Source organism: Heliconius melpomene, chromosome 18 (assembly GCF_056956725.1).
Source record: "Heliconius melpomene rosina isolate 202511_hmr_F chromosome 18, ASM5695672v1, whole genome shotgun sequence".
NCBI classification, from domain to species: domain Eukaryota; kingdom Metazoa; phylum Arthropoda; class Insecta; order Lepidoptera; family Nymphalidae; genus Heliconius; species Heliconius melpomene.
The window spans coordinates 11,009,103-11,462,443 of record NC_140406.1 but is presented as its reverse complement, the minus strand read 5'-3'; the positions used below and the strand labels follow the sequence as shown (position 1 = coordinate 11,462,443).

The following is a 453,341-nucleotide window of genomic DNA, read 5'->3' as shown; positions in this document are numbered from 1 at the left end:
ATAATATAATATAATAGTGTCTACGTGTCTGCGTGTGGTCGTTACGGAGTCGAGTAGTGTACGCGAGAGATGACGTCGGCAACGAGCAATAGTGCGCGAGGTGTGGCTCTAACGCAAAAGGGTTTTGATTTTCGGATTCGAATTTACGTATTTTGTGTCTGGCCGGCGGCACCGTACCCTGTCCCCTTTCCCGAGGCTTGCCTGTAACTGTCGCGCTTTGTACGCGCTGCTCCTATATTATAGTCTTTAGATTATATGACCCATTTGGAAATTTTCATTATCGTCCCTTCATAATTTTTGTTTTATTTAATCGTTTTTAGGATTAGTACACTAATCTGTCTACAAATACTTTAGCTAAACCTTCCATCCTCCGTAGAGCTCGATAGATATCATCGTGTGTGCAGTACGGTGTCCCGCCGGCGGGCGGCGAGTGTTCGAAGCTGCCTCCTGTGATACTCGCGCTGCGCCGCATCCCCCGCCGCGCCACCGCCTATTATTTACGAATTGGTTTAGCAGATCTAACTAAATACTGTTACTAATTTTCGTCATTTTGTTCTTCCTTTTGAGTTTGAATTTGAGTGATGCGTAATAAGAAACTTAGGCGCAAGGTCTTTATCGGTTTTTTATTCAAAGAATCGATTTTGAAGAGATCTTTCTGATAGCATTTTTGTGATCGATTCCATGTATAGTTAATTCACCGTATTCTTTTAAAATATTTTGTTTGTCTAAATTCCCATCCAGCTTTCTATAGTAGACCTTTCGATACCAAGATGCGTTTCATAATGTCTGATATATTTTAATAGTTCCCGGATCTAGGTCTCGCTCGAACCAATTCCATTATTTCGTTGCGGCTCACTGGGTCCTCCTTTCACTTCATAGGTTACTGTTGTTTTTAAGCTTTTATAAATTTCACGGCTTAACACTGCCACTTACGAATTTTCTACAAGAGCATACTTCATCGATCGCATTTACTTCATCATAGATATTATTTACTGGAATTTGATATGCAAAATAAAAGCTCTCAATTGATACAAAGCAATCACCATTATCAATATTAGAGACCATCTTGGCAGTTACGTGTCTGGATGATGGCAGCTTCATTTATAACAAGGTCTCTTTAGGCTGAGAGCGTTTGACCTGAGCTGTGCATTTGTGACATAATGAGTGTCGTTGCCTGGAGGAGCCCCGTGAGCCGTCTCATGTGATAGTCAATTATTATAATATTCATTAGCACTCGCGCCAGCGCCGACACACCGCGCTACAATACATCTAAGAAAATATTTCAAACGTAAGTTTCCCGCGTCTTAATCTGCAGGTTCATGTAGTATAATTATAATAATAAGTACATGACAAGAATAACGCCGTCGTTTTCACGATGTGTGTCGGCGCTGAGCGCGCGCGCCGCTCCCGCTCCTTTCGTTATACATACGGTACATAGCACTTAATAGATACTGATCGAAACTGGAAAATGAAAAAAAAAAATAATAAAAAAGATTCAGAGTTATAATAGTATGTTAGTTTTAATTATATTTCTGATATTGATTGATGTTTTGCTAAAAGATAATTTATCTGTGCGTTACGTTTGATGTCGCGGAGCTCGCTCTGCCGTCGCAGCCTCCGCCTCCGCGTCGAGTTGTTCCTCACTAGCAATAGAATAGCCGGTAGCGGCCTGACCGGTTATATTCACATAGTCATTATTACGTATTGATTTTTTACTAATTTTATAGATCACAGTAATATACGTTGTTTCATATACTCATATATTTTAATCGTGATTGATTTTTTTACATTTTATGTCGCGGTAGGTTTGTTTCAAGGCACTAACGGGGTTTTCTGAACGTGTCGGCGTATTTCCCTACAGGCTTCATCACTCACCGATCGCCGCCACCATGTGATACACCTCTAAATTCATATATTACATTTAAGCAATACCAGTACCTGAAATCGATAGGTAAAACGAAAACAGTGGTCGGGTCTCGGCCGGCCGGCATCAGAGTGCAGGCATTCGCGCAGGATAGAGTTCGCAGTCGTTACTTAGCGGGAGAGCAAGGGTCTGTAGTCTGTACGTATAGGTCGGGGAGTGTGATATCACGAGAGTGGGGTGAAGTGAACGAATACTGCCAATCGATTGTAGTTTATATTAAATAATGGTAAATGATTTGTAGGGTTAACGTTTCGAAATATTATGTCCTAAATATTTCATATTGTATGTATAGTATCGGCGCGTAACGCGTGCCAGTGTTTCATTAGAGCGAGGACGGTGGTGTTCCGTAGGGCGTCGTATAGTTAGGCATGCTGATTTTAAAATACATTGAACGCAATAAAATGTGTGGGGAGGTGTGGTAGGTAGTACGGTGGTACGGTGGTACGGCCATGTTGGCGTATTGGGTGTTGTGTATGGAGAGTTTTGTGAAACTATAATTTGAAAGTGTCATTATTATCTTGCCGAGCAGGGGGAGCGGGGGAGCAGGGGTAGAACACACACTGCGCACCCAATATGTATAGTTGGTAATTGATATCGTAATGTATGGAAATGTTGACTGAAGTGGCTCATGTGATGAGGATAAATTTTTGGACTTTAAATTATGTTTTGAAAATGTTTTAACTCGTGTGTGACACGACTCGATTGTCTGAGACTGGTTCAGTATGTGACGGGCGCTCTCGCCCCTCGCCCGCGCGGCACGTGACGTCACGCCCGCGACGTGCGATAGCGCCCGGAGATTTGTATCCAAAGATTGCAAAGTGTGATGAATTTTCCTATAGGTTTATTATATTGTAATGGTATTTTATATACTTGTTATTTTCTATTGTACGACACTAGCTTTTGATGACGTCGAAACATTAACAGATCTCACGATCGAATTATTGTCATAAAACTTATAATTTAATGTATATGCGGAATGGAGAGTACAGAGTACAGAGTGATCTGACGAGGCGACTCGCTGCCACCGCAGTGATGAAACATTTTATATATAATATAATTATATGATAGTTTCTTTCGTGTCACTGAAGCCGATCCTTACGGGGCCAGTGTCTATAATTTTATATTTTATGTATTTTTGGAGCGAAATTGTATGCCGCGGACGTTTATTTGTATCGAGCTATTATAATCGAGAAATTGTCTAACGCTTTCCGATTGTAGTTCGTCCGCGGCGGTGTGGTGTGTATCGGTAGTGCAGTGCACGGTAAGGAGGCAGTCAGACTGCGACATGGTGCTTGTGTGTACTTACGATGGATATGTATCGTTTCTATATTTCTTATAATAAAACGCTTATTTATTTTTCTAATATGTGTGAAATTCTAAATTTCTGTAGACGCCTGTTTCGTTTGTCGTGTTAAGTTTAGTGAGTTAGGTGACTGCAAGTATCGCTCGACATACACAAGGCGGAATATTGGTGCGCGACTGCGACGCGACTGCGACGCGCGGTGTGCCGTAGGAAACGTTTTACGATAAATGGTGAAAAAATAAACAAATTACAACAAAATCTCTCTAGCCGTTTTATTATCATCACTTAACCTACCTATCTACGTGATTTTGTCACGGATAAAATTGTCAGTAATGAACCATATTGGACCATAAAAAATAAATCTTCAAAATCGGTTCACCCACTCAAAAGTTCGGAGGTAACAAACATAAAAAAATATAGTCGAATTGATAACATCCTCCTTTTACAGAAGTCGGCACATTTAAGGATTAGATACATTTTCGACAAAAGATTTTATTTATTGTTTAAGTGTAATGACATTTTTTCATTAAAACTTATTTTATATTGCTATATTTCATACAATAAATGGATAAGTAATAGAAACTACGATTAATTATATATTTTTTGTCCTGCTTTTTTTACTTGAAATATTTAAATATAAGCTAAATTCAGGTATGTAGATATATCTAAGCAAATATGTGTATATATCTAAGCAAATTAACACTAAATACTTTTCACATAATTGTTTTTCTAGGTACACACATCTTAAATTTGCGTAATAGTCAGAATCTTGTGTTAAAATAAGTTGTGGGTTCGAGTCCCACTCCAAGGAATGAACTCCAATGCCTCAATTATTCGGAAGAAAGTAAGAAACAGTGTCTCAACACTAGATAAAATACAGTATGAAACTAAAAGAACAATAATTTCGTGTTTTACCGTTTACCTACTTTCTAACAGCGCCACCATATCATTAGGTTGATATTATCGGTAGATGTCGCTGAGTCTTAACTATGAAATACGAATACTGGTATGGAATGGAACTTTAGATGTCAGGATATGGCAAATAGTAGGCAAATTTAGTAATTAATTGTTCTTGAACGTATACGTGTTTATTTGTTATTCCTAGCAGCATAGCCAGGGAGGCCGGAGTGCCAAACGCAACAGTCTGCCTATTTCATTTACCTACCTCGTCCAATGTCATCAACCTCTCTGGGGGTCTTTTTATGTGACCTTCCTTTACAATCATTGATACCTACTGTGTTTTCGAAAGTCAATCGAGCTCCGCCACCTCTCTTACCACTCACTCTAACTCTTAATTCCTAAGTCATTTTTGCCAATCATTTATCACTCATGCCCTCGGCGTGCCCAAACCACTTGAGCAGATTTTATTTCATACTCAATGTGGCATCCTATATCCATCAAATATAATATTTTATATATTTTTTTATAATATTTTATTAAAATTAATATCGATAGGTATATTCTTTGATTTATTCCTTTAATTTCAAGTACTTATCACCTTTGACATTATACCAATACAAACCACCTCGTTATCCTTTTGCAATCATATTTCCATGCGTTGTCTTTGATCGTAAAGAGAGCACGCATGGACGCACGTAGAGTGGAGTGACAGAAGTCATAGATACTAGGGTGACAGACTTTTGTTGAAAAAATATTCAGGACAAAAATTAGATAATGCTTTGAATAAATCGATTGAAGGAATGTATGTAAATTTTGGTATTTTTCAATTTTAAATAAGTAGATACGCCTCCGGCCTCTAAAAATAGGTATAAATGTAATAGAATACTGCCTGCCTAAAGGCTGTCTATCAAAGTAAAAAATAAAAAAGTTACCTTATAGTTAATAATAAGGTCATTGATTCGCAGGCTAACTTCATTAAAATCGAGACTGTCCCGGCAAGATCCTAGTGAATGGCAACTCTGTAACAGACGGACGGAGGCGCGGTATGGGTACTTGCTCATTGAACGTAGTATCGAGCACTCGTACGTGCTCAAGCAGTCGGACCGACGGAGCCCTCGGGGGTACCTGATGATAATTGTCTGTATGCTAAGTGGAAAGTTATACCGCGTTGGTAGGTATGTATGTATAGTTATTTATTTATTATAAAATATTGTTTATATTTTATATCTAAATTTCATAAAAATATGATTACAGAATATTATATTTAATACGGGGGACGCACTTATTTGGACATTTTTTCTGTAGATATTTGTATGTTATTGATCTTACAAAATATCTTAATTTTTAGCTTACAATAAAGCTGAATACTTACGTCTATATTTTTAATATTTCAGTAGGTATATAACTCTACCGAGCACCGCTTAGTTAGGTATAACTATTCTGTGAAGTCTTAGGTATCTAATACTAGTGCGTCAGGATGGTTTTGTTTAATTAATTAGGTAGGTACAGGGAAAATTACCTACTCTGTATAATAATTATTAGTAATTAGTGTGATTAATTAAATGGTAACCATCAATTTGTGCGCGTTATATACTTGCCCTTAGGTATTTATTTTGGTGGTTATATTGTATTGGTATGTAGTTGTAGATCTACGTAGGAAAGAATCAAGATATAAACTAATGATATTAATTTTAAATACTTAAGCAATAATTTTCTGTACAGAAATATTAAAGTAATTGAAGTAGGTATCCTATTTTTTTCGTGGTCATCGCGTCGTGGCGCAATGGAACGTCATATGACTGTAAATGCGACAGTTGTAGGTTCGGGGAATCTCGCACTCCGTTCGGGGAATGAATTATTAATTATATTATTATCCCTTTGCCTATAAAAAAGTATCAATCAAAAATAATAGTTTTTCCAACAAAAACAACAACAACAAACAAGATAAATATTTATAAACACACTTAAATACTAACATCTAAAGAACTCAACGATTAGAAACCGTGTAGATTGAAGGGAGGTTCTACTTGTTCGAGACCACTTGCATCACGACGTTTATTATAATCAAAAGAATGACAACGACTTGCCACCTGCCATTTGCATTTCAAAGGGAGTCACGCTCTAGCTCTAAGCTTCTGCTGGAAATAGCGAGGTGTTAATTAAACTTACTCTGTGAACTAATGATCCAGCTTTAGTGTGCTTACTGTACGGTAAATACCTGCTTAATCACTTATGTAGGTATTTAGCATAATTGAATTGATGCTGCTTGTGGGCGTTGTCACGTTGGCACAGTTAGGATGTGCTAATAATGTGTTAGTATAACACGACCTTATGTAAAATTGTTCTGGGTAGTATCTAAAGGATTTATAGTGAATGTTTGTATTTATTATATAGGTAGGTATCTTTCTATAGGTTTTCCATTTTGATCTATACCTGTTTATTTATAAAACCTTTAAAATGGGTGGAAAGTGTACCTAAATAATATGCTTGTAAAAGATTGAAGAAAAATACTGAAGATAATTGTAAGTATTTATTTAATATGAAGATTTCCCATTTTGTTAATATACCTACATTGGAAAATTTACCGTAATTTTCGTAGTTTTATTCATATTTTTTTAACAAACAAAAACACATCAATATCTAAACCCTCAGTAAAACAAAAAATAACTTCACATCTAATTCTAATTGCACTTCGCCTGTAAAATAAAAAAAGAAAACCTTGTCAAAGTCAAAGTGATTGATGAACAAAAGGGCACTTGACGCTTCCTGTCGCTAGACGGCAGGTCTCGCGAGTCTGCCGGGGCCTGGCGGCGACTACAAAGCGCAAGAAGTCGATTCAATTAAATAAATCCTTTAATACGCAAACAAGCTGAAGCGACATCAAAGCCCTCTCGACGTCATCCCGACGTCCGACCCTCGCATGACGCCCTCGCCTCGCCGGCACTCCAGCGTATAGCCGACTGACTGTACTTGCCTACCGTGCTGTAATAATATACTTGGTTAGATGGTTTCTATGAGTGCGGTTTGGTGGAATGATTAAGTAGAGTTCATATTGGCACTTGATGTACCTACTTCTAAATGGTTATATTAGTAAGCGAGAGACTTAAAGCTTTTAGAATGAGCGCCGCGGCCAGGCGAACACACAAGCACCTCTATCTGGGGAAACTACCTCGTTCTTACATAAAGTAAGTAGATATATTGTCTTCAATAGTAAATTTCTTTTAAGTATGGCTAAAAAATAATTAAAGCTATCCATCCGCTCTAAAACATGTGTTTTAGCGCAAAACCTCTTTACCTATATTAATAGGTACCTACATACCTATAAAATTGAATTCATGAGTGGCTGAAACTGGACTGAATTTCAAATTAATTACTGGAAAATATACCAAAATATATTTACTTACATTTAAATATTGTTGTATTTCTATAAGTATTCTATGGTGATTTTGAAGTTTTTAAGAATCTGTTATTTTTAGTTTTGTGTGTATTTTTAGTTTTGTATTTACCTATAGACTTTTTTATTTTTCTACGTTCTCTAATCTAACTTTCATATTATTTTTTTTTAACTTTCTTGATAGTAATTATAATAATTATTAGTTTCCAAATGTTTTCCTCTAAATATGTAGAGATAATAGTACCTATACCCTGAGCAGGTAGTTTAATGTATCTTAGTGAGTTAGGTTTTTAATGAGTGAGTGAGTCAGTCAAAACTTTAATAAGTCGAGTTTTAAACTTTAATATGTCAATTGCTGTTTGAGTTAAATTGTTGAAATTTTATATACATAAGTAGTTACGTTAACAAATATGTTTAATTTCATGCATGTAGACTAATTGGTTTACGAGTTATGAAGGACTTAAAAGTAGCTTGAAATGGTTTGTGTAAAAAACACATTGCACGTTTTCAGCTTTTACTTGGCTTGACGCACTGGGGCCTGTCTTGATTTCGAAAATAAACATTTACTTCGATAACTTTGCAATCATGTGGATCATATTAATAAAATCGTTTAAAGTTAGCTCTACATTCACTCACTACTCTGTACACGTCACACAAAACAAAACGCGACTGGCAAGCGTCGTGCAAACACGACTGGACTAACCTAATGAGAGCGAGCGAGATGCATCGATACCACCACCTTACGACAGAGCGGGACCACCATATGTGGCGGTTAAAGCGCAATACCTACTGTGGAAAAGAAATAGAGATGACAATATACGTAAACCGTGGGAGCGAGCGAGAGAGGTATAGGATACTCAGTGTTGCTCGATGCTGAATAATTTAAGGGCCGCCCTTTTGACTCAGTACACATTAAAACTTTGTTTATGTATTTCCATGTATTCGTAAAAGCTCAGCGATCTGAAATATAGAGCTTTATTGATTCTTACTTCAGTATTTTATATCTCCTTTATTGCTGATACGAAGTCATGTGGAAAGGGGATCTACGGTTTGCTTAGTTTTTAAGTAGATAGGTAGATATGTCTTATAACATTTGTTGTTAAGGAAATATATTTTTTTCACACACATATACCGGAGTAGGCAGAGGAAAACTGGGAACCCACTCAATTCTTGAGTGGTGGAACTCAATACGAATTAAAATACTAAATATTTTATTCCTCCGAGTAGAGATCGAACCGACAACCAGTCCCGTTTCTTGCGCTAAGACGGCCTCGTATACAAATAAGTATTATATAAAAGAACGATATTTAAAAGCCCTAAAATATTAAAAGCCTTTGAGCTTTTTGTATAGCAATCGTAGTAGCTTTTAAGTCTGTAGTGGCAGTGACCAATTATATTCAAAGACCTTGTAAGCTTCACTACTGCGGTCTACGGTTTAGGTTATTCTAGTTTATGGTGAGTTAATCTCTATATTATAGTCTTGCATTTATTTTTTGGGCTAAAGGTATCTAGTAAATAAAATAATTTTTCTAAAACATCTCTACTATAAAATTCTTAATATTAAATTGTGATTACTTAGAGATTTATGTACCTAGTGGGTAGGTACCTTACCTATTTATTTTATAGACATTGGTAGGCATTGGGCATTTTCCGCTGAATTTTACAGTCTTTGTATATAGGGTATACCCAAGTATACCCGAGTGGCAGAACTTAAGACCGAGCGAGGAAATGAAAAAAAAAAAAATTCCCTATAGTGAGAAACGAACCCACAATCCTCGCATTTACAATAAGACGCTTGTACCTACCACTTGTACACTAGTAGGTACCAACAAACAGAATTTCAACTGGTACCTAGTAGGTAGATAAATTGCGATAAATGACAAATTCCGATTTCAAAAACGGAATGTGAAGAATGGAGAATCTGCCAGGTGCTTCCTATCGATTTCCTTAAATGCGATGTCTCATAATAAAAATATTGTAATATAATTTTTTTCTGCATTAGGCATTATAAAAATCAAAGGATAATGTTCTTTTTACTATTCAGGGTTTGGATGTAAAGGCGAAGATTGTGGGTTCGTGTCCTATTTCAGGGAATCATTTTCATATCAGTCTTCATACCAGAACGAGGATGGCAGTGTTGAGTTCTGTTAGTAAAATAAAAAAATATATTTAAAAAAACAAAAACCTCTACTGGCATGTATCGAAGTCAGCTATGTATGAGCACACTGTGGATAAAGCCAGCCAGTAGGTATATAAGGTTTGATAAACCCCAAATCCGCGCTAAGGAAAATAGATATATTCCTAGAATGATCCGCGAGGCTATTGAAATACAAAAACATTCTAATTTCAATTCAGAGAACGGCTGGAAATTCTCTACCACCTGGGACACAATCTTTAAAGTCTCTACCCACCATACCAGAGGACAAGATACAGTCGGCTCATTTTGCAGGAATCCAGGGCAGTACGCGAAGTAATTAAAAAATCTTTGGCGGTAGTTTGATATAATAATTATGTCAACTGACAGACGAATGCCTTTTCAGTCTACCCGCGACCACGTACTACTGCAAAGTGTTCGAAACGTCGGGTTTCCAAAAATGTATAAAACTAAATATACGCGATTAATTCAGTTAAATAGTTTCATTTCAAATATGTAATAATCGTGAAAATCAAAGATCTTACTACTTATATAGATTCATTAGGATTATGAAGCGAAAAATTTCGCAATCTTATTATTTTTTTGAAGGTTAATGTCGTGAGGATTTGAACATAATATGTAATGTAAACACGGTGCGCGTGCATGGCTCATGAAGAGTTCGGTTCGATTCCAGTCATCCGGTGAGGGGCATCAGCATGTAAGTACATTTGTGTTATTATTTCTATTCTGGCTAATGGGCATGTAAATATTCGTCGGTCGTGTCGCGTGGAACTCCGGTTTCAGAAAGTAAAACAGCAAAGTTTATATTTTTCAACTTTCTCATTGTATTATTTTTATTAGTGTTGTGGTAATGATAATCATGATATAGGTATCTATTTGAAATCATTGTATTGAGCTCTTAAAACAATCTATATAAAATATATATTTTTTACTAAGTTCAATGGCGTGGCAATCTAAGAACACTTAGGTTGCTAAGGTGAATCTAACGATACCTCAATTATGATATGAATCACGAAAAACATAAGCCTCCCTTAGCAGCTTTCATATAAAATAAAGGTTAATAAAAATAATTCCTCAGTTATATATAAAGTTTAAAATAAACTATCACACGTAGAATTTTTAAATTCAAAATGGGAAAAGAGACACAAAATCCCAAAAATAAAATTCGAAAATCCGAAAATGGTACAACAAATGACATTTATAATTATTATTAACATTTAATTGATAAATAGTTAAAAACAATGTTAAGAAAGACATATCTGACTAAACTTACCATAAATATACAGAAATACAGTGAGGTGTAGGGCGGGCGGCAGCAGGCGCTAGGGCGCGGGCGGCGTATCGCAAATATTTGCTGAGTGTAATCGCTTCTGCGGGATCGCGGGATCGAACCTGATCAAATTTTATTTACTTCCTCATCTTATCTTGAGTCTTTCCACAACTTTCCATTGACTTTTGTAGAAAATAATTAACAAATTCGAAATTACTTAAATGGATTTCCTTTATTTTTTGTAGTTTAATACTTTATTATGGCACGAATGCTTTAACAACTTAAAACAATCACGTTTAACTAACTAAGCGAAAATCACGGTAAACGAAGTAAAACTCATCGCTTCTCACTAATGTTAAACATCTCTGCTCTCCACTTTCCGCCGAATTCTGAAGGCGTTGCGTGTTGAGAAGAGGAAGTCATCGCTGCCTTGTCACCAGAGCGAAAAAATGAAATGAAATATTTTATTTCCTCGAGTGGGGAACACACAACTTGTCGTCGGTTCCTTCCTTAGTTAAAAAATAGGTTCCTCGATTGCCTGTAAAAAGCAATAAACATAATAATTAGTTTATATCTAGGTAGTGTTGGTAGCGTGCAGTGGGGGTACGCGCGGTGCGTGCCGGCCGCGTGTCCGCGATGAAGCTGCTATCTTTTCTCCATATGTAATTAGTATAGACATTATATTTTGGTAATTAATGTTTGATATGATGGTAAGAAAACAGATAATATTTATTTTAACTTAAGTATTGAAGTCAGTTGTAAGAGTTGTGTAAACGAGACAAGTTGTAGGTTCGATTCCCACTAAAGAAAATTAAATATTTTCATTTTCCCGCTGTGGTAACGAGACAAAACGCCGAGTTGAGTTCCGCTACTGCACACGCAATGCCTAGAATTCTGTGGAAAGTGGGGAACGTCATCTTAATGGGAATAGAGTGTCTTAACATAAGGTTCCCAGATTCCCTCTGCCTATCCTGCTATGTGCGGAATATAGTGTAAAGCTAAAAAACAGGATAGTATTTATTATTTAAATTTTAAATAATAATAAAGTTTAATCATTTTTATATTTAACTTTATCTAATTTAATAATAACGTATAGATAGGTACGTAACTTAACAAAATTTTAATAAGTAACTAATAAATTACAAGTTTTTCCTTTACGAACGTGAAGCTCACCTTCGCACCAACCCTACTTCCTTCCTCCTCCTCCTTCACACAAGACAGTCTAAACAAAAGCTAATGAAATTTCCCAGTAACTGCAATCACGAGCTCAACGAGCACCAATAAATTGAGGACTTAGCTCAATGTTTTAATAACCTATTACGGGTTCAACTCCCGCCCGCATTCCCACTCGAAACTTTCACACTCAATTATATACTTTATAACGTAAACGATAAGGCTCAATATCCTTTTGTGGGGTTTCTAATGTAATTTGTGGATGAGCACAGGATACAGTGTAGAGAACGGTCGGTTTGATCGAAACATTCGGTTACTTAGAGTATTGCCCTCCGATGCCCTCGTAGGGGCTTCGAGTTAATGGAGGAGAAAATCACTATTTATTATTTAATATCCGGTATTTTTTTGTGTTAGTTTTTTAATTATTGGTTTTTTTTATCTCCTTTTCTTTCATGAGGTAGGTACATATCTATTATAATATATGAAAATTTCGCCGTGCATGGAGAACGGAGTGTTTTAACACTACGCACCTTCCGCCCAATTTACGAAACATTGCGTATAGAGATTATTTCTACACCTTGTCTTTTTTCAGAGCGAACAAATAAAAATAATTAACTCCCCCGAGTGCGAATCGAACTCGCAATCGTCACGTTTACAGTGGCACGCTGTGCTGCTATACAAACCCAATCACGTGGTTAACATTTTTAAATTACCTGTATAAAGTGTTAAAGGGGAGGAGAGGCGAGGGCGCTGGGGAGGGCGTTTGGGAGGGCGGCGGACGGCGGCGGGACCGCGGGGCGGCGCGTGACGGAAATTACTTTTGTTATAAACCATGAGAAACTTGTAATGACTTCAAACGAGTATTGATAACACGTTCGATTAAATACTAAATTACATATAGTTTAGTTTTATAATTTGTTTTTGATAATTCACACAAATATCTATCTACCTATCAAGTAGGTAAATACTTATCCAATTTTATTATTATTATTTTTCGTATAGTCGCGTCTTATCGCAGTGGTGCAGCTTCTTATTATAAACGTTGATGTACGAACGGTAGTTGTCAGTTCGATTATCACTGAGGCGTATGAATTATTTCTATTCCCTTGCTCTAGTAACAAGATAAAGCGCGACGTTGAGTTCCGTAGGTACGTTAGGAACGGAGATTCTTAACGCTAGGCTCCTACGTATCCTGCTACATGCGGGATACGCCGTGAATCTTAAAAAAAATATTGCAATACCAATTAAGCATAAAATAACTGTACAATACGCAAAATAATGAAGTAAACAGTAGCGACATATGCGCGCCTCCCGGCGGGACGCGGCCCCTCTAATTTGAGCTAATATTTAATATTTGCGAGTAATTATAATATGTTTGCTACGACCGGTTAAGACATATGTATGTCTGTTGGAGGGTGCACGGATTATGAGGATTTTGGTATTGAAACTCTATCGTTATTATAAGTTTGGAAATAACAACTTTAAAATTTTAAACCTAATTAATATTGCATCGACTTTCATTGCTTATTTGCTTCCCGCAGTATCCTGCAAATGTCAGATATGCAGAAGGAACCCACCACGAAATTTTCGAGACATTCCGTGTCACGTTTACGTGTCATTGCCACACTTTGTCTTGTTACTACAGCAAAGAAGATTTAAGAAAATAACTAACAATATCTTATTTTAAATGAAACCTTTTAATCTGATTATTAGCCTAGATTCGTCATGGTCTACCGGTTATATAGTTCTTTTTTTCTTAGGTTATTTTGTCTAAATTCGAAATTAACAGCAAATACTTAAATATTAAAAGCTAGATAGATATAATTGAATAATATAATTTGTCAAAAACACCACCAAAATAAATATCCTTCAAGGTATTAAGCACTTGAGACAGATGACGGCGTCTTGAACGTGGCGAGGTTATTGTGTCACTTGAGAGCGTAGAGTGTGAGAGGTGTAATAAGAACGCTGTTGTTGAATCATTAACTACATTTTGACAACCTTTTTTTGTTTGTTAGTACTTATTTAGTAGGTAACTGTAGGACTGACATTACTGACATTTTTATATAACTACTTAGATATAGAAGTGCTTGTAATGGCGCTAAATATTCTATTGTAATTTTTCTGCATTAAAATCAAAATAATCTTTATTTAATAGCATGAAATTATTCTAAACCGAAACCATTTTTGGAATATTTTATACCCTTTTCAGTAGATACTTCGTGGTCATAGGTAAGTACTTAAATGTCCTCGAGTGGGAATCGAACCTAAAACCTGTCACATTTTCAACCGCACGCTTGTGCCTTGCCTCAATGGTAAAACATCACATATTACTTGACAATAATCCAAGACCACAATCTGTTCATTAGACATTCTCATTTTATTCATCTTGAATTTACTACGAATATTATAGAAAATAATACAAAGGTGCCATATAAAAAATGTAATATCATAGATAATATTAACCCAAAACTCAATATTGTCATTGAATGAGTCCGGATTCGAACCGCAAACCCTTGAGCCGAACGGAAGTAATTGTGCAAGGATTTACTGCAGATTATTGCATAAAGCGAGTAATGCTTGAATGGAGCTGGACTGCCTCACGGTTCATTCATACAAATTGTAAGAAAAAATGGAACTACAGTATTAATAAAATCAATTATAATAAAATAATTTAATAGTGTTGAATATTTTTATGAATATTTATTTCAGCTTCACGCTGTATCCCGCAAATAGCGGGGTAGGAGACACGCACCATAATATAATTTAGAGACTTTCTTAAATGACCCCGTTCATCTTTACTTCTATATAGAATCCTGCGATTTTATTAAGCAACTTTGAACTTATTACCATTTCATAATATTAAACAGACTTTACAATTGAACTACAACGTACAATATACAATATTAGTAAGAGATTAATTTAAGCTATCAATAAAAAGCTCGGATTATCCATATACCTATAGCAAAAAATACCACAAATTCTAACACTTCTCAATGAATTGCACCATTTGATTTGTACCGACACCCACAAATATAGACGGACAATGCAACAGACGGACCGACGGGGTGTAATTATATAATAGACTAGTATAATACTTTATAAGCCCAAGTTTAAGTCGCTTCCGTTCTAAGAGTTCCGAGTATGACATTATCATTTTTTTTCCGGACATGCGGCGAAGGTGGCTATGGTATATAATAGGTTTTAATCGTCATCTGACTTCGTTACGCAGTTGGGGTTCATTGTGGATGTTACATATTGAAAATTACAAGAAACACATTATTATAAAATGATTAGGGCTACTATATACCTACGCTAGCACTATCTTAGCAGACCATTCCCGACCACACAGTTTTCAAGACATTGGCTGTTAACTGGCAGAACTGAACTCTGCATTATGTCTTCTTACCAGAGCGAGGAAATGAAAATAACTTTTTACACTTCTCCGCATGGGAATCAAATCCACAATCATCGTGCTTACTGCTTACACTCACGCTTCACTACGACGAGCTCAAATAAAAAGCAAAAATAAAAAATCTAATTCCCAAGCCACACGTAAATTCCAATAAGGAAAAGTGTTGACGACACGAGGTGTCACGCTGAGATATGTACGAAGCTACTCCAGCAAATTGGTCGCGTCACGTCGCCGTGTGGAGTCGTACCGTACCGTGCGGGCAGATAGCGAGGGGCGAGTGCCTGTCCGATGCAGGAACTGGAAGCACTGGAATGTCTGATAGAACCTCGTTAGGTATACTCGTATATCGAAGTTGTGGGTGTAAAAAGTGGGAAATTAGAAATATTGTCGTCGCTTTGGTAGTAAAGAGATAAGAGAGTCAACCCGTATATTAGATGTTTTGAGATCAATGGCGGATAAATGTTGGCGTTTAAAGAAAAATATATAACTTCTGAAACATAAGTCTTAAATATTAATTACATTTTTGTTGGATTTGGTTATTTGTTGAAATTATGTTTTAAATTTTTTTTATTTTCCCATTTTATTGTACCTACCTACATTGTCTTGAAAATATTAGATTGTGGCAATGGGTGGGTTGATATTCGATTCTTTTCACACCTACATAACTGTCGATATGATGACGACAGTTGTTAGTTAAATGTATAATTAATATGTATATCATCGGGATGTTCGTGTCACTGTATAGTAGAAGAAATAGAACGGAGAGATTTCTTTGCTCTTTATACAAATATAACAAGGTTTTGTAGATGTTTTCCCTAACAAAAGGCATTTCCCTCTTATATACCTAACCTATAAGGCTGTGGAGTAATTTCATATACTATATTATACAATAGGTTATATTTACTATTTACTATTTACTATATATAATAATTAATAATAATAATCTATACTAATATAATAAAGCGGAAGAGTTTGTTTGTTTGTTTGAACGCTAAGATCTCTGGATCTACTGGATCGATTTACTTTGTTTTTGTTTTGTATGAAAGCTGCATTCTTCAGAAGTGCTATAGGCTATATAACATTACATTACACATATATACTAATAAATTAAAATACTTTCTAATTTGACATGCAATTTATTCTGCCATGTTAATAACAACCGTCGTCGCTACGCGACCGCGTTCGTTACCGCGTCATTTTGATATTCATCCTTATGAAAATAAATATAATAGTCACTTTTAGCATTTTATCTGGATTGAAATTATATTTCTATAGAAATTATATTCTTATATTTCAAGCAGGCGTAGCCGCGTCCGGGTCCGCTAGTAATATAATAAAGCGGAAGAGTTTGTTTGTTTGTTTGTTTGTTTGAACGCTAAGATCTCTGGATCTACTGGTCCGATTTACTATGTTTTTGTTTTGTATGAAAGCTGCATTCTTCAGAAGTGCTATAGGCTATATAACATTACATAACACATATATACTAATAAATTAAAATACTTTCTAATTTGACATGCAATTTATTCTACCATGTTAATAACAACCGTCGTTGCTAAGCACCGGTTTGCAAAGTTTCTTTGTTGTTTTAAGAAAACGTCACCGAAAATGAACTTATATTTTGCTATTCATCCTTATAAAAGTAAATATATTATAAAATATTTAATAAATATTCTTATAGTTCAAGCAGGCGTAGCCGCGTCCGGGTCCACTAGTTTACTATATACAAATACTTGTGTATTGAAGCCTATCATCGTTCCACGACACGTCTCTACATAAAGGGAAAAATAAAATCACGGCTTATCAAAGGCGAAGACGAAACTTCATGTTGTTTAGTAAACCGGAATTGAGTCTATTCTTAGAGCGAGTAATCCGCGCAAATCCGCAGCATTGTACTATGTTTCCGGAGCTTCCTACAGATTCTTATATAGGTATCTATACAACCTATACTTACACGAGTACCTATTTACTATTCGAATGTTTTGATTTCGAGAAACCGGAGAATAGAATGTGTGACACTGCTTATTCTCTGCCTTGCCAGACTTTTGCGGGTTAAAGCGGGAAGCTGAAAAGAAAAACATTATAAATCACCTAATGTTGGGGGAAAAGTAGAAAAGATATGAAAATTAAATACATTTAAAACAATTTTGAAACATTTCAAATGGAACTCTACGTGTCCAGATCAATTATTTCCGAGTGATGCTCGTCCTCCCTCAGGACTCGAACAAACAGACCACTAATAGGCTTACCGTGTATTGTGACACACAGACGGATTACACTATTGTTAATAGATTTGTAGAAAAACTTGTATTTTGCACAATTCCAACAGTTTAGGGAAACTTTATTATTTCATTTCTTTTTATATGGTGAGATACAGCACATGTATGAACACATACATACATAGGTACATATGTATGTATGTTATAGGTGTTATAAGGGATGCGGTATTGCGTAGTGCCTTTATATAATAGAAAAGCCCAATTTCCGCTCTTCGATATTGATGATGGAAATCAGTAATAATAATAAGATAATTTTGTTTGTATTTTTGTATCTTGCATTTTTTCGAGACATTGCTTGTCGATTGGCGGAACTCAACACCGCGTTTAGCTTTCTTGCCAAAACAAATAAATGCTTAATAATTTATTCCTTCGAGTGAATTGAACCCATAACCGTCGCATTTACATTCAAACGTTGTGTATATTAAATATTCAATTTCCCAACTTGTCACAAAATAATAAAATTGCCTTTAAAATAAAAAACAAAACCCACTTACGATTTATAAACAAAAAATATATCAATAAAACTAAATGGAGACTCAAGTACAAACAAGTAATAAAGTAATTTGTATTAAAACATACCCTCAGTTAATAACGACCCCAGTGCCTGTATATTAATAATGATGCAATAAACATTGTGTTAACTCTGCTCGAGTGGACTTACGGCAGTGTATGAATTTACTATCGACAAGGGGGTTATTTTTGTATGAAACAATTTAAACTAAACAATCGTTTAGTTGGTAAAAGTCTAGGACTTAGGTTAATAATAAGTTTTTTTTTTCTTGCATATAGCACACACTGTTTACTACTTTCTGTCCAATTTTCGAGACATTGCGGGTTGAATGCTACTTTTTGTCTAGCTAGCAGAGGGAGGAAGTGAAAGTAATTCATTCCCTCGAATGGGAGTCGAATCCACAATCGTCGTGCTTGAAAATAAATTTTAGCGGAATTCTGTTGTCCGTCTGTTCGTCTGTCAAGACTATTTGTCTCATGATCGTGTGAAGGTATCGAGCGCAATTAATATCAAATATACAGGTCTACGGTCTCACGAACTTAAGTTTACTCCAGCCAACCTAAAATACATATTAGTTGGTAATATTTAATTGATCTGTTATAATCGTTTGAAAAATATCAATAAACATCATAGATAGGTAACGCATAACGTTCGCGGTACTGGAAAATCGTAATCGTGGCAAAGAATCATTGACGGTCAGATGTGATTTTTTTTTATTTAAAAAAAGCTGCTATTTATTAATTTTAACATTTAAAAAAATATATGTTAAGTAAAAATGTACATGTAATTTGTAATATAATATATAGTAAAAAACTTCGTGACCTTTTATTAAATTAGGTTAGGTTTAAAAGTATTGATTTTCCCTAATTTTCCCAGTTATTCCCGTAAATTATCGGAAATACATTTAGGTACTTATATAGTGTATAACGCCGGAGATATCAGCCCTTTATGAGAATCAATATTTAATAAAGAAATTTAAGAAAAGTTATGGAAAAAGAGGACAGAACCGTGACTGTAAACTCAACTGGTTGTAGGTTCGATTCCCACTCGAGGAAATGAAATATTTATTGAAATTTTTATTTCTATTTCTTCGCTTTAGTGTCGAGTCTCAATACACAATGCCACCAAAATTCAGCGGAAAATGGGGAACGGAGTGTCTGACTAGGTTCCCTGCTACCCAGCCCTGGTTCTGCCTACCCTGCTGTATGCGGGGTACAATCTGAAGCTGATTTATTTTATTTATTTTAAGACAAGTTACCTATATCTAAATTGTGCTGAAAAGGTGATATTTTAATAAAGATATATATTTGACAAAAACTTCTGACTAAGCGTAGAGCTTTGTATCATCTTATGATAAACATTTTTTTTATAAATAATTAACATGTATACCTTCTCAAAAATCGATACTGCTTTAACCTTTGTCCTGTAGGCATATCCTTTTTTTAAAGACACCACTTCACCTCAAAATTTAATGTAAATAGGTATTAACCGTATAACATTAGTAAATTAGTCTGTGGTGCGTGTTTAGAGATCGCAGAATCGTTTCATTGTGCCCCGCCTCGCGCCCGGCAGAGGGCTCGTAAGGGCGAGGGGTGCAATATGCTCCTCATAACCGCCCTTCGTCAAATGAATAGTATTTATTGTTTTGACGGCTACAGCCCGCGGTATTTCTGCCTAAGTAATTGAGTTTTTTTATTGTTTTTTTTTATTTTTTTTCCTATTGTACCTACTGCGGTGGCGTATGGTTTTATGCCAGAAGTGAGATCGCTAGTTTGTTGACAGAATGAAAAGGAATTGCTTAGAAGTTGCGATTTGTAATGTTAAAAGATAAAGTTTGTTTTTAAAAGTAAAAATAAAATAAGCAAAGCAGCTTGAAGCTTTTCTCCGCTTTAAATCTTTTAAGAACGATCGTTTGGTTCATTGCTTGTTGAGTGGCGGAGCATAACGCCGCGCTTTGTCTACCAGAGCGATGGAAAGGAAATAAACATAATTATTCCCCCGAGTGGGGAAGAACCCACTAACTGTTGTTGTTGTGTTAACAGTCAGACCCTGTCACACTGCGCCACGACGGCTTATCTTGAAATATACCTAATTGATAAATTAAAAAAAATGATATTTACTTAGTTCTATTGAACACGAATATCTTTGCTTGGCCACGAAACCAAAAATGTCGTTGTTTTCCGTTTCCGTAGGAATTTCGGAAAAACTTCTATCCCCAAGGACCTGCCACATGTCAGCTTTTTACGATCAGCAGTTCTGACTGCGTGCTGTCTGTTCGATAACAGATATGCGGTCGTGAGATGGTAGATGATAGACAAAGTGTGGTCGTAACTGAAGGTAACGCAAACTTTTCAAATTGCTCCAGTCGATCAAAGATCCATCATTGTGACTGATTTTAACTATGCTCCACGTGTTATGATTGTGATATATTAGGCAATTTTTTTGTTTCAATAGCACAAATATTTGGTCAGTGCGTAAATTTCTATAGTTACTTAAAAAGTGCTGTAGCTGTTCTTTTTAATATTGTGTTCCGATCGTGCCGGATGAGCACATAATACTCTACATAAAAAAAGTATTTTGGCACTGTTATAAATTAGTTGACTTCGCTGACATTAAGGTATGCGAATTAACGTATGTCATCTATCAGAAATGAGCGAGACGAGCGAGAAATTTTTAATGCGCTATAAAATATCAGTCAATATAATCGAATAATATCATTTTTGCAAGAAATTCGGAAATGTTTACGTTTGTGAATGGCAAATATGTTGCCTTATTTCGATTGAGGCTCTCTGACCACCACATGTTGAGAACGTTGTAAGTTTTATTTCCTCTCGAGGAAATGAATTATTTAATAGTTTCATTTTCTCGTTCTAGCAAGGAGGCAAAGCGCGGCGTTGAGTTCCGCTACTCACCGCAATACCTCCAGAATTCGACGGAAAGTGGGGAACAGAAGTTTCTTAATGCAACGGAATTTCCTAACACTAGGTTCCCAGGTTATTTCTGCCAACCCTGCTATGTGCGGTACATAAGCTTGAAGCTAAAAAAAAAGTTCTACTTATAGTACAAAAGCTCGTAATCAATACACCACTGCACCGTGGAATTTTGGTGGCACAATCAAATATGCTGTTTTTTTTTTCATTCTATTGTTCATTTGAAAGTCAGAAAATCCGTTAAAGCTTTGTTGTAGTTTAATTAAGGCGGAGATTGACTCAGGAGCTGTTCTGCCAGCGGAGACGTGTGCCGCGAGTGTGACAAAAGCACAGCGAGCTCTATTATTTATATTATTATTACTGGTTCTCGTGTTACCGTATTTGGTATGTGGGGGCGCTTCATGTCAAACTTTTATTTTTAATTATTTTAGTAGGTATTTATTTTTTATTATTAAACAATTGTCTATGAGTATGTGTAAAATATGTTTATTACAGTTTTTCAAACGGAAAGAACCCAGTGTTAAGGCACTCCGTTCCCCACCGCCCGATTTGGCGAGACTGCTTGATAAATAGTCGAACTCAAAGCCGCGCTTTTGTCTTTTAGAGTTGAAAATATGTTTAAATATTTATAATGATTGTCTCGAATGGGAATTGAACTCTCAACTTTCATGTCACTGTATGTTATCAATACAGTTATCATTATGTATTTTCTTAATTTAAATTGATTTTTTATTATTAGTATTTCACCATTCAACGTGACACTGGCGAAGTGATTAGTGCAACAATTAGTATTTCATATTCACAAAATAGGTTTATGTAGAAAAAGAAAAAAAACATTTTTTTTTTTCAGAAAATTGGACAGAATCTGGGTAAGTGAGTATCTTAAATTTAGGTTCCCTCTGTTTACCCTGCTATATGCGGGATACATAAAAAAAAGTTGCCTTATAAAAAGATTGAGAACTACTGGCTCGTTCAGCGCACAGTCAAGGGCGAGTCAAGGCTACAATTTGACTGTTCAATTGACAAAGCAGTGAGCGGTAACACCCACTGCGACGGTAATCGGGGGTTCTAATAACGGAACATTTTAAACGGTCGGTTTTAGTATTTAATTTGCATGGTTTAGTTAACGTTGATTACGCTTTGTGGAAAATAATTTTACGTTAATAATACTGGTAAAATAAAGTTATAGGTAAGTTGTGATTTTTTGTTGCATCCCACATGTTGCAAGGGAGCAGATAAAACTGTTGTTTTAAGACACCTCTTAGTGTCAAGACAGTCCTTTTCCCATTTTCCGCATAAATTTCCAGACATTTATCCATATTTATCTTATTTATTGTTTGAGTGAGGAAATGAAAATAATTAATTCTTCCAGGTGGGAATTGGTCAGGTCTTTTACTTTTTTTATTTGTAAAACAATCGATATAAAAAATAAGTACCTAATAAATAAAACGTCAAATAAATTTCGATAATAGTTTATAATCTCATTATAATAGGTACACTCATATTGCGGGCGCTATGAACATTATGTACAAGACGTTACATCCTACTCTACTCGTATAGTCTATAGGTATAGTCACGAAGCACAGACAAACATACATACGTACACGTATATTTAAAACTATGAGAAAACATTTACAATATCTATGTATATTTAATTTCTATATATAATTTCTTAAACTATTTTGGATTATTTTGTATCGCGTCGGAGTTTGAATTGTTTTCTTTTTCAATAATGTGGTTAATACATGATTTCTTATTATTTTTCTATAAAATTATTTAGCTTTTAGAGCTAAATAAAAAAATATTAAGTTCATTAAAAGATGTAACAGTTATATAATATAACCATTTCTATATTAATTATTAAATATTGCAAGGAATATTATATTATAAGATTTCACACGTAACATACCTACTTACATATTTATCAATTTTCATAACTTTGTCTTATATTTTGAGATTTTCTAAAAAATAAAATTATTGCTATTTACAAGAATTCTATTTACAAATTTACTATCACAATCATACACATAGTTTTATATAATTAGAAATATTTCATTTTACAATTTTATTAAATGAACCCTCTTTTAATAATAATTGGAGAACTTTCTACTTCAGCTCACATTCGTAATGCCAGCTCTTAGAATATACATAAGATATTTAACTACATAATCATTTGCTACTGTCCAATGGTTTATTGGATTTTTACAATGACATATACCTAGTAAATAATAGGTGATTTGCTAATTTCCATCAAATCCATCCTCAAATCGCTTAGTCGTTATTTTCTCTATAGTTTTTAAAATAGTTTTCGGGTCACAAGAGTTTCGAGAAGAATGTATTTGGGGCCGTCATCCGCGCTGGATCTAGAATTCTAGGGTAAGTGGATCCAAGAAATGGTCTGAAAGCAGCTCTGCTGGTCTCTTCACTTGGACTGGTTGTCGCTTCCTGGGTGGACTCGTCTTGGGTGTCAAAGGAAGAGTCGTTGTTAGAACTGCCGGCCCCCATGTGAAGCTTCCTAGTGTGTTTCTTGAGATCGAAATTTCTGCAGAAACCTTTAGCACATATGCTACATGTAAAGGGTTTTCTTTCATTATGAGTGTGCATGTGGAAAGTGAGGTTGTAGATCTGGTGGAACGCTTTATTACAAATGTTACATTTGTACGCCTTCTCCCCGCTGTGTGTCAATCTGTGGTTCTTGTAATTGCCTTTTTGATGGAATCCTTTTCCACAAAATTCGCAGACGAATGGTTTGTACCCGGCGTGGATTCTTGCGTGAGTGTTAAGAGTCGAGGAACGATTGAATGCCTTCCCGCAAGTCAAACATTTATGCGGTTTCTCTGACGTATGTATAATCTTGTGTCGACACAACGTGGAAGCTTGTCGAAAACCCTTGCCACAAATTTTGCAAACAAACGGTCGAGCTCCAGTGTGAACGGGCATGTGCCGTGTCAAATTGTAATGAGCATTGAACACCTTACCACAGTCACCACAAGCGAAACTTTTATTTTTTGCGGGGGAGGGAGTAGGGCCCGTAGTAGATGATACCGCATGGTCTGCTGCTGGGGCTCGAGGGCTTGGAGGTCGTTGAACTGGAGACTGCACTGGTGGAGGTCTAGGCAAGTGTAGCTGGTGGGCGTAAGTTAATGAGACCAGGTCTGGGCCGTAATAAAGTAGTGGATAATGAGATACGAGTTGCCGTCTCGCAGCTGGTATGTACTGTTTAAATGCGGAATCAAGAAGTTGCGCACCGTAGGATAGAAAGCCTGGTGGAGGAGGAAGTTCAGGGCTGACGGACTTCTTTCTGTCAGGTTCCATCAAACGCGCTATGGAGAAGTTCAGCACAGGTGCGGTCGGGGCCGTCGGCGTATCCGGAGACTTGGCCCTCTCGGGGGACGACTCGCGCGGGCCCTCAGGGCGCGCCGTCGATTGAAACGGCTGCATTCTCGACAAGTGCCTGCGGAGAGAATAATACTTTTAGTTCTAGACGTATTGTGGCGGTTACGAGACAAAGCTCGCTTGTTTTAAGCAAATTGCGAGGGGTGTAGGGGTGTAGGGGTGTACCCTTTTCGATTTGTTGCGGCGCCTTTGTGGAGAAATCGTTTGCAAACATTCGTTCGCATTGCGTTTTGAATGGTATGAAATGGAAAAGGACCCTTCAATGCGTATTCAAACTCGAACTCCACTGTCGCTACTAATTAAGGAAGTAGTTGTTTGGATTTTCGAAAATATATTTGACTTCAGTTCTCGTACGTGTTGTGTTTTACCGTAAATGTGTAAGGTATGGTAGTATATAATACTCTGTTGTACCTACCCATGTAAACCTATGAAGTCTTTTCAACTTTATCAACTCAACCTACCTTATTGTCGTTGCAACAGCACAGAGTTATATTACATGGCTGAAATCAACATTAATACATTGTAAAGCGTATAAGAATTTCAATGTAGCTTGATATATAGCGTGAGAGCTTTTGAAGATGGTTTGGCTTTGGACGCTTCCAAGAGGTCCAAATTTTATACGTTTTCTAGATAAATATTTTCTTTCATAAGTAAGTATGTGGAATAAAACTTTAAAAATGTTGAAAATATAAAAAAAAACATTTATGTATACTAAAATGCAGTATTAAAAGTTAGTTTGGTTTATTGTGCTTTATTACGTTACTATAATAATTTCGATGTAACGGACGTTTATCATGTTCCATAGGTATACAATTTTTGTTATTTCCACTTCACAGAAGGAGCACTATAGTGAAAGCTACTAATTGTCATAAATATCAAACGTAAGCTTTTCTATTAAATAGTATAATTAATAAAAAATATATTATTATTATATGTATAACGATTTTTTAAAAAAAAAGTACATTTCGTAAAAACTTCAATTATCAAAATAAAGGCCACTCAACAAACCCAATGTGTCAATCAAATCAATAAATAGCTTTTATATTTAATCTGTGAAGTGCGTCAATTTTATATCGATTATCTATAACCAATATAACCACACTTCCGCCGGAAACACTGTCCCTTATAATAACCCTTATTTGTTGACAGATACCTAGTTGATGTGGAATTTTAATAATTCTAAGATGAATATATTGAATATCAACATATTTCCCCACTTTGGTAACAAGACGAAACGCAGCGTAGAATTCTGCCATTCAAAGCAAATTTCCAAAAATTTACGGAAATTAAACATAGATCTTAACAGTAGGTTTTCTCTACATATCCTTCAAAATAAAGAATAGAGTGTGAAGCTCAGTTTTTTGCGAAGAAGAGATTATGGCTCTGACGCTGAAAATTTTGCAAGATCCCGACGGCGGTAACGTCGTCTGCTGCTTTACTCGAACCTCGTCATGTAGCCGTCGATCTGGCTGGATGTGAAGCTCATAAAAATAGTTCTTCATATAGGCCAGAGCGGGATTAGATTATTAGTTCATTCCCCCTTATAGTGAAACCTAACCTACAACTATCACTTTTACAGTCAGTGGGCAGCAGCGACCACTTATCATCAGGTACAAAAACGACGCTGTTCCACTGCGCCATGATGGTCCTCACTTTTATTCATTAAATAAACTATGGTATTATGTTAATAGTGCATTTCGCTTTTAAACGTTGGATTGATTTAGTAACTTGATTTACTCTATAAAATGCAGGACTCGCGTAATTAAAATATGTTCATTTATTTTATTTACTTGCTTTTCTATAGTTTTTTTGTATTTTTAAGTGAAAAACTTAATTATATTATACAATATTTAATAACATTTCTAATGTTTAAATTTGATTATTGTGAATATTAACTAATAAATACTACACCAATAATATAGTTCATATTAAAAACATTTAAATATAAGCACACAAAAAAAACTATAATCTCTTAATCATTGTAAACGTGAACGGCCGCCCTCGACGTCACTCCGTGTCCCGCAATAGGCTTATTACCGCCATCAGACTACCCTCCTGTCACTTACATGTAATCTGAGGTGTTGTCATCGCGAGCGGAATGAGAAGTCACTCACACACACATAAATTGGTGCTTTTTTATCTTTCTTTAAAAGTATGAACGTCTACTTTCCTCTCATTTCGTACTTTTACCAAAAGTTTTACTGTTTTACCAAAACAGGGAAATTTAATTTAATTGTCATTTTCCGAGGGATCGAACCCACAAACGTCGTCGCATTGAAACAAGTTCAGCTGTTCCGGAGATCAGCCGGGACAAATACATAATATTTGTTTGTATTTTAGTATCGTGTATCGATATTTATAGATAATATAATAAAAATAATATATTGTATATAATGAATCATAGTAAAATTGAACTCTTAACTGCTTAAATCCAATGAATCACACCAAATGTCACACAATCACGAAAACACACTCAAAATCGAAATATCAACATAATAATAAACAATTTGCGTCTCCCCCACACTTGTTATATAATACGACCATTTTATTTTGAAATTATATGTAATACATTAACTTTGAGAGTGGAGGTCAAATAATTTTGGTTGTTCGTTAACGGTTAAACGGAACAATTTAGCGGGAAGTATTAGAAAGTAAGATTATTTTTACTTGTTATTGTTGTAATTATAGATTTTGGGCGATTATTTGACGTGTTCTTGATTGTAATACGTAGTTATATATTTTTTGATTGAGTGGTCTGTAGAAATTCGAATTTACTGTAGAAATTAGTAGTAATTATAAATGTCGTATTTAAAATTTAGATAGTTAGGTTTGCAATTTCTGTTTTGTAATGTCTGAAAATAGAAAGAGCCTTTTGACATTGTTAAATATTTTTTTTGTATATTCTTTAGATTTCATTCTAGAGGACTTCTACTGACTTCTTACCAAGATATAGAATAGACGAATAGGAACTCAGTAGGACAAGTTGATGATAAAAACATTAAAAACTTTAACCTAACTTTAATTAGTCTTCCTGTTAAAATATTTCAAAAAGTACCTACAACACGCTGTAGGGCCAAATGAGGATAAATATTTTTCTAAATATTAAGATGATTAACGACAAATAAATTGATTCATAACTAAAACTCCATAAAAGTAAATTCATTTTTATTATTTCAATACAAACTTCACCGCCATGACACAAAATAAACGGCAAATCCGGATTATAGTATTTAGAGAGAGACAGTGATAGATCATGTGTAGCGTTAGAGAGAGATGCAATTAATTATGTTTGCAGGGTGTTTAAGTTTTCCCTACAACGCCCTGAATGTAAAATTTTTATTCTTAGTTATTTTATACCAAATTATAGAACATTTTTACATAAATTGTAATCTATATGGTATACTGATACACTATATTACTTTTGTTTTATCTCAGTTTTATCTAAATCTGTTTAGTTAGTTAGTTTTTGCCTGATAGTAGAACAAACAGCTGGTTGGATGTCGTGATGCAGGACATGAGAGCCAATGGTTTAACCACCGAGGTCGCAAAAGATCGTGCAAGAAGGCAGATCCTGGCAATAGCCGGGATTAATGCCAGGAGGAAGAGGAAGAAGTAGAACAAACATCCATACTCACAAATTTTCACATTTATAATATTAGTAGAATTTCTCCTAATATACAGTATAGTAGGCACAGTCTACAGTAGGCAGAGTAGGTACCTACAGTGGGGGGCGCGTCGCCGCTAATGATCTCTGGTAATGACGTCTCGAGGCGACAGACGTCATAACTCATAATGCTCTATCACAACTCGTATTGAGTGCAGCTTTGTAATTTGTATGGGGAAATCGTTGGAAATATTTTAAATTGTCGATTTTTTATACTTTATATCAAAGGTTATAAAATATAAATAATCAAATAATATAGATAAAAATTATAAAGTTTAAATATGATAATTAATAAGGAAAATAAAAAAAATTAAAGTCATTAAAAGTCAAATTCGAATTTTAAATATAATAAGTAGGTACATATATTTTTTTTATAACGCCATCGTGGCACATGAGCACAAGGATGTAACTGTAACGTGGCAGTTGTGAGTTCGATCCCAACTCTAGGGAATAAATTATCATTTATTTATATTTTCATTTCTTTGCTCTGGTATATCAAGGTTCGCAATGCCTCTAGAATTCGGCGAAAAGTGGGGAACGGAGTGTCTTAACACTAAGTTCCCTCTGCCTACCCTCCTATTTGCGGGATACAGCGTGAAGGTGAAAAACAAAAAAATGTAAATAGCTTGACTACGACAAACTTACGCTGCAGCGTAGTGCTAAAAAGTAGCAGCTTAAGAAATAGCTCAATAAGAACGGAGTGTTGTAACAGTATGTTTCGAGGTTCTGCCTCTCATATATGTGCAGGCTATAGCACGCTGTATCCTATTTCTAATTTCTCCACTTTTCAAAATTTTTAAATATTTTATTTCTTAAATGGGAATCGAATCCACAACCGAGGCGTTTATAATCGCACTTTGTACTTCAGCATCACGACAGCGTCAACCAGCTACTTCTTTAATAAATTTAAATATCACTTATATCTTTAACCCTTAGTGTACTTGTGCCGAGTACTTTTTGAATAAGTAGATTAGTTAGTTTTATGTTCAGTTTTGTACTCTAACGCTAACAACTTAAAGTTGATTTTTACATGACGAAATCTTAAGTAGTATGTGCGTAATCTGCAATCATTGAAGAGCCAGATGCTATCAGTTACTGAAGATCTACAGATAGGTGTAATTATGATATTGACTGAGATAAGCTTTGTACAGTGAGCTGATGTCAACGCGATGAGATAATGGGAGGGGTGATAAGGTAGTGTCCTAAAAATTAGATTGACACCTTTATGGCGCAGTGGTCGATATATCTATAAACGAGTATTCGTTACTACAGAGGTGGGTTCACTTAGTTAAGTAAGGAAAAGCGCGGCGTTGGAATACATTCAATATCTCTAAAATAACTAGGAGGCAGTCTTTGTAACTTCCTAAATTTCACCTAAATTTCACCTAAATTTCAATTTGAGGCACTATTCTTTTATTATTCTAAATATTCCACATATGAAGCTGATAACAAGAAACTCAACAGTTGCTCGCATTGAAAATGGGATAAAGTGACTATAAATTCTTTATTGGCCTTGAAAAGAAATATGAAAATGAAACAAGCGACGAAAGTAAGCTCCATAAGAAATTTATTCCAGGTTATTGTGGGCGTGAAACAGTAGGTATATGGCGAGAAGACAAAATATGCAAAAGACCGGATGTGAAACTAAGTTAGGTAACTATTAGGTAATTTGAATTTCAAATAGGTATACATACCTACTTAAGATTGTTAAAAATTAAGGTGAATGCTATATTACTACATATAATCTAAAAAAAGCTTTCATTGGTATTAATAATAGGTACATTTGTTCCTAATAGCAATCTTTTAAACATACTCCAAGTACCAACAAACTATTTCTGCATTACGACGATTTTATATTAAAATTAAACACAAACAAAAGAACTTGGCCCTTTCGACTCAACAACACGTTTAAAATATATTTATTAGAGTACGTTTTTAAGCTCATAAAAGTGTACTTAAAAGCTCCACTACAATATTGAAATCAAAAATATTTTCATTACAAACAATTCAATGTTTAAATCAAAACAATAAGTTCTTTAGTACAATTATTAATACTAAAATTCAATTAAATGAAAAAGCTCCGTTAACCGTCAACACTACATAATGAGTGGTAAAAGAACCCCGACACACCTCTTTGTGCATACGAGTAGTTTTGTATCAAATGCACCTGGTTTCTCATTCTTATAGCTTATTTCCATAGGGTCGAATAAATTGAAAGGTATTAAAATTCAAGGTTATATAAATAAATAAAGGTAAATTAAAAATAGCTTTTTTTAATTTAAAATATTAGTTGAACCTGTGCTTGTTGTAAATGAGCAAAATCAGTCAAATATATGTAATCGTTACATTTTTACGGTGCCGTAACTTAAAAGAAAATACGGATACTTTTTATATCTTTCTGTCGGTTTAGACTAAGTACTTTTATTAAGAATGAAGAAGAAGAATTTGGAAGTAATATCAAACTGAAAATAATATCAAATATAAACGTCTACTACGGTCCCTTAAAGCACATAAAATATTAAACTTCTTAGTCAACATCGCAATTAAAATATACGATTAGTTTTTACTGTAAATCGATACCTGTCTCCTGTTGACCTGGAAGTAGGCAGTAGTTTAGACTGTATGTGGTTCGTCTATCAGAGAACATAACAGTTTTATATGTAATATATCTTTTATTTAAAGCTTGGTTTCCACTGCGAAAGACAAATGAGCGAGTAATGCTTAGGCGGAACGGACTCCTTTTTAATGTATTTTAGATTTACATTTCCACTGACAAAGAGAAAGTAAATATATCTGAATTATTAAGTATTAGGCTCGTTTAATAGACTATTAGGGGACTTAAGATATAAACTTTATTTTTTTTTTCTCTCTTTGCAGTTAGCCACGTACCAACTATTTCATATAAAATATGGCACATTTATACGAACCAATTACTCTACGGCAAAGTAATTGAAGTTCACACGAGCGATTGATTGGTTAAATTGCCTATTAATTGTATGGATTAAATCGAAAAATAAAGGGTAAATGTTATGGTGGAGGGTGTGGATTCGATTTCTGCGGGGAAATATTAGTTATTACCAAGTCAAGTGAGGAGCCTTTGGTTATGGAAGCTGCTTCCACTGCTAAGAATACAGGATTGAAGTCGTAAGTTAGGTTTATTATTTTTTAAAAAAGAAAAATGCCAAGGTAAAAAGGTATATAAAGTATTATTAACCAACTTCTCATGATATATTTTTATGTCTTTAGTTTACGTGGCGGTGTAAGTGGCCTCATTGAAGGCGAGACGGGTGTAGGCCTAAATTCAATACGAAGGAATATTTAAATAGTTCTATGGAATCTGGCGGAAATCAAATTCAATCTCGATTTCAATTCAAATTCGCCAGGTTAAAATAATCTTCATATATTTATTAAATTTTATAGGTACTCGTAGGTACCTACTAGGTACCTACATAAAAGTCAGTTCGTAGAGTCACAGTCAGTCAATCCTTCTACGGCCACAATTCTACACTATAACAACACATATGGTAAGCAGAGGGAACCTGGGAACCTATGCCACGAGTCCTAAATATGGAACAACACCTTTTAAATGTTAACTTGTTAACCAAATCTGTCCACTACACTACTCACTTAACTACTCCTATTCCTATTAACAATAGAAAATGACCGCTTGACACAATTTGCAATTCTAACAACGATGATTGTCGATTTGACGGATTACTTCCATCTCGATATGTTTACTCCCGGGAGTCGAACCGCAGAGCAATTATAAGGGGCAAATATTTACACGACGACAGCGGCAGTGGGGTGGCATGTCGGTTATTTACTATTAATATAGACAAGCTTTATTTTTATAGCTTCACGCTGTATCCCGCATATAACAGGGTAAACAGAGGATATTTAGTGTTAAGACACTCCGTTAAGATTTTCGAGACATTACGTGTTGAGTGGTGGAATTTAACATCGCGTATTGACAAACTATTTATTTAAAACAAGACGTAGCCCGCGATTTTGTTTGCTGGGACTATAAATGGTAATATCACTTTTTCCTCCCGTTCTAGTAGGAATTTTGCTAATTTACTACAATTACAATATGATCAATCACTCGGTAATTATATACACGAAACATTTGAAAGCGAACCATATTTACAATTGTACATGTTGCAATAGCATTTAGTCTTCCACTATAAATGGACTATCAAGCACAAATATTTTTATAAATTATTTTCTTGAAATCAAGTAGTTATAATAGTTTTATGAGATTACCGTATTCAACCAATAAAACTCAAAGCGAAAGTATTAAATTATTCATTCCCCAAGTTCCCCCCCATCCCCCAACCCAACACTGTAGATAATATATTTTATAAGGAAATAAGAAAACCTCATAGATTATTTATATTAAATTGTCTCTATTTTTATTAAGCCTACACAAAATACCAACTATAATTAATTACCATGATTTTACACAGATTTAAAACGCCCCTTCTAATAGAGATGTGGACGTGGCCGATTGTCATCCCCTTTTAAAACTCCTAGGCATTTGTCCCCCTATCGGCATACACGGTGTACACGATACTGTGGTGAGGTGTCACCCCAAACTCGCCTCAGCGGGCAAAGCCTGTTATAAAATAGCTTAATTTGTGTAATTAATTAGAGATTTTAAAACGATGTTTAGGTTTAAAAATCTAATATCTCAATGTTAATAAAATATAAAAGATAGAAGATATCTATATAACCATAATAATGTCTAAATAAATATAAAAGATGTCTATGTAATATTAGATTATAATATGTTTTTACTTATAAAATAACCATTGTAGGAAATTAGAAAAACCATTGACGTGAGTACAATAGTTGTGGGTTCAATCTCGCTTAGAAAAAAAGACTTTAATATTTTTGGTTTATAAAATGGCGCTATGAGCAAACACGACAGAAATGTATATTTGCATAAAGATAAAATGTACCTACCTATTTTGCTTAAGAGTATAATATCTGAAACGTTGCTAGCCTGAAATATTAAAGTGTTGCTTAATAGAACAACCTAAGTGATTTAAGAACAAATTTCACTAATTTCAGCCATAGGCCTCCACAGACATTTTCTCGACAAAGGCATTGTCTCATTCACGCAACATTCAAATATTTGATCTTAGTTGTGAGGTTATTCTAAATTTGACTCTATGGTCAAACCTTTTTAATTTGAACTATGCACTTATCTTTTTGCGGAAGTTTAATTTTTTGGACCTAATCAGGCCCAAGTCCTTCTATTTCTAACTCCTACCTATGTAGGATTGATGTAGAAGTTACAATAACATTTTTAACACACCATTTGACGAAATCGTAGTTTATTTGAATTTAAAAACCTTTTAAATATATGCATATACCGACATAACTACCAATTTTAATAGGTGTCAGTAGTAATTTAACACTCATACAAAAGGTCTTTAAGCTCAACTCGCGCAATAATCTTTCCCTCATTCACACCTGATGTTTCCCGAAGGGAGAGCAGAGGGCGGAGGGCAGAGGGCAGAGGGCGTTATTAGATTAGACCCACGGCCATACACTTTGTTCAACTGCTGTAAACTGTTAGGCTTTGTGAAAACTCACTATTGTCAATTGTGTCATGTTAGAAAGCCTGCCATATTAAATTTGATATGCTCGGATTCATTTTATGAATTTGCTACGTTGCGTACCAACTTAATATAGGATTATTACGTGAGTATAACAGCGTTAAATTTTAATAACGACAATTAAAAAACTGTTAAACCTAAAAAATAAACTTTATATCAGCTGTAGCGGGTTCGAGCTTTAGATCGGGCGATCTAAAGCTCGATCCCGCTACTAAAATAACTAATTATTATCATAGTTCAATCAATATTTTCTTGTAAATTTAAATTAACCTTTAATATTACCTATATCTTTTTTCATTTCACTCGTAAAGTGCAGAACAGTGTTTCTGGTTAATTTCTGTTTCCATGGAAATGAATTGGTCAAAACTTATATGAATACCTATATGGACAACATCCTTACAATGTATGGATATTATCTTTAAAATGATAATGCTAAGAGAACTCGAAAGTAATTAAATTGTGCAAAGCGGGCAAAGCAAGGCAAGGTTACTAGTGCTTGAATTAAGTAATTTTGAACTTGTGCATGGGTTTTTTCAGCTTCACACGTCTCTAGTATGCATTAAGATAAGTAGAAATAAGTTAGTGAAAAGACACTCGTTTCTCCACAGATATTATTGATGAAATGTAATATTTGTTTACAATGTGTGCCAGTGAATAGAGACAATTAAACAAGTTCATAATATTAAACATTCCTGTTACATTCAAAGTTGTTATACAGAATATCAATATACTTGAAGTAATTGTCACTAGAACCGTCAATACCACTAAGTTTACTAAGAAATGTATAAAAACTAAATATTATACAAACATCGGAACCATTAAAGGATGAACATTGTAATAGCTGTCACTTCCGGTAGCATCCTGTCGGCGTGTTTAGGAATGAATGGATATTTACAAATATATCTATGGAGATTAGGAGAGGCTTAACAGATTATTTAAATATTGACCCGTTTAGGTCGCGTTTATGGTTATTAGCATTTTTTTCTGTATTAAAGTGTTAGAAGCTAGTTGTAACATAGAGGCACTATCTTGCGGCTCTACTTGCGAGTCGATCGTCGAGTCACTTCCTCGAGTGAGCATTGAACCCACAACCATCGCGATATAGTGATAACCTTGTGCCGCTGCGCCACGAAGGCCTCAAATTATATTAACACTCAATTTTTTTTATTATTTAAGTTATTAATTAATTAATTATTTAGGTTTCACGCTGTAACCCGCATATAGCAGGATGCGGAGTAGCCAGAGGAAACCTAGTGTTAAGAGACTCTGTTCCCCAATACACCATCCGATTTTCAAGACATTACTTGTAGAGTTTAGCGTCACATTTTCTCTTGTTACAGAGCAAATGAAAATGAAAATGCGGATCGAACCTACAACCGTCACCGTTACAGGCAGACAAGATATTTTATTTCCTTATGTAAAGATTATATTAATTTTGAAAAAATAAATATGCCTATTGTTGTGACGTAATGTCATACCTACATACATGCCATTAGCAAATTAGAATATTTACCTACCAACATAGGTTCAGCTTCGTTTGAAAATCGTTGAAGTCTTTTGAACTACCAATTTCTAAAACATTGTAATTTTAAAATTAATTTGTTTTTCTATTAGTTATATTCATTAACAGAGAAAAAGCCTATAATATGTTTTAGGGTTCCGTACGTAAAGGGTAAAGCGAGGCCCTATTACTAAAGAATCGGCTGTCAGTCAGTTTGTTAGTCTGTCACCAGGCCTTGTCTCATATAGGAGGAAACCAAGGAACAGAGTGTCTAGGTTACTCCTGGATGCCCATCGTGTTATGCGTGACAACTAAAAAAACCAGCCTAAACAATACGCAAAACTGGTTTCCACTATTAAATATGAAAACAGGTCTGGGAGAAGGAACAGTATCAAAACAACTTAAAAAAAAATTCTAAATTTTATTCTTTCTTTCATTTTTATGCCAGGTACTCTATATTGCTTTACTTTACCTATTCGTTTAAGCTTTATTTTGTAAAAAAATATATTTTTATAGAGGCCTGTCGTCGCGCAGTAGTATTCGCGTGCGATTTTCAACGCGAGAGGTTGAAAGGTTCAATTCCGACTCGGGAAAATGAAATATATGTATCTACCTATTATAATTTGTTTCGTCGCTTTGGTAAGAAGGCAAAGACCGGCGTTAAGGTCCGTCACTCAACACGCAATGCCAACAAATTTCGACGGAAAATGGAGAACGAAAGTGTGCAGTTACTTTAAAAATTTTAATAAAATAAAAATATTTACCTCTTAATTGGAGATCATCTCATAGATTGGTGAACTTGACAAGGATGGAATCTTCTATTTATAAAAAGAGTTCCTTCACTCACACATCGTATTTAAACTTAGTCACTACACTTTAACACTAAATTTATTGCAAGACGTTATTTTAAAATTATAATTTCAACTTTTTATTTTAGAGATCTACACCCACCTGGCTCTATGTCAAGTGAACATCACGGTCATTGCACGCAAGATGGCGACGTCTAACCGCGAAAGACGCGCGAAAAGTGGCCGTGGCAAACACCCCCGGACTCCGTGCCCCTCGAACCCCGGGCCTCGTACCCCCGCAACCCCTTGTACCCCCGCGGACCCCCAGATGTACCCAAACGCCATTCGCAGCCCAAGCGACGGTCGCCGCCTTCAATAATTCAACTCCGCCCCTCCCTTTCCATTTCCTACAATAATCTATCGCTTTCTCGCTCTATTGTGATGCGCATTTATCTCATGTTGTTCTCTGTTTCTTTCTTTTGTATGGATGTATGTATTTGCGTCTCACTCGTCAACTCAGGCGGGTCTCGCCGTGCATAATGCAGAATGTTTGGCGAACGTTTTATGAGGTTTGCGCAGTGTGATACAGTGTAGTGATGTGTAGAGGCTCTTTTCGGTTTCCATGTTAATTACTTATTTATAAGAATACAAATTAATTAATTTTAACTCAATAGTGTGTAGTTAGTACATATATTTACAAGAATTTCATCAGTGCGTTGAAAGACATCCAATCAAAGGTAAGAAGAACTCTACATATACTTTCTCTTCTATATTATCTCACCAGCTCTTTCTGGTTTGGAATGTGGAGAACGAAAGTGTCTTGATGAGAAAGATGTGTCTCTACAATAGCTTTTCAAGTTCCCTCTGCCTACCCTACTATGTGCGGACACAGCATACAGAAAAAATATTAGTCAGTTAGGTAGATGTTTTGAGAGTTGTCTTAATTAAATTCATCCCTGCAAGGGCTCTCTAACCTTATGTTACCTTTTGTTAGTTGTACAATAATAGATACCCAGACGCTATAATATCTTAGCCTATAGGTACACTTAGGTATATCTAAACACGCTGTCGCGTAAATTTTGAGAAGGGCAGAAAACTGGGGAAATTACCACTAGGTTAACCTTAATAAAAAAGATATGACCGTTTATATAGAAAAACGCGTATTTTGACACTACAAAAGGAATCAAAATGAAAAGGGTACTTCCGGTTGACCTAGAATTATGAATTTTAGCAGCTAGCATCTACAGGTAATACTCGTAAAACTATAGGTACATTGGTGGTTAGGTCCTCAAAAAAAGCCTAAAAAAGGGTCAAATGCTAGTCGGACCGCATACCGAGTTCTGTACCAATTTCAAGATTCTATGTCATCGTGAATGGCAATTTGGAATTGACAAACGCTTAAGCGATACAATTCAATCATATCTACTACGTCATATAAGTTGAGTTCTGCCACTCAACACGCAATTCCTCCAGAATTTGAGTAAAGTAGGAACTAAAGTCTTGGTAACGGAATTGCTGAACACTAGATTCTTTCTGTTCTTCTTGTCTTCTGTGCTCTACCGTGCATGCGGAATACATAAAAAAAATATATAGGTGAGCACTGAAGCTCTAAATGTAAATAATATAATATTTAGAGACTTTTGACACAAAGGAATTGTTTATAATTTTACACGGATTACAATTTTTAGTCCAACCTACCAAATATGGGTATTTGCTTGATACCCATATTAGCTTGATTTGTAAAATACAATACACACCATTAAGAAAGAATTTACAAAACTGGTTTTTAAACAGGTTATTTTAATTAATATTCTAGTTTTTAAAAAATATTATAAAAGTAACTGACGCACTAACTCGTTTACTAATACTAAAACGGTACCGTGCCGGTCATGTAGCGCGACTGCAGAACAAGAGATGGACAAAAAGGGGGATGTCATGGAATGAACCTGTGGGCCAGCGACACAGAGGAAGGCCGCTTACGAGATGGCGATATTACGAGACCATATAATTAGCCTAAATATTAAGCTAGCTGGTCCTCTTGAACTAGAATTGCTTATACCTAATAGGGAACGTTGGCAAGCATTGCAGGAGGACTTCACTTGAGAATGGTTTCTTACCAACTAAATACCTACGTAATGTTTAAAAAAATAACTGGTTAAGTTAGTTTGCGGACGATAATTTTACATGATATCATCATAAAAAAATTGATAAGAAAAAAATCCATACTTTAGGGAATTGAATTATTACCATTGAATTATTATTTTGTATAACAATTATTATATTATGACGCAAAGAATATTGAAAATTATTGAAAATATATATTTTTTTCGATAAATTTATCACTTTCGCATAATTTTTTTTTTATTTAAAGTATATTATATATATTTTTATGAAATAAAACGGACCCTTTCTAGTTTTCTTTAAAATAAAGACAACAAAACTATAAGGGCAGTACAAGCGCCTTAATGGGTTTTAAATATAGATGGCGGTATTCGCCAATGAAAGTTCACACTTTCGCTTAGAAGTTATAAAGGAATTCGATAGATGGCGCTATTTGTGAATAGGGATCTTCGAAATTTGTTTTATTTAAAAATGTTGAATATCATGTTTAATCAAGGATAGCCCAAGACCCCGGGGTTCCCAGATTGTGCTAGAATTGCAATTGTTTTTAGAATTTTTAAAGTGTTATTCTACACTTAGGAAAGACAAATACTTATTTTAGAAAAAATATTAAATTTTGTCTTTGTTATAAATCCGGACACAACGGAATGCAATGTAGTTTTTCCTGTCAAATGTTTGTACATAAAGCATACATTATTGTAGCTGTAATATTAATTATTTTAACCACCTTCGTAATAAGTAAATAACAAAATAAAAGGTCATGTTGAAATGAAACATCAATAAATTTTTAAACCAACTTTATTTTTAGCTAAAATATAATAATCCATACATCAGAGAAGTTACCTAATAAGTATACAGTTAAAATACCGCAATTAAAAATACAAAGTAAAAATTATATAAAAAATCAATCATTAAAAAGAAAGCTACTTTTATGGTTATAAAACATGAAATGAATGAAAAAAATAGCATTTGGGCCGATATTTTTTTCAGATCTTAAAACTATATAAAATTAACGGGGAATTTACTTGGACGGTTATTGAGTAAAACTCAGACGTAACGTAAACAATTAACAAATGTAAGTAATGTAAAAAGTCACGTTTAGAAACATTTTTTTAAATTCAACAAAAAAATTACAAACCAATTCGTCCCTAAACGCTGCACGGAAAAAGTGCCAAATTAAGTAGGTTTATTACATATTTAAAAATTACAACTAAAAAATAAGTATACATATAATATAAAAAAATCACCTAACATTAAAAAAGTACCATCAGCAAAAAAAAAAGGTTATACAAAAATCTGTCAACAGATTAAACATGTACATTAAACAGTGACATCCCTCAAAATCCGGACAGCACAGATGAGGAGAGAAACGGAGAAGAACAGTTGAAGTCGGTAAGAACAACGTCACTACTGACAAAAACATCAATTTATAGGTAAATTGCTTACAAACAGACATACATTCTATACTATTATGGCAAATCTATAGAGCTCCGGGTCAAGAGCGAGCGGTACTGTACCTAAAGTAGCAACTTACGCTAGTTTTAGTAAAAATTCTTAATGCATTCAAAATATATATAATAATAATATAAATATAGCTGCCGCTAATATGTACTGTAAAATGTGCTTCAGTTATTTAACAGTTCGATTAACCGGACATAACCAGATCGAACCAGTTTGGACCGGATTGTTTGAAATCCGTGAATCTATTATTTATATAATATTCTTTACCAATCTTTGTGCCTATACATTTAAGCCGTTTGAAAAGCTCTTACGGGGTAAATGTGTTGTTAAAAAAGAAAAAATAGAAAAAAAAAGCGTTCTTATATATATTATTTAGTATAATACATAGTATTTGATCGCTTATAACTATCTTATTTATTTTTTTAAGGAGTTTTACATAAATACAGTTAAAAGATAGTTCTACAAGCAAGCACGGGATTTACGTATAATTATTGATATGACTTTCACTTATTATAGGATTCCCCCGCGATATTTTTTATTTCTTTATTTTCTCAATAATTATTTATTATTAATTTCCAAACCAGAAACGGAAGTTTGTGCTTTTCAAAACTTGTGACGCAATCAATTCCTTATTATAAACAGTGAAAAACTCGCTTACTATCACGTAAGTATATGATAAATTTAAATAAGTTACTTTTAAAAATTAGTTTGTGCTTGTAGCCCTATCGCCTATTAAAAAAAAATTGCGAGTTGAAACGGGAGAAACGGGCTAGCTACGATAAAAATAAATGTATATAAAAAATCGACAAAAAATGAACCAAAAAAATCTGATTCTACTGAAAATATTTGTACGTTTTAAATGCCATTATAAATTTATATTTAATTAACTATTAAATACAATTATTTATATATAAGCAAGTTATATATAACCAGGTCCAGTGGTTTTACTAATAACCTATTTAAAGGGGGTGAGAGCGAGCGAGAGGGGTGTATGTGGTGTGGGCGCGTGCGAGCGAGACGGCGATACAATTTACATCGTGCTGTTATCCCACTCTAGCTGGCTGATGTTCCTATATTTGTGCTGCTTAGCGGAAACCACTGGAACGAAAATTATATGTCATTAAGTATCCTTTTTTACACTATACAAATATTGAGGCCATCGTGGCGCAGGGGTTCAAGTTGTGGGTTTGATTCTCACTGGAAATACATTTTTGTTGATATTTAATATTTATATTTCGTCATACTGGTAATGAGTTCGCGGCGTTGATTTCCGCCAATCACCACGTAATACCTCGGGAAATCGGTGGAAATTGGGAGCGGAGTATCTTAACACTAGGTTCCTTCTGCCTGTCAGATAGGATAATGCGTGCGCATAGGATAACTTAACTAATTTTAAATATATTACAGTACACTTACCCTCATCCTCCTCATCAGAGGAGTCATTGTGCGAGTCGCTGTCGGAACAGGAGTCAGCGTCGGAGTCGACGGCCGCACCGGCACTCGCGCTCGCCACGCCACACTCTGTTACCGTCTGTTAATATCGAAAATTATCAATAGTTAATTTTTCTAGGAAACGTGTAACTTGCGTTCTGACCACAAAGCAATACATTTTTCAGAGACTGAGAAATTGTTATATGCTTATTACAATGCTAGCATTTTTTTATTAAACATATATATTTTATAATTTTTGCATTTTTTGAGACATTAAGTGTTGAAAGCGGAACTCAATGCCTAATTCTTGTCACCAGGGCGAGGAAATTAAAATATTAAATAACTCATTCACTCATGTGAGAATCGATCCTGCAAACATAGTGTTTACAATCTTAGATGTTACACTAGGTTCCCTCAGCTTTCCCCGTAATAGTGGGATAGAGCGTACAAGCTTACCTCCTCCATAGGATTAACAGTGATAGTTAGCGCAGAGTCGTCCCACGCCATCTCCCCGTCATGCGGCGGCACGCGCACGCGCGGTGCGGCGCGACGGGAGCGCGCGCGCGCCACGCCCAGCGCCGTCAGCGCCACCATCGCGCCCACACAGATCGCTCCTATTAGCACTGCTACGTTATCTGTTGAATTAAATGTTGGTTTTTATTTCATCCTATATCTTATAAAACAAAGTCGCTTTTCGTGTCTGTCTGTTGTTTCTAACTCTTCTTCTTCTAAACCACCCAACGGATTTTGATGCGGTCTTCACCATTAAGTCGAGTGTTTTTCGTAGAAGGTTTATATATAGTTTATTATTTGTACATTCTTATGTAAATTAATATAAATACGATAAATGTGTATAAAGTCCTACCCGTTGAGACACTTTCGCGCATGCGCTGCTCTAATGGTAAGTCCTACATGAAAAAAATGTACTGGAGTATTGTTCCTCTTATTAAGATCTACAAAAAAGTCCGCGAGAGCATATTTGTATCTTTTAAGAATAACGTGTAGTGATCATTTTTATGTCTAAAAATAATAATTTCAATATATTTTTTATTGTGAGGGATATTTTTCCATAATGGTATTAATCTTTATCCTTTAAAATACTTTATTAATTTTCTACGTTAAACGAAGATAAAATTTGCTTTTTACAATATTTCGAAATTGCGAATAGTTTTACAGAAAAACGCTTTTAATTGTTGACACATCCCGCCGTTGACACATCAGCTGTATGTTACTCAAGTTTCACTTATCCCTTACTCTCGGCATATAAATAAGTATATTAGTTACGTTGGCCATTTAATGTAGACCAAAACTGTCTTTTACTGTTTTTCATTTTAATAAGTACTTTAGAAGTTGTTACAATATCAAGAAAATCCTTGCTGCGAAACGGCTCGCCACTCGCCATGCGTCCGCCGCGCCCGCCTGCCTAACACGCATCGGTGGTTCAGTGGTAGAATGCTCGCCTGCCACGCGGGCGGCCCGGGTTCGATTCCCGGCCCATGCATTCTATTTAATTTTCCTCACAGGCAGCCACATCGTGCTTGCTTTTCTTCAGGGACAGAATACCCCCTTCAGCATTAACCACAAGCTCGAAAAAAAAAACCGGCTGTCTCTATAGCAACGAAGATTTAGTTAGAAGCGTTTGCACATATTGGATAATTGGAGTTGAATGTATTATTTAAGCGCGATATATTTGGTTTCACATTTTTTGTAGTAGTTAGAGTAGTAGGTAGGTTTTTGTTTATAATTTCTTCCGTTTAAAAATAGTCATTTAACTATCTAAAAATAGTCATTTTAATAAGTACTTGAAAAGGTAAGAACAGATTTAAAATTACGGTACCTACTAAAAAATCCTTGCTGTGTAAAACAATTGGAAAATCCTTATTGAAACTACAAAAATGCGGGTTGCATTAGGGTTTAATTAATTTTCGCATTATCTTAAGTGCTTTGCAAACATATATTACATGAATAATCCAGTAGTTAAAGCGGGCGAAGCCGCAAGAGGGTCGCTAGTTTTATAATATATAGCAAAAGATATATTGTTTATCTGCGATAGACGGGCAATAAATATCATCTAAAAGGTAAAAGTCCTAAATCTGGAAACATTGACTCACCGCCGAGCTTTACCTCGGGCTAGGGCAAAGAAATGGAAATGTTAAATATATACATAATTTCCTCGAGTAGGGATCGAAACAATAACTTGTCGCGTTTACATTCACACGTGTGTGCCACCGTTTCCCACATTATGTTGAATTATTGATTATTAACTCAACGCCACGCTACGCCACAATCCCAGAGAGAGGAAATGAAAATATTTCATTACTTTGAGTGGGAATTTAACCCACAACCGTAACACATAATTGAACAAAATATATAATTTGTAAAATACTCACTAGAAGCATGATCGTGCGCGTGATCACGTAAATCAAGTAGGCGGGCGGAGGGCATCTCCACCGAGTGGGGAGAATGGAGAGCGTGCGCGGAGAACGCACGAGGGGCCGTCATCGAGCCCTCTATGTTGTTTGTTTGTACCTACAATGTATAATATACTTAATATAATTGATAATTAAAAGCTCCCCACACAAAAAGCTCTAAAAAATAAACAAACCAGTAAAAAAGAGCTGGCTAAGAATACTCTCGATTTAGACCAAAAGACAAATAACTAAAGCAAAATCGGTTCATACGTCTCTTACAAAACAAATATCAAAATTGTAAATGTAGCACTATCTGAGACGATCAAAGAGACTTATCAGCTTTATAACATTATAGTATCCGCTATTCTTTCGTAGTTACATTTTTAGTCAACTATCCAAGTTATCTTGATTAAAAAATTGATTAACGCCCAACAATTATCAAACCTTTGTCGCATTCGAACATGAGTTAAAACTAAGTTTTATTACAGCTGAATTCAAACCCACCTTATCGCGTGCGACGTCTAATTTGTCTGCTAAGCCGGAGGGGCGTTGCGCGTGCACATCACTGGCGGCACGAGGATGTACCACGGTTAGCTGTTGTGTACAACTTGTGTTAGTATATTTTGATAGATTTAACTTTATGGTACAGAAACAAAAAAATACAAATAAATATGTTTTTAATTTCACACTGTATTCTGAAAATAGCAGGAAACGTAGTGGTGTAATGGCCAAACCGGCTACTCCAGTGGAAATCGAACCCACATTCATAGCGTTCACACACGAAATAAAGCGACGTACTAAAAATAATTTAGACATCTATTTTCGTCTTTTTTATCATTAATAGGTTTGTATAGTGTGTACACTTACAGTTTGCACATATTCGTTGCTTGTGAACCTTCCGTTGAGCTCAGAGCAGGTGAGCTTGAACACGCGATTCAGGTAGTATGCTGGTTTCTTGTTGCTATACTCTATTTCACGAAGGACCTGTAAAACATCCATTGTTTGTCTTATTATATAAGCACTTCTGTTTAGAATAATAATAATAATTATTAGTATTGAGTGTTGAATAGCGAAGGAAGTAAAAATATAAAATATTTTATACTCCGAGTGCGAAACGAATCCACAAACGCCACGTTTAATTTTAAAACCTCTTTGGTTGCAGTCGTGGGAACCAAAGAGGTTTTAAAATTTTTAGCTCCCTCTAAACCGCTTCTGGAGCTAAATGACTATTATACTATTATACATACTATATTTTACACATGTTTTAAACCATCGCAACCTCCTAGATTATGTAAAAGTTAACAATTAATTGAAAACGTACCTTTTGATAGCTCCGTACAGTGTCTGCTCCAGTCAAGCTAACCCCGTCTCTAGTGAGAGTAGCTCGTATATCTGACACGGGGAGTGTAGCGCCGCGGAGTGCCAGCGCCTCGTGGTCGGGGTTTAACGCCGGGTAGACGGATACCACACAGGAGTCGAGTTTTTGTGTGTCAACTTCTGATTAAAAAGGAGAAAAGTTATTGAGATACTCCCTAATGGGAGAATCTAAATCAAAGTTTGTTTTATAATCTACTTTAAAAGGATAGTTTTATAAACTTTTTGTTAAATTATAAAGGTGATATATTTTTTTGATACAATAGTTATATTGTATAACAGAACAAAATGTAGATTATAAAACAAACTTTGATTTTCATTCTCCCATTAGGTATGTAAGGTAATATTTTTTATTTTCACTTTCCTCAATGTTAACGCATAGTACCAACACAAAGTATCACATAGCACAATAATTAGCTTACATCAACATCTGAAAATTATTTTCATATTTCCCCATTCCCGTTTCCCACATAAACATCACCTCTAACTTCCCCATCCCCATCCCCCCTCGCCAGCACTTGCACCCTCAGGTCCGGGAACACCGCGAGGCCGGCGCGGAAGTGCGTATAGTCGCGCGCCGCGTCCGCGCTGCCGTTCAGCAGGATAGTGGGCGTTTGTGGCGCCAGCACCATCACGTAGGATTCCGCTGGACGAGCCTTTATTACACGGCCGTTGTCGCAACTGTGGGAACATATAAATTTAATAAATATGTAAGTTTACAACTTCATTAGTAGGCATTTAATGATGACAATTATGACACTTCATACCCCACTTTTTGCCCAACTTCAAGTTCTTGTGAAATTACTTTAAATTTATTAATTAATCCAACACAACAAGCCGCCGTGGCGCAGTTCAAGTTTTTCAAGTTCCTTCTGCCTGCCTTGCTATGTGCGAGATACAGCGTGAAGCTAAAAAAATCTAATATAAAACCGTGCTTCATTTCATCCGAACGAGGAAATGAAAAATTATATCCAAAACCGTTGCGCCTTCATCCTGATAATTCCCCCATGAGCCTTGTAAATAATAAATAGTGTTTGTCACGGCTCGTTCTTTGTCCGGTATTATGTTCTTATATTCCTACCTTTCTAAATATTCCTACCTGCATGGACCTTGGACCGGAACTTAGCCGGAAGTACAGCTTTCATTGCTTCCCACATACAAATATTTTTAGCAGACTGAGATCGAACCGTGACTGGCACTCTAGTGTAAATCCTCCAAAAAGAATAAAACAAAAATACTAACGTGATAGTAGTAGCAAGGTGCACATTCCGTCTTCCTGGCGTAGGGAAGGCGCGCGCGTCGCCGTATGCGACTCGACGTACCAATGTTTCCACTTCCGCTGCTCCGTCACCCTCGACAGATACTGACTTTAGATCTATTTGGGAATTAATGAAAGTCATAACATGTATATTAGTTTTAAATAAAACGAATAGTTTCTAATTCCTTACTTCATGGTTAAACATACGATACTTTTTACTTAAAAGTTAAACAATCTTACGACTTCTACGCAGTGTTATAGTTGAGTAATATGGTAAAAAAGACATTTATGTTTTAAAGTAATGACCAGAAAGAATAAACACAACAATACTAACATAGATCAGGTGCCAGACTGAGTCCCTCCCTACATCTGGCGGTACAACGCAACGCAGCGGCGGACTGCACCCCGCCCACTAGCACTCCGAGACCTGCCATCCAACCGTGCATGTGGTGTTTCATGTCGTTTTCTGTACCTGCAATATGAGAGTTGAATTTTAGTAGTTTATGACTATAATTTGTCTGATTATATGACGAAAAGTTTTTTGAAAATATATGTAGCCATAACATATTTATTTTTATTATGCCATTGAAGTATACAATAATTAAACACAGACAGATATTCGTTCATTGGACATTCAGTCATTTAATGATTAAATATATAACTACACACATAAATGAAATTATTAGAAATATGGTTGTATATATATAAATACTAGCAACCGCCAGCGGCTTCGCCCGCTTGAACTACACAATAATTTATTCAATATACTGAATTACTTTATGTTCTAATATTTCTTGTTTGCAGCGCACTTAGTGATTTCTAATATGCACATTTCGATAACTTTGGTACCGTATTAACGTAATTGTTATAAGAATTTTGAATGGTTTAAAAAAAAGGCAACCTACATTACCTACTATTTAAGATCGGCTATAAGTATTTTTTTGTAAATACATATATTAACGATTTTTTTTAGAGCGTATATTGCAAAATATACGCAAAGATATGGTTATTTATTTTTTTACTTTTTTTTACTTTCACCATATTAACATATGTATTAATAAATAAAAAGAAATATAAGTATTAATTTGAATTATTCAAATAATTTACAATTGCATAAACAGACTTAAAGACGAAATAACTGACCTTGACAGGGATTCATTCCTGATAGGGCTCTTATCACGTAAATTTTTATTATAGAACATTATTAATTTAAACAAAAAAAATATTATTCTTTGCTTGCTTTGCTTTACCGTTTCTAGTAACTATCAGTTAGTATCGCGGTCATACGGAAAGCAAGAGCAAGTTGATATCAAAGACACTGGGAGTCAACTGCAGAGCGAGATATTACTTTACGTCAAAACACCGATTGGTAATGTAAAGAGCCCAAGATCGGCCTCATATGAAGTACTGTTCTCATCTCGAGGCACGCGCCCCAGTATCATTTGGAACCATATGTTTGCAGACAACTTAGAACCATTTGAATCGGTGAGGATTCAAATGGTTCTAAGTTGATAATATTGTTGATAATATTCTGTAAAACAGGCTTGACACTTTGGTTTTGACAGCATCCATCATACCAGTCATTTTTGCATGATTCGCGATCGGAGACAAAAATTCTACCAAGTAGTTTTAAGCCTCTATTATCGATATATTAATGGACCTAATTCTTAAGTTTTTATATCTTTATAATAAACTTCACGCTGTATCCAGCGCACAGTGGGGTGGGCAGAAGGAATCTAGAGCTAAGATACTCCGTTCCCTTTTTTCCGCCGACTTCTGGAGGCATTGCGTATTAAGTGATGGAACTCAACGTCACGCTTTGCCTCGACACCAGAGCGAAGAAATGAAAATATAAATTTAAATAAATATTTCATTTCCTCGAGTAGACATAAAACCTACAACCAGTCGCATTTACTATAACACTTTTGTGCTTCTGCACCACGACTGGCCTCTTTATCTTTATTTTTTCAGCTTCACGCTGTATCCCGCACAGAATATAGGCAAAGGGAACCGAGCGTTGAGACACTCCTTTCCCCACTTTCCACTAAATTTTTCAAGGCATTGCGTGTTGGGTGGCCGAACTTCACGCCTGGCTTTTGAATTGCTGCTAGAGCGAAAAAACAAAAATATTAATGTACAATAATGCATTACCTCGAGTGGAAATCGAACCCACACCCTTGTGCCCCTGCGCCACGAAGGCCTATATTTTTCATGTCCAGTTTTCGCTTTTATATCCTTTAATTATATGTAGAATATGAAATACATTATATAGTTAATAGATGTTATAACTTATATCCCGAAAAACACACCCTCAGGGGTCGAATTTCGAAAAAAAAACTTGTTTCCAAAACCATGTCAAATTCCCATCTAGGGTAGCACGTAGACACTAAAATAATTCGTATGTAAAATTTGAGACTTTTGACCAGCACTTGTAATTACGAAATTGCACATACAATATCAACCCCAAAATTACATGCTTAGGTATCAAATTTAGCAAAATCTCGTCTTAGTTAACAACTATTTCCTATAAGTAACGCTCATGCAAAATTTGAGACTCCTAGCACTTATAGTAACGAAGTTTCATACAAACTATCAACCCTAAAAACCACCCTTTAGGAGTGGAATATTGAAAATTCGCGTCCCCGTGTGTACTTACGTCCTATAAGTAACGTCCATAGAAAATTTGAGACTCCTAGCACTAATAGTGACGAAGTTTCATACAAACTATCAACCCTAAAAACAACCCTTTAGGAGTGGAATATTGAAAATTCGCGTCCCCGTGTGTACTTACGTCCTATAAGTAACGTCCATAGAAAATTTGAGACTCCTAGCACTAATAGTGACGAAGTTTCATACAAACTATCAACCCTAAAAACAACCCTTTAAGAGTGGAATATTGAAAATTCGCGTTCCCGTGTGTACTTACGTCCTATAAGTAACGTCCATAGAAAATTTGAGACTCCTAGCACTAATAGTGACGAAGTTTCATACAAACTATCAACCCTAAAAACAACCCTTTAGGAGTGGAATATTGAAAATTCGCGTCCCCGTGTGTACTTACGTCCTATAAGTAACGTCCATAGAAAATTTGAGACTCCTAGCTCTAATAGTGACGAAGTTTCATACAAACTGTCAACCCTAAAAACAACCCTTTAGGAGTGGAATATTGGAAATTCGCGTCTCCGTGTGTACTTACATCCTATAAGTAACGTCCATAGAAAATTTGAGACTCCTACCACTTATAGTGACGAAGTTTTATACAAACTAACAACCCTAAAAACAACCCTTTAGGGGTGGAATATTGGAAATTCCCGTCTCCGTGTGTACTTACGTCTTATAAGTGACGTCCATGCAAAATTTGAGACTCCTAGCATTTGTAGTAAAGAAGTTTCATACAAACTTTCAACCCCAAAAACAACCCCTTAGAAGTCGAATATTACAAATTCCCGTCTTAGCGAGCACCTACGTCCTATAAGTAACTCCTATGCAAAATTTCAGATTCCTAGCACATGTAGTTTCTGAGATTTCGTGATGAGTGAGTGACCTTTCGATTTTATATATATAGATATAAGTAATCTAATAAACACAATAACGTCCAAATTCAAGATAATTTTAATATAAACATATCAAATATTTCTTTTCTTCAGTACAAACAGAATATAAAGTACTAAATTAACTGCATAACAAAATTGTATTTTTATTTACAGTATTATAACATATAGTAAGTATTGTCGTTTAGCAGAAGGTTAATATTAAGTGTTTGGAAAATGTTTCAACCCAAAATTTACCATAAAATTAAAGAAAACCCATCAGATTTCTCTCAACTCACCCTGCCAACAAGCGCCAACAACCAAGGTAGTATTGACTCCATGAGCGGGATGCAGCGGCCAGTCGTCTATGGCCTCGGGGGCCTTGGCGTCGGGCGCGCGCCACGCCTCGCCGTCCACGAACAGCTCCACGTTGGGGAAACGCACGTTCACCGCGTAGTGGTGCCATTCATTATCGCATACCTTTTGGATTTGTATTTATATATTAAATAATGGTGGTTAGGATATGTAGGTTGAGATTTGAGTGTGATTTTTTTAAAGGTTCATGGTGTATCCCGTATATAGCAGGGTAGGCAGTGCAACCGGCAGGCAACCTAGTGTTAAGATTCCGAACCTCACGCACAGATATATAGATATATACAGATATATTCCCTGAGTATTGAGTGGCTAAACTCTTACCACTCAACACGCAATATCTGTCTGCATAACAGGACGCGAAACAATATAATTGTTTTTTTTTTTGGAGTGATAGTCAAACTAACAACTGAATAACGGTTGCGCCACGAAGGTTTTATTGTAATTCAATTGAATTATAATGGTTGTTATGTTGATTTTAGGGGTTATAATTACAAATTGATGTGGTAAATGGATTTGAGTCCATATTGGTGACATTCGTTGCATGGGCAACTTGTAAATTAGTGGTAATTTATTGAATAGTGGTAAAAGTGCTTATAATAAATAAATAATTTATTGATTTTCTCAAAAATATTTTACATACAATTTGTAAAGATACCTTGTGATAAAAATATATTGAAAATATTACTTATTAAACAAATATTTTAGCATCGAATATTATAAGTTCAAAGATACAATCATAACACACCTCAGGCAGCTTCCAGCGCCACTCAGCTGGTCTGAAGATGTTTAGGTCTCCTTCGCCAAAGTCTCGTCTTAACAAGAGAATGAGTCGGCAATTGCGTACGAACAGCGCGTAGTGGTGTCGGTTCATTTCTGTAATAATATTGTACACATAGTTTTTAGCATACAGACCCAACTTGTTAAATCATTCTGTTTCCTGTTGCGTGTAAAGGGGCGAAATTAAACGCTGCGATATATCTTATTATTAGAGCGAGGAAAAAAAATAACACATTCCTTTCAGTGGAAATTGAACTCACAACCGTCGCACTTAAAGTTAGGAGCTGAACTACTAACTAACTAACTAACTAAATAATATTAGATAGGTCTATAATATAGAATATTAAGTAGGTAACATATAAAAAAATATTAGTACTCACTATGATCATCAGCCAAGCAAACAACATGCTCTTTCCTGTGCTTATCATGGTCTGGAGAAGGAGCATGCCTCAACCAGGTGCTGACTGAGAAGGTGGACCCAAGGGAATGCTTCAGGATGGTCTCTGGTACCACAGCTGATGTGGATTCGCCGTCGAATTCGAATATTTGCTCGCCATCGCGCCCTGTTTATAAAGTAAAGGAATTAATACTTTGATTATAATTATTTTTATTTTAACGTGTACATGTCAATAATTTGTTGATTTTTTTTTATTTACAACCAGTTTCTGTTTGGTTTCTTATTTTATAATCTTTAGATGTACCAGTTGAGTATAGTTTATTTTGCCAATAACTTAGAATTCTGACGCAATCTAACTTTGATGGAATAGATACTAGTCGTCTGCCGGGCAAGAAGATTTTTTATGCCAAGATTTAGATTTTTGTGAAATTCGAGAAAATAAAATGATTAATTCTTTACGGAACACCATGATTTACAAAAAAATCACTGCAGTAGCGGAACAAAAATACAAGAAATCGAATGTTTTGCCGTTTCAATGTACATTTACGCACATACCCATTATGTGCCTCTTCATCATAACAATATAATATAATCGAATACAATTATTCATAAATACAACATGCATATAGATCAATGTCTGAAGCGATAAGGAAATATGGTTACAGATTAGCATATCTCTAGAGATATTCCAGCACATGTTAGACTGTAGACGAGCGTTTTGGGCTAAGTTCCTGCGGTATTCAACTTCGGCACGAAGTTATAGACGAATTAATACAGTGCCGATCTAAATTCTAGCGTATTTGGATAGTTGCTAAACGAATGTAAATTTATCAAATGATTTAGGAATGTAAAGTAAATGTGCATAATACATTATTATTAATTAATATTTGTTACAATTAGGTGATACAACAAAATATGTTTAAAAAAAATTTTTTTACCTTTTTTGAGTGTAAAGAGTTATAGCATACCTGAGTCTGGTTTCAGAGACTTGGCCCATTCATTGCCCGCACCCGGGCTTGGAAGGAGATCGATCGTTTTAGAATCCATGCCTGTAAATTTAAAAAAGCCCAATATAATATGTATATGCAAACAATTAATATGAGTATTATCTTTATCAATATCATTAACACATCAAAGTATTCAAACATTAATGACTATACAACCTACCGCAAATAGTCCTCTGAGAGTGTAAAGTATAAGTGTCTCTGTCACATGCTACACCAGCTCTGGAAGCTTGCAAAGTGACAGCTGCCTGGATCCTGGTGACTCCTGGACACCTCTCGTCGCTGGAGCACGCCTCCAATCTTGCAGCAGGAAAGAGAGCAAGAGGACCTGTACCTGGTGCGTAGTCAACACGCTCTGCGAGACCTAGAACATTATCGATGAGTTAGAGACATAACGTACAAAAAGCAGCAACGCCCTAATTGCACGTTGATGACATCCATTCTCCCAACTTAGATATACATATACATACAAACATATGTTTTGCATGAAGACGAATCCGTGTAATTTGTTTAATTATTTGAGTTTATAACGAGCAAAAGTTTTGTGTGTAATTTTGAAACTTCTGTGCCTCTTAGAGAAAAGAGCCTTGTGATGTCATTTCATAAGATGAAAGTTTTGTATACACCCTTATGTACGTCTAAAATAATATAATAATATAAGCCTTCGATCTTGTTTCAAATCAATAAATGTCTTAGTGTTATCGTTATGTAGTATAGAAATGAAAATATTTTTTAATAAAATTTTTCTAGCTTCGCGAGCGTTATTCGGTGCGAATCGAACTCACAACCGTCGCGTTGATAATTAAGAAAGTAACAACAAATTCTTAAAACTTTGCAGTTTAATTAAAATGGAAAACATATACAATAGGTACATTTGTCTATTTTATCGCAAGAAAAAAGCAGTAATATGTATGGATATGGATAGACATCATCTCATTTCCTACCCCATTGACTACGTACCTTTCCACCCAGCGCGGCAAGGCTTATTCACTTTGATGGTGACCATGACGGGCGCGGACTGCATCATGCCGCAGTCGTACGCAACTACCGACAAGATGTGGTTGTGCGATTTGTCGTACTCTAGAGGCTCTGTGTTGCGGATCACACCTATGAAAGGAATATTATATTATAATTACATACAAATATTGTCAGGTTCACATTTACGGTACAACATTTCTTTAATTTATATTTTGTTTTAATATTGGAATTAAAATTTTAACTATCAATTCTATACCCATACTAGTGGACCCGGACGCGGCTACGCCTGCTTCAACTATAAGAATATTTATTAAATATATTCATGAAATTATTTTCAATTTTCAATAGAATTAGTAAGAAAAGATAAGCTTAAATAATCAAAAACAATAATAAGTAGAGACATATTATTACAAAAAAATATCTGAGTTATTGAAATGAACCAACAAAAGGATTAAAAGTAACTAAAGGATAGGTATTCTTAATATTAGAAAAAGTACCTAAACTTTTCCGTGCGTGCGTACATAGATATCGACTCTACGAAATAACTAAACATTTCTCTCTTTTAAGTAGGATAATTTTAGCGGGCAATATCAAATAAAATAAGAAGAGAACCAAAGTGTAGCTTAAATTAATTATAAACAGCAAATAATTACATAAACATTAACAATAGTTCGAAAATGTATGAAAATTTATAAAACCGTCAACATCATCTGCCCGTTCACGTCGGTCATACTCGTACTGTGCCGCCCGAAGGCTGGGTCATTTGGAATCAGTGACATCTCCTTAATTATTTATTAGAATGTTATACAGTAAACTATAATTTCAATCTAGATAAAATGTTAAGAGTGACTATTCATAAGGATGAATATCAAAATGTCGCGGTAACGGTTGCGTAGCGACGCGACGGTTGTTATTAACATGGCAGAATCAATTGCATGTCAAATTAGAAAGTACTTTAAAATATATTAGTTTATATGTGTAATGTAATGTTATATAGCCTATAGCACTTCTGAAGAATGCAGCTTTCATACAAAACAAAAACAATGAAAATCGGACCAGTAGATCCAGAGATCTTAGCGTTCAAACAAACAAACAAACAAACAAACAAACAAACTCTTCCGCTTTATTATATTAGTATAGATACCTAAATAATTAATAGTACGTTCTCTGTTTGACAATTTTTTAAAGTAATATGTAATATTCTTTAAAGGTGGAAGTTATGCAGAAACATAAACAATGATCTTATTCTTCAATCGTACAAAGAGATTTATCGAAAATCGTAATATAAAACAAATATAATCCCGAATTACCCTCATTATCAATAATGAATGGTTGGCTGCGGTCCCCATCATTAAGTATCTCGTACTTGCACACGTCCCCATACCGCGGCGTACAATCTCTGTCTGTCGCTTCCACGCGTACGATCTCATCGTACAGCTTGCCTTCGTCTACGGAGCGTACGTACGCTGCTTGGCTGAACACTGGCGCGAATTCGTTTACGTCGGTTACTGTTATATGTACCGGGACACTGGAATAAAAAATTAAGTAAGAATAAATGGAGATTTTAAAAAAATAAAGGAAAAATCTCTGGAGCTACAGCTAAATTTGAGCATTTAGAAATATGGATAGCTATCTCTACAAATTACCATAAGTATATAACAGAATAATAATCCATTCGTTTTAAAACATTTTCTAACATACGGAAGAATATTCCACAAGTCATTCATCAGAGACCTTATGTATAACCGCTTTCAAGTCTCAGATCACACTGCTACATGCGGGTTGCAACTTACGTGTTCGAGTAAGAGCCGTCGCATCCTACGGCGGCAATGTCAAACTTATAGTTCCGACGTTTCTCGCAGTTGAGTGGGTAGCGCACGCGCAGACGAGCCTCGTTCTCGTCTATTACCATTATCTAAAAAAGAAAATGATTATAAAATTAAATTTTTAATCACATAATTTAAAAAATTACATAATGTTTTAGGATAATATTAACTTGTCATTAGAGAAAATCTATATAACTAGTATATAAAACTGTGATATTATGAGTAATTAAAAAACAACGGAAAAGGACAGAAAACTACCGGATTTATTACTTAAAGAGTTGAAGTTTAGCATGTAGCTAGGTAAGGGAATGTAGGAAGGGGGGAGATGCTAGAGCAACGGGAGAAAACGATATTTATTATACATCTTACAAATACATGAAAACAAAGATTGGCAAGTAACTTTATATAGGGAAAATTGAGTTCATTTTATAAAAGTAACATGATTCTAATTAAGAAAAATAATACGTGGTGGACTACAAAATACGTGAGTTTTTAAAATTATATAATTGAATTCCTTGTTTTAGTTAGAAAAATTGAATCAAAATATAGAATCAATTTTCGAAACACATTAAAATGTATCAAAAACTCGTCCTCAATATAAAATAACTTCTCTCAAAAATAGATATAAGTTCTCAGGTAGACATCGATCGGGTGTGTCGCGACCGACCGTCGACATCGCATCTATTTTAGTATTGTGAAAGTCTAACCACAAATGTGAATCACTTGTTATATGTAGGTATATAAATGTATATAAATAATACTGTTCCTTATAAATAAAAGAAACCAAAAGGAAACTTTACGCAATATTGAATTAAATGAACTTTTTAATTAACAACTAAAATTTCAAGTCTCCTACTTATTGCTCTTAACATATTGTCTAATTTTCTCGATGTGATAATAAGATAAAGCGCGTGTTGAGTTTGAGCTCCGTTACTCAACATATAACATCTCCAAAACGGGTAGTTCGTAGGTGTAGAAGTAACTTAACACTAGGTTCCCTTTGCCTACCCTGCTATATGCGCGATACAACGTAAAGCTATTTAGTATACATATGTATAATAAAAACGTAAAAGAAGCAACTAAGTTGAGTAGACCAATTCTAAAACAAATCTAACAACGTACGGGTCGCAACCAATCTCGTCTTTTTGGTTGCCAAAGACTTAGGCACGTAACAGAACGTTGTTAGATACTATCTTGTAATATAATATAACGATGTAATATAACGAACGAAGAAGACATTGGAAATAGAAGAATTAAGAAACAATGTAAAATAAAGTTTTAAGTAGGTATACCAAAGTGCGGTACACGGGTAAAAATGTCAGAATTTTCTCCCTTCCCATTAAAAAGAATACCAATCTAACCGATGTAAATGCAGTTTCAGTCAATTTTGTATTTTGGCAAATTTCCCTTAATATTTAGTTATATCAATATATTTCTGAGTTTCTAGCGCCGGTTCTTCTCAGGTCTGAGGCATTAACATTAGTGAATTGGTGGTTAGTTATTTGACGATAAAAAAATAAAGCTTGTAACTTCTTATTTTGAAAAAAACCGTTTAATAAAAATATTTAAATTTCAATTTATAAATGCGACAATATTATTTACATTGAATTAGCCAAGACTTTAGTTTTGAATTATCTTTAAAGTAATAGATTATGTTATCAGATCACGAAACTAATACAGATGAGAAAATAAATAATTTCGTAGCACAAGCGGGCGAAGCCGCGATCGGGTGGCTAGTTCTAAGATAAATCTAACAAAGTAACGACCAATAACGGTATAACGGTACACGTAGATACGTAATCGAACGATATTTCTCGTTGTCTTGTAACATAAAACGAGGTGACGGAACAAAACAGACCAATAAAGATGCTGCTCTAAAACTTATTGTGTTTCTCGCTTTAAAGTAGAATGATATTGACAGCATAAAAAGGATGCCTGTCGTTCTGAATGTGTGGAGTAAGCGCATACTGTAGGATTGAATTCATTGTTATTTAATTTTAACTATTAATGTTATTACAAATTAGATATAGTCAAGGTGGCAACTGAATTTATATGAATATGAATTGGAAAAATTATATTAATAACTGAACCCTGTAAGGAATAAAAACAATAAACCATACAAAACTTGTCATAAGTGATTTCTAAATTAATATAAGTAAATAAATGTATTACCAAAAACTATTATTTTTTGAGTGTATTAGGTAATACAAGTAAGTGAAAATTTAAATAAATGTATTTGTCGGAAGAAAGTTTTTTTTTTGTACTTTTCCTAGTACGTTTACTCTTTTTCGAAATTGTCAGTTTCCCACGAGATTTACAAGTAAGAATATGCGACTGTACAGTACGACTCCGACACAACGGCCTGTCGATAGCTTCGCTACAAAGGCGATGATTATAGATAACAAAAAAATATTTTTTTATTTCCATGCTCCAAAAGGTGAAAAAATCTTCTCGTCTTTTCGTAAATTCTACAAAAGCCAACCTTCATAGTTCACCGGTGAGATGTAACTTTAGTAAAGCGATACATAAAACAAGTTGGCTAACAACGATATAATTTTCATAACTTGCTTTTAATGAGACTTGGTTCAGTTCAAATTCCTATTAATTCTGCTAACAAGCAGATATTCTGTTACCTTAAAGTATAAACGTTAAGACATGATCGCTTCCAATAATTCAACAACTTTTTTGAGAAACACCGTGTTCTGCTTAAACAGTTGTTTGATGTAACATTATATTTGACCTTATTTAGTTGACAAGATTAAATTTCGTTTACAAAAAAGTTTTCTTTTAGCTATATATATATTGTAAATGGAGTACAAAAAAAAGAGATATCATATGGGTCAGTGGATCCTGAAACAGCATCTAGAATAGGTTGTTGGTGAAGGAATTAATTGGATGGAAGAGTACCACATGTATGTAGAACCACTAGACAATTATCCATATATCGAAGTTTCCAAGTCAACGGCACTAAATATTTGATCATGAACACGAATTAATTTGATTATCCGCCGAACGAAAACGTAAAACACTTAGCGAAAACTTTCTCTAAGTTCAGAAGTCAATAACTCTGTAAGCCCTTCGGAGGTCGGCCAGAGAAAAAGTATCGTGAAAACTGTCGATGTAAATACTGCTGTAGACGAGTTCTATTCAATTATTAGTTTTTATATCTTCGATGTTTGATTGCTTGTAAATTTATTATAGGAATTATTTCTTTTTCTTTTTATAAGTAGGTGCCTAAGATTAGTTAAATGTTTGACAGCCATTTTTGTTTTTTTAACGTGATAACGTCTTATAAATCAATGGACACCAGCTGCATGCACGAAAAAAACATGACTCATTGTCACGTTCCATCCGAGCCAAGAGCGTAAGCGAGAGCGCGGAACAAGCCATAGAGATGCACGATCGGCCTAAGATCGAGAAAACGCATGAAAAATATTTTTAATTAATTCTAATATTTTTTTTTAGTTCAAAATATTTTGTAGGGAGTTGTTTAATCTCAATGCTGCCAACATCTGATGATGATTGTATTAAATAAACATAATCTGTTCCATATTATGTACATGTCCAATACGATTCAATGGTAGTACAGTTTCAGCACCCATTAAACTACTATTCTTTTTTACCTATTATACTCACAACATAATAGGCACAAATGAACAAAAACAATTAAAAATTTAATAACCCATGTGAGATAAAAGTCCAATACCAATATGGCCATGATCGTCAGTTCTTACCACTAAAAAGATTAAAAATAAGATTTCACAGTGACAAACTGGTGTAAAAACTTTTGGCATCCCAACTGGAGTATAACGAGAAGAACATAATAAAAGTTAAAAAACCTCGAATGCATTTTTCAAATAACAAACTTTGTGATAAATCTCAACCAATAAATAATATTGAAGTGATACGTTTTGAAGTTCCCAAACTTTGCGAAACGGAAGATGCAATAAATTGAATAAATATTTTTGCACGATCCATTCGAATGTAATGCCAGATTTATTGCGCATTGTAGGTAATACTGTGACTTTGCTTGTGGTTCCAAGTAAATAATACTAGCGAGAAGATCTATATATTTTTTTGTTGCAACTTACATACGTTATGAGGATGAAGATATTGGAAACGCGACGGTTGTAGGTTCGATACCTATTCGAAATGATTATTTTATTTTTAATTTTCGGAGGAACTTAGGGAATAGAGTGTCTTGAAATGTCACTAGAGGACACTAGATTTCCTCTGCATAATGTAACTATGTGGGAAGGCAGAGAGAACCGATATAGTATCAGGACACTATATTTCCCACTTTTTGACAAATATCGAGACATTACATGTTGAATGAAACTCAACGCCATGCTTTGTATTTATTTATTTGTATAGTTTGGATGGACCCAATAAAATGCAAAAACGCATATAGATAAAAAAATATTAAAGACAATGTTCTCAGCTAACTTTTCAGCTTTTATTTCAGCAAAATTGCTATTTCATACAAAGTATAAGTATATTTCTTGTAGTCTCTAGAACTGCAGTCGAGAGTGGCCGCAGATTGCAGCTTGTAAAAGGCAAATACATATTTCGTTAAAATATCGCGTTGGTGTAAATTTCCCGGGGGAAATTATGTGTTAGTTCTAAATGTTATTGGGGGCTCAGATATGATGAAATGTTTTTAATTGTCATCTCGCAATGCATTTATCTTGAATTTTAGATAATAATTGTTAGTATTTTAGCTAAAATTACTTTATTTGTTAAATAATAATTCTTGAAGCCGTTGTTGCGCATTCGTCTGTACCAATAGGAAACGACGGCTATTTGAAATGACATCTGAATGACAGTTACGGATTCGATCCCGATGCGGGGGAATAAATTATTTTAATTTTTTCGCTGTGGTAACAAGACTATATGTAACGTCGAATTTTATTAAGTAAGTGTGGAACGGAGTGTCTAAACACTAAGTCGGACCTCCTACGGTCGGAATGCCTACCTTCCAGTATGCGCGACGACAGTACGACAACAAGGTAAAGGTTAACAAAAATATTTCTTACTCTTTTTAACCAACATGGTTACGGATAATCAGCCTATTAACAGGACAGCCTAAATCTCCCTATTATATATACCCTATTTAAAAAAAAATAGGTGTCAAATCCACATCAACTTTTTAACATTTAGATTTATACTTTTGACAACTTTTGATAAAAGCTTCCAAACTATTTTCAATAGACACGAAATTGAAAAGAGGCTATCACATGATACGCGCCAAACACCCTTTGTGAAGGACGATGAAACCAATCGGTCACTAGCGCCATTCAGAGGGCATGACCATTCACAAAACGCAAAAACGTATTACCTACAAAAGTTATTTGTTTCTATAGAAGTAATACAATTTGAGCACAATATCAGCTTTGTACTAACTATTTCTGATAGCCACAGACCCTAGTGTTATGAAATTCCGTTCTTCACGTTTGAAACTTTTTGTTAAATAGCGAAACATACCATCGCGCTATTTATTACATACCATAGAAAGGCTATTCATTACATACCATACCATATATTTAAAAATAAACTTTTACTTGAATCTACAACCAAAGTAACTACGAATAAAATCCAAAACGAGAGAAATCAACCTTTCAAGCCTATCTCTTTCGCCATGATGCCAAATTTTCAATACAATTTAAACACAAGCGTCCCCCAAATGTCTCAGAAACGCCACAAGGTGTTTTCCCAAACGCGATACTCGTATATATATTCATGGCACTTTGATCATAGAGCCGCGTAATACACATTTATATTGTATCGAATTCGTATACACACTGTAGGTATCGAGTGTATTTGATGTCATCAGAATTCAATCAGCCATGCTGTCTGCTTCAACGAATGAAGTCCCCGTTTTATATTTTACTATGAAAAGCTTCTATTTAGATAGATCTAGAGAGTTAAACTCTAAAGGAAAAGATCTAGAAGATATCAGTATAAATTGAAACAACTGTCAACTTATGTTGATAGGAGTAAAGTCGAAAGTAAAGAAAAAAACATCGTTTTTACTAAAAATTTACACATTAAACATGAAAATCTTTATAATGAAAAATACAGTATATCCAAACAAAGTACGACTATATCTTGGCACAGCTCCCGCAAGTGAACACGTGTGCACTAGTTGAAGTCAGCTTATTAGAATCTCATTAGCAAGTGTCGGTGCCGTCCTCGACGTGTCCAATTAGTGTTTACAAAATATTTTGGTGAATAACACCTAGTAAAGCTGAGTCCTTTACTACTTAAAATAATTTCAATTATTATTTAAACAAAGCGAAATCTTACATATCGCTTTCTAACACAAATGTCCAAAAAATTTTTTGGCATAATACGAAATAATGTACCTACAAATATAAATATTTATTACGTTAAGTAAAATGTTGTTTTTAAATTATTAATAAACTACTAGCTTTTACTTGTAGATTCGCGCGCTAGTATCTACGAACACGCATCAAAAGTTCTGGAGCTTTCCCATTTTTGCAACAGTACTCATTGTTCCTCAGCTTCCTGTGGAGGTCATCTAAGTGTGATGCGGTATAGCCTATAGCGTCCCTTAATAACTTCGACTATCCAACACAAAAAAAAAAATCACTCCATTAGGTACTTCCTGAGATTAAGCATAAAACGTAAACAGCAATATTTTTCCCAAAACCAATTTAAATATGTCCTACCTAGCTAATACTTTTAGAATAATCTTCTAAGGGTTTTATAAATTAATTAACCCAATTGAATCCCTGACCTCAAAGGGCGCTTCCCCGTGGTGCTTATTATTCAGAATGAAGAATGAGCACAGCAGGTCCCTTTGCGAGGTCATAACGTCATTTGAAGCACATTTTTTTTTGGCTACGATGTAGAATATAAGTAACTTACAAAATTTTTTAGGTTCACGCTGTATCTCGTATATAATTGGGTAGGCAATGTGCACGTGCACCCAATTTCGAGACATTATGTGTTGAGTGTTGAAAGTCAAACCCTCGTTTTATCTTTTAACGGAACGAGAAACTAAAAAAGAATTACTCCCCGAGGTGAAATCGAACACATCATCGTCACTCTTTCAATCTTCTTAATATTTGTATTATTATATAACTATTTTTTAAGCAAAACAAAATGACTTACTTCAAAAGGCGCTTCTCCATGGTGTTTGTTATTTAGAATGAGGAACGAGCAAAGGGGACCCCTCGCGCGGATAGCAGGTGTCACCTCCACCAGCGTCTCGTTTTCCCGGATCAACCCATGATACCCTTCGTCTGGCTCCGCCAATTCTAAGTATGGAATGTCTGAAACAAAAATAAAATTATGGTAAATTTTTAGGTTAAATTTCTTAATGAAGCAAGATTTTTTGTAAGAATGAATTTGTAGCAAAAATGACGTTTTAACTGCTGACTATCTCTAGAGTTTAAGTATGCAACACACAAATAATTTTTCATTTAGAATCAGTCGTTCCTGAGGTAAGAGGGTTCAATCAATCAAAATTGTTTAGCTTTCTAGTACTAAGTATAGACAAAAGAAAGAGCTATTTATGAATACTAGGATGAATATACATTTCATTTATTAAGATTGATTCATTATAAAACCAACACAACATTTCATACCTCTTACCCTGAACTAAGAACCTCAAGAGACAATATCACTTTATATAATAATTTACTAATCTCCAAGGCTGCATACATAAATTATTCTATTCAACTAATATGTTAATCTTGCATTACTCATGAGGCCCCAAAGTAATGTGCATGTAAAATATGTATGGAAGCCGCAGGAGCCCGCCACTTGGATACCGGCCAAGGAGTCCACACACACGTAATGTTAAATTGGTTGCAGTAATTGAACTTTTTGACCATCGACGATTTATTAGTTTAGATATTAAAATTATAAAAGTAAATAAATTAGCTTCACGCTGCTGTATCCCGCAAATAGCGTGATGAGAATGAGAGAATGCGATGTTGATGCAGATGTTGTGCCGTTACGCTAAGTTGTTTGTGGGTTCGATTCCCACTCGAATAAATGTGTTTTTTTCATTTGCTCGCACTAGCAACAAGATAAATCACCATGAGATCCACCACTCAACACGCAACGTGTCGAAAATTTCTGAAGAAAATGACGAATGGAGTGTCTTAGCACTAGATGCCCTCCGAATACGCTGCTATTATCGGAATCAAGCATATAATTAAAAAATCTACTTATGTTTCATACAAAAACAACTACGTTTAATACACACACTTTAGGTTTAAATATACATAACCTGTAAAAATCCAGATTAAAAGTAAACATTGTGGTACATTTCGTTGGCTTTTACCGATACTTATACGACAAATAAACGGCAAATAAACGAATACTCAACAAAGTGGTGCTGAGTAAAGTCTCTAAATAGCTAAGATTGGTATTGCAGCGGTCGGCATCGTCGGTTTGCCAGCCTCGAGGCTAGACTGCCAAATTGAATTTACATATACCTAGGTAAATTTCCCATTCATCCCTTTTTAAATAAAAATTGAAATGTTACTTTTCGTGATTGTAATTGAAAATAATGTTAAAATTACAATGAATATTTTAGGATTTCATATAAGCTTCTAGGTTACTTATATAGTGTTTTCAGAATATCGACCGACTTTCCTTGTCTCTCTTAATAAATTTAATGATAAGTTTTTATTAAGAATAGAAATTACAATTTATAAGAACTGTAAATAATGTCAAATGTATTATACTTTTTAAATTACAAAATAAATTAAACCAATTTTCATTATTACATACTGGCAAAGCGTCAAGCTATCTGACCGAAAACGCAATTCTGTTGGGTTCGAATCCCATTCGGGAGAAAAGAATTATTTCCATTACCACGCTCTCATCATCAGACAGAGCACAGCATAGAGTTCTGCCACTAAACACACAAACTCCAAAAATTGGTGCGTTGACACTAGGTTCTTCTGCCTGTCCTTCTATAAGCGAGATCCAGCATTTGTATCCAAAAAAGAAGATCAATTAAAACATTTTCATATTGTCTTAAATATGCAAATTTCAAACAAAACAAACAGCCCCACAATAAAGGGTTAATGATAGCACATGATGTTGCATTTAACCCCTAAAAGATTCCCGGGACGTCGCCGCTCGTTACAGCGCCGCACCGACACCGAGGCCGCGATTATTAAATTTACCAGCTGGAATGTACCATTTGGTTGAATGAATTTTTATTTTATTGGACATTTTACTATGAAAAGCATTTATAACGAAATACTTGCCATTTATTTGCAAAATGTTTGGTTTAATTTTTTTTATTTGAGTGCGGTATTTATCTTCACGTCAAAGTAGGGTAGGCCAAGTGGGTAAGACTCATTCTTGATAAATTTCGTGTTGAACCTACTTTCAGTCTGTTTAAAGATATTTGTTTTTATTTTATAACTTTCCCTTTCCACAAAAGTCGTGGTTGCACATAGTAGGGTAAGCTGAGGGTATCTGGAAACCTAGTGTTAAGGCACTCCATTCTCATTAAGACAGTACCGTCTCCACTTTTCACCAATTTTTTGAGGCATTGTGTGTTGTGTGGCGATACTTGACGTCGCACATCGCCCGTTACGAAAGTGATGAAAATATTATATGATTCCCCAGAATGGGAGTCAAACTCATAACCGCCGCGTTTACTGTTACATATTTGGGTCCCTGGGCCATGACGGCCTTAATAAATATAATCCCATAATATTAATTATTCCACACGTTCTTGTAAAGGATATCTAAAATAGAGGTACCACTGAGTTCTACGATATAAATCAAACTATCAAGCACTTCCCATTGAAGGGACCAGTTAACAATACATGTTTATTTGACATTCAAGTCGAAGGATCGCAGTAAAATTGACCCTGGATTTTATGTGAACAGACAGAAGGTTGTTTGTGATAGATGGCAATCTCAAGTGAGGGGAGGGGATATCCTATCTATACTAATATCATAAACCTGAACCGTTTGTTTGTTTGAATGTCTGAATCTCAAATCCCAGGAACTAGTACTTGAATCTTTTAAATAAAATATTTTCGTTGAATAATTATTAAAAAATAAAAAAAGAATTACCTTCAATAAATCAGACCTTAACCACCTTAACCCAAACCTTATAGAAATAAGTTTGATAGCAAAACTGTAAATTTTAATTTTCTAATCTCATGTTGTTTGCACGCGTGGCAAGCATAATAATGTGCGGAGAAACTGACATTTTCCTCGCTAGGTGGTAGCTATACGAGGATGAAAGGTTCTATAAAACCAGCTGCACCTTTGTCGCGGCTCTAACCTACGTAACTATAGCCTTTTGTAAATGTATGTATACTGTATAGCGTCTTAGGAACACATGTTTGCTTATGATTTTAGATTTTATTTATATACGTGCCTCGTGTGCTTCAATATTCATTAATATTTACTTAGCTAACATTTTTACAGCTTCATGACGTCTTCCGCATATAGCAGGGTAGACGGAGTGAACGTAGTGTGATAAGAATCATTTTGTACAGATTTCTCTCAAAAGATCTGTCAATGATCTGTCAAAAATGGAGATTGAAGTGTGTAAAATTAGTTCTCCCTACCTACCCCACTCTGCGGGCTTTTTAGTATAGATTTCTTGTTCATAAGTTTCAAATAAAATCCATTAAATGTAGCATAAAAAGTTTAATTAACTCGCATATAACATATGTTATAAGTTAACTGGGGCGCGTTTAAAATTTTAGTGCAGGTTAACAACACATTTTCCCCGCATTATCGCAGAGTATAAGCTCTTTGGATGAGAGGCAACGTTGCTAACTTTGTATAATATAAATTTTACATGCAATTTCTACACTGCATTGAAACGTTTCGGTATAACATAAAATTTATCTCGGTTGTGATTACGCACATCAGTACAATTTTTAAAACTAAGCTAAGGGAAACTGTTTAATTTAAGCTATTGTATCGCTATTAAGACGCTATTGTTCCTCATTAAGACACTCCGTTCTCCATTTTCCGCCGAATTCTCGACGATCGTCAACGATTGCCTGTTGAGTGGTGAAATTTAACGCCGCGCCTGCACTCGTTACCAGAGCGAGCAAATAAATATATTCAATATTTCATTCCCTCGGATGAGAATCAAACCCACAAACGTCGCATTTACAGTCGGACGCCTGTCCCCCTGCGCCACTATAGCCTTAAATTTAATTCAAAATTGGAAAATTCCTTTTTCAAAATAACCTGGTCATAAACGATAGTTTCTCTTACTGGAAGCCACGCTAGGAAATACACTTTGTCGGTTGTAAAGTGTGCACACAAGGACGCCAATTTCTATGAGAAAACAACTAAATTGGCCGTGATATTGGCCTGTCGTACTCGACATAAGTACAGGAAATGTTTCGTAAATAAAATATGATTAAAGATTATAGACATAATAAAGAAATTTAGAAATCTGCGCATATGTGGATATTTGGAAATCATATTTTTTTATAATATAAGTAACAAATCACTTCGTTCTTCATTTTTTTTTCATTAAAAGATATTATATAGACATATGGCAGTGCCCAAATTATTTATATTAGATTTTATTTCTTTGAGTTATATTTTAATTAAGCCTAAATCTGAAATATACCAAACAAAAATACCAGAAAATTATCTTTTTCAACTATTTTCTGTTCAGCAAAATGGTATAAATTCGACAACATTTAATATTTTTTCATTCAACAAAGAAAATATCCACAAAACAAAGTCAAAATCCTTGTATTTTATATTTTTAATATTCCAAGGCTCGAGTAACTAGAGCACACACTGTAAAAAACTGTACATATCATTCATAACATTTTCAATATTTCAATATTTTTGTTGGTAAAAAATTTCAATATTCTTTTGGTACGTCCAATATAAAAGGAATGTAAACGAAAACATTGATTGTTATGAAACTGAAATTACAAAGACTTGTTATTTACATCCATCGCTTGTGATTCTGAATAAGAAATGTTTATTGAAGGTTCACAATAAATAAGTAGGTTTGTTTGAGCTCTGTTGATTGGAAAGTTATGCAATCATTCGGTATTTTATAAACACTAGAAAAAACGTCACACTTTTTTAAAAAGTCATATATTTTCCATGTACAGACAGCGATGATCCACAATCTTATTATACATATATATATAGATTTCTATTTCATCAGCCTCGTGAATTTATCCAAAACAAAAAGAGTTTCACGACGACAGCTTTTGAATCTTTAATAGAGAAATTCAAAGTTTGGTCACATCAGAATTTTTGCTTTAAATAGAGACTCCTACCTCTAACAGTCGTAACTTATTTAATACTATAAAGAAAGATACGCATAGAGAATAAACAAAGCGTGTTCTTGTTATCTCACATAACTAGAAAGTTCAATCAAACTCCTTAGTTTTAAATATTACAAATTACAATCCCAGAGAGAAAAGGAAGAAATTTAATTCTGAATAATAATCAATTCAATTTGTAAAGCAAGGTTCCATCTTTACTATAAGCTCACATGAGGCACGTGTCCTGGACCCTCGACCTTGTGGGAGCTCCAAATATAAATAAGTACAACGTTGTCTAATAAAATCTGTTTCGCTTTCCAACTGGGATTTACATGTGCCCAAGAGCCTCGACATGGCTTAAGGCGGCTCCTAATTAATAATGTATTATATTTATACTACTTAGACTTTATATACAATTTACAAAATTCCAAGTTGCTATATCAACTTGGAATTTTGTAAATTTGTATATATTATATTAACAGTTTTATATACTTAGGCGGAGAGTAAAACACTGATTCCGTTCTCCACTTTCCGCCCCTCTAGACATTTACGATGACGATGATACGGTATATGAAATTTTTAGATTATGCATAAAGTCACAGTAATTCAAAATTTAAAATATATTCCCCTAGTTAAGCTTTGAATCCACGTCCATTGCCCTAAAGCATAGTTCTTAACTATGGTTCAACATTATTCTGATACAGATATAGATAACAAGAAATAATCATAAGAAACCAAAGATCAACATTTCAATTTTTTTTAAATCTACAATCAGTGTAAGCAACGAGTTATTACTCAATCCCTCACTTTCTTTTGAGCAATAACCTTTTGTGAAGACATTTTGAGTTCAGCGTTCATTCCCGGTCGCGAACAACCAGCCATTTTCATTCCGACTTGTTGTAATCATGGCTCTGCACTTTGATGTAGGGTTGTCACCTGAATTTTTAATGATCTCTTTCCCCATATGTACACTGGCCTTGATTATTGAAACAGTTCCTAATGGAGAGTCACATTTTGGAATTTTAAAAGCTTTTGGTACATACATACATAATCAATTTTTTTTATTTATTCTTATATTATATTGTAATATATATTTTTTTAACTACTTGTTGAGATCCGCTACCGAGCAAATATTTTAAAATAAAGAATCGGAGTGAGTTACCCTAAAATTTGCATATTGCACAACTGTAAGAGACGAGTCAACATAAAAAAAAAGAAATATCGAAGTCTTTTTCCTAAAAACTTAACTCACCAAAATAAAAAAGGTTTCAAAAATTCTTTTGTCTGACAACCCTAACACACTACACGTACTAAGTATAAGTAAACCAACACGGGGCTGTTATGACTGCGAACGGTTACAATAGACTTCGTTCTGTTAAGTACGAGTACACCCTACCGTATAGGTTTTGTCATAGCAATATATCCTTAAACCTTATGGAATATAAATAATATTACTTTTATTTCCTCTCTGGTGAACGAAGCGCGGTGTTGTGTTCCGTCACTTAACAGGCAATGTGACAGATTCTAACGGAAAGTGCAGAATAAAAGGAAAACAAAGTGCTCCATGTGGAGCTACTACTACTGATTTTTACCTGTCGCAGCACCTGCATGGATATAGGAAAATAATTAAGATTTATATATAAATTCTTAAAAAAGAATCTTCTTTCTTAAAAAAGGATTCTTAAAGAAGATTGTAGTCTTCAGCTTTATAATCTATATATATAAAATCGAAAGGTCACTCACTCATCACGAAATCTCAGAAACTACAAGTGCTAGGAATCTCGAATTTTGCATAGGCGTTATTTATAGGACGTAGGTACTCGCTAAGACGGGAATTTGCAATATTCGACTTGTAAGGGGTTGTTTTTGGGGTCGAAAGTTTGTATGAAACTTCGTAACTAACAAATGATAGGAGTCTCAAATTTTGCATAGACGTCACTGGAACGTAGCCATGGATACAGAAATTAATAATAACATACTTCACGCGGGTGAAACCGCGAGCGGGTCGCTAGTATTAGTATAAATGTCGGTGTGTTCGTCACACTTCGCCCACCGTACCAGGACAAGGGCAGGGTGCTGAGTTAGTTTAGCTGAACAATACAATTGTTACTCGTTCTCTCTTTGGGCTCAGTTGTGAATGTTGCCAGTCTGTTGTTCGACAACGTTTTCAATTTTACATTCCTGTAATTTGATACGCGTGAAACGTTTTGTTGTTTTAGTTTCCCTTTTTGTATGCATTCAGTCACGTTTTTTGTTGGTGCGTATGGTGTGTTAGATTTAATTAAGTTTTTGGTAGAAATAATTCTCATTTTTCACTCAAAACGAGTTGGCTTTTGTATTTTTAAGAATAATATATAATACTTAATATTTATATATATTTTAAACCGTAACACCGCTCTTTGTGTTATTACCAGAGCAATGAAATACTAATAAATCATTCCCCCAAGTGAGAATCGAACCCACAACCACTACCTTTTTTCAGACGCTGTGTGCCAGTGGCACAGCCTCTGAACGCAACAACGCCTTCTAAAATAAAACTGAACTGTAGAAAGCAAAGCTTAACTTAATCATAAAGATCTATACATATTTTAAGCAGTTTTTGTTTAGAATATGATTAACATAATAGGACAATATCTATAATATGATAATTATATCCATAACCTCCACATGTATAATTACAAACCGAATCACAAGAACGAGCTCCTAAACCCGTTTCGTTTACATTGTATAAAAATTTAAAAAGCACAACCATTATTTACTGAAAAAACACAAGAAACATGTACTTTTATATCATCTCTTTTCAAAAAGTCAAGGTTTCTACATTATTCATGCTCGAGTGTTCCGGAGTGCGCGATATTGATTCTACGCGAGCGACGCATTTAGATTTGGCTTCTCGAATCACGTGTTACGTGTCTAAGGCAGGATATACATGCATACATACATACATACATATATTAACAAGCGTCGTCTTTACATTAATAATTCTACACACTGTATACGCCACTAAGCCCAGAAACAGGTGGCTTGAATCTATTATGTTATATTGTCGTGGAACCATATTTAGAACATGATGGTACAATGTCTTTGCTAAATGTAGGCCTTTAGGTGCTAATTAGACTAGGCAGGAACAAAAGCAACAGCCTCTTACACCAATAGATTTTGATCAGAACCAATCAAATCTATTTAAAGTCGCATGCTCGTTCTGGTAACAAGGCAAAGCAATGTGTTGAGTTCCGCCACGTTGCCTCCATAATTTGGCGGAAAGTGAGGAACGGGAGTACCTTAACACTAAGTTCTCGGGATGCTTCTGCCTACCATAACATAGAATATACAGCGTAAAGCTAAAAAAAGTAACAGCTTGTATAAGCATTTAAAAATGTAATAATAACAATACAATTTAAATTAAAGCTAAGAAAAAAGAAACATTTAAAATATTTCTGCAGCAATAAAAAACCTCCTTTTCCTTACAAACTAAAACATATACAGGACTTCTCGTCCAAAGTTATGCTCAACTATTAGTACCAACTACACAGGAGTCATTGCCTGCAGTAGGTACACTTTGTCGTGAATTTTTAACCAGAGCCGTGACTTCGTGTTACTCTGTGAGGAAAATTACGCCACTCCCGCATCAGGTTGTGGATTTTAAAACGTTTACAATGCTAATGTTACTTGGTACGAAATTGCGAACCAAAATAGCATGTATATTTTTCTACATTTTGCATATTTTTCTTATTTTTCATATTATTTTAACAAACGTTGCCATATTAGAAAACGTTGAAAAGTAACTTTTTGAGTCTCTTTTTAAATATGATTCAACGTAAACAATGAAACCAGAGTGTAGTAAAAGACAACCTACACTATTGCTTTTCGAAGATAGAAAGAAAAATTCCCGATATTTTTCAATTAAGAATAGTAATTACATCTCTTTATGCATTAATGTAAAACCGCTTTATAGCGTTAAATCAAAAATTAATTACATAGCTTGTAAGATTGACAATCTCCAAGTCGGGCAAAACAAAAGAGGAAGACGTCGAGATATGAAAGCAGGGCATTATTTTCACGGCTCTCAACTCGAGGGCCGCCATCTTAAGTAAGTGTTTCATTTGCAAATGGCGACCGAGCGTTGTCTCAAACCGCCCCACTTCACTCGCCTCAAAGGGAAGATGAACTGACATCACGAAATACGAACTACTTTTGGGGTGTTTCTTCCATTTAACATAACACCATCTTGTCTTAGCTGTTGAATTAATGTAGATTCGCTTAAATTATTCATTTTAATTACTGCAACCTTAATGCAGTAGAAAGTTTTATTTTAAATTATATTATCTTTATTCACATCACAGTGGTGCTGTTAAAAAGTGCTGACTGCACACGTAGATGGGAATTCAAATCTCATGGTGGGAAATCTTATTAATTAAAATAATTGTCGTCGCTCGCAATTTTATTACCGTGGACTTTAAGACGTAAAATAAAAATTCAGTTTTTCACATACCCTTAGTAATTTCGAGGAATCCTCTCTTCTCTTAGTATGGCTTTGTTTGAGATAGTGACTCTACATTAAGACCCGTATTTGTAAGCCGCTCTCAACTCTGAGATCGATCTTAAGCCAATTCTTTCGGCGAAAACTACAGAACGAAATAATCTTCTCATGAAGTCCTACTTACTCTGTCTTAACAAAACGAAGAAATGAAAATCCTTCGACTCGAGAACCAAACAAAGACCTTTGTGAAGAGAGAAGAGATTACTTGGTCTGATTCTGCATACTAGCCCACTGAGGCCTCAAATCTCAACGATTTTATAATTATAAATCGATATACATATATTGCGTTTAAAATGATTTTACACAAATTATATCTATATGTAAAGTCTCATTAAAATCAAATAAAATTTTATTTACGTAGTCAATTTGCTTTGTTCATTAATGGTGATCAAATTGCATATATTACTGTAGCGCTATCGTTAAATATACAACTGGTTAGTTTATTTAACAGAGGCTTTATTTGCTAAGCTTAACGTTCGAGGTTAAATGGTTCGATTCTAGCCTAGGCATTAATTTTTTTTTCAGTATAATCCGATTGGTGAAGAAAAAGAAGTGTCTTGACACTCCGTTCTGCTCAGTCGCCGCACTTTCTTTATACAAACAATAAACTAAAATGTTATTTGAAAATATACTTTCATCAAGATATATTTCATGACATTTTTGTGAGCAATGATTAAAATAAAGCAAAAGTACAACTTAGCCCTAAAAACCTGCTCGCAATTCAGTATAGCATTTGAATAATTTGCTTTCGTAAATCATATCGCGTTCACTACTACCTTCTACATTCTACAGTATATTATGTTTCGGTTCATCACGCAAAGGTGAAGTCAGACAGCCTTGGATTATTTACATAAAGTTTATATGGAATGAACTATTGGTTAATGTAGGTTCAGAAAAATATCACTATATCAGAAGTACAAAATATAATATTTACAAAATTTATTTATACTTACAATATAAGTAATATGTAAAAAATAAGAAGCGACAATCATGTGTATATTTTTCACGCTAAATAATGTCAAGACACTCCGTTCTCCATTGTAACCCTTGAATTCTCCACTTTCCACCGAATTGTTGCGACTTTCTTGCATTTTTATTATTTCCAAAAAAGACATTTAAGCAACTTTGAGTTGCAGAATTTACCAAAAATACTTATTAACAGTGCTTTTTTAGGTCAATTTTTAAAAATCTCTATAAAAAAATATGGCCACTATAAACAAATTGAGACTTAGTCCACCAACTACCGTCATTTTCCCTTGCAATTACTTCAGCGGGTCAGACGAGTTGTTTAGCTTTATTTACGCTTCAAGTTGTGATCAAAGAAGAAACTATTTTCTTTGTAATGAAACTTTATGATAAGTCTTTTGAAGAAAATACCTTTGGCAACGTTAATGGTTGTGTGACCCGAGTTTGTTGAACAAAGTATATGGTGATTGTGTAGATTTTTTATTTCCTTAGAATTCCGTAGTATCGAGCCTATAGCTTGAGAAGAAATGACAAATAAAAAAAAATACATATGTGCCTACTGTAGATCTTATAATATAAGTAGAAAAAATATATTTTTAAAATATATAAAAAAAAGAAAAAAAAATGTGAAGACATGCAATGAAATATCTGGAATAACTTGAATGGATCTAGTATCCTTGTTAATTTCAATCTATCCTCTGCACTACAACAACACATAGACTTCTAACGAGCTAAGGCTTTCAAAAAAGTAAAAATAACTTTCTCGAGTGGAGACCTTTTCCTTTAGGCGTTTCACTAAAATATTTATTATACGTCAGGTTTATTGAAGCAAAAAAATAAAAAATAACATTGTTTTTCTTAATTTATATACTTACGAAATAAGTTTTGATAATCTCAATCTTTTCTAGTGTTCTTAAGCCTCACGAAGTACATTTTCGTTTTTATTAATTTCAGCAACGACCTAAATACATGTTTGAAACTAAAATATACCTTGTATTGATTTTATGATTTGTATTATATTAGTTTACCAATCTAGTGCAGAAAATAGGAGAGTAAATTGTATTTTTTTAGCTTCACGGTGTATCGCGCACACAGCAGGGTAGGCGGAGGAAACCTAGTGTTAAGACACTCCGCTCACCATTTTCTGCGTGAAAATACATAATACCAGTCGCGTTTACTCGCATGAGTTTCCTGCGCCACAACTTACTGTACTTTTACTATTAAATTTACCTAAAGTTTTTAGTTTTGTAATTAGAAAATAGAACCTATAGAACATTAATTTTATTCTTTATAGATAGGTACTTGAGCCTGCAGTATATAATATTTCTCAAATCAATCTAATCTAATTAAGTTCGCTTAATTCAACGTTATGACCCTATTTCTTCACATAGAAAAAATAAATCCACTAAAGAAAATATTAGCTCAATTGAAGTTAAATTATTAAGAGATCTAGAACAGGCATTCAGCGAGCAGAAGATTCTCAGGAGACCTCCCGCGGTCCATTGAAATTATCTCTAGACGACAGATAAAAGATAAAAGATTTTTTTGGATTAGTCTGGCTGTAAGTGGGTTAGAACATCTGTAGCTATTTATATTCTATTTTAAATTTAACCTATGTTAAATAAAAGTGATGTCACTTTTCAGCATAAAAGTCTTAATTCACAAACATAATTTCAATATGAAATAGCTCAGTATGGCACATAGTCAACAAGCGTGTGACTGTAAGTTGTGGATTCGATTCCCACTCTAGGGAATGATGAAAATATTAAATATTTATTTTCATTTTGTTTTCCCCCCTCTGCCCTTACCCTGCTACATGCGGGATACAGGGAAAAGGTGAAAAAAAAAAAAAAAAACAATTCTGTTTGGATCAACAGTGACAAAAGTTTCATTACAAAAATATTTTTAAAACCAATATAATGTAAGTAACATCGTTTTTTTTTTAGGTTTAATCAGGTTTTTTTTGTCTGCAACCACATTTGAGATTGTTGCGGTTGATTTTAATATTCAACTGAATGCGACAGCCGTAGGATCAAAATTCCATACTACATTTTAATTAAAATACAAGTCGTTACCCGCAGTATTGTTTATGTGTTAGTTGTTTGTCTTTCTCGTAACAATTTCATGAAATCCTCTCTTAGTGCTCCCCTACACTCCCTAACTTACCTCCATGTCAAATGCCATACCAAACTTTCTAAGTTATGAGTATACTATCATAATTTAATATCTAACAACACAATAGTCAAACTCAATTATAGTTAAAACTAAAAAGAAGTAGCAAACAAAATGAAATCTGACAAAGCAATAAAAGTAACATCTAAGTATATCTGCACACAGCCTCACAATGGAAGGAACTTCAGCAGCGAGCGCAAACCAAAGTTCAGACAGACATTGTAAGTAATAACTAAAATAACAAAAACAATGCAACGAGGCAACACGACTTATCCTAGGAACTGCTGGACAGACAAAGTTTGCGGGGTCGCGGCGGGAGCTTTTGTACGACCGATGATAAATGGATGTTTCTTTTATTTATTTTTTAAGTTTCTTAATACAGTGGTTGAATGTTTAATTGATGATATTTTAGTGTTTTGATATAAGATGTATTATGAACTTCATTTTTTTTTTACTTTCAAGAATAACTTTAGGTTCCTTCTGGTGCTTTGTTGGTACCTTTCTAGAATAATATTGCTTTATCCTATATCTTATAAAACAAAGTCGCTTTTCGTGTCTGTCTGTTGTTTCTAACTCTTCTTCTTCTAAACCACCCAACGGATTTTGATGTGGTTTCCACCATTAGGTTGAGTATTTTTCGTAGAAGGTTTATATATAGTTTATTATGTGTACATTCTTATGTAAATTAACATAAATACGATAAATATGTATAAAATCCTACCCGTTGAGACACTTTCGCGCATGCGCTCCTTTAATGGTAAGTACTACATGAAAAAATTGTACTGGAGTATTGTTCCTCTTAATAAGATCTACAAAAAAGTCCGCGACGGCATATTAATATCTTTTAAGAATAACGTGTAGTGATCATTTTTCTATCTAAAAATAATAATTTCAATATATTTTTTATTGTGAGTCATATGTTTTCATAATGGTATCCAATCCTTATCCTTTAAAATACTTTACTAATTTTCTACGTTAAACGAAGATAAAATTTGTTTTTTACACTATTTTGAAATTGCGAATAGTTTTACAGAAAAACACATTTAATTGTTGACACATCCCGCCGTTCACACATCAGCTGTATGTTACTCAAGTTTCACTTATCCCTTACTCTCAGCATATAAATAAGTATATTAGTTACGTTGGCCATTTAATGTAGATCAAAACTGTCTTTTACTGTTTGTTGTTACAATATCAAAAAATCCTTGCTGCGAAACGGCTCGCCACTCACCATGTGTCCGCCGCGCCCGCCTGCCTTACATGCATCGGTGGTTCAGTGGTAGAATGCTCGCCTGCCACGCGGGCGGCCCGGGTTCGATTCCCGGCCGATGCATTCTATTTAATTTTCCTCACAGGCAGCCACGTAGTGTTTGCTTTTCATCAGGGACAGAATACCCTCTTCAGCATTAACCACAAGCTCGAAAAAAAAACCCCGCCTGCCTTTATAGCAACGAAGATTTAGATGCGTTTGCACGTATTGGATTATTGGAGTTGAATGTATTATTTCAGCGCGATATATTTGAATTCATATTTTTTGTAGTAGTTATTAGTAGGTAGGTTTTTGTTTATCATTTCTTCCGTTTAAAAATAGTCATTTAAATATATTTTAATAAGTACTTGAAAAGATTAGTAGCACAGATTTAAAATTACGGTGCCTACTAAAAAATCCTTGCTGTGTAAAATAATTGGAAAATCCTTATTGAAACTGAATGAAAATGCGGGTTGCATTAGGGTATAATTAATTTCCACATTATCTTAAGTGCTTTGCAAACATACATTACATGAATAATCCAGTAGTAAAAGCGGGCGTAGCCGCAAGAGGGTCGCTAGTGTTTGATAATAATATCAATATTATACGTTCATGCCTAGTAAAGTAGGCAGAGGTGAATTTGTGTCAAAACACTCCGTTTCGTATTTCTGTCGACAACTACTGTCACGTGTGTTTACAATACTTACAGACGCTGTCCAATTGCACCACAAAATTAAAAAAAAAAATCACGTCTTTATATGAATTTGGAAGTTTCTTTTTCAAAATAAGAAGTTCAACATGGACTTTTAAAAGATCAATAACAGAAACTTACTTAAAACAGACAGCGATGGGCAACAGTCTTTGAGGCGCTACCAAGTTTACCATCTGTCAATACTTGTTCCACTTGTAGTAGTAGTATTGGAAACTAAGTTGGTATCTGCATTAGACGTTCTAGTAACATCAGTTACAGTGCTACTGAACATCTCTGTTTTACGCAACCGATTGCTGTACGATAATGGATTTTGGGCTTCGCTGTAGGTAATTTAATGATGTATTATGGTAGAGACCGGCATGATCGCTAAAAGTTATGGGTTGTGAGTTTGATTCCTAGTTAGGAAAAAGTAAATATTTTCGTGTTATAATACAATTTTTATTTTAGAGAAAATATGCATATATTGGAAACTAAAGTTTCAGCTAATTCATTAAAATAAGTAAATCTATATCAAAAATACCAAATTTTTAGATTTACGCTCCAATACTGTAGCAATAAAGAACTGTGGTCACAATCTGGTACGGAATCCAAAAACAAAATATAAAACGAAAAGCATTTGTAATTGCATAGTTGGGTACTCCGTTGCTAACCTCATTCGAAATAGAAACAACTCGTTTCGTTCAACAGACGAGCAAATTGATTCTATAATATAAATGGGTTTACTTTTGTTGTTGAAATTTTGTTCTTTTTTTATTTTCATATAGGAAAAAACATTTTTAGGGAATATAAAGACTCAGAGATGAGTCTAATTAAAGTCAAAGTCAAATTAAAAGATTTTTACATATTATGTTGGATATTACGTAGCCGTTATAACCGTTTAAACAGCTAACGACTCGCCTACTCTTGCCAAACTATGAAATAAAAATAATTTAAATATTTCATTCCTCCGAGCAGGAATTACGTTTAAAAACTACGCAAAGTTGTGGGCGACGCCTAGTTTACTAATAAGTCACTACATTCTCCGTTTCTTACTAACTTTAGATACGTATTGATTGAGAAAGGAAACCTCTACCATACGTAGTTAAAAGGACCGTAAAAAGGGGCGGAAATTGAATCCACAATCATCTTCGTCAATCGCAAAACCAATTTAAACATCTAATATTCACTTTACCTATACAGTATATATTCTAAGAAATAGAGCGATATACGGTTTACTTGTCGCCCAGCTCGTGAGAAATTCAATTAAAACCTTTTAGTATTGGAGTGCAACGGCGTAGCAACAACTAGTGTAGAGCCAACATATATACCTTATATGTAGTACGTAGTATATATATTTCAAATGATTTGATATCATCGTCATATACAGTCTGCTTTAAGCCTTCACTTCTATGTGTATCTGTTTATTCTCTTTATTTTTCAATGATATATTTAAACCTTATTTATTATTTTGTATATATATTTTATTTTCATTATTTAAAAGTACGGTTGTATTACTTTTATACGATCAAATGTATCCTTATATTGCCAAAGAACCTCAAGGTTATGAATTTGCCATACACTATTCATAGTTCTATTCGACTACGCGGGTAAAATCACAAGTAAAACCTAGCGAACAAAAAAAACCTAATTTTCTTAATTAACTAACCTCACAAAATATATAATTTATTTCCATTAAACGATATAAATTTATTAGTTGTCTCCGACAAAGCCATCAATTAGGAAGACCTCTTTCAGTTCACCATTCACTTCAATTCAGTGCAGTCGAGAAGATAATATCTTCAAAGGAAATATTATACTGATCATTGAACGAATGAGTCGTTATGAATTAATTTAAAATAAATGCTATTTCAGTAAATGTTGTTAAATACCTATTGAATTTTTATAAACATAAAGTGTTAACTAAAACATTTTTTTTGTAATATTTAATTAATACCTAATTAATCGTAGAAGTAGTCCCAGTAGAAAAAAATGTGAACCTACGTAAGTTTTTAATTTATTGCAACGTTTCTAAAAACGTATAATAAAGAATAGAGTGACATCATAACACTGTATATCTACGTAGACGTTTCTTCTTAAATTCATTAAGAGTTTACTAAAAGTAAATAAATAAAACAAAAAAACTAAAAAAGCCAAAATCCAAAAAACTTTTTAGTAATGTAGTCACCATTATATACATATGTACATACATACATTATACAGTACATACATTCACTAATGTATTGTAAGGTTTACTTAAAAATTAAAAAGTGTAGTATGTTTTTAACAATTGTATGTCCTATTTTGTAGAGGTTTGCAAACAAAACGTATGACTTTCATTATGGCTGGTTAGCTCCACTTTTAATTTTGCTTCGTATGTAGCTCTCGTACTGTATTTGTAGGAACGTACTCTCTTTGTAGAGACCCAAATTTTTTACTTGTGTGACTATTTTAAATGAAAAGGATGATATTAATTCATGCTTTCTTTTGATAGCGTTGGAAAGAATATAGTCTAAAAAAAGTTTTTAAAAATGAAAGAAACTATTCAGGCCAAAGCATAAAGGAGAATAGTTAATGATACAAAAAATGCAAAGTAAAATTGTTTAAAATGTATGACAATTTAGTAACTTGAAATTGAACTGGCATTCGTTTTATGTTTTTATATAGCAAAGTACGATTTTCGATTTGTGAAATGAAAATAATTAATAATGAATTCCACCCGAACCCACAATCGTTGCGCTGATGCTGTGCCGCACCGCTGGCCCCAAGATACTTGACAATTACCTGAAAATAAAGAAAAAACATCAGTAAATAACAATAAATTAGTTTTTCTTGTAAAATAATAATTATTCGCTTCTAACACACGTCGTCCTCCACTTTTATTATCAACACCTAGACACGACAATCTTCATTTAAATTAATTTATTTCCCTCATATCCCCATACAACATTTACATGTGAAATTATTTACAGCATTACATAGGCCATTAGACCGGTATTACAGTAGGCATGTTGGTGGATTACATTTATGTCGATTTAGTTCAGCTTGCGGTTCACTTTACGTCGTCTTAATGGCCATCTCAGGAGTTACCATATAAATGGTACACACAAACGTCAGTACTGCTCCTATTCTAAATACGTTCTAGTAATTAGTGCCTGCCATTGTCCCACGTTGGGCGCCATTAATTTCTAACATGAAGTTCTACTCATAACTTACGCTCAGTTATCCAACGTTTACGTTTAAATATATGATGTTGTAATTACAGTACTAGGTAATTTTTTGTTTTTTTAATAATAGTAGCAGAGTATGCTAGTAATATTTTAAAAATTATTAATGCGGTTATTTGTTTAAACTATATGTATATTATATACTTATAGTTGTAGCCTGTGTTTTTTAAGATGAAAACCTTTGAGAAATCCTTTCATTCATTAATTTCATAGTTATTTCACTCTCCTACATTCCCTCTTCTCCGCTCCTCTTAGTTTCGTCTAGACTTTCATTCAGTATTGAAAAAGTTTTATATGTTAAATAGATCGTAGTATCTTCACATTCTTAAAAAATATATTTAAAAAATCTGTGACAAAAATCTAAAAAAATTTATCATCATTACTTAAAAAAATATTACCTACATACGCATCAAAAAACTTTTTTCCATAATTAAAAAATATCCACGCAAAAGTAATTAAGGATAGCCTAATAAAAATGTGGTGTAAGCAGAATACATGGAAGTCATCGAGTCTTCATTAATTACATTACGTAGAGACAGGGCACACACTTCGGAAATTTAATAAAGCTTTTACTTGGAAAGCAAAATACACCCGAATTTGGACAAATTAAAACATATGGAGGGCTGACAATGAGTTACTCTTAGTTAGATCTTGTGAATAAGGGTAGGTTTACATGTAATAGTTTAATATTTAACATTAAATACTGGGTTTTTGGTGGTTTTTCACTTTTCGGTGTTAGCCAGAGTTAGTTCAAGATTCTAATTATTATGTACTGATTGGGTTTTCGTTTAGGCCATCGTAGAAAATAAATAATTTTTATTTCTCCGCTCTGAAGAGAAAGCAAAGCGCAGCGTTTAGTTTCCCCATTCAACATGTATTATTCGAAAATTCGGTAGAAAGGGGGGAAAATGAATTGTCTGCCATATGCAGCATACAGCGTGAAGCTACAAAATATGTTAAAACGGAAGAATAAACGCAAAATAATAGTATCAAAGTCCCTGACATGAAATAAATAAAATTAAAAAAGTGCGAATGTACTGTACGAACGAACGAAGTGAACACAGTGTACTGAACGAACAGTTTCCAAAAACGAGGCGTGTTGAAGTTAAATTGATTACTTTTTGTCATGTAATAAAATAGGTTCTACAGGAATATTTTAGAGCTAACGCGACATTGATCGAGCTGTTCACAGGCATTTCTGCGTTCTCGTGTTTCCGCCTATTTTGTTTTAATGAAAATATAAAACAATTTATGAGGCAAAGTGTTAAGAAATGCGTACGTACGTTCTGAGTTTAACATATATGATTATACTTAAAAAATAAAAACAAACTCGAGCTTCACGTTTCAAAAACTATCAATTCAAAATCCATAATAACCCTCTAAACATATTTAACATACGATATATCAATTAAAACTTACATCAATTGCTATTACAGGAGCCGCAATTAAAATGTTAATATTCATTACTCCAGAACAAACTTTTACTAATAATTAGTTGGGAAGTTAGTGTTGCGTCTTGCGCGTCTAGTTCGAGCTATTCATTTATGTCAGTAATGCACGTGCTACGTTGTATATACCTACTTATAGATATACTGTATATATGTATATTATATATACTCATATTTGTATAAGTGGCAATTACTAAAGGTTAAATTCAAATTCAAATTAAATTAAAGTCTAACTGACTAATTAAATTAAGAAAAGAAACACATTTTAAATACACAAATACATTAGGTACTCAACACGCAATATCTGCAGAAATCCGCGGAAAGTGAGAAACGGAAGTGTCTTAATTAGAACGGACTGCCTTCACTCTAGGTTCCCTCTGTCTACCCTACCTACGTAAAAATATGTAAGTTCCTTCTAGTAAGATTACATTCAACCCACAATCATAGTCTATACTATATTTAATTTAAAAAAAAACGAGTAAAACCAAAAAACATGATACTTTTAAGATAAAATTCATTATACCCAATACTAGCAAAGTAAAGGATATACCATACATATATGGAAAGAGATACTCTTCCATTTAAGATTGAATAAAGTTTAAAATTGGTAGAAGAAAATGAGAAAGTGGAACTCAGGTAAACCTACATACATAAATATAGGGTACAATGCGGTAACTTTTATCAAGCCGCGACGTAAGATCTGGGTCATCTCTAATTTAAAAGCTAGCATATGTCGCGCTTTGTATACGTTCTGTCGATTTATACACTCTGATTGCGAACTTTAGATGGGTTTTTAGACTTTAGAGTAGGAATACGTACCAATTTTGTGATTACAGTTCTTATTTCATATTTAGGGGTACAGTAATTAGTAGGTATTTATCCTACCTCTTAAGGGGTACCTTATGGTAGGGTTATATTACAAAAAGGTTATATAGGGTTGTGAATTCTACCAATCAGCACATTATGTCTCAAATTCGGGTATTGGAGAAATTAATATCTTGACGCTAACGTTCGAATCCCAGACATTGACTGTTGAGTAGTGGAACTAAGCGCCGTATGAACACGAAGAACATTAGCATTAGTATATATAGTTTTGTAGATTTACATCCATTTCTAGTCAAGTAAACCGCAATCTCGATTCGTTGGAACGAGGGATTTGTCAAAGGTTCGGGACTAATCAACACTATGGTAGCGGGTGTATCACGAGTCCGGTGTACATATGTATATGTTATTAGCCTTTGCTATTTAAAATTAACCTAATAGTCAAGTTAGTTTGTGTCTAACTACTCCGAACAACATATTTGGTCCAATTTTGAGCCATTCTGTCGTCCGTATTTTGGTGAGTTCATTTAAAGACATAGATGAGAAATTGTGTTCGATTATACATAAATATTTTTTTAAATAGGTATAGAAGGAGCATTTGATTTAGTTCAAATGACGAAATTGAAAAACCTAAAAAGAAATGACCATGTGACTGACAAGCAAAGACGAGTGAAGTTTTTAGCTGTAAAATATTATTTTTACCAAAGCAACTCTCTTGTTCGATGCAAAACAGCACTCATCCTATTACCTTTCCAGTTTAAATACTTGATAGCTCATCTACATAATAGGAATCTTATGAAATTGCTTCAAGTAAAGTTGAGGAACTCTTCAGGTTATTACAAAACGTCTGTTAAAACTTTAGCATTAATGATTTTGTAAAGATATTATACGAATTTAATAGTAGAGTATTTGAAAAATAATTATAAGACATAACTATTATAATTTTTACTTTTAGAAAACCAAAGTATTTTGAGTACTTTTGCTAACCTAATTGTAATAGGCTAAAATAAAAACAAGTAAAATAATTATAATCTCCGCTATTTATACAAAAATATATTTTTATTTAGTTTTACCTGTATTCCGCATAGAGCAGAGGTAGAGGAACCCTAGTGTAAGGAAACTCTGTTCCCCATGTACCGATATAGTCTTAAGATATTGTGCGAAAAACACATGGATAGGTCAATGAAAAGAATTCGTTCCTTCCGAGTGATATTGAACCCAGAACCCTCGCAACAGTCAGACGCTGAGCAGCTGTGCCACGATGGTATCAATCATGTATTTTTAAATAGCTGTCAACTAATAAATATTAAATAATAAGCCAAAAATTACAAAACAAAACCAATATAACATTTATAATTATCTAAACTTGTAAAAAATTGTCAATTAATAATACTCGTAATGTCCTTGGAAAGGACAGACATATTTCATAATATTATCTTTACAGAGGCATTTTTCATAATATTATCTTTCAGCCTCATTTTGAGGATTGATTACTTGAGCTTAAGATTAGAAATGTTTGTGCAATTTTACTTATAACGTATGAGAGAAATCGCGTGATGCTGTGAGAAAATCTAGTGACAGGACACTTTACTTTTCAATCGAATTTGAGACATTCGACAGTCGAATCATGAAACTCAACATCGCATTTCATCGTCTTTTATCCCGAGTGAGAATTAAACTCACAACTCATCGCATTACCAATCAGCCGCTATGGCACTACGCCACAACGCCCCCCACATATGACAAAATATATATTTTTAGCTTCAGGCTTTACCTAGTGTTAAGACACTCTGTGTTGAGTGGTAGAACTCAACGCCATGTTTTACCTCGTTGCCAAAGCGAGGAAATGCGAATATTAAATATTTAATTCCCCCGAGTGGGAATCGAGCCCACAATCGTCGTGTTTACGCCTGTTCCTTTGATATTTTTCAAGATAATACTCTATTCACGTATAATGTTTTAAACTATCGTTAAAAATTTAAAAAAGATGATCTTAAAACATTGTGACTCTTTAAAAGTTAACTACTTTATACAATTAGTCTCATTTAAAACTGTTAGCTATCAAAGAAAAACTGAGGCAATCTTGTTAGGCGTAGCGGGACCTTTGAAGGAATTCTTCAGAACACTGAATGCATAATTTTAAGGCATTACTGCAAACTTACTTAAAAGTAAATACGCTTCAGTTTTAAAGAACCATCTTTAAAGTTTATTTTTTTAACTTTGAAAATGTATGAACTTTAGTTTGTTTACTTTAATTTTACTTTAAAATGAAGCCCGCTTAATGCAGTTACTATACAAAAAGTTTACAAAATAGATGCTGCCGTGGCACAGTGTCTGACTGTAAAATATAGGTAGTAGGTTCGATTTCTGCTGGGGGAAAACATTTATTTATATTTCCTCGCTTTGGTAAGAAGAAAAACCGCGGCGTTGGGATGTGCAACTTAACATATCAATGTTTTAGGAAAATTGAGCATAAAGTAAACACAGAGAATCATAGCACTATCACAATCAAGAATTGTTTATAAAATAACAGAAAACGGAGAAAGTAGTCACTTTTTACTAAAATCTAATGTAATATGGTACCATTTTTTGAAATTCTGACACCACTTATGTTAATTAGAGTATGTTTATTACTTGAATGCTGCTTAACGTTCTTAGCATGCATTATGATAATGGAGTGGCTTCTTAACTAATATTGGTTGTGTTACTGGAGCTCAAGACTGTTAAAGACTAAGCTACTTAAGACTTGGCTGCATTCGTGATAAAATATTAATAATATAAGAAAACAAAGTGTTAAAATACCTTATTCTCCGGTAAATAATTTATTCCCCAGAGAGGGAATCAAATCCACGACCGTCACGTTCTTTCCCTGCATTACAATTGCGAAAAAGAAACAATTTTTCCATACAACTTTCATAAATTGAAAAAAAAAAATTCAACTGTAATCTACCAGCACGTTATAATCCACCTAGCGTCTCTAATCTTGCACTCGCTACTCTATATAACGGTTTGAATGGACGTGTGCTTCACAGCTTATATGGGCTTAGTATACTTTGAACGACAGCCTTTTGACATCTTCAGATCCAAATCCTCTAGAGAAAGATGCAATTTTTGATAAAAAAAATAATCATAATTTTATGTTGCTACTTAAAGTACATCAATTTGACATTTAATTTTTTTAGCGGCGTTGAGTTCTGCTAGTTAACATGCAATGCTTCGAGAATTCGGCGGGAAGTAGGATATGGAAGCTCTTAATGGGAACAGAGTGTATTTTACACTTACACTTTTTAAGAAAGGAAAAACGAAGAATCGTTAAGTGAAAGTGAAAAAAAGCTAGACACTTATTATATATAAAAAAAAATACAATAATATTCTACTATCTATATACGGATAAAAATAAAAATGAACGCTATGTTAAAACAATTTACTTCAGTAAAAGAAAGGAGCTTATCGCTAAATCCGGCCTTACATAAGAAACCTATCACATAACATGGTTTACGCCTCACAATCGATGTAATCCATCCAACAGTCGGCAACGATATATAATGTGGACTCTATTGAACTTGCGCTTAAGCGTTTGAATTAGATGGGATGATTCTTCTTCATTAATTAATAATTGTAGTCCGCTACTTTGTTTGTGTAGTTAAGAAAAATCAGCTTCACGCTGTATCTGGTATACAGCATGGTAGGCAGAGAGAACCTAGTGTTAAAACACTCCGTTCCCCGCTTTTTTTGGCATTGCGTGTTGAGAAGCGGGACTTAAAGCCACGATTTTGCCTTGGTGCCAGAGATAACAAATCAAAATATGAATAATGCATTACCTCGAGATGGGATCGCACCTTTAACCGTTGCGTTACACATAACCATGTGCCCCTGCGCTATAACGGCCTCTGTGTGGGTTCTAAATCGTATAATCCCGTCTTTTCAGTATCCTTAGCAATTACCCACGAACCCACGATCAAATTATAAAAAAACATATTTTTAATATTTCAACAAACATGAAAAAAAAAATTGGCACCCAATGTGGGACAAGCGACGATGCATGCCTCTCTACTAAAAGATTCAAAAACGATATAAATTAGTAACAAACTCGACTATTGTATACTAAAAAATCATTGTAGCGTGGAGCTCGTGAATAGTATTTTTCATCCTCATTGTCCCTTTGTACCAGAAAGAGGATAAAGGCCCTATTAGCGAACGGGACACGTTAAGCCCACAATCATGTTCATATTATAAAGCTCGGAGAATATATGTTTATAATAAAAAAGATGATCGTTTCCTCAAATATTATATTAATAAATCGTTTTATTCTTTTATTAAATTCTTATTAAGTATTTTTTTTATTATTATATTAATAACGGCGACAGAATATGAGATGAGTGAAAAAACGCAACGATATATTTTTTCAAATTCATCAAATGCGAACATTTTATTTCCATTCAAGCTGAACTAATTATAATAATAGTCATATAACATCGAACATATTTCCAATTTATTTAAAAAAATATTTTAATCTTTTACTCATCTATATTGAAAATCAGTAATAAATCACACCGTAGCAATTTGCTAAAATTTCCTGAATTTTTCAGTGACCTAAATATATATATAGAGAATCGTGTCGGTCTAATAAAGGACATGGAGTTAAATTAGGTGCTATGTCGGTTACCTCCTCGTGGAGCACCCTGGGCAACGGGACGGGCAGCAGCATCACAGTCGTGGTGCTGCTGCTCGTCGCGGCTAATAAACCGACACGCGGGAATGCGCTCCGGCGCTCTGTATTGTAAGAGTTGTCCCGTGAGCGCATTGTAGGGAGGGACCCCTGTGATGGCTCTGCGCGAACGCGCTAGGTCATTGTGGAGGTATGGCGGGTTTGGCGTGCGCTTACCCCGCCGTCGGACAGAGCAGTGCTCTCCGTCCTTATCGTAATCCCGTGAATGGTATCTGTGGTCATGTCTCGCGGCCACGCACGGGACCGAGGGTCTTGCCTTCACCGGCCGGACTGCGAGGAAGAAAACCTCTATAAAAAATTACCCCAACCCAAGCGGCGAAGCAGCGCGAGGGGTTCATGGCTGATGGGATGATCAGTCGCTACTGCTGGTCCCGCCAGGGTACCGGCCGACACCCGTGGCGTATAAGGCTTATCCAAGTACAGGGGGCACTACTTGGATGGACTGTTCTTCCCCCATACTCGTGGGAACTTTATGGAAAAAGAAAAAACAAACCCAACAACAAATGACGGTAACGTGGGAGTTTTAGAGTCCGGTTCGGACTCGGGAGCGGTACGGAGTACCCGACGTAAGCGCAAAACTGACAAATCTCGGTCTGGCTCGGAAATTGAGGCAATACCTGGCTCCAAATGCCATACGGCAACTAGAGGAAGGCCTCCGAAAGCCCGAGGCGCTGCACAAACACGCGCTCGTAAAGAGCAGAGGCAGCGTGTGGAGAAAGCACGCGAAAAAGATTATGATTTGGAGAGGAGTCTTTCGGACTGGGCATCTCAGCATAAGTCTGCACAGACAACCGACGTAGAGAGCGTCTCGGGGGTGGAAGATAGACGGGATGCTTACCTGTGTTCTGCTGAGGAGCTACGCAAACACGCAGGACAACGTGCAGCCTCCATACTGCAAGTAGCAATGAAGTCTGGCAACCTTAAGGGCACATATGTGCGCAAACTCAAGGAAGCTGCAGCATCCCTCACTGAGATTGTTGAGGCACTAGTCACTCGTACTGAGAGTGAGGAAGTACGCCGCGTACGCGAGGAGAATCGGCGCCTGACTGTGGAAGTGGATAAACTTAGATCGGAGCTCCAGGCACACAGCAAGGAGGTGCAGAGTCTAAGGTTGACACTTGATAACTCGCAAAATTCAGCCCAGGCGGTTTCGGCGCCTACTCATGATGTTAATGAAGGAATGCTTGAAAGGCTGAAGCGCACCATCATCAGCTCTGTGGGAACCTTGATTGATGCTCGTTTTGCCGGCATCGAAGAACGCCTTCTTCCTGCAAGACCTTTGCGTCCCCCTTTAGCACATGAGCGACGTCAAAGAGGGATAGCAATATCGACGGAGATAGTGGACACTGAGACTGAAGCTCAACGCCAACCTAAACAGAAAAAGACCACAGGGCGTGTTCAAGCTCCGGTAGCTAGGAATGATGCACTAATGACTGAAACTTGTCCTGAGTCAGTTTCAGGCAGCACTGTCGCCGAGATTGTGGAGGAAGTGGGTGGTTCCTGGAATACAGTTGTCAAACGGAGTAAGAAAGGGAAAAAATCTTCCTCTACGAACCCCTCTGCATCAAAAACGCCGACATCAGTAGCTGCGAATAGGCAGCCACCACGACCTAAATTGGCCAAGCCACCTCGCACTAAAGCTGTTATGGTTACTTTGACGACGGAGGCCTTAAGGAAAGGAGTTTCCTATGCCCAGGCCCTGGAACGAGCTCAGCAGGGGATTGATCTAGTGCAGCTAGGCATCACCCAAGGTCTAACGGTGCGCCAGGCAATGTCGGGTGGCCGACTTTTAGAGCTCTCTGCATCATACTCTTCAGAGCAAGCGGACATTCTAGCTGAACGGCTAGGCGTGGTACTAGAGGGAGTGGCTGAAGTCACTAGACCCCACAAAAACGCCTCGTTAAGATTAGTAGGCTTAGATGATTCAGTCACCAAAGAAAAGGTAATAGACGCCGTTGCGAGTACTGGCGGTTGCCCAGTAAACGCTATCACAGTCTCAGATCTATTACTTGGTTCTAGAGGAATGAGGTCAGCTGTGGTGCGATGCCCATGCGAATCAGCTAAAATCATCGTGGAGAAGGGACGGATCTTGGTAGGTTGGAGCTCTGCTAAGGTTCAGGTTCTGGAGGAACGACCTATGCGCTGTTTTAGGTGCCTATCGTTGGGTCATACTAGGCCTCGGTGTCCTTCAACAGTTGTGCGGGAACATCTTTGCTTCCGATGCGGCAGTGAGGGCCACAAGTTTAAAACATGTCAAGCCACACCACATTGCATGATATGCTTCGACGCGAAAAAGCCGGCAGAACACGTTATGGGTAGTGCTGATTGCCACCCACCGCCTGTTAAAGGAACGGAGGCTCTAAACATTGAGGCCTACGTCAGACGTCGAGGCTGTGAGGGCCAGGAGGATATTGCCATGTCATAATGGACAGACAACGAGCACATTTCCTACAGACGAATGCCAACCACTGTGCTGGAGCGCAGGACTTATTACTGCAATCCATAGCAGAGTGGTGCGTCGACATTGCTGTTGTTTGTGAACCATATGTAGTACCGGATAGTGCTAGTTGGCTTGGGGACTTAGATGGCTCCGTCGCTATTATATCTGGAAATAATACCGGTCGCGCACTCGCACTTGTAGAAAGGGGTTCCGGATATATTGTGGCAGAGTGGGGAGAGTATATTATAATTGGCGTATACTTCTCTCCGAACCGAAGCCTGGCGGAATTAGAAATTTTTCTTGACTCCGTCAGAGCTGCAGTTTGCCGTCAGACACCGAGAAAAATCTTGGTCCTTGGCGACTTTAATGCCAAGTCTCGGGCTTGGGGAAACGTCATCTCCAACAGCAAGGGAGATGCGGTCCAGCTGTGGGCGCTACTTTCCGGATTGTCACTTCTCAACATAGGGACGGCGTTTACTTGCGTACGGCATAATGGAGGGTCCGTGGTGGACCTTACGTTTGCCACCCCAGCTGTCGCACGTAATGTTACAAATTGGAGAGTAGAGACAGAAGTGGAGACCTTATCGGACCATCGTTACATAAGGTTCCAAGTCTCCACCCAGACAGCATCAGTAACCCAGCCAGTGGGTCCATTTCGTAGATTTCCAAGATGGGCTCTTAGTCAGCTCAACGTGGAACTCGTAAAAGAAGCTTCCATTGTTGCGAAGTGGTGTTCTCAGGGGACCATAGAAGGCTCTGGCTCCAGCGTTAACGAAACAGCAGATCAGATGTGTGAAGCCATGACGGCGGTATGCAATGCGGCCATGCCAAGGATCCGACGAAGCGTAGTCCGACGCCGAGTATACTGGTGGACGTCCGAAATTGCGGACCTGCGGACGTCATGTAACCGGGCCAGACGGGCATACGTAAGATGCAGGAGGAGAAATGGTGTAGACACTACTCTCCAGGACCAGTTAAAGAGTGTTTACAAGGAAAAGAAAAAGTCTTTACAGCTCGCCATTCGTCTAGCAAAATGCCAAGCGCGGGAAGAGTTATTAGCAAGTCTAAACAGGGATCCGTGGGGGCGCCCATATCTCGCTGCACGAAAAAAATTGCGAGTCCGGAGTGCACCGGTGACGGAGACCCTAACTACAGCCTTCCTCTCACACATTGTTGCAGAGTTGTTCCCAGAGCCACCTACTTTCATCCCCCCTAGGATGGCTCCTCTCTCAGCGCACGAAGGAGAACTTGTGGTGCCTTTAATTACCGAAGAGGAAATGAAAATGGCTCTTCGTAGGCTAAAGACCAAAAAGACGGCTCCAGGACCGGATGGCATTCCAGGGAAAGTCTTGAGCATCGCCCTGGAGTTCCTAAGCAATAATCTTCGGGTATTGTTTGACCATTGTCTTTCTACTGGGCAGTTCCCGAAGAACTGGAAAGAGGGAAGGTTATGTTTATTGCGTAAGGAGGGTCGTCCTCTGGACTCACCTTCTGCATACCGACCTATAGTACTGCTGAATGAGACGGGCAAGATCTTGGAAAAGATCATCGCCGTTCGTCTCACTCAGCACCTAGAGGAGGTAGGTCCGGGTCTGTCAGAGGCCCAGTTCGGGTTCAGAGCCGGTCGTTCCACCATCGACGCTCTTAATGCTTTAAAGACTCGGGCGTTGGCCGCGACTTCACAAGGAGAGGTTCTCCTAGCCGTATCAATAGACGTGATGAATGCCTTTAATAGCCTGCCGTTTGAGACGCTACGAGAGGCACTCCGATACCATGGTGTGCCTTTCTATCTCCGGCGGCTATTGAATGACTACCTTCAGGATAGAGTGATTTTATGGACTGGAGGGGATGGGCAAATCGGTCGTCGAAGAGTCGCTTGTGGGGTTCCACAGGGGTCGGTTTTAGGCCCGGTTCTGTGGAATCTCGGATACGATTGGCTCCTACGTTGTCACCTACCCCACGGGATGAGCGTCATCTGCTACGCTGATGACACTCTTATCACATCCCGAGGTGTAAATTATAATGAGGCGGCACGTCTGGCTGAATTCGGTATCGCTCGTATTATTGACCGTATTGAATCGCTGGGTCTCAGGGTTTCCAGTTCAAAAACGGAGGCCCTACTGTTTCATGGTCCACGCAAGGGACCACCCCGTGGGGCCACTCTTTCCATTCAGGGACAGGAGGTGGAATTACGGGCTCAGATGAAATATCTGGGTCTGATCCTGGACAGTCGATGGTCGTTTTCGTCGCACTTCGCTCAACTTGTACCAAAGCTTGTGAATACCGCAGGGGCCCTCGGTAGATTACTACCGAATATTGGAGGTCCGGATTACACATGTCGACGGCTATATGTTGGCGTGTTGAGATCTATGGCGCTGTACGGGGCTCCCGTGTGGGTGGATTCTCTCACCGTTCGTAACAGGACTCAACTGCGAAAAGCGCAACGGGTCATAGCGGTGAGAGCTATTCGGGGCTACCGTACAGTGTCATGGACGGCGGCTACTCTCTTGGCGAGTGATCCGCCTTGGGAGTTACACGCGGAAGTACTCGCTAAAGTCCATGCTTTCCGTACAAGTGAGCGGTCGCGAGGGGAACGATCATCAATGGAGGAAATCGTGCGGATCAGGAGAAGGGCAGACGAAGCCCTGATCCGACGATGGAAGTTGGACCTGGGATGCCCGGCGGCAGGTCTTTTTACGGTGGAAGCGATTCGCCCACACCTGGAACGCTGGTTCTTAAAAAACTTTGGGGTCCTTACATTTAGATTGGTGCAGATACTGACTGGGCACGGTTGCTTTGGCAAATACCTGCACCAGATTGCACGTCGGGAGGTGTCGCCGTCGTGCCATGAGTGTAATGCACCCGTGGACTCAGCGCACCATACTTTGGTCGAGTGTCCTGCATGGGATCCACAGCGCCACGCTTTGGTGGCTGTAATAGGTGGCGACCTCTCACTACCCAGCGTGGTGGGGGCCATGCTGGATAGTGAGAGGAACTGGTCTGCCATGGTCTCCTTCTGTGAATCTGTCATGGCATTGAAGGAGGCCGCGGAGCGGCTCCGTGAGTCAAGAGCGAACGCAGACTCGCTCCGACGTCGGAGGACAGGTGGCAGGAGGAGACAGTACCTGCATCTCCAACTACCCTAGACATCCTAGGAGGAAGGTCTTTGTACACTCAGCGATGGTGGCGCGCAATAGGCGGGCCTACCACCGAGGCGTCGTAGTAGCATACGCGAGTGATCCTGCGGCGTCTCAATTTAGGTGGTGGGGTTTCCGCTGGGTTTTAGTGGGTAGTATCGTATTGTCGCGGTGAGTCCCACAGTACCATCCGCCCGCAGAACATATTTGTCCTGCGGACGGATGGTCTGCGTAAAAGCATTTCCCAGCGTCAAAAAAAAAAAAAAAAAAAAAAAAAAGGTTGCGGTAAAGTTTAACGAAGTCGATAAGATAACTTTGTAAATATTATGATAATAAAGGGAACTTGAGGCTGTCATGGACCAGTGGAACAGCAACAGACTTTAACCGCGACGGTTCTGGGTTCAATCTCCGATTGAGGGAATGTTTATATTTAATTTATATTCTCCTCACTCTGGTAGGCGAAGGCGGCGTTCAATTCCGCTACTCAATACGCAATGTTTCGAAAATTTGGCGGAAAGTAAGGAACGGAAACTTAACATTATGTTCCATCTGTCAACCAGTAGGGGGAAAAGCTGCTTTTTAGCCGACCGACAGTTCCCACTCAAAATTAATCCACATACAAATACTTATATCCAATGAAAAGTTCGGCTTCGAAACCGCTTATCTTTTGAAAACAGACTGCGAGCCCTCGGCTGTAACGAATTTAATAAATAAACGAAAGGTTATTGTAAATGGTCACTTTGCATCTCATAAATTGACCTGAAAAGTTAAGCTGTCTATGTCCACTTACGTCACCTTTGTCATGTTAATTTATTTTAAACTAGTTGTATCCCGCAACTTCGTTTGAGTGGATTACGAAATGAAAAATTACGATTTTCGTTCTCGTAGGAACTTCGTTTTAGAAGTCGTCTCGGTTACCCTTCCTAAGTTATCTATATTCATGCATTTGTTTCTAAATTTAGTACTTTCATGTTGCCTTTGTCAGTTTGTATTTTGGTATTTAAATCTTAATAAACCTAGAAAATTAAATAATAATTATGAATTATTTTCTACAATATATAACAATAAAGTATTACCTATGTACTTTTTAAGCATCACGAGAAAACAGTGAGGGAATCTATATATAGCTCACAAAAGACCAAATAATTTCTTGAGAAGTCACGTTGTATGAGAAAATTTTATTTGTTCAAAACTGTTTCATAACATTTGGATGACGTGACGTCTGGAAATCTGATACCGTCGCGCAGTCCTTTGTTTCATAATAAATTACGTTCACGTGTCGCTTCCTATCATTCATGATGGAGACAAAAATGAAAAAAGATGAAAATCAACAACTTTTAGCATTAATAATACAAAAAATATGTTCACGTTTTTTACCCCATAGAAGAGTAGTGTATTGCGTGTTAAGTGGCGGAACTCAACGCTGCACTTTTTACACTCCTTTATTTTTTTATATCAAGCAACTTTTACTGTAAGCAACATTGCAAATTTCGAATATAATAATTGTAGTATTTTTTTAGCTTCATGCTGTCCCTAGCTAGCCCATAGATACCATACATATCAGGGTAGATAAAGGGAACCTGGGATCATACACACCACATATTACGTATGAAATAAAAAATGTTACCAATTTTTATTTCAAGTTACTTTTTCTGTAAGAAACATTGCAAATTTGAAACGTTTTTTTAGCAATTGTATAATTGTAATCTTTTTTTAACTTCATGCTGTCCCTAGCTAGCCCATAGATACCGTACATATCAGGGTAGACAAAGGGAACCTGGGATCATACACACCACATTACGTACGAAATAAAAAAAAACATTGAAATAGGCAAAATAAATCAGCACACTTCATTGATTCTATAAAAGCATTCAACATAAACCGATGCTCATTAATTTTTATGGCGGTAACCCCTTCATTTCCCACGCAAAGGCAAAAGGCTTAAGCGCGTTAATTTCCGCCTGTGTATTTATTTGTTCAGTCGGCTTTGTGCGTCACCTGCGGTACGGGAACATTATTTTTGTATTTTCCGTATTGCTGCTTTGTTTTGTCCTACTATATCCTACTTCCTACTAATATTACAAATTTGGAAAATTACTGAACGGATTTAGGTGAATTTAACTGTAATATAGTTTATACATACAATACAAAAATTCATAAGACTTTAATATACAACTTGCACTTGCACTTTTATACAAAATGATAAAATAAATTTGATTTCGCACTACAAAGAGAATATTTCAACTCGTGTTGATCATTCTAAATACTAACATCACTTAAACATAGTGTAAACATAGTGTTGTCAGTAAATATATTATAAAGTACAAATTTAGTATTTACAGTATATATAAGATAGTGGACCGTTCACGGCTTTGCCTGTGTACCCTATTATATATGGTACATAGCCGGGTAGGCGAAGGAATTTAGTGTTGTGACACTCTGTACCCCACTTTTACTTTTCTTTCGAAATATTACGTCTTAAATGACGTGTTTAACTGAAATCACATTTTATCTTATTACCAGAGCGGGGAAATCAAAAAACAACAAACTCTTCGAGTGGGATCAGGAATCATTGTGGCATAGAAATTTACAATGTTTTAATGCCATTAACTAACTAAACCTAAGAATACGCTAGAACGACTAACAGATTAGATTTCACTTATCCAAACAATAGTTACACATACCGCTATACAGTGATAGAGAAGAAACGTTGTTGAAACGCGTACATCTTAAATAAATTAGCGTCCTCGTTCGTCTGCAGACGTTTTGTTCTTGGAGCACTTCCTCTGAGCTTCGAAAGCTTTCAAAAGATATTCATTAAATCTTTTATTTGTTTTAAAACTGGACAATACTATTAAAGAGAATAAAATGTTTTTAACTACTTAGTGATTATTTGTTAGGTATTATGTATTAGAACAAGTGAAGAAGTGGATGGGATGAGTGGAACATAATGGCTTAGCTGCATTAATGAGACGTCAGCACAGCTACACATTTAGCCGTACACAATGCAGTGCTGGTACTGACGCTGTTATATGGCAGCAAAAGGTGGATATTATAGACGAAGAATAAAAGAGAGATGAATGATGAGATGCTATCTTATCAGTTTAACTGATTGAATCCCTAAAAAAGAGACACACAGAATAGCAGGTATTAGCGAGGATGTAGATGTAGTATGTATTTATATAGTGAAATGTACGAGAGTTAGGAGGAGACCTCGATCGACCTTCGAAAACACAGTATCAATGATTTTGGAGGAGGGTCACGTAAAAAGCAGGAGCACCCCCCGCAGGGCAAGACAGTGGACGAAGCGAAAGAGGTAACGTTAGGCGGCCCGTCCTCTGGCTACACCGGATTTCTTTAATTTCTACGGAATCTTCCTTTTTACACCATAAAGTCCACGCAAACAATGTTGCAGGCCACGACTAGTACTATTATTTTTAAGCCAAAAACATGACAGATTAAATATAAGAGTATAAATATGAATAGCGGCGTCTGTCCGGAATTTCAATGTAACATTTATACATTTTCATTTTAAAATTATACAAAACGTATGCGAAATTTACAACGCCATATATATCAGTTACTGTCAGCGGTGTTGAATATACATGACACAAACGTGAAAATTAAAATAATTATTATATGTATTGCCTGTTTATTTCTATTAATTATATATTTGAATAGCTATATTATGAGGCCAGGCGTGGCGCAGCTGCAAATAGACTGTGACTGTATTGTCTGTGTCTGACTGGTATTGTGAGTTCGATTCCCACTCGAAGAAATGGAATATGTAATATTTTCATTTCGTCGCTCTGGTGTCGAGACAAAGCGCCTCGTTGAGTTCCGCCACTTAAAATGCAGTACCTCTAGAGTTCGATGGTAGGGAACGAAGTGTCTTAACACTACGTTCCCGCAGCCTACCCTACTGTGTGCGGGATTTAGCGTGAAGCCCTTTCATCTGATATACATATTAAGGGCAAAAATTTGTAATCCGCCATTGTTACGACGGCCATTTAGCAACGTTATTATTTATTGTTATCAGAACTGAAGTTGTAATTGAAATTTCAGCTCAACCGGACTCTGCGGTGGGCCAAAAACGAAATGTTACAAATCTAATTCTAAATTATTTTTTACCAAAAGCAAATATCTAGTGGAATAACTGATAATCACGCGACCAAAGTCGCAAAAGAAACCCTAGGATAATATATCCCTTATACCCTCAGTGGGATAGGAAAAAAACAACCTAGTGTTAAAAATTAGGCAAAGTGTCTAGTGACCTATTTACAAAGCTTGTTGAGAGGCCAACGCAGTCTTTGTTTACCGGATCTTTTTTTTCAGCTTTATGCTGTATCCCACACTTGGCAGGGTAAAAAGAAATTATCTGGAAACCTAGTGTTAAAACACTGTGCAAGGCCTCCCTTTCCCCCACTTCCCGTCGAATTCTTTTTTCCTCGTTACCAAAGCGAGAAAATGAAATACAGCTATAATTTCTAATGAAAAATTTAAAACTTTTATACCAAACGTAGACTAAGTCCGACACCCGACACTCGCTCTGTGAACCCGTTCATTTAAAATTAATTAGCAAGTTATAATGCTTCCAACCATAAACTGATCACGAAACACTGTAATTGGCACGTACCGCGTTAGAAGTTACATGAGGAAGAGCGTTTGCTTACACTTGTTTGGTATTTAATATGTATATGTATATATAAGCTCGTAGCGCAGGGGCACAACCGTCTGACTGTAGATATGATGGTTGTGGGTTTGATTCCCACTTGGGGAAATGAATTTAATGTTTTCATTACCTCGCTATGGTAACCAGACAAAGTGCGGCGTTTAGTTCGCTATACATCAAGAATTCAGTGAAAAATAGGGAACGGAAGTGTCTTAATGGTAACAAAGTGTTAGTGGTGACACTGGCAGTCTTTTCTGAAAAATGATAATTGTAAGTTATTATCTTTGGGTCTTCGTTAAAGTCTCCATACAGAGCACAAATATAATTTGCAACAAGTATATGACAGTTTCGACGTATAGCTTAGTGGTCAGAGCGCTTGGAAGGTTTGAAAGAGACCCGGATTCAAATCTTGTTACATTATTTTACATTTTCCAAAAAACTATTGTTATTTCCTAAGTGTGGATTAACATTTTGAAAATGTTAAAAAAAGTCATAATCATTTTAAATAGAAAGACTCTTTATAATTGGATTCGAACTAGTACTCATTCCGTCAGGTAGAACGTATCCAAACCTAGATGGGTTAACAATATTAAACGTGTAAAAGGTTTAAACAAAAACTTTTAATGGAAATACGTTGTTTCGAATTTTCATTAGCGGTTTATCGTTTAGACCACAATTTATATCATTTATATTTAATGAAATAATTTTGAGTGGTATATAACGGAAAGGGAACTATAATTTAGTTTTTATTTATGGTGCCCTTTATTAACGGGAACCTAGTGTTGAGACAATAAAAGCGGGCAAGTCCGCAACCTTCGTATGACTTAAGTTTTCAACTTAGTTCACTGGAGTTCCTAAGTTAAATCATTAAGTTCAACTTTCTACTGATAGCGGTTTAATAGAGCTCTAGGCACTAGCTTCTTAGCTGTTGATGATTTGAAAATATATATATTTGTATGTAAATAAATACTCTACCATTAATAAGTGACTGGCAAACAAAGGACAAACGAAACTACTACTTACTACGGAAATGGTAGACACACACACTAACATTCATAATTAATTGGGACACCTAGAGAACCTAAATATTTGTATATTACTTTTAACGTCAAATTATTCAAAATAGGCTTAATATATTCTTAGGGTATTATTATAAAGCCCGATGAATTCTTACATTGTATTACGTATTTTAAGACAACTGTTCAAATAGAACGTAAGTATTTAATCCTTAGATTAAAATTTGCTTAGGCTATTTGAATTTCTAAATAAATATTTATAATAATATATGTATTAGGGGAAAGTTTTGCGCTAAAGGAGAAAAGTACGTACCATGCAATATCTCTCAAAAGGGACAATAAAAAGAAACAGTCTGTCTAAACTTCCCTTAAAGTTCCCTTCACGCTATATCCTGCATACAGCGAGATCGGCAACGAGGATCTAGTATCAAACACTCTTTCTCCGCTTTTCGAATTCAAAACATACGCGTGTTGAGTGCTGGAGCTCGGCGCTAACAAATCAGAAAGGGGAAAAGGAAATATTACTTGCTTTCTTAGTTTACAGTCGAAGGTTGACAGACAGACAATAATAATTATAAAGTAATATAATATGTATCTCTATGTATGTATAATTGCAAGTTCGTAATAATTGCATAAACGAGCAACACGACCTCAGGGATCGGATGTGACCCGCCTCGTTACCGCTCGATGTACTTCCGGTTTAAAGCTTATTATATCGGATTTAATATATTGGAAATTTGCCTTGTCAATATTATTATATGTTAATATTATATATGTAGAGATAATTGGCGTTGATTTAATACAATGTTATTAAATACAAATCTATATAATATATAAATAATTATAGTCTGTGTATAATGATGTTATTGCGATGGTTGTGGATTCGGTTCCCTCTGGTAAGAAGACAAAGCGCGTCGTTGAGTTCCGCCGTTTAACATTTGATTCTCCAATTTTGGAGACTCTGCTGGTGGAACAGAGTGTCTTAACACTAAGATCCCTCTGCCTACCCGCATTAAGCAAAATGCGATATGAACTTTCTTAATACAAATATATAGGTATCTAAAATTCATATTCTAGACAATGGAAAAGTTTGCATTATAAAACTTGTAACCGACCGCAACGTCTCAAGAGATTTTTCGTGTCATAGCGTTCAATCCGAAATTAGGAAGCTGACGTGTTGATCTCCATACGATGCCCTGACTCACGTTGAATTCGCTCAAAATTCAGCCAATTTGTGAGAAATGTTCTTTTCATTTTTTAAATTCTAGAAGATATCGACCCTCAAGAAAGTAAAAAGGATGAAGCTGCTTTCTTAAATAATATTTCCCAATTGGAATTCAAATCCATAATCATTACATCAAACCAAGCACGTCTCAATTGTGCACTATGGTGTCAAAAGGGTCAAATAAATCGGTATAAATCCTCCAAATTCCTTATGTTTCGTAGAACCATCTATATTTTATGATCAAATGATCGTTTACGCCTTCAGATCCTTTTACTGTGTGGAACCAAAGTATGATTAATATTACGTTAGATTGGCATAAAGGCAGCATTTTTAAGGCCCTACAAATATTTTGTTGATCAAGTAAATAATATATGTACTTATATGTCACCTTAAAGAACTATAACTTTGATGAATTTCATAGATTTGTTTCCAAGTCGGAGTAATTAAAATACATATTTATACGTATTTATTAAAATAAAAAGCTTCTATATAGATTACAAGGAACTAGTACTCAGAAATTGCGTGTTGAGTGGTGGAACTCAACACTGCGCCATGTCTCGCAACCAGAGCGAGAAAAATGAAAGTAATTCATTCATTCCCAAGTTTAGTCAGAAGACGGCCTCATCATTTTTCAACTCCAATATACTAATTTTATTTTGAAACGTACAACAAATTTACTAGTTATATAGTGTACGTGTTCAGCGTTTTCTCTGTAACGAGGCGGCGCACCGGACGTGACTCGCAATGCTTCGTTATCCAACTACGTACTTCCGGTTTTTGTTTGGGGAGTCTGGTGGAATCTTTATGGTGAAAGTCCAAGATTTGATTCCCGGATTATGGGTTATTTTGAATAACATTCACATGCTTAGTATAAATATTAGGAGAAATTATTATATATTTGAATCACAAATAAACTTGATGATTAATGTCAGTTTAGTACACTGATCAATAAAAAAAAATCGGTCTAGTGCGAGACCGTCTCGCTTACAAATCAAATGTCAAAATTTTGTAGCCCGAAAGCCCAAAGCGTCGATGAAGGTTATATTTCTTGATATCTCGTTTCTACCCACGTCCATCTTACCTGTAAACAATACAAAAATATATTAGCATTTATTATCCCTATTTTTTTTAAATATTAATTTTATTTAATTTTTATTATAAAATATACGGCGATGATAGCGCAGCTCGAGCCCACGTTCGCTACGTTCAATCTTTTCACAGATAGGGAAAGTAGAGGGAACTTAGTGCTAATACACTCCGTTCCCCGCACGCTGTTTAATTTTAGACAGTAACGAAAGTCATGGTATTGACTCACGGAACTTAATAGCAGGAAAGAGAAAACTCCATTATTTAAAAATAAACATTGCCCAGGTGGAGATAGAACCGATAATATGTCATATTTACAGTTGGACCCTATGCCACTGCGTCTGGATGAAAGTCTCAGTTTTTAAAATGCCTTTATAAATATTAATCTTTTTCACAAGTAAATGTTAGAGTGCGCCAAAATACAACGCGAAGCTAAAAAAGTTAACATTTTATATTAAAAAAACTATAAAATCAAACGTATTGAAAATAAAATAATTCTATACAAAACATAAACTTCTAGCATATCCCGAAATAATGTGAGAAATGCGTAAAGATAAACAAGTATTAATACATAATTGAGAACCATTTACGACTAAAAAGCATTTTCATGTTTTAGTCTAATCGAGCTCGATTCTATGTTAACGTTCATTTATCAATCTTTATATACCTACTAATATTATAAAACTGGAAAAAAATATTTGGTTGAACACACTTATTACAAAAAAAGAAAAATCTTTTTTCGAGGCCAGTCGTCAAAATCCCTTAAGTAGGGATCGAACCCAGAACCGTCGCGTTACAGTCACCCCCTCGTGACACTGTGCTACCACGGCTTCAACTCAGTTAATTTTATTTTACCAAGCGGGCGAAACAGCAAGTAAAAGGTTTTAATAAAAGTTTTATATAGGTGTAGAGTTGGAAGTTTATTATCACCAGTAAAATTTATAAGACCGTTTTCTATCAACACTTAGTAAAAAAACGCTTTAACAGTAGGTAGGTGCGTCAGCTAAATGTTTGATTATGCTATAACTCTTAAGCAAGTCATTCTGTGTGTTACTCTTGTTATTATTTTACGGAAAAAATTTTTTTTCTAAAAAAAATTATATAAAAATTATATTTTATTCTACAACAAAAACGCACATACACGCTTCACACGCTTTACATGTTCCTGCGCCATAAATGGCCTAAAGTTAAACGAGTTTATTTATAGAAATCGAAAAAATTACAAATAGGTTCGCTTTGCCCTCCCTACTATATGCGGGATAAAGTTGAAAAAAAAAAAATTATCTTATTTGCGAGATACAACTTGTAGCAAACCAGTTAAAAAGAAATGTATAATTCCCATACAAAAACAAACACCAATAAAAACTAAGCAAATTTTCTGTATAGAGACGATAAAATTTGAAAAAAAAGCATTAATTAATTTTCTTGACAAAATTGAATTACGGCAGCGCAACAAAACAACGAGTAAAAGAACTTGATGACTATTAATGTCTGAGCTGCCAGGGCCGGAATAACGGTTCATAAATAATAATAAAATTTTCGAGGCCGTCGTTACGCAGTGGAACAGTGTCTGATTGTAAACGCGATTACTGTGGGTTCTACAGGATGGAAGAGGCAGCGCTTCTTTTATTGAAACTGCATATAGGGTAATATATTTCAAATCCATACCTAAGAAATTAATCAAGGTACCTCAACAGTTTAGACGTAGGATTTTTTTTTCATTTTGCGATTTTTATCCATACTGTATTTCGTGTGACGCACACATACGTGTGCGACGTTTCCGATTTGACGGGTAAGTGTGTGCGTGCCTATGTTATACTTTAGAAATGGCGTTTTATTTTAAAACGATAATTTTATTATTTATTTTGTTTGAAAAAATAACTTTTTCATTTTTGGGAATTATTTTTTTTTCCGAATTATATTAGGCTTCTATAGAGTAGTTAAAACTGTGGTTTCATTTAAAATGGTGCTGACAATTCCATCCTGTATATCAGAGGAACGATGAATTTAAGTTATTTACCACTCAGCACACAATATCTCGAAAATAAGACAGAAAATCTGTAAAGTTGCGGCAAGAATGGAGTGTCTTGCCACAAGATTCCTTATGCCTATCCTACTAAATGTGGGACACAGTGTAAAACTAAATTTAATTTCTACTAGGGTGCCAGCGCCCCAAAATATCAAAATGTATTATTAATGCAATATAAGTTTTTATGTAGGATCGACGAAGGCAGAAAAAGTTAATTTTACGATATTGAAAGGCTGTCTATTGTTCCAGGTTTTCAAATCAGATTATAATTTTCTCCAGAAATATTTAGTTTTATATATTTCAAGCTTCACTTTGTGGCCTGCACTCAACAGGTCGCTGGTGAAGGTCGGAACCCAACGTTGAGCTTTGTAAATACCAAAATCGTACCACCATATCCAAACCAATTATGCTATAAGCACGCATGTTTATATAACAAAAAGCAATAAAATCCAATATTGCGAACAAAATTTTAATGGATGGATCTTGATACTCTAAAAACAATATTCGTCGTAAAACATTGTAACGGCAGCTGCAAACTTTATGAAGCGCTGCTCATCTTAAAACAGGGTTTTTGTCGATATCTCGTAAGTACGCCGATAAACTGTCGGGAACAGTGGACGGTGATGGGTGATCGATATTGAAAATTGCTTTGTTACTAGCTTTTCTTTCCCACCTTTTAAGGAAATTTTACCGATATTGGTTAACTTCTAGCGTTATATATTCAATTTTTTTTGTTATAATCACGTCTAGTTATAAGTAAGACTTCATTACTAATTTTATTGGGTGAACCATTTAGTAGAAAATACAGCGTGAAGTTACAAAAAAGGAATAAATATGTATAACATCAACAAAAATGTTAAAGCGAAATGGGCGTATCCACGTTACCAACAAGTTATCTATCGCTTTGAAGCGGACTTCGATTCCCGGACGGAGATTGATTTGCATATAAATTGAGTTTTGGCTACAAGAACACTTTAGTAAAACTAGGGATACAATTTAATATAAAATATTAGATATATTCTTGAAACCACCTTAGCGCAATGAAATATCGTCTGCCTGTAAGTGCAATTTGCTGTAGTTTGATTCCCACTCGGGGGAGTAATTTCTTTCCTTTATGGTAGAACATAGTGCAGCGTTGAGTTCCGTATAACCACTAAGCTTTAAGGTCCAATAACTGTTCAATGTGGATATCAAAATGTTCGCTAGAACAACACCGGACTAGAGGTAGGTACGATTATACTCGCAAATTAAGCGACGGGTAACACAGCGACCTATCGAAGTGTACCTCGATCAGGAAAATCTGAATATTGTTGCTTTAACCCACCGCCTAAAGCAAATTCTCATACACTTTGACATTTACAATTCAGAGTAAAACTTTTATATAACACTAGTGGACCCGGACGCGGCTACGCCTGCTTAAACTATAAGAATATTTATTAAATATATTATTTTCAGTTTTCAATAGAATTAGTAAGAAAATATAAGCTTAAATAATCAAAAAGAATAATAAGTAGAGACATATTATTAGAAAAAATATCTGAGAAATTGAAATGAACCAACATAAGAAGTAAAAGTAACTAAAGGATATTCTTAATATTAGAAAAAGTACCTAAAAAGTACCTAAAAGGATCATTTTTGCCAGCATTATCAAATAAAATAAGAAGAGAACCAAAGTGTATTTTAAATTAATTATAAACAGCAAATAAAGTTCGAAAATGTATGAAAATTTATAAAATCGTCAACGTCATCTGCCCGTTCGCGTCGGTCATACTATGTCGCCCGAAGCTAGGTCATTTGGAATCAGTGACATCTCCTTAATTATTTATTAGAATGTTTTACAGTACACTATAATTTCAATCTAGATTAAATGACAAAAGTGACTATTATATGTATTTTCATAAGGATGAATATCAAAATATCGCGGTAACGGTTGCGTAGCGACGCGACGGTTGTTATTAACATGGCCGAATAAATTGCATGTCAAATTAGAAAGTATTTTAATATATTAGTACATATGTGTAATGTAATGTTATATAGCCTATAGCACTCCTGAAGAATGTAGCTTTCATACAAAACAAAAACATAGTAAATCGGACCAGTAGATCCAGAGATCTTAGCGTTCAAACAAACAAACAAACAAACAAACAAACAAACTCTTCCGCTTTATTATATTAGTATAGATGATTTAAGAATGTTCTGTATAACAACCAATTTGGAGTATAAAATTTAACGATTTTGAGGATTTTAAATATGGCATATAAATCAGTCGGTCGTGGCGCAGCGTTTCAATATAAGCTCGATGGTTATGATTCGATCCCACCCGGGCAAATGAATTATTTTCCTTTTCTGGCTCTGGTGACAAAGCAAAGCACGAAAAAAATCTTAAAACTGGATGATTCGTGGTTAACGAAGTTTTTTCTGTCTACCCTGCTATACACGTTAGGTATACAGGGATGAAGCTATAAAACAAAGATTCTGTAGGATGCGAATAAGCATTTCGCCATGGTAGTAGTAATTACTCTGCCTTTAGTATAAGCATACAACATAAAAATTAAGCAAAATTGGTAATTTTAATTTACTCTGGGCTATATACTAAAGACGGCAGTTTATCCCGGGCTTCGTAGATTAGTGCTTATTGCATTCCGCGCTAACGGGTGGAGCTAAAATACTATTACTTTCGAGCTATTCAAGGAATTTGCTACGCAACTTCCCTAAAAATTTTGTGTGCTTTATAAAGGAAATTTCTTCTTGATAAAAATATTAGTTTGTTTCGTACAAAATGAGTGCATCCGCCTACAAACTTAAGTTTGTAAAATGTTATAAGTTCTATTTTTCGTACCAATTTCAGGATTGTACAATCCGACGATTGTACGAACCGTCGCGGTCGGTGCGAAAGTTTGACTCGCACTTTACTGGCAGCGTCCAACGGTTACCAAGGTGATTGTAGGTTCGATCCACACTGGGGCAAATATTATTATTATTTTTAACTTCACGCTTTATCCCGCGCAAACCAGCAGAGGGAATCTAGGAAACTAGTGTTAAGACATTCTGTTCCTAGTGTAAAAACTTTATTGCACACAAATAAAAAGAAAAATACAAATAGCACGAAAAACAAGTAAATAACAAATGAAAACGTCTCCCATCACAGCACAACTTTTAATAAAAATCAAAGATTTGAAGTAAATAGCGTTAAGTCAATAAAACATATAAACATAATAATCAATTTCCACCGATTCACTCACGAGAAACGTTCCTCAATCGTCCATTACCTAATTTCTTATATCCACTGAATACCCCTAAGACCTCGCGTCAATCTCGCCTCAACCCTAATCTTCTAGAAGCTCTCAGTGGTCTTTATGTTTGCATTAATAACTAAGTAGAAGTGTCTCGACTACTTTACAAGTGTAGTTTTATGTATATGTTCTTTTGAGGTCTTATATTCTGTATATTCTTCATCTTTACATAATAAGTCACTCTGTTCTCTGTCTCTAACTCCTTTACAAGTTTCAATTAGTAGTTTTTGTCATCCAATACTACTCAAGCTTACTAAAGATGGGCGTAGGAATAAGGGAAACTAACACGATACTAATTTTCAAATATTATACATATTTGGAAACTTATATCGTTAAAAATGTCAATAAAATTTAAATTACAAGCATTGCATTTTACAGTCAAATTGTGTCCCGCCTACTTTCAAGATATAAGACGCGATCTCAACGAAGATCTATCTCAAGCGTAATCTTGAAACATACAATCCTTGGATTATTATATCTAATAGTACGTATATCTAAAGCTTTGTTCCGTCGTTTTGTCGCTAAATTAATTTCGTTTGGTGTAATTGGATTGCGGCGCGGAGACGCAATTATAAAGCCGACAGCTGGAATCGCGAATTTTAAACCAAACATTTACCTCATTTCAAGTAAATTTTGCCACTTTGTCAGGTGTACCGCATGGTATACTTTTAGAACTCATTTTATTGTGGATTTCATTTAACTATTATATTAGTTGTTAAAAATACATACACGTCATGACGACATTGTTATAAAATTGAAAAGTGTTTATTATATGACTAAAGAAACTACGTGAGGCTTTGTTTTCTAAAATGTATTGTAAATACAAGCAACTACAGACATTATTAAAAATGCAGTTGGGCAATGTGTAATAAAAGAGTGAACGGCTAATAAATTTGTTATCCAAATATGAAATACTAAATATCCTACTAATAATAATAATTTTCAAAGATAACTAAAGCCAACAAAAAACGTAAAAACACAAAAAAATTAATAAAGCATATTCCTCAACACTTTTTTTGTCCAAATTTAAATTAAGCAAAATACCATAAAAATAACTCTGAAAAAGGTTAAACGAAATTTGACTAAACTATGAAATTAGCGAATTTCTTGCTTGAAATTTTTATAAAAGTCAGCCAAGTCATTAAACATGTCCCGCGTTTGTCAGCGCTGATTAATATTGCCTCAAGGGAAGTAATTAGCCTCTCGAAACCATGAAAATCTCCGCCCTGGAGCTCAGAGTCATAAAAGTGTTTTGTTGGATCAACTTTTAATGCTACGCTATCGTAGTTCAGTTTGACACAATGGGACAGATGGCTGAATGCTTATGATGGTTGAGGGTTGGAATCTTCTTAGGATAGGATTTATGATAATTATTGATGCGGCACAGCGTCTGCTTATTAACACGATGGTTGTGAGTTTGATTTTAATTATGGTAGTAAATCGTTTATTTACCTTCTGGTTACTCAAAACTCAATGTCTGGAAAAATAGGCGGAAAGTGAAAAACAGTGTGTCTTTACACTAGGTTGCCTCTGCTATATGTGACATACAGTTTGAAGCTCAAATTATAAGCATTTCCTTTTGGTTAGAGAAATTGAGTTCCCATTCTAAGAAGCAATATTTTCATGATGATCTTAAAGTAGACAAGGGTTTGACATGACATTAATTTCATATCTTTATACTGCTGAAGATGGGAGAAGAAAAAAAAGTACTCGTATATCATACAAGAAAAATATACTCTATTAAAATTTACAACTAAACTACGACAGTGTTTCATTAAAAAAATTCTTGACAATAACTTAGAAACTCCTTAGAATTCCATGGATTTACTGTGCTCATTCCGTTTCCGGATGAGGAGCTCAGACCAGTGACCAGTGACTACTACACAAATAATAATAATAAATAAAAACCAATCAACCAATTGAAATTGGTCGTCGTGGCGCAAAAGCATAAGTGTGTAACTCTAACACGACGGTTGTAGGTTCGAATCGCACTCAGGGGAATATTTTTTTATTTTCTGCTGAATTTCAAAGTATTTTTAAGGAATTATCAAGGGAAAGTAGAGAACGGAGTTTTTAACCCCTTATCTGCTATATGCGGGATACTGAGTGAAGCTGAAAAAAAGAAAGAGTTTCTATAAAAGTTCCGTACAGAACTAAAGCAAATCTAAAATGGACGAACGAGCATTCCGGGAATCCGTCAATACAATTCCACCTTTGTTCTTTGTGCATTTGCGTTAATATTTCTGCACTAGACACGGCATTGTGCCAGTTTACACGCTATTTTATTTGAACGGAGGTACTCTCGCGTTTCAGAATGCTTTGTATATTGTGAACGTGCTTTTTACAAGGGAACGTACAATCTGGGGTAAATGTGATGATGTATTTAAATAGTTATATATTGAAACTTCATCCGTCGGGGTTTATTTCATGGTTTTTGCAGCTTCATGCTGTATCCCCCATATAGCAGAGTAGGCAGAGAGCACCTACAATCATGATGAATTGGATCTCTCTGGTCTCTCTGGTAAAATACGATGTATGTAGTTTGTCTCCCTTTCCCTATATTTTTGAGGAAGAAATAACATTAAGCATATTCTGCTCTCCACTTTCAGCTTAAGGGAGATTTCCGGTATTAAGTTAATTGAATTAATTTTAAGTATAATTTACATTCGATATTATTTTAAGTGTAATTATTTACATTCATAATTATATTCTGTATTCATTCTTCTGAATGGAAATCAAATTCACAATCATACAAATATATATCTGCTACGCCATGATTACATAATAGGTACACTACCTATAATATAATGCTGAAAAATTTAATAAATACCGAAAAAAAACTGTCATTCACCATTAAACGTTGACAAGATTGGAAGTATTTAAAAATCAATGAACCGATAATTGTATTTACAGAAAATGAATAAATTTCCACTAATTTTTGTTTCCTTTAAATGTGTTTCTTAAATTTTACCACAATAAAAAATAAATTATTAATTAAAATATTACACATATTTTTACGTAGAACATAGAGTTAAAATCAGGTCATAGCGCAGCGGCTACGCAGCTCAGTGTCTAACTGTAAGCGCGACGGTTGTGGGTTCGATTCCCACTCGGAGAAATGAATAATTTTCAGTTTCTCAGGGAGCGGAGTATGTTAACACTAGGTCTTTTTAAAATAACCACTTACACCGCTGTTCGTTTGTACAAAACCACTACTCACAATCATTGTTTCAACAATAGAATGTCTTTATCGTGTGTTCAATATTTTGTATCGCATTCGAGATAATTTCAAGTTAACTCATTGGGAAAGTAATTTTTAAATGAAATCTGCATTTAAGATTTATTCAAGTGTTATATTGACGTCATTGTGGCGGAATTAAAAGATGTAAGTAAATATATTTGCGTTAATGATGGTAATAAGTTAGATTTTTATTAAGCTTCATTCTTACTTGGTTTCACGCTTTATCTCATATACATATAACAGGATAGAAAGTGAATATAGTGTTTTTTTATTATTAACAAAAAAATGATTACCCTTCAGACATTAACATTAAATAATATAACATTGTATTACGACACTCCAATTACTATCTAGGTTTACAATCATAAGCTCTTTCATTGAGTTACGATGGCCGAGGGAAATTTTCAAAATATAAATTTTTCCCAGTCCTTAGAGATAGAGCGTGACCAATTATAAGTTTCTCAGATTACCCCGCAAATATAAAAAGGTCAAAAAGTCTTACTCTGACATATGCTGGATAGATTTAAAAAAATAACATAATCCATACCTATATTATAAATTCGAAAGTAACTCTGTCTGTCTGTCTGTCCGTCTGTTCTTTACGCAATCAGGACCAAACCGGTAATTTAATTGTGATAGAATACTCATATAGAGAGAGATACTTGAGGGTCTCGGGATGAACATAGGATACTTTTTTTTCTCATATTTGTAATATTTTTGATATATACCAATATATTATAATAATTAATTTGACAAGCAATTTATTCCGCCATGTTAATAACAATCGTCGCTACGCGTTGCTAAGCAACGGCTGGCAAAGTTTGTTGTTTTAAGAAAACGTCACCCAAAGTGAGTTTGCTTCACGCGTACATGGCGCGCGCCGATATAGATTTGTATACATTAACAAAAATTAGATGATTTCTATAATTTGATATTCATCCTTATGAAAATAAATATAATAATCACTTTTAGCATTTCATCTAGATTGAAATTATGGTTTACTGTATAACATTCTAATAAATAATTAAGATGTCACTGGTTCCAAATGACCTAGCCTACGAGTGGTATAGTATGACCGACGCGAACGGGCAGATGACTTTGATGGATTAGTAATTTTTTATATATTTTCGAATTACTGTTAATTTTTATTTAATTATTTGCTGCTTATAATTAATTCATCTCAGTTCTGTTGTCTATACCGATGTTATGCACTTAAAATATCGTAATTTTAATCGTTTGGGATTTTATTTAATATTGTTCGCAAAAACTAATAATTATTTAATATAGAAAAATGTTTAGGACGCGCGCACGGCAAACTTTAGGTACTTTTACTTCTTTTGTTTGTTCATTTCGGTTACTCAGATATTTTTTCTAATAATGAATCTCCACTTATTATTATTTTTTAACTTATTTTAGTTATTTAGGCGTAGCCGCGTCCGGGCCCACTAGTCTATACTAATATAATAAAGCGGAAGAGTTTGTTTGTTTGTTTGTTTGTTTGTTTGTTTGTTTGTTTGAACGCTAAGATCTCTGGATCTACGGGTCTGATTTAAATTGTTTTTGTTTTGTATATAAGCTGCATTCTTCAGAAGTGCTATAGGCTATATAACATTACATTACACATATAAACTAATATATTTTATAGTACTTTCTAATTTGACATGCAATTTATTCTGCCATGTTAATAACAACCGTCGCGTCGCTACGCAACCGGTACCGCGACATTTTGATATTCATCCTTATGAAGTTTGATAAATAATTAAGGAGATGTCACTGATTCGAAATGACCTAGCCTTCGGGCGACACAGTATGAGTATAACCGACGCGAAAATATTCTTATAGTTCAAGCAGGCGTAGCCGCGTCCGGGTCCACTAGTATAATATAAAATAAAACCTTCTACGATAACACGAATTCGAACCAGTAATTACTGATCAACCTAGACCGTTCAAATAAACATTCAGCTTTATAATATCAGTATAGAAGTAAAGGTATGAATAAAAAATAAGTTGTAAGTAACATTCATATTAGCCTCAAGCGCGATGATGTTTTTATGAGCCATGTCTGACATAAAGTAATAAGACATCACCCTCAGACCTCAGACCTCCCGCCTCCTTTCACACACATACACCATTCGAGATATGCAATGCGCTTTTTACGACTCCATGCCAAGATTTTATTTGCTATAAACACACTCAATCTCGTTCCCTTTGAATAATGAATGAATGGATCGAGCCCTCTAAAAGGGATAGAGGCAAGTGGTAATATAACGTTAAGAGTGGAAGCCAATAGTATTAGTTTTAGAGGCCCAATAACGAATATTGATGTTTTTAGCGGAATCTTGTATATGTTTTAGTTGTTTTCTCAAGTTTCACGTATAAAATTAACAGAACATTATATTGCATATCTATATACCGGTGGTAGCTTTTTCTTCATATGTTCATTCGACGATTCAAAAGTGCTTGTAATAATTGCCTATTTGAATAAAGAGTATTTTGAATTTGAATGTGAATACATTTCGTCGTGGTGCAGCGACGAGTGTCCGACTGAAGACGCGAATCGTGGATTTGATTTCTTTCTGGGGGAGGTTTTACATTTTTTTTTCAAACTAGTAGCAGGAAAAACGTAGCAAGCATTACGCTTCTACCCACACACAATATCTTGATAATTAAATTAAAAGTTGAGAACGAAGTCTCTGAACGCTATATGCAAGCATCAAGCTAAAAATTACTAAAAAAACATATTCTTACTTGGAATGAATAATATCAAAACTAAAACACCTGTTACTCAAAAATGAGAAGAAAACACACATACTACACAAAAATCTTTCAAGAACTAAGCTCCAAGAAACTCTAAGCAAGCAACATAATACAAACAATAAAAATGGATGCTTCTATCAAAGTTATACGGCAAAAGATAAAATGGAGTAAGCCTGGTCAAACAATGTCCCCGGTGTATTTGCCATCACGCGGACGCGGACCTCCGCAAACACGACGGAACAAAAATTGAGGGTGTCAAAATACAATCAAATAGAAGAAGTACGTATTTCGTAGCTTAATCCTTTCCAATAATAAGCTTAATTTTAGGTTGTAGAATGAAAACTTTAATTTTAAATTAAATGGGTTCAGAGTTGAATATATTAAAGCCGATTTTATAAGATTTTTTTAAAATCTAAAACTTTAGTAGATAATTTATAGATAACAGTCGAAAAAGTCACGTGGTGCAGCGGCACAAATTCTGACGGTAAGCCCGACGTCTGTGGGTTCGATTCCCATGCGGTGAAATTAATTATTTTCATTTCCTCACCAACCAATATAATTACTAAACCTAAATCATAACTTTACATATAAGTTATCACGTAAATATATTTCAACAATAACTTTAAAACATCCTACTCGTTCAACTGAAAATGTCCCCATTTTCCTTGAAAATAAATATTTAAATCGAGTAATTCGTTGTCAGTCGGGCAATCCCATTAGCGGGCGCTAATAGGGAGGAGAAACTGAACACGGACGGATGGTTTTGCAATAATTGTAACTACCATCTTAATTGAGATCAGAGGTGTATTGTTCTTTGATAATTGAAAATTTAATATTTAATAGGAAGCCTTTAGGGTGGAAATTCTTTTGTTTTTACATTATGACTGGAAAGAAGGTCATGTTAAAGGCATGAGGACCCCCCGAAGTATATATATATATATATATGAAGTGTACCCGTGTATCTTAAAGACTTTCCAAGCTCTCTTTTTTTCTAACCTCTTCATCAGATACTCTATTTTTTTGCTAAAATTACGTGAAAACGCTAGAAAAGATAAAGATAATTAATATATAAACGAGAATAAGTGGAGATTTAAAATATTATGACTTTATAGTTCGTAAGAAAATCTCTGGAGCATCTCAAATATCTTATCATGGAATGTAAGCACCGGAACAGGGAGGCTGCGCAAACAGGAGGGCAATTTACCCGCCATAATAGAATCGCTATAATGAATACTGACTTAACTTTACACGTTTACGATTTGAAGAGATGAAATTCTATGAAAATTTTGATTTTATCATGTCTAATAATATAGTAAGTAGATTCAAGAATTTTGGTATAATTCTTCTGTAGAGAACTTAGAAAAGGTGGTTATTTTTTTGTAATATAATTCAAGAAGTTATACATACTCACATCAATTTGGGTCTTCAAGTTCTTAACAAGCACAAAATATGTATGAACCCGTCATGCGTTGAATTCTGCAACTTAGTAAAAGAATGCTTACAGAATTCAGCAGGAAGTAGAGAACTAAGTTCCTAGGTTTCCACTGCGTAGGTAACTCGCTATGTTCGGGACAGATATCGTGCAGATAAATAAAATAAAAAAAAAATCAAAAGAAAGCCTCTACCGTCAACTCAAAGACATAACTAACCAAATAGAATATAACCACTCTGTTATGCTTAAATGAGGTTTTCCTGTGAAAATCTTAAAAGTTCACCCCAAATAAGCTAACAACAAAGCTTTTACGTAACTCAATAATTTACCTGGCGTAATGGAAGGAACCAGGGGAACAGGGTGACAGGCAACTGATTTAAGTGTACTGAAGTGTGTAAACGTTGAGGCCTAGCCTTGATAGGCGGATGCAAATTTGAATGACCACCCCTTATTGAGATGCGAGTGACAGATAGTAGACCAGATTCGGGGCTTCGAGGAAGGAGGTTCCAATATATATTTACTTTTTTTTTATTTTTATGCCATCAAATTATGACTGAAAAAAGTTTAATAACAAGATTTTAAACACGATTACTCTCATATATTTTTCTATTTTATATTTATTTAAGCCTGTCGCTTCGAAGACTGCGGTAGTACATGGTCATAGTAATAAAAAACAAAATAATAAAAATTTTAAGTTTGAACCCACTATAACAGAGGGGACAGTTAGTAAGTTTTTAAAAATACAGAAATATGACACAAATAGCATTCGTATAATTCTTAATAATAACCAACTTATCAGTCTTAAATAACTGAAGTAAAAAGAAGAGTGCGCCAAATAGAATAATGTAGTCTCCAATAATCCATATTCCTATAAAATATATAAAAGAAAGTATGAAGCAAAAGATTCGATTCAACTAGAAAGTAATATATCCTTCAAATGTTAGACCGAATGTAATGTGCAGGTATTCAAAGCGTTTCTAATATCGGGAATTCCCCGTTAGAGCTTTTGGCGGAAATATGCCGGAATATCGGTCCGATCTAGAGTTGTAACCAATTTAAGGCTTTTTAAAAATATGCATAATATCGATATAGTATTTAAAAAATATATAAATTAAAGAAATTAAATCGACTTCAAATATTTGTCTGCTAGCTAATTAAATACATACCCACAAATAGATTACTTTATATTTTGATATATTACGTAGATACACATATCTCAAAACCTACTAAAGTACTAAGCCGGTTTAAAACTTTAACCGTTCCCTATGATAAGAAATGCCGCATCGAAATCACAAAAATATAATTCCGACCATTGAAATCACTTCGATACGACTTTAAGTTTCCGAGAAATTTGTGGACAAACTAACAAGCATATAAACATAATTATACAATAACGAAACTTGGAAGCTTAAACAGATCAATATATTTAACTGATACGTTTCTGATGTGACTGATAACCTCCTTTTTCCGAATTCGGGCAAATTGATATATAAATACTATAATACAAGTTAGTAGAAAAGAATTAAAATAAATTATTAATTAGAATCTTTCACATTTTATGAGAAGAGACATTTGATTATTCCAAAAGACAGTATTAATTAAATATACTCGTATAAGACATAATTAATATTCATTGACATAATATAATCTATTTCACGGAATTGGATTTATCCAAAATCAAATTACTTTAGGTAACATAATTAATTATTCGTAATGTTTTGGTAATTACATAATTACTTATATATAACCAACCATACAATGCAGAGAACGGAATGTCTTGAGACATGGGGTCCTTTATCTTCTTTGCTGATAACCTGAAGATATATCTATGTATATAAAACTAAAAAACTCTATAAAGTAATCGACTAACTAACTGACAGCCAAGTATAGACGAAGTTAAGCAATTTATAAAATTTAAATTTTTTTTTTAGCTTCACGCTGTATTCCGCACACAGCAGGGTAACCAGGCAGAGGGAACCTAGTGTGAAGGTTTACTATATAATAAAATTTTGACTTTTGCAGAGTGAGCGCACCGCGCTTTATCTTCTTACTAGAATGAGAACATCTGTCACGACGGCCACATATTTAAAATCTATAACTTTAAAACCATTGGAAAATTTTAGAACTTCTTTAATAAGTCTTCGGAATACCAAATTTTCGTCATAAATCACACATCAAGGAACAAGTAAGGAACCATTATATTATTCCGAACTTGAATAGTTTGTCCGCAAACAAATTAAGACGCTATAAATGGTATTGTCGTCGTCGGTTACAAGTTGCGGACTTTAATCCGATCTAACTTCCTGATATGATGGAATTTGTCGAAGCTTAGCTGTTCTCAGCTATCTTCATCAGTAACATATAATAGCAATCTGCTGAGAAGTGTGTTTGTTGATCGAATAATTAAGTGCATGACTTCGTCAGCTCGAATTTGAAATATTGCGTGTTGTGTGGTGAAACTCAATGCCAAATTAGTGTTGCCAGTAGTGGTTCTAATGTCGAGACAAAAGCGCGGCGTTAAGTACCGCTATTCAACATGTAGAGCCTCCAGAAATTGGCGGAAAGTGGGGAGCGGAGTGTCTAAACAGTGGATTCCGTCTCCCTACCCTGCTACAAGCGGGATCCAGCATGAAGCTGAAAAAAAAACTAATATTTTTTTTCACCATCACGATCGATTCAAGTAAAATTTCTCAAAACGAAAATACCTAAGCTAATCATTTGTCACGGCACGTAATCTATTTCCTTGTTGTATCTCCGATATTGCGCCACCTTAATCTCTTAATTTTCCGGGATCCCGGGATTTTTGCCGGGATCGAGGCTATCCCGCGGGAATGCTCGAGCGCGAGTGGAACGCAATATGATATAATCGGAATGTTTACTAACTCTCGCCTTGTGGAGAGAATTTCAATAGAATTTTATGTTGTGTTAAAGAAATATAAAATGAAGAAAAAACAAATGTTATGTTTTGTTTCCTTACATCGTGAGGTTGGTAGGCGCTTGTCCTCGTTTCCAGAACGGAGAAATGAAAATATTAAATGTTACATTTCCTCGAGCGGGAATCGAATCCACAACTCCACTTGACGTGTTCACACGCTTAGGCGTCTGCGCCACGGCTGGTCTCATAATGGCCTGCCCACGACCAGCTTCGTAAAAATAATAGTAGAATATACCTAAATAAAGAAACAAGGTCATTACACAAGATACTTAGACACGAACTCGTAGATTTTACCCGTACACTAAAAAAAAAGATAATTTTAGATCCAAATATATTAAAGATAAGCAAAGTAAAATAACGATATCGATTCCAACACGGGAGAATGATTTTTTTCTATTGTAAAAAGATAAAGTGCGGCGGTAAATTCCGCCACTCAACATGCAATGTCTCGAAAATAGGGTGGAAAATGGAGACGGAGTATCTTCTACTCTATCTATCTAAGTTCCCTCAGCCTACCCTGCTATATACGGAATATGGCGTGAAGCTAATATTATGTTACACATAGGTACATAAGGAACATTGTGTACAAGGCACCCAAGACCCGCGTCTTATCTTATCATAAATAGGACTTTCATTTGAATCATAAACATAAATTCACCGCATGTTCTGCTTATTTTTACCTCAACCAGAAACGCCTATTTCAGAAACATACAAATAGTATCAAATAAAAACTGGTAGGTAGTATTTTTTTATTATTTAGGACCGACATGAGATAAGTCACTCCGTTCTCCACTTGCCTATATCAAAGAAGCCGAATCAAAAAATTTTATTTAACTTACACTACTGACATTTCTATATAACTTAACTATTCAAATGTGCTTTTAATGGCCTCATTGAAAAAATCATATTTTTACTAATTATAAGCATAGAGATAAGACACTTAGTTCACCGCTGCTGTCCGTATACCTTTATACTAAGTCGAATTTCTATATTCTAATGCGCTATAATAGCGTCAAATGTTAACAGATTTTATTATAATTTAATATAGAAGTTTAAAAGGAGGAATTTTAATTAGTTCTATATAGCAAATATTTTGCCTCCCAGCGAATTTCTTATAATATAATGTAGCTTTGGGAACTGTCGCCGGCATCGCGAAGTTGGCAAGAATTCTCAAAAACCCATTACCGTTGCTTATGTTTTATTTCGCTTCTAATAAAATATTATCTTTAACATTACATCGTGACGTAACGTAGACGCAATAATTATATATATATCTTTTTTTTAGCTTTACGCTGTATCCCCCAAATAGCAGGTTAGGATAAAACGGAACCCTATTACTAAGACTTTGTCCTCATTATTACTGCTATAAGTACAAATAGGGTAATAAAACTAAAAAGCAGAATAAAATAAACTTTTAAGAGGGCTTCCATACAACAGATACGTATTTTTTTTCTCTAACTCTTACTTGAACTTTAACTTGAACTTTTTTTATTATATAAATCGCTTTAAGACCGTAGGCAGTTAAAGCTTCAAAGATTATAATCTTACATAAAAACTTTTCTAACCCGAATGTTTGCGAAAAGAAAAACTGCAAATAGCCTGATAAGATCAACAAGTGATAAGGGTGGGTGTAGCGATAACCTTTTTTTCTCATAGAGTTTGGAAGTGATAAATGTAATTACTTTCTATTTCTGTTGTATTTATTATTTTATCTATTTTTTTAGAATATATCGAGCAGATGAAACGTACGAGTATACATACATATATAAAAAAGGTAGGTATATAGCTTTAGTTTATTTGATGACTTCGTCTAAAATTATTAATTTATATGAATACAGGAGTACTTTCCGCCTGTCTTAGAATCTAAAAATAGGTGTTACATTTAAATGAACATTTTTCTTTACTCAAATAAACTTTTCCAAGCACTGTTGCATCGAACGACCATAAAGCTACTACTACTGAAACGCCCACAAGAAACTATAGAATTGCTGTTTTCATTACAAAACTTACAATTTTATTGTTTTATATAATAATTCAATGGTAGTTGAAATAAAAGAAAATCTACGACACGAACTATAAAAATAATTCAAGGAACTATTCGTATGTCACTTCGTTTAATATTCTGTGTAACACATGTAAGAGCGAGAGAGGACGGTTAAATAAGTTATGTTAGATAAGGACAAAATGAACTGCTTACTCGATAAGGCTGCTAGTTCATTTTAGTCAACATAAAATACAGTTTCAAAGGGCCAACAGTATATATAAAAATTAACTGAATTCAACATTATTTTCTCTATTACTAAAATGTATATAGTCATTCAAGCTTTCTTTTTAGTTCCAAAATACTCTGCTCTCCACTTTTTGGCCAAATTCGAGACGTTGCGTATTGAAAACTGAAACTTAACGGCGCACTTTGTCGACTGTATTGATTCCGCGTTTACAATGACGATGCATGAATAATGGTTCAATGTATATATGGAACTTACAAAAAATAATAAATTTAATAAAATCGCTATAGAATAAGAGAAAAAGCAAGTTTTCCGAGGACTTTGATCGTTACACGAGGCCGTAACGGTTAAATTCATATCGTCGGCAACTACCATTGAATATTCTATAAAGCGCTTTTAGATCCCATATTCTAATCCTTTGTATCGTAACTGGTTTGAGATTGTGCTCACCGTGTGTACTATGGCGGTAGAAGATATATTATTGAAATATTAAAATCTGATTTCATTGAGCCTCTGACTGAAGCGACGGTACTGAGTTCGATTCCATCTCGTGAGACTCAATTATTTTCGTATCTTCGCTCTGATAGAAATATAATTTTGGTCTCTCAACAGGCATTGTTTCGAAAAATGGACGAAAAGTATAAATACATATTTATATACTATGTCTAGAAAGTCTCGTCTTACACAATGTCATTAAATTCAAAATTGCATCTACTTCACGGATCCTATAACTGAGAATTTTCAAAATCTTCAATATAAATTGTAAAAAAGATATAACAAAGATATCTATCTAGTGGAAACTGGTCTTATAACGGGCGTGTCGGCTTTATTTCACAATTCAACAATCGCTTTGTAGGCGAATCCACAACGTACGATACAAATTTAGCGTTTTATTGCCGGCAGCGGGGGATGGATGTTGTAATACACTTTGTGTTTGAGGTTTACACTGAAAGATCTAATATCTATCCATATATGGGATAGATATTAGATCTCTATATTTATTTATATCTATCTATAGCTATCTATATCTATCTATATCTATCTTATATTTTTTTTTTATGGAAAAAGGCCAAGGCAAACGAGCGTTCGGGTCATCTGATGAAGATCACCGCCGCCCACGACCCCGTGCAGCACCAGAGGAGCTACAGGTGCGTTGCCGGCCTTTGAGGTGGAGATAGACGCGCTTTTTGAAGGTACCCATATCGTACTGACCTGGAAACACTGCCGCGGGTAGGCTACATATATCCACAGTTCGGTGGCGCGTGGAAGGAAATTCCTACGAAACCGCACAGTAGTGGAGTGCCTGCCACGCATCCAGATAGTGTGGATGATATTTAAGTTTGTGACGTGCTGTGCGGTTAGAAAATTCGGCGGCAGGTAACAGGTCGAACAGTTCTTCAGAACACTCACCATGATAAATTCGATAGAGAACGCACAGCGAGGAGACGTCTCTACGCAGAGCCAAAGTGTCAAGCCTTTCACAGCTTACTGGGTCCTTAATGATTCGAACAGCTCTACGTTGTATGCGATCAAATGGGTCAAGCTGATACTGGAGTGCACCAGCCCAGAGATGAGAACAGTACTCCATGTGTGGCCGAACCTGGGCCCTATATAGGGCCCATCGGCGTTTTTGCGTGAAGTACCGTCTCGCTCTATTGATGACCCCCAGTTTCTTCGAGGCCAACTTGGCCTTGCTTTCCAGATGATCGCGATACTGGCAGTCACTCGAAACATTAAGCCCAATATGCTGATACTGGGCGCGGCTGAAAGGGGAGTGTTCTGAAAGACTGGCGATACGATATAGGGTTTTTTTTTGTGGTTAACGCGCAAACCTGTGTCTTCAGGGGGTTAAATTGGACCAGGTTCTTTTCACCCCATGAAGAGACATTCTCGAGGGATGCCTCAACAGAAGACACAAGTTTATTTCGGTACTGTTCAGCGTTTTCCCGAGAAAGACTTGCGCGGCCGGAGTAAACAGCGTCCACCGTGCTATCATCTGCATAGCAATGAATGCTAGGATCCTCCAGCATGTCATTGATATGCAGAAGAAACAGCGTGGGGGACAGCACGCAGCCTTGGGGAACGCCTGCGTTCACGGGCATATGGTTGGAGCAAAAACCGTCGACAGCGACGTATATTGTAGTTTCACGCTTTATCCCTCTTGTAGCAGATAAAGCAGGTTCTCCCTACCTAATGTCAACATACTCCGTTCTCCGCTTTTTTAAGCGCAGTGATTATCTTCTTATAACATAAGAAATGAAATTGAATAATAAAAGTATTAGATGTTTGTTTTATTTCTTATGTTTAGATTTTACATAATATTATACAAATAGTTTAAACAGTGTATACTTAAAATCGAAATACTATTATAATATACAATTAATTAAACGCGTAAGTCGTGTGTATAAAAATAAATAATAGTTAAAAAAAATATTGCAAAAAACGCTTTTGTATAGAATATGTATAAAATGATCTAAAAAGCTTAATTTCAATTAAAAATAATGTAAAAAAGCGGGGAGTGTTTTTAAGTGATCTATTGACCCAACGCAGTTTGTTAACTTTTATACGTTGTAGGTACTTTCCGTTGACCTACAATTGTGTAATCATAAATCGGTATCGGTACACTAGGTTTGGTCCGACTCGCAGTTGACCGATTTTAATTATGAAATTAAATGTTTGTACTAGACAATATAATATTTTAAATCCATTTATTTCAGTATACATTTTATAAAGCAATAATTATAATTAGAAATCGAACTAGAGTTCATACGTCAGCAGAGTAGAAAAGTCTATACTAAGATGATTAATATAAAAAAAAAATAAAAAAAAACAACAAAAAAGTATAATTTACTTAAGAAGTTATTGTTATTATTAGATAAAATATTTATCAAATAAATCCTTAGCCATTGCAAAAAAAAAAGAAAATATAAAATTTGAAAAAAAAAAAGAAAACTAAAATAAATATGTCGAAAGTGTACACAACCCGATTAACATATGGAAAATCGCGTAAATATTCTTTCATATTTATTATAGCATGCAGTTGCAGACAAGCTCTCTATGAAGAGAGCAGTCTGTGTGAACATGCATAGGGCCGGTATCGAACTCTGATCCATCACTTCAATTCTTATAGCAACGCCAATACACCAACATAAGGCTTGGAAAATATATTGAAATTATGAACTACAAAACAATATTTTGTATACTTACTAAGTAAATGTATATATAATTTCCGTTTTCTTTCTTTGTTTAGTATTTCAAGATAAGGAAAGTAAACATAATATTAAGACACTCCTTTCTTTACTCCTTGCGCGAAAAGTGTGAAAGTAAAAAAAAAATTGTTAGGCATATAACAGAGTAAGACAAGGAAAGCTAGAGTTAAAGCACTCCGTTCTATTTTTTTCCGAATGGCACACTGGCACATAATAAAAGCCGCGCTTTATCTTTTAGCTAAGAAAATTAATGAAAATATTTAATTCCGCGAGTGATAATCGAACTCACAACCATCGTGTTTACAGTCAAGCCTCAAAATACATTTCATTATTAAAATGTCGCGTTTTAATATCCATCTATCAAGTATCTCAGTTTGATAACTGTGAGTGTACTTTACTTTTCTAGTGCGCTTTCAAGCACGCGGGGAGGCAATCAGAAGTTCTTATTAATTGTCCCCTCAAGTTCAGAGATCTCTGGAAAGGATTTTTAAAGGTTTATTTTTTCAAATTTCCTTTGAAGTTTTACTTTTACAGCTTCATTTGAGCGTAATTTGTTCGGAAAAGTATTTAAATTTCAATTTCATGATTACGTCTTTATTTTCATTTAAGTAACTAATTTTTTTTTCAAGAAGAGAAATATATAAAAATATGGCAGAAGGAAACTCGGATAAATCACTCCATTAACCACTCAATTACTAATTTTTAATAAGAAATAAAAAATATTCATTCTCCCCAGTGGGAATCGAACTTGCACCCGTCGCATTAACAAACAGACTCCTTATGCTATTTTAACACAGCACTTTGTCCTAAATACAAAAATATGGACAAAATAAATATATTTCAGCGCCAGTCACACGCAAAACATTCATTATGAAAGGAATTTGTAAATTCCCAAGTCGTTTCATTTCTTTCATAATAAACGTCTTAAATAACTATTATTACCAACAATTTGTGTAATAGACGTGGGGAAGATTTATGTTTGGACGTGATGAACGTAGGTTCAAATCACTAGTAGAATATTTACATTTCTACTGAAGATGTTTCTTGATAATAAAATCTTCCAGCATATCCTCCATAATGAGGTAAAAACATAAAAAGTTGATGTAAAAAAAATGTTTGCTCTGGTGATAAGACAAGATGGGAAGTTAAGTTCCGACACGAAATGTCTCGAAACCAATTCGCGGTGCATAAGAATAAGAGGAGGTTTCCCCTGCTTACTAAAAGAGGGAAAAAGCGTGAACTAAAATAAAAATAAAAAGTAAAAGTAAACATATACAATGTTAGTAAACAAAAACAGATGAGCTGTAACAAGAGGCCGTCAAACAACATTACTGTTTGTATCACCCATTTTAAACCTTTTAAAGTAATTATACTTAATTCACGCGGATGTGGACTTTTAATTAAAATTTTATTGTAATTTTCACGAAATTGCACTATGAAGGTGAAAACAGCAATGTTAACATTCATACGATTATTGTTTTATATTCGTATCCAGTCGACATTAAATAATGGCATTGCGGCGTTAGGTTCCGAAACTAAACGAATAAAGTTTATACGATTTTTACTGTATTTATATCGTTAAATACAAGATAAAGGACGACAAATAAAAGAGAAATTCATATTAAGAATTAAAAAATACTGGTGAAAGTATCTCCAACACAAAGTAAAGGGCAAGACTTCTTCCAGTGTTTCAAACGCCTGATGAAATTTGAATAGCAATTACGTATAACAGTACTATTCTTGTTTGATCAAATTTATATTTAGTTCTAATAATAACAAAGTAAATGATTTAATCAATCGCAACGTAAATGTTTGATCTTTAGAAAATATGTATGTAGGGAAGATCGTAAATAAAAATAAATATATAAAACTTATTCTATGTTTGACTGCAACCAATGGATATAATATTATAGTTATACAAATTATTGTGGTGCTATTAACTTCAATGTAAAAAATTAGAAAACTGAATAAAAAATACACAAAATTCAATCAAACCCAACATTCTTAGATCTCAAAAAATCAAAAGTAACATTTATTACTTTTAAATTACATAGCAAGTACTTAATGCAAGGTGTTTACTCAACGCCATGGCAGCGGATCGTATAAAAATCTTATAAATCTCACCCCGAGATCCTTCCGAAGTGCTATTACGACTGACCGCCACTTACGGCGCGTTAAGATATGGTGGAGGAAGATTGATTTATCATTGCTTAGAAGAAATAGGTGCACTCAAAATAAAGTTACTTTTTAAGTAAACTTTAATATATAATTTTTTTTTCTTTTAACATATATTTACAAAAATACAAAGGATTTTTTACATTTATATTGCATAATATGGGCAATGCAAACTAAGCGAAATTAGAGATGAGTCACTCGTGTTCTTTATTTTCCACTCACTTACATAATTAATTATATTGAATAGTGACTCTGAGTTGAGTGACGGAAGTCAACATCTCACTTTACTTAGCCTTAGCAGAGAAAATCAATCGATTTATTTACACCTAAGTAGGTATCGAACCTACAACCATCGAACAACATCAACTGCACCACGATGGTCTCTATACTAAAATATAGTTAAAACAAATAATGAAATATGATTCTGTTAAATACTTTTGTTTTCTTTATCTAAGATTGGTATATTACTTGTAATATAACAAGTTTAGACAGAGAAAGCTGGACCTAAACTGAGTGTAGAACTAATAATGGTATATGAAGATGGATGTCTGGGGACCCTAACCGTGATTGATGGCTGACCATACTACCAACTACGCCTAGAATAAGGTACATAATGTTGCTTGGTTTTTTATCATGTTTCATAAAAAATGTTCGTAGTTCGTTTTAGGACATGCAATATCTCGAAAATTTATTTATTGCTTTTATAATTGGTAAATGAGACATTATTAAATCATTAGAGTAAAATAATAGAATAATATACATGCAGGTAAATAGGTCATAAAGTTAACTCATATATGTAAAATGTATAGGTAAATGTATCCATGGCATGGCAATAGAGGGGCGTGGTGGTCCGTGCCCACCCCAGAACACTCTCTAAATACGTCCATATATGTATCGATCAAATATGAACAAAAACAGCTGTAGGTGTACATTCAGTTAAGCGTTCGGATTAAACCGACTTACATTAGAGGTATTTACTCTAGAATTCAATTATCACGAAATACGATGCAAGCTGAATGGTGAATTAAATTTTAACTTAATGTGAAAATCTTATTTGAATCTCATACAAATATTAATCCTAGACTATTTTAAAAATTTTACAAGACTATTGAAACAATTCAAAAAAATATATCTAGAAATATTAAATTATTGTTCTATTTCATAAGAAACTATACTATAGGTGTAAGAGTTTCTGAGTAAAGAGGTAAACTGCTGTGTATATCATTGAATTAAGATAAGGTCAACTTAATATCAGGTAACAGGCACAGGCACAAGTCATTACACAACATATACGTACCTATATTGCACATGTGTAAAGTTCGTAGAACTTTTAACGTATTGTCTTCCTCTTTTTACAATGAGAGAGATAAGCTTTAAAAAAGACTCCTTACAGATCTTGATAAATGAAACTTGAACTTTTTTTATCTTACACTGTGTTATTTACGCATTTATGTAACGGGGTAGACTACGGGAACTTAGTGGTGAGACACTCTGTTCCCCGTTCGGTTCCGAATTTTCGAATTCAACGTGTAATTTACATGTTGAATTCGAACTCACATCCGTCGTGTGTTATGACGACCTCGATTTAATTTTTTTATAAAATTAATTTAAAAGGTTTTACTAAATAGGTACGTTCATTCCACTCGTGTGTACCATCCTCACAGATAAGCTTAGTAACCCCATATGCGGTTATGGCAGGTCGTTTAGCCGCTGAATTCTTGTAGGTAGTAACATCATAATAGTGAACTATAATAATAATATTTGCTTTGTTCCTAGGAAAACTGAGGTGGTGGTAATTTCTAGAAAGTTCTTTATATGTTTATTGTTATTACTCATTTTCTTCGGGCCGCGATAGTTCTCTAGAGTGGTAAATGCTATTAATTTTCCGAAAATATGATAAGATCATGCATCACTATGCATTCTAATCGATCAATTATCATGGTGTAGGCCGTCATGGTGTAGCGGCACAGTGTCTGATAGTAAGCGCAATGGTTAAAAGTTCAATTTACATTTGAAAAATAAATAAATTAATTTCCCCGTTCTGGTTAGAAGACAAAGGGCGACGTTGAGTTTCCCCATTCAACACGAAATATTTCGAAATTTTCTCGGGAAGTGGGGAATGGAAGTGACTCAATGAGAGCAGTGTCTCAGCATTAGGTTATCGGGTTGCTTCTGCGGACCCTGGTATGTGCGGGATACAGCTTGAAGCTCTAAAAAAATATATCTCTCAGTTACTTCGATTTCACAACGAGAACGAAGATGCAGGAAAAAGTATGTAGATTAAAATTTATTTAAGCTGACTCAATCGTAAACTTAGGTGAAAAAAAATATAAAAACGTACTTAACCCGTCAATAAATTTCAGTTACTTCGTAAAATGAAGCTCCAGGGAAGAAAGCCTTACCTGTAACAAAAAAGAACATTTATATTATTTTTATGGTCCAAAGTGGAGAAAGTGAATGTTAATAACAGTTTATTATAAATATAAAAAATACGCTTTTCAAATAATAAACCGATTAGGATTTGTGACGTCGTCATGTTGCAGGTGAGATTTAGGCTGGCCTGGTTGTAAGTTCAATTACTATACGACATATTATAATGGAGTTTTCTTATAAACTAGCTACTTCTGGCACTTAAAATGTACATTCTAAGGCCCAACTGTGAAATAGATCTTGAGAAGTCGTTTTCATTTTATGGGTGAAACGGGATCTTAAGATCTATCTCATATTATAAACCCGGGTCTTAATATCCAAGTTCATTCTAAAGTACAGTGGTATACTGAAACGAATAATGTGAGGTTATATAGTCTAGTACAGTTAGTATAATAGGAACTCTGTATTATATGTACCTTATCATATGTCATACACTGTCAATTCACAGTTATTTCCATTTGATTACGCAACCGAAATCTAAGTTAAAACTGCTTATAAATTTAATTATTCAACTGAATGAAACTCACAACCATCGTCTCAGTCAATAAGCATTCAATTCAATTTAAATAGAAGAAAAGCATACTAAGTTTCATTTAAACACTAATGGAAACTTGTTTTATTGTGTTTATACTAACAAAGCGCTAAGTATTAGCGGTTACATCCATCCGACAATCTGAGCGCGGTGCTGAGGTATCTTTTCTATTTAAATCTCAAGCATTTTCTTTTATATCTAGATCTCTAGTCAGTTCAGTTCTTAGTTTATGGCGGTTTGAGCGTGCTGGACCTCTTGTCTCTGACTACCCCAAAGAGACGATTTCTGCATACCTCTTTCGCCTCGTCTACTATCATCTACAACTCATTCACTGCGCGTTTATCACTATTTTTACATTAGATCCGCTACAAAATTACAACAAAAGTAAAAATTATTAATATTAATAAAACTTACATAATAAAATTACTAACTTCCGTGAATTAAATAATATAAAGTTGTAACAAACAGTAATACTAATTTAAAGTTTAATTAGATACACTTTGTTAAGTACCTTTGGTTGGAGCGCTATGCACTCACTAATGACATCGCGGTTTGGCAAGAGCCGTTTGATTGCAAAAAACTTTAGCTAAAGCAACCTATAGATAGCTCTATATGATAATGTGAATACAAAAATATTTTCTTAGAAAACTCTATCAATCTAAAAATGCTGGTACAGACCAGAATGAGAAAATAAACCAAATTCAGAAGAACAAACGTGGCAAATTGCAAATTACATTTCCAAAAGGTAACGAACAACAAAACTCATACTAATAACAATATTTCAACGTACATCTTAATTTAGCAAAGTATCAATCTCTATATTTTTGTTTGACAAACACGAACAAAACTTTTATTAACCTGTCCATTAAGCGTCCTGTACAAGACGCCTCACATAATATAATTGCTTCGGACACCAAAAACTGATCTTATATCTGAGAGAGTAAAAATAACTTTTAAGTGAACTCGAGTTTAGAAATAAGAAAACAGGTGAAGAACGTTGTGAAGCGCAATTTTCATTTTATACAGCTTTATGTTGAGTTCTCCGTGACTGTAATTAACACTAAGGTGGGTGGGGACCCTTTGATCTCATATTCATTTTTAAATTTAAAATATGTATTAAAATTATGTAAAAAGCTAAATTATGTTTAAGTATAGCCTTTTTAGTTTAATTATGACGCCCAGTTTTTTTATAAAATAAATTTTGTTATTTGTAAATAAGGCACGTGATGGTTGTGGGTTCGAGGGTCAAATTGGTATTTTTCCGATGACTTAGATACTGTCTCAAATCCGGACGGAAAGAGAAGTGTCTTGACATTAGGTTATGTCTACTTATTCAACTATGCAGAAAAAAGATTGTAGCTGTTATTTAATACATTTATGCTTGTATACAGTACTGTAAATATTAAATACGTATAAAAACATTAATGCGTAATTTTGTCATGCGTTGAATGTTGCGTGACACATTTAATATGTGAATTGAAAACTTTAATAAAAATCGTGCTCTTAAAAATAAAATATGAAAAGCTTCTAACAACTGCAAATATAAGCTACATTAAGTTTTATATTCAATGTAGCGTATATTTGCAGCTTGTAGCTATTAGCCAAATTAAATCTGTTTAAATAAAGTGAAAAACAACACTCGACAAATAGTGAAATAACACTAGTTAATAGTATTCAAATATTTCGCTATCGGATTTTGATTTTCTTCATAAGTTTAGAAGAAAAAAAAATAACTTCACGTTGTATCCAGCACATAGCAGGACAGATGGAGGGAACGTAGTGATAGGACACTCTTCCGTTCATTAATTTCCGCACAATTATTGATAAAATGCATAGCATTGCAGAACTCAACTGTCTTGTTACCGGAACGAGGAAATACATAATCCTCTCGAGATCGACTCTTGAATCGAACCCACAACCGTCTCGTTTAACGTCTTGCTACCCGAACCCCAACTGTGCTGACCTGACTGCATAAACTAAATAAACATATTCAGTAACAATCGCGCCATCAAGACACATCCAATGACGAGTGGAGGTCATAGGTCGCGACGCATCACTGATCAAAATTAGGTTTCGTATGTCAGTTCCTTTGTTCCCTTACAAAGGAACTGACATACGAGTACATGCACTCAAAAACATAACCCTCTTTCTGGATTTCGCCACAGTCGGGGAAAAACTAGAAGCATTGAAATAGTAAAAACCCATCAATTAGGTAATTTCAAAAACAAGACTAATAATCGCCGTATTTTGGATTTTCCAAGCCATTACTGTGCCTCCTCAGTTCCAAAAGTGATATCGTTACCGCTAATGTTCAAGTTAATATGTATATAATAGATCTTCATTGGTAATATATCCAGTTAGATATATATAGTGATTATAGTTTAATTAGTTTATTATTGTATTGATATGACAGCAGGCAACATGAAGTGCACTGTAAGTATTAAAAAAACCGTTTAAAAAATAACTTTGATTTTACAGGCCTTTAGAGGCCCGTCGCGGCGCAGGGGCACAAGCGTATGACTGTAAATGAGATAGTTTGTGGGTTCGATTCCCACTCGAGGAAATGAAATGTTCAATATTTATATTTCTTCCTAGTACCTTGATGAAGATTGGAGTGTCTTAACCCTAGGTTCCCAGGTTTCCTCTGCCTATTGTATACGTTCCCATAAACATTAATATTTATAACAGATATACTATTTGTTCTGACAATAGAGTATTTTCCTGAAAACCCTCACGTGATACGCGTGACATTTAATATTATATTAAATTTTATAAATCTTTTTTCAGATACTTTTCATAACACTTTGCTTTGCTGGTTTGAACGCTAAGCCTTATTTTGGGCTAGGAGGAGCTGGTCTAATTGGACAACAGATTGGTGCCGGTATTGGGTCAACATTAGGAGCTGGAATTGGCACAAGTATAGGACTTGGCCTGGGAGGTGCCCAAGCGATTGGTCAAGGCGCTTTAGGCCTTGAAAGTGGTTTGGTCTCAGGATTAGGAGTTGGCACTGGAATTGGCCTTGGAGGTCTAGGGTTAGGGGGAGTAGGTCTTGGCGGTTTAGGGGTTGGTGGTTTAGGAGTTGGCGGTGTAGGTCTTGGGGGTGTGGGTCTGGGAGGTGTAGGTCTAGGAGGTGTAGGTCTCGGAGGTGTAGGTTTAGGATATGATGATATTGGAATAATATAAAATATATTTTTAATTAAGTGTATGGTAAAAATAAAGGACATGAAAGTAACAATATTTATTTTGTATTGTTTATGTGTATCAAAGAATAAATGTTATTAAAAAAAATTGAGTGTTTAATATAAAATTAATACATTTCAAAATTTTTACATAAAGAAATTAAGGTTAAACGCAAAAATAAAATAATTAACATACACTTTTCCCTCATATGAGTGACCGGGAAGTCTAGATAAAAATAAAGTATAAACTGACTTATGGCACGGTATATCTTTAGAGACATATATATATTTTTTTCCTAACCCACAAATAAACTACTTAATATATTTTACACTATAATTAAAATATACCTATATAATAATTTTCTATTATTTTTTTCTGAAATGTTACAACTTAATACTAATATCTTTTTTATCATTATTTATTTAGAAAAAGGTTAAAAGGTAACATTTTCTTTTACATTATAAATAGTTGTTAAATATAGATGTCATTTACATTTTCTATTAAGACTAAATTCAAACTTGGATAAAATTAAAACAATATTTTTTGTCTGTGTGCAGCACACAGCAGGCAGAGTGAACTTGGGAACGTAGTTTTTAGAAACTACTTTCTCCATTAAGACATTTCCGTTCCTCACTTTCCGCCAAATTGTTGAGGCATCGGTGATGAGTGGCGAAACTGGAACGCCGCGCTTTGCCTCGTTACGAGAACGACAAGTATTTGCCAATAATGATCGACAACATAATGAAAGATATCAATGTGGCACAGAGGAACAGCGTTTAACTGTAATCATGACTGTCATAGGTATGATCATCATTCAATAGCTGACTTGGTTGACATGAGTTCCGCTATTCAGCACGTTATGTCTCTCTAAATAAATATATCACTCTCAAATTTGCTCTTATTAAAGTGACTACACAGAATATCGAAAAATACATCAAAATTATTTTTTCTTCCCTGAGTACTTTCTATTTGCACAAAGACATTTCCTGACATGGCTGATCACTGACATTTTTATGAAATATTTGTTTAAGCATTATAAATTTTATATACATATATTAAAATTAATATATTGAAATTTTATATAAATATTGCTCTGGAATCTTCGGCTATTAGGTTCCCTCTACCCAGCACGAAGAAAAAAAAGAATAATATTTTTGAAATTTCAGTACGCTGCATTTTATTTGAGAGGCACTCGTTATATACCTACGCTGATGCTATAACGAAATAAACGTCGAAGGAAAAGCTTTGTTCGAGTACTTCCGGTCATCGCTTCCATTACGACGCGAACCAGCAAACGCGGTACATTGTATAGGAATATTAAAATATTCAAATAATTTTTAAGAAATTTATATATTCATACAGATTAAAATTATTGTAGAGTAGTTTAATAAATTCTATTAAACACTACACTTGTATTCACCATTTTCCGACGAATTCTGGTGTGTATACGTGTTGAGTGGTGGATCTCAACGCCGTATCTGTTCCTTGGACATAGTTTTGCATGTATTGAATATGAAACGAAGTCGGATTGTTTAACTAGTTAGTAAATAAAAGGCTATAAAGTGAGCCGCATCGAGCTACTTCCTGTTCGTCACATCACGAATCAACTGTCAATAGAATCGTAAAGCACTCGTGAAATGCAAAATGAATTTATTATATTTGTCGATTAAATTTGCCTCACAACCGCTCCATATATAGATGTGAAATGTTGAGCTCTTGTTGTTGCTAGGTTAATTATACTGTAATTGAACATTAAATTGTATTGATAATTACTGAACATTTATACATTTAATAAATACGAGTAAACGTAAAATTTGTTAATGGATTGAAATCAAAATATATTTATATTTTTTCGTTTTTAATTTGCATTAAAAAATCACGATATGCTAAATAAGCAAGAAAAGAATTTAATGGGGCGGGACAATAGTTTCTTCGACATACTTCACAAAAATCGAGAGATGTATGTATGAGAATAAAATAAAACTCATTATTAAACATAATTCATAATTCAATCCAAAATATACTTCATATCTGAATATCGATACTACCGATAATTGAATTCCCTAAGCCGAGACAGATCTGAGTTTGTAATTGATTCAAGCAGACAAATAGTCCTATTAGCGGAAACAAATTGACGTCCCAGTAAGGGAAGCCACTTCGTGATGAATGAAGGGGGGTATTTGAGATGATTAGAATAAAGTCTAATAATAAATCGAAGGTTAAACCTAAATGATTTGGTCCATATTTATCTTCCATCTTGTGAATCTTAGGGGTAGGCAAAATAAATTAGTCATGAGTTCCTCCGTTCTCCTTTTAGAAGGCCATTGCTCGACGGAAAGTGAGCAATGAGTGAAATCTAGACAATTTTTTTTTGGGCTTAGCTTTAAAGAAATCAGTTCGTGTAAAGGTTTTTTTTATTTTCATGGTGTTTATTATCACTGAATTTCTGAGGTGGACGTGAACCACTTAACCTCCCCTCTCATCCTTTTGTCAATACCTTTTCATATATACTAACGACAAATTGACTATGTTATATAAAAAACAAGACATAGTGTACACAACTTTTACGACCACAAAAAAATATTTCTTTAGTTTATGTAGCTACAAGTTTTCGCACATTTTATGTTTATACTAATTCCGACTATAGTTAAAATAGAAGCTGCGTGTGTTTAGAATACACCACATGCTTGAAGATTAGTAAACAAAAAATAAATTACGTATCTCATAATATTTCAAAGAATAATTTACACAAAGAAATACATAAAAAAAATACAAATAAATTGTGATGGCACAAACGTGCAACTGTAACCGTTGTGGGTTCGATTCTCACTGGAGGAAATGAAGTTTTTAATATTTTATTCCCACGCTCAGGTAACCAGGAAAAGCGCAGCGTTGAGGTTCGCTACTCCACACGCAATCCCTACAGAACTAGACGGAAAGTAAGGAAAAGAATTTGTTTGGAAGAATGCTAGAACTTTAGTAATACTGGTTTGAATTTAAGAAAAAAATGTTGGGTAATCCATTTATGAACTAAGGATATACATATTACATCACCATAATTGTTTCTGTGCATAACACTTACGTTATTTCAACTTGACTATGCGAACAAAGCCGCAGGTAAAAGCTACTATATATTTTTTTTATAAAATTACTAGCCATATTGCTCGGGCCTTATAGGCACGGTTTGTCTAATGATATAGCAGTATAATGTTCTAATATCCTAACAGGTTGTAGTTACTAATTTCTGATGTTTAAAAAATTTTAAAAATCATTAAATAATTACTTTTTCTTTTAGACCACTTAGATAGTAATTGTTATTTAATTGGTATCTCCTGACAGGTGAGTATATAAAGTCCGGAGTTGATATAGGTAATCATTCTGTGATTCCACGTTTCACCATTGTCAACATGAAGTGCATCGTAAGCATACCGGCCCACTTTAAAATTTTTATTTATCGAAATTTGTGTATTTATTCGTAAACTCTCCTCCTCTTTGTATAACTAATTCATATTTTATACTTTACAGGCTTTGTCTATCCTTCTTTGCGCAGTGGCTCTTGAAGCTAAGCCTTATGGAGGCCTAGGCCTTGGACTAGCTGGGCTTGGCGGCCAGATAGGAAGTGGAATTGGAAGTGGAATAGGGACGGGCATTGGAACTGCTCTAGGCACGGGTGCAGAACTAGGATTGGGAGGAGCTGAACTTCTTGGCGAAGGTGCGGTAGGACTTGGCTTGGGAACTGCAGGCCTAGGCGCTGGTCTAGTTAATGGAGTAGGAACAGGAATAGCCACGGGCTTGGGAACCGGCATTGGCACGGGCTTGGGAAGCGGTATAGGCACGGGCTTGGGAACCGGTATAGGCACGGGTTTGGGAACCGGCTTAGGCACAGGCTTGGGGACAGGCATAGGCACGGGATTGGGAACAGGGATAGGCACAGGCTTGGGCACATTAGGCTTGGGCGGTGCATCTGGTGCCCAATCTGGATACGCTCAGGGAGGACAATTCGGCAATAACCGTGTGAATTCCGGCGCAAGCGGTGTTGGCAGCCAAGGCTATGTATCCCAAGGAAATGGTGGCTTCCACAACGACGGACAGCATCACAGCAAAGTCACTTCTGTAAGTTAGCATTTAATTAATTTTTATTTTCACGCCAATCGAGGTTGGCCAAGATAACTAAGTTATTCAAAAATGCGTTGCCAGCACCTTATCAAAGCTTTAATAAATTATAAGAAACTATATTTACAACTTAATATTTTTCACTAACAATAATTATATATTTTTTTCAGATCACTCAATCTGAACAGTCCGATGCTCACAGTATTGGTGGCAACCAAGCTTACAATCATGCTGGTCAGAACGGTGGCGGGTTCAATAAGTACCAAAATGGAGCCAACAACTTCGGTAGCCAATTCGGACAAGGCGGAGCATCCCAACAAGGCATCCTTATTTAAAGAGATTTCAAAAATATATTGAAATAAATGATGCTAAATAAATATATATGAGTTTTCTTCTAAAAATAAATTTGATAGCTTTGTACCAAAAACATAAGCCTAAATGGGATCTGTGGTCGCATTCATATATCAGTGTTTCCCAACGTGGGGCGCACGCCCCACCGGGGGCAATTTGATAATTAAGGGGGGCATTTAAAAAAATGGACTCGACACAAATTTAACCCTTTCGCTTTAGGTTATTTAAATGCAATGCTAAATATCGGTGACAAACTTAACAATAATATATATATATATATATATATATATATATATATATATATATATATGTATATGTATATAATATATATAATTATAATTTCGTTTAACGTTACCAAAATATCAACTATTAAATGTCTATGAAAAAAAAAAAAAAAAAAAAAAAAAAAAAAAAAAAAAAAAACAGTCGAATTGATAACCTCCTTTTCTTACAAAAGTCGGTTAAAAAAATATTTTATCAGTGGAAAATTATAGGTAAAATTAGGGGTTTAAAATTATTAAAATGTCCGTATACGACAGTTTCTTTGCATGCGTTTACTCTGTTGTATTGAATTTATTTTAACACTATGTTGTATTGTTTATTATATTGTTTTTAATTGATGTTTTTGTAGCCCATAATAAAATGAGTGGAACAAACAAGAAAAACTCGTCAATATTCGAAGGAATATTTAAAATTTGGGTTCATACACCTCAATTTCATAGTGATTTCTTCCTAAAACTTATCATTTATATTTCTTAAGAGAACAAAACAATTATAAATGGTTAATAAATATTATGTATGGGAGCATAAAAATTTTAGAAGTGTTAAGGTGGGGCCTGGCCTAAAAAAGGTTGGGAAACACTGATCTATATCGTATCGACTCTGTATCTGTACATGGAAGATATTTAAGAAAACGTTATTGGTGGCATTTAATAATTAAATAATTAATTTAATATGTATATAAAAATAAAAAATGTTATATAAATCTTTTAAAAATAGGAAAGTATTTTGTCCGTCTGATACTCAAAGGTAAATCATTCCGGAGTCAGGCAGCTGTAATTGTAAAGGAATTGCTAAAGAAGGCAGAGGAATGTGAAGGAATTTTTAGTATTAAATTAATATAAAAAATAACATAAAAAATATTTTTATTTATATATATAAATCCACTAGCCTATTAAATTAGCTCATCCCTGACATTTTTATCTAAAGCCAATACGTTAAATTGTAATTCACATTAAAAAAATGTGAAAAAACCCACCCACTAAGTTGGGTTACTGAGAATTAGTTCTTTAAATAGTGAACTTCGCAATATAAGCGAAAACTGTTACTGTTTAAAATGTTTTAAAAGTGCTCTTGTACATATCTATATATATAAAATCGAAAGGTCACTCACTCATCACGAAATCTCAGATACTACAAGTGCTAGGAATCCGAAATTTTGCATAGGAGTTATTTATAGGACGTAAGTGCTCACTAAGACGGGAATTTGTAATATTCGACTTCTATGGGGTTGTTTTTGGGGATGAAAGTTTGTATAAAACTTCGTTACTACAAATACTAGGAGTGTCAAATTTTGCATGGATGTCACTTATAGGACGTAGGAGACAGGAATTAATAATAACATAGTTCACGCAGGCGAAGCCGCGGGCGGGCCGCTAGTACATTCATATAGTTCAAAGATAATAGTTTCGAATATTTTAACTATTGATAACTCTTCTTACATGATTCTCTTCTGTGATATGAGTTTCCTTATAAGTTATTAAGTAGTTAGGAGCACATTTATCAAATTACAAGAGACAATGGTATTTCATTTGTCATTACATGTATTAAGCCGCATATCCTCGATACTCGAGGATCCGCATATACTCGAGATCCTCTTAAAGCTACTGATTCAAAGGTGCTATCGTTTTTTTTTAATCTTTAAGAATACCTACTATACAAAAAATAGTAAAAAATTTCTGGAAAAAACCCCATTTGCGGATTGCATTGCCATTGCTTGATCTGGAAATTCATCTGTTTACACAACAGATTAATATAAAACAATTATGCATTTGGCATTAAATATTTAAATTGAAATCAGACAATAATTTGAAACTGTAAACATATAATAACATTTTTCATATTGTTATTTCACACTTACAAAAGTAAAATACTTATTAAAGAAAGATATAAAAAATTTAATGTAGCGAAATTTGTACCAGCGCCTTTTGGAAACACAACAAGAACCTCCTCAAGAACTCGATGACCTATGGGGTAGTGGTCAAAGCGCTTGACCGGTTTCCAAGAGGTGCGTGTTCACATCTCAAATGCAAATAAAACTTATTTTTATTTTACAAGACTTTTTATTTTACGGCGGTTGTGAGTTTGATCCCCCTACGGGGAAATAAAAGATAAAATTATTATTTCTTAATATTTTAATTTCTTCGCTCTGGCATCAAAGCAAAAGCCCGGCGCTGAGTTCCGCCATTCAAAAATCGCAAAAATTATCAAATTAAAACTATTTAGTGATAATATGTGATATTTAGTATGAAATGAAATTTATATGCGTCCATATATTTTTGTGGCAGTCATAAGAAAAATAGGAACATAAGGAACATAATTAGGACCAAGGCACCTACGAAGAGTTTGATGACAGATGAGTGGACTAGGCGAAAGAGTATGCATAGACTAACGTTTGTTCCACAGATCTCTCTGGCTATCGCGCCAGAGATAAAGCATGAATATTGAATATACTCGTAAAATGAAAAGAATTGATCCTCATGAGTATGTAGGTACGTCACTTTAAGTTAATAAATTTCCCAAAACCCGGGAGTAATAAAGACGGATTAACTAATCACCTTTTCCCGTAAATCATTTAAAAATTAATTATTATTTAATAGCTCTTTCTTAACAGGTGACTATATAAGGTTCCATTTTGATAAAGAAAGTCATTATATCACCGCCCGTTTTACATCAAACAACATGAAGTGCATCGTAAGTACTAATAGAATATTATATATTTAAAATTATATATTATTTACATTAGATTTGTTTCCTACGTGTAAATATGTGCTGTATAAATATATGCAAAATTTTATTTTAACAGGTTTTCTCCGTTCTTCTTTGCGCAGTAGCTCTGGAAGCCAAGCCCTATGGACTTGGCCTAGGACTTGCCGGTCTCGGTGGCACCATTGGAAGTGGAATCGGAAGTGGAATTGGGACGGGCATTGGAACTGCTTTAGGCACAGGTGCAGGATTAGGTTTGGGAGGAGCTGGACTTCTTGGTGAGGGCGCGCTAGGACTTGGCTTGGGCACTGCGGGCCTTGGCGCTGGTCTTATTAATGGAGTGGGAACAGGAATAGGCACGGGCTTGGGCGCATTAGGTTTGGGTGGTTTATCTGGTGGCCAATCTGGATACGCTCAGGGAGGACAATACGGAAATAACCTTCTGAATTCCGGCGCAAGTGGTATTGGCAACCAAGGCTATCTTTCTCAAGGCGCTGGTGGCTATCACAATAATGGACAGCATCACAGCAAAGTCACCTCCGTAAGTTAATATTAATTGATATTTTAATGATGAACGAATTTAGGAAAACAGTAAATACAAAATAAAATTAAAGAAACGTGATGCTACGCAACTATTTAATAATAATATTATAATGGTTCTATTTGTCTACAGATTAATCAAGCTGAGTCGTCCGACGGGCACAGCATTGGCGGCGGGCAGGGCTACAACACTGGCGCTCAATCCGGCAATGGTTATAATAATTACCTAAACTCAGCCAATGGTTTCGGAAGCCAATTCGGTCAGGGCGGTGCCTCCCAACAGGGCATCCTTATATAAATATGTTTGAAAAAATATTTGTAATAAACGGAGATATATTGTTATGTGATAAGTTTTATTCAATAACTTAAATCCTTAATTTTACATACTAATTTAAACATAGCAAATTCTAAACTTATAATATACTTATTTGAATACCAGCTTTGTGAGATGTGTGATGATATCCCTGATAAAAAATTTAGGTATTTAACAATAAAATTAAACTTAAACAAATAAAATATACCTATTGTAGTAAAAGTTATTTTTCTTTTTATATTTAAGAAATAACAATTTTGTATATATACTATATCTACTTATATTTCAATAAATAAGATGGAAACATAATATTTTCCATCTATTTATTGAAACAAAAAATGCCTTATTTAATTAGACCGCAGAAATATCTAGTAAAGACATAATATGCGTAGAATATACGCTCTTAGCTTAATCATATTCTCCGAATATTAAATATTTATAAGGAAATTTATAGATAAGTATTCTTTTTCTAATTTAGAGATGATTAAAAATAAGATATACAAATAAAAAAAATTATGATAAAACAATTGCAACAAAGATTTACGTCGCAATACCACAGACTAATCCCAAAACCTTCCGTCCCAACTATACTTACGAATTAACTTGATGGAAAATCTGATATTTTCAAAAGCAATAGAAAGAATATATAGAATTGTGCGGCAGAGAGAGAGAGAGAACGCCATTTGAAGAAAATAGCAGATTGACAGGCTTTATTAATGTACCACGTACATAAAGAGGATATTTATTTGGGACATTCAACATATCGGCATATTACACAAAAATGCTGATGAATATACTACATTTCTAGCACCATTAATTCCTTAAAGAATTAGGGCAAAGGAAACAAATAATAAGCAAATGTTTGGAAACAAACAAATTGATATATTTGGTTTAATGAATAACTGACAGATGATGGCTAAAATAATGTAACAACCCTTATTCGCAGGCGCAACATGCTTATATTAACAAATACTGTTTCTTGTTATTTTCCATTGCATGGTAATAGCATATCAGCAAACTCTTCATTGCATTTCTTGTTATCCATACCTATATTATAAATTCGAAAGTAACTCTGTCTGTCTGTCTGTCTGTCTTTTACGCAATCAGGCCCAAACCGCTAATTTAATTGTGATAAAACACTCATATAGAGATACTTGAGGGTCTCGGGATGAACATAGGATACTTTTTTTTCTCATATTTGTAATATTTTCGATATATACCAATATATTAAAATAATTAATTTGACATGCAATTTATTCCGCCATGTTAGTAACAATCGTCGCTACGCGTTGCTAAGCAACGGCTTGCAAAGTTTGTTGTTTTAAGAAAACGTCACCCAAAGTGAGTTTGCTTAACGCGTACATGGCGCGCGCCGATATAGATTTGTATACATTAACAAAAATTTGATGATTTCTATAATTTGATATTCATCCTTATGAAAATAAATATAATAGTCACTTTTAGCATTTTATCTAGATGGAAATTATAGTTTACTGTACAACATTATAATACATAATTAAGGAGATGTCTCAGATATTTTTTCTAATAATAAATCTCCACTTATTATTATGTTTTTACTTATTTTAATTATTTAGGCTTATATTTTCGGGGGCGTAGCCGCGCCCGGGCCCACTAGTTAAAATATATAAATAGATAGATATAATAAGTTCTGCCACTCAACACGCAATGCCTCCAGAATTCGGCAGAAAGTGGGGAACGGAGTGTCTTAACACTAAGTTTCCTCTGCTTACCCTGTGTGCGCAATACAGCGTAAAGCTGATTTTTTTATTTTGATTTCATCAGAGGAGCATATAAAGTGCTATTTTGATAAAGAATCATTATATCACTCTTCATTTTATAACAAACCCGACAAAATGTGTTGTGATAGTAATAAAACATAATATATATATAGCAGGGGTTCAAGTGTGCGACTGTAAATTTTCATTTCTAAAAATTATTAAAAAAATCTATCTTATTTCAAAAAAATATTAAAAAAATATTTTCGTGACGTGACGTAAACGGAGAGTAAAAAGAGTAAGAGGTGTGAACAATAATATAATGTATCCATACTTATATTATAGATTCGAAAGTAACTCTGTGTGTCTGTCTGTGATGCAGTCACGGCTAAACCGCTGATCCGGTTGTGACAAAATGTTATGTAAAGATACTCGAGGATCTTGAGCTGAACATAGGCTACTTTAGGCTTTTACATATTATATACTAATATATTAAAATACCCCTATATTTGATATGCAATTTATTGTCTCACATGTTAATTACTACCGCCATTAAGCAACAAGGAATTTCATTGTTTTAAAAGGCCGTTCAAAATGGGCTTAATGAGAGCCCATTTGTTGTTATTTTTATTTTCTTCTTGTCTAGTACATTAAAGTTTGGTGTAGATTTCCCCAGTTACAAAAATTACCAGTGTGTAATATTTCTACTCATTAATAAAGGGTAATCCATGAAGATTAACTAATTACTTCTATAAGATCGTTTAGGCAATCATTAATTAATTGCTTTTAATTTTTTTTTAGTATATAAGGTTCGAGTGTAATACAAGAAATCATTCTCTCTTCCGACGTTGAAAAACAATCAACAATATGAAGTGCATCGTGAGTATAAATACTTTTATATAGAAGTACTTTTCTAAGTTTATTTAATAAGACTTATAATCTCTATTTTATTCCACAGGTTTTTTCTATTCTTCTTTGCACAGCAGTTCTTGAAGCCAAGCCTTATGGACTTGGCTTTGGACTTGGTAGACTGGGCCTCGGTGGTGGTCTGGGCACAGGTATGGTGGGAGGCGGGTTGCTGGGCGAAGGCGCGCTAGGACTCGGCTTAGGTGGAGGCCGAGGCATAGGACTCTATAACGGATTAGGAACTGGCTTAGGCACATTGGGCCTGGGCGGCTTGTCTCGCGGCCAATCTGGATACGCTCAAGGCGGACAGTTCGGAAATAATCTTTTGAACGCTGGTTCAAGTGGTATCGGCAACGAAGGTTTCCTATCCCAAGGAGCTGGTGGCTTCCACGACCAAGGATTTCATCACAGCAAAGTTACATCGGTAAGTTGGTTTTTCAAGTAATGTTCTATAAACTTTTCTTCACTTCTATTAAAATACAAATTTCAGAAAGGGAAATTATGTTCTTTTTGCCAATGCCAATTATTTGTTATAATCTTTTACGCAACTATTAAAATAGCTAACAACGAAAATTCTCACAAGTTTATAAGAGTATTGACATAGAGCAAAATAACAGTGTAACAGTGTTTAGGTTAATTGTTTGTACGAAATCTAAAAGACTTAACATGCATAAATGTATTTGGGTTTTCTTAGACAGAATTTAAGTAATATTTTCTATTTCCCTTCAGATTAACCAAGCTGACGAGTCCGATGCTCACAGTATCGGTGGCGGCCAAGCCTACAACACAGGTGCCCAGGCCGGTGGTGGTTTCAACAATTACCTAAACGGAGCTAATAACTTCGGTAGCCAGTTCGGTATGGGCGGGGGATCCCAACAAGGCTTCTTACTTTAAATATATTCCAATTATTTATATAACAACGAACTTAACTATGTAATGTACAGAATAGTGTTTAACTGATATTTATTCTTAGTTAATAAAAATTATTTAAGATATTTTTTCCTTTTTTTGACCCCCGTCCGATGTAAAAATGAAGTGTATGTTTGTCTGGTATTATTCCTCCTACGTTGAATTTTGCGGAAAGTGGGGTTGGGAAGAGTCTTTATAGAACGGAGTGTCTCAACACTAGGTTTTCTACCCTGCTATGTGCTTCATACACCTAAATTGTATATATGGATTTCATAAACTACAATATTATAATATATTGTACTTTATAAAACTATGTGGTAGCTTTTTGTTCATATGTTCATTCGACGATTCAAAGGTGCTTATTATAAGTTTATTTGAATAAAGAATATTTTGAATTTGAATTTGAATTTGAATATGTAATTGAAATAATGTTTTATTTTAAAATATTACTTTTTTGTTTAACATAAAGCTCATCTTACTTTTTTTAGTTTATACAAAAAAAAAAGTACAAAAGAGTTTAGGTCGACCAAGTAAAACAATTTTATATGTTATGCCGAAAATAATAAATTATCCCAAATTATTTTATAAGTCAAAGGTATTAAAGCTACTCTCGACAGCCAGCTTGGGCATCATCGTATCGGAGCAACCTGCACGCGCCGACTCAGACCAGAAAAATATAAAAAGAAAAACCTACTACTACAATAACATATTAAAACCAGAAATAGGTTTTTAATGTAAGTTAGGTTAGACTTTTAGAAATTATGTAATTCCCTTTAAATGATAAATTATTTTGAATGAAAACATTGTCGTTATGAACAATGTTTTTGTAAGAAGTATGTTTTTAGCAAATATTTTAAGTCATTTCATAAAATGTCCAAAGGTATCATGAAATCATCAATTCTACGGTAAGGTATCGAAGATTAATTACTTAAAGACAGATTAACAACCATTTTACTATAGTTCGACAACGAATTATGAAAATAAATTAAAATAAAAAAAAATAACATTTGAATTTTGCACGCTCTCACTCTCTTAATAATAAACGAGTGTTACACACCTGTTTCCATTCCCGGAGTTAGTCAAATGTAGCTTTATTATTAACTAGTGACCCCTGGACGGCTTCGCCCGCTTCTTTTTTATTTTATGTTAGTTAAGTGTATTCAGAAACAAAATTTGGTTATCTATACTGTTGTTATACACTAAATATTATAATTGTAATTTTAATATTTTGACATATTATTTGATTTTGCTCCCAAAATTGTCAATAAATAAAAAATTGTTTAGTTATTTCATATCTATCGTATCTATCTTCATATAGGTACGCGCGCACAACAAGACCGGTTTATCCCGCTCAATCCCCATCCTGCGGAAATTTCGGAATAAAAAGTAGCCCATATGTTCCTCCAAACCAGGTCGGTCGGTAAAAATAAGGGCAGTTGTTTTAGAAATTAGCCCGGACAAATCTATACTAATATAATAAAGCGGAAGAGTTTGTTTGTTTGTTTGTTTGTTTGTTTGTTTGTTTGTTTGAACGCTAAGATCTCTGGATCTACTGGTCCGATTTACATTGTTTTTGTTTTGTATGAAAGCTGCATTCTTCAGAAGTGCTATAGGCTATATAACATTACATTACACATATATACTAATATATTTTAAAGTACATTCTAATTTGACATGCAATTTATTCTGCCATGTTAATAACAACCGTCGTTGCTACGCGACCGCTACCGCGACGTTTTGATATTCATCCTTATGAAAATAAATATAATAGTCACTTTTAACATTTTATCTAGATTGAATTTATAGTTTACTGCATAACATACTAATAAATAATTAAGGAGATGTCACTGATTCCAAATGACCTAGCCACCTAGCGGGCGGCACAGTATGACCGACGCGAACGGGCAGATGACGTTGACGGTTTTATAAATTTTCATACATTTTCGAACTATTGTAAATGTTTATGTAATTAATTGCTGTTTATAATTAATTTAAGCTACACTTTGGTTCTCTTCTTATTTTATTTGATATTGCCCGTTAAAATTATCCTACTTAATAGAGAGAAATGTTTAGTTATTTCGTAAAGTCGATATCTATGTACGCACGCACGGAAACCTTTAGGTACTTTTTCTAATATTAAGAATACCTATCCTTTAGTTACTTTTAATCCTTTTGTTGGTTCATTTCAATAACTCAGATAATTTTTTCTAATAATATGTCTCTACTTATTATTCTTTTTGATTATTTAAGCTTATATTTTCTTACTAATTCTATTGAAAATTGAAAATAATTTCATGAATATATTTAATAAATATTCTTATAGTAGAAGCAGGCGTAGCCGCGTCCGGGTCCACTAGTAAAAAGATAAAGAGATAAAAGTAATAAAATAATTTCTTTGTAATATAGTATCGTATAAATTTAAAAACTTATTATTTTGAAATCACAGACAGATACTTCAATTTTACAAATATAAATGAACAAATGTCTGTCACCTTGAAGTTTTCAATATTTTTTTGTCACGAAATGCCTAATTGTGACTTATTTATAGGAAATAGGTATATATAGGTCGTCATGATTTTTTTTCTAATTTGGAAATATTAAAAGTACATTGTAGGTACTTACATATATTTAACTCTATTTGCTGTGCATGCGGTCAAATTATTTTGATGGCATTCATTGTTATTGTTATTTCATTATTTGAGACTAAAAATGACACCGTAACTTCCGAGAAATCTAGCTTTCATACAAAACAAAACAAAATAAATACCACCAGTAGTTCCAGAGTACTTAGCGTTTAAGCAAACAGCTGAAACGCTATGCCGCTGCGCAACGACTCACTTAATCAAAAGCATATTTATTTTTATATTTATATATCTTGTATGGGTCTTCTTTACTCCTCTGTGATTTTCTTTTCAAATTTATGTGTTGAGTTGCCTAGTTAGTTACATAAAATACCAGAGTGCAATATTCCTATGAATCAATAATGGGTATTATCCACAAAGATTAACTAATCACTCATTTGAGATAATTCAGGTAGTCATTAATTAATTGCTTTTATAAATTTTTGACTATATAAGATTCGAATTAGACATAAAATATCATTCTATTTCTGGACGTCTTACTGCAACCAACAACATGAAGTGCATTGTGAGTATATATTTATTTATATAAAATTACTATTTCTCAAAAATTTATGTAAAATTTATTTATCAAAATTTTTTATTTTATTAATTTATCTAAAAATTTATGTATTATTATTTTTTCATTTCACAGGTCTTTTCTATACTCCTTTCCGCAGTAGCTCTTGAAGCCAAGCCCTATGGACTTGGCCTTGGTCTAGGTAGACTCGGTCTAGGAGGCGGGTTCGTGGGAGAAGGCGGGCTAGGACTTGGCTTGGGTACAGGCCTAGGCACCGGTCTCTATAATGGTTTAGGAAACGGCTTGGGCACATTAGGCCTGGGCGGCTTATCTCGCGGCCAGTCTGGATACGCTCAGGGAGGACAGTTCGGAGGTAGCCTTTTGAACGCTGGCAATAGCGGTATTGGCAACCAAGGTTACTTATCCCAGGGAGCTGGTAATTTCCACGACCAAGGATTTCATCACAGCAAAGTTTCATCGGTAAGTTTATTTTACATTTAATATGTTCTATAAACTCTTTTCAAATTAAATTTAAAACCAAATGGCAGAAAATAAATTAGCATTTTTGAAAAAAGCTTATTCTTCTTAAATTCTAAATGCAAATTCTATATTTGAGTAGTGACTTCTTTCATATCATCATATTGGAGTTTAAGTAATATCAATGTTTTAACTTATCTTCAGATTAACCAAGCTGAGGAGTCAGATGCTCACAATATCGGTGGCGGCCAAGCTTACAACACGGGTGCCCAGGCCGGCGGTGGTTACAATAATTATCTGAATGGAGCTAATAATTTCGGCAGACAGTTCGGTACAGGCGGAGCATCCCAACAAGGCATCTTATTTTAAATAATATATTAAGAAATAATTAATTTAAAAAAACACTCAAGTAAATTATGTACATAATGTATGTGTCCACATGATATTTATACTTAGATAATAAAAAATATTTTAAGAAACTCCTTTTTTTACTTTTAACCACTGGGTCAAATGGGATCTAACGTTAAGGCACTCCGTTCTCCACTTACCGTTCTACTTTCGAGATATTGCGTAATAAGTTGTATTATTATTAGATAATCAAATTTTATAAAGAATGAAACTGCTTAAATTTTTTTAATAAAAAGTATTTAGAATCAATAATATTATAACAAAAGTATTTTACCAAGAGATTTATACTTGAATAAACCATATATTAAAATTTAAACGTACAATATGAGTATTTAGCATAAAGTTAGTACATGCAGGTTGCATAATATGAGTAGGTAAGTAACGGTCACCCAAGGATAACCACGTTTTCTGAATTCTAAATGAAACTGCATAGCTATATTACCGCATTTTGCATTAAACTTATTTGCTACTACTAAAATGTAGCTTATAAATTAGAATTTTCTAACTAGAACCAATTTTTTTCTATGTGGGTAGAGGGACAATTGATAAATTAGTCGTTGCCTTAATTTCATTTTTATTCCTTTCGAAGTATTGTGGTTGAGCCTAAAATATTATCAATATAAATAATTATTTGGCCGTCGTACACAGCGGCGCAACGTCTGAATGTAGCGATGCGATAGTTGAGTTCGATTCCCATTCTGGAAATTATGTTAATTATCCTCATTTCCTCGATCTGGTAAGAGGAAAAAGCGAAAAGAAAAAAAAAGAAACCAACGGAGTCGCTTAACGCTAGGTTCCCTCTGTCTACCCTGCTATGCTGCTGTGGCACACATGAACTTATAATTTACAAAGTTAAATACACTAGGATTAAATAAACAATATTCTGCTTTATAAATTAACCTTTTACCTTTTAGTAACTTACCTTACCTTAACTCATATAAAATAAGTTTTAAAAAATTCAGAAGAGAATTCGTACAAATGCAAATTTTTCGTACAGCCCCAGCACAAGCAAAGCAAAATATATAAAACCGGTCAAGTTCTCAAAAATTTGCAGCACTGGAAATAAAAGTGAGGAATTCAATAAATGTAGAAATAATAATTTTATGAAAAGAAACCCTCAGCTGTTTTGTTTTCTGTTATTCTGAATTAATTCCCGTCAATAAACCTTTACCATAATAAAATACATATAAAAATGGATCGTAAACCCTAAATTTAAACATTTATTTATAAAACACTAGTATTACCCTACACGCAGTGTCTCGGATTCGGACGGACGGAGTGTTATCCGGGAAACGGAGTGTTTTGACACTAGATTCTCTTTTCACACTATGTACCTTATTATGCGAGGCGCGTAACAAAATAGAAAGAGAGAACACCAGACAACAGAATATAAATTTTCTGATTATAGTCATTTAACTTATTTATCGGTAATATATTGTATTACCAGTAAATAAGTTAAATTACTATATTCCATAAAAACTTGTTTTAAAAATATAAATTTCAAAAACTTATAATCTTACATATTCTATGAACTAGTGTTGTTTTTATATAAAAAAAGCCTACTTATAAATCATGTATTTCCTAGACACAAATGAAATTCCGCATTCTGTCGAAGTGTCGCAATGGGTGGGTCTAGACTGACGTAAGCTAAGCCTAAAGACTAAATGCGGCTTTCTGAGAATATAAAGGAGCTATTCGTGCTGTTTCATTATTATTTGACGTAGAAGGCACAATTGTTTAAAGAATGTATAAAGAATATATATTAAACTATGAAATAAGTATATTATTGCAATATAATATGCAGTTAAAAACACTGCAATCATCTTTTAAGCAACAAGTACAAGTGCTTTAGAATGTTCCCGGAGTTAATATAGAGTATATGAACCTATATGCTATTGGTTTACCAGTAACCTCTGAAGAGTCTTGAAGTCCTGGTGCTAATAGCAGACCAGTTCAATGCTATATTATTGTATTGTCACCTTAGCCACGTATTACTGTCAAATTTTATGATGAACCAATATTTATCACTAAATTTACAAAAATAACAAAACTTTTAAAATAACTAATAAATAGTTGGTATCATTACCATCTGTTCATAAATCATTAACCTCATTTTTCCCTGTATATAGGTGAAGGTGGTTCGTTCGTATACAATTTACGAGCGCATCTAAGATTTACGACGTATGACGCACAATTGTTAGAGAATGCAATATGACACGAGACTGCCATTGTTTTTGTTCTAACGTCTTTATCAAAACGTACTCATATAAAAAGTTTTGTTTTGTTCGGTTAATTTTAAAATAACACAACATACAAAATAATGTAAATATTAAAAAAAAAAAAGGTAAAAACACTATGTTGGTCCTTTGAGCCGGATGCAAGATAGCTTCGTCTTGAATAAAAGTCAACGCCAACATTAATGAGTTCCATCTAGAGTGCAATAACAACGGCTAGCTTTCATAATGTCAAGAATAGTCTGTAAGAATTTCATAATGTCATATTTTCAACAGCGCGTATATGATAAAGAATTTTAATAAGAAGTGCCTTCAAAATAGGAGATTATTGCTCAGGATAATATTATACTCATTAATACAGACGAGAACTTGGAAAATATGATTTCTTAGAAATATTAATAAAAATTCTTCTTATTTTTATTCATAGTTTATTTTTTAGAGCTTTGAAAGCATTTATGCTATTACAGCTAACTAGAGCTTTCATTTTAAATATAGTTTAATTTTTAATTTTGTGATTTAATAGCAACAGTTTTGTACTATATAGTTATTTCAGATCAATTAATACGTACATGTACATTTGATACTTATTTTTAAATAATGCATACCTACATATTTTTATGTATTTTTTTTTTATTTTGACTTTTGAGGTCGTCGTCGCCCAGGGTTGTGGATTCAATTTCCACCCGAGGAAAGTTAAAAACCTTAATTTTTGCCACAAATTAGTACATTTTTATACCTACTACTTTGACTGTTGACTTAAAGAAATCTAAATTATGCCTGTATCGCTTATATCTCACAGTTAAGCACAATCCGTACGCATATTAGATGGATAAAGGCACTTAGTTAGTGGCAGCGATCTAACCGCGTGAGATATTACCCCCTTTACTGCGGCTTAAAACTAATTACTTACGAACTGGAAACGACATTTGAGAAATTTTAGTAAGTACCTGTAAGAAATAGATATAATTATTACATTAGTACATGATGTAAAAAAATAGTTTTTCAATTAAAATTGTATTCTGTTACATGGGGTGGCATTTTATAAAAAAATTACCCACGCCATAATAAATTCATTAAAACTCTATTATTCCCATTAGAATAGAAAAAGATGGTGTGGAAGAGATTTTTTAAAACTGTCTTTTTTGAACTATGTTTTTTGAACTCACAGTATCGTCAAATGCTCATCACTTAATTCCCAAAATTTATTAAAAAATCCCAAATACCCTTCTAGTTAGAATAAAATCAGTATATTGTGGTTTAACCCACATTAATTTTGAAACCCTTTGCTCTATATAGAGCCCTGAAAATCTCATTTCCTTATTTATTATCTGAATAGACTCATTGAAATAAAATCTATTTACGTATTTACTTCAGGATAAATAAAGTGATATTTTCGTTTGGGTTACAAATTATATATAATAGTATTTAGTAGCAGCTTCACTTCATTCATTTATTTATCCCGCATGTAGCAGGTAAGGTAGAAATAACGTGTTGTTAAGATACTTCGTTCTCAGCTTTACTTGTTGAGTACTAAACTCAAACGCACCTTGTCTAGCTAGAATGGGGAAATAAGAATAACTGTTTTCACCAAGTGGGGATAAAAACCAAAAATGTTGCGTTTAACGCCAGATGTTATCCAACTGCCCCATGGTTGCCAGCGAAAGTTGTGGATTCGAATTGCATTAAGAAAAGTAAAAATCAAAAATAATCCTCGATCTGACACAACTAGGTGACAATGGATGAAATATTTTTATTTATATATTATTGTGTTACTAAATAGCTTAAAAAATATATATAAGTTTAAATATTTTATGCAATTTCGTTATTTTCAACGAAATTAGATAAAATCAACAACGCTGCTTTCAAGGAACTGGATCCAAGCATCGAACATTAACATACGCAAACAAATTTGAACTCGGCATATGTTTAAAACAGTTTCATGATAATTTAACTTTTGTTTTTGAACTTCCCAATCAATTTGTAGAGACATCAAAATTGAATATGTGGCGGAAGTAATGTTTCAGTTGTACCGAGGGAAACGTTTATATATTAAAACTAGTGAACCCGGACGCGGCTGTGCCTGCTTCAACTATAAGAATATTTATTAAATATATTCATTAAATTATTTTCAATGTTCAATAGAATTAGTAAGTAAATATAAGCTTAAATAATCAAAAAGAATAATAAGTAGATACACATTATTAGAAAAAATTATCTGAGTTATTGAAATTAACCAACAAAAGGATTAAAAGTAACTAAAGGATAGATATTCTTAATATTAGAAAAAGTACCTAAAATTTTCCGTGCGTGCGTACATAGATATCGACTCTACGAAATAACTAAACATTTCTCTCTATTAAGCAGGATAATTTTAGCGGGCAATATCAAATAAAATAAGAAGAGAACCAAAGTGTAGCTTAAATTAATTATAAACAGCAAATAAAGTTCGAAAATGTATGAAAAATTATAAAACCGTCAACGTCATCTGCCCGTTCGCGTCGGTGATACTGTGCAGCCCGTAGGCTAGGTCATTTGGAATCAGTGACATCTCCTTAATTATTTATTAGAATGTTATACAGTAAACTATAATTTCAATCTAGATAAAATGTTAATAGTGACTATTATATTTATTTTCATAAGGATGAATATCAAAATGTCGCGGTAACGGTTGCGTAGCGACGCGACGGTTGTTATTAACATGGCAGACTAAATTGCATGTCAAATTAGAAAGTACTTTAAAATATATTAGTATATATGTGTAATGTAATGTTACATAGCCTATAGCACTTCTAAAGAATGCAGCTTTCATACAAAACAAAAACAATGAAAATCGGACCAGTAGATCCAGAGATCTTAGCGTTCAAACAAACAAACAAACAAACAAACAAACAAACAAACAAACTCTTCCGCTTTATTATATTACTAGTGGACCCGGACGCGGCTACGCCTGCTTGAACTATAAGAATATTTTCGCGTAGGTCATACTATGCCGCCCGTACGCTAGGTCATTTCGAATCAGTGACATCTCCTTAATTATTTATTAGTATGTTATACAGTAAACTATAATTTCAATCTAGTCGAGTCTAAAAGTGACTGTAATATTTATTTTCATAAGGATTAATATCAAAATGTAGCGGTAACGGTTGCGTAGCGACGCGACGGTTGTTATTAACATGGCAGACTAAATTGCATGTCAAATTAGAAAGTACTTTAAAATATATTAGTATATATGTGTAATGTAATGTTACATAGCCTATAGCACTTCTAAAGAATGCAGCTTTCATACAAAACAAAAACAATGAAAATCGGACCAGTAGATCCAGAGATCTTAGCGTTCAAACAAACAAACAAACAAACAAACAAACAAACAAACTCTTCCGCTTTATTATATTATATATTAAAATAGTTTGTTTTTCAAGTAACTAGGTTACGCGGTCAATTTAATACGAAATGCAGCAAAAGCGATGCATAAATATTTGTATCTTTTCATTGATTGATTAAGTAAGATCTTTACTGCACTCAGACAGTGCAGGCAGACAGACAACAAGGTGATACTATAAGGGATCCATTTCTTTCGTTTTAATGAAGGGAACAGTATGAAAATAATCGCGGAAAGTAATAAACGGAGTGACGTATATTTTCTAGAGGGATATGTGAATTACAATCCCAGCTTAGCTTATAATATATTTTTCCCCTTAATTACTATCATTATTATGAAAATCATAATTTAAAATAAATGGATGATACAATTCTCTATAATCAAATTCAGAAGCGCGGAAATGGACGAGATTTATGGTAAATCGTAGTCTTATAATTATAAATGGAATGAAAATTTTGTACGATGAATAATAACAACGAATGCTTTGTGTTGTATTGACATTCCATGTTGATTGGCGGAACTTATCGCCGCACTTTGTCTTGTTAACGGAGAGAGAAAATTCCCCCGAGTAGAGAAGGAGACTTAATAATAATACACTAGGAAGCTCTTAAAATTCTTCTTCCTTTTTAATAGTATTGCGACATTGTGATGACATGGCGACGGTACATTAGCGATAAGCGATGATATCATAATGTCAATTGATCCCAATGTTTATGTTACGTCAAGGCTAAGTAGATGTTAATTCAATATACTTATAAGGATTTAACGTATCTTTTTAATTTTTAACCGACTTCACGAAACATAAGTTTTTATTTTGATTTGTATACGTACATTTGTAGATGGTATTGTTGTATATGGTAATTATTCGAGCATGATTTTCTATTCCTAAATGTATAGGTTATGTTTGTCTACAAATTTCATGAAAACTAAAATTTATAGTGATATTATCCTGTTTAATATAAATTCGGTATTATTATTTCTTATTATATTCAATGGAATCATTTCATCAGTTCATCAGTCATCACGCGATGTCTTAAAAAGTCTTAAAAATAAGGGAAACTAAGTGTCTTATAGTTCTAGTAGGTTCCCTCTGCATAATACTTATTTAGAACGTATAAAAATTTGTACGTAGCGGGACTAGAACCCGTGCTTCCTGGAAACCGTCCCTCTGCATACCCTGCAAATCGGAAATAAGTGTGAAAAGTTATCTTTCATTCCTTCCGCGTCTAACACAATTTGTCAGGTCTATAATAATAAAATCACAAGTGGGCAAAGGCGAAGTAACCAGCTCTCTTGGTGAAGCCAACTATAAAGTTCCGCCAGACATTAAGTGAACGGCTTGCTCAAAAGTTTCTCTACAGCTTGACTTTTATAAGGAACGTGAAATATCACCGGCAAGTTCTAATCGAAGTTTACGAGCCCTAATATGTTGTAAATTCAGAAAGCTGTGTTAATAATTCAGATAATTCTGGGTGAGCATTACTAAAATTTTCTATTATATTTTCCACTTTTTTCACTGTATCCTCCATATAGGCAGTAGAGTAGATAGACGGAACCGATTGTTAAGATATTCCGTTCCCCACGTACAGCCCAGTATTGCTTATTACTTTTTATTCTTGGATTTTTTTACAAAATCGAGGACATGAAAATAGCCCATGAAATGAGAATCGAATCCACAACTGTCGCGCTTACAGTCGAACACTATGCCGCTGCGCCATATATTGTAAAAATATTTTAAAAATCATTAATATCAATCAATAAATAGCGTCTAGATGTATTTAGGAAATAAATTTACAAAAATATAAAGGAAGCAATTTTTTTAGTAACCACGTTCGTTCAGAAGTTCGGTAAATAAAATAAATAATTTAGCCACCCATCTACTAGACTACCTACTACTACTAGACAAGCAAAAATTAACAATATGAATAACCTGCAAAGTATAGATAGAGACCTTGGTGAAACAATACAACTAATGCGGTGTAGCGGGTGGCCGTGAACTCGGCAGTCAACTCTACTATGTCACATAGTCTTCCTTTTAACTTAACAATTAAAATTATTGCAGAATATAGAAAAATAAAACATTAATTAAATCAGCTTCACGCATGCACACAGCAGGGTAGGCATGGAAAAAATAGTAAGACATTTTTTCGAGGTATTTCGTGTTGAATGGCGGAACTCAACGCCGGGCTTTGCCGGTGCCAGATCGAAGAGATGAAAATATTACCTTTACCTTGTGTGCCCCTGCGCCTCGACGGTTATAACTATGTAATGAAATCTAAGAATCTAAATTACACGCATTTCTAATTGCTGTATCATCATAAAACTTGGCAATTTTATGTAGATTAGATGACAATACAATATAACGGTACCGTCACTATTATGCTATATAATAGTTACGAGAACTAAAAGAAAAAAAGCTCCAAACCTACTACCTACCTACTTTAAATACCTAATTCTTGTGTGTTTTATAGAACAGCACATGGTTGTGCAAATGAATTTCATTCGGAGAGAAGTTTAAAACGGAATGAACTTTCCACAAGTTTCCCTCGATCTACCTAATAAAATATGTAAGGAAAAACATAAATACCTACATTAGATAAAAACCTTACCTGTAAATACTACCCCGTTTAATAAAAAAAATCTTTAAAATATTAACCAAATCTTATTACATAAATCTTATTAATAACTCGCATGAGGGAACTTAGTAATCCTATAATTGGATCTGGATTATCGACAATTGCTGACCGCTTAGACGCGCCCGGTGTCCACGTAACGTGGCTAGTATAACCGTACCTACTTGAGAAAATCGATATCGGTTATTAAGCCCTAAAGTTGATTTAACTAACGGTACCTTGAAGGTAATATATTTCTTTTTATTTACTTCTTTTCGTCAATACTCAGTAGAATAAACGTAGGATCAGGGCTACAAATTTGAAAATAGATGGTGATAGGCCTAAGCTGCTATGAAGCTGAAAAAAAATCTTGTATCAATCATTCCTCATTCTAACTTGTAAGATCGGCGTTGAATTCCGCCATTTAACAAGCAACGTCTCCAAATTGGCCGACAATTGGAAACCAAAGTTATCCACGACTATCTTCTACCTCGAAAATAAACGGAGCTTCCTCGAATAATATATAACGTGGCATTGAATTTCTCCACCCAATACATAATGTCTCTAGCACGTCAAGTGGAAATCGGAATATTTTAACACTAAGTTCTCCTACTCTAGCAAAAGAGGATAAAAAATTTGGTAACGGCACCGGGGCTCCATTAAATACAGCAAAGGGTTTCATAGTCATTGAGCAGAGAGTATCTATATGAATCGGTACTCCCCTCCGAACAAAGGGACAAGGGTTGGCAGATGTCATCTTTTTAACTGGACCCTTTTAGGGGATGTTAATGCTTTATGAGCTCTTAATACGCGTCAATATGTGTTTTTCAGGTATTCCAGTCTTTTTGGGACACACTCTTGAATACATCCTAATATAATACCACCGTCGCGTCGTGGCGAATCGACATAATCTGAGTGGGATCGATTCCTGCTCATGAGGATGAATTATTTTCATTCTCTCACTATGTCAAAAAGACAGACCCCAGCGTTAATTTCCGCAACTTAGCACCATATGTCCCGAAGATTGGGCTTAAAGTGAAACTAAAAAACGTTTGCCGTTTTGCCATATATTACTGGAAACCAACGAAAAATCTCTGAAATGGACGATATATATAGAGCGAAGTGATTTTTATTTCTAAGCATTGCCTCGAGTGAGAATCGAATCCAACATCAAAACTAAAAAAAACACACTTTCCGCACACAAATTGCAAACAATATTAGCTCGAACCAAAAGTTTCCATTACTTAATACTCGTGAGAGGTCCAATAACCGCGGCAAATGGAATCTGAGTGTATGTAGCCGGATCGCTGGATGGACGTCGTTTGTTACATCGATTGGGCCCTCGTAGCGTGAGTGTAGCAATCATGGTGATAGATCTCTAAAAATCTTTATTTAGGTATGCCTATACGTATAAAAATATCAGACATTTTATTTTTGTGGTGGAATATAAATTTTAAAGTTTTTATAAAGTTGACACAATACCTATAACATAATTTTTTTTTACGTCACGCTAGAAAATTACAGAATTAACAAATAATGAATAAAGTGTTTTGACACTACTGTATCCCAACGTATACTTCTAAATGCGGGATAAATTATCAAGGTAAACACAAGTAAAAAAAAATTTGATCAGCTTGTTATATTTAAACAAAGCTCGCAGCAAACATAAAAAATGCGATACGAAAAATATTAAAAATATCCAAGTTAAATTGAAAGTTTTCACATGGGCTTGACAAAAATCTCTTTTATACTATCAGCCACAGTATTGATTGATGTGCTGAGTTTTCAATATTACTTTAAAAAAGAAATACAATATCTTTTAAATATAAAATACCCATTAGTTTTATAGTTATTTATTTTGTGCTACCATTGAAACATGTATAAATATGTAGAAGAAGTTTTAGCTTCTCCTTTTTCTCTTTCTTCTCGGTTTAGCTAGATTCTAGTTGGGTTAAGCAACGTCTACTAAAATCAGATAAGTATGAAACTGATATTTAATGTCCTTCGTCATTACACCAGTTGAAATGTCAAGACAATTAACATTTTCTATAATGAAATTGAAATCCATTATTCTTATCGATCTTTTATAATTAGAAAAAACTTAGGACGGTAGGCCAACCTACTACTGTACCGATGGCACTGTATTAAATAAAAGCTTGTAAATAAGTAATCTCTTAAGTGACTGGTAATAGAGATTTGATATCCCTACAAAATTAATATGAATTTTCAAAACAAAACTAAAATTATCGTGAAACTGTTTTAATATTCATATGCCGGGTTCGAATTTGTTTGCGTATGATAATGTTCGATGCTTGGATACGGTTCCTTGGTAGCAGCGGTGTTGATTTTACTTTATTTTATAGTAATTAATAACTTTGTATAAAATACTTCCTTTACCAGTATTTATTTACTTAGCGTTTTGTTATTTTAGGGCAACAATATTAATACATATTTCTATTAATATGAAATACTATTCATTGGACATTATATGCCCTTCATTTACACTACAAACTAAAAGCGACAATAATCTTATTATAATATTGTACGTTCAAGTATATTCTGGAGCCTATGCCATGTGGAATGGGCATAGATAAACCGTCTAACCCATGAATGACAAGCTATTCTCTTATGATAAGCTTTTTATCTTCTTTTCTTTCCATTTATTTTAGAAACGTTGCTTACAACATGCTAGAGCCTGTAAATCAACGCTGTTGTTTGGCTTACAAGATCAGATCAAATATAAATTAATTTGTATACACTATGACACCTTCCGACTGCCTCAAGATTACCTTTAGTCTCAAATTACATACGGAATATTGCTTGACAATATTTCGTTTATTTATTCAAAAATATCCATTAACCTTAAGTAAACTGACCTCGACGTTGCGTCACGAAGAAAGCTCACGCCGATATGATCTCGCACAGCTATCGGCCCTGAAGAGCGATGGCCCGCATGGGAAATTAAATGCTTCTATCTACTAATACTGATGTACAATGTATTCAACATTCATCAAATTCCAAGGACGCCATGATTTGCTTTAATATGGTGTTACGTATATAAAGATTGCATTGTCTTTCTTAGTAAATGAGAAATACTACTACTTTTCGTTCTTCACTTTCTGCCGAATTCTGAAAGCATTCTGATACTTCCTCAATTAACGAAGGCATATAGGTATAGGTACTCTATCTATCATAAACAACTCATAGATAGAAACAAATGGAAACATGACCACGGGATCGAGCCGCAAATGAAAGCTAGTAAGTAATTAAGAATGCTAAATTGAGTCATTAAAAGATAAATTGAATTAAATTGTATGAAATTGTTGTCTACTTACCAATATAAATCATATGGAGGGCGGGCATATTACAAATTTGTTTTAAATTCGCTCTCTACCATAGCATATGCCAGTCAATGATCGACTCCTGGAAGTTGTGAGTCACGTGGGAAATTAAGCTTTGCCTGAAAACGGACTGCTTATTCCTTTTACTTTTATACCTAACCTTCTAAATATTCTACCATATTCCCTTCTGCATTTCCATAACCATATCATTTGATTGGCTGAAGTTTATTTTAATTTTCAAATTAGTTTGCACATGTGATTATTTAACTTTATCATTGAGTTTTAAACAATTGACGAGCCTTCCATAAACGTACGTTTTCTAATGAAGTATAAATTACAAAGAAAACTTAATAAAAAATAAAATATACCTAAAATTATAAATAATAGCCTTATAAGTGTAGTTCAAAGCCCAGGCCTCCACTTCGAATACGTTATCGAATGTTCCTCTGATCTATTCATGGATTTATTAAGATCCTATGCGGACTAAACGGAGACTTCCATTTCATGTATGAAAGACAGTTTGCTCTGCAGGAAATTGTGTGTGAAGAGATTTATGTTGATATTCTTAAACCCTTTGTATGATTGAAAATATGTTTTCTTAGATTTTTAACCTTTGACTTAAAAGAGAGGTGTTATAAGTATAAATGTATTGTTAATGTGTGTTTTCTGTTAGAACGTAGCTCGTATTTTATTAAAAATTTCTTTTCAACTTGCAGATATTAGATATTTAGAAAATAGTTTAATATTTTGACTCAAACAACCTCAACTTGCTGTTGAGCGAATGATCCCACCGACAACCAAACACAGTCCAACACTATGCCGCTGGGCCACAAAGGCAACCAACTATATTTATATCAATAAAATAAGAAGTTATAAACATTATAAGTACCGACCGCACACGAATTATAGTTCAATGATTTCGTCACATCACGTCTTCCTTCATCAAAGAGGCCTTCGCCACAAATCTCTATATAAAATGGTCTATCTAACAAATAAAACATAATTCAGTCTAAGCTAAACTTTAAAAATCATTTAAATTATTTCGTTTTTAAGAATCTCTAAACGTCACGCTTTGTTCTGCCACTAGAACGAGTATATAAAAATGACTTATTGCCCCGTGTTGGAATCGAATCTACAACCGTCACGATTACAGTCAGTTTATGTATCGCTGCTAAAATTTAGAAATCAAAATCAAATATTTCTTATTGGTAGACCGTAGCGTTTAGCATTCCGTTCTCTCTCGTTTCTTCGCTAAGGGACAAAACGTAAAGCTAAAACACTCCTACTAATAACTACTTTTAGCCAATGATTAAGTGAAAAATATAAATAAAAAATAATTTATTAGAAAATATTTTAGATGAACCACTTTTCTTTTGGCAGGCATATGTACACTGAAGGTAAAGCGGACGTGTCGTCTGTCTGCGTGACAACAATCGAAGATACGTGAAATGCATTGTAATCGACGTTCAGAGCAGGCCATTGAGCGTTGTATGTTCTATATCACGCGTATGAAACAATATTTTTTTAGCTTCACGGGTTAAACAGAGGGAACCTAATAATTAATTAATACCTAAAATGATAAACCTAATAAATTTAAAAATAATTCTATAACTTTGATAAATGCCTACAATAATAGATTTTTTCATATATCTTCGATGTACAAACAACAGTCAGTTTCAATTTTTTACATTGTGTAGATATCGCACACATGGCAAACAGCCTTCACAGAATTTAATTAAGAAATTCAATACCAATTAAAACGGATGATAAAAGATAAAATGAATGGCATAAAACGACATCTAATCTGCCTATAAGAAATTGTATAAAACAAACAATACCGAGACATTAACATGAAAATCTTTCCCGTTCATGTAAAATTTGTAACATAGCTAAGATACATACATACCAACATAAAAAAAAATACTTATTTTTAACCTTTAAGTATGGACGTCGGGTCTGACAGACCAGACAGTTCTACGAATTCTACAAATCGGCCACTTCTCGGTGACCTCCGCCACTGAGTCTCTCAGTACCTTTCGTATTAATGACAAAATGAATGTAGATAGCATGGTTGTGTCTCTGGGTCCAAAACACGTGAGTATTTAACTTTCTAAACGGGGCCTGGGTCTGTCAGACCCGACGTCCATGTTTCCCATACAAGAATGATTTCAAAACGCCATACATTTTTATAATATTACAAAATATACTTTAATATTTTAATTGTATTATTTGTATTCAAATGCTTTTATTGTTATATATCATATATTATTTTGCATTGTTTGTTATATATTTTAGTAATATAAATATTATTTACCTAAAAAAGATTCAATTTTTTTAGTTTTTATGATAAAATGGAAAAAAATTATCGACCTAGCACGTCAGGGACAAAAATATCGGTACTTTATAATCAACATCAAACAAAAGAATTGGACGACGACATTTTATAAAGAAAATAGCACAACAGAAATTATCAAATAAAAAGACGCGTTTCGTGTACTAAACTACTCTAAGAATTGAGAATGACTTTGACTGCGTTTCGCGATCTGATCTATCATTTATTGAACATGAAGCTAAAAAAATAGTTTTGGGTTCTTGAAAAACATGTACACTTTGCCCCCAAAAGATATATAGAAAGACAACACATACTTATGTTGACTGCAATCGTCCTGTTAGCCAACAATGTTGAAAGCCATTGTGTATCGATGTTCAATTGTACCTTATCTTGAGGTGTTGTCAAAATTTTTATTTTATAACATAAGATGTAATTTCTTTGTTTTTTTTAATTGTTAGACTTTATATTTTGTTAAAAAAATATTTATTTTATTATCTGTCTTTTTTTTATAGTATTATTTTCTTAAGAGTCATCCCATGTGGCCAAAGACTGAAATTGTGACTTTAAGTTACTTAAATCGTTGTGATGCGTAAAGTTTAATAAAAAGCGATTTTATTTATATTGATTTTGTTTGATTAGAGGCTATTCATGTAAACTAAAACATAAAATTGTCTTCTTCATTTAAAAAACAGACGGAATATGACCAATAAATACACTGGTCTGACAGACCCGACGTCCATATTTGTGTTATAAAAAAATCACGTCCATAGTTAAAGGTTAAGAAGAAATTCGCTTTATCACTGTTTGTAATAAAAGTGTTCAAAATATCAGAAAAGATGAAAACAAAGGAGTTTGTGTGAAGAGTGAGGGAATTTAAAAGGTCTCTTAAATTAAAGAGGACTTTATGAAGGCAGTATTCATTGATATATTTGAAAAGATAACCATTTTATGTGTGACCTCATCTGCTTGAAAGACGAAATAGTAGGTATATGTTTTATACTAACCTTCAATATAAATGTAATCATTAATTCGATTCCCACTCGGGAAAATGAATTATTTCCATTTCATCGTTCTGGTAACAAGGCAAAGAAAGGCATTTTATTCAATCTCAATATTAATGTCTTTAAATTTGGACTCTACAGAGGGCATGTATGAAGAGGTTGATGACTGTGGTGGTGGCTAAAGAGATATGCGGGGACGGTTACTGCTACCTAAGAAAATATTATATCTTCAATTTTAAAGAAAATAATTGTATTTACTACCTGTACTGTATGTTTTCCCTACGAATTGAGTTGACCGAATTACATTTACACGCAAGTTAATCATTATATAATTACTTTAGTCACAAAGAGGTGTTATCGGTTACTCACCTGCAGTAAGATAACCCAAATTCTACAAGTCACTGTATGCATATGGCTATGAATATAATATTTATGCTATGAATATATATTCATGTTTTAAATTTTAATATAAAAGTAATTAAAATTAAATAAATAAGAACATTTATAAATATGTTAATATTTTACTTTAATTAAAGCTTTTGCATCCTAGTTGAGAAAACATCCGATGGTACGAATGTAACTTCTCAATACCACGCAAAAGAACGTAGAAGTATATTTAAACATTTGTATATCATTTTGTTCTCATGACTAAAAACATATAATAATTTCAACTGTACCATGAAACATTGCGTTTTATTAAAAACCGAGAATTTGAGTCATTAAGTGTCAACAGGCCGAACTCAACGTCGCGTCGCACTTTTCCTTATTTAGACGGGCAATTACTGCACCTCACAGTCTTTCAATGTTAATTGTATGTTATTAAAATTATGAATATAAGCAATTCTTTATTCTGAAACCTATATAGATAAACGATTTACTGAGAAACTCTCAGAAACGCTTGAATAGCTCTGGATTTGCTTTAGAATATTCTACTAGTATTGTTGAACAAGCCTTTATCGAAAACGACAAACTACGGGAGTATAATGAAGTGAAGTGGTTCAAATATTGTGGAGATTCTTGTATATCAGAAACAAGGCTATGTCATTTTATTTTATATTTTACTAACATTTTGACCGCGGCTTCGCCCGCTTGGATTTGTAATGTTATAGGATGCATGTATTATATACCAGCGACATGCTCGCGGCTTCGTTCACGCTCGTTTCAGTATTGACTTAACTCATTTAACTTCAATTTCCACTACAGTATTTTGGCAAACTTCCCTTAATACATTAAGTTTGTTTTTTACAATTGGTTTATAAATAAAATGTTATACCATTTTCAAGATCGTTTTTCGACAAAATTGCTATAAACGATAATATCATTGAAGCCAATTCAATAAATGAAATATTACTTTTCAATATAGATATTATCTATACCTATCTATATTTAGTAAACCATATCATTATTAGAAAACGAATGTAATACAGAATATAAATTATAATTAAGTAGTTAGTTAGTATATCAATAGTTTAGTCATTGAAGAAAAATGTAAAAAATATTAAAAAAAAATTTATTATGTGATAAAGAAGACTTTTAGATTTAAGGTTAATTAAATATCATTTACTTAAAAAATTAAAAAAAAATCGCAAATATGGCCATGAGTAAAAGTTAGTACAGTGGAATAAGCACTGATTTCGTGAATTTTATATTTCACCCTTCGAATTCAAATTCTTGGCACGTTTTATACAGCAGGATATGGTTCCAACTTACGGGTGTCTGTGCATACATGATATTTGTAAATTAGACATATTCAGAAATGATTTTGGCATGTTTCTATAAATGCCAATGTTTTTAACAATTCACAAGTTCTTGATTTTTGTGTGTCTTTTTAAAATATTATTAGCGCTTCCGTTTGCATCTTAAACATATAATTTCGTTATTTTTCGTTTCCGAAGAATATTACGTAAAACCTCTCTTAGTGCTCTTCTCCATTCCCCAAGGATCATTCATGCCAAATTACAGCGTTCTACTCCGTGTAGTTTCCACTATTAGTTGTCAACCAATCAGTAACGGAAGAGTTTTACATTCAAATATAGATATCATTATGATAAAGTATTTTCTCGTAGTATCAGTGTCCTAGCCTACTACTAAATTAACATGATTGTAAGTCGTGATGCATTTGGGACATGTCACGCTGCACACCACGGTTACAAGTCCAAATCTCACTCGAGGGAATATTTACACTAAACAGCACGTATTTGTCTGAGCCATTTAGATAAAATACGGCGTTGAGATACGTCACTTAACAGGCTTTAATGGTAAGCGCGGCGTTTGTTGTTTCAGATATTCAACATCCAATGTCTCTAAAATTTGGCGCCCAATTCATTGCGTTTCGTCGCTAACCATGCAATGTCTCGGAAATTGGGTGGAAAGTGTGAAATATCACTATATGCGGGATAAAGCGTGAAACTAAAAAAGGATTCAAACTAATTGACTAAAATTATTTATTAATATTTCATATTAGAATTGCAAAATTGAAACTTTAGAGTCTCATAAAGTTAACCAAATCGCTATGCAAATGAAGCTCCCGAACGGCCATTTTTACGACTCAGATACATTTTCTTATTTGTTTTATGACTTATAAAATAATAAACCAAATGAAATACAAACGCTATAAACGGCTATATTAAGTCCCACGTGGGACAGCTATTAAAGTATAGAAGTGGCTATAACAAGTCCACTGTGGAGGTCGGAGAGTTGTGCCACTATATAGAAATACAGAATGTTATCTATGCGACTATGAATCCATATAATTGCATTGAACAAATCAAAGATTTTTATATTTATTTTAACATACAAAACTCGGGAACTACTGTTTCTAAATATTTTTTTAATAGATAGTACCATCTATGGAAGAAAGCTATAAACTATACCACATCAGATTCAGAATCACCTCAAGTGAAAGCTAGTTATATTTATTTACAATTCTTTATAATAATAAAAAAAAACTGTCCAGCAAGATTTTAAAGGAAGGAAAGAAATGAAAATATTCGTACATATTTTGTTTACTATTCAAAATAAATATTTCACTATTGTACCCATTACTAGAATTTTTATCCATCACAGCATTTAAAGAAAATAACAAAACCAAAAACGACGTTTCATACGAAAAATTTAAGCTTTCAAAGTAGAAAGATTCAATTGACAAAAAGCAAAAGCTGAAATTGTACTTCAAAATATATAGTAAAAATGTTTTACAAAAGTATTTATCTCAATATAGTTAAAGAGTTCACTACACATGCACATATATATATTTTGTATAATAAATTTTTAAATATCAAGGAGAGATTACTTCTACTATATTTTCATACAACCGTGTCAGGGACATTTATTACGGTCGAGGATTGAAAATGCATACTTTTAAAATGTTATATAAAATTGTAATTCCTTTTAACAAATAGAGATCGGATAGAGTGTGTAGGCGCCGTTGTGGCGCAGGAGCACAACCGTACAACTGTAAATACCACGGTTGAGTTGGGTTCAATTCCCACTCGGGACAATTAAATATTCAACATTACCGTTTCCTCGCTCTGTTACCAAGGCGTTGAAATCCTTCACTCAAAACGTAATGCCTCCAAAATTCGGCGGAAAATGAGAAAAGTCAATGGGAACAGAGTGTCTTAACATTAGGTTCCCAGGTTCTGTCTGGCTACCTGCTGTGTGCAGGATATAGTGTGTAGCTGATTTAAATAAAATCAGACAGACAAATAAATTTATTTTAGCTTTTAGCAAAGCAACGCAAAAGCCACCTGGTGTTTCTCACTTTCACACTTTCCGCCGATTTTCTAGCGGAACTTAATGCCGCGTTTTGTCTTATAAACAAAGCGAGAAAATAAAAATATGAAATAATTAATTTCGTCGAGTGGGAGTCGAACCTACAACTGTCACATTTGTGCGCCATTACCTAAATACAAATTATTTGTATGTGTAAATACTAAAAATAGCAACTAGTAATTATCACTACGACGGCCCTTGTCTCGCCCTCTTCTCGATGGACCTTAGAAAAATCACGTCCACAGTCACAGCTTTACGCTAATGATGTATTAAATAGATCATTAAAAATATTTCGGAATAAAAACCTTCTTTTTTTCACATTTTGTATTACCTACATATTTCATATTTTAATTTTTTCCCGCTTTACGCTATATCCCGATAAAAGAATAAACTCCAATAGTCCTTTATATAAGCGTCTTCAATGAAACAAATTCTATACTTAATGATTTAGTGCAGATATCAATAATAATTATTTAATTTTTTTATTTGGGAAAAAATGCAAAAATTAAAAGTATAAAAACAATTGTACTTTTTTAGACAGGAAGTTACAAAAATATATAAATAAAGCTCGATAGCTTTTAATTTATTGAACATGTAAATTTCACTAGCGGAACAAATGAATTTAGTCAAATTTATCGATATGTTAACACGTATCGATGACCGTCGACACTTTTTTTTGATAATTGCTTAATATATTTCCATGGTTTATAGATGCTTAGTCGATTGTGATGGAATTGTGTAAAGGTGTTTCTAAATTTCTTTTTGTTTATTTTTATTACATATTTTGAGTTAGGGTGACGTAAGAAAATGATATAAAATACAGCTTGCAATTAACACTTTACATAAAACTATTCGATAGCAACCTAACTAATTATACACTCAAAAGAAACTTTCCATTTAGAACACAAGGAGAAAAAAAAGAAACCAGCAGTCCCTCGTCGGGTGGAACCCTGAAAACCCTAAATTGAGTCGGAAGAAAATGTTTAATTGCACGAGGGACGGGACAATAAATTACAGTCGCATTTTATTTTCAGCGAGAACAAAAAACGAGCTCTTTCGTGGGTCTAGACTGTGTAGTAAATATTATATTGGGAAGGGAGTGAAAGTGGGGAAAAGATGGAAAAAAAAACAAATAGTGTATAAAAAGTACTTTTTGTTAGCGTCACGTTGTATCCCGCATATAACAGTTACTATACTAGCATTTAGTATTAGAGTAGGGTGAGAGATCCTAGTGTTCAGACACTCTGTTCCTTACGCACCGTTCAATTTTCAAGGCTTTGCGTGATGACAGGTGAAACTCAAGGATATAAGTATCTATTTCGATAAATGTACGTATTTTAGGTGAGAAAAAAGTGGCCGTAGATAGATTTTTTATTTAGGGAGTACTAAGTAGAGTAATGTACTGTGTTGGGCATCACAACTTTTAGAAATTAAACAAAGTATTTAACAAAGGTAGACGCGACGTTATTGTCGTTTTTTTTTCGCTTTCGCTGCGTTGAGTTCCTTCACTCAACAAATGTGTAACTAAAATATTGTTTCAAACTTCTAACAATATGTACAAACATTCTACTAGTAACTATATACTTACAAATAAAGAACCAACCAGGTAGCTGCTGCAATAAAGACTTGGATCTAATTAAGCACAATTAAAACAAGTGGATTTAAAAGCTTAACGAATTTAAACTTGAGTACAATGTAACAAACTGCAGCTATTTTTACTAAGAAATCTCATTTTGTTTTGCTTCACAGTTTTATTATAAAATTTTATGGTTACAATACTCTTTTTAATTGAAATGTTTATTAAAATAATAATGTTTATTTATAAATAAGGTAAAACTAATTTTTCTATTAAATAGACGACGATTTTCATCTCCTTTTTCTCGATTTTCATCTCCTTTTTCTCGATTTTTCTCCGATTTTTTTGCAGTATACAGACAGACGACCTCGCTTAATATAATAACCTAATCTAAGAATCGAAATTATTTAAGCCCAAACATAGATTGAAATTCGAACTATGTACCGTTATAGTATATGGTTATACACGTCCCAATTCATTACCATACAATCATTTTATCCCAACCAATGCCGAATAAAGCAAAGTTCGAGATACTCATAAATTCGCCCCAGTTTACATGCTCAAATATCCAATGGAGGTCGTAAAAGCCAAATTACACTGTAATTAACAAGGCTAATAAAAAGGATTAGCTTTTTTATTCATACTTCGTAGGAAGATCTTCTGCCAAAATCCCGGAATCCTTAAATAAATAAGTATTAAACGTAATAGATACTCTAAACATCTTTAAACCTAAACAAACTATTAATTGTTTTCAATTAAGAGATTGTATACAGTGATGTGTACAATTTAGAACTTTATAGCTCATCTATAGTTCACTGAATATGTATGACTTGAAATAATTATTTGGACAATATGATTATTTGTATATAATATATCTACTTCTACATACAATATACAAGTCAGTCCCCAATCTAATTATTTATAACGGAATGATTTTCGTTTTTGTTCTGATAAAAACGAATTTACGAAAATGAAATTGCGAAAGAGGTATGTATGTAGTGACCGTAACGTTTGGCGCGTGAAGCTCAGTAAAAACATCACCCAACAAGCAATTTCTGAAAAAAATAAAAATAAAATTCTGTCACTCTGTTCTCTACATTAGGTCTACTGAGAGTACTCTGCATGATACAAGGTACGAGTAATACATCCATAAATTCAATTTGGACTATATTTTCAGTATATTCACATGATGTTTGTGATAATAACGCACAGATGTGCATCTGTAGATGCAGAATGATATTTGTAAAATTTATACGAGAGCTAGTTGGCAATCCACCAGCACCATTGAAAGCAAATGGACAAGATTGCGCCAACTCGTTATCTAAGTACTGTAATGGGCAGTTTTTGTGGTAACATGAATAAATTATTTGGTAACTTTATATATATATGTAGAAGCATCAGAAGGGGCCTCATAGCGGTCTTGGCTTTCACTATTCATTTGTGGTCGTTGTAGCAACGGAGATGTTTTAATAAAAGTCACATTTATATTCTACAACATCTTATTACTCGTTTACATAAAAGTTTTACAATAAATCTCAAAATATTAACAAAATTACAATAGATTAGGAGCCAATAGGTTAGTTGGTGAACATCTCACGCCATAGCTGTCAACCAATGACGTCTCCTATATTCTTCGTGGCTACACCTACTACCCTATTCGGGGTTACCCGCTCCATTTTAAATATTCTTCTAATATAATCCATTACATAAATCATTTAAAATCGAAATGTAATAATTGCGAGATTATAATTAAAACTAATACATAGCAACGCGCCGTCATATATATATTTTATTGTTGATAGGCAAGCATCTGTCCGCTTTCTCACCTGGTGGTAAGTGACGATGCGAACGAAGGTGGAGTATGCTTGCCTAGGTAGTGCCTATTCACTCGTTCTTTAAAGAGGGCCAGGTTATACAATAGGTATGTTTTTTATATCGATAATGAAAATTTGGTACCACCTCAAGATATCGACAACTGGAGGCATTACATAAGTTCACAAAGGAAGCATTATTTGTAAAGTTATATGATTTTCCGCTCGATTGTGATCTAGGCTGAGGGGAATCACAATCTATCTCCTCCTCGATTCATTTTCACGATCAATTGACTGTATAATTGCTTGGATAACTTTCTAATTAAATTCTACTATGTACTTATGGCCGTCGATAACCAACTTCTGGACGTAGTCGAGCGTTAAAGTATCTGGTTAGACTACATGCTGCTTAGAATAGTTGAGTAGGGGAGCACCCTACACTCACTTATTTACTTACATGTTAAATTTCCTGCCAGCACGTGAAAACTTCCCAAGTTTGTCTGTCAGTTCATCAAATGGATCACCGATAGGATAACAAATTATAGTTGAAATTAACACAAGATAATTCTAGCCCAATTCGGGATTTTTAAGTAATTAAACACCAGAAACGGAAATATTAGAAGTAACAATAAGTATCATTTCATTGTTTATTTAATACCCACGAAGTAATAATACAATTTAAGGTTCAAATAATTCTATATTATTCCAAAGTGAAAATTATTTTCAGATTCGAAACAAAAGATGTTGATCAAACTCAATTTCTATATTTATTATTACTCGTATTAAACCTTATATCAAGTCAATTATTTATAGTAATGCAAATTTCTTGGTTGTTTATAGAAATATGATCACCAGCCACTTCATTCACTCTTCATTTTGAACTTAGGATGTTTTCGTCCTATTAAAATCCTTATTCCCAGACACAACAGCATTAGTAAGATCTTTGATTTTCCCATTTCGATTATCCAAAACAAAGTTTTTTTTCAAGACGAACTAGTTACATTTTGAGGTTAGCGCCATCAACCAAAGTCTATATAAATTCTGATGTTCTTACCAACCAGGCCACTTTCATTAATCTTGTGTTTGGGATACCTTATATTATAAATAATATTAGAACAGGAGCATGTAATATGGCTGTCGTTACCATATTCTTAAAAATACAGTACTATCTAATACAGTATAGCTATAGCTTATAACATATATTTTAAAGATTTGATTTTTACACGCTATTATTTTATCCCGTATATAGCAGGATACAATGCTGGATGTGGAACTCATTTCACGCTTTTTTGTTTATTTTCTTAGCAAAGTAATTCATTTCTCTTAGTTAAAATCAAATTAATAACCGTCGCAGTTACAGTCAATGTCAAATATATATCTATTTAAATAAAATATAAAGCAAAAAGAGAAAAAGATAAAGCACGTTGCAGATAATAAAAATGCTTAAAGAAAAAAAACCAATAAATTATATTTAGTTAATTCGCTCGGGTAATTAACAACTTTAATTTCAGTTGAGTAATAACTTAGACTTCATGACAACTTAGTTTATTAGCAGAACTTTGTATCTGATGCCTTTTCTAATGAAAGACCACCTTTTAAAGGGGTGTAGGTAAAATGAAAGGGAGACTGAGTTAGTAAAGTCTGTTTTATAATACACAAATAATAACAAAATTTATTCATGATTCAAGCAAAGAAAATTAGACAACTATTATAGTTTTACGGGGCCGTCATAGCACAGGTGGGATGTAAACGCGTGTGTTTTGAGTTCGATTCCCACTCAGAGGAATTATTATGTGCAGGACACAGCGTGAAGTTATATAAATGAAGAGTAAGTATTTACTGGTCGATCTTACATAATTGTCTATTCTTTCATTATAAGCTGTGAATAAACTGTAAGATAATAAAAACACTCAAAATAATAAGGGAAGAAAGACCGTTGTCTCCTGTCAGATTTCATATTTTTTGTAATTACGATTATTGTTGTCTTTCCGAGAAATAAATTATTAAAACCATTGATGGCACGTCGATGTTTATATCTAAAAATATTTTTTGTTCCTTTAGTCTGATTACAATGAAGCTTACAATGAAGAATATTTCCGCTTTGTCAATTTTTTTTTTCTGTAAGTAAAGAAGTAATCAATACATAAAAAGAAAATAAAATTAATATATTCATAATTCAAATATACCTACCTACTTTGACATTGTGCACAAAAAAATGTCAGCAGTGTCAGTCTACTTGTCCTACCATCTAGTAACAGCATCCAAAGGATATAGAATACGGCAATCTAACAGAATGATTAGGATTATATATCTAATACGCTCGCACACGGATAATCTCAGCTTAGCATCGCTCGCGGTCGAACCGCAGCTTTACGCTAATCGCTACTTTAATGTAGGAAACATTATGGTAATGCTGTACGCGGATAACTTTGTACTACAATTTAATAAAAGTTACAGCTAAGTAGAGTTTTGTGTACAAACTCTTAAATAGTTTTAGATTTTAGCATAATTTTTAATAAAATTTAAATAATTTAAAATTGTATGTGTCAGGATGTCACGGTGAGATTAAAGATGGACGTGTTGGGACGTGAAACTTGGGTACGTAGAGAATAAGTGATGAAAGAATGATAAAGAAGATTTATAAAGCAGTCAGAGATGAGACTTCAATTGACCTTCGAGGTACTGGTTGAAGTAAAACACATGAGGGATCCCAGAAATTAAATTAATATTTAAAAAAGTCGGGATACATCACAAGTTCATAATAATACTGATACAGGATAACGATGTACAAAATTCAATCTCCATTTTCCATCATTCCATTGAAATTTTTAATCCCTGAAAATTCTCATCATAATAAAATGTTAGTGAATGAAATTGTTATTTTCCATCATACAAATTTATTTTAAGCTTAAAAATTGTGAAAAACACGCTATAAAATTTTGTTCATAGAAAGTAAGACTAGTTTTAGTTTAATATTTATTTAGCTAATTTCTATACAACATCAACAGGATTCCCTATTAAAATAATACAATTTCTGTGAAGGTAACAGGGTAGACAGAAAGAACTTAGTGTCAAGACACTGCGATCTCCTTTTTCTACCGGAATTCGAGATATTGTCCATAGTTTGCAATACTAAAGTTCATATCTTGGGGACCTTCAAATATTGGGTATCGTAGGCATATCCCCAAATATAGTCTCAAATATACTTGATTTCTTACTATAGAAACAGAAAATCTTAAATATCTTAGATATATTTTTAATCAATTGAACTTGCAATCTTCACTTTCACCCTGAAATATCACAGAATACAACAATTCTATTGCGATACGTTAGCTCAAACCACAAACAAATCTTTATCTTCCAAAAGTTCTAAATTCAAATAATTTTTCGGAAAACGTAAAAATATTGAATAAGCATAATTTGAACCTGCACTCCTCTCTATCTATATACCTATTCCACATATATGACATATATATCTACTTCTTATATATAAACAAAAATCATGTAATTAATCATTGCAGTGCACGGTCGACGCCGACATTTGACAAATTATCCTTCACGTATCTGTTGTACGATGTTACCTTTCGTTTTTTTTACCCATTATGACTGATAATGGAAGCTGTCTGTCTGATAACAGATACGGACTTAACCATTTAGAAAGATGCTAAAAAGCTAAATATGTTGATGTTTAAATACATTAATTTTTGATGTTGTTCTGTTTTCGAAGGATAGGCCTCTTTGCAACGTCACGTTATGTCTTGATATCAAAGCGATACAATGAAAATAATTAATTGCCCTAAGCGGGAATCGAACCTAGAACCGTCGCGTTTACAGTGAGACGCTGTGACGCTGCGATGTTATTTGTATATAAATAATTTCACTATATACAATCAAAGACATATATATGAAATAGTATATTTATAAATGTCATCGTTTATTGAACATATTTTCTCTCCTTGTTCATGGAAAGAACTTAGGAATGGACTGGAATACTCATCAATGTGATAGAACATAATGAAAAACAGCATTAAAATAAAAGAAATCATGTTGTTTTAAGACAAGAAAAATATATAAATCTAACAGCTTAATTAATACAAACAAAAAATATTTTTCCTTTTCCTTAATAATAAAGTTAATTATGTATTTTATTTATTTAAAAAATCAAGTAGCTCGTTTTCGGACGAATCGAAATAACCAGTCTAGTGAGTCATTGAGAACACCTGCATTATTATTTTATAAAACGAAACATTTAAATAAAAAAAATAATTTAGTTATATAAAACGAATATTTATTTGTTTTTAATGGTTTGATAAAAATATATATATATGTAGAAGGAAGAGATTAGAATAGATATTATATTATCTTAGATGTATAATGATTAGCTTTAATAAGTGTTCATGTAAAAAAGACAATATGTCAACACATTTGTATAGCTTCAGAGGAAGTGATCGAAAAGACACTAATTACTGATTATTGTAGAATTACGATTGGCTGACTTATGTTAAAGAGACTCCAACTTGACTTTTATTAGACCAGTGAGGTAATTTGACCAATAACGCGGAGGCTTATGCCTTGAGTAGAGTCGTGACGTGTGAGGGTGAAGTTCGATTTTAAAATAAGGAGGAAGTTGACGATCGTGGAATGGTGTAGTCTTCGGAGAAAGGAAGGACTAGTGACGAGTGTCACGAATCTGCTGCGTTATTCCTGCTTGCATTAACCCACAATGGAGCCCACGGGTCCAATAAGAGTCATTTGCGAGCAATCTCCTACATATATATTTATATTTAAAAGGTAAATACTGACTTAAGGAAAAATATTTATATTTTAAAGACAAATATTTACTTTGGATTTGAATACACAACTATTGCATCTAACACGTACCACACAGTGATTTTCCGTACATAATTGTCGATACTGTCTGAAATAAAGAAATTACCTGTAACAAAATAAAATTACAATTAGTAAAATCAGTATCAAATTGGACACCGTCGTGGCGCGAGGGCAGAAGAGTGCAACTGTAATGGCCACAGTCGTAGGTTCAGTTCCCAGTAGGGAACTGTTTGTTTGTTTCCTGCTTGCTGCTCTCTCTCAACATGCAATGCCTCGAGAATTCGGCGAAAAGTGGAGAACGGAATTGTCTCCGTTCCTAACGAAGTGACTCAACACTCCCAGATTTGCTCTGCCTTCTCCATGCAGGTTAGGTGCAGGTCACAGTGTGAAAGTAAAAAATAATATCAAAATGTTTAAAACGCCTACTATTATTAAATAGCAAATAACATAATATGATGTATATAATGTTATACTTCCACGGTAATTTTCTAGTTTTATAACACTGCAGCAGTGTACGTACATGTATACCAGAGTGAAAAATTGCAAATTTTTTCAAAATTTTTTAATATATTCAATACGAAGACATGTCAGCATGGTCAGCATACCGTAGCGGCATGCATTCGAATAGCGGAATTCAACGCCGCTCCTTATCTTGCAAGGGCAGGAAAATGAAAATAATGAACTCGCCCAATTATAGACGCGACAAATGTACCGCGTTGACCTCTCTTTATACATTTAACACGTTGCTTCTATAAGACATTAGTAAACTATAGATGTCTATAATGTCCATATATGGTATAGCAGGTAGACGGGGCGCCGGCGCACTTGACACGTCCTACATACTCTATCGCATATCGAATAGACTATAGCTGATAAGGCTGTAAATTTTGCAAATAATTTAAATTATTGCTATTCATCTTATATTTTTTTACTGTCAAATGCGCGTATATACGAGGGTAAAATTCAAAACACAATGTCTCGAAAACTGTAAGAAAAGTTGGGATCGGAGAATTTTAAAATTTTAGTAGAATTTAAGCCTTTAGGGTGAAACATATAACTTTCTCTTGGCATCGATATAAAAATGCAGTATCTTCGATCTGGACAGCCTTGACTCCGTTGTTAACCAACCGGTTATTTGACCAGGGAAATCAGAATAGCGCCCTTTTATTTTTATAATGTAGCGTCTATTGAATGTATTGATTTCAGCGATAGTTATCTTATCATTCTTGTTTATCTATTCATCTGTTTACTATGTTATATATAAAAAAATATTGATGTAATTGCATATTATATTTATGATGCATTTATCACTGGGAAGATATGAAAGTAAATATTATATTTCCGCCGTAGAGATTGAACCCATAACCATAGCGCTCACAGACAAACGCCGTCCCACTGCACCATGACGGCCTCTATAAAGAAATAAGCATATTCTAATAAATAACATATGTTTAATTATACTAAGCAGATAAGAATATTTTTTGAGGAATACTTACAATAACAATTCACTCAGAAAAACTTTAGTTAATTTAGTTTTCATATCATTATCTTTCCATTATTAGAAAGATAATATTATAAAAACTGATAAGGGACAAGCTTAATAAAACAAGGCCTGGTTAGGCCTTTAGCCATAATAAATATTGTTTTTATCATTTTCACGCTTTATCCCGCATCCAAGGAAAGCACATATTTAAGATATTTTGTTGAACTCTTCGCACAAAATTTTAAAACATTGCGTATTATAATTCAATGACACGGTCTCATTACCAGAGCTTTCTGAAAAATAATTCATTTCCCCGAATGGGAAACCAACGGACATCTGCCGTGTTTACACTTAATTAAACGATATACCTACTAAAAAAAATACTCTACTTACTATGAATTAAAAAAAATAAACACATTGTCTTCTAAATAACCTGTCAAACAGACTGTGACGAAGTTTATATAACAATAAAAATACTTTTAACCACCAAAAAAAAAAATCAACAAAGCTCAAAAACATAATAGCATAACAGTTATTTTTACAATTTCACAAAACAATCTGCTGCGGAATGCGAAACAAACTTTTCAGTCGACAGACCGACCGCGGATAACGAAATACCGACCTCTGACCGCTTCAGCCGCGACTGTAACTACCTAGGGTAGATATTAACATGTGTTTAACCTATTGTATTTTTAGGGTAGGCAGAGGGGACGCTAGGAACCTAAGGTTACGACACTATTTTCATCGAGACACTTCCGTTCCGTATTTTCCGCTGAATTCTACAGGCAATGCGTGTTAAGTGGCAGAACTCAACGAGGCCCTTTCCCTAGTTATGCTTGTGCCCCACGGGGCATGCGACTGTTAGTTAGATACCAATCGAGGGAATGAAGTAATTAAAATTTTCATTTCTTCGCTGGTTACGAGAATAACACTAGGTTCCTAACTTCCCTCCTACACTGCTATGTACGAGATACCTCTTGGGAGCTTAAAACAAATCTACGTATACCTATATAAAAATGTCAATATAATTAAAACACATTACATAACTTAAAATAAATTTCGCACACGTTTTTATACTTCAGAAAATTATTATTATTTTAAATGTTCATCTAAAACAAATGAAGTTGCGTTATGAAAGCATTAAATATAATTGTTTAAGTCCACGGGAGGTTCCATCAATTTTCGTTGTGTTCGAGTACAACAAAGGGCCGGTACCACCCGGAGGGTTATGTTTGTGACAGCGCCCCAAATCGAATTAGTGCAAAATTTTGATATTTATTAAGCATTTTGTCTAAATATTTGTACCTACCTTGAGAAGTTCATCTCAAAACGAGGACTTAAAACTAGTATGGTTAACGACTGATTGTGGTGGGCATATTATAGCGTAGTGGACGCGCGATTTGTGGTGGTACAGAGTTCCAATTCTACTATAGGCACGTTTAAGAGTAATGTTTTGAGAAAACTTCAAAGAATTAATTGAATGTTTATTTATAGCGAATATTAGACAATTATATAGGTTATTGTTCGTATATTTATCTTTTTTAGTTCAAGACTTCATTCCTCAAGAATATAAGGGGAACCTAGTGTCCCTTTTTCCTAGAGATATTAGCGGAGACGTCAGTTCCGCTGACCAGACGTTTAATTCCGCCACTCGATTGTCAGTCGAGTGGCGGAATTAAACGTCACTCTTTATCTTATTATGAATATGTTTACATAAGTGCTGGTTCTTATAGCATTTCCTTATTATCAAGAAGTAGCATGACATAATTTAACTACGCCTTATCATCTATGTTTGCATTATCATAATCATCATTATCAACCTGTCCTCGTCCACTGCTGTAAATAGTGACTCTACTCTACAATCTACTTTTACATATAAATAAACAAACAAAAGGCCGGATCAATCAAAACGTCAATACACTAACTATCTAACGATCAACCATTTCTATCTAAGCTTTAGCCAAATGAAAACATAAATTAAAGTAACCCATTTGTAGATAATACGCGGTGATGAATATCACATTTCACATTAACTTGATTGAAATCACACTACTGTACACTAAAAGGACTTTATTTGTATTAAATTTCGATTATTATCAGAACTTTTATACGTAGTATACACAGTGATGGTTGTGGGTTAACCTCTAGTTTTATTATCAGCTTCATATAATATCTGGAGCTGGAACGAAAATTGGAACAGGTTCCAAAGCCAGAGCCAGAGCTGCTAGAATATGGTTCTCATTTAGAGTTAGACACTGTGCTGCTGCTCCAGCAAAGGCATCAACAATTGAAAACATAATATAAGAAAATCACACAAAACACACATGTACAAAAATTTCAAAATATGGTTAAAACTATATTCTCCAAGTTTTTTTTATCATTATTTATCATTTAGTAATGCTATAGACCTCTAATTAACATTTCAGCCAGCTGGGGTCAAAGGTCAGCCGTGTTAGTGAAATTGCTCTACATAGCTCGCAATCTGCATGTGTATACATCGTTTAGACTTGAAATATCAAAATGTATGTGTTAAAAAAGAAAAGTAAGTTCTCATAGATAACTTGGTACATTAAACGTATATAAAATATTTTGGCTTCGATTCCTATATGTTAAAATGTTTGTACAAATGAACTTGGAAAGAATTGAGTAAGGAGGAATATAGAACGAAGTGTCTTAACACTAGGCTTCTGCTGCCTTCCCTGCTATATTTTATTTAAACTAGTGATAGCTTTTGTGCACTTAATTTTTTGGTATATTAAATCTAAATTATTGAGGGTTATTGAGTTTAAGACATTCCTCATTTTCTCCATTTCCTAGACATTGTCGTCGAACTTAAAAAAACACGTTCTTTGATTTATTACCACGACGAGATATTATAAAAAGACGGCATCATCATCAAGAGACATCAAAGTTATTGTACGAGAAATTTTCTAGCGTTTTAAATAAATAGTAACGTTCAACCGCGTTTTATATGATAATAACCTCTAAGCTTTACGGTTGATTTTGTGGTTGTATCTAATTATGTACAAAATAAATTGCTGTTTGCGCTTTCAGCCGCGCTCTGCACTCAACGCTCTGCCCAAAACACGGTTAAGTATAGATTTTAACTAAAATTTACTATAATATGTATACATATAAACTATTAATGCATATATTATTAGATAATTTGGATTAACAATGACGCTATTTAATCATATTTTTGAGGAGAATGAAGGACAGAAATTCAATAATATTGGTGTTGTATTACTAAACGTTGCGATTTTGTCATGTCCAATGATGGTGTGTGTGGATGGGTCCGAATCCCATTGAGAATTGAGAACGAAGTTAAAGTGAGAGATCTCCTACTACTTCTATCAGCATGTAACGAAAAATTTGGGAGAATTAAGAATGTATAATAAAAACATGTAGAATAAGTGTTCTTATCTACTTCCAATTTTTTCCCGCATAGCAGAATAGCAGAGGCAACAAAATGTCGCTACACCTTTTTCTCCATTTGTGGTATTATGGAAATGAAAATAAATAAAAAAATGTCATTCCCCGGAATATGGTTTTAACCTACAACCGTTTCGTTCAGAGAAGCTGCACCATTGAGGTCTCATCGTTTTCTAACAACGAGTTTTACTATAAAGAATCTTAATAACTCGTAAAGAAATGAAATACAATTTTATTTAATAATTAGTTAAAAATAAGCTTTTACGTGCCAATAAAAACGGAGGTAAGTAAACGTTTTAAGCACACCACCTACCACGGCTATCACAGGAACTATCGATCATAGAACCGTTGCAAATGGCCGTCAATTTGTCATCGAAATGTACTTTACTAAAATAGACACTGAAATCGGACGCCACGCTATGTTGACGATAAAAACTTTTAGAATAAAGTCTTATAATAGGAATTTATCAATATTTTTCTTCACTCTGGCACGCACGCCCATTGGCTAATTTTCGAGACAGCGCCGTGCCGAGTCATAGATAATAATACGTCAAGTGAGAATCGAACCCACAACAGTCGTACTACAGTGAAATGATACCGCATTGTGCTTACGAGGGTTACATCAATATTAATTGTAAATAAAATAATTACAATTAATATTGATGTAACCCTCGTAAGCAGAGTAAGAAATGATGGAGTTCGCTTTGCTTCTTTATAACATACGTGTTTAGTGTTAAGAATATCGTATACTTACATAAGATAAAAAAGCACAAACGTAAGAGGAAAGAATAACGTTCGACTTTTTATTTTTCTTTGTAATTGCAGTCAATAATCTACGAAGCGAGTGGGGTTCGCGAGCGAAGCGAGAAGAATAAGCGAGCCGGTGCCTTTACGTAATAGAACATAATTTTAATTAAGGATGAAAATTCCTAAAAGCGACACACTTTGTATTGACAAATTGACAGCCTCCACATTTTTCTCGTTTAATATATCAAAAAAATATGAATTACACATTTCTACGGCAACAAAGCTTGTCTGTTTACACAATTTTGTCAATCCTCAAAAAAACGGTTCTAGATAGGCCACGTAAATACACTTTATCATACATTTTTAACGGGTATTTGTTTTGTAGCTATATTGCTACAGATGTATAAATTAAAGAGAATATTTTTCTTTTACATTTACCAACAGAATTAATTATTTAATATTTTCATTTTCTCGCTGTGGTAATAAGTCAAAGCACGGCGTTGAGTTTCATCACTCAACGGAGTGTCTTAACACTAGGTTCCATCTGCCTACCCTTCTACTAGCAGGATTCAGCGTGAAATTTATATACACTATGTATGTATAACAATGTATAACAATTACAATTATGTAAATTCAATATGGCATTCTGGCTTCGAGACTGCCAAATCTACTACGAGGTATGTTCAAAAAGTAAGACTTTGTATTTTCAAGAAAAAATATTTATTTATTTATCAATATTTATGTTGTCCCCTTCAAAGTAATCCCCCTCAGATACAATACACTTATGCCAACGGTTTTTCCAATCGTCAAAGCACTTCTCATAAGCACTTTTCGGTATAGCCTTGAGCTCTTCCAGCGATGCAGTCTTTATCTCTTCAATCGTTGCAAATCTCCGTCCTTTCATAGGTCTCTTTAGTTTTGGGAACAAGAAAAAGTCACAAGAAAAAGTTATGACCCTTTTGAGTAAATCTGGGTCGTCGTTGACGTCATTCAACAGTTCTTGAGCGATGCTCATGCGACGGTTCTTTTGGTCAAAATTTAGCAATTTCGGAACAAACTTCGCTGACACACGTCTCATGCCCAAAACGTTAGAAAAAATTTCATAGCACGAGCCAAGCGATATACCAACATCCTCAGCAACTTCTCTGATAGTGATTCGACGATTTTCCAGAACAATTTTCTTCACTGCTTGAACGTTTTCATCAGTTGTTGACGTGCTTGGGCGTCCAGAGCGAGGCTCGTCATTGGCATCTTCCCGGCCATCTTGGAAGAGTTTGTACCACTTGTAAACATTTTTTTTACTCAGAACAGTTTCACCGTATGCCACTGTCAACATTTTAAGTGTTTCGGAGCACTTTATTTTATTTTTTACACAAAATTTGATGCAAATCCTTTGATCCATATTTTTCGATAGCAAGAAATCGCCGAGCACGCAAAACACTTATAACCTTTACGCCTCTCCCAACCAAACAAAAAATGCTATACACTTGAAACTTGGTACAGATGTTCGGGAAGAGTGTACCAACATAACAAAATAAAAAAATCGATAATCGAAAGTACGTTGCCCGCCAAATTTGAAAAGTCACCTTACTTTTTGAACACACCTCGTATACCGACCACTGCAATACCAATCTTAGCTATTTCCAGAATTTACTCAGCACCATTTTGTTGAGCATTCGTTTATTTGCTCCCCCCGTAGGTACCTGTCGTATAAGTATTGGTAATAGCAAATGAAATGTACCACAATGTTTGCTTTTAATCTTGTATTTTAATGGAAAATGTATTAAAGATAATCTATATTTTATGATTTACTTTTTTTAGGTTCCTTGAGGCCCCCGTGGGGCAGGGGCAAGGCTATGACTGTAATGCGACTGTTATGGGTCTTTATTTATTCTATTTCTTATTAATGTGGAGAATAAATTTTACTGTCAGCTTGCAATCATTTACAAATCATTCCCTTTGATGTCTTGCTTCGCTTCCAACAAATGAAAATAACAAAAATTAATTTCGGTACCTGCTTCTAATTAATAGCGATCAAATTGAAGAATGAAATTCAACGATCTTTTGTTCAAAATATTTACGTTCATGACTTTGATAAATACCTATTAATTAACTTTACATTGATGTTTTCATTCTATTTTTATAATAAATTATATAACTAAGTGACAAATGTCTAAAAATACTTATTATTAAAATTTTCTAACGATAAGAAGTATTTAGCAAACGTACAAAAAATCGCATCGAACCCGCATCTCATAGAGACTGTTTCCGTGTAACTCATTTTATATAAATAAAAAGAAACTTTTGTTTACTTTTTTATAATTTTAATTAGTTTGGGTTATAAAATAAAAAAATAAGTTGATAAAAAAAAAACAACTTGATTGAGATTTAAAATAAGGCAAATACACACAAGTGCCTTTTGTAATAAGATATACGTACTGTGGTCTACAGTGTACACTCTACAGTGCTTGCGCAATCGAGCGGATAATATTACAATGATACATCTATTGCATGAATATTGAATACGTTGAAACATTTATTTGCATTGTCCGCAAAATATTCTTGATACTTGCCTTCTTTGGCAATTTTGCGTGGACTTTAGACTTAAAATAGGAAATCAAGTTATTTTTCCTTTCCCTTGAAATTTCGAACTCTCCTCTCTTTGTTCTCGCCTACACTCCTTAACGTACCAACATTATGCCACATTTCAACATTCTATACTTATAAAATCAATACTTTTATTTGAGTGTCGTATATAATATAATGTTATTTATTTATTTTTTTAACTTCATAGAGGAAACCTAGTGTTAAGATGCTCCGTTCTCCATACATTTATTTTTGAATTAAAAAAAAATATTTCCCAGAGTAACAATCAAATCCACAATCGTCGTGTTTACAGTAAAAAGCTGTGCTACTACTCCACGACGGTCTCAATCGCCTAATTGAAGATACCATTTTAATATCGCCTATTCGGCGAATCCATTATTATAATATTGACAATATAATTAAATAAGAGATATTAATCCGAATCCTTGCGACTGACGCGGACGGTTTGTTTAAAGAGGATCGTTTTGATTGAATCGGTTAATTTTATTCACGAGTATTCACAAGATTTTGCTGTATTTTCACAAATTATTGTAATTTATGGAAAATACATATTTTCGTTTTTTTTTTAATAAATTTATTTCTGTGATATGCCACTTCAGTGCTGTTTGTATAGTTTTGATATATCTTTGATAATATATTTGTATAATTTAGTAGGAGTCAGCCCTCCATGGATTCACCGTGCGGATAAGGTGTTGACGGCAAGTGGGAGGGAGAGAAGCTGGGAGCGGTGCCTGGTATTCAAGCACCAATCCACCGGCACAATGGCACGATGGGCATGCCCACCAACTTAATTGACTAACGTACCTCATATACCTTCGCGAAGGTTAATAAGTTGACGATTTAACTTATAGTTAGTGATACCATGGAACTTGGTAATAACCATTTATACCATAAACGGAAAATTGGTTATTAGTGAGTTCCAGACTCACACTTGCCGTTTTAAGATGCCGAAATCCTGTAAATAAATTGGAAATCTGACTCCTCATATTAAATAGCAAGTAACTTAGTAATTCTCATTTCCCTGGAGAATAATTCTCATGCAATAGTAATTATGATTAATAGTATTTTATTATATTAAGCCGAAGAATAATATCTATTCCAGAAAACTTTAATCCCAAAGCAGTCATTGGTATCAGAATAATAAAAGATCATTTTGCTTATTTACAAGAACCAGAGCACTTCTTCTCTATATAAACATTTTAATGTTGTTAATAATATATCTATAGGTATAATTCTCATTAGAAATAAATAATTTATTTTAATTTTCTTGCTCCAGCAAGACATGAGTGCGACGTTGAGTACCGCCTTTCAACACAGATAAAAAGTAAAGAAAAAAGACAGGTTACGAAAAATTAAGCTTTTTTATTTTAAATCATCCTGTTTTAGCAGCATCAGCTTTTGCCTTTCTGAGAAATGAAAATGGTTTTTTGTTTTATTATTTTAACCCTATATACGTCAAAGGATTTTGTTATTAAAAGGTTGCCATAGTATATGTTTAGTTGTTACTGAAGCTCAACTTATCTAAACTACAGCTTTTAACGATAAAAGTTATAAAAAATCACAAGACTTAACTATTATAATAATAAAATTAGATACCTTGCCGACTTAGTATTTATAATGGATATTTAATTGTATGATTAGTAAGTGGAACTTAAATTATATTTATAAAAAATATTACATAAATTGGTTGAATTTATTATTACTATTCAATTTTATATAGACATCTATATAAAATTGAAACATAATGTATATTAAGGTACTATAGCTTAAGTACTAATAAGTATTTCTCAAAACTAGTACCTATACAAATATCCCTCAAGCCGCTCAGGACTACAGGTCACAACGAAACAATTTCTTTACCTCACTTGAATGAAATACTGGAAGTTCATCAAGGCGACGAGCTTTCGTATTGAGATGCTAGTTCAAAGCTTTTTTCAAACATTTCGAATAACACTTCAGAGAGCTCCAGGATTAGAACCTATTGATCCGACGAGATCACCTTACTGTGCCCCTCGTGGAGGCAATTGATTTCAAAAACAGAAAATGAACTCACAGCTATAGGAGTATAACAGACGGCTATTGAAATAGTATCTATAGTAGTAGTATATCCTTATATATATAGTAGTAGTATCCTTATTGCATAGTAGGTAAACATTGAATAGAGTAGAATTACTTATTTAGAATTATTATTTAAATTAATCTTTCCGGTTTTCTATAACAGTTTTCTTAAATAAATATATATTATTGTATACTTCTTAGTTATTATTTGTTACACATAATATGAAATAGCTCAAATTAGGATAGGTAGGTAGGCAGATGGAGTCTATCATTAAGACCTTTGAAAAGTTCCACTATACAAGTCCTGCCTCCATCATGACATCAGCTCGATGATATCATATTATTATGTTATCACCTAAACCACGAACAGCTCCCAAGTTTCATGATGATACTATTATTACAACTGAGTCAAGTTCAAATAATATTTTTAATTACATCTTATTACACAATTTTAAAGCTACAAATAAAAAAGTGTTCATTTCAATTCAGTGGTGCAGATTCATATTCCGCTACATTCCTGATCCATATTATAAAGTACAAAACGAGCGAATAAACGCGTGTTAAAAATAAAATAATATATTACTACAAAGTAAAATTGCCGAATTCGCCGCCATCGCCAAGGCACGCTTACCGCGAATTCGTTAAAGTAGAAATATTTAAGTCCGAAAAAGACCAGAACGAAGAACTGAACGTCTAGACTACTATACATACATATTTGAAACAGATAGATATTGGTATGGGTCGACAGAATTTTTATTTTCACGCCGTATAAAGCAAGGTAGGCACAGGAAACCTAGTATTACTCACTTACACTCCGTTCCCCACTCTCCGCCTAATGTCACCCGGGCATTGGGTGTAGAGTGGCGGAACTCAACACCGCACTTTGCCTCGGTACCAGAGCTAAGAAATTAAATTATTAATTATTAAATTTCCTTAAGTGGGAATCGAATCTAAAACCTTCGCGTTTACAGTCATACGCTATAAACCCTGCGCCATAACTATCTTCAGCATATATAATATTAGTATTTTGTAATATGTTAGTAACCATAGAAGAGGATCCAATACAAAGCGAGTTTCAATAGTACCTACCAGCCGGCTCCCAGGCTTCATTTCTCAGAACGATGCAGGTAGACCGTTTATTTGTTCCCGTCGCTTTGTTGACTGGACCAATACATACATACATATATATATGAAATACTTAATTTACATAATTTATCGCTTTGAAAATATCTTAGCTAACGAACTAAGACATTTTGAGGCTGTCGTCGTATTGTGAAACGGCATCTACACTTAATATTATACAGCTAAATAATTAATTTGATTTCCTATGTTAACTTTCGATGCTCTTTCATAATTGTAACATATTACAATTATTATATTGTTTTGAAAGTATAATTCGAAAAGAAAATATAGTTCTAACAACCATTAAGTTGATTGTGTCCCCTAAAAGAACTAAAAATAAAGAACTAAGTAATATATTGAGATATTGGAAAAAAGAACAGAAACTAGAACAGTTTATCCATTACTCTGTCATGGACCTCTAAACTGATTTTAATTAAATTTGACATGGGCAAAGCTGGGACATCAGGGAGTGACAAAAGGCCATGTTTCATTACAGAAAATTACGTTATTTCCGCGTTAAACGATTTTTTAATTATTCTTTGCTAAATGTTAACTTTATTGCAACTGTACTAAGCCCACAGTCTTATTAGATCTATTCAATGGTTTAATCTCCCTTTTTTTTTTAAATTTCTGTTCGTTAAAATATTCTGTTCTCCACTATCCTTCGCTTCTTTCAATAAAACATAAATAGTAAAATGTTTTTGTAATATGATAGGATCTAATTATCATATCAATTCGAGAGACAAAGAAAAAAGGTCTCTTATTGAACTTGTAGAGTAGTTAAAAAATATGTGTATATAAGTTGAATATGAGCAAAATTTATAATTATTTATACTAAACGAATATAATACAAATGGTAGTCCTACTTTAAAAAGTCAGGTGTCCCTTTTTAAACCATCAAAACCGTTAACAAACGTGACAATAATTTAAAATGGCGATTGCTTTTGTATAATAAAAACTACATATTAAAAAAAACCGGACAAGCGCGGATCCGGCTTGCCCATCGAGGGCTCCGTACAAAAATTGAATTGAACTTTTTATGCTACTTTTAATGCTAGCTGCCAAACTCTATAATTCTAGGTTAACCAGACGTACCTACTCTATGAGTTTTGAGTCCCTTTATAGTGTCGAAATACGCATTTATTATGATTTAACGGCCATATCTTTATTTATTTATGGTATGAATTGACAGACAACAAAGTGATCTTATAAGGGTTCCTTTTTTTCTTAATAGGTACGGTATCCTAAAAATATTCTTTGTCTTTAAAATACTATAAATAACGGCTTTCTTGTTCCTATAACTGCATTTTTGATGTTACCTGTAACAAGATAATATATTTTATTACCAAATGTAGTAAAAGCTAAAAATATTTTATTAATTACTTAAAATGCTTAAATTATATTTAGCATTACAAATATTTGAAAACCCGACGCAAACAAAACACTATATCTAAATACAGTAAAACAAAAATGTATGAAACGTGGTTTTAATATTCGAACCCAATGGCTACGTCTATTAACTTCTTAAAATACACTAAAGCTACAAAACGAAATGCATAATAATAATCTCTCAAACATTTTCCAATCCTAAAACGATACAAACATCAATTCGTCTTGTACCTACAAACGAGCGAGCGTAGAGTGTAGGCCATCTCATCGGTGATTCATAGGAAAACGGTAAAGAGGCACCGCCTGTGTAATATTGGCTTTAACATTGCCTTCGCCGGAAGAGTCTAGCTGTAAGCAGAATGGTCGTGGGACCATATCTCGCTTGGGGCAGTAAATTTTTCTCATATATCCGCTCTGATAAAACAAAGTAATAATTAAATAACTATTTTAAAAAATACGTCCTTAAGCGAGATTCGAACCTAAAACCATTGAGTTCACTCATATAACCCTCTAACTAAAGGCGCCAAGACATTCATTACAAGTTCTATTACCTAACTAAGCCCGACGATAGTTTTCAAACGACCTCAGTCGGTTAAAACTTACAAAATGAATATAAATGTAAATTTATATCAGAAGAACTATTTTAAAGGAACATTTTAAAGAAAAAGAAATACTAAAAGAGTGGAAACTGAACCATTTAGATCGGGGAAAGAAGTTTCTTTCAATAAAAAAGGAGTTGTTAGTTCCAAAGAAGTTAAAAAGAAAATGAGATGATGGATTACAGGTGGAGATGTGAGGTTTCTTTTAATAATAATTAATTAGGTTCTTTCTGTTTGTATGAAAAGTTTCTAAAAACACAAAACGAAACACTATATACATTTTGACAATAAAATTTAATTGAGGCCATCGTGACGCAGCGGTAGAGCGCATGACAGGAAACGCCAAGGTTAGGCAGAGGAACCTAGTGTTTCGACACTCCATTCCCCACTCTCCGCCAAATTCTGGAGGCATTGCTTGATGAGTGGTGGAACTGAACACCGCACTTTACCTCGACATCAGAGCGAAAATGAAAATATAAATGTAAATAAATATTTCACTTCCTCGAGTGGGAATCGAATCCACAACCAGTCAGTTTTACAGTCACACTTTGTGCTCCTGCGTCACAACTGGCCTCAACTAAGCAATAAAAACTGGCAGATATAACTAAAGAGAATAATAACAAGAGTAAAAAGCCCTCAATTGTATTGGAACCGAAATCTTTACTTTCTTCACTTAGGCATACAATATACATATTTATAATACAAACGTACGACGATATTGAAAAAGTAAAATGAAAAATAATTAACACGGGCAATCAATTACGGCTGACATATTTCATACATGCTCAGATAAATAATGACATATTCGATAAACATTTCATTCGGTTATTAATTTTAATTATAGAGCAATTTTATTATTATTTTTGATACAAAAATAGAGAGTATCCATCTCCATCTGTTGCACCGTAGCTCCTGAATGAATTACGTCGTTGTCAATTTGGCAGGGTAGGCAGAGAGAATCCGAGAACCTAGTGTGTAACACTAGGCACGGGACACTTCGTTCCCTCATTCAGATACTTCTGTTTCCCACTTCCCACTTTTCACCGAATTCTGGAGGCAATGCCTCGTGTGGAGAGGCGGATCCAACACCGTGCCTTTATATTTCATGCATCTAACTGGGAATTCAACTCACAACCGGCGCGTTTACCCTGCCCTGTGCCCCTCCGCCACGACGGTTTCAAATGAATGATTTTATATAATAAAAATAAATATAGAATATTCTTTAATTAGTAGTTAAGAAAATTATAGCTTCCTCAGTCTCTCGTCTTCACAAACGAATGCGCACTTCAATGAAGGTCCTAAACTAACACTAGGTATCGGGATTCAATATATCCACCGATAGTTGTTCAAAGCTTTCGACCTCCGTTTGAGAAGATGGTGTATTGGTTTTAGGTAACTCTTGGGCTACGTCTTAATAATCTGTTCTTACTTAGATTTGATACTAGAAATGAGAAAATGGTGATTTTCTACATTAGGTACTTATAATATTTATATTGTAGTGTTTGTTATAATATTATATTTGTCAATACTAAAGGAAAAGAAGAAATAATATAATATTTTTTATAATTTATAAAAAAATAAAAAACAAAACGGTATAGTGCTTTTATTGTTTTTTCCTCATTAGAGCAGTAATATGTGATTCACTACCAATCAGAGGTGTACCTTATTTTACAATACTGATGTAATTGCAGTTAATAGAAAAAAAAAAACTATATGCAAACATTGATAACACCTTTTAATTATGTCAATTATTATTACTAGATTTACAAATTAATATACAAAAAAAATCCAAGTAAACGTCTCATAAGAATATACAAAATCTACTAAGAATCTAAATTCCAATAAACCACCTATCAATATGTAAATATAGACATGCAGGCAAGCATAAGAAAACAAAGAACTCTAACATTCAGAGAAAGGCACGAAAAAGGTCCTTTGAAATTGCAAATTGAGTTTTCGTATCAAATTATATGAACTCCATGTAATGCATTTAAAAACCAGATAAATACATGGAGGGAGGGGAGGAGAAGATAGAAGAATAAATTTATATTCGCGAGCCATTTCCGTTCGGGCGGAGGCAATAAAAGTTGCTAAATGAAGTTTCACAATTTCGTTCCATACTTTGCTTATACGAGTATGCCTTTGTTGGACTTCAGCTTTAGTCATCTTTTCAGCTTTACGCTGTATCCCGCATATAGCAGGACACCAAGGCTAGAGGAAACCTAATATTACGAATTCTTTCCCCATTCCCTCCAATTTTTAAGACATTGCGTGTCGGGTGGTGGAACTCAAGACTGCACTTTGTCTTGTTACCAACAAGGAAAATGAAAATAATTCATATCCCCCCGATTGGAAATCGAATCCACTATAGTCACGTTTACAGTCAGACGCTGTACTCCGTTATAAATAATAGATTCCGTAGTGGTGCACACAACGGAATCTATTATTTATTTAATTATATGCTTTGTTTATTTGCCTTTGTTGGATTTCAACTTTAAGCGTTATTTGCTAATATAGTTTCAAAGGGCTCTATAATGTTTGAACAAAGTTGCAAGCTAATATACTTGACTTATATAGGGAATCCTTTATTGATTTTGGTTTAGAAGATGTCGATTCTGTTAACATTTTAAAAATTGTAAAAAATATTATAACTTCCTCTATATTCAAGTTTTAAGGAAAGAATATATATTAACACTAGGTTCCCTCTGCCTACCCTACTGTGTGCGGGATATAGCGTGAAGCTAATTTTATTTATCATCAATACTTAGCAGTTGGACACAACACGTACCACATCGAAGCTACCATTGCTATCCACGACATCGCACATCGCCTCAAAGAGAGCCCAGAAGCGAGAAAAAAGATTAATAGTGGGTCCGGTCTGCATACAAACAGCGTAAAATGGTTATCACCCTCCACTGAATTTATGTTATGGGACAGTTGCCGACGTGACTCTGACACACAGATAAATTATTGAACGAATTGCTTGGAAGAAGTTAAAGTTAACGTGGAGAATACAAAGGAGAATAAAATAAAAATCTGACTTAAGTATTCATAGACTTAGAGATGAGTCAAATTAATGATATAGAGTGCGAGTACAACTCCGTGCTTTGATCCGACTACGACAAAATGGCAACCATGTTTCAATATTAAATCACCCATACGTTAGTAAGCTTGTGTTAGAGACCTAACCTTATAAAATTTATTATATTTTGCTTTTTGATATTTTTGCAAAGTTTGGACATGCATTAGAAATTTATCAACCGATTATTACAATTATCAGAAAATGCCATAAGCTAAGCTAGGCTAACCCTGTTTAAATATCAATTTTGGACATTTTTGGGCAAATCCACATACTATTTGTCTGAATTTTAAGATGTAAAATAGTTCCTATCTACCAACAAGGCAAATTAGAACTTTCCAAGTCCAGCAGTTTCATCTGTGCATTGTCTGTCATTCACTCAGTAGCGGAACAGTTTCACGTTTTACACATATAAGTACATATAACATTGTAATATAGCTAGATGGCTTATATCAATCAATCTTATAATATCTTATTGTAAGACATCCTAATTCTACACTTATATTTCATACATATTTCATCAAAATGCCTACTAAAAATCTTTCATCAAAATAGTTTTAAACCTTAAAGCTCTAACCAAAGTTGTCCAAACCATCACCATAACAGTTAACAGCCTCCTAGAGCAACATGACGGTAGATATAGGATTATCTGCAGATACCGCACCTATGCTACACGACACCATAAATGGCTGTGGCACTCGGTATCATAGGTCACACGTTAGCTGGCATATATCCATATGCGCATAACAATGGGGTATATAACGTTTACTAACATTGCTTTGGTGAGGAGATTTTGAAACTTCGTTGAAATTTGTATAACTTTTGCTCTTGTGTCTGCTGCTCTAGTTCTTTATTTTTTACTATAAATGTGTAAACTTTTTCTTAATTAATGTATAGTTATTGACTACGAGATCCAAAGAAAGATGTATTTTGTTGTACTCACGTGTATATTAGTGTAATACCTACTTGTGGATTTATTAAGCTGATCACAATAGGCCAAATAAAGAATAAAAACAGAATTTAGATAACCGATTCTATTTGCCCTTTATTTATCGTGTTAGGTAACGGGACTTTTTTTCAAATATTCTAGGGGAAATGTTCATTACATACATGCTACTATGACACCTTGTGGAAGGCCTAGAGTAAAGATGAAGAAACCTATACAGCCCTTCGGTATGCTAGATCAGGATTTTGTTCAAATAATAAATTTCCTATTCAAATCGAGTTAAAAAATCGAAAATCAAATCTATAAAAATAAATAAATAAATTTAAATAAAAACATAATTATGTTGTATATTGGGAAAAATAAAGTCAGCATAAACAAATATGTACTGAATTAAAAGGAAAAACGAGCGCAATACTTCATAAAAATTAACAGTAGGGACCCATTTAAATTCTCCAGAGCTCCTTAGAAATATTGAATTGTTTGAAGAATAGGTCCTGAAAATTTTATTGGTTTAAGAATAGCCTTTTTTGGGTCGCGTAATTAGTTAAATATCATCTCCATGCCATATTGCCATAAGATATGAAATTTTGTTTTAACTAGCAATTGAACTTATAATATCAATCTTAATAGTCTGTTTTTAACCACTACACATAGAGTAAGTCATTAGTAAATACAAGTACAAACACAAATGCAAGAAACATTTACTAGAATGAACATAATTTTAGCAACATCGTCGACTTCAGCGAGCGCCATTTCGTAATTAGTTGACTATTCATTTTTAATGAGTTATAAAAGCTGAGAAATAATAATGAGATATTAATTATTAAAGATTTTACATTTTCTTTGTTAAAATTATTATATTTTGTTTATATTGGGCAACTATTAGGTAAATAGCTTTTGCTTATAACTGCGACTTCGCCCACGGTGAGAACTGGAAATAAATAGAGTCGTGTGTGATCCTTTCTGCGTGCGGGCTGTAAATATTAAACTTACGTAATATAGCCTGTAGCCTTCTTTGATAAATGGACTATACAAAACTAAAATATTTTTTCAATTTCAACCAGTACTTCTTGAGATTAACGTATTAAACAATCAAACTCTTGAGTTTTAAACTAATAGTACATATAGTGGTAAAAGTGTCTTTAATAGGAATAGAGTAACTTAACACTTGGTTGCCAGATTTCCGCTGCCTACTCAGCTATGTGCAAGATACAAGGTAAGTTATAGGAAAAATATACAAAAATACCTGTATACAATGTTTTTATTAAATACCCAAAATTTAAACTCGAAAACTTAATTCTGACATTTCAATACGAAGTTTCTTAAACTTAACAAATAAACACATTGAAATATTTACTAGTCAGTTTGTTTGCATTGCTCTAAACACACTCGAGCTACACTACACCGCTTTGCTTTAAGCCAAAAGACCAATACTAGGGTACTCCTTAATAGTGAATAGCTGGTGTGTTTTAAATTAAGGTATTTAAGAAAAGTTCAGCTCGTAAAGACTTGCAATTAGCTTGGGAAAGTCGTTTTTACAAATAGTTTGGGTTAACTGAGTCGCTTTGCTAACTAGTGTTACTTATTTCTTATAAATAATTTCAAGCCGTATTCCGCGTACCTATAGCAGGGTTAGACAGAGGAAACCCGTTCCATACTTTCCATCCAATTTTCGAGACGTCGCAAGTGGCGGAACTCAACGCCGCGGTTTATTGAGTTACCAGAGCAGGAAAAATGGAGAATAATTTTTTACAGCGAAGAACAGAGTGACTCTTTAAGTGACACATTACCTACGACACAATAAAGCGAAAAAAGCGTTCGAAAATATAAAAAGAAGAAGTCATGTCATTAAGAAACTCAACGATAAGAAGATAGAATTGTGGTGTCTTGTTTTCAAAGTACTACTAAGTTGAGGACTGAAGGCGGCGGACAATGGAGCAAATGAACAGTAAAAGTAGGTCGCCCACCGACCGTCGACCGTCGACCACGTATAAAGAACTTCTTGTCTGGTTTTAAATATTTATATTTTTATATGTTTTTGTTCTATATACGCAAATAATGCGATGATAGAAGAAATAAGTATTTAAAGGACAACAATGCATTTTTTTATTGTTTTCATATAACAGTGCTTTGAGGTTTCTACATATATCCATAAATGGAACGCCAAATGTCCAACAAAAAAGATTTCCAATTTGAACCGATAGTTCCTGAGATTTGCACGACAAGCCAAACTCTTTAACTATAATACATATTAGTATAAATAGAGGCAGATATTATGATAACTTAGCCTATTTTATTAAAAAAAAGCAAAAAATCTTAACATACCTACCTCTAAAAAAAAACAACAAACTGAATCGAATTATTCGCTCGAGAGGAATCCTAACTAATCGAGTCGTTGAATAATGTAATGTAACATGTTTTTCCGATACCGCGCTTAATGGAAACCAATTATCATGGGTGAATATTTAAAATCGATATAAACCTTTATACTTTACGGTTAGTATTTATAATGTCACTATGATAGAACTAAACAGGCCAATGTCGAAGTATTGATTGCTTATATATTATTTATGTTTTAACTTTTCCATTTCCTATTTTAGACTAGGTATAAACTACATGGCGGCGTCGAGTTCCCCACTTAATACGTAATGTTCGGAAATTGGGTGAGAATCTTAGGTTCCCTCTGTCTACCCTTTGTGGGAATAAACGAAAAGCTGTTTATTTAAGTTTACTGTATATGTAATTTACAAGTGTCAGAATATAAAACTCGATTATGACACCACCGTGAATCAGTATAAAAGCGCTCGAAAATACAAGTTCTTCTTTAAGAAACATTTTACATTACACGTTATTTCCCAAAACTTGGTTGGTTGGAGACTCAATAATTATCACCCATCTTTAAATTAGGGTTTAAAATAAAAAGAATCTCTATAGTTTTTATTAATATATAGAACCCAGAAATATAGGTTAATTTTCAATGTGTTTTATTACCTCTTTAGGCTTGGCCAAGATCAAGTTCTTTTGAAAGCATTCTAGCTTTAAACAGGTCGAGATTTATGGAAATACAACCCTCCTGAGGTTAAAAGGGGTGACGAAATTAGCATAGTAAACACACAAAAAATCATTAAGTGGCCTAGAACATTGTGTTGAGCATTTTTGAATCAACGAAGACTTTGAAGTGTTAATTTAGGTATTTTACTTGTTTAAAAGATTCAGTCAAATGTTATATTTATGTATGATGATGATGATGATGAGAACAGAAGATTCGTGATGGATAATGTGATCGTAAAACAGTCCGAATGCAACGTGATAACAATTGTTAACATACTTCGGGGAATTAATTCTTTTAATTTTCCAATCTAATGAACATAACGTGGCGTTGAGTTTTGCTATTCCACACACAATGTCTCGAATTCCTAAAAGGGAGTCTTAACGATAGTATCTAAAGTTAAAAGACTTTTCTTCATTTCTCAAATCAATCCTGTTGTATGTTCCTGATATATATTCCCAATCCTGTTATATGAAGGATTCAGATTGAAAATGAAAGAAAGAAAAGGTCAAGAAAAAAACAACATTAAAAGAAAACTACTAAATATACCGTACAAAAGCTAATACTAAATGAAAATATTATTTTCTAAAATTTAGGTTTTGTTTAAGTTTATGTAAAAAGTGTAGTATTGAAGTCGGTTTTATTTTTTTAAGTAAGCAACACAATATTTTTCAGTTTCATGAAGCTAGTGATGATATTACAATACAATTTTATTTGTTAAAGCGGTGGCTCTTCGCCAACGAGGACACGATACACAGCAGATGTTCAAAGAAAAAGTTTGGTCCGCAAAAAAAATATTACTCATACTTACAAAATTATACGATTGCACCTTTTTATAAAACGACAATGATTTTTCTGTTTTCTTTTCTTTTTCAGCTTCACGCTGTATGTAGATACTCCGTGTACCTGTATCAGGGTAAACCGATACACGATAAGAGTTAGGACACTCCTTTCTCCATTTTTCTTTCTAAATCAAGACATTTCGCATTGAGCAGGGGAAATCAGCACAAGCATATAAATTGGAGCTATTACAAAAGACAAGCGCACTTGACTACTCGTTTGACATAAAACAAACAAGGACATATCATTCAAGAGTTTAAATAAATACAAGATGCAACGCGATACTGATAAGAATACAAAAAATTGGGTAAAGAGAAGTTCTAACAATATTAAATCATAGTCAATTTATATAAAAAATATTGGATTAAATTAACAAGCATTGCAGTTGCAATTCATTGTTACAATAAGTTATAACAAACACCATATAACCTGACCTAATATGAAATAAAGAAAAACAGATGAATGTCGTTCAATTTCCATAAAGGAGAACGTATTACTTTTTTTTAGATGTATGAATAAGGGACAGATGTTGCGAATGTGCCATACGACGGCCAGTGCCACCTGCGGGTCTTTGTTTTGTAAAGCAATCAATATAAATAAAATATCTATATATCAGCTTCACGCTGTATCCCGCACACAGCAGGGTACGCAGAGGGAACCTAGTGTCCGTTCCCCACTGTCTGCCAATCTCTGGAGGCATTGCGTGTTGAGTGGCAGAATTCAACGCCGCGCTTTGCCTCGATTCCAGAGCGAAGAAATGAAAAAAAAAATGTTTTTTGTATATTACCGTTTATTTTCCGATACAGACATTCAATTTAATTTCACAATCCCCGGTATTGTGCAACAATGTTGTGCTGACGACGTTTACAATTTATACTTTGCTTTTATGACTATTTGCTGTAATATGATGTTAAATGGTCTTGTTGACAAGAGAATGGCAAACATTTAAAATATGATAATTTATTCCCACTAAGGTATAATTTATAGCATTTAATGACGTTCCCTTGTAAAATCTAATATTATAAAGCTGACGAGTTTGTTTGGTTGAACGCTATACGTATAACCCCAAAATAATATTTTAAAATGAAATATTTAATATTTTCATTTCTTTGCTCTGTTGAGATTCGCCATTCAATACACAAAAACTCTAGACTTCGGCGGAAAATAGAAAGGGCAGTAAAATAAAATAAAAACGGCATATAATCCCAACTAGAACAAAATCTAAGTTCAGTTAAGGCAGATACAACTTAGTAGTAGCAAGGCACTCCAATAATTGAGCAACGGAACTTAACGCCGCTTTTCGACTAACCAAATGAGAGTCGTAAATATTCTCTTAGGTAGAGTTCAATCCACAACCATCACGCGAGTCAGGCAGATATTGGCTGACGAAGGCCTTACATATAAAAATAAAGTTTAATTATAAACAATACTTAGTTTACAGTTTTTACTATGATGAGCTGTATTTTTCTTTCATTCGACCATAATATATATCTAGTAATTAAAAGAAAACAAATAGTTATTAACATAGTGGTTTCATCATACAAATGACAATGCTTTAGAATAATACTTTTTACATAAATAAAAAGTTCCGCGTCGTTTGTTTGCGGTTGACGCAAGTATATAGTTTAATATATTTTTTCTGATTCCATCAGGAAAGAAAATGCAATAAATTTGTATAATCAGACTCAAACAAAATATAAATTTATTACAGTCCATCTATCGATCGATGGACTATCGCATATAAAAAGAAGCTAGAGAGAAAACCAGAGTCTGAGATCTTCTGTTGTTTTCATGGTGCATATTTATTAGAACAAAAACAATTTATTTATTTAATAAACAATTGAGACTGTCGTAGCGCTGGGGCACAATAGTTTAACCTCAAACTCGATGGTTACAGTTAGTTTCCTACTTGGGGTAATAAAATATTGATTACATCGCTCTGGTAACGAGGTGACGCTTCACCTCGTGTGCATTCCGTGTTGGGAAATGGAGTGTCCTAATGGGAAAGGTGTGTCTTAACACTACCTTTCCAGGTTCCCTCTACCTACCCCACTATGCGCGGTTAATAGCGTAAAGCTAAAACAAACTTAGTAATCGTGTAGTTCAAGCAGGCGACGCAACGGGCAGTCGTTAGTTTATAAAAATATAAATACACATACTTAGGGCTTTACACTATCAGCTTTGAGGGATATAGTAATTGCCGATTCAATATCCACTCGACCTTTTTAATATATAAGTATAGTGTGACTTAATGTAATTGTATTAATTATGTCAAGTGGGCATGTTATATTATTTAATTACAATTAATATAATTACATTAAATCATTAACCATTAAACTATCTCCCCGACTTCACTCGCAATAAAATTTTATTTTCTTCCTACAGATATAGCTTTTATCAAAAAAAAAAGATGATATACATATTTCTTTGTTTACATTTTTTTAAGTAAAAGTGTTATTTTTTAAATACAAGATAACAAATTAAAAATAATTTTAATTTTGATAACGTAACGGTGCCAACTGTAATATACACATATGTACGTAATTACGTACCTACGAGTATACGCACATACATGTCACATACGCATTTACACACACATAGGGTCTTCATAATTACGCACAGATTGGTTTGCCAATATCTGAATCACGTTTTCACTTTAGTGATGTAAGTACAACCTTCAATGATACAAATCAGTGAAAAAATATGTAAATGTACACCATTAAAAATGTACTTGGACAAAATAAAAAATATGAAGTAATAAAAACTTTTTTAGTACTTAATTTTTTTTCTATTCTTAATTTAGTCACTAAATCATTTTAAAATTTAGAGAAATCGACGTAGGGAACGTTTGGTAGGTCATATATTTAATCCTATTTTATTCAAGCAAATGAAAATAATTAATATCCCCGAATAAGAAACGAATCCATCGTGTTTACTGTTCGCATCGTGTTCGCTGAGTCACAATAGCCTCTCGAAAAATACAGCCATATTACGAAAATATATATCTATAATCTATATACAAATAAAACATCTTCCACAAGGCTTATTATATAAAGGCACATAACTTTTACAAACTAAAACAATGGTACTACCTGCTCGCGGTCTGGGATTGTACAGCGATTAGATAACTAAATGTGTCAAACAATTATTTCATATTAACTGGTGTACGACAGTATGAACACGCCTATACCTACGTATAATCTTATCGGCGATATGGCGAATAAATTGCCGAAATCGCAAAATAATTATAGAATATAACGTGATTTGAGTGTAATATAAAAGGCAGGTAAAGGCGTGAGGCAGTAGGTCAGCGTATGATTGTAAATGCGACGGTTGTCAAAAACCGAATGAAAAGTATGAAAAGGAGTGTTTTAACACTAGGTTTCCTCTGCCTACCCTACTATATGCGGGATACAGCGTTATGATAAATCAAAAATAATATAAGGTAAGCGGAGAGCCTGGTGATAACTATGAGACCTTCGCTTTTCTATTATAACAGTAATAAAAGTAAGTTGCGTGACTTAACTCCGTATCAAACAAATATCTATATAAACAGGTATCTTTTAACAAATAAATATATAAAAATCATAAAAAAAGATTCAATTAACAATCATTGGCTTAAGTCAAGCAAATTTCAATAGTCCCACGAAAGTATAAGTTTCTATTTTTAGAATTAATTGATAATTTTTAAATAAGCATCTACTTAAGATTAACATTAACGAAGTCACATGACTTAATAAGATAGGTTATCGTTACGGATTTTTTTTAGTTTATATTTAAAGACACAAATAAAAGAAAAGAAAGAACGTAGTGTTTTTTTTTAATATTTAGAGACTGTCATAATCTTTTTAAGAGTATTAAAACGGTAATTGCTACCAACATTTTTTCTTAGAATTTGTTTGTTTTCTTGTCTAAGATAATTCATTTTATATAAGTTATGCTCTGTTATAGAATAATATTAAGACTTAGGCGAAACCAAGGTAGGTCATCAAGCTAGAATTATATATATATATATATGTACATATATAGTACATGACTAGTAAACGCAGTAGACTATTATTACTAAAGCTCAATACATATTGTTGTCTCAGCGTTTGTTCCCTTGACAGAAGAAACAATAAAATAATTATAGTAATAATTAAGGTTATCGTGGCGTAGCGGCACAAGCGTGTGACTGTAAGCTCGACGGTTGTGAGTTCGATTCCCTCTGGTAACAAAACAAAGCGAGGCGTTGTGATCCGCCACTCAACACACAATGATACCTACATAATTATTCTGCCTACCTTGATATGCGAATAAGATTTAGTGTCTAGAATTCCGCAATAAACTAAAAGCGAGAAAATAAATAATTCATTTAGATGAGTGGGCTACGACGGCATCAATTTTCCAATTCCTAGCATGTTTTTAAAATTAATATACATTCTAAATTAGATAATTATTCCAGAAAGTAGCAATTGGAATCCAATTAGATTCTGTATTGCGTCACTTAAAAAAATCTTATAAATATTAATCTTCAGTTATGTCATGATTTTTCATTTTATAAAAAAAAAGGTTTTATAGCTTACTATGAAACCAGGTGGTAATAAAATAGGAAAACAGTGTGGATCGGGTCTTATAGCACTTGGGGCGACGCTACGACGAGATATTATAGAACAATGGAAGATTATATACATATATACAGTACAAAGGTATATACAATTGAGCGTATCTGTCTTTTACTAGCGCATAACCTTAGTCTGAGACGCAAAAGGCATTTCTATACTCACATACAGAACAAACTGTGAAAGTACATAGTATATATTATAGAAATTGTTTATATCTGTAATACATTTCACTACCAGAATATTAGTAAAGTTTCATAGATATTATTTTTCCATATGATTATTTACATAACACTTTAGATAAAAATAATAATTAGTAAGCAAAGCAAAAGCAAAAGCAAAGCAAAGTAGCCTATTATATTTTTTTCTTAATTGAAAATTTAATTTTAATTTAAATTAATATTTATTAAAATTTTGAATTATTTTATTATTATAGCTTTTAAAATCTTAATAATGCGAGATAATACGCGTCCCGAAAGTAAGCCGTAGAATTTAGTCACTCATCACGAATACTCTAAAAACGGCAGAAAGTAGAGTTTAGACAACAGAGATATATTCCACAAGTCTACTTAGTATAAATATTTATAAAAATTGTACTATATACATAATTATAATATAGAACAAATAGACAAAGACGTTTCATTATTTCCTTGAGTACAACGGACTTATGGCTAAGGACCAGCTGCTATAAAACCTGTTTGGCCTCGCACGATGTGAGCGTCTAAAGGATGTAGTTCCGGGAAACGAGACATTTGATATTTAATGAACTAATCTTGACCGTGGAATTACTAAATTAGTTACACTTAGATTTAGTGGAATAAAGATTTAAGTATTTAAAATTTTAGGACTTTTTTTTAAATCACGAAAAACAAAGGTCAACGATCTAGCAGCCACATTGTTATATAGAATCATTGTATGGAAATATTTTTTTACGCCATTTAATAAAAATATTTCTTAACGTATCTTTGCGAAATATAAAACGCACAATTTATAATTAAAGTTATTTATAATTACCTACACAATATATATTTTGTAGGTTCTAAATAATTTCCACTATTTCTTATCTGTTGTGTTAAAGCAGCTATTATAATCTACGTATGTAGAGAACTATTCTATATTGTCACTATAATTGGAATGTCTATTTATAATACACGCCCATAATTATAATAGTCACTGTTAGCGCAAATAGTGACTGTACAATTAATTAAGCCTATTTTCAAGGTTTACATTTAATAAGGGTGTTTACATTATGAGAAATTATATTTGGAAAAAATAATATAACAAATATTTTAAGTACCGTATGTTGTTTTATATGATTTATTACACGATTCAAAAGTATAAAAAATAATTTAAAAACTAATCTCATAGAATTCCGTAACTGGATATTTTGAAAAAATTACAGAGATTTCGTAAGAATTCCGAGAAACATTGCTGGTAGCATTTTTATTAAAAAAAATCTTTATATGGATTTTTATTATTTCACCATAAATTTATCATAAAAAAGTTTTCAAGCTCTACAAAACAATTGACAAATGTCACATCCATTTAGGGAATACGAAGATTTTTTTATTGTTCGTTTTTATTGTATGTAAGTTGACGAAATTCTGCCGTGCGCTCATATAATATTTATAAACTCTTTTCCACTAAATAATACATACGTACGTATTCCTAGTTTCATAGAAAACTATCAAGCCATTGTGTACAAATTACGCAAGTATTTCTTTGTTGCTGTAAAATTATACATATTGTACTTTCTCACAATTTGATGTAAAAGTTAGAAGCCTATATAAAAATTATTTACTTCACTTGATCTTTTGTATGCGTTACTTAGTAATGTCGGATAATCTTTGTCTTTTCTAAACATTTGAAATTATCTTTATTTTTTACTTACCATTTATGGTAACTTTCAAAGGTTCGACTAAATAAAATACGTTTAATTAAATTATTTATAGTATTAGATTAAAGATATTATCGTACCATATTATCGACGCGATCGTGGCAGTAAGGAAATGTGGAAATGCCATGAATAAGGCGTAGAGTAGAACCACCAGAAGTTCCAAATTCAATATATAATGATGTAAAACCAGATGTTTCCTTTTATCCTGCATAATGCGAAAAAACTACTGCACCTAGGAACTTTTCCTACAGATTTTTCTTTTATTTCTTGTTTTACTATTATAGTAGGTAGTTTCGGTTAACAAGTAAACTGTACCACAACCAAAACAAGAAATATATAACCCATAATTAACCTGTATATATACCTACCTACAAAAACAAAACACCTGACTGAAAAAGGACCACCCTCTGGCCATTATTTAAAGAGGTTAATTATGCAAATTCGCTATTAACTCAGTCACGTTGTCGTGCCCAAAATTCTGTGGACCCGAAAGGATACGACGGTCTAGAATTTAAATAAAACCTAAGTAATTCATTAATATTAATACAGAACACGAGCCTGTAGCAGATTGTTATTTGGTATTGCGTTATACAATGAATAGTTAGATGATATCATCACATCTATTAATTCATTGTATAGGTGACGCTTCAGGTTCTTTATATAATAAGTCTCATCATTTTAATGTGCAGGTTTTCTTATCATTATTTCAATATGTATCGATTTACTAAGAAAATATTTTTTCTTATATTTAAGAAAAAATAAAATGCGTATATATATAAACGTATTTAAGAGCGACAGTTCAAAATGCGTTTAGTTAGTCATAAATAAATATTTATAAAGCAGGTATTAAGAAATATTTTCTTAGACAAAGTGTGGTTTTGTGTTATTGTGTGGCAAAATAAATAAATATAAACAAAAATTGAAAACAAAGCTTTTTATTTCTAAACATTGATTTTATTTAAAAAATATATAATGGTGATATTTTAAAACACAAATTATACCAATAAAAATAGTAAATAACGTAAAAAGTAACTAAATATCCAACAAATTCCAATAGATTTTATTAACTTCATCACACATTTGACATGCAGAAGTACTCAATCCTCCCACATAGTAATATAACAGGGGTCTATAAAATTTAAACTCCATGTGGGCAGTAAAACTAAGGTGAAAGCTCCAATTCTGATAGTGAATCTATACCAATATTATAAAGTTGAACTTTGTTTGGTTGAATGTGCTAATCTCAATAACTAGTGATTGAAACCAGTACTGTACCAGTGGTCAGAGTTACTTATCACACTTGAGAATGTCTCATACTCAATTTTAAGTCATGTATTTTTATTTCACTACAATCAAGCCAGTAAATTAATTGTTAAGTTATAAAATCAAATTATAATACAAATGTTCAATAATATAAGATATAAATAACTATATAATGATTTCCATTCAAATACAAAACACTACATTGTCAGTGAGAGAACTCAACACTGCACCTCAGATTCATATCATTATTTGTCTCATTATTCAATAATGAATGCTACTGTATATAATATATATGGAAATAAAATTAAAATGAAAAGTTATTTGAATAATTTACATAATAACATAATTAAACAAGTTTACATATATAACAAGAAAGAATATTGTACAAAGTTATAAGTTTCTACATTTTTACCTGTAGGTACAACTTTTACACAGCCAAAATATTGTAAGGTAGTTAACTAAGTACTTCATATACATTACAGGTATCTGTACTAATATTATAAAGCGGACTAGTTTGTTTGGTTAAATGCTATAATCTCAGTAACTATGGTGTGAATATTTTTTTTAGAACCTAAAAATGCACCCATGTCTCTTGGACATTTTTCAAGTATCGCAAGTTCAAATCCTGCTACTGCTATGTTAATATTTTAAAGTTTCTAGAAGAAGTATTTTTCTTTCCATTTATGTGGGAAATAAACAAAAAAATACTATGGTTTTGTTACAAATGTGATACCTCATGTTTTTAATAAATAATAAAAACATAGAATCAGCATTAAAAGCAATGCTCCTTAATTCTAAAAGTCCTCTAATTAAACATATGTAAGTATGTGTATATCTACTTTTTATATTAAAGAGACTTTAAGAGAACTGTAAATCTTTCTCAAATAAAGGAAATTCATTCTAACATTGAGTGTTTACTTCGTCATGTAGTTTATAGCTGTTAAGAGTCAGTTTTCACATGACTGTCATAATTGATATAACATTAGTTCTTCAAACTTCCTGCAACACAATGTGGGAATTAAAATTTAAACTTACTGTAACAACATAGAAGTTTATATTATATATACATTTATTAGTTACACATATTTTTTGGAATAGTTCAAGGAATATAATTTACATACTAAACGATTGAAATGTGTATTTATTTAAACTTATCTTATCCAATAGCAATTTGAAGGTTTGTTAGGTAATAAAATTGAAACCAGTTGCAAAAAGCTTACAAAGTTTAGTTTAATTATTCAAGTTTCAAAAGTCTAGTTTAAGAATTCAATAAAAAATAGATTATTTAATGTTTTTAAACAAATGAACGTTGCAACTTGCATTATTTGCAAGTTGCTGGCTGCAAGCGTAAATTATAAAGGTGATTCAAGCGAAATCTTGCGTACGCCCACCGGTCGTAGACGTGTGCAAGCGGTCAGGCCGGTTCCTCACACCTACACGACCACTCTGTACACCGTAGTCGAGACATTTCGAAAGCCACACCGAAATACCACCCGGTCTACACCACGATAAATAAAAATAAAAATACAATCATTTTCAAACTAAAGCTCTAGTTCTGCCTCATGATCTATTAAAAAGTGACATAATTAATATTTTTTAAAGTATTTTATTGAAATATAACAAGTTAATAGCTTACAAAAGTCTAAAATCGTGTTACAAAATAAATAAAAGACATCCCAAATATTACCTTCATTGTCGTTGTTGTCGTGTGCCGCAGCCACCAAAACTCCAAAGCACAGAATGCTGAATAATCTCACAATCATTTTAACTGTTAAAATGGCACAGTTCACAGTTGTTTTTCGTCTGTAATAACAATTTAAACAGTCGACATAGTCGCACTATACAGTGACACTCGCGCCGCGATCAACGTACGGCCTTTCTTTCGCAAATGGCGGAGATGACGGATACGCTCATCGATTGCATTCGAGTCTGCGCGTTCCTCGAATTCGTGTCAAATATTTTTATACTGGTCACACTGAATGTGAGAATCGAAAGGGAGTTATGTAACTAATTAAAATACATTTTAATATTGTTTTCTTAATATATGATTTTTGAATGACTATTTTTAAGTATATTTTTAAGTTATATTAATAATTTATAATTTTTTTCTCATTTTTGATTGTGTCTGTCATTGTACAGGTAAGCACATGACGTTGATTGGTATCGTAATACACTAATAATACTAATAATTGCGCTATTATGATCAAGCGATTTCGTTGTTAGGCCGAATTAATTATTCTTATACTTTTTTAGTTTCATATATCCACGCTGCACATAACAGGATTGAAAGAGGGAACCTGGGAACCTAATATTAAGACACTGTTTCCATTAAGATATTTCCGTTCCCCTTTTTGCTAAATTGCTAGTGGAGCTCAACGCTGCGCTTTGCCTGATTGTAAGAGAGAGAAAATGAAAATAGATTTTGTTTTCTCTAGTGAAAATTGTACGTTTGTGTTTTTGCAATCCTTTTTTTGTTTTTTTACAAAATGTATTTAAGATAATTTTACATTCCAAAGAAGTGCAATATGTAATTGCCTTAATTGCCAACAGTTACATTCTACTTAAATAATAAAAAAATACAATGCTAATTATATCATCTTGGTCTTAGTTTGCAGAAATAATTTTTTAAATATTATTATTAATGTAAATAAAAGTTTTGCATATTATTGATTCTTTTATACGATCCAAGAAACATGAAAAATATTTATTTTTATGCATTTAATTATAGTGTTTTTTCTACTTATATTGGTTTGTCAGTTAATATAGTTTTATGTTGTGCAATTACATTTATGGGACCATAACAAAATCAAAATAACAAAAAACGACATGTGCATTTACATATTTCGTTGTTGTTGTTGCTCTTTATTTATGGCGTTCCGAACATACATATTTCTGTAACACCTTGTGTTCACCATAATATCCAGACAGTTTTCAAATATTTAAAGACATAAATTTATAGTCTGTACTAATTAATGTTCTTCCACCTAACACCAAATATGTGAAATACAATAATTTGAACATGGCAACACAGGAGTTTCGAAAGTTCAATTTCGCATGGCGGACGTGCAAGTGGACTCTGTTATTTGTTGGTGATAATTTCAATTATTATCTCTTAGAGATTCCTTATGGAAAGGCAAATTTTCATGCTATTATTTCTTTGTGGACGTGCTCTATTCATTCCTTAACGTTAGATAATGTTAAAGTGTTAATTTTAGTTAATATCGTCATAACTGCACTAGCTTCTTCACAAAATGGGAAAATGTGACGAAGCTAATGTGGAAGTTAATATGGGGGACTCGGCGTCCCCCATGAAACCTGATAACTTTACGTTCACTGTGCCCCCCGAGGCTCCTGTTTTTGAGCCAACACCTGAAGAGTTCCTAGACCCGTTGGCGTATATCAGCAAAATACGACCCATCGCTGAGAAGTCTGGGATATGCAAGATAAAACCCCCCGCAGTAAGTTATTTTCTTTGTCTCAACTAGATGCAGCATGACGTTTTTGTTGCAAAATCTTTGTCTCTTATTGCAAATTTACATCGCATTATAGTTTCTAACCCTAAATTTACGAGCTTAGAAAGCCTTGTGATGCAACCGTGTAACTCCCTTGACCAATAAGTTTGTTGTCCAAGTTTTATTTTAACTGTAAAACAGCAAACAATACGTGTTCGAATTGGCTTCGAATGCAGATTTGACTAAAAAATGCATATAATTATCGTTGAATGCACTCGCATATTGTTGGAGTAGGCTGGTTGCCATTTTGTGTCGTGCCCTCTGCCTACGATAGTTTAGATAAAAAAAGATGTATTTCGACGTAGTATTATAATTTGCCTATAGAATACGAATTTTCCACGTAGCTAAAAATTTTTTTCACAAATAATCCTGTAACTCAAACAAAAGTCACATTTAGCATTATAATAAAATTAAATAAAAATCTTATTATTGTGACATTCCTTACTTTTTTATGAAAGAAAATATTTAAAAGTAACATTAAAGTGTAAAATATGTATAAATTTACAATATTGAAACATCTTTTGTCACTAAGCCCAAAAGGGATGTAGCAAAATGCATGAGGTCACCTTATTACAAGAATATGGTTTATTAGTACTGTTACAAGACCTATTTGTAGTTTTTTGTTACATAATAATAATTTAATTATTTTTATTTTCTTTTAACCTAAATATGTGTAAAATACATAAACTCAATAATTTTTCAATAAAAAAATATGAAAAAAGAATAAAAATAAGTAATGCCATTTTTTTAAATATTTAAATTAAATATTTATATATAACTATTATGGTTGAAACACTTGTTATAAGTGTTTAAAGTCCTTTATAAACATACAATCATTTTCCTTACTTTAGATTTTAGAACATGTTATATGACACTTGTATAACATTATTTTGTAGTTTCTATTTATTAACATATTATTTAGTGGCCATTAGCATTCTGTAAATTTTACTTTAATATATAAATTAGTTTAAGGCAAATATATTTTAAAAAGAAAAGAACTTTTTCTTTCATTCTCATTGTCAAATTATAATTGTTTTATATTATCACATAAGAAATATAATTATGCACATTGTTCTATTACATGATGTTTGGAAATGTATTACTTATAACGTGTGTATGTAATGGAAAATTTAATGATTTGTGTGTTTGATTCCTAAATGAGGGAATAAGTTATTTAAATTTCTTTGCTATCACAAAAAGCAACCCAAAATGCAATATTTAAAAAAACTGTGAAGGGCATTAAGTATGTTAACACTCTGTCCCCCAGCATACTTAGTCAATGTGATGTTAAAAAATATATTAAACCAGTAGTCAAAAATGTTTTAATTCTAAATAAAATACATCTATAAGTGAGTTTGCATGCTAGATGTTGAGATTATTATAGTTAAGTGAACAAGAGTGATTAAAAAGCCTTGAAATGTTGCCAATCTAATTAATTAAACTAATCTTATAAAAAACTAACCTCAGATGGAGAATACAGTGAACATTTGCTACATTTTATTAGTATCTTACAGACTAACAAAAATAATATAAATAATTTTATATTAAAATTAATGCTCCGTTGGCCTTTGTGGTATAATAGAAAGCATGTAAATGCAGTGGTTGTAAGTTTGATTTCCACTCTGAAGGGATTAATTAATTTCTTTTTTCTTGCTTACTCTGTTAAACAAAGTGTAGTGGTGAATAGCTTTGAACATTGCTAGTGTCTTAAATTAGACAGAATGAAATATTTTTATTATGAGGGAGATGTTTAAAGCTCAATTGTTATTATTAATTACTTACCTTTACTTATTCATATACTGACTAATATATATTATATTATTAGTTTATAGTTGTACATAGTTTATTAAATATCATACTACTAACCTACAGTAAATATTGTTATAAGCTAATTAATTGTTATGATAAAAAAAAGTAGTTTTAAATTTACTCTAAAGACAAAATAATGTTAATTTTTTTTTATATCAACAGGATTAGTGAAAGTATTGATTATGAGATAAAATATAAACACACTTTGAATTATTTCAAGATTGTTTTTTAAGGTTGTTTAAACTAAATTGTTTATAACAAATATTAACATGAAACATATTTTGTGAGAAATAAAATACTGTTTTTTATGATTGTGGGTTAGATTCTGTGTAGTTGGGATTTGTTGTTTTAGCTTCACTTTGTTTTAGACACAGGGTACTTAATATTAAAAATTTCAGTTCCCCCACACATTGCCCAATTTTGATTGTATTGTATGGTGAGTGGCCAGTACCCAAGCAAGGACACGAAAACAACTTATTCTCTGAGTGGGGCCCACAAACTCACACTTCTTGAGCCCACAACTGTCAGATTTTACAGTCAGTCAGTCTTCAGTGTGCTGCTGTTATATTATAAAAATATTGTATTTAATGTATAAAATAATAATCTGTTTCCCACTTGTATATGTATTTTGATTATATTAGAAAATGTATATAAATAGAAATAATGAAATCTTAATTCTTAGGAGTTCTTTTTTTCTTTATGCTGATTCCCTTATGTAGCAAGAAAGTTAAAACAATCTGTTCTCACTTTTTCCTCATATTTTTTTGCCTTTTCATCTTTGTGTTATCTTCTTTACAAGAGAAATAAAAATTACCTATGTTTTAAATTCTATCTACATCTATATAGGCTTGACCAGTAAGTTTAATTTTAAGGTAAATTGTAACACTACTGTATATTTTACTTAAAATAGGTTTTTTATACTGTAGTTTTTTACCAGCTTTACTTTAAATATTTATTATCTGTAGATTTTGTTTTTGAACATATTATTATTAATGTGATAGAAAGTGACCTTATTAAACTAATTATTAATAAAGTTATCCTCATTACAGCATTGGCAGCCTCCGTTCGCTGTGGATGTGGACAGACTGCGTTTTACACCCAGAATACAGCGATTGAATGAATTGGAGGTAAAATAATATTTTGAAGATTTATTTTTTATTAGGAGATATTGATGTTTTATTTTTTTTTATATTTTGTTAAACATAGATACTTAACTATTTTGTTCAACAATAATTTATAGTTGCTTAATGCAATAGAATTAAACAATGTTCCAATTGTTATTTTGAAATAGTCATTATGGCACAATATTTGTGATATTTAAAATGGGACATATTGATTTAAAATTGTAAATTAATATAGCTTCAGAAATAATGTTTATTGTGCAACAAACATACCTAAATTTGTTTTAATTTATTCTCTTTTCTTTTAATAATATTAATTGATTTTTCATAAAAAAGATATTGCATTAAACTTTTAAAAAAATATCATGTATAAAATATATGATTAAATTTAACTTATGTATTGCTTCAACAGGCAATTACACGAGTAAAACTCAACTTCTTAGACCAGATAATAAAGTTCTGGGACTTACAAGGATCAGTACTCAAGATACCGACTGTTGAAAGGAAGCCATTAGACTTGTATGCCCTGCACAAAATTGTACGGGAAGCTGGTAAGATTTAACTCTTTAACAATATATACTTTTATATTTATAACATATATTTAAAAATTAAATAATAATCTTCCTACGGTGGTACAAGGCCATCAGCGGCTAGGGCAGAGTAAGGAATACTCTCAGAATACGCGACAAGTTCTTAAGTAATACTGCCTCCTGTATTCGGTTCTTAATTCCTATTGTCTACATCTATCTATTTAGAGATAAGCTCTTAATTAATTTGAATGAGGCTTTTACCTTTTTAATATTATTTAATTCGGTCCTGTTATGTTCTGTTCTTTGGTTACGGTATGACCAAAGTAATGACTTTGGGCAAAGGAAATGGAGCCATCCTTCAGGCCACATTGTTTATTATTTTTATTTTTTGTTTACTTCCAATATCATTAACTTTAGGCAGTTTTTGAACTAATTTCGAAAAGTAAAGACTTTTAAGAATTTTTTTAAAGAATGATAAATCAAAGAAATCTGAGTTTTGAATATTAGTACAAGATTTTTTGTATATTTATTGATATTGTGATAAGACTTACAGTGAACTTTGACTTTATTATTTTCATACCTGTGCATAATATTTATGGGATATTAAGATAACATCTGATCTCAATCAGTGCGACTGTAAACGTGACGGATTGTGAGTTCGATTCCCACTCGAGGAAATTAAATATTGAATATTTTCATTTGCTCCCTCTGTTAACGAGGCAAAGCCCGGCGTTGATTTCCTCAACTCAACGAAACGCCTCCAGAATTTGGCAAAAGTAGAGAACGGAACATTTTCTTTCATAAAAAGTGTCTTAATGGGAACGGACACTCCATTAGCACTAGGTTCAGAAGTTTCTTATGCCTACCCCGCTATATACGGGATAAACCGTGAAATGAATAAAAATTGAACCGACTACCATTGACCTATTAAAACCTATATAATTGACTATATAATTGTTTCGTGTCTAATTTTCATTTCATCATTTTTCATCATTTAATAGCACAGTATCCAAGATGGACTGTTACCGTTAGATTTTTTTCATATACTCTATGAAATGAAATTCTAATATTTGGATATCACTAGAGACATGAATGGGCCTTCAATAGAATTTTCATGGAATTTAATGAATAAATCTTGTTGCTATGATAAATTATTCATCTAAATCCAGAGCGTTTTAGTATAGCAATATACTCAACACATGTCTCGAAATTGGGGGAAAGTGGAGGGTAGAGTGAAATGGAGTGCGTTAACACTAGGTAACTGCTTTTTATGGTAATATCACATTATTTATGGTAATATAATATCATATGTCAGGTAGGTAGGCATAGATTTATGTCTAATGTCGCCAATACGATTCATGGTAGCGAAAAATATCTGTTTCCTTTACAATGTAGGTGTATTTTTATTGTAACGTTTCATTAATCTATGATATTATTCTTAGCTTTTACAACATTTTTAATTCAATGTTTGGGCAAGTAATGGAAAATTGCGTGAGTATGCGTCACTTTTCTTATTGGTAATTACTATTAATAAATTGTAGGAGATATTTATATTTTATAGTATAATACCAATTCTATTATTGAAACTACATTTACTTTACTTTTCACGACTCATGGATTCATCGTATATTGTTATACATTTTTAGTGAAGTGAAAGTGCACAAACACGAAGAGTTTGTTGCTTTGGCCTTTGTTATATCCAGATAGTTTATATGTAGGTATGTATGTAACTACTTAAAATTCTTCGTATTAGAAGGACCCAGTAATCCTTGTAATGTATACTTAAAAAAAATATTTATATACATTATATAATCTGTAGTATACAGTGTACCATCATATTTCTTAGAGACTCGGCTCGTTTCATTAAAAAAAAACCAATCTTTTTCATTTCACTTGGTTTCAGTCAATAAGTGTTGTTATTTACTCACGTTCCTACCAAGGAACTCCCCGATGACGAGCAACGTGATATAAAACACAGAATATGTTATTGTTTCATCATAATATTGCCGTTTTAGAATTTCTTTACCTGTTTTGAATTCGTGTGGCGTAGCTAATAATATATCTCTAAGCAACACTGTAGGTTAATTTTGGAGAAGCAGGAACAGATGATATTTTATCTGTTATAGTGTCACTCAACACGAAATGCTGTGAATTGGGGCGGAAAGTGAAGAACGGAGTGTCTTGATAGATGTCTTTGCCTGGCCTGGTATGCGGGATAAAGCGTGAAACTGCATTATATAGTTATTATTAAAGTTTAAAGAATCTTATTATTTAATGGCACTTCTCATTTATTGTAGTTATAGTTAGTTAGTAATAAAGCTATAAAAGTACAAACTTTTATAATTTACTTTATTACCCTTTCACCTAACTATTCAATTATGCTCGTTCCACATCCACTTTTGTAAGTACAACGGTAGCGTATAAAAGCGTTTCTACGATTTGTTAGTATTAGAAACAGGAAATGTTTGCAACCGAGTTAACTTTTATAATATAGGTAGATATCTTAGCTTCACACTGTATCCAGTATATAGCAGGTTAGGCTAGGGAAAGTTAGTGTTAATTCATTTCGTTTTTAGGCAGAGTGAGGGAGCTTAACTTTTAAATAAATAATGATATGCAACGTTGATCGAACGAGTTTCCAGGAATAGTATTGGTCGAGTACAGACCAGCTCTCAATTTATAATAGATTTCACTGTAAAATGTCACTGTAATGTAGGTCACGTCGATACTTTTATACTTACACAGCCCGGGCTTTTGCTTATGTTATTGAAAATATTGTATAAACTGTAAATACAGTATAGGTACCATCGATCGGTGGCCGCCGGTCATGCAAGTGCTTGACGGTGACGGCTAAATATATCGCAGTTCGTACTTTGTAATATTTTTTTGCCTACTTTTTGGTTACTTGCTTTTGATTATTTTAAAAGGAAGAATATTGAAATTTCCCTAATGTTTCTGTCTATTATTTGAAATGTATAGCGTTGTTTTTTTGTTTCATTATGACTCTAGGTAATAACATAAGGGATTTGAACTCTCGCCCCTTCACGTCCAAATGCTCAAGTATACTAAAGAAAGACTATGAGCAATTATGCCCTTTTCCTTTTTTTGAATAATGAAATCATGGTTTTTTTTTATTTTTACAAAAATATTATTTTGTAAATAATTTCCTACAGGTGGTTTCGAAGTATGTTCAGCAGAAAGAAAATGGTCAAAAATAGCACGTCGTATGGGTCATCCCCAGGGGAAGGGGATAGGGTCCATTCTCAAAAATCACTACGAGCGCATACTCTATCCATACGACGTGTTCAAGAACAACGGCAGTATGGGTGCATCTGCGGAAAGTAAGGAGACGGTAAGGATAACAATATATATTAATAATAGTATCAAAAAATAAAATCAAAATAAAGCCTTCATGGCAAGGCGATGGAACGTCTGTCAAGTACGACAGTTAAAGAGTTCTATCTATTACTATTACTTCCTCGTACTGGTAACAAGACAAAAGCCGTTCTACATGCAATGTCTCGAAATTTTGCCTGAAAGTGGGGAATGTGATTTCTTAACATAAGGTCTCTCTGCGTACCCTTTTATTAGTGAGGAAATGAAATATTTAATAGTTTCATTTCTTCGTTCTGGTAACGATGCAAAACTCGCGTTAAATTCCGCCACTCAACAACACAGAATGCCTTCAAAATTATTCGGAAAATAGCTACCGTGCTTCTGCTTCCGTCCGTAGGCATATATAGCGTGAAACTTTTAAGAAATTAATTTTGTATTAACATTCTGGCTAATATATTTGCTATTTGTTTTGCACTCAACAAACAATATTTAAAATACAGACATGGGGGTTTGTGTCCCAGCATCCAGGAAATCTTTTACATCTCTAGATTAAAAAATAAGGTTAAATAATTATGATTACTGTTACAAATATAAAAATTATTACAGAAAAAAATAGGTTATGTTATAAATACAATAGTTACTTTAAATCGATTGATATATAAAGTAAATTACAACATATGATTAGTGTTAATCTGGCCAGGATTCGCCGACTATAGAGTACTCGCGTACTCGTTTGTGTTTTGAGTGAAAGAAATAAAGAGTGAAAGAGTAGGTAGTAGATAGATATAGTATGCATGTATAGGAAGGAAAATAAAATGTCACTGGAGTTCCTTACTTAACGTACCTGTAAAAATTATACTTAAAATATTTTGACTGAACTGAATTGTATCTGTCTCTAAATATCGAACGTGTGTATTAAGTGCTCTTCGATGTTCGTCGCGACTGTCAATGTAAATATCGTGACATAAATTTGTCGAATATTATAATATTTCTTGAACATATTATTAATAATTTACGTTCTCATCTCCAAATTTAATGGTCACAGTAGAAATGAGTTCAATCTCATTTCATTTGCATGGACTTGCATGCTCTCTTTATATGCGTGATATGAATGTTAAAGGAAGTTTGTGTCTTGCTTTTCAAAATATCTCTTTAAAAAATCTTACAGACAACCATTAGGGTTGTCTGTAAGATTTTTTTTTCCATATTATTTGTATTTTTAATATATTCCGTCCAACAGAAAATCGAAGTAAAAACAGAACAAACGCCTGAGAAAGCAGGTCGTAGATCAAGTAAGCCACCAGCGGCGACTCCGCCCCCACCACGTCGGTACAAAAGTTCGGAGCCCGAGCCCGCTGAGGGCAGCCACACCGAGGGCGCTCTACCCTCTATTGATGAAAAGAAAACACCCATTAAGGAGGAGCCCGGCGAGGCTAGACGTAGTAAGTTATTATTTAGGGAAGCATTACATTATTAATAATACATATAATAAAAATGTAACTTATAATTGATTTAAGTTACATAAGAAAAGCTATTATGGGGGTATTTATATATCAATGGACCATACATTTTTTAATTTTTTATCGGTTTGTCTGTGTGTTTATGCACATTAATGTAGCTGGTCGCTAGTACGGAGTGTGTGTATGTTGTGTATAAAAAGAAAAATCGGAGATCGGATCTGATCTGGATTCGGAAAAACGGAGTGTGAACACTAGCTTCCCTCTTCCTACCCTGCTGTGTGCGGGGTGTCAGTTTAAATACATAATTCTAATTATCGTATAGAAAAACATATTTTTATAGTTTTAAATTTTCCTCACACTCAACATTTCCTCCCCCAGGTCCACGTGAAAACAAATGGATGTCCCAGCCGGGAAGCTGCGGAGCACGCGCCCGCGTGCTGCGCTCCACACGCCTGCGCGAGCACCGCCTCAGCAACATGACGGTTTCGGTGACGCCCGCTCCCCCGCCCCTTGCCCTGCATCCTGATGATCCGGTAAAATAATACTTTGTTGTTTTCTTTTTGTTCTATATAGAACATACTCTATATATATTTACATACTCTAATAATCCTAATGAATCCTAACAAAAAAGTAAAAATAACAAAATATTTAAAAAAACTAAAACCCCAAAAAAAAATTTTTTTTTATTATGCGAGCGTGAAGTTGAGAAATAATATATTTTTTATTATGCTCTCATCCGACTTTGCGAGGTTAAGTCAAAAATATTGCATACATTAGGTTAATTCTATATATTTCCCAGCTATTCCCTGGATTTTTATGAGAATCAATGGAGTGTCTTAACATTCTCTCTACCTACCTACCCTGCTTTATGCGGGATCGAAGCTAAATAAAAACATTTAATATAACACCCAATTCTAACAATATGATTTTTATATTTCTACAACAGCTCGCAAAATACATGTGTCACGTGTGCGGGCGCGGCGACATTGAGGAGCAGATGCTGCTCTGCGACGGCTGCGACGACTCCTACCACACGTTCTGCTTAGTGCCGCCGCTGGCAGACGTGCCCAAGGGTGACTGGAGGTGCCCCGTGTGCCTCGCTGAGGAGGTGAGTGTAACCTGCTTGATGGTTATGATGTCCTGGTACTGCTAGTGTATTTGTTAGGGGAAGTATAGTAATAGTACTATATAGGTGTAATAGTGTACTGAGTACAACTGACCTGAACTTCTGCGTTTATTCAGTCCGAAAGAAAATAACTAAAAATGCCTTAAATCAATTTCAATCTGCGATGTCATCTACAGCTAACATCAGGGCGGCCACGATTTGTCGTCTTAGTATTGTAATTTATCTAATTTTTGGTTCTTTTTCGCATCAGGTATCAAAACCAACAGAGGCTTTCGGCTTCGAGCAAGCGAGCCGCGAGTACACATTGCAACAGTTTAGCGAAATGGCTGATCAGTTCAAGTCTGATTATTTCAATATGCCTGTACATGTAAGTTCTTTGTTATAATTACTTTCAAATATAGTATATTACTATTAAACAAATGATTATTTTATCGAAAAATCTGTATGGGATCCTATATTATTTAAAAATATTTATGGAGATGTTATATAAATATCAAATATTAGGTAGTGTAAATTGAGAGACAGGTGGTGGCTTGGGTTTTAATGAAACACACAAAATGTAATTATTTTTTTATTAAATATTTAAATAAATAATTAAGTAATTAAATTTCCCAACCCTCTTTGCTTCTGTGTTTCTATATACATATATAAAGCGAAGCTATATGTGTTTCTATATAAATTACTTTATCTAGTAAAAGATTATCAATTATTTATCAAATAATTTTCGAACTAGCGAGACAAAGCGAGGCGTTGAGTTCCGCCACATAATACTCATGAAGCTGATATTATCCATTGGGTGTTATGTTTAGTTAAGGAGGGTGTACAGGAAAACGTTACGGGTTAATCAAATACTTGAATGGCCACTAACCATGGCAACCAACTACCTTATAAAATTATAATTATTTAATTATATTCTCTTTAAAAAAAAAGATGGTGCCAACATCGGCAGTGGAGCGTGAATTTTGGCGCGTAGTGTCGTCCATAGACGAGGACGTTACAGTGGAATACGGGGCTGATCTACACTCTATGGATCATGGCTCTGGTGCGTATTTCTATATTTGAAATGAAAAAACTTTTTTTTTTTTAAAAAGGTAAAAGGTTTTTTTGGTAAATGTATGGAATAGTTTTATAAAGATGCTATAAAAAAGCACTATAAAAATCTTGTAACTGCTCATGTTTTTATCTGTCATGCATTAATTAAAAGAAACATTACCTAGAACATAAAAATTCAAATAAGTGTAGGATACGAAAATATTTCTTTTTCTTAGAGATTATTTGGTGAACTATCTAAAAGGACAGTACCGCAACCAACTGATGTAGTGTACTCAAGTGTTTCTGTTTAGGCTATAATATTATAAGTAACCACTTATAGAATAAAATATTTATTACTTTTAATTTATACAGGTTTCCCAACAAAATCCAGTGCACATCTCTACCCTGGTGAACAGCAATATGCTGAATCGAGCTGGAACCTAAACAACCTGCCCGTTCTAGAAGGTTCCGTGTTAGGACATATCAATGCTGACATATCTGGGATGAAGGTAAGACAAACTTTAGAATAATAATTTTTAATGAAGCTGGAGTGATCATGCGCTTATTGGAAACTGTGCAAGCACCGATCAGTTGATATTATAGTTTGTAATAATAATAATAAAAAACACTTTATTGCACAAATGTGATTTTCTTTAAATAACACTAACACTGCCTTCAGATGATATTCCTATCCTGAATCAGAACAGACAGATAGGAGCCCCGAATCGTATCCGCGGATATACGTTAACGTTTCTGCACATCACTAATGCATGTGTGCATAGAAAACAAGTTAATTATTTTATTCCCCTATTAGATCCCGTGGTTGTACGTGGGCATGTGTTTCGCGACGTTCTGCTGGCACAATGAGGACCACTGGAGCTACTCCATCAATTACTTGCACTGGGGCGAACCTAAGACATGGTAAGCTTTAATGAAAGCTTATTATCTTTTATGAGCTTACTGTTTTATTAAATATATTGTATAATATTTACTCATTTTTTATAGGAACTTGATCACAAGATCTAGGTCAATCACGATCTATATAATACATTTAAGTTTTATTTCTGTCCACAACCAGGTATGGAGTACCAAGTTCAAAAGCTGAGCAATTTGAAGCGGCAATGAAAGCGGAGGCTCCAGAGCTGTTTCAGTTGCAACCAGATTTGTTACATCAACTGGTTACTATTATGAACCCCAATGTGCTGATGAAGGCTGGAGTGCCCGTTTATAGGTTAATATATTTAATATTCTACTTGTAATTAATTGTATGATGATTTTGTGTGATGATTCTTCTTTATTCAGTTTTCTGCCATATTTTTTTAAATATACATAGGCTTACTTTTTGTTTTCCATTTAATATACGCTTACAATATCTTAAAGTATTTTTTTCAATATTGGTTTTATAGTAAGTATACTATAACGACAATATTAAAAAATATAAAATATTGTCAAGGTACAACTAGTATTAGGTAATTGTCGGGGTACTAGTAAGCTGTACCCAGCAAATTCATAAAATTGAATTTTGGTGATTCCTTTTTTAGGAGCCTACACTCACCTAAGGACATGGCGAATTTCATCCTTCTTATATAGACGATTGTATGCCAAAAGGGATAAACTTTTAAGAAAGTTTTATTTTTAGAATTCCAAAATGGAAATAAGATTCGTAATAACAGAATATTTTACTTTTATACAGGACGGACCAACACGCGGGTGAATTCGTGATAACATTCCCGCGCGCTTATCACGCTGGTTTCAATCAGGGATATAACTTTGCTGAAGCAGTCAATTTTACACCAGCAGATTGGGTTAGTATGAGTCTAATGTTACTTTCTTGATTTTAAGATGTTTTAAAATTTTTTTTGGTAGATTTTTCATTATTTATAATTTTATTACGCTCAAAACTAAGTTTAGCTAAATAAACATAATTAAGATGTCTAACTGCACTCCATAGATAACTCATTAAAGTCATTACATATTATAAAATATTTTTCTACAGACTTTTCTTTATTTTTGCTCTGTAATATAAATTTATTAATATAACAATACTCAACAGCTTAAAATGGGACGCGAATGCATCACCCACTATTCAACGCTACGCCGCTACTGTGTTTTCTCACACGACGAGCTGGTATGCAAGATGGCGCTTGAAGCGGACTCCCTAAGTCTAACAGTGGCGTTGGCTGCCTACAGAGACATGAGGACCATGTTGCATGATGAGAGGAAGTTGAGAAAGGCTTTGTTAGACTGGGTGAGTGGTATTCCTAGTGTTTTTGATTTCCGTCCGTCTTTCGCCTCGTAACGCTCAGTAATATTGTATATGTATACTGTTTTGTGGTTTAAGTTTGGGTTGGTACAACATGATGCTCATGTTGAAATGGAAATAATTTTCCAACTTTCACAAACATAATTGCGTCATATTATTGACAATCCGTGAACTTTGCTCTGTCCTGAGCTTCTCACCCGCACTGTGACTCCATGGTAGCCTTCCATTAGTTTGTTCTTTTTGCATGTAGGGTGTAACGGAAGCCGAACGGGAGGCGTTCGAGCTGCTGCCCGACGACGAGCGCATCTGTCACGAGTGCAAGACGACGTGCTTCCTGTCGTGTGTGACGTGCTCTTGCACGCCACACGTCGTGTGCTTGCCGCACCACCACCGTCTCTGTGCCTGCCCCCCTCAGGCGCACAAGCTAAGGTGATCGCATACATACACACACATGCGCGTTTATACACATACATGCAGATATACTCACGCACTTTGTACACTTACGCGTAGTTGTACATATACGCTTACATGCACACTCACGTACATTTGTACACACATGTACATTTAAGTACATGTGAACATACACACTTTATATCTGTAGACCCACTCTTCGCATTTTTTCTATACAAAAATTGTCAATATAACAAACTTAACTAATTATTTCTTTATTAAACAGATATCGTTACACATTAGATGAATTACCTGCCATGTTAGAAAAGCTAAAACGCAAATCAGAACAGTTCCGCGAATGGGCAGAGGCAGTACAGAATGCTTTGGATCCTGACACGCCTAAAACGTGCGATTTGGATGGACTTAGGGCTCATTTGAAGAGAGCTCATGATTTAAAGGTAAATGGTTAATATTTTAAAAGATATATATATATATAGATATATATATATATATATTTTGAAGTGTAAGTAATGTTAGTGTAGAATGATTTGTATTGTGTTTGTTTTCTGTTGTTTTTCTTTTTTATTTCATGCATGTCAAGTTAGCCTGTAAGTGGGGTATACAATTAATGTAGTACTCGCGTAAGATTGTTTTTGTTTTTAGTGTTTGTATTATTATTGTATACAACGTTGGCTTCCTATTAAATAAAATAAAATAAAATAAAATAAAATATTTTAAAAGTATGATTAATATTTTTCGTATTTTTTGGGTTATATGAAAAAGTTTAGTCAGTTTGTTATAAAATTATATATATATATAAAGATATGTAGTTATATGTAGCATATTTTACATATATTAATAATAATAAATTTAATTACAGATGCACAAAACGGAATTGGTACGAGCTTTAGAAACGGCAATCGAGGACGCAGAGAAATGTGCCTCAGTAATACAACAGTTAGACTTGAACAAAATGCGTACGAGGACGCGCCATCACGATCCTAAATATAGACTTTCAATACACGAACTTACTTTGTTTGCCGCTGAGATTGATGGGTTGGCTTGTGTGCTGCCTGAAGGTAAGTTGATGGAATTGACAATACTGATGGTACTGACATAATAATAATGTATTTAAAGTGTTTAAATTAGACAAATAAGTAGAAAAAAAAAATCTGGGGAAATTTCCTTCAACAGTGTGTGAAAGTTAATATTACCCACCATAAAAGTGTATTAGCCAATTTGCGGCCTTTGTTGGTGTAGCTTTACAATATTAAAGTATTTGTGCACAATAAACATTCTCTGATTATATTAGACTGGTAAAAAGTACAAACACTTATGTAAATATGGTAAAAATCCATTTAAATGTAGTTGTTTGAATATGAATCTTACAAACGTTAATAATATTTTATAAAAATAATTGAATTTTCATTTTATAAAAATAATAATAATTTATAAAAATAAATAATATATACAGGTTCAGCAGTTAAAGAAGTGTTGCGGCAGACAGCGGAGTTTGAAGACCTAGCCACAGAAATACTGAGCAAAGAACTTGATGAATGTGACGCGACCTCTGTTAGGGAGTTAGAAGAGGTATGCGTGGTTTATGTGAAAACATGAAATAAAATTAACAAATATCATGAATAGTTCGGAAGAATAATATTTATTCCTTAAATTGAACTATAGCCCACTATGGTTGGCTTTAATTAACTGATTACAGTAACTGTAGTATTTAAATAGTGAGTAATGGAAGCAACAAAAAAAATGTTGTCTCAATAATTGTTAACATCGTCATGGCGCAGCGTCTGATTAAACTCGTCGGTTGTATAGGTAGGATTCCTACTCTTAAGAAACAATTTATTTTCATTTCCTCGCTCTGGTATCAGGACGAAGAATGGTCTTGAGTTTCACCATTCAACGCACTGGAGCGGAATATCTTAACAAAATATTTTCTTCCTACCTCTCTATATATGCGGGATACAATGTGAAGCTAAAATAAAATATATAATATTCAATTTTTCACAGGTGGTAGACCTAGGTTCTCGCCTCTGTATAGTACTCCCACACCTATCTGCGCTCCAAGCACGACTACAACAAGAAAAGTTTATCGTATCAGTCCACATGCACAAAGAAGATTGTTCTACATTAACTCCAGAACTTGTGGACAAATTGCTAGTTGAAGCTGAAACTGTGGTGCCTCACAGACGGGTTGAGACCGAACGGGCGACCTTATATAAACTTAAATGTGAGTGAAATAGTTTTTTTTATTCTAATGGTGCGGGATTTAAACCCGCAACTTTTTGACTAATGTTTCTAAGTGTTTTAATTTGTTACATACAATTTATTTACAGTCCCTGCCATTGTTATTATTAATATTTCCAGTAGCATTAAATACCATTAATAAATTTTAACAGTACAAGTGGAAGATTGGGAGAAACGCGCCAAAGCGGTCCTCCAGGATTCGAATACCACTCCTGCTACAACAAAACCTCGTGAATCTGAAACCACTGAGTCAGAAGAGCATACGACGTTGGCGGAATTAGATGCCTTATTAGCGGAAGGCGAAGAAATTGAAGCCGCACTCCCTTCGCATCACGCATTGCACGCTGCCGCTGCTCATGCAAGGGATTGGTTGGCTAAGGTTAGTTTTTTTTTAACTTCAAACTATCTTGCATATAGCAAGGTAGGCAGAAAAGAGCAGAGCCTCAATTTTCATATTATAATTTAAACTGTAAAACTACCTTGATTACTTGTTGTGGGTTCGATGCACTAGAAGGGAATGAATTATACAATATTTACATTTTCTTCCCTGTGAAAGAAAGGCGCGGCGTTGAGTTACGCCATTCAACACGTAATATGTCGTCAGATTGGCGATGCGAGAAGAACGGAGTGTTTTAATTCTAGGCTCACTTTGCTTGCCCAGCTATATGTGTGATAAAAAAATAAATATTTATAACGAATTATTTTTTGTATGTGTCCTATGTTTGGATAGCTTTATTATTTTAAACACATTTCTCAACAGGTAGAAGAAATGCAATCAAAGGAACTCTACCCCTACATGCATAGTGTAGAAGCATTATCTAAAAAAGGTGCACAAATACCCATAGCGTTGTTAGAGAAGAAACACTTAGCGTCTGCCCTGCAGTCTGCCAAGGACTGGCAGAGGGGTGCAGCTGATATGTTTTTAAAAAAGGTTAGTTATTAGCCTTGCATTATACAAACATAATAGTAAAAGTTGTTTATTGTAGTAATAAGTTTATATATGTGAGGAATGTTTTATAAATATTTTAAAATATAGGACCAGAGAGGGCAGTTATGGCGTGGGAGCACAAATTTTGACTGTAAACTGACTGGTTGTGGATTCGAGTCCCACTCGAGGAAATGTAATATTTATTTAAAATTTATATTTCCATTTCTTCGCTTTGGTGTCGAGGCAAAGGGCGGCGTTGAGTTGCGCCACTCAACACGCACTGCCTCCATAATTCGGCGGTGTCCTCCATAAGTAGGGAACGGAGAGTTAATACTAGGTTCCCTGTGCTCGCACACAATAGGGTACTATTGTGCTGCGGGATACAGTGTGAAGTTGATTTTTTAAAACAAATATCTACATATAAATATATCTTCTATTTACTTCTAGAACTGGCAGTACTCCCTGCTCGAGGCACTGTCCCCCCGCACGGAGGGCACGGGGCGAGGGCGCAATGCGCGGGCGCGGAGCGAGCCTGCTTTGCTTCAGCACTTCAGCGAGGACGCCACGCCCACGGAGATAGTTGCCGCTTTCAAGCACGCCGAGCAGAGGGAGCTGGCCGCTGTTAAGGAGCTAAGGTATGAACAATATGGTTGACGAGTCGTGGATGCTGTAAAAAGTTAACTGTAGATGCGGCTGCGCAGATTTTGTTTTTGTTTTATTTTCTTACTTTTTATAATTTTGAATAAACAGCTCATATTTTTAGCCCTTTTTATTATATACTATAAGCTGTTTACTGTATACTGGTATTAAAAAAACATGTTACAGTAACACTTTACAGTATACTTTTCTGATCTTCTACTTCATTATTACTCACTCCATAATTTTTTCCAGAACTCAACGCCGCGTTTTGTTTAGTTACTAGAGTGAATAAATGAAAATGATATAATACACTTAGTTGAACCCACAAACATAACGTTTTCAATCAGAAGCTGTGGTGCCGCACCACTATGCCCAATAGACGCATTTATTATCATACTAGCGGACGCGCGCAGCTTCGCTTGCGTATTTAAGGGTGAATTCTAATTAACCACGAAACATGTGTTCAATGAAATATTTTTAAGTGTCTAAATATCAAATTTTATAAAAATCGGTGGCGATTTGAAGATTTTTCCATACAAACTTTCAACCACTTATTTGCACCCTTAGGGGGTGAATTCTAGAAAACCATGAAACATGTGTTTAATTATATACGTTTAAGAGTCTGAATTTCAAATTTTATAAAAATTGGTGACGATTTAAAAAAAAGCCTATACAAACTTTCAATCTCTTATTTGCACCCTTAGGGGAAGAATTCTAGAAAACGATTAAACACGTGTTCAATTAAATACTTTTAAAAATCTAAATTTCAAATTTTATTAAAATCGGTGCCGATTTAAATTTTTTTCCATACAAACTTTGAACCCCTATTTCACCCCTTTAGGGTTAAAATTTTTCAAAAACCCTTCTTAGTGGATGTTCAGAATACGAAAGTAAACTTTTGTCCAAATGTAAGGTTTCTACCATCTGCGGTTACGGCTGTGCGTGCGTCTTACCTCAGTCAGTGAGGACAAGTCCTTTTATATATATAGATAATTGGTTATACGTTTTTTGCATATATTTTTTAAATTAACAGAGCAAAGAACATGCGCAAGGAAGTCCGGGCGCCGCCTACAGCTGGGGTCACCTTTTGTCTCTGTCAGAAGCGGCAATATGGAGTTATGACGCAGTGTGAACTATGCAAGGATTGGTTCCATGGTATGTCATTATTGTATTAGTTACATATAGCTTACTACATCTGGACTTAATGAACATAAACATAGTTTCTAATTAATTTTCAAAAGTTATTAATTCAAATTATTGACTAATAAAATCTGAAATTAAATTATTAATTGAAATTATTTAGTCCAAGTTTAGTCAGGACTGTCCTTTTGTTGATATACATGAATAAGGAAGTAATGGTTAAACAAAGCAAATGTATATGAATAATAATATAATAGTGATGAGGGAACTTTGTATATCAAAAAAGTGATCAATAATAATAATTAAACAAAAGACACCATTTATTTTCTTTCTCATCTAGCATCATGCGTTGCTTCGGATCGTGAGGACACAGAGGAGAGAGATGAGTCACCGGAAAGAGTGGAGTTGCCATTCCCCTGCACTGAGACCAAGTTCTTGTGTCCGGACTGTACGAGAACCAAAAGACCGCGCTTGCACAGGATATTAGCTTTATTGGTACTTGTGTTTTATAGCTTCACGATGTATCCCGCATGTAGACGGGGTAGGCAGAGTTTCTTTAGTCTACATTGTGTTACTCACACACCACCGAATTTCCGACACTGTGTGTGTGGTGAGTGGCGAAGCTCAACGCCGTTCTTAGTTCAGTTACCAGAGCGAGGAAATGAAATTATTAAATAAAAGGAGGAGGATAAATAAAGGAAATGAAATTAATTCCCCCGTATGGGGAGTTTACCTAACAACTATTTCATTTATAGTCACGCGTTGTGCTATTGCCCTACCACTGCCATTGCAACAATTATAGCTTCTTATTAACCAACCAATGTCTGTAAAACGTTTTTAACACATTGTTCTGTACACAACAGGTGTGGCTACAAAAACTTCCAGTACGTCTAGCAGAGGGCGAAGCTTTACAATGTGTGACAGAACGCGCCATGGCGTGGCAGGACTCCGCCCGAGCCCTCCTCGCCTCTCCACTCTTGGCCTCTCTGCCTCAACGCGCCTTGCCTCGTGAGAGAGATAGAGAGCGAGAGAGGGATCGGGAAAGACGAGAGCGGGATGTACATGCGCCTAGGTGAGTGTTAAATATAGTAAAGTGTGAATAACATTGCTCAATCTGAATATATCTACGTAATATACATGTTAGGCTATTAGAACTTTTGCGAATCGAAAATTAAATCTGCACAGCCGTTTACAGTTAACTTTTGGGTGGCCACGACTTGTCGACCACACTACCAAACAACTGTTCAAAATCTTTATTGTTAGTTAAAATTAATAACAAATATTATAAGTACTATAATTGTATCCTGTTTAAAATATTCCACACTAACGACATTGATGACAATAAGAATTTTCATGTAGCTTGATAAGAATGTATTGCTAAACATTCAGAGTTTTTGGACGGCTTTCAAGAGCCGCGGATTCAAATCCAAATGATAAAGTTTTATACATTTTCCAAATAAGTTTATGATTTTATCTAAAATTTGTTTATACAAACAGGTCGTCAGCGAATGTGGAACACGCATACAGTGCGACGCCTCGCAGTGCAGCAACTGCACGTGTTGCACCCGCCCTGTTACAGAAGTTGGAGGATCTTATGCTGGAGGGAGATCTTTTGGAGGTAATTATATTTTTTTAGATTCACGCTGTATCCCGCACATGGCAGGGTAGGCATAGGGTACCTCGGGTTGAGACAATATTTCATTTCCTCCAGTGGGAATCAAACTCACAGTTCCAGTCACATACTTGTGTCCTTGCGCCAGAATCGACCTTGAACTGTGTTTTATTTATGTTTCTATATTGATGTGCCTATAAGTTTATTTGATATCAATATTTCTACATGTTTTTTTATAAAATGTATTTTTGTTTTTGATTTCATAATTTTGACAAATCAATAATTTGAAATGTTTTCTTTGAAATTAATAGAAGAACTTGAGGCATTAACTTTAATGAACTGGTGGTAAATTATTTGAAGTTTAATAAGTAAAGCATGTAATTTGTTATTTTGAATAAAATTATATGAATCTGAATTCTTCCATCTCCCAGGTCCGCCTAGAAGAGCAAGCGGCAGTATGGAGTGCGGTGTCGGCGGCGCGCGTGGCAGACGGGCGGCGTTCGGCGCGGGTTTTAGACGCCGGGCGGCGAAAACGCGCGCCGTCTGCGCCCGCACACAGGAAACACCCATTGAAACGGACTAGGCCACTGCATGGTATGGAACAGGGGTTTTTTATACTATAGCTTCACGCTATATCCCGCTCATACCAGAGTTGGCAGAGAAAACCTTTGTGTGGAAATGTAGTGTGTGTTGGAATCTGTTAAGAGACTCTGTTCCCTATTAAGACACTACCGTTCTCCTATTTCCGCCGAATTGTGAAGGCATCGCGGCGTATTGAGTAGCAGAACTCAATGCCGCCCTTTGCCTCGTTGTCAGCGAAGAAAGGAAAATATTAAATATGTCATGCCCTCGAGTTGGAATCGGACCCACAACCATCGCGTTTACAGTCACATGCTTGTGCCGTTGTGTCACGAAGACCTCAGGTTAATATATCGTGGTATTTAAGATTACATAAATAAAATTGTTATTTTTTATGAAGTTGTAAAAAGAATATTTAAGTTAGTAGGAGTCACTTAAAATTAAAAATTTCAATGACAGAATAGTAGTAGTAGTTAGTAGTATATACTATGTACTACTGTGTGTACAGGCAGACCCTGGTAATAGCCGGGATTAATGCCAGGAAGAAGACTATGTACTACTGTATAATTATATACTACTAATATAGTGTAACCTAAAAAAAGTATGATCCTCATTATTTATTCCACGATTATACATATTTTTAGGCACAACTGCTAGTAAAACTACAATGAAGAGAGGAGGATCTGCTACTACTACGAATTACTTAAATAGGAAACAGGTATGTATTTTTATTTTAAAACAATATTATTAGACGCGGTTTATTTCGTGATCAGACCAAGGAAATGAAAATACTAAAATATTTCATTTTCCCAAGTGGGAATCGAGCCCAGAACGCGCGCTTGTGCTTCTGCGCCACAAAGGCCCCAGTTTATTTGTTTTAATTTTTATATCTAGCTAGCATACTATTTTTACTTCTTTAATAAAAATGTGAATGACTAATTATGAATAATTTTTATCATAAATTTACTTATTTATAATCTAATGAATATATTGCATAAATTTTACATTTATTCTTAATAAGAGCTATCTTTAATCTTAAGTTGCCATTTTCATTCATATATTTTATATACGTACGAACAGTGGGTTAAATTAATATAACGTCTTTCTTGGTAATTGAACTATTCTACATAAAACTATTTTTTATATTCGACCGAGTACTTTGAACTGTCCAAAGTAGAACTTTCGCTTGGAGTTCTTAAGATTAGAGCGCGTTCAAAGACACAAACTGTTAAATTTTATAATATTAGCATTGATATATAAACAAAAAATGTTTAATTTTCACAGGGAATGTCGTCAGGCTCAGGTCTGATGATGCGTAAACACTACATGGCGCGACAGGAGCGCCGTAAACGGGGTTTACCCGCGCACGGTGCACATGGTGGCCACACTGCAAGACACCATGGGAGGCAGCCTAGACTTGGTATGTACGGGTGATTTTATATATTGTTATTTCATATATTAAGGTGGTAGAGATAGATAAAGTTATGTACATGTTACTGTAAGATTGTAAAAACCGTTAGTTCATAATATTTCGCGCGAAATTGTTAACTATAGATACTTTGTGAACCGACATCGTCAAACGTAAAAATTCACCATAGAATTCCAAAACTACTAACGCCACCGCAGCTATAGATTAGGCAATTTTTAAGTGTGGGTTAGTTCTATAACATTACGGTGATATACACTCATTATAATAGAAAATAAAATAATAAAACGTAAAAAATAGCGATTTATATATTATTAAAATATACAAGCTTGCGCCCGAATAAATAAATAGTATTAAAAAATATCTATTTACTATAATATAAATGTAATAAATAATTGTTATTATTTTCTCATTTCAGCGCAAACACGTGCGACAATATCGAATTCACGTGTTCGGGAGCGAAGGAGCTCCTCATCCTCGTCCTCGGCTGATGATGATGAGGACTGTGCGGCTGCGTCTTGTCTCAGGCCCACGGGTAAGTGACGGCACAGTGCGGTCGACGAGTCGTGGCCACCCTGAAATTAGGCTTTCTGAATTTTAGCGCATTGTTCGCTTGGAAAGAAAATAATCGTCGTATCGTAATCGTCTTATTTGTTGAATAGACCGATACCGTAAGTTATACTATCCGTCGTAGCGGCACAGCACATCGCGACGACTGTGAATTCGATTCCCACTCTGGGCAGTATACTATTTTCATATGCTTGTTTTAGAAACCACCTCTTAGACTGCTGTCACTGAACACATAATATGTCGTAACTAGGGCGCAACGTGGGAAACAAAGTCAAAGTCAAAGTCAAAGTCAAAATATCTTTATTCCATAAAAATGCTTAACATTCACTTGGACATGTCATAAAAGATAAAAAAATGCAAACAAAATAACCAAAAAAAAAATGTGCAATTTTGACTTGAAAAAAGCCCGTTCAAATGGTTGAGCTCATGAGAAGATACAGGCAAAGAAACTCATGGCCACTCTTTTTAAATGCCAACATTTGTTATAAATCACAATTAACAATTTTAACTTAGAAATAGAGCAACTCATTTCCAAACATCTTTATCGCGAACATAATCTTTAACAGAGTAATAAGCTTTTTGGCAGAGCCTGTGCTTTACCACTTTTTTAAATTTGTTCAGTGATAAATTAACCACGTCGTTTGGAAGTTTGTTATAAAAGTGTATACTTTGACCTACGAATGAGTGAGACACTTTATGGAGCCTAGAGAAGGGCACAGCAAGCTTATTTCTATTTCTTAAATTATATTGATGGAGGTCACTGTTTTTATTAAATTTATTAATATTCTTATGCACATATACTAAGTTGTCGTAAATATATTGGGAGTGTAGTGTGAGGATGTTAAAGTCTTTGAATTTATTCCTTAGTGACTCCCGTGGACCCATTTTATAGACTGCTCGGACAGCCCGTTTTTGGAGCACAAAAATGGTATCTATGTCAGCGGCACTACCCCAAAGTAATAGGCCGTAAGACATAATGCTATGAAAATAGCTGAAGTATACTAAACGCGCGGTGTCAACATCGGTCAGTTGACGAATCTTACGGACAGCATACGCTGCCGAACTAAGTCTACCAGATAAAGTTTCTATATGCGGACCCCATTGTAACTTAGCATCTAATGTTATACCTAAGAAAACAGTTTCATTAACTACTTTAAGTTCCTTATTGTTCATCAAAGCCCTGGTTTCTACTTGTTGAACATTCTTAGTAAAGAACCTGATACATTTAGTTTTACTACTATTTAAAAGCAAGTTATTGGCACTAAACCAGTGTAATATCCTAGAAAGAGCATTGTTTACATCGTCAATTTCCAATTGCCGTCTATTAACCTTAAAAACTAAAGATGTATCATCTGCAAACAACACCATTTCACAGATATCTCTCATAAGGTGAGGTAAGTCATTAATGTACAAAAGGAACAAAAACGGACCCAGAATAGAGCCTTGTGGCACCCCCAATGCTACAGGTGACCCGTGTGATAGTTTCCCGTTGACATTTACCTTTTGAATCCTATCACTTAAATAAGAAGTGAGAAGATCCAAAGCAATGCCTCTTATACCATAGTGGTGTAGCTTCCTGATAAGAGTTTTATGCTGCACACAATCAAATGCTTTGGACAAGTCACAAAACACCCCAAAGGCATCACGTGACTCCTCCCAAGCCGCGAATACACTCTCTAATAATTTGACCCCAGCATCAGACGGTGTGTTAACACTAGGTTCCCTCTGTGTAACTGTACCTATATGCTGTATACACTACTGAAGCACGTTATTTAAACTTTCTCTCAATATTGTATTGTCAAATACCGTCATTGAACTTCCCACAGAATTATGAGTTGTATCAATCAATACGAGTACTTTTCGCCATTATTCTCTAACATATATATCAATAATAATTTTTAATTAAACAGGCAAAGAAGTAGACTGGGTGCAATGCGACGGTGGCTGCGACCAGTGGTTCCATATGCACTGTGTAGGACTCAGTCGTGGCGCCCTGCGAGAGGACGACGATTACGTGTGTGGTTCATGCGCTCATACACGCTGAAACCACCAATAATGCCAACTGTTCCAAGACCACCAACCCAGCTGTCAACGTTACTACCAACGCTTTTAGTACTACCATGCGCTCATACACGCTGAAACTACCAATAATGCCAACTCTTCCAAGACTACCGAGTAACACAATAATGAATGTTTTCTTACTAATGTTTCTTTACTAATGCGACGGTTATGCGTTCGATTCCCATTAGGGAGAATGACACATTATTTATTTTTATTTCCTCGCTGTGGCTACGAAGTAACGCGTGGCGTTGAGTTCCGCCGCTCAACACGCAATGCCTCAATAATTCGGTGAAAAGTGGGGAACGGAAATATCTTAATGGGAACGGAGTGTTTTCACACTAGGTTCTCATATTCTCTCTGCCTACTCTGAATTCCGCTGAATTCTGGAGGCTAAGCGTGTTTAGTGGCGGAATTCGACGCTGCACTTTGCCTCGTTACCAGAGTGAGGAAATAAAAATATTAAATATTTCATTTTTCACAATCTGTTGCGTTTAGCGTTAATAATTGTCTGTTTTTAATATAAATATCAAACATAAAGTAAAGTAATTTAGTGCTGCGATTATATTCAATAATATCTAGGCTTGATATGGTTTGTCATAGAATTGACATTTTTACATCATACTCAGAAAGGTGAATTAGTGTTTAATTGACATTATTTATTTGATACCACTTAAATGCTAATTAAAAATTCTCTGTTTGCCTGTCAGTCTTTTAGTTGTGTATTTTTAAAATAAATGTATCATGAACAAAATGTACGGATGATGTAGAATACAGAATTATTCTTCAGGCTGAACAAAAACATTACAATATCACTTATAGTGAAAATACAGGAAACTGCAAATAAAATATATATGTATGTGATAAATATAAAAAAAGAAGTTATTCCTAAAAAAGTATTATTTTAGCCTAATAACAAAATAGCCGTGAATGAATTCAATTAAAAAAACTTTATATAATTATATTATAGAAAATTGGCATGCATTATAAATTGCAAAATAAATAAATAACTGGAATTTTACAACATGACTCAATATATGATATTGATACATTCATATTAATATTTAATTTATGGTGTCTCAATGTGTAGAAAGTTTTCAATAATATCTGAGTGTTGTACCAATTAATGCAATTTGTCTTTTTGCTATAAATTGTTATATTTGTTTCTACTCTGTGACAAAAGCACTTTTTATTTGTTACTGAAACAGCAATTTTGTCTTCAAAATTTAAAAATAAGATAAAATTTGGTAATAGCATAAAAAATATGTATCTTATTAACATATTGTGAAACATAGCTAAAGGAGCTTATAGAAATACATTCTATCAAAATTTGCAATATATGAAAATTCTTATAAATGAACTTATTCTCTAAAATTTAAACATTTGAATGGTGTGAGTATGCCTTAATGTAAGTGCCAAGGTGTACATACAATATATTTCTAGCCATTTTAAATGTTTGTTAATGAAATTTACAAAACATGTTGTTTCTATTTAAATATTGTCTATTGATTGAATGACCAGATTGATTGATTGATGGTTGCAATTGGAACTTTAGGTTAAAATTTCAACTGTCCATAAAGATTACATTTTTTTAGTAGTTTGTGAAGAATATGTAAATAAAAAAATGGTTGAACGGAAAACTAGTGTTGTTTTTGTGTTCAATTATAACTTTTTAGAAAAAAAATATATAAGATGCACTTGTCATTTAAAGCTCATATTAACTTAAACAGGACTTATTGATATTAAAGTTTATTTATTTTAATAAAGTGCCTCGGACAATGTTAAAACGGATATGTTTAGTGTAGTGTTTCAGTGTAAGTGACAATAAGATACGGAGAGAAGTGAGTCGAGCAGTGATAAAAGATTCCGTCAAACGTCGAGTGAATCGCGATAAGTCCCGCTTAAATTAATTGAATTGAATTCTTGATATATGGCGTTTTGAGCGTGCCAGAAATTAATGTACAGTTGTCAAATGTCAATGTCAGTCAAACGTCATGATGGCGTACCATAGAATATATAAAGTGTATATGTTGTCTGTTTGGTGTTTAGTCCATTTTAAAAGTTTCACGTTGATTCAGTGTTGTGAGTAGTACTTCTTTCTTCCAGGCCGAATAGGAAATGGATAAATGTGTTAATGGAAATGACTTTTTAAAGTTTATTTTTATCTCATTTATCTATTTATAGATAAATGTTACGAGTACTATAAGTTGCCTAACAAAGGTTGTTGTATGGTCATTTATAAAGTACCAACTTTACTTATTTTTTAATTACTAATGTACTTCTTAAGACGAGACTATAAATGTTTATTTTAATGAACCTTTTATAGGTTTTAGAATTATGTATTATAAGTATGATATAGAAGTGATGACGATAAAAAGTTGCAAAATTTCTTAATATTATAGGAAAATATGTAAAGAACTGTAAATATATTAAATGCTATTTGGTTTTTAAAGTATTATACAGTTCGTATTTGATAATTATATGGACGAAATACCAAAGTGTACTAACTGAAAAAAATAATTATATCTAAATTATAAACCATTTATATGAAATATTTCTATAAATTTTTCAAAAACTGTAATAACTAAGACTAATCACGATTTTTATCAAAATTATTATTATATATTTGTTTAGAAAATGTGGATTAGTACAGTTTGGTCTAATTCTCCATATAAAATTATATATATTAAATAAAATAAATGAGAAATCGTAAACAGACAGATATCGGAGTTCTGTATAAAGAGGCGTAAATAAAATGTATGTAAGAAAGTGAACACGGTCTTCTAAATTTTGTAAATATTTTTTTAAAACGGAATCTTATATCTGTAGAGTTTTCTAATCTATGTGTAAGTAGTGTGCGAGTTCTTTTGTATGGCTTCATACATCGCGCACTTATGATGACAGTGGCCTGACTTAAAATTTTGTGCAATTACGAAAAACTGTTTTTAAATCATGTTTTTATAATTTTTTTTGGTGGTTTAATTAAAGTATCTAATTTAAAATGTAGCAATTTGTGACAATTTTTCTTATAATTTTTTTTACAAATTCAAAATGTTTAGAAATTATGAGTTAGGCCACTTTTATTCTAAGAGTGAGATATATTACTTGGTCTAAGTTAGGATTTTTGTGTATTCAGCGCTGCCAGGTTGCAATGTACACTTTTGTTATAATTATTTTTGGAATATTTAATAAATCAATGCTATTATTTGTTTTTTTTTTTAAATGGTCAAATCTCAAACTTTGTTATTGTAGTTTTGTTAACTTAAGTGTTTCGTAAGTTTTTTATAATGTACATACATACATACAATTTCAAAAGCAGCTGCAGTTTAAATAGTTTTTTTTTTAATTAAATTAGAAATTTCAATATAATCGCTCCCAACATAAGGTATTTTTTAAATTATTTAAGGATTTTTGATAACCATTTACGTTATTTATTAACAATGGCTGTAATGATAGTTAAGTCGGGCTTGATCTCTGCTTGTGCGTAGCGTGAAATGAATTATTTGTGTTTTTTTTATTGAACGCTATGTTACTGTTTTCTTTGCTTATCTGTGGATAGATTTGGTTTGAAAAAAAGAAAGGTAAAAATGTTATATATAATCTTTTTCTTTATCTTTTTTACATTAATTAATTATTATTAATATATCTGATAGTTTTTTTGCTTGAACAAGATTTTTTATTACATTTATCTATAGCTTGACAAATATTTTTGATATTTAACTCTCGTTCTGTTATTTTCAAACGAAATCAATACACAGATTAAATATCAAGATTATTCATGTACAATATAATTTGTAAGGCATTGTAACGCACTTTAGTTAAGTGGATCTGATATTTCAGGATGAATGTATACATGTACAGTTAGTTTTGTTGTCTGTGCAAGCGTACCGGAAAACGAGCGTTGTATACATATGTACATTATATGAGAGAAATATATAAAAGTTCATATTATAACTTGGCGCATCGGGAATTGAATCTGCTACCTCTGGTTCTGCATATTGCTTATAATATGTACTATATGAATTTTTGCATGTTTCTTTAGTATAAGTGAGTTTGATAGTAAAATTTTTTGAATTAGTACCACTATAAAGCTCATCGCCAGTACGGTTGAACAGCGACGGTTATTGTGTACCAAATAATATAGAGAATTATTTGAAAAATAATAGTTTTTTTTTAATTTCACCTTTTATTTGGGTTTTTTTCATCTATATATATAAAATCGAAAGGTCACTCACTCATCACGAAATCTCAGAAGCTACATGAGCTAGGAATCTCAAATTTTGCATAGGACTTACTTATAGGACGTAGGTGCTCGCTAAGACGGGAATTTGTAATATTCGACTCCTAAGGGGATAAAATAGGGGTTGAAAGTTTGTATGGAAAAAAAATTATATCGCCACCGAATTTTATAAGATTTGAAATTTAGACTTTTAAAAATATTTAATTGAACACGTGTTTCATGGTTTATTAGGATTCACCCCTAAAGGTGCAAATAAGCGGGCGAAGCTGCGCGTTTCCGCTAGTTATATTATATATTCATAAAGAAGCAACTTAACCGATATAATAACCGATAGTCGGAAAGTGGAAAAAGGAGTGTCTTAAAATTACGTGTCCTCTATCACCCTGATTAAGGAAAAAACAGTAAGTAAAGAGTAAAACAGTAAGTAGTTCATGTAAAAGAAATTTCAATGATATAATCTTATTGGACATACTTCCGATATTATAAAATTAGAGTTTGTTTGGTTGAATGCTAATAATCTGATCTTAGGAAATATTGGTTAAATTATTTTTTCATTCTATTGGAGATGGAGAGCCTATTTAACACGGAAGGCTATTCAGCTATTTACGGCACCTTAATTGTTGAGTGAATTTTATTCATTGCACTCTTCCCTGCGGTTATGGAACCGCTTACACTGAGGTATCGGTTATGCGCCGTCCACAGTCCACAATCCTTTACTATTGCCATTTGCCACGCGTGCGGAACCGTAGTATAAGCTAGTTTTAAAATTATTCGTCAATATTTAATATCAATAAAATATCACAGTGCTACCGAACTTCCAAAGCTCATCTCTGACATCTTACGTTTATATTTCGCTACAGGATTAAATTGTAACGATTGTTTTACTTCTAATTCTTCTAATTTCAAAGGTCTCCCTCTGAACTCATCCTCTATTTGCTGAAGAGTCTTGTCTTTCGTTTCCGGTAATATTGTCATTACTAAAATTAAATTAATTAATATTATCGATCCGTAAACTACGTATGTACCATGTAGGCTTATTTTGTCTATCAGTTGAGGGCATGTCATGAGAGCAATGAACATAACACCATTTCCCGTGGTCATGCTGATGAATCCTCCAGTACTCCTATACTCTAAGGGAAACACCTCGCCTCCTAAAACCTGAGGCATTGGAACAGTGCCCACAGCTACAGCAAAAAACTGCATATTAATCAACAAAGCCGGTAACCATATAGAGTCGTACTCCCATCCATTTATTCTGGCGTAAACATATATCGCAATGGCAAAATGCATGACAACTGACAAGATGCCTGTAGTTAGTACCATCATTCGTCGTCTTGTCTTGTTGATCACATAAACTGCGCACGTGTTAGAGATGATTCTTTGGGTGTCTAAGAATACCATCCAAAAATGAACGTTTGCTTTTGGTCCCATAAGTAGCCCAAGAATAACAGTGGAGAACGACGCCATCGTTGTCCCACCCGAGAAATGCAATATAACCATGCTGTATATCATTATTAATATGGGTTTGCAAAATTCTCCTTTATGTATGACCGCGCTTAGCTTCTTAAAAATATTGATACCTTTCGGTTCCTTAGTAACGGCTTGTTCGTAAGCAATTCTAGCTTCTATCATTTCTTTGAGCTCTTCTTCTTCTCCATTGCCTCTCAACCATCGGAAGACTTGTCTGCATTCATCATATCTACCCTTGGAGACCAGCCAACTTGGCGATTCCGGAGTAAAAATGATCATAACAAGACTAATAAATGGAAAGAACACACAAACAAAGGCAGTTTTTTGCCAGTTAAATAAAGATCCTAAGAGATGGACGAAGAATATTCCAAAAGCTTGAGTTAAAGATACAGTAGTGAGGAAGGCTCCACGATTTTTGGGGCTCGTGTACTCTCCTATAAGGACTGATCGCAAAGTTAACAGCATACCGGCTGAGATACCGACAAATAATCTCCCAATGAGTAAAGCCTGGAAAAGAAAAATAAAAAAAACGTTATATTGAAAACTAACTGAAATATTGATACATAGATACTAAGTAGGTACATCTATTTGATTCAATAAGACAATGGTTATTGTTGGTTTTCTCAGTATTATTAGTTAGGCTTAGGTTGATAGCTTATATAATTATAGGTAGGTATACCAGACTAGTAGTAATTTAATCTCAAAATTGAAAAAGAATTAAACAAATACCTCAACACTTGTCGCCAGCGTGACGATGTACCAGCTGGCAAGGGCAAATATTGTAAGAGTATAATGCGTTGTCTTCCGTCCAAACCGGTCCATTATTGATAAATTTAGTAGAGTGCCGAGAAGCATGCTCAGGGCAGGCATAGCCGCTATAAAGGTATACATATAAATTTACATCTCTAATATAATAATTATAACCATAACTTTTTCTTTAACAACCCTCTTTTATCACAAAACTGACTTGGCTGATTTTAGGAATATATTTAAACAGTTCTTTCTTAGTTTATCAAAATTATATAAATAAATATAAACAAATATTAAGTTCTTAATACCACTAGGCAGTATTAATACGCATGGCATTCTTTTTTTTTCTTTTTTCTCTTTCTTACCGATCCATGATTCACTTTCTTTTGTTAATGGTATTATTGAATTTTTCTCTTTCAGTTGTGGTAGCAGAATGGCGGGGAAGCCCACGCTGCATCCAAAACTGATAATATTTAGTCCTACTGCCGCTGTGACGAAGCACTGAAATGTGACAAATTACGTATCATTTCATTTAAGTATATATAAGATTCTTTATTGCACTAAATTAACACATAATAAAACATACATTACGAAAAGACATACACAACGGTGGACTTATCTCTAGAAGTATATTAACTTTCTTAACCGGTTATTCATTTAATTTTTATTTGGTTATCCCGTATATGGCAGGGTAGGAATAAGGAACCTGGTGCTATAACACTCCGTCCCCACTTTCTAACAATTTTTTGAGATATTAGGTGCTGAGTGGCGTAACTCAACGCCTTGCTTCTTCTTGTTTAGAAGATCGAGGGAATGAAAACAAGATATGCCCCCAAATGGGAATCTAACACAGCCTTCGCATTTATTGACACATGCATGTTGCGTAATCAGCGGAATTTAACGCAGAATTTTCTTACCAAATCAAAAAACACATTTCTTTCTTACATCACCTTAGTTCCATATCAATTGTTTCAAATTTATTCAAAAGTATTGTGAATACCTACCGGGTATAAAGTAAATAATCAATTCCATAATAAAATATGATAAATAAGTAGTTTTTTTTATAATAATTGTTCAAGGATTTGATAATATTTGAAATATTGCTGGAGCTAAAGGTATTCAGATAAAGATATAGGTAAGCCGTATATATTTGTAACAAAAATTAGACACGTGTGCATTTGCTCGTTAATTTGTTTATTTTTTTAAGGTATAAGGCAGACAAAACTAAGTGTCAGGGCACTCCGCTTTTCACTTTCCACCACGCTAAACTTCTCAGGCCGATAGCCATGACAGAATGCGCAAAAATCCCTTATAAAATATATATTTAGATATTAGTACAGGTATTCTGGTATATGAGACCGTCGTGGCGCAGCGGCACAAGGGTGTAACTGTAACGCGATGATTGTGGGTTCGATCCCCACTTGAGGAAGTAAAATATTTATTTACGTTTATATTTCCATTTCTTCGCTGTGGTGTTGAGGCAAAGCGCGGCGTTGAATTCTGCCACTGATCACGCAATATCTTCAGAATTCGGCAGAAAGTTGGGAACGGAGTGTCTTAACACTAGATTTCCTCTACCTACCCTGCTGTGTGCGGGATAAAGCATGAAGATGATTTGATTAATTTTGATATTTTTAGTGTGGTAATTTGTTTTCCGTCTGTCTAATTGCCCATCGCTCACCTGGAGCACTCCTGAAATTTCTAAGTAAACGCAATCAAAAGATATTTTATCGTTTATGCTTTGGTTATTTTGGCGCGTTATAAAAGACAATGAATTTTGTTTTGTATGTATGTATTTAAATATGCTATATACATATTAATTATTAATAGTATATAATTAAATATTTTTATTTTAAAAAAGTTATTTATTTTATGTACCAGGAAAAAAAAAATACCTATCTAGAATTACGAATGCGTCAGCATTAGAAATTAAAATTTGATTTTTACGTCGTGATAATTTGTTAATCAAAATAATTTAATTATTATTGTACTAAATTATTATAACAAGAAGTACACGCTACTTTCAATATATAGGTATAACAGTAGATTCAGGATTTTGTACTTTACATTTTAACAAAAGAAAATCTAAATCCACATACATGATTTAAATATAATGATGTAATCATAATGCTTTTCACCGAGTTCTCTAATACTAAGTTCCCTATTTTCTATATTTCTATGCCTACCCTGCTATATGCGGGATGCGGCGTGAAACTATAAAAAACTGATCACCCGACGAGGTCCGTACCAATTTCATGATTCTAGATTCATTATTTATCAAATTAATTATAAAATATAAGTTTGTAATAGTTTTTTTTCTGTAATACACATAAAACTTTCTATATCTATTTAGGATTTTTTCTGTTATTTGTATTGTAAGTTCTCACTGATTACTGAATTTCATAATAATTGTACGTCCACAGAAAGTACCTTATAGCACGAATTTGTTACAAAAAAGAACAAAAGCGGAGGTTAAATGCTCGTAATGTATTGCGTTGACTTAGAAGTTTGATTTTTTCTGTACTTAAAAGACCGTAAAGGCTTCAATATTTCGTATTAATTTTAGTTTGATATCTCCTCCTCCTGACGGAAAGACGGACAACAAAATGATCCTATAAGGGTTCTGTTTTTTCATCATCTAAAATCTATTATCTATCTCTATCACCATCTAAAAGCGTATTAAAAAATCAACCACTAACCTGTCGATAAAACGGTGTTACTCTGATGCACATAATTATTAATTTTACTAATAACAAATTCTTTAGGCTTTCATCGCACTTCCCTCAGTGACAGTTTAAGAATGGATAATTTTTTTGTTTATATCAACTGCTAATCTCTTGATATAAAATTATCAGTAGCTAGTTACCTAATACTATCTCTTCTCATCTATATTTTGAAAAAAGAAAACTACATTTGTTCTTTATTTAAATTTTTATGAAAAATATATATTTTTTTGGTCTTTTGTGATATTTGTTCAAATACGGGCAGCCAGAGAACCAAGAGATCTTATACGGGTCCCTTAAATTTTGTTACAGAAAAAGCATATTTTGAAAATTAATGCTTAAAACACAGAAAAGAAAAAATAAATAAAATAGTATATTTTACATGTTGAAGTTTCACATGTTTACATGCTTAAAAATTGTGTAATACTAAAAAAAAATATAGAAAATTTTAACTTAATTAGTAGTTCATAGATGTTGTTGATATCTTAAATTTAGATGTAAGACTTTATCTGGATATGCTAATATAGTATTAGCAAGTGAGCAAGATCAAGATAACCTTGAAAAATATTAAGTTTACATACTATTTCACGTACAGTGTGAGTGTAAAAAAGTATTAACATCCCGCATATAGCAAGATAGTCGGCCGGAAATTTCCTTAAAACACTCCGTTCCCTACGAACCCCCCAATTCTGGAGATATAGCGTGGGATAACCCACTAGTAATAATACCAGAATAAATATATGAAGATAAATCTTCCCCCTAAGTAGGAATTGAACTCACGACCGCGTTTACAATGAGTTGCTATGCCTCTGATTTCCGCACACGGCAGAGTAGGCAGAGGGAACCTCGTATTAAAATATTCCGTTCCTGACTTTCCGCCGAATTCTGGAGACGTTCCGCCGAATTGCGTGTTGAATGGCGGAACTCAACGCTGCGCTTTGCCTCGACACCAGAGACACCAGAGAATGTGGCCATATAATAACGTCTCACTTTGTCACTTCTGGATGCATCAGCCTAGGCAAGTGCTTGAGTATTTTATAAGTATCGCTTCCTTATATATTGCTTTTTTATTATTGTTCCTTACTCCACAAAAAATCCTAAGATAATTTATCGTCTATTGGTCTATCGATAAAGACCTTTTTTCACTGGAACGCGTGGAGGTATAAAGCTGACATTAATATCAGTCCTTAGAGCCCAGAAAGATACAGACTTCTAAGTCAATCAAAAGATAATATGTACAATGTACCTACATATATGTTTGTAGCGATAGGTATTGTATGTAATGTTAAAAATACCATTTTTTTCTAAGTTTCACCAAAAAACATAAATCATTTAAAAGGCTTAGTAATGTTTTTAACAAAATTGCAAAATATTACCTGTTGATATTATGATAAGAATCTGTAGTACTCATCGTAAACGGTTGTAATCAGATTAGATTATCTTAAACAGTGAGTGTCTTGGAGGAAATTATAATATGTCGGCTTGTCATTATTACATATTTTTTTTATTATAAGGATGTTCTTTTATCAGATAAATGATAAAGCTATTATCATTTAGATTACCTGTATCTCGTATATACGAGGTAGGAAAGAGGAACTGTGATGTTAGACGTTCGGGACGTCTAAAGACACACGTTCTTCATGAGTTATTTTATTACTAAGCGTAATTGGGAAAGATACGTGATTTATTAGCATACACACATACACAAGTATACCAAAACTACAGAACCTTACGTCAAGATACTCCGTTCCCAGTCACTGTTCAGTTTTCGAGATATTGGAGGAATTTAACGTAGTGCTCTGGCTATGAAGATAGCCAAAGAAAAGAAATTAACCCTCGTGAACCGAGTGCGTTTCTCGCTCTCTGTTCCTGACAACAAGAAAAACTGTTTTTCAATGTCTCTACAAACACTAGTACTTCTCATCCATCCATTATTTACAGAAATTATGAAACACACTGGGTGTCGTAATTAAAGCAAGTTACATATTATGCTCAGTTCTAGCATGAAAGCATGCTATTATTGAGCATTACTACATAGTAGCATGTGAGTCAAAGCATTGCTAACAATGAGCATATTCATTTCGAACTTAAGCTATAGTTACACATGCTCAGTAAATGGTACGCTTTTTATATATCCCTAAACACTTATTAAAATGTGGGATATAAAATATCACAGCGTTATCGAGTTACCAAAGCTTATCTTCGACATTTTTCGTTTTTATTTCGCTACAGGATTAAATTGTAATGATTGTGTTACTTCTAATTCTTCTAATTTTATAGGTCTTCCTCTGAACTCATCTTCTATTTGCTGAAGAGTTTTATCTTTTGTTTCTGGCAATATTGTCATTACTATAATTAGGTTAATTAATATTATTGATCCGTACACTATGTATGTGCCATGCAGGCCTGCTTTGTCTATCAGTTGAGGAAATGTCATAAGAACAATGAACATAACACCATTTCCTGTGGTCATGCTGATGAATCCTCCAGTACTTCTATACTCTAAGGGAAACACCTCGCCTCCTAAAACCTGAGGCATTGGAACAGTGCCCACAGCTACAGCAAAAAACTGCATATTAATCAACAAAGCTGGTAACCATATAGAGTCGTACTCCCATCCATTTATTCTGGCGTAAACATATATCGCAATGGCAAAATGCATGACAACTGACAAGATGCCAGTAGTTAATACCATTACTCGTCGCCTCGTCTTATTGATCACGTATACTGCACACAGGTTAGAGATAATTCTTTGTGAGTCCAAGAACACCATCCAAAAGTGTACGCTTGCTTTTGGTCCCATAAGTAGCCCGAGAATTACTGTTGAGAACGACGCTATCGTCGTCCCACCAGAGAACTGCAATATAATCAAGCTATGTATCATTATTAATATAGGTTTGTAGAATTCTCTTTTATGTATGACCGCACTTAGCTTCTTAAATATATTGATATCTTTCTGTTCCTTGATAACGGTTTGTTCGTAAGCAATTCTAGCTTCAATGATTTCTTTAAGTTCTTGTTCTTCCTCATTACCTCTCAACCATCGGAACACTTGTTTGCATTCATCATATCTACCCTTAGACACCAACCAACTAGGCGATTCTGGGGTAAAAATGATCATAATCAGACTTATAAATGAAAAGAACACGCCAATTAAGGCAGTTTTCTGCCAGTTGAGCAAAGATCCTAGGAGATGGACGAAGAATACGCCAAAACCTTGAGATAGAGATACAGTAGTGAGGAAGGCTCCACGATTATTAGGGCTCGTGCACTCTCCTATGAGAACTGATCGCAATGTTACCAGCATACCAGCAGAAATACCCGCAAATAATCTTCCAATTATCAACGCCTGGAAAAGAAATAAAAAAGATTATAGTTGGATAACAGATAGTTAAGTAAATTAAAGACGTATCGTGAAACAAAAAGTATTTTATTTCATTTGATTAATCTTTTAATAATATTGAAATCCGATACGAAGGTTTTTTCATTTATAATATTTATATTTTCTCCGTGTGGTAAATAAGTTAAATGATGCAAAATAAATTCAATATTAAGCATTACTCTCTATTTTTTACCAAAACGTAGAATAGCCATTTACAAACCTCTACATTAGTTGCTAAAATAACGGTGGACCAGCTGACAAGGGCAAATATTGTAAGAGTATAATGAGTTGTCTTCCGTCCAAAGCGGTCCATGATGGACAAATTTAGTAAAGTCCCGAGAATCATGCTCAGAGCAGGTGTGGCCGCTGCAAAGAAAATATTTATTTTTAATATAATATGAGCGTTACTTATGCTAAAACCAAATTCAGTATTTTTTAAACTTAAATAATATTTCAAGCTTATAGACAATTAGCTATTTCTTTCAATTTATTTGTTCATTAGTTGATTTCATTCAAAAATATATAAATAATTAATTGTGCTGGTTGATAGAACCCAGTGATGGCTTGTGCATGCAACCTCTGCATGTGATACATGCAGAGGTTTTTAGTCACATTGGAATTCGAGGGGTAGTTGGCGAGAAATTTGTAACAAATTAATATACGTTGTAGCAATTTAAAGACTAGTTGGGGGACGTGGATACGCGCTTTAGATGAAGTGTAGTAAACACTGCTAATATAAATAACGATTTTTCGATTGCGATGCCTCTATCTATAATAATTGTCATACACATTGTACGCAATTCGAACCTTACCGATTGTATCAGATGATTATCGGTTCAAATTCCACTTCGAAAAATATTTTGAATATTATGAATTAGAGTGACTCTTTGGTAATTAGCAACAACCAGATAGAGTACAATATAAACATGAAAATCTATTTTGTGAAAATTACGTATCGTCACGTATAAACGTATCTGCTATCCTTACTGAACGTTTATATGGCGAATTTCGTAGAAAATGTAGCAAAATTGATTTTTTCTCTAAGCGACCATTAAAGCTGAATATTTGATACAATTATTAGCTATAAACATTTATTTAATCGTGAATAGCCTTAAGCAGTGTTAATTCAAGCTATAACCCATTTTCTTAAACAATCTTACCTATCCATGATTCACTTTCTTTTGTCAATGGTATTATTGAATTTTTCTGTTTCAGTTGTGGCAGTAGAATGGCGGGGAAGCCCACGCTGCATCCAAAACTAATTATATTTAGACCTACTGCCGCTGTGACGAAGCACTGAAATGTAAAAAAATATTACTATCGCCCCGGCAAAAGTTTTTTTAGGGCTCCGTCTCAAAAGGAAAAAACGAAACCTTTATGGGATCACTTTGTTGACCGCCTGTTCGTCTGTCACATTATTACCCAGAGATCGCGTGGAGGTGCAATAACCTTCTTATCTTACAGTAATCGGTTAAATCATAATCTGTTTTCTTGATCATCACTAAAAAAATTGAATTGAAATTTTAGCAATTAGATTAGTAAGTAAGGTAGATATGTGGCCATCGTGGTGGTGACCAGGTGCTAGTGTAAACGGGACGGTTATGTTCGATTTTGACTCAGGGAAATGAAAAAAATAATATTTTCTTTTTTCCGCTCTAGTGACGAGCCAAACGCGGCGTTGTGTTCCGCCACTCAACACGTAATGCTTTGAGAATTCGACAGTTGTCTAGATAACGCAAAGGGACCGGAGTATCTTAATACTTCCTAGGCACTTACCTGTCGATAAAAGGGTGTCCATTTGATACACATGTTTAAATTTTTATTAGTTAACACTAAGATAATTAATCTTCATCGCACTTGTTTCAGTGACAATTTAAGTACGAATTATTTTTTATTATTTATATCAACGCCTAATCAAATCAGTTATCGAATTAGGTATCAGTCTAGATACATAATACTGCGTTTTCATTGAGGTTAGAAAAAAATTGTAGTAGATTAATTCTTTATTCATTTAAGTTTTGATATAAAATGTAGTTTGTTTTGGTTATTTTTATGATTATTGCACGTATTAAATTAAGCAGCGTTACGATGCAGGTGAACTAAAAGATATAGTGTTAAGACACTGTCTCCCATTGCGTGTTCAATGAATGAGTATCAACTCCACCATCACCACTGTCTTACATCGCCACGACGACGTATTGTATATTAGTTATTATTATAAAAGTGTAGTTTTCGGTAATCAACTTTTCTAACGCCACCTAGATAGATAATTATAATTTTATAGCATTCAAATATTCAAACGAAGAAAATATTTGGTTTTTATTATGACACTTTGGTGTATTTCTCTGTATTTTAAATATCAAAGAGAAAAATATCAGAGGTGTTAAGACCACTGAGGTTGACAAAAACTAGAACAGCATACTAAAAAGTAAGATAATAAAAAAATCTAAAGATTTCTTAAAAATACTTTTATTTGAGAGTCATAAGTAAATAAGCATACCTAATAATTATAGTTAAGTATAAAAGTTAAAAGCTTTATTATGTTACAGACCTTCCAGGTTATACCTTTCTCTTATCACCCTCCTCATATTATAATTATCAGTTACCTTACATTTAAGTGTCTCTTACTCTTAGTGTGCATTAACATATATACACTAACATCATAAAGTAGAAGAGATGATTTGGTTGAACGCTGTAATCTCAAGATCCACTGCTAGGTAAATAGATTTTCTTAAGTTGTCTATTTCTCCAGGAAGGCTACTATTTCCTTATTGTTTTGTAATGTCACTTCACCTGCGTTCAGAGTTTTCTCCCACATGAAGAATGAATGGGCCATGTGCCATATACGATCCTTAATGTATCTATTTAGCCACGCAAGTAAAGCCACGGCCTTAGACGCTTAAGCTTTTAAATACATCCATTAATATTTATTACTATCTATATAAAATATCACAGTGCTATGGAACTACCAAAACTCTTCTCCGATACGTTCCGTCTATATTTTGCTACAGGATTACATTGTAACGATTGTTTCTCTTCCAATTCTTCTAACTTCAAAGGTCTTCCTCTGAACTCATCTTCTATTTGCTGAAGAGTCTTATCTTTCGTTTCTGGTAACATTACCATTACTAAAATTAAGTTAATTAATATTATCGATCCGTAAACTACGTATGTGCCCTGTAGACCTGTTTTGTCTATCAGTTGAGGGCATGTCATGAGAGCAATGAACATAACACCATTTCCCGCGGTCATGCTGATGAATCCTCCAGTACTCCTATACTCTAAGGGAAACACCTCGCCTCCTAAAACTTGAGGCATTGGAACAGTGCCCACAGCTACAGCAAAATATTGCAAATTGATCAACAAAGCTGGTAACCATATAGAGTCGTACTCCCACCCATTTATTCTGGCGTAAACGTATATCGCAATGGCAAAATGCATGACAACTGACAAGATGCCAGTAGTAAGTACCATCATTCGTCGTCTTGTCTTGTTGATCACGTAAACTGCGCACGTGTTAAAGACTATTCTTTGTGTGTCTAAGAACACCATCCAAAAGTGAACATTTGCTTTTGGCCCCATAAGTAGCCCAAGAATAACTGTTGAGAACGACGCCATCGTTGTCCCACCCGAGAACTGCAACATATTCAAGCTAAATATCATAATTAATATGGGTTTGTAGAATTCTCTTTTATGTATGACCGTGCTTAGCTTCTTAAATATATTGGTATCTTTCTTTTCGTTTGTAACAGCTTGTTCGTAAGCAATTCTAGCTTCAATCATTTCTTTGAGCTCTTCTTCTTCCTCATTTCCTCTCAACCATCGGAAGACTTGCTTGCATTCATCATATCTACCTTTGGACACTAACCAACTTGGCGATTCCGGAGTGAATATGATCATGACCAGACTTATAAATGAAAAGAACACGCAAATTAAGGCAGTTTTTTGCCAGTTGAGCAAAGATCCTATGAGATGGACGAAGAATATGCCAAAACCTTGAGTTAGAGATACAGTAGTGAGGAAGGCTCCACGATTTTTTGGACTCGTGTACTCTCCTATGAGGACTGATCGCAATGTTAACAGCATACCGGCAGAAATACCAGCAAGTAATCTTCCAATGATCAACGCCTATAAAAGATATGAAAAAAGATTATAGTTAGACAAGAGACAGTCGTGGCGGAGGGGCACAAAATGTGACTGTAAAATCGACTGGATGTGGGTGCAACACCACTCGAGGATATGAAATATTTATTTAAATTTATATTTTCATTTCTTCCCTCTGGTGTCGAAGCAAAGCGCGGCGTTGAGTTTCGCCACTCAACACGCAATGCTTACAGAATTCAGTAGAGTCATGTAATACTATGTTCCCTCTGCTTACTAGTGGGCAGCACAGTTAAGCATATTATAGACTTACCAAGGGACTAGAATCTATTTATTCATTTTAAATATTTTTTTAATTACACTAAAAGCAGATACGAAGGAGTCTTTTTAATTATGATATTGGTGTTATATCATTGTTGTTAATTCAAAGAGAGATTTAGATGATGATCATCCAGCATTATCCACCACTCTCTACTTTTCTAACAAAACGCAGAATAGCAATTTACAAACCTCAACACTTGTCGCCAAAATGACGGTGGACCAGCTAACAAGGCCAAATATTGTAAGAGTATAATGCGTTGTCTTCCGTCCAAAGCGGTCCATGATGGGCAAATTTAGTAAAGTCCCCAGAAGCATGCTCAGGGCAGGCATGGCCGCTGCAAAGAAGGTTTTTTTTTATATTATATTTTATGTATAAATCTGGTTACCAGTATTTTTGTTTGAATGTTCAGACAAACACAAGAACTAATCGAAATACTTATTTTTATTTATAGAAAAATAAACTGTTTTGTTAATCCTTTGGACACGTGGAATTTAGGGCCTATTTGGCGGGAAATCACATTGACTATTTCGGGCCTCCTTGATGTTTAGGGATCTGGGATAGGGCTCTAAGTAAAGTATGGTAGAGACAAATAAAACGACTTTTATATGTTCCATAACTAAAGATTTTCTATGAATTAATTATATGGACTGTGTTACGTCATACACATTGTATGCAATTTGAACCTAACCGATTGTATCAGATGATAGTCGGTTCAAATTCCATTTCAGAAAATGTTTTTTAATAATATGAATTAGATAAACTCATTGCCAATTAGTAACAACTAGATAAAGAGCTAGAATATATGAAAATATCAATGTTTTAGTTGTAATTTATTCAGTTCATATCTTTAAAAAAAACTAAATAGACATTTTTTATCTTTTGATTCATAAACGATAATGCCACATTACCATTTATGTAAATCACTTCTAATTGATTGTATAATTTTTATTATAAATTGAATTAAATTATGTATTAAAAATAAAGTACATAACACATGAATGTTTCATCGAAACATTTTTTAAATCAAACCAATAGTTCTTGGGAACGTTTAATATTCAAGGAAACAAACTCTTCAGTTTTTAAATATTAATATCTACATATTATCCAACTGTAATTTGTGAAAAAAAATACACAAATACAAATTGCACAATTCATTTAAATCATATACCCAGTTTTTTAACAATCTTACCTATCCATGATTCACTTTCTTTTGTCAATGGTATTACAGAATCTTTCTCTTTTAGTTGTGGCAGGAGAATGGCGGGGAAGCCCACGCTGCATCCAAAACTGATGATATTTAGTCCTACTGCCGCTGTGACGAAGCACTGAAATGTAAGAAAATATCATTTATTAGGTACTTTCTTTGGTTATCAATTTCCTATAGCTTTTTACAGTTAATGTGTCTGTTAATGTGTATTCCCCCATATGTTAGGATAGGTAAAGGGAAACTAGTGTTAAGGCCCACCGTTCGTGACATTGCCTGCTCAGACGCTTTTCTTGTTATCAGAGATGAAATGATAATAATGATATAGGTACATGCAGATGGCTTGTCCATCTTTTGGCTTGGTATTGCATTTACTTATTTGAAATTCAACAACGATGCCGGAGAAACAAAATTACCGAGATGAATAATATCTGCAAGGAACTAGATAACCGCTCTGCAAGATACGAAACTAAAGATCTATTCCAAAATGTAAGCTGTGTGAAGTAAAAGTTAAAGAAGATTTTCTGCTCCCATATAAGTCAAGTGCTAAATAAACTAATAGCGACTTCCTTATAACTAATAACAATTAGTTCAAGGATTTGATAATATTTGAAATATTGCTCGATGATTTGATAATATCTTAAACTAGCGGACGCGCGCAGCTTCGCTTGCGTATTTAGGGGTAATAAACCAAGAAACATGTGTTTAATGAAATATTTTTAAAAGTCTAAAAGAGTCGGTGGTTTAAGAGTCGGTGGCGATTTAAAGATTTTTCCATACAAACTTTCAACCCCTTATTTGCACCCTTAGGGAGTGAATTCTAGAAAACCATAAAACACATATTCAATTAAATATTTTTAAGAGTCTAAATTTAAAATTTTATAATAATCGGTGGCGTTTTAAACATGTTTCCATACAAACTTTCAACCCCTTATTTGCACCCTTAGGGGGAGAATTCAAGAAAACCAAGAAATACATGTTCAATTAAATACCTTTAAAAATCTAAATTTCAAATTTTATAAAAATCGGTGCCGATTTAATTTTTTTTCCATACAAACTTTGAACCCCTATTTCACCCCTTCAGGGTTAAAATTTTTGAAAATCCCTTCTTAGTGGATGTCCAGATTACGAAAGTAAACATCTGTCCAAATTTCTCGTTTCTACGCACAGCGGCTACGGCTGTGCGTGCGTCTTACCTCAGTCAGTGAGGACAAGTCCTTTTATATATATAGATTAGTCAGATAATGATTACAATATTTTTTTTGTTAGAAATATTTTACGCTATAGCAAAATATTTGTGACAAAAAATAGACATCTGTGCATTTGTGTACAAATAAAAGAAGATTATGCATCCCTGTGTTTATGATAAATAAAGATTAAGATAAGTATGTATTTCTAATGCTTAAATTGAAATTTAAAATTTAATTATTAAGTTAACTTTAAAATTAGTTTTGAACAAGTGTAATATTTAAGAATTTAGAACTATATACATACCTAGTCATAAATTCTTATTAAAAAATATTCACATATAATATATCTATGTAAATATAATTTGGTTTCTAATCATAAATTGGGCTGCGCTTAAAATTAAAAAATAATATAATATTTTTGCTCAATTACTTAGTAGTCGTAAAGTAATATAAATGTGAAAGTTCGCCAGGATGGATGTTTATTTCACTTTCACGCAAAAATTACTGAACGGATTTAGATTAAACTTTACAGTGACACTTATAGATACACAAGCTTAAGCGTAAATAATAAATATTTGTTAATTTGTCAAATTCTGATGTAACATTTAATTTGCACGTTCGGGGTACGGGTGTAATACAAAAAAACCTTTTTAAAATTATTTAAAGTTTACCTGTCGATAAAACGGTGTCCATTTCACACACATATTTGAATATTAATTAACTAACACATAGATAATGAATCTTCATCACACCTCCCTCCGTTTCAGAATGAATTATTTTTTATTATTTATATAAACGCCTAATCTCCTGATATCGAATTATCAGTTAATTACATAATATTGTGAAAAAAAAACTAGATTAGTTGTTTTACATTTTTACAGTGTTATTTCACACTAACGCGGAAAGAAAAGAAAATTGAGATAACGTATAAAGAATTGAATGTAGTGATGTAGGAGGATTTGAACCCGTGCCTCTTGGAAAGCATCCAAGCGTTCTGATCTGGCCAACTTTGTCGAGGGCGGGTTTGGCGCAGGGGCACAAAGTGTGACTGTAAAACCGACTGGTTGTGAGTTCAATCACCACTCGAGGAGATGAAATATTTATTTAAATTTATATTTCCATTTCTTCTCTCTGGCGAGGCAAAGCGCGACGTTGAGTTCTGTCACTGAACACGCGATGCCTCCAGAATCCGGCAGAAAGTGGGGAAGGGAGTGTCTTAACACTAGGTTCCCTCTGCCTACTCTGCTGTGTACGGGATACAGCGTGAAGCTGATTTATTTAGTTATTTTATTTGGTAGACAAAGTTTAACCGAAGAAAATGTGCCAATTTTGCTTTTAAAATGTTGATATAGTATTTCTCTTTTTTTAAATTCCAAGGATTTTCTTTTTCAATAAGTCTGCTGAAATAAAACTAATAGATGTAGATATTTTATATTTGCTAAAAGTGTTTAAAAACATTGTAAAAAAATACAATGTTATATACATTATGGTACAGTAGGACTACTAGATCTTCGATTTGACATCTTCCTTTCATAATTATTTATTGAATTTGACTTTAACGAATGTTTTTCTTCTAAATTGTCTAATCTTAATCTCACACCTCTAAATTCATCTTCTATCTGCTGAAGTGTTTTGCCTTTAGTTTCTGGTAATAATGCTAACATTATTATTAGGTTTAGCACTAAAATTGAACCATAGACTATGTATGTACCGTGTAGTCCAGTACTGTCTATTAGTTGAGGAAACGTCTTCAAAGTCACGAACATTACTCCACATCCAGTGGTCAAACTAATAAAACCACCGATCGTTCTGTATTCTAAGGGGAATACCTCGCCTCCTATGACTTGGGGCACTGGCACAGTCCCAGTCGCTACAGCAAAGTATTGTAAATTGATCAACAGTACTGGCAGCCAAAGAGCATCGTAGTTCCAACCATTTATCTTACAATATACGTAGACTGCTATACCAGCGTGACTAGCAATCGACAGTATTCCTGTCGAAAGTAACATAACTCGACGTTTAGTTCTATTTATCACGAACACTGCGAAAGCATTACAAATTATCCTCTGACTATCTAAGATCACCATCCAAAAGTGAGCGTTCGCACTTGGTCCCATCAACAGGCTGATGATGACAGTAGAAAAAGCAGCCATCGTGGTCCCGCCAGAAAATTGCATAAGCATATTACCGTTGATCATAATTATGATGGGTTTGTAAAATTCTTTTTTCCTTATAATCCTTATCAGTTTTCTGCAAATATTGTTATCTTTGCTTTCTTTAATAGCAGCTTGATCAAATGCAATTCGCGCTTCAATCATGTCTTCTAGCTCTTCATCTTCACGTGTACCTCTCAGCCATCGGAAGACTTCCCTGCATTCATCGTATCTGCCTTTGGACACCAGCCAACTTGGAGATTCTGGTGTATACATGATCATAACAAGGCTTACAAAAGGGAAAAATGCACAAATCAATGCAGTCTTCTGCCAGCTGAATAGTGAGCCAAGTAAATGAGAAAAGAATATTCCAAACGTCTGTGTTAGAGAGACAGTGGTGAGGAAAGCTCCACGGTTTTTGGGACTCGTATACTCTCCGATGAGAACTGATCGGAGCGTTATGAGTATACCACCAGTTATTCCCACGAAGGTTCTCGCTATGACCAAAGCCTGTTAATCAAAGAAAATATTTAATTAAGAAATCGTTTCATAGAATTTAATAAAGTCCTTATAAATAACGTTAACCAGTAAAAACAAACTAAATTGTCCTAGATACAAATATAGTAAAAATATTCTTACGTATCATCATACTTAACACCCTAATGGAAAGTCAAAAATAACCAAGTGCTCAAACATTTTACTTTAAATTAGCAAAACAAGGATGCTTTAGACATTAGTATTATACTCCTATGGTTATTTCCATAGCAAATCTGTTTCGGGGATATTGTAACTTTTAGAATAATTATTTAAAAAAAAGATAACTCAGAAAACATGAGCAATACTGCAATTATCATTTAATGGAGAGAGAGAAATAAAGTATAGTAGTAGTGATAAATCATTTCGTTCTTATTTCCAATTATTATTATTCACTTAAAATTTCTATTACATATGTAACGATTGGTGCCTGCAGCCTGCACCACTTATAAGGTACCATCTCATATATTTATCCATACCCACACACTAGTAGCAAAAATAGTGATGTACCAGCTGACGAGAGCAATGATAGTGAGGGTGTAGTGCGTCATTTTCCGTCCCAGCCGGTCCATGATGAAAAGCGTGATGATATTCCCGATTACCATACTCAGGGCGGGCATCGCCGCTGTAAATAATAATAATTCAGATATTGTTAATATAAGAATATTAATACTAGAAGGTACTTATAGCATATATATGATATTCCTCACCTATCCACGACTCAGCTTCTTTCGACAGTGGTATCTCTGAGCGTACATCTTTCAACTGCGGCAGTAAGATGGCCGGGTACCCCACGCTGCATCCGAAGCCTATGGTATTCAATCCCACAGCAGTTGTAACGAAACACTGAAAATTATATTTAAAAAAAATGTAAATTAAATCAGCTTCACGCTGTATCCCGCACAGCAGGCTAGGCAGAGGGATGGTAGTGTTAAGACACTGTGTCTCCCACTTTCCGCCGAATTCTGGGGAAATTAAATTGAGGCCTGGTAACAAGACTTGGCGCGTAATTGAGTTTCGTCACCCACCACGTAATGTCCCACTCTCTTCGGCGGAAAGTGTGAAATGAAATGTTTTAAGTCTTAACACTAGGATCAGTCTGTTTTCTAACCTATGCGGAAAGAAGCGTAAGCGGCTTTTTCGTTTTAGCCTTTCAAAAGTAATGTGAAACAATTCCTCTACACAAGGGATTTTTTTTATAAAATACTAAGTACAAGTTACCTGTTTCATGAACGGCGATATTTTATATCTACCCGCCATAGCACTGACTCTACACAAGAAAAAAGGCTTCAGTTCAGTTTCTTCAGTCCTTAATTCAGTTATTTTGTCAAGAATATCATTTGAACGGAAATCACTTTGCAAGAACCACTTTTTTAAACGGCATTGAATTTGAATATGACAGGTGACGAAAGCATAATACAATATACAAAAATAATTGTAAAGATAATTTCGCGATATAGTATCTATTATCGTGAACGTCACCAAAACGAATCAGATAAGGGACCCTAAAATAAATTTGTATCTGGATAGATAATAAAAATTATAGTATATCTATATATAAATAAATAAATATGACGTCCTTGTGGCGTAGTTTAAGTATAATATTAATATGTTAGTAGTTTGTACCTATAGCTTCACACTCATGGTCAATTAATATACAAAAAATAATTAAAAAATAAATAATATCGAATCTATGATTTGATAATCGATTAACGATGATTATCGAGGCCAAGATAGCGCAGCAGCATGGTAGGTAGATTGAACTAAGTGTTAAGACACTCCGTTACCTTCCTATTAATTCTTAATTCATAATTAATACATTCCCCAAGTGGAAACACAACCTACAATCACCGCTTTTACAGTAAGAGGTTCGCTGTGCTGCTGCACCCCGACAACCTCATCTTAATTATCATTTAACTATATATTATATAGGTAGTATTAAGTTCATCGTTTATTAATTTCTGAATTACTATTAGATGCCGGTACTTAACTCCGCAAATAAAAAAAACTAAGTCAATCAAAATTTACGTCTCCGTAATAAATAACGTATCGCCTGTCATATAACAATGCGGCACACATTGATGTCTCGTGTCGGCACATAAACTACATAAAGATGACAACAGTTCCTGTAATAAAAAAATCCTATTCGGACATCTGTGGAGTCGACTCATTTTATTGTTTGTTTTTGTTTTGTTCTCATTTTGCAGTAGAGAGGTTTGTAGACCAAATTTAGTTACTTACGACATTAGGGGGCATTATTCTGTGTTCTATTTCCTCTCGGGTTATGTAATAATTCTGAATATCTCGCTCTAGTGACATTACAAAGGGTAGTGTTGAGTTTTGCCACTCAACACGCGATGTCTCGAAAATTGACCGGTATGTGGGGAACAGATTGTCTTAACACTAGGTTTCCTCTGGATGTTGGAGGTATATGAGGCATATAAAATGCTAAAAAATTGTAATCTATAATGAACCGCGTCGCCCTTTTTACTACAGTGAGGAAATGAAAATGATTCGTTTCCCAAATGGGGATCACACCTAAAACCTTCGCATCCATCCACTACATCATCATGGCCTCTTTACAGTATTAAAAAAAGAATTAAATCAATTAAACAAAACAAGTATAAACGACCCCTCCACTAGTTTTACCCATCGTGTTTCGGTTGGCTGAGCACTCGGTGGTATACTTGGGAGCAGCGCGCGCGCATCTCACTAACAAAATGTCCTTAGTCGAAGGCGCCTCTGACACAGACAGACAGGACGGCAACGAGAACAAGAAGAAGGAGAGATCATCGGTAAGTGTATTTTTTGTTTTTTTTTTTTTTACTTTTTTAATGTAGAAGAGCTTAAAAGTTTTATATTATTTTTTTATAATATTCTTTATTGTTAAATATTTTATACAAAACTTATTCTAAATTATTGGCTATTCTATATTTTGATAAGACATAGACATTTTGCTTAGAAAATTTAATATATGATTAGAACTGTCCAATTATATTAATAATTCCAATATTAGTCTAAAATATAGAAAAACTGTAATAAATTATTATTACATCAAATAAGTTTAATTTCAAAGACTAACATTCGACTCGTATTCCCATAATTTTATTCCGATGCGTGTTTCACTGTATTGAGACAGACAAGAAGAATTTAATACAAAATGACGTATTATGTAAAAGGACATGATCTTATAAATTTTAAATTAGTTAAATATAGTCGGTTCCCACTCGAGGAAATGAAAAAAATATAATTTCATTTCTTCGCTCTGGAAACAAGACAAAGCGCGGCGTCGATCTCCTCCAATCAACACACAATACCCCCAGAATTAGGCGGAAAGTTCATCAGTTATGATTGAATGATTTTTTTGAATTTTTTTATAATTTTAAAGTCGTATTCCATACCAAGGGCAGAAAATTATTTTTAGGAAAGATATAATAAATTTAAACGTGCCACTTGCAACCGCCCAGGCGCTCTAACCCCTAGGCCATATGTGCACTAACAAGCTACGCTTATTTTAACATATTTACACTGTTAGCAACTCTAGGTTGGCTCTCACATTTTTTTTTATATAAGAAGCTTTGTTCTATATTGTTATGATTATATAAATTCCCTTTTAGAGATATACTATTTTATTATCATTTTCCGGCTCTGGTAACTTAACCGCAACATTGTGTTCCGCCACCAATATCTCGAAATTAGCCTGGAAACGGTGAATTGAGTCTGTTAAGACTGTTTCTCTTTATGTAAGAAGTATCAATCTATGTGCAGGAGAGGCATGAATTTGAACAAAATATTTTTTTTACTAAAAAAAGCCTTCCTCGAAAAAAAACAACAGCTCGTACTCTTTCTTCAAGCTTTAAAGTAAAGAAAAGGCAAACAAAGACAGCTTTACGCTTTTCATCACATTGAAGGGTAGTTAGAGAATCTATTGTTAAGATACTAAGTCCTCTATAGTTCGCATCTGATTCGCAGAATTCAACATCGAGTTTTGTCTACCAAGGCGGGTTCAAACCCACTTCCACAACAGCTTCAACTTTGAACTTATATCCACTAAATCTAATTTCCCCATCAATAATTATATACAATCAAGAAGACCTTGTTCAATTGGAGTAACAAGTAAATTAGTTTACAGAAACAATATATCCAAACATGGTTTTACGACGCCGTGGGACCGATTCGGCGCATTTACGCGCTTATGTTGTCCACCCACAGCTGCAATTATATGGTATAATAGTATGCGGTTAACTAATTTAATTCTAATTCTATTTATTGATAGTTGGACTGTAATTCAATTACAATTTGGAAAACCTGATGTTTTTAGTTTCTCATTCTCATAAAGCCTTAGCCTCAAAATGTAGTAGGGTAGGCAGAGGGTATCTAATTGTAAGGTACTCTGTTCCTTACGCACGCCCAATGTTTGAGCTCAGAAGTCACAATAATTAATTCCTGATTCTCGAGCTATACTTAAATGACTTGAGCCAAAGCTTGAATGGTTTTTAGTAACCAGTTACTGTATTGTCACCTAAGCTAGGTAGCTTAGGTGACAATAGGTCATAGGTATGACTACGAAGTTTTCATAATTTTTGTAGAGTTGCAATCACAAAACGGAGACAAAAGATAGAAAACGGAACAGATTGATTTATCGTCATATTAATAGGCTAGCCGTCGCTTCCAGCTTTCAGCTAAATATAGCCTACCAGTATAATGGATAATCTCGTTGTCTCCCGTTTCCGTCGGAATTTCGGCGAATTTTTTCTTAGTTTTCTACATTCATTGCCACATGCTAAATTGCAAATAATAATTGCTTTCGAAATCCAATATATTTCTCTGTTTCTTAACCAGTATAGATTAAAGAGTAACAAAAACTAAGTAAGAACTATAAGCCATCTCGAGCGTGATATAAAAAAAATAGTAGCAAAATTCAGTATATACAAAAAAATCCATCCACTCCTCTTTTAACAAGTATAAAGTACTACATTTTTAACGGAAGCGGAGACAATGCCATAATTATGATCGGGAAGACGCAACGACCCGCGACCTCTCGGGTCGATGCTGTCTTCAAATATTTATAAGCTATTGTTTTTATAAAGTGCTTTCAAATGTTAGATTGATTCATTCCATCAATTTTCTCGTACGCACCTTAACGTAATTTAACGTATCTACTAAGTTGCTATAAATTTTAAACTTATAGCTAAATAAATTAAGTAGCACTGCGGCTGAGAAAGGAAAAGAAACTGAACTGCTGCTAGGACTTCTTAATTTTTTATTAAAAATTTAAATATCTTTTTCACACTGTACGCCGCATATAAAAAGTAAATAAAAAATCGACTATAGACTCCAATATTTTTTAAAAAGCTTTTCTCCTAATGCCATCACATGGCTTGAGCATGGAAAATGATAAAATGGTGGCGGAATTCAACGCCGCGCTTTGTCTTGTTGCCAGAGCCAGAAAATGAAAATAACTCATTCTTCTGAGTGGGAATTGCACTCGTGGCATTTCAGTAAATCCCTCTGCCGTGACGCTGTGATGATTTAAATCGGTGACCCCTAAATTAAAACGCAAAATTACTAAACTAGCAACAATAACATGTTAAAAATATTGATCCAGATGTCAGACCCTTACATGTGGAAAGAGCAGATTCACACCTTGATGAAGGGCGGAGACAGTGAGTCCGATATATCGGACTCTGAACACTTTCTTACTAAAGGAGCTTTTCTCCTAACGCCATCCCACGGCTTGAGCATGGAAAAAGCATCGGCTATTTGCGAAAAAATGGAATTCAAAGGCTGTTTCTCTCTCACTAAAACTGCTACTGGCATCCTGTTTAAATTCTCCAGCGTAGATGACTACCAGATGGTCTTCAAGAAGGGCTTCCACAAGGTGACCGGCTCCAGGTTCTATAGAAAGGTAATGCTCTGCCCTTCATCTTTTGGCTGCTATTTCTGCTTTAATTGAAATTTGATCTAATAAAATTAGCTTTAACATAAAATTTTGGCTTACATGTTTGACAACGTTATCTCTTTTTACCCTCTTTTTAATATAATGAATACAATCATCGACTCTATGTTAGCACTAAAGCCGTTAATCTAAGTAACAATTGAATAAAACCAGTAATATATGTATACATTATACACACATATCTCTATAGTATAAACTTCTTGTATAAGAAATTTTCTTTCACGTTTACAGGTTTGGTTCTAAAATATTGGTTTCTCTATATATTGTTTGTAATTTTTTGTGTACAAACATAATTTTGTACTCGTATGTCCATTTAAGTCAAAATTACATTTTTGAACGCATGCACATTTATTTTCCACAAAACAAATTGTTGGGTAGAGAATGCTTAAAAACATACAGACACAGTTGAGTTAGCTACGAAGCTTAAAACGTCGTAGCTAACTCAACTGTGTCTGTATGTTTTTATATATTTTTTTAGCTTCACCCCGTATCCCGCATATAGCATGGCAGGCAGATGCATAGGTTCCGTACCCCACTTTCCATCGAGAGAATTTTCGATATATTGCGCGATGAGTGGCGGAACTCAACGTGCTTTATTTTGTTGCTAAAATATAAAACAATACATTCTGCCCAAGAGAAATCGTAGTCACTAACGTCGCGTTTACAGTCACATGCTGGGGTACTGGGGTACAACGGCCTCAATGTGCAAGAATATATAATAAAATATTTCTCTCTTTCAGATCGCAATTCCTTGTCGTCCACAAAAGACGTTCACTATTTATGTCTACGATATCCCAGATGATGTGCCCGAAGAGGATGTGCGTCACGCGCTATACAAATTCACTTCTGTGGTAGAAGCTGTGCGTTTGCACTTTGCTGGGTCACCTCGTGAAGGGAACACAGGTACATTGAATAATTACTAAACCTATCTATTGTAAAACGTTGTGAAAGATAAGTTTTTTTTAACTTAAGAAGACGTAAAAATTATCCTATTATAAAATATTTTTGCAAGGCAGAGGGTATCTAGTATTAACACACTTCGTTGCCCACGATGCCCAATTTTCGAGACATTTTGTGTTGAGTAGAAGAATGCAATGTCACGCATCTTGTTATCAGAGCGAGGAAATGATATAATTAATTCCTCTGAAAGGAAGTGGAATCGACAAGCGTCAGATGCTATGCCAAGAGCGCTTCATATATACTATTAAAAAGCTGCATATTTACTATTTAAAGTTAGTTTAACTTTAGCTTTCATGCATTCATCAAAACAAAATAAAACCACATAATTTTAGGCACTTCTACCCCGAAACCTTTAGAAAAGACGCCACCTCGTGCCATCACCAATATCGATGGTGAGCTGGTCAGCAGTATGGTACCAAAAGAGGCTTCGAGCGTGATGAGAGTGACACTAGCTAACATCGAAGAGGCTAATATTTTACTCCAAAATGGTTTGGACTTCTATGGTGCAACTTACTTTCCTACTGAGTTGGCCACTCCTGCGCAAGCTGCTAAATTGATTAAGCCTAGCCGGTGAGTTTTGAATAAGAAATAAGTATTTTTTACTAAAATGTTAAAAAAGGCTCATATTATTTTTAGCTAACTAAAAAACAATCGATTGATCCTATCGACAACTTTAATTAATTTTAATACTTACGTTATCTTGAACCATACATTACATCATATAGAATAGAAATGTATATAGAATAGTATAGAAGTAATTAATACCACTATAATCCACTTTAGTAGTAGTAGCAGTAGAATGCACCCTAAAATCCAAATTATTTGTTCACAGAGGCTATGTTTCTAGGGTGACGGGAGGTACAGTGTCTGCCCGAGTTAGGGATCTTCTCCCAGTCTTCGACCAGCAGGGCTTCGCGAAATTCGCACCACCTGCCTCAAGACTTGTCAAGCCAAGATCCAAGTAAAATCTTACGGGGAAAACTAAAATGTCGTCAATTTTTTGTTGAACGTTATGACTTTGGGATTTATGGTTTTGACATAACTTTATTTTAATTCTAATCTTTTAAAAGAAAATTAATCATAATTACGAATCTTGAGCGTTTTGTAAATGGTAATTTCATTTGTAATTACACTTCAATGTAATGCAATAGGGATTATGAACTTTTTTTGTTAGCGCCTGAATTTTGAGGACAGCAATCGTTCAAGTTCCAATTTATTTCCAGTTTATTGTCCAACTTAGTGAGGTTATAAAGATATTATAGAGTTTTTGCGAAGTTGGTTTTTGAGTTAAGCTATGGCGTTTTGAACGTGCTATTTACAAATAGGCACAAATACCTTCAACTGATCAAAAGTTTGAAAGTGTGCCAGATGAGCACAAACTTGAACAGTTCAACAATTTTACCATTTACATATTGTTTTACGTATGAGTAGAGAATGTAAAGAGTGATGTACTTATTAAAATATTCTTAAAAATCGTTGAGAATTTCATATATTTTTTTCAATTATACAAATAAGACTAACATTATCAGCTATCTCTTACATATTCTTTGCACCTGTGTATAAAAAAAACAACACGCTCAAGAGTACAATAACTTTTTAACGTGACGAACTTGAACACATTCACTAATTTATAGTAATCTTAATAATAATAAATAAATTGACTATTAATAATGAGAAAAAAAATGTATTATTACCGTACCGTTATGCATTTATTTTTATTACCCGTAATATGTTATTATGTGCCATTTTTATATATTTTAATTAATTTGTTAACTAATATATGCATTTTGTTAATTTTTGGTTGTTTTATTTGATAAAATTATATTTTTATATCCCTTACAAAATATAATAAAATGTGGTTCAATTAAAACTAGTCTATATAACTAAGCGTGTTACTATTAGTGGCGACGGTTGTGGATTCGGCTCCCACTACCCCCTAGTGAGTTCCGCCACTCAACACGTAATGCCAGTGAAAGTGGAAAGAACTCGGCGGAAAGTGGGAAACGGAGTGTTTAAACAATACTTCCCTCTGCCTACTCTCCTTTGTGCGAGATACAGCGTGAAGGTGATTTTTGATTTAATTTTTACTTAATAATTATTTAAAGTTGATATTTATTATATATATTCATATACAATCATAGTTATTATTGATTATTAAATTAATTAGGAATAATGAAATAAAATATCACGATTAGAATATAACATATGTATATTTATTAGTTTTTTAGTCTATAATATCACAGATAACAAAAATTGCGCTTTGAGCGAGTAAATTTCAATGGAATATCTTAAAATTAATTAAAATTACATTAAAAATATATAAATAAAAATTATGCTATACTTATTTTACCACTTTTAAATTTATCTTCGATCTCTTGGAGACTTTTACCTTTAGTTTCTGGCAATATAAAGTAAAGGATACCGGTACCGATCAGTGCTATAATACCGTAGAGAAGGAAAGTGAACACCTCTCCCAAATTCGTCATCATTCCTGGAGCAGTTTTGACAACAATGAAGAAGGAAACAAACGTTGTTGCAGAACTAATACCTGATCCAAGACCTCGGACCTTCAATGGGAATACTTCACCACACATCATCCACGGTAAAGGAACAAGTCCTATGGAAATGGCACAAATGTAAGCCATCAAACATGACAGTGGAATCCAAGTCAGGTTAGTTGGTTTTCCATCAGCCCAGTACAAGAACATAGATAATCCAACCATCGACAGAGCAGTGAAAATTCCACTTATCATACATAATGGTCTACGCCCATACTTCTTACAGGTGATACAAGCCACAACTGACATTACAGTTCTTAAAGAATCAATAACTAACATAGCCATGTAATGATCTATACCCTTTCCAACCGCCTTCTCTATAATCTCTATAGAGTAAAATGCAACAGCATTCACACCAGAAAACTGACATGTCACAAAAAATACAATCATAATAAATAATGGCTTCATGAGTTCTGGTGATTTTAAGCTGTTAATCTTTTCTCGAAAAGTGGGTACAGGTTCTAAATCAGCAGCTTTTCTTTTGTCTATAATTCCTTTTAATTCAGTTCTTGCTTCATCACCGTAGCCTCTTAACCAGTTGAAAGCTTTGACACCGTCTTCAATTTGACCTTTAGATATTAACCAAGTTGGACTCTCAGGGATCATACTCAATAATATCACAGATAAAATTGGGAATATACAACAAACTATTGCCGTCCACTGCCAGTGAACGTAGGTACCAATGAGATGCGATACGAATATACCGAAAGCGATGGCTAAGGATATGCCTGCGAGGAAAATGCCTCTCAACTGTGGGCTTGATGTTTCACTGATGAAAACTGGTCCAAGAGGTCCGATGAGACCAACACAAAGTCCTGTGAAGAATCTCCCGAGGAGTATAAGGGCGAGGTTGTTAGCTGCAGCTATGAGGATCCAGCCGAGCAGAAAAGGTGCACAGACCATGTAATGAGCATTTCTTCTGCCAAATTTCTCCATCAGCCATCCTCCGATGAGACAGCCAGGCGCCATGGGTAGAGCTGCCATTGCCGCTGTAACAAGAATAATATTATGATTTAATTTAATTTATTTGAGGCCTTCGTGGTTGTGTGTTGCCACAGTGTCTGACTGTGAACGCGATGGTTGTTGGTTCAATTCCGCTTCTGGGGACTTAGTTATCTTAATTTCTACTGGAAACAAGATGAAACGCAGTATTGAATCCTACATAATTTTAAAATAACATTATTTTTAAAGTCAGATTCAATGTTAAGAAAACCATTTTTTTAATATAATACATAATAAATATTATTTTAATGATAATTTGTACATTTATTAGAAGGCTTAATACTCATATGAGTTACGATGATTGGTTATAATAATGTATTACAAACAGTAGTTATTTACGGAGGCCTCTACGGCCGTGGACTTGAATATCAATCTATTGAGATTGCAAAAGATAATATTTAAATAAATTATTTACTTTAGGTACATAAATGGACATGTGAAATAAAGTCTAGATCAAAAATTGTCGTTCAATTTCAGATAAATTACTCGTCGCCCGTTGCTTTGTTTAAGCATTTCCCGTTCCCGAAGAAATTTCGCAAAATCTTCTCTTATTATTCCCTAGGTACATGTTAATATACTAATTGTTTTCGTCTGTGCGTTGTCTGTCACTCACTCAAGTCTGTCGTTGTCCATACATTGAAAGCGCAAATTAATCTATATATATAAAAGGACTTGTCCTCACTGACTGAGGTAAGACGCGCGCACAGCCGTAACCGCTGATGGTAGAGACGTGAAATTTGGACAAAAGTTTACTTTCGTAATCTGGACATCCACTAAGAAGGGATTTTGAAAAATTTTAATCCTAAAGGAGTGAAATAGGGATTCAAAGTTTGTATGAAAAAAAAATTTAATCGGCACCGATTTTTATAAAATTTGTAATTTAGATTTTTAAAAATATTTAATTGAACACGTATTTCATCGTTTTCTAGAATTCTCCCCCTAAGGGTACAAATAAGGGGTTGAAAGTTTGTATAGGTTTTTTTTTAAATCGTCACCGATTTTTATAAAATTTGAAATTTAGACTCTTAAAAATATTTCATTGAACACATGTTTCATGGGTCACATATTTCATGGGTCAATTCACCCTTAAATACGCTAGCGAAGCTGCGCGCGTCCGCTAGTTTACTAATATTAGTACTGCGTACGCTAGCAGCTTATGACGTCCCTCTATGTAATAAATAATATTATTACATACATGCGTTGTATTGTACAAACAATTTATTATTACGTATAAAACACTTATATTTATTTGTTTTGTTTGTTTATCGATATAGTACAACGCACAAGGTTTTGCTGTACACCCTAAATTATCTACCAAATTTCAACTTACGTCGCCATCGACAACGCACAGACGATATTACTATAGTCTGTCAGTCATTGTAACTACAGTAGTTAAATATTCTTTTAAAACTGTAGGAAATGAATAATAATTACAATGTACAAAGCAAATGTTGGCATCAATCGTTACTTGTAGTTCTATTTATAATTGAAACGCGGAATCCAAATTGCTTCAATAGTTTTATGATATTTCAATGTTACGGTCGAATTGAAATAATTGTTACAACTACCGGTATTACACTAATTTTATCATTATCATCATCATCATCATCATCATCATGTCTTCATCCACTGCTGGATATAGGCCTCTCCAATGGCACGCCACTGAGCTCGATCCATCTCTTTATATATTTCGAATTTTATATATTTCTATAATTATTAATATTTTTTTGTTTCCTAAACGTCGTAGGTACGTACTGTAAACAGTTCTACATTTTCGCTCCTTGTTGGGAGTTATTACGTGTGAATGTGAATTGACGCAAAATATCTCTAAATATGATGTGGTGATTGTTTTCGTTGTTATTATTAAAAATATATTTTAAATTTGTCACTGTACAAATTTTAAATAAAAAGCTCAATCTCTCGACTCTCAGTCTTAATCAAAGAATATTCTTGCTTATAGGTATTAGGTATTCTTTGAAAAAACAACAATGTGTGGAACTAAGATTATTAAAATTTCATGCAGATTGGCATTATTGGCTTTTCGGATTATATTATTGCAAAAACAATAAAATTGTAACGTCTATATTGAAAAAATCAACGGCTGAGTTTATTCTGAGCAGAACTGCCTTCTGAAATTTATGTTTATTAGGTTCGTCGTCAAAAGTGGTTTGCGAAAAAATATTTTGAATTTGAACATATTTATCTTTTGATGATAAATATCTTCAAATTCAAAATATAACGTGATGTTATTATTATCTTTGACTAGGTGCAAGGCTGTGCTAAAATAAAAAAAAACTACGCACCAATCTACTCTAAGCATTTTTATTCTACGCGGAATCCGACTTACGTCCTTATCAATCAAACAAACAGAGAATAAATAAAAGATTTTGACATGTTACATACATAATATATTATGTACGAGCTACCTACCACAAGTTTATTGTTCCTCGAACTTTGACATTTCGATATAACCGGTACTTACTTGTAGCGCAACCGTTTGCAACACCTTTCTTACAATTACTACAGACAGATGCTTAACCTATTGCAACAGTTGCAGGTTCAATTCTTTTTTGACAAAAAATAAATGCTTTAAGGTTTTTTTGTTTAAAATTTTATAGTTTGTTTTAAGTCTATCATAGCGAAGTGGAGTAGCGTATGACTATAATTGTGATGGTTGTTAGTACTATTCTCTTTTCCGGGAATAAGCTATTTCCATTTCCTCGCTCTGGTAGTTGGACGAAACACAGTTTTCCTATGCAAGTACCTTAAACACTAGGTTCCCTTGCATATTTATTATGTTTTAAATATTAAGAAGTCATATTTTCATATAAAACTCTACATGAGATTAGTTTTAAAGTAGGAGAAGGTGAATAAGGTCAGTTTTTTTTAAAATTTTGATATCAGCTTTAAGATAAAACTTGAAAAATAAACCAGTTTGAAGAACAAAGGAAATTTGAATTTTTGTTGAGTTCTTGTTATTTAGGTTTGGGGTCATTCACATACATATATATTTACATATTTTATATATTAAAAGGAGAAACAACTAATTTTAGTATTTTCAGTTTCACACATAATTGACTAATTCAGAGAATCTAATGTTAAGATATAACCTGGCTCCTTCATGCCACTTCTCCCTTACATAAATGTGAGTAATGTTGAGTGGCCGAACTTCGTCGGGCTGCATCTTTTTAGCAAATTCCTTCGAGTGGGGATCGAGCCCAAAGCCTTCGCGAGTACAGTCAGAGGCTGTGCCATTTTTTTTTTTTCAAAAGCCTTTAAATTATATTTATGTTTTACGAGCACATTTCTTTGCATAATCTGTATTATTAATTAAACTATATACTTGCCATTGATTAATGCGATATTAAACTGTCTTAAAAGCGACGCATAAAATTAGGTAACAGCTCTAAACTGAAGGGTCAGGGACAATCGAGGCGATAATTACGAATAATCCGTTCTTGTAGAATTGTACATAGTGTAATGTTTTTATAGATTAATATTGATAACATTCGACTTTCTTTGATATATGATTAAAAAATGAGTCTTTTCAAGGAGATTTTTTATTGGCATAAGTCATATATTTTTACAATAATAAAAAGTTAAGTACAAAAAACGAGGTATAAAAGTCAGATTCAACTTATTGGTTTACGTTTATTGCATTTTGGGAGAAAGCTAAAGCCATATTTTAGTCAAATTATTATTTGGTTAAAATATTTAACCCCAATAATCAAGGGAAAATCGGGAAAAGTATTATTAGTGATAGGAAATAGCTCCAATATCGTTTGTATTGATTATAAAGAAGCTTTTTAAAATTAATTAAATTATTATTTTAGCCGTGAAAAATCGGCAATGGTGTCTCATTTTAATAATTAAGTCACTGTAACGGTTATTGTCTGAAATAATCAATCAAAGCACGTACTCGTGTACAATCAAGACATGATGACATTCCTATATTGATATCGTCTTTTATCCAATAAAATCTTTTCAAGGCCGATGGTTGCAGAAAAACAAAACAATTGGAAAAAAAAATCAATAAAAAAATATAAACAATATCAATTGATTATTTAGTATATGTAAGCGCGACGGTTTTAGGTTTGATTCTCATTCTGTTAAATGAATTATATTAATTTCTTTGGATGCTGCGTTAGGAACGGAGTGTACGGGATACAGCGTGGAGCTAAAAACAAGATATATTTACCTATCCAAGAAGCAGTGCTCTCATCACATGGTATCGTATCAGAAGATTTCAGTTGAGGCAACAAGATGGCAGAATATCCTGAAGTTAGTCCAGCTGAGAAGGTCATCAGTATCGCAGCTGACGAGGCCAGGGTCTGGAATTCCAAGGTAAAAAATATGAGGGTACTTACACCCATTGTTGTAATTGCGAAAGAATTTTAATGATTCATACATATGTGTATGCAAATTTAATATCTTTAAGCATGACTATTAAAGAATTGAATGTCACTTTTACGCATGACCTACATTTCAAGTGTAGGTGGAGATAACGTAAGGATATATTCAAAGATATCATATTTTGTATTATTTTGCAGGATCTTAATGCTTTTCACGTGACCTTTCTCCTCTTTTATCGATACTGTTTCCTTGAAGGTCATCATCATCATCATCATCATCACAATCAGAACTATAAGTTACATAAATTATACATTTAAATTTAAATGATTTTGATTCGAACCTAACCAATGCTAAAATAAGGTATAAAAATAATATCTTAAAATGTCTTCACACTGAACTAAACGCCGCGTGTTGTCTTCCCAGATCGTTCGAAGAAATGATGATAGTTCAGAATTATATTTCGTACAAATAATGTTTTGTTGATTTATTAGCTTTATTGTACTGTACAGTTATGCTTTAAATCATACGCTGTCATAAATGTCTTGGAATGTAGTCTCGTTGACATCTGACTACTAAATCGGCTTTTGTCCTTTTTATTTTTTTGTATTTTATCTTATGTTAAATGACAGAATTAAAATAATTTACTGCATATATGTATATTTAAATAAACTATAATAATTTTATTATTACTACATTTTAAAGATAAAAAATCAAGGAAAGATTCTTTAGCTTGAAAAAACAAAATATTTAGCTTTTTTAATATCACTCATATTGAAGATTTATATAAAACAGGATTCGAAGTTACGCCAACTGCCCCAAAATCGACCGATTCGATCGATCGACTTATATCGATCAGAATAAAAATATAGATTTGACTAGATTCTATAGTTACAAGCATAAAAATATTGTAAACAACAAGCGTACAAATAAAATTTAATTAATTTTTATCATTGTAACATGTATTGATAACAATTATGAATATCGGCAGATACTCTATGTCAATAGACAACATAAAAATATTTATTTTGCGGAAAAAAGAAACAGAGCCAAGCGATTTTGTTTCTTTTTTTATATATTATCGATGTCATGTCATTGGAAATTAATTTTATTTCTTTGTTAAATAATACATAATTAATGCAAGAAGAAATATATCTGACCGAGAGATATTTTTGAGTAGCATTATGCAAATACCGTTTCTGCAAAAAAAAAATCGAAAAGTTGCATTTTTATCCTGAACTTTTCGATTTTAGTGTTCCACTATATAAAATTTTAAAAATAATATTATTTTCATATATATTAGTCAGAAATTTTCATATAGACGGTAGATTAAGTCTTTATAAAACATAGTTGCTATGCGAATCATAGTCGGTCCTTTGAGACACACTGGGGCCTTGATCTTTAAATGCGAGAACCTGACAAGATTCTCTATTAAATTCTGAGATCTCTATTAGTTGCAAATCAATTTATATTACTTGCAATTAAAGTTAAAAACTTATAACTTAAACTTTGTAACTTATTTTTCTTAAGAAAGTAAGACAAATAACTAACATCGATAGTGCCAGATTCGTTTTTTTTAGGTATATTCAAAGCATTCTATCTTATGAAACGCTCATTGCTAATGTGTGAAAAAAATACAAAATTTTAAATAAAAATTTAAAAATACCTGCTTCCAAACAGGCGAAAATCTAGCAACAGTTTTGGATTCCGTCATCAAACTCTCCTCATTGTACTCTTTCATACTGATCCCTGAGTTAGAATTCTTTATAGTTTGTATTATATACGACTCGCGTTTCTCATTCTCGCGCTGTCTTATTGCGTGGTCTGAATATTTCTTTGCTAGTTCTTTATTTATGGTGTTCATTTGTTTCTGCATATTGTCCTCGTCTGGTTCAGGTTCAGGTTGAGGCTGGGCTTCTTCTTCTTCTTCGTTTGCTGCTACGTTCTCTTCTGTTTCGTTCTTGTCTTCTCCCATGATTCCCTGTAACAGATTTAAATTTACGTTAGAAAATATTGTGTTGATTACTTATAATGCCTGATGTGAGCACGATATTTATTTTTTTCGAATTTTAGAGGCACTGCGTGTGGACTGGCGCAACTTAACGCCGCGCATTGTTTCATTATTAGAAGAACTACGAGGAAATCAAAATATAAAATATTTCAATCTGTCGCCCTTACAGTCGCAAACTTCGTATATTATTTACGAAGTAATAAGTGTTCCTTTAGACATAATAATACTTATAGAATTTAACATTCAATATTGTCAATGAAAACAAGTTGAATTGTTTTTGTTTCTTTTACAACTTGGACTTTTCGAACGATTTGTATATGAAATGAAATTCGTAGATTATACACGATAAAATTTGTCGAGTGATTTAATTTTTATGCAAAATCAGCTGTTATCGCAAAAAAGAAAGAAATTATGTAAAATAAAAAAATAAAGAAGCATTTTAAACACTCATAGTAATAATATTTAAGTATGAGAAACCGGTTGACTTGGCCAATTGGATTTCAAGACAAACTATCACAATTATAATACAGCATTATATTATCTTACACAAGGATTAGTTATTAGATATTTAAGAAACTAAAAGTAAAAATTTTTTTCTGAATCAATTTTTCTTTCTTAATCTAAGAATTATTGGGGAGTCATTTACTTTTTATAATGATAATGACTGGGTGACTGATAGACACCACACACGTAGATGAAACTACTGGACTTAGGCTGCTGGAATTTGTCAAGTAGATTGGGGATATCTCGATTTTCATTCTTGCAGGAACTTCGAGGATTGCCTCGAAAATTGAATGGATTTTTTAATTAAATTGAATTGAATGGATTTTTTAATTTCCTTAGTTGAGACTAGTGGTCTAAAATTTTGTAATATCGAACCTTATTTTAAACTATTAACATTTGATAATCCTATCAAAATAATTTCATTTCCTTTACAAATTATGTCAAGTTATAATTTTTAATAATTTATACAAGTATCACTTGAGAACAACAGCATACGAGTGTTTACTAAGCAGTTCACCTTCATAATACTTGCTGTTACAGAACTTTCACTCAAAATTTCCGCAATAAGCGAATAAGTGATATTGTAAACCAAGTTCATGGATTTATTATAAGACATAATTTTTTTTAAGATCTATGACGTCACCTCACGCTTCTAATGGGTTCGGTTCCCAGTTAAGAGAAATATTTCTAATGAAAAAAATGTTACACATTTGTTAAACAATAAGAAATTATAGTTCCATTCCCATCCCCGGGGGATGGAATTATTTTCATTCCCACGCTCTGGTGACAAGACAAAACGCGACGTTGAGTTCCACCACTTAACACGCAATGTCTCCGAGACATTTGGCGCAATTGAGCGGTGCTTAGGGAACGGAATATCTCTGTTATAGTTACCCTGCTATATGCGGATACAGCGTGAAGCTGAGAAAGAAAGAAATAGAAAAGAGAGTAATTTATCACTAGACTTTTCTTTTTCAGAAAATATAGGAATAATATGGTTTTTCTTCCGCTACTAAATTCTTATTACAATATTTGCGCTTTTTCATTTAATATTATTGTACAACCCGTTTTTTACAACCGTCAAAGATTTGCTTCGGTTCCGTATCAATGATTTCATAGAATAGTCTTAATTAGTTTTTAAACTTAGATCTTATATAAAACTAGCAACCTAATCTTTGCTTGCTTGAAGTGTTCATAATTATTTATTTACTAATGTGATTCAAAAATTACTTTCATCTTAATAATGTTATCAATTAAAGTCATGTCATTTATATGCGTAGGTACATTGAAAAGTAAAGTTTCAACCAAATCAATAAAACAATTATTTTATAGCAATTTTCTCGAACCAAATATATGTAACTAAAATAAAAGAAACACTAAATGTTAAGGAAATTTTTCTAAAATAGAATAGTAGAAACTCATCGGAACCAGAAAACTTATAACTTTAAAACTATATTTGTTTTCTAGATTAACATTTATCTACTTTACTCCAGTTATATAATTACATCGAGTACTGCTTTACTCATTTATCATTAACTTTTTATTACCTATTATGGTACTAAATTACATAGTTTAATTGCACTTATTGTCAGTAGAATATTTTATTACATGAACATACCTTCCTTTGTTGATTTCAAAATCAAATAAAAAGACAACTGTACCCCGCACACAGTAAGGTGAGAGAGAGAACCTAGTGTTAAGACACTCCGTTTCCCACTTTCCGTCGAATTCTTTAGGCATTGCGTGTTTAATGACGGGTTTATTGTTATTATATAATAAATATATAATAACAATAAACCCACTATACTATTAGCATAATTATAATATTTTAATAGTGAGAATTATTCACGCCGCCAGTTGGTAAATGTCTGTCTGGTTCGTGTCTATTATGATTTTCTATTAGTTTAATATTCAAGCAGCAAGTATAAAATCTTGATCTCGTGGCGCTACGCTATAACGTGTGATTGTAAAAACGACGGTTGTGGGGTCAATTCCCTGTCGCAGAAAGAAACGCAACGGTTGAAAATTAACAATTAATTATTTAATTTTCCACTTAAATAAAAACAATAAAAGCACATAGTCCTCTAGTTAGCTAGTTAAAAAAAACAATAACTATACTTATAAATTAACTTTGACCTTGATCTTTTTATTTTATTTTTTTAGGGTCACGCTATATCTCGCATATAGCAGGGTAGGCAGAGGGAATCTAGTGTTAAAATACTCCGTTCCCCCGAATTTTCGAGGCATTGCGTGTTGAATGGCAGCAACGCTTTTGCCTTGGTACTTTTTTTACATCGTAGAAATGAAAATATTAATAAATAACAATTAATTCCCCGAGTGAGAATCGAACCCATAACCGCGTTAGTCACATGCTTGTGCCCTTCCGCCACGACGACCTCCCCTGTATAATATAATAGGTCATAATATAAGTAGGTCACGCCACCCTCATACTAAGTATTGATACTAACATAATTAGATATATTCAATAATTATTATCTCGTGCCTATAACAGTTTCAAGGAGACCGCTAAGTAGTTCAATCGTGGATTGCGATTAGATCTTAAACGTTTTAACGAGATATCCTTATATCTAGAAGTTCTTACATTAAAAGAAGTTAAATTAGTATTACTCAATCAACCCTACTATATGCGGGATACAGCGTGACGCTAAAAAAATAAATAAAATAAAATATTTTTTACCACAAAACAAACTAAACACCAATCGCCACACCCTCTGTTACACACGTAAATACATACATAGCAACACCGTCATTTTAGTCATCAATGAATATGTCCCCGGGACTCGCCACTTGGCACGCGCACCCGCTACGTCATATTGACGCTAATAACATTTAATTAACATTTCAGATGTCACGCAATAAATGTTTGTTTGCTATAACCCAGCTGTTGGCGGAGTGAAGGTGAATGTTGCAAATGGAATATTTTAGAAAATTTATTTTGAGTTAAATTGCAAAATTTTATGTTTAAATTGCTTTATAATGGTCATGTTTTATTTAGGTTGGCTGTATTTGACCTTACCTTCCCGCTTTCCAGCTTGATCCCGCTTTTAGCGGGATGCAGAGTAAAGCTGTTATGTTATTTGGATTTTTGGTTGCAATAGTGATAAATTTTAATTAAATCAAAAGAAAATAGTGACATGTCACTCTATACTTTGTCTAAATGACATGCGAATTGATAACCGTCACGTGTACTGAAATATTTACATTCTATTGCGTCAAGATGACGTAAGTATTTATATCAACTTGAACTACTTCTAACTTCGAAGTTGTATTAGAAGGATTTCATGATAATAATTCAGGGATAAATCTCTCGATTATAATCATAAAACTAAAGTTTATTACATTATTTTAGCTCGGCTGTTACTTTTGATAAGAACTTACCTATTCACTTGGCTATATCCTATGAAGGATGCATTATACTTATATTTATTTGCAATTAAATACAAAAATGTATGAAATAAACATGATAATAGTAACTTTTTAATAATATAAATAAAAAATAGTTGTAAAGATGGCGCCATGATATATGTTTATATTTATTGTGTGAATTGAGTGATTCAATTTTGATTCTGATAACAAAACTTATTAGTTAACACATGTACATGTACGAGCTTCAAACGCAGCTTCGCCCGTTTAAATTTATTTTTATATTATAAACCCAAATTATGCAAATGTTTCCAATAATCATTATCCATTTGTTATTCTGATATTTAAGCTTTATTACTTTACAGTTTTATCGAAATTTCTTCAGCATTCCATTTTTACAAATTTTATCTATTTTTAGGCTTAGATTTCAACTGGGAACCTAACATACAGTTGTATATAATAATCAATAAGGTTTAGGTGTGTTGCTATCATAAAATCTATTTTATATGTAGGTATATATTATCCAGGAAGTTATTTCATAACAACATTTAAAAATATATTTATAAATCAACAACTCGTGCGTTTCCAATCTCAATATAATTAAGACTAAAATGCTCCTGTCATAGTTACCAGTATAAGATAGAACAAAAAATAAGAATTGAACGTTTTTGTTGATTTAAATTAGCAATATTTGCTTCGGCAACAGGTTCGATGGCCGTCTGAGGTAATTTGTTAGTCATTGAAATTATGTATTTATTATTAATTCTATTAAATATATTCAATAGCAGCTTGTAACTTTTACAGGCATGCAGATAAGATATCGGAATGAGGAATTCCCATTTTTACTTTACTTTACTTTTACTTAATTCCCGAGGAATCGTCCTGTTTCATAATATTTTGATACATTGCATAATGAGTAGGAACTTAACGCCGTACGCTGTAGTAGAGCGAGATATGAAAATAAATAATTTGCAAATAATGATTTCCGGAATGAAATGGAAAGGGAAATATTCTATGCTTCTCTCTATGCGAAACTGCTCATAGATTTTAAGTTGGCAGGAAGCTTTTGTATATTTTTCTAATACTTGTATGTAGATTCTTGTATGTATGAATGTGTAATGATCGTGTTTGTAAATGAATGACTATTATGTAATTGTACATGAATTATTCTATTACAATGTTAAACCGTAATTAAAACATAAATTGTTTGAATTATATTCATTGTTGTTATATGACGGCTGTGAGTTAAATAGGATTATTTGAGAGAACTTTTACACATTCTGAATTCGGCCGAAAGTGGGGAAGACGGAACGGGTTGTCTTAACACTAAAGTACTAGGTTCCCTCTGCCTATCCCGCTACATACGGGATAAAAGGCGGAATTCGGCGAAAAAAGAAAAATCTTGATTCAAAAAACTTTCTAAATTTAAGGTTGACCGCAAATCAGGGTAGTCAGAGGGAAGAAATAAAAATAAATATTATAACTATTCCATGAATAGATGCTATCAAATTGTGCAAGGCGACCTTTTAAAAACCTTTTCTACAATTTTCCTAGTATGTAAATATCTTTTTACTTCAATATCGACAAAGCTTCCATTGCAATTGTTAACACAACAAACAAACCCTTTGTTCAGTTTGCGGAAGCGCTCGTGCTCGTATAAAATGACGCACTACCTTGACATTACGTGTTGATTTGCAAATAAAATAAATGTAGGTTGGCGAGAAAAATCGTTCATCTGTTAATAATTAGGTTTAACCTACATTTGAGAATAAATAAGTATATTTCTTTTCATACAGGTTGCCGGGTGGATATCGGATTCCATATCGAGTAGGTACCTACTTATATGTATATAAAATGTTATATTTTTGATGTATTTTTTAAGTATAGACATTATTTATTGACTAACACTATTATTATTAATGATTCAATATTGACCTAGAATTTCATTCTGTGTAAATACAGAACTTGGCACCTATATACATATATACATATATCTCGATGCTTTTGTGGGTAAAATCGAAAACGACACGAACCTGGCTCAGTTCAGTTTCAGTTTTATATTAGTTGATATTTATTTTACCATCAAAAAAATGAATAAAAATAAAATAAAAGTTTGTGTGGTTGAACGCGCTAATCTCAGGAACTACTGGTTGGAACTTGAAATTACAACATTCCTTTTGAATTGTATAGTCCACTTATAGAGGAATGATATTAGCTATAGGTATTACATAATGTTGACAGTTTCGAAGTAACCGAATATACTTGCGGTCAGAGTTACCTATGAGGTGACATATGACATATGTCATACATAATTATTAGTTATTTCCAATTGCCTACGAAGAAGCCGCAGTTAAACTCTAGCTTCGCTCTGCAAACCCTGTTATACACCCTGTATTACAGAGTGAATCTAAAAAGAAATATTTATTTCTTTACTATAGAAAACATTCCGATCAATAAATTCTAGTCTAGAATCATTTGAGTTGACATTACTGAGGTTAATAAACCTTGTTGCTATCTGTACAAGCATTTTTATTATAAAATGCTATTTTAGTCTTACATACTTTCACGTTCATCTCAGTCTCGTGACTCAGTGGCTTTATCACTACTAAACTATTAGCGGGTTCGATTCTCAAAGGGTAATTATGCAAAGTGAATATTATATTATAGTGGAATTCTTAAGTAAAAAAGAAAGTAAGTATAACCCATTACGAACGAATAAAAGTGAAAATTACCTACAAAAAATTCGAATGTTACATCTTTATATATACTTATGTATTTGTAACTTTCACTATAGTGCCCTCTTGGTGATAAAGTTGAAGTAACGGTTAATGTTTAACCATTACCACGACCGAAAATCGAATTTATTGAGAAGACATTGCATATAGTGGCAGTTTGCATACAGAAAGTGGGGAACGGAGTGTCTCAACACTAGGTTCCCTCTGCCTACCCTGCTGTGTGCGGGATACAGCGTGAAGCTGATAACTACATTGCATAAAGCCGAAACATTTTTCTAAACTAAAGTTTCACATGATAAGATAAATTACTTAAAAGAAACTCCACAGCAATCTTGCTAGACCAGTTTTACTTTTATTTTTGTTCCGCGCCACGGTTAAAAATAACTCGTCAATATTATAAGTTAAGTTTAACTTAACTGGTAAATCAACTTTGACGTATAGGTACCATATATGGTGGGAAGTGTGAAATTATCGTATATTATAGTTCAGTGACAGTCGATTCAGTTCCCGGTTCGTTACTACAACTACAAAATTAAAAAATAAAATGGACATTGTATTGACTACGAGTAGATAAAAATTTTTTTTTCGAGAGTTTCGCAACTCGAAATAATAAATTTCGATAATTGGGCGGTGTGTGGAGAACGGAGTGTTTTAACACTAGGTTGTGTGTGTAATGTACAAAATTTTAATATAAATAACCACACCGAAGAAATTTACATGATGAACACAAAAAATCTCTAAATGGGATTTAAATCCTCAACTGTAACTATTCATCAAATAACTTTCAAGTGCGCTATAAATTATAATAACGCTTATTTCGTATTAAGTTCTTATATTGCGAGCTAGATTTAGTTTTTAAATTTTAGAGAATTTAATGTAAACATTTTTTTACAAAGGGAACTAAGGTATAAAGCACCGCCCAATTTTAGATGCATCATGAGCATTGAAACCCAACGCCGAACTTGTCTTGTTACCGGAGCGGGTAATTGAAAATAATTCATTCCCCACAATAGGAATTGAAGAACAATTAACAATAAATCAATCAAACGAAGAACATTGAAGCGCCAACCATCACATTTATCGTCAGACGTTGGGCCGCTGCGCCATGACGGCCTCACAAAAAAATTGATATTTAAACCGAGAGTCAATCAATTTTTTATATAGAATTTCAACTTCTTTTAAAATGGTAAGTGCGAATGACAGCTTAAAATATTATAAAATGATTCTTAATACTGATAACTAAATAGGTACGTAAAAGTAGACTTGCATTAATCAAGACGAAACTAGGTTAAGATTAAAACGACGCGACAACACGCAATACAAATAACATATATCATCTTAAAGCGTTATTTCTTTTAATGAATTTTATTTTTTTCTCGCTGTATCCCGCATATATGTAGCTGGGAAGGGATTTTGTAAAGACACTTGTTCCCCATTTTACGTGCAATTTTCCGGGAGATTGTATGTCGGATGTTTAACCACTCAATGCCAGGCTTTGACTTTTTACATTCCACTGTATGGGAATCGAACCCGTAATCATCGCGTTTACAGTTACTGTGCCGCTGCGCCAAGATAACCTAAATATATTCAATAATATTATTAATATTATAATCTATATTTATAATAAAATCGGAATATATCGGTGTCTGTACATGGAAGATATATGTAGGTATAGGAAAATTGTTATTGCGTTTGTTCACGCTATCAATCCCAATTTCGGAAACGCCTTAACCTATTTAAATGTAGTTTTCAGTATTGTACTTTGGCTACCTTGAAAGATTCAGATTAAATATTTAGACGTAGATTTAAAGCTGTGCCAATTTTTTTTCAATTTTGCTAAATTTCACAAAAGTGTAACAATAAAAGCTGTGACGATTGAACAAAAATATTGACAGGCTTTAATTATTATTATATAGCTGTCTCTGTAAAACAGAAATTATAATATAAACTAGCAACCTGATCACGGTTTGGCCCGCTTGCACTATACATTTATTTATTTACTAATAAACTATAAATAATAAAAATGGTCCATGTCGGATATGAATGTTTCCGTATATATTCTAACTTTAGGTAGTATCCCGCATATAACAGGGTAGGCAGAGAAAACCTGGGAACCTAGTGTTAAGTCAGTACGTTCCCACTTTTCGTCAAATTCTCGAGGCATTGCATGTTAAGCGGCGGTCCCACCAACGCCGAGCTTTACCTCATTACCAGAGCGAGAAAATGAATATATAAAATATGGCTACACAAAAATAATAGCTTTAATCTATTATATTGTTGAAGAAAAGGTAATGTTTAAACATGCAATCGAACGATGTTTTTTATTTGAATAGATTTTAGATTATTAAAAAACTTTAGGTTGTTAGTTCAAATACGCTGCGTTTGGGCATACATAAGTGTTTAAATTTAAGGAACAAATTTAAAGATCATATTGTATGACTTCTTAAATAAAAAAAATAAGTATATATGCTATACATCACTATTTATTTAGGTACTCCTAAGCCGGTCTTGTCGAACGGAATGTAGAGAGCAAATATACAGACAATAAATATCTATGTAGATATTTTATGATAGGTTTGACGAAATTTTTTCAAAGTGTTGAGAGATTTTCTTAATTTTCTGATTGTGGAATATTCCTCAGTTATTTATTTCATTTATGTTACAGTAATACCACATTTCGTAGAGGAACTATAAAGAACTTTAAATATGTAGTTATTCTATATTTAAATATAACACCTTCATACCTTTTTCCAGAATCGTTTTAAGACACAAGAAAACTTAGTTTTAAGACATTCCATCCCCCACTTTTCCCTTAAATTCGAGACATTGCATGTTGTATGGTAGTCTAAGTTGTTTTTTCTATCAGAGTGTGTAAATGATAATAATTAATTACTATGAATTGAAATCGACGCCACTAGTGCGTTTACAATCTGACACCCTACCACTGCGACACGATGGTCTCTACACCTAGTTTTATTAGGCAAAAAAGTCAATCATTGCGTCATTGTTTAAAAAAAATTCTATATTTCAATATATAAATATTCTAATGATTTTTGAACCTGTAACTATCGCGTGTACATGTAAAAATATTTAACTATGCCATGATACCGATTTAAATACAAATTTGTAATATAATTAGTATTGTTAGAATACCTACAATGTAGATGAAGTGGGCTATTGTCTGTTTTGACTTTAAAATTAATAATAAAAACTGGTATAAGGAGTTTTTAAAAAACGAATAATTTATTTGATTATTTCGTTTACTTAAAACATTTACTGGATCCATCGTGGTGCAGCTGGTAGAAGCGCTACAATTGTGGGTTCGATTTTGACTATATTCACAGCGCAATGATTTGATAATTAGCCACGTGGGATACGGAGTGTTTTAACACTAGATACCCTTTGCCTTCCTTACTATATGCGGGATACAGCGTGAACATAACAAAATAACTTGAAAGATTTAGATAATAAGAACTTAATATTTCAAAGGGAAATAACGGAATTTAAAGGATCGACGGACGGACGATGTCCACCTCTCTGAGTCAAGACCTTTTATTATATTTATTTATTAATATTATATTATTAAATTTATCATGAAATAAATCAAATATAAAGGCGAACTATATTAATTTATATGAGTTCTTCATTAAATGACATCCATAAAATTATAAGCCATTTAGGTATCCTAAAAAGTTAGTAATAGAAATAAATCATAATTACCCAAAAAATGGTACTAAAGATGATCTTAGTTTATTATAAATACTAGCCATTATAGCGCAGTTATTAGTTTTAATTAAGTCGAGGCCGAACACAATGATTGTGGGTTTGAATCCAAGTTGGGAGTAATATTTAAGTTTATAAAATAGTGCTTTCCTAATGTTTGTATAAGTGTAAATCAAGACGTCTTAGCAAGTCTTAGTTCTAAAGTAAGCAAAAAGTGAATATAAGAGTGACTGTACAGAAAATGAGTGAAACGAATAAAATACAATTTAGCTGACACCCAGATATTTTCACACCCCATTTTATATATATTAAATTAGTATTTCATACACCCAGAAATACTAATTTTATATATATAAAATAATAAATTAATATATATTTTAAAATAATAAGCTTTTCGAATAACGAATTCATACTACGTACAATCTTCGATGGTCGATCGTCTAAGTTCAATGCAATTTGCATTCTGGAAAGCTCCAATATTGCACAGACTTTGTTAGGTTTACGAGACGTAAATCATACTGAACCAAAACTGTGTTGAAAATTGCGAACACTCGTTTTTTTTCATTCATAAAATTGTAATTAACTGATGCAAAACAAAATTTACATCAAAGTTAATTAGGACTAAAACAATTAATTCAGTTTAATATTTAAATTGCATTAAAAATGCATTTTGCGATGCATTTTATTGAAAAGTAGGGCAATTATAGATATAGATAAGCATATTGAAAATAATTATATATAACAACTGTCTCTATTTGATGAAAGCACTCAATCACTTTATTAGATCAGAAGCTCAATCATAATTTACCTCAAAATTAAAATTACACAAAAACACTATTTAACAAAAAATATAAAAAATATATACCTTTTTTTAATAAAAACACAATAAAAATAAACACAGTAACTCTGTTTAAATTTTCAACGCAAGATGCGTACGCGCAGTTTGACGACAAGCAGTTAACTGATACGCGTGTCCGTCGAAACACACAACACTAGTAGTAGTGATGTGCTTATATCGATATATATACGTATCGATTTTTTATCTTACCCATATATAATCGTTTATCATAAACAAGGCTTTGTTTATTATGGGTTTTAGCTTGTCTATTATATTATTTGTATAATGAGTATCCTTAAATAGATATTTTTATGGAAAAAATATTTTTTAGTGTAGCGATGAATGGATGAAATTTGTATGTGGTGGTTCAAATATTTCTTAAAATTATTAAAGAATGTAACAAAAAAGGTAATTTGAAAGCCTTTTTTTAAATAGCGCTATTACATACCATTGTGTGTTACTCTATACATAATATTTCAATTTGTAAGGAGTAATAAAAGGCCAGCATGGCGACACGCTGATATGCCTGAATGAACTTTTGGCGACTGTGAGTTCGATTCCCATTAGGACATTTAAATAACTTGGTTGGAATAAGAACCATTAATTAACTGTGCAGTGAAACGATTTTGATAAACGATATTTTATTTTATCCGTCTCGATGACGTGAGTTCTACTGAATATATTAATTTATTTTATGCAGTCAAGTTTTTGTTTTGTTTTGTATAAACCTCTTGTAAAGTTGTTATTAATCCAAAATGGCTGCTGCTACAAAAATAACCTCATGTGGGTAACAAATTCGATTTTTGTAATATGCAATCATTACAGTTATTTTATAAAGAATATTAATAATCTTTACCCAAATCAATCATTTAACATTTAAGACTGTTTCTGAACGAGTGAATTAAATTATTCATTGACATCAACACATTTGACTGTCAGTCAATTTTGTTTATTAAATGAATAACCATGTAATTCAAGCGGGCGAAGCCGCGGGCGGGCCGCTCAAATACAAATAAAAATTTGTCTCGACTTTTCACTCCAAATACGTCAAGTCATTTACTTTGTGTAGTGACCGTGGAAAAGATTCTGCACCAAATTCTCAACACGTGTTATACACGTGATGTCCATAAAATTTTAGTATTTTTTTGTGATTTTTCAGTTTAGTTAGTCATATTTTTAAATTGCACCTCTTTGTATTTATCACATTTGTTTTTGTAAAAAAAGTAAGCTCATCATGGAAGGTGGTGTTTATAATAATACCTAAAAAATACAGTAGCTTTTATTGTCCACTTTGATGAGCAACTTTTTATTAAAAACAATACCCTATCCCCCAATTGGAATTAAACCCATATTCATCGTGTACAATAAACAAATCAATAATCAATTTTTTGTATGCGTATATACCATCTCACAACAGTTTAATTAAATACAACGTTCCCTTGATCTAACCAAATTCTGACAGACAGTATACGAAATGAATGTGGGATCGATTCCCAATCATTAAATATTTTAATTATTGCTTTCTGAAAAAAAGCGTTTATTGAAAGTGGCAGCCAGAGGTCTGTACCCATCCCAGAACTTTACTAATTAAAATATAAGCCTGAAAAATATGAAAAAATAAACAAAAAAATAAAAAAAGATAAGATAAGATAGATAGGTAGGATAGAACGGCTATAGAGATGACTCTATATATATTTCCAGGAACGCTCTTGATCTATCTTCTTATCTTATCTAGGTTCATGCCTTAGGTTTAGGTCCTGTCATTAAATCCTTATAGTAGAGCCTTTTATGAAAGAAATAGAAATAGTTTTAAAGAGAACACTTTCATCTTTAACGTCTTTATAATAAATTTTAATATTTTAAAGTAGTTTTTATATGAAGTTTGTTGAAGATAATTAGTTTTTTAAAGATAATTAAAATGCAAATATGTTATTTAAATATAGAAGTTATCTTTATTTATATTAGTTACGAGAAAAATTCGGTGCCACATTGTTTTGAGCATTTCAGACATGCACGACTTATAGTCTGAGGCTGTCGTAGCCCGGTGGCACAAGGGTGTGACGTAAAAGCAACTTGTTGGTTCGATTCCCCCTTGCGGAAATGAAACATTTAATATTTTCATTCCCACGTTCTAGTAGCAAGGCGAAGCGCGGCGTTGAGCTCCGCCACTCAATGCCAGAGTTACCAGAGTGAGGGATAGAAAATTGCCTGGTTGTACAACGTGCACATAATAGAGTGAAACATCTTAAGATGAGGTTCTCCAATATCATTTTCACTGACTACCCTGCCATATGTGAAATAGAGAGAGAAGCAAAAAAAGAATTTAGTCTTATACATTTAAGTATTATTATTCTACTATAGAAAGAGTAATATTAAAAATCATACAGAATACAATAATATCGAAATCATTACTGTACAGTGTTTCTAAGAACGAATTCCAGTGTAACCTAAACAAAAAATGGCATGGCGGGTGCAAATCCGTGTCTATTAACTAGAAACGACAGCTGAAGTACATATAACTTGTGTGGAGGTACATATAAGACAAGTATTACAACTTTTTGCAGTGGAAGGTGAACAGTCCGGGTATCTTTAACTTACCTTAGAGATCTTAGAATCTTTTACAAAATAAAACTATATAATAATAGATTTATTATGTTATAAGTTGATATGTGAGCTAAATGTTATGTTGTATGTATGTGTGTTTCATTCGTAACTACTTAATGTTTTTTATCAATTCTAATATGAGCTCACTATGTTATTATATAAGGACGGAAGGTTATGAGAGGCCGCGAGGCCATCGTGGCGCAGCGACAACGGTCTCATTGTAAACGCGACGGTAGTGGATTCGATTTCCGCTATCTCAAGATAAATGTATGTATGCTCGCAGGGGTTTAGCTGTGCAACTGTAAACGTGAAGCTTGTAGGTTCGATTCTCAATCGGAGATATGAATTATTCAATATTTTCGATTTCTCGCTCTGGTAACGAAGCAAAACGTCCCTTCACTCAACATGCAATGGCTTGAGAATTCGACGGTAAGTGTGGAACGAAACTGTCTTAATAGTGAACAGAATGTCTTAACATTAGGTTCCCAGATTCCCACTGTCTACCCTGATGTGCGCGAGATACAACCTAAAAAAAATAGATTGCGTGCTAAATAAAAGCTTGAAAGTTATAAAATGACAAAAATTCCACCTGTGAATACTATATCATCATTACATACAGTTTACCTGTAACTGTTTACACTTTTGCTACATCATTGAATTAATTATCTTATGTAATTATTGTTTAAGTACGTACTGTCATAGTAGCCTTATTGTTTTTTTATGTGACGCGTATAACAATACGATAAGTTATTTGAATTCTCTGTTATATAATTTATATTTATTTCTGAAAATATTTTATAGGGCAGATAGAGGTAATCTAGTGGTAAAATACTCCGTTCCCTACTTTCTGCGCATTTTCGGAGATTGCGTGATGGGGAGCGAAGCTAAACGCCACGCTTTATCCTGTTTACGTGAGGGAATGATAATAATAAAGAAATTATAATAATTCATTCCTACGAGTGGCAATCGAACCTACACCCATCGCATTTACTGTGGCCTCTTTCCACGGATTGATTGTTTAAAATACATCTACGTGACAGGCGCTACTTTCAAAATGTACTATTTCTAGGCAGCATTGTATAGATATAGAGATACACTGCCTTGTTTATTGTAACGATATATTAATTTTCCCAGTCGATAACCTTGAACCCGCAATCATAGATTTAATAATCATAGATTACTGAGGTTAGGTTAATTTAGAATAGAAAATTATTAAAATTATAAATTATTAGTCAATATACCTACATATAAAGTAATGAAATAGAATCACTCATTTTACCATTTTTACCGCATACCACGTTAGGCAAGGAGAACCTAGTGGTAACATGGTGATGTTCCCCACCTATACCTAATTTTCGAGACATGTGTTGTGTGTGTGTTGAGTGATGCAACACCACGCCGTGCTTCATCTCCGTATTCCCCCGAGTGAGAATCGAACTTACAATCGTTGAGCTTACACACGTTGCCTCACCGTACCGTGCGATTGCTTATAGATATTATTTATTGCTATAAAAATTTTAAGTGGTAGTTAGAAAAATGAAAGTATTATTTTTAGGGTTCCATATTCAAAGATATTTCTAAGGCTACGTATGTCCGTCAGTACAAAACCTTTCGTGCACGAGACCGATTCGCACTTGGACGGTCTGTTTTTTTTAATAAGAAATAAAGTATTAACTTTACAAACAGGTGAAAAAAAAATTTAAAATGAACCTGTAGCTTACAATTTCTTTTCGCGATAATTTGTAACAAATATTTTTATCATATGTACCTACCTACGCCGTATTTTGTCATTTTTGTTTGAAATTTGATTGTAGTAATTAAATTTTCAAGAACAAATTATACATATTTTATCGCTGTTATCACAAGAATAATTTTATACAAGAATCTATTGCAGTACAGGTACTCGAAAGTAGTCAATTGTTCAAAACAGTTTTATCAATTGAAATTCTGCAATTGCAAGTATTCAGTTGCATTTCATAATAAATTTTATGTTATAAAAGACTATAGAGGTTGTGTGAGGTCGTCGTGGCGCAGCGGCACAAGGGTGTGACTGTAACGCGACGGTTGTGGGTTCAATCCCCACTCGAGGAAGTGAAATATTTATTTACGTTTATATTTCCATTTCTTCGCTCTGGTGTCGAGACAAAGCGCGGCGTTGAGTTCTGCCACTCAACACGCAATGCGGCAGAAAGTGGGGAACGAAGTCTGCCTACCCTGTTGTGCACGGGATACAGCGTGAAGCTGATATAAAAGACTATAAATATATGATTTTATTGGAACAAAACATAGACAATAATATTTAGGGTTAAAAAAATTTTTTGCAGTTTCACGACTCGTTAAGACATAAGAACAAGAAAAATATATTTACATAACAACAAAAAATATTTGTATTGACAATATCGATAAATTATATCCGCGCCTACTACATGACGTGTGTCGTCACCCGATTTTGCCTCCCCCTGACCTCTAATTATATCATACGTCACCTCATACGACACGAGCCACGCATATGTATGTATGTATGTCAACCTAAATATCATTAACGAATTTATTGATAAGCGATAACCTATATGCTTTGTAAAATAATATAAACAGAAGTTAAATATCGTCGTGATAATATATTACTATATAAGTTGACTTTAGATTAATTTTTCAGTATATTTTTTTACTTATATGCATCGCCTTCACCTTCATTATGTAGATACAGGAGAGAAAGAAGTGACTCATTACTATGGGACCTAATGTTGCTCTACATAAGCTTTACGCTTTTTCGTGTATAAAAGAGTCGAGGCCGAGAGAACAAGAGAAGAGAGTGAGACTCCATGATCCTGAAAAATTCGCCATATTGATGTACTAGAGCGTAGACATTAAAATAAATAATATCTCCGATGATCGGAACCCGGCCGGTAAATGTCAGGAGCTGTCTTCTACTGCACCATTATGACATAAATATTTTTATTAATATACATATTTTTTCTAGTCTTACGCTTTATCCCACATAAACCACAAAAATAGAGTAAAGAGAGAGAATTATTTTGTTATTTTATTTAATTCTTACGTCAACGTTTTTTCCCTTGCTTAATCAACCTCATTATTATTGTTCTACTAAAACATTTGGTAAATTCAATAAAATGCTTTAAAGTCATCGTTACAAGTGAAAAATTTAAAACTAAATAATATGACTAAACGTGTTTTAGATATCTCTTTTACTAAGATAGCCAGAGAAAATTTAATAGAAGATCACTCCGTTCTCTATAAATGCGTCTTTGGTGGCGTTTTAGAATATTAAAGTTAAAATAGATTCCTCTAGTTCTATAATAACTAGGTATAATAAATTAAGCGCTATAAATAAAATAAAAGTATACATAAAGATAACATAAATAGAGTTTATTAACTCGTCATGTTAAGTATTTGTTTTTATAATAAAAAGGTTTCTCTCAAGTAAACATCACTTCAATATTATACATTTCGCTTTTTTTTTTTCAATCACTTTTTTTGTATAAAAAAAAACTTTTCGCATATATTGGCTTATTTTTTCTAGCTTCACGCTGTTCTTGCACACAGTAGGGAAGACAGGAACCTAGTGTAAACTATATTCCCCATTTTTGGGAATTCTGGAGGCATTGCGTTTTTTGGTGGAAGTCAACGCCGCGCTTTTTCTTCTTCACCAGAGCGAAAAGAATGAAATATTTCAATCCCCTTAATGAAAATCGAACCCAACTCTCACTTCTACAGTAAGACGCTGTACCGCTTAAAGACGACGGCCTCAGATCTTACAAAGTAAATATATCAATCGAATTAAGCAAATATACATTCCTGAGTACCAACATTGTACGCCATTGGAAATTACGCGTTATGAGGAAAATAAACTACAAAATTAAAATGTCAACTTTTCAATAAATTGTGTAATTTATGTACAAAATTTTAAATTAGTTAATTAACAAGATCTTGATTATGTCATTCTATAGAGTATGAGTGTCTATGACGGTAGCAGGTTCGATTCCCACTAGGGAAAATGTTTATATTTGGAATTTTATGTTTCGCCTTTTAAAATGCAATATCATGTCTATACCACATGCTAAGAAAAATTGCTAAATATAATAAACAATTTTATTTTTTTATTTTAATAAATAATTGGCCTATTGGATATAGGTAGGTACAGACAAGAAGCCAACGTAGCGCAGTGGAAGCCGTTGCACCATTAAACGCAAAGGTTTTGGGTTCGTTCCCTGTAATTTCTAGGAAATTAATTACTAACATTTTCCTGCTCTCGCTAGACAATCGCAGCGTTGAGTACCACTACTCAGTTTCGAGTTACGGCGGAAAACGAAGAACGGAGAGTCTTGACACAAAGATCTGTCTGACTTCCTGGCTGCATACATAGCATACTGTATGTACTGTACCGTTTTAACTAATTTATATGTACAACGCTACACATACATCAAAATTTCCAAGCGGCAGTTAATTTTTTTATTATTAGCACCTCTGTAGGAAAATTTCGACAGAACTGAGCTCTACTCTACTACGCAAAGATTCTTAGAAATATATATTTTTCTGCATTTAGCGCAGTGGTATAATATCTGATTGTATTGATGATTACAGGTTCGATTCCGATTCGGGAGAATAACTATGTATAACATTGTTTTTCTTTCCTTGTTAAGCTAAATACAATGGCCGGTAATAGACGACGATACTCATTTAATGTAATGCTAAAAGCGGAACCTGGGAACCTAATTAAGACACTCCGTTCCCATTAAGATACTTCCGTTCCGCAATTTTCGCCGAATTTCGTAGATATTGTGTGTTGACTGGCAGAACTTAACGCCGTGCTTTGTCTAGTTACCAGCGCAAAAAATGAAAATACCTTTTAATTATTTACTTTTATTTCCTTTCCTAACAAATTACAATGTACATATATGATTTTTTTTCAAAAAATATTTTTTCCGCAAACGTTTTTAAAATGAAAATAGTGAAAATTAGTAGTGTAGGCGCATACTGAAAATGAAATGACAACATAGTACATGAGATATATGGAAAAGTACGGTCTTGAAGCTATACAGATAGCTGTAACTGTGTATCCTCGGACGACCACAACTCGTCGACCGTACTGTACATATTATGTAAAATCACGCTCGCAATGGGCGTTATATAACGTTTGCAAACTCTGGAACAAAGAAAATATTTACAAGTAGACATTCCTTACACAAATTTCTTCAATATATTTTTTTCAATCTTTAAGTGGCAGAATTACGTTTAAAAAGACATTAAACTTTCTAATTATTTTTTTTAAGTTGTCGAGTTATCAATAAATGTATAAAATATGGAGCTTTTCGAACGTTTCCTCGCTGAAGTAAACCACCAGATTTAAAATTTTCTCCGTAAATAAACAAAGACTAAAAAAAAAAACAGAATGGCGCGAGACAAAAATAGAATCTGCTATCTCCAAAACAATGCCACACTAACAATTAAGTATATTTATATTAGTGTTACTATGTTTACATTAACATTATATGAATATAAGATTGATAAGGGCATAATGTCATGTAAAATCAAATGTCAACAAATCGTAGGGGGCGTTCTAGGTTCTTATCTATGCGTGTTTTCCATTTTTCAAACAAATATTTATTTTTATATTCTCTTCGGTCTTATCATATATACATATATGCACTAGGTTTTAGCTGCAGCTTTTATTCGTGGTCAAATGGAAATAACAATTATGTATGACACATGTGACATGACACATATGTGTGCGAGGTAACTCTGGCAGCAGGTAAAGAGGGTTAATGCCTTCAAAATTCGGCGGAAAGTGAAGAACGGAAATGTCTTAATGGGAACCTATCAGGTTAATATAAGGTTTCCAGGTACACTCTGTCTGTCCTGATACGTGTGCGATGCAGTGTAAAGCAGAAAAATATATATCTCGATAAATTGTCTCTATTCTATAAAAGGAATTTTTCAATTCGAATCAATAGTTTCCGAGATTAGCGTGTTCAGCCAAACAAACTCCTTCAGATTTACAATTTAAGTAGGTATAGATACATGCATTATGACATATAAATAATTTCTTACAACATTATTAATGTAATGAATAATATTTTTTTCTTACATTGAACTCAAGTTCAACATAATAATATACATTATGAAGAAATGACGTAATTACGATAATTCATAGATTTGGTTTATTTAAATTTTAAAATTGTGATAAGTACATCTTGTTGCTATTATTATGTTTCTCTTTTCCCAAGGATGTCGAGTTCAAAGGGCCCGGTCCTTTGGAAGGCTTGCGTTGGGATACAGATCCAACAGAGGATCCTCAGAAATTATAAAAACGTTCTACTGTGACGCATCAGCTATGATCCATCTCCCCAAACCCCAGGTAATTACCCAAAGATGGCCTTGGGGTAGTGCGTAGGAACTATGGAAAATGTAGTAATGTAAACTAGGCCCATGACATGGAATTTGGATGGACTGGCTACTGTGTTATTGGAAGATACTAACGGACGTTCCAGAATAAATAGCTGGCGGCCAGTGACTCTCTTCCACCAGACGGTCCCCCATAAAGCAAACTGATTGTGCTGCTCTATGCCTCGGCCGATAAATAAATAATAAATAAATAATTCAAATATAATCATTCTCGAGTATGAGAATCGAATTGAAAACCAACGCACTACAGCCAAACGCTTTTCCTTATAAGTAGTTTAACGCCGTAATAATTACTGTACTAGTTACTTGTAAACGTCATATAACATGAGTAGTGAGTGGACATTGTAATATATTAGGTACAACGTATAATGAATCGAGAGTATGATAACTGAGTCAGTCACCTCGACAAAGTCCAGCTTTGTTAGAACAAACGATTTGGGGCATTTGATAAAGTTATATAGGAAATATGTATGGATGTTTGTATGTAATTATGTATGTATGGTAAGTGTTTTGTGTTTATGAGCAATATCATTAGTAGAGTAATAAATTTAATCTAGTAATATAAGAGCTAAGTGGTCCAAGTAAATTATTAGTTTCCCTATAAAAAGAAGGAATAAATATAATGACTAAATGTAATTTTTTTTTTTATTTTCATCTCTTCACTTCTGGAGCCGAATTCTGAAGGCATTGTTTGTTAGGTGGCACAACTCAACGCCGCCCGTTGCCTCGAAACCAGAGCGAAGAAATAAAAATATTAAAAAGATATTTCCTCGAGTACCTACATTAAGTCGGAACGTTTATAATTTTCAGCAGGATATTTTCAGAGGGAACCATATTTTAAGAGACTCTCCGCTCAATTTTCAAGTCATAGTTTACTGTCACAAATTGCCTTACATATATTAGGCGTAAATTAGCAACAATGTAAAATAGTATTTAAATCGAGTGATAATAGTTAACATTACAACAGATTACAAGAGGTCACTACGATTACAAAGAAACGTAGTAAGGTGACTGTTACATGAATTGATAGGAAATTTCTTATTAACTCTAGCACGTAAATGTTTTATGCAAATCGCAGAAATTATTTATTTAAATTTATACAAGTAAGAATATTCATAAAGAATTTAATAAAAAATAATTTATTTCTTTTATACCGAAATATTTTTTTCTTTATTTAGTTTTGAACATAGGACCATCGTGTTGTACTATTCAAGTGCCATATGCATTATGATGATGATGAGGCTGTCCGCGTCGAGGGGCGGGGCAAGTGGCCCCGCTCATTTCGATACCCAAATTGAGGAAATTTAACAAGGCAAAGTGCGGCGTTGGGTTTCGCCACTCAACACACAATGCTTCGAGAATTCGGCGAAAAGTGTGGACCGAGTGTCTTAATACAAGGCTCTTATGTCATGTATAATAAGCCTTATTATTAATCATATGACTATTGACAAGCATTTACATAAATACTGTTTACTTTGAGAAGTAAATCGAGACTTACTTTGTATCATGGAAGGGATGGTTTTCTGGTGGAAGAAAGATTTTAAAATGACTCTTTACTCCACTCTCCTCCCGTTATCAATGAGACATTGCTCGCTGAGTAGCGGAAATTAACCCCGCACTTTATAGTTCTTACGTACAAAGATATAATATGTATTATTCATTCAATGATCTAACAATATTGTTGTTTTGAATTAATTTACGTCTAAACATCCGTCTTTGTGCGTGCGTAAATATTACAAATAAATTAAACCTATTCATAAATTCTTATTTTCTATTCTATATTACGTCGGCTCAGAGTGTAAACCTGCTAAGTATTAATAAAATTTTCAGGGAATACAAAAAAGGAAAAAAACGTCTTTAAAAAACTATGAGCATGTATGCGTATGTAACGTTTGTATATATATACGAGTACATATGTTAATATAATAAAAATAAATAAAAAGAGAGTGTTTTAACACTAAGTCCCCTCTGTCTACTCTGCTATACGGCTATAAGGTCAATTTGACATGTTTCAAAAACAACTACGGATTAAATTAAATGTACAAAATATTTTACAAAAGCTGACTTGACGTGACGTTTTTTTTTTTCACAAAAAATCATTAAAAAAAGTCTAATTTAAAAGCTATAAGGAAACGAAAATAATCAATTTATATATAAAAAAAAAACACAATTAAGACCATACAATTCTATTAAATGATATTTTGATTTGTTCTCTCAAAAGTCATTTCCGCGTTTTGACGAAACGTGAGATATTGTTAGATAAGGGTTAAATACACTTGAATTAAATAATAGCTTAGATCGTTAAAAAAAAGTACCTACCTAATAGCTTAGATACAATTATGTAATAAGAATATAAGATCATAGTAGCGCATTGGGTTTGATTCTGATTGCAAATATTGAAGCTTATGGTCAGGGTATAAGGCAGAGTTCAAAAATGATCTCAATCTACTTTACCTACTATATGCAAGATATAAGAAAATGATTATAATAATTTGAATATAAAACATTTGAGTTACAAACCTTTTTACCTCACTTAGCCCCACAACTGTTACTTCCAAAACTACTACCTTCACTTTATACATCTTCTGCATATAACAGAATAGGCAGAAGAATTCTTATGTTGAAACACTCTTTTCGCCACGCACCTCGACATTCTCTAAATATACCACAGACATTCAGTGAAATTGACAGACGTAAAACTTGCAGAGCAGGAGACTTTCAAAACCTTTAGCCTACGCTAGGATATAGGCTAGGCTAGGGGAGACCTCGAAGCTGTGCTTACCCCATAACAAAAGTTCAATAAAAAATTGTAAAAAATATTGCTGGAAAATAAAAGTACAATTTTACCCAAAAATAAAATCTTGTCATTCCTTTACTAAATTGCATATTCTATTTTTTCATACATTCATTCATACGATTTCTCAAAGCATTGCGTTGTCGAGTAGCGGACCTCTACGGCAAGCTGCCGTTTTTTATTTTGATTTTGAAAAATAGTTAAATATGGAAATATATACACAATTAACCAAGAAAAGAACTAATGACAAGGCTTCTCTAAAAAAAACTCTAGATATGCCCATTTATAACGATAGCAGTATCTAGCAAGGCTAGTGTGTACACGCCTTATAAATAGTACCTAGTATATACAATAGGATATAAATCTTTAGTTAACTAATTATACTCCTATACAAATTGATTGACATTTAAATGTTGTTTATACAACGTGTAAAAAAATCAATATTAAAATTAATAAACTTATTAAAATTTACACCTCTTCTGTCGACTTTAAACGCCATAAGTAAAAAAAGAGAACCCTTATAGAATGACTTTGTTGAGGCCTTGACTTCCGCCTCTCAACACGTAATGCCTCAAAAAATCGGCGGAAAGTGGAAAACGAAGTGTCCTAACCCTCTGCCTACCCTGTTATATGTGAGATACAACGTGAAGCTAAGTAAAAAATATTTCCCGTCTATTTCTAAAAATCTCCAGATAAATTTATCTCGTAGATGTGTTAAGCTGTAAAAAATATTTATATTATTTTAAATCAACACCAACAGTCAACACAATCAAAGGATACGAGCACTTACTTATGCATTATTTTTGCTAAATTTTGTATGAAATTCACGTCATAATCAAATCCTATAGGGTACTTCTTGTAGCCTTGCAATTATAAAATTAGGCAAGAAATTAGTACTTGCAGTGAAAATAAAAGAAAAATGCTTAAAAATAGGAAATTATATATAATTAACAGATAAAAAAATATTACAAACTTATAAATATAGCTAGTTTCATACATTATGAGGTCATACGCCCGAAAACTGTTATAAATTGTATTCTAACTGTCAACTTTTATAAATTGTATTCTAACTTCTCATTGATCTACAATCGGTACGGACCCCTTAGCTGTGTCCGACTCGCACTTGACCAGTTTTTACTACCAAAGCCACATTATGTATATACGTAAATATGTACATATATAGTAACATAGCAACATCTTGATATTGCAATGAAATGTTTGTTCGCATCTTTATCAGACAACGTTCTTGAAATTGTTATACGCAAACTGTAATTATACATAAGAGGTGACCTCAATATCTAGGTGATTTAAATTAACCTACACTTACGTAATGTTGATAGTTCAGTGGTAGTAAGCACAAGATACTATTGCAGTATACGCAAATTCTATTACGTATACTATAGATCGAGGTAATGAAAATGATTGCCAAATAATCGATTCCAGTGTAAATATCGAACCTGCAACCGTCGTGGTTACAGTTTGTATGAGTATGCTGTGCCGCTGAGCTAGTAAGAAACTATATTAATATTTTGCAAAATATTGTTTACAATATGTCTAATTATAATATATCAAAATGTTCTATTTTGTGTCAAAACATTCCGTTTTGCATTTCTCTTTCGAATTTGATATAAAGAGTGGGGAAACTTAGCACCGACTTTTGGTTGTAGGAATTGCAAAATAAATAGAAATATGATCATTTAAACTCAAGGTCCTTAACACTACGTTCCCTCTGCGTACCCTGGTGTCTGGAGCAGATTTTTTTATTTTTAACATTTTCAAAATTATATTCCACACATAGAAAAGAAAAATACTTGAAATATACATTTATCCATACATACTTCTACAATTCTAGTTCAACTCGTTCTAAGTATTTATATAACACGAGTCTGGTCCAAACAACCATTTAAGTTGAAAGGCGCCATTACGTGAAAATAGTTAGAAAAACTAGTATTATATGGTTGCTGAGATATTTATAGATCGCAACGACTTTTCTTCTAAAGACTATGTAACTGTCTTTAAACGGTGCCTGTGTTGACTTTTTATTGATGACGCCGTATAGAAACGTAGGTATTAGTTGTATAGTGATGGTATTGGGTTCTAATTCTACTCAGTATTACATGAAGATTTTCGTATAAGTATATAGGTCCCCGTGTTCCCCCTGCCTACCCCGCTATGTACAGGATACAGCATACAGCATAAAAAAAAATGGTATTCGCTAAACTACTAAAGTGTATGTATTACTAAAGTGTATGTGTATTAATAAAAAAAAATTACACATACATGTATGTGTAATTTACACATGTTTGTATTCACTTCTTATTCCATACCTAAGATGAATCATCCATTGGCGCCAATATGTTTTTTATCATAGCAATGCCATCTAACGAGACCGGCGCATGCGCATCTAGTCCACGAACGGAGAACCGGTGTATATAGAAATAGCTCGGGATGTTTCTTATGGTTTTTATGGTATTATAAGGTGAAATAACTGTAGTGCCATAGGATAACTATTTATAACTAAAAAAAAAATTCTGTTATAGATTTTTTATTTTCAGCTACGCGCGTTTTTCCTATTAGGGTAAGCAGAAGAAATAAAAAAATTACAAAGACAATTCCGTTCCCCAGTTTCTGCTAATTTTTGTTAAAGATCGCCTATTGCAGAAAAGTAAAAATATGTAAAATATAAATATTTCTACGAATGGGAATTGAACCTACGAGCAGTGCCGTCGTAGTCATTCTTCCATAGCACGATGGCTAAATTGCAGTTCTTATAGTTTTCATGCCATTATAATGGTAATTAAATAATTTTAATGAGTGGAAATTTTATGAACAACAGAACAATTCTAGAATTTTTTGCCTTTGTATTGAATGATCTGAATTAATTATAAAAGTTCTATTATTATTTATTCAGTTAAATAAATACTTTAATACATTGCCATTATCAAACATTGTCTAACTTACTTTCTATAGTTTCTATTTACATAATAATTCCTAACCAACAATTGTTTTCTATTCTTTATTATATTGTTTTTTATTAACTTAAGGCGGAGTGATTTAACACTAGGTTCCCTGTATTAGAATATATAGAGAGCACCTAGCGTGATTCAAGCTCCGCTCCTTACTTTCTAAACAATTTCTGAGAGTCCATGCTTTGAAATCGAACCCACAACCGTCACGTTTACAGTCATGCTGTGTTGCTACGCCGTGACAATAAGCATTATTATCATAATTTTACCTATTCAGAAGACCGTCATTATGAATCGAACTACCAAACACGCAATATTTGAAAAAAAAAAGGGCAGAAAGTGATTTTAAAATAGTCAAGACTGTCTTGATTATTTGGAATCACTAGAATCACCGATTGTCAAGACACCCGTTCCCCATTTTCTATTGATATCTGGAGGAACGTAATTGTATTAAGAGGGAATGGAACGTGGACACTAGGTTCCCAGGTCCCCACTGAATACCCCGCTCTGTGCGGGATACAGCGTGAAGCTGACAAAAAACTATTCAACATATATATTTGAGAAAACAAAATCGTTTTACATTAAAACATACGACATTGACCAAGAAACAAGACATCACGCGTTCGATACAATCAATTGTTAGTATTTGGTAGAGTTTTTTATGGTTTTTTTGCATAAGGTATAATGGTATAGTAAAATAAGTATTTATATATAGATGCGGAAATTTGTATTATTTGCCGATTGGACCGAAGTCCATTGCCCGTCTATCAGATTCCACGAATTTAGTACAAAAACATCTCTATTTCTACTTAAGATCACAAGGTTGCTTAAAGTTGTTAATGATTCTTTAAGTAATAAATTTTTTAGCTTCTCGCTGTATCCAGCATGTAGCAGGGTAGGTAAAGGGGACCTAGGGTTAACTCTCATATTCCATTTCCCACCTTCTGCCGACTTCTCAAGACATTGCATTGCATTGAGCAGCAGAACTCTCAACGCCGTGTTATTTCTTGATATACTGAGCTAAAATTTGAGCGTAAGTTTGAAATGAATGAGTTTGAAATGAATTGAATATGAAAATATTTATTTTAATATTTTTTATAATTGTTGTGTTAGCAGTAATACAAACACAATACTCATCACTGTTCATGAGATACAGCCTGATGACAAAGGGACAGATAGACAGACAGACATTAAAAAAATGATAATGAAAATATGCTTATTAACAAAGCGGTATGTACACTTTTTGGTACGGAACCTGAAAAAAACAATAACACAAGCTTAAGGCTAATAATCGTAAAAGCTAATAATAATCTTGACAATACAACTGAATCACAGTGGTGGCTCTTGGCCGGGGGAACGGGAAGTCAGCGTCTCTTGTATATTTAGAAATTTCAATAGCTTCTTGCATTAACGTTTAGAGGCCATGACTGTGACATACATACATACGTACACACCTACATACATACTGAAACAAATATTTTTGCGTTTATGGCTAATCTATTTATTAGTCAATCAGGCTTACGACCATACAACCATAAGCAAAGGAATAGGGGGGGTGGGGGAAGAATGGTCCGTGCTCATATGGCTAACAAAAAAATTGCTCTGAAAAGAAACCACCTACACGAACATATAAAACTAAAGTTCAGCCAGTCCAGCAGTATCTGCATCATCTTCTCGACGCCATTCACAAATTACTTGATATATTGCCAAATTCCAAATTTTCAATTCCTACCGACGACGTAACGTTGTGTGGTAATTTACTGGCGTTATTACTGTTTCTTAGATTTATTACATTTACAGTCTCATTCAGAGATGTCAATCAGCGATTAACTGGTATTACTTACTTCCATTACTCACTTTTCTGCCGAATTCTTGTGTCATTTTGTGTTGAGTGGAACTCAATGCGATTTTCATTCCCCCGAGCGGGAATCGAACCCACAAACGTCGCGTTTTTAGTCGCACGCTTATGTCACTGCGCCACTACGAGCTCCATTGTATTGTAATCCAAGTATTAAACATGACTTGTTAGTAGACTCTATAAGTACGCTACAAGCATTTATATAAAAAAAAACATCTAAGGGTGTTTATATATTTATGTTTAGTTTACTAAATAAGTACAAGCGGGCGAAGCCGCGGGCGGGTCTCTCGTTATACATATAATGTATAATTTTAGATTTATAGTTGGTGATCACACGGGTACTAGATTCTAGTGATACGTGTCTGTCAGTCGATGTAGTTATTATATCAACCTAACGCCATCGCTTTCGTAATTGCCTCGCGTAATGCCCTGGATTCCTGCAGAACGGCTTATGAGTTCTTGATATTTTCTCGAGTTTAAGTAATTTTAGTTTAGTAAAATTACTTAAACTTGAGCAGGAATCGAGCCCACGACCTGTAGCTTTTACATTCACTCGCTTGTGACCTCTGCGCCACGACTGGCCTTAAAATAAGAAATTTGATTCGACTTGAGTTTCTTTTAGAAACGAGAAAATCGTTTTCTCGGATCGGAAAATGAAGAACTGAGTGACTTATTGTTTTTCAGCTTCAGAATTACAGTTGGCAGAAAGAACGAAATGTCTTGACACTCAAGACACTACGCTCTTCATGTTTCGCCAGAATTCTAGACATTGCGTGTTGAGTGATGGAACTCAACGCCGGACTCTTTTAAAAGCGGGAAATAGGTGTACCATTTATTTACTTAAGTGTGGAACTGAGGCCACAATTTACAGTCACTGCCTCACAACGACCTCAAAAAGGCATTTGTCTATGTAATCCCTTTTTTTGTCAAGTTAATTTTCGTTTCCGTTAAGCGACAGACAGACAGGCGGTTTCGATCTTATATAGAGATAGTCGCGATAACGTTTCAAAGGTTCGAAACAAAAATTAGTTAACTAACCGAAGGACAAATTGATCGTTGTAATTGAACTTTAATTTATTTTGTTTAATATTTTCGGGAACTGGAATTTGTATAAAACATACAAACTGAGTAAAATAAAAACAAAAGAAAATAAGTAAATATAAAAAACAATAAGCATCACCTAAATATGAGATATAGTTACATACAGAACTATTACTTTCAATATGATTTACATATCATGAGGCCAGTCGTGGCGAAGGGGCACAAAGTGTGATTATGAACGCTATAGGTTGTGGGTTCGATTTCCACTTGAGGAAATTAAATATTTCATATTTTCATTAATCACAATGTCTCGAGAATTTAGCGGGAAATCGGGAACACAGTGTCTTAACACTACGTATCCTCTGCCTACTCTAATGTGTGCGGGATACAGCGTAATTTAAAAAAAAAAAGTTCTATGATACGAAACAACTACTAACTTTATTTTTAATAGTTTGTTTGCTATTTTTATTTTATAAATTAGAACCGAGTTGAAATCGAATCCAACACACTAGGACATATCGCTGCTATTACAATCAAACGCTCTACCATTCAACCTATTTGTCAAATCATCATACTCCTGGACAAAATAAAGGTTTCTTAACCTAACCAGCTTTCATGCAGCAGCAAATGGCTAAAGCCAACAGGTGAATCACTTCCAATCAATCTATTATACTATAACAGTCACGCACTAGGAAACGTTCAGGCAGCGCTACCGTTACGGAAACATTTGCAAATTATAATAATTCATTCTATAGTGGTAATAATCGTTTGAATTACATGTGAATTTCAAATTATTTATGTAATTTACTTTATCTTCATTTGTTTATTGCTAATAAATATTACACTAGTCGTCGCTCGCAGCTTTGTATGTGGGTTTTAAATGTGTAAAATCTGTTTTCGCTGGATTTTAAGGAAAGTACGGAGTGTCTTAACACTAAAAAGAAAAGAAATATGCGTATATTATCAGAACGTTACAACAACTTAAATATTTGATTTGTTTTATCTACTGTATGAAATGAAATAAAAGTCGGTTCTGTAGTTTTTTAAACTTTCGAATGGTATAAAAATGTCCAAAAACGAAAAAAATAAAAAACGTTCGTTCGTAAATTCTCTAAGCCGGTGATATTTTTTACCTTATTTTTTATATTTATGATGAAATATAAATTATACAGCAATAATTTCTCTCATTTTTTAATTAAATATAGGCGAAGGTACCTTTTGAACTCTAAAGTAATTTATATTTCTTATCTACATCAACTAAGCAAAGGAATAGTTAAGCGACATCTGTTATCGATATTCAACTAACCTGAACATCACAAAGCTCTCACGGCGCACATTTTGCACTCACATCACTAATATTTTTCCTTATTGACACAAAAATTAAAACTAACAGTACTTTTCAGTATTTGGAAACGCAACGAGTGTTCTAGAACTGAGTGATAGTACGACTTGTATTGAATAGGGATGTATGTATCTAGTGGATAGCTTATCGATAATATGGCATATTAACGCCATATAATAGCTAATTTAATAGTATTTCTTAGTGCTATATATTTTAAACATAAGTGATATTAAACGAAAATGAATTGTCTTGATGGAGAATAAGTGTCTTATCACTAGATTCCCCTCTGCCTACCCTACTATGTGTGGAGTACAGAGCAAAGTTAAAAATACTGATACAGTCGTGGCGCAGTGGCACAATCTGTAAAGCGATTGTTATTGGTTCGATTTCCACTCGGGGAAAAGAATTATTTAATATTTTTATTCACGGCACAAACAAAACACGGCATTAAATTTCGCCAATCAATACGTAATGTCCGGAGAATTCAGCTGATAGTGGAGAACGGAGTGTCTTAGCAATAAGCTCTCTATATGCGGAACTCGGTATGCAGAACTGCTATATGCAGAATATAGCGTGAATATTAAAAAAAAAACAAAATAATCGATAAAACCAACAGGCATCACAAGCGGAACAGTCGTTTGCGTAATTATGATACTTTCGCTGCACCACTCCTCGGCGGAGTCACGTGCACTGCGGTACCAAGTATTAATTTGATATATATGCATGTATATATGTATGTATTGTATATATAACGTTAAAACTCGATTTTGTAATGGACGTGGTAAATAAACTATGTGGGTGAAGGTTACAGCTTCGAATTCCACTTGTGTAAATGTCTTAAGGTATACCTGCTCGTAAACCTTTTATAATCATTATTTACGATTAATATATGAAAATGTGTATTTCTTAATCAAGATTTCGTTAAAACCTAATGGAATCAAAAATAACTTCAATAGATAAAATTCCCATCATCGCACCAAGGCAGCTAGGAGTCAGGATTCAATTTAGCTTATGAAAGCACTATTAGAGGCTTTCTCGAAATTCCTACAGGAACGTTATTTCCTTCAAAAAGCGCTTCTATGTAGCTCTAGCTTAAAAGCCTGCAACGCACCTGCATCTCCTCTAATGTTACACGGGGTCGTGGGCGGCGGTGATCATTTATCATCAGGTGACCCGTACGCGTGTTTCCCTTGCCTCTTCCAGAAATATAAGAAAAATACATGAAAAAGGACAAAAGCTTATACTTAAATCGTTTATTTTTTCAAGTGCAATAAAGAACATACTATATGGTCATATAATTTACCTATAGGTACTGTATTGAATGAGGTCACTCAAGCGTTCACCAAATTATGTGTTGACGAAATTTTATATTATTTTTTTTTATAATATTTTCGTGAGCATAAAATAATAAAAAAATGTATGTCATATTTATTTTCAACCTGTGTTATCCTCTTTTTAAAATAATGTGGTTTATTATGAATTTTTTTTCTATATTTTAGTAAAGAATTAAGTAATTGATTCGGTATATATTATGAATAGCGAACTAGGCAGAGCATCGCCCACATGAACTATACAATTTTTCAATTCTATAATGTAGTAAATTTGTAGTAATTTTGTGAAACATATTACATTTACCTTTGTGAGATTTTTTAAAATTTATAAACCGATTTATTTAAATTTAAATTTAATATTTAAAATATATGTATGTATATTAATAGGTTAGCTGTCAAATAAATACAGAAGATAAATATTTTAATAATCTCAATTCTTAATCTTGAGTTCCGAAAATTGCGCCTGCACAAATGTGACATGTCAGTCGTGGACCACAAATGTCAGATTAAAAAATAAAGAAATAAATCAGTAGCAAAAATTGAACTGATAAAATATTTTATGGTTTATATCGGTTCCCCCTCATAAAATAAGAGTAACTGGTAAGAGAGGCAGTATCAGACATCGCTGGAGAAATTAAGAAATTACATGCCTAATTTTATGAACGTCATCACTAAAGTAAATGGCCTCAAACCTGAAAAGAACAGGTGCAAACACTCAGTGACATTTTCTCTACATTATTGCTTTCCATCCAAATTCGGGCAATTGCCTGTTGAGTGAGGACATGAAAATAATTTAAATATATTCGCACAATTATTAACTAATTTAAATTTAATTTCCCCCAGTGCGAATTTGCCATCAAAACCTTCGATTTCACAGTTTTGCTTCAAATTTCAATTGCATTGCATTGCAGGTATTCTGTCGACAACATCGATCTACATTTAGATGCAAGATGCAACAGAACGGTGCAGCAGTAGTAAGAAGTGAAAGTGTTATATATTTATATCATTAAAATATTGTAGGGAAATTGAGAATACGTTACTTCTAAGGATGTTATGGGTGTGACAGCCTCTGATGGTGAGCGTGTGTTATGGGTTCGATTTCTACTCGGATTATTTGCATTTATAATAATTATTTGCAAGCAATGCCACTAAAAATGGACGGTGCATGGGGAATGAATTGTTTTGCTAAAGGTATGCAGGGTATAAATTATTGCTGTTCTGCGTAAATTTGATCCACTTCCTGTTGTGTGGCCGTGGCACAACGCTGCGCATCGTCTTGCTAGAGCGAAATGCACATGAATATCTAGAGATATATTCCAAGAGGGGTCTTCAATTTATTATTTTTTTTAACAATGTTGGCGTTGGGCACCAGACTGCTCTGGGGTGGGCACATACCACCCCCTCCCTTCATTCCTATGCCTATGGAAAGCAGTGACCTATTCATTAGCCAGTAGATTAATTGTGTCTACTTTAATGCATAAATATAAAAAAAACAATCTATTTTATGTATGTATATTTATTAATTAGCTCCTGCATTTATATTAAAGCAATAAGACTGTTTTACAACTTTTTACTGAGTCAGGTGGATTTTCAAGTTTGCCAAGAAATTTATATTTATATACGTGTTTCACGTAAACAAACGTAGAAGACAGATTGTTTTGTATATAATTACAATGTTTTATTTGTCTTCATTAATCTCTTTGTATTTTAAAGTCGGGAGAGTCCAATGACTAATAATTATAAAATTGTTAAAAAAAACTAAAGAACACCTTAAAAACAACATCTTGATCTTGCGAGCAGGACATCTGATTCGTGCTATAAATTATATGAACCTAAACTCAATTAATTTACTAGTAATCTTTGAAAATATCCACTATTCAAGTCCTGATCCTGGTCACGTCACCAGACCAGCTCGCATTACTATATTGACACTTAAGTTACATATAACTGATAAGATATGTCAGTCACCTTACTGCTTTTCATGTATATATAAAAAAAAATAATAATTATATAGTAGACTAAAAACATTTTCCCGAATAGAATTCGTATTTACTACCACTTACGAAACCACATCACACAATCAATAAACAAACAGGTAGGTATATATGTATTTAACAATATGGTCGTGACAATGCCACGGCTATTAATGTACTTGACCTAATTCCGTCAAATAATTTCGCGCACAATTATAAACATACACACGTGAATAAATAAATGAGCAAAGACGCTTAAGCGCGTCAACTATTTTGAATTATTTATCAAATGAATCTTGTGAAGAATAGTGTACCTTTTAGGATATTTTTACGGTTTAACTTTCAAGCACTGTCCCGCATGGCGGAAGCAGGGGGAGAGGGAATCCAGTATAAAGATTTTCCATTCTCAATTTTTCGTTGAATCTTTATAACGTTTCGTATAGAATGGCGCCCCTCGAAAATACCAAAATATAATTATTTCATTAATATCGGGGGAACTAATATTCCCCCGAGTGGATATAGAACCCACAATGGTTGCGTCTACAGTCACACATGCCTACACGGCTTAGGCGCATATAGGTATATATGCGGAATAAAATATTAAGCAAAAAATATATTATTGATTAAAAGTTTAGAACTCTATAAGACATATATATATATATATACTGAATTTATTAATAAGGAAGTTAATAAATAGATAATTATATAATACGTAAGTTATGCTTCTAGGTGAAGGCCGTGTCACGTGCATATAATAATCGTTCAGTATTCTATAAATAGCGGCCACTATACGTTAATTGCATATTAAATATGAATTAGCCCTCATTTCTACTAAACAGTCATAAAGTCTAGTCTTTATTAGTACAGTCCGAAATACCTAGAGGTATTAAAATTTTACTATCTGTTTTACATTATTGTGTATTATATATTTTATATAAAACTAGCGGCCCGCTCGCGGTTTCACCCGCGTGAACTGTTATTATTAATTTCTGTCTCCATGACTACGTCCTAGTGACGTCTATGCATAATTTGAGACTCCTAGCATTTGTAGTAACGAAGTTTCATACAAACTTTCGACCCCAAAAACAACCCCTTAGAAGTCGAATATTGCAAATTCCCGTCTTAGCGAGCACCTACGTCCTATAAGTAACTCCTATGCAAAATTTGAGATACCTAGCACATGTAGTTTCTGAGATTTCGTGATGAGTGAGTGACCTTTCGATTTTATATATATAGATAAGTATATATGAACAAATAACTTATATTATTAGAATAATATAAAGAGGCTGCTTCTTTTCGCTAATATTATTGCTTCAAGAAATTTATTATTGTAACAAATAACAAGATGATTTAGATAACACTAAGATAACAACGTTGCCATTTTATGTTATCTTTGTATAACAAAGCTAAATAAATAACCACAATGAATGTAAGCAATTATTGCTTATATATATAAACTAATATTTTCGGAATTATGAAGTCTAATAATTCCCAAACCGTTCCTTTCATTGTCTGATTTAATTATATTTTTTCGCTCTTTTAAGACAAGACGATGAATTTGCCATGTAACCTGTGCGCTTGGCTATATATTTCTATCAAAGAAATTTGAATCCTGCATAATAATCTCGTCTCGTGTGTCAATGTCTAATTAAAAATAATGCTTTTAAAGTGATATATTAAGAGTGATATATTTAAATTAACAGGTATTTAAATGAAACAAAAAATGTTGTAACCCGTTAATTATTAATAATATTACTGACTGACTGACTTAAGTTACTTTACTACTCATTCTTTAAACTTATGTTATAATAAATACTAACCTACATACATCTACATACATTAAACAATATCACAAGTTTTATTTAGGAATCATTTTCATATTAGCTTCTTCATCTCTGTCTTTTTCGTCGTCTGTAAATTTGCCAAAATTGAAATAATTCTCAATTTGCTGTAGAGTCCTATCCTTAGTTTCTGGGAGAATAAAATATAACACTATCAGAGCCACTGCCATGAGAGAACCGAAAACTGTAAAGGTGCCGTATACTTTGACACTGAAAAGCAAATATGGTGTCACTTGCATAGCAGCCAAGACATAAATAGAGAGGATTATCCCTGCCACAGACGATCCAGCTCCTCTGTGAGCTAGAGGGAACACTTCTCCTAATAGAGCTAAAGTTATCGGTGTACAACCCAAATTAGCCAAAGTAAAGTAAATTGAAAACAAGCCAATTGGGATCCATGATTGCTGATTCGATACAATGCCAGCAGTTGCCAGATATAAATGTAAACAGACACAAGCTAAGACACATAATGAAGCGAACCCGCTACCGAGAAGAAGGGTTCGTCGCTTCATTAATTTCACTAGAACTGATGAGAAAAGAGCACTCGCTGTAATAATTAAATCTATAGCCAAAGTGTAATAAAATGATGAGGATTTGCTTCCTGTAACTTCCTCAATTATTTGTAGCGCGTATGCTGGGAAGATATGTCTCCCACAAGACTCCAGGAGCAGTCCGCTAAATATAATAATAATCAATGGCTTGATAAAATCTCGTTTTGTAAATTTCTTAAGAAATTCATTAAATTTGGAGAATATAGACGTAGGAGCTGCATATTCGACCTTTTCTTTCTGAGCTCTAATCAATTCTTCTATTTCAGATGTAGATTCTTTTGATTTACCTCTTAACCAATAAAAAGAGTTCTTACTTTCTTCGTACCTCTTTTGGGTAGCGAGCCACGCAGGACTTTCAGGCCACGTAAATATAATTATTAAAGCTAATGTGTGTGGTATAATAGCTACTAAAGCTACAGTTCTCCAAGAATAATAATGGCCGCAGATGTGGATGACCATATTCCCAATACATACTGCAGTTGTCTTAAGGTTAAGGAACATTCCTCTGTTCTTCGGACTTGTGTATTCTCCGATGACAACTGCTCCAAGAGAGACCGTGGCTCCAGCAGCTAATCCACATAAGCATCGGCCAAATATAAGGAAAGTTATATTATTTGCGCTCCATATAAGTACCCACCCAACTATAGCTGGTGGTATCACTACAGCATGTGCCAATTTCCTTCCGTACATGTCCATGAGAAGGGAAGACATTAGGAAGCCGGGCATACTCGCGACACCGATACAGGAAGCTGAAATTAATTACAATAATTTTAAATACACATGTGAAGATGGTCTTTAAGAGGTCACATAAGAGGTCTTATGAGACCGACGTGTGGCCGCTGCAATTATTGGTCAATTAAATTAAATATTTCATTGCTCCAAGTGGGAATCGAACCCACATCCGTCGCGTTGACAGTCGTAAGCTTGTGCCTATACACCACTGCACCACGATGGCCTCTAATTTTTGTTGTTTTTAAAATAGAATTAACAGTTGTATTTATTGTTGAATTATTATTGTATTTCATATAGAATTAAGTAAGCATCGGTGGTTCAGTGGTAGAATGCTCGCCTGCCACGCGGGCGGCCCGGGTTCGATTCCCGGCCGATGCATAAAGCTTTTTAATTTTATTTTTCATTAACTTTTAATTTTAAAATGAATTAATTACCATTAAAATTTTTCATATGTTAATTTCGGGATAATCAGTGATTTTTATGATATCTAAAAAAACAAAAACTATTCAGAAATTGGGGAACGAAATTAAGAATCTTAATACTAGCCTCCATACAGCATAAAGCTACAGACAGAGGTTAAAAAAATAAAAAGAAACATACCTATCCAAGATGCCGTATGAAGATCGACTTTTATATCAGAATCCGGTTTCAATATAGTTGGCAGTATAACCGATGGGAAGCTGAGCACCATGCCTTGTCCCAACATGTTCAAGAGCACGCCCATAACCGCCCATGTCTGTTAAACAAAAAACGTTAGGGTACAACAAAATGGAAAATAAATAAAGAGTTCGAAATAAGAAACTGAAATATATATGTATATGTACTCGTATTTTAATATTTACTTTTATGGTTTAGTTAACATTAATATATTCAAGCGCTAAGGTTGAATATTTATAATTTTAATATTTCAATAATTGCATTGAAAATAAAAAAAAAAACAATAGTGAGATAGGCGCCTATTGATCTATTTGTATTATTCAGTAAAAGAACCTATTGCTATTTATTCTTATGTATTTAATTGTACTGAATACTGAGGCCTTCTCCAAGGTTCATATAAACATTATAGTTCTGTTATTCTTAATTAAAATATATACAAACATTTTTAGACAAAGTGAATGGCGAATATGGCGAAGACGCCATTAATTAATTTATTTTTATACTAATACTATAAAGATGACGAGTTTATTTGGTTGTGGATATAAAAATAACTATGGAAATAATACGCTGATAGCACTGTAAATAATTATATTGAATGATATTTCTGGAACTTATGAAACCCTTTTAGACTTGATAGCAATCGAATATTATAAATGCCTTAAATTATTTCCTTTAAAATAAATAAATCATCAGATTTATTTATTTTAAATTTCTCTTCTTTTTAAATATATATTAAATAGTTTACATGTTAAAACATTGAAAAATCATTTGGTTTTCAAACTTTAATCACTTTTTAATACGGGTAAATACTGTAAGCATTTTACATTAAAATGTGACTTATAAGAAAAATAATCAAGAAAGAATGGGAAAGAGACTGGGGAAAAGAATTCAAGAAAGAATCAGAACAGTTTCAATAAAGAGATATATTCAAACAAAAATATTTCTGTTACCTTCAAGAAAATAAAATGGAAATGGGCAGCCACACCATTCGAAGCATAGAGAAATGGAGCAAGCTTATAATAAGCAGATGACACTAGAACAGTGGAAAGCGGAATGTCTTAAGTTCTTTACACCAGGTTCACTGCGTACTCTCATATCACAGAATGAAAATGAATCCATTCAAAACTTTTCCAATTTGTTGAAAATCAGCATACAATCTTAACATAAGCTTTTGAGATCCCGTTTTCAAGGAGCTCAAATTTTTAAATTACTTTAGTTAGTTCACTATTATTCAAAAAACTCCAATATATTTTATTTTTAGTAATAAAATAATAACAAACCTGTTTAACATTTGGAAGCATGCTCCTTTTGTTCTGATAAGAGAGACACTAGCAAAATAACTGCACTTCAGTATACCTTCTATCTATCAGTGACAAGAATGGAAGGATTATTCTGATCTATCTTTTTATTGTACGTTGTTACAACGATTATGATATCTTTGATCAAATAGAAGTATAATAAAATATATACAGGGTGTAACTCGATCGGCAGGTCAATGTTAGTCTATGAGTAGGGTACCTCAGTTCCTATCCATTTGTGTGTTTATCGGAATTCAGTAGCTCAGCAGATATCAGGGAATGTGTATTTTTGGGAAACAATGGATTCCTGAACAAAATTGGCATACACATTGTTGGGTCTGCGTTCGTATTCTTTTTCCTTAGTATATCTCATTATTAGGCTCTTCGTATCGTAATAGTTTAATCTTGGAAATAAGATCGAAAAATAATTAAAAAAAACATTTTTATTGGAACTCAAAAGTGATACATTAGGTTAAAATTCTTTAGATAATCAACATATTCTACATAAGTTATTTTGTTACAAAAGAACTAACTATTATATAAATGTTATTAGATGTTTTGTGGCGTACGAAAAGATAACAGAATATTAGATAATATTTTAGAGTAATATACTAGCATTATCAGTATGTGCTTAAACAATTATATCATGATTTTGTTTTAATAATTTAATTTTAACCATATATTTTATCAAATCAGCTTCCCGCTGTATCCCGGACACACAGCAGAGAACCTTGTGTTAAGACACTCCGTTCCCTACTTACCGCCGAATTCTGGAGGCATTGCGTGTTGAGTGGCAGAACTCAACGCCGGCACTGACGAAACTACTTAAGTCTAAGGCCCATATTTATAAGTCGTACTTAACTCTGAGATCAATCTTAAGATGCTGTTTTCCCATAGATTTTTATATATTTATCTATTTAAAAATGGAACTTAAAGAAGTTTTCTTGAAAATTCGAAGGAAAGGGGAAATGACGGAATTTTCCGTCTTACGTTTTAAAGTCCAAAGTCGTTTTAAACAAAGTTGTGAATGACTCGTAAATTAATATAAAACAATAATAAAATTGACACAAATATACTTAATAATATTAATATTATACGTAAATATAGAAAACGTAACATCACTAAAGTAAATGATGATAAAATGAGATAACACTACTTTAGAGGGGGTTGTTACTGTAAAAGTTTATATACGAGATAACAATTATCAAAAACCTGGTTTTGTCTGTCCAAAAGTTTTGGTTGTGGGTGTGATTGCCACTCGGGGTAATCTTCTCCACTTGCACTTAACGTTTCCAAAATTTCCAACGCTACTCTAAATTCGTTCTAACTAAATTTTTAATTCACGCATCTACCACTTATGGCAGGATTGGCAGACCGCAGAGAAAACTTTGTGCTAGGACACTCCGTTCTTCTATTTCTTAAATTTTATAAGAAATCAAAAGTGTTTCCTAATCACTATTTGGATTGAACATCTATCTATCAAATAATTATTATTTACATTTAACACATTTTATAAAAACATTGATATTTTTTTATTATGGTACAAAGTACAAAACGCTACAGGTACGCTTATGACATATGCTTGCATAATAATATGTATAAAAAGAAAAGAAAAAAAAATAGAATGCATCGGCCGGGAATCGAACCCGGGCCGCCCGCGTGGCAGGCGAGCATTCTACCACTGAACCACCGATGCTTGTGCAGAGATGGCCAAAGTAGAAGAATACTTTTCAGTCATTTTATGGTAATCTTTTGTATTTATATAATGTATTAATATTATTAATATTTTTATATTTTATTATATAAAAATATTTGTCGTCGTTGCGGGCGATTTATTTGTAGGACAGAAACCACCACCAGTTCGGCATAGCAGGCGATATTTTGTATTATAGAGTCATTTAATCATTTATTTCATTGTTATTTTTTGACTATGGCAAACCGGGGGTTGACTAGCGGTGCGATCAGGGTTCATATCTTTCTATTATTTCAAAATATATTTACATAAAAAACAAAGTTATACTTTAAGTAATCTGCATTCCTTTTTAAAAGGGTATTTAATAATATTAGTCTCCCAAGTCTTTACTTATCAAATTTTAGGGCGGCAAGTTTATTATATGAATTCTGCAGCTACCGCGTTCCAGTTTCCTTATTTTTGAAAAATTAAGTTGTCGGGATTCATCTCTTCATTAACCAGACCTGGGAAATAATTATTTTATACAAACTTTTTTGAAACAAAAAAAAGATAAGAAAAGGCAAACTCATTCATATTGCAAAGATAAAAAATACTATACTGCCTATTAACATGATATCAAGCAATTAGTACGTAATATATGATTCACATTATCTTGATAATACTATTATCTATATTATGAGATACTAGCGACCCGCTCACGGCTTTGCCCGTTTTCACTATCCATTTGTTTACTAATCTGAAATACTTGTTTTTTTTTCAGCTTCACGCTCTATTCCGCACACAGCAGAATAGGCAGAGAGAAGTTCACATTCCGTTTCCCAAAATAAAAAAAAAACAAGGAAATCAAAGTATCTAAAACTAGGTTGCCTCTGTCTAATCTATATATATAAAATCGAAAGGTCACTCACTCATCACGAAATCTCAGAACCTACATGTGCTAGGAATCTGAAATTTTGCATAGGAGTTACTTATAGGACGTAGATGCTCGCTAAGACGGGAATTTGTAATATTCGACTTCTAAGGAGTTGTTTTTGGGGATGAAAGTTTGTATGAAACTTCGTTACTACAAATGCTAGGAGTCTCAAATTTTGCATGGACGTCACTTATAGAACGTAGGTACTCATGGAGACAGAAAGTAATAATAAAGTAGTTCACGCAGGCCAAGCCGCGGGTGGGCCGCTAGTATGTTATATGCGGAATACAGCGTGAAGCTGAAAACAAGCCCCAACGTGGAATATCGAACCCACAATCATCGCATATTCAATAAGAAACTCTAACTGCGCCACGATGACATTAACAACTTATTAGGTACTTATTCCATGCTTATTACTTTAAGTGTATTTTGGTCCAGAGAAATAGATGAAACTGAAGTAAAGGTCATGTCAATATTATGGCAAGGACGTCGATTAATTAAGGAAAAAGGTTTTGTGGAATTAGTTAATAGAAGTTATATTGGTAAAGGAAAAATACTACTAACTATAATGCCTTCTGAGAAGTAGCGATGTCAATCATACAAAGCTGAATGAAGCTAGTGAAAAAATCCATATACTTTGTACATGCGCAATGCGAGAGTTGTAAGTGCAATATTTTATTTTATATGTAATAGTTACAATCACAGTGATATTGCCCGAATATCGCCGGTTCAAATTGGTTTATAAACCATTAAGTTTATACTTTTTAGACAGTTTATTGAGGTCGTAGTGGCGCAGTGGCACAAGGGGTGTGACTGTAACGCGGCGGTTGTGAGTTCGATCCCTACTCGAGGAAGTGGAATATTTATTTACGTTTATATTTCTAGTTGAGGAGGCATTACGTGTTGAGTTCTGCCATCTAACACGTAATGCCTCCAGAATTCGGCAGAAAATGGAGAATGAAGTGTCTCAACACTAGGTTCCCTCTGCCTACCCAACTGTATGTAAGATACAGCGTGCGGGGTGTTGTTCAACGCCGCGCTTTGCCTCGACACCAGAGTGAAGAAATAGAAATATAAACGTAAATAAATATATTTTTTATTTCCTCGAGTGGGAATTGCACCCACAACCTTCGCGTTACAGTCACATCCTTGTGCCGCTGCGCCACAACGGCCTAACCAATGTAATGTAACTACGGCCTTACTCATAAATGTTCCCAGTAGATTTTGTCATATAAGTACATAATATGTTCCACATACAGACACTTTAAAATTTTTTCATTATATTTTATTTTTTTAAGTTAAAATAATAATCATTGTGTTATGCAAAATTGCAATATAATAAAAAAACAATAACTATTTTTGGTGGTAATTTCGTTCTTGGAACTTAAAAGACGTTGCTTTTTTAGTGAAGGTAGATGGCCGTCCCAAAAAAAAAACAATACAGAAACTATCGCCTTTCACAAGTACAATTGTTACAAGTAAATGAAAAAGATGATTTTTTGTACAAAAAAGTCAATCAATAAAATGTTATTTTATTGTTAGCTGTAACGATGATTATGAGTTCGATGTCGATCTTAATGACTCGCGTGTGGTTCATAAGGTCCGGGATTGAGTTCCTAAGTTTCACATGAACATTGACCTGGCTGATGACCTGGGAGCAAAAAAGAGTTTTCTGTGTTTGTTTGTTTTTTTTACTAAATGTTTGACTTTCATATATATGTAGTTCTCAAATTTTCCGCGGTAAAGTGTTGTAACTTGGTTTTTAGTTATAACATATAACGTTAACTCTATATATACTTTTATTATCCAAGACAAAAACTTTGTATATTTAAATTAAACTAATATAAAAAAACCAGATAAACGTTTAAAAAAAACATTACAAAAAACAAATCGCCGATAGCATGAAATTAAAAAAGGAAAAAGGCAATTTCGTTACCCATTTTTCTACTCAACAGAGTTGAGTGCCAGGGCGAGGAAATAAAAATATTTCGTTTGCAAGAGTGGCAATCGAACACACCACTTCCAATAATAAAATTAATATTAATGTATCCATTTAAAAATAATACATGTATCAGGTGTGTTTATCAGTTAAACATATTCTAAATTTTAAATGTCCCAAAATTTACTAAGTTTGAAAAAAAAAATGATATTGCGTTTTTTACATAGAATATCATATTCATCTTCTTTTTTCTTTTAATTTCATTAGGTTTCTAAAGTTTTAGTTACGGAACACAACGCTGTCATCGTTACCATCTCTTTTAATCAAATAGTGTAGTATCGTTAGGTATATAGTATAAATTATAAATACGTACTTATGTAAATTTACAACATTAATATATAAAATATTTTTTCTATAGTTATATACTATCTTATAACGTGATTTATAAAACACGTAGTCTGTATGTTGGAATCCCATTTGAGAAAACGAATTATTTTCATTTTTCTCGTTCTGATTTTAAGACAAAACTAGGCGTTGTACTCCGACATCCGCAATGTCTCGAAATAGGGCTTAAGGAAGCCAATCCGGCATGAATACTAAATGCTGCTAATGCTACTAAAACTACTTGTATACTTCCTATACGTATACGGGATACAGCACGAAACTAAAAAAAATGTGACTTATGCCATTTCCACACAGACCGTCCAATATAAGCTTCTGCAATCAGTTACGCCAGTTCAGTAACACCTAGACTTTGACATTGGTTAGTGAACTTGAGGTTTTCATGGCGCGTTGCCAATACTCGCAAGTACCACTATACGTTTAGTATAAATTGTGAAAAAATTATCAAACTACATATCCATATCAATCGATAAAACACTTGTTAACGTCCACGATACTATAGTGAGCTATTATCGTGAAACCACCGAAGCATGTGAGTGTTTTCGCTAAAATGTCTAAAGGATGGATTACACCGTTCAAAAAACAAGTAAGTGAAGTTTGATTTAATAAAATTTTAATGAAATTTGGGTAAAAATCAGTTATTTTTAGGTGAGATTTTCAGGTAATTCATATTTTGATTGTTACGTTAGTTGATTTTACATATATTATTTAATTGTGATGACAGTACTCATACTGTAAACAGTAGTTTACATATTTATATCAAGAATTTGAATATATTGAAAGTATTTTCAAATAGAATTCTAATAAATGTTTTACTTATAATATTGTTTTACTATTATTTTATATATTTTATATATTGTTTTACTTATAATGTTTTACTTATAATAATATGTTTTACTTATATAAATGACCAATGGTAGCTTCCTGTACTGATATTACTGATATTTCTATAAAACTTGATGTTTCATAAATGCATAAAGTCAAAATGGCCTGAATCAATAAAGAATATTTGGATTTAGGTTTTCTATTTAGTATTAAACAATATTATAAGTATGTTAGTATATACGGCAATCTTGCGAATTAATTTTAAATAACGTGATGTTATCGCACGTTATATCTTTTTTATCTTAAAAATGTTTGAATGGAGAGAGATAGTGTGCCAAATATATTTTGGCCGTCACTCTCACTGAATTGTAAATCGTCGTGAAAGTAACCTTATATAAACGAATATAGTACAGACGCAATTGTAAGCGCCAGAGGAACTGCCTAACGAACACACGATAGTTGTGAGTTCGATTCGCAATCTACTTATTTATTTTTTCGGTTTGGTATTTTTATAGAAAGCGAAAAAAAATTCAACGTTTAATATAATATTTAAAATAACTACTTTATAATTACTTAGTAAGCGTCTTAGTTGAATATACTTAATAGATATTTTAAAATATATATAGATATTGTGCTTTGGTACAAAGACCTTTAGTTCAAGGTTATCATGCAAATAGAAAAAATTATGTGTAATTTTTATACGTATCTACATTTTTTCTTAAAAATCTCATAAATCTCTCTCAAAAATCTCTCTCTCTCTCTCTCACAAATTGAATTAAAAAAATGATGATAGAATGAGTCACTACGTGACTGTTAGTGCATACTCTATAGGTGCATATATTGCGTTCCACCCACGAAGACGATATAAATAAAACATGAGCTTTACATAACATATGAAATATCAATTATCGGTTCATAACATATGAGTACCTACTTACATTCATTCAAATTCAAATTCAAAATTCAAAATATTCTTTATTCAAATAAACTTATAATAAGCACTTTTGAATCGTCGAATGAACATATGAACAAAAAGCTACCACCGGTTCGGAAGGCAGTTCTGCTGAGAAGAGCCGGCAAGAAACTCAACAGTTGCAAAACAAAACAATAAGATATATTAGCATCTCATGTAAATATAAGCATCTTGTCATAGTGGCCGTTCGAAGGTTGTGGGTTCGACTCCCACAAGGGGAAATGATTATGTTTAAATTATTTTCATTTCCCCGCTCTTGAAAAGATAGTGAGACGTTGCGTTCCGCTACTTAAGTCGCAAAATGTTGAAATTTGGGCGGTGCGTGGGGAACAGTGTCATGACACTAAGCATCCTGCTAAGCGTAAAAGGGTGAGCTGGCTTATATCAAACACAACTGTTTTAAGTAAAAAATATATATTTTATATTTTGTAAAATTAGAAGAGTAACATGACGTTCTTCTCCATTTTCTTGCCAATCAAGACATAAGAGAATATATTAAATATTTATTCCGTGTAGAATTGAGACCACTAATCAGAAGAAAATATATTTTTAGCAAATTCCGTACGTAGGGAGGGAACCTGGGAACCCAAGGTTAAAACACTCCGTTCCCATTAGACATCGCATTTTGCCAGCCGCGTTTTTCCTCGTCGCCAGAGCGAGAAAAATAAAATATTAAATATTTAATTTCTCCTGGTGGAAATCCTTGAGCCACCGGGCCACGACGGCGTTTCTGTTTATTACTATTATTAACGCGTGTGGACATTATTGACTAACACACCGCACCCGTCTGCCCGCACCTTTACTGGTTTACTGCTACTTCCTAAGGCGATGGCCACTTAGATTACCCAATTACAATACAATTAACGACTGGTTTTCTTGTATATCCACATATTTTATAGAAATAACTATGGAAAAATAATTCAACAAATCTCCATTAAAAAAATATTCACGAATCTCATATCTAATGTGTGATAAGAGAAATTGATCACCAGGGAGTGATCAACTACTATTTCTTTCGTTATAATATCTACTAGCTGTCCATTGAACACATTTTTTACTTTTATTGACATAAACACTTTAAATCAAATATTTATAATATAAAATTATTATTGATTGATTAAATATGTAGATGTACTCACTTCAAGACTTCTAGCTGATTCTTTGAACACTGGCAATACTGTTACAACTTTAGTTCTTTTGAAATTATAAGTTGAAAAACTCCACTTTCCTGTACCATCTTCTCGTTTTTCTTCCTATATTATAAAAAAAAGCACTTAGCTATAATTTATGATGGATTTGCTCTATATCGAATCCGTTGAGTGACAGAACTCTACGCTGCGATCTGCCTTATTACCAGAGCGTGGAAATGAAAATATGATATTAACAGAGAAAAATACATAAATAATGATTATAGCACATACCATTATACATGTGTATATGAAACGTAGAACCAGAACAAGCGTTAACAAAGAATAAATCAAATTTATTAATCCTATATCTTATAAAACAAAGTCGCTTTTTGTGTCTGTCTGAACTTTCTAACTCTTCTTCTTCTAAACCACCCAACGGATTTGGATGCGGTCTTCACCATTAGGTCGAGTATTTCTCAGGGAAGGTTTATATATAGTTTATTATTTGTACATTATTATATAAATTAACATAAATACGATAAATATGTATAAAGTCCTACCCGTTGAGACACTTTCGCGCATGCGCTGCTTTAATGGTAAGTACTACATGAAAATAATGTACTAGAGTATTGTTCCTCTTAATAAGATCTACAAAAAAGTTCGCGATAGCATATTTTTATCTTTTAAGGATAACGTGTAGTGATCATATTTCTGTCTAAAAATAGTAATTTCAATATATTTTTTATTGTGAGGGATATTTTTCCATAATGGTATTAATCCTTATCCTTTAAAATACTTTATTAAATTTCTACGTTAAACGAAGATAAAATTTGCTTTTTAAACTATTTCGAAATTGCGAATAGTTTTAGAGAAAAACGCATTTAATTATTGACACATCACGCCGTTCACACATCAACTGTATCGAGTCAAGTTTCACTTATCCCTTACTCTCAGCATATAAATAAGTATATTAGTTACGTTGGCCATTTAATGTAGATCAAAACTGTTTTTTCTGTTTTTCATTTTAATAAAAACTTTAGAAGTTGTTACAATATCAAAAAATCCTTGCTGCGAAACGCGCCTCGCGACGTTATGCTTATACAAGCGAGTCCGCCGCGCCCGCCTGCCTTACACGCATCGGTGGTTCAGTGGTAAAATGCTCGCCTGCCACGCGGGCAGCCCGGGTTCAATTACCGGCCGATGCATTCTATTTAATTTTCGTCACAGGCAGCCACGTAGTGCTTGCTTTTCATCAGGGACAGAATACCCTCTTCAGCATTAACCACAAGCTCGAAAAAAAAACCCGCCTGCCTTTATAGCAACGAAGATTTAGATGCGTTTGCACGTATTGGATAATTCGAGTTGAATGTATTATTTAATGTCATTTAACTATCTAAAAATAGTAATTTAAATATATTTTAATAAGTACTTGAAAAGATTAGTAGCACAGATTTAAAATTACGGTACCTACTAAAAAAATCCTTGCCGAGTAAAACAATTGGAAAATCCTTATTGAAACTACGAAAATGCGGGCTGCATTAGAGTTTAATTAATTTTCACATTATCTTAAATGCTTTGCAAACATACATTATATGAATAATCCAGTAGTAAAAGCGGGCGAAGCCGCAAGGGGGTCGCTAGTATTATTATAATATAGAAAGGAAAGTGGGTCAAAATTGAAGGCTACTTACTAGTGATAAAAAACGGGGTTATCTTCTATAGTATAATTGATATAGTACTTAATGTGAGGATAAGCCAATTTCTTTTGATCGTATCAAAGACATGCAATTGTAGGTGACTATGTATGTGCAATTCGTTTCAGTAACTCTTTAGTCGACTATTTGGGTTATTTTTTCTATAGCTGATGTAGAGTAACATTTTGTATACTTTTCAAAAACATATTTTAAGTTAGAGAAGAAAGTGATGAAAGAATTTGATAAAAGGAGTCACAAATTCTTCCAAAAACAAAGATGGCATATCTATTATTGCTTATTTCGCAAGCATCAACATTATAATCCTTTGCATTTCACTATCGAAGACTGTAACAACTCATACTTATCAGCTATCAAATTTGGGTAGCACTTGAACATATCAGTCTTTTTATCTTCAATGAATGGTAAATACGTAATAACCAATTTTCATGGACAAAATCGCTTCATCAATATTCTGAGTAAGCTTAAGTAATTTATTGCTCGAAAACCGTTCCAAAATTAGGCTTGTCAAATATTACAAATTATACTTCTCGTTAGCATACAATCTTAAAATTGATACGGCGCCCTCGTTAAGTAACGCCGACTCGCGTCTGACTAGAATTTTTTTTATTGAAGCTAAAAAAATATTTATAGGTAAGTACATATATAGGAGACTTCCCTCGGAAGAGGGTAAGATCGATCTTAGTCAAAAGGCCGAAAGGCGATAAGTACATATATAAAAACGCAATTTATATTACTTTCCAGTGTTTCGTGACATTGGGCGTGTCAGTCAACATGGCCGCCCACGGGTTGGTGATGGGATTTGCAGCGATCCTGTTGCCGCAGTTACGTCTTCCCGGCTCTCTTATACCGATAGATGACGCCTCCGGGTCTTGGATAGGTGAGATTTTGTGATATTTATGGTATTACAGCAGCTTCGCAGCAGATACTAAAGCTTAAATTCAATAGTGTTAAATATTTTGTAGGTTTACCTAATACACATGAAAAAATTATAATCTTTAATATTTAACTATTGCAGCATCTATCCTTGGATTCGCTCTGGTTGCCGGCAACTTCATAGTCCCTACTATAATGGCGAAGTACGGTCGACGAACTGCCAACCTCGCCAGCATTGTACCCATGATAGTCGGTTGGTTTTGCATCCTCACTGCCACGAGCATCACTGCCCTACTCATAGCCAGATTCCTGCAAGGTTTAGCTATGGGCATGAGCGCGTCCCTCGGACCTGTACTGATTGGAGAGTATACTAGTCCAAATAACAGAGGAGCTTTCCTAACTTCTATTTCTTTATCGATTGCCACTGGAGTACTTTTCGTCCATACTTTGGGATCATATTATACGTGGCAAGTAACAGCACTAGTTGTGGCTTTCGTAGCATTTAGTGATTTAATAATTGTCATTTTTTCCCCGGAGTCTCCAAGTTGGTTGGCTGATCAAGGCAGGTACGATGAATGCAAGAAAGTCTTCAGGTGGCTTCGAGGCGACACTGAGGATGAAGAATTGGAGAAAATGATCGAAGCTAGTAAAATTGTTAGAGAAGCTAAAACTGTGGCAAATGTTACAGAATCCTTTTCAAAGAAAGTCAAAAGCAACTTGGCGTACATGAGAACGACTATACGAAAAAAAGAATTTTATAAACCAATTTTTATAATGATTCACATTTACACATTAGGTCAGTGGGCCGGTGCCAACATTCTGGCTGCGTACACGATAGATATATTTACACACATCATAGGGTCAGAGGCGAATATCTCTCTCATGATCATTACTTTAGATATCCAGAGAATCATATCGAATACATTAGCCGTGTTTGTGATTAAGAAGATCAAGCGTCGTACGATGCTATTTGCTACTGTTGGAATAAACCTTTTTGCGTTTTTGGCTACCGCTGCCTACAGCTACTGCCGAGGTCACAATTTGCTACCCTTCGATCATCCAGCAGTTGGAATCGCACTGATCCACATCCATATGTTCTCCATAGCAACTGGTACGGTGCCCTTGCCTTTTATAATCGCTGGAGAATTATTTCCACTAGAATACAGGAGTTTAGCAGGTGGGTTGAGCGTTCTATTTCTCTCCTCAAATCTTTTTATTACCGTTAAGACTGTGCCATTCTTGTTCAATAATGTTGGTATTCATGGAGCATATATTCTTTATGCGGGAGTGGTTGGTTATTGTTTGATAATCGCGTGGTGGTTCTTACCAGAAACCAAGGATAGGACATTGCAAGAAATCGAGGAGGAATTCCGAGGACGACCTTTGTCTCCTGAAGAATTAAAATCTACCCAGTCTTTGACTTCAGTCATGCATTTTAACAGGGACCGACGGTGCAGTAGTCCCGTTGTTTAAAAGAACGAATTTATATAAAATTTAATCGAATTTTCTAAAAGACTAAAGACAATTATACTAATGATAATTAATCTACTTCCGTATGTAATTTTTATATTATCGTGAGTGACAAACTTTTAAGACTAACAAAATATTCGAAGTAGGTACCGACATATCTATAAAGTATTTTTCGTTTCCAATTATTGATGTTAAATTATTTTATTATATAGATAATAAATGTTTACTGATAATTATTATTAAGGCTGTAAATAATAAAGATAAGACATTATACGACTGTTTATTGCTTTTTTAATAATTTATTTCAATTTAAGTATAAGGTAGCCACTTGGTGAGGAGGAATAGTATCAGATCATTGAAATTTTTTTTTTCACGCTGAATCGCGCTCATAACAAGGAAGACGGAGAGAACTGATCTAAAGATACTCGGTTTTCATTAAGACACTTTCGTTCTCCATTTGTAGCCGTATTCTGGAGATATTGCATGTGGAGTGGTGGAATTCACCACAGCGAGGAAATTAAAAAAATATATATTTCTTATCCATGAGTGTAAATCGAAACTACAAACTATTTACAGTCGCACGCTTGTTCCTGAAACTTTATCTTTTAATTGATTATAAGTGATAACGATTAGATGGAACATTGGCGCCTTTAAAGTACCGACCAAAATTAGTAGTTCCATATTTGTAAATGTCATTCACTATGTAACTAAGTACCTAAGCTATTAAGAAAACGATGGCCGCATTTACCTAGGCCGAATAGGATTACATAATTTTTGCATTCAACGGTTGAGCAATCTTCGGCAAAAACTTAAAAGCCTACAATTCAAAATGTGTAACCACCGAAACAAGAAATAAGTTAAAAAATCAGCCTCACACTGTATACAGCACACAACAGGGTAGGCAGAGAGAGTCTAGTGTTAGGACACTATTTCCCACGCACTGCCCAATTTTCGGGATATTACGTTGTGTGTAAAATTAATATAATTTATATAAGAGTAGGTATAATAATTATTTAATATTTTGATTTCCTCGCTCTGTAAACGAGGGCAACTGCAGCGATCTCTGTCGCCACTCAACGCGCATCACCTCAATAATTCATGAGAAAGTAAGTGGAAGTGAGGCCAGTCATGACACAGACGCACAAAGTATAACTGCCAAATAGGGGGTTGTGGGTTCGATCCCTACTCGTGGAAATGAAATATTTATTTAAATTTATATTTTCATTTTTTCGCTCCGGTGTCATTGCATTGTGATCCGCTACTCAACACGCAATGCCTCCAGATTTTGACGGAAAGTGGGTAACAGAGTGTCTTAACACTAGGTTCCTTCTGCTTAGCCTGAGCTGATTGACTGACCTGACTGACTGACCTCTGCCTACTATATTGAAATACAACATGGAGATGAAATAAAAATAAAAATACTTTCACTTTCATTAAGGTAAAAGATTGAGTTAAAAAAAACACAAATATATCTAGAAAACTCTTTTTCGTCACAACAATATACATTTTACTTATACGCGTACATACAAACTTTACGTTCAATGACTTTACGTTACTAATAACTTTCATTATCGTGACCATTACCAACATGCAAATGTAAAAAGCTACATTCTCGATGCTGGACTTTATCTATTTTTACAATACTATTTAGCAAAAAAAGCATTTTGATTTATATATACTAAAATAATAGCTTTTTTAAGCTAAATTTCATGTGATAAGGGTTTACTTTAAGGTCTACAAGTTGCCAGCATTTTTTATGTCTACCAATTATTTTACATGTGCATGTTGTAATTAAAAGTAAAAATCCGATATTATACAGAATATAAAATATATATGTTTCTTTCTAAGGTAGGCTAAGTTAAACTATACTTATAGATTTTTCGAAAATTTTCAACGCAAAAGTGATTAACAAAAAACGAGGTAGTACTCAAAAACATCAATTAACGATTATTTTGAACTTGTATCGGTTTAATGTGAGATAAGTGCTAAGGAACGTCTCTGTGTACAATTAAAAGTAACTAAAAAAATGTATCATTACAGAGATATTATTCAGTTCAATAACATCTATATATTAAGGTCACAGGTCAAGTTGTGCTGTGTCAAAAATTAAAGAACATTTTAAAACATTTATACAAAAGAAAAATCTCTTTATAATCACTTTTGCACTAAAAATGTCGAACATATATATTCATATATAAAGAATATGTAATAAAATCATGTACATACAATGACGCTACCTTACCTTACAGTTACATAAGTAAACGATACTAATCGAGGCACTATGATTTTTTTTATATGTATGAAAATTTACATTTTAGAAGGGTATATATGTACTATCGATCGATTATTATTATCGATATATTGAATTGGGGTTTGTTAAAAATATATATATATTTAAAACTTTGCCGATTAAGTAATAAGTTGTAGATTCTAGTCTCGCCCATTAGTTTTGAGACAATCAGTTATTCTGTATATACTGTTTACGTCCTGAGAAAATTTAAAATAAGATTCACAAAGTTCAAAGCAAATATTTGAAAATATTTAGATTAAAAAAAAACATCTTTTATCATTTTTATAAAAAAAAAACAATAAATGTGAGAAAATTAATTGTGTCAAAAATCCTTTAAAACGCCTATGTCAATTTACCAATATACAAATACAATATATGTACGTACATATAGAGCATAATACATACAAACATACACAATAATATATAGACACAAAATAAGTATAGAGACGAAACCTATATGTTTTAAAATATAAATACGCTAATGCGCATTATATTTTCAGTTAATGAATCAATAATATAATTAATATTCATTCATTAGCTGAAAAAAAAATAGCTAAACATCACTGTCATAATTCATGCAAAAAAACCACACATTTCTCTACATAAACCCAAGCATGAAAAAAATTACTTCTTTGAAATATATTAAGTATTTTAGAAATATGTATTACTTAATACTAGTTTCATTATATGGATACACCCGCAATTAAATAAAGTTAAAACAATCATAGCACTTCCATAGTTATAACTATTTAATTTAATTAACAAAAAAATATTTTTATACCATATTTCATGTTTAAGAGGTCTTTCATAGTGTTTTAAACAAGTAAGTCGTAAGTAATTTTAGCTAACGAAATATAGATAGAAGAAGAAAGATTTTATTTTCCCTGTAGTTTTATTTTTTCTAAATTATTATTAGTCCTATACTTAGTAATAAAATTTATGTTTCTTTCATAATCTATTCCGGCCGTAGGTACAGTGGCATATAGCCTTCCTAAATAAACGGACTACCTAAAACAAAAAGATTTTTTCAATTCGAACCAATTGTTTCTGAAATTACCACATTCAATCAACAAACTCGTCAGCTTTATTATATTACTATAGATTACTTCGCTTCAAAAACTAACTAATAAAAGACCTCCCAAGCGAAATATCAGAAAGAATAACACGAAACCAAACCAATTAGTAATTAAACTAATTAAACGTACGACATTGATAAAATTTAACTACTAAAAAACAAGAAAATTAACTATTTATAAAAAAATACAAAAATATACAGAAAAAAATATATAAAACTGGGATCAAATATAATGTGAGTATGCTTTCAAAAAAAACATCTAAATCATATCCTTATATGATTAAGATGTTTTTTTTTATTTGGATGATTTCTTACTTTTATCATTTTTTTTCAAAGATTTGCAACTACTACATTATAGTGTATTATGTAAAATATGTGTATGTACTTAAAAAAATCACTAACACTTACATTTTTATACTCACAATATAAATAAAAAAATCGCTAGCATTTACTTTAAATGGGACAAAATTATAACGTACCTGTGGTAATTTTATCAAAAAAAAGAAACTTAAATAACAATAATTTGTTTAAACTTATATCTATATTAAACCCTGTTTGTTTTAATCAAAATAATTATTTTAAAAATGACAGGTGCAAAATTTTACTTCAAAATTCCATTACTTTTAAAAAAAACATCAACTTAATTTTCATTATTTTGAGATTTAATTGTTAAAAGACTATTAGTATATAACATTTTTGGTAAATTATTCAATTGATTATAAAACAAGAAAATACTTCAAAGAGAAAAAGGTAAAGAAAATTACAGCAAATAAAAAAAAAACACATTTTATTGCATACAGATAAACAAAAATTGCACCTATCAGTGATTTGACGCATTAATTAAAAATTATAGTTATATTAAGCAATAATCTTAAAAGCTACTATCACTAAATAATAACAACGAATACTTATCAAAAAATGTTATAAAACAATTCTTTTTCTATAGATTTTTTAATTTTTATTTCATTCGGTGGTGAGTTAGAAGTTTACATTACTACATAATAATATTTATTATACATATAAATATATTTCATTATTTCATCAATAAAAGTTAAGTAGTCAAAACGATTCTGAAGCTATTTACAAATAGAAAAAATGACAAAGGGAATGTCATAATTAATAAATAAAAAAATGACAAGATTATTATGTAACACATAGATTTTATAAAGTGTGAGATGTATAAAAAACAAACAATGTAAACAACTTCAGTATCCCAAATACGATTTTTCTATTGTTTTAAACAGACAGGCGTCCAATACATAAACATTGAGATCTCTGACATTTAATGGCTTTATATTAATAAAAAAAAACTAGGTATTAATGAAGTGTTATATAAGAATATTTTATTATTCCAATAATGGCGTAGGGGCACAAGTGTGCGACTGTTAGCTCGACGGTTGGCGTATTCCCCCTAGGGAGATTCTTCATTTCCTCGCTCTGGTAACGAGGCAAGAATTCGGCGTAAAGTGGGGAACGGAGGTATTTTGATGGGGGACGGACTGTCTGAAAACTAGGACCCAGATCCCCTTTGCCCATCCTGCTATGTGCGGGATTCAGCGTGAAGCTAAAAAAAATCGAATGTATAATTGAATTCATCAGTAAAAAGTGTCCATAATAAAAAAAGGATGTAATATTTCATTTGCTATAACTATATGCGCCTGTCTAATTAAAACTAAAAGTATATATAGATATGTCACCGTAAGATTATAAAAACCGTTAGCTCCTATTTTTCTTGTGAAATTGTAATCTATCGAAAAATTGTAAACTCTTTAAGCTCTGGCTCTGATTGATCGCTTTTACAGCAAAATCTCTTCAACAAAATTATGTGATATGAAGTGTGTTGTAATGAGATTTTTTTTATTATGTACTAACACTTCCGCAGGTATACGGATATTTAAGTACAGATTCCGTTACGTTAGGTTATTTATATACATTAAGCCTACTGTAGTAATTTTTGAACACTATGATGAAATTTTGTTTTTGACAATGTTTAGTTAATACGTAATTTTACAATATAACGATTTTTATAATCTTACGATGACATATATACATATTATTTTTATTAGTATAGAATAATATATTTTGTAAAATTATTAAATCAGATCTTTAAGTGAAAATCACACTCATAAACATCAATTAGCGTTTAAATTTAATTAATTTAAAACAAATAAACTACTGTGTGGATGTCAAGATATCAAACATTATAATACAACCAATATAAGTGTAGAATAAATAAGGGGCCATTCATAAATAACGTAACAGGTATTTCAAGATTTTTGACCCCTGCCCTGTCCTTGTCATAACTGGTTATATTTATAAGATGAGATCTATATAGTGTGACAAATTTAGCAATTTTACATAAAACTTTTTTATTTTTAGCTTTACACTGTAAGCATGGGAACTTAGAGTAAAGACACTCCGTTCCCCACTATCCTCCGAATACTAGAGGCATTGCCGGAGGACAGAAAATTGTAAATATTTGTATATTTAATTAAAACATCAGTTTTACATTATACTCTTAAATCGGATTAAACTCGTATATTTAGTACTCCTAGTGAGGAGTACTAAATATACGAGTTATGAGTTATTAGAGGTGGGGACCTCTAGTTATACAATGTCAAGCTTCGTCGACCCCACAAACCCTTTTTAATACGCTGTAACGCCAACTGCCAACGTAATGCAGTGTAGGCAGAGGAAGGATCGTAATTTATGCATGGCTACTGAAGGTGCAAAAATTAAGAGAAGAGAAAATGTTATATAAATATACGGGATAAGTTAAATTTTAGCTTTACGCATTACTAAATGGAAACTGACGATTAAAGAATATGCAATGATTAAAGCAAAAATCAAAATAGTAAATAATAACTATCACATTTATTTTCAACTGTTGTATATAATAAATATTTACATACAAACAAAAAATGCATTTTAATCTGTGTAGTTCATACTCTAAATTAATTATATGTATTTAAATTTTGTTTAAGGTTTTGAATAATACGGGGAAAATCAAGACAAATTTATATATCTAACGTATTATATATAAACCACAAAAGAGCTTCAATCGGGAATCGAATCAACAATAAAAGTCAAGTAAATAAATAACAAGAAAAATTCATTACAAAAAATATATAAAAAGCACATTATTACGGTATCCAGCCGTAAATATTATAATATAATCAAACAAAATCGAGGTAAATCAATAGAAATCAAGACGTGGTCTAAAAACACATATTGGTCCGATCTAAATATATATATATACGTATATAAAATATAACTCTACACGTTCGTATGTTAAATTACAACTAATATTACATTAATATATCATTTTGTGTATTTTGAGGATTTTTCCGAGGCGCTGTTTCGCCGTCTTCATACCCTTTTTCAGTCTTGTATCTGGAATAAATAAATGTAAATCTTACTAATATTATTAATATGAAAGCTTGTAAGAATGGATGTTTGTTCCTCTTTTAAGAAAACTATTGAATATTGAGTTGGCAGAACTCAACGAACTCAAAATTTTATTAATAAATAATAATTCATTTCCCCGAGTGTGGATTGAACCCACAATCAGTCGCACTTCGTCACGACATCCTCAAAATTTATAATATATTTAAAAATAACATTATTTATTATTTAAATATATTACTAATGGTTTAAAGCTTAGTAATAACTTATAAAATATAAAGTATTTAAATATAAAGCGACTTACTCCTGTTGCTCGCAGTGGTATGCACCGGAGGCGGCGGTCGCTTGCTCTTAGTCGCCAGTACCGCCCGTTTAGCGTTCTGAAAGGAAAACGATATTGTATTATTGTTAGCTTTGTAAAATAATGGTTTCACGCTATTTTCCGCAGATTTTTATAGTGGTTTATTTGAACTTAATTTCTTTTTTTAAATTCCTTAGTTCCTTCTATTCAAGGGTGCATCTATTAATCTAGTGTTTTTTTTTAAAGTGTAACACTCGCATCATCGAAATCCGAAATACATCAAATTTCGAAAATACGAAAACAAATGACGGGAAACGGAAGTGTCTGAATAGGAACGGAGTGTCTTTACACTGGGTTAGCAGATTGCTTTTGCCTACCATATAAGCGGGATGTAGCGTGAAGCTGAGGAAAAAAAACATTAAATGTCATCTATCAACGTCAAACATCCACCTGTACAACATCGTGCGCGTTCCCGCCGCCGTGTTGGTGCGAGTTACCATGCGAGTGCGGGCGGTGCGCGGCCGCGTGCAACGCTGCACGCACGCATTCTCGTCGCACGGCGGCGCGGGAAGGCCCGCGTGTTCGCGGTAACACGCGGCCTAGACGTGCTCGTGGTGACCATGACTCATCTCTGAAAGGGAAAATCAAGTTTAAAAATGTGTTAATTAAATCACTGTATGTTGTTTGTATTGTGTCAATGAGTCGAGGCCGCCTTCGCGTAACCTATAGATGGAGCTGCGCAGAATTGATTTTAGTAATTTCTTTCTTATGAAGCAATGCGCAAATGTAAAGAATATTATTATGTTCGATTATGATTTTGTATTTTTTTTACGATTCCGAATGGTATAAAAATGTACCGAGTACATAACGACAAAAAAACAGACTTAACAGGTTTACAGCCAAAGCCGACGATAATCACTTACTTTTCAGTTTTACTTTTACTATCGGTTCGGTTGCGCGGCGTTTTCCGCCGCGAGGACCAGTCTTCATCTTCATCCGAACTCATTTCTAACGATGGATATACTGTGGGGAAGAAAAAAACATAAAATATTATTAATTCGTATTCCGTTGAGTGGCGAAACTCAACGTCGCGCTTTATCATGTTGCCAGAACGAAGAAATGCATATGTATGTATGGGTGTGACTGTAACGCGGGTTGTGGATTCGATCTCCACTCGAGGGAATTAATTATTATTTACTAATATTTTCCTTCGTAACCTCCTTACTAACCATATTCCTCGTCTCGATGCACCTCCTTTATAACGTCCTCCTCGTCATAGTCTTCATCAGCGCTGCCTGCAGCTTTGCGAGGCCGTGATTTACTTGTACTCGTTTCACTGTGTAATATTTTATTTATTTTATTTTATTTTATTTTATTTTATTTAATAGGAAGCCAACGTTGTATACAATAATAATACAAACACTAAAAACAAAAACAATCTTACGCGAGTACTACATTAATTGTATACCCCACTTACAGGCTAACTTGACATGCATGAAATAAAAAAGAAAAACAACAGAAAACAAACACAATACAAATCATTCTACACTAACATTACTTACACTTCAAAATATATATATATATATAAAATATAATAATTTATATAAAGTATAATAAAAATAAAAAACTTATAAGTACTATATAAGAAACAGAACACAAAAATTTAACAAAGATTTTACCTATTAAAAAACATAACTAATAATTTCAAGTTAATTGATAATTATTTTTTAAGAGAAAACATATTTTTTTTTGTTTGTAGTTTGAAAGATGATATAGATTGTTTAAATATATCTAAAGCTGCTTTTTTGAATATGCTGTTATATAATATTAGACTTCTATTTAATGGAGCTGCTTTGCCTATGTTACTCCTACAGAAACGCACTTTAAAAGTGTGCTTATTTTTATTGTGGCTTCTAGAATTGTGCCTTGGTACTGCTAAACTTATTCTGTGTAACAAATTTGGACTATCTATACCCCCATTTATAATCTTATGTAAGAAGCAAAGATCAAGTAAATCTCTACGATTAGATAAAGAAAGGGCATTATAAAATCTTAAGTGATCGGAATAGCTTTTAGTTTGTTTCAGCAAGTTATCTTTGTAAGCCAATTGACGTAAAAATCTCTTCTGTACTCTTTCTAATCTGTTTTCATGTGACTTGTAATGAGGATTCCATGCAATAGAACAATATTCAAGCTTACTACGTATTATAGAGTTAAATAATGTTATTTTGGTACTAGATCTTTTAAATTCTTTTGAGGCTCGCAAAATGAAACCTAGCAATTTTAGTGCCTTTTTTATTATGTCGTCTAAATGTGGAATAAAACTTAACTTATTGTCTAATATGATCCCAAGATCGCTAATTTGGTTGACTCTTCCTAAAATATTTCCATTTATAGAATAGTTAAAGTTAATATTTTTAACTTTACGGCTAAATGTTAAAATGTGACATTTGAAATGATTCATTTTTAAGTTATTATTATCACACCACAATGAAAGTCTATCCAAATCTTGTTGTAATTTAATCGAGTCGGCTATGTTAATAATTTTGCTGTATATTTTAAGATCGTCAGCATATAATTGAAATCTACTATGCCTAAAACAGTCGTGTATATCGTTTATAAAAAACCCAAACAATGTGGGGCCAAGAATGGAACCTTGAGGGACACCAGAGGTCGCAATAAACGTTTGCGACAGATATCCCCCTAAGACTACATTCATTTTACGATTCAACAAGTAAGACCTAAGCCATTTAATTAGATTGCCATTGATACCATACACACTAAGTTTATTTAATAAAATACTATGATCGACGACGTCGAATGCTTTGGCGAAGTCTGTATAAACGCAATCTACCTGTTCAGAATTATCCAACGCCATAGCTAAATCATCAACAACTATTGCCAAATTCGACAGAGTGGATCGTTTTGTGATAAAACCATGTTGATTTTCTATAATTTCTGATTTCATATGCCACGTGAGCACTGGGCAAATTAATGACTCGAATATTTTAGAAAAAACTGACAATATGGAAATTGGTCTATAATTTGAAATATCTTTTCTATCACCGGCCTTAAAGACGGGGACAACTTTTGCAACTTTCCATGAACACGGGAATTCACCTACACATAAAGATTTATTAAATAATAAGAATAGAGGCTTAGCTAGATGGACAGCACACTGTTTAACAAAAAAGGGAGGTATATTGTCCGGTCCAGTGCCCTTATTTGTATCAATACATTTTAATTTATCGACAATATCCTTCTCTTGGATGTTTATTTTTGACAACTCTGAAGTGCAATTTAACAATGTAGCTTTATATGGATGAAGTGTTGTCAAATTTTGTGAAGTATACACACTTGAGAAGTGCGTTGCAAATTGATTGCAAATATCAGATCCATTGGTTGACGAAACGCCGTTCAAAGTCATTAAAGCAGGGAAGTTGCATTTGTTAGAACGCTTCATCTTAATATAAGAGTAGAAGAATTTTGGATTAATTTTAATATTATTTTCAACGTTAGTAATGTAATTTTTATATTCTAAGTTAATAAGAATTTCACACCTCTCTCTCAATATTTTGAATTCAATTTCGTCCAACGGATTACCGTATTTTTTAAACTGTATCCTATATTTATTTTTCTCCGCAAGCCGTCTTTTTAATTTATTTGAGTACCATGCTGGATAAGGTGAATTTTGCTTAACTACTTTTTTCTTAATGCATTTATCTATAATTTTTCGTATTTGTATGTAAAAGATATCAGTCATTTCATTAATATTGTCACATTTACTAAATAAAGATTCCCAATCTATATCTCGAAGAAATTTGTTTATTTGTCCATAGTCCGCATTTCTAAAATCGTGCTTTATTATAGAATTTGTAGCTAATAATGAATCATCGTAGTCTGTTCTAAGGTTGATATCTAAAGGCGGATGAAAATTATCCACAGAGCATACAGAGAAATTACTTTTCTTTACCTTTATATTATTGATTGTACCAAACACAAGATCTAATGTTTTACCATATACATTACTGACGCAATTAAATTGAAATAGATTTGTTAATGCCATGAAATCACTGATGATGGATACTGCCTTACTGCTATTGCTTGGAGTTAATATACAAGTGTGATCAGCAGAACTCCATTTCAATGACGAGATATTAAAATCGCCAACAACAACAGCATGTGATTGTTCGTTAACTATTATTTGTTCAACATTCTGTGTAAATTGTTCAAGAGTGGAAATATTGAGTGGAGAGGGAATATATACAGCACATATATAAATAGATTTTGAATTTAAAATTATATTGACCCAGATATCTTCGCAGTTGGTTTCCCACGAGCTGATCCTATAACATTTAAACTTTTTTAACACTGCTATTAAAACTCCTCCTCCATCCAATTTACACGATTGACCGGATTCACGGTCCCTACGAAACACATAGTATCTATCATCTATTAACTCATTATTCAGTACACCACAATTAAGCCAAGTTTCTGTAAAAATTATTATATCGTAATTTGAATTAAGGACAGAAAGATATATTTCATTTGTTTTTGTTCTCATACCTCTAACGTTTTGATAAAATATATTAAAGTGATAACTCATCTTTTTTTTTTTTACAATCAAGAAGCAATACTTGAAACAATCCTTATGCTAAAGTAACTAAGTGGTCCTTAGATTTCACTAATAATTTGTCACTAGAAATCGATTTTCGTAAAAATATATTGCCGTTACGCGACCAAACAAAACGATAATTTTTTTCTTTGGCAAAAATACGAGCTGCAGCGTAGATATCCTTAGCTGTAGACGACAAGTGCTCTGTAATAAAAACTGGTTTCTTTTCTCCAGATAACCCAAGATGCGCTGTACTTAACTTATCCTCTTTATTAGCTTTGTTAAAATTAATTACTCCTGCCAAAAATTTGTCTCTTAGTAACGATGAACTAAATTTAACCACAACCGATCTTGGACGCAAGGACGCCTTATTAAATTTAGCCACCCGGGTACATTTAACTACACTTCCCTCAGTGATAGGAATACTTATAACCCTTCCAATTTGTTCCACTGTTTTAAGTAAGTTTTCACCTTTATGTTCGGGTACGCAATGCACTTCAATATTATTTGCTCTGGCTTCCTTATCAATAATACTAATTGCATTTGCGTGACTATTTACTATGTCTCTTAATTCGCTATTATCTTTCTTCAATAATAAAATTTCTTTTTTTGCTTCTTCCAACTCCTGTTTCACCGTGTCGAAAATATTTGACAAATACTCTATGGATGAATGTATATCTTGCAATCCACACAATTCTTCCCGAATTTTTATGAGTTCTGTACTTACAGTTTGGGTAATAACTTTCTGCACTTCGTTTCTAATTGCCGATAGCCACTTATCATCAGAGGCGACTGTCTCTTCGGTAGTTTTGTGAGCACTTCCAATTCCACTTTCCACTAAAGTAGGTGGAGACTTATTCTTACAGGCCGCACAAAGCCACAGTCCTCGTACGATATTGGATTTAGTCCCCGATCGAACAACACATTCAAAGTGGTATTTGGTTTGACATTTTGCACAATTTATTCTTTTTTGCGTAACCAGTACATTCAATTTACAAATGTTACACGTGCTTGACATTATAAATAATTTTATGAAAATACTTTTTTTAAAAAATATTTTTTTTTTAAAAATATTTTGTGCTTTGGTCTTGAACTCTGCTCACACGTTGGCTTCTACTTAAATCTGCACCTCTATATACTGGGCTATCGAAGCGGCTAGCGTTTAGTGCAAATTTGGTATTTATATTCTAAGGCAATACTTTTTTCTATCGACTGTTCATTTTATAAATAAAAAATGCGGGTATTTGCCCGTCGACCTCTTGCACTAGAAAACTTTAGACCAGATTTTAAACACTTAATCAACTACAACTTTTTAAAATGAAAATTGCAACCACGTAAGTTGCTTATAAATATAATTTAAATCACTATTTCACTTGTTTTTAGTCACTTTAAATTACGAAATTTAATTTTTAAAAGCGGAACGAACAAAGAACGACTGTACTTGCTTGTCTGTCATGTCATTATTTATTTATATTATTAGTGAGAAATTAGTCGAAGGAAACTTTTATCTTTGGAGAATAAATAAATCAATCAGCTTCACGCTGTATCCCGCATACAGCAGGGTAGGCAGAAGGAACCTAGTGTTAAGACCTTTAAATCCGCTCCCCATTTTTCGAGTTCTAAAATATTTAATGTTTTCATTTTCTAGTTCTGGTGACAAGGCAAAGTGGCAAGGCAAAAAGGAAAACACGCAAAATCGAGTAAATTCGACGCTTTAAAGAGTTTATCGTTAATTCACGTTATATAGACAATACACCTTAATTCTCTTACAAAAAATTAAAAATAATAATAACCTTTCAACCCTCGACGTATCAGTAGTTGGTTGTGGGGTTTCCACTGCAATACCGAAAGTTCTAGAAGGCGCTTCGTATCTCTCGCTTATGCTTAGCATGCCGGCTACTGCTGCGTCTTCACTGGAATGGAAAAATTAAATTGTTATTTTAATTTTTTTCTGCTTTACGCATATAGCAGGGAAGGCGGAAAGAACCTAGTGTTAAAATATTCCGTTTCCCTCACACCGCTTGATTTTCGACATTACTTGTTGAGCGACGGAACGAGGAAATTATAAAAAACACGTTCACGTTTACACTCGGACATTGCGTTAGTTTCATGCGTTGTCCTATAATTTTTCCAACGTATATGTATTTTATTTGTGTTTACTACGACATTGGATTCACATATGCAGTGGGCACGTCAAAAAAAAAGCAATCATGACATGATACACCACTCTTCAGCTAAACTATCAAAACACTCAAAAACATTTTTAAACTTTATAAACTCAGGAAATAATATACTTTTCTAGAAACATGTAAAAATATATAAATCTCGCAATGTTTGTATATTTCCTTAAAATATATGTTTACTTTCAAAAAAGTATTACACAAAAACACATACGTATCATTATCAACGGGCGGTTCCGTTTCATCAGCTAGCACCGACGCCTGTATAAGAGACTCTATACCGTTGGCCGGAGCTCGAGGCGGTCTGTATGTCGTTGAACTTGTGTTACCTGTCAAAAAAATATATTTATTTTCAAGTGTATTAGGATTTTTGATTGGGTGAGTTAATAGTAGTGCAACAGGCTAAGTTTATGTTAAAGATCGGGGATTCTGTCTGCTTTGCAAGCTGTGTTTTACTCGTATGTACTAGACACTAATCAACTAATAATAACGGAGCCCTATGTGTCCCTTATCCCTCGTGAGTTTATTCCGAGAGGCCCACCGTCTTGCCGGGGGCGAGACCTCGTTTACATATAGAGCTGCGTCTTCGTACTAGTATGTGCTGGTTACGCAAAATCAAAGTTTACACACCAGTCCTCTGTCCCCCATGCCTCGCCTGTTTATTCCGGGGGGCCCTTCGCCTTGTTGGGGGCGGGGCTTCATCTATATATAGATCTGCGTCTTCATACTCGTATGTACTGGACACGCGCCGTCGTACTGGTCGCTCTGATCGCCGCACTGGGGGCGCCTCAGAGGGGGTAGATTGAGGGGCCTGAGGTGTTTTTTCTTCTACCTGGTGAATAATAATAAAAGATAAATAGAAATATAGATAATAGAAAGATAGTTCGATTAATAATAATACTATATTGCACATAAATTCTTAGAAACTATATGTATAAGTGTCATATTATGTGCAGACACTATTTTATGCATTAAGATAATAAAAATATATGTATATAGAGGAAATCGCACCTGCGCCTTTTATATCGAGCTACGTCGAAGTTTTTGTAACCTTATAAAACATATATTTCTAAATATTTTACTTACATAATTAGTAGTTTGATACTGGTGCGCTACTGCTGCATCATACGAAGGCAGTTGTGTATGTGTGTATGTAGTACCACTGTAGTTGACTGTTTGCTATGAAAAAAAATATATATCTTAAGTTATGTAGCTAAAAAAATAAAATGAATATAAAATCTCAGGTTAGTCGTTTTTTGTAGCATAATTGCAGAGCAGAGCAGTGGCAGGCAGAGGGACTGCTAAATTTTCGAGACAGTGCGTGTTGAGTGATAGAATTGTGCTTTGTCTTATTACCAGAGGGAGGAAATGAAAAAAATCATTACCTCAAGTAGGAATCGAACGCATAACCACTGTGTTTAAAGTCAGACGATGTCCCACTGCGTGACGATGGCCTCTAACTATTATATTGTTCTAATTTGTTACCAATTGATGTTACCAAAATAATGTTAATGTAAATTACCAAAAAATTTTTTTACCAAAATAATGATGTTACAAGTTATACAAAAAAATAATTATTATACATACATTAGTAGTAATCTGCGCGTGTACAGTATCGGGATAGCGTGCATAATCGTAACCCAGCTCCGGCTGTTGATAGAACTGATTATATGTCTTCCCTTCCACATATTGATATTCCGTCTGCATGTCCTGCGCTGAATACATGCCTATAGTTCGAAATTTCAAAATAATAAATATTTTTCATTTTTAAATTAACATTCAAATACTCCTACAAGTGAATACTACGAGAGAATTAATAAACAGAACGACCAGTCTCTCTGATCATTCTTTCACTTGCTCACTCACTAACTCATTCACTAAATAAACTAACCTGCTCCATAATTAACATCCTGCCCTTCCAACCTAATATTTCCTTGTAAATTATCATTAGTGAACAATATTTGCTCTTCATGATAATCTCCAATGTCCTTCTTAGATATGGTCCACTGCTGCACTGGTTTGAGACGATCAGCTCTTATTAAATGTGATTTAAGTATAGAATGTTCCGGAAGACTGTAAGGTGGTGGCTCTTCACGGGACGATGATGGAGAATTACTGTAAAGAATACAACAGAAAAACTTAAAAAACGAATTATAACTACTATTTTTTAATGAATGGTAACAGCTTTCCATTATACAACAACACTAAGTTCCTCACACCAAATAAAGGAAAAATAAAAAAAAGAGCCATAAACACACAAAAACAAAAACTACCAACCTCAATTTAATCTTTAGTCCCGTCTTCTTGTCCTGTCTATCAACAAAACCGTTGCCATCCTGATATGTGACGTCATCATATTGATACGAATACTTGTCACCCACTATCTCTTTCGTCTCTAACGCATATTTCTCAGGAACTCCGTTAACAAACTTCACATCACTAGTGACAAATTTTTCGTCAGTAGTGACGTACTTCTCATCGTTAGTGACGAACTTGACCTCTTGGACAAACCGTTCTGGATATATAACTTCTTTATTATCTACGTAATATTTATCAGCGTATATTTTCTCCTCTGTAAATTCGCCGTTCGGCGTCATGTGCATTATCGGTTTTGGAAGAGTTAGTTTAACTGATTTTTTTGGTGTTGCTTGCTTTTTGCTTTGAGCTTTCGTTGGTGATGGATTCTTTGCTTTGAAATCCTAAAGAAAGTAAGACATTGTCAAAATTTTTATTAGGCACAAAGTAATCTGGGAATACTACAATAATATTTTTGCATCATTAATCAATAAAAATACTTATAAAAGGAGAGCCAGATGCAGCCAGACTTTTTTAAAAAACATGAAAGTATCATCAGTGCATACACCCACCACCGCTAAGTACAATCAGGGAATATCAAATTTGGATAGTAATTACTTTTGGCTGTTTAGATAAATAAGGTGTTTAAAATGGTAACTAAGTTTTGTGAAATTATAACGCTTAATTTTTTAAACTTTCTTGGGAATTATATTAGAAATATCCATTGCAAGACACCTAGCATGGTTTCAACACCCTGCCAGAAGACACCCCTAAACCCTAATAAATTATAAGCACCTACGAAATTCAATATTGATAACAAAATACACGCTTACCTTATCTTTACTATTAGAGCCACGTTTTTCTAAAGTACGCAATTCTTTACACAATTCTCGTACCAGTTGACCAGAATTTAGACATTTTGGTACATTGTCCCTTTTAGAGGTGTCCGTCTAAAAAAAAAATTTTTTTTGATATTTTGCATTTATAATATCTTTAAAGAGTATGAAACAAAAAAGACAGAAAGATTGACAAATAATTATATTGTATTGTAGCAAATAAACCACGATAGATTGTGGATTCAATTCCCGCTCAAGGAAATAAAAAGTTTAATATTTTCATTTCCTCATTCTGGTACCGAGATAAAGTGCGGCATTGAGTTCCGGTACTCCTCAACACGTATTGCCTCCAGAAATCGACGGAAAGTGGGGAACGGAAGTGTCTTAATGAGAACAGTGTCTTAGCATTAGGTTTCCATGTTCCCTATGCCTATCTTGCTACATACGGGATACTGCGTGACGCTAAAAAAATATATTAAAGATTAATTCATAAATTGTAAAATGCTGCAAATGCTACAAAAAATACTATTGTAAAATATATATTTTATAGTTTATATTATAATCTATTGAATTTTATAACAAAATAAATGTATACTAACACTTTTAAGTGCATGCCACTCTTTAAGGGCATTCGCTAATATTTTAATTCCTCTCAATAATAACGGAGGCAATTCTGCTGGTGGTGTAGTGACACAATTTTCACTTATTGTAAAATCTTCATCCTGAAATAAAAATAATAATTGTTAAAAAAAATATTTAAAAAAAACTTTACTAGCTGTTGCCCAAGGTTTCGCCGCCGTGTTTAAACGAAAATAAAAAGTTGTGTGTATCACACATGACAAATCACAGGTACAGAGGGTTACAATGAAATTATTAACGTAATGTCATATAGATTATAGCCCAATTCTCGATAAGTGGCTAAAGAACACAAACCGCACAACACGGACCAGTAGTTCTTGAAATTAGTATGTTCAAACAAAGAAACTCTTCACCTTTATAATATTAGTATTAAAACATATACCACTTATGCAAGCACTTTTGAGTTGTGAAAAAGACTTTAAAAAAAACCACAATAAAATCCACCTGAGTCTCTTCATTGTGTCTTCTCAATACAGTGAGTAACTGAGCTGCTGCATACCAATGTAATGCCTCAAATAGCGGATAACGGAACATCATCGGTGTTTCCACGCGTGATTCTATTTCATAGATTCTGTAAACAAAATTATATTTGTAGCGACATAATAATAACAAAAAATTGTCTGTAAATAAGCGAATATCGACAATTTTATTTTAAAATTAAAATGCTATTTAATTTTTTATTTTCAGAGCAAGACAAGATGATCCTTCTCAATTATTCCATGTCCTTTTATACTTAGGGGCCGTCGGTATATATCAACACAACACTGAGAACACTCGTTAGTTATTTGTTTTTACCTTCACGCACATAACAGGGTATACAAAGGGAACCTAGGTCCCAGGTTCCCTGTTAAGACATTCTGTTACTATTAAGAAATATCCGTCCCCCACTTCCCGCCGAATTCTGGAGGCGTTGCGTGGCTGCGCTCAACGCCTCGCTTTGTCTCGTTTCCAGAGCGACTCAATGCAAATATTAAATATTACATTTCCTCGAGTTGGAAGTGAACACAAAACCTGTCGTGTTTAGTCGCACATCTATGCCCAAACTTTTATATTTATAATATTAATAGGATAAAAAACTCACTGCAACTGCATTTCAATTGCATACGAATGCAACAGATTCCCGCCAAACACCAACGAATCCGACGGAGTATACACTGCATGTATCCATCCCGTTGGTATGAAGAGGGTTTCACCGGGTCCCAACTCCGCTGTACCATACCATTCTACCTGTAAACGGATTATATGTATATATGGAAAACAATTATGTTATTATGTATTTCCCTATTATTCAATATGTATATAGGGATAGTACAAACAACAGAGTGGCTAAACCCCTCCGTAACGACATAAGAGGACGGCCAAAACCAAGATGGATCGACGACAATGTAATAATAGCTGGTAAGTAATTAGAAAAACGCTTTATAACCTGGAGTGGACGAAGCCACGTAGGTTAAAACGTAATGTTTTAGTCTAAAGTGTAAATAGTGATTTATCACTAATACTGTCCTACTTAAATATTTACCATATCTCCGAAAAATCTTTCAGTTTGATTGTTTGCTGCACTCCATTGTTGGTAAAGCGCGAGGTTTGTTGCCGTGGGTGGTATTAAATAGAATATCTGAAAACAACAAAAAAATAAAATCTTAAAAAACATATTGATGTCGTCGTAGGATAGTCTGACTGTAACTAGTGTTGTACGTTCAATTCTCGTGCGGCAGCATTAGCGTATCAACAGATATTTTGTAGGGGGAGGGAGGAAACTTTACCTTTGAACAGATGTAAAAGTTGTATACGCGCGAAACTTAAAAAAAATACAGTAAAAAATACCAAAAAAAATATTGTTTTGACCCTTACCTTCCGTCCAAACATGACATGGTACCACACAGTGGTGCCGCCGAAGTCCACGTGGAAGTCGGTATAGGAGGCGGCGGCCGACATGAGGCAGTAGCGCTGCACGGCAGGGCGCGCGGGCTCGCCGCCGGCAGGCCACGCCGCGCGCGCCCAGTCCAGTCGCCGCGCCGCGCCCGGCGGCTCCACCAGCGCGCACATGCTGCCGGAGGATGTGGTATAGTCGCTTTGTCGAAAACGGATATAGACGAGTGTCTTAGCCCACACTGTATCCGCATATAACAAGGTAGGCGGAGTGAACTAAGTGTTAAGACACTCCGCTATCTACGCCTAACATTGCGTGGTAATTGACAGAGCTTGATGCCACACTTTATTTTATTAGAGCGATTATACAATAAATATTTTTCCATGAACAAGGATCCATCCGAACAACCATAGGAAATACCACCAATAACCATAGTCAAATCAATGTAAGTGTTTTAACATTTCCTCTGCCTACTCCTCGTATATATACAGGGTATATGGGTTATTTTCTATCTTAAGTATAAAAAAATAACAATAAATTGTAAAAATAACAATCAACATACAAAACACTCACTTAGTATCAGTAAATTCCAAGCTAAGTACATTGAGTACTTTCTCGTCACGACGCTCGAGCGGCGTCTCAAAATATTCCACAAAGTCAGCGAGTGGCATTCTAAGCGTTGACTGTTTACGTACATCTATCACTTCTACCTGGGAATTAAATGTGATCACTTGTTATAAATACACCAGCTTCACGCTGTATCCCGCACACAACCTGCTACCTAGCGCTAAAACATTCCGTTGGCCACATTTCACCGAATTCTGGAGGTACCTTGCTGTATGCGGGACACAGCATGAAGTTGATTTTTTTTTATTATACAAAATATACACAATTCATCCAGTTAAAGAGTTTCACTTAAAATCGTGATAAAATTGTAATGAAACTTATGTACCTCTAATTGTGCTCCACAATATCTTAAAACAGATCTGACATTGAATGTGGAGGAATCTGGAACCTTCATGTCCAAACCTTCTAATGTATTGAAAATCACTGGTCGAGTGAACCCTGCAAAGGATAAATAAAAAAACATTAGTATTATTTTCGAAAATTTCTATGTTGAAAATTTTATTAGCATGCTAACAAATACAAACATATAATTATATTTATAAAATAATCATCGAACATTGCATGGCACCGAATCCATAACCATCACATATATAGTTTAACATTTATTTAATGCCCTATGCTAAATTATTGGTCTTTTCTATGATAATGAAATTGACATTACAAAGCATCTCACAATAGAATCCTTATAAAAGAAAATTTAGATTCATACCAAGTAATAATACCATAACCAAATTTAAAAAATAAGACTAAATGTTTGATTTTTAAAAAATGGTTATGTGCACAAATTCAAGTGCTATTCATATTCACTTCTTGCAGTGTATACATAGCGTCTAGTGACTCCGATTCCCCTCACTTATCAATGTCTCTGACAAACTCCTCAGTAAGTGTAGCACCAGAATGGGTTTTAACGACTCCTCACCAGTGAGGAATGGATCTCCTTCTGTATTAAATAGAGGCCCTAGTGTCTTAGGTGTCTAATGTCTCAGCTTCCACCCACTTACCATTGTCCCTAACAAACTCTTCAGTAAAATGCTGTGGTCTCATTCTCTGTAGCGCTGCCACAGTAGGTCTTAGGGGGCGGGCGGCAAGCGCCCGCACCCACGCCGGAGTCCCTGCTTGCGAAGGACGGGTCTCCGCCCCTATCTCGTATCTGTCCGCACGATGGTTGTTTGTTGGGATTTTTACTGTAAATTATTATTGTAAAACTTTACATTATTTTATAATGTTACTGTTTAACATTTTTATCAATTTAAATATTATAGTTGCCATTGAGAATGAAAATATTAAAAAAGGGATAACAATATCTGAGTGCAAATATTTATTTACATAGAGAGAATTATCCCTTGTGATGGAATGAATTCAACACCAACGTTAATACAAACAACCACTGTTCTATTGTATTTGGATGGCATCAATACTAATTAAGTAATTAAGATGATATTTTAATAGACACATCTCATGTAATCTAAATGCAAACAAAAACATAATTCATCAGTTATTAGATGACATAACAAGGTCACCTTCATGGTGCAACTGTTGAAAAACTTTTCCAATGATATTTTTTAATTGTGTAGTACCTATTTGAAATGCTAAAACTTGATGCAGAAGCCAACAATGCTTACAAAGAATTTACTGTTTATTTATATTTATTTATTTTTGAATTTGAGGCCATTGTGGTACAAAAGCAAGTCTGACTGTAATTGAAATATTATTTTTTCTATATATACTTCATGAAATTTCATTTCCTTGACAGTGATGTGTTTTGCCACTCAATATGCAATGTCTCAAAAATAAAGCAATGAAATGGAATACAGTGCAAGTCCGACTCTCATATAAAGTTTTCTATATTATTATCATCTATAAAAATAAGTCAAAAAATTACTTAGTTGTATGTTAAATATTTATTTTATGTTTGTTGTTATAACAGTAACAGAATAGATATGGCCTGGTGATAGACAAATAGACATAGACAGCAGAGTTTTACTATTATATTCTAGTTTTACCCTTTAAGTACAAACCCTAAAAAGTATAGTAAGGCAATAATCATATATATAAATAAATGTATTTTTCTTTGTATATTATTATTAGTATAGTTTATGACATTTGGACCTTTGACTTAATAATTTATATACATTGTAAGTCAGTGATGTAATTAGAAAATATGAAAAATCTAATGCAATTATGATAATTGCATAATCGGAAATTTGTTTATTTTTGTATTGAGAGAGCAAGGAAATGAAAATAATTCATTTCCCAGAGTGGATTTAAGTCTACATCTGTAAGATTCGTAATCAGACGTTGGCACACAGCACTTTGATGGCCTCATTTGATATTTATTAGTTATTTCTTTTTATACAATAACATTGTCAGTAGTAAACAATTTTGTTTCTAAAAATGTTATTTTTCATGTTTAATGTGTGTATTTTCTAAATCTTCTCATTTAATGGTCAACATTTAGAGTAAAAAACCTTGTAAGCATGTCTAATTTCACATCAAACAAATTTCTTGCTCAGTGAATATATTTTATCTAATAAACTATTATAAAAATAACTTGGCAATATTTCTACAGAGTTCTTAACATAGTTATCAATAGCTTTTAATCATATATAACATTTTAAATGCTATAGCCAAATGATATTATTTTTATATTTGTTAGTATATATTTACATAATATAGATCATATATTTATAAACAATAATAAAAATATTACTTACATACAGAAGGGCCGTAAGTCTGCGCACATTTTGGACAGTGGTATTTGTCTATATCATCCGAATTATATATTTTCACATCAACACAACTGTAAACCAAATACAATAATATTTTTAAACAAAACACGTGTTTGTTTTTATATATATTCACTTGCAGTCTATTAAGATTAACCTAATATTAATCATTGCGATCACGTAATTTTTAAATAATGTACTGGGGACTAAATTTAATATTCAACAGAGGAATTAGTTGATTTATTTATAGATTTAAAGTGGACAAAGCGCTATTATGTGAAACGCGCATTTCTTGGTCCCATGGTGACCATAAGTGTAAACAAACTATTGCACTAAAATAACAACACATATATCACTTTAAACAAGTAGCACTTTAAATTACTTTGATCAGTTATAAATTAATGAGTAAAATTATGTAAAATTAAGAAAATTATTCGAAAACATATATTCACAACATGATGGCCGAACAGCCGAGTGCTGTCAAACACTTTTTTATTTTTTTCACACACAAATCGCTTTTCACTGCAAAATTATATTTTTTTCCACTTTACCTTCCATGGAACCACTCGCGACAGCAGTCACATTCTATCATAAATTGTCCAATATTATATGGTTGGCCACACAAACAATAGGTTTCCTTCGATGACGCCATTTTGATGGCGAATAGACAAATTCTTTTTTTTTATCCACGTCGCTTTTGATGGCCATAATAAAGGTTAGTTTCAGCCATAGACTAACGCACTTTAATTGAACATTTTTAATCGCAAAAGATAGAAGTTAACGTTAAAGAAAGATAAGAGATAGAAGTGTTACATATAAAAAAATATAACAAATACGTAGTGTTAATGTGGTTACAAATATTTTATAGTTAATTTATGTATACTTAGGAGACTTCTGTGCTACAAATGTCAACTGTCAAATATAGTACTGCAATGTGTCAATGTCGCTGTCAATGTCATTTTGACATCCCGCTCTTTTCATTTTGTTATTAAGTTACTAATTTAAGCGGGAAGACATATTTGGCCCTCATATACTTGAGGTTACACGTGTGGTAGTCGATGTGATTTGTTACTAGGTTGTTAATAGCTCATTATTAGCAAGTTATAAAGTAATTTAAATGTTTTAATTAATAAATATTGTGAATTGGTTAAAAGAGCTGCTATAATTAACACTGAGTAAATACCTATATGTGTTTTCGAATGTTGTTGGTGTTTTATATAGTTTTCTAGTTATTTAAACTTCAGTTTATAGTTATTTTGATTTTTAATAAATAAGATTGTATTTGTAACAATAGTGTTGTATAGTTTTCTTTTGATATTTCACTTCTGAAACCTAATTTCAGAAGTGGGATACCTATCTAAGCCCATCAGGCCAGATCCTTATACTTTATAATTTTGTTATTTTTGTGAAAGCAAATAAAACACCAGTTTCATCATTTCTCTTTTCTTAAATTATTTATTGCCTATATAGAAATACAGTGTTAAATATGGGTGATGCTGGAAGTAAATCACAAAACAAATCACGTCGACCGGACACGACACGTGGTCGCGGTTAGCGAGTTAGGTTAAGTCATTTGAAAGCCATGTTATGGGACTCGAGCGCTAAGGGTGTCTCGAGCGCTCGCGTTGGTGCTTTCATGGTGCTGTTGCAGGACATTCATGCCGCCGCCGTGCCGCTATGAGGTGCTTCTGCTCCCACGACAAGTGACGCGTCCCCGCGCGTCTCTGTGTACCTCTGCTGGCGATGTGCAACGCTTACCTGAGCGTCTTGGTGTGCCTCTGCACGACCTCAGCTCGCGATGCGCGACGCTTTCTTGCGCGTCTTGGTGTGCCTCTGCACGATCTCAGCTCGCGATGCGCGACGCTTTCCTGCGCGTCTTGGTGTGCCTCTACACGCGCTCTACTCGCGATGCGCGACGCTTACCTGGGCGTCTTGGTGTGCCTCTGCACGCCCTCAGCTCGCGATGTGCGACGCATTCCTGCGCATCTTGGTGTGCGTCTGCACACCCTCTGCTCGTAATGTGCGATGCGTCTGCGAGACTGCTTGTGATGCGGTCCCCGCGCATATCTGCGCGCCACTGCTCTCGATGCGGTCCCCGCGCATGTCTGCGCGCCTCTGATACTGATGAGCGACGCGTCCTCGCACATGTATGCGCGCTTCTGCTTGCAATGCGCGACGCGTCTCTGTGTGTCTCCAGGTATCTGAGTGCCTCTACTGGTGAGCATTACAATGCATTTCTTTGGAGATTAGACAAACTTGAAAAAGGTACACAAAATAATATTTCTTCTCATAATTCAACCTGTCATGCTAGTTTGTTTAAAACAAATTTAAATGATTAACTGTTAGATTTGATACTTTTCCCAAAGGTGCATTATCTGAGAGTATGGCCTCTGATACCTCATCACCTTCTCAATGTACTTCAGGGGTTACCAAGTTATCTTCACGTAATCTTTCTGATGCAATAAAATCTTTAAATAGTTGAATAATACAAAACTATTTTATATCAAACTGACTCTGTTATCAATAATATTGAACTATAGTGTGAGGAGGTGGAGAGGGTTAGAAGTGCTAATAACGGGAATGATTCAGAATGTTTATCACATGACTCTGGGCGCCTTAAGGGTGATGTTCATGGTTGAATGAGTGAGTGATTACTGGTGATCATAGGTGGTTGATGTTTTATGCAGGCTGATTCTGAAGAGTCCTGTGGTTGTGCTTAGTGTGCTAGAGGAGAGACGGGTGCCAGTTTGCCTTGAGATGATTCTTGTCAATGTATATAGGGCTTAGTGAATTGAATTAAATTCTTGATATATGGTGTTTCGAGCTTGCCAGTTGAGCATAATTCATAGTGACTAAAAAAAAAAAGAAAGACAAGGGATTCATAGCTTAATAATTGGGCGTCCGTTACACAATTCTTTTAGATTGGAACAATTTTATTGTTGGTGAAGGGGGTGTGAGTACCATTGGATAAGGAAACCTAGAAATGGTAGCAGTATGACTTGTAACCTTTGTTTGTTCTGAAATGTTTGTTGTGTGAGGGAGAACCAATAAACTGTACTTTAGAGAGTGAGTAATACTGTTACTTTGTTGGAAGGAAATGGTTTTGTTTCCTTGGCTATTGATGAGCTCTCACTTGGAGGGTGAGTAATACTGTTACTTTGTTGGAAGGAAATGGTTTTGTTGCCTTGGCTATTGATGAGCTCTCACTTGGAGGGTGAGTAATACTGTTACTTTGTTGGCAGGAAATGGTTTTATGCCCTTGGCTATTGATGAGTTCTCACTTGGAACTGACTTGATAGTTGTTCCGAGATCTTGCATGCCTGTTCTAGTTATTATAGATGCTGATGTTATTGTATGTAGAATGTGTGTGCTGTTATGTACATTTGGCTTAAAGTTGTTTTAAAAAAAAAAAAAAGATTTAATCAATTAAAAAGAGATTTGGTAATAATTTAAAACATATTAATTAAAGTCTCAATCATAAAACAAATAGAATTGAGTCACGGTGGAGATAGAAAAATGTGTGGCTGTTAGAAGAGTTTCAGGTAGACTAACTATGTTTTATACTAATGACTTATTAATGGATACATAGTATTGAAGTGATGCAATGCTGCAGATAAGGGTGCAAACCTTGTATATAACTTAGGATTTATTAAATTAAACAAATTAGGATTATTAATATTTTTAATTTATGTGCAATTGCAACAATTGTCTGCTATAAGATTGAAATCAGAATGAGTAGAATTTAATTTAATTGTTGGATTAATTGAACTAATAAATTTTACATAACAAGTAAATACAAAAATTATAAATTTTATGTTAATAAAACCAAATGTAATATTTTCATGCCTAATGGTAGAATGTATATGGAGACTAAATATTAATAATTAATTAATTACATCTGTAACATATGTTGTAGGTAACATTCTGAGTAAATAAATTCAGCTTCAAAGTTAAAATTCCAGTGTCAAATAAAGTTACATTGAAATCATTGTTATTACAATTAACATGCAATTTAGTAGATTTGAATAAATAAAGACCCATCAGTTATTACCTAGTGATTGACAAAAATGTAAATTTCCTAAAATAAAATTTGTTTTACAAATAGTAGGAAGTGAATTAAAAGCCATAACATACATAGACATAATTTCAGTTTCACAAATAGGATTATCGATTACATCAAGTTCATTATGATTACTACATATATAATTTTTGCTAAGACTAAGTTTACAACTATTACTTACGAGTATATTACTGAGGATACAATATTTAGACTTATCTCTATTAATAGCTATATAAGTAATTAGCGGGAGAGATTATTGTAGCAAAAGATTTCTGTGTATTACTATTATGAGGTTACAGAGTTTGAATTATTTTAAACAAATTAAAATGGGAAATTGAAACCAGAAGAATGTTTATAGTAAATAATAATTTATCGTTTATGATATAGGAGACAATTTCAGACAACTTAATTAGTGAGGAGTAAACAATGCCTAGGAATGTCTATTGAAGTGTCTGTCCTGGTCTGCAGTGTAAAATGTGTCTGAAGTGTGTGTCTGTATTGAAGTGTCTGTCAGCACATTCAGCGTTTGGCAACACATTAATGTATCACTTAAGTTATTAGCTGGATTCTCTTATGTACATAATAAATAAATTTTCACATTATTCGATCGCCAGTGCCATTAAATGTGCAAACAACGGTAAATATGGGAAAATGCTTATCTTCTATATGGGGTGGGGAAAAGCTTAAAGTACATGAAATTGTCAGCTATCTTGAAGAGAGGAGTGTTGTATGTGTGTTGGAGGGTGCAATCCAAAGTGTGTATGACTGGATATGTGTTGATTGTGGGGCACTGAAAGGGTTGAATGTCAGAGGAAGCTATCTTCTCCCTTTGATTGATGATGACACACGGATAATTTGGTGGTGGTGGTGGTTATGAATATTTTATGTAAACATGTGTTGAATGTTGTCATATCTTATGTAAACACATATTGAATGTAGTCATGTTTTAGAATATGTTGATGACATGTTGATAATGCGTTATGATGGGATTCAGTTACTATTAATACTCAAACAAAAAAAAAAAAAAACCGATTTTCCCATAAAATTTTGAATATGTTTATTACTTCAACAGAAATTGAACATGTTGGTTGAATTATAAATAGAGGTCAGGTTAGGCCGAGCTTCTATAACACTGAGGCAATTAATTATTGAGTGGTGGTAGTTAAACCACTTGAGGAGCTCTAACATGGTACAATGGCATGGGGTTTAGTAACTGGAAATTTGTACTGCCTTTTTCGTTGTCAAGTTATTTTAACTGTATTGCACTAATTCTTGCTTTGTTGTCTAGCACAATTTCTTTCTAAATCATTACATGCTTACATACATACAGACAGACAGATTTTATTTTTCTCGTCCTCCATTAATTCTTTTTCTAAATGTTTAATTTTTGTCTGACAACCAAGGTGGGGCTTAGTGTACAATACTGGTGTAATGTGGCAGTTTGTTTATTGAGTTCAATTGGATGTGTGGTCCCTTTGGGCACAGACATGGGGTTGGGTTGGATGTTTTGACTTTGACTTTTGACTTTGACTTGTATCAGACGTTTGGTCTGATGAGGCATATGGCCTGAGAAATTTTGACGGGTGTGTGGCCCTGAAAGATTTTGTGAAGAGCATGTGGCTCTGAAGGACGTTTGGTCCTTGTGGTCAAGGTGGACATTTGGTCCTTGCTGACATTATGGCCTTGTGGACGTTTGGTCCTTGCTGACGTTTGGTCCTTGTGGCCATGTGACGTCTATGTGGACATTTGGTCCTGGCAGACAGAGGGGACGCCTTCTGACTGTTCTGTTCACAGGTTCCGGAGTTTGCTGCACCGGACTGAACATACTTGGATATGAAGATTTTACAGGGTTAAAAATGAGAGCTCTCAAAACTTTTTATTTTTATATCTTTTGTCTGTATATTTTGATTGCCTATCCGTTTATGTTGTATTGTTTAGACATTTATAAACTTAAAATTTTAGATGATGAAGACAGCGAATATGGTACTACTGTAGAATTTTCATCAATACAGCCATGAAACGACGCCGATGACTTTGGGGCTAATCGGGATGCACCAGCATGTGATGAGGCAACTGGATCAGCTACGTCGGGGACGACGCAGGGTCAGAATGGCCGACTTAGGAGACTTCTGTGCTACAAATGTCAACTGTCAAATATAGTACTGCAATGTGTCAATGTCGCTGTCAATGTCATTTTGACATCCCGCTCTTTTCATTTTGTTATTAAGTTACTAATTTAAGCGGGAAGACATATTTGGCCCTCATATACTTGAGGTTACACGTGTGGTAGTCGATGTGATTTGTTACTAGGTTGTTAATAGCTCATTATTAGCAAGTTATAAAGTAATTTAAATGTTTTAATTAATAAATATTGTGAATTGGTTAAAAGAGCTGCTATAATTAACACTGAGTAAATACCTATATGTGTTTTCGAATGTTGTTGGTGTTTTATATAGTTTTCTAGTTATTTAAACTTCAGTTTATAGTTATTTTGATTTTTAATAAATAAGATTGTATTTGTAACAATAGTGTTGTATAGTTTTCTTTTGATATTTCACTTCTGAAACCTAATTGTATATTATTTGTTCACATGCCTTCTTATAATAAAGAGCAAAACAAATTTTGTACACAATTATCGGTGCTATTTTATTTATTTTTATGAAAATTACATTGGAGCCAGTTGTGGCGCAGGGGCCCTTTTAGAACAGGACTATTTTATTACTTTTATTTATTATGTTTTGATGTCACCGTGACTTAATTTCAATTAAGTCAATAACGTTTTATAAAAGAAATATTAAAAATGTTTTTTTTATAAATTTATTGTTCGTATACTTCGTGAAATACATAAACAAATTTAATAGTCTTTCCCCACTTTATATTAACATTATATTTTTATTAGGGTACTACTTATGTTTTTACATACAAATAATTATATATTGTGTTTTACAAAAACTTACGTTTAGGCTTCAAACCAACAAATACAAGGAGAGAGATTGGAACTCACTGCCGGCATCTGTATTTCCTGTGACATACAATATGGGGGTCTTCAAAGATAGAGTGAATAGGCATCTACTAGGCAAGCGTGCACCACCGTAGATCGCATCAACGCTCACCAGACTTAATGCGGTCAAACGCAAGCCTATTCCATATAAAAAAAACAACGCCCAATTAGCTATGTTCTAATTATTGTGCTACAATAACGTCATAAATAAAATAAATAAACACAAAAATGCTTTTCAACATGCTTATTTTTAGCCTCTCTCTCACGGAAATGCAACGTTGTAAGTACTTGTAGTTGTAGCACGTCGTTATTTTTTATTACGATTTTTGTCAACAAAAATATAACAATAGCTGTTATTCTAATAACAATACGGCAACTAGATTTTTTGCCAACTCGCAAACACTTACTATGACACGTGTCACCCAGTTTAGATTAAATGTACGATAAAGCTTTATTTGAACATTAAATTACTACTTATATTTTTAGACTGCTCAAATCGTACTTAGTAATCGTAAGCCGTAATTCAGCGTCGCGTTAGCGTCGTTACCAGAATAAAGAAATGAAAATGTTAAATATTTCATTCCCCGAATTGGGCACCCAAAGCCACACGAACCACAACCGTCGCTTTTCCAGGCGCACGCTCATGCCCCTACACACTTAACGCACTGCGAACTGCATAACACTAGGTTCCTGTTCATTTTTTTCTGTATCTTCCTTTTCTCCCTTCAATCAGAAAGAAGCTTGTGATCTTTAGTTTACTGTTACTGTTGAAACACTGCAACTTGTGTTTACTTTTATTTTGTGCCTATTTTCATCTTACCAGCCATTTCTTTAATTCTTTAAAATCAAACTCTTAAAAATGTGTTACATTTTACATTTTACTTTCTAACACTTAATAATCCTCAAATTGATAATATAATACCCGAGTTACCACCCAAGCACGCTCCTTATTAACAATCTTTGTCACGTTTAGGATACAATAGTGGGTAATTCAATGCAGCCTTGAACTGTAAGCGATTCTGAGTGTAACAACTTAATAAGTGAATGGACAAGTCGCCAAGTATCTAAGAGAAATTAAGGGTAATTTACAGTGTTTTATACATATTTATAATTTTTATATTTGAGAAACATTTATTTATATACCTACATACACTTAAAATTTTGCTATATGCAATTATAAGGCTAGACGCTCACTAAAACGACATTAAAAATATAGTAAGATGGCAATTTAATTGTGTAATGAAGCTAAAAATCTATAAATATAGTACTTATGTGTGAAAGGCATAGTTAACTATGTTATGTCAACAATAAATTGCATAAATATGACGTGTCGCTACGTGACGCAACCTGACGTGACCTGAGACGCAACTACCTAATAATTGTTGTTTTATACTTTATTATTCTAGACCTGGATTTGTTTGTATACAAATCTATATCACAATTACTAAATGTCTACGACAAAATTTGTAGAATTAAAAGGAAATTCGAAGAATGGTGAAATTTTAAGAGAACACCTTTGGAGTTCTGTGTGTTTTTTTCTGCTTCAAGTTACAGCTGACTCTTGATGTCGGCGATGGCGAAATTAATATAAAAGATGTTGAGAATGCAATACGAAGTCTTACCATGTGGTAAGGCCGCAGGAGCAGATGGAGTTACTACTTACTACCGACATACCGAGAAGTCAGAAGAGATCCTATTGGCGATCCCAGCGAGGCATAGTCATAGTGCCTTTTTTAAAGGCAAAAATTTTATAGTTAGACTACGCGAGCTAACTAAATGGCAGAAAATATAAAGGTAGTTTTCTTCCTTATTTTTATTTTTGCCATTTTAATAAGAACGGCAGGGAAGATCTCCGTTGACCATCAAAAACACATAGCCAATGATACTGGAAGAAAGGTGATGTAAAAAGCACGGGCACCCCTGGAGGGTATGTATGAAGAGACTGACTTTAGGGAACAAGGCGAAACAGGTATGCAGAGCCCCGTAGCATTTGACGCTCCGGTTAACCTGACAAGTAACATCTTCACACAAGTCACAATCTATGCATTCATTCAATCGTTCCAAACCTGCTACGACACTAACAAGAAATTTTACTTTTGTTATTCTATTAAGGGTGGGTAATAAGATAAAAATATAAGTTGAGTTAAGAATTCAAATAAAATGTATGAAACGAAGCTTTGTATATAATGTTAACCATGTTAATCGTGAGATAAAGTCTTGCCATGTATAATTTTCATACAGGGTTTCAATGAATACCAGTTTAACAAGAGCCCCAGAGCTTTTCACAGAGAAAAGTTCAGACCCTTATATATATATATAATAAGTAAATCAATAAAAGAAATATACGTTTCATTTATTTTTTAACATTAAAAAACAAATTTTGGGCCAATTTTGGAAAAGAACCTCCATTGTTGTACATTCACATTTTTAACTCTTGTAATGGAATATTTTATCAGGTACATGACCATAAACATAAATACTTAATTATTGTAATTTAATTTGTTTTTTATACATGTTTTTAAATTTATAATAAAATCGCGTAAAAAAAATATTACGAAAATAAATTAAGAGTTTAAATAAGTATATTTTTAGCTATCTGTATTTTTAAGGGAAACGCTTTAGAAGAAGGTGGACTCTATGTTTAAATATTTCTTATGTTACTTCGTAGCTATTTTTATATTTAAATGTCCGTACTGATATTTGCGATTAATTTAGTTATATTATTATTATTATATGATAATTCTTTACTCGTCAGTGTGACGGAATTATTTGCCACGCTTTTCTTTTTATCAGAGCGACGAAATAAAAATAATTAATTCTCCCAGTGGGAATCGAACCTTTAACAATCACGTTTACAGTCAGACGTTTACCCTCTGCACCACGATGGTCCCTATTTATTTATAAATGTAAATTAAGTTGCGCTATTCATCTCAAAAGCTATTTATTACCAGTTTCCGTTAAAATTTCCGGTAAATTGATAGATTGCAGGGTCTTCCTTGACATTTAGTGTACATGTCCTTACGTTCAATATGTCTACCTCATCATATATGGTATTGATAATAATCGAAATTTATATGGCTTGTGGATTTTTTAAAGAAATAATTTATATGATATTTTATATTTTTTATGTTCTGTAGATCAAAAGAAAAAAAAACAGAACTCTTACAACGTGGTCCTACCTCGTTGTAGTCTATCCGTTTGTCTGTCGGTTTTCCAAATATTCCGTAAGACTAGTACTACATAGTACTTACTAGTCTATTGATTTCTAAGTTAACGGAAAGAAACGAGCGTATGACATCCTTTTTGCCGCATTTTTTATGTAGGTAATTTGCCGCGTAATCAAAACCTGCATGGTACTTTCCATGGTTCTACAATTATTAAATTTTATTTATTAACAGACAAAACAATTACAAGCTTATATTAAATAGTTTATTTCATTCATTATAAATGAGTGCATATGCCCGCAGACTAAGGTTTGTCAACTATAATAAGTAAAATTTTCATTCTACAAGATAAAAAATGTTAGAGAACTTTCAACGAGTTAGTCCGACTCGTACTTTTTATCTTGTAATCAGTGGCGTAGCTAGGGGGGTGCGAGCGGGGCGGTCGCACCGGGCATCAACAGGAAAAGGGCATCAAAGTCGACGATCACTTTGTTTTTCTTGGAACTCAACGTCCACGATCACGTTTTTTTAGAAGTCAACGTCGACTATTACGTTTTTTTTTTTTAGAAGTCAACGTTGACGATCACTTTGTTTTTTTTTTAGAACTCATCAAGAGAAAAGAGGGATCAAAGTTGACGATAAGGTTGTTTTTTTTTTTTAGAAGTCATCAACAGGAAAGGGGCATCAAGTCCCCCGAGCCGCACCGGGCAGCAAATACCCTAGCTACGCCACTGCTTGTAATATTATGAAAGTAAAAACTTTGTTTATAATTGGGAGTAAAAGGAAATGTAGTAGGTATTCTTGAATTTATCACATAAAATCATTCTGTTAAACTTAATAAATTAACTTTAATATGATTTCTGTGGCTTGAGGTCGACTAAATGCATACGTGTGGAAATGTATAACAATGTAGCAGTATAATAATTATGTATAATGTTATCTCAAGAGGCTATCGCTATATGCAGAAGGTTGAAAATGCTTAAAACGCAATGCATCGTGTGCCAAAATCCTAGATTTTGTACTATTGGCTTGTACCCTTACCTTGTTTACCAATTTCAAATATGTTATTATCTATATATATAAAATCGAAAGGTCACTCACTCATCACGAAATTTCAGAATCTACATGTGCTAGGAATCAGGAGTTATTTATAGTACATAGGTGCTCGCTAAGACGGGAATTTGCAACATTCGACTTCTAAGAGGTTGTTTTTGGGGTTGAGTCTCAAATTTTGCATGGACGTCACTTATAGGACGTAGGTACTCACGGAGACAGAAATTAAAAATAACGTAGTTCACGCAGGCGAAGCCGCGGGCGGGCCGCTAGTTATATTATATATTCATAAATAAAATATAATTGTTGATTATTAAAATTAAAGGAATAATGGTAGTTGTTTTATTATTCAATTTTGGAGAGCGGAAATTACTTTTTTGAGAATATCCTTTCACTTTTATAATTTTGAAAGTCACATATACGAGCATGTGTATGAGGAGGTCTTTATATGTACGAGTATTTTTGTATCACGGCCTTTCTTTTGTTATCTGTTTGCGGTCATTGCACCTGAAAATTTGTCGTTAAATTTTTTTAGTAGATTAATTACATATTTAAAATAATATATGGAGACATAGAGAATGAAAAAATCTATAAAATTGTAATAATTTCCGGATCTCAGAAGACCCTAGGCCATTTTTTACCGCACTCCGGGATACAAAGAGCAAAGCTATCTTCAAGACACTGCCTCCCTAAAAAGACATCTAATTCAAAAAAAATCATACAAACATACATTTGTGCATTGATATATATACACACATATTTTTATTAAATATTTTAGAATTTCAATGTCTAGCAAAAGTTATTTATCAGGCACTTAATAGATAATGATAGGTACCGTGGGAAGTTATAGTAAGATATTAATACAAGAAGAATCAAATGCATTCCTTTGCGGTTGTCTTTTGATATGTTTATGGAGAAATAGATATTTCACGCTCTCATACTTTATATTCCATATTCCATCTACTACTTTATATTCCATAATAAGTTACTTTATATCTATTGGCACTAATATTATGAAGGTAAAGTGTTTGTATGGTACAAAACGCTAATCTCAAGAACTACTGGTTCGAATTTCGAAGACATATTTGTGTTGGATAGTTAATTGACTTTAAATATTCGTTTTAGCGGGCTATTTAGAACTTACCTCGCAAGAGTAAACTATGCTTATACCTACTTGTATTTCCACAAACCAATAGCTGGATAGAAAAGACCCAGGGGGCAAAAAGAGCTATGTACAAAATACAAAACTTTTTGTTGATGGATATATAAACCTATTTTATTTAAAAGGAGTATGTTCTGCCTAAGAGTTTCTCCGTGGAAACCGGGCTTTACGATATTCTATACTATACTTACCTAAGTGTAAAGTAGGAAGGCATAAAACAATTATAAATATTGTTAACTTGCCTCATGATTTATTTATCACCGAGGGGCTATTACGATTGAGGAAAATTACATCCATTACATAGATTTGAAAAACTTCAGTAAATTAGTTTTTTTATAACTTTTTATAACTTAGTGTTAAAATATGCCGTTTGCCACTATATGCCCTATTTTCGGGACATTGCTTGTTGAGTAGAAAAGTCTTAAAGAACAAGCCCATCGTGCTCACAACGTTGGAACCGCACTTGCAAGGAAATTTTGCTTCGATAATAATAATAATTATTCTTTTCAGTCTATCGCCATTCACTATTGAAGGTAATGGAGACTCCATTATAGAGTGTCAACCATCCCATCCATCCGCTGCCAGCCATCTTTAAATAGTCTGTAAATCGTAGCCTGCAAGCCGTCCTACGGTTGCCCAAACGTGGCTTGTGTCGACTCTATCGACCATCGGTACGTTGACACGTCTATATACAATTATGTATATAGGCATGTTAGTTTATTAATAAAATATTTGAATAATAAAAAAAAATGTTTAAATTTACTCAATCCGTTTAGAACTTGTTTAAAGTTATTAGGTGTCAATTAATGCTATTATTTATTATTTATTGTACAAGTATTGGAATTTGGAATTTACCTGTTTTAAATTTATTATGTAGTATTAAAATTGTTTGAAATGAGGAAAGTATCCATAAAAAAAGAATCTTATTAAATATCTTAAAGTTACTAAACTAAAATGCTATATTAAAAATTCAGCTCAGCAGCTTCAGATTCACCAAGGAAAGTCGGGAACGGAAATGTCTTAATGGTAACAGTGTGTGTTAAAACTAGATTCCGAAGTTCATCTGCCTACAGTGCGGGATACAATGTAGAGCTAAAAAAAATTAAATTAAAATAACTTACCCTAATTTTTACTTAACAGATGAGTAAGTACAGAATTAAGAATTCCATACCATACATATATTTTAACCACTTCTTATTAATATAATAAAATTAAATAATAATATTCACACCTTTCACCTTATGACACTGTCATTCTTATACAAGATGAGGGGTTCCGTAGAAGTTTTTGTTAGAATTAGTTCAGTTTTAAGTTAAGTACCATCGTGGGCCGTGGAAGATGCCCATAACTAAACACCATGGCAGCGTAAGAAGTGCGTAAACGGACGCGAAATTGTGGTAGATTCGATTTTTTTCCTAAAGAATAATTAAAAAATGTTCTCTGTTCTGATTGCTCACAGCAAAGGGTTCCGTTGATATGCAATGGCTACAGAGATCGGTAAATTTAATGGAAACTGACTCTATGTTCCCAGGATCCTTCTACCTGCGCAAGAACCTACAAGAAGTTCTTGTTTGAAGATGATTTTTTTATACTAAAAATAATTAAAAAAATATATCTTATTTCACAACGTATCTCCATCTACCTGTAGACGTAATATAATATTGCATCACTACGGACAGTCTGTTGAGCTCGCGTGTATCAAAGACTACTCGACTGGCGACAGAGAAACCGTCGCGTCGACACTTTCCCCTTAATAATGAATAAACAACTGCCTTCACTTTAAATTTTAGTAAAAATGTAGGTGAATGTTCGGTTTATTTTGTTTTTTTGGCGTTTTTTTTTATGTTTACAAAGTGACAATGTTCGTAGTGTTTGTGTGCTGATTGTTTTTGTTTTTAATTAATGGATTTTGTGAGTATTTTTGTATTATTATTTTTTTCTGTTTTAATATCTATAATAATTAAAATATATCTTCGCTTTCGCCTTTCTGTATTGAGTGGCGGGACTTAACACCCCTTTATGTTGTGAATTGTGATAGCGAATAAATAAAAATAATAATATTTTTCTCAAGAATTGAATCCAGAACCATTTCCATAAAAAATTAAAGTAACTACCTCTAATGAAAACCACCTGTTATCATAAAAAAAGGAAACTAAGTCTGTATTGGTAATAGGATGATTTATAATGACAGATATCGAGTACGACTTTTTAGTATGAAAAGTTGAATTTGAATCTCATACCGTCGTGGTCTGTGAAATACCAGCTTTTTGATTACAAGCTAGCAACCTATTGTCTATTCAAGATGTAGGTATCTAAGGGGGGCTAATTTGTCAGGGGGGGCTTGCCCTTTTTTTGGCACATACGAGAATGAAATTTATTAAATATTTTTATTAAAACTTTCTAGATTGTAACATTTAGTTGATTTTTTTCGTGTACAGACTGTATTTTTTTTTATGTATTTTCGTGTATTTTTTTTGTTTTTAGGCTCAATTTTGTTATTAATATAATATTGGGCACCAGACGTAAAGTGGGCACGTTCCATCAATCCCTTTTTACATCAATGATATTAACAGTAATTTTTGCAATTTTTTTAGTGCTTTTGCTATTGCTAATTTAGTTCACCTTCCCTCTATTTTGCTGTCGAGTTTTTGAGACATTGCGTGTTGAGTAGCGGTACTCAACGCCGTGATTTACCTAGTAAGCAGAGCGAGGAAAAAAAAACTCCTACCACAACTGTCGCGTTTACACATACACGTTTGGGGAACGTCCGAATTTACAAATATACTTTCGTATATTTGTTGGGTTGCAGATTCGATACCCACTCGGAGAAATATTTATTCTTCAAAATTCAAGTATGTATTTATCTAGTTTAACTATAATAAACAATTAATTAAAAGTAGCGGGAAATTATAAGTTAGTAGTCAACAGGTAACTCTTGGCAAGGATCCAAATGATTTCACTTTCACTTCACTTTGACCCTATTTGCACGTACCTATCCCTATCCTTTATATTTAAATACTCATTATAATGAATATATTTTCTTTTTAGTTTCTCTGAATCTTAGTTATTAGTAGTTAGTTAGTAGGTAGTTAGTTATTAGTAGCTAGTAGTTGTTTTAGTTATTAATTTAAGTGGTATTTGAACCTAGAACCTCTTTGTTTAACTTTATTCCAACTTCCGCCAAAATGACCAAGAAGCAAAATTGCCACAGCTATTTCCTAATATTTCCAAATCATAAGAAATAATATAAAATGCATTGCAATTAAAAAAAAATATTCAGAAAAAAAAATTAAAATGAAGAATATCGCCTCTGACCCGCTTGTATTAGATAATGACTTATGATTTTGTAAGTAACGTTTACCTAACAGAGGATGCGGGCGTAAGAGCTGTGAATTACTTAGTGGTTTTGCTAAATGTTTTTTTTAGCTTTACATTGTACTTCACTCTAAGCAGAGTAGGGACCTGGGAACCTGGGAACCTAGTATTAAGTCAAACCATCCTCACTAAGACACTTTCGTTTGTCACTTTCCGCTGATTCTCTCGATTTTGGCTCGATTCCAGAGCGAGAAAATTATAATATTAAATATTTAATTGTGGGAGTGGAAATTGAACCTAATAGGTTCGATGAGGTGAGATCGTCACACCCTTGTGCTACCGCGCCATGAAAGTCTCTTGGAACGATTTGATTCATCATATTAGGCTGGGAGAGAATGCTCTTTAGTGTTAGCCCGCCTTTTGTACATTGTTATTTGGAATTTTGTGCAATAAAGTATATATAATTAAATAAATAAATATTATACCTATTAAATATACTATTAAATAAATAAATATTATACCTACCTATATATCTACTACTATTTGTATGTATATTTTAAGCATCTAAACAGGCCCTTAGAAGTAAAAAAAAATAATACGAAGGCCACGTTTGCCACATTGAACTGTGGCCAAATAATTTTTGTTATAGCTTATCCTTATTTCTTTGTATTACGCAAAATCTATTTCAAATCAAATTTTCTACATTTCTTTGTGTAATTAGACCAAATAAATTTAAACAGAGCGCGTCGAAGGTTTTCCCCTACAACCAATATGTACTTAGTAATGAGACCGGAAAGCAAAAAAATCCATACATACTTTTTTAAAAAGTGTTTAAAATTTTTGAATGAGTGCCTCATTTTTAGAAACCGGCCTAGAATAGTTATAATAAACGAATTTGGCTTTTCTAAATGTGGAATAACACTTTAAACACGTGAAACATATTGTTTTTACATTTTTGAAGTGTTATTCCAATTAGGAAAGAAAACTTTTTTTACAAAATGTATAAAAGACTGTACGTGGAGAGATTTGAACCCGCGCCTTTTGTAAACCGTTCAATCATTGTAAATAAGATCCATACATTCACAATTATACATTCTTCCCGACCCTCCCCCCCCATTTACTATTTAGAACTATTAGAGCCCATAAACTATTTAGAACAAGTACAAAAGGCGTCACAATGAGTTTTATTGAAATTTGTCATGATATTACAAAAAATATGGGCTAGATTTATCATTACAGTTACATCACGAGATTATTATATCTATTGTTTAAATAGTTCGTAGTCATTATAATTTGCATCAGTTATTATACCGTCATTTCAAACTTGTTTGCATTTACTTTGCGATCTTGATCGTGAGAACACAACACGCAATTCCTCCAGGATTCGGTGGAAAATGGGGAACAGAGTGTCTTTACTCTAGGTTCCCTCTGCATACGCTGAATCATGTGTGCGGGATACACCGTGAAGCTGATAGGTATAAGACAGAGAGTATTTTTATATTCATACAAATATTTAAAAAATCTTTTGGTACGTCTCAAAAACATAAAAAATCCTTTTGGTTGACACAACAACGACATTCTTCATAATAATGATATTTGAATAAACCAAAAACTTTTTTCGGTCAGGCAAAGCAAACGAATATTTTTATTCATCATTAAAATTCGAAACATAGTGTTTTGAGGGGTGGAAATCATATTTATATTTAAAGCTGGTGTCAAGTCAATGAGCGGCGTTGAGTGAGGCGGCGGAAAATGGAGAACGGTGAGTTTTAACACTAGGTTCATACTGCCCTGCTAATGCGTAAAAAAACGCGTGAATATAAAGTAAAGCGATGTATGTAAAAGGGCAGGCAAGGCGCAGGCCATTGTAGTCTGGTAAGGAAATGTCAGATTATATGTATATGTCTGTTGTAGATTTGATTTCCACAAAAGATAATATTTTTTTTAATTTAATTATTAGTTATTTAATTAAATTTATATTTCCATTTCTTCGTTCTGGTTGCGAACGTTAGGTTGCGCCACTCTACACACGATGTTTCCAGAATTCGGCGGAAAGTAGAGAACCGCGTGTTTTAACACTAGGTTCCCTCTTCCTATGCTGCTGTGTGCGGGATGCAGCGTGAAGCTGATATAATTAAATATTTTCATTTCCTTGCTCTGATAACGAGGCAAATCGCGGTTTTGAGTTGTGCCACTCAACACGCAATGCCTTGAGAATTTAGAGGAAAATGGGGAACGGAATTATATTAATGGAAACATAATGTTTTAACACTAGTTCCTAGGTCAACCTACCCTGCTACACGCGGGATACGGCGTGAAGATAAATAAAAACAAAACAGGTGCATAGTAACGAACAGTGTCCTGACACTCACGTGTTCTCACTAACCATGTTCTCACCTTCGAATTCAACCTACTTACATACATAAAACACGACAATACTGAAAATCACGTATAAGTTACAACCAAAGCCTTTGTTATAGCAGGACGACGTGCCAACCAATCAACTCGATATTTCCTAGTTTCAGAGTAGTTTAGATTAGTTTTCTTCAAAGTCAAGGTCATCAGTAAATAGCTTTATAATTTGTTCGCTAACTTCTAAATTCTTAGTATTATTCTGTCTCTGGTTCACTATGGAGGCTTCGTTTTGTATGTGAAGTGTGAGAGCTTTTTGTTTCTGGTAAGTTTAAATTTAACTATTTGAAAAAAAGTGTTACTTTTTTTTAACTTAAAAAATAACTGAGTTAAAGAAAATAGAATACTAGAACAAATGAACTTTAATTATTACGAATGTAATATTATTAGTAATATTATTTTTATTTTATTTATTTTTTTATAAATAGTAACATTAGATGTTAATTATTTATTGAAGTAAATAAATGTTGATAGTGATATTTTTTATATTTTTATTATAGAAATTTAACTTGATTATATTTTTTTGCTTAAAAAATATATTTTACTTTTTTGTAAATGTAAAAAAATCATTTTCAATTTATTTGTTGTACTTGTCCCACTAAAATAAGGTAAAAATTAGATAACAAAAATTGGAAAAATCAGTGTGTTACTAAGCTGTAAAAAGATAAACTGTGCTGTAAAAAGAGTGTTTGCCTAAATATTTTACAAATTCAACAACGGATTCCTTCGTGGTAGTGATAAGACGGAGATTAATTTTCTAATCTACGGTTAGATTTATTTTTATATACATAACTCACTGCTTTTGTCTCCATGGAAGCATGATTGGGTAAAATATTTAACGTGAAAATTGGGTAAGACTTAAAATTTCGCTTTTCGTCAATGAATATATATCTTCTTTTTGTCTTCTGAATTCTTCTTTCTGGAATAAATAAAAAAAATTAAAATTGTATAGAATGTTAACTTGTAAATATTTCTAAACAGTTTTCTCATTCTAAGTGTATGAATAAAACCCGAAAAATTTGAATAATAAAAAATATATTTTTAAAGTGTTATTATATTATATAAACATTGCGCGATATATAAAGCGCGAAAATAAAAATATTATTGGTTCAATTTGTAGTATATTTATTAATATTGTACTTTTACGTTATTCTCTTTACAAAAATAATTTATAATTTGAGACCGTCGCAACGCAAAGGCACAATGTGTAACTGTAAATGCTACAGTTTGGGTTCGATTAAAAGTCAACAGGAAATGAGTCATTTTCAATAATTTTTGGAATCGCTTAAAAATTTCAACGTAACGAGATTTCAATATTGTTCCGATCACTAACGCAAAGTTCGCATCAAAATACTTATTTATGTTATGGCTTAGTGGTCAGAGTGCTTGGACGGTTTCCAAAAATCGTGTGCTCTAATCTTCATACATTCAAATTCTATACCTTTCTGAAAAGTATTTTTCTTTCCTAAGACTAGAATATCACTTAAAACGTGTAAAAAAAAACATTTCCTCGCTCTGGTAAGAAGACAAGGCGCGGCGTTGAGTTCACCGTAGTATCATTACTCTATTTGCCTAACCTGCTATATGCGAGATACGGCGTGAAGCTCACATTTCAAATATTATAAACATTTTCTGAATGAGAATTTGAATCTACAACAATCGCTTGAGCAAACATTTAGTGCATCATGCATTTTGTAATGTGTGATGTCTAATGGGTTGCTATGTAATGTGTTTTACGTAATAAAACGACTGTCTTGTTCGAAGGTCTGTTCGTAAGTCCTTATTTATTATGGTTGAGGCACAAGGGCACAAGCATGTGACGGCAACGCGTCGGTTATGGGTTCGGTTCACTCGAGGAAATACAATATTATTTTACTATTTTCTTTTCTCCATTCTGGTGTCGAGGTGAAGCGCGGTGAACCAGAATTCAGCGGAAAATGGGAAACGAAGTATCTTAACACTAGGTTCCGTCTGCCTACTCTATGTCCCGCACATACTGTGAAGCTAAAAAAAAATTATGTCAACATACCGTTCCTTCGTTCATTCATTTGTTTCATTCCTTTTTCTCGTTATATCAATATTAAAAATCCATACATTCCTATGAGTAATTAAAAATAGTTAAGTAAACACGCAAAATAAATATAGAACGGTGCTAATAACCTTTACTTTAGCGGTTTTAAAATAAATATATGCTTTAGGAAAAACTAAAAATGGCATACTAAAGCTCATTTTAAAATTCATATTTGCATAGGGTAAATAAAATGTAGGGTAAATTACTGTGAATGAGTTTTTTTTTCTTTTACTAACGGACATTTAGTCGAAATGCGTTGAGTTTTGCTACTCTTTAAAATTGGGCGTTACGTAAAATGACGTCTTAACAAAGTGACAGGAAAAAAAGTAAAATTGCTTGTGATTTAAGCAAAATCGTAGCACATGTTTAGTTTTATATAAAAAAAACTGCCTAATAGGTGAATAGGTTAACCGGAAGACCCAATAACATTTACTTCATATCGTAAAACGTTTAATTAAGTAACAAAAAATAATAGAATACATTCAATTTAACAACTAACATAATAAGGAACCAGCTGCCATACAAAATTACTCTTCAATCAACACAAATATATAGTGGTTTGATTAAAAATATATTATAGCAATCAAACGCGGTCTGAAGCAAAAAAAACGCGGAAATAAATTACTAAACTAAAATGTCTGTTACTATTACCAATTAAGGGGTCACGTCGGATTTTTTTTTATATTGTAGTATTGAAATCGTGACGATATAGTTCATTAGTTGTTAATTGTCTGAGAGTACGCGATGGTTGTGGATTCGAGTTTCGCTAGGGGGAATGTTTTAGGTAAACAACACTGTGTATTCAAGGATAATGGAAGAGGAGGTGCTTTCCTGACTTAATGTTTCTCTGTAAATGGTATACTTAAAATTAACAAAATGGTAAAAAAATATCGTATACATAAGTACCATGTGTATAGCTCGATTTTTTTGTTTAATGGCTGAAGAATGTAGATTCGAATCTCTTAAAGAAATATTTAGATTAAATATTTATAAATATTAAATAACATTTATTTTTTTGTAGCATACCTACTGCTCCTTCTAGTTATCAGAGCAAGAAAATGAGAACATTATTTTTTTTTCGACGAGTGGAAATCGAATCGACAACTGTCTCGTCCCGAGCCTAGTTCTACTGGGTCACGACGGTCTCATAACATACAAAGTATTAATAGGTTCATATATAAATATTTGTTTTTCGACCTTTATGATTAGAACTGGCAACCAAGTTGCCTATAAATATAACTAAATCATGACTACCTATTATCATCTCAATTATTACATAAAACAATGTCCTTTTATGTATTTTATTGATTTAATAGTTTTATTCAAGGTGAGTTTCCTTGATTTATAGATATTTGTTTAGATACAAAGGTAACAACTGCCTAGGACTAGGACTACCTCACGACGCACATGCTAATTTACAATTAATTATTTTAAACAATACATTCCATTATTGCACTTATAGTATTGTTATAGATTTATTCTTTAATATCGTTACTGATAAATTTGCAACGCTAAGCAAACTGGTGTATCCCATAAAATATATATTTTTGTGTAAAAATTACAATTTATTAGGCATAGTAGGCAGTATGAACCTAAAGTGGTAACATCCACACGTATTGCAATATAGCCTGTTTTTTTTTGCAAGTTAAAAACTATATATAATTAAAAATTTACTCCAATATGGAAAATAGTAGTAATTTTTTTTTTTGTCAGAGGCATTGTGTTATTAAAGCTTTTATTCATTTCCTCGAGTCGGAATCGACCCAAAACCAATTCGCCATCAATATTATATCAACAAGACGATTTTTATATTAAGAAAATAAAATCTATAGTACTTTAGGCTTTAGAGTGTATGTTTTTACCTCGATCAATTGTTCGCGCTTCGTGACTTCAAACGCGGATATAATCTAACCTTAGATTTGTATAAAATATTTTTTTTCTTACAATTTTTATAGAAAGGCTTATGAAGTGGACGAAAAGTCAGCAGATAAATAAAATCGAAATAGTTTGTGTTTTTTACTTAAGTGTTACCTTTTGTGTAATAAAGTTATAAAAACATTAATAAATTTGAATCGAAGAGTCATCGTCAGCTCTTGGAACTCCAAGAGGCACAGATTGGAATCCCGTTATGTTAAATTTGGATGTACGTTGTTACGACGTATTCTAAGTATATTTTAGAAAGTAGAAAATTGCACAAAATTATTAGGTAGTAATAAAATATAGGAAATTGACCAGTTGCCAATGTTCCAAATAATTGAAAAACATTCTTTAGATTTTCTTAGATTTCTTGCCTCGGAGAAGACTTTTGCGTCTTAAAAGTAAAACAATACCTATTTACAATATTATGAGTAGAATAATTTAATTACTTCGCGTGATTATTAGATATCGTTGAAGGTTAGTTATGTTTTATAGCAATGTCAGGGTTGCGACACTAGTTCTGTTACTCTCAGATATGTGTATATATACACATATAAATAAATAAATAATCGAACCTTTCTATCGATAAAACTATGTCGGTATATTCAATATATTTACGAAAAAACTGTGTATGTATAGAGCTTAAAATAATTGATAGAATATTAAATAAAATCCATATTTTTAATTTTTTTGTTTTATTTATGCGTATTTTCTATCACTGAACGAATTTAAATGACCTTTTTTGATTGTGTAGCTATTAGGTCTGGGCGGTAGGTATTTCGAAGACTGTCACACCTGCTGCAGAACGGCAGAACGTGGTGGAATTATACTAACTATAGCTTGTCTAAATTATAAGAATTAAATGTCATCTTATCAAAATAAGTTCAGTATAATGGCCAATTTTAATTCACAATCACATTCTGTCATTTAAAATCTGTCTACCAGATGTCCATGGGTACCGGACTCTGTTTTAACTTTTTAATATAATCATCAATTACCTCTTTCAATATTAAAAAAATATTCATAATAAATAAAAAAAACTATTAGAATTATCTGGATCACTCTTAGATATTTTAATTGAAATGTAGGTCGAATATTATAAAATCTTTACTAATACAAGCAGTATACCCTTTTTTTACATAGTATAAAAAAGATACTATGGGCTTAGTTCAGCTACCCACTACGTGGTACTTATACTATTTTTTAGCTTCTCGCTGCATCCTGTGCATAGCCAAAGTAGGCAGAGGGAACCTGGTAAGCTATCGTCAAGACACTCCGGTCTTCATTAAGACACCTCCGTTCCCCACTTTTCATTATTGCATTGCGTGTTGTATAACGGAATATCTTGAGGCATTGCGTGTTGTTACCAGAGCGCATGTGGGCGCAAAAGATTGAAATCTTCATTTTCCCGCTCTGGTAACGAAGCAAAGCGTGGTGTGGAGTTCCTTTTCCGTTCCCAGATTCCCTCTATTATGTGCGGAATACAACTTGAAGCTAAAAAGGATAATTTTATATTAAACATAAGGAGATGAGATCGAACTCACAACTACCGTGTCCAACTCGCGCTTTACCAACTTTATGATAATATGTATTACGCTTTATTTTATTTAGTCAGGAAAGCAATAAAGCAGAGGGCATCTAGTGTTAAGAGATTGTTTTCCACTATTCATTCAACTTTCGAGACATTGTATAGTGAGTGAGGAAATTAATATAAATTCATTTCACCATGCAGGAAAATAGGAATCAAACCCACAACCATTACTTACTAGTTACAAACTACTAGTTACAAACTGCCTACGTATACAGCTAATGTGAATGTAAAAATAAAATTCACATTTAACATATTATGAAATATGAAAACGTACATTTCACTAGATATTTTACATAAAATTGAACTCTTTCTAAATGCTCTCATCTGAATACTGTAGTGTGCATTACGTTGCCTGTGATTATATTTAATGGGCCTCGGGGCTTTCATATTACATGTTATAGCTGCACGCGACTTTGTTTGACATAACCGAGTAATATTTATAACAATTTATAGAATGCTGATATTTTGACGTAAATCAGAATTTACTCTGAAAGTGGAGGACGGGGAGTGTGTGAAGCTAAAATAAAAGAAAAAAAAACAACAACAATAAAACTAAAATTGATAAAAATAGGTACAGATTCAATTCCTAGCTAAAAGTTATTAATATTTAAAATTATTTAAAGATGTTTAATGAAACTACTTAAGTAATTCTTAAAATTCTTATTAATATTTTATATTTTTGGTTTTTTAAAATACTTTTACATGTGGTTAATATTCCGGGTAGTAAGGTAAGTCGTAGCTTTCAATCGAGGGTCCATTACGAGTGAGCTCCAAATAGCCGCTCCAGTTAGAGCAAGTGCTTCAAGAGACTTTAATTATTTTCTTATTCATATGTTTCGTAAACTTTTGATAACATCGAGTCTAGTCAGGTATTGTTTGTGTTGTTTGTGCTCTTTAGAAATGTGTACCTACGTCGAATTTGACCGCATGCGCTAATCTCAGGAACTACTGGTTAGAATTGAAGATTTATTTGTATGTTTGATTGTAAGATGAAAATTTGAAAGATCTGCCCCCAAATTTAAGCTTCCCACAACAAAATGTCGATGAATGGGAATCGAATCTGCGCCACATTTAAATAACTTGAACAAACAATAAGAACGTAAGCATAACAAAACTGTTTACTCACTATAACGAAAATTGTTTTAAATAAAGGGAAAAACTAACACAAATTAAAAAAATAAATCGAACCTGTACTTACATTAACCATTGCTAAAGCATCTTAAATTTTAATTAGTGGGAATCCTCATTAATATGACTACGCTTGTTGAAAAGTTAATAATAGATTATTTGTCATGGCATTGAATGGAATTTTCACGTCATCTGCTAATTACAATGTCTCATTAAGGAATGTCAATAAAAAAAATAATGATATGTTGAGAATCTAATGAAATGAGGCCAGACGTGGCGCAAGCATTGTAAACGCGACAGGTTGTGGGTTCGATTCTCAAGGAAATGAAATATTTAAAAAAAAGTTTAGCTTAATTAAAATTTAGGAGAGACGATTCCTATATTCTTAGTAATATAGCTAAGCTTGAATTATAGCTTGAATTATTCTTTTCTTTATTTTTTACAAACATTATTTTTCTTTGTTACAGATCAAGCTCTTCATGTATTTCATATAGGAAGATGAAGCCATTTATAAAACAGGTATGGATGGTTTTCGGAGGTTGTTTTTGTGTATTAATTACAACTATTAAACTATATAATAATATCCAATTATATGTTACAGGCGTTCGTGGTATCTGGCGCGGCGTTAAACATCGTAGGCCATGGTTGCGCTCATGGTTTTCCCGCTGTTCTATTCGCCCAGATCAAAAGCGACGGTGGACCGGTTACACTAACTGATCATGATACTTCTTGGATTGGTAAGAAATCTGATGCATTGTATAAATAGACACAGACACTCCGTTCTTAACTTTCCATTCTTAATTTTCAAGACATTATGTGAACTAATTCCCCATAGCGGGAGTGCAAGAAATCAACAATAACCTTTATATAGTCAATCCATAATTCGCTTATATCTAATAAAAAAATATTACACTTTTATATAAATGTAAAAACATTAAGAATATTTCAAATACATCAATTATTATATAAGAATGTAAGATGTAATTTAATGATTGCTACTCCTATATTTTATTCATTTATCATAACAAGAATGTAACTATGTACATAATAATGGCACTTATTTTAAAAAATAATATTAATAAAAATATTTTATCAAAATATTATTAATATATTATCTAATAATTTTTATGTTTCCATTTCAGCGTCAGCGGTTGGTGTGATGGGCATCGTCGGCAACTTCATATCGCCAGTCCTCATGACACGCTTTGGTAGACAAAAAGCGCACCTTATGTGCACGATACCCGCGCTACTTGGATGGATCGTCTTCGTTTTAGGAAACACCGTCCCACTGTTCCTTTTAGCTCGACTTCTACATGGACTTGCTCTAGGTCTACGGACACCGTTAGCCGCTATCCTCGTTGCGGAATATACTGAACCAAAGTATAGGGGGGCATTTCTGGGTACATTTGCCATTTCATTGGGACTAGGTATCCTACTTTCTCACGTTTGGGGCGCACATCTGACGTGGAAGATGACTGCAGTTGTCTGCTCAGCATTTCCAATTATAGCCATGGCCATTATAAGCCTATCACCGGAATCACCTGGTTGGCTAGTATCGAAAGGAAAATTCGAAGACGCGAAAAAAGCTTTCAGATGGGTCAGAGGAGAAGGTCCAGTGCAACAAGAAGAATTAGAAGGAATGATAAAAGCTCAAGAAAGAGAAATACACTTAAAAGAGTCTAGAAAGAACAGAGACGTACAACAGACGTTTAAATTAAATAGACTGTTTAAATCGATATCCGACGCGATCAAAAGTGTTATGAAAATATTTAAGAAACGAGAATTTTATAAGCCCTTAATAATAGCTATATGTATGTTAATAGTTTTTGAGTTTGGTGGCGCTCACATGGTGCCGGCTTATGGAAATTTGATTTTACAATCAGTACTAGATAAAGACGATCCTAAAGATGTGGCATGGCAATTTACAGTTATAGATTTATTGAGAACTGTATGCGCATTCCTTGCCATATTCTTGTTGAAGAATGTCAAAAGAAGGACTATATTGTTTACTAGTGGTTTTATGACGGTTTTATCACTAGCGTTGATATCCGCTTTTATATATTTGAGGAAGGCTGAGGTCCTTACACAAGGATTTATATTAGACACAGTGCCTATGACATTAATGGTATTATATTCTTTGTCGTTTTGCTTAGGTCTTGTACCGCTTAATTGGGTGATATGTGGAGAAGTGTTTCCATTGACTTATAGGAGTCTAGGATCGACACTCTCCACCTCATTTTTAACTCCTGCGTTTGTTGTTTCAATGAAAACGGCTCCACATTTTTATTCCTCAATAGGAGTGGAAGGTGCTTTTCTAGTCTACTCAGCTACTTTGACTGTGTGCTTACTGGTCATGTATGTCATGTTGCCAGAAACTAAAGATAGGACTCTACAGGATATAGAGGATAGTTTCAAAGGTAAAAAGAATAATGACGTCGAAGTACAACTTAGCCTTATTGAAAATAAAACAATTATGAAATAGAAATATTGAACATATTGTACGGTTAGTGAATTAATATGACTTTAATATATAAGATATAATTATAAAATAACTTAGTGGAATTTTTATTATATTAGCTTTTAGCGAGCTGTGATACAATTGTAGCATTCTTCCTTCTATGTTGAATTATGTTTAAGAAGAGGACAATTAAAAGTATTATTAACGATAAACATGTTATTGTTTTTTTTTCCTATTAATCATAGATTTTTTACACGTGGCGCTCTAGAAGTATGACTAACACATTACACGCAATACGTAGATAAGGAGTTAAAATGAATTGATTGGTTTTTAAGTAGTACAAAATACAAATTACATTTGTAAATTATAATGGATACAAATATTCGTCTATTTGTCTCAAATTCATCATATTTTTACAAAATTATTCATAAATATCTGAAAGAGAGCTACGTCGTGGAGCAACGGCACAGTGTTACTAAAACGATAAACACATGATAGTTGGGGGTTCGATGCCCACCAGAGCGAATTATTTTCCATTTGTTCGCTGTGCTATGGTAACAAGTTTGGGCAGTCTTGGGAGTTTGCGGCATTAAGTTCCGCCACTTAACATGCAATGTCGAAAATACGAAAATTGGGCGGAAAGTGGGGAATACGGTATTTTAAAATTCTATTATCAAAAGAAAAGGTCACTTAACGAGCATTTATTGGATATTTTCTATATTAGTCGGTGTCAAAGAACTTAGTAAGGTCCTCTTAGACGTCCAGCAGACGTGCTCAAGAGACCGTGTAGCTTCCACGCTAATAGCTATATACAGAACCAAACTAAAGCCAAGTACACTTTTATATAGGTCAAGATCATTTATATTTGAGACCGTCTGACTGTAAACGCGACGGTTGTGAATTCGATTCCCACTCAATAGAATGAATTATTTTCATTTCCTAGCTGTCAAACAAGACAAGCCGCGGTTTTGAGTTATGTCGCGAAAGTAGGCATATGGTTTGTTGTGGATTGTGGCAAGGATATGTGGTTTATCAAACCTGATGTAATAGTTGGTCTTATCCACTGTGTGCTCACAATCAACTAACGAAACGACTTCGATACATGCCCATTCTTGACGTCGTCGGAGATGTGTTCCTTAATTCTAAAACTGATGCTTCTCTTTGTTTGGCCAATGTATGATTATCCAGTGGCGTAGCTAGGAGGATGCATAGGGGGGGCATCAAAAGGGAAGGGGCATCAAAGTCAACGATTATTTTTTTAAAGGTAGCCAATGTCACATTTTAGTGTATCTGACACTTGATTTACGTGAGAGTAGAAGACACTTTGTTTTTTTTTAGACCTTAGACCATTTTAAAGGGCATCAAGTCCCCTAAGCCGCACCGGGCAGCAAATAACCTAGCTACGCCACTGTGATTATCCATAGTACAATCTAGTTTGTATTGCTTAATTTGCATGTTCTAATATCTTTTTAGTCTCTATTTTATAGTCTCTTATAAGCATTTTTAAAATAATAACTTTTATATACTATTGACATAGTTTTATTGCGATATTTGTAGAAAATAATTTGCCATATGAGTACTTGAAGTGGATATATACTTCTAGTGCACGTGCGGTAAGATAATTTCTACAAATAACACAATAAACCTAATTCAACGTTATACAATAATTATTATTTTTCAACCATTGAGGATCTATTCAATAAATAGACAATACAATACAAACAAAAGAAATACCTAGTGCATTTTTCATCTTTTTTTTTTCAAATTAACCTGATTTTCTATTGCCACTTTTTCTATAAGTCAATAATAATTAATAATCAAATAAGTAGAACCAGTAGAATATGCTGTTATGAGAAATTCTAATATATTTTTATTAATTTAGTATCTAGTTGATATTGTTTTTATAATATTAGAATATACTCACATTTTACGAGACGGTTTCATTTAAATCGGAATACGCATGTGCAGAATATATTAAAAAAGCTTTTTTACGTCGCGTCCATCATTGTTTCGCGCGCTTTCGACGGCATCTGTGAAAATTAAAACTCCGCAGCGAAACTCGAAAAATAAATATGTTTAGATTATAATGTTAATATTTAGTAAATGACAAGAAATAGATAGCGTTAGTTCAATTTAATTTGTTATAAAGTGAAATTAAATGATTCTTCTTTTTTTATTTTATTTTTTTGAAATATTAACAATAGTATGTAGTTAAGAGTTGTATTAAAAAAAAAAGAAAATGGCCGCTGAGAGGTTGTTATGGTTGTCAATGTTGCTGATACGTCTGTGGCTCGGAGCCGGGGACCTGTGTTATGCACAGTAAGTATATAAATTGTGTATATTATTGAAATTTACTCTTAAAATAACTATACATTAAAATATACATACACTTATCTATACTACGTTAAAATACATAATTGCTACCATTTTTTTAAAATATAACACATATTATTAAAAAAATACCGAATAAATAAATTATTACGAAATAAAAATATATTTTACTTTATAAACTACCTATTTATCAATTCATTAATTAATACATATTATATTGATATATTAAAATAAAATAAAAAACGAACTATTGGACAAACTTTTTTTGCAACTTTTTTATCAGTAATTATAAGTAAATACCACCACAACCCTCTATCCCTAATATTTAAAACGCCAGGATAAACAAGTATAAAAGAATATGATGGTCAAAAAGGCATTCCAATTAGGGTGCATATTCAAAAATCAGCCCTCAGAGACGGCCTCTTGACACGGTTGTGTTTATTCAGTCTCCGAAAGTAAGACGATGTGTTTTGACAAAAATAGATCACATAAGGAACTTTTATTTAAAAGAAAAGCAAGAAATACGTTATTAATTTTTAATCAAAAGAAATTCTGTTACGCCCGAATATTTACTTACTCATAATTATCTAAAGGAATATTTTCGTTCTATTTTACATCCCTTTGTAACCAATGTAATTTCTGATTACATATCAATTACTAGCGAAGTGGTATAGATTCTGACTACAAGCACAGCGATTGTAGGTTCGTTTTCCTGGTTCTGGTTCACCCAGTGGAAATCGAATTCATTCTTATGAGAAGCTAGTAAAAAGACAAAGCATGGTTTTGAGTTCCGCCACGCAACACTTAATGATTAGAAAATTTCCGTTGCCCATATGTCTATAGCTACCCGCTCGCGGCTTCGCCCGCTTAAACTACACAATTATTTATTTACTAATATTGTATTTTAATAACATTATCATTTTAACGGCAATATGGGTATTGTCCCATTGTCCATACATTGAAAACTAAAATTATTAAAATAATTCAAACACTAAATGGTAAGAGAAGTTTGCTCAAATACGATGTTGATACATAAAAAAAACTCGCTCCTTATAAATACAGCAAAACTCATTTGGTTACACTAATTGAACAACTTATATTTTTTAATAAAATATTTTTTATTCAATTACAAGAACTTTTGAATCGTCAAGTTACATACAAATGTTAATAGGATCAGACCTATATAGAATTATAATATTAAATTTATTATTAAATAATATTCCTATATAGAATTGACAATGTAATTGGATTATAAAAGTAAGAGTTTTATTTCAATTAAATCAATTAAAATTAATAAGATATAAAAATATAAATAAAATATAGTTTACCTATTGCATTTCAACCCCTAGGGGACACCGAATAGTAAATTATAGGTATAGAAGTAGGTCATATTAAAAAATGTCAACTTTAGATATCAGTTGACATTTTTAATATGACCTACTTTCCTATTTCTAAATAAATTTGAACAAGTGATATTGTTATTAACTTTTTTAATTTATTTTAATCATATAAGACACAGAGCAATATTAAGTAAATTAAATATAAAAAAAACAAAAAGAGGCGCAGCGTGTTAAATGGTCACGCTCTGTCCAGAAATATTATGAGCGGGAAATAGAGAGCGGAGTGTCTTAAAGCCTATCTCTCCCCAATCACCTTCCTATATGCAGGATACGGTGTGAAACTAACCACATCTAGATGGTAGTATATTGTCGTCTACTATCATCTAAAAAAAAAGTAGAGTCGCATTCTTTTACCCCTGCGCTACTGCGTTGTGCCTTTTTTGACCTAACTTGTGTTAAAATTTTATTAATTACATTGGATGTTAAATACTAAAAATTATACTTAAATTATTAAAAAAACTCTTGATACTTTGGTAAACAGAAATCTCTCTCTTTCTTTATTTTTCTTTACATATAATAGTTTTAAAGTTAACTGCGTAAAAGATATAATAATATTAAATACTCAACTAATAATTAACTGAAAAAGTTAAGCTAATATTATGAGAGTATTATTTAGGTAATAAACATTATTTACTTTGTTTTAATATAGAAAATATTGTGCCTTTCAAATTAATACACATTACACATACAAAATAATAAGAATGCACCAGGAATCGAACCCACAACTCCTTGTACACAAACAAAACCAGTTATTTCTTGTTACTTAACTTTAATTTTATACCCTGTAGAATAGAATCGCCTTCAAAGCCAAGAAGTAGGTGAGTGTTTGAATAAATGTTTTTATTACGGTATGGTAAGTTAACATAGAACTATATAATACTAATGTCATGAGATTTTGGCACTAATGTTAAGAAAATTCGGGATTCAATAGAAAAAATACAAAAAAGTGTGAAATTAAAAATAACTCTTAAATGCGTTAAATTTGTGTTGTTTTATAAATTTCATATTATAATTATTATTCATGTTTTATTAAACAATTCGGACGTTTATTCGTAATAGAATTGTTTCTAGAGGCTATTAAAATTATTATATATTACGTTTATTACTTTAATTTCGTTATATCACTTAGATGTATCTATGCTATCTGGTATCTAAATTTTGATAAAATCTTAAAATAATGTAAGTACTTTCAGGTTTTTGTAATAGCATTTAAGGGTTACCACATACATACATACAAACTAATACTCCTTGTACATTTGTATATTCATAAAAAAAATCATTTACCGTATATCCATTGCAAATTTTAAATTAACTTAGAAAAAAATAAAATTTTAGTACTGTGCAAAGAAAAATAATTGATAGGTATTTTGTAGTAGCATAAGCTAGTGCTAGTTCAAGAGGAATCAGCTATAGTCCGGGCTAGACTAGTCTAGACTAGACGCTTTGATACAATTGTAAACTTTATAATATATAATTTTAATTACGCCCAATATGCCCAGATCAACACTCGTAACGTTCCAAGATCTCCTGCCCGATGACCCGCGCCTTTACGACAAGATGAGACCGCCTAAGAAGGACGATCAGCCAACGATAGTCAATTTCCATGTGACTGTTATGGGGTTGGACTCTATCGATGAGAATTCTATGGTAAGTATGTGAGCAAAAGTAAAAGGCATGGTAAATCTTCGATTGACCTTTGGGAACCTAGTGTCGATGATACTAGAGGAATGTTACATAAAAAACGAGGGTTTGTATGAATATTATGACAGTAGACGAAGCCAGTACGAAAGAGGTATGCAGAGGCTATAATGTTTGGCACCCCGTTCTCTCTCGGTACCTTTCTAGTGATATTACGCAAGCTAAATTTTTTTATGTTTTTAGATTATTTTTTAGTCGTTTTTTATCTTCTATATATATAAAATCGAAAGGTCACTCACTCATCACGAAATCTCAGAAACTACATGTGCTAGAATTCTGAAATTTTGCATAGTAGTTATTTATAGGACGTAGGTGCTCGCTAAGATGGGAATTTGCAATATTCGACTTCTAAGGGGTTGTTTTTGGGGTCGAAAGTTTGTATGAAACTTCGTTATTACAAATGCTAGGAGTCTCAAATTTTGCATAGACGTCACTAGGACGTAGTCATGGAGACAGAAATTAATAATAACATAGTTCACGCGGGTGACACCGCGAGTTAAATAGGACTAAAATTATCTTTGAATTGTTCTCTGTTTATAGTTTATTTCTTGGTAAAGTAACATTATAATGGTTTTACATATGCTCATGGTTAATCTACCAATATTATAAGTTAATTTACTTTTGTATTATATTTATTATTAGACTACAATTCGACCCTCATAATCTTATTAAAATAAAATGTAAATTCAATAAAACATAAGAGATATCTACTAAACTTAAAAAATAGCATAAGTATCTTTCATATGAAGTAATAATTTGTTTCGAAAAGTAAACCAATTGCCTCTTTAATTAATGCCGGTTTTTTAAAAAAGTTGATCACGGAAATTCTCATTTTAATTTATCAAAGTAGTTCGTTCAGTTTCAGTTACAAACTCGTTGAGTTGCCTCACTGAAGAGTTCGTATTGAAAAATTAATTTTTGTACCAAACTTTATATTTGGATGGAAACTGAAACATCGTGTTTCTCATCAAAATTTATATTATATATTTATATTAGCAACATATTTTGGATTTACTTATTAGGGTTCCGTATTACCCATTGTCTCTAAATGAGATGGAGCATGGAGCCTTGGAATTGACCACAGGTTTAGGATTCAGGGTACCCTTTCCGTTATAACAGCTCTCGCCTTCACTACTCCAACCCAGTGTAATTATAAATAGATGTTAACCACATTTATAAGTAAAATAACAACGTGATCCTGAAAAAAGTAAAAAGAATAATACATAAAAAATAATAATATATGCTTATATTGTCGCAATTGATAACACATTTTGTTTGTTTTTGCAGACTTATGCAGCTGATATATTTTTTGCTCAAACCTGGAAGGACTTTCGCCTAAGATTACCTGAAAATATGACTACTGAATACAGGTATTGTAATTGCTCTAATAATTAAAATACTTAAACTAGCCTTGAATTCGACGCAAAGTGGGGAAAGGAAGTGTGTTAACACTACGTTTTCATGTTCCGACTGTCTACCCTGCTATGTGCGGAATACAGTGTGAAGCTAAAAAATATTATAGAATGGCGTAAAAAATAAAGCTTTTGGAAGTAAATAGACTTTTATATCTAAGCTTTTTTTTAACATTACGTTAAATATCATTATGTTCGATCATAAATCAAGTAAGTAAATGTGGTTTATCAAATAAATGGATGCACGGTTATCGATGAAAGATTATTTGCTTTAAGTCATATATAAATACTCACACTTAAAAAATAAACTGACTGAAGATTTACTTCAGTCATTTTTTTTAATTTACCTAACTTACATATTTTACTTAAAAAAAAAAAAATTACTCGCAATTCGTAATTTCTTATACTATAACCTTAAACTTAATAGCATACGCTATTGGGCATGAAACATTACAGAAGATAGACCAGTCGTGGTGCAGGGATTCAAGCGTGCAACTGTAAACGCGATTGGTTGTGGGTTCGATTCCTACTCGAGGAAATTAAATATTTAATATATTCTTTTTCTCGCTCTGGGAAGAGAAGCGCGGCATTGAGTTCCACCGTTCAACACGTCATACCTCCAGAATGGAATGTTGTAAAAGTAGATCCCCTCTGCAATGTGCAGGAAATATTCAACTTCAAAAAAACATTATAGATAACTATTATTTGCCTAACAGACTTTTAGAAGTGGATTGGTTGAAGCAGATGTGGAGACCAGACTCCTTCTTCAAGAATGCCAAATCGGTGACGTTTCAAACTATGACAATACCCAACCACTACGTGTGGTTGTACAAGGATAAAACTATTCTATACATGGTCAAGCTTACGTTGAAGCTCAGCTGCGCCATGAACTTCCTTATATACCCCCACGACACTCAAGAGTGTAAGCTGCAAATGGAAAGCTGTAAGTATTTACAGAATTTAATTTTGATTTTTTTTTCTTTTGGGGTTTAGGGAGCCCTTTGAATATAGATGTGATGGAGATGAGTAGGTTTCTATAGATGTAAAGAGTTTAAAATAAACGATTAACTAGTGAAGTTATTATCTGAAAACTTTTATATATTTATGAAGACAATAACATTAGTATCGTTGTGAGATTTTTTCAGCGGAAGAGGTGTTAGAGGCATTCAGAGTAAGACTTGCAATCTCGCCATACCGAAAACTCGGTATTGCGGGATCCCGCTTACTTTTTACGCCTGGTTTTTGCCTTGGAGCCAGAGCAAAAAAATGTGAATATTAAGAAACAATAAATAATTTCCCGACTGGGGATCGAACCCATAACCCTCGCGTTACAATCACTCCCTTATGCCTTTACACAACCCGACATAATGTAAAAGTGGCTCGACGCGACGTCTTCATTAAAAAATTGCTATTCAAGTTAATTTCTGGCCCATTGACATTGCCCCATCCGTAGCCTCTCAGCGTTTTAGCTAATGTGTGTCAAGGTACTTCATTATTAGAATAGTACTTGAATTTTTTTTTTTTTCGAGGCTGCTAAATAGGGTTTCGAAGGTTTTATTTCTACCTACATTTTATCGTTTTCTGAAATTATTAATTTAATATGTAATTATATTTTTATATTAATATTAAGAAACCCGCGTAGTGAATTACATAAATGCATAAACATAAAAAATAAGGATATACTAGAAAACGTCTAAGTATAGTAATAGTGTTTGGTGCCCATGTGGCGTTATATTATTTAATTGTTCAAATACCATATTTTTTTATTATCTGATATAGAAGGAAAGATAGATCGAACTAATGTTAAGAGACACTACTTTCCCCACTTTCCACCGAATAATATAAATGTAATGAAATTACACCATATTACTGTAATATCTACTTATAATATAATAACTACTGCATCATTTTTATACTAGGTTGTTATATTAATTATTCAAATCAAAATCGATTTACCCACTCATTATGGACATGAAAATGCAATGTTTTTCCCATCATTTAAAATATCATTTCCAAATGTAAAGGAAGGGTCATGTTGTTATTGATTGTTTGTTATGTGTAACATATACATAAGTTCATCAATAAAATAAATAAACTTATAATGAATTGCCTTGACAGATGACACAGAGTAGAGGAAATGCGCGGTGCGAATACTCTACTGAAGTAGCTTGATATTATTTTCTTAATTTTTATAAAGAATTTATATATATATAATAATAAAATAAATAGTCGAGAAACGCTTAATAATTTAGTGTTACGTGTATTTGAATTTTTTTTTTCAATAGTTCATTTATATCGATAATATTTATTTTTATTTATTACCTGATCTCAATCCCAATCTCAAGATAGATCCGGAGATCTATCTTGAGATTGGTTTATAAACACTTGACTTATAAACACTTGCCTCAGTGATAAGGCACATCGTTTCCCACTTTCTGCCAAAATTTCGCGGGATAGCATGTGGAGTGGCGAAACTAAAACGAGAAAATGAAAATATTAAATATTGCATTTTATCGAGTAGATTTGAACCCATAACCTGTCGCGTTTACGCCACGACTGACCTCAAATTAATCATACCTCAATTTAATTATACACTGTTGAATGTTAATTAATTTATAATTAAAAAGCAGTATATATAATATGAACCTCGCGAAACTGCAAAATAATGACTGTCTCTGCATACCTACTTCACGCTTAATGAAGTTTGTTCGCAACATTTTTAAACCAAAAAAAAAAGCCTTTGCGAACCGTGTTGAGTTGAGCATGCTTGATATGTTGTTATATATTTATTATATTATAGAATATTATAAGAATTTATTAATGCTACAGTTCTTTGTATAATATCTCTTTGACATTATGAGTACAGATATTGTACATTAGATGGTGTTAGGATTTTGCATGTTAGACATCGGAGTTAAACGCTGCCATACTACCTACTATAAACATGTGATAAAAATATCAAAAGTAAATATAAATACAGGTAAAAAAATCGTGAGGGGCCATCGTGGCACCGTGTTCAGTGTTTTACTGTAAGCGGGAAGTTAAGGATTCGATTCCCACTCGAAAAATTAATTATTTTTTACTTCCTCGCTTTGAAATATAGAGAAAGTGCAATATATTTCAAAAAATCGATATGCAATGACTGCAAAATTAGCTTGTAAATGATAAACGTTAACGTTATGTGGCAGCATACAACCTGATACTAATAAAAACTCCTGCATAAATAAAGCGGCAATTTCGCTTAACATCGAGTGCACTAAAATATGTCAATGAAATTATTTATTATTTTAATAGTTAAAGTTAAGTTTTAAATAGGTGAAGAGGCTCTCAGGTTTCAATTATAATGTTTGATATTTGCTCTCGAAACGAAAAGAAATAGTCAACATTTTATAATGTTCAATAAAAAATGTGCTATAGATTCTAAAAATAAAAGATACAGTTATATTATACAAGCTAGCGCTCCGCTTGCGACTTCGCCCGCTTCTACTATACGATTATTTATTTTTTTATCTCAATTACTGTCGTGATCTAATAATATTAAATAGCTAAAGTTTTAGCCAATTCAATAAAACATTCATTTTGTATCAGTATTGTCGCATGCAATTCTGACACGCAATTTTTATTTATGAACCTATCGAAATAAAAAAAAACTATATGTTAAGGGAAGTTTGCCAAAATACAACAGTGAAAACTGCATTTTAATCGGTTAAATCCTTTCTATGATTCTATTAGTGAATAAGCGCATAGAATATTTGACAAAAATTTAAAATATCATTATTTTGGGTTTTATTACATTAATAAATCCTCCCAATAACAGGTTTCTCATTCATATCTTTTATATCTTAGACTAGCGGACCCGGACGCGGCTACGCCTGCTTGAAATATAAGAATATAATTTCTATAGAAATATAATTTCAATCTAGATGAAATGCTAAAAGTGACTATTACATTTATTTTCATAAGGATGAATATCAAAATGACGCGGTAACGAACGCGGTCGCGTAGCGACGACGGTTGTTATTAACATGGCAGAATAAATTGGAAAGTAATTGTCAAATTAGAAAGTATTTTAATTTATTAGTATATACGTGTAATGTAATGTTATATATATAGCCTACAGCACTTCTGAAGAATGCAGCTTTCATACAAAACAAAAACAAAGTAAATCGATCCAGTAGATCCAGAGATCTTAGCGTTCAAACAAACAAACAAACAAACTCCTCCGCTTTATTATATTAGTACTAGCGGACCCGGACGCGGCTACGCCTGCTTGAAATATAAGAATATAATTTCTATAGAAATATAATTTCAATCTAGATGAAATGCTAAAAGTGACTATTATATTTATTTTCATAAGGATGAAAATGACGCGGTAACGAACGCGGTCGCGTAGCGACGACGGTTGTTATTAACATGGCAGAATAAATTGCATGTCAAATTAGAAAGTATTTTAATTTATTAGTACATATGTGTAATGTAATGTTATATAGCCTATAGCACTTCTGAAGAATGCAGCTTTCATACAAAACAAAAACAAAGTAAATCGGACCTGTAGATCCAGAGATCTTAGCGTTCAAACAAACAAACAAACAAACAAACAAACAAACAAACTCTTCCGCTTTATTATATTAGTATAGATAGATGTACTGACAGCAATGAATTAAAGTTTTATTTTAAGTATAGATATAGATGTAAAAACTACAAGTATTTTTTCTAAGAAACATTTCAAACTTCTCTAGTAAAGTCGTGCTCTACTTTTTCTATATACACATCTGAACTTCAATTAAAAAACTACCTATAACAAATTAATATTCATAAAATTATAAAAGAGAACAAAATTAGACCGTCTGTGTCAGTGTCGTCTCAAGAACACTCAGTGCTGGTGAGAGCCTCTACACCCTCTTAAACTACGGATTAACCTATATATAGAATCTATTACCATCGATATTACGATCTACTTAGCAAGGTTACAAGTCCTCGGCTGTCTTCAAGTTCAATGACGTGAACTTTAATATTTGAGGGCACTTTAAGTTTCTTTAGAAGTATGGCGTTTGGGATGGTCTTTGTGGGCTTTGATAGTTTTAATTATGTAGAGTTGTTGTTAGTCGGTTCAAATACCAAATGGGTAGTGCAGTCAGTATATAAGTATATATATTTGATAAAAACTACAATTATAGATCCTTGAGATTGAATCCTATAAATTACTTTTATAGTTATGTACCTACCGTCAAGTAAACATTCTAGTTATTTTTGTAAGCTTTATAGTTTAAAAGTTTACTACGTTACTTATAATATCTTAAAAATATGCGGAAATTAGGAAATGCAATTGCTAACATCTCTCTCTATATTGCAACATTTAATTAATTAATTATTTAATATCTACTTATAAATGAAATATTTATTTCTATTTTCATTTCTTCGCTCTGGTGTCGAGGTAAAAAGTGGCGTTGACCCCACTCAACACGCAATGCCTTAACATTAGAGACAAATTGGGGATCGAAATGTCTTAACATTAGGTTCCCTCTACCTATCCTGCTGAATGCGGGATGAAGCGTAAAGCTGATAAAAAACCCTTCCTTATAGATATAGACATTTTAAATATTTTTTTATTCATACTCGGGGAAATGCCCTAGATTTTCAAAATTACCATAGTTCTACAACCGTAGTGTGTGTTCTTGTAACTTTGCTCTTTCATTTTATAGCTGGTTGAGCAAAATTACACATTAATATGTAAAAGATGCACTCCGTGTAGTAGACCATTAATTAGTGTACATTTTGTTGAGAGTAATTTGGTACGGAGTTTATAAAATTGCTTACTAAATAAATAGAAATATTTTTATAGTTTCAGCATACAGCAGGGTACTCTTAGGGTACCTGGGAACCTAGTGCTAAGATACTCGGATACTCATTAAGACACTTTCGTTATCCACCGAATTCTTGAGACATTACGTGTCAAGTGCTGAAATACACGCCGTGCTTTTCCTCGTTACCAAAACGAAATGAAAAAAAAATGTCTCATTAATCCTAGTGGAAATCGAACCCTCAACCGTTTTGTTTACAGTCACAAGCTTGTACTCTTACGTACTTATGTATGTGTAATAAATTAATTATTAAGTAAATGCTCACAATACATGTGCAAAGTCAAAGGTAATCGCTAGTTTCATGTAATATTAGGATTTTTTTTTTGTCATAAATTATTTGTTCTTATTAAATTAATTTAACAAAAATAATATATTTAAACATTTTATCAAAATATATATTAAAAAAATTACATTTTGTCGTATCCGTAAAATATTGAAGGTATATATAATATTCAATACTTTACGGAATTAAATTAGTATTTTTTTTTAAAAAACATTATTACAAAAAAAACCCATAATGAGGATGATGAAAATTAGGATTTCGTAAAGACTGTGTTTTATTAAAAAAATATGTTCGACGAGGATGGGATTCGAACCCACGCGTGCAGAGCACATTGGATTAGCAGTCCAACGCCTTAACCACTCGGCCACCTCGTCTTCTTATAGTATTACGTAATGTTCTATAGGTACATCAGGCTTTCTTCGTACATATATTTTATTATAGGCTCACGACATGCGTTAAAAAACTAACGTTTTCTATTATTCACATGTATTCTGTTAATAAATTAATTTGAATGAATTAGTTTTAAAATAGTAGTTTTTAAAGCAGACAGTGACATATCACCACTCTTGGGACACCTTAATTAAACTTGTATATATGTATTAACACTAATATAATTATACTGCTATACTAAAAAACTAGTTAAGTGCGAGTCGGACTCATTCACCGAGACGTCCATACTAATTTCTGGATTGTAAGTCAACGGAATCTTATACAAATTGACAAATTTACGTTTGCGGGCTATATGAACTAAGTTTGTACGAAATATAAGTTTTGTAAGAATTTTTTTCTATGAAATAACTACATTTACATGTTTTGGATTTATTTTCTTTATTTGTTTTGTAAGTTCTCCCTTTGTGCTAGATTTAGATACAGTAGGTCCACGAGAAGTAGGCATCTCCCCTATAGGTTATGATTACGCGTCGAATTTCATTCAAATGGCAGCAAAATCATTGCGTAAACGCACGTATCTTTCGATTTCTTTGAATTTGACACCGTGAGTGACGGAACTTAACGCCGCGATCTTCATAACAGAGTAATTAATTTCTTCAAGCGGTTATTAAAACCACAATTGTCACCCAAGCCTCACTGCACTACGATGACGTCAAAATTTAAAGAATATATTTTATAGAAGATATCTATCTATACGAGTATATCTATCGAAAAGACAATCGATATCTTCGAGATAAATATAACTAATTAATTACCAAAACAATTTTTTTTTTATTTAATTTAAAAAACAACATCTACACATAGTGAAAATTTAAATCCAATTTAATTAACTACACAGTCCATAACAAAAAGTATCATTACGTTTGAAATGGAAAAGTAAATATATAAATCCATATAAAAATATAATATATAATGAGAATATTTTAAAAATATCGCACAATGGCCTGCTCAGTTGCAAATATTTGAAAGCTCTCGTAGGGTAAAGTTTGTGGGGCGATACAGAAAATTGATTCGTCGAGTAGCACCTTAAATGTAGGCCAAGTGTTCTCGTCTCTTGTGATGTCAGCTCGTTTTATCTGGAGATGCTTGAAGCCAGCGAAGCCGATCGAGCGCCATAAATAGGTAAGACCCACTAGAAGGTATTTTTGAAAGCTTGTTATTTGTTTGAGATCATTACGTACTTTACTTTATTTGAGTTGAGTTGTGTTGAGTTGAGTGTGTGCGAGTCGTTTTCTTTACCTCCGAAGACCACTTGAAGATTTTTGATTGAGCTTTGCTGGTGGAGGAATGTTGCTTGTTGGGGCCTCTTCAACTCGGTAGTTAGGTTTTTCTTTCTGTTTCGTTTTGGTTTCTCTTACGATACTGTTTGTGGACACTAACACTAAGAAATTTTTTATCAGCTTCACGCTGTATCCCGCTGCAGGGTAGGCAGAGGGAACTTAGTGTTAAGACACTCTGTTTCCCATTACATTAAGAATTACGCATGGTTTTCATACATAAGGTTTACAAAGAAATAATAGAGAAAATATTGTTAACATTAGCATAATATTTTCAAAGATAGAGAGGAGAGGTACATACTCGTACACGTTGAGGTATAAACCTATTATTTATTATCCGTTAGTAACAACACATATGTAAGAAGATTATATAAAAAAAATAGCTCTATTACCTAATAAGGAAGACAGTTCAATGTCAAGATCACATCGCCCAATACGAAGCTCTACAATACGTCTTTTCAATAATGGTTAACAAGGCCTGTTGGATTTGATTGTATAAATTTATTTATTGTTACGCCGGCTGTTTGATTTCTACGGACGCGATGATTGTGGATTCAAATTTTTTATCTATTACAATATTTTATGTTTTATGACGATACCATGTACCTACTCGTATAATTATAACAATGAAGAAATGAAAACCACCTATGCATAAGGATGTCGTTATAGGGCAAGGAGTTCAGAGCAGTGCCGGGTACTTGACATATTCGATTTGCGTCTAGATGGGGTCAATTCTATTCTTGAAAAGTATCCAATTAAAATATCGAGCAAAGTCAAATATATTTAAGAACGGTTGAAATAAAAAAATATACTTTATATTTACTTATAATAAATATTAAGCGTACTATTTTACACCTGTTTCCAGTGTCCCATACAACAGACGACCTGATCTTCCAGTGGGATCCGGAAGTGCCATTAGTAGTCGATGAGAACATAGAGTTGCCTCAATTGGAGCTGGTACAGAACAGGACTGCTGACTGTACACAAGTTTATTCCACAGGTATTTATGGGTATTATATTTGTAATGTTCTTATGTATAGCAATCTACAGTCAGGACGTGCTTAGTATTATTGATTTTTGGCTTCTAATTTGGTTGATGGATATCTGAAGATATTTTTTTTAGCTTTACGAACCTTTATCCTTTCACACACTTTTGTGCTACGCGTTTTGCCTCACCTAGAGTTGTTTTATTTGTAAAAAGTAAAAAATAGATTTCTCTGATGGGGAACAGAAAATGGAGTAATGTGTCACTCTCACTAGTCCATCGCAAAATATGAAATTTGGATGGTAAAGGAGAGTCTCAACACTAAGTTCCCAGATTATAGGCAGAGTGTAGGCCACACTGCTATGTACTGCTGCTATATACGGGTGATTAGTAAAAAAAAAATCTGCTATTACTTTACCTTGATCTACTCAAATTATAATGCTATCAAGTAATTTCGAGAAAGATTACTTTTATAATCCATTATTACCGGCCTATGCACAGTTAATCTCACGTTACTATCACCATAAGCAACCTCGCCCCGAATTGTTATACTGGTCATTATTTGTAAAACTGTTTCAAGATTAAAACTGTTTAAACATGAATGTTCGCAGGCACTAACAAAATATTTGAAATTTTAAATTATCAATTAGGCCGTCGCGTCGCGTCGTGGCGCAGCGGCACAAGGGTGTGACTGTAAAGCGACGGTTGTGGGTTCGATCCCCACTTGAGAAAGTGAAATATTCATTTTCGTTGTTCTGCCACTCAACACGCAATGCCTCCAGAATTCGGCAGAAAGTGGGGTACGGAGTCTCTTAACACTAGGTTCCCCCTGCCTACCCTGCTGTGTGGGATACAGCGTGAACCTAAAAAAAATTTCTATGATCTATATATATACTAGTGGGCCCGGACGCGGCTACGCCCGCGAAAATATAAGCCTAAATAATTAAAATAAGTTAAAAAATAATAATAAGTGGAGATTTATTATTAGAAAAATCTGAGTAACCGAAATGAACAAACAAAAGAAGTAAAAGTAACTAAAGGAAATTCTTAATATTAGAAAAAGTACCTAAAGTTTGCCGTGCGCGCGTACTAAACATTTTTCTATATTAAATAATTATTAATTTTTGCGAACAATATTAAATAAAATCCCAAATGATTAAAATTACGATATTTTAAGTGTATAACATCGGTATGGATAACCGAACTGAGATAAATTAATTATAAGCAGTAAATAATTACATAAAAAATAATAGTAATTCGAAAATATATAAAAATTTACGAAATCATCAAAGTCATCTGCCCGTTCGCGTGGGTCATACTATACCACTCGTAGGCTAGGTCATTTGGAATCAGTGACATCTTAATTATTTATTAGAATGTTACACAGTAAAGTATAATTTCCATCTAGATGAAATGCTAAAAGTGACTATTATATTTATTTTCATAAGGATGAATATCAAATTATAGAAATCATCTAATTTTTGTTAATGTATACAAATCTATATCGGCGCGCGCCATGTATGCATTAAGCAAACTCACTTTGGGTGACGTTTTCTTAAAACAACAAACTTTGCAAGCCGTTGCTTAGCAACGCGTAGCGACTATTCTTATTAACATGGCGGAATAAATTGCTTGTCAAATTAATTATTTTAATATTTTGGTATATATCGAAAATATTACAAATATGAGAAAAAAAAAGTATCCTATGTTCATCCCGAGACCCTCAAGTATCTCTATATGTGTATTTTATCACAATTAAATTAGCGGTTTGACCCTGATTGCGTAAAGACAGACAGACAGACAGACAGACAGACAGAGTTACTTTCGAATTTATAATATAGGTATGGATATATATATATATAAAAGGACTTGTCCTCACTGACTGAGGTAAGACGCACGCACAGCCGTAACCGCTCATGGTAGAAACGTGAAAATTTTACAGATGTTTACTTTCGTAATCTGGACATCCACTAAGAAGAGATTTTGAAACATTTTAACTCTAAAGGGGTGAAATAGGGGTTGAAAGTTTGTATGGAAAAAAATTTAAAACTGCACCGATTTGTATAAAATTTGAAATTCAGACTCTTAAAAATATTTAATTGAATACGTGTTTCATGGTTTTTTTGAATTCACCCCCTAAGGGTGCAAATAAGGGGTAAAAGTATATATATAGAGTTAAGTATGTATGGAAAAATATGGTTATAATATGGCATAAAGTTTGTATGGAAAATTTTTTAAATCGCCACCGATTTTTATAAAATTTGAAATTTAGACTCTTAAAGATATTTCATTGAACACATGTTTCGTGGTTTTAGAATTCACCCCTAAATAAGCAAGCGAAGCTGCGCGCGTCCGCTAGTTATTAATAATAATCTAACTATTGTTAGTAAAAGGTTTAAATTCCTCTCTATTGTATAGTGACAGGCTTAATATGGTTGTTTTAGTTTTAAGTCTCAATTAAATTTTTAAAGGACCATCTTCACTTTGCTTTTGTGGTGGGATTCAAGGCAAGATGTAAGAAATAGAATTTAAAAAGATAAAAGGAAGAAACTTTTTTCTCCAGTCAGTTACTTAGTTCAAAAAATTAGTCTCAAAACCTTTTATTATATTTTGTTAATAATACATAATTTGTATGTTAATAAAAAAATGTATTTCTGAAAAATGAACCGACTTCTGTAAAAGAGGAGAATTGTATTTTTTGGTTATATAGTGTTTATTTATTATTAATAATTTTCAGGTAACTTCACGTGTTTGGAGGTGATCTTCAAGTTGAAGCGTCGTCTCGGCTACCACTTGTTTAATACATACATACCCACCTGCCTTATCGTTATCATGTCTGTGAGTTATATTACTAAATATTTCTATTATTAAAACTATACTTTTAGTTTCACATGTTAAAAACTGTAACAAAAATACAAATCCTATATTTACATACATCTAAATGATACCAACATATGTTAAGTATGTAAACTTAGCATTACCAATTATTTCTTATGCGCATAAACCACAAGATTACCCATAGCTTGTATTATCTGCAAGATATTATCTGCAAGATAACCCATAGTCGCATGGCAAGTTACCAATTACCGCGAAACCTCAAACGTGACTTTATCATGCATTTATAGAAGATTTATAGCAATAAATTGCAATGAATATAATCGCATTTGTTTTGTATCAAATTAGTTGGTTTAAAAAAGAAATATTTAATAATTTTATTTGAAATATATGAGGTGACCGAATCATGGAACCCTTTAGGATCTATACAACCCATACTACACTGATGATTGCGGTTGTTTTCATGAGCTTATCTAGAAATATTTTCCAGGAGAACACTGGGCTGTCCCATTCCAATATCCATGGTTCTTTCTTTATCTAATCTTGGTCTAGCCAAATATTAAACAAGGAACAGGGCGATTAAAATGTATTCGTCAAGAAAAATATATTGTGATAAATTATGATTACACAGACAAGAACCTAAAAACAAACATTTTAAATTAGTACTTGTTGCTATTAGGGTGTTTCTGACTTTTCATGTGGTCTGATTGTGGATTCGGATTCTAGTTCTAGGAATGTTTAAAATTTTCAAGACATGAGGTTTCCGTTATGCTCAATTTTTGTTGACCGAAAAGTAACGAAAAATCTTCGAAATGCCCTATAATTTTTGTCTAGTGGGTGTCGTTCTGGATCAAGCCAGACGCGGCGCCCGCGCGGGTCACGCTGGGCGTGACGTCACTCCTCACGCTATCCACTCAACACGCTAAGTCTCAAGCGCAACTGCCACCTGTCTCCTATTTGAAGGCGGTGGACGCATTTATGTCTGTTTGTACTGTGTAAGTACATATTTTATAGTTATTTTTCTCTCTTTAAGTATATGTTGGAATGTAAATATTAATATTATTTTCATTTCCTCTCTCTGGTCTTATTACCAAAGCGCGGCGTTGAATTCGCCGCTCAACACGGAATGCCTCAATAATTTGAGATTACTGTGTCTTAACACTATGTTCCCAGATTCAGTCTGCCTATCCTGCCATGTGCAGGACACAGCTAGTCACTGTATAGGTATAATTAATAAAAAGTTGTATGATATGAAGTAGGTACATTACATACAGTTCGGTTTAGCTATAAAATCTTATATAGCCCGTAATTACAGTGATAAAATTGCAATTTTAATAAGAGTAGTTAGAGTTAGAGTTGTTGGGACTACGTTCTCCGTATCACTTTTTATTACAATTTTTATATTATTATTTTTTTTTATTTTGATTTCAAAGTTATAACAATGGCGTAGTATTAAAGATCTCATTTATCTTTTCTTTCTTTTGATAATTTGAAAACTATATAGTTTTAAACTTCTGTTTCTAGTTTCGTGTTCATGGCGCTGATGGAGTACTGCTTGGTCAATATCATACTAGATGATAGAGGTGGGAAACCTAAGGTGAGAAATTTCTTGTTATTTAAGTATACTCGTAGATATGTATATTATGTTTAAAGAATTTTGTCATGTGTTTTGTCATCGTGGCGTAGCGAGACGATGCGGGGTCAGTCTCTACGGAGCGAAGGATTGTAGATTATTTTCTTCGAAAACGACAATCGAGGGCTATGTTGAATACCGTCGCTCAATACGCAGTGTTAGGAGAATCAGACGGAAAATGGAGAACGAAATGTTTCTTGGTTCAACTGTTTTTATCCTGGTATACGAAAATAAGTATGAAGTTGGTTTTTTAAAAAAAATAACATAGCAATTGATCAGTCCAGCTACATCGCTGGTGTCCATGGGTAAGATGAATGTCTCCAGAATTCGGCATGGAGTGTCTTTACACTAGATTCCCCCTGCCTACCCTGCTGTGTGCGGGATACAGCGTGAAGTTGATTTAAATTTAAAATTTTTGTAGCTCTAATAGAAAAATATTTAAATTGTAATATTGTTTCATTCTAATTTGCCATTTTATCAACCAAGAAGTGACCAAAGGTGTAGCATATCTATATAGATATAGACATTTCTATTTATTTATCGGTCATCGGTCTACCTAGACCAAAGAAGCGCTTACCTATAATACGATAAATATTGACATAGTCTCAAAAAAAAAAACAAAAAAGAGCCAAAATGAAAACGATATGTCTCAACGACTTAACATTATTATAAGCTTTGACTTTACATGTAACAGCAGTGGAGGGATTTTTCGCCAATTTTTTGAAGCATTACTTGATGAATTCCCTAATCCATAAACTAAAATTCTCTAAAAACATATTTGAATCAATAACCATGAAAGAATTCTTAACTGGACCTCCCCTATCTCCACAAAGGATTATCTAGACCCCCTTCGGTATCGAACAGATTAAATCACGTTACTTTTCATTTTTATCAGAATACTAGAATGTTTCCATTCCAAAATCTGTGTCAAGGAATCAAAAGAAAACAATAAGAAATTGTTTGCAAAATCCATCAGCAGGGATTTGAGAAGGATTAACTTGTCAACCATATTTAGGACGGTGATAAGTTTAGGTTTACACTCTTTAATGTAGATATACGATAATAATACTTTGCTATATTAAAATCATCTATATCAATATCACATTCTATATAGAAGGAACCTAATATTAAGACGCTTCCATTCCCCACTTTCCACCGAATTCCGAACCTCGCTTTGCCTCGTTACCAAAGCGGGAAAATATAAATATTAAAGATTTTGTTCTAGCCTGTCGTAATTACGACCTCAAAATATGAGGACGCACGAGGCCTCATAAAATATTATATTTACTTATTCTGAGTCAAAAATCCGTATCCGTGGATAACGGAGTGTCCTAACACTAGGTCCTCTTTATCTATCCTCCTATTCCACTTATGCTGCATGCATGGAATTAAAAAATAAATCTTTTTACGTCAACAGGAACCAGCGGAAGCAGCCAAAGCTCGTATGCGCGCGGTCAGCATCGATCGTTTCTCACGCGTTTTCTTCCCTTTACTTTTCGCAGTACTAAATGCTACATATTGGATACAATTCGCACAGTACATCTGATTGTTTAAAATTAGTAAATACTTTATTATTTATTTAGTTATAAAACTAATTACTTAAAGAAAAGCAATATTTTGGAAATTAGATTTAGAAGTTAAAAATGGGAAAGTAAAACATCTTGGAACACATTTTCATATTAAATGTATTAAAATACGATCACTGTCAGATGTAGCTATTATCATAATCTTTTGTTTCTTATTTTTAAATTTTATAAAGCTCACATTTGAATAAGTTTTTTCACTTTGAAAATAATTAGAGAGAGGAATAAAAATAGAAATAGAAAAAAAGTAATAATTGACTTAACTTTGACATTTTTTTACCAATTATTCGATAATATTTTTTTCTTTTCTTTCTTTTATAAAAAAATGTTTATTGGTATTTATTGTTATTGACGATATATCTTTTCTTTTTAAGTTTTCTTTGAATCAATCATAAAATTTAAATATATTTATAGAAATTCGTTACGTATTAATAAAAACTTATCTAACCATAAACTAGAGTTAACATAGCGATGAAATGAAAATAAAAAATATTTCCTCGACTTGGAACCGAACTCACAATCTGTCGTGTTTACAGTCGCACGCATGTGCCCCTGCACCACGACTGGCCACAATATACAATATTATTTGAATATAAAAAAAAATCTGTTTTTTATTGTTAGCGCACTAAATGCGTATTGTAATATCGTTATATATGTAAATTAAATAAGTTATATATGCTTTACAAATATATAGTTTTAATTAATTTATATTCTTCTAAATCGCTCACTCGTGTATCTTTTACATCGTATGGAAACAATTTATTAAAACAGGTTGTTTATTTTGTATTTTAAGTGAGTATTAGGTATATGTAGAAAAGCTCAATGATATATAGAGGAAACTGTCAGTGCAAATGTCCTTATTTATAAACATAAATAATAAACTATAATAAAATAGAATTAAAAACATAGGTACTGTGAGTAACAAGTAAATCCATTTAAAACATTATATTTATACATGGAAAGAGATTAAATAAAGAGAGTAAATAATTCAAAGGAAAGTTGAAAATAAAAAAATATATGTAGATACTTATATAGTAAAACCATCACCATGATTAATGTAACATTTTAAATTTTAAATGCTCAATTCATAATAATAAATAAAGTTTTATTTAAACTGACAATTTCAATAGTATATTAAACATTTAACTATATTTCTCATTAAGTTCCTACCTGTTGTATTATTTATAATCTGTGCATTAACTATTTTTACTCTGTGAACGAATATTGTATATAATCTGTACTTCTGTAACGTAATATATATTGCAAATTACTATTAATGAATTAATTTTTAGATAAATCCATACTTAAAGTGTGTTCGTTTTTATTTTAGATCAATGAAGAGATATTTTTAGTATGATGGCATATTATGTAAAAGAATATATAGGAAGAATTATAATGTCATTTTCTCACTTGCAGGGGGATACCCTGGCTGTGTTGTTGAATCATACCGAGTGTGGATATACTCTTAACGCACATACCAAACTTAATTATGTACCTATAATGAAAAAATAAAAAAATATATAATTAATTATCAAATTGGACCTGTTTGACAGATTAAGCAAGTGCTCAACTGGCACGCTCGAAGCGCCATAAATAAAGAACCGAACCGAACCAGATTAAGCAATGTTGATATATTCTATGGGTGAAATTTTCTGGTTCTAATCCTAGGCCCGTATTTATAAATCACCCTCAAGTCTGAGATCAATCTTGAGATGCCGTTTTCATTCATAAATTACACATTTACGAATGAAAACGGCATTTCAATGTCGCTCTCAAGAGCGGTTTATATATACTGAGAACCTGGGGCACAGTGGCACAGATAATGAAAATGGTAAACGGGTGACGTTTCGTATTCGTTATACACTGTTATTTTTACATAGGAATTTGGTTAGAATATAGTCTTAGTTATTATATTAGGTATATTTAATACAACTGTATAAACTATAAATATTTAACAAGAGTTTCTTAGAAAAACTAATAAGGATAAAACATAGTTATCGTCAATTTGAGGTTAAATTGTTTATTCTTACATGTTAACAGGAAATGATATTTTCGATTTACTTTAAATAAATTTATTATTTATTTTATTTTTGTGTTAAATAAACTATAGTGGTGTTATGTTTTGTTTTATTCAATATGAAACCTAATATTTTTTGCAGGGTCAACTCATAGATCAAGATTTTTGATGATTAATAGTCTAATATAGTCTGGCAGCTCTGGGATCTTGGGCTATCACACAAGTTGGTACGTATATAATGGACAATAAATAATTTTAGATACAAATCTGATACACCTTTTTCCAACTATGATCTAAAAATAATAAATATACATACATAAATTGAGAAAATTATGATTTGTTAACTAAAAGAAGAATGCACTTTTTTTCATAATGAATTGAGATTACCAAATTTTTTGCCAGATTTGACCTTGCTGAAAACAATAATAAACTTTCACTTCGAACACACTGTGTCGTAAAAAATATCAAGGTTTGCAATTACACCAAAGTGAACAGTGTAAGAAATATTTGTGCGTTTTGGTCAAGATCAAGAACAGAAAAATATTATACAAGCCTGTGGCTGTAAACTGGTGCTGGTTCCACTCGAGGAAATGAAAGTTTTAATATTTTCAATTCTTCGCGGGTAACGAGGCAACTCACAGTTTTATCTTAAGCTGATAGTAAACTATCCTAAATAACACAAAAAATGTACTTTTTTTCTAAATACATTTATTTCTATACTAAATTTAGTTTTCAAAAGTTCTTCCGCTGGGATTAAGAGATTATTAAAAACTCGTGTGAGTTTATTTTACTTTTTGTGGATTTTTTGTGAACTAAGACAAGCTATAAATTCTCATTTTAAGAGCTGAGTCACTAAGGTGTCACAAATGTCTCTATTTTTGTAGTAAACTTTAATAACTTAAATTACCAATTCCGCATTAAGAGGTTAAATTGCCATTTTTAGGGTTTCTTAGCCGTACGACAAAAACAACCAATTTAAATAGAAAAAATATATACACAAAAACTGTTCTTTGCTCTCCGACGACAAAGTAGATACATACTTATACGCTTATAAAACCATTAATACGCAATCCCAATTTAAAATCTATTTATTTCGTTTAACCGACCGTGAAATTGTAACACTAACAATGTTTAAATACAATTCGTAAGATAACTATATCAGCTAAAAATAAACAATTAATTAATGACGTTTTGACGTAAATTGGTTGTCCTCAAATACCTAGTTAATTTTAACAGAAAAATATATTTTTTTAAAACCTGCTGAAATTTTGCTGTAATGTTAATGTACCTATAAGTTTAGGTATGATAGGCATCTAGAGGTAAATAATTCTGTGTTACCAAGAATGATATACAGTTATATAAGTTTTTACTATTTCATCATATAAAAGATAGATAAAGTTTTAATTGCCTTATTCCTTTTTGAATTAATGCACAGACAACCTTTTCTTTATTGTTTTACGATACGATCTGTAAAAATATAGGTAAGTGTATATTAAAATTTATAAATAATACAAAAAACGTAACATTGTTGTTATCTCTGCTTTTAGATATATTGAAAACGATATTAGTTATGTATAGCTTATTAATAATATCCTTTCATTTTGATTACTTAATATAAATAAAGAGACATTCGTACCTTTACAACTGGGTGACAACATTGTGGCAACTGTAGTCTCATCAAAATGGAAGCTTTCATTGTTCGAATATTCCAAGCTTTATGTCACAAATTACGGTCTGTAAAATATGTAATGATATTAAGAATACTTTTTGGTTCTTATCATAAAATAAATAAGCCTAAATCATTCATATACTTCGTTAAGCTGTATTGTTTAACGTTTAATGTTGTAAATGTGTGCGGTATGTTACTAGTTCTCAATATATTTTCTAGTATTATTTTCCAAATATTTTTCATATTGGAACTTCTTGCCTTTTCACTTTTCACTTTGTTTATAGAAGAGTTCTATTTTCTAAATTTTTGTAGTAGAATTCAAACGATAAATAGATTGTTGTCGATGTCACAAAGATCGTTGGAAGCACCCTCGCTTTGTGTATTGTACTCCCTACTTGCAGTGAAAATCTTCCACACTACTTTTCAAATATGGTCTTCACCAACTACTCTCATGAGAGTTGCAGATATTTGCTTCAATAACATGATCTTATCAATCTATTTAAATAGAGCACCCTCTATAGTAACATTTGATTTATTTCGTTTCACAATGAAGCGTATAAGAATATCTTTAGAAACAAAACTTAATGGAGAAGACAGGACAAATGAGGTGAAAGCAGAAATTATAACAAAGCATTTGCTTATTTACAAACATTTATTAGATAATATGCGAGACAACAGCAAAGTGCTGAAAATATTTGTAAGTATATGAATGAAATATTTTATATTTGTAAAAATTTAAACAAAATTAAGACGCCATTCACGGTGCAATTTAATTTACCTATGTAATGGAATTTTAGTGCGCTAGAAATAAAAAAAATATGTTTTTATATAAATTACCGAAATATCGCATATTGAGCCCACTTGTGGCGCAGGGGTACAAGTGTGCGACTGTAACACGACTGAACGAGAAAGGTTGTGGTTTCGATTCCCACTCCAGGCAATGAAATATTTAATATTTTCATTTCTTCGATCTGATTCTTCAACTCAACGCGCAATATCTCCAGAATTCGGTGGAAATAATGGGAACGGAGTGTCTTAACACTAGGTTCCCAGGTTCCCTCTGCCTACCTCTCTGTCTACTATGTGCAGGATACACCGTGAAGCTTAAAAAATATATATTGCCATTTTATTTCTTAATATATTGTAGTAGAATTTCTACTGTACTTACAACTAACCTTAAAATATAACATCGTAGTGAAAGGTATGGCCATATAATAGTTACCTTAAATATAGAGAAGGAATGTATTTTCGTTAAGTATTGTTGTTTAACGCACGAAATGAATGTTCTGTTTTAGATGTTCTACAATATTGTGACAATTTGCTTGAAAAATATTATTTTACTTTCTCAATATTTTTTGAACGCGGATGTAAGTGACTAAGCTATTTCTTAATAATATACAACTTATTTAATATTCAGATTTTTTAAATCTTTATATTTAATTATTTATGAATCCTAGAACAAAAAAATTATAATTATATTAAAAATTTTACAGATTACGCTACTTTCTGTGCTGATACCCATTGGAACAGGCCTACTAGAAAACTCACAATTGATTATATGCAATGCACTTGCTGAAATGGCTTTAATTGAATTTGAAAAAGTCAGAGTTGTTTTAGGAAAACAGCTTCTCCTGTGCAAAAATGGTAATTTTTTTTATTAAATTGAAATTTGGATAACGTCTTGCAAGGGAAAAATTAAAATTCTATGAACTGCCTTTAATGATTTTTGTAAAGGGATCACGATGAACTACCTATGGCATAAAAAGAAAAACAAAAATAGTAATGATTTTTATTGTCTTTACATTTTTTAATTATGATAGATCTAAGCAGACTGAGATTTTTTTTACAATTAAAGTGAGATTTGAACACGCCCCTCTTGGAAACCGGCCATGCGCTCTGACTAACTAAGCCATACGTTCTCGTAGCACTACATCGAAATTCTTATATGTGTCTTAATACAACTTATTGTTCCTACCATCTCTGTAGAGAGATTTTTACAAATTTATGCTACTGAAAAGAATGCTATTTCATAATTTTTTTTTTCACATTTTTAAAGTGTCAGTCAACGCTTAGGAATGAAAAATACTTTTTAAAAAACATAAAAAAAATACATGTTTCTAAAATGGCTGAGATCTTTTAATAGATTATATAGATATTTCTCTGTTATACGAGTACTTCTCGTTCCTACTTCCGCCTCTTACACAATTGACCCTAACCCTATTTAGACTTTTTTAATTTTATTTATTTTTTGAAATTATGATTTTAGTTTAAAGTCTATACATACATTTATTACAGATTGTCAGTTTCGGCTCGTGATATACGATACTTTGGACTACTTGGAGTGCAGACCCCCAATTTTTTCAGTTCTGCGGATGTTCTCAATGGGCATCGATCACATTAAAGGATTTATAATATTGTGTGTTACTTATGTAATTGTTTTATTACAAACTCTAAATTAAAATGATTATATGTTTATATTGTAGCAGGTTGTAGTTTAACCGGGCGAAACCGCGAGCCGGTTAAACTACTGAATTAGTTATTTAATGCACTGAATTGCCTTCGTGTTTTAATATTAGCTCCTTAAGATTGGCGCACTTTAATCACAAATTTCTTCTCTTTAGAAAGGTTAGGAATTCACACATACACATGTAAAATGAATTGAATTGAAATATAGTGTTATTTACGAGTACGAGTTCCCCCTGGCACCAGTGCTGCAGAAACGGCTCCAAAGTTTGACTCGCACTTCACCAGTTTTTTCTAACCTGCCACTGTCACGTGTAGTAAAGAAAATACGAATGAGATGACGCAATGAAGTTGTTGTATTTAATACGGAACCTTCGGTGGCCGGCTCGTGCTTGACCGGGTTTTAAAATGCAGACGTTTATCCCTTTGAACTTGAACTGACAATAACAAACGGCATCGAGGTAATATTCTAATACAATATATTTAAAAAATCTGAATTGTTACAAAACTTCAATAGATATTATGTTAAATAATCAGTGTTTCGAGTAGAATGACGAGACAATGGCATCAATGGCGTTTGTTTAAGCAATTGTTATTGTAGCTTTTATGCTCTTTGCTTTAGTTGTCATGGTCGTGTGTAATATAAAAGTATAAAAATATATAATATTGTTTCATTCACCAAGTTTTAGATGATTGTTGTTCTATTTATAAATAAATAAATAAATATAAATATTCATTGTGATGTACCTAATTAGCATGTGCCCAAGTAAGCTGGTGGTGGATTCTTTAAAACTACTACTACTTCCTTCCTGACCGTTTTCGGCCACAGCGATAGACATCTGGCTAACAAGAGCTTCGTTGAAGAGCTCTAATGTGACTGGCATAACCGATTTTTGCAGAAAAAGTGTGGCCACATTCACTGCATGCTTCTTTTAAAATATAGCTATGAAATGAAAAAAAATCCTACGTCTAAACTGATGAGGTATCTTGATTGATTTCTTTAGGTATGGGTTTGAAATATTTTATATGCTGTTCCCGTAAACGGAGCGCTGACACTTCTTGATTATGGATAAGTTAATTACAAGTTCAACTAATTGAAATGTAAATAATATATTTTTATCTTTATTTATATAAGTATATTTTTTATGATAAATCTTGTCACAGATAAGATACATTAAATAAACTCAGGCATGTCAAAGGAAACAATAATCACAATATTATTTAATTATATAAAATGTCGACAAGCATGGTTGTGGAGATGATCCTTAGAATATACTTTATTTATACCTAAATTATGTAGATTTAAATACAAAGGTACTTAACCAGCTCTAGTTCATGGCTACTAAGTATGGTAAACGTAGTATAATGAACTCTAACGTAAGAGCTATTGCACATTAGCGATTTATTTAAATTTAAAAACTGGTAGGTATATAATATGTATTTTTTACGTCTTTGATATACAACGTGTACACCTATATAATAAACAAGTATTTAATAAGTCATTGTAGTATATTAAGTAAATCTTTGTATAATTTATTAGGTGGTAGTCTTCGGATAAAGTATACGGTCACCGCTCGCGGTGCGACGTCGCTAGTATACAAATACATTCGTCAACCGAGTGTCAGTCGGTCACTGGACGGCTTATTATTTGAACGTCTAGAGACGTATCCTGTTAAGAGACTCGCGAGCAATTTGCATCAAATCGCGTTTATTCAATTAAATAATCATCTTATATACACTAGGTGGGCCATGAATGAGATTGTACACGTACGGACGTATGCCAACGCCGGTTTCTTGTTTTAAAAAAAATAAACCTAAACAAGTTCGCGCGCAAGTGACTACTCTTTTTGTTTTGAATCACAAGTTGTTTTTTTTGTTTTGAGTGTTTTTTTTGGTAATATTGTTTAACAGACATGAAGGAGCCGATTAAAAAGGATGAAACATCTGACGATGAGTCCGGACTGGGATATCAGAATACGTTGGTAAGTTTGCAATAAGTTCATAATATTTTCAATACATAGGTACTTTCTATTCCGTAGTAAATTGCATTAAACGTGAAACTGACACAGATTGCACTTTTTCCCACTCACAATAACATTGAATAGATATTGAATGTAGTTTAACTACGAAAAACTTTTTAATACATTTTTATTAAAGTTCAAATACCTAGGTACTTTTGATTATTGATAGATTATCAATTACCAGATGTTCTGTCAGTATTGTTAATTTTGATAAAATTATATAAAATAAAATATAAATTATAATCGAAATGAACTGTATATTAAATAATCACAAAATAAATATTTTGGTACCATTAAATTGTGACATTTGTAACACTTTAAATATGGACTATTGACACATATTTAACCATTCATTATCAAACAAAGTGAATAAATACAAACAGTTCAATGTTTGTTACAGAAAATCTTTAAATTTATATTGATAATTAATGTTATTATATATTAAAACCAGAGTATGATAAATCTATTATATGATATTAATTACTGCTTAAAAGAATGATGATGATGATGAAATTTAAGAATCATATTAAAATTAATTTATAAATTTTGTGATATACTGTTATTTATAGTAATTTGTTATGTGTAAATCTTAAATTTAATAGTATTGTTAATTAATGTGAAACTTTTATATTAATAAAAGAGTATTGTTTCATTGATATAAAATATGTAAAAATTAAACACCAATCTTTTAGTTGTGGAAAGTGTTTGTAAAAATGAAATATATTTATATAATACATTTTATTTATTTATATTATATTGATTAGTTTGTGGCTTATAATTTATAATAATTGTGAAAATCAGAAATCTTACTAGCTTACAATGTTTTAAATTATACAGACACTTGTTTTTAAAATTAATTACATATTAATTCATTGGTCAATCACATTATTACTTGACTGATAGAAAGATAGAAGAAAATATATGAAAAATATTTATTTATTTCCTTTTCTTTAAACTCTTATTATAAGATGTATTTAAAATTATTAATTGGTTGGATAAGGTTTTTTATGACACAAAAAACATTTTGCAATTACATTCGCTTATTAGTCATGCACTAATTCCAAGTAATTAATGTAACTTGTGCAGTGTTTAGACTAGACTATTAGAAGTATGCTATAGGAAAAATAAATAAAAATAAAACATTAAAAAATTACATTAGAAAAATACTTAAATACAGAATACTTGAGTTAACAGGGACAACAATAGAAAGATGGATATATAATTTACTTAATTCAAATTATATTTTTTTGACAAATGTAAAATATTAATTTGCAGTGGTATCTTTACAAAATTTTTTTATTAATTTGGAAAGGTATTTATTTATTCTTCTCACTTCCACACTCTTGGTGACGCATGCACTTGCAGCATGGCATTGAGTTTTGCACCTGAATAGCAAAATCAAATGAAAAACACTTTATTTGGCAAATTTTGCAATGTTGATCACTGACTTATATTGCTAAGGAGGCCTTATCAATATAATTAATCTCTTACAGGCAAAAAAAGTAGAAAAGAGAGTGTCTTGATAGTAGGTATTTCCTGCTGATGATACAGCCTAAAAATAAAAAGAAAACTTTTTCATTGACATAGATTGTCGCTAAGATATTTTTGTTTTTTAAAAAACATGACTTATCAAGCCCTCAACACAAGTGCTGTTAATCCCACATAATCTACATATCTTAAGCCACAGATTAATAACACTTATTTTCTAGACTAATTAGGTTTTACTCTAATTGTCTATTTATTGCTTTGTATTTGCTAGAATAGTTGTTTTTGGCAGATAATTTTGGTGATAATTTGTTTCATACAATGAGATGCTTAAAAGGCAACCTAATATAATAATATCTTTTACAATATTATGGACATATATTTTAATTTCATGTTTCTTCTCCATTTCCCCGGATCAGTTAGGACTAAAGTATAGTGCTTAAAAAACATGCTTCTGTCTAAAAATAGGCAAAAAGTGGAGTGATTTTGTCTATATTATACCCTGTCATCATAATAAAATGACCCAGTGAATAAAATTATTTTTCAAAGATTTTAATAATTTACATGCAACTTTATTCACTCTTGCCTTGCAATTGTATGTAAAATGTCACCTACATTACACTGCCACTTGAGCAAGTGATTATTTATAGATTATAATATAAGCACTTTCAAGTGTCCCCACAATGACTTTCCACATAGAACCACTTAGTTTATAATTGTAGGATAAACAAACTTATACTTGTTCAATGTTATAACATAAATGTAACGAGGTTAAAGGAACTAGTATTTTTATTACTTTTTCTCTACCTCTTTTCACTTACATTCGGTTTCCCGCCTTTACGCCCAATTTCGAGAGATTGCGTGAGGAGTGGTGGAAGTCAACGCCATTCTTTGTCTTGTTACCAGAGCGGAGAAATGAAGATAATTCATTCCTTCGATTAGGAATCGAACCTTCAACCACCACATTGCAGCTAGGCGCTGTGCCACCGCGCCATGACGGCCTCACCGCATCAACAATTACTTAATAAATTCATAGGGTCATGCCACCAAAAAGGATTTCTTACAATCAGAAAATTAAACATAAAAAATAGATCAGTTCTAAAGTCAAAAAAAAGAAATACGAGAGAAAGTTGGTAAAATCTGCCGTAACGTAAAATGGCTGTGTCATTTAAATTGTCTTGAAAAGAAATGCGAGTGAATTAATATTCAATAAATAAACATAAAACTTTAAGAGCACTAAAATTAATTACTTACCTAAATTTATAAGAGAAACAATAAAAAGAATTGCGCTGTTTTTTTACGTTCAAATAAAATTGTATTTAATAACTTTCATTACAAATACCTAGTACATTCATAAAATTTATAATTCATATTTCGCCTTTAATTTTTTTGTATACAATTCTTTACAATTCTTTAGGTCGTTGTTCATATGTATTTTTTTCAATAAAGGTAAACAAAGTGCAATTTTAATTGTAATTGAGCAATGAAAAAATATAATATTAATTTTATTTAAGTAATGTTAATTGAGACACAGGGGCACAAGCGTGTGACTGTAAACGCGACTGGTTTTGGGTTCTATTCCTATTCGAGGCAACGGTACCGCACGGCGTTGAGTTACGCCACTTAACACGCAATCATCGCCTCAATGTCCAAAATCAAATAGAAGTGGCAAAGTCCAGTAATGTAATCATTTTATTTCAGTACTTATTATCGTGCGACATGAACAAACTATACGTAGATCTTTTGTTTTGTAGCTAAACCATAATCCCTTTATGACGCTATTATAATTAACTTTATACTATTAATGTCTTTTTTCCGTTGGAGTCATATTGTTAATGCGGTTATTCTGACTACATTTGAACTGCTGGTTTTTAAAATCCAGCTTTTCAACTGGGAACCTTTGGTTCTGTTACTTAAATCTTAATAAGCATCTTCTATTTCTTCATGAGGCCATAATATCGCAGTGTATGACGGATCAATTCAGTTTTCAATTGGAACAAGGAATTGTTTCCTTCTCCCTGTATTTCTCTGGCAAGACAAAGTGTGGTGCTGAATTCCATCTCAACAGACAATTTCTCTAATCCGGACGGAAAGTAGAGCACGTAGTGTCTTGCTTACACAAGCTTCCCTTAGTTTACTTTGTTACTCCAGAAAAAATATGTGTGCTCTATTTCTTCAAAATATAGAATAATTATGGTATAATTTTTTTCTATTCGTAGTCTCAAGAAATATCGTTGTAAAGAAATAAGATGGATTTGATAATTGTAAGGTTTTTCATCTTTTTTATTTGTAAATTGTATAATAAATTGTATAATAAAAATATTGTATATTGATCTCCCTATTCAAAAAAAAGTCTAAACATTGTCGTACGGACGGAATAAGTATAACAAAAATCTATTTGAAGTAAGCAATACGAGTAAAATTATGTAACTATATACAATTCATGAAAAACACCTCTTTCCTCTAAAAGTAATTTACAGAGGCACGAAGGTATGTTAAGCGCAATTGCAGTATGCAATATCAGATGCAAGATAATATCGAATAAGTAATTTTATTCGTTTCCTGTTACACAGCTCCAACCAGTTTCCTGAGGCTCATACGTTTAGTTTTACCAATTAGGACTTTGATAAATGTCCAAGCTGAAATAAGACTGGAATACGAATATATTACAATTATAGCGTCAAAATTTCTATTGGGAATTGTGTCAACTATCACCATGTCACACCTTACAACTGAGTCATGACGGTGTTTTATTTCCAATAAGCAATAATAAATAAATAGCAATAATGGTAGAAAAAGTAGATATTTTTTAATTGTTTTTGATACATAAATATAACACAGTATTTATTTATGGACATTCAATATACAAAATTCCTTACACATTTCAGATTACGAAAGTATTAAAATTTCCTGTTCTATTGAACTAAAGTAACACAATTTGGACTCCTCATAGTTAATTATATGGCTATAGAATATAAGTAAATGTTTAGAATATATCCAAGAAGAAAATATTAACACTTCATTGTTCACTTTTTGCCCATTTTGATACACTTCGTGTTAAGTGGTGGAACTCGACGCAGCCGTGTCTTTTTGCTAATAATATAGTTTAATAAAATAATCATTTTTACCAACGAAACTTACTGTAGATAATTTTACGACGGCAAAGTAAATTATCAATATTTACTTACTTATATATGTTTTAGATATTACTAATACACAAAAAGGAATTTTTACAGTTGACAGATTGTCGGGCACATGACCGCTTTATCACAAGATAGGAATTACGTCGTAAGTCCGAGTGATAGCGGATTGGATAAGATAACGAGAGATAATCCGATGAAAGTCAATGTCGTGTGCCTTGAAGGAATTATACTTCCTATTAAATATGTCATATAATGTATTGTTTATAATATTCTACTGTGCGTATGTTCACTGCACTGGGGTTACAGGTTTTTTTTTCTTAGTTTCACTTCATCGCTCAACTATTAAGATATTGAATCTAGTATATTCTATTCACTGAGATGTTGAGGAAAAATATTTCATTAAAAAATACTGCTTATCTAGGACATATTATTTTTCCTTAAGCGAAAAATATGCAGGTGACGCTGTTTTTCCCCTCACCAGAATTGAACCCAATATAATATTATAAATTCAAACGAAGACTAATACTGGTAAATCCACTTACACATATGTATGTATGTATATACGTTCCTTTATCCTGTAATGTTTGAAGTGGAAAATGATTTTTTACCTCTCAATATGAAGAATGAGAATCAACATTATTAATGATTAATAATACGCAGTGATTGTCGCATTGCATACATGCTATGTTATTCTAGAAGCTATAATCTAACATAATATTCTATATTAATTATAATATAATTTTTAATCAAACTCGACTTGATTAACCTCGACTTTTTACAGAAGTGGGTTAAAAATGTAATAGTTATTGAAAGAACTTTTATTACATAATTATACATATATAAAAAAATATACATTTTTTACACAATATATATTTTAAAAGTACTTAAGTACTTAGTTATAAAGAATCATACCAGCCAGCAGCTGTGGACGAGTGAATCAGCGAAATCGTATAGAATATCCAACAATAAACCCAATTAATTGTGTTCTATATTAAGACTTTAGTACTATCAAATGTCTAAAAATAAACTCCAATCAAGGCTTTCGTGTATGAGGAGTTGAAATATTTTTACTGTTTCAACTTATTTATGTATTAAAGTAAAATGTAACTTATATTCAAAATTTTGTGCTAGATAGGTACGTTTCTCAAAACGAAGAATGTACATATTTTTTTTATCTTTTACAAAAGAAGCTATAATATCAAAATTAAAATATTATTGTTCTTGTTACCAGACCAAGGAAATAAAAATATTAAATATTTTATTTCCTATAGTGGGAATCGGCTTCGCAATCACGCTTACAATGGTACACTTGTGCCTCACGCCATGATGACAAATTAAGAAACGTCTGAATAAACCCATTTGTACAATAAGGAATTTATTTCTTTGCATAGCTATTCACTGATCAATGCGCAATGTTTCAAAAATTTGTCGAAAATGGAGAACAGAGTGTTAAGACACTAGGTTCCTTCAACCTACTGTGCTGTACGATAAAAATCGCGAAGCTTAATTTATTTAATATTTTCCTTGTCTCCCAAATACAACACACGAAACATGATCAAAATAATTTATTTAAGCAAAAGTTAGTCATAATTTGTAATAACAATAGTTCACTATCGTATCGGTTGTTATCTATTATTTGCTTTTGTACCGCGGTAGCTTATCATTGAGTACACTGTGTCCACTTTCATTGTACTGATTTATGCTAATGCAGTGCTCCTGTTAAATACAGCTACAGTACGGTTAACAAGTCGTGGTAGCCCCGAAATACGGCTAAGTTCAGAAAACCCAACTTTTAAGCGGCGAGGACTTGTTGATTTTACTGTACTTGCCATTGTTGATTCAATTACGGTATGCTTATATTAATATTATAAAAACCTATATAGAGAGTGAAGACAGATGGTGTAGCCAGAGAGGATAGAGGGCTAACGATAGAGTCTCTTACATATCTCTTTCACCTCATCCATGTCATGACTCATGAACCTTTCATACGTGGTCTCCGCAGTATCCTCGTGCTTTCTACGTCAACTCCTTCCATTAAGGATACTTTCTTCTTGAAGGACAACTGGTATCTCCCCATGCTTTTAGCGTTGACTTTTGCGTAAATAGAGACATTTTGATTTAAATAAATATTGTTTCTTCAAGTATTAAATGTATCTAGTAGCTAATAATGTTGGTATTTCATATCCATATGAATATTAATAACTGACTGTTTGATCTATATACAGAACAAATGACTGGTGTGGTGTTGACAATTAGTCAAATCATCCATCTGTCTCGAAGGTGACTTTTGTGACGAAAGTAGCTTTTTGTGACATCAGTCTATAAATAAATATGAAAATAGACAGAATGAATTTCCGTTTATATTTTTAAATAAAAAGTCTAGATGTTTTAATACAAGCAAATACGTAAAGGCGGATAGTAAAGTTGTAAAGAAATTTCTAGATTGTTACAAAGTTATCGACAGATAAAATATTTTATGGATGTGCTATAAAACCATATTTTGATTAAAATAATGGTAATTCTGATTTCAATTTCTTAATAAATTACCTTTTATAAAATATTATAATTTTTTTTATTATCGATTTGTTACGATCGGTTATATAATATCCATACCTATATTATAAATTCGAAAGTAACTCTGTCTGTCTGTCTGTCTGTCTTTTACGCAATCAGGCCTAAACCGCTAATTTAATTGTGTAAAAATACTACTATAGAGATACTTGAGGGTCTTGGGATGAACATAGGATACTTTTTTTCTTATATTTGTAATATTTTCGATATATACCAATATATTAAAATAATTAATTTGACATGCAATTTATTCCGCCATGTTAATAACAATCGTCGCTACGCGTTGCTAAGCAACGGCTTGCAAAGTTTGTTGTTTTAAGAAAACGTCACCCAAAGTGAGTTTGCTTAATGCATACATGGCGCGCGCCGATATAGATTTGTATACATTAACAAAAATTAGATGATTTCTATAATTTGATATTCGTCCTTATGAAAATAAATATAGTAGTCACTTTTAGCATTTCATCTAGATGGAAATTATAGTTGGGCAGATGACTTTGATGATTTTGTAAATTTTTATATATTTTCGAATTATTATTATTTTTTATGTAATTATTTGCTGCTTATAATTAATTTATCTGAGTTCGGTTATCTATACCGATGTTATACACTTAAAATATCGTAATTTTAATCATTTGGGATTTTATTTAATATTGTTCGCAAAAAATTATAATTATTTAATATAGAAAAATGTTTAGTACGCGCGCACAGCAAACTTTAGGTACTTTTCCTATTATTAAGAATTTCCTTTAGTTACTTTTACTTCTTTTGTTTGTTCATTTCGGTTACTCAGATATTTTTTCTAATAATAAATCTCCACTTATTATTATTTTTTAACTTATTTTAATGATTTAGGCTTATATTTTCGCGGGCGTAGCCGCGTCCGGGCCCACTAGTTTGTATATAAATTGATACAGTGACCGCTTTTTCAATATTTTGTTTGTCTTCAGGGTAGATAGAGCTAGTCTAATATTAAGACACTTCGTGTTTTAAGGACTTCTTAAAAAGTTTAACTTATTGTTCTGGGTCTACTATACTAAAAGTAGTATAAAAGCTGAAGGTTTCTTAAAAATAGTATAAAAGTTAAAAGAAACTATAAAATTGATTTTAATGCTACAAAAAATATAACACTATAATTTTATTCAAATCAAACCAAATATAAAATGCCCATAGTAGATGGACATTATTCTACTCAACTAGGTACAAAAACTGCATAGAAATTTTAATATAAATAGTAATTTAAGCAATACCATATCTATTTAATGAAATTTGAAGCTACAAATATAACGATCTGCGTTGTTTAAGATGACATAAATCTACGAACTTACTTGTTTAAGATGACATAAATCTAGTAATGAAGAAAAAAAACACCAAAGCCATTAACTTAATAATGCTTTATTTTTTTTTGTAATTAAATTTAATATTTGCCATAGGTATATACTAGTAGTAGGTAATATCACACTATATTATTAAATGTTTTTGTACACACCTAAGAACCTGCGCAAACTCCAGACTCGCTAAATAAAACCGTTCATATCATAATATGAACAAGTCAAGGTAACGTCTCTACATTTCAGGCATTACAGCTTTCAAGGTGATATTTTTACTGTAATCTTAAATTTATTAATATTCCCTCACAACTAATTGCGGCCAAGGCGATAAAACTGACTTGCATAGAGCATTCGAATTTTTAATATCTTTTAGACATCAGATGTGAACGCTGCCAATTCAACTAAAGTTGATGAAATAGGATTCGAACCTGGAACTTTTTTTTCGTAGTGTGGTGTGTTTTTGGTTCAGTAAGAATGAAACAAGAATTTACTTATACAGAACTTAAGTGTAAGTGCGAAGTGGTATGTTATACGTTAAATGTATGTAATAGCTGTAATTATTTATAATTACTTCCGGATAAAAAAGTGTTATATACAGTTTAAAAGTCACAAAATATATGGTTCAGTTGGCACTGCTGCTTTAATATTAAATATGCCTGTAATTTTGTTTATAAGTCTGTCAAACATCATTAGTATTGATTAATATTTTTTTATCATTTGACCCGAGCAAATATTGTATCAAGATAGTGCAGCTACTTATAGTGATGTATTATGTTTATTTATCGCAAGAGTTATTTAAAGTTAACAAAAGTTAAAGTTTGTGAAAATAATTAATTCCATCGAGAGGAAATTGAACCCACAACCGTCGGGTTGCAGTCAGATTTTATATGAAATACTTTAAAAATTCTAATTATATTTATTAATGTATATTAATAAAATAAACTAAAAAGAAAAGACACAGAAGTACATTTTTTAACAAGCCTTTTAGATATAATAAAATAATGCAATAATGTTCAAGGACGTGGCAAATGACCTAAGTGAGCACTTCCTCTATAACGTTCATAATTCATATTGCAAAGGTCTGAGGGGTCTTAAAAGAACAAGTAAGTTACTAAGAAATCGTAGATGATTTAGTTTTTTGACCTGTCTTGACTATCTAAACTATGTTCGATTGAATTTTTGGACTTGATATACATACTTGTTGGTTACTTAACCTATATGGTTATTAGTTAATTATTAACTATTAAACTAAAAAATAATTAGTATTTTTATTTCTTTTACACTAGTATACGAATTCTCGTCTTGGTTGGAAGGGTGGTGATGGTTTTCATTCCCTCGCTCTATGGCCACACGTAATACCTTGAAAATTAAGTAAAAAGTGGAGAATAGAGTGTCTTAAAAAAAGCGTGACTCTGTTAATATGATGAGAACTATTTTAAAATATTTTTATGTTTTCTGGTCATCTTGAAAATGGCTTAACTAATTTTGACAGGGCTTTCATAGGGCTTTCATAAAACCGGACGTCAAAATAGTAAAATTCTATTTGTTTATCACCTCGGGCTATTTGTATTGCGGTGTAAACAGAGAGGTTAGTACCACAGAGCAACAACCACATTATATCTTACACCTGTTTACAACAAAAATAATGAAATGTCAATTTAGCTAAGTTCAACAGCTAAGTTTATTTGTTAACTATCATATTTATGGAGTATAGTAAGAAAGTCGTTTCAAGACTAGGTTTCTATTTTAATTTTTTTAACCCATTTAAAGCTAGGTACAGTACGGTCGAGAAAAATGGCCGCCATGAGGTTAGCTGCAGATGAATACGCAGTATGCACATTTTATTTTAGGTTTTTTTTACGTTACTTTTGATATCACGATTCGTTGACCGTACTATAGTAAATAACAATATACAATATCGATTTAAAAAATCCTTATAAAGCTACAATATCTCAAAAGAAAAAAGAATATGAAGAAAATGGTTTTCATGATGACTTTTCAGGCCAGGCCCAGATCACAAATGGAAGAAACAGTAAATTGTAGTCTTGAGTCTTCATTTAAACGATTATTTTGTCTTTATTTTAACAAAGAAATATTTTGTGTATAGCAAAACTAAATAATTTCTAAGTATACATTTTGATAACAAATACTATATGTATATACATATTTATTTGGATGATATATTATAGACATGTGATTTCCGCCACTTCCATCGTCATTGACGTGCTAGCGTTCTGCACGCGAAGGAGCTGGCATAATGGTCAATTGTCTACAACATAAGGGGAGATGATGCGCGTGTCCACTACGTAGAAACGATTTACAATATGGAATGAAAGAATCTGACGTAAGCTGACTAATGTAACGATTAAAATTATATAAAGTGGCGTAACTCAACGCCGCGCTTTGCCTCGTTACTAGAACGAGGAAATGAAAATATTAAATATTTCGTGCCCCTTTTCAGTTTATATTTATTTATTGAGTTCCGCATTTTCTGTAGTAGGAAGAGAAGATAGAGATTAAGTACGTTTATTTTGTGTAACATGTATTGATCCTATTTTGACTACTTTATGGTTATAGCGTTTTGTCATTTATCAGAGAACGCAGTGTCTTGACACTCATTTTCTCATTTATTTTGCCTAACCTGCCATATGCGAGATGTTCTGTGTTAAACTAGAAACACTTTTCCCCTCAACAGAATTGACTACGATAACCATGGGACGGTATGGTTCTTTATTTAAAACTATTTTTAAAGTAGTAGACTATTCAAAAGCATTCGTTAATAAACAAGTCATCGAAAAAAAATATTTAGATTGTCTTTCTTTGTAGTCATAATAAAATATTATTTTGCTGATAATAAATTTTATAATCAATTGTCTATATTTCGTGAGGTAACTTTCCACTCGCTGGTGATACGATGAGTGGGTAATTTATTAGCTTTAATCTAACATTCTTTATCTAGATTGGACGTAAAGCAATCTTCGTCATAATGACCAAAACACCCAAAAATGTGTATAATTTTTATGACTTGGTAAAATTTTAGGATTTTATCATAGGTAGTAATTAATAAGGCGTTAATTTTATTAATCGAAAAGTTAAACGAAAAGATGCTAACCAATCAATTATTTAAGATCATTAAACTACATTAAATTGAAAGTAAAAATTCCTGAGTGGGAATCGAATTTACAACTGCCGCGTTTACGTAGACATATACATATATTGTTTTTAAATAATTAAATGCTATTACTAAAAAAATACATAATTCACTACTAAATTATAGTCTACTTCGTTATAAATGGAAATCACAAAAAAATCATGTAAATATTTAACACCAAAATTAGTTAGACCTTTCCTAGGTCACCGTACGTTATCACGTACGATAATAAACCTATGACCTCCAATATGATATAGCGACGACTACGCAAAGCGTATGTTTTTATATACCTATAATATTCTATGAATATTTCCATTATATAAAAAAAAAACAATTTGACGCTTCTTCCCTCGACGTTAAGTTCCGCCACGTAATGCCTCCAGAATTCGGGGGAAACTGGGGAAGTGCCTTAATGGAACCGAAGTGTCTTAACATCAGGTAACCAGGTTCACACTGCTCACCCTGCTATGTGCGGGATGACAACTTCTGACATTGGAAGACAAATTGTCATTATATCTTGTCGCTCTTACGACTGTTCGTTAGAGTCAGCAACTAAGCAATATAAAGTGGATTTATTTGGTATTCAGCAATAATTTTTCTCTCTCATGATATTATGGAACTGAAACAGAGAGTACCGATAACCCCTAGCTTACGGAGAGTACATACCGATTCTGTTGTAGAGAATGTGAATGTAATTGGTCCTTAGAGTCGAACAAAAAATAGTTACGCAAAATTAGATCGATTATTCTTGCAGCAATAATTTTTCTCCCACATCTCGTCGTGGCGCAGCGGCACAAGAGTGTGACTGTAATGAGACAGTTATGGATTCGATCCCCACTCCAGGAAATAAAATATTGATTTACATTTAGATTTTTATTTCTTCGCTCTGTTGTCGAGGCAAAGAACGGCGTTGAGTTCTTCCACTCAACACGCAATGCCTCCAAAATTTAGCGGAGAGTGCGGAACAGAGTGTCTTAACACTAGGTACCCTCTGCCTACCCTACTGTGTGCGGGATACAGCGTGAAGCTGATTTATTTGATTTAATTTTAATAATTTTTAATGTAAAACATAAATTATGAAAGTATGATCATGTTTCAAGTACTGTCAGTAAAGAATATAATATGTAGCTTATACATTGCATTTAAATTATGTTTTTTATCACATAGCCTTTCATGATATCATAATATGATATATCATTTCCATTATATACTGGCATTGTTTCTTTTCATTATGAAACAAGACATCATTTAACGTAATTCATTAATGATTAATAAATCATTAAATACATCTTAAATTTTTGCCTGGATATTCATTGAATGTTGCATATTCTTTGAATGACTCTTTTTGTTAATTTTTATTTTTTAAAAAAATATAATTTAACGTTTAGTACTACTACTGTATGTGAAATAAGAACGTCAATATTCACTCTACGGTGCGCTTATTTTATTACACAGAATTTACTTTGTAATGAGTAATATGGAATTAAATGTTTGATGTACTCATAATAAATAGACTACAGATATGAATATAAGGGCAACATATTTAAACAAAACGATACGACACTATTTATTTTATTCTTTAACATCAACTACATTACCTATATATATAAAGTAACAAACTTTAATAAAATTTAATTAAACTGCTTTACTTCAAAAGTAAAAGCGACCATAAATAACTTTAGTTTTCGTTTTAACTTTAGTTTTTTAGATACTCAACTTCTCTATCAAATGTCAGCTGTAGCATCTGCGTGGTTTTTTCATTGCAATATTAATAATGACTGGACTATGTATGCACTCTAGATATTTAAATTTTTTATACATTTTTAAAATAGTATATCTATTTTATTTAAGTTTGCTGCCATCGTTTTTATTTATACACACTTATGTATAATTGTAATTCCGAGTTGGAAAAAATCTTGTCAATACTTTATTTCTAGACATTTAAATATGGTAGTAGCATTATTTTGGCAACTTCACGTCTTTTCCGCCCGAATTCGAGGGGAATTGCGTGTTGAGTGGCGGAATTCAACGCCGCGCAAGACTGATACTTATCTATACACTTATTATAATCACAACAATTAATAAACATTACATTATGTGTATGTACAGTGTAATGTGTGGATATCAGGTGTGTCTTATCGTTAGATACAATGAGAATAGATTCAGCGCTCACGGCCAACATCACTTCCGCGCGAGAGACCTAAGATATAGGATATGCTTATCTGATGATTAACTTGGTTTATTACTTTAATTATTGTATTCTACAATTAATGCTTATTTTATTGTATTTATAAATAGGTTTGAAATTGTCTATGAAGGTACATACTTGGACTCTGAAAATCACTGACGGGACCGCACCGCAATCACATGGGAAGCAAGGCCAAGTTGGCCTCAAAGAAACTGGGTGTGTTTCGAAATCGAGACAGTACTTCAGCAAAACGCCGCCGGTGGACCATGTATACGGGCCAGCTCGGCCTCGTATGGAATAATGTTCTCACGTCTGGAATGGTGCACCCCAGTGTCAGCTTGATCCATTTGATCGCATATAATGTAAATCCGTTCGAATCATTAGACACCCAATGATCTATAAAAGGCTAAACACTAGTTTTGCGTAGAGACATATACAAACTCAACAGTATTTCTTTTTTTTAATCAATTGTTCACACTTACTTATTAGTGATAATGATACCTTTGAAATAGACTGGAGGGAGCAGTTCATACCCAAAGTTTCGACCTTTATCTCGAGAACTTAGATTGTGTCATGAACTCATGAGCCATATAGTCTGATATAGGTACTATACAACTCTCAGTTGTTTTCATTTGACCATACAGGCGAAGTGGCAGTTAAAAGCTTTTATAATAATACACAGTTACATACATCTAAATAATAAAAATTACAACAACGGATTATAGTAAAATAAATAAAATATTGCTTGACTTTGAAGAACGTTTAAGACATGTTACTCTTGTAAACAATTTCTAGAAATTTATCACTTAAGAAAATGGCGTGTTATATACACAAAGGTACATAATACATATCGATAAATACATATAATTTATTATCCATTGATTGTTGGGTAGTTTATATTTAAATATTAATTTATGTTTTTTCTAGTGCATTTAGTCCTAGCGAGTTCTTTTATGTTCCTAATTTAAAAAAAATAATTGCGAAAAATAAACAAAAAATGATATAAGTAACCTAAAAGTGGCGCAGCGGTATAGCATCTGACTGTAATCGCGACGGTAGTGGGCTCGATTCGCAGAGTGGTAACAAGACAAAACGCGGCGTTAAGTACTTCCGCTCAACAATTTCTTCTAGCTCCCGATCAACCGCCAACTGAGTGTCTGGCATACAATGCACAGCCAAACTTAATTCGTCTAAAATGCTGATTGATATGTAAAGTGTCCTTGAGAACTTTAGTTCCTTGGGGAGTAGAGACCTAGAGACGATTTTCTGTACGCGAAGTAGAACGAAAATGTTTAAACTTTAAAATTTGCAGAAACTGTAATAAATTCACATAAGATGTTAACTTTTAAAATGTTATCATAAAATATAATTAAATTACTTGTAAAAAAGTAACTACAATCTGACTTTTGAGTTAGTATTTAAAAGTAAAAGAAATATCTTATTATAGCGAAGTAGGCAAGGGGAAACATAGTGTCAAGACACCACACAAATTTCGAGACATACTCTAATGTACTGCGTGGCGGAACAGAACGGTTATCATAGCTAATATTTATTTCTTAATTTCTCCGCTTTTATACAGAGAGTTTCAACAAGTGTAACAACATTTTCTTCTTCACTTTCGTCAATCCAAACCAAATTTACAGTCAAACAAATTTCAACTGTGCTATATAAACAAAAATTCGGGTGCAAATAATTAACAATATTAGTATATAGTAAGAACGTCGATTAACGTTATAGTTATCGGCGGCGGAGGACTCGCTAATCGCAATGCAAACCCTATTATATGAGGCAATGCGTAAGGCCTTAAACATATTGGCATAGTTGTGTACTTACCGCTTACACTGTAAAGTGTTTCTAAATGATAGGTACTTTACATATAGCGGCGCAGTAAGTTTTCTTATTGTACAGGTAGGTTGTAGATTCAGTCCCGTTTAGGGTATTTTCCATACAATATTGGCTATGTTCATTATTATTTAAAAAAAATAATTTCACACAACATGCAACAGATGCTTAAGGGAAAGAATAACTCACAAGAATGTCACAGTTACTTTTGTCTCTTTTCACATACCAACTAAATTATTTAACGTTGACCCTACAACGATATGTTTAGACGAATGTAAAAATAAATAAATCGGCTTTACGCTGTATCCCGCACACAGCAGGATAGGCAGAGGGAACCTAGTGTTAACACTCCGTTCCCCACTTTCAAAGAAATATAAATGTAAATAAATATTTCACCCCTCGAGTGGGGATCGAATCCACAACCGCCGCGTAATACCCTTGTGCCGCTGCGCCATACCGGCTTTAGATAAATGTCATGTGACTTTAACGTTTACGTAAAACAGCCTTAGTATTATATATCAGAATTTAAATACTTAATTTTATATTAAAACAATATTAATTGTTGGTATTACTGCAACAATGATTAAATGGCCACTGGTGGATTCCTTTGTGATATACGAGTATATTAGAACACACATCACAGACATGCCTTGCTTTGCTATCTTACCTCACTTCTGTTAGATATTTTAATAGTCCTTAAATTATATATATTCAAATTTAAAAATTGTTAATTAAAAATTTAATTACCACCAATTAAAGTTTTAAACGAAAAATCGCCATAACGACACTTTACCGACAAAATGAGTAAAAGATCTAATTATTCTAATGTTCTTACATTACGTTCTCACGATCTCATTATATTATAGTCTTAAGTAGGTAATTTGCCACTGTGTCCGCGGCTTACGTTTCAGTTTTCAGCGGGAGCTAGTTACCTATGCCAGTTAGTTCAGTCTACCTGAACCGACTCGTCGAGATCGCAGCTTCCGCGCATTTGTAAGAGAAGTCGAAAATATCGTGTAGTGGACGAAAAATATTGTTTTGTTTTTTTTAGAAAATGAATACTAGTTTTTATTGTTTTTGTAGAAATAATTATGGAAAATAATAATATTTAATTGAGTTTTTTTTTATTTAATTAAATTGATTATCATATTTTTTTAATGGAAATCGATTTTTATTGTTATTTTATGATTTTCCTTTTTTTTTTAATAATTTAAAAACATAATATGTTTAAATTATTTATTGTAAAAACAGAACGTATATTAAATAAATATGTTATATATTTAGCGAAAACTTTTAAACAATTTGTAATTAAGCAAATGTAATTGTTAAAAAAGTGATCGAAAATCGAATTTTTAAATAAATATAATTAAGTGAAAAATGAAATGGAGGAAAAACCAAACGCTAGTGTCAGGAGACACTTCAGAGGAGGAGATCGGTCACAGCTATTTGGGAACTTTGGTAAGTTAATGGTGAAATTTGACGATTTTAAAAAAATCGTTTATCAATTTGTCGATTGAATAAAATAACTTATTAATTGAAGATATGCAATTAATATTTTTATTGTATTTATTACTATTATTAAATTCTTAAAGCTGAATGGTAATTTAGAAAACCAAACAAATACAAAGTTAAGATTAAGCACACTTATACTTTTTAGTAGATTGAATGGTCCGCGTGGACTTCTTTTATTTTGCCCTCGCCGCCCTATACTAAAAAAATAAAGAAGTTTCTCTAGCGTAACCTACATTAGAACTTACTAGAATTGCTTTATAAACAATAAAAAACCCATAGATTTGTGTTATTCTAATTTCAAGAAAAGTTTTTCAAGCATATGTCAATTATCACAATTCACAAAAAGAGTTTTTTATGAGCCTTTAGGCTCATAAAAAACTCTTTTTGTGAATTGTGATATGTCAATATTCCTGTCAAAATAACAGTCATGTGCTTTTTATCATTACAAATCTCTCGTACTCTGCGGAGAGTTCAAAAAGAAATTATTCACTTTTTATCAGGTCATGCGAGTTTTTATCACCAAACAATCTCGTATTTTTTGAGGAAATATTCTCTCGAATGATATCGGCTCTGAGTTTCGCCATTTAACTCGCAATGCTTTCAGAATTCGGCGGAAAGTGGAGAACGGAAGTGTCTTAATGGAAATGGAATATCTAAATAGTTCCCAGATACCCTCTACCTATATTACTATTATGCAGGAAACAGCATGAAGCTAGAAAAAATTACATCTGAACTCAAACCAACCCTTATAATCAAACAGATAAAATAAAGTAGGGATTTTATTTATGATATAGGGATGGATTTTAAACATTAAGTAATGCTATACAAATAAAAATGCATAAAATATGAAAGAAAACTGGCTTAACGCTGTTTTCCTCACACAGCAGGGTAGGCAGAGGGTACCTAGTGTACCTCCATTCCTCATTTTCCGCTGAATTCAGAACCATTTCCCATGACATACATATAAATTTTAATCGTTCTTCCAACATAGTTCGGGTCTGTTCAAATTAAATTTTTCTACGTATTTTTTATACATATATCAACAAAGATCGCAAAAAGGTTAATATTTGTGTGGAGATAATTTTTAGTGTACGCAAATATTGAAGTAATGCCTACCTTTAAATGGATAAAGTAAACATAATGTAGTCATTGTAAAGTAGTAAAGTTTGCTTCGTAACATATCATATGTATTGATATGTATATTAGATTTTATGAATATTAATTTGGGTTTGTCACGACATTCAATGCCTCTAGATATAGGTAATAGATACTTGGCTAGAATATTTGCAGCAATTATCCAAAAAGGCGCAAATTTCTTTTCCTTCTTCAAATTCCGATATTTGATATTTTACTTCGCGCTTCGCTGTATCTCGCTTGTAAACCTTGTGTCAAGACTTTTCTCAACAACTCAACGTTAATTATCGATACTTTGCTTGTTGAGTGGTGGAACTCAATACTGCGAGTGGTTTCTTATCAGAGCCTTCTTCGTTCTTAGCGTCCTCGGTGGTTAGACTATTGGCTCTCATGCCCTGCATCACGACATCCAACCAGCGCTTCCCCAGGGATCCGGGAGGTCTCACGGGTCTGATATAGCAAGGCACTTGTATCCGACATAGTTTTTACTACGGCGCGTAACGTGCCCATCTCAAGTGATGCTCTTGGAGCTTATCCGCTACGTCACGGACTCCAAGACTCCCTCGAATGAATGGGATACGTATGCAGTCAGACCTCGTATCGTATATTTTTATCAGAGCCATAAAGTAAAAATAATAATTTATTTCTGCAGAAAGTAGAAATTTTTCACACCTATAGGTAGGTTAGAGTGTAAAGAAACCCTAAGAAACGATCGAAATTCTTACGGGAAAGGGACAAATAGAAAATTTTCCATTCTACATCTTAAAGTCCACGTAAACGAAGTTGCGGACGAAAACTAGTTTATTTATGGTTCTTATCATATTGAACTAAAGCCTAAAATCTGTCTTGCAATGCTTTCTAGATAAAGATAGCGATGACGTCTATACATAGATACTGAAGGCATTAATTTCGCAACATTAAACTTATTATTATATATTTTACTATCACGAGTTCCTGACTTTTATTGTCTTGTTCCTATATACTTCTACGTATGTCCCGTATCTTTAAAGGTAGAATTATGTTATGAAATGGCTCCAAGAGTCCTTTTTCTAGAGGGTGAAAGAAAATCCACCTTTACTGCCTCTCTACTCGTCCTAACTTGTAGGCAAGTTCCTTCTCTCCCTTACTTATATTTACAATGTTAAAGTCCAGTATTTTTGTCTATTTGACAGAAAGAAGAAAGGGTTAATACACTGCGTTCCCCCAAGTTTCGAGTGTCTCGGAAATTGTAATGAAAGACGGAAAACAGAATTATTTAACCCTTAGAGGCGGCTAAAAAATGCGTAAAGCTTATTTAAAAATTACTTCCTAAATGTGCTAATGTTATACTAATATGTACAGAATGTTGATAATTATTAATTCGCGATGCCCCGTTTGATCATGTGATGGTACTCGTGTTCGATAGTTTGCTTTGCCTAATTTGCCTACGCTAATCACAGTGCGAAAATATCAAGTAAACAGCCAACGAGAAATGATTTTGGTTTACCACCTGTTAGGTAGAGTAATGTTTGTTTTTATAATTAGTATCTATGTAATTTTCATAAAAAACGGCTGTTATCGACTATTCATATTACATACTAGATTATTATATGGGGAAACAATTATATATGTAATTGAAATCTATTATCAATATTTCGTAATATTGTGTAATATTAAATATTATTTATATAATACATTTACTATTTATTAGATTATATTCTAGATATAGGTAATTAATCAGCCTTTTTAAGGTAGGCTTTTTTTAAGATACTCTAGTAAAATTATCAATTGGTAGGTACCATCAGTTCCTACTTATTCTCTGTTTTTTCCCCTATTTGAAGATATGGTGCGTTGACTGGCATTAGGTACTCAATTTAGCTATAACTGGCACTTGGCCGATTTTTTGTCATATTATTGCACCGTCATCATTTCTTGATAAGTAAGCAAATTAATCTGACGTTTTATAAACCGTCAAAATCACGTTTAAAGTTTCCGTTACTTATGTTACCTACATAAAACTGAAGCTAATGAAAGTAGAAATAATGTAATGTACATTCATTCCCCCAAACGAGGGATCGAACTTATAATAACCACGTAACAGTATTTCCCACTGCTCCACAACGTCCATGAACGTAACATCATCAAGACAAATTAAATAATTAAAAACAAATTATTCTAATGAATATCACGAGCTCTGATAGCAGCCTCACTATTAAGCATATAATTACTAACAGGTGGTTTTCTACAATCTTTACTTTTATGTGTTTAGTTAACTAAATTAGCATCTCATGAACGGCTATCATTAACTCATATAGTTTTAGTATATTATAATAAATGTTGTGATTTTTGTGCAAACAGTCATTGTACTTGATAAAAAATATTATATGTATATTTATGTTACCGTCAATCTGTATAAGTCGGTATTCTATACAATACCTCGGCAATGTATGGTCTAGGTAATGTATGAAATATGAATAATTATTTATCATATTCATTACCTACCTAGGTAATGAATAAAATTCCTAGGGATTGCACCCGCTGTTCTACCGTCAATATGTAAAATAAATGGATCTTGCTCTATACTTCTATATTTGACTTATAGATTTAGCGGTATTTAAGTGCAAGTTGGGTAAAATTCCTAGGGATTGAACCTGCTGTTCTACCGTCAATGTGTAAATAAATAAATCTTGGTCTATATTTCTATATTGAAGCTAGATATTTAGCGGTATCTAAGTGCAACTTAGGTAAGGTTAGAAAAAGCCCAAAATAGGGGGAAGGAAAAACGTAGGTCCCCCAGTCACACGCAATGTCTCGAAAATCGGCTGGTGGGCTGGAAAGTGAATGTCTTAAACCCTAGATGGATATCGAGACCTGTCGTATTTATAGTCGCACGTTTGCGTCCCTGTGTCCCGATGGCCGATGGCCTAAAATTCTTCGGACCTCTATAATAATGTGCCTGAAGCTTCTCCATCACACATTGTTTTACAATATGATAAACAAGATTTTTGAGATTTTATTATTATAAATAAATATACACAACAATAGATACATAGAATCTAAATAATGTTAACAACCGAACGTGCCAGCTCCAATACATCACGTTTGATTGCACATCGCTGTTATCTGAGCGAAGCAAGTTCATATTACAAGGATAAAGTATGAAATTCTATACAAGACGGACAAACACACGTATTTAACTAGATGGATTACCTGGCAGTCATCATGTTGCAAATGCATGTTGCTCCTGAAATTCATAACAACAAATTAGTGCTGTCTAATAACTTTAGAATGATCTCTATATTATGAAATCTTGTCTATCAAAATACTTTATAACCTTTTTTTATTTATAAACCGACTGGAGCCAAACACTACATGTTAAGTATGAAAACTGGATTTAAGCCATTTGTGGTATTAGTGTGCACAAACACGTAGAGAGAGAAAAATATTAAAATCCGACAAATATATTAAAAGTCACTGTTTTGAGTTTTATTATATTGAGAAATACCATACTTTTCCATATATTTATATACATATATATTCATAAACTTATAGACAGTGTGAGATCCAGAAGTTTTACATTTTCTGACGAATTTTAATATTGACTTTCATTAGTCTAGAAAAAATAAGACACAACGACAACAATTTAGAATTAATTCCATTGTAAAATTTTCTCATTAAGTCTATACTCAAACTGCTTGCAAGACTAATAAAATACAAATAAAATAGATTCTATGCTCATACATTTTCCTTAGACCTTAACAGTAACTCATCCATTTTCGCTAGGATCTCTGAACAAGCAGGACAAGTTTAAGAGCGAGGTCGAAAGCCACCAGTTATCTCATTATCCTATCCTTAAAGCGTTAATGCGTGCAATGCACTTCAAATTGCAACCACTGTGTGTAAGCACACAGGATAAAGGTCGAGTCGATTCTTATATTAACATTTGTATGTTAGCTTCATAGCGTAGTTGTGCGATGATCAGGGATTCAAATTTCACTTGAAGTAAATATGTACTGACTGAAGTTGTGTTTTTAGATTTTTTTATAGGGTTTGACGACTTGGCCATTCTCTGGTTTTCTGTGGCCTTGTACGTTCATTCATTCTTTAAAGAGAGGCGAAACTAGGTTACGTGCTGGTCCAGCGTGAACTCTGTCTCCTGCGAATAGCCCTACAATTATAAGAAACCTAGTGTTAAGGCACTTCGTTCCATAGGCTCCGCCCACTTTTCAATACATTGCGTGTTGTGTGGCGGAAGTTAACGCCGGGCTTTGTCTTGTTACCAGAGCAAACGAAACGAAATGATAACTAACTATTAAATAGGATTGTCTGTACAAAGATTAAATTTAGGGAAAAAATTGTATTATCAAGTTCTAGTTGCCAGTATTTCGAAATATGCGAGGTACCTATATAAAACTTACTGTGTAAACGAACCCACGAAACTTCATAGTGCTTAATCTGAACAACAAACATTTAAAATTCACTTCACTTACGCGAGAATTTTAACAGTTGTAAATGACACTGTCCTCTCGGACGCACTTCCTGTAAATAATTAGCTGAATCATCAAGAGCACTTTGACTAAGGTACCTACTTCTTATTTAGGACCCTGAATCAATCCCGAAAAAGTAGGGAATGGAAGTGTCTTAATGGAGAATAGAGTGTCTTAACACTAGGGTCCCAGGTTCACTCTGCCTAAACTGCTATGTGCGGGATACAGCGTGAAAAAATATATATAAATACGACGATTTATATTCTCAGATCAGTTTGTCCGTTATGAGCACTGAAGTTCACTGATTGAGTCGAACTTGACAATAATGGCGTATAACACGCGATGTCTGGAGGTAAACCGGTCTAGATATTTGTATCAGCGCCGACTAAATTATATCAGTCTCAGTTTAAATCGAGGAAATAGAAAAACTATCATTTATTTATTTTTTCCGAAGTTTTACTGCGTTTTTTTTCTTATTTCTTATGTTTTAATTTGTAAATACAATAATTTTAAATATGAGATTAATAAAAAAATGTCTTTCAAAAGCAGTTGCAGCTTGTTACCGTCGTGTGAATGTCTATATCACGGAATGTCTAAAAACTAGATTCCCTTTGATTATCATGCGTGATATAGTTAAACTAAAAAAAGCAGCGTTGCGATATTTCCCGCGTAACAAAATAGATAAGCAGAAATAAATGTCAAAACTTTCCGCTGTCTTCTTCCCCTCGAATCCTAACCTCTTTTCCTTCTTCAAAGGTTCTAGACCTCTAATTTTGAACAAAAACCAAACAATTGACCTCTTTAACCATGTTAAACCTTTATGAACACCTGGCTCAAGTCACGGGATCGGCATCCCGTGGGCGTGGAGGATATACTCCATGATGAGGTAAATTTCACAATTAGAGTAATCGTATGTAATTCGTGCAGCAATGATACGGTGAAACACGAGTTTGATTTAATTTGTACAAGTGAATTTCCCTTGTAACTAAATAGGGTGTACTCTATGGCGGGATAGAGTAACATTGTAAAGTTGGTATGTAATAAGCCATTAATAATTGAAATTTAAATTCAAAATATTCTTTATTCAAATAGACTATTATAAGCACTTTTGAATCGTCGAATGAACATATAAACAAAAAGCTACCACCGGTTCGGAAGGCAGTTCTGCTGAGAAGAGCCGGCAAATAACCCAACAGTTGCTCTTTTCAATGTCAATAATAGTATATTTTAATTATTACATTTACTGGCAGCTATCCTGCATGACATTCAATATACATTAGTTCCATGCATGTTCTTGAAGAGTGGAATTAATGGCTGGAGAACTAAAAAACGACTACAGATTTTTGCCACATATCAGTAGTTTTGATCCAGTTTCCAAGCGGTATATAATTGAGTAGCGGAACTTAACGCCTCTTTATCCTGTTACCAGATCGTGAAAATAAAAATAATTCATTCTTCCCGTGTGAATCGAACCCACAAACGTCGCATTTACAATCAGACGCTGTAACGCTGCGCCACTACGGCCTCAACTTACGTATAAAGGATATTTTACGAAAAATAATAAAAAAGTAAATAATCTATGTTAATTAGGTGCTAATTTCTATAACGCTATACATCGTGCGCGTTTCATTTAAAATCTCATTACAGTACAGTAATTATCGTTCTAAGACAGTGACTGAATATTATAAGATAAATAAATACATAACAGTTTAAATTATGTTTTTGCTATATTATAGTTTTTCTGCTGCCCAAAAATGTTTTTATTGTTAATTCAAGCAATAAGCATATTGTATCAAATTTATTACAACAGTAAATATTATATTCACAAAAATATTGTTATTATTTGGTAACCTTTAATATCGGAAGGACATTATATATCTCTACCATCATACTTTAATGAATTATAAGGATAGAACACTAAAATTACTTGTAAGAATTAATTTCTTCATGAAAAGTGAATATAGTCACGATGCAAATTCAAAATATTTCATCATCATCATCATTTTGTCCACTGCTGGACATAGTCCTTCCCTAATTCTCGCCACCACACTCGATCCTCAGCTCTTCGGACCCATCCGCTTCCCGACAACCTCTTTATGTCGTAATATTTATATGGTTGAATTTAGAGCAAGTAGCTGAGAGTATTCGTTGTAAGTGTACAAACGAACGCGTTATATAATATCACCGCTATCACATTAGTCCATACAAATCTGACGTCAGGTATGAGAATAAATACCACCAGTCATACAAACAGGCAGGTCGTGATCTAGGAATTACATAGTAACGCAGCCAGATTCCTTACAGATGCTAATTTAGCAGTGCGCTAAAATGTTTTAAAATGCTGTTATTGATGTATGTATGTATGGAGCTATTCTATTGCTAATCTATATATATAAAATCGAAAGGTCACTCACTCATCACGAAATCTCAGAAACTACAAGTGCTAGGAATCTCAAATTTTGCATAGGAGTTACTTATAGGACGTAGGTCGCTAAGACGGGAATTTGAAATATTCGACTTCTAAGGGGTTGTTTTTGGGATCGAAAGTTTGTATGAAACTTCGTTACGACAATTGCTAGGAGTGTCAAATTTTGCATAGACGTCACTAGGACGTAGCCATGGAGACAGAAATTAATAATAACATAGTTCACGCGGGTGTGACCTCGAGCGGGCCGCTAGTAATAATATAAACACGTACATTGATGCTCAAAGAGGGTAGTTGGTATTGATTCTGCGACGGCAATTTAGTTTTTTTAGAGTCGCGATCCATTGGAACATCCAACCTTCCTGAGTGACATACAGAGAGTTGACTGATGGAAGTGTCTTAATGGGAACGGAGTGTCTTAACACTAGGTTCCCTCTGCCTACCCTGCTATGTGCGCAATACAGCGTGAAACTGATTTGATATAGAACACAATTGTGATATTTACATTAACAAATATATACATTACTGAATTATATTGATTTTAAATACATTCATTCAATTTATTATTTTAAAATTCCTCCCAAGTCCAACCTTTCATAAATTGTATGTATGTCCTTCTGCATATAATTTGAAACACACAAATCAATTTTCCCTTCGACGATGAATATCGATTTTGCACTACCGATTATCCTATAAATGTTTTATTTATTAGCTATCGCTCAAATGTTCAAGTGCTTTGTTGCTTATGAAGTTAGACTTTTTTATTATAGATATTTTTAAGCGACTTAAAAAAGGAGGTTCTCATTTTGTTTTTCAGCGAATATATTTTTGCTATGGGCTGAATCGATTTTGATGCGGTTTACAGAAAAGTATTAGTTACACTTAGGTGAAGGTTTGAGTATTTTAACCGACTGACAAGTAGCTACTGGCAGTAATTGTTGGTACAAGAGAGAGTCATAAAAGAATGGTATATACTTCTAATGAAATATTTTAATAGTTTCAAATATGAGTTTACAGACCACATTAACATTCTGCAAGGCGAAATTAAAAACTCAATTGAACGAAATGCCGCTTGAATAAGAATTAGTTGCATTTTAATTATTCAGTCTATTGAGGATATTGCTAAAAGATACCAAAGTTAAGGCCGTATAGTGACTTTAGATGCATATAAATATTTTACGTTATATTTATTATAAGAAATAATTAAACTTTTGTTTTGACATATTTCTCAATTTTCTTTTTCTTTTATTCGTTTAACAGGAACTTTGTGTTAAGACATTTCGTACATATATAATCATTTTCTCGAGTGAGAATCGTACCCACTATTATCGCGCCTACGGTTGACGGGTAGGCCCAGTACCACAGCACCACAACGGCCTTTCATAATATATCCCGCGAACTAGCACATATAAAAATAGCTACAACTACTGTAATACGTTAGCAAATATTGAAGATGCACATATTTTCTCAAATATTAAATCTCAGCAAACTTTATCGCAACTTACATCTTAATCCTATAGGGATTAAAGCCGAGATAGGTGTAAGTTGCTACAAAGCTCAAACAAACAAAGCAGTTCTTTTAATCTTTTTTAGGTCTTTATACAGAGTAGCTTACAGATATTTTCAGGCTGTATCCCGCATGTAGCAGGGTAGGCAGAGGGAGTGTAGTGTTCAATCACTCCGTTCCCCACATTCACTTTCCAATGAAAATTTTAAATATTAAATTTCCTCGAGTAAGAATCAAACCCACAACCTGTCGTGTTTACAGTCACACGCTTTTGCCCCTCTTTGTCTCAGATACAAATAAAATCCAACAGCCATGAACCCTTACAGATGCATGTTAATTTTGTCACTTGCAATATTGCATCAGTTAAGACATTAGGCATGCACCGTATGCACAGTATCTACGAACGAAATATATTTATGTACTAAAATTAAAAATAATAATAATAATAATGAACTTTAAGTATTATGACTGATTATATAAGTATTCAAAAATATTTTAATTTATTTTTCTCATGTATTTTATTCACATACTAGAGTTTTACGAGTATTTATTTAATATTATTTAAGTGTATTTAGGGAAAATTTGTTTTTTGTTTTTAATTATTTTATTATGATTATCTATACTGTAATAATTTCACAATTTTTTATTTAAACGTTTTAAGATTTTATTTGATTTAAAAAAATATATGGTTATTTATTTCATATCTAAGGTAGGCCATAAGTACGCCAACAGACAAACGCGGTTTTCACCGTTTTATATCCGTGTATATACTGCGGAAAACTGGTATAAAATGTAGGCTATATTTTGCTTCATAGCCCTGCCCCCTTAGCCCAGACTAACAGGAGGACAGACGGACAAAAAATTTAAAATTGTTTATTTTAAGTCGACATGAAGAACAAAGTAGAATATTAACATTGTGAAGATAATTATTTTTTATAGTGTTTATAATTACGTACATATATGTTGCGCGATCGTTATTGAAAATTATTTTGTAAATGAGTTTCTACACTTATGTCACGTCGTTAAAATTTGTTAACAATATCATTATAAGTAATATATACTTTTTTTGCTTCTCGCTGTATTTCAGAAATAGTAGGGTAGCATAATTAAAGCCTTGAGCATCGCCGAAAAGTAGCATGCCTGACTATTTTCTACAGAATACATTTCGGAGAGTGTGCAGCGGCGCTGCATTACTTAATACCCTCTTCTCCTTTCTATCTGCGGGACAGTAGACGTAGGCAGGGATTTCACCCATACATCGTCGATATACCATCTTTTCGTACGCAGCGCTTCGCCTCTACTTACCTGATGCGAACGGCTGAGGAGTGGAACTCCTTGCCTGCTGAACTGTTCCCCGTCAAGTATAACCTGGCCCTCTTTAAGGAACGAGTGAATAGGTACTACCTAGGCAAGCATGCTCCACCTTCGTTCGCATCGTCACTTACCACCAGGTGAGATAGCGGACAAATGCTTGCCTATCAACAATAAAAAAAAAATCATTCAATAATATTAAAATAATAATATTTAAGTATAAGATACCGTTATAATAACTATAAAAAATATATTATTTTCTTTCATATCAAGCAGGTCCTGAAAAGAGAAAGTAAAAGGTAAAATCCCATGAAATTAATTTAAAAGAAACTAATGACATATAAAATATGTTAATAGTCATATTAGAGTTTTTATGAGTTAAAAATTTCAACGAAAAAATATTTCAGAAACCAGTTTAGAAGCCTCTAGAATTCAGTGGAGAGTATCTTAATGGGAAAGAAGTGTCTTAATACAAGTTTCTCAGGTTCTACCCTGCTATATGCAGGATACAGCGTGAAGCTAAAAAAAAATATTTCGAACCTATACGAGGTGTGTTCAAAAAGTAAGGTGACTTTTCAAATTTGGCGGGCAACGTACTTTCGATTATCGATTTTTTTATTTTGTTATGTTGGTACACTCTTCCCGAACATCTGTACCAAGTTTCAAGTGTATAGCATTTTTTGTTTGGTTGGCAGAGGCGTAAAGGTTATAAGTGTTTTGCGTGCTCGGCGATTTCTTGCTATCGAAAAATATGGATCAAAGGATTTGCATCAAATTTTGTGTAAAAAATAAAATAAAGTGCTCCGAAACACTTAAAATGTTGACAGTGGCATACGGTGAAACTGTTCTGAGTAAAAAAAATGTTTACAAGTGGTACAAACTCTTCCAAGATGGCCGGGAAGATGCCAATGACGAGCCTCGCTCTGGACGCCCAAGCACGTCAACAACTGATGAAAACGTTCAAGCAGTGAAGAAAATTGTTCTGGAAAATCGTCGAATCACTATTAGAGAAGTTGCTGAGGATGTTGGTATATCGCTTGGCTCGTGCCATGAATTTTTTTCTAATGTTTTGGGCATGAGACGTGTGTCAGCGAAGTTTGTTCCGAAATTGCTAAATTTTGACCAAAAGAACCGTCGCATGAGCATCGCTCAAGAACTGTTGAATGACGTCAACGACGACCCAGATTTACTCAAAAGGGTCATAACTGGTGACGAATCATGAGTATATGGTTATGATATCGAAACCTATGAAAGGAAGGAGATTTGCAACGATTGAAGAGATAAAGACTGCATCGCTGGAAGAGCTCAAGGCTATACCGAAAAGTGCTTATGAGAAGTGCTTTGACGATTGGAAAAACCGTTGGCATAAGTGTATTGTATCTGAGGGGGATTACTTTGAAGGGGACAACATAAATATTGATAAATAAATAAATATTTTTTCTTAAAAATACAAAGTCACCTTACTTTTTGAACACACCTCGTACATGTACCGAAAACAAAAAGCTACGTCTCTTACGTACGCACGTAAGGAAAACATTGTTAGTTCATTAGCTACTGGTATCACGGCCTTAGCGTATAAATAATTGCACATGGGCGATCATTTATCTTTTACAAATATTTGAGATTAACAGATATCTCCTGCAAACAGCGGATTCAAGGGTACTGGATAATTAGACCATTAGTTATATAGCCACATTACGAGTAGTTGCAGTACGGACGACGAGTCGTGGACGCCCTGAAGTTAGGGTTTCTGAAATTTTAGAAAAATCCTGAAATATAATTGCTACAGCTAACGTCAGGGCGACCACAACTTGTCGACCGTACTGTACTTTCTAAAAGTCCACTTATATTCTCTGTAGGTATTAAACAAGTAATTAAATATAACTGAAATAAATTAAAGTAAAATAAATGCACAAAGTGATTGTTTTAAGATGGATCAAGAAGAAATTATTGAACGTGGTAAACGTGTTGTGGTAGGAACTTTTTGGAAAAAATATAAAGTTAAGATGTAGATACTAATAAAAAAAAAGTCTTATATATTTACCATAGAATAATAGTTAAGATATACAATATTTTTATAATGGAAATACTATTAATAAAATTTCTTGAGGATTTTTATTTAAAGAAGTCATTGGTTTTTAACTTTTACTTACGTCTTGTACGTTTTATGATTTTATCTTAGTAGTATTTAGTAGATACTTGACCAAGTCATCAACAAAATAAAATGGATTTAAATTATTAGCGCCTAGCTCTTTAATCATTTAGTTGTACCTGTAATTATATATGTTATATACATGACGTAAAAGAAAGGAATAATGCGATCGCTTGGTCGTCTTAATGTTCTTTAAAAAACCTGCTAGGTCATACTTAAGATCGGCTAAGCTGATATCCGTAAAAACGACTTTAATAGAAATCATACATAGCATGTAGAGAAATTATAAGAATAGAATTATAAAATGATAACAATATTGCATAGATATACACTGTACATATATAATTATAATATTTTAGGAACTAATTAATTCCATAATATCCAATATACTACTTAATTTCAGATGTATGGCCGCTACCAACGCGACTTAAGCGAAGCGGCCAGAGAAGAAGCACGGAGACTCAGAAGATTGCGTAAACGACGTCGGAAAGATGACAAGCTCCGGCAAAAGGAGCTTGAGTCGACAGGCAAGCACCGACCACGGGGGAAATTCTTTAAAGTGTTGGGTGAGATTTCTATATGTTATCATTCACGTTCACGGTGTTTCCGCAATGCTGGGTAGGTAGAGGGAATTTAGTAATACTTTTACAATTTCCGCCCAAATTTTTGTGACTGTGTGTTGAGTGAGAGAACTTTATGCCGCGCTTCTTTTAGCGAAAATATTATAAATATATCATTTCTCTGGTATGGGATCAAAGTCAGAATCATCGCGTTTTAAGTCAGAAAAAAGTCATAAGCAATATAAAATTTAGAAGCATCAAGACTTAAGCTAGTAAGCAAAGATTTTAAAAAAACCATTTTTATTCTATTATATTATATTTTATAGTATTTTTAAGACTTAATTCTTTTCTTAATAAAAGTATTAATAAATGTTATAGTAAATGATGAATGATATAAAGTGTGTTAGGGTACATATGGAGGCACACGTTTGCGAGGCTCGGTGAGGACTGGATCTTCCTCGCGCTCCTCGGCATCATCATGGCGGTGCTTAACTTCGCTATGGACAAAGGCATCGCTGTTTGTAATAATGGTAAGTTCATTCACATTTATTCTGTAATAGAATTCTGTAATAGGCTTGATTAACAGCTTCTAAGTCAACGCAATCGAAAGATAGGAGCATCAATTTTACTGCATTTTGTATGAAAATCGTCGCATAATCAATAAACCTATTGGGTATTTCCCGTGGACCGATAATTATGAATTTTGGTACCAAGTGAGTACCTACAAAAAAACTGAAATTATTCAACATTTCATTTCTTCGTTTGTGAATTGAAACCACAACCTGACGCGTTTGTGCCCCTGCGGCACGACTGGCCCCAAATGAAATATTTAATTTATTATATTTTGTCATTTGTATACCTATTTATCCATCGCCTTCTATTTTATGCTAACTTAGAAGTCGCTACTGAATTACGTGTAAGTAAATATATTTTATTTTAAGAAACTCATTGCAATTAGTTTTATAAATTAAAAATAGTTTCAACTCTCAAATGGATGAAATTGTAAATTAAAGCCACTATCATTATTTCGAGATTTTTCACATTAAAATACAAGATAAACTTAATAATATTTTTTTATTCCAGCTCGTATGTGGATGTATAAGGACCTAGCGACGTCCACGTTCAGCCAGTACGTGGCGTGGGTGTCGTTGCCCATCTGCCTCATTTTGTTTGCTGCTGGCTTTGTCCATATAGTAGCGGCACAGAGTATTGGTAAGTTTTACTTTACTTATTAAAGTTTGTGAGGATGGATGTTAGTCCCACTTTCACGCAAATAATATTGAATGGATTTCGATGAAACTTTACATAATATAGCTTATGCATCAAAATAACAAATAGGTTTCCTTAACTAATGTGTATACCTATATAACTGTTTCCAGAGACAGCCAGGTAATTTTCTGTAAACAAAGCTGTAAATGTTTCTTTTTCTAGGCTCCGGTATACCAGAAATGAAGACAATTCTACGCGGTGTGCACTTAAAAGAGTATCTGACGTTCAGAGCGTTGATATCAAAATTAATAGGTCTCACCGCTACATTGGGTTCTGGGCTGCCTTTGGGCAAAGAGGTACAACTTCATTATAAATTATTTTTATTTCATATTTTTATTTTCTTAATTTATAAAATTCCGATCTTATGAATCGGCGAATATTTCAAAACTCGGTATAAACATCTCCTAAGGGTTTTTTACATGATTGTTACTTTTGTATTTTAGCATTCTTTAGATATAAAACACCAATATTATAATTTTGTGCTGCTGTATCCCTCATATAGCATGGTAGGCAAAGGAATCTAATGTTAAGACACTCATAACTTCCACAATTCCAGGGCCCCTCAGTCCACATAGCATCTATGGTGGCGACCTTGCTGTCCAAGCTGGTCACCACGTTCCAGGGCATCTATAGCAACGAGTCGCGCACCACGGAGATGTTGGCGGCGGCGTGCGCGGTCGGCGTCGCCTCGTGCTTCGCCGCGCCTGTGGGCGGTGAGATATATTTATTGTATTTAAATTTGCTGAAGATATTTTGTTTTCTTTTTTTTATTAAAGGGTTGCAAAAGCAACCCTTTAATAAATTATATTAAATTTATGGTGTATCCCGTAAGTAGCTGGTCAGAGGGAATCTAATATTAAGACCCTTCTGTTCCTCATTTTCCGCAATCTTCTCGAGACATTGCATATTAAGTGGTGGAGCGTGGAAAATATGAAATATTTCATATCCACAGAGAAGGAATCCAACCCAAAACCTGTGCTTCATCGCCATGACTGATCTCACTCTTCACTGCAATATAACAATACTTATCGTTTAATTTTAGTGACATATATTCAACCCATTAAATCAATGTATTATAATTTAAGTAAATAAGCAATCAAAAACGGTTACGCCATTATACATAAAATTAAAACGAGCTTCAATAAACTCTGGTATATTCTAAACAATCGTAGCGTCATCCGGACTTGACTGGAATTAGTTAAAATTATACATCTCCATTAATTATTATGATTGCTAGTTATTTATGTTTGTATACAGACAGACATTTATAACTCAATTGATATATATAATATATTGGCACATTTATACTGTTTTTGCATTCTAAAGAAATTATTTATGTACAGTTTTTCACGTTAAACTAATAAGACGTTTAGTTAAAGACGTACGTTAAAGTTAATACTTTGATTACACAATAAGGATTTAACACTAGGTTCCCAGGTTCCCTCTGCCTATCCTATAACGTGAAGTTACAAAAATAAAAAATAACATGATAGTTGTATGTTCATAAATATTAATTTCCATATTCCTTTTATACCTTGAATTTTTTTTGGACAAATATACATAAGTCGCCTTGGAGTATCAATCTCCTAAAAGAAGATTTTAACAATTTTGAAAATTGATTTGTTTTCTAATGCTTACCAAAGGTTTATAAATTTACAACAAAAATCGAATAGGTTAACATTCTAAGCCGACGATAATACTTTGTTTTTGCTTGGAATGCGTGGAAATTTAAATAATAAATAGGAAATTTAATTTATGTAGAATAGAGGTTTTTCCAAGTACGTACTTTTACGCACCGAATTAAGAATTTTACACTTCAATTTCATCCGTTTACACATAGACTTTGGAAATATTTACTACGAATTTATTCTTACACTCATTCGCCGTTTTAAACCTTGACATCATACTTTAAAACTTCAAATTTGTATTTTTACACATCAAATTCTTTGTTTCCAGGTGTACTGTTCTCAATAGAGGTAACGACAACATACTTCGCTGTAAGGAACTACTGGAGAGGATTCTTCGCGGCCTGCTGCAGTGCTATTGTGAGTTTTAGATTAAAATCAATTTATATTTTTTATGGATATACTAGTAAGTACCTATTATATATACGAGTATACAAAAACACAACAAAATAAAAATCTAGAACTTAAATCATTAAACGGATAAGTGCACAAGAGTGCGATTCACGCTGTGTACCGCACTTAGCAGGGTAGGTAGAAGGGACTAGGGAACCTGGCGTTAAGTCTGTTCCTCATTAAGTTTCCTTGTTCCTCACTTTCCGCTGAATTCTTGAAGCATTGGCGTGTTGAGTGGCATTACTTAATGCTGTCCTTTCCCTCTTTACCAGAAAGGGGGAATTAAAATATTAAATACTAGCGGCCCGCCCGCGGGTTCGCCCGCTTGAATTACATTATTATTAATTTTATTTTATTCCACCGGGTAGAAATCAAAGCCACAACCGTGGCGTGCTTCTACGCCACCACAGCTTCTTTTAAATAATAACTAAAAAATTTAATATATGCTAATAATTATTACATATATAACATATATGTATTTGCATTGTTACAGATGTTCCGCCTGCTATCAGTATGGTCAGGCGCGTTGCCCACCGTGAAACCGCTCTTTCCAACAAATTTGCCACAAGATTTCCCCTTCGATCCTCAAGAATTTGCAGTTTTTGTTTTACTTGGGTATGACTTTTTTGTGTAAATATAATAATTAAAATAAAAGAGAACATTAGTGGCTAAACGTTGAAGTACTGCCTCTCAACACGTATTACCTCCAGAATTCGGCGGAAAGTAGAGAAGGGAAAAGTGTCATAACGGAAACGGAAAATCTTAACACTTTTCCTTAATTTAGATTTACAAACAAAATTTCATTCAAAATGGTACAGTCGTTTAGAAGGAATAGAGTGGCAACCACACGTACATATATAATAATTATATAATTATATTAGTTATGTAAGTTAATATAAATATATTATAATGTGTATATTAAAATATATTATAATTCTCTCTTATAGTATTGTGTGCGGGCTGATGGCGGCGTTTTGGGTATTCTTACACAGGCAGTATGTTTTATTTATGAGAAATACTAAAGTTCTTAGCAGTTTCCTGCAAAAGAAGTGAGTAAAATATTTTTTATTACGTCATTAAAATTAGAGGCACAAGCGTGCGACTATAAACGCTGCGGTTGGGAGTTCGATACCCTCTCGCCGGAATGAAATATTTAACGTTTTTATTTTCTTGCTCTGGTAACGACCGAACAACATATTTTAACAATAGGTTCCCACTTTTTCTTTGTATCATATAATTGACTGTTCAAATTGAGCTTTGCCAGTATTTAGCCACGCTGACTGCATAACCCCGTTCCTCTGTTCCTGTGATAGTTGTTCTTTAATTATGGCGATCCGAGCGTGCCAGTTCAGCACTAATCACTTCGCCAATGTCACATATTCCTGTGATGATACCTTCGTCTGTCATCATACTATTTGTCTTTAAGCGGAAGCAGGCGCCAGACATTGGTTCTATGTTCTCGAAGGTCAACCGAGTGCTCCCCTTGTCTCGCTTGCTACTCACACTTCCTTCATACTCGTAAATTTTCTTTACCATTTTTCATCCCTTCTTCTCTTAACGTCCTAAAATTTCTTTATTCTCACCGTACTATCAGTTAGTCAATACATATACAGTAATTGTCATATAAATTAAACTTAAATCCTTTTTGTATTTCCTTTCAGTCGTTTTATCTACCCGGGCTTTATGACACTAGCAGTAATGTCCATTCTATTTCCGCCCGGTATAGGAAAATATATGGCAGCAGATCTCGGGAATCAGGAACAGGTATGTTACTTTACGTATAATTGCATATTCTAACGTGACGATAGTGGGTTTCATTCTCATTCGGGGAAAGGAATTATTTTTATTTCGTCGCTCTGGTTTAGCTCGTAACACAAAGGGCAACATTGAGTTCCGCCACTCAAGTGGAGTAGCTTAACACACTAGGTTCCCTCTGGCTACACTGCTATGTGGTATACAGCGTAAAGCTGAAATAATAATGATAATTTAATATAATTTGACTTATCCTAATTAAAAAACCTACAAAAAAACTAAAATAAAGTTATAACACGACATGCTTTTTCTTCACACCTAGCACCACAGGAATATAGTGTTCAAATAGTCTATTTTCCACTTTCTGTCGGATTTTTGAGGCGTTGCATGTAGAGTGGCGAAACTCAACGCCACGCTTTGCCTCGTTACCAGAGCGACGAAATGAATATATTAAATGTCTAATTCCCACTGAATTGAATCCACCAATCATTGCATTTACGATTGCGATTGACTGATTGTACTGATTTTGAATCCATTACCCGTAGGTGCTATCCCTGTTCTCAAACTTCACGTGGTCGGATTCATTAAGCGCGGAGCAGGCGGCAGTAGTAGCACACTGGCAAACACCGGAAGTCGACCATTTTGGATGCCTTATTATTTATTTTTGGTCGATTGTAAGTATTTTTTTTATTATTATAGAATATAATGTTTATAAAAGGAAGACATTTTTAAATTCAAATATGTGACTAATAATGTGTACAAATATTTTAAAATTGAATGAAGTGTTCCACATTAGTTAAAAATGTCTTCAATATATCAGATGATTTTATTTCTTTTTGATAATTTATAGAAATCAATATTATTGCACAAAATAGATTATTGTACAATTGTATTGAAAATGAACATGTGCTTTCAATAAGATATAAGTTATACCTTTGGGTAATTTTACCATTTTTTTACAACCATAAAAAAAATTAGAACTAAAAAAATTTAATCGAAATATGAAAAACAAAAATTCTTCGAATATCTTTCTTCAGAGATTTTCGAAGGTATCATATAAACTACTGGCTAATTTAATAAGCGAAATAAAATATATCGACGAGGATGGGATTCGAACCCACGCGTGCAGAGCACATTGGATTAGCAGTCCAACGCCTTAACCACTCGGCCACCTCGTCTTGTATTATATATACCTAATATGACTATATTACTTTTTGAGGCCGTCTTAGCGCAGGGGCACAAGTATGTGACTAGAAACGCGACAGGTTGTGGGTTCGATTCTCTATCCGTTGAGTTCCGCCACCCACCACGCAGTGCCTCGAGAATTCGGCGTAAAGTGGGGAATGGAAATGTCTTAATGAGGTCGGAGTGTCTTAACACTATGTTCCCAGGTTTCTTCTGCCTACCTTGCTATGCGTGGGATACAGCGTGAAGCTAAAAAAAATATTATTATTTTGTTACATATATTTAAAAACAATGTTTAAACAATTGTTACGACTGTCATATCTGTAATAGCTTATTACGACAATATTAATGTTTACTTTTATCACCACACGTGGTCTTATGGTGTTTGAAAATTAACTGTGAAATATGGAATAGCCTTTGTGTCGGTCGTAAATGTATGTATATTAGCGTTTATGTGACTTTAAATTGATATGTTTACCATATACTACTACATACTACTATTATATGTACGAGTATATACTACTATTGTATTGGTGGATTAATGATAGTTAAACGATCATTTGTTTAAATTTTGAGGCTGTCGTCGCAGGCGCACAAGCGACTGTTAACGAGACGGTTGTAGGTTGGATTCCCACTCGGGGGACTGAAATATTTATTATTTTCATTTGCTCGCCCTAGAAACGAGATAAAACATGGCATTGCGTTCCATTTCTCAACACGTAACGGAGTGTTTTAACACTAGGTTCCCAAGTGCCCTCTGTTTACCCTGCTTTGATACATGAAACTAAAATAATAAATAATTATAAAATAAATAAATGATAATTGATATCTCTTAGAACATAAAGTGAATAGTCTTAACTGAAACTCTTAATCCGAATTAATCACGTAATCCAAATTAAGAGTTTTATTTAAAGTTTAAGTTAATAAGTTTTTATTGTTTCTAATGCAACACGTGTATAGATTAGAGCTATACAGATTGTTATAAAAAGGAATATGTTGACTGCCAGTCAAAATTACCGCTCAATTCTGATAATTAAGTGATAATTATACAAGACGAGGTGGCCGAGTGGTTAAGGCGTTGGACTGCTAATCCAATGTGCTCTGCACGCGTGGGTTCGAATCCCATCCTCGTCGGTATATTTTATTTCCTTTTATACATTCAATTAGCTATTATATAAGACTTAATATGAATTATTCAAATATCTTAGACGTTAACTTGCAAAGATATTCCAAGAGTTTTAAATTTTCATTTACGACTCAAATTTGTTTTTTGATTCTGACATATTTTTTATTTATACCCACAAGTTTCAAAAAAACATGTTTTTGATTTTATTGCGTACAACCTCCTTCGACTCTTCTCCACACAATGTGATATTGGCGAAGTGATATGTGCTCAACTGGCACAATCGGAAAGCCGTAATCGAAGAACCTTCGGCTTCTGATATTATTACAGCGTATTGAGGGAGAATTATTTAAAAAAAATATGTAAAAAAAGTTATACGTTTTCTAAAGGTATTTTACTGCTGTAAGAAAATTCTAAGTATATGTGATATTATAGTTTATTAATTGTTGTTTCGCAGTTTTTCCTATCGCTAGTTTCCTGTACACTACCAGTGCCAGCGGGTATCTTCGTACCCGCATTCAAAATGGGAGCTTCCTTAGGGCGGTTCGCGGGTGAAGTCATGCACTACTTCTGCCCGCTTGGTGTGGCGTATGGAGGGCATATACAGAAGATTTTACCTGGTTAGTTAGTTGTTATTAATTAATTAATTTTATTATTTAACTATAGCAATTTAAGTATAGTAATAAATAGCTTTTTGTAATTATTTTTGTTGTAAAATCTCTTTATAATGTAAATAATAAATATTATTTTACATATATATGATAATATTTTAAATTTGCCATTTTAGGCGATTGTGGCGCAAGGTTCGATCTCCACTTACAGAAATGTTTGTATTTAAATTAATTTTGTTTCCCCACTTTGTACAATTTCGACGCTCAACCTGGTAGGTAGGTAGGTACAAGGTACCTGGGTAGGGACCTAGTTCCTCTACCTATCCTCCAGGGCATCCTCTAGGATACGATGTGAAACTAAAAGAAAACAATAACTTTCCAGGTGGATACGCAACTGTAGGTGCAGCGGCGTTTACTGGCGCTGTCACTCACACAGTATCTACTATAGTTATTTGCATTGAAATGACTGGACAGGTAAAATCTTTTATTAATTAAAAGTACGTATTATAAGGTAGGTAACCGATTTTTTAAAACAAATCTTATTTTAAAACACACTTAAAATAAGACTAGTTTTTTGAGTCGTTTGTTTTTACTGAGCGAGATTTAAATTTATGTTTCATCGAATCCGTCCAAACGCTGTAACAAATTTACGTGATTTTTTTAACATGTTCTTACTAGCCGTTTATACAAGCGTATCTACCTTTTTACTATTAAATGAGATATCTACATTCGATATTCTTGGTTCGACTCTAATAGATCCTTTTAATAATTAATTCCGTTTTCTGCTCTGTGCCACAAAAAGCCGCACACATTAAACGAAGGTTATCCTTTGCTAGCTACAAAAAACTAAATAATCGGGTGTTTGAGTCCCGTTGCTTCAATAGTTTTATGTTTTCTAAAATACTTTTCTATCCTTAGAGTGAAGTAACACTTAATAATTCTTAAAAACACTTTCTTTTTTTACAGGTAACCCATCTGTTACCGATAATGGCAGCTGTCCTAGCAGCTAACGCTACAGCCGCGTTGTTACAGCCATCTTGTTTTGACAGTATAATACTTATTAAGAAATTGCCTTATTTACCCGATTTGCTCTCTTCTGCTAGCCGTGAGTATTGGTATATTAACTTTTATACATTTATATTATATATGTGTCCATTCGGGTCATTTCAATTTAATTCATAGATATGAAAATAAACTCCGACTATAAACAATCAAAGCGCGGCGTTGAGTTCCGCCACTCAACTCGTTAGCAAAACAACAAAAAGAACATATTAAATAATTTACAGTCGTAAACTGGTCATTTAAAAATAATATAACTTACTACCCAATTAAAATAAGTTAAATTTAAAATTTAAAGAATATAAGATCATAGTTTAATTACCTCCCATCGCTTACTTATATTGTTTCATACATACATAGTATGTATGTAGTATTTATGAAGCACTTTATTAATATATCACACAAAAACATAATATGATCGACGAGGATGGGATTCGAACCCACGCGTGCAGAGCACATTGGATTAGCAGTCCAACGCCTTAACCACTCGGCCACCTCGTCTTGTATTATGAAATATAAATATTACGTATTACAGAAAAACTTGTTTTATTTTGCAATTTGTTTAAACAATTGTTTCGTGACCCATCTATAAAATAATACATTTGTTATTATGATGATATTATGAGTTTCTAATAAAATACTTAAAATCCAGCTAAGTTAGAAATGTACATTAATTATACAGTAAGTTCTGTAGATTACTTTAATTCTTTATTTAGTTATAAAGTATATTTTTGAATATTTTAAATAACCCGTCAATAAAGATCCCATTTAACCAAATATTTGTGGTAGTTTTTATCAACATGCAATTTTTTATTCTACTCTACTTATATAAATTGATTAAAAACTAAAATGGCGCTAGCAACATGTGACGACAATTATTAGTACTTGTGACGTCATTTACTGGTAATAATCTACTATGTCTCTAATTTATTACTTCTGTTTAATGATAATCAGAATAATGTTAAATAATAGTTTTATGTAAAACTTTTTTTTTTTTTCAGATATATATTACGGAATTATTATTAGGGATTCAATAAAATATATTTAATAATGATTTACATTTATTAATATAAGTATATTTATTTATTAATTTTTTAATATAATGTATTTTCAATATGCAGGAATGTATGATATATGCGTGGAAGACTTCATGGTGCGAGACGTCAAGTATATATGGAATAGAATGACGTTCCAGCAACTTAAAGATATTTTGAAAGAAAATAAGGTAATTTATATATATATAAATAGATGAAATAAAAAATAACAACTAAATAATACTTGTCTTGCTTTTTTTCTAAAAAGGTATTTTTTATAACAACAACATGTTAATAATTTTAAGTAAAAAAAATAATTATCTTTTCCAGTCTATCAAAAGCTTCCCACTGGTAGACAGTCCGGCCTCTATGGTGTTACTAGGTTCAATCCATCGCTGGGAGCTAGTGAAAGTGATAGAACTACAAGTCGGCAGATCCCGACGATTACAAGTAGCTGCTTTATGGCAAAGGTGTTATTTTTTTTAGTTTCACGCTGTATCCCGCATATAACATGGTTATTTCTATATTGCATGGTGATTTACGTAACTCAAGACTACTGACCGTAGTGAAGAGGTGCAGGTTCGAGTCCCGCTATGTTCAAATGTTTATACGTTTTCTAAAATTATTTTTCTATCCCTAGTTTGTGAAAAAATTTTGAAAATAAACAAAAAATATTACAATTATAGAGAGGCTGAGTTAAGAAGACGGGACGAAGAAAAAAAGAAGACGAGAAGACCATCGCGGTTCGAAGTGACTCCAGCTCCAGACATGCTCCAAGTCCCAGGAACAGGTATGACGAGAGGAACTTCCTTGACCACTCAGGACCAGGGTGGGCTTATACCAGGTAAGATAATATATCAGAAAAATATTTATATTTTATTATATCTGTATCCCTGTAACACATAGCAAAGTAGGCAGAGAGAACCTAGAAACCGCCTTTCCTCCGAATTTTCGAGTTATTGCGTGGCATTGTTAACTTTTGCCACTCAATAGTCAATGCCTCGTTACCACATTGAGAATCGAAAATATTAAATATTTTATAATATAACTTATAATAATACTTTATTGCACTAAAATAAACAAAGAATCAGTAGAGTAACAATAATTACAGAAAGACAATACAAAGTGCAATGGCGGCCTTATCACTAAAAGCGATTTCTTACAGGCAACCATTTGAAAAGACTTATTACATAAAAGACAGCGAAAAGGTGCAAAAAGTAATAATAAATATGATACTATTAAATATAAATACGTTATTTATCATATAAACATACATACACTGATAAATACACAACATACATACATACATACATACAAATACATAAATATATACATACATACGTACATACATACTTAGATACACCAAATATACGTATATATATTTTATTCATGCGAACTCTAAAAAGTTTTCCTCCTTGTTAGTTTCTGTCAATTTTTATACCTAGATAAAGCACAGCGTAAAGTTTCCGTAGCTCAACAAACAATGTGTCGAAAATTCAACGCTTCTTGGGGATTGGTGTATTTTAGCACTAAGTTCCCTCTGCCTATCTTGCTACATACAGAATACAGTACAACGTGAAGCTATACAAAAGAAATCTAAAAAATCCTTTTCTTTTCAGCTCCAGGCCAACTGTTCCGTCCAAAATCAATATTGAAGAAGACAAATTCGTTTACTTTGAGTCGTGGCTTAGTGCCGGGCTCCCCCGCGCCCGCCTCTCCTGCGCCTGTGTACACCACCGTCACCGGCGCCGAGACCAGGTAACATAGACTGAGTCACTAGGGAGCTTATAGGAAACGAGCCGTTTGAACCGCTCGTGGTGCAGGACAAAGCAAACGACATAACATAACGCGTTAAACAAAATCAGCTGCAGGCGGTCAATTGTATGAGTTCATTAGAAATAGCTAGAAATTGGGAAATAAGTAACAAAAGCCAAGAGTGTACCTATATGATAGCCAACGGTTCTGTCAAGAGTGGAAAGATAGATAAGATGTTAGACTATTTGTTTGTTTTCCTTTTTTTTAGCTTCACTCTGTATCTCGCTTAGCAAGGTAGGTGGAGGGAACGTGTTAAGACACTTCAATCCCCACGCACCTAAATGATTGTTAAGAAGAAGAATTGAACGCCAAATTAAAACCTTTAAAATATTAAATATTTCATTCTCCTGACTGAGATTCGAAACCTAAATCAGACTTTTACAGTCAGAAGCGTTGCGGTGCGCAAGGATGACCCCAACGAAACAAATAATGTGAAAATCACTTTAAAAATATAATAATTTCATGTCAAATGACGTTTTACAGGATCCGAGCAGCCTTCGAAGCTATATTCAAACGATCGACTCTTCTCCCTGACGTGGAGAGCGGACTGAGTCCGGACTCACTGGGACTAGCACGGAGTCCGTCCATTAATAAGAAAGTACAATTGGTAATTATTTGTTTTAATTGATTACTTTACATCATTAACGCAGGCTATCTGCTCATAGTTAGTTACAGCGATATGATAGTGCCAAATTCGTCTTTAACTTTTTATAAATAACCACAGAAATAAAATATTAACAATAATGAAAAAAGAACAATATGCTAAGCCCCTGCTATCGGTGCAAGATGCGTAGGCCGGTTATCAAGAAGCAATGTAAACCAGTTTAGACCAAGCAAGTTACGTCGGTAGTAATGTATATGAATATTCACTCAAATACTTAGTATGAGTGTGGCTCCTTACATTATAAATGTAGCATAGCCTCAAAAACATGCTAGACTAAACAAAATAGGAGTATTTCGACTCTTTACATAGTTTTTTTTTTTCGAATACCGTTATATGTTAGTTTACAACGTATTTCTTATTGATATGTGTTTTTATATTTGTTTTTCATTTTAAGCCTCGAGAGCGTGTATGCGACATGTCACCAGAAGATCAGCAAGCTTGGGAGCAACTTGAAATGGCTAAAGAGATTGACTTTGATCGGATGCTGCAAATAGCACGGAAAAGAGATATGGTAATTATATCTGTTTTTTATTATAATGTTTTTCTTCACTTGTTTTTTATTAATTTGCTTTATAGATAAAAGGAAGAAGGATCCAGAGTTATGACAGTCCGTACCTCACTTTCTGTCGAATTCTCAAAGCTAGTCTATCTATACTAATATAATAAAGCGGAAGAGTTTGTTTGTTTGTTTGTTTGTTTGTTTGAACGCTAAGATCTCTGGATCTACTGGATCGATTTACTTTGTTTTTGTTTTGTATGAAAGCTGCATTCTTCAGAAGTGCTATAGGCTATATAAAATTACATTACACATATATACTAATAAATTAAAATACTTTCTAATTTGACATGCAATTTATTCTGCCATGTTAATAACAACCGTCGTCGCTACGCGACCGCGTTCGTTACCGCGTCATTTTGATATTCATCCTTATGAAGATAAATATAATAGTCACTTTTAGCATTTCATCTAGATTGAAATTATATTTCTATAGAAATTATATTCTTATATTTCAAGCAGGCGTAGCCGCGTCCGGGTCCGCTAGTACTAATATAATAAAGCGGAAGAGTTTGTTTGTTTGTTTGAACGCTAAGATCTCTGGATCTACTGGTCCGATTTGCTTTGTTTTTGTTTTGTATGAAAGCTGCATTCTTCAGAAGTGCTATAGGCTATATAACATTACATTACACATATAAACGAATAAATTAAAATACTTTCTAATTTGACATGCAATTTATTCTGCCATGTTAATAACAACCGTCGTTGCTAAGGAACGGTTTGCAAAGTTTGATTGTTGTTTTAAGAAAACGTCACCCAAAATTAACTTATATTTTGATATTCATCCTTATAAAAATAAATATAATAGTCACTCTTAACATTCTCTCTAGATTGAAATTATAGTTTACTGTATAGCATTCTAATAAATAATTAAGGAGATGTCACTGATTCCAAACGACCTAGCCTTCGGGCGGCATAGTGTGACTGACGCGAACGGGCAGATGACGTTGACGGTTTTATAAATTTTCATACATTTTCGAACTATTGTTAATATACTAATATAATAAAGCGGAAGAGTTTGTTTGTTTGTTTGTTTGTTTGTTTGTTTGTTTGAACGCTAAGATCTCTGGATCTACTGGATCGATTTACTTTGTTTTTGTTTTGTATGAAAGCTGCATTCTTCAGAAGTGCTATAGGCTATATAAAATTACATTACACATATATACTAATAAATTAAAATACTTTCTAATTTGACATGCAATTTATTCTGCCATGTTAATAACAACCGTCGTCGCTACGCGACCGCGTTCGTTACCGCGTCATTTTGATATTCATCCTTATGAAGATAAATATAATAGTCACTTTTAGCATTTCATCTAGATTGAAATTATATTTCTATAGAAATTATATTCTTATATTTCAAGCAGGCGTAGCCGCGTCCGGGTCCGCTAGTACTAATATAATAAAGCGGAAGAGTTTGTTTGTTTGTTTGAACGCTAAGATCTCTGGATCTACTGGTCCGATTTGCTTTGTTTTTGTTTTGTATGAAAGCTGCATTCTTCAGAAGTGCTATAGGCTATATAACATTACATTACACATATAAACGAATAAATTAAAATACTTTCTAATTTGACATGCAATTTATTCTGCCATGTTAATAACAACCGTCGTTGCTAAGGAACGGTTTGCAAAGTTTGATTGTTGTTTTAAGAAAACGTCACCCAAAATTAACTTATATTTTGATATTCATCCTTATAAAAATAAATATAATAGTCACTCTTAACATTCTCTCTAGATTGAAATTATAGTTTACTGTATAGCATTCTAATAAATAATTAAGGAGATGTCACTGATTCCAAACGACCTAGCCTTCGGGCGGCATAGTGTGACTGACGCGAACGGGCAGATGACGTTGACGGTTTTATAAATTTTCATACATTTTCGAACTATTGTTAATTTTTATGTAATTATTTGCTGTTTATAATTTATTTAAATTACACTTTGGTTCTCTTCTTATTTTATTTGATATTGCTCCCAAAAATTAAACTATTTAGTATAGAAAAATGTTTAGTTATTTCAGAGTCGATATCTACGAAGAAATAAAATGATACACGCACGGAAAACTTTAGGTACTTTTTGTAATATTAACAATATCCTTTAGTTACTTTTACTTCTTTTGTTGATTCATTTCAATAACTCAGATATATTTTTTTTAATAATATGTCTCTACTTATTCTTTTTGATTATTTAGGCTTATATTTTCTAAAACTGAAAATAATTTAATAAATATATTTAAAAAATATTCTTATAGTTCAAGCAGGCGTAGCCGCGTCCGGGTCCGCTAGTGTATAATATAATGGTATCATTTCAGCTAAACGACGATTCCGAGTATGAAGATGAAACTCTATACATCTGTCATATTGATCCCGCACCCTTCCAACTCGTGGAAAGGACTTCTTTGCTTAAGGTATTTTATTTTTAATTGTTAGTTTATATTTAATGGTTTTTAAATATATTTTTTGTAACTTCTAGTAATTCTGCTATCGATTACATCTGGGCATTAAGATGAGGATTTGCGATTTTAATTTAGCAATTATGTATTATACATATGTATCTCGCGTAGTAGGGTAGGCGAGTGTTAAGAAGTTGGATGAAAGGAAATTTTTCTAAAAGGACTATTTTTAAGGTTTCAAACATTATAAAATAATGTTAAAATGTTTACTATGCTGGTTTCATGATAATAGATTTAACATATTTGATATTTAATATATCAATGGTTACAGGTCCATTCCCTGTTCTCTACATTGGGAGTGAGTCGAGCGTACGTCACCGCTATTGGGAGACTCATTGGTGTTGTTTCTTTGAAAGAAGTAAGTAAACTTTGGTCTTGTTTTCCTTTATTTAATTCTTCTAGAAACACAGTTTTTTTTGTTGGGATCCCCCGGAGGGCATGTATGAAGAGGTTGATGACAGTGGACGTGGCGAAAGAGGTATGCAGAGACTGCAGCGTTTGGCGCTCCGTTCTCTCTGACTACCCCGCTAGGGATAAAGCGTGGAGCTATGTATGTTTATGTGTGTGAGTGTGTTAAGAATAACATTATTGCTTCCTCTCTCTTAAGTACACTCCTATATGATTGTAAACGAGAACTAAATAACTGATTATTAGGTACAGTGTGATCGACGAGTTGATCGCCCTGAAGTTAGGTTTTTTAAACTTTTGCGGAGTGTTCACTCAAGTAAATGATAAAAAGTCAAACAGCTAACTTCAGGGCGGCCACGACTGGTCGACCGTACTGTAAACTCTAATTTATATATAATTTAACTTTATTTTCCAGCTCCGTAAAGCAATAGAGGATGTCAACTCTGGTGTTCTCACACCGTTGACACGGCCCGATCCGCCTACCCTCTCGCCGGTCCTTATTAAAGTGTCGAGAACCGAGCCCGCACCGCCCTCTGATAAGGATACTGATAAGCTTACTACACATTGATATCGGATGACTTGCCCTGTGGTATGTTTGATTATATAATGTAAATATCTATATATAAAAGAAGTTCCTACTGACTGAGATATATACGAAGAGCCCCTGATGGAAGAAACGTGAAATTTGGACAGGTGTTTTTTTTTTCATTACGTAAACATCCACTAAAGGGGAACTTTTAAAAAATTTTAACCCTTTAGGGGAAATAGGGGTTGAAAGTTTGTATGGAAAAATCTTTAAATTAAACACTAGGTTCCTCTTGAAAACCTTGCTATATGCTGAGTACAACATGATACTAAAAATATGTTTACAATTGTTAATTTAGTATATTTAACGTTATTTTCTTCATTTCAGGTAAAAATAAAATAAAACAAGACTTTGATACAAACAGTATTTTAAAAAGGGGCTGTATCGGTGCTTTAGAACGAAAACCCACAAATTTTTATTACGAAATATATTTATTTTGTTAGTTAATATTATATAACAGTCGGCAGCTGGTACGCCATTTTGTTTTTATGTTTTAGTTAAACTGAGATATTTTTGGCATAAATGATCAATTTAAGCTTCTATTTTATACTAGCTTTTGCCTGCAGCGATACCCACGTGGCCAAATAGAAATACATCAGATATATTTTATGTGAATTGAAATAGCTTTATAGTCTTCCTCGACAAATGAACTATATATCCAACACTATATTCTTTTTCCTTTGGAATCTAGTTCCTGAGATTAGTTTGGTCAACCAAGAAAAAACTTGCTTTATAGTATTGTAAGTATAGATTAATAGTTTTTTAAATTATATTTTTGACAAATAGGAATAAAATATATCATGAAATATATTTTGTCAGTTAATTTCTTTGGAATTATGGGGTACAATAGTCAATATGTCTATGTGGATATTTGAACCCGATGGTTGCAGCTTGGAATTCTATGTATACAATAAGTATACATACAAAAAGAAGTGAAGCACACATCCATTATTTATAATATTATAAATAATGGATGTGTGCTATAATAAGTAAAAACAAGTAATATTCTTTTATGACGCTAGTGGGTTTTTCATATTGAAAATTTCTTTCGAATAGTTTTTCATATTATTAATCAACTCAGTTTCACTAAAATGTAAAAGAATAATCAACGTCACAAAGGTTGTGCCTATAAATAAGTTAGTATAATATGGAGTACATTATCTATACATTTCCTACTAAAATAAGGATTTTTTAAAAATACTTTTACAAATAAAATGATTTGTTTAGTGTTATGCTTAAATTTTGTATGTAAAGGTGCTGTAGACTTATGTAAAATACACGTTTTGTTGTTTTTTATTAAACTTTTGACACATTTTTATGTGAATGTTTCTATTTGATGAAATAGATTTTGTGTATAAATTGATACTTGAGAATTTCTGCTACAATTTTTAGTACGATTATTTTATTGATCCTAAACGTGAATAACCTTATACTAAATAAATTGACCTTCTATATAGTTTTTTTTCTGATTACAGTCTATAGCACCCATTTATATGTATAAAATCATATAATCAAGGCTTGTGATTGTTGAAATCATTCCAAATTAATTTAATTAAAATGTAAAATAAAAAAAAAAAATAAAAAAAACTGTCTAAACAAAGTCTAAAAGACAAAAAATTGTGCCATTCCGTACTCTTAGAAAATGATCACGCTTGACTCTATACTTTTTATAATGTTAAATATAGATTATAAAAAATATATTTATAAAATCGTGAGGCGTTTTATGCCGTCTGTGATGTTTATTAAAAAGCAGATTTTTGTCTGTCTGTATGTTTAACATATAATTAGTAAATTTAATGTTTTAGACTTTTAGAGTATATTTGTTTGTGGTGGCAGCACTGGGCTGAACAATTTGCATAATCTGTGGCGTTTAAAAAGCACTCATTAATGTTTTTGTAAAGAAATATTAAAATAAATAACTTTTCATGAGGCTAAAGTTAAAATTATAGAAATCCCTAAGATTTACAAATAGATTTTTTTTTTCATTTAACAAAAACAAATATGAAAAATTGTATAAGAATCTCGACGTAACTTGCTTGATAAGAACATATGTATAGCTTAGTGGACAGCGCTTGGTCGGTGTTCGATTTCCGCTACGTTCAAATTTTTATACGTTTCTTAAAATATTTTCATATGCTTAGTGTGGAATAATAACAATTTAAAAATTATTAACTATTTTATTGTTTATGAGACATGCAAATTGTTCAAAAGTCATTTAATGCCTAATATTTAAACAAATGCTTGAAATTGTATTGAGTAATAAGCGAAATTTGATTTATTTTATTTTGAAAATTAATAACTTGTAGTGAACACTGCAAACCTTTACCAACTTCCATTTAAATATGTGTCGTCATATTAAATGAGACATTTTTAAAGGAAATTATTCTATGGTATACATAGAATATTATTACAAAATTATTTTGTTTTGTGACGGGTAGTGATTAAGAATCTAGTGACAATACCGTTAATTAAAATTTTTTCACTAGGTGTTTTTATCTACCTACCCCTTGAAATTAAAAAAAATATAAACATTAAATAGAAACAAATAATCTTTTTAATTTTCTTTAATGTTTATTCTTATTTTAAATGGCAGCAGTTACAGTAAAAATATATTAAAATTCGCTCATTACTGTACATATGTATATGTATGTAGTAAATAAGTGATGTATGGAATTGACTTGTTGCTTCATATTAAACATGTTGTGCGTTATATGTTTGGTTTTTCTTCTTATTATCCTATATACAAATTAATTTAAAAAAAAAAACTTTTATTATTTAAAAAATTTCGTGTAAAAACTTGAAAATTATTTTTATTATTGTATTGTATCCCGCATATAGCAAGGAAGGCAGAGGATACTTCAACACGTAGTGTTAACTTTCCGCCAAATTTTGAGGCATGGAGTGTTGTTGCACAACTTAACGCCGCGTTTTGAAGGTCAATTCAAGCGTCTTGTTACCTATACTAAGTAACAAAAGAATGAAGGCTTCTATTGCGGGCAATCATTAGAGATGCACTAAACACCTGCTCTACATTCCAGCTCATTTAATGCTTTATTTAGAATTTTTAATAAATCTACATACAAAAGCCTAAGCGAACAATTAATTTTTACACTTTAAAACGTGAAAAATAAAATTGATATGTTTAAAATTATATATTATCATGAAATATATTAATTATATGTATAAGTTACAATGTTTTCATAATAAATACAATCGAAGCAATTGACGAAATGTTTGCGTCAGCCAATGCAAAAAATATAAGGATACAGAACCCTTGAGATAGCGGTTATCGGGGGCAGAGGGCGCTAAACATAAACTATGCAATATGCAAATTTTTATAATCAGATAATTCTATATAAAAAATTGTATTAAATTTTATTTTATTAGCTTCACACTGCGCATAATAGCGTATTTCAAAATTAGCAGAGGGAACGTAATGTTATGACACTCCGGGCTATACACATCACTGAGTTTCCGAGACAAGTATGTTAAGTGGCGAAACTCAACGCTGCACTTTTTGTTCTTACCAGAGCATGGAAATAACAATACTTCAGTCCACCAATAGGAGCTTAAACCACATTCGTAGTGTTTACATTCAGATTCTTTCGGTTTGTCCTATTGCTTGATGATCGCCCTTTAATTTTATTTTGATTTTATAATTCCTGTTCCCATTTAACAGAGTACGCATCCGAAAATGAATGGATATAACGTGAGTTTAAACAAATTCCAACTGGCAAAGACATTTCAATCGCGCTATGGCAATTACCTACCTAGGTATGTAGATATCAGTTTTAGTAGATTCACTTCCACTATAATAATAATAATCAGTCCTGACCGTTTTCGGCCACGGCGATTGACATCTGACTAGCAAGCGCCTCGCTGGTGTACATCAGACAAAGCCTAGTCGGCATCACGACCAGACCTCTCTACCTCTATCCGTCGCCGTAGGACTATAAAATCAGAGTCAAGTGTCAGAGCCAAATCAAATTGCGCAGGAGATATTAAAGTGCACGAAACGTTAGTATCGTCAGTGTACGCGCATAACACAGGTGCACTCTCATTTCTACCCTCCTGGTTCCGATGGAACGGAGATCGTTACAATCGGGGAAAGGTAAAAACGACCCTAAGCATCAGTTAAAGCCTTTGATGCAAATCTAAGCTTTGAATATACTTAGCTATGTGACAAACCGGGATCGCCTGTCGGTCTTAGCGGTAGGCGTCCGCTATAGGAGGTGATGAAGGGAATAAGGATAAGGGTAATGGAGGATACTACTGTTACAAGGAATAGGAATGCAACAGTAGTAGCTAGAGTAATCCGGGGTCGCATACCCGTAGTGGCCTGAAATGCAAGTTATCGGACAGGTAACTAGCAAGACCACCCTCTGGATGAACTTCCACTATATAGGTCCTACAATAATACGATTTTGCCTTCAACACTTACACATGAATCACTATACACTTTCTATTTAAAAGCATTATCAATTGTTTATACATATATTCTTCTACCCGTGATTTTTTTTTAGAAATACATACCAGGTAACTATTAACCATATAGTTATTTATTTTTAATTTTTAACCAAATTTCTTTACCATTCAGCCATAAATGATAACTACATCATGCTATAAATTAAAAGTAGATATTATTTATGACTTAAACGCATTCAAATAAATAATGATGATTTTTAATAACGAAAGTTAAAGCTAATAATTAAACTTTCACATTAAGTATATACAGAAAACAAAGGATCTCATTCAAAGTATTACTTACTAGATCTTTTTGTCTACTTGCGATAATTTTTTTTTAATTAATAATAATAATTCACTTCACTGTGTTTAATAATTTTCATATAAAATATCAGATAGTAAATGTAAACGTGTTATTGCTTTCAATACAAAAGACTTGACTAGCTACGAGTGAGTGTATAAGGTGGAACAACACAACGTATGATGCAATTGACATGCTAATTGTCGAATTAAACCTTTTTTTCTTAAACGAGATAAGGCAAGAGTAAATGGAAATTATTATGTAAATAATGTAATGACATCGTGGGAAGTCTTTTTTTTATAAAAAAAAAACAATTAAATTTACTTTTTTTTTTTATTGTATTTTTAGACTTGATGCTGTTTTCTGCATGTAATAGGATAGGCACTAGGAAGAGAGAACCTGAGAACCTGGTCTTAAGGCACTCCGCCGTTCTAGAGGTATTGTATGTAGAGTAGTGAAAAAATGAGAAAATTAAATATTTCATTACTTCGAGTGGGCATGGAACCCATAACCTATCGAGTTTATCATCACCTTATTGTCACACTTGTGCAACTGCCCTACTACTTAAGATACTTAAGCTAAAGTTAGTACCTAACTGAGTAACGATTTATAAATAAATATATAGATTTTTAACAGCTAAAAAAGCAAAAAACATTATAATTATTTCGAAATTTCACACAAAAGTTTAAAATGAGATAAGAAAATGAATACACGGGACGCGGGCGCGGGTTCAAATCAAACATTCAAGACCAAAATACCACATAAATGTCTTCATAACTTTTTCAGCCAACATTGGCTCTACGTTGGATTCAACATCTCTGTAATCACCAATAGGTACTATTGTCCTTAAAAGCCAACATGTCAGAGGCCAATCCGGGTCAAATTTTGAGTTATCTAATTAAAAATGAAAATTGATTGTGTTACATGTTGCCAAGCAGAGATGCTTTTTATATAATTAATTAATTAACTAAATAAAAGATAAATGAAGAGAAAATTGTGTATGACTCATTTATATTCGTTCGTAAGTAGGTACCTACCAATTTGATATTTTGATTATTTTTGTATCGTAGTCACCTTAATGCGGGGTAGTAGAACTTAATATCGTAAACTCGGGGTATTGAGTATATCGCGCAGCGTTTAATTCCTCTGGTAAATTGAGCAAAAAAGACAACGGAGTGTTTTGACAGTAATTTCCCTCCACCTATCTTACTGTGCGGGAAAATGCGTGAAACTGGTTAACTATAACTCGTTTATGTTTCAAATACTGACTAAATGGAACATAAAAGACAAATTGGAAGGGCTAGCTTTAAGAATGCTCTGTGAAATGAATGGTAGAGTGATAGAGTGACGGAACAAGAAAATATAGTGATTTTCAATATATGCTTGAGTAGGTAAATTAATATACAAATATACCTATCTAAATCCTACATAAAGATTATGCAATTTCAACGAAATATTAATATTATACAAAAAGGTTATCTAATGTAACCTTGCTTTTTTTACATAATAGCTTAAAAAATATATATAACAATATAATTTTTTTACCTACATTAAAAAAGGAGGTGGATCCGACAATGCAATGGTCCCGGACCTCGTGACATCCGAACGTTTTGATTGGCCAGAAACTTTTTAGTCACAGCAAATCCGCGTCTGTTTAAAGTCATAAATCTTAAATTACTTCCCCACTGATACGCT

At 33.3% G+C, this 453,341-nt stretch overlaps 19 protein-coding genes, 4 non-coding genes and 1 pseudogene across 35 annotated transcripts; 12 read left to right on the top strand and 12 right to left on the bottom strand.

Moving 5' to 3' along the window:
* Positions 1 to 22,709: 22,709 nt before the first annotated feature.
* Positions 22,710 to 36,468, bottom strand: LOC146529589 (uncharacterized). Its single transcript, XM_085202091.1, has 2 exons — positions 36,201 to 36,468; positions 22,710 to 24,705 (listed from the first exon to the last, which is right to left on the bottom strand). The coding sequence occupies exon 2, from the start codon at positions 24,690 to 24,692 to the stop codon at positions 23,565 to 23,567; it is 1,128 nt and encodes a 375-aa protein (XP_085058217.1). The 5' UTR covers positions 24,693 to 24,705; positions 36,201 to 36,468; the 3' UTR covers positions 22,710 to 23,564.
* Positions 36,469 to 39,125: 2,657 nt separating this feature from the next.
* On the bottom strand, positions 39,126 to 204,082 carry Cals (calsyntenin 1). 2 transcript variants are annotated; one of them, XM_085201356.1, is made up of 20 exons: positions 203,860 to 204,082; positions 62,305 to 62,465; positions 55,135 to 55,256; positions 54,652 to 54,869; positions 53,324 to 53,470; positions 52,527 to 52,727; positions 52,328 to 52,408; positions 51,343 to 51,525; positions 50,931 to 51,058; positions 50,110 to 50,290; positions 46,615 to 46,752; positions 46,265 to 46,397; positions 45,504 to 45,703; positions 44,970 to 45,142; positions 44,516 to 44,632; positions 44,153 to 44,242; positions 43,628 to 43,766; positions 41,694 to 41,872; positions 41,223 to 41,337; positions 39,126 to 40,904 (listed from the first exon to the last, which is right to left on the bottom strand). In XM_085201356.1, exons 1-20 carry the CDS (start codon positions 203,933 to 203,935, stop codon positions 40,837 to 40,839), a joined length of 2,850 nt encoding a protein of 949 aa, XP_085057482.1. In that variant the 5' UTR covers positions 203,936 to 204,082; the 3' UTR covers positions 39,126 to 40,836. The 2 variants fall into 2 exon arrangements, with proteins under 2 accessions (XP_085057482.1, XP_085057481.1); XM_085201355.1 differs by having other exon boundaries at positions 44,970 to 45,145; positions 203,860 to 204,081.
* LOC146529588 (uncharacterized) lies at positions 129,279 to 130,522 on the top strand. The gene is made up of 2 exons (XM_085202321.1): positions 129,279 to 129,547; positions 129,902 to 130,522. The coding sequence occupies exons 1-2, from the start codon at positions 129,521 to 129,523 to the stop codon at positions 130,295 to 130,297; spliced, it is 423 nt and encodes a 140-aa protein (XP_085058447.1). The 5' UTR covers positions 129,279 to 129,520; the 3' UTR covers positions 130,298 to 130,522.
* Positions 133,570 to 134,786, top strand: LOC146529587 (uncharacterized). The gene is made up of 3 exons (XM_085201682.1): positions 133,570 to 133,713; positions 133,820 to 134,407; positions 134,578 to 134,786. Exons 1-3 carry the CDS (start codon positions 133,702 to 133,704, stop codon positions 134,740 to 134,742), a joined length of 765 nt encoding a protein of 254 aa, XP_085057808.1. The 5' UTR covers positions 133,570 to 133,701; the 3' UTR covers positions 134,743 to 134,786.
* On the top strand, positions 137,677 to 138,625 carry LOC146529586 (uncharacterized). Its single transcript, XM_085202085.1, has 3 exons — positions 137,677 to 137,731; positions 137,844 to 138,284; positions 138,417 to 138,625. Exons 1-3 carry the CDS (start codon positions 137,720 to 137,722, stop codon positions 138,579 to 138,581), a joined length of 618 nt encoding a protein of 205 aa, XP_085058211.1. The 5' UTR covers positions 137,677 to 137,719; the 3' UTR covers positions 138,582 to 138,625.
* LOC146529585 (uncharacterized) lies at positions 141,099 to 142,239 on the top strand. Its single transcript, XM_085201864.1, has 3 exons — positions 141,099 to 141,211; positions 141,291 to 141,662; positions 141,968 to 142,239. Exons 1-3 carry the CDS (start codon positions 141,200 to 141,202, stop codon positions 142,130 to 142,132), a joined length of 549 nt encoding a protein of 182 aa, XP_085057990.1. The 5' UTR covers positions 141,099 to 141,199; the 3' UTR covers positions 142,133 to 142,239.
* LOC146529584 (uncharacterized) lies at positions 145,263 to 146,221 on the top strand. Its single transcript, XM_085202236.1, has 3 exons — positions 145,263 to 145,294; positions 145,421 to 145,765; positions 145,967 to 146,221. The coding sequence occupies exons 1-3, from the start codon at positions 145,283 to 145,285 to the stop codon at positions 146,129 to 146,131; spliced, it is 522 nt and encodes a 173-aa protein (XP_085058362.1). The 5' UTR covers positions 145,263 to 145,282; the 3' UTR covers positions 146,132 to 146,221.
* A 1,129-nt stretch (positions 204,083 to 205,211) lies between the features above and the next one.
* Positions 205,212 to 234,125, top strand: Kdm5 (Lysine demethylase 5). The gene is made up of 31 exons (XM_085202056.1): positions 205,212 to 205,630; positions 208,543 to 208,620; positions 209,027 to 209,165; positions 212,318 to 212,496; positions 213,721 to 213,922; positions 214,319 to 214,473; positions 214,887 to 215,048; positions 215,317 to 215,433; positions 215,997 to 216,108; positions 216,471 to 216,607; positions 216,913 to 217,019; positions 217,177 to 217,329; positions 217,792 to 217,903; positions 218,152 to 218,346; positions 218,612 to 218,790; positions 219,038 to 219,209; positions 219,632 to 219,830; positions 220,226 to 220,341; positions 220,774 to 220,993; positions 221,163 to 221,389; positions 221,771 to 221,941; positions 222,386 to 222,573; positions 223,611 to 223,732; positions 224,058 to 224,212; positions 224,581 to 224,789; positions 225,215 to 225,335; positions 225,761 to 225,923; positions 226,553 to 226,626; positions 227,193 to 227,328; positions 227,753 to 227,869; positions 229,815 to 234,125. The coding sequence occupies exons 1-31, from the start codon at positions 205,424 to 205,426 to the stop codon at positions 229,946 to 229,948; spliced, it is 4,758 nt and encodes a 1,585-aa protein (XP_085058182.1). The 5' UTR covers positions 205,212 to 205,423; the 3' UTR covers positions 229,949 to 234,125.
* Positions 234,126 to 234,383: 258 nt separating this feature from the next.
* LOC146529581 (facilitated trehalose transporter Tret1-like) lies at positions 234,384 to 239,201 on the bottom strand. The gene is made up of 4 exons (XM_085202163.1): positions 239,122 to 239,201; positions 236,788 to 236,923; positions 236,402 to 236,547; positions 234,384 to 236,179 (listed from the first exon to the last, which is right to left on the bottom strand). Exons 1-4 carry the CDS (start codon positions 239,152 to 239,154, stop codon positions 235,001 to 235,003), a joined length of 1,494 nt encoding a protein of 497 aa, XP_085058289.1. The 5' UTR covers positions 239,155 to 239,201; the 3' UTR covers positions 234,384 to 235,000.
* A 2,114-nt stretch (positions 239,202 to 241,315) lies between these two features.
* Positions 241,316 to 244,336, bottom strand: LOC146529580 (facilitated trehalose transporter Tret1-like; annotated as a pseudogene).
* A 678-nt stretch (positions 244,337 to 245,014) lies between these two features.
* LOC146529579 (facilitated trehalose transporter Tret1-like) lies at positions 245,015 to 250,153 on the bottom strand. Its single transcript, XM_085201881.1, has 4 exons — positions 250,016 to 250,153; positions 248,140 to 248,275; positions 247,139 to 247,284; positions 245,015 to 246,655 (listed from the first exon to the last, which is right to left on the bottom strand). The coding sequence occupies exons 1-4, from the start codon at positions 250,046 to 250,048 to the stop codon at positions 245,477 to 245,479; spliced, it is 1,494 nt and encodes a 497-aa protein (XP_085058007.1). The 5' UTR covers positions 250,049 to 250,153; the 3' UTR covers positions 245,015 to 245,476.
* Positions 250,154 to 250,828: 675 nt separating this feature from the next.
* Positions 250,829 to 253,342, bottom strand: LOC146529578 (facilitated trehalose transporter Tret1-like). The gene is made up of 4 exons (XM_085201956.1): positions 253,253 to 253,342; positions 252,742 to 252,877; positions 252,511 to 252,656; positions 250,829 to 252,007 (listed from the first exon to the last, which is right to left on the bottom strand). The coding sequence occupies exons 1-4, from the start codon at positions 253,289 to 253,291 to the stop codon at positions 250,829 to 250,831; spliced, it is 1,500 nt and encodes a 499-aa protein (XP_085058082.1). The 5' UTR covers positions 253,292 to 253,342.
* Positions 253,343 to 254,646: 1,304 nt separating this feature from the next.
* Positions 254,647 to 260,745, top strand: LOC146529577 (uncharacterized). Of its 3 annotated transcripts, none has more exons than XM_085202382.1 (5): positions 254,647 to 254,826; positions 257,640 to 257,939; positions 258,731 to 258,893; positions 259,307 to 259,520; positions 259,783 to 260,745. In XM_085202382.1, the coding sequence occupies exons 1-5, from the start codon at positions 254,752 to 254,754 to the stop codon at positions 259,913 to 259,915; spliced, it is 885 nt and encodes a 294-aa protein (XP_085058508.1). In that variant the 5' UTR covers positions 254,647 to 254,751; the 3' UTR covers positions 259,916 to 260,745. The 3 variants fall into 3 exon arrangements, with proteins under 3 accessions (XP_085058508.1, XP_085058507.1, XP_085058506.1); XM_085202381.1 differs by having other exon boundaries at positions 254,648 to 254,826; positions 259,283 to 259,520; positions 259,798 to 260,745; XM_085202380.1 differs by having other exon boundaries at positions 254,651 to 254,826; positions 259,283 to 259,520.
* A 396-nt stretch (positions 260,746 to 261,141) lies between these two features.
* On the bottom strand, positions 261,142 to 299,181 carry LOC146529576 (facilitated trehalose transporter Tret1-2 homolog). Of its 3 annotated transcripts, none has more exons than XM_085201826.1 (4): positions 299,048 to 299,181; positions 268,527 to 268,841; positions 266,709 to 266,841; positions 261,142 to 262,497 (listed from the first exon to the last, which is right to left on the bottom strand). In XM_085201826.1, the coding sequence occupies exons 2-4, from the start codon at positions 268,833 to 268,835 to the stop codon at positions 261,281 to 261,283; spliced, it is 1,659 nt and encodes a 552-aa protein (XP_085057952.1). In that variant the 5' UTR covers positions 268,836 to 268,841; positions 299,048 to 299,181; the 3' UTR covers positions 261,142 to 261,280. The 3 variants fall into 3 exon arrangements, with proteins under 3 accessions (XP_085057952.1, XP_085057951.1, XP_085057950.1); XM_085201825.1 differs by lacking the exon at positions 299,048 to 299,181 and adding an exon at positions 280,083 to 280,224; XM_085201824.1 differs by lacking the exon at positions 299,048 to 299,181 and adding an exon at positions 279,638 to 279,771.
* A 4,930-nt stretch (positions 299,182 to 304,111) lies between these two features.
* Positions 304,112 to 307,562, bottom strand: LOC146529575 (facilitated trehalose transporter Tret1-like). Its single transcript, XM_085201761.1, has 3 exons — positions 307,449 to 307,562; positions 306,112 to 306,247; positions 304,112 to 305,528 (listed from the first exon to the last, which is right to left on the bottom strand). The coding sequence occupies exons 1-3, from the start codon at positions 307,467 to 307,469 to the stop codon at positions 304,246 to 304,248; spliced, it is 1,440 nt and encodes a 479-aa protein (XP_085057887.1). The 5' UTR covers positions 307,470 to 307,562; the 3' UTR covers positions 304,112 to 304,245.
* Positions 307,563 to 312,759: 5,197 nt separating this feature from the next.
* Positions 312,760 to 321,733, top strand: LOC146529574 (trehalose transporter 1-like protein). The gene is made up of 3 exons (XM_085202055.1): positions 312,760 to 312,999; positions 317,798 to 317,933; positions 318,072 to 321,733. The coding sequence occupies exons 1-3, from the start codon at positions 312,964 to 312,966 to the stop codon at positions 319,400 to 319,402; spliced, it is 1,503 nt and encodes a 500-aa protein (XP_085058181.1). The 5' UTR covers positions 312,760 to 312,963; the 3' UTR covers positions 319,403 to 321,733.
* Positions 320,869 to 342,935, bottom strand: LOC146529573 (uncharacterized). Its single transcript, XM_085202054.1, has 23 exons — positions 342,813 to 342,935; positions 342,250 to 342,335; positions 340,537 to 340,719; positions 339,861 to 339,973; positions 339,482 to 339,618; positions 338,890 to 339,085; positions 338,558 to 338,653; positions 338,117 to 338,262; positions 337,480 to 337,606; positions 336,996 to 337,118; positions 336,394 to 336,510; positions 335,543 to 335,964; positions 335,157 to 335,380; positions 334,853 to 334,992; positions 334,352 to 334,444; positions 333,896 to 334,097; positions 333,480 to 333,594; positions 332,879 to 332,998; positions 327,700 to 327,806; positions 327,394 to 327,493; positions 326,921 to 327,101; positions 326,474 to 326,549; positions 320,869 to 326,157 (listed from the first exon to the last, which is right to left on the bottom strand). The coding sequence occupies exons 1-23, from the start codon at positions 342,911 to 342,913 to the stop codon at positions 326,078 to 326,080; spliced, it is 3,285 nt and encodes a 1,094-aa protein (XP_085058180.1). The 5' UTR covers positions 342,914 to 342,935; the 3' UTR covers positions 320,869 to 326,077.
* A 13,453-nt stretch (positions 342,936 to 356,388) lies between these two features.
* On the top strand, positions 356,389 to 369,805 carry LOC146529572 (facilitated trehalose transporter Tret1-like). Of its 2 annotated transcripts, none has more exons than XM_085202052.1 (4): positions 356,389 to 356,612; positions 367,603 to 367,654; positions 367,737 to 367,872; positions 368,278 to 369,805. In XM_085202052.1, the coding sequence occupies exons 2-4, from the start codon at positions 367,634 to 367,636 to the stop codon at positions 369,615 to 369,617; spliced, it is 1,497 nt and encodes a 498-aa protein (XP_085058178.1). In that variant the 5' UTR covers positions 356,389 to 356,612; positions 367,603 to 367,633; the 3' UTR covers positions 369,618 to 369,805. The 2 variants fall into 2 exon arrangements, with proteins under 2 accessions (XP_085058178.1, XP_085058179.1); XM_085202053.1 differs by lacking the exon at positions 356,389 to 356,612 and adding an exon at positions 360,573 to 360,693.
* Positions 369,806 to 371,685: 1,880 nt separating this feature from the next.
* On the top strand, positions 371,686 to 393,456 carry LOC146529570 (glycine receptor subunit alpha-3-like). 2 transcript variants are annotated; one of them, XM_085201832.1, is made up of 10 exons: positions 371,686 to 371,912; positions 374,113 to 374,142; positions 374,824 to 374,971; positions 376,310 to 376,392; positions 377,151 to 377,377; positions 385,171 to 385,305; positions 388,028 to 388,128; positions 388,960 to 389,120; positions 389,650 to 389,722; positions 391,176 to 393,456. In XM_085201832.1, exons 1-10 carry the CDS (start codon positions 371,833 to 371,835, stop codon positions 391,302 to 391,304), a joined length of 1,167 nt encoding a protein of 388 aa, XP_085057958.1. In that variant the 5' UTR covers positions 371,686 to 371,832; the 3' UTR covers positions 391,305 to 393,456. The 2 variants fall into 2 exon arrangements, with proteins under 2 accessions (XP_085057958.1, XP_085057959.1); XM_085201833.1 differs by lacking the exon at positions 374,113 to 374,142.
* Positions 382,871 to 382,952, bottom strand: TRNAS-GCU (transfer RNA serine (anticodon GCU)). Its single transcript has one exon. It is a non-coding gene; the product is annotated as a tRNA-Ser (tRNA).
* Positions 393,457 to 399,137: 5,681 nt separating the features above from the next.
* Positions 399,138 to 448,472, top strand: ClC-a (chloride channel protein 2). Of its 6 annotated transcripts, none has more exons than XM_085202049.1 (25): positions 399,138 to 399,232; positions 399,402 to 399,472; positions 430,133 to 430,295; positions 430,697 to 430,819; positions 431,373 to 431,501; positions 431,721 to 431,854; positions 432,115 to 432,271; positions 433,515 to 433,603; positions 434,130 to 434,251; positions 434,584 to 434,685; positions 435,298 to 435,400; positions 435,934 to 436,062; positions 438,154 to 438,316; positions 438,690 to 438,781; positions 439,274 to 439,412; positions 440,488 to 440,591; positions 440,731 to 440,870; positions 441,087 to 441,244; positions 442,020 to 442,158; positions 442,699 to 442,822; positions 443,274 to 443,390; positions 445,747 to 445,842; positions 446,159 to 446,245; positions 446,711 to 446,884; positions 447,209 to 448,472. In XM_085202049.1, the coding sequence occupies exons 2-24, from the start codon at positions 399,404 to 399,406 to the stop codon at positions 446,861 to 446,863; spliced, it is 2,832 nt and encodes a 943-aa protein (XP_085058175.1). In that variant the 5' UTR covers positions 399,138 to 399,232; positions 399,402 to 399,403; the 3' UTR covers positions 446,864 to 446,884; positions 447,209 to 448,472. The 6 variants fall into 6 exon arrangements, with proteins under 6 accessions (XP_085058175.1, XP_085058174.1, XP_085058171.1 ...); XM_085202045.1 differs by lacking the exons at positions 399,138 to 399,232; positions 399,402 to 399,472 and adding exons at positions 416,146 to 416,215; positions 416,507 to 416,680; XM_085202048.1 differs by lacking the exon at positions 399,138 to 399,232 and having other exon boundaries at positions 399,252 to 399,472.
* TRNAS-GCU (transfer RNA serine (anticodon GCU)) lies at positions 436,485 to 436,566 on the bottom strand. Its single transcript has one exon. It is a non-coding gene; the product is annotated as a tRNA-Ser (tRNA).
* On the top strand, positions 437,626 to 437,707 carry TRNAS-GCU (transfer RNA serine (anticodon GCU)). The gene has a single exon. It is a non-coding gene; the product is annotated as a tRNA-Ser (tRNA).
* TRNAS-GCU (transfer RNA serine (anticodon GCU)) lies at positions 439,786 to 439,867 on the bottom strand. The gene has a single exon. It is a non-coding gene; the product is annotated as a tRNA-Ser (tRNA).
* Positions 448,473 to 453,341: the final 4,869 nt, after the last annotated feature.

Bases quoted from the DNA above. Each gene is read 5' to 3' on its own strand.
- LOC146529574 (XM_085202055.1), top strand. From the start codon at position 312,964: ATGTCTAAAGGATGGATTACACCGTTCAAAAAACAA. The intron at 313,000-317,797 runs GTAAGTGAAGTT...ATTACTTTCCAG, and splicing joins TTACACCGTTCAAAAAACAA to TGTTTCGTGACATTGGGCGT. The intron at 317,934-318,071 runs GTGAGATTTTGT...TAACTATTGCAG, and splicing joins CGCCTCCGGGTCTTGGATAG to CATCTATCCTTGGATTCGCT.
- LOC146529585 (XM_085201864.1), top strand. The intron at 141,663-141,967 runs GTAAGTTGGTTT...ATTTCCCTTCAG, and splicing joins ATCACAGCAAAGTTACATCG to ATTAACCAAGCTGACGAGTC.
- LOC146529581 (XM_085202163.1), bottom strand. From the start codon at position 239,154: ATGTGCATCAGAGTAACACCGTTTTATCGACAG. The intron at 236,548-236,787 runs GTAAGAAAGAGA...ATACCTTTATAG, and splicing joins AGAAAGTGAATCATGGATCG to CGGCTATGCCTGCCCTGAGC. The intron at 236,180-236,401 runs GTATTTGTTTAA...TTTCTTTTCCAG, and splicing joins CGCTGGCGACAAGTGTTGAG to GCTTTACTCATTGGGAGATT.
- LOC146529586 (XM_085202085.1), top strand. The intron at 138,285-138,416 runs GTAAGTTAATAT...ATTTGTCTACAG, and splicing joins ATCACAGCAAAGTCACCTCC to ATTAATCAAGCTGAGTCGTC.
- LOC146529588 (XM_085202321.1), top strand. From the start codon at position 129,521: ATGACAGCAGGCAACATGAAGTGCACT. The intron at 129,548-129,901 runs GTAAGTATTAAA...ATCTTTTTTCAG, and splicing joins CAGGCAACATGAAGTGCACT to ATACTTTTCATAACACTTTG.
- LOC146529584 (XM_085202236.1), top strand. The intron at 145,766-145,966 runs GTAAGTTTATTT...ACTTATCTTCAG, and splicing joins ATCACAGCAAAGTTTCATCG to ATTAACCAAGCTGAGGAGTC.
- LOC146529589 (XM_085202091.1), bottom strand. From the start codon at position 24,692: ATGCAGCCGTTTCAATCGACGGCGCGCCCTGAGGGCCCGCGCGAGTCG.
- LOC146529575 (XM_085201761.1), bottom strand. From the start codon at position 307,469: ATGCTTCCAAATGTTAAACAG. The intron at 306,248-307,448 runs GTTTGTTATTAT...TTTGTTTAACAG, and splicing joins TGCTTCCAAATGTTAAACAG to ACATGGGCGGTTATGGGCGT. The intron at 305,529-306,111 runs GTATGTTTCTTT...AATTAATTTCAG, and splicing joins TCATACGGCATCTTGGATAG to CTTCCTGTATCGGTGTCGCG.
- LOC146529587 (XM_085201682.1), top strand. The intron at 134,408-134,577 runs GTAAGTTAGCAT...TATTTTTTTCAG, and splicing joins ATCACAGCAAAGTCACTTCT to ATCACTCAATCTGAACAGTC.
- LOC146529576 (XM_085201824.1), bottom strand. From the start codon at position 279,679: ATGCAAATTGCATTGAACTTAGACGATCGACCATCGAAGATT. The intron at 268,842-279,637 runs GTACGTAGTATG...AATCTGTTACAG, and splicing joins ACGATCGACCATCGAAGATT to GGAATCATGGGAGAAGACAA. The intron at 266,842-268,526 runs GTATTTTTAAAT...TTGGAATTCCAG, and splicing joins TTTCGCCTGTTTGGAAGCAG to ACCCTGGCCTCGTCAGCTGC.
- LOC146529578 (XM_085201956.1), bottom strand. From the start codon at position 253,291: ATGGCGGGTAGATATAAAATATCGCCGTTCATGAAACAG. The intron at 252,657-252,741 runs GTGAGGAATATC...TATTATTTACAG, and splicing joins AGAAGCTGAGTCGTGGATAG to CGGCGATGCCCGCCCTGAGT. The intron at 252,008-252,510 runs GTATGGATAAAT...TTTGATTAACAG, and splicing joins TTTTTGCTACTAGTGTGTGG to GCTTTGGTCATAGCGAGAAC.
- LOC146529573 (XM_085202054.1), bottom strand. From the start codon at position 342,913: ATGGCGTCATCGAAGGAAACCTATTGTTTGTGTGGCCAACCATATAAT. The intron at 342,336-342,812 runs GTAAAGTGGAAA...TTTGGTTTACAG, and splicing joins CGCGAGTGGTTCCATGGAAG to TTGTGTTGATGTGAAAATAT. The intron at 337,607-338,116 runs GTGAGTTTTTTA...TTTTGTTTACAG, and splicing joins GCAATTGAAATGCAGTTGCA to AATCTATGAAATAGAATCAC.
- Cals (XM_085201355.1), bottom strand. From the start codon at position 203,935: ATGATTGTGAGATTATTCAGCATTCTGTGCTTTGGAGTTTTGGTGGCT. The intron at 53,471-54,651 runs GTAATTCGGGAT...TTCCTTTCATAG, and splicing joins ATTCATTATTGATAATGAGG to GTGTGATCCGCAACACAGAG. The intron at 41,873-43,627 runs GTGAGTATTTTA...TTAATTCAACAG, and splicing joins CGCGCACGATCATGCTTCTA to ATAACGTAGCAGTGCTAATA.
- LOC146529570 (XM_085201832.1), top strand. From the start codon at position 371,833: ATGGCCGCTGAGAGGTTGTTATGGTTGTCAATGTTGCTGATACGTCTG. The intron at 377,378-385,170 runs GTAAGTATTTAC...ACCTGTTTCCAG, and splicing joins TAAGCTGCAAATGGAAAGCT to TGTCCCATACAACAGACGAC. The intron at 385,306-388,027 runs GTATTTATGGGT...AATAATTTTCAG, and splicing joins TACACAAGTTTATTCCACAG to GTAACTTCACGTGTTTGGAG.
- LOC146529577 (XM_085202380.1), top strand. From the start codon at position 254,752: ATGTCCTTAGTCGAAGGCGCCTCTGACACAGACAGACAGGACGGCAAC. The intron at 257,940-258,730 runs GTAATGCTCTGC...TCTCTCTTTCAG, and splicing joins GCTCCAGGTTCTATAGAAAG to ATCGCAATTCCTTGTCGTCC. The intron at 258,894-259,282 runs GTACATTGAATA...ACATAATTTTAG, and splicing joins ACCTCGTGAAGGGAACACAG to GCACTTCTACCCCGAAACCT.
- ClC-a (XM_085202045.1), top strand. From the start codon at position 416,600: ATGAAATGGAGGAAAAACCAAACGCTAGTGTCAGGAGACACTTCAGAG. The intron at 431,855-432,114 runs GTACAACTTCAT...CCACAATTCCAG, and splicing joins GGCTGCCTTTGGGCAAAGAG to GGCCCCTCAGTCCACATAGC. The intron at 445,843-446,158 runs GTATTTTATTTT...CAATGGTTACAG, and splicing joins AAAGGACTTCTTTGCTTAAG to GTCCATTCCCTGTTCTCTAC.
- LOC146529579 (XM_085201881.1), bottom strand. From the start codon at position 250,048: ATGTGTGTGAAATGGACACCGTTTTATCGACAG. The intron at 248,276-250,015 runs GTAAACTTTAAA...CTTACATTTCAG, and splicing joins GGACACCGTTTTATCGACAG to TGCTTCGTCACAGCGGCAGT. The intron at 246,656-247,138 runs GTTTGTAAATTG...TATCTTTTATAG, and splicing joins TTTTGGCGACAAGTGTTGAG to GCGTTGATCATTGGAAGATT.
- Kdm5 (XM_085202056.1), top strand. From the start codon at position 205,424: ATGGGAAAATGTGACGAAGCTAATGTGGAAGTTAATATGGGGGACTCG. The intron at 216,109-216,470 runs GTGCGTATTTCT...TAATTTATACAG, and splicing joins CTCTATGGATCATGGCTCTG to GTTTCCCAACAAAATCCAGT. The intron at 227,329-227,752 runs GTATGTACGGGT...TTCTCATTTCAG, and splicing joins TGGGAGGCAGCCTAGACTTG to CGCAAACACGTGCGACAATA.
- LOC146529572 (XM_085202052.1), top strand. From the start codon at position 367,634: ATGAAGCCATTTATAAAACAG. The intron at 367,655-367,736 runs GTATGGATGGTT...TATATGTTACAG, and splicing joins TGAAGCCATTTATAAAACAG to GCGTTCGTGGTATCTGGCGC. The intron at 367,873-368,277 runs GTAAGAAATCTG...TTTCCATTTCAG, and splicing joins TCATGATACTTCTTGGATTG to CGTCAGCGGTTGGTGTGATG.